The 572,923-nt window shown below is 49.9% G+C and overlaps 5 protein-coding genes across 5 annotated transcripts; 4 read left to right on the top strand and 1 right to left on the bottom strand.

Moving 5' to 3' along the window:
- Window positions 1–2,573: 2,573 nt before the first annotated feature.
- On the top strand, window positions 2,574–20,961 carry ATP12A (ATPase H+/K+ transporting non-gastric alpha2 subunit; the record flags this gene model as incomplete). Its single annotated transcript, XM_080631638.1, has 23 exons — window positions 2,574–2,582; window positions 4,235–4,378; window positions 5,778–5,837; window positions 6,667–6,870; window positions 7,419–7,532; window positions 7,685–7,819; window positions 8,314–8,431; window positions 8,908–9,176; window positions 9,888–10,086; window positions 10,589–10,698; window positions 11,249–11,383; window positions 11,663–11,855; window positions 12,344–12,519; window positions 13,488–13,624; window positions 14,248–14,398; window positions 16,148–16,316; window positions 16,996–17,150; window positions 17,773–17,896; window positions 18,211–18,356; window positions 18,937–19,070; window positions 19,962–20,063; window positions 20,665–20,756; window positions 20,933–20,961. The coding sequence occupies 23 exons, from the start codon at window positions 2,574–2,576 to the stop codon at window positions 20,959–20,961; spliced, it is 3,105 nt and encodes a 1,034-aa protein (XP_080487764.1).
- A 13,210-nt stretch (window positions 20,962–34,171) lies between these two features.
- TIRAP (TIR domain containing adaptor protein) lies at window positions 34,172–35,463 on the top strand (the record flags this gene model as incomplete). The annotated part of the gene is made up of 4 exons (XM_080631603.1): window positions 34,172–34,242; window positions 34,442–34,496; window positions 34,723–35,316; window positions 35,420–35,463. Exons 2-4 carry the CDS (start codon window positions 34,490–34,492, stop codon window positions 35,461–35,463), a joined length of 645 nt encoding a protein of 214 aa, XP_080487729.1. The 5' UTR covers window positions 34,172–34,242; window positions 34,442–34,489.
- A 499-nt stretch (window positions 35,464–35,962) lies between these two features.
- On the top strand, window positions 35,963–50,299 carry DCPS (decapping enzyme, scavenger; the record flags this gene model as incomplete). Its single annotated transcript, XM_080631615.1, has 6 exons — window positions 35,963–36,121; window positions 37,101–37,269; window positions 43,992–44,137; window positions 46,130–46,243; window positions 48,863–48,973; window positions 49,961–50,299. The coding sequence occupies 6 exons, from the start codon at window positions 35,963–35,965 to the stop codon at window positions 50,225–50,227; spliced, it is 966 nt and encodes a 321-aa protein (XP_080487741.1). The 3' UTR covers window positions 50,228–50,299.
- Window positions 50,300–67,566: 17,267 nt separating this feature from the next.
- On the top strand, window positions 67,567–71,624 carry ST3GAL4 (ST3 beta-galactoside alpha-2,3-sialyltransferase 4). The gene is made up of 11 exons (XM_080631639.1): window positions 67,567–67,614; window positions 68,072–68,150; window positions 68,630–68,711; window positions 69,210–69,290; window positions 69,367–69,464; window positions 69,800–69,860; window positions 70,080–70,175; window positions 70,266–70,455; window positions 70,549–70,692; window positions 70,814–70,957; window positions 71,315–71,624. Exons 1-11 carry the CDS (start codon window positions 67,582–67,584, stop codon window positions 71,399–71,401), a joined length of 1,095 nt encoding a protein of 364 aa, XP_080487765.1. The 5' UTR covers window positions 67,567–67,581; the 3' UTR covers window positions 71,402–71,624.
- A 1,182-nt stretch (window positions 71,625–72,806) lies between these two features.
- KIRREL3 (kirre like nephrin family adhesion molecule 3) lies at window positions 72,807–344,494 on the bottom strand (the record flags this gene model as incomplete). Its single annotated transcript, XM_080631735.1, has 17 exons — window positions 72,807–73,250; window positions 73,735–73,821; window positions 77,683–77,792; window positions 80,875–80,982; window positions 82,615–82,650; window positions 83,730–83,928; window positions 84,028–84,128; window positions 87,990–88,116; window positions 88,493–88,620; window positions 88,849–88,997; window positions 103,095–103,200; window positions 108,125–108,275; window positions 111,385–111,542; window positions 139,932–140,081; window positions 141,840–141,989; window positions 164,701–164,778; window positions 344,434–344,494. 17 exons carry the CDS (start codon window positions 344,492–344,494, stop codon window positions 72,807–72,809), a joined length of 2,343 nt encoding a protein of 780 aa, XP_080487861.1.
- Between the last annotated feature and the right edge of the window lie 228,429 nt (window positions 344,495–572,923).

The raw sequence follows: 572,923 nt of genomic DNA on the forward strand, positions 1-572,923 counted from the left end.
ACCTGCAGTCCTCAAGCACTACAAGTTGAGTAACACGCTCTCTGTGTGTTAAGTAACAGCAAAGCATTCTGGTTGTCTTTTTACAGGACTTGCGTACAAGAGCTTAGAGTAGGAGCAAAATAGATGTTTATTCTGGTGAGGAGAGCAAGAGACATAAGGCTTCAGAAGGGACATGTTATTTTTCTTGAGTAGTATTTAGAAATCAGAACAATACTCATTCATTTTACCTTCTAAACAGAGCTCAGCTATGAATGTTGAGACACACTGGAAACACACGTGATGATTACAGCTCCCTGGCACAGACCCCAGTAAACTCCTCTCTATACCTGCCCTGTCTTGCCAAACCAAGGCACATGCGCCTCACTGACAAGACTCAGCTGTGTACAAGCACTTGTCCCAAACTGCCACCCAGGTTCACATGTGGGCTCTATTTCTGGTACCTTTTCAAGTCATCCTACCCTTAAAAGCATCAGTGTAAATCCTGCATGTGGACCAGGGTCTGTGGGGTACTTTGCTGCCAAACATGTCTCTAATTTGGATTCTAACTCTTGTCTCTAGGCAAAAGTAGTCATGATTTATAGAAGACAACCGCAAAAACTGCCCAAATGACCTGGATAGCATTCTAAATCACAACCCACTACTAAAAAGCACAGGGTACAGTTTGTTTTTGTAAGTCTGTGAACAGCAGGATGTAGTGATACACATTCTTGTTTTCCATCTATAAGCTATTCCTCACCATTGGATTAGAAATCTCAGTTCATCTGTAAATGAATAACATAAAGTGTGCTAGCCCTGTTTCCATAGTTTGCAGCCCACTGTCTTTACCAACAGGTCTGATGGACAACGTACCTGCATTCCTGGAAGGCATTTCCCTATTTCCAAGTCCAACTTCCTTTCACATATCCCTCCACTTCCAGCCTCTAGTTTGGGGTCAGCTATACTCCCTGTTCCTCTCCATCATCTTGCCCCAGTACCTCCTTCAGCAATAGAGAGGACTATCTCAGGAATGGGTAACACATGACACAGGCAGATTCACTGGACACACTCAATACATTACTGCTTTTGCACATAGCCCATATTGTGAAATCTCCACTGCTTATATACGTATGAAAAGGTTTCTATTCAAGCCCCAGGACACAATCCAGTTCTTAATACGACAAACAGCAGAAACGGAACACGAAACCTTTCCAGATACACTTCTGTATTCTGTGTAACACTCCAAGATTAAGTAATGCCATGGAAAAAGACCAATGCACACAACTTGAGAAGTGGAACCAGCTTCGCTTTCTAACTGTCATTTAAGGACTCACTCAAGGAGGTATGATCCTGGAATCACTGCAGACCTGACCGTGATTTGAACATGGATTTACTCATGCTCCTCTTGAAGTACCAAAGGATGTTTCTTGGTTGACTTCCCTGCACTAACAGCTTATGCATGTGGCTTGAAACAGTAAATGTTAGCTATCTTCATTAACATGTTGTATCTCTTGCCACAATTTGACTCATCTGCTAGTGGCTATGGTACCTCACAGCATCTCAAGTGATGCAATTTGAAGATCATGAACGCTATAGTGTAGAAGACATACTGAAATGTTGTGTTGTTCAGTGAGACCAGTTCTGTCAACAGAGGAAAACAGTCTGCCCCCAAACAATGTTAAGATATATAAAACATTCCACCACCTTTGACTTAGCTGTTTGTCATTTCAAAGGTGAAGAAGTTAACTTTGCCTCTGAGTGATGAGACACGCCAGGTATCCAAAGCATCGTAAATCTCATTATCACTCCTGTATGGAAGCTGGTAATTGGTGCAAGATAATTTAAACAAGCTGTTCTGGTAAGTGCTCCTGCTGAAAATGCACCAGGAAGTGCCTTTTTCATCTAAGCATGAAGGTTAAAACCAGAACAAATGCAAGAATTCAAAGCAAAGCCCAAGCTAAAAGGTTTAAGGGAGCACCACTCCACTAAATCACTGCAAGCACCTAAACCAGGGCAGGAATCTGGTTTTTAGGGACTTTAGGCAAGCAAACATCATGCGAACAGGCAAGACAAAAGGTTCATTGCCACCACAGCTGGAAATAGGGGGACTCCAGTGCTGGAAAGTCTCTGAAGGAAACTCTTTGCTTCTAGCAAGATGAATAATACACCTGGTTCCCTAGTTGTGAGCAAACACTACAAAGGAATAATTAGGAACTATCTGACCTGAAACCCACATGCCCATTACTGTGGTATTTTTCCACCTACTATGGGTGAAACAGAAGATGGGCTGGACCTGGAAGGGGAGGGGTGGAGTGGCAGCACAAGATGCTGATTTATAAAGCCCTGGCAAACGCTGTTCTTTCTCCACAGGCTTTGGACACTGAACCCGTCCTGCCTAAAGGATGCTGAAGTGCAAGCAGAACTGCAGCTAACATCTACTGGGCAGTGGAGAGGGAGCTACAACCTCTGTGAGCTTGTGCACTCCAACAGCCAAAACTGCCCTGAGCCACTTCATTCTCCAGTTGAGCTTTTGCTTTTCATCCAGAGACTTTAGCTTGCCTGTTTCACTCCATCAGGGAAGGAATAAACTCTCCAACATGGTAAAGGTGAGTACACTGTTCACAGAACTGCTACTACTGCATGTGTATTTCTTCTTAAGAACAAGCATTAAGTTTTAATATAGATATCTATATTATAAATATGAGCTAAGTGAAAAATGGAACTGTTTAATGACTAAAATGTTCACTGTAGATGGATATGCGCCTCTGATCCTAAAAAGTAAAGAGATCAGAGTGGATAGGGAAGAATTCTAGGAATGGCTAGTTTCACAATCAACAGCTGCATGAACACCATCCCTTTTGCAATGCCAAAATCTGAGATTTTACGAAAACTTGCAGGTTAAAGGCTATACATAGATCCTGCATAGACATGATCAATAGATTTTACTAACTTCATTGATTTTCTTTATAATTCTCCTCTATCTGCTAAGTTCTCACAATAGAGAGCTGTTTTCTTCCTCTCCTCATCTCTCTACTTTAAGGGGATCTGAAAAGCTGAACAGTTTTTTGGCTAGGATTGTTAAAAAGAGGAGGAGGAGAAGGAGGAAGGTGAAGGAAAAATCTCAATAGAGAAACCAGACTGTGAACCTTCAGTGAGGTAGGAAAAAATAGAACTTCTTATAACAGGCATGCCCTTTATTTGGGATATCTATCACCAAGAAAATTCAAATGCTTTAAGGAAAAGCATTTCAGACTTTTAACTCCCTAAACTACTCGTCAGCTCTTAGCTTTTCCCTTCCTTGAGATAACAATGCCAAGACTTCAACATTCCTCTCATTAAAGGGCATCTGAGGATAAGACACCACTTTAGAGTTCAGAACAATATTAACATGTCCCAGTCCTCTTGTTCTTTTATTGTTGCTTCCATTACTTGAGCTCTCTGGTTTAGTCTGCATGTAACTAAGACATCTACTCTTAACTCATCTGAAATATCATCTCTACAGGAGTACAAACACTGACAAATGCCCTGCAGAGCGTGTATGTACTCATCGCACAGACAGCAGCCTAGGAGCTCTGCTGTCCCACTAGTAGAGCACACCATCAGATAAGATCCAATATGACTCTCATGAAGCTCTGACGCTTAATCCATAAGGAAGCCTCTGAAATGGGGTCAACCAATAGTTCTTTCAAGGCATGGCATGTAGTTTACAAGATAATTAGGATCTGGAACATTATGATTAGGGAAGCTGGTTGAATTAGCAACACAGGAAGTTTGCCCTTCAAACTACAGTATTAAAAGTTAGGAAACAGCTCAATCCCAAGTTATTATCAAAGCAAAACTTTCTCACAGGAAGTTCCCAATGAGTATTTTTCCCTCCCTTTTCCTTTACAAAATCTTTTGCTTTTACACTGATTTCTTCTTGGAGCTGATAAATGATTTAATGGCTTTGAGATCCTGGGGCAGTATTCCTACACTTTGTGTTAGACCATAAAGTACTACAAGTGTTGCACATCCCTAAAGGAATCACGCAATGTACATCTGCTGAAGACCTGCCCATGATTACTGTAACACACGCTGAAGAAACCTCAGGATAAGAAAGGAACTAACACTCTAAGCTGCTAGGAGTAAGAGACAGCAGCAGTGTGTAGCTTGTCTAATAAAGTAGATTTGTCAGGGTTTGACTTCTTTGTGGTACTTTTTACTGCTTCAAGTCCCAGCAGATGCTCCCAACAATGCCAAAACCTTACTTCTTTTACAGAAAAAGTCTGATATTTACTCAGTTGAGATCTATGGGACAAGAGATGTAGAAAAAACAGAGTTCGGAGAAGAGGCAAAGTACAAGGACTTAAAAGGCAACAAGAAACAAAAGAAGACAGAGGACCTTAAGAAAGAACTGGAACTGGTGAGTGTTGCTGAGCTCCTATTACAGCTGACACGACAGACAGCCTCTACCCACTGTCTAAATGAAGTCTGGTGAAGGGAAGTGCTGATGCATGGTCATTTTAACTCAAAATCCTAACACAGGATTCGCTTCCTCATGCCAGAAGAAAGTTGTGCAGGATTAATACCTATAATGAACTGATAACATTCTGTGCCATTGGTGGCTTAATTAAGCTAGAATTATCTCCTCAAAGAGGAGTTACTCCTCAAATGGCATAACTGTAACCAGTATTTCCTGGGAACTGCAATTTGCACAGTGAACCAGGAAACAGATGCTTTGATCCAGGGATTTCTAGTAGATCTGAAAGCACACCTCAGCTTTAAGCACAAAGGTTCCCCCCCCCCCCCCCAGACTAACTGCACTGTACTTCAAGGACACTGTATTAAGCTCAAGAAACTTGTGTTTTGCTACTGGCTTGCTACTGGCCTGCTGGCTGGTCTTGGACAAGTTGCTCGCTCTCTATACTTTTCCATTTCCCAGTATGAAAAATGAAGGTGATTATAGTGACCTCTTCTGAATAGCTCTGAGAACAACTCAGAGGAGACTCTACTCATGGGCCAGATGCTATTTCAAAGGCAAGGAACCCCCAAAATGGGCCATCTGCTTACCCATCATGTTTCCGAGATCTACTCAGTACCAGCTAAATAATTCCCACCGTATCTTTGCCACCAGGGATGTAACATTACTCCCATGTTTCTAAAGAGAAACCAAAGCACAGACAAGTTAATTGACTCATCCAAGTACCAATGAATCATTCTGTGAAAACAATTGTGAGATCTCTCACTTCTTGGCTTCTACATCTCAGTTTGGCACAAGATACAATTAGGTCAATGATACCACAGAGTGTCACTGCAGGGAAAGGAGAACTTTGAGATTTCCCTCTCCCGCACCCTTTTTAACTGTGGTTAGAGTCATTTCATACACCCTGCCTTGTCAATCAAGTGCAAAGACTGCTGTCACACATACCCTGACACCACACTCTTTCTTCAATGAACATACTGCCTGAGGTAGCAAATGTTTGAGTCCTGTAGCATGTAAAGAGGATCTATTTATCTAAAAGCAGCAGAGATATTTGTAACAAGCAGTATTAACATGAAATCTCCATTCTGTTCTTGTGACAGATTTGCTGGAGGAGGGAGCTATTTACAAAAGTGCTCTCCAAAGAAAATTCCATCCTCCAGTGGAAGATATTTTGCTCATCAATATGCAAGTTGCATTTTGTCTATTCATGAAAGTGGGCTATCACACTAGCAACTGGATCCATGGTCCCAGATCCAGGCAGTTTGAACATTCCCTAGATGCTGAAACAAAAACTTCACCATTGTGCTCACTGTCATTTTCTCTTTCTTTTGGAATCCAGGATGACCACAGGCTCAGCACTTCAGAACTGGAGAAAAAGTATGGTACCAGCATCAGCGAAGTAAGTGCACACGGCATCACTAAAAAACTGCCTGAATCAGTTTGCCTCTGGGTTACCCAAAGCTTTCTAGAAGCAGTAGGAAAGCATTCAAACTAACACACTCATATGTGGAGATGCATGCATTCATGCTCCCAATAAAGCCTAAACAAGCCAATGTGCAGAACTGACCTGGATTTAAAGAGGAGCTTCTCTCAAGCCTGAAGAAGCCTGTACTACTGTTCTGAAATCAAAATTCCTGCACAAAACATGACCTCAAAGTTCCCATCAGGACCTCTGCTTTTCTATAGATTTATCCAGTATTTACATTTCACTACAATTCATTTCTCACTGGCAGTGTCTGTAACAGTTCATAGCAAGAGTGCACTGGAAATGATTTTATCCTGAAGGAAACACTAGATTTGAGAAACTATACACCTGAGTCCCTTTGACACCAAGCAATCAGATATCAAAGCAACGTGGTCAGAGTACAGACAAGAATGTCCAGGAACCCACAAACTACAGACTTCTTGGTGGAAATGCAAAAACAGCAGCAAAAGAACCAGTGTCTGGTTTCCCCCAGCTTTCCAAGCACTTAGTACAGGTGTACTTGACAGACAACTGACAGAATGGAAACTCCGAATGGACACAGCCCCAAATCCAATGCTCCAGTAAAGAAATACCTGTTTCTTCCTAGCAGATAACCAATAGTAGCCACTCTGAAATCAGAAAGGTTGGAAGTCAAAGATGCAGGGTGCTACAGCTGATCTGTGAAATGACCAACAACATTTAAGGATAAGCCAGAACCTGTTTTATTGTGACTTCCTTCTAAACATGTCATCTACTGTTGCAGGGTCTCTCCAGTGCAAGAGCAGCACAGATTTTGGCACGGGATGGTCCCAATGCGCTCACTCCTCCCAAAGCCACCCCTGAAATCGTGAAGTTCCTCAAGCAGATGATAGGAGGATTTTCCATTCTCTTATGGATAGGGGCTGTCTTCTCCTGGATTTCATTTGGCATTCAGCTTGCCCAGGGAGCCGAGTCACCCTTTGACAATGTAAGTAGTTGAATAACCGCAGAGTATTGGAACCTGTGACAATCTAAGTAATTTAAATACTACTTCAGTGTTATTCAGTAACTACAAGGAGGCCTTTTATTCTTTCAGGACTCTCCCTCCAGTACTGAATGTTTCTGATAAATGCTCAAATACCTGACATACCGCTCCTGCCTAAGAGTGCCTATTCAAAGGTTTTATAACCACATAATACTTCAGTACTTATAACAGCAAAACTGAAGCCCACAAAGAACTCTGGAGTCTTAGACTCCATTCACTTAGGAGTCACTCTGCTAGGAATACAATTTGTCCAGGTTTGTGTCAGGTATAGTTTAGAGAGAGATGGGAAACTTGCAATTAAAAGCTCTTTTCATACTCAAAAAGCTTTGTTTGATCATTAACTTTGAATGGTCTTTTCTTCAACTGTCTTTTACCCTGACCAAGACCTCATTTTAAGTCTCCTGAAACAAGAGAGAACTCTAATGTATTCTAGCAGAAGAAATGTTGAGTATTTGTCTCAAATTAACCAGATCGTGTCTTTCATTGATCAGCTCTACCTTGGAGTAGTCCTGGCAGTGGTTGTCATCCTCACTGGCATCTTTGCTTACTATCAAGAAGCTAAAAGCACAAACATCATGGCCAGCTTCAGTAAAATGATTCCACAGGTGAGAGCAACCGATGCATTTCATTTGAGACAAGAGCTCATTCTAATAATGCACCTCAAAGTGACTAAAGCACAGCAAGCCTTACCTGAACATACCCCTTGAGGTTTAGAGGATGGCACATTGCTAATTTTTGTCACACTTGTGTCTTTCAGCAAGCTCTGGTCATCAGAGATGGAGAAAAGAAGGAACTGCCAGCAGACCAGCTGGTGGTTGGAGATGTTGTGGAAATCAAGGGTGGAGATAGGATCCCAGCGGACATTCGTCTGACCTTTGCTCAGGGCTGTAAGGTACTTTGAAGAGCATGGGGTATTACAGCTAAAGATTGTCTGTGCACCCAATATGAGTGATTAGAGCTTTAATAAGTCATAATCTTATTAAATCATAGACTGTGATGCTCAGCTCATCTAGGACTAACATCTCCGCTCCCTGAACACTAAAAGCAGCCATTAGGTCCACACCATGTTCTAGCAATGCCCTTTGCAAGGCCAGAGGCAGAAACATCAATAGATCAAGAGTTTCCACAGGCCTGCAGGCAGATCTTCAAACCATGTGTTCTTTCAGGCTGCTACTGAAATGCCAGTGACAGACACACGTCATTGACAGAGCTGAATTCCCACAGAAACAGAATCTTCCAGTGATAACAGCAACTCTCCCAGAGAAAAGGAAACAAGAGATGATGGCCCTGTCACCCATTATTAAATGGGTCACCACCTTGCCTTCTGGGCTAGACATAACTGCATATGACTAACTTTAATCCAGGCATATCTCCGTTTCATTAAAGGTGGACAATTCTTCACTCACAGGGGAATCAGAACCACAGTCTCGCTCCTGTGACTTCACCCATGAGAACCCCCTGGAGACCAGGAACATTGCCTTCTACTCCACCACCTGTGTGGAAGGTATGTACAGAGAAAAGGACTTAAGAGTGGTTCCACTGCAGTCTTTCCACCATTGTGTTAAGAATTGCCAAGTTGCAGATGCTTCTGAGTGCTTGTGGATGCTCCTGTGTGAGGGCTCTGCACACATAAAGGGGTTGGTTGTTCCTATTCTCAACACTCAAAGGTATGTGTGTCATACCTGACGGTCTGTCTGCTACAAGACTGTACAGTGCCCAGGCTAGCACTACAGTCCTACTGCAATGCAATTAAATACTCTAATAAAAAAGCTTCACATTTTCCTTTCTCTTCACCAACATGTAAGATTTCTAAGTGGAAGAATGTAATTCTGGGTGAAGTCTCAGTCACACTAAGGCTGAGAAGGGTCTTTGTCTGGGTTCAGAATACAGGAGCAGTCTCTCCTGGAGTTGAGAGTCTTATTTCTTTAGTATTTTACTGACAGGGGTTTATGACAGTATTTTATCTCTTCATCTCTCCAGGCACTGCTACTGGCATTGTAATCAACACAGGGGATCGCACTATCATCGGGAGGATTGCCTCCCTCACCTCAGGAGTAGGAAATGACAAAACACCCATTGCTATTGAGATAGAACATTTCGTCTACCTGGTGGCAGGAGTAGCCATTTCCATTGGTGTTCTGTTCTTCATTATATCTGTCTCTATGCGATATAAAATTCTGGACTCTCTCATCTTTCTAATTGGCATCATTGTGGCAAATGTGCCAGAGGGACTGCTAGCCACAGTAACAGTAAGTCTATGTTTGAATTCACTGGTTGCCTCTGTAATAATCTTAAGTCATCATCACTGTTCATCACTCCTAAATCATTACAGTACAACACTAGCCAGTGAAGAACTGACTATTAAGTGACTATTAAGTGACTGAATTTGAGATAGCGGTGGTTTATTCCATGAAACTGGAATTCTGGCATAACTAATCTTATAATAATTAATCTTCAAAGCTGCAGCACAACCATCCAGTTTGAAACAAGGTTCTTCAAGTACTGTTCTCCCTGAATTGCTAACCAGCAGAATAATGTGACTCATTTCCCTACAACCTGCTCCTATTTGTACCCTAAAAGTCACATTCCTCTTAATAACACATATAAGGCAGCACTAATAATATCCTTGGCTGAGAAGAGAACCATTTCAGGATTCATTAAGTTATTGACTGGGAGCTCCCCCCCCAGTACAGGTTCTTCCATCTAAAACCTCCTCTAGACTGATATAACATTCTTATTTCTATTAGTGGGTTCTTCTCAGCAGCAAATGTGCTGGTTACAGCCAAACATCTGATCTCAATGATGCTATTACAAAAGATAATTCTTTCTAAAGCTCTCTTCCTAAAAGAAAACCCATCCCAAAACGAGCACAACCCCCCCAGCAGAAGTATGTACTCCCAATGCATCAGTCTCTAACTGTGCCTCACTGATAGCGACCTGAACTTCTTTACTTCTGCCAGGTGAGTCTGTCTCTGACAGCCAAGCGGATGGCGAAGAAGAACTGCTTGGTGAAGAACTTGGAGGCTGTAGAAACGCTTGGCTCTACCTCTGTCATCTGTTCTGACAAGACAGGGACCCTCACACAAAACAGGATGACGGTTGCTCACCTCTGGTTTGATAATCAGATCTACTCAGCTGACACCAGTGAAGATCAAACAAGTAAATATGGCAGGGGGGGGCAGATCTGGGAAGGGGCAACTACCTGGATCAAAGCTCCATATCTACCAGCTGTCAAACTGATGTCAATGGGAACGTCTTTAGCTAGATAGTCCAGACATGTCTGTCTTCCATGCATAAGTGTAGTGTGCAGTAGCAAAGTCACTTAGTTATGCAGAGGTGTGAAAAACTGAATTAATATCTGAATTTGACTCACACAAATAAGTCTGGAGGAGGTTCTGATCCAAATCCTTTTGCTGACAGCAAATTTAGTTGGGAAATAAACCGAGAACTGTCATGTTTTGTCATGTCTATGATTCTATGTAACCCAGAACTGCTAACTGACGGATGTAAGGGTCTGCATCAAATTGGTTTTCTGTAACAGAACCTCTCAAAAGAACAGTTTTCTTCTGCAAATGATTCAATCCTGTTGTTTCAAACTTAAGTTTCTACTTCCATCATGTAACATGCTAAAGGACACAATGTGTATTTTGCTTCTTCTCAGCCCAGCCTTTTGATCAGAGTTCTCCATCATGGACAGCATTATCAAAGATTGTAACTCTCTGCAACCGGGCAGAATTCAGACCAGGACAGGAGAATCTCCCCATAATGAAGGTACCGCCTACTGCACACCAGCTTATTTCTCCTCCTCTGAAACAGTAATACATGAAGTTGTTCTGTTTGGCTTTAGTAATCACCTTGATTTTATTACATTAATCTCCTAAGTTACTATTTATAGTAGTATCACTGCTATACACTCACAAAAAGTTTAAGATGGGAAAGAAATCCAAACAGCCAAGAACAACTATACATTGGAAAAAGAACACACTAGTAATTACTATACTATTAAAAGTCATCTGATTCCATGCATCAGTCAGTTCACCCATACATGCCTGCTGCTATGCTATAGCTGCATTACAGAGCCACCACAAAAACCTGAAAGTGATCACAAATCAGCTTTCACAGTGTCAAACACTAATTTCACCTCTGCTGTAGCAAAGATGCCCCACATTTCTACTGTAATACTTTTCCAGGAGGACCTGAATATAGCAGTGTAGATTCATTGCTGCTTAAGCACAAAACCTGTTACAGAATCATGCAAGCTCCTCTGGTGGAAGTGCAAAATTCTGTGTGCTATAACCAGTTTCTTCTGTTGTGCGCACAGAGAGTTGTGGTAGGTGATGCCTCTGAAACTGCTCTGCTGAAATTTGCTGAAGTCATTTTGGGTGATGTTATGAATATTAGAGCACAGAACAAGAAAGTGGCTGAGATTCCTTTCAACTCTACCAACAAATTCCAGGTATGTTTCATTCTTAGAGATTATGCCAGATTGTTTCCGACTCAAAACCATTTCTATCACTGGGTCTAATGCAACTATTTGTGACCTGGGAATCTTAATGGGGTAATTCAGTGACAGAGGAAATTTAAGCTATAATAACCAAAGTTCATTCTATTTGATGGAATGTATGATAACCTCGTGGAGAAGAAGAAACGTTACTTCAATGCCAAGTGACCCAAACTAGAAACAAACGAGGGTCACATATGCTCTTTCAAATCATTTCCTATCTCTGGCACACAGCTTTCCATTCACAAGACTGACGATCCCAATGACAAACGCTTCCTGCTGGTGATGAAAGGCGCCCCGGAGAGGATTTTGGAGAGATGCAGCACCATCATGATCAACGGCAAAGAAGAACCACTGGACAGTGAAAAGGCAGAAGCTTTCCAAACAGCATACATGGAGCTGGGGGGCATGGGAGAGAGAGTGCTGGGTGAGTCCAACTAAAGGGACTATCAGAGAACTGCGGTGTAAAACGAGGGTTTAAACCTTGGTGCAATCTAGTGCATTTGGAATTCATTCCTGCTGTACTAGAGGGGAGAAAGGAAAGCATACAGCCTCCTGAGCAGAGTTTTAAAAGCACACTGATGTACTCCAAGATATCTGTGGCAGAGATACCCTTACTGCTCTTAGACTGATGTTGATCTGCCACACTGAAGAGCCAAAAAACCCCATGAGTAATCCACAAAAGAAACCACTCTTCCCTGCTGGTATTATCCCTATCTTTGCCACATGGAACACTGACTCTGTATGAACTTTGATGTGAAGGTTACAATGGCAGGTCAAAAGAAATCCTCCATAAAAAGCTGTTGGTTAAAGTCACTGGGGTTCTATGGACGAGAGCAAAGCCTGAAGCTATAGAACAAGTTCTCTTTCTTCCACTACTTCTTGTACACCACATGAACACAAGTTTCGTTTCAGGTTTCTGCCATTTGTACCTGCCTGAAAACGAGTTTCCAGACACCTACTTGTTCGACACAGATTCCATGAACTTCCCAACCTCCAACCTGTGCTTTGTTGGGCTCTTATCTATGATTGACCCACCTCGCTCCACAGTGCCAGATGCTGTCTCAAAATGCCGCAGTGCTGGGATCAAGGTAGGGATTTTACAGTGAAAAATGCAGTGATTCTACAGAAAGATTCTTGATAACGAAGCTTTTAAGATCTTCCACCACATTGTCATTGAGTGTCTCTCTAGCTACAACTACCAAAAGCCTAAATACTTGTTAATACCATTCTACAATTGTAACTTAAAGGCCATGAGAGACAAAACAATTTAAGTGGGAATTGAATGATGGGAACCCTATCATGGAACCCCAAAATGGAAAGCCAAAGTGGGAAAGCTCAGATACCATCTCATCAGATCCATTTCTAGAATACAGAACCCATGCCAGCTAGACTTATTGTAAACAGAATAAGGTTACAGAAACAGTTCTGAGGACACAGGGCTACGACTGATAAGAACTTCTATGCATAAGTATCACTAATCTCAAACTGTTCAAGTATAACCTGAAGCAGTACTTCTCCTAATTCACTCCCAGGGGACCCACAAGTGCCTCTCTGCCTAGAGCTGAGAGTTCAATCTTGCTAAAGAAAGGAAAAACAGTATTTGGAATTACCCATCCCAGATGAGTCCCAATCCTGGGGACATTTTCTATAGTGTGAAGACAGGTCTGGCAACTTTCCTTCAACAAAACCAAGAAAAAAAATGTGTTTGATCTGTGAGGACACCGCCGTCACAAGGATCTGTTTTACAAAGCAATATTCTAATGAACCCTCACCTTTGAGTATACTTACTAGAAATCCTTACAAAAAGGCTTCTTTATTCTGCATTATTCTAACCCTGCTGCCTGTCACAAGTTCTTTCTTTACAGCCCTGATAAACTATCACCAATAACAAGAGATCCAGAGCTAAGTAATTACTGGCCATAATCTGATACTGCTATGTACATAGCACACATTTCCATGTTCAGATTCCGAACTGCTTCCTGGTCTACAACAACCGAGCTATTTCCCCTTATCTGGCTCCAGCCACTGCACACACATCCGCTTGTCCCTTCCCCAGGTTATCATGGTTACTGGTGACCACCCCATCACGGCCAAAGCCATTGCCAAGAGTGTGGGCATCATCTCAGCCACCAGCGAGACCATGGAAGATATTGCCAAGCGCCTCAACATCCCTGTTGACCAAGTCAACTGGCGGTAAGAGCAGACAGACTGCAGGGGCTACCCAGGGGGTTAGCATCTGAAAGCCAAAATGCTTTTCTGTTTCTTTATCTATCCATCCAGCATGTCACCTCTACCTAAATAACCATGTGTCTAGGTCAGTGGCTCTCTCCTCTGACAAAACTCAGCAAATTATACTTGGCAGATCTCGCTGGACTTTGCTGTCACTGCCCATTTGACAAAACACACATGTGAAAAGCAAAGTGCAGAATCACACAACCCAAGGACCATCAGTCCCAATTCTTCTTTCAGCCATTAAATATGACAAAAATAACATCACAAAAGATAAAAGCTCTTTGCAGAAAAGATGTCCTCCTCCACTGTCCACCCTCCCACTGAGAGCCCTCTTTAAAAATGCTTTTCCTGCTGTTCTGTCTGCTCAAGAAGCTTCAATGACTCCCCTCCGTGTCCAGGTAACTGTAATTCACTCTGGATTTCAACAGCGGCCTTCATTCAGCACCTGCTGATTAACAACTAGTGCTTCTGAAATTAACTCCATTTGTGCTCTCTTTACTATCTGCATCCATTCTATGAGTGCACTATTTTTATCTCAGCAATTTTGTTGGAGAATTTACCCAGCTTTCCCATGGCTCTTACAGAGAAGCTACAGCAGCAGTAGTTAATGGGACGGAGCTGAAGGACATGAGCTTGCAGCAGCTGGATGAAATCCTGTGTAACCACTCAGAGATAGTCTTTGCTCGGACATCACCCCAACAGAAACTGATTATAGTTGAAGGCTGCCAAAGGCAGGTAAGAGGTGTACAAGGGTAGACACAGATATATGTCTGTAAGGTGTTCATGAGGCAGATATCATACCCGAAGTGAAAGGGTGGAAGCCAATTTCCAGCGCTCTCTAGGTTCTGTATACTCTTTCTACTGTGCAAGAGCATTATCTAACAAGAGTGCCACAAACACTGCCTGGACAGAGTCCAAGCTACTCAGATTCCTGTTCCAGACTCCAAACTCCTACTGACAAACCAAGCTTTTCCCAAGTTCAACTGGCTTGGAGCTGTACCAGGGTCTGCCTTTTGCATATAAATCAGGGAAGCTGCTGCACTGCACATGAAGGCTCCTGGGCAGAGACTGTTTGGGAATGAGCCTTCCCTCAGGAATTCTTTGAACCCAGATACAAACAACATGTTACCACAGCCTCCCATCTTAATCTCTTGTGGCCGTTTAGACCTATGCACATCCCGCCCACAGGAATGTTTAGAAGTGAAAGGGTTTAGTGCTGGACTTGGGAGTGGTGGGTTCAATCTTAAAGGTCCTTTTCCATCCCAAATGACTCCATGATTCTAAGGTATGAATCCCTCAAAACATCACAGCATGATTAATGTAGGACCAAGCCTTATCTGCGTTCCTTTCAAAGCTGTGAAACAATGCACAGGAAGCATGATTTAAGGAGGTTGTCCCATTGGCAATCTGACATACAGGAGCATGGAGGGCAGCCAGTGCAAGAGGCAGAAGGGAAAGAAATTACATGTGTAGAGCTCTGAAAGAGATTCAAACTGTCATCAGAAGATTCTCCCCTCAGATATGCCATCTCCAAGTAGATGCTGTGAGTTGAAAGCCACGTGGCTGCTGTGCCTGAACTCTGCAGAGGAGGAGATATGGTACAAGACATTGTTTTATGCTAAGCTTTCCAGTCAGCATTATCAGCTCTTTGGGTTTAAGACCTGCTTTCAGGACATGTAAAAAATAAGGATAAAGTCTCCACATTTCATCCTTTCTGAATGGCCTGTGGCAAACGTGTTCTGCACTGCTCAGACACCAACACTCCTCCTACATTTGCCTCTTTAACTGATGAAAAGGAACATCCTCCCCCCTCAACTCAAGCCAGCCAGTCTACACGCTATGTTTAGTACTTAGAGCTTATAAGCCCTTCTGCACATGGCAATATTTATAGGTAGTGACACTGTGCTAAATCCCCCCACGGACAGGACATTCAGTATTTGTGTTAATCAGTTTGTCAGGCTTTTTTCCTCACTCAGAGCATTCTGTATTGCTAGCAAGCCAGGAACTTCAGCATCAACTTTTGTTATCTGCAGTGGAAGATAGCCAAGAAACCAAGTTGAATAATCAGGTTTTTCCATCTTTCGGATTACTAGTGCAATTCTAGCCTAGAAAGGCAATGTCCAGAAGTTGTTGGGATGACAGCGGGCACTAGCTGAACAGTGGCATGACTTACAAATGAAATGAAAACTTACTGATTCTATAAGAACTTCACGAAAGAGAAGACAAGGACAGAACAGATTCTCCACCTGATTCCCCACAGATGATCCTCTGTCTTCCCCCTTATATTCCATAGAAAGCAATGATCAGATTGTGTTTTATGTGCATCTTACTGGAAGTCTACTCTCTAGGATGTAGGAAATCGTATCCCTGAATTTCCTGAATAGTTCTTCCAGAGATTTAAAGACCTAGAATGTGACTATCCTTAGGGGAAGACAGCACCATCTCCTCACAAAACCCACATCTGGATCCTTTTGTGTGTTCCAGGGAGCAGTCGTTGCTGTGACTGGAGATGGAGTCAATGACTCCCCAGCTCTTAAAAAAGCAGATATTGGAATTGCTATGGGCATTGCTGGCTCTGACGCAGCTAAAAACGCAGCTGATATGGTCCTGCTGGATGATAACTTTGCTTCTATTGTCACGGGAGTGGAGGAAGGTAAAAATAACGTTGCTATCCCCTTTCTCAGCTGAAAGCTGCTGACAGCCGCACAGCACTGCTGGGGCCTCCTGACCCTTCCCCTCCTGGTTCACCCCCGTCTTCTTTCTGACTTTGGAAATGGGATTTTGATATGTGGAAAAAAAGGGAATTAAATCCATTTAGAACACGGCAATCAGACAACAAGTGAATCATCCCTCCCCTCTCACAGACAGCATCGGTCTGCTGTCCCTGCTTGTTCACAATCCAGACAAAAGTACTTCCCATCTTGATCCTATGCAGTTCTGAGCCTCACAAAGACACAAGTTGCTTTCTCTACATTTTCACTCTATTACTTGCTCACACATCACCTTCACCATGCTCCACCTACGACAGTAACACATATTCCACTCTTCTCCCACCATAAAGAGCTTACGGTGCCCATTAAAGCTACAGTGTATTGTGCACAGGGACTTTTCCCTCAATCTTTGTGATTGAAAGAGATTTTTAAGTTTTCATTTCAGTTTTCAGAAGTCTCGATGCGAAGTAGGTTGGTATTTAAAAGAACAGACCCAAAATATATGAAGAAAGTAGACAGAAGCAGTAAATGTTTTCACTTAATTTAGTTGAAGCCTGACCTTTTCCTTTGGAAAGCACTGATGACAATTAGCTTTTACACAAGTGTTTCTTTTTCCTCCAGGCCGCCTCATCTTTGACAACCTAAAGAAAACAATTGCCTACACCCTGACTAAGAATATTGCTGAGCTCTGTCCCTTTCTCATCTACATTATTGCCAGCATCCCACTGCCCATTGGCACTATCACCATCTTATTCATCGACCTGGGCACGGACATTGTAAGTTGGGGTCTTTGTAAGTTATTTTCTGCTGAAATCTCATGCCATGTGTGAGGGGCTGGGTGCAAGGGGACATGTAGAACACAGGAAGATTTAGTTGCCTTGCCCTGCAGCTAAATAACAAGCTGATGAAAGAGCAGAGGGCTAGATTAAAAGCAGCCATACCTGGATATACACAGAGATGAAGAGTAGAAAGGAAAACCTGTGGAGAGGGAGCAGAAAGAAAAGACTTCTGATCCATGCTGACAAGCAAACTTAGCATGCAAAATACAGTGTGTTTCAAGCAGCAGATCATACAGATTGCTGCAGTTACTGTAGGGGATGAATACCAGACATTTTATTAGAGCTCAGCCCAGGGGAGCTGAAAAGACCCTTTAATATTTTCAGGCTCCTCTAGCCCTTTGTATTGTCCTATGATCATCAGACCCATGAAACAGTTTCAGACTTCCCTCAAGTCCTTTACACATGTCAAAGGGATGCTACACAGATCGTTTCATTTGTTCTGTGTATAGTGACAAGGCAGGGTACAGCAACAGAACCACCCAAGAAAAGAAACCCTTCTGATAAGCATCTGAGCAGCAAACACTGGCACCAAAACTCTGATTGTTTATTTGTGTCCTAGATCCCCTCTGTTGCATTAGCCTACGAAAAAGCTGAGAGTGACATCATGAACAGGAGGCCTCGTAACAAAAGGAAAGACAGGCTGGTGAATGAGCAGCTCGCTATATACTCCTACCTGCAGATTGGTACGTTGGCCTGTTCTCTGAACTCTTGTGTCAACAGAGCAAGTTTAACTGATTCATTTGTTAGGAAAGGGGGACTGAAACTCAACCCCTTCCCCAGGCACACTGACTAACTCATTCCAGTTGCTCATTAGTCAACAATATAACAGGTTTTTATCTAGGGATCAAGAACCTTAGAGCACCAACAGCTCTAAAACTACCTTTAGATGCATGGCGAGTTTCATGCTATAGGAAACAGATCAACACTGATATCCCGCACGTTCCCCCATGCTCCTAAATTTGGCTTCTTCCTCATTTCTCCCTCTCTGCTTTTGCAGGTATCATGCAGTCAGTGGGAGCCTTTGTAACCTATTTTACTGTGTATGCTGAACAAGGCTTCCTCCCTTCCACGCTGCTCGGAGTGCGAGTCAACTGGGAGAACAACGCCATAAATGACTTTGAGGATTCGTATGGACAGGAATGGGTAAAGCAGCACTGAAACATCCCTGGCACTGCCTCTGTCCTCAGAAAGAAAGGATTAGGGAAAGAGAGAGATTTAAATGCAACAAGAATTAGTTTCCATCTAATGGCCCTTCAGGACTCTTTAGAGCTTCCTGCCACCCAACCCTTTCATCACACTCTATTCTTTCATCCATTCTTTCACAATTTGCCACTTTCTGATTCAAAGCCTCTGGATATGCACCTTCTTCTCTGGACTTTATGGTTAGCCCCATCATAATCGCTCAGCCCTGCTTCTGAACAGCACTACTGTGAAGTACTTTGCAGCCTCTTACTCCCCCTCACTCATTCTGCAGGACTCACAAGACACAGGAGCCATGAATAAATCAATATAAATACCTCTTTGTACCAAGCTCGTGCTTCAGCCTTATGATTCATCATCAGACTAGGACAACTGGCCAAAATCTGATCGTTATATATCTAAATCAGAAATAACTCTGCATTCACACCTTAGTAACTGAAATCCCACTATAAAGGTTTGCAGTCACCTACACAAGATACAAGTATCTGATAGAACACAGTTTAATTTTCCCTTTGCTTTGCAGACTAAATACCAGAGGACGTACCTGCAGTGGACTGGCTACACTGCCTTTTTTGTCAGCATCACCATTCAGCAAGTTGCTGACTTGATCATCAGGAAAACACGAAGAAATTCCATTTTCCAGCAGGGTCTTTTCAGGTCAGTTTTGCAGGCATTTTACCCAACACATGAGAGGATAAGTTAGCTCACTACTAATTGTAGAAGGCACTGCACTACACTTCTACACTAGATCACTGATTTAGTTCGCTCACATCCAGCCTTTGTTCAAAGACAAGATCTGGCTCCAAGCAATTGCAAATCTCAGACAAGCCTTTTACACACCTCCCCCTTTCCTCCTTCATGATAGAGGCTTTCTTTAAAGAAAAACATACCAGTTACTCTGAAAATTCATCAGCTTAAAATTAACTCTCCATTCATCAAATTGTCAACTACAGAAAAGGGAATTTCCTCTCCAGGTTATTAACTTCCTTGTGTAGTGATCAATAGACAGAACATTTAAGCTTCTCCAAGTGAACAGAGCCTCTGAGGACATACTACTGGACAAACCCTCTAAGGTAGTGCTGGCTTCCCTCTGCACGTTCAATCCCATGGAAGCCAGGGAGTTAAAAGCATCTAGTGGGACAGAGACCACACATAACAGTTGGCACTTGGAGTATTTCTGACAGGAAAGCAGATTGTTTTCCTTTACCTGCAGGCACAGAGCCTACACCTCTGTGTATTTCCTTCTTGCATTTACACGTGAGGCACCACGTGCAAATGCACGGTGCAGCCAAAAAACACCACTAACACACACTGCATGTCTAAAGCTTTAATCTAGGTAGCTCAGGAATGCTACCAGGAAAGACAGAGGCATATGGAGTATAAGACAGTGCCCCAGAGTCTGCCACTCGTGTCATGCTCATCATCTGGTGTGTATCATTCCAGCTGGCTCCAGAGCACAGCCACAACACTGGATGTGGCACAGCCTTTGCATCAGTGCTTTATGCATGGACAGAGGCATGTAACCCTTCTTCTTTGGTTCTCTTGCAGGAACAAAGTCATCTGGGTGGGTATATTTTCCCAGATAGGAATTGCTCTGATTCTTACCTATGGTCTGGGACACGTTACAGCCCTGAACTTCACACCACTGAGGTGAGTGTCAATGCCAGTGTACTGCCCTTGCCCTCCAGGGACAAACACACATGGACTTGACATCCTGCCAGCAGCTGACAAACAGGAGGAGGATGCCCATGGAGTATGGTTTAAGGAGAAATATTTAACATATTCAGTAATAAATATGCAATAATAAAGTGTTCAGGTTGGACAGGGCTTGGAGCAACCTGGTCTAATGGAAGGTGTCCCTCCCCATGGAACTAGATGAGCTTTAATGTCCCTTCCAACCCAAACCAGTGTGATTCATTATGAAGAACAGGGTGGACAATTTCTTGGCCAAAAAGGGTATTATTTGCATAGCTTCCACAAAAAAAAAAAAAAGCAGCACTACTTTTTCTACTAGATTTACTACCAAGGATTCAGAAACCTTCTTGTGTAGGTGATATTTTTCCAGGATTCCCAATATTTTGGCAAGATTTAGATATTTTACCCAAGCAACCTTTATTTTAAATATATCACTGTAAAAAACGTCCCTTTTTCCTTCAATCTTCAGAGGCTGTAGCACCATCAGGCAGCATTTCCTTCTCATCAGTGTCTGAAATAGCTTCATTCAGCTCATTCATTTTTCTCCCACTCCCAGGTTTCAGTACTGGTTTGTGGCTGTACCATTTGCCATCTTGATATGGGTCTACGATGAAGTCCGCAAGCTCTTCATCAGAAGATACCCAGGCAGTAAGTAGAGTTCTCTCTAGTATTTCAATATAAGATGTTCTTTGCTACCCTTTCACTCATACACCCACTTTAGCTGCTGCTGACAGGTAAATTGCTTAAAAACAGATCATTTGTTCCCAATTTTCCTTTCCAAGGAAAATATAACTAATTTCCCTGTCTCCTCTCTCCTATTGCAGGCTGGTGGGACAAGAACATGTATTATTAAAACATGTCCTCATCACTGGTCTTCTTCCTCCTTGTGGAGAACTCCTCCCCCTCCTGACAAAGCCTCTGCTGCTTGAATGTCCTGTCTGTGCAATATCAAGCATGGGTTCGCCCCATGACAGGGGTGAAGGAATTTCATGAATATAAGAAGAAATAAGGACTTCAGAGGTTGATGAATCACCTCCCACTGTACTGTAAAGCTGACACTTGTCTCGAAATTGGAAAGCTACCTAGTTTTGTGACAAGCACAGTTTTCCCTCATTCAAACTTGGAGAACACCAAGAGGAAAACACACGTAAAGGGAAAAAAAAAAAAAGACAGAAAATCCTTATAATCCAAGGCATTAATTTGCACTAAAGGTGGCGTTTGACGATTTTCTTGTTTTGGTGGAACCGAATTCCAAGCAAGTGTATACAGAAACCTGTATTCCCTTACCAAGGGTAAAAATGCTGTATAGAAGTAATTTGATAATAAAATTTTTTCCAGAAAACAATTCTCTTTCTTCTCTTCTTATAAAGACTATGAGAAATGGAGTGAAACAGGAAAGGACCTAACCTGTGCCAGGGCAAGGAGGAAGGAGGTGCACACGTCCTTTTTTGTCCCCATTAACCGACCGACATACTTCAAATCCTTGTTCAGTTTTGATAAACACATCTTGAATACCAAGACACAACTGGCTGATTGGCACACTTTGAGACATCAAATTCAACATTCACTTTCCAGTCTTTATGGCAAAATAGACCTTAGTATGCATTAGATACATAGTGGAACAGGTTGCCCAAGGAAGTTGTGAATGCTCCATCCCTGGCGATGTTCAAAGCCAGGCTAGACAGAGCCTTAGGTGACATGGTTTAGTGTGAGGTGTCCCTGCTCATGGCAGGTTGGTTGGAACTTGATGATCTGAAGGCCCTTCCCAGCCCTAACTATTCTGTGATTCTATGAGTTAAAGTTCTATTTGAAACCAGGTCTTTAATACTGTCATTTTAACAAGAACCAGTAGGTACTATATCTTGTTCAGACAAAGGCTAAAGAATTAGGCAGAGAATGATAAATAATGTGTGTTGATATTTAACACTTAAATACAAGTCTAGACAAGCTTTAAAGAAACAAAGGCAGAAAGAGAACTCCTGTTATAAGAAACAGCAAGACGGATTACCAATGAGAAACAAAACCAAGGAAGAACTGAGGGAGGGGAAGAAGGAGTGTTTTCTAGCTCAAAGCCTATTCCCAAAAGTGTACGCCTTTATATGATAGCAGCTACTTTGCATTTCATGAGCCTCTTCCTCAAAGCTCCTCTCCTTAATACCTGGCTGGGTATTACAGGAGTATCAATTATATTGGCTCTCAGCATTTTTCACATACAGACATCGTTACAAAGGAAGAAGGAAGAGTGACACAAAATAAGGATGTAAACAATGGGTGAGTCCAAATTGCAGCTATATGTGCTGCTTATCACTTGGTAATGCACCAACCAGTACGTGGGTGCCAAGCTGAGTCATTTCACCACCTTGTCATTTGTCATAGTCAGGACTGATTTGTTTTGTCTTCTGCTTAAAAGAAAGGGAAAATATGAGAAGCTATATGGGCGAGCAACATAGTCCACTTTCCACCAGCTATAGATCTGCACTCCTTAAGCCAAAATGACATGTTCAAATATAGACAGGAAGAGGAATGAAAACAGGGGGAGCAGTTCTTGCACAACATGGAGGCAGTCACCGCGCAGTATCAGGATAGAATATAGCAGAATATAGAATCGGGTCCACTTCAAAACCCAAATACATCTTCTCAAAGGAAAGAAAATCGTGGCGAAGAAAACTGGACAGGTTGTTCACCCACAGAATACACAAAGCTGTAAGAACACTGAGAAATGCAGGGGTTGCTCTGCAAAAACACCTAAAGAGTAAAGAGTCTGATTTCTCCCACTGGTGGAAGACCCAATCTACAGTAAATTCTTACAAGCAGAAATGTCTCTTATTGTGCTCTAACTGCTGACAGTTATCACCTCAAACACACGGCTCTGGAAGGACAGCAGAGTACTGCCACTGGCAGCTGGACGCAGTTGTGTTTCTGGCCTCCCTTTGATACTCACTGTCAACAGATCACTTTGCTGCTAAGGCAAAACAAAAACACACTCAGCAAACTGTATACACAGAACCTCAGAATCAACCAACACAGCAAGAAACTGACAAAACCACAGAGCTACAGAAGAGGAATTCCCCAGGATTTCAAGGCAAAAATAATCTGCCTTCTTCAGTATTTTCCCAGGAACGTTCTTTTGCCTATCACAAACCATTCAGTATTTGAACAAATGCACCCTCCCCAGTATCAGAGAACTTTGACACATGGACATCCTGGGCTCAAAGAAGAGGCAAACAAAGCAGTTTTGAGAGGAAAACTTTAAGGATGGGTGCAATGCATCCATTTTAGCACCAACATATGCTCCTAAGAGCAAAAGAACTCTGTCATAGTAGTATCTGGAAAAGTAGCAAACTTATGTCTCCAAGTCAAATGCTCCTCTGCATTTCAAATGCTGCTTTAGCTCAAAGCCCTCTCCAGGGGCTAAGAGCAGTATGCACCCCAACAGCTCTATAGTTTGACTGCCTGTGGCTTCACCACACCACCATCTTCTTTGAGAGGACAAGATGTACTTTGCAATCTGCTGCATTCTATCCATGCCTGAGTTAAGTCCAAATCAGGTTTGCAAAGCAACTGAAAAGCTAAGAAATTGGAAGATTAACATCATTTCCAAGAAGGGCAAAGCCCATGAATGCCTTGAGACAGATTCACTGTTTCTACATTTGAGCCTTTCCAGTATTACAAAAGATCTCAAAACCATGAAGGTAAAACGGACAAACAGGTATGGAAAGAATGAATCCTACATTTTCTCACTGGCATGCATAGTATTCGTTAGAACTATTAAGTCTGGACTGCACAGGACAAGACAGGTCATTGCATAATAGCACATGTGGGAAACAGCAGGTAGGACCTCCCAGTCCAGTGTAATGATCCTCTGTTAACATCTTAACTAAGGCATGAGGTTATGGTATCTGATGCAAATGAATGTGGAACTGTCCTCAAACACAGGCCTCATTTAACCCAATAAAGTCAGAAAGCATCACTGTACCCATCAAACGTTGAGTCTATACACAAGGAAAGGTGCAAAGATGATAATACAATCCAGTTGCAAACTGAAGTAAGATTGAAGATGTCTCTGTGTGTTTGAGTTATGAGGGGTTTTCAAGCGGCAGTATCACACATCAATTCTTACACTTAGTGCTGCAGCATTTACTCCAGTTAATCTGTTTTGTATCCCATTTGTGGGCAGGTTAAAGACATGCACCATGGGCATCTTCTCATTCTAGTGGCTCCCAAATCAAAAGTGTTATAGACATCCAGTTACATTCCAAACCTGGGCAGAATATGCACACTATGATCCAGAACTGGAAAAACTGAGCTGGCAAGCTCTTTTTGTGATAGCTGAGAAGGAAAATAATTTACTTTCCTGGTGTATGTATGTCTCTTCCATTTAGCCTTGCATGGTCTGTATCACAAGCAGCCTTCAACCTTGCATAGGTTTCTTAGTACTACATGCATGCCATTCTTATATGAGGCATGAGAAAACATGTAGGAACCATAGCCATGGACCATGTGTGCTAAAGCCTAAAACAGAAAGAAAACGCAACTCCTCCACTCAGTCTTACTTGTAAATTCCTTCAGTCACTGCTGCACCCTCAACAGGAATAAGCATTGATCTCTCTCAGTCAAGTAAGCAGCAATAACTCACAGATATGCAATGGAAAGCAGCAGATTTGAACTGCAAGTTAATATACCTTCAAGCAAGCTGCTTCTTTTCAGCCTACAACTCTGCTGCAAGCACACCAAGAGTTAATTTACCAGCTCATAAACTGAGAAATCTTTCTTCAACAGAAAACTGTGCTTTCTTGCTCCAGCCCCAGCCGGACTATACAGGTCAGATGCCCCTACTGATTATGCTGTGCTTCACAGCTTTCCCTTACCTCCTTTTACTTCTTTGCACAGCTTTCTCTAGTTTAAACTAGCTCTCCTAAAAACTCAAGCACCTTTCTCCTTTCACCTGCTCTGTTACTAGACAATTCCTGCATTCCAGCCAAGAGGCCAGCAAGATGGAAAGGGAGAGCTGGCTTAAGGCAAGAGGCTACTCTGCAGCAAAGCAGAAAGAGAGTATTTAAGGCTGGCAGGTCTGATTTTTTCCCTATGTTCAAATACAAAGCTATTTTGGCAGCAGCAGAAGAGACACGTGTAATATCTAAGTGTAATATGTATGTAGACATACTACCCTTTGATATATATGCACACTACCACATATGCTGGCAGTACATATTACATTATGTTTCAGCAACAACTATACGTACAGCACATTCTTCTCACTGTAAATCAGCTTTGCAGACCTCATGTAGGGTACTCATGCTCTCTCAAAAGAACAACTAGGAATTCTCCATACTACCTTTCTAATTACATAATATGATGCAAGAGCTGAAGAACTGTTTGAGAGAGCTTGTGATGTTGAGACTGGAGAGATACAGTGAAGACCTGTATGCCTATGAGGTGGAGAGTGCTTTTTACCATCATAAACTCATAAGCAGGGTTCACATTTTGAAACAAAGCCTGTAGCCAAATTATATAGTGAAAATTCTGCTTATTATTTTTCCTGGTGGCAATGCAGACACCATGACACTGCTGGCCTTGTGTTATCGCCACCAGAAGGGAAGGAAAACACAGAAATTAATCTTCTCCTTCTAACACTTGCAGGTAACTGCTGTTCTCACTGCAGTGTCAACACTTACTGAAAACAGAAATGATGGCAACAATGCTAGGAAGACAAACCTGAGAGGCCATTTATCCTTGTAATTCCAGAGATTACTGCTCTGCACACAAAGAACTCTGAGCTGGTGACTCACGAGGGCAATGAGCTCTGCAGATGTGATGTAGCAAAGTAAATTCATGTAAACACATATATAAGCCATAAGGAGACAATACTACACTTAGAGTACAATTATGGTGCCATTACACAACCCAGGGCACCCTGATTTACAGGGACCGCAATGATTTGCTCCAGCCCCATCCCTGACACAAACTCCCAGCCACTGTGAAGCTGGCTGCATTCATTCCTTCTGATACCACAGGCTTTCACAGAGGGAAAACCATCTCCTCCGAGGTCATGCCCTACCACATGTAGGTCATTTCATGGTCTCTTTCCAGAACAAGGTTTTGCAACGACTGGAACACTACTCCAGACCCACCAGTGAAATCCCCCTGGGAGCACATATCCTCTGGCAGCACTGCACACCCCATAATCACTCAATTCATCTAATTCCAGGTAACAGCACCAGAGAGCACAACATAGTTTACATTCATTATGACACTATTTCTTGCTCAGATGGTAACCGAGTTTCCTTCAACTCCACATCGTGAAATGTTTTGAATTAAATCTCTTTTTCTTTTTTTCAGCTGAAAAGGGGCAAAATTGAAGGCCATCAATGAAACCCACATAAATAGAAGTGCCAGATAAACACGTATTTAACACCAGCACTTGTCTAGCTACAGCAGATTCTCTGGACTAACCACAATCATTACAGCAGCACAAGTTACCATTTGTTACCTGTGAGATGCTATCTTCAAAGCTCATTTGGCATCATTTAAATGCTCACATTACTAAGTATGCTATTTTGGAAACAAAGCTCAACTGGACTCAACTTCAGCTGGCTTGGTGCAGCTGAAGCCCTGTAGAGTTCGGCCAGGCATTTCAAGTGGAATGCCCACTAGCCCAGTCAGAGCTATACAGTATGTTGTATTTAAGGACAAACATGAATTTTCTAGCAGACCCCTATAAAAACCACAATGATAACACCTCCAACAAGATCGCTATGAAAGTGAACTTAAAAGCATAACTGCTAAAGGCTTAAGAACAGCAAAGTGCCCACCCCAACCCCAAATGCTGCTTGAAAACTTACCACAACCACGGCCCATAAAAGCACAAACTCAGCAGCACAAAAATCCTTTGTCTGCTCTGAGGAAGCACACAAGCAACTCTGTACCTAGATATGAGCCCCACTCAGCTGTGCCCAATACCTACTAATGCAAGGGTCTTGTTATGCCAACAGCCTCAGATGGGAGGCACCTGCGTGCACCCTCACACCCCCAACACGATCACCTTCCTGCAACCTGTTCTGCTAAATACTCTTTGGAACAGATACATCTCACTATTTATGCTCCTAAAATGCCCAGGTTATTAACTGGAAATAGGCTTTTATACCCATAAAATCCCAGAGTGGCTTGGGTTGGAAGGGACCTTAAAGCTCATGCAGTTCCAACCCCCTGCCATGGGCAGGGACACCTTCCACTAGAGCAGCTTGCTCCAGTCCTCGCAGCATCTCTGCATTTGCTTCAGCAGCTCCATGTCCCTTTTGTGCTGTTGCCCCAGAGCTGAATCAGGACTGCAGAGGGGGCCTCCCCAGAGCACAGCAGAGGAGGAGAATCCGCTCCATGTCCTGCTGCTCACACTGCTGGGGATGCAGCCCAGGATTCTGGGATGGAAGGGTGCTTGAGCTGAGATTGGGAGCTAGGGAAAGTCAAGATGCTTTACGCTGGCTTTACTCTGTCACACTGTAGTGGATCCCCACTGTTAGATTAATAACCCCTTGGCCAAATCTCATTCCAATCTCAGTGGGAAAAGCAAAAGTTACTTTTACCAGTCACCTACAGTCAGCAGGCAAGAACCTGAAACTATCCTGACAATAAAAATACTGGAAGTGATTGCACTATTTTCCCAACCTATGGCTTCTTCAGTCAGTGTGCATCTCTGATCTGGTCCAGCCCTACATAGTCTCCATACTTCTCCAGCCAGTAAAACTGGAAAACAGAAAACTTTTTGGGCTACGCAACTGAGAAACGACAGGAAAAACCACATTGTTCTGTACAAACTGAGCATCTTAAGCACAAATTCCTATGCTGACAGTTCATCAGGCCTGAAGCCCTGTCAGAATGCTTCGTTATCCACCAGGCTCTTCTTTCTCCAAAGGAAGGAGGCATGAACACAAGGCAAGTGACATGAGCTGCAGGGAGATGGAAGGTAATGAAAGAAAGTAAGGAGAGAACTGAGTTATCCTTCTGTAACTTCCCTGAAGGGTTCATTGCTGATGAAAATCCCATAAGCGGACCATTTATCATATGAGTAAACATACTTGTGGCAGAATTCCTGGCATATCTCACCCGGTCTCAGGGCCTGTTATCCAAGCACTAAATCAAGATCACAGTTCCTTGCCTGGTAGCCTGTGTGGTCTGCAAATCAAAGAGTGTGTAAGGACAAGGCTATGCAGACCTGGGCAAGCGCAATGGTGAGCTAGGCACAGATCACAAAGATCACAATAAAACAACTTGGACACAGCAAAAGCTTTTGCAAACTCCCCTGGTCACACGGAGTGCTAACAGGAGAGTAAAGTTACTACTTTAAGCAACAGAATATTAAGCCCAAAATACAGTGCAGAGATGTTCTCTCAGATTACGCCAGCCTCAAGCTGCTAGTTCCCAACTTCCCTTGGATCTAATTTGATCACTTTGATTATCTTCATCATCCCTAGTAAACCAAACCCTACTTTGGAGGAAAACTCATTATACCCTGAACAGACGGAATGCTTCCAAGACAAATCTCCTCCCAGTTCCCAGGTAGAAGTGAGCTTTCATTACAGGACAGGTCAACTGGGGCACAGAACTGCCCCCCACTCCCTCTCAGAACCACCCAGTGAAGTTGAATAGTAACTCGAAGGGGAAGTAGCCGCTTGGCTTTACAGCCTCCTGCTCAGACCACAGCTGGATCCAGCTTGCTCGTTGCCAAGATTAAACTCCTGCACAAGGTGAGTTTCTCCTTGAGTGCAGGATCTACACAGAGCCCAGTCTCAAATTTCCTCCCAGTTCAGAAGGTGAATGTGATGGGAAGGACAAAAAACACCAGGAAAGAATAAAACCCAAGGGGAATGATTCTGCTGTGTGAATACTTCCCTTCCAAGCTCAGCTGAGCCTTCTGGAGCTGCAGTTTGCTAAGAGAGGGTGGAGAAGCCAAGGTAAGCAAAAAGTTTATAACACTACAAAGTCTTCCTCATTCTTAGCTCCTGCTGACCTACAAGGAACAGGTAAATACACTGCGGGAAAACTCCTTAGGGCAGTAAATCATTGATGGGAGACATTTGCTGATGGACTTATCATGGATCAAGTAACATTTACATCTGAAATTCAGAATTATTTCTCCAGGAGAGAGTTCAAGGACTGTTAACCTAATGGACAACACTTCTGGTGCTAGAAGAGAAGAACATTAACCCTGGCTTCTCTGACAAGAACAAGGTCCTGGCCTCACTGAGTTCATGTCAATGGAGTAAATCCAACTTCAAGAGAGGACCATGTCTTTTTTACAGTTACAGTTTCTAACTTCTGCAGCAGTGTTATAGTGTAAATCCAAACCGCAGATATCCACTTTTTCCTCTGATCTCTCCCTTGGTATCGTTTGCGAACATATTCATTATCTGGCCCTTCTCCAGAAAGCTGTCAGCCCAGGATCTACATGTGGGACTGTGGTAATTCACCCTTCCTGCCTTCTGATACTGCAGCACAGCTCAGCTTGTGGATGCTAAAGAGCTTGGTGCTTGAAGCAAGCTGCTTTTGAAAACAGTTTCTTACACCTAGAATCATAGAATAGTTAGGGTTGGAAAGGACCTTAAGATTGTCTAGTTCCAACCTCCCTGCTGTGGGCAACTGGCCTCAACATCCAGCGTAACAAGAGGCCCTTGACCCATACAGCACATTGACTTTCTTGTTGACCACAACCCAGTTATCAGCTAGTACCAACCCTGGCACCATTGACAAAGGCCAACCTGTCAGACCTACCTATAACGGCTCTCCAGAAGAATTTAGTAAGAGCTGGGCACCCGGAAACCACCAGCCTTTTTAATGCTACGTTCTTCACTTTATCTATGTTTGGCTTGGCAAATTTGCTTCCAGAAAAGCGTATTAGCAGCTTTTCTCCCACTAAGATTACCACAGGTGTACACTTGGTGTGCATTTGGAACTCCAAAATACAGAGCTCTTTGCTCTGTTGCTCAGAGGTGTAGGAGTGATGGGCTGCAGCAGATTTCTCACAGAGAACAGTGCATATTTTGTGCTATTTTGGGCTTTGATTTGTCAGAACTTACCCTGGCTAACAGATGGGTGAGGGGGAGATTGGGAATCAATGCCTATTGCTTTTAGTAGATATAAGTGGATTCTCCAGGTCTTTCTTTTTGAGGTCTAATACTGCTGGTCAATGAATAGTAACAAGCAAAAGCAAGTCTCTTCTTTCTCAGTTCAAGCTTCTTCCAGTTCTTCTAATGACCAGACTGGATACCTGACTGACTTTAACAAAAGATTTTGTCCTGCTTAATTGATAAAGTCATCTTGTCTATCTGCTACTCTTTCAGGGTTATTCCTTTCCTATCCTAGTGGTAACTACTCCCTTCATCTGACTTTCATTTCCCCCAAAGCAGACACTACTCAGCACTTCCCTAGTAGCTACACAACCTCATTTTGCAGCTCCATTCTGCAACTGCAATCAGCAGCTGCTAAAAAAATACACTTTGGAGATCTTGATGTTTGATTTGAAATGTTTTCAGCAACAGAACAGTTGCATAAAGTTGTTTGTGAGTTTATCCAAGATCAATGTACCACTGGGTGTTGCATAGAGGAAAGTTCCCTTCTCACTGATTAAGTTTTACGGCCCTTTTTGGTTTTTAAGAGGAGCCTTGAAGAAGGAAGACTCATTGGTTCATCTACAGCTTTTACAAGATTATTGAAGGTTTTATATGCAGGTTTAATACGTTTGTCATTGCATTGCATGTATAGAAGCACTTAGCAAGCAACCCAGCAGGACTGCTGATTCACTGGGATGGGAAAGACGGGACAGGGTCCATCCCATGGGGACATGACTTACCTGAGGAGTTCTGAAGTTATTTATAGAAGCTGGTCAGGTAAAAGCTGAGCTAAAGCTAGTAAGGACTTGTTCAACAATTCCAGAAATAAACCTACTGAGTCAAAGCTGAACCAACCTGAGGCTGCAGCTTGTCCTTCCGCCAGTTCCTGTGATTCACTGCACAACCCAGTGTCTGCAAGGATGAAGGCTTCACTTGGCGAAGTTACTAAGCGCATACTTGGCTTCAGACTGATTCAGTGATGAACTAGCTCAGTGAGACTATTCTTATAGAAATGAGGCGTTTGCTATTTCAGGCTGCTGGAAACAACCCATCAAATTGTTTCAACAAGGAATAAAGCAACAAGCAGAAAGATGGCCTCCAAAACTCAATACCAAACATCTCCTTCATTCATCTGCCTTTATTAGAGTTTCCCAGTTTATTTGGAAGGAGAAGCCAACAAGTTTTATTCTTGTTGCCCTGAGGTGAATGGCTCCTTTTACCTGTGGTAGAAACACAACATGCTCACGTATAGGTGCACTGTATCGAACTGTGTTCTTATAGGAGGCAAGGATTAACTAGACAGTGAGCACAGGCAGAGGCAGCCTCAGTAAGTGCAATGCACTCCATCAGGAACATTATCTGTCTTTGTTAAGAGCTAGGAGGCTTGATGACAGTGTCATGCTGGAAGACAGAATCAGCAGAAGCCACTTAGCTCATTTCAGAACTCAGAGCCATGCAAAGCCATATACCAAAGAGGCTCCTCTTCACAGAGCTCAACCACAGCTTCCTTCTCACAGCCACAACAGCATTTGATGCTGAACTTTACACTGAATGTTGAAACGGCCCTTCTCATTTCCTGTTACGAGAGGTATAAGTCAAAGCTACCAAAGGAAAACCAACAGCCCTGTGATCCTTCTCCAAGTCCTGAATTTAAGTGACCCTGCACTTGATCACTTTTATCAGCAGTCCCAGGGAAAAGTCAGCCTTCCAAGTGCAAGGAGCCTTCACAGCCACTCCAGACAGGGGTGGACTTCCAGAGGATCCCACAGACCACTAGAAAAAGAGCTATGAATGGTAAATACTTCAGAAGCAGAACAAAACCAGTGGTTGCACCATTCCTCTTTTTATTTGTTCTTTCCTTTCCAAGCAGCAATCAACAGAGCATGAAAAGAAACACTGTGTAAAATTGGTCTTTTCATTGATATTCTTTGTGTTTGTGGGAGGAAAAAACCTCAAACCATTCTAAAACTCATGAATGTTTACTGAGAACTTAAGCGTGCTTGTTCAGAAAGCCATGACGTTTCATGGTATAGCACGAAATGAGATTTCCCACTGCTTTCCACAAACATAACCAGGAAGCACGTGTCACAAGTATAACTCATCACCTGCCTGGGCACCAATTCCCTGCAGATATCACAGACAGCTATCACTGAAGATGCTTTCTCTTAAGCACCCATTGATACCTAAAGCGATGAATAGAGCAATCACAGCTGGCGACTAGACGAGACGCGATTGGTCAACGCACTCTCACTCCGCCCTCCCATTGGCTGGTAGAGGACTGGACGGGACCTTCCTGTTCCCACGACGGAAGGGGAGAAGAGCTCTAGGCCGCGCGAGAGTTCACCCCGCACTCTGGCGGCGGGCGCATGCGCTTGTCACTCGCGGCCCGTGTGCGGAGGGGCAGGTTCGTATGGAGATGCCTGCCGGGGGGCGGTGTGAGGGGATGGGGCCCGGTCCCCTCTATTATAAGGGGTTGTTATGGGCGTGATTGTGCTCTCTAACCCCTCAGGGGCCTTCCGACCTCGAGTTCCTTCTGCCAGCTGCCTCTGTGTCTGTGATAATGTCTCTGGCATAAGAGCGGTGCTTGGCCTCCGCTGGCTGCTGTAATGCATCTGTTTGGGGTTATTTAGAGCTGTGTGTCACTGTATTAGCACCATTATGAAGTGTGTTGGTTATGGGTGTATGTAGAGGTAAAAGCAGCCCGATTCTCTCACCTGGACACCTTTTGGGGGTTGGTTTTGACCCTGCATTGCACTCATCCTGTTCTCAACCTATTTCTTAATGCTCTTTGCAGGCAATTGAATAGGACACAGGCTTCCCAGTGATGACCAGCCCATAGCTGAATTGTGCTTGTGCTGCTAGGGGACTTCAGTGTGCTGCTGGTGGGTCAAGGCATGTTGTGAGTCAAGCTGTGCCTCCTTCATTACACTGCTCCCTGTAATAATGACGATATTATAGTGAAGGCAGGGATGGGGAGCCATCCAGTGGGGACTCAGGTTTGTGGGGTGATGGTCACGCTCTGGTGAAGCAGAGGGATGAGGGCCTGGTGGCTTGGGGGTTGGCCCACCTATGGGTGGGCAAATCCCTTGGTGCATGGAATGTTTTGGGATGGGAGGAAAGCAAAACAGGTCTGAAATTAGGGTGATGAGCACTGACCATTGTCTTTATGAGTGCATTGAGATGGGTAGAGGTGAGGGCCAAGCTCCTCCAAGGCAGGGACCCATAGCTGGTGCTGTGGCAGCTGGGGGTGCTGTGTACAGTGGGGCTGTGACAGCCATCATTCCGCTCCAGAGCGAACAGTGGAGGGACACTGACCCAGCTGGGCTATGGCAGTGTCACAGTGGTGGGCAGAGGCTTCAGTGCCCACCTCTGAGCTCAGCTGGGGTTGCTGGTGCGTGCGGGGCGTGGTGACGGATGTGGGAGGGAGGCCCCAGGGAGGGCTGAGCTGCTTCCCCTGCCTGTGCTTCCGTCTGCCCGGCGGAACCCAGGCCTGCCCCCAACTGGAGGGGTCTCGGGGGAAGCCCAGGGATGGGGCAGCTCTTCCACGCTGTCCCTAGGGAAGCTGGTGGGTGCCTCTCTCCTCCCCTCATCACCTGGGGCTGCTCTGTTAGGAGCTGTTCCCAGATGGGGAAGCTGTAAGGATCGATCGGCATCGCCATTCAGCATGGATCCTGTTAGGCTCTGGAGTGAACATGTATCCTAACTCTCCTTTCCCACCTAGGTGATCCCAGAAGATCCTCCTTGCTGAACTCAAGGGCTGATGTATCCCCCTTCCTTGCTCCAGTGTCCATCTCCTGCATCCCAGGTAGGCACACCCTAAACTTCTCCCCATACCATTCACTATCCGTGAACAGCAAAAACTTTTCACTATTACTAAGCAATGGCTTGCTTGGGCTTCACCCAAGCCCTCTTCTGTTTGCCGCAGCCGGTTGATCCCTGGTGATCCCGCTTCTCCCTCCACAGGATCCTTTCCCCACCGTCGGGAATGAGGGTGTCTCCTGCCCATTGGCTCTTGGCCTCGCTCGCCACAGGTACGCATCTGGTAAAGAGCAGGAGGGCTTGAGCTGCCTCTTCCTGGCAAATACTGGGGAGGTGGGTGCAGAGAAACCCTGCTGGGGGTGATTTTGGGGCTGGGATAAACCCCAGTGAGCTCTGGGGGCTGAGGCCTGCTGCAGGCTAGTTCCTGCTCTCCTGATTTCTTCTTTTATCCCTTATTCTTCCTGCTGGTAGGAGAGGTTTCAGGCTGGCGATCGGCAGCTGAGCAGTGTGGTGCCCGCTATGGCTGGTGAGTGCTGGGGAGTGAACACTCTGGGTCTGTCCCCTCCCCACCAAAACATGCAGGTGCCCACCTGGGTGCATCCATGTGTCATGGTAGCAGATGTTTTAGAGGCTGGGGTTGTTTTAGGGGGTTGGGGTGAGATCCCATCTGGATCTTCCTATCTGGAGGTGTCCTACTGATGCCATTGGAAGCCCCCTCCTAAAACTTCCCTATGGTCTCCCTGGCCCTGCAGGTTGGTTTAAGCGGCTCCTGCACAAGCCCAAGCGGAGATCAGTGGAGAACAGCCTCAACACCAGCCATTCTGCTTCCTCATCACCTTCCTCATCCTCTGCTGAGAGCTCCAGCTCTTCTTCCAGCATGAGCCTGATCCGGTCCATCCGCCCATCACCCATGTTGGTGTCGGACATCACCGCCTCGGGCAGCGCCCGCTGGGCTAAGACCTATGATGTCTGCATCTGCCACAGTGAGGTGGACCTGGAGGTGGTGGAGGAGCTGGTGTCCTACCTGGAGGGTCAACCCGAAAGCTTCCGCTGCTTCCTCCAGCTGCGGGACGCGGCTCCGGGCGGCGCGGTGGTGACGGAGCTGTGTGATGCTGTGCAGAACAGCCACTGCTGGGTCATGCTCATCACCCCTGGCTTCCTGCAGGATCCGTGGTGCAAGTACCAGATGCACCAGGCGCTGGCTGAAGCCCCGATGGCCAATGGGCGCACCATCCCTGTGCTGAAGGATGTGGATCGGAAGGATTATCCGAGGGAGCTGCGAAACCTCTACTACATCTACATGAAGGAGAACAGCTTCAGCCAGATCAGGGACACTGTTGTGCGCTGTGAGTACATCACTCTGACAGTGTAAAGACCATGTCGATTTACTCAAATGGCTTATTTTAAGCTTAACTGGTTGCTTATGGGGCTTATCTTCTGCCTGTGCAGATCTCCAGGACCTGTGCCGGAGCTCCATGAGCACAACGGAGTAGTGCACAATGGATCTGGATGTGGCCACATCCCAAAGGACTTTGGAGCAGGCCTGGGAACTGAACATGGACACTTGCCTGCATCCCTGGAGGACAGATGCTCATGTCTGTGTGGCCAGACCCGCCTCGGAGGGGACAGGGACATCCTGGTCCCTACTGCTTATTGTGCCAACACTAAGCTCTGATGTTCAGAGGCTCCGGGAGGCGGGGGGGTGTCTTCAAGGCTCCTGATGGGGCTCAGACCCTTAGTAAACTGACACAGCGCCTGTCCGGCCTTTGCACGCGTTCTCTGGGACAATATAAATGCACAAGTTTGACATTTTGAGTTAGTTTTAATGTTCCTTTCACCTCCCTTCTTGTGGGTTCCAGTGTAGTGGGGTTAAGCTTAAGACTCCCTTGAGGGAGATCTACCCCCAAGCCGCCAGGGGGCACGCTGTACTCGCGGCTCCGAGTCTCTCTGCTTTCTGCGAGCCGGCGCAGGCGCAGTGCGGCGGTGTGCGCCATGGCGGAGACCCCGCCGGTGAAGAGGAAGCGGGAGGAGGAGGATGCGGATGGGGATGGCGCTGGCGATGCCGCCGCCCCGTTCCCGCTGGCGGAGCTGCGCCTGCGGCGTGTGCTGCGGGAGTCGGCGCGGGACAAGGCCGTGTTCCTGCACGGCGAGGTACCGCGGGGCGCCGGGGTTGGGGGGGGTAGGACCGGGTACACGCACCGCTGTTTACCGCGCCGAGCGCTAGCCCCGCCTCCCGCGGTGGTGACGTCAATGCAGGCCACGCCCCCATGGCCAGGTCGCGCCACCAACGGGAGCGTGTGGCGCGCCAGGTCTAGCGTGGCGGGAAACGCTTTTGTTCCCGCCCGTTATTCCCACGTTATCCTCCCCGTTGCCCCCTTTTTTTCGGTTTTCCATCCCGGTGCTTCCCAGAGCTGGGCAAAGGGGAGGGCCGGGGGGTGGCAGGAGGCGGCCGCTTCCCGCGCTGGAAGGCTTAATTCAGCGCTCTGGGTATGTTTGTATTAGTACCGGTGTTGCTTCTGGCCCCGAGAGCAGGTTTGTCGTGCTTGGTAGTGAAGTGGCATTGATCTGCAAGTACTATGCTAGCTCTGCAATGTAGATAGGATAGGCATATCAATACCTATAAAAGGTAAAGGTAAAGGGGTACCATAAAAGAGAAGTTATTTGGATCCCACACTGGTTTGGGTTGGAAGGGACCTTAAAGCTCATCCAGTTCCAACCCTCTGCCATGGGCAGGGACACAAGCTGCAGTGTTGCAGTCCCCCAGCCCCTTGCTGCCTGCCTGTGTCCTCATGCTGACCCTCTGACAGCCCCATGTTGACCTGAGAGTATCTGAGATGAAATCAGTGATGTGAGTCAGTGAGAATGTGGCTGCAGGTGCTGGGAGCATCCAGGGAGGTGCAGATGGGCTGAGACACTTCTCATCCTGTGCTCCTCAACAAAAACCTCCCTCATGGGTAGCAGATTCCTGCTGTCCTCAGGCTACATGTGCATTTATTTTGGATGGTTGGCTGATCCAGGAGGGGGTTTGTGTACAAGAATTGAGGGACAGCAATGCGTCTGCTCTGGAGCCTCAGGTCCTGGCCTCAAACTGGATCCATGTCACCAGCAGCTATATCGGTTCTTATTCCAGGTGACCGGCCCCTCTGGAGAGGGTACAGATGCTTTAGTCATCCTGGAAAAGACTCCTTTCCAGGAAGAGAAGCTGTTGGACCTGCTGAAGAAGCACACAAAGCTGGAGCTACGGATGCACAATGACATTTACAAGACATACCACCTCTACCCTCCTCCAGAGCTGAGTGGTGAGCATGGGGGTTCCGGAAGGGTGACATGGCTGTGATGCTGCTCCATGTGTTCCTACCTGCTCTGCTTGTGGTTTGACAGCAGCAGAGCTGGGGGAGCAGTAGATCATCGCTGCTTTGAAGGCAGCATCTTAATCTTGAGGTTTTGGGTGCTACCTCACTTCACTTCTTTTCCTCATGCTCGCCAAGCTATAGAGTTGCTGGACACTAAACAGATATCAGTTGATTCCTTGCCTGTGCCTTGATTTTAAGGTCAAGGGCTTGTGGGTGTGAAAGCTTTCCTTGTGTGTCTGTCTTCAGTGATGTTGGTTAACCTGGTATAAGGCACTGTCTCTCCCCATCATGTTTACCTTGATAACAGTCTGCAGAGCACATCTTGGCAGGTTGGGCACTTTAATTTAATGCTGGGATGTGCTTAAATTCCAAAGGTGCAGTGATTAATTACACGTGAATGCTTCCATAAGCACAGGGAGAGCCAAACAGGCTTAACAGAGTCAAAATTCATCAGAGTGATAGCTTTAATTAGAAGTTGTTGCAGTCCTGAATTGAATTCTTTGGATGTTTGATGTGCCTTCCCAAATACACCTGTGTTTTAATGCTCTTTCCATGGTGTAGGAGGAATCACTGTCTGTCTTTGGGAGCTTATGAGTTGTGCTAAGCTCCTCTTGCCCTGTGAAGGACTTGAAATCAGAGGGTTTGGTGTTACAACGCCACATTCCAAAGGCAGAAGATGTTAAAGCTGTGCACAGACTCCATCCTGCTTGAGCACCCACTGCAGCAACTTGCAGTGATTTCCACGAGGTGGCATTGCAAGACTAAAGTCCCCGGAGCCTCTCTCCAGCTGCAGCCCTGGCAGCTGGGCTGCCATCTGACTTCTTGTAGCACTTCGAGCAGTGCTCTTTAACTCCAGTGTCCCCCTGAACCAGTCTTACTTTATTTAAGGTTTATGCCAGTGTGAAAAGGCTGTTAAATGTCTCCTCTGTCAGTGCCATTCCTGGTCCTGCTTTATCTGAGAGGCTGGGGCAAATCCAGGTGAATCTGGGTCTTTTCGCATTCCATTTCTGGGTCTTTGTTAAACTAAAATCTCATTCGGGTTATTTGGTGTGTCCTCTGTGCTGTGGCTGCCCTGTGTTTGTGTTATGTATAGCTGGACCAAACCTGCTGTGCTTCTGGATGAGGCCCTATGCCATTCCTTCTGTTTGAATAGGGAAAAAGCTGCTGGCTTCCTTCTGCTAAAGCTTATCTCTTTAATTACTCTTACATTGCCTTTAAAAGGTAGGCTTTTGCAGATATGTTACCCAGTGGTTCATCTTTCCTCCTCACCCCTCTCCTTGTGGTTGCTCTGGATGTTGAGCAGCCCCAAGCAGGATATCAGGATGGGGCTGTGGATGCTGATGCTGCTATAAGCAGAGAAGCTTCTTCCTTAAAGCAGTTCAGTGCTCAATAGCTGGTTTTGTGGGCATGTTGCTTAAGCTGCTGGCAGGCAGCTGGGCTGGCACTGGAAGAAAGGGTTGTGTGTGTCAGGAGGGGAAGGAAATCACCCTTTTGAGTTGAGCCACGGCCCAAGAAGGGAGTTGACATGAGGAATGCAGCTCATAAACCTAAAACGGAGGAGAAATTTCCTGTAAGGCTGCAGACAGCGTCAAGGGATCCCGAGATGTGATCGTGCTGAGATGCAGTGAACCCTTGCATGGAGTCTCTCTCAGCCTTTTGGTCCCAGGGTTGGAGAGATAAAGAGTTTTCTCTCCTGTGACTTAGCACGATGCAGTAAAGGCCAAGTGGTTCATGGCATTAAGCAGTTCCTCTGAAAAGCCCCGGGTTGTGGTGTCACGCAGCTCCCCCTGGGGATTTCGCAGCACCTCAGATGGGTGGACCCCTCTTCTGCTCAGTCTCTTGCTGTCTAGAGATAAGATAAACCCCATGAGGAAATCACTGCCTCAAGTGACTCATGACACCGCGTGTGAGGAGTAGCCTCCAGCCCCTCTGCTTTTAAGATGTGTGTTTCTCAATGCCTCCTTTGTGGTCCCAAGTCCTTGGGCAGATCTTCTTTGAGCTGGAGTTTCTTGATAGCTAAAGGTGAAGGTTTTCTTCACCCTCTCCCATTGAAGTGCTGCTGTTCCCTCTGCAGAGTCAAGCTAACACAAGCCCTATGTGATGAAAGCTTGTTTCATCTTGGTGGTCCATTGCGAGTCTGGGCCAGTTGCTTTGTTTGCGTGGTGAAAGCCAAGGAAGGGAGGCCAAAAGCAGCACATTACCTCAGCAAGCACCTCCCCTCTGTCCTGGGAAGAGGAATTTCACTCTGCTGCTGCTTAAAGATGAGGTTTTTAGGGCTGGGAGCACACGGGTGTGGAGATGCTGGCCAGAGAAGGGACTCTGGTTTAAGTGGCCACTGGGAGGGATGGGTCTAGGCTAAAATGGGGGAATAAAAGGTATTTATAAAGCAGCTTGATAATGATCAGAACTCATCTGAAGGGCAGCAAGCTACCTGAATAAAGAGAAGGAAATGTGAGTGTGTTTGCAAGGAGGAACAGTGTCAGAGCTGACTCTGACTGCTCTGCTACTGGCAAAGGCAGGCGTGCGTAGCTTACTTTAAGGCCAGCTGCTGGATGTTGCCTAGGTTTAAGAGGCAGCTTATTCCTAGAAGTGTGGGAGATGGTGAAGGAAACCCAGCTCTGGGACTCTCCCTTGCAGTGAGAGCAAGGGCTGCTTTCATAGCAGGGGAAAGATGCTGTTGCCAAAGGCTTGGTTGCAAAAGTCAGATGGTTCAATCCATGTGTTCCCCAGTAGCATCCAGCTCCTGGTGGTGCTCACATCCATTCAGCAAGAAAATCTTGTTGTTTCCAATGAAAAGCAGCCTCCTCTTCCCTGGTTGCTGAGGGATGGTGTGTTTTACAGCCCCAAAGATGTGCCAGCATAATTTAAGGGCTCTTATCAATCCTTGAAGGAGTCTTTACTCGCTGGGCACAGCTCATCCCTCTGTTGCGTGCTGAAGATGATTAAAACCATCTCAAAACGAGCACAGCAGGAGATGCTCCATCTCTCTGACACGGGGCTGGGAGAAATGGGAGAGCATGGAAGGAAAGTATTCAGTCATGCAGGAAGTGATACATATCCCTGCTTTCCCTGGTCTGGTTTCAGGCAGCGTGGAGCTGGAGAGACTTGCAGGAGCTGCTGAAGGCAGGTTGGTTGTGTCCCAGTGTTTCCATGCTCTGCCTGTCTACGGGGCTTACCCAGCAAAGAGAGCTCCTTACGGAAGTGTAGATGCTGCAGCAGTGGGAGGTGTGGGGTGGGTTGGTAGGGGGTATCGCCATGCTTTGGTCTGCGGCTTGGTAACCTGCAGCTAGAGCCCCCCCACCCCGAGTCCCTTTTGGGAGGGAACCAGGGGCCAACCAGCCTTTGCCGGATGTCCCCAGCAGCTTGGCTTGCCCTGGCATGCACTGGCCTCTTGCAAGCTTTATCCTTTTCCTTATGTGCTGTTATCTCTTTCAATAAAGACAGCCCCAGATGGCAGAGGCGGTTAAAGTGAGGTGTTTCCATAACTGCTGTCCTGTGGTGATCATAAAACCGAACAAAAATACAGAAGGGGAGGGTGTGCATTGTTACATTTAGTTAAGGCTGCGTGGAAGGAGATAGTTGATGCTGGGAAGATGGTGTGGAGCTGTAAGCAGCAGGAAGGAGGCTTGCAGAGGAAGAGCGCAGTGCGGCTTTCAGTGCTGTTTCCTGGCCTTGGCACCTTCCTGCACCCCATGGTGGAGTTGATAAGGCAGGCAGATGATGAGCCAAAGCTCAGCTTCCTGCTAGCAAAGGGAGGCAAAAAGCACCCCTGCCTGGAAATAGAAACAGGTTGTTCCTGCCCTGTGTGTTCAAATGTATTTAAAACAGAACTAGAGCCCTCCATTTCAGTGTTGCCGAGTGGGATGGGAGAGGTGAGCACCGGGCACTCTCCAGGTCACCCTGGGCTCTCCTTGCTGTTTGAATCAGTTTGAAACTCAACAGGCCAAGCTGGAAGGGGATTTTGGCAGAGCCTGGGGAGAGTGTGGCATGGAAGAGGAGAAGGCACTTTCATATGTGCATGAGCTCGCTCTGCCTTCTCCTCTGCGACATGTATCTGTCCTGCTCCATAGGGAGCACAAACATGTTTCATCCTCTCCTCCTGGCAACGGTTGCCCTCAGCCCCTTCTCCCATAAATCCCCCAGTGTTTTGATTTTGTTTCTTGGTTGTTTTTAAGCTGAGTTTGCTTTTCTCCTGGGCAGGGAAACAACGGTGCGGGGCATCCCCTCCAACACCCTTCATAGGGTGACCTGCCCCATGGGTTGTTCTCTGCCATCACAGCACCTCTGCCTCCTGCTCCTTCAATGAAAGGTTCTTTCAATTAAACCTCCTTTATTATAACCCCCAGTTAATTGAGGGTCACTCCTGACTTCCAGAGTAAACCACAGGCATTCCGTGGCAGCCCATGGGAACACGTGGCTGATGTGACTCAGACCCAGCGAGCTCAAAACCCCGCATCATGTGTCCTAAAGCAGTTCTTTACCCTCATTTCCAGGCCAGGGTAGGTTTCAGCTACCCCACAGCCTACGTGATGCTTCAATGCACGTTGAGCCCTGCCAGGAGCACGGCGGCTTTTAAACTGGAGCATGAACACGGCCCGTTGCCAGCAATGGAAGGATTTCGTGGCGAGCCTGGTCTCGCCGTGGCTGTTTCCTGCCAGCCTTAGACAGGACTTTCCATCTTGTGCATGGGCTCTGAAATGCTCAGAGCCTGCCTATCGTTATCAAACGGCTCCTTGGGCTGTGGTAATTCATGTTAATGAGCATTGCTGGGGCGTTCCAGGGTTGATGAGACCTCTAGAAGGGAAAGAATCATTACTGAACCGCAGCCTCTCCCCCCTCTCCTCCTGCAGACATCTGCTGCTTGACTGCAGCTGCACGTTAAGGGTTCCTCTGATCTTGCACTAGGCTTTAAAGTAGCCAAGGTGGCTCTTCCCACCACCCAAACTGGGGAGGTGATGGGGAACCTGTGAAGGGTCCTCTGCAACCCCATCCTGGCCAGCACACGGGTTGTATTATCATCACCATGGAGGAGGTTTCTGCTGCAGTCCCTGCGCTTATTTTGGGCTATAAAATGAAATTGTGGAAGTTTCAGCCTGAGGCTGGACGTTATCTTTTGCCTCTTTCTTTTCTCCCCATTGCTTTGCTGGTCTTGAGTGAGGAGCAGAGGAGCTACAGCCTTGTATGTCTTTTTTTTTTCCTCTTGCTATTACATCATCCCACTAGAAGTGCTAAGGGAGTCCTGGAAAACAACCTTGTTTGAACATGTGTACGGTGGGAAACGGACCAGGCTGCCCTTGTGGTTTGCGTTTTCATATTTCATGTTACCAGCATTTTCCTGTGCATTTCATTAAGCTGGGTTTGGCATGAAATGAAAAGGCAGAGTCACCCGGCTTGTGCAGAGCCAGCCTTGAAAAGAGACAGCAGAAAACTAAAGACCCAAACCCTGGCTTTAGGAACAAATAGATCATGGAATAGTTTGGGTTGGAAGGGACCTTAAAGCTCATCCAGTTCCAACCCCCTGCCACGGGCAGGGACACCTTCCACTAGAGCAGGTTCCTCTAAACCCCGTCCAACCTGGCCTTGAGCACTGCCAGGGATGGGGCAGCCACAGCTTCTCTGGGCTTCTCGAGGCTGAACAAGCCCAGTCTCAGCCTGTCTAATATTAATACTATATTTATATTCAGTGTCTGGCTGTGTATTTAAATATATGATGCGCGAAGCATGCCTGTCTGGTACCATGGTGAGTGTGTAACCTGTGGGGTTTGTGCCCATTCTGGGCACAAGCTGCAGCACTGACAATGCCCTGGCCCCTTGCTTTGATCAGATCTGCTGTGGGTTTGTCCAGGTTCGTGGGGCTTTTCTCCTTCCAAGTGTTTCACCACTGTGCGTAAGATTTACTGCTGCAGAGGCTGTTGAGGTGTGTGCTTGTGTCCTGTTTAATGCCACACAAATCACGCAGCAGTTTTAATCTTCAGGTAAACAGAAACTGTTTTCCTAGGGTCACCAGCTGAATGCTCCCTGTCAGGTGGTGCAGGGGAATCACCTGCTCATCCCAAGCTCTATTAACCCATCAACCCACACTGTTTGCTCTGGATCCATCCCCATGCCCTTGACCTCTTTGCCTCCTGCGCTCAGTGCTCAAGGCCAAACATTGTGATGCCTAAGAGCTCTGGGAAGGAGCCGCTCCGTGTGCTGGCCCTGCTGCTTGCAGCTCACACCATGGCTGCTCTTGTGTCTGAGGAAAGTTGCTGGGTGTTTGCTAGGAGCTTTAGGTTTAAGTATGAGGAAGATACATCTCTGCCCTGGGGTGGTGTTTCTGTCCTGGTTGTTGAATGCATGCATGGGAGCCCCAGCTCTGCCCTGATGTTGCTGATACACCTGAAAGAGTGAGTGTGAGAAAAAGCCCTTTCAGACAGCAAACTCCTCCACTGAACTAGAAAGACAGGCCCTGGCTGTGTTGTTGGCTTCTCCCTCCTCAACAAAAGTAGTGGCAGCCTGGGAGGTTAAAGCACTTGTTTGCTTCCCATGTCTGTTCTCCCCCACCATAAGATAAGAGTGGTATCTCCTTTAGTGGGGCATTTATTGGGAAGGAAAACAGATTTATTGGGGACTGCAGGAAGCAGTGTGGGCTTTGTGCACTGAGTTATCACAAACGTGTTTGTTTCTAGAGATAAAGACCACGGTGGTGTACCCTGCCACGGAGAAACACCTTCAGAAGTACCTGCGCCAAGAGGTGCACCTCATCCGTGAAACCTGGGAGGATTACAAGAACATAACACTGCCCTACATCCAGTCCCAGAGCTTCAGCATCCAGGTACGGATACCACTGATTCCCTGCTGCAGGGTGGGTGAGTGTCTTTGATCTCCTTGACTGAACCAGCCCAGCTCTCTCAGCCTTTCTCCAGAGCAGAGCTGCTCCAGCCCTTGGAGCATCCCTGTGGCCTCCTCTGGCTTCACTCCAACAGCTCCATGTCCCTCTTGTGTTGTTGCCCCAGAGTGCAGCAGAGGGGGAGAACCCCCTCCCCTGACAATCTGGCCCTTCCCGAGGTTTCTGGAGACTTTCTGTGCTGGGACATTCCTCCTCCTTTCCAAGGGTGGCTCCCTGGGCGTTGGTGTTGTTCTAGGAGTCTCTTGGGTGTTGTGGAAATGGAAAGGCACAGATTGTTCTTGTATTACTGCATCAAAACTCACTCTTTGGACTTTGCCTGTAGCTCCTTTGCCATCCAGTCCCTAGTCCATGTGGTAAAGATGTGCTTTTAGTGTCCTTCTCACCCCAGGCAGCAGCAATGGGTTGTTTCTCCTGGTTTACATCTGTTTTGATCACTCCTCTCCTCTTCTTTAAAGACCAAAGGAACACAAGTCTGTAGGGACCAATTCATGCCAGCCTGTGCAGAAGGGGGAATAAACCAAATCCTTGGTCTGCTGAGGCTATCCATTAAAAATAAAGCCCCCAAAGACAACCAGCCGTTGATAATGCCATTTCTGGTCTTTATCTAACTGGGTTTGACAAGCAGAAAGGGGAAATATGAAGGGTAACTGAAATATCAGGGGACTACTACAGAGGCCTCTCTGTGTTCTGCTGGAGGATGCAAAGCCCGGGTGCTTTCAGTATAATAGTCTTATTGTGGTGCCAGTCTTTGGACGTGTGTTGTCCTCACTGGGCCTTATGCTGGAAACAGCAAGAGCAGGCAGCTGATGACCTGCTCATCACATGAGGCAGCACTTGGGTTTAAAATCCAGCTCATCTGATCAGTGAGCTTATTCAGGGCACTGATAGCTTGGATATGTGACAAGAACAGGCCCAGCACCAAACCAAGGGGCAAACTTCCATTTCCTGCCCTGCTTTCCTTCCAGGGTCACAGAGCACCATGATCTTGTGCCATGCTTTCCAAAATCACTTGGAGAATCTAATCTTCTCTAAGATGTTGTTGCTAGGAGAAAAGACCAGGAATTTAAGCAAAAACCCCAGATCAAGGGAGGAGAGGTTGGCTTCTCCCTAAGGGATATATTCAGGTCAGTTCACAATGATCCTAAGTTTTGATTTGATTAATGAAAGTCTTGACAGAGCTCCCCAGAAGGGTTCTTTTCAGTGTCTAGTGTGCACACCATCCACTGGCTGAGCTCAGTGAGTGTCTGTGAGACTGGCTGTGCCTTCCCAGCCCAACCAAAGCATTTCACACCTAAAATTGGTGGGGAAAATGATGCTTTAAAACCTTGTTTGACCATAGACTTGAAGGGCATTTTGGAGGTATAAAGAACCATAGAATGGTTTGGGTTGGAAGGAACCTCAAAGCTCATCTAGTTCCAACCCCTTGCCATGGGTATTTAGTGCTTGCAGCAGCTCCATCTCTGGAGCAGCCAGGTCTGGCTGGAGTATTGCTAGACCCCATTGGGGAGGATTATCCCCACATCCTCCTAGGGGCAAATGCGGCTATTTCTACACTGGGCTAACCCTCTGTGTTCAGTGCCTCATCTCCTGCTGTGGCCAGTTCTTAATGCTTGAGAGAAAGCAAAGCTGCCTGAATAAATCAGTGCAGTGCCGCACAGCAGGGTCGGGGGGGGGGATCTTTTCACTGAAGTGCTTATAACAGCCTGGAGTTTGTTGTTGGAGTGTTATGGATAATTGACTACAAATGTTACCAGCCGTGAGATGATTTGGTCATCTTAAAATCAAGTTGTTGTTTGGTTTGGTTTGGGTTTTATGTTCTAGTTGCAGGGAATGTGCGCTAATCCATGAGCTTGGGCTAATTGTGCCCGAGGTGGTTGTTTTCTCTGCTGGTTTCTAAGTCACATATTTCTCTTTCAGTGGGTGTATAATATCCTGGAGAAGAAAGCTGAGGCCGATCGAATCATCCATGAAAACCCAGATCCTTGCGATGGCTTTGTTCTAGTTCCAGATTTTAAGTGGACTCAAAACCAGGTTGGTTTGCTCCTCTTAGCTTTGGAGAGATGCTGCTTGCCTGAAGGTAATCCAGAGGAAATGTCCACTTTCATGCTGCTAATAGCATGCTAATGAAAGTTTTAGTAGGGGAATGTGTCCTTCCTCTTCCTGCTGTCATTAAGTGATGGTATTGCCAGAGCCTTTTATCACATGCTAATTGTGGCCACTGCAAAACTCAGGCTGTTCCCACTGCTGCTGGTGGTGATTTATTTATTAGGATCCCTTTCTCTTTCCTGTATTAGCCCAAATGGTGCTGTGATGTGTTTGAACCTGAAGCCAGCTGCCTGTTTGCTCCTTCTGAACTTGACTGGGGCTTTGTTTCTTTTTGCAAGCCTCAACTTTAGGGACAAAGGGGGCTGATGTTGTCCTTTGGTTGCTGTGATTAACTCTCCTCCGTGCAATGTTAAACAGATGGTTTATAGCTTAGGAGCGGCTGCTTAACCCCTCGTGGGAGTGGCCATTCACTAAAACACAGAAGGTTTTAACCAGGCTGTAACTCATGTGCAACACAACTCTGTGTTTCTGTGCTGGTGCTGGGTGAGCACAGGTGAGTGGGTCACTGCAGGGCAATCTCTGGTCACATCAGCTTGTGACAAATCCCTTGTCAGGCAGTGATGGGGTAACCAAACCCAAATTTCTGCTTGTTCACTGGGAAGCACAACCTTCTTCCTGCAGAGGCTGATACCTGGGGAACTTGAACTGTGCCTTGTTCTGTGCCTTTTACTTTCAGGGTGGTAATATGCTTCAGGCAAAGCCTCAATGTAAATCGTCACTTGCATCAGGATTACAGATGGATGGGCTAAAAGTTGTGCTTTGGGGACCTGTTGTATCCACATCTTGCAGGTGGCATGGCCAGGGAGCGCTTAAATGGTGGGATTTGTCCTTGGGAGAGCCTCTTGTTGTGCTGGACAGGATCTTCTTGGTTTCTTCCCACTGCTGGGCTGCTGTCTGCAGCAAGAGATCCCTGGGGCTAGCCAGGCCCTTTGCCTGTCTTGTTCCCAGGCAGGCGAGCCAGCATCCCAGCAAGGGCTGTTGACTTCTGCCTTTGAGCCAAGGAATTTCTTCCTGGCTGTGGGTGATGCTGAGCCAGAGCTTCTCCTGGCAGCCCTGGGGCTACCACCAGCACAGGTTCCTTCTGCCTCCTCCCATCAAACAGGCAAGGCTACTAAATTAAATCAGCGAAGCAAGGCACCCCCTGAAATCCCTTCCACAGCATTACCTTAGCCCACAGAATGGTGTGAATTCACCTAGAGTTGTATCAGGCTGATGGATAGGAGGAAGATCTCTCCATTGTGCTTGCTGCCATCCTTAACCTTCTGGGCGCTGCATCAGCTCCTTCTGCCCAACCTTGGTAGAGGTTTTGAGTTGATTTCTTTTGGTTTTGGTTTGGTGTTTTTTCATGTTTTAAAGCCTTTTTGTGTGGTTTTGTGCTTTCTTCCCACTCCTTTTGAGCCTCTCTCAAACCCGCAGGAGCCCCGAGGCGTTGCCTGAAACGATGCCCGGCATGACATCAGTCAGAGCCTTTTTAGCAACAGCCTTATTTGTTTCAAACAGCAACATGCAGATGTTGTTCTAAAGGAGAAGAGCTGTTTGCTTTTCCTCCCGCCAGCCAGCCCTGCTCCAAAGAAGACAAGCTGATACGAGCTGTGCACAAGCTGCTTTGGGAATCAAACGGAACCATGAGCATCGCTGTGCTGGCTGGGTGCAAACAACAGCTTCGTGTTCGAGAGCCCCGAGTCAGGGTCCTCGGAGCATCTTTTGGCATGAGCAGCTCTTTCCTGAGAGCCAGATGGTCTCAGATATCTAAACCCTTTTATTTGCAGTGTTCATATGGGAAAGCTGAAGGAGACAGGGATTTATTTTATTTACTTTTAAAGGGTAATGATCCACATCTCTATGTCTTGTTAAACATTGAAGTGCTTTGGGAGATGCCAGAGGTCTGCCTGAGAGCTGCTCAATGGGTGTTTTACTGCACTGGTGTTGTCCAGTGACCGATTAGGTCTTGAAAATAGTTATTTATAGGATTGGTGTGACTGGAAGTGGAGCTATTTGCACGGTGGAAATGTGGGAAGGTTTTCACTTGGAAACATCTACAGTTGCCATTCTGGCTGTTGTGATTCACTGTAAATCCTCATCTGAGTGTGGAGATGAACCATTGAGCTCAAAGGGCCGTGCTCGGGGTGCTGGCAGATCCCATGGAGTAGAGTGGGTGCCAGCCTCAATCTGCACCAGGACAATGTATTTGAGATGTTCAGGGGTGTGCTGTGAACATGCAAGGGCTGTGTAGAAAAGAGTTGATCAATTGATCTGCCTTTAAAGCTGAGGAGATACTTGTGGTCCTACTGTGTATGGGTTGGGGTGAAGCTGTTGTCTCCTAGTTAGTGCTGGACAAACCTCATTTTGCCCAGAAATGATGCTTAGAGATGCAGTGGGTGAATGCATCTTATAGTGGGAGCTTCATACTGGGTTCAGCCCAGCTTGGCTGTGGGCTAAACATGCTGGAGGTAGCCCCTTATCACACAAGCTGGGGTTGGTGTGTTGGGTCCAAAGTGCTCATGCCTCCATCTGCTCTGTAGTCACCTCCGTCTCTCTCTGCAGCTGGATGACCTGTACCTGATAGCCCTTGTTCACCGCAGGGAGGTCAAGTCTCTTCGGGACCTGACCGCTGAGCACCTCCCGCTGCTGAGGAACATCTTGCAAGAAGGGAAGGTAAGAGCATGGCTGGTCCAATGCTGCTCTCCTGGCCAGGGAGAACACAGCCTGCTTGTCACAGGGTCCCTGGTGACCAACCTACCCACCCATAGCACCATAGGTGCACCCATAGCACCCATAGGGGACCGCTAATGGGAGGTGGCAATAGGTGATGAACCGAGGCTGTGAGCACCTTTCCCTGGGGCATTGGAAAACCATGTGGCATTCAAAGTGTTTTAGGGGTGCTCAATACATCCCTGTTAGCAGAGAGCTGCAGGATTCCAGCCCTGTCTTATCCACACTGGTAAAAGGGCAGTGGTGGAATCACTGGAAGTGTTCGAACAACATGTAGGTGAGACCCTTAGTAACATGGTTTAGTGGTGGCACTGGCAGTGCTGGGGGAACTGTTGGACTTGATCTTAAAGGTCTTTTCCAGCCCAGTTGATTCTATGATTCCTCCCAAGCCCTTGATTGTTTTCATTGGCAGACAAGTGTTTTCCAGCCCTGTGCTGGGGCATGCTTGGTGCAGATGAATGCACGATAGCTTCTCTTTCCTTCACCGCCTTAGAAACTCAGGAAGTAATTGCACTGGGGAAAGTGGAGATGAATGGAGAGATTAGCCAGGGGATTGCAGTGCACCCAGCCAGCGTGCCAGAGCTCACCAGCACTGCTCAGAGCTTTAATTACACTGGTTGGTAACAGATCTCTGTAACTCACCGGGTGAGCTGGAGTGATAAGGGTAGAATGGAAAGTGATACGAGCACCAGGGGAGGAAAGTGGGGCAGCTGAAGGCATTCCTCCAGCCCTGTGGAAGCCGAAACACGGGATGGGGAATGCTCTGTCCCTCCCCTCTCCCTTGCTGTGAGGATGGAGAAGCAGAAATCACTTCTGTCTTTCTCTCCACCATCCAGGGATGCTCCTTCCAAGCCTGTCCACACACTGCTTGCCCCCATGCCCTCACTGTGTGTTCCAGTCCTGACCTATGGTGGTTTCCTTTGTCCTCAGGAGGCTATAATGAAGCGTTTCGGCGTGCCTGGCTCCCAGCTGCGCATCTACCTGCACTACCATCCCTCCTACTACCATCTACACGTGCATTTCACCGCCCTGGGCTACGACGCTCCGGGCATCTCCGTGGAGAGAGCCCATCTCCTGACAGATGTGATTGACAACCTGGTGCTGGACTCCACGTACTACCAGAAACGGGCTTTGACCTTCGCCCTTCAGGCAGACAAAGCGCTGTTCAAGAGATTTCAGGAGGCAGGAAGGGTGTGAGCAGGCAGAGGCGCTTTTGTATCTTTGTGGTTTTAATAAATGCCTAGTTTAGGTTTATTTTTAAAAGAGGTTTTTTTTGTTAACTGATTTTGTACCAATTGGGGCTGATGGCTCATTGTATAGAAACCATGTCTTCTGCTCAAGTCAATTAAAACATTGATTGAGTAACTCCTTTTAGTGTGCTGGTCTATACCGGGGTCGTAGCAGTGAGCTGGGATGCAGCAAGCAGAGCGTCTGTGCGCATCCATAGTCTAAACCCAAACGACAACCCTTGACACCAAACAGGGCTGAAGGGGTCCAAGAAGGTTGGATGTGGCTTGGAGCAACCTGCTGTAGTGGAAGGTGTCCCTGCCTGTGGCAGTGTTGGAATTGGATGAGCTTTAAGGTCCCTTGCAACCCATTCTGTGGTTCTAAGACCTGGTGAGAGCTGCCTGTTGTGATAGGAAAAACCTGATTTCAGGATGCAGAGAGAGGTTTGGTCTGCTGCCCCCAGCCTTTGGTTCCCTGCATCTTGCCCTCTGGACACCAACCTCTGAAAACTTGATGAGTTCTCGCTGCCAAAAAGGGCTCTGGTTTCAGCCAGGAACCAGGGATGTAATTGCAGGAATCATCTTGCTGGGTTACCCACTTCTTTACTCATTTCACCAGCCTGCTCTCTGCAAAGGTGGATTTTTCACAGATGGGAGGTGAAAACCAGCAGAGAATTGCTGTTCGCAGATGTGATCTGTTGTTTGCAGAGCACTGCCCTGTGATGGAGCAGCCCGGAGCTGGCGGCATTGCATGCAGCAGCATCAGAGATGCCTGGGGCTTTGTTTGCCTCATCCGATTAATAGATATTCAGGTCAGGCAGTTCCCTGATACCTTTTAGCAGCAGGGAGAGGCAGAGCATCTGGATGCAGCCACCTTTTCTTACTATTGTTTCTCTGCAGAAACGCAGTATATGGTAAGAAAGCCAGGGCAGTCTGCCGGGGAACCTTTCCCTCTTGTTTCAACTCTACCCATCTCCTAGCAGTTGATTTGGTAGCTGCTGTGGAAGTGAATCTGGAGATGACCAGTGTGGTTGGCCATGCCCTGGCTCTCTGCATCCCTAGGATTTAAGTTGCTAAAGGAAATTGATGATTATTTATTACATACTGGAGTGTTTTCTGTGCTAAGAGGGAGCTTGGTCTCCCTAGGTGAGGCAAAATCAGTTTTACAGGATAAACAGCAGATGGGACTATCCTGTCAACCAGGAAGCTTTCCTCTTCTCCAGCTATTAAACCAGAAGGCAAACCTGCCTTGAGAGTAGATGCTTTAAGGGCTGTGGCAGACAACCAAGCAGCACATCTGCAACCAGAAGGAATCCTTTCTCTTGGCAGACGAGAAAGGATGCTTCTTGGCCAGTGACCCACCTCCTCTGGAGCAGGGGGGATCCATAGAGACCAGGACCCCAGGAGAAGAGGTCAGGGGGATGCTTGTTGATGGACCTGTGGCTGGGGCCTTCAAAGCACTTATTGAGGTCCTGGGGCTGGGTTTGCGGAGCCAGACCAGCACTTCCAGGCCATGGATTGAGGAAGGGTGAGGCTGAGGTGGTCGCAGGACAAAAGTGGCTTGTGCTGGCCATGAATTGCCCCATTCTTGTCCCTCTGGAGCAGATGCTGTGAGCCTGGCTGAGGGCACCCCCTTCTCCTTTGTGAACAGACCGTGATTGCCTGGCTCCTGCTTTGTCCTTGGCACCTTTCTGGGAGGGTTTTGGCTGTGGTGATGGTGTGAGGCCATCCCGGGATGGCAAAACCTCAGTGAGAGAGAGCAGCTCTGTTCCTCACTGCATCTTCTAAACCCTTGTATCCATGTAATTTCCGAACAGCTTTGGGCTGGGCGGTGGCAGAGCTTCTTACAAATCACTGCTCAAACAGCCGGGAAGTTTCTTTTATCCCCTTCTTTTCCTCTACAAATCACCTGGCTCTCTTTGTGCTGAATTAATCTAGCTGGCAATTTATCCTTTGTAAGTGGAATATTAGGGCAGGGTGTAGTCATTAGCAATGACTAACTACCCAGTGAAAGCTTGTGCCATTCTGCCAAGGCAGCAAATGTGCTTCCCAAAGACACTTTGTCTCTTGGAGCTGTGGTGGCCACTGAAAGAAGCTCTTTGGTGGCCTTTGGGTCCACCCAAGACTTGAGTAGGGTGGATGTGGGTGTTGTGTGCCCCTTGGCATGAAACCATGGTTTACTCAAGCCTTGGTGGAGCTCAAGCCCCACCATTGGGACCTCTTGGATACAGAGAGTCAGGCACGGCAGCTCTCTGATGGGGGGTTGGCACCTCTGGGTCCTTTTGATGCTGCCCCAAGCTGCAGGGGGATGAAGGCATCACCCCAACACAAGCCCATCCCACCAGAAGGGAGTGAGAATATCCTGGGAAGCGAAGCTTGGCAGCCTCTTTAAATGCTGTGTCTTGGGGGCATGGTAAAAATAGACATTTGGGATGCATTATTATTGCTGGCGTTTATTGAACGCCGCTTATTGTTTTCAGATGCAATAAACAGAGCAGGGGAACCCAAGAGACCAAAGGGGCTCAACATCCTTCAAGCACATCCCAGCTCACTCCTTGCAGAGCTGTGGCCCACTAATTGCCCCGGCATCATTGACAAGCCAGTGGCAATTAAAGCCAGATTACAAGGGCTTTGCCTGTCACCATGGGTAAAGCTCTGCCCTGTTGCTTTACTTATGGGCAAGGAAGCCCCATCCTTGAGATGAGATGAAGATGCTCTTCAAATATTGATGTAGTTGTTCAGTGAGCCTTGGCAAGACCAGAGCCATCAGCTCAACAGGTATTTTATCAATCGGCACCAGCCTTGGTCTTCAAATGGGGCTGATCGCCTCCCCATTCCATCAATCTCTTGCTTTCCAGCCCAATAAATAGGAATAAAATCCACTGCCTGCTCCGGGGCCAATATTCCATATTATTTCCTAATTAAAAATCAGTGTTAATATTGTCTTGGAGATTGGCAAAACCCACCCTAGAGCAGGAGGGATGGGGTTTGGACTGTTGAAATGAACGCCTTGAGGGGGTTGGCTGCTGAGTTCGTGTGTAGTGATGATGATAGGGATGGAAACGAGAATCCCGTGAGATACTGAGGTGGGGATTAATTTCTCTGCAGGGAAACAAGCAACAAAAATCCCCCTTAAATCTTGACTTGGTGATTTTAGGCAAAGCATCACCTCATGGTGGATTTGATGGGGGAATGGTGCGACCCCCCCCAAAAAAAAACCCATTAATTTGCTGTGAGCTGCTCTTATTCGGGGTGAGATTTGCGCCAACGACGGGCTTGCTCCCAGAGCTGTGGTTTCCAGCTGCGAATGGAAGGGGGGAATTGTCCTCTCCCACCTCCCCGATGGCGGGGCCGACTGCTTCCAGCCCCCGGGATGCTCTTCCCTCCCTCCATCCCTCCCTCCCGGCGCTGTGCGCAAGCGTGCCCGCTCCCTGCCCGCTCCCCGCCCGCCCGGCTCCGGGCCGGCTCCGCATCCCGCCCCGATCCCCGCCGCCTCCCGCAGCCCCCCTCGCCCGCCCCATGGTGAGTCCGCAGCCTGTCTATGGGGGGGGTTCTCCTCCTTTTCTTGCCCCCCCGTGCTCCGTGTCCGGGTCTCCGCTACAAATCCAACCGCTGGGATTGAGCAAAATGGGATTGGGAAGGAGGGGGGGAGGAAAATCCCGTTTTGGGTATTTTTTGGGGAGTCTTTTAGAGGTTGGGATATGTGATGTGTTGGGAAGGAGGCGGAACAGGCAGCGCTGCCTGCGTATGGGTTTTGCATGTGGGGGGAGATGCAAATTGGGGATATGGGGGGAACCCCCCCATTAACCAATGCTTGGACCCCCAGTGATGCATCCTATGCCATTGGTGTGGCTGTCGCAGTGAGTGTGGCATGGTGGAAAGCAGGAAAGCAGCTTTATTTCCGTGTTTTGCAATTATTATTTATCCAATTAATGTAATTAATTAGTGCCTGAAGCGCGGTCAAGCTTCCAGGTGCGAAAGCCCCCCACTGCTCTTGCGATGCCATCCTGCCCCATCTCCAGTAAAACAAAACCCCAGCGTCTCGCTGGGATGATCCAGCCTTGGGCATCATTCCTACACACAGCTACCCATAAGGAGAGAGAACGCACCCCGAGGCCCCCGGCAGGATTGATCCTGGCACCTCCCAGCAGCTCGGTTGCGATGGGTATGTGCAATTTGAATGCCTGGGTGCCAGTGAAAGGATGGGAAAATCCTGCTGGAGGCCCCGGGGAGGGGAGGATGTGCCCCGTGTGCAGCTCAGGATGAGGCTGTGAGCAGAGGAATGATAGATTTAGGTGGTCTTGTGCTTTTTATTTCCATCCCTGAGCATCCTCTGAGCTGTTGATGAAGGCGCTTCCAAATCCTGGTCATCCCAAAGGGGTAGAAGGGACTGATCCTGGTGTGGACAGAGTGGGATCTGGGCATCCTGGTGTAGAATATTGATAACCCCCCATTGCACTCCATTACGTGGCTTGGAGCTCCCTTTTCCCATGGGACAGGCATGTTCCTGGGGGAATAATGAAGTTGATTGCCCCAAGACAACAGAAAAAGGACCAACCAGACCTTCCCTCATTGATCTTTCAATGTCAGGTCAGGCACATCTCTACCAACGGGGTTTTACTGTTCTGGGAGCGAAGAACAAAGGGAATTCTTCCTCCAGCACCTTTTCCATGCTCCTGAGCTTGGGTATCGGCCATGGGATGTGATTTCCCAGCGGGTTGATGGAGCAGTGCCGGTGCTGTCCCGATGCCTGGTGGGTTGGTGCAGTCTGATCTCCATCCCTTTGTAAGATGAACTAATTTAAGTTTTGTGGTATAGCTTCTGGGAGATTCCTGCTGGGAATATGCCTGGCTTCTGTGCAGGGATCTCCCTCTGACCACTCTCGGAGATGAAGAGGCTGGTGGTGGAGCCTGAGGCTTTTCTTCCTCCTATGGAGCCATGCTGAGAGAGCTGGGCTTGTTCAGCCTGGAGAAGAGAAGGCTTTAGGGAGACAACCTTCTCCCTTTGCTTAGCAAAGGGGCTGGAGCAGGCGGGGGGGTCTGTGCTGTTCCCTGCTCTTGGGCAGGATCTTTGGGATCAGGAATCAGCTGTGCTGGGACTGGTAGCTTGAGTCCACTTGTATTTCAGCTCTCCAATGTGTACTGCGATTCCCATTGTGTTGCATAGCAGTTCTCGGTAGCGCATCCCTGATCCCAGCCTGGGAAGAGCCGGGATCTTGAGCAGAAGACTCGGAGGTGGACTCATCCTAGGAGATGCCGCCTGCAGCTGTGAGGTCTCCTCTTCCTACCCTGGCTCCTAACATGTCTAACCTATGACGAGCTCCTAACATCATTATAAACTATAGGATGGGATCAGTGTGCTTTGCTGGACTCTCCCAAACCCCCCTGCTTAATTATCTCCATCATTAGAGGGCTGCTCGCTCCTGCAGCTCCAGGCAATGCTTTAATAGCAACTTCCACAGCAAGGCACCAAATCCCATGAGGATTATAGGCTCTGCAAGTGCAAATATAAGAGGAGGAACTGGCTGTTGACACTAATTTTAAGGGATGTCCACTGTGGAGTAGAATGTCAAATAGAACTGGGAGCGTAACAGTGATCAGAGGCCACCCATGGAGTGAAAACCCACTCAAGCCTCTTCTCGAGAGCTTTTCCTATTGTGCTTTTAAAACCAAAATAATTTATCTTATATTATTTTCCCCCCTTCTGGTTGTTTTCTCTGGGCACAGTGTGTAAAGAAGCAGGGATGTGGTCCTTCCTCCTGCAGAGGATAGCACCTTCGCCTGCACCCCTGTGGGGACCCCGGCGATAGGCGACACTTACACAAGCAGTTTTGGTTGTGCAGCCAGAAAAGGAAATGATTTGACTCTTTCCCTCTGCCTGTGCAACTTCTGGTTCTCTTTTTTGGGGTTTCTTCGTAACCTCCCCTTTGCCTTCCTCTCGTGCTTGGACACCGACAGCTTCTCCCTCTTCCAGCTGCGATCCTCATGGTCTTTATTGACCTCTTCCTATGAAAACCCTGCCTCTTCTTGGGAGGGAAAAAAACGCAAGCCAGTTCCTGCTAACCTCTCGCATTTCCAGCTGCATGTGACCGGGGTTGGGCTGGAAAGTTTCCTCAGAGGAAGGAGAAAGGGATTTGGTGAAACCAGAGGAGGAGCCACCCTCCATCCTGGTTTGCTTCTGCCTGGTGGATGCTCAGGGTGCTTTCGGGCCAGCGTGGGCTCCGGCTCCTCTCCAGGATGTGTGCTGCTGTCTGCAGGAGGCCGTTAAGCTGCAGTGCCAGCTCGCGGATGCTCCGGCTCCGCTGCGCTGCCCATCGGCATGGGTTGATGGCTACTGAGACCCTGCGAAGGTGTGTGGGAGCGATGGAGCTGGGAAGGATGCAGGCCTTCAGTGCATGGTGTGGCTGAAGCAGCAGTTTTGGGGCTGTGGGATTTGGTAGGTGCTGGATTCCAGATTCTGCACATTCCCTGTGGATCCTGCTTTAACCTGCCAGAGGGGAGACTGAGATGAGCTCTTAGGCAGAAGCTCTTCCCTGTGAGGGTGCTGAGGCGCTGGCACAGGGTGCCCAGAGAAGCTGTGGCTGCCCCATCCTGTGTTCATCCTGTACCCCATGCAGTGTTCAAGGCCAGGTTGGATGGGCCTTGAAGCAACCTGCTCTAGTGGAAGGAGCTTTAAGGTCCCTTCCAACCCAAACCATTCTGTGATGCTATGATTTGACCACCCATGGGTGCTGCTGGTCCCTGTAACAAAGGCTCCTTGCGAAGGACCTCTCTGCCTAAGCTAGGGTGGCATCCTCCATCAGCTCTTCGACGCTGGGATGCTCCTGTGTTTGCTGATCCACTGCAATTCAAGGACCAGTGTGTGTGCTGGAGTGTGTGCCAGCAAGGGATGCTCGGCGGTGGGATACAGCAGTCCCACGGGATGGATGGTGCAGGCCAATGCAAGCAAGGCTGTTTGAAAGGATGCAGTGCCAGAGGAGGACTCTCCTCCCAACACCACGCCTGTAAAGTTAAATCAACAAATCTACAGAGAGATTTCTCCTCTTCTTCAGAGCTGTTTTGTTTCTTGCAAATCAGGACCAACCTAAACCACAAAGCTGCATCCAGGTAGGACTGAGCAGGGAGCTGGCTTCCTTTCCATCACTATTTGGGGGCTTTGAACTGTATGTGCTGAAGCTTGGGTTTTCTTTCTAACCCTGGGTCTGTGAAGGAGGCTTTAACCTGAGCTCACGCCGTAGGAATTCCCCGCTGCGCCTGGGAGAGGCTCCTCGCCTCCAATCGCTTCCAGATGCCGGCCCTGTTTCGCCTCTTCCCCTTGCAAAATGTCTCCCCCAGCCTCGACTGAGTTCTCCCGGCCGGATTCGACATCCCGGTATCCGGCTGGGATGTGTCAGCTGAGCCGCATGGCTTCGTAAACCAGAGCTTGATGCGGGTGGTGAGAGGTTGTGACTTGACTCATTGGCCTTGCACAAGGGGCTGGATCCTGCGTCAGGTTTTGAACTGTTTGAGACATTTCCATCTGGTGTTTTCTTTATGTTTCTTTTAATGTATATACATACACGTGCGTGCATATATACGTGTGTGTGTATGTATATATATATGAGCTGGGATGGAGTTTGGGACTTGGGGTCCCTGCTGCATCCCCTGTGCATGTTGCAGAACTTCCCTGAGCTCCAAAATAGGGGGAAACTGAGGCAGGAAAACACTGAGCAGTGATTGAGGGTGCTTTAACACTGCTGGGGGGCTTTGCTGATGCTCTGTGCATGCTGCCAGCCGAGCATCCCCATGGTGGGTAATAAACCATCCCTTTCTGGGTGTTAAAACCCCATCATGGCAGCTCCATGTCTGTTGTGTGGTTTGTGGGGTGGGATTTGGGCATGAGGATGGATCTGGACCCACCTGGGTTGGGATTGGAGGAGAGTGATGGGGTGTCGTGGGGCAAATGGGGTGGCAAGTGAGAAATAAAGGGGAAAAACACAGAGAGAGGATGCAAGTGGGTTGAGATATGCAGGACTGAAGGAGGATCCAGGTGTGGGATGGTGTCAAAGATGAACGGCTTTAGGGGTTAAATGTGCCGCTGCCTCTTAGTGCGGAGAACAAGGCATAAGGAGAACAAGGCGTAAGGAGCGCTGCCAAGTGCTGGGAAGTCCTCGGGCCCATCCCTGTGTGATAACCAGTGCCACTTCAGGGCAAAAAATAGAAGGGAAAAGAAAGAAAACCCCACAAAGAACTGTCTGTTCGAGCATGTACGGGCTCAACAGGTTTTGCTCCCAGGTGGGGTCTGGTAGCTCTGGTGTTTGGAATGTGGGGAGCAGAGAGTGACCAGGAGCCTGGCTTTGATATACGCTTCTTATGCATCAAAATAGGTGATTTGTCCTCAAAAATAGGTGATTTGTCCCCAAAAATATTACTCCAGGCTCTTTTTTTGCTGCCTTTTTTGCTTCAGGATACTGCCTGGTGCAGGCAGCTCCTGATGAAGAGCTGGAGGAGCTGTGGGGATTGCAATATAAAGATATGGGTGAACACAAAGGTTCACCCCAAAATATGAGGTGTTCATCCCTAGCACAGCACAATGTTAGTGCAAGGGGAGGATAAAACCTGCTCCAATACTCGGCCACCCCGCCAAACGTCTGTATCCCCCCTTTTAGCATCCTTATGGTCCTCCAGCATCTGCTGAAGCTGGGGCTTTCCAGGCCCCTTTTCTACCTAATTAACAAAGCTGCTGCTTAATTCCGCCTGCATTTACAAGTTAAATGGACAGATTATCTCTATTATGCAAACCCATATTTAAATCTTAATTATTTATTTGCCTGGCTCGCCTAAATGCATGCAGGCATCAAGCCTGGGGATGCTCTGCTCTTGGAAGAACAGAGTTTTGCTAAGAAATCAACCCGAAATAGGCTCTTTTTTGGTCTGAAGGGTGATGCTGAACACCCCAGCGTGGAAATAGCAGTGATTTCTCATGTCTATTTCTTGTTTGAATTTGTTTTGGGGTGGTTTATGATGAGAGGCTCGTCCTTAAATAGCACTCATTTATTTTTAGGTTATATAATAGTATAATCCAGCTTGGCTGGGAAGCTTTGCTTTTCTTCCCATGAGCAGGGATTGAATAGAAGTAGGTTTATTAAATTATTTTATATTAAAATGAAATATTATTTCTAAAGAAATCTTTTAATAAATGTAATAAATAATCAAGATAATAAATAAAACCAGTTGGGGCGGAGGATGGGGGATCTTCTGGGTGCTGTTACATGCTCTTCTGGCCAGAGCGCATCCACTGAGGTGAGGCTCAGCAGGGAAGCCTCTAGCCCAGATCACATCCCACACTGACATTACGCCTTTGGATGGTTGGGAAGTGGCTGGATTATCTCCCACTAAATACCTGCTGAATGAATAAGCTCCAGGACCTGGGGCAATAGGGACTGGGGTGACGTGAGGGATGTGCCGGGCTTGGAAACACCTCACTCATGCCAAGTAGAGATGTTCTTTCCAAAGGAGGAGGAGGAGGATGAGCTCACCTGGATTTTATTCCCCTCCCAGCCTGGCTTTTGCTCTCTCCCCCATCGGGAGGTAATTTTAACTGGGGGAGACTGGTGATGGAGCGCCGATGGATGGATGATGGATGGACAGCTGCCGTGCTTCAGGTCTGGCCACTGGAATGGGGAGAAACGCCATCTCTGTGTCCTCCTCTTCCTCTCTTAACAGCCTGTGGGGGGTCCGGTTAGAATTAGGTGATCTTAAGGTCCTTTCCAACCCTAACTATTCTGTGACCGATGGGAGGGATTTGATGCCTTGTCCCCGCCTTGTGTGTGTCTTCTCTTGCCTGTGCCCCCCAGGGATGCTCCTGCACTGGGGCTGAGCCCCTCAAAGGACTGATCCTGGTTGGCTTTAATCATCAACAGGGGAAGGGATGCAGCCTTTTGGGTTTCTTTCTTCCATCCGAAACCACGAGCATCATGGAATGGCAGATGTTGAGGAGGGAGCACAAGGTGCCTTTTTCGCCCCATCAGATTTGAAGATCAGTTTTTAAATGGAGCCTGCTAGAAGAAGGGAAAACTGAGCAGTGTAGTTGGGAGCCTGGGGAGGGAAAAGAGCAACATTCAGCTTGTTCAGGGCTCTTTTTTGAAGGCTCTGGGATATGAGACATTCATTTCCTGCCGGGATCAGCTGCCAGATGGGTTGAGCTGCCCGAGGCGAGTGGTGGGGACTGCAGTTCTTAACCTGACCGGCTGCCTGAGCTGCAGTGGGTTTATTCTAGACCTTGGGCTGAGAAGCACCACTTAGGAGGCTGGGAAACAATCCTGGATCTTCCAGTCGAGCTGGAAAGACCAGCTTCGGGCAAAACCTCAGATCCTCCCAGCAGGGCCCATGTCCTTTAAGGGATCATAGACTCCTCATCCTGGGCTACAGCGTCATGCTGGGAGGATGATGCAGGGAAGGAGGCATCCCCTTGCCCACCCTCAGACAGCTCTGAGCATTCTCATCTACATGGGCAGGGGCTGTACCATGATGTGCTTTAACAGGAGTTCCCCAGGGAGAGTTAACCTCATTAGTGAATCCCATAATTCATGGGTCTAAATGAAACAGCTCCCTGCTGGTAGCGGTGTTGGATGCTCCAGTGAATTCAGGGCTTCTGGAAAGGCCCTGGTGCAGGAAGGTGAATTTTTAGGGCACTTGCAAAGTGGCCCCACATGCATCTGGTTTGGCTGTTGATTGCCCCAGCTGGTTTGATTGCAGATGGTGGAGTAGGACAAAGCAGAGCTGCTTTAACTGGAGAGGGAGGGCACTGAGATGAAGCTGTTCCTTGGTATCCAGAGTATTTGTGGAAAGCCTGGTCCCTGGGGAGAAGCACCTAACCTCCATGATAGGAGAAACCATCTCAGAGATGCCCAGTGGTTTCCTTCCCCATCCCTTGCACAAGGATGTAACCGCTTTGTTAAAATTAAGGGAGCATTAAGAATGAAGCATGCCTTAGGGAGGGCTTGCACTGTGTTGTCAGCTACCAGCATCTCTTATATTTACTTTTCCCAGCTGGAAGAGATGGAGAGAGGTAAGGAAACCTCCTACCCTTCAGTTTCCCCTTAGAAGCATCTTCTCTGCAGGGCTCAAGCACCAGCTGTGGAGAGCACCTTGCTGGTCCTGTCCAAACCACCCTTCCCCATCTCCATCGCTCTTCCTTGAACTAAACTGGACTGAGATTGTTCCTTTAGTGGGTTTTTTTTTTGGGGGGAGAGCCACGACTCCCGTCATCCCATATCCATCCCACTGGCACAAGGAGGAAGAGCAAAGCTGACTATTAGAGATAGCAATGGGCTTGCTTCACTCCAAGTGCTTCTCACTAGCTGGGGTAATCAAGCTGGATGCAGGGCAGCTGACCTTGCAGAGGGGCTTTTCTCTTAGAGGCAGCATGGCAGGAGAGTTTCTGTGTGCAGCAGCTTCTCACTGGGGTTTTTCCTTCCCCAAATCATGAGGGTATTACAAGTCATAAGGATGTTACAGTGCCAGGTGAGGAGGTGTGATTTGGAAAGTTTTGGGGGAAGAGATGCTGGAGATGAGGGATTAAGGAGCATCTTCCATGCGGGAAGGCAGGAGAGCTGTGGAGCACCCTGGGGGTGCATCACCAGCTTCCTAAGGATCTGAGTAAGTCATGAAAGGGGATTTCAATGGGGAAGGCCAAGAGGTTTGGGGAAGCCTGGCTCTGAACTGCCTTGCTTCCTCCTTAAAACCAGCTTGAAGCCAGGCTCTGGTTGCTGCCAGTGCTGAAGGAGGTGGGTGGTATTGCAGAGAGCACAGACATTCTCTGCCACACGTGATGGCTCAAAGGGGCCCTTCTGCTGGCTCCCCATCAGTGCATAGAGCTGTGCTGGGTGGGGCAATCAGTTGGGATCCCCTGGATCCTCGCAATGCAGATGGCTGCTGAGCAAAGCCTCCCTTGCCCACTGGTGCGGTGGGTTGCTGTAGCCCTAAGGATGTTCTCCCTTCTTCCTTTCCTAGGGGAAGAGAGGACGGCCTCGTAGATCCCACCGAGCTCCTGCCTGCTCTGCCTGGACTGAGAGGACGGACCGTAAGTACCCACTGTTGTCCTGATGAGATTAAGGATGGGGATGCTGGAAAAGGTCTCCCCAAGAGGAGCATCCTCCTTCTGTTGTGGCTGATGGGGTTAACGGAGCACCGAGGTGATGCTGGGGGTGCAAAGTGATGGAGCGGGTTAAACCCATCTGGTTCACCCCAGAGGTTTTGGGGACAGAGGACTTGAGATCAAGGGTGGGGTTACCCTGGGGATTGTACTACCCAAAATCGGCCAGTTTTCTGGTGCAAAACAGGAGGTGTTGGAGGAAATGCTGTGGAAACCGCAGGGCTGTGGTGGTTGAGGGTTAAGGTGGCACTTGGAGCCCCTTGCAAAGGGGACTGTGACTGAGCAGGCAGCTTTTGAACCCCAGAAAGGGACTCCCGTAGTCAAAAGCCTCTCCCTGTGGGATAACTCATCCCATGGGGCTTGAGATCCCTGAATTTCCCACCTGTTTTCCCTGGAGAGCTGAGGTTGACTCTGGGCATTGCTTCAGTTTGGATTGGAGGTGGCTGGAGCACCTCGGGTTAGGTTTTTACATCCCATGACTGTTTGCCTCCCTATGGATGCTTTGCCCGCTGCTCCTGGGGGAGCAGGCAGTGGAGAAAGGCTTCCTTCGCCAATAATAACCTACAACCTTACAGCCTTAACCTATAACAATGTAACCTTACACACTGAGGAGTAGCCATGTAGCTCCTTTCATGCCGAGGGGTTATCCCAGAGGCATGGGATACTCAGGTATGAGGTGTGCCCATGCAGTGCTGTAGGAAGGGATTTGTGTCCCATCCCTGTGTCTTCCTGCTGCCAGGATTAAATGAAAACCTGAACTGGTTTTGACTCCTGGGCATGTTAAAACCAAGTGCTATGAAAAGGCAGGAGCAGCCCGCATTCATTCTGAGGAGCTGCCACCATGGAAATACTTGTCCCACCTTATGTGCTGTTGCCACCTCCTCCCGAGCACCCTCATCATGGGTAAATATTTTGTTAAAGCTGACATGCTGAAAAGGTTTGTTTTCAATCCTGTCATGAACCTTTGGCTGGGTTATTGTGTGCCTGAGACACCATGGGCTAAAGAAACAGCCCCTCCTATTAAGGAGCAATGAAGATTCCTTTGAACTGACTTGCAGGGCTCTTAAAACAGGATAAATACGGGTACCAGCAGAATGGGCTGGTGCTCTGTGTGCTGGATGTGACCATGTCCGGTGTCAAGTGGGATTCGTTTTTGCAGTGCCACATCCGGATGACCTTCTGCATCCCCCCAAGCCTGTGCTTGCAGGTTGTGCTCCTGCAGTTGCTCTCTGTCAGCATCCCTCATACCACCACTGCATCCCTTGGAGGGGGATCATATATAGACCCTACTGACTTCTAGGCTTGCAAGGGTGGTTGTTTGCGATCCCACATGGTTTTTCTCCCATGTTAGACAAAAGATAATCCCCAAGCACCTGGAGCTAGCAGCAGCTTCGGGATGCCAGGCTGGAGGTTTGGGTGCCTTTGATGCTCTGCCAAGCCCAAGCAGCACCTTGAGTTCACTGGATCCTTTCCCTGGAGCATCCCCCCCGGCTGCCTCCCACGTTGGGTTCAGGCTTCAGCACATGATGGCTTTGCCAGGGCAGGATGCAGCTGAGGCAGCGTGGGGGGTACAGCAGCATCTGCCAGGCTCCTCTGGTGATCCCAGCCCCACCGCAGGGAGAGCACCCATGGGATGAGGGCTTGGATTATCCCAGAGCTGCAAACTGCATCCCCAGTAGTTGTCCTCAAAATGGAGCATAGGATCTGTCCTGCTGGTCCCTGCAAGGCTCTTTGAAAGCTTGGGAGAGATGGTCTGGCTGTGGTCGTAGAATCGAACAGGTTTGGGTTAAAGGGACCTTAAAGCTCATCCAATCCCAACCCCCTGCCACGGGCAGGGACACCTTCCACTAGAGCAGGTTGCTCCAAGCTCCTGTGTCCAACCTGGCCTTGAACACTGCCAGGGATGGGGCAGCCACAGCTTCTCTGGGCACCCTGTGCCAGCGCCTCAACACCCTCATAGGGAAGAGCTTCTGCCTAAGAGCTCAGCTCAGTCTCCCCTCTGGCAGGTTCAAGCCATTCCCCTTGGCCTGTCCCTACAGGCCCTTGTCCAAAGCCCCTCTCCAGGTTTCCTGCAGCCCCTTTAGGCACTGGAGCTGCTCTCAGGTCTCCCCTTCAGGAGCCTTCTCTTCTCCAGGCTGACCCAGCCCAGCTCTCTCAGCCTGGCTCCAGAGCAGAGCTGCTCCAAGGAGAAGTCAAAGGGATCTCTGCTCTCCATGCTGTCTGTCTGTCTCCCTTTGGTTCTTGCTTGTGTGTGTGAATCCCTAGGGACTATTGGCACATCCATTCCTTGGGTGTGATCCCCTCCAAATCCAGTTAAAAACAAATGCATGGGGATTTTTTTGGAATGAACTTTTGAAGATGCTCATTCCTGGACAAGCATCCTTCTCACCCAGGGAAGCTGAACCAGCACCTCCGTGCCCTATGGACATGGGATGATGGGAGCATGGGAGAGGTGTCATTGTTACGTCAGGCTTCATCTCCTCCGTCCTTAGGTTACCATGGAAACGTAAAAGTACCAAGAGCTTTCGCTGCTCGTCCATGGATGCTTGGGTGAGATCACCATCCCCATGTACCAGGGTGAGGTGGGGGGATTTATATTCACCCACCACATTTGTGCTCACTCCAGGGCTTTAAAGGCATTATTTTAACTTCTTTTCCCCCAAACACGGTGGGGAGCACCTCAGCTGGTGCCTGCTGCCACTTTGTGGGTTGATGTGGCTGAAATCCATGAATCTGAAGCTGTTGAGGGCAGATGGATATAGATACAGGGATGAGCTCCTCTGAGGTCACACACACAGCAGAAGGTCCCCGTGGGGCTTTTCCAGGGTGGGAAGCAAATCGCCGCTCTAGGTATGAAGGAGATAGGGAAACTCATGAAGTGCTTCACCAGGAGATGCCTCCACAGCATGCTGGGAATGAAGCTTTCCTGAAACGCTGGGCTGGGGAAGGGGAGGCCTGGCCGGGAAAGCGAGGTGCGGCAGGGGTTCTGTGCCCTTTGTGCAGCACTAACATTCCACCCTGAGGTTCTGTGGTGGTTTGTTGCTCAGACATCAAAGAGAGGGGCTTTTCCAGTTGCTGCTTCCAAGCGTGGGGAGCAGAATCCACCTGGAATTTTTCTCCCAGTGCTGGAGTATGGCAGGGGACGCAATGCCCTGGACCAAACCCATGGGGAGATGTGGTCGAGGCACGTTTGCTTGTTCCATGAGAAGGGTGAGTGCTGAATATTGCCCTGCTGGATGGGACCAGGGATGCTGCAGGGTCTGAGGATGCTGTGGGGGGCTCAGAGGTGCTGTAGTGAGACAAGGATGTTGTGGGGGGGATCAGGGATGCTGTAGTGGGGCAGGGATGTTCCAGGATGCTGTGGGGGACCAGGGATGCTGTAGTGGAGCAGGGACGCTGCAGGGAACCAGAGATGCCGTAGTGCGACAGGAATGCTGTTGGGATCTGAGGATGGTGTGGGGGACCAGGAATCCTGTAGTGAGACAGGGATGCTGCAGGGACCAGCAGGACCCTTTAGCATTGCTCCCCCACTGTCTCTTCAAGGATGGAGGGAGCTGTCTTGGGGTGTTGAGACCTTCCTGCTTCTAAGCAAGCACTCTTGTCTGGGCTGCAGATCTGGTAGCACAAGGCTGAGGGGTGCTTGACTTCATTCCAAAGGCACCTCCGCCTTGGCCTGGGCTCAGGGGCAGCCTGGGTGTGCTCTGTTTTGTTCTGCATTCCCCAAACGCTTGCTTAAACAGTACTTGTTTTCCTTAGGAGTTATTAACTGTTTGCTTTAGATAAGTTTTGCATCAGGTCCAGCCTTTGCACACAAGCCTTTGAAGGGATCATAAAGCTTTAAAAGAATACATCAGGCGATGCATAAAGGCAAACACGGGGGTGAGAATGGATTTTCCCAGTGTCTTAAGCTGGTGGGAAGCTCGGTTTGAAGATTTGGCGCTGGAGGAGAGAGCTGGGGGGTGAATTTGGTGCTAAATTCGGGTCCGAATGCTTGGCCTGGTGAATGGGGCTGCCCAAAGAGCATCACCAGCCTTGGGCTGTGGTGGCTGATTTTGCCTCGGGGACTTTTGTGGCCAGCTTCGCTAGGAAATAACCCCAGGAAAACACAAGGTGCTTCTTAATTTCCCCTGGTTTTGTTCTTTTCAAGCAAATCTAACATATGAAAGGATGAGACCCCCACCCCCAGCTCCTCATCCCTGCTTGCTTAAACTTGTGGGTTTTTGCTGGGAGGGATTTGTAGAGCCAGAAATACCAATGCAGGATGAGAGCTGGGGATGGCAGTGGGATTTTGTTTCCCTTTCCTGGGGTTTCCAAGTGGTGGATGGACTGAGCTGGGCACGATTCACTGGGAAGGGGTTTGATATCCATGTTTTACGGCGGAGAAGGTGTTCCAAGGGTGCCACCTCACCTGTTCCCCTCCCCTGTAGCCAAATGGACACAGCTTTCTTTGCTCTCTATCCCTTCCTGTTGCCTGTAGCACGTTCTAATTGTCCTTAATTCCCTTTTCATTGCCCAACCTGCCCTTTTTAACTATTTGACCTTCCTGCCCTTTTCATTTTGGGAGCCCGGGATGAGGAAGGAAAGAGCTTGGCTCTGGCAGGATCATCTTTGTTCCCATTTCTCCTTGTTCTTGATACACTTTGCCCCCCAAACCACTCTTCTTGACTGATTCTTGTTTGGGTGAACACGTAGCCCGTTGTGGGTGGCATATACTGTGTTCGTTAGCAGTGCTTCGTTAGGCAGGGTGAGGTGCTGAGATGGGTCATGTCCCCCCCTCCAACAAGGTGACTAATCCCTCTGAGACCAGGATTTCCATGGCTGGCCTGGGCGTGCTCCTTTCCTCTTGGCTGGGCATTTAACACCTGCTCACCCTCTCCTCTGGCTGGTTGTGAGCAGGGAGAAGCTCAGTTATGGGCTGGCAAATCCAAGCCCAGTTCTGAGCTGGGATTTATCTTAGGGGTGCGGCTTATCAGGGAGCAAAGTCTCCCATGTACCCCAAACTATCTCCCGGTTGGTAAGTCTGTTCTCTATCGCTGTGTTGTGGTGGGTCCCAGGGTGGCTCCGAGCTGGGCTCTTTGCTCCCTTATTCCAGGAGCAAGAGGTTTTGGAGGAAGAAAATATCACCCCACATCCTTGGCTGGCGTTTGAGTGTACATTAAGGTTGCAGCATCCCCCTTTGCCCAGGCCAGGATGGTTGAATCGAAGGCATTGGAGGTTCCCCAAGTACGTGTTGCTCTTTGCTTTGACCCCAATCCTGTCCCTTCTGCCTGGCTTGGTGGTGGCTTGTTTGGCTTTTGTGGTGGCTGGTGCTGGTCGATTGCTTGAGCCAGGGCTGGGCTTAAAACTTTGCTCCCAGGTCATTGATTTGGGTGCTTTGGGGTGTTGTGGTTGAACCCCCCACGGGGGCTTGTTCTTCCTCTTTGATTCTCTTCTGGTTTGTTCCTCTTGTTTCGGTGTTTAACCTGTACGGCTGAGGCTCCCTGGGACCCTGCCTTATATAAACTGTATAAATCAAACCACCTCTGCAGGGCAGAGAAATGTGGGTTTAAATAGAAATACATCAGGAAACCCTAATACCCGCTTGTCTGGGGTTGCAGATGCCTCTTGGACAGGGTGTTTGGGGATAGCATCAATGGGTTTGGACCTCGTCCAATGCCTTTCCCTCTCTTTCCCTCTGCAGGTGACCAGCGGCAGCCACAATGAGAGCTCCGGCCCTCGCCTGATGCCTCTCCTGCTGATAAAAATGATCAACAAGTCTCGTGAGTTCCATGGGGAAGGTCCCATCTCCCTTTTTCAACCGGGAATGGGGGGTTTCAGGGGGATTTGCATGTGGAAATTTGGCTTTGGATGGGGTCGGATGCCGCTTTGCTGCGGCTCCAGTTGGGTGATGGAGTATTGGGGTGTCATGGTGGGATTGTTGGAGTCTGCACTGGGGCACACGGTAGCACTCGGGCTTTGTGGTATTAAATGGGGTGGAGGCACCTGAAGAAAGGTATGTTCTTGTGTGGCCTTTGACGCACATTGGGCAGGAGGAAGTGACACGGAAGCCTTTGGATCCGGGACAAAACCACCCTGGCTCCGTTCTGAAGGGGGTGACCGTGCCAGCTGGGCCCTGCTGCTCCCTGGGGATAGCTGTGCAATCCTGGATCTACCAGGGTATCCCCACATCCCGTCATCCAGACCACAGGGTACCAGCTTGACGGTGTTTTTCTCTCTCCCTCCACCCCTTGACATGCAGGAGGGAAGATACTCGGGGTGCTGGCGCTGTTTCTGGTGATGGTTTGGTACTCTATCTACCGGGAAGACAGGTACATACAGCTGTGAGTGGCTTTTATTCCAATTTAAAGGACCTCCTGCCCTTTCCTTCGCTCTCTGGAGGCAGCATCCTCCTGCCCAGCCCATGCAGGGATGCTGGAGTATCGTCTTGCTGGATCCTAGGGGACTGGGGGGCTGGCTGATGCCAGAGGAGGGGGGACATGATACGAGGTTCCCCATTGGTGTGTGTTACGATTGGGAGCTGTGGGTTTTTTTGGCGAGTGCCAGTGTTCTTCTGACCCCAGGAAGAAGGGAAGACCCTTCTCTGTTCCCAGCCCCGTGATGGAGATAGGGAAAACAGCGTGAGGTCTGTGAGCAGAGCAAGAGAGACCTCTTCTGATGCAAAGCTGCAAGCCCAGCAAATAAATACCCAAAGCAGAGCTTAAATCTGGTGGGCAATATCCGCCATTCAGAACCATTGAATTCAAGCCCACATTGCCAGGACAGGGGTGCAGTGGAGCAGGCAGCATTTATATGTCTTGTTTTAACCTCTTCCTTTACAGCTTTTATTTCCCTGTGCAAGAAAACAAGACGATGTGTCCCCTCGGGGAGGTGGAGAGGAAAGCGGCGCAGCTCATCGGGAAGTGAGTGTTGGGTTAGAGGGGAAAGCAGAGCCCTTCCTCCCCATCCCGCTCTCACCGTCCCTTTGCTCCTTGGCAGTTACACGAGGGACCACCCGCTCTTCTTGCAGCTGAAGGACTACTTTTGGGTGAAGACTCCATCGCTCTATGAGCTGCCCTACGGCACTAAAGGAAGCGGTGAGCCTCAGCACTGGGTTTCTGTTTGTCCTGCTGCTGCTCCCTGGGGGTTTCATTGCCTCTTCTCAAAACCAGCTGCAGGTTGATTTTTGGGCAGTGTTGTCTTCCCCTTTACCCCCCAGACAAATAGCTTGCTTGATTTGTAGTTGTTATAGCACTTATCTACTCGCCCTGGTCCCTCTCCTATGGTTTAGAGTGGGCCAGGCTTTATTAAGCAAAGGATTATGTACCCGGAGCTGGGATAGTGGCAGGAGGTATCTGGCAGGGATGGAGCAGCACCCATTGTAGCAGGCAGGAGCTGCCTTCCTCACCTTCTCCTCACCCTTGCTTTGCAGAAGACATCCTCCTGCGCTTGCTGTCAATAACCCATTACTCCGTGCCCGAGAGCATCCAGAGGTAACACTGGGGTGGGTTCAGGGGTTTTTCTGTCTCCTCATAGCTCTCTGGTGGGGTGGGAATTTGTCTGTCATGGATTTGGGGCAAAATGAACCTCGGCAACCCAGGTCTGGCGGACGGAGCATGGGAGGCTTTGTGGGTTAAAGCCCCCTCCCTTGGGGGTTAAACCCACCTTGATTTTGGAGCAGGTCTGGTTGAGAAGGGGCTTTTCTCCTGCAGACTGAAGTGCCGGAGGTGCGCGGTGGTGGGCAATGGCCACCGGCTCCGCAACAGCTCCATGGGGGAGACCATCAACACGTATGATGTTGTGATCAGGTATGGCCCTGTGTCCGTCCCACTGATCCCTCCCCGGTGCCACCAGCAGATGGGGTTGATGCCTCTGATGTCCCCATGTCCCCCCTCAAGGCTGAACAATGCCCCGGTGCATGGTTACGAGCAGGATGTAGGCTCCAAGACCACCATGCGCCTTTTCTACCCGGAGTCAGCCCACTTCAACCCCAGGACAGAGAACAACCCCGACACATTGCTGGTGCTGGTGCCCTTCAAGCCCATGGACTTCCAGTGGATGGAGGCCATCCTCAATGACAAGAAGAGGGTAAGCGTGGTGGGGAACTGGGTCCAACCCTCGTCCCAGCCCACCTTTGGAGTCCTACTTCTCTTACTGGGACACATCTCTATCCTTTTGCAGGTGCGGAAGGGGTTTTGGAAACAGCCCCCGTTGATCTGGGATGCCAATCCGGAGCAAGTCCGCATCCTCAACCCTTATTACATGGAAGTAACTGCTGCTAAACTGCTCAACCTCCCCATGAAGCAGCCACGGAAGGTCAAACAGGTAAGGGGGTGGGATGGCTGGTCCCCATACGTCCACCCCTTGAGGGGTGATGTCCTCCATGGTGCAACCTGGTGAAGGCCATGACTCTTTGTAAGCCTTTTCCTCCACCCTCTCCCTCCAGAAGCCCACCACGGGGTTGTTGGCCATCACCTTGGCGCTGCACTTCTGTGACCTGGTGCACATTGCGGGCTTTGGCTACCCTGATTCGACCAACAAGAAGCAGACCATTCACTACTATGAACAGATCACGCTCAAGTCCATGGCGGTATGTGTTAGCCCTCCACTTTGCCCATGTTAACCCCTATTTTCCCCCCACGATGGAGATTTTGCCCTAAGGATGACACTAAGCAGTGTGGGATTCTCTTCCCCATGAGGACCCCTTACTCCCGTACCACGTTGGGTGTTGATGTGCTAGGAAAGGTTAGACAATGACTTTTAAAGCCATGGTGGAGATTTGGGTTTGGTTAGTGTGAGGGGGCTGGGAGGGTCTTATCCCTCCTTCTGGGGGGCTCCTTGCTTGAGGTGAAGGCATCAGCTCCCCTCAGTGCTGGTGGGATGGGCAAGGCGGAAGGCTGGGAAGGGGCAGAAGGAATGTGGGCCTCACCCCTGTCATGTCCTGTAGGCATCGGAGCACAACATCTCACACGAGGCAGTGGCCATCAAGCGGATGCTGGAGCTGGGTCTCATCAGGAACCTCACCTACTTCTGAGGGCACCAGGGGCTGCACAGGGACCACATCCCCCATTGGAGGGGAACACCAACGCCAGCACCGGGCGAGGGCAGAGCATCGTCACCTCACCTTGCCCTTGTGGGACTCTTGTTGCTGGGGAGCCTGTGCTGGACCGCGGGTACCCTCAGCGGAGGTGGGGGGGGGCGCAGGGAGCCCCCGCATCGTACCCAGAGCCTTTTCCTACCGATGCACTGATGCTACCGAGGACCTAAAGGGGTTTTTGGGGTGGGGTCTCCCCTCCCAGCAGGCCTGGGGGGGCAAAGGGAGGTCAGGAGCCCTTCCTCTGGGCTCTTACACTTAATTCCCTCCTATTCAGACGAGGGCCCCACTCTGAGGGGCTGATTTGGGGGTCCTGGGATCCCCCCAGGGAGCAGGAGCCTTCAGGGGGTCCATGTCACCTCCTCCCTGCCTGGGTCCCCCCTCCCGGATATTTAATTCCCCCCCCCTTTTTATTTCCTTTCTCCTCAGCGGCCCCCATCCTGTGCCTTAGCGCTGGCGTGGGGGCTCATCCCCGCAGCCCCCCTGGGATGGGGGCACCCGAGGTGCCTGGCTTTGGGGTCCGCAGGGGCCTTTTGGGTGTGGGGGGAGTTTAATTTAATTAATTTAAATGCTTATTTATCGTGGAGCTTCTTCTGGGGCTTGTGTGTTGCTCATGGCGGGGGGGGGGGGTGAGTATGGGGGAGTGTGAGATGGGGCTACCCCACCATGTCCCCTTACCTGCTGTATCCCTGGTGTGAGACCCCATCTCCTGGCTTCTGTGCCATGCCTCCGTTTCCCTCTGCCATAGGCCCCCCCCTTGCACCCATACACCCGACTTGGGTACCCCACCATGATGCTGTATCCCACCCAAGCTGCAGGCCAGGTCCATGCTGGGGCAGAGCATCACCCAAAGAGCCGGCGTCCTCGCGGGGTGGGCATCGGCCACGAGAAACACCTCTTGTATTGACCGCGGCGCTGTGCTCTGGCGATACAGCGCGGAGAGGCCCTTCCCGGGGAGGGGGGTCCCCGTCCCACTGATGTCCCCCCCTTATCCTGTCCCACGCAGCAGGACCCCCCTTTTAATCCCCCCCCCCCCCAAAACGGACGCTATAAGTATGGACACAGAACACCAAGAAGGAACGGAAGGAGCCGGGTGGGAGAGGGCGGCGGGAAGCTGAGGTGGGCACAGGGATGTGTGGTCGGGCTGGGAGTGACCCCTCAGTGGGGTTGTGCTTTAGCATGTACCAGGCTGGGGGATGATGCTCGGCCGGTCCCCAGCCCCACAGCCCCACTCTGCTGGGGGCTGGATCCAGCCTCTTCCTGCTGCCATTCCTGGCGGGTGCAACTGTCCCGGCATGAAGCCATGGCACCCTCGTGGATGGTCCAGAGCATCCCTGGAGGGGGCTCAAACGTGTGTCTGCATCCGCCTCTGCAGGGGCCGGCTGGGGTCCGAGTTTTGGGAAGAAGATTGGGAATGGTGGGAGGAGGAGGCGGAAGCCTTGCTGGCCTTGTCAAACTGCACGTAGCCGTCCTGCTTGCCGCTGCTGCTGATGCTGCTGTCGCACTGGGTGTCGAGGAAGGAGCTGCTGTCGCTCATGGAGCCGCGCTGGAACTCACGCTCGCACAGCTCGATGGAGCTGCTGCCCATGCCCAGCACGAAGCGCTGGCTGTAGTCGTAGAGGCGGCTCTGCCCGCTCAAGGTGCTGTAGATGTTGGTGAAGGACATGCCGGTGGGCACACGCTGCTTGTTGGCAGGGCGCAGGTCGGCCGGGCAGCCCGACAGCGAGATGGTTGGGGTGGAGTGGTGCTCCTTGAAGGTGTTGACGCTGTAGTAGCCATTGGTGGGGTCCTGGGGAGTGGGAAAAGAGGGGGACAGGTTGGTGGTGCCCACCCTACCCGTGTGTGCCAGCATTCAGGGCACCCACCTGGCTCTTCCACCCAGGACACCCCTACCCACCGCCCATGTAGAGCATCCCATGCAGCTCAGCTTCCTCTGAACTGGGGCAGAGGGAGGCATGGGGGTCTCTTGCCTAACACCCTCTCCTTTTTATCCCCTAGAAGACGCTGGGACCAGCAAACAGCACTGTGGGTACCAGAGCATCCTTCCCTCTGCAGGGATGGCCCTTCAGTGTGGGGGACATGGCACGAGGACAGAAAGCCTGGGAGCAGCACTGCTGGGTGAGGGATGAGCTGGTCCTGCCCTGTGGTGGGTATGGAGATGGGTACCCAGCACCTTGGGGTGCAGACATCTTGGTTATGTGCCACAGGGGTGACTGGGGGGCTTTGAGCCGCATCCTGTCATGGGGCTGGGGATGAGGAGGGGAAATGCTCACCTTCAGGTTTTGAAACTCCTTCTCCTCCTCCTTGAGCACCTCAAGCTGCTTCAGCACCGAGTCCTGCTGGAACTCCCCCCGGTCCATCTAGGAAAGGATGGAAGTGGGTGTCAGTATCCTCATTACAAGTTGTGGTTTTCCTTCTCTGTTTAGGACTAAAAGGGCTCAGCTGATGCAGGAAGTGAATTATTGACATCTACCACGGTGAGTGTTGGGGCTGCACTCAAACCAACCCCCAAATCTCCTTTTTTATTGTTGGTTTTTCTTTCTTTTCATCCTTTCCCCTTAAGCTGAACTTGGCCGCTAAGACCTCAACATCCCAGCCAGGTTCTGGCACGTAGTTAATTTGAAAGCCTTAATTTGACCCCCACACACTCCGACATTGGCTCTTCTCAAAGATTTGAGTCCCCTGCCTGTCTCCAGGTGGGGCAGGAGGGGATGGACAGGCTAGAGAAGCTCCTTCTGGTTTGATTTGAGTGCATTTTATCCTCCTGCTTGGTGGATGCTGCTGCCCCAATGTGCTGCCTTCACCCATCTCTCTTCCTTCGAAGGCTGACCATGAGCCAGGGGAGCCAGATCCACATTAATTAGCCCATGGCTTTAACTGCCTTTCCTTCAGCATGGTAGGGCTGTGCAGAAGCAGAATACTCATAGGATCACAGTATAGTTCAACCAACTTCTTCCTGATCACACACCTCCATTCAGGTTTCTTTGCCCCAGCGCTGGGCTCCCAGCCCCAAATTAGCCCCAGAATCCCCTTTTATGGCCCAACTTCTCCTTTTTGTAAAGCTGGTAAGTGGTTGTGGAACTCCACCCTGCAGCACTTTCTGTTCATCTCCTGGAAGCCTTTAATATGGCTTTTAAATGCAAGAAATTAGAGTACCTGAGTTATCCTAGGGAAAAAAAAGACGCCGGTAGCAGCCGTTGATTTACCACAGTAAATACAAAGGATTACCTTCAGTGCAGCCCAAATGGTACATGGAGGGGGTGTATTGCTTTGCGGGCTGCATGCCAGCCCCAGCAACACCCTAAATCCCCTAAAGCATTGCTGCAAAAGCGTGGGATTGGGATGCATTCGTATTGCACCCATCACAAGGGTCCTCGCTTAGAAACAAAAAGAGAAACCACTTCTGCTTGGACATGGCTGGTTTTGGTGTGGGTGACCCAGGTGGACATGGCCAGAGATGGAGAGGGGGGAAGAGCAGGGGAGACCCAAAGGGCCAGTGCTGCTGGTGGCAAAACCTCCAAAATGGGTATTTTAAGCCATTTCATGTCATCTTTTGCAATGGTAACTGGAGTGACTACCTGAAGTGAACTCTATTACCAATATTAATGGGGATCACAAGTGCAGAGGCAGCAGGGGAGGGGGAGAGAGGGAAATACATGGAAAAGGAGACTGGAAATCACAGCATGGGTTGGGTTGGAAGGGACTTTGGGATCACCTCTATCACACTTGCTCCTGGCAGTGGCAATGGCTCCTTTAGGATCATCAGGCGAGGAAACTGAGGCACAGAGTCCCATCAGCCAGGAATAAAGCCCAGCCACAATACCAGAGGAGGTTACACCATGTTGGAGCCCTAATCCCAGACTGGGCTCAGCTGAATTGGTGTGCCCATGCCATGTACCATGGTGGGAGTGAGAAAGCTGCTGCTGTGATTTATTTTATCCAGGATCAGACCCTTTAATGTGCTCTGTTGCCTCCAGCCCCTGGCTGCTGTTTGCTTTCCCTGTGGGCTGGCAGCCTTTTCCCTGCCCGTGGGCAGAGCAGCTAATGGGATTGGGGAGCCAGCGCTGAGACAATGTGAACAAATGCAAATCAGGCAGCATGACGTGTCTCCTCAGGTGTTAATGAACTTATCGATGCATGAATAATTACTTGTGAAAAGCACGAAGAGCTGCAGAGGTCACAGATGGCTGGAGAATAACAAACGCGGTGGCATTTAGCAGGGGGAAAGAAGAGTCACGCTGGCACTTTGCAGCCAGAAAGGCTCCAGCAAAGCAGAGACATGGTGAGATCATTTGAAAGGATGCTGTGGAGGTTGAGCCCAGGCTTGAAAGGCTGCAGGAAGCTTAGGGAAGGTTAATGAAGCAGCAGTGGGGAAGATAATGTATGTGGAGGAGGGAAAGAATGGAGGTCTTGGGGTGAGCGCATGGAGCAAGCAAAGGGTGCTGTGCAGTGCTCATCACCACTCATTAGAAAGGGTGGATTTGTTTTAACTTGATCCATCATTTCATTGGCAAACTTGGAGAATCTAGTTAGGGATGTGTTTAGCAGCTGAAGCCTGGATCTCTAATGGCCAGAAGAGGATGCTCGAAGAGCAAGGAAGGGGATGAGGAACAGCGAGGGATCCCTGAGGACTCTGAAGAGAGAAGAAATTGGGAAGCATTTAGTGAGAATGCTATTGCTAAGAGCAGATGAGGAAGGGGAGGCTCTGATCAAGGCGTTACAGGGGGCTTTGTTGTCTTCTTCCTGACAGGTGGGATGCCCAAATCCGCCCAGCACTGGGGTCATGGACTATGGACCATCTCTTCCAACCTCTTGAACAGTGTTGATCCAACAATGTTACATCCAACTGATGTATCTTCAGGAAAAACCCCTGCATTTGGCCAGGAGAGGGAGAAACTCACCTTTTCCCAGTGCAGCAGCCAGGCTGTTGCACTCCCTTATCTTGTACCTAAAGTGCTTGACTTTGCCTCCCCTTTTTGCACTTAAACAGCCCCTTTATATCATGCTGTAACCAAACCACCTCTCAGAAGTCTTGCTGATAAGCTAGAACACATGAGCTCTATAAACCTCTCCCTATAGGCATTTATTTCCCTGCTATCAAATAAATGTCACTTTTTTCTGCACCATTTCCATCCTGCCAGCATCCTTATTGCACTGTGCACAGCCCTGTACTGCTCCTGCACAGCCTCATCAAGGGCACACACTGATGTGAAATCGCCTCCAGGCTCTGCCCTATGGTGTCTTGCAAGATCCCATGCCTGGCATCCCATAACCATCTTCTTCCTCATTTACTCATCAGTGGTGGATGTTCCTTGTATGTCTGCTTTGCTGAGGCTTCCAGCTTGGTGATTAAGATCTTGAGTGGCAATTGGGCTGCTCTCAGCCTGTCTTTTGGAAGAAAGATCTGGGCTCAATGCTGTTGATCACTGTAGTAGAAGGTCCTATGAAGAGAAAGCTCCTCATTCCCTGTCATCTCAGCAGATTGCTCCAAGCCCAGGTCCCAGCCTCCTCTGTCCTTCCGTGGAGCTCTCTCCTTCTTCTGCACATCGTGACATGGAGCTGCAGACTCCTCAGAGCAAAGTCCAACTGGTATTAAAGGGTCTTGCACAGACACCTCAGTGGTGCTGGCAGAACATGCCAGACCTCCACCTCCTCCTGCTTCTTATTTCAAGGCTCCTACTTGTTTCTCTGCCCACCCTGTGACGCTCAGCCTTGCCTTTCCACTGGTAACTCATCAAACAGCTTTTTGCACGTTGATGCTTGCAAGTGCTGCCTGAAAACCAGAGGGTGAGAGCAGGAAAAACCCACCCAGCAGCCTAGAAATCAGCCTCCAGCCTCTTCAATCCCTTCTCCCTTTCCTCTCGGCTCTTTTCTCTCACTTTTCATGGCGATTTTATCCATCTATTTATTTGATTTATTCCAGTCCATGGGCTAAAGCTGAATTTCCTGGGCTATGCTGCCTCTACTTGCTGTCTGCAGCTCTTCCCCCAAGCGAGGTGGCAAATTCACAATAACCCTCTCCCATCTCTCCCTCCTCATTAGCAAAGTTTCACTCAAGAAGCCTTTATGGCAGGAGAATGTGTATCTCAAGAGCAGGATATTGGGAGATGCATCTTTGCCTGGAGTGGGGATTACGGTGCTGAACTACATGTGCCTGGGCTCATCACCATCAAACACTTACTCAGAGTAATAGCTTAAGGGGAGAAGAAGTTAATCCTTACCATCAGCTGCTTGATGGTGGGGTGCTCCTCCGTCTCCCTGCCCGAGGCTGGCTCCTTGTGTACGATCTCCACGCGGATATCGTTCTTGGCAGAAACCACACCTTTGAGATCTGGGCAAAGAGGGAGATGGAGAAAGGAGTGAGTCAAAGGCAAACATGGAGCATCCTCAGGGAAACAACTGATGGCACCAAGGACAATTAACCCAGCAAACCCACCTGAGAATTGCGGGAGCAATATCTGCATTGCCATGAGGCGTGGGCATGTGAAACCATCACCTCTGGGGAGCTCAGGTGTCTGTTCTAATGCCTTTGGGACCTTGGTTAGTCCCCGCCATGCTCACAGTGCTGTTAACAGGGGCTCAAACAGACAGTGGGATGTGTGTCCAGACTGCTGATGCTTGGGGAGGACCTGAAATACTGCTCCCAAGGGATATAATGCATGGGACAGCCCCTGAGAAAAGCCTCCTCTGGGTTTGGGGTGCAGATACGTATGGGAAAGGCCAAGCAGTGAACAAAGACGGGGCCTTGGGAATGACGAACTCATCCCTGCTGCTGCTCCTGTTTCCATGCAGGGCAGTGAGGAGCGTTCCTGGAGATACTCTCTGCCTCCCCTGAAGGTGTCAGGCATGCTTTGAAGAAGTCATTTCAGCAAAGTGAAACCGCAGACACGGAGCAGCAGGAGCAGAAAGAGCTGCGCATGGATCCGAGATGAAAAGCAGCGATGGATGCAAATCTGAACGGTGAGATCTAAACAGCTCCCAGCTTTGAAGCCAGGCTTCAGCCTACGAGCTGGCTCCCACCCTCCTGGACCCAAAACTGCCTTGAGCTGCTGGGCTTGTCAGATCTGCCTCCAGCCAGAGGAACCAAGCAGGGATTGCACGGACTCAGCCCAGCAAAGGCCAGGCCATGAAGGAGGAGACTGTGATTCTATCTATGAACCAAACTGAATCATTTAGACGAGCCCAGCTTGAAGCTCCATCCTTGAATTAGTCTGCCCCAGCATCCCTTGCCCTTGGTATTGGCAGCCCTGCTGTTGCCCATAGATGTCTCCAAGTCTCAGGCGCAAGGCAGAGGGTTTCCTTGGGAAGCTACTACTGCTTTTTCCTCTTATTTTCCCTGCTGGGACCATGTGCCTGGTGCTGGAACCACTGTCTTTAATCACAAGGAGAAGCTAATTACTGTTTTGCACATCCTCTCCCAGGAGTGTTCCCCCTTAAATAACGCTGGGCCGTTAAGTCACCGTAGATACAACAACAGATGTGCAATAAAGTGGTTTCTTTTCCCCTTTTCCAGAGTCTCCAGGCTCAGTGTGTTTGGGAGAGGAATCTGCAGTCATCCTGGTAACAAATGAATCCCTGCCCTGATACCAAAGTGCTCTGCTGGTCCCCTCACTCCTGAGCTGATCCCTGTAAGCCCTCTGCTGATTTCACACGCTAACCATGATGAAAGTCCTTTCCTCACCTTTCAGCCTGGTGTTTCTAGCTTCCTGATGCTCACCTGCTGCCGGAGATATTGGCCACAGCATCCAGCCTGTGTTAGCACCTGCAAAATTGCGCTAAAATCCCTTCTCCTCTCCACAAGGCACAGCAACAAGGAACTTAACCCTGCAGGAGGAGCTGGAGAACAACAGTAGTGCATTGAGCACGCCAGGAAGATGCCCAAACCCCAAAGGCTTATACAGAAGGCCAAAAAGTCCTTTCTAAGTGGGACATCACTGGAAACAGTGGAGGAAAGGAACTTCAATCACTGCCATGCCACCATGTACTCTCTTCCCAGCCCTGGCGAAGCAAATGCCTCTTCTTCCTGATTTACCACTGGGAATCCAAGGGATAAATCACAGCAGACATCTGGCTGGGATGGGGTTGTCCTTCCTTCTGGAAGGACAATCCCTGCTTTTTCCCTCATCCTCTGAATTCTTCCAGCTTGTGAGGGACTCTAAACCCTAGCGCCTGCACCACATCTTTGATCTGCTGTCATGGCATCAGTGTTAAACTGTATGTCCCATAAAGAACCCTGCACCATCTGGATACATCAGATAAGGAGAAGATAATGAACCACATGGTTTCCCCTGCTCTGAATGTGGGGAGCATGGATGATTGTGTTCCACCATTGACATGATAACATGGCTTGGCCTCTCTTTCTTCAGGTGCTCACCACAGCACTGAATTGGCCTGGTCTTGGGTCCTGCCCATCACCAGTCCTTCCCCAGAAAGCAAGATTGATGACTGCCCCCATATAATTCATTAACACTTGCTAATGGGAGCTGCAAGAGTTCAGAAAACCAGGGGATGAGACAGGGAGAGGCATCATTATCGCTCTCAAAATTAAACACATTTCTGCTGTGGGAGGCCGTGCGCTCATACCCAAATCCAGGAGGAGCCTGGTGCCTTTGATTGCTTTGTAAATGATCAAGGGGGGGAAATGAAAAGAGAAACAAGTGGGGTTTCTGGCACACGTACACACACAGAGCTTGACATCCTGGCATCCGTACCATGCATCTCCCGAGCCTGCAGCACCATCGAGTGTATCCTCTTCTCCCTTAGTCTGAGATGCTCCACACAATGCCACTCTTCTCCCTCCTGGTCTGATGCCTTTTCATTTAGCCAGCAATCCTGCTTTAATTTCCTAGTGTCTTTTTAATGAAGCAACACGATTCCATGCTGTTTATCCCCCCCTTTTCCTCTACCTGCATCTCTAATGTCATTTTAACATGTATTCCCAGCACAGCCAGGCTTCAAAACCCATGTGTCCCATGTAAAACCCCTCAACTGGCTGTGATTTCCCTCTAGAAAAAACACATTTGATGTTGAGAGAAATGAAATTGAATCAGAAGTAGAACAGAGAGCACAAACTGAGGAGGGATTTTAAGCACTGTGGTGAGGATGCTTCTCCCTCTTGGACATCAGGATTTCCCCAAAGGAGGGATTAACAACAGGTCCCTTTGCAATCCCTTTGCCCTCAGGACTCCCCTGCCCAAGCTGCTTGGGCTGTTAACAGGGATTAACATTTAGCTGACATGTTTTTCCCTGTGCTCCGAATCCCTTTCCTTCTCCCATAGGGATGACCAGCATGAGGAGCACATTGTATTGGTGCCGTGTCAGCAAATTCAGCCTCAATTTTCTTTGTGACCCACTCTATTCACCCCAAGGTTTTAGCCCCAGAAGGATGGACTGGGGCTGGGGAAGACACTTACTCCTCTGCGAGCGGGCGCAGCAGAAGGCAACGATGGTGGCCATCAGCACCAGGAACGCCACACCGGCCCCCACGGCCACTCCAATGATCACCGCCATAGGCACCGACTCTGCAAGAGGAAGGAGAGGGGAGCATGAAGCTGGGTTGAAGGTTGGAGAAGTGGCTTTTCCCCATGGGACCCACCCCTGGCTACTAGAAAGAGGCTCGGTGATGAGCCTGGAGAGGGTTTTGGGGCCAAGTGGACCTCCTTCCCCGCTCCCTTGTCCTGACATTGGCACAGGCTGCCTGTGGGACACTTGGGATCGCTCTGTGCCTCAGTTTCCCCTGGGAGGGAGAGAAGAGGAGGGATCCTGAAGAGCAGGTTAACAAGTGCTCTCTATAGCACCCTGCAGGTGAATGAATGAGTAGCTCTAAAGGATGAGAAGCACGAAAGAAGACGGCGTGTTAATATTATTAAGGAAGAGGAATAGCATTAGAGCAGGCTGGGAGAGAGCCGGGATGGAGGGATGGAGTCGGGCACTGAGCCTGCCTGCCAGGGGCTGTAGCTCAGCTCTTAGCCCACGCTGTTAAGTCTATACGGATGAATTAACCCAAAAGCCATCATTCACACCCTCTGCCTGGTTTATATCCCCATCTCCTGCCTTTCCCCTTGGCTAGTCAGCTCTGTCATCCTTCCCTGAACCCCTGAGGGTGTTACAAGGACTGGGACAGCAGGGATGGGCAGAGGCCAGGCAGCTGAGCAGGGGTTATGTCCTCGCATCCTTCTGCCTACAATAACTTTGTAGTTGGGCTCCCAGCGGGGATTTCAGCCAGCAAAGCTGATTTACTTGCTCAGATCCAGGCAGTCGCTTGCAAGGGGAGGGTGGAATATGAAATCACATTTATGGAGACAGGGTCAGATTTGCAGCCCAAGAGCCTTGTTATCTCCCTGCTCGGTTCCTCTGGATCCTCAAAGCACAGCTCCTACTTAATGGTGAGCGCTGCCCTGGTGCCTGCTCTCTGGGCTATTGCCAGGCAGCATTCCTGCTCGCAGGACACCAGTACTGGGTACCACAGATCATCTTCATAGACTGGGATGATCTCCTCACAAGCAGCAGATATTTATAGGTCCCCTTTCCTGTTCTAAGCACTCCATAGGCTCTTGTGAACACACAGGAGGCCAAAAGATGGGTAACCCTTTCCAGGATGGCTGGCTAAGCCAGGTGAGCGTGTCCTCACCGCTTTCCTGGACACCTCCAATGTGTGATTTCTCCTTGCAAATGAATGGGATGAATTTAGGGAAAAGATGGGTGCAAAGAGTTGATCCTCCTTCTTCCTCTTCCTCTCTGCAGATGGGGACAGAAATGCTGCTGGGACAGAGGTGATCTACCTGAGAAGCAAAATGCAGCAGCCCCATGGCTGCCACTTGACTGGGTGAAGAAGAAACCATTTCTCATTGTCCACTGGTGTTGACCACACGTTTAATCCTGGACCTGAGATCACTTAAGAGCGCTTCAGTGGTCCCTGATATTATTCCCTTTTTAGTGGCTTGGTAGCTGGGGCACAGAAAAGTTTGCAAAGCGGAGACCGGACCACAACAGCATCCCAATCCATGCCCCAGTCTCTGCCCTGCAGCTTTCCTATACCCCTTCCTGCCCTGCCCTGCTGAAAAGCTGCTGGGCCAGGAGGAGGACACTGGGTCCTCAGGCGTGGTAATGGCTGGGGACAACCCACGCTCACCGTCAGCTCATGATTTCCATACCTGCTTGAATACCAGCTCCTGATTTCATTTCCGTACCTGTTTGAAAATAAAGCAAGTGTCCACAGCCTTGCACGGCCCAAGCGCACACATCAGTCCTGAGCGCTCAGCCCTCTGCTCCGCCTCCTGCTCCGAGCACAGGGATGTCCCCGTGAAGGGGATGTCCTCTGCCACCCTACAGCAGCCTCAGCCACCCTACGGTGTCCCCGTGCCCAGGGCAGGGGTGTCCCTAGCAGGGATCTCGATGTGGAGCCGGCTGTGGACTTGGATGCTGAGGAGCAGGCTTGGATCCGGCCACCCTCCGCCAGGACCCAGGCTCCTGCTGACTGGCAGAGAACCTGGAAAAACCACTGGCTCTGTTTGCATTGGAAGAAGCCCAAGGCTAATTTTAAGGGGTTCATTTAGCTCTGATCTAATCTGGACGGCAGCCTCGCTTATAAATCATGGCTTAATGAGAGCACTCCACCTGCCTGCCCTGGCATTTAATATAATAGAAGAGGACTGGAGTTCCTCCAGGAGCTAAGCGTTCATCACAAAAGCCATCACCCTCCCTTGCTATGGAGAGTGGAAATCCCCTGGCCATCCCCTCGGGATTGCTTGAGGTGCCTCTGAGGCTGGTTGGGTAAGCCCAGCCCTGCAGAACACATGCTGGCATGGTGGCTGGTGGCCTGGGTGGAGGGATGCCACCAGCCCAAACATCTTCCTCTGTGCTCTGTGGAGCAGTGGGGTCTGGAGGGAGCAGCCATTCCTGTTTCTCCAAGGCTATAATTTATCCACCAGCCTGTGCAGTGGCATCACCCTGTGCTGTGGGGCAGGGAGTGAGGGGTGCAGGATTGTCCCGTGCACTCCAGCTTTAGCAGGATGGGTAAAATCAGGTAATACTGCATCAAGCAGAGACTTTGCAGGGCTTGTCTCACCTCCTCACCTCTGCCAGCACCAGGAACCCTAAAGATACAATCTATATCTAGCATGGCTGGAGCATTCTCATCGTCCTTCCTAACTTCCTCTTTGATATCCCAAGAGCTTTCTGAGCTCCTCTTGCATCTCACAGAATCTCCCCACATCCAGAAGCTAATCCCCATGCCCAACAGCCCCACCGGCTCCCCAGCGATGCCCACCTTGCTCTTTGAGCCGGATGATCTCCGTGTCAGAGCCAAAGCTGTTCCAGGCAGTGCAGTTATAAATGGTTTGGAAATCAGCCCGGACAATGTTGCTGATGGTCAGCGTGGAGATGACGCCCTCATCCGTGCTCACCGTCTCCACTGTATAGCGTCCGGATGTCCCAGACTCCAGCACGTTCTCCTTCCAGGACCAAGCCTGTCAAGCGAGAGAAGGGTCAGCCTGGGGCAGGTCTGCCCACTGTAGGGCACCTAAAGGTGCTGGAGGCACCCACCGTGCCCATGGGATGCTACTCACAATTCGGTCCGGTGGCGGGGTGCTGCGGATGAAGCACTTGATCTGCCCTTTCTGGCCGTGCAGGGCATGCTGCGTCTGGGTGCTGGAGATGATGGGTGGCCCTGGGAGAGATAGGAGAGAGCTTCTGGCATCTCGCATGGGTGGCTGCAATACAAGGTGCTGGTGGTGACGGGGAGGTGTGTTAGCAGAGCCACAGAGGGGCATCGGGATGCCCCTTTGAGGGGATACATGGAGCAGCAGCTCCCTTGCCTCCTGTGATGCTCCCCAGAGGCTTAAGGAAGCAGCAGGAGGGCAGAAGGAGGCACTGACAGATGGATGCTGCCTGGAAGACAGCATCAATGACCTGCAACCAGCCTGACTGATGTCCTAGAGGGATTTCTGCAGGAAAACCCCACACCACTCTAGGATTCTATGACTCTGTGCCCAAGCTGGCAATGTCAGCTCGCTTTGGCCTTCACTCCCCATGTCTGGTGCAAGAACCCTGCCAACAGCTACACGGGACAAACAGATGGCCCTAAGTATGTGCTGGGGCTTTATTCTCCTGGATGTGACATGTGATGGGAACCCTTTGGGTCCCGTCATCCTCTAAGGGTGGCACAAGGCATGCAGGATGAGCTTTTTGGCTAGCTAAACACATGCTAGGTGATCCTCCTGATTACTGATGAACCCAACGCCACAGTAGAGCACAGTAGAGTCAAAAGCAATGCTGGGATCTGTAGACGAGGCCTAAATAATGATAATAAAAACATCTCTGTGTTTTAATGGTTGTATGTGACTTATAAATTCTGGAAGCACTCCAAGACTGGGTGATGGTGGAGAAAAATGGCTTAATAATCATTAGAAGACTCATTTTCCCCAAGGCGAGTGGATTTTAAATGGCACAAATGCCAATGGCTTTGGGTTTTATTATTGCTTCAGGAGTTCAGAGACGAAGGCTTATCATCCTGATAATAGTGTATGACTAAAGACCATTTGTGAGATGAACATGCTCAGAAATAATAGCATGAAGTTGCAGCCTCTTCACATTTGGGGCCGGTGTTTGATTCTCCATCAGGCTCTGGCTCCTTATGAAGGCTGCCAATCTCCGGCTTGGCGTTCAGTGCTAAGTGTGAGACAGCCCAGAGGCAGGAGAAAGGCTTTAAACAATGTTGCTATGGATATAAATGATGGAGCTATTGGTTGTGGTTATTTTTAGCGTGTCGGTGCCTATTTATTTGTGTGGTCCTGGCGGCTGCTGACTTGGGAGCTTTGGAGCAAAGAAAGCGTGGTTGAGACTTCTCCATCCTGCTTGAGTCCATCTGAACCTTTCCTTCCCAGACCTTGCAACCTTGGCAATGGTTCGGCAACAGAGTTTGATTTAAATCCTTGCTTCCTGCCACGGGCAGGGACACCTTCCACTAGAGCAGGTTGCTCCAAGCCCGTGTGTCCCACCTGGCCTTGAACACTGCCAGGGATGGGGCAGCCGCAGCTTCTCTGGGCACCCTGTGCCAGCGCCTCATAGTAAAGAACTTCTTCCTTATATCTAACCTAAATCTCCCCTGTTTCAGTTTGAACCCATCACTCATTGTCCTATGGCTATGGTGTCTGATGAAGAGCCCCTCTCCAGCATCCTTGTAGCCCTGTTCAGACACTGGAAGCTGCTCTGAGGTCTCCACACAGCTTCTCTTCTCCAGGCTGAACAGCCTCACCCTTCTCAGCCTGGATAACGCATCCACAGCCTGTACTCCAGACAATCCTGCTGTGAAGGTGATCTTGAGGTGCTTCTCCTACCATGGTGAGAGCTGCAACCAGGCTTGCGTGCAGTCAGGAGCATCGAGAGGCTTTGGCTCGCGCGGGGGCTGTAAATCCAACTGATTTATGACGGCACCAACAGCTCCTCGCTTACTTCTTGCCTCTGCTCCTCCTGCCCTGCCGAACACTGCTCGTTTGCATTATCCTCCTTCCTATTAACCAGCCTCTGAATCATATCTGCTTCCTTTCAGGCTGGTGGCCTCACACCCTGGCACAGGGATGGGCTGCTCTCTGCAGCCACAGAGCTGGCTAGAAGACTGCGGTGGGGAGCGCAGGAGGATGCTCTCCCACCCCAGGATCCTGCTGCTGTGATTCCTGACAGCACTGAGAGCATAAGGGCCACCGCAGAGGGATTGCAGGCTCAGATGAGGAACCCTCAGTTGGGGTCTCTGGGCTTTCAGTGGCATGAATCAGCCCCTCTGAAGCCCATGTGCACTGATCAGAGTCTGTGCAGCTTGCCCAGAACAGACACTTCTAAATGCCTAATTTTAGTGTGACGAATCCCAGCCCACGGAGGAAGGCACCTGGTAATACCGAGACAATTGTATCACCCTCTGGATTTAAAATCACTTGAAAATACGAGGCATTCAACTTCCCTTTCAAATTACAGCAGGAAAGACTTTCAGCAGAATTCATTAGCAGGATTAGACCCACTGTGCCGTGCTCTGGAGCTGGAGACCTCCTCTCAACCTGCACCCTTGTGCTTGGTGGATGTAGGGCATAGGGATGCTGCTCTGAGGCTGGTCTACCTTGGTTCTCCTTGGTTGCCCCTTGATGTGGGGTCCAACGCATTGCATCCTTGGGGTTGCAGCAGACCGCAGTGTCAAATGCACATCCCACCAGGATGGGATGCTGCAGGCAAGCTGCTCCTGGGAGATGCTCAAAGCACAGCAGTGAGCCTTATGGCACATGTTGTATTTGCTCCCCCATCAGCTCTGCAAGGTGAAAAGCTCAGCAGTGGTGTAAGATGCAAAACTCTTCCCTATGCCACACGCTCCAAATGGCCCCGAGCCTGCTGAGCACGTTGCCTGTGTTGAAGGCATCTGCGTGCCTGGTAGGTGTCAGGAAAGGAGCAGGTTCTATGTTTGTGCTAATTTGTTGCTTTGTTTTCCATAATCAAGCTTAATTGTAATTAAAACCCAGCAGCCGGTGGCGAAGAATCATGCAGGCGCCGAGGAGCCCAGTCAAAGTCAAGGGAGTAGTAGGTTTTCAGTCGCCTGCTGTGCTGCCCTTGGCTTCCCTTTCTAGTGTTATAGAATCTCATAGTTTGGTTGAAAGGGATCTTCAAAGGTCGGCCAGTCCAACCCCACTGCAGCGAGCAGGCACATCTTCAGCTAGACCAGGTTGCTCAGAGCCCTGTCCAGCCTGACCTTGGATGCTTCTAGGGATGGGGCATTCACCTATCTGCGTCATCTGCATTTAAAATGCTGCTGCCTGTGCTGCTTCCCTGCTCATTTTCTTCTCTTTGTGACAGCGAGCGGGGACTGAAGCCTGCCAGTTTGTCATGCAGGTGAGAGACAATGTAAAATTCATACTCTATTTATACCATTCACAGCCTGCCTGGCTCTTTCCCTCCCATATTTAGGTTGGAATTTGTTATCGGCTGCTGTGTGGTCCTGGCAGGGTCATCATCAAACTCCAGAGCTCTGAAGTGCTCCCCAACTAACTCCTGAGCTTAGGTGCAGGTCCAGGACACATCCTGAGCCCCAAGCAGCTGTGAAGGAGCTATATAGCACCACCGGCTCTCATAGGCACCCTCACGTGGGCCCTGGGAGAGTGATTAGGCTGCTGCTGTTAGATCCAGGCTCAATTCTTAGCTCTCTGACTGTACAACAGAAACAACAGTGCTCTCTGACCTTGCAAGGGTTTTGCAAGATAAATCTATTGAAGATTTAAAGATGCCAGCTCCCAGCTACTCAATAAACCCCTGTTGATAATAAGGAACATAGATAATGTTGGGGATTTTTGCTTTAACCCATGCGTCTCCAGGAGAACGAACACAAAATCCAATTCATTCACATTGCTTGCAGGGCAGAACCCTTCCCTCACCCAGCTGTGGGTGGGGTTTGCTCTGAAAGCTAATATCCAAGGAGACAGTTTGGCAATGAGAGTGGTATATGAGACAGCAATAAGGGGCTGAGACAGAATAGCCATAGGGAAGCAAGAGGTACCGTTGACAGTGAGCGTCACCTCCCGCTCGCCTGCGCCCACCCGCGGCACCACAGCTCGGCACACGTATTTCCCAGCATCTTCCTGGCGGACGGACTTCAGGGTCAGCTTGTTCTCATTGCTCAGGACCTGGAAGAGAGGAGGGGGTTCCTCTGCAGCAGCAATGGCACTGATTATCAGCCTCTCCCAGATGGGATTCCAGGATAGTGCACAGCTCATTTTCCAGCCTGCCATCCAAAATCCTGCCTCATGGATGCACCCATGCTTCCATCCAAAATAGTACAAAGGCAATAATGCCTTTACTGCTTAATACGTTTCTCTGGACTAACTGGGGACTCTCACTGTTGGCTTGCAATGCCACATTGTCCCCTCCTTTTGGAGGACCATCACAAGTCCAGCCAGGAACTTCCAGCCCATAGGTATGGGCTTTGCTCCATGTGGAGCATCATGCAGCACCTCATGCCCTGAATATGCCATTCCCCACCACCCCAGCAGCAGTTCTTACCACTCCTGAGCCTCGCTTCATCCAGACGATGGTGAGAGATGGGTTCCCGATCCAGGCACAGTTGAAGATCGCGTCTGAGCCCAGGTCAACGAGCAGGGACTGAGGTTCTGTCGCCATCCTGGGCCCAACTGCACAGAGGAGATCGGAGTTACCTCCCAGTGATGGGCTGTATCAACCAGAAACCCTCAAACCAAAGAGGTCACTGTGTCAGAGGAAGCAGCAGTAGGTCTTGCTGGACCTATGGGTCACAGACACATAAAACCCAGCAAGTCCTTGTCACCCCAGGCAAGTCAGACCTGGCCGTGTCCCCTTCCTATTAATTTTCAGCCTCAGCCTCAAGCTGACCCATCACTTACAGTAGACGTCCACAGTCCTGCTGATGTTTGTGCTTCCCAGTGCATTGGTGACTTCGCAGGAGACAGGCTCAAAGAAGAAGGTGTGATCCACGATGGTTTCGTAGAAGTCACCGGATGCTTCTTTTATCACCTGGCCCTTTTTTGCCCACCTATTGAAAAAGAAAGAGCATCATGATGGTGCTGTTCTGTGTCATTCATGTGCATGGTGGGGAAGACCCACAGGTTGCAGTGCTGGGGGGCAGCACATCACCACCTGCTGCTGCCCTGGGCTTTAGGACAGACATGTGCTTGTCCTCCATATCATCCACCTCCCCAGGGATGCAGGGACAGCCAGAGGTTTTGGAGAGATTACAGAAAACTGATGTGTACATAGATCCCTACCGAAACCTTTCCAAAATAAACCCAAATTGCCATTTCCCTATGAGAGCCTGTTTCACTGGAAATGCACCTCGTTCCTTAAGAGTGTGGGGCATAGATGGAAGACCTCAACGACAGGAGGGATGTGACATGGACAGTCTCTGCTAATGGGGAACTGCAGAGCCAGGAGAGCAGTCTCTTCCCGAACAACCCAACAACCACTGGTCCTTCCACATCAAACAGCTAAAAACCGTTTCAGTTTCCTCTCACTTTCACCCTTTTCTTCCTTTTATTTTTTTCTAATCAAAGAGAACTTTATCCCTTTAAGGCAGCTGAAATAACATTACCCTGAAAAGCCAAGCTGGCATTTGCAACACTGCAACTTGCAAATTGTCTTGGAGAACAAGCTGTCAACTCAGCACTTGAATTAAGCCGCTGTTTGCCAAACAACGAGCAAATGTGACCTAATGGGGCACCATCTGGCAACCTGCCACTCTGGAGCGGGTGGGAAAGACAGGAGATGCTGTCAGGCGTGTGAAACTCCAGCAGCTCTTTGGGGGAAGGGAAATAAAGCACAGGCAGCAGCCCAGGGAAAACACATATAACCATCCTCCCAAAACAGCTGACAGGTAGATTAGAGGGAAGAGGATTTCCCTGAGGAATCTCTGCCCTCCTCTGGGTGGGTTGGGATGTTAGGGTTGGGGAAGATGCCGGCACTGGGAGCTGGGCTTGTCCCATCAAGCTGCAGAGATGAGCCAGTGGGGTTGTTTTGGTGTCCCTTTCAAGAAGGACAGCAGCTGCTCATGGTCCTTCCATGGGTTTCCTGCTCCTGCCTTTACTGTTCTGCTCTGCTTGTCCTGAACGCTTTGCTATGGGTTCCCCTTGCTGCCCTAAAGGCAACCAAAGACTACTGGAGCTACAGAGAACTCATGAGAGGATCTGCAGGAACAGACGGCTTCCCCAGGTGCCTCTATGGGTCTAGAATGAGAGTTAAGCCTCAAAACACTCTAACAGTGCTGCTAGAGCAAATCCCTTCTGTGACTGAGAGTGTGAATCTAATAGAATGAGGACAGTTGACCTGCAAGGCTTCACCCACCCTCTGATGACACAAGCGTTTTGAGAGATGTATTAGCAGCACAGATGCAGCCGATTTGTAGGCACTAATCTGCCCTCTCATTTCATTTATCTTTGCACCTCTAAGAGATGCTGACTGGCCACTCCGCTTCCCCACCCTCCCCACGCTCCCCCTTCAATAATTAATCAGGAGATGTCACTTCTATTTCTAGGGCTGCGCTTCATGTGTTAATGAGGGAGCTTCCTCCTATGGAAGAACCAGCACAAGCGATACCTCCCAACGGCTGGAATGCTGCATGATGCTTTGGTGACGCCTTTCTCCTTCCAGAGGGAATTGCAGTCCAAGCCAAGGGGTCAGCTGGTGTCAGCATCACACTTCCCTGCCTCCTGATGGGATCTGCCTTTGCCCTGCTGCCTCCCTGCCACAGGAATGATGCTGCGGGGGGTTGGAACTAGATAAGCTTCAAGGTCCCTCCCAACCCAAACCAGTCTGCGATTCTATGAAGCCATTTCCTGGATGCTACAAAGCAAAGCAAAATGGAGAGCAAGGTTTCCAAGAACTGTTTGGCTTTGCAGCATCTTGGGAAAACACAGAGCAACAACCATGGCGTGGTGCTCTATGGATTTGTTCAAACCCCATTGCTTCCACAAAACTGGATTTCCTGAGCGTGGAGATGTGTCACAAACAGCAATTCTTCGTGCTTCAGCAGAGATCAAGCTTCTTGCTCCAGTTTTCCAAGGCTTAACACTGCTAAATCAATGTGGCTGAACAAGCAGTATAGATCTTTTATAATGTCAAATTGGTTTTTAATAGCGACGCCCGATAACCCTCTTGTAAAGCTTCCCATGATGTGCTTGTGGGCAGCCAGAAGGCAAGTTACTCATGCTTTTACAAGCCCATAACATTTCTTGCTCACCTATTAACCTTTCAGTAACTGTTTATAAATAGAATCTGAATAAAACAGAGCTGAGATGCAGAGGATGCTCTATCAGCCCCATTCACCACCTCCACTGCTTCGGCTTTTCATGCACTGGCCTTGTTACAAGGAGCCTGGCCCCAGCTCATCCTAGCACTGCTGAGAGCAGGGGATTCTTTCATTTATATTGCTGCCTTGAAGGTATTTATAGATTGCAAACGTGTCACCCAGAGTCTTTTCCAGACTATATTAATTTACCTGCTTTAGTCTCTCCTCATATGACTCAGCTGCTAACTCAGCTGTCATTTTTTGCTGCTGGTTTCCTTCCTAAGCCAAAGAATATTGCAGGGATTGTAGGAACAGGTCTGTGCAGAGAGGGGCAAGGGTCTGCCCCTGGGGATCTGCCCAAAGGACCTGTTCCTATGATTCCCAGTTACCCAAACTCACCACTTCTCCCCACTATCCCATGTCCTAAGGCCAACACAGACCTTGCCTCCTATCTACTGCTGTCTCTCAGCCCCTTGGGCTTTGCACATAACCTGCTTGTGTTTTCCCTTGGCCTCTTTGGGCCCAGTGCCTCTCAACTCAGTATATTCTGGAAATTGAATCAGCCTGGGTGATGGAGGAGAACAGATTTCAACCAGGAAACAGATATTTGAACCCAGGCTTCAAAGAGGTTATTATGGACAGCACTGAAAAGCCAGTGATTAAAGAATGGGAAAAACCCCGAAACCTTAATGCTTAAAGACAAGGAGGGGACAGGACTTTTCTAAGGAAACATTCTGCATTTTCTGACTACATCGATCGCTACCCAGCTAAGAGTACATGCAAGCAAATAGGAAAGCACGTTTTGGGATACGTTGGCTCAAAGCAGTGCTGTGGCTTGCTTTAGGTCTTCATATCTCAGTGTTTCTTCAGTGACCTGCTCTGATTTCCAAAGGAAAGCAGAAGGAAGCACCTGAGGTCTCAGTGAAGGATACTCAGCCAGGACTCATTCATCACAAAGGGGTTTTACCCTTTCTTATCCCAAAGGATCCCATTTCTGGCTGGGTTTCCAGGCTTGTGGAGCTAACCACATTCGCAACATGCCCTGACAGAGCGTTGGTACATGAAGGAGCATCGCTAGCAATTCGTCTGCCTTAGCGCTGCCCAGGCTCACCATAACAAATAAATTCCTCTGTGTGCTGTACAAGGACTGGTAATTCTTCAACAAACAGCATGTGTGAACAAGCTATTTACTTTACAACCCTTGGAAGGCTGTAGGACTCGTACGTGCTCTTTATAAAGCTCCTCATCACGCCACAGCTCTCACCAGCATCTCCCTGCAGCACAGGAACAACAGGAGGGCATCACAGCACCCACCCTGCAGCACGGGCTCTCTGAACCCTACAACAGCCACCAAGCACTACTCAAACCCATGCTGCAGGCTCCTCAGGAGGTGTTTTTTGCTGTAGCCAGTGGCACATGTGCCCCTTGAAGCAGACCTCATGGCAGATCGGCTGCTCTAGTGGTGTACAACCTGTGGCAGTGGAGTGGATTGTCATTTTTAATTAACAATGCAAAATAAAGCACTTGCTTACCATATAAATCGTGTTTACTAAGAACTACTTAAAACAGACAAATATTTTCTTGGACGCATGTTAATTGCTTAATAAAAGTACAGAGAACACCCACAAATACCTTAAATAAATGCATAGGCTGAGGGAATGAATTAATTAACATTTAATTCCTGGGAAAGGCCATTAATTGCTACAAATAGCTCAGAGAATGGGTTTGTTGCTTTATTGCCAGCAGTACCTTCAACTCCTACTGCTGTAATGTGGAAGTCCCCTCTCATCCTCAAACAAGAGCCGCCCCTGTGTTGGATGCTGCACCCTGCATCCCTCTCCTGTCCCTGTAACCCCAGCATCCTCTATGTGGATGGAGAATGATGGTGTTTCATGAACAATGGAGGTCTGAGATGGGTAGGGACAGCAGATAGCTTGTGCTGGCAGATTGCAGAGCATCTGCCATGAGTGACAACCTTGTAAGAAGTGACAGAGCAAGCAACAAGGCCTGAGCAGTGTCTCGCTACCCCCCTGCATGGCTCCGGAGTGATGCATCATGCACATTATTTCCTTATTAAGAGCAGATTTCCATAATAGTGATCTATGGGGTTATTCCTCTTCTCCTGCTTGCTCCCTCCCTAATGAAGACGTGTGGGACCTGTACAGCTCCTCAGCTGCACATCTGCCATCCTCCCTTCGTGCTGATGCAGCAGGTTCATTTATCAGCCAGCACAGGCAATAGGTAATCTCTCTGCCATCTAAATTACAAGGCTGGGCCTTACAGCTTTGGGTTTAATCAAGTTCAAGGGGGGGCAGAGCCCTGAGCAAAGCACTGAGCATCCTTGCTGATGGCTGGCTGGTCCTCTATGGGCTAGGGGAGCAAAGATGATGGTACCCACCATACCCAAGGAAAGGTTTCCAAGCCTCCAGCTCCCTCCTTGACAAATCTCCATCCATCCATGCACAGTTGTAGCAGTGACGGCCTCTTCCCAAACCCCTTTGTCCCCAGCGCAAGCATCTCTGCTCCACCACAAAGCAAATCTCAGGTCCTAACTGTGAAGATGCTGCATCTCAGAGCAGAGATGCCAACTTTGCTAATCTCCCCGTGCCTATTTCTTTTCCCCTATGTGTTTTTTCTTCAGAAACAAATAAACAGTGGAAAGATTGCAACCTTCTCCCAAATATCAAGAGTTCAGACCTGATGTGATTGCGCTCGCTGTGATACACCTGTTGCTGCTGCTGGGGTTTGATTGTTTTTAAACACTCTGGGGTTTTGATGATAATAGTAACACCTCACTGTGCAGAGGAAGCCTCTGGCTTGATTTCCTATCTAATCTCAGCTTTGGTGTTCCCCCTCCTGACAAGGAAGGGGGCTGGCGATGAGCCTGATTGCTCATCAAACTGCAGTCTTTAAGGGAGGTGCCTGTCTTAGGTGCATCTCCTCCTTCCCATTAGCAAGACCCATGGTTGGGAAATAGCAGTGAGTGCCTGAAGATGTGCAACGGGAATCCAGCTCTTTGGAGAGCAGTGGGGCAGTGATGGGCAGGAACACCCCAGGGTCAGGTCTATGCTGCCTGCGGTGTAGGTACGTGGAAGAACTGGGCTGAGAAGGTTTCTCTCTCTCAGACAACATGATTAAAGCATGTCACCAGCACAGTCTGTACAAGCTGGGTTCATTTTTGGTGAGAAAACAATCAAAACAGCCGTTTTCTAAGCACAGTCAGAACAAACTGGCCACAGAAGTGGTAAGGAAGAAGTAAACAAAGCTGTTAAGTCGCCAATGACTTGACTGATCAACCGTTAAAGCTGCTGCTGAACCGTGCAGACAATCAATGGTATGACCCTAAACGCAGCCCTGGACCAGGCATGACCGGGGCTTGTAGCTGATGCTGCTTGGACCTCTGTGTGTGCCTGACGTACAGGGTGGCCACGGACCCCATGGGTGGCTTGGCCCACTTTTAAGCAGAGATGTTTCCAAGGATGCTGCTTGGGGAATTAGTTACATCAACAATAACTGATGCAATCACCAAATCAGCTCTGGTTTACTGGAGCACAGGGAGAGAAGGAGATGCTAATAACTTCATTCTGCATTTAAACCCCCTTCTTGCCCCTGAAAACTGCAATAAAGGAGCAAGGAGGAATGACGAAACGAAATCCTTCGGCAAAATGGTGCTGAGCTAGGTGCAGCCTCTGTCCCCATCACGGGTCTTTCTTGCACATCCTGCCCCATCATTCAAGGCCAGGCTGGATGCGGGTCTGAGCAACCTGACCAAGTTGAAGATGTCCCTGCTCATTGCATGGCGGTTGGACTACATGACCTTTGAAGGTCCCTTCCAACCCAAACTGTTCTATGATTCTATGGCTCACACCTGGCTGCTCCCTGCCACGTTCCCCACCCTCTGGCATGAAAGCAGAAAAACCTCATACAGAGCTGAAGGCCTCTTAAATCACCGCCTTCCCCGACTCAGAAGCTGTAAGAGGATTCATTATTTATACTGCAGAAACACAAAAGCTTAGCATATTTTAAGCTGTCTGAAACCACTTCAAGGCAACTCTTCCTCTCTCTTCTTTCTTTTTTTTTTTTCTAACAAAACACATTGAGGTGGCTCTGAATCGAGCAGCAGGAGGAAACTCTTCTTCTTCCCAAAGAGAAACTAAAATGGAGGGATTGAGGGAGAGAAAGAGAACAGCCCCCCTTGATCCAGCGTGGGATCACCAAGGAATGCCCCTCAGGGCATGTTCTCTGTGAGATAACCCTTCCACAGGCTATTTCCTGATGATGCATGCAGGTTATGGCAGTAGGAGAGGCGAAGGAGGCATCTCTGCTACTTCATAAGTGCGAGCACATAAGCCATCTCCTACACAGGCAGTGGGACAGGAGGTGCCGAGTGCTGGGTGTCTTTTTCTTTCCTCCTTCTCCCTTTTTCTACATTTTCAGTTTAGTCACAGCATCTCTAATTTCCTTAGATCTGAAGCCACCTCGGGAGACTGGAAGGGAACGATACAGAAGAAAGATGAGAGGGGGAAAAAAAAACCCCGCCAGTAATCTTGTAAAAGTCAGTTTTGAAAAATCAATTTTCTTGTGTGACAAGATTTGCTTAAGGCTTTTCGTTCTGTGAAATCAGCCCATCATCCTGCGGGAACACATGAAGGAAGTGGCAAGTGTGGTTTGGAATAACTCAGATTAAAGACTGCTAAATTAGGCTTGAAAAGCTGCCACCTCTTCTCGCACAGGGATGGGAGATCTGGCCGGAGGGGTCAATGGTGTTCCCTTCCCAGTCTCCAGGAGCATGCCTTGAAGGAGAGGTGACCAATGAGGCCCTCAGAACTCTCAGAACCATAAGGGTGTTTAAAAGAAGTGTTAGCAGCTTTGCTTGATGGCCAACCATAAAGTCTTCTTTAGCACCCAGAGACGTGGGTGCCAAGTTTGCTTGAAATGAGATGCTTTAGAGACAGGTTCACTCCAACGTTGGGAAACTGCAATGCACGGGCAAAGTCTGGATGACAACGCCTGCCTGACGGGATGCTGGTGGTCCAGGCTGGGATGGAGATAGCCACAACCATGATGCACCCTGTTTTAGCAAACCCTTCCAAAACACAACAGCAACCCCCCTCTGCCACCTGGCTCCTTTGGAAAGGCTCCATCCAATGGAGTGGTTTGAGCTTCATCACTCATTTCATTTGGTACCTTTAATCATTTCTACATCAGGGAGTGGTGCTCAAGAGTACAAAGCTCTTTCCCCTCCTCCCCTCCCCTTCCTTTCTCCCTTTCCAGCTGTCAGACTCTCTCCTCTACGCTCTCTCCTAATTAGTTCGAGCTGCCTCCGAACATCTCCCACCCGCTTGTTCCCATTACCCTGACAAGCCAGGGAATGGGAAGACAAATCTCCCCATCCCCACACCTCTGTGAGTGAAGGGAGGCTCTTCCAACCCACCTTCCTGCTCTCAATGGGAGCCGTGTGCCTTGCTGGAGCCCCCTCAGCAGCCCAGCATCACTGCAGGGATATTTATGCCTTTTATTTTACTGTATTTCCCCCTTTCTAAAGCCTGCTTTTCCCTCTCCGCCTGCCACCCAGCGCACTCCGCTCCCTGTCAGAGGGAGCTGGCAGATGGGGCTGATGCATCACAAAGAAGATCTGAAGAATTCATTTCCCCTTATTTCTTTTTCCTTTCCCCAGCTTTCATTTTCACTTCAGAGCAAAGGTCCAGTTGTCTGGGAGGAAGCTACAAAGACAAATCCGGGCAGGAAAACAGAGATAGTGAGGGAAAAATGTTACAGTGCCGATAACTTGAGACCTCTGTGTGCTTTGCATTCATTTCACCCCCCGCTTTAGCTGCATTTTGCTATGTCTATAAATTAGATTTACTCTGTTGCTGCTGTGAAATGCCTCAGGCCCCTTCCCTGCTCCAGCTTCTCTGGCTTCCCTTGCTGAGTTTGGCTGTGGGAGGCAGAAGGAGAGGTGACAGCCCTGCCGAGGGATGGCATATGGACTCACAGCGTCCTGCCGCTGGACAGACGGCAGCCCCGGCCGGAGAAGGAGGAGGGAGCAGATGGGAGCACGGAGGAAGAAGGCACCAAACACAAGGAGACCCCACGCGTTGGCTTATATGAGCATTTTCCCCAAGCTGGAATGAAGGGGGGAGCTGGTTTATGGGGGAGAAGGTCCTAAACCTGCCAAGAAATGCATAACCAGAGTGACCGTTCCACCTGAAGATGCTGAGATGCCTCTTGCCTGGACCAGACATCTGGTGAGCTGGTCCCCACATTATCTCTCTGCAACCCCAGGTCCCCTTGCAGTCCCCAGTGCAGATATCTGGGTATTTTACCCCTGCAAGCATGATACTGAGCCTCATCAACATGGGGACAGTCTGCATACTGCCCATGGACTTCACACCTTGTCTGCGGTCGCTGGCTGCTCTGCAGTGTATTTCAAGCCCTTCAAATATTAATGGAGATGTGATTGTAATTTAATAAGAGCTTAATATTGCAGATCCCCCTTCCTTGGCACAGATTGCTCAGGAAACAAAACTTGGGCCAATTAGGTAGTGGCCTTAGTGATCAGAAGCTCTGGGAGACGCAGGCTACAAGGGGGATGTTCACTTTTATTCTATGCCTTTCATGAATGGGCAGAAGAAAGCAAGCAACATACCAGAAACACCAGCTCCCAGGGGCTTTTTCAAGGCCATCTGAATTTCATATTTAAACATATTGAGGCCTTCAGTGCCAGGATGTGGAAAATGGCCACTTGTCTGCAGGCAGTGCCAGGTGTGTCCATTAAATGGATCATCTGCTACCTCTCTGTCAAAAGTTGCCTATGAAACTCATCACCCTGAATATCTGCATCAGCTTCCTGCAATCATAGAATCACAGACTCAATAATCCCTTCTGCCTATGGAGCTGTGAATGTATTCTGCAGCTAGATGGAAGAGGCAGGGATAACTCTGGTGTCATGGAAGAGCATTAAACTTCCCTGGGCTTTCACAGAGACGTTGTGCAGTCAGAATACCCATAGACCTCTACTTGGGCATGACTTTTGTGAGACAGCAGATCTACCAAAGGGACATGTTGCTCAATGCCCCATCCAACGTGTAGAGGGAAGCTTGGACACTGTCTCCCTTCACGTGCATTTGAGCCCCACTGCCTATGAAGAAAACCTCTTTAAGAAGCAGTTGAGATTGGATTAATATTTGATGAGTGACAGCATGCTGTTGGTTCAAAGATAACACAGTGTTTACAAAGAAGAAGGTCTTTTCTACAGATCAGAGCCCACTGAGCAAACAAACACCCAATGCCCCTGCTGCAAGCCAGAAGTGTTGGTAGTGATGGTGGGACTGGCTCTGAGCTCCACACAACCTGACTAGGCACCTTGTGATGTGCAAAGATGTGGCAGCTCAAGCCCTGACCTGCATCTGCAGCTCCTCAAGCTGGTGGATGCACTAAGATCACCAATATTTAGGCAGTTGATGCCGGAAGATGCCTTAAAATGTCTCCCCCCTTCATGACTGCAAAGGAAACATTATTTGCAAAGGTCTCTTCTAGCCCTGGGGGCGAGAGCACTGCACCAATGTGAAGAGTGAGATATGTGTTATTGCCCTGCCTGCACCAACTCCCCATCGCTCTGCAAATATAATCATCATCAGAGGAGCCCAAAAGGCTGAGGGACTCTGCCTCGTGCAATATTAAACTTCCCCATTTTCTTCTGCCACTTTAAAGATTCTCTTTCTTACTGCAAGTGATAAATAATAACAGCAAAAAAACACCCCACAGACACACAACAGACATCAAAAGCCACAAGAAGATTGGCAAATAGAGAGATCTGAAGTGAGCAAAGAGGAGGCCTGGTTGTGAGTCGGTTCACGTAGCCCCGACTTCTGTTGCTTTCCATTAATTCTACCCGCCATCACAGGTGGCAGAACAACAGCGACAGCTAATTACTCTATTTCCCTTTCTTGCCCGTTTGCTTGCAGCAAAAGAAAGCCAGTAAATTCCCCAATTCCCCCCTCCCCATCCCAGAACTGCCCATTGAGATGCACTGTTAAAGGAAGACGAGGCAGCTGCAGTTTGCCCACACATATGCTCACTGCCCGGTGGAGCCGTTTGCTGCCGCTGCTCCTCCAGCCTGGCACGGTGGCTGCATGATGCTCTGCCTGCAGATGAGCTGGCAGAGGCCGGCAGCGGCTCCAGGGGAAGGGAGAAGAAGGAGCATCTTTCCCAGGAACACCAGGGAGCCTCTTTGGGCTTTCAACCCCATGTCTATGGTGCTAATGTATATGGAACACATCCATGGAAGTGATGCCAAAAAGCCTGGGTCCCTCAAGCCTGCCTTGAGCTGCACAGGCAGCAGCAAGGAGCTGTGGAGCAATGGGCTGAGCTGCTCTTTAGGTGCAAAGGGAACATGCTTTCAGTTGGAGGTGGGATAAACCAGAGCCAGATGGGGTATATGACCCTGCAGAGGCCATAAGGATACATCTATGTGATGAGCAGCAAAACATGTAACTGAGCAAAACCCCTGCTACCAGGGTTAGCTCATTCCTATGGCAAAACCCCTGCTTACACACCTTGCCAGCCCTCTGCCTGCCTCCTTCCCCTTGCTTTTGGTGACACTGGCCTGTCCCACATCCCAAAGTGAGCGACAGCCTAGGTGACACTGTGGGGTAACAAACCCCCCTGGGGAAATGATGCTCCTCATCAAGGAATCCTTGCTGCCAGTGAGGGACTGCTATTTCAGCTCCAGCCTCGGCTGTGGGATAACCTCAGCTAGGAGAAAGAGCTGTCTCCAGCAAAGCACACCCTGCCGGCCCCCCAACATCAGTGAATTTTAAGGCAGAGGGGTTCAGGCTTTTTCTCCCCTTAGAAAATGCCACTGAAGCTAAATCTATAGGGGAAAGCTGTCAGTTTTGACAAGATGTCATTAACCACCCCAAAGAAGAGAAGATGCGTTACAGGCTGTAACTTTCCACACTGGCCCTGCGAGCAGATCACTCCAAGGTCTCCTTTCTAACCAGGTTTTGCATTGAAACCCCCATGTATGTGATGTATTATATAAGAGACCAAGAGAAAAGCTCTTCAGAAAAGAGAAGATGCCTTGATTGAATCAAAACGACTTTCTCTATGGGGGTGTGCGTGGGGATTTTTACCCTCTGGGAAACTGTTGAATATGGTTTCTTTTCCCTAAGGAAAAGAGTGAGGGGTCTGTGCTGGTCAGCAGGACCAGCAGCTTCTTGCTAATGAGGAACACAGTTCATGGGTGCTTCCCAGCTGAGCATCTTTGGGTGAGATGCTGGACCTCGCCTGCTTTACCTAGCCAGAAGAACCTGGGGTACAAACTCAACGCAAAACTCATCACCAAATCAAACTCAAGCAAGGTGAACCTGGCTGTGGATTTATGCCCAGAAAAGGGGATTTATGTTGTTCAGACCTTTTTTTTAATTTGTGTTCAGAGCTGTTTACTGTCAAACATATTGGGAGGTATTAAAAGTAAATGTTGTCTGAAGACCAAGATGTGCTATCTCTACCTGAGGATGAGGGAAGACATAGGATGTATGTTAGAGTGGGGAAAGAAATCACACTTTCTCTCTATTGTTTGGTTTTAAGGCAGAATAAGCTCATTTTCACCACTGACAGGGTCTCACGTGGCTCTGGGGATGACACTGAGCTCATGTTCTGCCTTTTCACGCCTCCAATATCCCAGTTCCGAGGCTTTACACATCCCACACCCCTGCACCCACATTCCTTCCCAGTCAATGATTCCTTCCCAGGTGCAGGGGGCTTCTTGCTTGGATATCCTACTCCAAAGGACTCCAAGCTTCAGTGCTGGAGCATCTGCCATCTTTACATAGTGAAGAGCTTTGGGATCTTTAGGAAGGAAAATGAATCCCCCCCAATCAATCAGAGTCATTAAGCGGAAGGAAGCCCTGCTGAGTGCGGCTGAATTCCATTTGCTCATCACCGTGGTAGGGAAGAAGTGTGGTGTTAACGCGTTAAGGGAACTTCAGACAGGAGAAAACAGAAGAGCTGCTTGAATTTTCATGCCTTTTTTTTGGTTTTGCCCTAAAAGAAATCCCTTTATGAGGAAGCATAACCTGAAAAAACCCTGCAATTAATTCTGAGAGGGGAGTCCCTCACAAAACCACTCACGGCAAAGAAATAACCCCAGTGCTCAGGCAACAGGAAGGGTGACAAGACATGTGGCCTCTGGATGGATGAGAAGGGCAGAAGAGGGCTGCGGGTGGCATTTGCAGCTACAAGAGAGAGCAAAACCCAGCACTAACGAGACAGCACTGAAGAGGGGAGACGTGTGGTGGGTCCATCTGCTGCTTGGTGGGGAAAAGCAGCTCAGCATTGCTTTGCGATGTACACAGAGGCTGGAAACAGCTAAAAGGAAGGAGGAAATGCAAACTGGAGCCTTCAAGGCTGCTCCAGTGCACAAGGATGCTGTGAAAGCCTCTGTTGCTGAGGATCAGGTCTTTCATAGAATCATAGGTTAGGGTTGGAAAGGACCTTAAGATCATCCAGTTCCAACCCCCCTGCCATGGGCAGGGACACCTCACACTAAACCATGCCAGGTCTTTGGAGCAGAAATATTGCCACTGTCTGGTTCCTCAGCCAAAGGCGGTTGTTTTGCCTTTGACTGCACCAGAATCAAGCAAGGCAAGACCCACATGGGACATTCTCCCAGGTACCTCCCCAGCTTGTCATGCGCTTCGTACTGCTCCTAACTGTAAATATGAAAACAGGGCTATTTGTATCTTTGACATTAATTGACTTCTCAAATTAATAACTCTTCTGTGTAACCAGGAACGCAATTACTGCTTTGTTGTGCTGATAGCAGATATCCAGCTGGAAGGAGTTGTTCCTACCAGCAAACTTGATTGTACTAATTAAGCTGTACGAGCCTAACAGGAGGCGGGTCATAGTAACCTGTCCCCGGAGGTGCCTCCTCTGTTATTATCAACCCAGGCTGTTGCAAAGCCAGACCTGATTGTGTGCCTGTGCGTGCATATGCTCCTGACTGCCAGGCAGGAGTGAGGAGCACCCGATCGTAGCCGCATACCCATATTTTTGTCTGCTTAGCTCAAGAAATCTTAGAGAGAATCATCAGAGAATGGTTTGGGTTGGAAGGGACCTTAAAGCTCATCTGGTTCCAACCCCTGCCATGGGCAGGGACACCTTCTACTAGAGCAGCTTGCTCCAAGCCCCGTCCAAACTGCTAGGGATGGGGCAGCCACAGCTTCTCTGGGTACCCTGTGCCAGCGCCTCAGCACCCTATGTATCCCCAGTCAAACCACTTCTGCTCTAACCCCTTCTGAGCTCTGCTCCATGCTGCTGGGGTTAGAGAGGCTTACAGCAGTTGCTGAAGGGTTACACAAAGACAGCAATGGAGTTGCAGTGTTCAAATCATAGAAGAGTATGCAAAAAAGAAACCTGAAAAAAGGAATTTTCCCTTAATAGATTTTTCAGTCGGCATGCTTTGCTCTTTATGTCCCCAAACAGATGGCTCCACCAGCTCCATGCCAGGCCTCTCAATCCACTCCAAAGCGCCAATGAATCTCTGACTGAGGACTGCATGCAGCAGAATGTAGCAGACTGCCTAACGCAAAGGCAATTGCAGTCTCTCAACGTGTAACAACATCATCAAGGTAAAAGCAGCATCAGGGAGCTATCAGAGCAGGGATGCTGGGAAGAGGACCGTGCCACCACAGCTCTGCAGGGAGCAGGGGCTGTGTCTGGCTCCAGCCATAGCATCCCACAGTAGAGGATATGGGGATGAGCTAGAATGACCTCCAAGCAGTGATAAACATGCGAAAGAGTGGAATAGCCACCAAAACCCACAGCCAGCAGCCACTTTACCTGTATTGGGTGACAGCAGGGTTGGCCTTGGCGGAGCAGTGGAACTTCACAGTGTTATCCTCAAGCACCGGCTGTGGCTCCACAGACAAGTTCACCAGGGGTGGGTCTGCAAAGAGACAGAGACAAGCCCATAAGCAACACAAAGACATGATGCAGCATCCCCATGCCTGCTGCCTGCCATGCTTCCAAGCCTGGAAAGCAAGATTCGGTTGTGAGAAAACATGGTAAATGCACTGAGACTCCTTGATGCTGTGCAATAATGTTCAGGGCTGCGTAAGACAGGCTGGTGTCACACACGCCAACGCTTGTCTTGGAGGGCTTCAGTAAATAAGACAGAAAGAGGAAAGACACACACCATTCGATGTAGCATTTCACTTCAAAAACGTTAACGCCGGCTCTGATTCCTGTTTAAGGAAATAAACTTGCCTGCTTTGAAAAGCTCCCATTTAATATCTCGCTGTGTAATGATGATCTTTTGTCTCTCCGCTAACTTGAAAGTGGCATTTGTGCTCTTTCATCAGCCTAATCATCTCTGCCAAGTCCTTATTGGTGTCACAGGCCTCTCGGTTCTTCCAGCTGGTGCTGGTTTCTCTTTTTACATGATAAGCATCTAAACGCTTCAGCAGCAGAAAAATTTAGGAGAGAATTGATGAAAGCAAGTGAGAAGTGAAAAGGGTGCAATGTTTGGATGGGGAATAAGAATATTCAGAGTTGCTTTCAGTTTTCATGATGTCAGGGAGGGGTTTTGGACCTCCAGCTTCAGATTTTAAGGATAGCACATCATTTGAGGGGAAAATGCAGAAAGAAATGGCCTTGTAAGTTCCCCCCTGCAGTCCTGATCCAGCTCTGGGGCAACAACATAAGAGGGATGTGGAGCTGTTGGAACAAGTCCAGAGGAGGCCATGGAGATGCTGCGAGGGCTGGAGCAGCTCTGCTCCGGAGCCAGGCTGAGAGAGCTGGGCTGGGTCAGCCTGGAGAAGAGAAGGCTCCTGAAGGGGAGACCTTAGAGCAGCTCCAGTGCCTAAAGGGGCTGCAGGAAAGCTGGAGAGGGGCTTGGGACAGGGGCCTGTAGGGACAGGACAAGGGGAATGGCTTCAAGCTGAAAGAGTAGGTTTATGATACTGATGTGTTTTGACTGCCACTTCTTGGGTATCACTTTACAAAGGTAATGGCACTGGGTGAAACCTCATGTGAATGAAAGATGAGGAGGAAGAGGCGATGCTGCCTGCAAAGCATGGGAAGGGTTGGCACTGGGAGAGGAAAGCAGAAAGTCTGATCACGTGCCAAGCAAACACAACAGCACCCAAAGCAACCCTGTGTTATTCCAGTTATCCCTGCAAGGTGTGGGACGGCTTGGGATCATCCTTGTGCAAGGCTGGGGACCAAAGGGGAGTCTCTGAGCTGGCCTCAGCTTGAGTGAGATGGGAAAAGGAAAGGCAGCAGTGAGTGTCATGCTGCAGGACTCCATCGTGCTGCAGTGCCTCCTCCTCCTCCACCTCATCCCCACCTCATTAGGCCCCATGATATTTACCCAGCCAGAGCCAGGCTTTGTTGTGAGCAGAGCCACCTGCCTTCTCGCTGGGAAATGATGACGAGGAAATTATAGGTATTTTCAATTTACCCTAATTTCATTTTAAAATGTGCAATTCAAATGACAATAAAGATGGGCGCAGTTGGGAATATAAATGAGCTTCCCTCACCTAACAGCCCAGAGATATATAGTGGGCTCCTAATTCATTTGCAGGCATCCTGACACTTCCCTATTGTTATACAACAACAGCTAATCACCTTCCTTTGTTAAGTATGAATCACACTTCTCTTTAGGAGCTTCCCTATTGTTTGATGGTTTAGTAGCTGTGCCTAGGATTTACAGAGCTTCTTTGTATTAAAATGAGCCCGGCTCCCTCCTGCACTCACAATTAAACAAAAAATAGAGATTAAAAGGCAGAAAAAAAAAAAACCACAGCAAAGGAAATGAATTGAAGTCTTTGATCTTGCCTTTCACAAATGGGATTGGGCTTTCTAATATTGCGGTAGCTCCCCGTGAGGCGGCGGGTGCCGTGGGTTAGCGTGGGTTTGTGTGTGCCAGTGTGTTTTGGGAGAGTTAAAAGGGGGAAAAAGACACAAATTGTAACTCATCAGAATGTAATTCCACTCGGTTACAAGTATAATTCCTGCCTGGCTTCTTGTAATTAATTTGAATGATGGAATCAGACAAAGCCAGCCTACAGGAGAGCATGCATGCAAATGCTTATATGCCCAGGTACCAGTATCCCCATGAGCATCGCCCCAGGGGACCAGCATCACTCAGGGACCAGCATCACTCCTCATGTGCAGCCAGTGAGGAACCAGAGCGAACCCTCAGCTCCCACCGGTTTAAATTAGCCCCTGGGAAACAGCTGCTGGGATCACGGGCTGAGCATCATGCTCCTCTTCCCTATGGATGCCCAGAGAAGCCCTTCCAAACCTGTACCCTGGATCAAAAAGCAGCCAAGTGAGGAGTGAGGAGCTGGAAGAAGACTGAGATGTCTTTTTTGATCTAGGCTTTCATACTTTCCATTGGGAAGGACAAAATGGCTTGAGTGCCCTAATGTTACAAGGACAAGCAGCAGGACATAACGATGCTGCCCTCACTTTGCTCGTCGCCCTGGTCTACTTCCCTTCTCCCGCTGCCACCTCCTGCAAAAACATACAGATGCAGACAAATCCCTTCTTGCCATGAGCAAAAGAGGTGTAAAAATGAGCAACTGCACATGTGTGTGCAGAGGCTTGGAGCAAATGGCTCTGGATAAGCAGTAACCCCGCTCCTCCCCAGCCCAGCACGCCGGATGTGCATTTCCACAGAGCCACTGGGCCCTGGCACTATAAATAGTTTATGGCATATCAAACTATTAAACATGATTTTAATCCCACTTGTGATGTTCGGCGCATAACTCACAGGAGGCTGACTTTGATGTGGCTGGTGGAAGGGAAATCACATTGAACAGATGTTCCAGCTGGAGTCGCTTAGTGTTTCCATTACAGACCCTGCTTGGGGTTGGGGGTTTTCAGCTGCTTTTTTCCCTTTTCTTTATGGAAAGGGAGGCTTTTATGACTCAGCTATTTCATTGCTCGAAGATGCCTGCATGAGATGGATGGGAGTCAAACTGAAAGGGGATATTGTCTCCTACATACACCCTGTGTAGGCAACACCCTGCACTCCGGCCTTTCCTTGCTATCTGTGAGCATTTTTGATGTCGTTTTGGGTCACAAAAGAAAGTAAAAGGAGAAGCAGTGATTTACCAGGCTGCTGCTTCCTGGGAGGGATTATTTTTGGTTCCCTGGGATTACTTTGCAAGGCCACCGCTTTCAAACCTATGCTGTGAACAGCAGAGGTGGAGACGTGCAGGTTCCAGGGTGAAATGTTGGCACTGGGGGAGCTGCTGGGGAGGAGAAGCAGGGGCTTGGAGCTAAATGAGCTTTAAGGTCTTTCCAACCCAAGCCAAGCCATGATTGCATGAAGAAGAACCTCCTCTCAACACCCAGGTGGCCCAGAGAGGTACCTTACCTTTGCAGTCAGCCTTGCCCAGGACAAGGAATGAGTGGTCCAGATAATTTTTGCTTATGAAGAGTACCTTTAGCTTATTGCAAAGTGGATGCAGCCAGGTTGGGAAGGAAACCTGATGGATTGAGCAGCAACTGGAGCAGTCTCTTGCATCCAGGATGAAAACTATCCCACTGCAGGCTGGTTAATCCATCTTGGTATTTTTCTATCCCTCCATCACCCATCCAGCACTGAGAAACAGATATCCTCATTAGATCCCATTAAGAACATCCTTTTAATAGCTGGATAGGATATTATTATTGTTGCGTTCACAGCATGGATTATTTAATGGCTTGGAGTGGAAATTGGCACTCTTTATTGGGTGCTTTTCTTTTCAGAGCAGATTCCACCAGGCTCAGGGATGCAGCTCACGTCTCCTGCCCCTCACTGTACAGCGCAATGTAATGATGTCTTGGGCTTCGCGTTGTCTGTGCGGATGCATGTGCGTCTCCAGCTATTGTAACTGTTTGCAGGCTGTGAAATAACCCCTGCTATTATCTCATTTTATCTGGCCAGCTCTGTCAGGACATGCTATCCAGCGACCCAAGAGCCTGTTAATCTTCCGGCAGCAGAAGCTGGAAGTCTTAAATAGTGAATTTTCTGCTGTGCTCGAGTTTGTTCAGCCAGTTTTAATTGGGCCCTGGAAAGCAGCTGGCATGGTAATATTGAACACCCTGCATTTGCAAATTGTTGGTAAATACAGCTGCAGGGATTGCGTGTGCAAATGAAGCCCTGCTGGAGCGAGGTCAGGATGAGCCCCACAGCAACAGCTATTGCAGGGGAGGAGGGAAGAGATCTGTGGGGTTTGGAAGAAGGAAGGTTTTGCTTTGTGGGTTTACAGTAAAGGGTAAATGATGTGGCTCTTGCCACACACATGTCCCCATCAGTTAGTGACTGATGCTATATTTCACAGGAGGGAGACTTCTCACCCATTAGGTGTCTAACATGCTATCTCAGTGGAGAACAACACAAAGAACTTTGTGTTGAACAGCCTGCAACACTGGAAACATCCTGGTTTGTACCAGAAACCTTAATGGGCCTTCTCTCTGCTACTGGCCATGTCTAGAGATGCTGCTTGCACAGCCAAAACCATTCCCTTCTCCAGAGGCACCAGAGGGCCTGGATCAGTTGGGCCACATGCAATGACCACTGGATACCCAGAGCACAGCAGCTGGTGCTGCTTTTGCTCCAAAGCATGGACACAAGGCACAAAAGCTGGGAGCAGCCCGTCCTTGGGGGTATCCATGCCTGTCTGGTACCCCAAGGGTTTCAAGGGATGAGCTCTGTCTCTGACTGCACTGTACCAAGGTCCCAGTAAAGGGAAACCCCCAAATCCCAACATCCCACTCCTGGCTGGAGTGAGATCCATGCGGGCAGCCCTGTGGAGAGAGCAGGGAGATTGGGATCACACAGAACTCAGAGGTAGCTCAGCCATCCTTGTACTCACGCTGGATATCAATGGTGACGGAGGTCTCCTTCCCGCTGGGAATGGCTTTGTTGGTGGCGCGGCAGACGATGCTCTCCCCATTCTCAATGTCAGAGGGGGCGATGAACAGGGTGCTCATGATGCTCTCCCTCTTGCCATCACGGAGAAGTGTCTGTGGGGGGAGAAACAGGGATGAGAAGAGGCAGTTTCTTACAGGAGAGATCCCCTCTGCACACACAGATGCAGCCCTCAGCCAGGCAGTGCTCCCTGCAATAACAGTTCCTCTGGCTTGAATCTGCCAAGAAGCCTTCGGGGAATAGCATAGACAAATTTCACTGCACTTCCCTGGGAATCGGGCACTTTTCTCCCATCTGCTTCCCTCCAGCCCTGCTGTGCTTCACCTGGGAATGCCAGCTCCGGTGAGATGCATGGTACCCACTGTCCCAGGAAAGAGGGAGATGGGACAGACAGGACAACCAGCTTCTTGGACCTGCCACCACCTTCTATGCCAGGGGAATGTAAAAAGTTCCTGGGCTGGTTTAGTTAACAAGGAGGAGTGATGCCAGCTGGCAGCAGCATGGGACTGATCCTGACCACGTATCCTTGGATGCCATGAGGCGGTCCAGCCCATGGCAAATCATCACTACTCACTTTGTGCTGGGGATCGCTGTGATGGAGATCTGAGGATGCCAGAGATCCACTGGTACAGCAGTGGTTAAACAGTTCTATCTGCTCACCCTTGGCACTTTGTTTCTTCCCTGCACTTCTTGCCTTTATCAGGAACCCCTGAGTCCTCCTAATCCTCCAGCAAGTTCTTACAGATCACGGTCATGTCACCCTGTAGCCCTGTCTTGGGTAAACTAAACCAGTCGAGCCCTCGGATGCTCGAGATGCTGCATTGGTTTCAATCTTTAAATCAATCTCTGGGCTTTCCTTTGGTTTATCAGCACCCACAAGGGTCCAGAAATGCCAGAAACATGGCTTTTCCCAGCTGATAATAACAGAGTAAATGCCCATGGATACAGCCATCCCGTAACTATGTATTTTGGATCCATCCAGGCAGTTTTCCTAAGTCTAAGTCTGTATCCTTCAAGTTTCCTCCTTCCCATGTAAGCCAAGTGCTTTATTGAATTATAGACACATGGCAGCAAGGCTCAAGTTTTCACCACCTGGGTTCATCCTGACACTGTGTTCATCTGTCTGCACTCCTCAGGCACATTAGGTGAGGTTGCATGGGGCTTTGAGTAACCTGGTTTAGTGGCAGGAGCTGGAACTCGATGAGCTTTAAGGTCCCTGTCATCCCAAACCATTCCATGATCTATGATGGAGAGAAACTAACACTGCAATGAAGCTTGGGACAAGAAGGACCACGACCTATCCGCAGGTGATTGTCAGGGCCTGAGTGCACCAACAGCGCTTAATTTCCCTAACAAACCTCATCTGGGGACTCTACCCAAGAGCTCTTTACCCATAAACCCCGGAGCAGTATTTAAGTTCCAGCTCCAGCATGGGTCCTGTTTTTGGGGTGGTGATGTGGACTGGATTTCCTGGCCTGACTGCAGAGCTGCCTCATCACTATAGACATTCTGGAGACTGCTGCACTGTAAATGATCCCTCTATGGCCACCAAACCTGCTCTGGTGCTGTGCCCTTGGTGGTAAGGCTGCTACCCTGAGCTTTCTTTACTGTCTATCCCCTTTTGTGCCCTTCCCTTATGGACCAGACCCACTTTGGGTGCTGAGGATGTAGTAGACCCTAACCTTGTGCAGAACCTTCCCCTTATGGTGTCCCTGAGCCTCCAAACCCTGCAGCATCCCATAATACTCGCTATGGCTATAGGGACCATCCGCTGATGCCTTCAATGGGGATCAGGGTATGTATGTGGGTTTGCAGTCAGTGGGATGGGCCTCATGGAAAAACCTCCGGTGAATCATGAAAAACTGAGATTCAGCCCCAGAAACTGAGTTTTTCCTGGTGCCAGGAGGAGGGGATGATGTGTCCCCCATGCAGAACAGGGCTCCCTTCCCCTCCCATGCTTGAAAGCTGCTTAAAATGCCATGGAAATCTGTTCTGCATGAGAGGGGGCTGCAGCCTGAAAAGCTCTGCTTTAGAAGGTGTTTTTCTCTTGGAAAGAAAAACAAAGGAGGGGTGTTCTTCCTTCCCTGCTACCCACCACTTGTGGGGCTTCAATGCTGGCTCCCCAGGGCTGGGTCTGAGCAGTCTGCAGTGCAGAGGAAAGCTTGGGATGAACAGACTGAATTATAAACAACTGCAATGGCCTGGGTTTTAATTAATTCCACTTGATTGGAGAGAGGGAGAGGTCAGTTCTCTGTGGCTTTAATTAGTGCTGCATTTTCCATTGCACTCAGGGAGATGGGGCAAGTCCTCCTCTGCTTGCACCCATCAGCTGTAAGGAAACAACTCAGTTTCATCTGTGTGCTCTGCAGGGTGATGGGGAGGAGGAGGGTGCTCTGACTGCTCTGCTTCTCCAAGCAGATGGGGATGATGTTAGAATGAGGCTGGATGGAGGCTTTGCAGTGCTAGCAGAGGGTGAAATGTTTATTAACAGATCTTCAGGAGCTGGAGAGGAATGCCTTTGACTCCCGCCTTTGAAGTTTGCTTGCATTACAAATGGCTGCAAACTGACCCATTTTATGCCTCCAGTTTTGTTCTTTAGGAGTTTCCATTAGCGATGTCAAGTGTTACTGAATCTTTAGCACTTACCAGACATCAGGCGCCTATAAAGAGGAGCACATGCGGGTACCCATTCTGAGTATGCTGTCGATTGCTCTTTGATGTTTTCCTTTATGACCCAATAAAGGCTTTCCATTTAAATTAAAAAATGCCAACAACCCTGATAATTTGTCATGGAAAATTGCAGTTGGAGGAAGGGACATATGTCACTGCAGCTGCCTTTCCATCAGAGGTTCTGCTATAGCCCAGGCCAGGCCGGTGTTGGCTGTGTGGTGCTGGACACAGCAATACCACCGCAGCCAGGTGGGATTTTGGAGGGAGAAAAGGGCATGTCAGGCAATTGCAAGCTATTAGAAAGTACAACAAAACCCATCAGATTCAAATGGACTGTTTTCTTTCCAGCCTTTCTATTGAGGTGGTATGCAGCTCTGCAGTGTTGAAGGTGCTGCCTTAGATGATCTTTTGAGGTCCCTTCCAATCTCTAACATACTGTGATGTTTTGGAGCTGTGTGAAGAGCACTGTTATGCTAAACCCGTCTGAAGCGAGGGAAGAACCCAGCCTTTGTTCCCAGCCCTGTCCTGCCTCACCTTGGAGTAGGTGGCTCCATTGATGACTTCTCCTTTCCGCATCCAGATGATGGAGGCTGCTGGCTTGGCGTTATCTGCATGGCAGGTCAGGTTGAGGGGGTCTCCTGCTCTCAGGCTGATGATGGGACCCCCCATAATGACGGGATCATCTGGAGGAACTGCAAGGAAATAGGACACAGGAGATGCTGTTGTTTGGTAGCATTAAACCAACCTTTCTGGAGTTACCTATAGGGTCTGGGCTGCCAGGACTGGACTGTGACCTCTCAGACCTCTGCAGCTGCCTTTGATGTGGCTGTGGCAGCTTCCAACCCATCTCACCATGTTATATCTGGCTTGTCTTTTGCTGCTCATGTGAAAGCTCTGCCCCAGATCTGAACTAAAGCCTCAGACTGGCTGAAGTTTTAGAGGGTCCATGGCCTGGCTGGCTGCCTGAGCTTTGCAGTAACATGAGGGATCAAGCTTGTGGTAGAGAAACCCGCAAAGGGCTATAAAATACTGCAAAACCTCTGGCCCAGGATGTCCCTGAGCTGCAGAATGCAAACAGATGGAAAGTATTTGAAGGAAATATCCCTGCTTGTTGATGCTGCTCTTCTATTCCTCCCCTGGTAACTATAACTGGCTGCTGCTGGATACAAGTGCTCTGACCCCTACTCCTCTGAATGCAAGCTGGGAGCTAGGTAAGGGTGATTCGGAGGAGAGGTGCAGGGAGCTGGATTTGGACTGTTTCCTATTGAACTCAGGGGGAATAGCTGCTATGGGCATCAGGAGTGCTGTCTCCGGCTGCCTTTGAATAGGGCTCTGTGGGTAGTGCTCTGTCACAGTGGGATGGAAGAACCCCTGAGCACTCCCTTGCTCTGCTTTGATTTCCCTGTTGCTTTCCCTCGTTGTCTGTGCTGTCTCACTGTACAAAAGGTTGTGAAACTCCTCATTCAGACAGGTTCCCTCTTGCCATGGTGTCTTTTCAGCATCTTCCCCCTGTCAAAGCTGGTTTTGCTTGGGGGGGGGGGTGTCAAGGAAGTGTTTAAGATCTCATCCTTCCTTCCAAAGCACCTCAGCCTTGACAGCCGGTGTGAGGCTGCATCCTCATTACAGGACATGGCTTTGCTGATATCATACAGCCCCTGGCCATCTGTTTCTTGTGCTGGGAAGCACTTCATGCCAGAGACAAGGAGGGATGGAAGCAAGAATGAGGGGCACCTAAGCATGTCTCCTCTTTTGTGACTAGCTCCTGAAGCCTGGCATCTCCAAGCAGTCCTGGTGTAGTGAGAGATGGGAAATTCAGCTGGTGAGAGGGGAAAGAACTCTTCTCCATTACCCCCGTTGGGTCTGCTCTACCCAAGACCTGCTCTGAAGAGGGATGATACATCTCTATATCTGTCAGTCTAGCTGCTTACAACCAGATCTTTTGGGAAACCAAATGCTAGCCTTACTACAGATAGATGTGTTGCCCACCTACCTCATGGCTTGTTTAGGAGCTCTTGAGGCACATGTGGCACTGAGAAGCCAACAGAAATGCAGAAGGGACAGCAGGAAGGCATCCCTGGTGCAACCCCTCTTTCCTAAGCAAAAGTGCTCACGCTAGTGAAGGATGTAGGAAGAAACTGCTGCTTCACACCCAGCTCAGAAGGAAGTGACAAAACCTCCTCCCCTTCAGCATCCTCACTGAGGGGATGCACTGACAGAAAGCTGCTGGTTTTCCATCAAAGCTGAGGTGCTTTGGTTACAGGTCAGCACCTCTACACCCTGCCTGAGCCATGCAAAGGGCGTCAAAGCTGGCCAAAGACCCCTCTGAAACCCCCCAAAACATCCCTGCTTCAGCTCCTGAGCTGCCCCTGTGTTCTAGCTGGTTGAGAACTACTTACAAACCCCGCTCTGGCTCTTCCAGCTGAACTGGGGAGCTGGGAAGGGATTATGTTGTGTGACAACTGGAGGTGGCTGCCTGCATCAGCCTGGGATTTGTAGGCAAGGCAGATGTGCTGGTTGCACACAACGATGGTCACACACGCGTCTGCCAAACGCTGTGAGTAATGGGATTTCTCAGCTCAATGGGTGGAACCCAGGGACTGGAGGCAGAGAAGCTTTTCTACATGGATCCAAAATGTACTTTTTCAGGCTACAAGATTGGAAAAAAAACCCCGTGAAAATCTGTGGTTTGGGTTGGCTGCCATGTGTCAGGCCTGAAATATGAAAATGTGATGAAATCTGCTTCATTCTGCTGCTATTTGACTATTATTTTCACTTTAAGAATTCAATGGATGAGTTTAAACTGTGTAAAAAAAACCCCAAACTGGTATTTTTCAATATTCTTTCACCTCACTGAAGCTATTAATTGAATTTGACCTCGGCTTGTAAAATATTGGAAATTCATCTTGTGGAGCAGGGGGAAAAGCAGCCCATGAGCTGCTCTCTGAAGAGCAGCCTGGAATTAAATGAAGGGAAACCTTTAGTGGGAAGCTTAATATTCCTGACAGATGCCCTGCAAGTGACTGGTCATTGGCTGCTCCTTGAATACTCTCAAAGCAGTCCTGCCTGTCCCTTAGCTGCACATGAAACCTAGGGTACATCATGGGACGATCTAAGGCAGATGGACATTGAGCTATTTGCCTTGTGTCAGAAAACCTTGTTTTCTAACCTACTGTTTAGCTCCTGTTTCCTCTTATTGGGTTAGCAGCAAGACTTGAGGAGCTGCTCGAGGAGGACAGAGGATGGGCCCTGATTACATCTTCCCAAGTAAGTGGTTATTACCCCCCCAGTTATTCGTGTAGCCATGAATTATTGATGGTCTCCAGGCTCACCAACCAGGAGACCTGGTTGGGGAGGAGAGGGGCTGATGAATAGGAATCAGCAATGTCTCCCAACAGCACTAACTCCTGCAAAATGAAGGGTGGATGTATTCCTTCCCCCCTCTAACTCCAGCTTGGAGACGAAGAGGAGGAAGGGAAGAAATGAAGATAAAAAGGGGAGAAGAAGAAAGAAGGGAAAGCGAGAAGCTGGTAGCATAGAGCCATGATCCATTATTCATCCCCTGTGCTCCCAGGATTGGTTATTATTATAAGACATCAGTACAGAACCTGGTCTCCTAATTTTTAATCACATAGATGTAGAAGCACCAGCCTTTCTGATTAATACAGGGATATAAATAGGAAGAGTTGTTTGGGGTTGCGTGTGGTTATTCCTGACAGCAGAGAAAACAGAGTTAACCTTTACATGCCTGGAAAGCTTAAACAGAGAATGAAAGGGAAGTGATACATGATGGCTCAAGCCTGTAAGAGTAGGACCCATATGGGGTGGGAATCCAAATAGATTATCCCTGAATGGGCATTGCACTGAGACTTTATCACAGAACCATCATAGAATGGTTTGCACCTAGAGAAGGTTGCTCCAAGCCCCATCCAGCCTGGCCTTGAACACTGCCAGGGGTGGGCAACCTGTGCCTGTGTCCCACCACCCTCATAGGGAAGTATTCAGGTGAGAGGCCCCAGCAGAAGGTCTCCTGCTCCTCCCAGTGCACTCAGGACCTCAGCTGAAGAGCTGGTCACTGCAGACAAAACTCCCTAAAGAAACACAGACCAGCTTCTCCCCATCACCCTCCTGTTTCCTGTCAAACCCCAGGCTTGCTGAGCATTCTAAACCAGCCTTGGCCAGGCATTAATCTGCTCTCTGTAGCTATGGGCTGTGTGGATGAGTGAGGACAGCCTGCGGTCTCTGCTCCTTGCCTTCCAGAGTGCTTTGGGAAAAGCATGCTTTCTATCAGCATAAAGAAACACAAATCAATGAGTGGTGCTCTTGGGCTGTGCATTCAGCAACCCCCTAAATTACTTGGCTAGTTAGAGGCTTTCTTGCACACACACCCACCCTGCAATGCTTAATTGTATGATTAATCAATGAGATCATGCAGGATTAGTCAGGGCTGGCCTAATACCCCAGGCTAACATTGCACTGAGAAATAACACAGGTGGCTCTAAGTGCTCCTGGCATCCAGGCTGCTTGAGACAACAGGATCCTTCAGCAGTCAGCTCCTGGAAGCAGAGAAAGCAACAAGCCCTCCAGCCACCAGTACTTCTTGCCTAATTAAAGCTCATGGCTTCTTCTTGTTGTGACTGGTGCCTCCTTGCTGCTGGGTTTGTGTAGCCAGCTTTTTGGGACAGGGTTAAGAGATTCAACCCCAAATGCTCACTGCTTGGAGGGGGATAGTGAGAGCCCTGAGGACTGCTCTGAGCCATGTATCTGCAGGTAACATTCAGCTGATATTAGGCTCAGCTCAGCATGAGGAACGAGATCCCTTGGGTAAGGCATTGCTGATGCACTGCTCATCTTTCCTACAGGGTTTGTGGCACTCTAGGTACTGGGTCCATCCTGCATGTGTGTGAAGAGAACAGTGACCAGAAGATGCTCTTGGTGACCACAAGATGTTACAAACCATCGGAAGGTGCTCCCTACCCCCAAAGCTCACAGTCTCGTGTAGACCAGAAGCATCCCCAGCACTCCGCAGTGGTTTACTAACAGTGCTTGGGCTGGCTGCCTTCCAGTGAGCTGGCACTCTGAGAACACAAGGCCCCACGGAGATGATGATGAAGCCAAGCTGAACAAGGGTTATGTTTGCTCTTGTATTTTGTGCTTGCCGTGAGGCAGCACTGGGGACCCCAGGGAGGCAGCCTGCAGGGATTCAGCTGACCCTCTCATGCGGAGAGGGTGGATCTGGAAGCTTTGCTCTGGTGCAGTGTGATGTTTGCGTATTCAGACATCGCATTCTGGGCTTGTCAAAGAGGCATGTTTGCCTCTTGTAGACAAGTCAAGCTTATGAGGGCATCACAATACACGTGCTCTGGCTGAGTGTACGCAGGCACTGCCCTCATCTGCAGGCAGCTGCTTGCTGCTGGGAGTATCTGCAATACGAGTGTTTTCCTTTGCAGATCCAACCTCTGCTCCACACTGGGGCATTGTGTCCTTTGATGCCTGGTTAAGGTGCTTGTGAAAGAGGCAGGATTTAACCTGCACCCCCTGCCTTCTCCTTACGCCCTGCTCCAAAATGGATCCTCCACATGTGGTCAACACAGCGAGGGTGTGACTTTGACACTAAGCTTGGTGTTAATGATGATCAGCAAAGTGACAAGTCAATATAAGCTGCTGTATCATGTCTGTGCTGGGACTGGCGTGTCCTCTCCTGCTTGATACCTACAGGGAATAGCCTCCTCTTTGCTGTCAATGTCTGATTTCCCCACCAGCCTTGGGGGTGTTCTGCAGAGTTGCTGCTCCACAAGATGCCCTTGAGATCCTGGTGGGGGTTTGGGTGCACTTGTGGACGTTGATCACAGTTTGGGATAGGCAAAAGGTCAAAGGGAAAGAGCAGCTTTCCTATCAGGTGAGATCAGAAGAGATGGGCTTGTTTAATTTGGCAAAGTGAAGGCTGGGAATCTATGACGGGTTGAAGCAAAAGAATTGGGAAAGGTTGGGAGAAGACAAGGGGAAAAGCAGGAAAACTTGAACACTGGGGGAGAAAGAAGGTTCTGTTTCATCAAGTACCTAAGATAGCTTCACAGGAGGAAGGAAAGGGGGTAGAAAACAAAACTGCTTTCAGGATGCAGCTTGGTGCACTGGATAAGAGAATCCCCTTATAGGGATTGTGTTTCTGGCAGCAGTTTTCCAGCAGACTGCCTAGGGTCTCACTGTATTATCTAGCCTGAAGGCTATGAATTGTGAGGGCCTAAAGCACTGCAGAGCAGCTTACAGCTACATGAGTGTTCAGCTTTTTCATTTATCAGGACTTCACACATTTAGGATTCAGATTTCCAGCAGCTCTTCAGAGCTAGGAAGGATATAAACAGGCTCTTAGGTTTTGTCCAGCACTTTAAAGGCTGAGATTTCACTGTGTCTGAGTGCTGTCACGGGTTAGGTTTTTTCAGGGCAGCATTAACTGGAGACGTGGCAAGACTTTGAGCTTGGGGAAACCTAATCCTGGACTGCAATCACACCTTCCTCTCAACCATCTTGGTGTGCATCTGTTCTACATCTCCCCTTCCCGGTGCATCTAGGATTGCAGATGAGGAACGCTGGCAGGTAAGTCAAAAGGAACCACACAGGGCAAGTGATCTGAGTTTACAAATGGGGTTAGTGACAGGGATGAGAGTCCTGACTCCAACTTATAATATTCCCCCCTCCAAGCATGACTGACCAGATATTCCCTTGCATCCTACATCTAAACCTGGAGCACATTCCTGCCCGCAGGCTGCTCAGCAGGGTGAGACTCAACTCTTCTGCAAGGGAAACAATCTGTGTCCTTCCCTACACAAGGCAGGCTGGAAAGCATTCAGTTCATGCTCTGCACTGTCAGCTTACAGAGGCCATGCTGGCTATGGGGTGAGCTCTGGCACGTGCTTCAAAGCACACAGTCCCCTACCCATGTGCCACCAGCCTCTGCTCCTGCTGGGATTGGCATGGAATGGAAGGATGGTTGGTTGGAGGATGCCTGCATGACTGGCACCCTTCCTGCAGCTCTCCCATGCCAAGCCCTGGCAGGATCGCCCACCCTGGGAAGGCAATTGCATGGTCTGTACAGTACAGATGAGCCTTAACAAACTGCCCTGGATGGCCAGGGGTGGATAGAAAAAGGAGGATGCCTTTTCCTGGTGGAAAAGGACCTGGGGGTGCTGGTTAATGGAGCTGAAGAGGAGCAGCTTGTGCCCAGGCAACCAAGAAGGCCAATGGCATCCTGTCCTGTATCAGCACCAGTGTGGCAGCAGGAAGAGGGCAGTGATTGTGCCCCTGCACTGGGCACTGGTGAGGCTGCACCTCGAATCCTGTGCTCAGCTCTGGGCCCCCCCTCACTGCTAGAGAGACATTGAGGTACTGGAGCGGGGCCAGAGAGGGGCACTGGAGCTGGTGCAGGGCCTGGAGCACAGTGTGATGGGGAACGGCTGAGGGACCAGGGGGGTTCAGTCTGGAGAACAGAAGGCTCAGGGGGGACCTTATCACTCCCTACAACTGCCTGAGAGGAGGATGGAGCCAGGAGGGGCTGGGCTCTGCTCCCAAGGAACAAGGGATGGGACAAGAAGAAGTGGCTTCAAGCTGCACCCGGGGAGGTTAAGACTGGATATTAGGAACAATTCCTTCCCCAGAAGGGCAAAGGCATTGGAACAGGCTGCCCAGGGCACGGTGGAATTAGGAATCACCATTCCTGGAAGTGCTCAAAAACTGCGCAGACGAGGCCCTTAATGACATGGGTTAGTGGTGGCCTTGGCAATGGTTGCACTTGATCTTAAAGGTCTTTTCCACCCTGGTTGATTCCATGTCTACAGATCCTCTGTCCCCTGTGTCCAGCTTGCTGCTGGAGCTCTGCTGCCTCATTCCTCTCTCTGACCCAAGGGAGCTGAGCCTGGACAGCCTGAGAAATGCAGGGCATGTGCGAGTGCCCTGGGAGAGGCGCCTGAGTGCAGCGAGTGAAGGAGGAGAAGAAGCGGATGCCAACAGAGCAGCCTGGGGAAGAACACACTGAAAAATAAATCAAAGGAAACCAAGGGGAGCAGGGAGAAAAATAGTGATGAAAGTTTAAATAGTGCATCTCTTCCCTGGGCCTATTTGTCTTGTGGCACTTTGGTGTATGTGTGTCTGAGCTGTAGCAGCTCTACTGACTCCTCCGCTTCGTAAGCAGACACAGGGATGCTGCCCTGGCAGGAGGGAAGGGTGAGAGCGCATCACGCAGAGCAGCCTGCATCCCTGCTTCTCTCCTGTCCATCTGCAGCTGTGATGCACAAACCCTCATAAACTGCAAATATTTCCCCAAACCTGGTTTTTTCCCCTATCAATTTACTCTATTTCCAGCCACTGAAAGTCCCACATGTTCCAGATGGCTTTGGGTCAGTGGTCTGTGTTTCTCCAGTAGAATGGTGTCCTGCTGGAGAATGCAGATTCCTCAGGCACAGCTAAAGCTTTGCCTTCATTTAACTGCACCAAAGCTTCGCCTGGACTTGCCAGCTCAGCTCCACTTTCCCACTGTGCCCAGGAGGGGCTGATCTTGCCCCACCAAATCCACCTCATGTTGAGCACTCTTGCTGTAATACTCTTTGCTTTTACATGCTTTTTCCTTCTCTTTTCCTAAAAGGCCACAGCTTTCTCACGTGCTCCCTTTTCAGCCATGCCTGCCCCTCAAAGCACTTGGCTATTATTATTGCTTTTCTTAGCTCTAGCCCTCTGCTGGAGAAGGAGGCACAAACCTGGATCTGGCTGCTGAGATTTGTCACTGAGGAAACTGGGAATAGGAATGGGGTGAGAAAAAGACAGGGCTTTAGGCCAGACTGGGAAAAATCCACCCATCATTGCCTGTGCTAGGGTGCGAGATGTAATTGCCATTTCAGATGTGTGTTAGCTGCTCCTGTGGTTTTGCTGTCCTGTGGTTTTGAGAAGGCAGCACTGCCCCTGCTGCTCTCCATGGACACGTTGGGTTAGACCCACCAGCCACTGGGAAAGCTCCTATCTCGCCTTTACAGCATTGGCAAGAAGCTCTCTTGATTCCACCACCTGCACTTGGGCACAGAGGCATGCTCCCAAGCACTGGGCTTCAGCACAGGTTGAGTGTGGAGAGATGGAGAGGCTTCCAGGACCTGTCTGTGATGGAGATGGGCTAAGGCGGTATCAGGTGAGGATGTGGGGTGTTGCTTACAGCTCACCTCTATGCTGTGGCTGTTGGTAACAAAGTACAGCCGTGTCTGATCCATCCCTTTGCATCACCTAGACCCAGCCAATACTTCTCTTTACAGGTCAACAATTGCAAGCCCTTGGAGATCCCACTTTCCTAGGTGGGAATGAGGTGTGCATTGCATTGAGTGATGTTCTTTCCAGCCCCTGTCAGGGGAGATTCCTGCTCAGATCCCTGGTTGTGCGGCTGTGAAGGAATCCAGGGCAGGTCACACCAGGGAGACCCACCAGGGAGATGGAAATACAACACTTAGCTGCTGTGAGACAAGGACGGCGCACACAGGGGTAAGCTGGGAGTGGGAGCTTTGATCTGGGTACCAGCCAAACCCTCCTGGGTGGAAAATGACATTAGAAATAACAACTGAATGCCTTTGGAGGAGACTAATTCACTGCCATGCCCTAGATCTGTCAGTGCTCTTCTTCACTTCCATCTCCCTAGTACTGCATTCGTGCAGAGCAGCTGGACCCAAACTCACTGTAGCATCCAACATAGGGGCTAGCACAGGTTAGAACACACTTCTTGCCCAACATAAATGGCCTGACCCTCTTACACAGTCTCTCACACGCCAAATCCTCCTGCTATGGTGCTGGAGAAGGCCCTAACCCCATTCCCACCATGGTGCAGCACTCCTGTGGCATGCCATGCAACCAGCTGCTAAGTCAGCCCTGTTGTAGCTTTCCTGGTGCAAAAGTGTAATTGCAGCCCAGTACTCTGCTCCAGCAAACAAGGAACAACTCCTCCAGCTCTATTTTAAGTGCTGTGCACAGCACTTAGAAATCAAGCAAATGACCCACTGAGGATGTTCTCCAGATGACACGTCCCATGCGAGGCTTGCTAAATGCCAGGAATGTGCCTACATTGCAGAGGTCACTGCTCTGTTCCTTCAGCAGCAATAAGGGCTGAGCAAATCATTAGGGATGAATCCAGCAACCATCAGAGAGGTTGGATCGATGAGCTGCAATGCCTTATCTACGACAGTGGTAGGGACAGATGTGTTAGAGAAAACCAAACCCAGCCCTTCCAGGATGGAGCACGATCAATCACAGCGTTCCCAGCATTGACGTGTCTGGGTTCAGCCTGCCTCTGGTTATCAGACAGCAGCACAGCTCTATTGCCCTATGGAAAAGGTTCAGCCTTGCAGATGCAAACTTTGCATGCCCTTGGCTGCCCTCCTGTCCCACTGAGACACTCCTGAGATCATTTATCCTTGCATAAGGTCCCGTTTCTGTGATAAATTATACAAGTCTTTAAAGTTCTGGTCAGAGGCAATTCCCCCAGAGCTGCTGTTTGCACTCAGGTCTCCTCTTTGAAGGCACCCCCACCAAGCCAGACCCATTAGTACAATTGTATAGTAGGAGAAAAATTGGGCTGCAATGGCAGGAAACCTTCCTGGTGTCTGCTTAAAGATAGAACCTTGAGTGGATACACAAGAGGGTAGATTTAGATTAGATAATAGGAAGAAGTTTTCTTTAATCCATTCTATAATCCTTCGGGTTTGCTATGTTTGGTGGTTTTGCAAGGGTTTGTCTCTGAGAGGAGCACAAAGATACGGGGATCTGTATCATCTTTAGGGATGGGGGTGCTTGTGTATGGCACCTTGCAAGGCAACAGGCAGGTTCCCTGGTGACAACCTTACTAGAAATGGTTGTTTTGTGGGAAAAGATCTTATGAAAGGTGGACAGTGAAGAGAGAAGGGACTGAAGAGTGTGGGGAAAAGAGTGAACAAGCCAAGTTGAGCTAGAGCAACTGCAGATGGAAGCAGAGCTCAGCTAACTGTATCTTCCCTGCATCTCCTCCCAGCCCATCCAGCCAGCCGGACCCTGACTCTCACAGAAGACAACGGTGTGTTATGATTTCCTACCACCCCAGATGAATTGATTTTGAAAGGTGCTTTGATTTATGAGCAGTTTACAGCTTGGTGAGTGTCAGTAGTCGAACAGTGAGATGTGGGAGGTGCTCATAACCTCACTGGGGATCTTTAATTCATTAGGTACCAGAGCCCTCCTCTTGCTGCAGGACATGGTGTTTCCTTCCTTTGCTGTTACTCTTAGGGAGGAACCACCTCAGGCTGCTCCAGAATCTGCTCCCAAAAGTCTTTTTTCTAAATAGGATATTGATTTTTTTTCCCCTTCCTTTTTTTCTCCCGTTGACTGATGGTGTGCTCCAGAGCAATGTCTGCTTGGTGGAATTTTAGTCTTTTTTAATTAAGGAATCAATAGCAAAAAAGGCAACAACATGTCAACGGGGGACACATTTTGGTCACAGACTCTTGTTCCTCTTGGAGGGTGATGGTGCATTTGAGCTGGGAAATGAGGCGAGGAAAGAGAAGGGGAGCAAGCACAGGGTGTGAGTGACGATTCCCAGGAGCTACCGCAGCAGAAAGAGTTGTGTTTCCTTCTGATTTTGTGGTTGATTGGTTTTCTTCTCCTTGCAGTTCCAGATATTCTGCCTCCATCTAACATCTCTGAAACATTCTGGGCTGAAAAGCAGCAACTCCCTTAAGCCTGGTCTCCTCCATAGGCACAATTATTTATCCCCTGATACTGCCTGCACAAAGCCACGTGGCCAGGACAGCGCTAACTACATCTCAACTCCCACCGTACCAACTATCTGCTCACCTACTGTGCTCGAGCAGGAGCAACCCTGGTCAGCCACAACAGAGCAGTCTCAGGAGGAAGCAGCGTGGACGGCACAGAGCCCATCAGCTATCTCAGCCTCATTACAAACAGTGATCCCCTGACACGGAGCAGCAATTTACAGGCACCATTAGCCTACGCCAGAAACAGAGAGATGCTGAGAGTGGCCTATTTCCTGCACCTCCTCTATGCCACACGATTCGTGAAGGATAAAAATAATTAGCTGGAGTGTCTCGGGGATGATTGGCAAGTCCCTGGGGGGTGGAGTTCCCCTGATGTGCTGTCCATATCTCCAATGCTGTGAAAGCAAAGGAGAAAACTTAGCTGAGCAGCCAGCTCTGAGTGGTGAGACTGGGAGCCCCTGCAGCCTGTACCTGCGGGGCTGCTTTGGGATGTTGCCTCTAAATGTGCTGCTGCAGGGACAAACCAGGCTTTGGGTCTCCTGTCTTGCAGCAGGTAGGACTTGGCTCCTGCTGTTTCCTCCCTCACCCCACTCTGAGTGGCCTCTCTGCTTTTGAACCTTTAAGGGACCTTAAAGCTCTTCCAGTTCAGCTTTGAGCACTGCCAGGGATGGGGCAGCCACAGCTTCTCTGGGCACCCTGTGCCAGCGCCTCAGCACCCTCACAGGGAAGAGCTTCTGCCTAAGAGCTCATCTCAGTCTCCCCTCGGGCAGGTTAAAGCCATTCCCCTTGGCCTGTCACTGCAGGAACTTATCCAAAGCTGCTCTCCAGCTCTCTGGTCAGCCCCTTTATGTAGTAGAAGGCTGGAAATGAAAATGACCTCAAACAAGGAGGTCCCTGCACTGATAGCTCTGCTTCCCACCCCAGAGAGGGGTCTGTGAGCACAGGGTACAGCTGCTCACCCAGAAATGGGGTCCATGGCATTGCCAAGGGAGATCCCATGGGGCTTGGATTGCTTTTGAGGGAGACGACGCCTTGCTCAGCCTCTGCAGTGTAGAGGGGATGAGCAGAGAACCTCTGCCAGCTAACTCAGCAGCACCAGATCTGTGCTGTGCTTGTCACATCTTTTCTCACTCTTCTTACAGCCCAGATCCTAAACCCATTTGAAAAGAGGAGGAGCGGAGCCTTTCATCACAATAAACCCCACATGTTTCTAGTCCTCAGTACTGCAAAGCTTCAGAACATGACCCTGGGATGCTTCACCCGTAACAGAGGCAAAGCATTTTAATTGTCACTAGAAATCCCCTCACTTCTTCGCACAGTCTCAAGGCTTTGGGGACCTGATATCTGATTCTGGAGTGCCTCTTGTGCACGGCAGCTGTTTCTAAGCCTCCCTGTGACAACGTTCATCCTGGTGCCTCCAAGCAGCAGGTTCACAAACAAGCCCTCACCACAAACAAAGAGGGTGGCGCACATCTGCAAACAGCCCTGTTTGCATCAAAGCTTGGTTTGGGGATTGTTTGTGAAGGGAAAAACACTGAGGAGTTTTTCATGAGCTTCCCAGCTCTAAGCAAACTGTTCTATTGCCCAGGCTGTGGCTCATTCTGGCCATCTGGGTCCAGGACCCATCGCTGGTCCTGACAATCCCTCTCGAGGGGCTCACATGAGCTGCTTCAGACCATGGTGTGCCATTGCGATCCTAATCTCACCCCACCAGTAATTGGCCTTGTAATTATTTCTCTGGCTATTTCATCTCCAACCCAAACAGAAAGATGTACCCTGCCTGCTCCTTGCTGTTCCTGTTTGTTCAAAGGGGTGGATGAGTGTCACTGAACTAAGCAGGGATGCCCAACGCTGCGAGCATCATAGTAAAACCAGGGATTAATGCACCGATTCCTCCGCCCTCCTTTGCTCCTGAAGCCCATGTGTTACAGGCCCAGGCAGCAAGCAATGAGGGCTGGGGATCCTAACCAGGAAAGGGGTGTGCAGCAAGGCAGAGAGGTCAGGGGAGCAGGGATACATTAAGTAAACATATGACTCATTCCAGTGGGGAAAAGGAGGATGCTGCTGCTGCCCTGGCCTTGGTATTTTTACCAATTCAATTAAATCTTCGTTGTGCTGCACTAATGCAAAGGCAGGCTGAGAACAGCGAGAAAAACTTAACTCCTGGGGGGGGGGGGGGGGCTTTGATTTTTCCTCTTTTATACCCTCCATGGTGCCTGGAATGGTACAAATTGACTTGAAACCTGGCTTGAGATGGCCTCCCGTTCCTAACAACCCCCTGTTCTTCTTGCAAGTACCCTCCCTTCCCAATGCTCGCCAGTTTCTAAGAGCGATTTTCATGAAAGAATCACCCCCAAAGCACAAAGTATTGTTAATTTTCCCTTTCACTGCAGCAAGGCAGTGGAGGAATGAGGTGGGACTCCAGAAGGACTGCCTATTCTGGGTGCCACACTGGTTAATTCACGGCTCTCGTGAATACTCACGTGTGATATGAATAGTGAACACTCATTTCCCTTCCTGATTCCCCAGGGTAGGACTTATAGGAGCAAAACCCTGTAACACAACCATCACCGGCCTCATCTCCCACAGGCTGGAGCCAAAGGAAAGGACATACTTGGAGTACAGGAGTAGGAGCGGCACAAACATCCTTTGGGGGTGGCTCTGCCTTTTCCACCTCTCTATATTGGTACCTGTCCCTGAGGGATCACATGTGCCATTCTCATCCTGAAAAAAGGAAGGTTTTTCCCCTCATTTTAACTCACTCGTTTCTCTTACTACTTCTTTTTTGAAGAAGTGGAAGAAAGAGGACAAAACTTAAAACCTTCTCAAAAGACTTCATGTGAGCTTCTTCCACTGAAACAGGGGAGGGAAAAGAGAACATTTTCACCTATTCACTGCAAATGCTTTCATCCCAACCACTGCAACCTTAGCGAGCATCTGCCCAAAGTCCAGCCGAAGAATACCTCATGTCCACCTCTCTCAAATGCTGATGATATGAACAGCATCCCTAGCTGTTGTAGAAGTTCTCTCAGCCACTGCACTTGGCCTGGTTTTGCACATAGAATCACAGGTTGGATTGGCAGGTACTGCCCAGGTGGCATTAAACCAGAATGGAGATCCTGACTTAAGAGAAGAGCCAGGAGCTGCCAAAGATGCCATACAGGCCCCCTCATTCAGCATGACTTTGATGCAGAGAATTAAGGATGAGGTGATCAAGTAAAGGTGAAGAAGTTGGTGAATAAGATGCTATTTGCAAAGCCTGTCAAACTGATGAATTTAAACTGGAAGGATAATTTATCCAAAGTTTGGGCCAGAGACAATATTATTCATTACCTCCACCATCCTCTGCTACTCTATTGTTTAAAATGATTCAGCCTTCTACCCAGGAGAAGCAAAGCAACAGTCCACATAACCCACCGGCACTGCCACAGCCACGTCTGCCTGCATCAGCTCTCTTCTAGATACCTACAGAGTCAACCCTCCCAGAAATCACACTGAGCTCATCAATAATTCGCTTTGTGCTGAAAAGAACAAACCCTCAGCTCACCTGATGATTATTTTGTGGGGCCCACTGCCATTAAACCAACCTCCAAATTCCTCCTTGCGTGATTCTTCCTAATGCCAAGCACCAGCTGTCGCTTTGGACGTATTAAGACGTGCTTTAATTGCACGTGAGTGTTGGGTTTAGCATCGCTGGGGGAAATCCATCCCTCTTGCTATTGCTCTGAAAGAACTCATGCCCTGAACAGGAAGCGTGTGATGAGCACTTTGGGCTGGATCTCGGCACAGCAGAGCCTTCAGCAAGCTTATTAAAGCTCAGGAGGAGATCTGGGTATTGCCCTGTAGTTTTGTGGCTTGCCATTATCATAGAATCACAGACTGGTCTGGGTTGGAAGGGGCATTAAAGCTCAGGTTGTTCCAGCCTGGCCTTGAACACCACCAGGGATGGAGCAGCCACAGCTCTGGGCACCCTGTGCCAGTGTCCCACCATCCTCATAGTAAAGAACTTCTTAATACCTAATCCTAATCTCCCCTCTGTCAGTTTAAACCCCATATCCTGTCCCTACAGGCCCCTCTCCAGCTTTCTTGTAGCCGCTTTAGGCACTGGAAGCTGCTCTAACATCTCCCTTGAGCCTTCTCTTCTCCATTATCTGAGCAAGAGGAGGCTGATGAGCAAGAGAGAGATGTGAGTGCAGATTTCACACAGAGGCAAACCAGAGAAATGGGTTGTTACCGCTTCCCATATCTTTTTTTCCCAGTCAAGCACCTCAATCAACACAGATCGTTAGGAACAAACCCAGAGGCGGCTCTGTGGCAGGAAAGAAAGGGAAGCAGCTGAAACCCGCCTTGTATTCTTAATTCACTCCAGTTAATTTTAGCCTAATTTGATCACAATATTCCTCTGTAAATATCGGCCCTTCTTTAATAAGTCAGCATTCGCCACGGAGGTTGCAATTGCAACGTAATCACTCGGTGTATCATTAAAGACTTTCTCTGTTAATTGTTAGGAGGAACTGGAGCCATTCTGCAGCAGGTATGGGATTGCAAAGAGAGATAATTATAACCAGATCTAATTAGTAATTATAACAGACCTCTCCTGGAAATTGCTTTTTACTTAAATATTCCCCCAGTGCTCCTAAAAAGACTTTGCTGGTTGCACATCACTGTGCTGGGACAAGGTGTGGGTCCATCTGGCACCCGGACCCACATCCTCACCCCAGGATGTGATGTGCCCTCAGCACAGGCTGAGGGAAGGGAGCAGGGAAAAGAAAGCGCAGTGAGGCAGAGCTGAGACAGGAGAGGGTGCTCTCGCTGCAGTGATGGAGGCATGGAGGGAAGCGGGGTGTCCTGGTGCTGGGAATTGCAGGCTGAGGTTCTGATTTCATTTCTCTGCCATGTTAATGGACACAACCCTCCCAAACCTGTCCTGTGACACAGCTCCTGCCTCCCAGAGAGAGCCTGGGGCTCCCGGCCACTAACATACAACACAGCACATCATGGTAGATGCCACACAGCAGCACAGGAGATGTCCAAGCCCAGGGAGGCCAATTGGCACCAGCATATGTGGTCTTAAAAGGTACAGTTTTTGTTCCAGAGGATGTCTTGCCCAAATCTGTCTTTTTTCACTTCAATTGCATCAAAATCCTTAATTCCAAAAGGGAAACTTTTCAAACCTCTGCACTTTTACTCTTCCATCCTTCTTTGTGCCTTTGCACCAGTCAAAGGTACCTTTGAATAGCACTAGGAAGCAAAGCACCTCCAGGTCCTGCCTAGGGAGCTGAGCAGAAAGCTGCAGAGCCACAAAGAGGAGCCTGTGCATGAAATCTGTGCTCCAGTTCCAGCAGGCTTCCTAAGCCTGAAATCCCTCTTCCAGCTCTCCCAGGGGCATCACCCAGGGTTGTGGGTGCTCCTTGTCCTCCCCACCCCACTGCCACCCCACTATGGACATCCTTGTGCTGCCTGTTGGGGACTGAAGCCCTGGTACCACCCGAACTGCTTTGGAGGATGGAAGGAGGAGATGGGCAGCTCAGCCTCTGCAGCAGATCCTTATTTTGTGCAAACTCAGAAACTAAGCAGAAAAGTACCAATGAGGACAACCTTAGTGATGGAGGAGCAGGAGGTGTCCTAACGTGGTCCTTTCTGTGAAGGCAGGGCGAGAGAAGCTCAGGGTAATTAAACACAGCTAGCTGAAAGACAGACTGGATGGCTTAAAAGGGTTTCAGCCCAGACTCTGATTATTGGGCTGCACCAATTCTGACCCATATTAGCCTACGCTGATGCACTATATTTTAATGTAGTTATTTCCTCTCAAACAGAGCCATCTCCAGGGGGCTCATTGGGCAGCAGAGTTAGCTCACAGCTGGGGACAGTCTAACTAGGCCAGCACTGCGGGGTTGCTTTAAGATTATCATTCCTTTTCCCACACATCTCAGTATCATTCCCAGCAGGGAGCACCCACAGACAGCAACGTGTGCACAACACACGTGTGTGGTGGTGGGAAACCACCATGTGATGAGCGAGTGGGATGCCACCAAGGCCAATAGGATGTGATGCTGAGACCAAGCTAAAAGCCAGCTGGAAGATAGATGACGGTGGAGATGGGTGTGCTCTTAGGAGGCAGTTTGAGGGCTTGGGGAGGCCTGGGAAGGGACAGTTCATTGGTAGCTTCTAGGGTTGCTGGAAAGAATCCCTTACGAAAATGGTGCTCTGTATATTTAGGGTCCCTTCCAACTCAAACCATTCAGTGATTCTATGACGGGCTAATCCGAGCACCAGACATGCCCATATCACTAATCCCAAGTGCCATCCCTGAAACATGAGCAATCCCAGCCGGAATATATCACTGCAATTCCACTGCCAGCTCCTGATGTGGTGTTTGCATGTGGACGAAGAGACCTGGCAGCTCCATCACATGCATGGCCTGGAGCGAGACACTTTCCACATCCCACTGTGTTATTGCCACAGTTCCCATCTCCCTAATCAGGGCTTCTCACTCCACGCTGACCTTGCTACCTTCCGGTTCAAGGCCCCTCTATGGCAAAGCAATTCAATTAAGCCCTGGTGCACTGAGATTGCTAAAATAAAAGGGGGAGGGAATAAAAGGAGCCCAACAACAACAAAAAACCCACCCTCTGGAGAACAATTTTCTTCTATGGATTTTTAAGACCAGTGGCTCAAGAATCACTTTCTCGTTTTTGTGCTGTCTCTCCAGTCAATAAATAAGAAGGAAATAAAGGATTTCAGAGAAAATAGAATGCAGTCAAAAGGTAAATTGTGGTCTTAAAAGCCCCTAAGAGACTGTCACAGACTTTGAAATGTTTCCTAGTTTGAGACCATTTCTTCCTGACTACATGGTTTCCTCTCCTTTATTTGTATCTCTGGGAGGTAATCTTTAAAACTGATTTTCCCCTGGTTGCATTTCATCGGCAAAGAAACTAAACAGGCTGCTGCATTACAGTAATAACATCAACATTTCAGCCACCTTCGCCTTAATTATTTCTCTGTCTTGCCAACAGAAGCAGTTAAAAGAGATTTATATTGGGGTGGGGGGGGTAAGCTGCATGTGTGTGGATGGGGAAGATAACCTGAAACAACCCATTTCTCCCTTGTTATATGCTCACCAGCAGTAAAAAAAAGAGTAAAATAAGGAAAGAAATACCCGAGGTAAAAGGTTTGGGCCATTTAAGGAATAATAATGTCAGCATTTCACCTGTCTCTTGCTTAATTATTTCCTTCTCTCAGCTCCGCCACCTGAACCAGTTTAGATAAGATTTCAGTATGGATAAGGAAGAAGAACCTTTATTCGCCAAAGCAGATAAGCCGCTTTTTCCAATGGAAAGGAAGAGAATACAGCACTAAAGCCCTCCTGCCATCGAGTCTGATTTATCAACAGCCTCTTAGCAAAGGCCACTTGCCACTAAAAGCTTGTGAAGTTTTGCAAAATGCTCCTGGATAAGAGAAAAGGACTTGTAAAGACAAGAAAGGGAAGCTGGAGCGTGCCAAGCCGCACGTCAGCATCCATGTTGGGCCAACACACACACTCAAGGTCAACCCAAAAAGCACAAGAGTGACAGGATAAGGGAGAATGGCTTTAAACTGACAGAAGAGAGATTTAGATTAGGTATTAGGAAGTTCTTCCCTGTGAGGTGCTGGCACAGGTTGCCCAGAGAAGTTCTGTTCAAGACCAGGTTGGACACAGGGGATTGGAGCAAGCTGCTCTAGTGGAAGGTGTCCCTGCCCGTGGCAGGGGCTGGAGCTGGAGGAGCTTTAAGGTCCCTTCCAACCCAAACCACTCTGTGATTCTATGATGCATAAAGTCCTTCATGACCAGAGAAAGGAGCTGGATACCCAGAAAGGCTCTTGCACCACAGAGGCTGTGGGTCTGGCAAGCTGAGGGCTCTGGAGGCTGCGTGTTCGGGGCCAGCCCTGCAGCACAGCGCTGGATGCCGCGTGCCTCCTTCTCGCTGCGGGTGCTTCCAGCTCCAGCCTTGCCAACCCACGTGTTCACGGCTGCCAACGCGCACCCAACACACCCGCAGATGGGACGCTCGCCTGTGTGCAAACATTTACCAACACCTTGAGAGACTCGCGAAGGTTCCTGGAAGCTGTCCAGCCGCAGGAAGGAGCCTCAGCACCATAGGGAGAGGGGCCGGTGCGACGGGAGATGCTGCTGCGAGTGGTGAGGAAGAGGATGAGATGCTCTTGGGTGCTCTGCACACCACTACTGATATCCCAAAGCAACATTATAAAGATAAGAAGCTTGCAGTCTCTCCCTCTCACCTATAGAGTTTACTTTTGCTATACAATTTCCACCCTTCGGTGGCTCGCTCCGATGTTTTGCCTGCGTTTCGTGGCTGACCCTCAGGCCAATCCATAAAGCAATATTTGCTCAGGGTTTTGCGTGTGTGTATGTCTTTTTATAATCTTTAAAATAAATCCAGGGTGGGCAAAACCTTTCCCTCTTTCTTGATTTAAAATGGGTTTGGGAGTGGGATTGTGTAAGAAGACAGTAGGGGATGAGGAGGGTGCATTGCTGGCTGTGGTGGATGAGCAAGGGAGGGAAAAGCTCTTGCTTTCAAGCAGAAGAGTGCTTGGATCCATACACTACCTGCTTGTAACCTGTCAGCTCAAAAGCAGTGAGGAACTGCTACCCTGCTCTGTGCTCCCCGTTTGCACCCCAAACCTGCCATCTCTCCAACCCAGTGCACACCAGCAAGATGCTTCTGCTTCAGCCCACCCCAGTGGGGCTGGATTCGACCCCTTGCCTGTTCCCACAGAGCCTGCTTATGCTTATGAGCTCCTCCAGCCTCCCTCTGCCTGGCCTTGCCTTCCCACCCTGCCTCGCGTCTGATTATATTGGGTCTGCATGTGTAAGTACAGCCTCCTGCCATCCTAATCATCTAAAGTGGCTATTTGAATAACAGTTGTTGGTGCCTGTAGTTTCCTGTAATTTCCGAAAGGAAACAAATCCATGCAGACTGCAATTTTGTGCCTATGAATTTTGAATGAATATCTTTAAGAGCCTCAATTTCTCTCTCCCTTCCTTCCTTCCCTCCCTCCCCTGCCTCCAGACCCAGCTGAGCAAGAAGCTGCCACCAAAGGGTCTCGACTGAGTGGCTCTGAACTTTCAGGGTGTGGATGCTGGGCTATTGAGGCTTGATGCCTCCTAGGAGAGACACTGGCATTCAGCTGGCAAAGCACAATGCCACTGGTTGAGCTTGCTCAGGGAGCTGGAGGAGGAAAGTGGCCAGATTTCACTCACAGGAGACCTGCTCCATGGCAGGACAAAGCAGGGCATGGAGGCAGAAGCATCTTTCAAGCCTAAGGTTTGCATATTTTTCCCTGCAAACTAAGCATGGGAGGTCTCTCTCTACTCTGTTGGTACCTGCCCTTTGGAGATGCTGCTGTTAGCCAAGCTCTTCACCTCCCAACCCAGAGCAGCTGTATGGCATCCCTCCTCCAGAGTTATTTCCATGACAGCGACAGTCCCTATTTACAACCTTCTCCCTTTCAAGTTTCTCCTCCTGTTCTGCTGTGTGCAGTTTTATGGCAGTGAGGGTTCTCCTCTTTATGACATTGTTGTTCCTAAAGTGGTTTTATCACCTGGTTTTATTGCAAGATTACTGTAGAGCACCCCAAGTGCCATGGCAGTGAGGAGGGAGAACAGCTTTGGAAATGCAGCAACTCTTTCCTGAACAGCTTGCTGCCTTGCTGGGGAAGGGGCTGTGATTTGGTGATGGATAGAGCGCTTGTTATCCAGTATATTTTTATCCATAGATATATAAAGCACTTTGTGATCCCAGTGGATACAAAGCACTATATAAATGTAAATCATTATCATTATCATTAAATACCTTCTGCATCTTTTAAACCTACCAGTTGGAGTCAAATACATACGGGGCAGCTGGTACCTGCCTTTTGCTGGTGAACCAAGGACGAGGGGTGCAATTGCTGTCTTAGTTAGCAATTACATGTGATACCAGGAAAGCCTTTATTTTCCCATTGCAATTTTTCATGCTGCCTCTGATTTGAAAGTCACTTCTCACCCACTATGAGAAATCTCTGCAGACTTCCCTAGCAACAACCTGAATAAGAAACAGCCACCTTGGGTGCATGGATGCTCCCTGTATTATCTGAGCTGTCCGGTGTGTTAGGGACAGTAAGATCCCCTGTGTGCTGCTTGGTCACAGGGAGAAGAGTTCAGTTGCTACATGATTTATGACTCAAAGGAGATTATAGGCACTTGTCTCCAAAACTATGACTCTGCAGCATTTTCGCTTGGCCACTGCCCAGCCCCTGAAATAACTGACTGCAAAAGCCTCCTGGATGTCATCCTTGTCGCAGCCATAATGGCAATGAATGCAGGGTACAAGGCAGATAAGGTTTATAACCCAATGTTTCCCATTTCTGCTTCACCCCAGTCCTTCCTTTCTTTAACAGTGGGATTTGAGCCTGAAAGACTCACTCAAGGTCGTACATAGAAGCTTTGGCAGGACCCAGGACTCGTGTTTCCATCCAGGCCATCAATCACTAGATTCCCTTTCCACCAAGAGAACAAGCCAAGCAGGCAATGTGTTGGTGCCCCTTCTTTTGTTCTCCTACCCATGCTAAGCCTGTATTTTATTGCTAAAGCCCATCTGTGTTCCTGTATCTCCAGCAAAGCCACCAGGTACCAACAGCTTCTCCCCATGGGAATTCATCTCCAGCTGCATGACACTCAGTGAGATGCTTCCACCCTGGTTCCTGCTTCCCACCCCTTGGAAATAGCCATTGTTTCTTGGGTCACTGCCACTGCCGGAGAGCCAGCTGCACTGATGCCCCATCCTTGGCAGTGCTCAAGCCCAGATTGGATGGGGCTCGGAGCAACCTGGTCTAGTGGAAGGTGTCCCTGCCTGTGGAATTAGATGAGCTTTAAGGTCTCTTTCAACGCAAACAATCTTGTGATTCTATTATGAAAGGGATCCCAAACCCATCCCCATCCTACCATCATGCCACAGATGCGTCAAAATCAAACGCTAGTCCAAAATGCCATGAACAGACAGCACCGCAATGGATTTGTAACAAGAGGAGAGATTCATCACAGGGTTTTCCCAGTCCTTTCTCCACTGTGACACGGCGAGGAGGCTGGTTGTGGATGGGAGCTGTGTGAAGAAGCCTGAACTCTGGCTGTGACACTTACCAGAGATGGGGTAATGCAAGACACGCAAAAAGCAACCCGGCAAAGCTCAGAGCCAAGAAAACATCCCTGCAGGCTGGCCCAAGCAGAGAGCTGGAGTGGGTGGGCAGCCTCCACCTCCTCAACAGCCACTTTACACATCCCCTCCCAAAAGCATTTCCTCTGCCCCTGCTGAGCCCTGGCTTCATTCTTCATTAGGGTGGATCGATAAGAAAGCAGGGGCTGTCACTCAGGTGATGCCACGCTTCGAGGGCCTCATTCTTCTCTGCCAGCAGACAAGGGGAGGGGGAGTCAATACTGTTGTCAGGTCACTAACAACCCACCAAGTTCCCAGCAGTGATGGATCCCCGGCTGAACAGGCACAGAGCGCAGCGCTGCAATCCATACTGCACTCGTGCATGCACGGGGGAGAGGCACAAAAGAAGCTGCTGCACGTGTGGATAATGCCAATACAAAGTAGGATACGGATGGGGGAGGTTTGTCTTGATTGACAAGAGGGAGAAACACATATAGGCGTGCACAGCAAAGAGAGATTTTGCAGAATGTGAGGTGTCAGCTATCCAAAAGGGCATAAAGCAGAATAATCTCCGCTGTCCACTACGTGGAGCAGGAGCTATTAGATGGTGGATGATGGATTTGGGGGTGAGATGTTGACGTTTGTGCCTGGAGCAGGAGGTGGTGCAATACAAGCAATGAGCACAGCAGGATGGAGAGATTTTGACACATAGCAAGCACCGCCCGCCCCCCCCCCCCCCCCCCATCATTTTCCTGGAGACATCCAAGGCCAGGCTGGATGTGGTCCTGAGCAGCTTGATCTAGTTGAAGATGTCCCTGCTCATTGCAGGAGTAGATGACCTTTGAAAGTCCCTTCTAACCCCAATTATTCTATGATCTCAAGGCAACTTCACAGCCATCTGAACTGGGAGTAACTGCTCACTGTATGAGGGCCAGGCAGGTGGGCAGAACAGCAAGGGGGGCTAGGAAGGGGCAAAGGGATGCAGCTGCTGCTGTACTGAAGGGATGACAGAGAATTGGGAAGGGTTTTTATCAGCTCTATATGCTTTGCATCCATCAGCTTGCAACAGAGCAGCAGACTCCACACAGAGAAGCCAAATGTATTTGATAAAAACATGGGTCAGGCCCTCCCTGCGTCGAGGCAAGAAATCACAGATCGGCGCAATAACCCCAGCATTCATCATTTCTAACCGTGCTTCTTCCTATTTACTCTGTGGTCCTTCAGTCCTCAGCATTCAGCTGGGAATGCTGTTGCCACTCCGAGAGCATAAGCACGGAGAAGTTTGACGGGAGAGGTGGCAGACCAAGTGATACAGCTGAAAGCAAACAGACAGGCTTTGAGGCACACAAATCTTCCTTCAGCATTCAAGCTTGGCTCTGAGGTGCCGACAGCTAACCATTAATTTACTGACAGAACAAGCAAAACCCATCGGTATCACCTAACCCTGGGGCCCTGGGCTTTCAGAGAACATGAATCTTGCAAGACCACTCAGAGATGGTGTGAGCTGGTAACATGGGACCGGGGCTTGGGGGAGCAGAGGCAGAATCTCTGTAGTGAACTGCCCTCTGTGTGATTCCACACCAGCCACTGCTCACACACAGCCCTGTCCTGTCAGGAAGGAATATATTGATCATTCTTAATGCATTTGATGAATATATATATATATATATATATATGTGTGTGTATATATATATATTTCCTGATTGAACAGTGGGCTTCTCCCATTTTCACAACTGGGCACACTGAGCTCTGTCTCAGTAGCCCTATAACAGCACAAAAAGGCAGCAGAACTGCGGGTGTATGTGAAATGTGAAACAAACCCTGTTCTTAGCTTTCCTCCCCCTGTATTTACATAAACGAGAAGTTGTTCTCCATCACCAAGGAGCCTGAGGGTGCTGGACGTGTCCCACACAGCATTTCAACCCAGCGCCACACAGCCAGCTAGGATGTGATCAATGACGGTGTAAGCAAAACAGTTTTGCTCTGAAGTAAGGAGAAAGGAGCTCACGTGGATGCTGCTTTGCCTTCCTCCTCTTCCAGGCCAGGCCAATCCCTCCAAAATGGGGTAAGAGGAGCACTTCCCAGGGAAACCCAGCTTGGGAGGACCCATCTACAGCTGAGTTTTTAGCATGTGGTAGCTCTCTTTGATCTAGCTACAGACTGCACAAGGCAGAAGCTTCCTTTCACCTTGCGTTTGTACAGCACCAAGCACCTCCGAGACCCTGGGTTTGCCTGGCTGGGTATGGTCAAGGCTGTGGAGGCACCTTCCCACCCCAGGAGCTATGCAGGGATGCTAGCAAAGAAACCCACCCACCCTGTGCTATCAGAAGAAGCCGGCTCACAGCGCTGTAAACTTAAGCTGCTCAGACACGACATCAAATATTTAGGTTATCTGGGATTTGTGCTCGATTGTTTGATGTTTCTGTTTCGTTCCCAATAGACCCCGTTGCTATTTTACCACTGAAAATATTCCCAGCAGAAGATGCAGCTTTGTGAAGACCCAAACGTTCTCAAGGAGAAGAGACGGTGTGGGAGAAAACAACATTTTCACCACTTCTTTTCCTGCTCTGAATTTACGTCCTGACTCTCTACCTGCTGCTTTAGGTTGAATTCTGCATTCAGAAGTTAAAAAGTATGGAAAAGATGGTCCCAAACTGAACTGTTTCTGGATTTGAAGCATCACCTAGTCTCTATTTTACAAACAAACATTGAAAACCAGCCTTTTGCAGGCCATAACCTCTTTATTTCCTATCAAACCCTCCAAAAAGCAGGAAAGCTGGGAAACACAGATGTCTCAAGCTGCCAGCAATCATTTTGGTAATGGAAATAGCTTACTCTGCTCTGCAGGGGAGGACTGGGAGGACTTGGCTAGAAAGAGGATTGGAATGAAAGGAAAATGAGGGAAAGGGTTGTGATTGAACGGGAATGCACTTGACACCAAGGTGACCTTCCTCTTCTCCTGTCCCTGGTTCGTGCCATCTTAAAAGGCAGAAGTTCTCGCTTCAAATTAACTTAATCTGTAGCGTTAAATAATTCATGTTGATTAAAGAAAGCTTTATTTCTAATGGGACACACGTGAAGGCAGAGTTAATATTAGAAGAGGCCGTGGAGGGGGAAGAGACAGGGAATTAGATTGTAAAAGGTGAATGTACAAGTTAATTAGCTATCAATTATTCACCTTAAGTCTCTGGAAGCAGCTCTTCTGCCCTCATCCTCACACCCCCATGGTCCCCTTTTCCTGGTTGTCACTGATTTCCCACCAGCATCCCTCTGGAACTGACCCTTTCCCTGCATCTAGTGGGGTACAGGAGCTTGCTGTGGCACAAGGCAAGGCTGGAGGCATCACATCTCCTACTGGGGAGGACCATAGACCAGGACAAGCTTGGGATGCTCCTGCCAACCACTCTACCAACAGGCTTCCTCACCAGCTCCCTGTCCATACGCTCTTCCCAACCTGGACTCCCATCACCACTGAGGCTCTGCGATGCCACCAGTGCAGCGAGCCCAAGCTCCCTTTTCCATCCCCTCTCCTCCCTCCCGGGGGTGCCAATGTTCTCTTCAAGGTTCCTCCTCGCTTGGCTGCCTCTGAGATGCAGGAACTCAACACTAATTAACATGCCTGCAATTCCCAGCTCGGCTGCGGGGCTTCCCATTCCCTCCCGCTCCCCCCTGGGTGCAGTAGGATCCACAAGCCAGCCCTCTGGCTCCTTCAATGACGCGGGCTGGCATATTTTAACAACACACATCTGGTGGCTATATAATCTGTTGCATTTGCCCTCCCTGCTCCCAGCTTTGATGGAGGACTGAAGGGAACTCTCGAGTGGTTACAGCCAAAGTGTTTGCTTTGCAATTCCTCTCCATCGCTGTCTGATTTTATTTTCAAATCTCTCCAAGTCCTAATCAGGCTCTTACTTCAGTTAATTAATACCCCAGCTTAGTTAAACACATCATAAATTAAGAAGCCCTGCCGTTAAAGATGTACCAGGTAGCAAACAGCCCTCCAGTGACTTCCCAAAGCCTGCCTGTCTTGGGCTCCCCTGCCAAACCGCTGCCCTTAAAACATGGATGCCCCCAAATGTCTCAAATCCCATCTTATCAGCTTGATCAGTGCAGTGACTCCTTCCCTGGACAGGGCAATGGTAGGAGGGAATGTGAGGGAGATCCTTCAGCTTTGGGATGGGTGAACCAAGCTCCCGAGCAATAGTTATCCCTGAGACTCCACCAATACAAGATTTTCCCTGATGCTGATGACACTAATAGGCTCATCCGTCTGAATGTTTGGACTTCCAAGGCTATGGAATGATCTGTTCCACTCCATTTAACCATGTAGATTTGAAAACAATGTGACAAAACCTTAAATATTTAATTAAAATACAGTGTTAGCTCTGCCTCTGAGCAGGGAAGTAGGAGGCATCAGCCCCATAAAGCTGTTGTCTGACATGAATGACAGCAGTTGGAAACTGAATTTGAGAGCATTAGGGGATTCCTTGATACCAAGGAAGTGGAAAAGCTGGTAAGAATGGACAAGGAAGTACTGACAGACACAAAAGAAACAGGGAAGGTGTTTTCCAGACACAAGGCTGGGGTGTGATAGAGTGGGATGGGGCTCCCCAGAACTCCTCCAACATCTATTGGGTTACCCACGTCCCACTGGTGATGGCTGCTTAGCTCATGACTAAAGCAGGCTCATCGAGTCAGATTCACAAGTGCCAGCTTTTGACACATGGTTGGAAGTGTCTACTCTTAACATGCCAATTCTATTCCCTCCATTAGGCTGGCTAAAACATGGACCACAGACTGGAGCATCCGGACACACCACCCTACTACAAAGGTATCCAAGTGCGAGCTGCCGACTGCTACTGCCCCTCCAGCCCCTTTCCAATGGTGTCGATTATCACTCCTGCCTCCCCAACCAGCCTTAAATCCCTCCTGAACACCTGCATAAATACATCTGAAGTGAAAGGCATGCTATGAATGGGTTGCAAAGCCTCATTTTCTCATCGATTTGCCTTAAGTTGAACACGCTGTAACTTTAATTTTCTTAAAAGGAAAACAGTCTGCATATACAAGTTGCTGAACATCTTAGGTAAATGTACCAATTAGCAACTACCATGTATATTCACATAAACATTAACTACCAGCTCTTCAACACATTCCATAACCCCAAAGATAATAACGATTTCCTTTTGATCCATAAAAGCCTCACTCTGCTCAATCAACGCTGTGCAGCGGCTCCGAGCGCTGACGTACACCCCTGCGCCCTGGGACTAAATTAGGTTTGAAATCTTTAGCTCTAATTAAATAACATTATTTCTTTTGTCTGGCTCCAGCAACGTACTCTGCCTTTGTGACACAAGGAGAGAGCCCAGGTGAAGGAGGGGAAGGTGACATGGCTTGCAGAGGCTCAGGACATATCAATTTAGCAACAGAGACTGGTTTTTGTCCAAGCTTTTCAAGAAAGAGACCATTTCCATTCACTTCCCAAAAGCCACATCCATTCTGGGAAGTCATACTAATGCAGCCTGCCTTTTCCCAGCACTCCACATCACTTTGCCAGACAGAGCCCTTCACCTTTGCCAGCGCTACTCTCCCTTCTGGCACTCCAAAAGGGTCTTTAGGAGATGTTGGGAGCCATCTTCTGTTTGTAATCCCATACAACATTCCCCTGTGTTGCTCAAGAATAAGACTGATTAGTGAGAAACACACGATGATAAAACCTAGGAGTGAAAATAGAGGTAGGGGAACCAGCCTTCCCTCAAGTGGTGGAGTCCTCCTGGTCCTACTGCCAAAGGGCACTGCAGCAAGGGTAACACACATTGCACTGACGGCACCAACTCTTCCTATCCTTAAATTTATGCACATACACTCTTCAACTAGCACGTATATTTGCAGAGCTGAAGTACCAAACATTCTGTGCCTCTGTTACTCATCCCACAACAGCCATACTCCCTAAACAGCTTCCTTTGCTACCCTTTTCGGCATCAAGATGCAGCACGATGGATTGATTTCCAGTCCTCTTGATTTAGCAACAAAACATTTTCTCTCACAAAGCAACTTGATGTGACCGTGAGCACAAAGAACAAGAGGCAAATAACCTACAACATGATGAGGAGATGGGACTCACCGAGAACAGTCAGCCGGGCAGGTCTGGATCGGATGGCTGCTTGGATGGCCTGACATTCATAGACAGCATCATCTTGGAGATCAGCTCTCAGGATTTTCAAGTGATGCTGTCCAGACAGGTGGTCTCCTACGACCAGGTAGCGCGGGTAACCTGCAGAACAAAAGGCATGAGTCAGGAGGCAGCAGGACCCATAAGCCTGAGGATGAAGAGGATAGAGCATGGGTCCAGAGCCCCCCAAGTCTGGGAAACACATGGAGTCTTGTAGTGTAAGCCCATGGAACCAGATGAGCTTTAAGGTCCCTTCCAATCCAAACCATTCCAAAACAGGCTGCAGGTTTTGTACTAAGAGTTCAAAAAGAAAGAGCTGATGAAGGAGCAATTACTGAAACCCCTAGGAAAAGGGATGAGCCTTCCCACCAGGATACCCACCACCTCCTACTCCTCTGAGACCTGTCACGGGGTTGCCTTAACTCCTTCAGTCAGCTACGCACGTGCTAGTGCTGAAACCCTAAAGCACATCTGCTATGAGACCAGTGTGATGCTTGGGCAGGGCTCTGCGGGGGTACCAACAGCCCTGCCCAGCCTGCCCTGTGTTTTGAGACATGTGAAGCAGCACAGAAGGAAGAGCTGCCATCACCCCATCCCTCTTGGCGCTGGTGATTAATGTGCTACGTAACGCAGGCAGCTTGGCACGCTCTTGTGTTTTTGTTGTTCCCCCAGCTATCAACAGCAGGATTTGCTCTCCTGAACCGCAAGAAATACAAATGATGGGTTTGTTTGTATTTAGCTAATGAGATCACTGGCTGAGCTGGTATCATGCGAGCTGGCAGCTCCTCTTGCTTAAAGCAGCCCCAGCTCTGTTAATTGTGGAAGTCATTCACAAGAGCTACGTGCTGCAGTGAAGCTGTTGTTACCCATTCGTGTTGCAAGGTCTTGCATGGGAAGCTCAGCTCTCTACGTAAAAGTTGCAGCATGAAGCTTTGGAAACCAGCTGAAGAGGGGACTGCTCGCTCAGGCAGGTCTGAGAAATAAGTAATTATATGTATTAAAGAGAAAAAAGAGGACAAGATAAAGCAAGTGTTGCACGTTAGAGAAGAGCTGGGTCCCTGGAGGCTGCGAAACACCAATCATCTTCCCCTGCTATCTGAATGCTGCTGCTTGACTGGAAGGAAAACCCTCTCTGTGCTACGCAGAAGTTGAGCAGAGGCAATGTCACACGTGTACAACCCTCTGCTGTGTTCAGGGGACAAGGCTGAAGAGCTCAGCGCCTTGCCTGGCTTCTGGCAGTCAAGTACTCTCCATTAGTGATGTGAGGTATTTCACTAAAAAATTACTATTTTCCAGCAAAATATATAGAATAAACCATATAACCCTTTCACTGTTGTTTCAGAGTTGCACCAAGCCCTCAATCACAATGCATGTGTGGGATTAAGGAACAAGAAGTCTGGGGGATTTTGTTACCAGGCTATAATTGCACAGTTGAAGGAAGCCACAAGTCCTTGTCATCTCAGCTGGGCTGCAATAAACACATTTATGCGAAGCCTCTGCAAACAGAGACTTTGTTTCCTTTCTTGACAGTGTCAAAACCAGCACTTCCAACATCTACAAACACTTTCAGGCTGTGTTTTGGAAGCACAACATCCCTTTCCTAAAGTCAACCAAAACAAAAGCGATGCTTTCCAAAGGGTCAGGTTACACCTGCAGGGAAACCAGCAGTTTGGGTTTGAGTGAAAGTGAAAAGAGGTTTGTTCCTTCCCACTTTTAATGCTTCTGTTTGAGCTAGCTGGAGGGATTTGTAATTGAAATAAAAGCACTCATCAGCCTCCAAACATTGTGGCTGCACCTGCACTGTTGAGCAGGGATAGCTCTATTTATCATGCTTAGGGGTAGGGTATTATCCTGACTTACTGGAGAGGTCCCGTCCGACACCAAGGGCGAGCCCATCTTTAATCCACAGCACGATGCCATTGTACTCGGGGATGGCACACAGCAGTGTCACGGGCTGCCCAGCGATCACCACTTGGTCCTGGGGCTGCTGTGTGAAGGAGGACGCTTGACCTGGAAAGCGGAACACAGTAGGAAGAGGAGTTCAGTTCTCCGGTGGTTTTCCATGTGATACATTGGGATGCATCAGCACAAGCTGCTCCTGCTGTAGCACAAACCTGAAGCTGTGTTCTGCAGCTCTGAATTGCACGGCTACTTATTGCCCCCTCATACACTCAGACAACTATTTGCAATGCTTTTCTTCCCTGGGGGACAAATGACAAAGCAAAGAAGTGCCAGGCATTTCTTCTACCCATTTTATTCCAAACTGTGGTGCTAGTGTTTTAGTCATCGTGATCAACAGCTAGAGAAGCAGCAGGCTTCAAGGCAGCAGTCATATTTCGATTATACCTAATCATAGAATCCCAGACTGGTTTGGGTGGGAAGGGACCTTAAAGCTCATACAATTCCAACTCCCTGCCATGGACAGGGACACCTTCCACTAGAGCAGGTTGCTCCAAACCCCATCCACCCTGGCCTTGAACACTGCCAAGAATGGGGCAGCCACATAATGAAGCATGTTTTCTATTCACACTTTGAAATACATCATCATTCCTTAGGCTTGCCACAGTTGGAAAACACTGAAAGTGTTAAATCCTTCTTTTGAGACCCCCTCCTGCAGTCCTGCATCCAGCTCTGGAGCAACAATACAAGAGGGATGCGGAGCAAGCCCAGAGGAGGCCACGGAGATGCTCCGAAATCTGGAACACCTCTGCTATGGAGAACATTCTAATGCCAACACCAAATGCTGCCAAAGCACCCCTAAACCAAATATACTCCTGGGATATCTTAGGGAGACAGCTTGCTGTGCTACAAGCTCGTGCTTAGTGCCACAGTCAGATGGTAAAAGGTTCTAAATGCAAAGCCACTTCAGGCTGACTGGCTGATACCTGGACACCTTGTGAGCAGAGTCCTTTGTTCCAAGCACCCAAATAGCACTGTCACTTTGCCAGCACTTCAGCATCTTGGTCTTATTCTGCATATAAGAGAGATCTGAAAAATGAGGAGCTGGGAGCAAGGCGGAATGACTGGATTGGGGCTTGCTGTGTTACCCAAGGGGTTCTCAGGCTCAGGAGCCTTGCTGTGTGAATTATCACCCCACACCAGGCACAGCATCAAAAGCCCCCACCCCTCAGCTGAATGTCAGCTCAATGCTCAGCACCATACCAGGCTGGAGAAAAAGTTTCTCTTTAAAATCAATTTGTTAAACCAGGACAGTCTCCTTGTGAACCTCCCTAAATCAATTCAAGCCTAATTTACATTAACTCAGTTTAATCATTGACTGATGATTAATCCTAAACCAAGGTTAAGTGTGACACAAGTTCTCACAACTCAACTTGTTTCCAAATGAGTTGCCAGGCCTTGCCTACAGGACAGAGCCACAACACTCAATCATCTTCTAACTTAAACTATTGCATGCCCTCATGTGAACACTTCTATTTCTATTTAATTTAGCACAGCTTAACTTAAACTTGCTCTTAGGCGCCTAAAGATGCCCGGGGAAGAGCACAGCCATCCTTTCTAGATTGCTACTGGTTTACATACAGCAGGTTAGAAAACCCTGCTCAAATCTTTGCAAACCTCCCTGCAGCACCCCAACACGCCCTGAGAACAATCTTCCTAGGTATTTCTGAGGTCCTGACTCTTCCTGCACCCCTATATTTGCAAGCAAATCTGATTTTCATCACAGGCACTCCAAAGAAACACACTGGTTACTGTCAGTGCGGTGCTGCACGCACAAAAGGTTTATTCCAAGGCAGGTTCCAGTTCTTTCTGCTGGGAAAGCCCTCACAACGCTGGTTATGCCAAACTGAGATTTAGAAACTTGGTTGCAAAGGGAACATTCAATCACCTCTGTATTTTATTCGGACTCAAAAAGGATAAGCACTATTAGGGAAAAGTGGGGAGAAGAAGGAAAATTAGGGAAGGAAGCAGGAAAAAAGCGAGCATTTTGCTTCCTTGTTTTGTTTCTCTTCCCTTTCGTTACATATTTTCCACCCGCTAACTGCGTTTTCACGGCTCACTCCATAATCCTGACAATTCTCAAGGCAAGCAAGGACAGCGCCGGAACGCTGCAATAACCCAGGGAGATTGTTTCATCGCTGAGAATTATCAGGTTGTCAGCTGGGAGCTGCAAGAGTCACCAGGAGAAAGCAGAAGCAGAAAGTGGTGTCCATGCCCTCTGAAAACGGCCATTAAGCAGAGGCTCCGTTTGGTAATTGCTGTTGGAAATGAAGCTCTTTTTAAGGCTGGTTTGGGAGGGGGTTTTTCTTGTTTCCTGATTTGTTTTAGAGAGCAGCTGATGGCTGTGGAAAATCAGAGTAAAATATGGCACATGTTTCCTGTCTTTTCCTTCCCTCTCTTTGCTCGGTGTGAAAAGCTGTCACTTGAAACCATCTCTTTTTCTTGGTTTAAGGCTCCATCTCAGCTACAAAAGCTCAATTATGGAAGAAGAGAGATGGGGGAAGGACCTTAAGAGCATTACCTGGCCCAGTCCCTGCTCCACAGCAGGATCATCGCTCCCTAAATCACAGATAAAAAAGAAGCAAAGAAAATTTAGGAAGCATTGAAGGCAGAGCTCAAATCAGCTTAAAGCCTGATTACTGGGTTTAACTGGGTTTGGAAGATCAGAGGACCGTCCACGTTACAGCTTTCAGCTGTCTTATGTCTTAATGTCAAAGGAACAAGTCATTTGCAGAAAAGTTTTAAGGGAGATAAGGTACTTGACAGAAAATAACTGGAAATGGGGAGATTGAGAGAAGGTGATTTACGAGTGCAGGTTGAGTGCTTTCAGCTACTAGAAAATGGGCTCAAACACGTCAATTGGGTATTTCCCCCTGAACATTTACAACCTTATTACAAAAGGGTGCTTTGATTTCAAAGCAGGGTGGTTTGACTCCAACAAACCAAGCCAAACCAAGCACTTCAGTGATCACACATGGTGCTGTTAGTCAACCAGAAGACTCCCATTCTCTCCCTTTCCACTAGATAGGGTATTAGCCAAAAAAATCCTGTTTTAATTCTAACCTGGCTTTCCAAATCATACAATCATGGAATGGTTTGGGTCGGAAAGGACTTTAAAGCACGTCTGGTTCCAATCCTCTGCCATGGGCAAGGACACCTTCCATTAAACCAATGAACTCTTCCTGCAAGCATCATTGAGGGTCACTCAGCACCAACTCTGCCTCCCCCAGTGCATCCATGCTCTTCATCCAGCCGAGAGGAGATGCACCACACAGAAGCAAATATTATTACTCCAAATTCATTGTTGATTTCTTTCCTTTTTAAAAGCAAATAGATATGTAAATGAGATGCTAACCATGCCTCTTGGCCACGTTCCAGCTGGATGGCCAAGTCCTACCTGCACTCTCAAGCTGCCCTTCTGCTGAATGCAGGTTGACCCGCGATTGTAGAGGAGGGCTTTGATGTCAGAGAAAGCATGAGAGGCTCTTGATCTCAGAGCCTCATCTTCTCCTGGTTGCTGCTTTTGCTTTGCTCCCCGAGGAGCTATTTACACTGCCAGCAGACTGCATGACCTGCTCCCTCGCCCTGCAATCCCCCTGGCATCCTGGGGGAAGTATCTCCAAAACAAAAAGGGGGGGCACTTCTCACAGCTATCAGGATCCTAAACGGCAGGAACAAACTAGGAGAACAAAGGAGGCACCTCGAACAGGGAGCAGGTGATAACGTTAACCCTGCTTTCAAACATCACAGGCAGGAGCCTTATGAAGTCACAAACATGTCATGAAAGAGTAAGGAAAAAAAAAAGGAAGGAAAAAAAGAAAAGAAAGAACACCTTTAGAACTCTTTATGTTTCCTTAATGGATTTTGCACCTGTGGCTCCTGGGTTTCAATGTTTCTCTGTAATGTTGCCTTGTTCTTCCAAACAAAGGCTGGGATTCTGTTATGTTTGCGATTTCCAAGGGAAATCACACAGCCAGTGTTCCTTTTCAGAGGAGCCCCAACACCTGTGGATGGTGAGAAGGACCACAAATCCCATTTTACAAGCCAGAAAATGGTGGGAAGCACCTCCACAATGACATTGCCAAGGTCACGGAGGGCATCTGTGACACAGTGGCACCTTGAAGCTCCTTCCATTGCCAAAGCCTGAGCTGGTGACTGGCTTTTCAAAGCTCTCTGAAGACTGAAATCTGTTTGCATGAGCTCCTGTCTGAATGATTTCAGCTTGCAGCCTCCTGTGTAAAAAGCAGCCTGGCTGCAGACAACTTGCTGCAGGAAGACAAGAGGCAAACGAGAATGGCAGATAGTTAAATTTTCATTACCCAGGAGAAGTGAGCATTGTAGTAAGAAGCAAGGGACTTAAAGAGGGAACAATGACTCATTAGAAATGGAGACATTGTGGCTCCTTTTATGTAAGTGGAGCTTTGAATTTCCATTGTGTTCTGAAAAGAATTAGTCCTTTTAGTGAGGAAAGGATATGAAGCTCCTCATAAAAATATTACTGTTCAGGAATGAAAGGCGCAGTGATTACGAGTGGTGGGACATTTTCATTGGCCCTTGATGGAGAGAACTAATCCTTCCTCTGGCTCAGGGCTGGCACAACGTGCAATAGAAGGGTGGTCAAGTGGCTGCTGTGTGATAACCAAAGACTGCATCACCTTAGAAGGGCTCCCTTTCAGACCAAGTGCCACAGAGTGCTCCCATGTAAAGTCATGGCTGGGTTAAGCCCAGCTCAAACCAGAGTTGGTTTCTCTCTATGTGATGCTTGGAGATAGTTGTTTCTTGTCCATAGACAGGACTGGGAAGGGAGGGTGGGGATGGCTGCATTTGCACACCTTTCCCACAGATGAGGGCTTGTCTCTGAACACTCAATGCGGCTTCAGCTATTGATCCTGTGACAAATGGGCTGGTTCTCAGTGCTCAAAGGGTCTTCTCCTCCAAGCCAAGGACAAGCAGTTACCTGCATAAGGCCCATTGTGCTTGAAACCCTGTGCCCGCATTGATTTTTAGATGATGAGGAAAACAAGCAGACAAAAGCTTTACATTATTTACAACACTCCCTGGAATTGTCAGTCACTGGGGAAGCACAGAGCAAAGAGGGAAGAGCGGGCAGGCAGCACAGCCACTCATTACCTGCTTCCCAGTTATCCCCCCACTGAGAGATGCCACCCAAACCAGCCTTGAGGTTGTGTGCCCATGGAACAGAAAGGAAAGGGACATCCAAGTGTCTCCAGGGGCATAGACAAGGATGAGGGCAAGCTTTTCCTGCACCTCAGGAGAAGAAAAAGACTTGGGTCTCCACAGATAGGAGCAGATGAATCAAACCAGCAATGCTGTCCGCATTAGGAGACATGGAGCAGCATCTCCAAGGGAAGGTCATTTGTTGGTGATACATCATGTACTTCCTTTCAGCTTCATGGAATTAAAATGAAAGGTAGCTTGAGTTCAGCCGTTGCATAAGCTTACTGTTATTTTATTTTGTTTCCTTGGGGGAAAAAAAATAAAGTCCATTTGAACAAAAATGTCAGTTTGGCCTTTTTTAGTTTGACTACGTAAATCCAGCTCACATGGCTTCTGTGTGCTCGATGCTGCCGAATTATTCCATTTGAAATAGAATAGCACAACACCCGTCAGTCAAGGAATGAAGCAGCTGTATTGGAAAGTGGCAAGCAAGTGGCAGCCTGGTCCTTACTGACCAGATTGCACTGGGTGCATCCCCTCTCCCAGTGCAAAGCTGTAAGAGACGGGACTCACCTTCCCCTTGAAGCATCCAAGCAAGCAAAGCCTGGCAGTCCCCATCAACTCATTTGGCACAGGGTACCCAGAGAAGCTGTAGCTTCCCCATCCCTGGCAACACTCAAGGCCAGATTGAATGGGGCTTGGAGCAACCTGCTCTAGTGGAAGGTGTCCCTGCTTGTGACAGGGGGTTCGAACTGGATGAGCTTTAAGGTGCCTTCCAACCCAAACCAATCTGGGATTCTATGATTCTGGGATTCATAGCACAGCTATGGAGAGGAAGAAGTGGGCTGAATTTCTATGAAATCAAAGCCAAAACGACCCTGGATGCAGGGACCACCCCAGAAAAAGCAGTGCCAAGAATCAGAGCTTAAGGTACTCTGCTCTTCAGCTTAGCCTCTGGGCCATGCACCAGCTCCGAGCAAGCCTCATCCAGCAACAATGGCTGATATTTTCCTAATGCTGCATAGAGAAGAAACATCAGCATCCCACTGTGTCCACTAAGCAGCTTCAAATGGGAGACAGGGAAATTCTGAATAAGATATTAGACCTTTTAGAAATCTTTTTGTCTATTAGTCACACAGGCGAGAGATCTGAACCCTCAAGTGTTCCACTCGCTTTGATACCCACATGAAATCCCAGCACTGCTTTCAAAGTCACTGTGAGTAGTTTGATCAGCCATGCAGAAAGGGCTTAAATGTCATCGTCTGCTCAGTTATTAGCTACCAATTGGAGAAGGTGTAAGAGTATACTTACTGTGGGTTATTTATTAGCAACCTCCTCCCTGCACCAGCTTCGAGAATTGCCTCTAGTGAGATTAAATACCTGCTAGCTACACCGATAGAAAACCAACTAACGCACTGCACCAAGGAATCAAAACTAAGCTGTCCCCAAAATGTTCAAGTCAGTAAGTCCAAAAGTTCAGTCTCTACACACTGAATTGCACTGAATATTCCAATTCAATGGGTTTGAATGAACTGCTTTAACAACCTCACGTGTACCTGCTGCCAAGAGAAAGCCAAGCTTGAAGCATTATCTTCTATTAGACAAACTGACAGAGTCAGGAAAACAATGAGAGGAGCTTTGGGACACAGAGGACTCTTCCTGGTTGGAGATAGGAGCAGCAAGCTGAATGAGGTGGTGTTCAGCTCCAGGGGCTGGCACCATGAGGGTTTGCTCTTGCAGCAAAGAAGTAGATGAGGCTTTGTAGAGGGGAATAGGAGGCAAAACTCTTTGTGTCACTAAAGCTAATGGCTGGCCAAGGCTGCTTGAGGTACAGGGGCGATGCCTGCTTTTCCTAGAAACAAGGTCAACAGCACCACAAGCTATGTGGAGCCCCCGGGTACAGCACCGATCAGCATCCCTCACTTGAGACACGCAATGCTTTGCTCTCATGAGCAGAGGGGAAGAGATTTCCTCACATTGATCCTCCTGGAGGCTCCAGCTCCCCCTGAAAATTGCCAGTGACTCTAAGAAACACTTTGCTATCAGCGCTGCCCAGGAACCTGTCGCAGGATAATGAATTACTCTTTGCTCTCTGTCAAGGAGTAGCAGTCCTGGCACAGCTCCACCACGGCCAGGCTGATGGGCTGCAGAGAAGAGGAGGGGATGCTCCGGTGACTCCAGCCATGGCAACTACAGATGCATTTCCAATGTGAACTATCTGCAGCTGGCAGAAGGTGCTCACAATGGGATCGGTGTGTCCTTAGCTGCAGGAGCCTTGCACAGACTCTCCTGGGACCTAAACTCACCCGCTGTGACTCCCAAAGGAGGAAAAGGAAGAGTTCCTCTTGAAATAACAGCTGATGCTCAAGCTATTGAGCAGTCTCCTGGATAAAATCCTTAAGGATTTTAACCCTTGTGACCTTCTGAAATCTCTCCACAGCCCTGGATAACGTTCAATCCAGATGCATCGCCTTATCCCACCCTTTCTTCCCAGATCAGGGAGGCTCTTTTGAAACACAGCCCTAATAATCTCAGCTTATCTTTGAGTTAGAGGGCAAGCAGGACACTCATCCACAGGAAAACAAGGATGAATAATGCATTTCACAAAAGATTTGGAGATTTCAAAGTCTTGCTCTGCCCCCAAGCAACTGGAAGCTGTGCAGCCCACAGGGTGGAAAATCAGACCAAAGAGCTCACCCTGGGTTGCACCATGTTTCACTTCCACACTTAGTTTTCAGCATCTGTTATCACTTGCTTTGAGGCACAGAGAGAAATCATAGAATCCCAGACTGGTTTGAGTTGGAAGGGACCTTAAAGGTCATCCAGTTCCTTGCCCTTGTCCAAAGCCCCTCTCCAGCTTTCTTGTAGCCCCTTTAGGCACTGGAAGCTTCTCTAAGGTCTCTCCAGAGCCTTTTCTTTTCTAGGCTGAAATAAACATGAAGACTCCTTTCAGAAGAGAAAATGCAGATATTTAATCCTAAACCTATTGAAAGGTTTTGCTCCTTCTCAAAATAACTGCATGTATCGAGGTAGGGAAACACAAGAACAAATCTTATTCCTGCCCCTAAACACTGAGAGGCCACTGTCTGCATGCAACATTGACCACATTTCTTCTGGGGTAGCTCCTAACTACAGGGTATTATGGATCCACGGTTGGAACTAGATCTTTAAGGTCCCTTCTAACCCAAACCATGATGCACCAAGGATGAAGACTCGCTCCAGCTCCCTGTTTAGCTGAGCTAAGAAGCAGGGTGAGATTGCTTCAGGTTGCCTTGCATGAATTACCAGGTCTGAAGATGAAGTGGAATGAGAATGAGCAGGTTTCCGCTGTAATTGTTGTTTGTTTGGATTTTGCCAAGCGGAAATGATGGTAAATATGTGCACTTCCTTTTTTACATGCAAGATTCATATTTAGAGTTAAAACAAATTATTCTGAAGAACAGCCTAAAGTTAAGCATGTGCAACACGCAAATAAAAGTGGCAGAGAAAAGACAGGAGGAGATAAGAGATGCTAAAATGAACAGAAAGGAAGCAGATCATCATTTGAGCAGGAGATGGTTCACAGTCATGCCCATCCTCTTTACCCAAGAAAGGTGCTCAACAACTATCTACACATGAAAGCCTAACAACAGCTCCATCCCCTGAATAACATTGCTGTACTGCATCCACAGGCCCAGGGAAATGCCTACAAAGTGCATTTCTCCATTGCTCAACCGTCACAGAGGAGGCCGGTGACCTGCACCATTGCCTACAACAACTGGCTCCTGTTTTTGACTTGGTTTTGCCCTATGAAGCCAAGAGCCATGAAAAATGAGAGGAAACGTGGTGAGGCACTGGCACAGGGTGCCCAGAGAAGCTGTTCCTGCCTCATCCCTGGCAGTGCTCAAGGCCAGATTAGATGGGGCTTGGAGCAACCTGCTCGAGTGGAAGGTGTCCCTGCCTGTGGCAGGGGGTTGGAACTGGGTGAGTTTAAGGTCCCTTCCAAGACAAACAGTCTGTGATGCTATGAAACATGAATCCAGCCAATACTTATAGCCCTGCAACTGCTTTATCAGTCCATGTTTACCCTTTGTAGAAGCCCCTTGGCTAATGGACCCAGCGACATCTTTACTGTATTGCTGAAGAGAAAGGACATGTCAGAAAGGGGCTCGGATGTATTTAAACACCAGACTTTGCTCTTTGTTCTGTTACTGCCTCCTTCTCAATGGTCTCCACTGCAGAGTCAATGGCTTGCTTGTGCAAAACCCCTGTCCAGGAGAAGATTAGCACACTCCAGGCTGCTGAGTTAATGAGCAGGTAATGAGAGATGCTCATCAATAAACCCAGCTGCTCCTGAGCCCCCTCCTGGGTTGAGCCTCTACGCCTGCAGCACATCGGAAGCTTTGCATCCCATGACAAGCTCCACGGGGCTCACTTAGGAGATGATGTGCTCTCACTCCAAAGCAGACAAACCCTTGGCCCTACACAGTGAGGCAAAGCTTTGAGAGAATTTACACACACACAAGCCCCCTTTTCATTCAGGTTTTGGGGGGAGATGCTTTTCTACCTGGTTTTCCTCATGGGGTTTCCTCAACCAGGGTTAAGCAGGTAGCATAAAGCTGGGAGTCAAACATGAAAGGAATTGAGTTCTTACGGTGTTGCACTGTCTTACAGCAAAAACCTCTCTCAAAGGATTCCCCCCTCTTGAAACCTGATGAGTCCACAGCTGGGGATAGTGATCCACGGGGCAAAATGGCAATACATACATAAAGAAAGGCCTCTTCTGCAGCTTCAAGCACAAACCTCAACTGCAGGACCCTGCTTGGGCTGAAATGCTGAGTAATGGGAATAGGAAAGTCCCCAAACTAGTAACAGTCACACATTTAGGGCCACCTCCCTTTCTGGCTTGAGGAAAAGCTTCCTGCCTCCCCCAGGGCAGGAACATAACCTGTTTAAGGCTTTAGAAACAGAGACACATAACCATCATCATAATTTTTAAGCAGCAATGTGCAACACAGCGCCTTACAGACTCCTATAAATTACTCGGCACCCGGCTGCCAGCTCAGCCTAAGCTCGATATTGCCTCCAGTAATTATTTGGATCAAATGCAGTTTATCTGCTTCATATTTGTGTTTCTCTGCTCTCTGGTAACTTATAAATGTCATTGCAGTGTTTATTTGTTATAATGAAACTTAATGATGTTTGAAACCAATGGCTGTGGTTGTGGGCTGCAGGTTTGAAGTAATCTCTTCATCTCAGGAGCAGGAGGCCCAAAGATAACATTAAATTACCCTATAGGAATGGAAGATGTATGCAGACAAATATTCAGGCCTGTGTATTATTCATTGGAGAGATGACTAGCAATGAGCTACAGCGCCTAAGGCTGCGGTCTCAAAGCACTGTCACCCAGCGAAGGCAAATGTTCTTGTCCAAGGGGAACTAGTTGTCAAGCCATAAGCCTCAATGCATCTCAATCTGTTTTATGAAACCTTCTAAGGCATGCTGGGATGGCTAAGTGCAGGATACCCGTGTGAGATGGCTGGCAGGGAAGAAATGAGGTGGGGCTGCTGTAAAACAAAGCAAAGCCCAGTAAGAGACAGAGAAACCGGCTTAGTGAGGCTTCAGAGGGGATGGGGAGTACAGGGTAACAGCAGCAGTACCCATCTTGGGCAGATGCCTCACGCTGAATGCCCATCTCCTTCTATGCAAGACCCAGCATAAACTTTTCTTGCCTTTGCTTCAGGCACTGCTCCTTGTCTTCCCTTCCTCTGAATAATTTCCTCCCTTGGTTTCTATCGCTGCGTGTATTTATAGACTCTGGTCGTGTCTCCCCTTGAGCCTCCTCCAGACTATATAAATTTACCTCCTCCAGTCTCTCCTTTTACAACCTGCTCTCTAATCCCAGGGCCATTCCCACCACCACAGTTAGTATTCTCCCTGGCTTTGCTGCATGCTCCCAGGGCTGCAGGGACCCACAGCACGCTCCGGTGCCAGTCACATCGCAGCCCACGTGGAGCTGCACAATTACCGATGCCTTATTACCTCGGGATCTGCTGAAGCAAAACGCCTGTGGCAACAGCCAGGAACATCTTCCCTAAGCTCCCTCCTCGCTGTCAGGAATGAGGAGTTACTCAGGAGAGCCAGCACCAGAAGCAGCTTTAAGTCCTGCAGCACAACCCAGCTTCAGCGCCTTGGGTTTTTGAGCTGCTTCCCTTATCATGGGCTGGGCTGATGCTCCCTCAAAGCTCAGCACGTGCTGTATTTCTCAGGAGTAAAGAAATAGCACCACTACACCCATCCCCACTAAGGCAGGGAGACTTCGAGGTCTGCAGCAAACTGGAGCCCAGTTGGTAGTTCAGGGAAGTCTGGCTCCTTGGTTTCATCTGCTTCTCCTGCACAAGGTCAAGATAGGTCTGGAAGCACCCGGTGCTGCAGGTTATCTGTCCTTAGCAGCACAGCTTCTGCCCTTTGGTCTGAATCTAAGCAAAGGGTGAGATACTGCATTGCCAGGAACCTCTCTGCCTCACAAGGCTGTCGTGCCAACACATTCCCAATCCTTAAGTAACCCTTGGAATGCTAATGTCTGGAATTTCACATGATTTTAGGGAAAGATCATAGAATCACAGACCGACTTGGGTTGGAAGAGACCTTAAAGCTCATCTAATTCCTGAGGACCTGCAGCACAGGCAGGTATTTCCTAGAGAGGTCAAACACTACAAGCAAACCCCTGTCAATACATTATCCACTAACCAACAGAAAAGGCAAAACCAAAAAGGCCTGGGTAACTTGATTAACCTCATCTGAGCATCTGCATTAAAACCAGAAGCCATTATTGGCAGACACATTACCTGATGACAACTGACGAGAGAAATGAGTCTTCATTACCTGCAATCATTACAACCAGCCCTAGCGAAACTCCTGCGAGGATGCCACTATGAGGCCCCATCTCGAGCAGACAGGACCTGCCTTTCCATCTGGGAGCGCTGCGTATGAACTCAACTACACACAGCTTCTCGCAGCGCCCAGAGCCTCAAGGCTCTATCCATGAACCGACAGGCTCTGATCTTGCTTAAACCCTCCGTGACATGGATTAATGAGAGGGAAAGGGCTATGCAAGGCCACCTGCAACGACCTTGCCTGCAAACCCTTGAGAAGGGAGTTAATGCCTTGGCTGAGCAAGGAGGGGCTGGGGCACCGTCTCCCAAGCAGCTATTGAAACAAACAAGTTGACAAATGAGGCTGCCTCTTAATGAAGCCGAAGCCAAAGTCAATACTCGGCCCTTCTATCAGGGCACAGATCAAAGATGGTCTCAAGGGCAGACGACCTTGGTGGGGGTGGGACGGCTGTCACTCGGAGGAGGGAAGGGATGTCACCGAAATGAAATGGAGCAGCTTTGGAAGAAGAGGGAGACAAGGGCAACTTGCAGAAGGAAGGAGATGGGGGGAAGCCTTTCTTCCAGGCCTCCTGCTCTCTTTTCAGCAGGTGAATTTGGTTATTCAGATCCTGGTTCTTTCCATCCTCCGCTGTCACTGCTGCCTGTCTACAGCTACATCTTTCTGACAAACCCATATCTTAGGTGTTTTCTCTGCAGAGGCTTTCCTCATCCGCCAGCTAACAAAAGACTGAAGAGGGGAAGGATCAAGGTTCCTCCTTCTGTTTTCAAGTATTTGGGGGTGTTAATATTTCACCTTCAAGTTCAGCACACTTGGGGGGATATTCTGCTGTAGCAAAGACAAGGGTAGGGAGGGAAATAGGGATACGAAGGAAGAGAAAGAACACAAAAAAAGGAAGGAACAGCAGAGTAGATAAAGATATGTCTTCCTCAAGAACAAACCAGCTCCCCCTATACAAACAGACAAACACCATAAACAGATGTTTGCCAGATGAAGCCGTTTGCTTGCACAAGGGACAATTCTCACCAGAAATTCAGTCCTACGGCACTCATGCCTCAAGTAACATCCACTGCACCCTCTTAAAGTCCCAAACAAGCAACCTCAGAGCGGGGAATGGCAGAGACAGGAGCTCTTTTGGAGACACTGCAAACTAGGATTCACCTGGGACAGCCCAGACTGGTCCCAACCCTTGCTGCTGTTCCATACCCCAGCTTTAGCTGGCTTAGGATGGGGGTTCCTGGGGCAGGGATCACTTCTGTCCCTATTTGTACTGCACTCAGCCCACTATGGACTTCATCCTCCGCTGAAGACTTGTGCTACCATGCCAGGAAACACCCTCATAGCTCCTGGCCACACTGTCTATATTGGCATATCCTCTCCTCAACTGAACCCTGGTCAGAACCAATGGCAACAAGGACCTGGCATACTTCTCTCCAGGTCAACCTCAATATTTCATTTAGCTTCTAAAGAAGTCAATTCCTTTCTCTCTTTTTTCCTTCCTTTATTTTACGTCTCGAAATGCGTACCATCTCTCATGAATATTGATGAGGATCATTAGTCACTGAACATTTCACTTCCCTTCTCTTTCCCCCTGTCTATATAAAAGGTTCATCTTTGTAAAAGGGGAAAAAAATCCATCTCAAGTTATACCTCTGGATTAGTCGCATTAATGCATTTATAGATTGAGTAAATACTTATGGGAGCCAATGGTGGGCATAAAAGGGTACATATGGGCCCCAAGATTGCTGCTGCACTGGAGCATGATTGTCCTGCTCTGTGAAAGATCACATTAGCAGCCCTGAGCACTAAATAACTGCCATGTTGGCTGCCCAGCCAAGGGGAATTGCAATCACACTCCCACCCCTAAAGCCCCCTACCTATCCTTCAGCTCTTCGACCATGCCTGTTCCTTCTATCTTCATCAACCTTAACCTGAAGGCTGCTAACAGACTTCAGTTTTATCTAGTGACTACACACGGCAGGGTTTGGCCAGGTACATCAAGCAACTCGGGGAGGAAAAGATCAGGACTTACAGCACTCAGCTTGATACTTGACAACAATATTTCACTATTTCCTTATGATAAGAATGGATTTTTAGAAGAGTTGAAGAAATGCCAGCCCAAACAGAGCATGACAATGCAAAATACCCAAGAAAGTATCTTTCAGGCAAACCCAAAACCCACTTCACTGAGAAACAGGAATAAGTTCATTTTGTTGGCCTGAAACACACAATTTCTTCCTATTTGTCATTAGAGCTGTGAACTAAAGCTGTCTTACACTGCTCCTGTAAGAAAGGAGCTTCATCATAGAGATTGGGACTGCAGAGCAGAGGTGACGTTATGTGACCTAATGACACACAGGGAAACCAGTGGGGAATGGAGCTTCAGAACTGTTTCAGCCTTTTCATATCATACCAAAGCCACAAGCTCTCTTGTGAAGATGAAACCCTTCGGGTGTCACAGGCACATCAGTTCCCACCCCACAGCCTGGCTTTAGCTCCAAATCCTCTAACCAGTTGTGTTTCTGCTCACAACTGCACAGTTGACTTGTTTCTGCTTTAATGGCAAGCCTGGCTGCTTATTGATACAGAGTGTGTGTGTCAGCATGGGACTTCAAGACGCAGTGGTTTTAATTGATATTCTAAGCGGTGGCAACTTGGTATTGCTTCATTGCTCCAGCCTATGAGGCTCCAACCTGGCTCTGCCTGTGGAAAGCAGGCACGTGTGTCTACCTCCAGGGGAAGGTGGTTAGAGATCCAGACCTGGAAGGAACAGACCCTGTGTTTCCTTGCAGCAGACCTCATAATGACTGAAGAGATGCTCTTTGTTTCTCCAGCCTTCAATGGGGATATACTCTCACACTCCTGCCCCTTTCCCAAATGGAAGTCTGATCACTTTCTTGGAAGCAATGGCTTCCAGTTACTTTAACAACCTGGAAGCTCCCTCACAATCATGCTATCAGTTTATGCTGGGAGGATTTATGGCATCATCAGAACCTGACTTGATGGCCCAGCCATACCTGAATGTCCTGGTTCTGGTCTGGTGGACACCACGCTGACAGCATGACCTAGACTGCTGATGAAATACTGCCTGCCAGCATCCCATGGGCACAGAGGGAAGAAACAAAACAGACCGCGGGGCTGCAGCAACAGCTCTGCAGAGAGGGGAGAGTTATCAACAGAACCACAGGCTTCAATGTAAACTAAGAGGGCAGCCTGGAGGCAGCACAGAGATGGGAAAGCCAGAGTCACCCTCCTTGGGGAGAAGTCATGTGTCTCCTTTAAGCCATGCTTCTCCTGCCTCCAACAATAAACCAGCCACGACCCAATGGAGAAAGCAACACCAGGAGGTGGCCACCAGGGTAAGGTGAATTACATAAGGTTATCTCTGTCCTTTTCAGGTGTATTTTACAGGACAAGTTCTTCCCCACCATCATGCATGTTCCTTTAATGTACATCCCATTTCAAATGACATTCAGGACCTAAAGGGGAGTGCAAGGGCGATGGAATTCAAGTAGCCAAGATACTCTATGTCTCATCCCAGATATTGATCTGTGTTTATTAACCTAAGATTCCCAAAGCATCTTTAGCAGGCCCTCTAGTCCCTGCAAAGGGAGGGAACACAGATTCCACGTGATCCCACGTTCTCCCATACACACCTGCAGGCTGAACAGCACGAGAAGCAGCTCCTGAATTATCTCATGCCACTAAGGGAGTGAGGAAGTATTGTATTCATTTATTGAAGACCATGCAGCAATAGCTTTCCATGGGGGACCACTACTCCAATCAATAGATAAAATTATACCCTTAGACCATTAACTGCTACAACACCACTGTTGCCATAAAACTCTCAAGCTTTGCATCAGATTTACAACCAGTAGAGTCGCTCAGCTGCATCACAGACAACTAGAGCCTCAAGGATGAAACCCTGCTCCGGCTATCCAAAGAGGCAGAGAGCAGCAGTAAGCTGAGGAGGTGCTTCCTGTCCTGCCTGAAAGCAGGGCACATGCGATCCTTCCTTCAGCAGCATCCTTGTGAATGTCTAGGACTCACAAGTGAGGTCTCCAGGGAGACCTTAGAGCAGCTTTCAGTGCCTAAAGGGCTACAAGAAAGCTGGAGAGGGGCTTTGGACAAGGGTATGTAGGGACAGGACAAGGGGGAACGGCTTTAATCTGACAGAGAGGAGATTGAGATGAGCTCTCAGGCAGAAGCTCTTCCCTGTGAGGGGAAGCAGCAAGGTCCTGCATTACCCACTTTTCCAGCTGACCCAACCCAGACAAAGTCTCCCCTTGAAACTAGACAAAAAGACAGCCCGCATGCTGATTTTTCCTCAGGTTTCGCTCGCATCCCTGCCTTGTTTAGCTAACAGAAACACAAAGCACTACTGAAATATCAATGAGACCACTGCTGATAACAATGCATCTCTAACAACTTCTCCGGAGCTCACTGCATCCACTCACCTCTTCCATCTCTAATGCTTTTATCAGATAAAGAACAGCAGCATCAATGCAGGTTAGATGGGAGACGCCTTCCCTAATCAATTGCAATTGTGTCTTCACCGGGAGACACGAGTGACAGTGCTTGGGGTAAGGCAAGCTTCCCTGTCACCAAGCTGCCAAGCCATGAGGGGACAGCACCTTCATCAGCGATGACAGCAGAGTTAGCAAGGCAAGTCCTCACTGCATCCTGGAGCAGATCAGCTAATAAGGGACCCACCACTGCAGAGCCCAGTAGATTTTGTGCCAGGGATGCTGTAGCTTTGAGCAAAGCTTAGGAGAAATCCCATTCCCAGGTTGCAGGCTGATGCAAACCTTCAGAGGGCAAACTTTAAGAAGATGTTGGGATGCTCAAGAGGATGTTCAAGTTGTGTATGGGTTTTTGAGTTCAATGCTGCTTGAGCTAAATCAAGTAACATGTTACAGGTCTGGTCCCAAAGGACAGACCTTTTCCCCTGTTAAGCCAGAGAACAGAGTGAAGTTTGAGCTTCCCAGCAGCACAGAGGTTGTTGGTATCTGTAGAGGGGAAAGGTCACTTGTTAGAGGGATAAGAGAGGCTGGCTCTGATTTATCCTTGAAGCCAAGGAAGATTCATGCTCAGTCTGTGATGTTACAGATGTAACAGTGACTTTCAAGATCCAGATGAAGTATCCCCATAAATCCAAGCAAGTCAGAGGCAGCAACTCCTTGCTGGGCCACTAACGGGTGGCATGAACATGTTGCTGCATCTCAGTGCCACGCTCTAAGAGGACAAAGCATTCACTGAACAATGGCAGGCAGCAGGAGGGGCATTCAAGCAGGGAGGCATTTGGAACAGAGGCACAGCAGCTGCTCTCAACAAGCCTTTTCCCCCAAAATGGCACCAGCTCCATCCCACAGCCCCAGCTGGTTTCTCTCAAGCAGTAAGGTGAGGCCTTGAAATGGATTTCACCCGTATCAGCATCACTGCCACAGCACCCCACTGACCCAAGCGCTCCCTCCCTGCAACGCAGCCTTCATTCTTGCAAGAGCTGCATCTTCCCTTTGAGAAGCTATTAGGAGGCAGTCGAATAGAGCAGCATCTCATTGACAAGTCACTTGGCCCTTTAAATGACCTCTGAAAAGTGTTTTCTTTTTATTGCTTTCTGCAGTGTAACAGCCTTGATTTCAAGTTACTTGGGCTTATGATAAACTCCAGATCTATAACACTTCTATTCTAGCCCTCTTTGGCCTCTCTCACCCACTTCTTTATGTTATTATTAAAAAAAAGAAAATATCGAGGAAAACAGATAGCAGATTAAAAGGGAAACAAATTGAAATGGGTCAAATGTATCTTGCTTAGATGACAGCCACCCCATTAGATACTTTTAAACAGGACAAATAACCCGTTCAGCAGCACAAGTGGGCTTTTACATTTATTCTAAATTACAAACCAAATGATTGCAGCCTCAAATGGAAGCACTGGCTAATTGCACTAATATCTCACTAATTCCAGCACCAAGGAACTGGGGGAAAACTAACGATTTCCACCATTTCACCAATTATTCAATTTAGACCAAGGTACATTATGCAGAGCCTGGGTTGAGCTTTGGCTCCATTTTGTGATCTATGACAAGGACTGGAATTCCAATTATTAATAATGGAGGAGGTATAGTTATTCAAGGGATGGGAACAAGATAATTATAAGCCATAAAATCAGCTTTCACAGGCATACACAGTTCTGTCCCCACATGCCAGCAGAACCAAAACCATAGACTAGAGATACCTGAAGTTGAAGACAAGAAACTGATAACGGAGGCCAGAAACAGGCAGCTGCACACTTCTGCCAGGCAGGGACTGAACAGAACCATCCCCACTAGCCTTTGAGGGCTGCATGGACTACCATGGAGAGATCAGGTTGGTAGCTTTCTTTCCATTCAGGCCACCAACCCTCACCTCATGTCCCACCTTTGAGCTATGTGGATGAACCTCATCCTTTCAGCATCTCCATCTTCCCGACACCAAGAGAAATCAGAGCTTTACATTAGTCCCAGCACCTTTAAATAAGATCCCAAACCTGAACAGAAGAGTCAAGGTAAGATCTATTTGCAGCTCAGACTACTAAACTTAAGTCCTCACCCTCCATCCTCCCCATGCTCAAGATTGTGAGGTCTTATGCTGACCAACAGCCCCACATGGCCTTTACAGAAAACCCTGGATTCAGAAAGCCCCATCTGAGCACATTTCTCCAGCCATCACCCAGCAGATATGATTTGCTAAGCAACATCCTCTCCCAGTGAAACACAGCAGTGCTGGTTGCTATGTGGAGCTGCAGCTCTGCAATAATGGCTGCTGGCTTTGCTGTGCTTTGCACAGTGAATGGGGATGCCTCAAAAGCAGAAAACTGGAGGCTTGGTTCTGCTTCCAGCTATGATGCAGGTCAAGGTACAGATTTTTGCCTTGTGCCTGTCCCTAACTGATGGATATGAGCCAAGAGGGCTATAAGCCAAGGCAGGAGCTGCAGAGGGCGAGTTTGGCCTTCCTTGAGCACTAGTCAGTAGCCGTTAGCTGGTCCAGGAGGATGATGCCACACTGAGCACTCAGACACAAGGATGAAGTCCACCCATCCCCTCCAAGCACAGGGCACTGAGATGCCACCTGTCCCCTGCACATGAGGACACAGGAGCCAGCCAAGTGCCTGGAAGGAGAGGAAGAGGAGGTGGGCAGTTACCCCATGGGTTGTAACACCTCCAGGCAGCCAGTGCTGGTGAGAACAGTTGGTGAAGGTGAAGGCTGACACCTCTCAATGCTTAGTCGTTCCCGACAGTAGCTTCATGAATGGCAGCCAGAAAGTGCCATAATTGCTGCAGTGATGCTTGCTAATGACTCCAGTTAGATCTGCCAGGAAGTCAGAGGCAGGAAAGGAGAAGAAAAATAGCAGGAGAGGGACTGATGCCTGAATACCTGCCTTGGACCACTGAGGAGGAACAAGGCCAGCTCGGGACCTGCTCCTATGGACAGGCAGGGACCAAGAGCAGGGAGAGATTTTACAACACACCCCTGGCCTTCCCTTGGGAACTTGGGAAGGGAGGAGAATTGAATGTGAAGGGGAAAAGAGAATAGAAAACAAGCCAAACTTAGTTCAAGATCGTTGGTGTTGAAGGGCAGAGGTGACCCGCCCCATAGATACTACCTTTCTACTCCAAAATCACACAGTATCACAGTATGTTAGAGATTGGAAGGGACCTCAAAAGATCATCTAGTCCAATCCCCCTGCCAGAGCAGGAACACCTAGATAAGGTCACACAGGAATGTGTCCACTTGAGCCAGGGCAACATAAGCCATGGGGAGAACAGATAGCTCATAGCCAGCCTCAGCATCACCTCCATGGCACAACAAGTGCCTTGTGACATCCGGTCCACAAGCCGTGGCTCCCACTGAACCACTGTGGCCAAGGGAGAGCTGTTCCCAAGGAGGGATCCAGCCCCTGGTGAGCAAACAGCACGCTCCTCCTGATTATGTATCTGTTTCTGAATGTTAACAGTCGGCAGCATCTGATTGAGTGGGTTATTAGCAGAATGAAGACAGATGGTGGAGGATTAACTCTAAAACGTCTTTATTGCAAGGCCGTCATTACAGACAGCTCTACCTCTCCCTCTGCCTACAACTGTCACCAGCTTAATTTCACCCTACAACTCACAGCCGCACACCAAACAGCAATCCCAGTGCACAGATGAGGCAGTCGTCAATCACAGCAAAGGGATAAGCCTTAACAGGCACAGTGCAGCAGCACCTTCCCGCTTCCCAGCCCCAGATTGTGCCCAAATCAATCCCTTTCCCCAATGCACATTTCACAAGGAGGAATCACACACAGTGCAGTGTGTCCAAATCATTCCTGCCCTGCACGTTGCCAGCGGTGCTGGCAGCAGCCCTGGAGAGATACCAACACCTTCCCCAGACCTGGTTTTACATGGCACAGGTTGATATATTGATATGTGCTAACACTGGCAGAGGCAGGTTCTCACACTGGAGGATGGCTCAGCCTGCATCTGCAATCGGTTGTATTAATGGACATCCATCCCTTGCCAGCTGGTAAACAAACAGCATAATGCTACCAAAACCCCTTGCTGGGCATGGCCACAGAGCATCTGCAAGCCACAGCATTGACTTTACCCCGCTGGGAGAGGTTGCTGCACTGGTCTGCAAGTGCCCAGCCTGGACCTTCTCCATGGGAACAGCCAGGAGAAGCGCTTTCCTACCACAAAGCAATAACTCCACACTGAAAAGGCCCCTTTGCTTCTCTACCTACCAGTGCATTCTGTAGATGTCTCCGTTAAGTGACAGCAAGGTTCTAATGAGCCCTGTAATTACCTATTTCCACTACGATGGAGACCCCACACTTCATAATTAGCCCATTGCCCCACTGCCTACCTCTGCTTTCAGTTCCTTCAGCTACCCTGCAATTATTAATAGGGCTATTCATTAGCACCATCATGCAATAAAAAGAGGAAAACCTCTCACTTGGCTAAAGTATAAAAGGGAAGCTGTCTCTCTCCTCCTTATCCCTGCAAGGTAACTGGCCCAAAAAGCCTGGCTCTGGTGCTTTGGGCAGGAAATGCCCTCACTACCCCTCTGTTGATGACCAGCCATCTGAACCCCCCCTCAATGTGGTTTTCTGCACTGAAATACATCAAAATCCTGGGAGGTTGGAGGCTTGCAATTGCCATCCGGAACAGCCTCTAGTGAAAACACAAGTCCTAGGTGGTCTTTGTAGCCATGGAAATCCCCTGCCTTTGGTTTTGGCAGATTGTACCTTTAAACATAATGGTCCTGCAGCCGGTGGGGGCCAGAAGCTCACTGGCTGCACAGCATCGGGCAGGCACACTTTGTTCCTGTTCCTACACAAAGGTTTTTACTGTTGGCCTTTCATGTTCCTTTGTTCTCGCCACACAAAGCCACGTTCAGCCTGAAAAGGGGGCTTCACTTCCTAGGCCAATGCAGGCTTTGAATCCACTGGGGGATGGGAGCTTCTGGGAAGGATCCCAAAGGATTGCCAGAATGCCAAGGTGGGTCCTGCCAGCTCTCAGACACCCCCTGAGCATCCCTAGGATGCTCTTTCCCATCTCAGCACAACCACAGGCAGCTTCTCCCATAGGCTTAAGGGACCGGAAGGAATTAAGAGGGATATTACTGAATCTTCTCACAGCACTCAGACCAGACTGCCATCCTCTGTCCCAAGGGGCAGCCCCTTCCCATTAAACACACACTCTAATCAATGCTTAAAAAGCATGTGGTAATTAACAAGCACAAGGTGAAGTCTTGTGAAGTACTTTCCCCATGTTATCAGCTCAGAATCAGGGCTCCTGGGAGACCCAAGGAACCTTTGATCTTCTAACTGATATTTGAGCCATAAACTTGCCTCCACATGAGTTTTATACCCCATGAAAGCTAATGCACCTTTTACTCCCGTGAAGGCAAACCTTCCTGTGAAAGAAGGCACCGCCATGGCTAACTCCTGCAATACACCATCCCGTGCGAACAATCCCATCCTTTGTCCAAACCATTCCCAATCAAAGCCCTCAGAATGGATTAAATCTGCATTTGGATCAAGTTTGGACACACTCTGAAGACCTTCTCACCCCAAAGGGCTCTCGTCCTCTTAGACCAAGATGATGATGCACTAAGGTTTGCACAAGAAAAAGGAGCCAAACAATGAAGCTACCAGAAGCAAGGAAGCCAATTCTTCTGAGCATAAATAGGTTTTGTTTAGTTATTATTCTTCATAATTATTTATGATATTTCTATGGATTAATCGATGCTCATAAAATACTTGGGGAATGACTGGAATATAAACCAGGGAAACTTTAGCAAAGGTTTGGTGAACGATGCAAAGGCACCTCTGAGAGGTGCAGAGGCACTGAAAACTGACAGGGGAACAAGTGAAGCTCTATGACCCTGCTAGAATGAAAAGACCAGATGCAGCAACTTGTGGAAGAGCTTTCCATGCAACAAATCCTTTCCATAGGAAAGGACAGTGGATTATGGATGTATGGAACTAAAACTCCTGCTCTCTTGCAGCTTCAGGCTGGGGGCTTCTCCTATCCATGCCTGCTAAGATGCTTCAGAGATCAAAGGGGAAGCAGGATTTTGTCCTTGGTGTGAACAAGAATCTAACCCATCCCTAGCAGTAGTGCATCCATATCCCCTGCAATGAGATGGCTAAAGAGGACAGAAGAATAGAAGGTGAGGGACCTGCTCACCTTCAGTCATCCTGCGGTACTTCTCCTTGTACATGAACCCCAGTACTAGGCAGCATCCTCGTCCTGGGAGCCCCAGTTCTGCAAGAGAAGAGACAGCGATGTTAGACTAGGCTGGGGACCAGAGCAAGCACATGGGGATGCTGCAGGGAGCAAATCCTACTGGATGCACTATTCTGGTAAAGCACCAGTGAGGTAGGCACATAACTGAAGGGTTTGGTCAGCCTCAGAGCTCAGCTTTGCGTCCCAAACCAACTGCTACTGCGCTGCTCCACTTAGACACAGACATGTAGAGACAGGACACTATCCCCTACCTTGCCCCTGTCTCAGGCACTCCTATCTACCAAGCAGAGCGAATGAGCTGCTTCATCCTCCACATCAGAACGTTGCCACCATATGGACTCTTTCATCCCTTCTCCCTTAGCAGGCAACAAAGCAGAATGGGAAACGGCCCTCAGAAGGGAAGATAACTCTGGCTCGAGGCATCTTACTCTTCAGAGGCAAGCAAGTGACCCTACAAGCAGCAAAGCGCCAGAGTCTGAGGAGGCGCGTGCCTTTGATGCCTTGATTTGTTAATGGGGCTTTCTGAGTATCGGTAACAAACAAAGATCTGAACAGGGGTTTCTCCAGAAGTAGGCTGCGTGCACACGTGCTCTCCCCGTGCAAAAAGCTCCAGTTCTTCAAACAAATTCTCCTGTGTCGCAGCGGAGAAAATTAAGGTACCGTGTCCCCGATGCTGCCTGCGGACCTGCTGAGCTCCTCGGGGGCTTCTGTGCTCGGCAGAGCCTGCTGATCAAAGCCCCTTTGATGTTTACTTAACGTGGCCGTGGACTCTTTAGAGTCCTGCTCTGCTGAGGAAGGAGAGCTTGGGATCAGCTTGAAGTTGCGCTGCATGAAGAGGGGAAGGCAGTAAGGTAGGAGGGTGTGAGCGCAGCGACAGCTTTGGAGCTGCCTCCAGCCTTGGCTTCTAGTGCCATGATGCAAACTTGGGTTTGAATCCGAGTTCTGGACTGTGCACAGAGGAACAGAAAAGTCATTCAATGTGACATGTGGGGAAGACACGCAGATTTATGTGGGTATATCCCTCCCTTGAACACCTATCAATCCCTGGCAGTGTTCAAGACCAGGTTGGATGAGGCCTTGGGTGACATGGTTTAGTGTGAGGTGCCCCTGCCCATGGCAGGGGGGTTGGAACTGGATGATCTTAAGGTCCTTTCCAACCCTAACTGTTCTATGATTCTAATGCTGCTAGCTGCCATGGCATCCCGGCAGAGGGTTAGCATCCTCACAGTATGATATGAGGCAGAATCAGAGCCTAAGTGCAGCAAAAGCAGTCTTGTTTTGATACCAGAAAACTCAGGGTACACACAAGACTAATTGAAGCACTTTTTCTAGCATTAAATAGGGCTCCATTTGCAAGAGGCTGAGAACCAGCAGCTCCTGGTCCTGAGGCTCCCTCCCACCAGGGAAGGCACCATCATCTAAGCAAAACCAATCACACTGAAGTCGATGCTCAGGCAAAAGAAAGGCTCTTGACATGCACAGAGTAAGCTAAAATCTAATTTCTCCCTTAAATCCACATTGCTACCTAAAAAATGCCCCAGAGCATCTCCAGAAGTGACTTGCTTCACCTACCTTGCATGGTTTTGGGAGTGCTTGTGACTTCCTTGTTGGCCATGAAGGCAGTGACTAACTCAGATGTAGATGTCTAAAGATTAGAGAAATCAGGGCAGATGAACCAACTATTCACATCCTCAGTGGTTTCCTGAATCAGAGCCCTAATTAACAGGAAGAGGTACACAGCAACCATCTCCCATCTCTGATGCAAAGGTGGAAACCAGCTTTTTGCTCTGCAACACGATGTACCACGACGTACACAGAGAACGCAACAGCCACAGATAGACTAAGAAAGGTGTCAAGGACCTGCTGGCTTAGCTGGACATGCAGCACAGGTTGCCTCCCTTAGCACTAATAACTAGAATCAATAAGACCTCGCTGAACTTCGACTGCAAAAACAGATGCTCTGGGTGGATGTGGCTGGAGAGCTTTGAGCCTGCCAATAGCCTCTGCAACCATTCACCTATAGCCCATGAAGCAGGCAAGAGGCCTTTGTCTTTATTGACAGGAAAACAAAACTGCATTGATTCCTATTGAGCCTCCAACGAGCAAGGTATCAAAGCGTAATTAAAACAACACAATTAGATTAGCACCACACAAGGCAGTGCAGCCTACAATGAGCTGAGCAAGCTGGCATTACTATTGAACCCACTTGGACACCCTACATCCTTGTGTGCACATGTTTGTGGGTGCTGGGTGGGTTTTTCTTCAACACACAGATCTGCATGTCAGGGCCTGCCATGCTTTCCATGAACCACAAACATCATCAAGAGCATCCTGAACTAAAGCAGCAATAGAGCCAGCAACAGCTGCAGCCTCCTTGGGGGATGGATGAACATCCCACCACTTAGGTATCCACCTTGTCTTCCAGTCACAGGGAGCAAAATGCTCCCAAGAAGGTTGTCCTGCTTTGGAGGTGACCCAAAAGGTCCCAGTCCCAACTTCAGCCTGAAAGGGATTCTCAAGGCTGAGCCACATGGGCTGGATCCCAAGGAACTGTGGGTTAAATCCCCGTGTGGAGCCTGGATCAGCACACACCAGCATGGGTGTCTACCTTCCGCTTGCCTCCCTGAGGGATGTTATAACTAATGCTTATAAAACACTTTGATATCCCATGATGAAAGGAGCTATACAAGAGCACTGCATTATAATAACTCATACCATGAATTTGTGAGAACATGCAAAAATCTTTATAGCTAAAGGCACCTTTAAATACTTGAGAGTGCCTTTAAAAGGCAAAATACTTCAAGATGACTGTGGTGCCTGAGGATGTCTCACCACTTCACGGCTTTTAGTGGCTACCTAAAGCTAAAATAGTTAAGCAGACACCCAGCATTTCAACTGTTTTGGCTTTAGAGGCTGCCGAGACACCACTGAAAACAGAATATGAACCCACACGTCCCCCCAACACCCAAACCCCAAACTCCAGCCACTTGTTTGCAATGGCAAGTGATTTTTCCCAACAAAGGTTAGGTACTCAGAGTTGAAGTTTGTTATTCCAGGAGCTGTGAAGAAATGCAAGCTTTATTTGGCAAAATCACAGCAGAACTGTGGTTTTACCTTGCTCAAAAGTACCTGCATTAATCCACCTCCAAACTTATGCAAGAGCCACTCAAACAAATCACAAGCAAGTTCACACCACGCAGTGTTAAGGGCAGCCACTGACAATGAAGCAAAAGCCAATTAAAAGTAACGAGAGCTCAGGGCCTTCTAAGAAAGAATCTTTATGAACAACCTGGGCAATAAAGGAGAACTTTTGTGTTGGAGGAAAGATCTCTCAGTTCTGGCCCAAACTACAGCATCCTCCTGCTCTTCCCTAATCTCTCCCATCACTTGGCATTTCCTTACTCAGTTCCTCCACCCACAACTCAGGAAGGGAACTCAGTTTCTGATGAACCACCGCAGTAAAAGGCTAAAGCAGTAATAAAGCTTTATTAACACAATCATAACATGTATTATTGTGTAGCTGTATCCCACCAGGAATGGTAATAAATGTTTAATAGCCCAATAATACCTGTTTAATAATTTTTCAGCTCATCCTGTCTAATTGCAAGTTTATTAAAGAACGATAAACTTTAGAATCGTTGCAAAGGCATAATTGCAATTCCATTGCTTATTTAATATTGAGTTAATTATATTACAACTGTTCTATTTTCCCATACATATTAAATATCAATTAGCTAGTTTAAGCTATTGATTTGTATTTAATTAACTATGCTGTTATATACCAATTAAGCTCTTCTAAGAGAAGCACAAGCAGCTGGCCTCTTAAATTAAGTTTTTAAAACTTTGTATTAACATAAATATCACATTTCCATTTTCTCACCTTTTTCTTTCTACAGACATAGTGATTTGCTACCAGTAAATAATTATTACAATGGCATGTTATATACATGAACTTCAATCTAAACTTCTTTCTTTCTAGGATGGGGAATAGGCAACCTCCATGCCAGATATCCCAGTGCCAGCAACACCAAAACACAGTGACTGGGTTGGAAAAGCCTCATCTCACCTGGGTATCTCAGAAGCAAAGAACTTAGGTGGGAGCTCTTGAAAGAGCTCAAAAGTCTCCAAGCAAAGGAGCTCAAAACTTTAAAGGTGGCCAGCAAGGGTGATATGAGAAGGTCCTGTCACTAAATCCAAGAGGTTTTGCTCACTTGAATACTTTGATTAAGAAACCTTATGCTCCTGCTTAAATGTTTCCTGTCCTCATAAAGCTGTGTGCTGTTGGGCATCTTGCAAGTTAGAGAAAGAAAAGCACCATCTCCCAAGTCTTTCCACATTCTCGGCTTCACCACATCTAGCAACAACGCATCCCAAAAGTTAGAAGTGCACAGAGGAGCATTTTCTACTGTTTGTCAGCATCCTTATTTCCACGCACATCTAGCTTTTCTCATGCAGATATCCTCAGCATCCCTATGACCTCTTCTTCAGGGGACTGTGCTCTGGGTATCCTTAAAGCAAGCTGTATCCTTCCCGTCCAAGTTCTTCCGCCATGTGCACTGACTCTGAGCTTCCTCCCTCGATGCAGTTTGCATCTGTGAGCATTGCTGAGCATTCCAAACACCACATTTCAGCAGAGAGCAAATGGATCCTTCGGCATGTAATTTCTATATTACACCATTAAGTCTGCAGAGCAATCCAAGATCCTCAGAGATGAAAAAAGCTATACAAATGCAAGTTATTATTAAATCTGTGCCTGGTTAATTTATAAAAATGTATTAAAAAACCTAAGAGGCTTCCCAGATGAGAAAATGGGCATATTACTGTTTGAAATATGAATGAACCAGAGATCAGTGTTAAATGCTGCAGTGATATTGTATTTTATTCCATAGTGCTCCGCAGAAAAGTTGCATTTATAAACCCATTTATTGTGTTATGTACTTGCAAACCACCTTGTCATCCATTTATTGCACAAATAAAACCTTAAAAGCAAAGGATTATTTGAGTATGTCCCTGTGGGACCACAATCTGACTTTAAAGAATCCATCAGTGAAGGAAAACAGATGGAGCAGAGGTGTTTGCCAACTCGTTGCTCCGAGATGTAAAACGCAGCTGCACACAAGGGCCATTCTCTGATGGACCACAGAATTGGAAGTCCTGTTTGCGTTGAAGAGAGAAAGCACACACAGCAGAGCTGGGGAAACGGCAGCACCACCAGCCCCAGTGCTGTTTCCTCTATGGGAATTTCTGGTTCTGAAAGGTGAAGGTCCAAAGGGTCCTTAAAACTTCTACCAAACATTCCTCCGGGTTAAAAACCATAATGGAAAATGATGGGAAAACTTGGATGTGCTTATTTTCACTGAGCCTGTTTCAACCCAGCATAAAACAGAGGTCTTCAAGATGCCTTGAAAGGCATCAGCACCGAAAACTTCAAGGAGAGGACCTTGAAGAGAAGCCTTGCAGCAAGAGCTCTCCCCAGGAACAAGCTCTGCCCTGGCATCAGACAATTAGAAGTTGCTTCTTGGCAGGAAACACAACTTGAAGAAAGAAAGAAGAGGGCTGAGTGCTGCTGAGCAGGGGATCGTTTCCCCATGTTCCCTGCCTAATGAAGGGAACAGAGGCACCTCCAAGTTGTAACTCAGCACTGAAGTGTTTTGAAGAGGGTTTTTTCCTCTAGTGGCAATGCAGAGCCTTTGGTCCCTAAAGCGCAGGATGCTGACCTGTCTGTATTCCTCACTCTGCTCCCCAGCGAGTGAAGAACCCTCACAGACCTCAAGTGCAGTCATTCTTAGGATGTTTCCTTCCCCTGAAGCCTGAAGGAGCTGCTGTGGGAAGAACAATTCAGCTCAGAGTAACTGGGCCCTCAGGACCTGAGCCTTCTTGCATAAACAGCTTTCACACCTTTCTGTGCACAGGCATACAGTCAAATCATCCCAAATGCTTTGCTAAGGTCTTGTGGCAGCAGGTTCCACAGCCTAACTACACCTCACGTGCAGGAAAAAACATTTTCCTGTATTTCCTATTGTAAAAGTTGGATTTAAATGAGATATTAGGAGGAAGTTCTTCACTATGAGGCAACTTTGGGTTACCACTTTCTCCCTCCTCAGTTTACTTCCAAAGGCTTCACCAAGAAGAGACACGCAGCTGACTATCCACAGCAATGCCTTCATGCCCTCTGCTCCCCATTGGGTCACAGAATGGTTTGGGTTGGACACGACCTTAAAGATCATGTAGTACTAACACTTCATTTCACAGTCTCACAGCATGCAGGCATAGCTCAAGCACTGCTCCCCAATTTACATGATTTCTACAGTATTTCACAAGAGCTTCTATCCCATCACCACTTTCATCTCACTTCGCTCAGACCCTCTGAAGCTCCTCGCCTTGCTACAGCCCTGGAGCTTGGACCCTCCCTTAGAAGACGTCTGTATTGTTCAGTGGGGTTATGGCCAATTCATCTCGCTGGTGGATTTGCCCTGCACTTCAAGGGCTTCCCAGGGATTTGATCTGATTTTGACTACAGCCCATTGTACGTGCTGCTCCATTCAAGCCACAAAACCCATCTCCTGTTTCAAGGCAGCAAAGCCGCTGCAGGAAGGTCAGGAACAAGTCTTCAAGAGCCATTTAAGGAATACACGAGTACCTCTACATGCATCACCCGTCTCTCCTTGAACCTTCCCCAGGTTCACAACACATCACCATCCACATCATGTGCTGATGAGGGACCACATTTGCTGATGCTGAGGAGTCAACCAGGGCCATCGGAGGGCAATCAAGTGATGGGCACATCTGTCTAGGTCACACTCCAGAGGTTGTGCTGCACCAGCTAACAGCCTATGTGTACTTTATGGAGCTTCTTGCTTCCATCAGTGCATGAGGAGTGACAGCAGGTGAGGCTAACAGGCAGTTTAAGCCTTGTCCCTCACCCTCTCTGTCTCCCCCAGGCATTTCCTCTTGCAAACCAAAGGCTCAGATGGCCCTGGGCTTTCTGTCGCTTAGCCCCATGCTCTACTTGGCAGCTCAGACCTGAACTTGCAGTCACCTGTGGATCTGTCTGATAAGGTCTGCAGTGGCACTGATGCTGTATGACTCGTTCCTTCAGCCCCCTTCCTCTTCTACCTCACCAAAACCCAGGAGCTGCGTGTTCGACACTATAGAGTAGAAAAATAACACTGCCCAAACACAGAGGAAACAGTGGAGGACACCTGTGAAACCCACGACACTTTTCTCCAGCCTTTCTTCTACTGCAGTTGAAGAAACAAGCTCTTCAGGGAGCCAAAAAGCCTTTATGAGGCTGGAAAAGCCCCAGACACCACTGTACCCGGGATCCATGTGAAACAAAGGAGCTGCAAGTGGAGGGTGTCCTACTCACCAAGAGGGCTTTCAGCAGGAGGGGTTGTTAATCTAAAACCAGAATGAAGCAGCTCAGAACAAATCTGACAGGGTTATAAGACCCACATATTTAGATTACTTAACAATACAGTTTTTTATCTAAAGACCTGATTTTGTCACCAAAGACTCTGGTTTCTCATTTCATTGAAAACCACTGCACTGCCCTTGCTCCTGCCGTGGGACCCCTGCACATCCCATTGCAATCCAAGCAACATTAGCCACGCACACAGCAAGACATTACCCTGAAGCCTAGCAGGAGCATCTCATGTTGGAATAAATAACACATTTAGTGCTCCCCTGGCACACAGAGAGCCACACTTATGTGCAGGTCTAGAGACGTGGATCAAGCAGGAAGCATGCCAGCACCACACCCCACGCTGTAACACCCCTGCTCAACCAGGAGGAGAAGGCAGCAGTGGAAACACTTTGCTATAAGCCCTGGAAGTCCCTGTGCTGCTCTGACAAATTGTGGTCACACCAGGGAGAAACACAATAAAACCACAGCGGTGTAAATGTCACATCGAGGGTAGCGCTCTGGATCAACAACTGCTTCTCACACCGCCCACCCTGACCGGGTTTCTGCTTCAGCCATCCATTTTATGAGCCTAGGAGGAGGACAAACCACTTCTACCCTTGGAAACATCCAAACACAGCTACCTTCTGCCTGACCGAGGAAACCACAGGCACTGCCTTCAAGCCCATCAGCTCCTCCTACCTCAAACCCCACAGAGGTCATGGTCCAACTGCTCCAAACCCCTCCCATGCTGGACATCCTTGACGCAGCTCCTCCAAGGTGCAGGAGCTTTAATCCCCTCTGAAGGCAGGGAAGCATGAAGCAGCCGTGCCCTCACTTGAAGATGACACAACAGTCAGAGGCAGGGAACCCCATGGTCCTTCTATTACAGGAAAATCACACTCCAGCCTTGCTAATGCTGTTACTTATGCGAATGTTATAATTAAATCCTATGTGCTGGTTACCTCACAGCACGGCTGCAATTCTTCTGCATCTAAGGCTTCTTTTTCTTATTTTAAATATATGGTCTTCAGCTTCTATTTTATTTTTCCCCTCCTCACCACCTCTCAGCGATTTCAGAAGCCTCTTTAAGCTGCCTTCCTGCTTGTGAGGCAAAAAAGGGGTAGGAAACCTACTGTGCAGCATCAACCCATGGCCATACCACCTCCTCTTGGGTCCTGAGCTGAAGGAGACCACTGACATGAACAAGTCATCTCGGGTCAGAACCACACACAGGTTTATCTGTTTCCTCCTCTTAAACAGCCCAGAATTTGGGAACCAAAGCACTTAAAAAGCTTGGGGAATCTGACTTGTGGTATTGCCAGACCACCACACATGAGTAACTTGGCCAAAGGAGCAGCAATTCCAGATTAATCCCAGTTGGAGGCGCATTTACTGCAGTCCTTGCTTTTCCTCTTCTGTTAAAACTTGCTCAGAGAGTACACGGTGCTAAGATGGAATGGGCAGGAGGAAAACAGGTCCGTGCCCTCTGCTAACGAACAAGGTGCCAATTAGAGGGAAAGCCACAAGATTCAGTGGATTATCTAATCGTTACATTTCCATCCCTTTCTGCAGGAAGGCTGCTTTGATTGAGGCATTGAAGCTTTATAGCGTGCTGGCAGGGGGGGCTTTGGCCACGCTCAGCAGCGGGAGAAAGGAAAGTGAACAGACAAATGTCGGGCTGTGGGAGGCTGATTGCTGCCCTCTCTGGACCACATTCCTGCAACATCCCAGCAGCAGGAGACTCAGTCCCATCATGAGAAACAAATCTATCACCCAGGCTGCTAGGACACGCAGGCATCCCACTGCAAATGCTTCTGCTCGAGTCGACACCAATCACCTTGACAGGGTCCAGAGAAGACACTGAGCATCCACACCACTGCTGCAGCACCCAGCCTGGATGTTTAATCCTGCAATATTTGTCTCATGACCATCCCTGCTCCCCTTTAAACCGCTGTTAATGTTCTCACAGACCTGAAAACTCATGATTTCTACAACTGGTCCTGCTGGGTGATGCTAGTGCTACTCATCAGCTTCAGCAAAAGAGACCAGTATTTCACACAGCGTTAAATACTTCCTCCACCTCTATGGATGCAAAAGGTAGGAAGGTAAATCAGGGAAGATCAGTGTAAAAGGACTTGGCACCCTGCTTATGCCCTTGGACAGCCCAAAGTGCACATGAGTAGCAAGTATCTCACACATACTGCAGTTCCCCTTGACCAAAATAAGCCCCAGCTCGCAAATGATGCCAATACACACCTTTATACACCTCTCCTGCTACTCCTCCTCCTATCTGCTGCCAAACCCTATAACTTATTGCAAGCAGCTTGGCTTCCACTGCCAGGGGGGCATTTTCCCAGTGTTGACCATAACTTGAATATGTGAAAACAGCTCCCCTGCTTCCCCCCTAGTGTCAGAGCACTGCTCCCGAGCGTGCCCTCACTCAATCCCATTAAAAGTAATGGGGTGAGATTGTCCAGCCCATTACTTTCAATGGCTTAGTTTCAGCTAGACAGCCTAAAGCTCCCATACCCTCCAAAAAGCAAGCAGAGTAGCTCCAAAACTCTCTGCTTCATTACCACATCATGCATCGCAGCTTGCCAGGGTTTAATTGGAAGGAGAGCCAAGCCTGCATTTAGGCTTGCTAATTGCTGCAGCACTCCTTGCACCACTGACCGTTATCCCCTTGCTCAGCAAGTTTTGGTTGTTCAAGGTGTGAGGTTTTAAGGAAAGAGTCCAAGTTCTTTTCATTTAAAAGAAGCAGAAACATATGGAAATGCAGCCATGGGAGAGATGCTTTATGAAACAGTTGTGTTGCTCCAAGATTCAGTTGGTCTTTCTGGTGCTGGAGGGAAAGGAGAGGTACAGGAAGAGCTAGTGGGGGGGAGACACAGCTCTTGAAAAGAGCAAATCATATTTAAGATGCATCACAAGAGCTGTAGTTTGAGTGCTTTTGAGCTTTAAGACCAATAACACGCTGAGGGCAGAGACAGGCCAAAAATCAAAACACTTCGCTTCCAGACAGGTTGATCATACAACATGCTGAGAGAGCTCTGCAGCCAAGCATCTTTCCTTGGGAGCTTGAGAAATCCTGTTTCTGGTCTGATTTCTGACCTCACCTTCTGCTCTGCTTCCATAAAAGCCTGGCAGAACTTGAAAATATAGCGCCACGTGCCCTGCTTACAGCAAGGGATGTACATAATGAAGCATCCAGGACACTGAAGTAGCCACAGCCATCTCACTGCCTAGAGTTATAGAATGGTTTGGGTTGGAAGGGACCTTAAAGCTCATCCAGCTCCAACCCCTGCCACAGGCAGGGACCCCTTCCACTAGAGCAGCTTGCTCCAAGCCCCTGTGTCCAACCTGGCCTTGAACACTGCCAGGGATGGGGCAGCCACAGCTTCTCTGGGCACCCTGTGCCAGCGCCTCAGCACCCTCACAGGGAAGAGCTTCTGCCTAAGAGCTCATCTCAGCCTTCCCTCTGGCAGGTTAAAGCCATTCCTCCTTGTCCTGTCACTACAGGCCCTTCGAGCACCCTCTCAAACTCACCTTTCACCTCTTAGGGGTGTTAATGTGGGAAGAGCTGACTAGTTAAATGGTTGAAGAGAAGAATTCTTTCCCCATAAAACCCCTGAAAGCTGCTGAGCTGACACTTACAGCCAAGCAGTGGAAGTTCTGAGCACAACATGGATTTTCTTACCTCTGACCTTAGCAAAGAGAAGACTACAAAGCACAGCTCCCCATGCCCAACCCCTGCAAGCTCTCTGCAGACTCAGTGCTTGACCTGTTGTGATGCTGCGTCTATTTGCTGCCTCTTCAACGATGTGAACGTCTCGATGCTCACAGCCCTGTCCAATCCAGGACAGATGGTGATAAATTTTTCAGTGGCTGAGCTGAGTACAGCAAGTGTGCTATTAGCATCTTTTCCTGCCCTGCACATCTCATCTGTAAACTCACATTAAATACCTGGAGGAAAAAAGCTGCAGGAAAAGGGAACTTTGATATGTTTTCGCGGTGGAGTTTGCACGAGTGAGCAAACAGCTCAGATCCAAGGTCAGTGGTGCTTGTGGCAGGGGGTAGCTTTCCCCATGTGCTGATTCAGGTTACTCAGTTGTCACAGAGATGCTCTGTTAGCATGGCTGTACCTTGAGATCCTTACGACCTGGGTAGGTGGCCTTCAAGCCAGCACCATGAGGAGCAGCAAAGTCTGCACTCCCCTAAAAGTTCCCAAAGAAAGGAGGACTCCTCTATTATCTGTCTGGGTCTGAACTCTCATTTGAACCAGGCAAAGCTTACTCCAATTGCTTGTCAAGCCTCAGGGACCTCTCTTTCCTGCAGCCACAGCCAGTGTTAAAACAAGGGAGTGAATTTCATGTTTGCATGGGAGATGAAGGATAGTGCCTGCTGTTGAGGAAGAGAAGGAATCATAGAATGGTTTGGGTTGGAAGGGCCCTGAAATCATCAGCTACAAGTTCAGCAACTGTCAAAACAGTGTTCTTCATCACTGCAACACAAGTACCAGGCCGGAGCTGCCAAGAAGGCAACTCGGATAGCAAACATTAAACAAAACAAACAGAAACCCCCACACAATAAACCACCACACACTTTGTATGGCATGCACCCTATTTACAGCCACAAGAATACTGCCAGGGCTTGTGAGCCATCCTCCTCCTTCGCTACAGGTCCTCTTCTCTACCTACTCACCCAAATACCAGCCTGACTTCACCCATCCCAAATGTTGCACCATGCTTTAGTTTTGCTCTCCTTTAGATGCAACATGGGGGTCCTGCATACAAAATGCTCCTGAACACAACGGGAGAGATGCACCTGCTCCTGGAGGGCAAACCAGTGACATTTGAATGCTCTGGATTCACTTGCAGGAAAATCTTTCTCAAGGATTTGCTTGCTTAACAAAAACCCAAACATGCCCAATGGGTAGGGCTTGAAGGCACCCAGAGGGATATCCCACTCTGCTGTTCTCTAGTGACACCAGGCTGTAACCCACCTTTCTCCATTCAGTGGGGTCTGCCCATCTTATCCCCACCCCGAGCCAGGCTTGCCTCACACTTCCAAAGGGTAGGAAGATCTGTGTTCGGAGTGCTGACAGATGGACATGCACCACCTGCCTTTCAAAGGACATTCCACGCCGTTGCTGTAATCAATAATACATTATTCCCTCTATGGCTTATAGCCTCGTGTTTATTATGTGTAAATAGGGATTTACTGCCATCTGAGCGTGTTCATTTAAAGGAGCTGACACCCTGCATATGAGATCTGCCAGCTGCCCTCTCGGGACCTTTAGGAGAATGAAATGATGCTTCATCCACAAAGCCAACTCCACAAAAGAAATGGGGAAAGGAAAGGGGGGAAAAAAGACTCAAACAAGGCTAAGGTAGAGAGATCAGAGAGTGTGCTCATGGAACAGAAGGCAGGATAAGAACAGCAGTGATGGGATTCAGAGTCACGCCGGCACGATTGTGGAAGGAACGCTAAACATCACTCTCATCTCAAGTCCAAGGCGCTGCTCCTAGGAGGCAAAGGCGGGGATGGGGAAAGAAACTTTTCCTTCATAGTCCCTGGCACACCTATGCAAAGCTCCTTGTTTGATCTTCAGCACAAAGAGGAGAACAGAAGCAGCAGCCTTTGCCGCTAAAACGAAAAACTAAAGAGGACTTTTATCCCAGTTCCCCTTATCTCAGGTAATAAATTCCGCTCCTGCCTGCAGCCACTCGCTGTTTTCCAGGTGGGTAGCTTTCTTGCTGGAAAAATGAACGAAGCAATCAGAATAATTTGCTGATTCATTTCATACTCCTCTGTTTTTGAAGTCTAAACTGCAAGCTAAAGCACCACGGAGGAACACGGTGTGTTGTGTCAACAGTTTGTTCAACAAATAGCAAAGCAATGCTGAAATCCTTAATTGTCTCTTAAATGATCTTAACAGAACTCCAGAAGTTGCACAGCAATTCCCAGGAGGAAAGTGACACCAATCCAACTATCAAGTATGTTTTCTATGGGATGGCATATGGTCTCTGACACCTCTCAGAACAAAGTGCCTTTACCTGTCTCCACAGCAGCATGTTCATCCTGGCACACCTTGGGATGCGAGGATGTGACCCTGCTCCCACCTTCCAGCTGAAGCCACCAGACAAAATGAATTCACTTGTTCAAATCAAGTTCTTGAGCCATGTTCTCCATCAATGAACATTCAGGCACACACCAGTGTAAATACAGGGTTAGAGAAGGTTTTCTCTGCCAGGTTAGCCCAGCATGCCCAACATCCATGCCTTTCCCAATGTCTACGCCCTACCCAGCGTCCTTTCAAGCTCAACTTCATCCTTTCATTTCAAGAAGAGGAAAATCCCACCTCTGTGCCATAATCTCCCAAGGCAAACATCTTCCTCCTGGCTCTGCCAAGAACTCCTTGTGCAGCCTCATCTGTGCTATTTATTCAAAGCTTAGCTGGGAGAGAGCAGCAGCATCCTTTTCCTGCTTCCAAGAGGATGAAAGGACCATGCTTTTAGCATGCACGAGGCGTTGTGAAGCAGTACAGGGGAGCAGGAGGTTCTCCTCGCTCCCCGAGCTCATCTGCCTCACCGGGCTCCGGCTCGCTATTAAACATCTGCCGCGTTCCACCTCAGAGCTTCCTGCAACTCAGCAAAACAGGAGCCCTGGCACAAAAATAGATAAGTGCCCTGAAATACTGGAGACAACAGGCACCCACTGGTCAACAGCTGCGAGCTGCTTTGGCATCATCCCTCACTAGAAGACACTGCATTAGAGGAAGCAATGATCATCATCATTAAATGCCTTGATGGAAGTCAGGCATCTGGTTTGCAGCATTTAGCTGATGAAATAAATAAGGGTGCTTTTGGCAAACACAGAGGGAACAAACATGATGCTATTGGAGAAGCTGGAGGGATTCCAGCTTCCCTAATAGCATCGCTCCCTTTTGCCAGCTCAGGGGCTTCCCGCAGGAGAGTCCTGCAGCACATCAGGCCACTCACATCACCCTCTGCATGCTCTTCGGGCATGCAAATGCCCTTGTAGAGGGGACTCAGCTCCCCCAGGGTGAGAACAGACAACAACAACCTGTATTAAAGGATGACAAGCACGCAGATGCTGAAGGGCACAAGCAGAAAACCTGCTGGGATAACCCAATTTCCTTTCTTCACATGCTGATGAATGGATCCTGGTTGTGTGGTACCCCATGGGGGACCATATTGCCACCTCTGCCAACAGCAAGGTCAGAAGGCTGCCCACATCCTCCATCTAGACTTAGAGCAAGTCATTTCTCCATAGACCAGTTATTCCTTCCACCGTCTGTGCCCCAGGGATACATCCTGACCCTAAGATACCAATGCTGTTCTATCCATTAAAAAAGGTTCACGGCCTCCAAGATGCTCATTTAACAAATTTCTGTCTCCGGAATGGTTTTTCCTTTTCACTAAGCTGAAAACACAGTACAATAGATGTGACTGATTAGGCTATGTAATACAGTCCCTGCACATTTACATTAGGAATGATTATAACTTAAATGAAATAGCTGAACACAATTCTTACTGCCACCTATTCTGTCCCTTCGCTTTCAAACACAAGACACCATGTGGGAGGCATAGTGCAAGTCTAGAGGAAGAATAAAGATATTATGATCCAGGACTTCTGAAGTCCCAGAACAACCTTAGATGTCTGACCTCAAAGGGGCCTCAATACCTTCCTCAATACTATCCAAGGCCAGGTTGGACAGGGCTTTGAGCAGCCTAGTGGAAGGTATCCCTGCCCATGGCAGGGGGTTGGAACTGGATGAGCTTCAAGGTCCCTTCCAACCCAACCCATTCTATGATTCCTGCTTTCTAAGCCACTACCAGAGTGAAGCTCAAAGGCAGGTGATCTGCGGTAGATAGCTTTGCGCTTCCTCTGACAGCCTCACAAGCCGCTGCCCCATGCTTCAGCACGTGATAATCTCAAGTGAACAGCAGGGTCGTGGGCAAATTTAAGGCTAGATTATAGCCCAGCTGACTGTGACTAACCTTCTGAAATGAAGGTCAGCGCTGGTACTTCGAGATGTGATTTTCTTCCATTTATCTCTTGATGTGAAAGCGATGGAGAGTGTAATTACTGCTGTACGACTGCTCACAAGTTGCAAATGTCCTAGCCCAGGAAAAATGAAGACTCAGATACAAGCTCTGTGCAAGGAGAGGGAAAGAGAGGTATCAGACAGTCCTCGCCAGCTCCCATGATGTACAGGGAAAGGTTTCCAGGCTATCACCATCAGCCTGCGCTTGGGAGACCTTGCACAGCAGCTGAAGTGTGCTCATGCTTACGGGAAGCAGCACCCACTGCCTGCTCTCAGCTGTATTCATGAGCACATGCAGTGCCCTTAACCCTCCCCTGTGCAACAAAAGGGGCTCCACCACTGCCAGGGATGGGGCAGCCACAGCTTCTCTGGGCACCCTGTGCCAGCGCCTCAGCACCCTCACAGGGAAGAGCTTCTGCCTAAGAGCTCATCTCAATCTCCCCTCTGCCAGTTTAAAGCCATTCCCCCCTGTCTTGCCACTACATGCCCATGTGAAAAGTCCCTCTCCAGCTTTCTTGGAGGCACCCTTTGAGCACATCCAATCTCAGGAGGGCAAACTCCTAAGCCAATCCTGCTAAGAGGTCAGGAAAACCAGAGGCAACACCTTCAAGCAGCAAAAAACCCCCGACTCTAAAACCAACCTCAAACAGCCCTAAAACACTTCCACTGCAGCTTCAGCAGCAAACTACAATAAGAAATGCTTAGTTAAGAGAGATATTGCCACTGTCAGGCCTCTGCATCAAGCAACACCCCCTGAGGAAGGACAGCCACAAGGCAGCATCACACCAGCCACCACTCCTCAGAACTGTGGAAACCAGAGACCACATGGCTTGTACAGCAAAAGACACATTAATACCTTTGCTCAAGGGCTTTTAGAGAAAAAAACCTCACTATCCCCAACGAGTATTGTGCAGAAGAGTAGTACCTGTCCTCCATTGCACAGACATTGGACTTCTCATCGCAGTGGTCTTCTTGTTTGCTTGCCGTGGTACCTCTCCTAGTTTCTTGCCTCCAACAACACTACCACCACAAAGACCCCAAGCAGCTTCTCCTTCAACAAAGCAGAGGGGAAGGGCAGGAGGAGCTACTTCAAGGCTCTGATTAGCTGAGTGATAGCACCTGAGACTAACGACCTCCTCAGACCTACTGGGCACCTTCCAGCATCTTCCTCCCCTGGGACAAAAAACCCCTTTGAGTAACACCACCACATAAACACTTCGGGGTGAATGGAATGGAAATTCACAAACTCCCTTCCCCTCACAGTGATTGTTTGAAGGCTGCAGATGGAGTGTGGAGAGCAGCTGGGATCTCCTTGGAAAGAGATGCAGTAACAGCAGGCTGGAGGGGAAGACTGTGTGTACATACACAGCATGCCCTGGGCAGGATCCACCATGGGAGGACTGCTGATGTCCCTGCTCTGGCTGTCCATCATGTTCACCAGAACATAGTACTGGATGTCCCTTCTCGTAAAATCATAGAATTTCATAGCTACCATTGAGATCATGGTCCCTAAACTGCTTCCCCTCTTCCAGCAGACAGCAATGACCACATTTTCCACATGGTGGAAGCTTCTCCCACTTGCCAACAGGTTACCATCTATCTGGATGTGCACACATAACATTGCCTGTATCATACAGGCATGGTACCTCCATGAACACACTTGCCACTCTCTACACACATGCCTGCTAGAGCCATACATGCAGCAATAAGCCTATTTCGCAGACATGCCACTTTTTCAGTGCCTGGTTTCTGCTTTTGCTGGGAATCACAAAACATTTCTGCATTGATGTTCTGTATTTTCCATTCTGCTTTAAAGCCATTCTCTGACTTCACATTCCTCTGGGTCTCTCACACCCCCTCCAGACCATCTCTCTCTGTAGTTGCTCCTTTTTATGTCACTGCTGACTCCTCAGTGATGGGAAGCAATAGTTAATATTACAATTAATATTGTATGTATGTAAATACCCAGAATGAAGCTGAAAACAAGAGACTTCCGACCAAAGCAATGTGATTAAGAAATGCAGACTTCCCTTCTCCCTGTACTACTGGTGACTGGAGTCAGGCTGTATCACCTCCGCAGACTGGCTCTGTTAAGCAAGTGCCTTCAATGCCTCTTTTAATGAAGTCTCGTTGATTGATTGCTCCCTGCCCTGACAGGGATGCCGCTGTCACCCCCAGCCCACTCTCACCAGCATGAGGATTGTGGCAGGAGGGTTCAGCCCACACCAACCCGGGGCTTGTCTCTCAGCTGAATTTCCTACCTTCCTGCACGGAGCTGCAGCGCGAGTGAAGTGACAAGTTTGAGCTGCCGTCAGCAGAGGAGCCGACAGCCTCATCTGAATAACGGTGCTCGAGTTTAGTTTTTAATTAAGCCCTTGTGAGTTCCTTGAAAGGCTGAGGATGACACAGCCTCCTCTGAAGCCGGCCTAGGGAGACATCCAGAGTCAGCACCAAAGCCTGACTCCTTCTCCAAATGATGTGAAACTGGGACCCTGCAATAAAGGATGAATTCTGCGGAGGAGCAAAAATGGGGTTTCTTTTCCTGGGTCTTTGTCCCAGGTCGGCTCTGGGAGGGGTGAGTGAGGAGCACATGGCTCTGCCTGGTGAGGCATCCCTCTCCATCTCTGTGCCCAGCCATCCCTTTAGGGTATCACAGTGACGGCTGCGATGTCTCATCCTGAATTTATAGCTGCACTCTATGCAGATGCCAACAGGGAAATGCTCTCCCTCATATTTACACTACTGGGTACACAGCCATCAAATACCTTAAATTAAAGACCTGCGGCTACTGTCCAATAAGCCCTGAATCCATGTAAATCCTAACGCGTGCTATTTGCTCTCAGGACAGAAAAATACGCAGCTTCCTCTCCCCATCCTGCCCCTCAATATTATATTTTAGTACTGCCTAGAAGGTTTCCATCAAACAATATAAACACATTTGTCAAAACTGTTCACAGTGGCTGCTCTTCCTGGGGGAAATGACTGAAAGGGAACAGTGTTTAATTCCCAGTTCAGTGGGATTCATAGCACTGTGTTAGTTGAGCTTTGTTTCCTCCGTGCTTCCTCCTCTGTTTTTAATTTGAGGCTGGAAGATCCCCCAAGCTAAAACGTTTCTACCTGGATTGCACTCATTTCTAACCAAAATAAATACAAACCCTTTGTAGTTTTGGACTGTTTTGTTAAAAAAACCAAACTAAGCAGTGATGACAGAGGGATCTTCTGAGGTGTTCTGAATAGGGAGAAGGCTTTTCCCGTGATTCAAACGAGAGCAACACTGCCCATTTTAACACAAGGGGGAAATAGGGAAAACAGGTTTATGGCCAGGAAAACAGATGCCAAAGCCGCCTGGGAGGCGGCTTCAGAGCCTGTAAGGTGATGCCAGTCACAGACAAAGCATCAAAGAAACCCTAGATGTCACAGTGGCAGTTGAACATGGGTGGATGAGGAGGAGGAGGGAAGGAGAAGGAGGAGGAAGGCTTCTGCTGACAGAAGACAGGTAAAGCAGTGCTTAAATGTCACATCGTACCCTGTGGTGATGACCTGCCCCTTTTGTCTGAGGACAAAGCAGAGACATCTCTTGATGCTGCCTTCATCCAGCCACAGGTTGGGTGGACTCTGGCTAACAACACTGCGCCGAGTAGCCTTGACAAACATCCTACAGCCTGCGTGGAGTGGGAATTGACACTGAACATCATTTCTAGAGCCACTTCTGCCACCACAAGCTGAAGAGGACTCCTCCGCCTTTGAAGAGTTCTCTCTGTGTGACACAAGACTTTGGTTCACGCATTCTCACTCTGCGCTGGTTCCCTTCTCTCCTGGGTGAGGACCTCATCTTGTGATCTATCAGATCTCAAGGCCTCTTTTTCTTCCCCTAGTTCTTGTTTGTCTCGTTTCTAGCAGTGTAAGAAGCAGCCCAGAGGGTGCACAAGGTTTAAACTCTGTCATTTTTACACATCTCCATCCAAACAGTTAAAAAAGGCATGAGAGACTGAGGTGCTATCAGGAAAAGGAATGATGAGATTTCCCAGAAATAAAAATAAATAGCAAACTACTTCTTTGTCCTTTTTATTTGCTCCCTGGCTCTGCAGGATGTAAAGGTTATGTTTTCCAAATGTTCCCTGCTACAGTGAAGACCAAACAGTCAAAGGCAAGAAAAGCTCCGCATCTCATGTTGTGACTCCAGGAACCGGGGCCTTTGGGAAGCAGTGCACATCATTCATTCCCTGCCCATTGCAGGGGGGCTGGAACTAGATGATCTTCAAGGGCCCTTCCAACACAAACCATTCTATGATCACAGGACTGATGCTCTTGAGTACTGGCAAGATTTGTGGACGAGTACAGAGTTTTATGGGCCTTGACTGACCTTTGCCTTAGGATCTTTCAAAGGGGACTTCCGATTATCCTAAATATAACTTGCTTCTTTTTTAAAGTCCATTTCATCAGCCAGGCTCACTGGGGCTTGGGCACTGGGCACAGGGCACTGCTGTACTTAAGCTCTCCTGCTCTGAGGAGAGAGATTTCTCCTCTTGCTTTCAGTGGCTGTGAATGGATGCATTGGGTGCTCCCCCGAAGACACCCAGACCCTTGTACCTCCACATGTGTTTCCCAGCCTGAGCAATAGCCCTTTGCAGAGCAATTTCTTTTCCTTTTTTCCCTACAACAGGCCTAGTGCACAGGAGACGGGCTCCAGCCTCAGGGGACACCGCTCTTGAGATCATTCCAGCAGGGAGCAGATGGTGATTGCACATGAGCATTTCAGGCATCGCAGCGATTATGGATGGGCTCACTTTAACAAAACAGGGAAGCTCATTTGTCCTACTCTTCAAACCCATGTCTGTATCCCCGGCTGACACAAAGCAGCCTTCCCTCGTCGGTGTACACAAACTTACGTCAGTTTGCCTCAGCTATCAGCAAGCCCAGGAAGGTGAGTGTATTGTAGGAAGGATCCCAAACACCACGCTGTTACTGCAGCAGCACAATAGTGGTGCTCAGTCCCACATTGTCAACTACAGCAACACTGTCCTATAAGGGTCCCGCTCAGTCCTGCATTGGGAAGAGCTCAAGCCAACAGGAGAAATGCAAACAGACCCCTTCACCTGAGTGGAAAGCCCTCACTGGCTGCCCACAACCACTCAAAGAGCCACACCAACCTTTTATTAAGTGTCAGACCATTGCCTATGGTTCTGCCTTATTTCATTACCTTTCAGCAGGGAAAGATTTAGGATCCATTCCCTTGTTTAGCAGCATCCATTTGTAACAGCGGGATCACAGGGGAGCAGTCAATAAGCAGTATGCTGGCCCATCCCTGGTAACTGTACAGCAGTTAGGGTAGAATATGGAATATATATGGCTGCCTTCCCCTAATCTAAAGCTGTATCAAATGGCTCTTAACCCTGCCCAAATGAATCCAATTTGGCTACTGGATGCTGCTTCTATCCTTGGGCTAGAACAGAAAAATCACTTACTAAAGCGCTGCTCCCGAGGGACCAGCTTCTGAAAGAAAACTCGGAAAGATTTCCAGTTCGCTAATCCTGTGATAGTTCACGCAAGACAAATCTGGAATGATGAGGTCTTTCCGTCAAACACAAGCAAACCCCAGGAAGCACGGGAATAGCATTACAAGTACATCAGAGGGGAATCATTAGTGATGCCCAGGGGAGATGCAGGAGAACACAGGGATGAGCAAAGGATGTTGATGTGAGTCAAAGGATCTTTGTGTATTTCCAGTGGTTTGACAGGAGAAGTGGGTCTGTAAAGAGCTGACAGTGCTCAGAACCAAGGTGGACAATGTAGAGAGCTCCAGCCTGCCTGCTGGCTCAGGAGCAGGAATGGAGAGCAGTGCTAGGTGCCAAGACTGCAAGATCCCGATGGATATCAGCTCAGTAAGGATCTGCCCCAGGCCTGCTGTCCGGAAACAAGGAGCTGTTTCTCCAGAAAATCCCACTGCCACCATCTTTCCTATCTCCATCACAGATACAGTTTTGGCCCTTAATCTTCCCCTTTCCTCTCTTTTATCCTAGGAGAAACCCAAGCTCCAGCATCACCTCTTCACCTCCAGGAGGAGGCTTTGCCTCCAGCATCCCTGTCTCCCACACCTGGATCAGCCCTTGGCTGACAGGTGCCAGCACAGCAGGCTGATTTCCCCCAGCTCGGAAGCACGGTGAGAGCCGTGCCACGCTATTGACTCCCGCTCGCAGCTAATTGAATTGTCTTGTACTACACTTTGTTTAAGCCCATGAGCGATGGCTCACACTCCAGTATCCAGCTTGCAGCAGCACAACACCGCAGACGACACGCTCAGTGCCAAACCCCCCCGGCCACCCAAAAAGCTGCTGCCCTTCCTGTAGGGATCCAGTCTGTTGGGTGCTGGCAGAAATTTATCCCTATTTGGCTCCCAGCACTTTTCTCACATCTCCTTCTCTATGCAGCAAGGGGTGACCCTCGAGAGGTTAAGTTGGGATGGTTGCAACAGGGATGGAATGGGAATGGCAGGAGGCATTGACCATTATGAATGAGCTCACTTTAAGAAAACAGAGAAATGAATTTCTCCTGCTCTTCAAACCCGTGTTTGAAGAGGGTTGTGTCAGTCTCTCAGCTGACACAAATCAACCTTCACTCATTCAGAATAGAATCATTGAATACCAGAGTGGTTTGTGTTGGAAGGGACCTTGAAGCTCATCCAGTTCCAACCTCCGGCCACAGGCAGAGACACCTTCCACTAGAGCAGGTTGCTCTAAACCCCATCCAACCAGGCCTTGAACATTGCCAGGGACGGAGTAGCCACAGCTTCTCTGGGCACCCTGTGCCAGCGCCTCAGCACCCTCATAATAAAGGATTTCTTCCTAATATCTAATCTGAATCTTCCCCCTCTGGCAGGCTAAAGCCATTCTCCCTTGTTCTGTCCCTACAAGCCCTTCTCAAAAGCCCCTCTCCAGCTTTCTTGCCGTTCCCTTTAGGTACTTGGAAGGGAAGTGGGCCATATACAACCTATATGCTCTACAACATATATGCTCTAAGGCCATATAAAACCCTGCATCAGTTTACATCAGCTATGTCAAGCCCAGGAAGGTGAGCAGGTTACAAGTAGCTATTAACACAAGCCGAGGATAGTGATGTTGGGTAGGGAGGAGGAGGATATAAGGACAGATGGAGACAGCAAGTGAAAATGAGCGCTCAACAGCTTCATTCCTTGAACGAGGGATGCTGGCTGCCCCCTCCACACCGCTGGGCTGCTGCTGTGTGGTGCTCTGACTAACGAGGCATCTGCTCCCTGTGACAGTCGGCATCTGCTGCCACAGCCTCCTCCTTCCAAGATCCTGCTCGGGCTCCCATACAGCCAGGTGAGCCTGTGAATGAGGGCTGGGCATCCAGCAAAGCAGGGAGGAACAGCATTGCAAAGAGAGATAACCCTCCTAAGACAGAGAACAGGGAGAGATCCGCATCCGGAAACACCATGCAAAGAGAGAAAACCCTCCTGAAAGACAGAGCAGGAAGAGCTCTGCATCCAAAACCACCACGCAAACAGAGAAAACCTTCTAAAGAGAGGGAGCAGGAACCTCTGCTCCAAACTACACCCATGTCCCTCTCTAATTGCTAGTATTAACCATAAAGTTTTATGTTTGCAGTCTCTCCTTTTATGTACGGCTCCCTGTTTACAGCCACTCGGAGCGAGCTGCCAGGGCTGGCATTCAAACATACCATTCAATTAATGGGGGAGCCCAGGGCAGTGTGGGGGAGCAGGATGCTCTTCCAACCAGGAGATGAGAAACCCGCTGACCGGGGCTGGCTTTAATGCAGGTGAAACTTGGCAGCCAGAGACAGAGTGAAAACAAAACCCAAGACTGGAACAACCTGGATATGAGGAGAAAAAGCTGGAGTTGGATTTGGCCTCTTTAAACCAGAGGCACTGGCTACAGAAAGACTTTACCTTAGCCAAAAGGGTCTGTTTAGAAGCAGAGGTGCCTTTCTGCTGTGCTTAGGAGCCTTGTGGAGGAGGTTAAGCAAGAAGCAGACAGATTTTGCTGACAAGACAGAGGTTATCTATTATTTTTCCAAGGGAAGCCTCTCTCAGTGCTACTGAAACCTGCTGTCATCTTCTGAGCCAGAGGTACCTCTTGCTAAGGGCTGCTGAATTATCAAGGGCTCCTCTCTCAAGAGGAAAGCTTAAATCAAAGTCTTGATCACTACTGGTCACCGCAGGGCTTTTTCTAATCACCGAAGTCGAAATCCATTATCTAAATCAAATCCTGCTTAATTAAATTCCCAGTAGAAAGTCAGTATTTTCACCTTATTCGTTTCCTGGCCTGCACTGTTGTACAATGTGGTCCGGAGAAAGCTGTGGTGTGGGAAATGTTGCCAAGGGTCTGCACATGGCTCTGCATGTGTGGTAGTTGTGAAATCCATTTGGGAAGCTTGTGAAGATCCATCACAAGTGGGCGGTGAAACAGGCTACATAAATCCAAAGGCAGTTTGAGCATTTTATGGCAGGATCCTGCTTCATTTTTGATGTCTTTAATGAAGAATTAAGTATTTCAGGGATATACTGGAATGCCATTAAAAGTAAAACAGTAAATAATGCTGAGATAACTGGGTCAGATGAGTGGGGGTTATAAAGCCCAATGTGATTTCCATACGCCTGGGTTTGGCTCCGTGCTCTGCTACTGCTGCTCTTGACCTTGGACAAGGAGTGGTTTTCCTTCCTCTGCCTCAGTTTCCCCACCTACAAACCAGCATCAACCTCCTGTTGTCAACACTTAATTGCTCAGTGACAGTGAAACCCTTTCCTAGGCACCAAGAAGGGCCAAAAGGACAGTGTTTGGAGCTCCTCAGCCCAAGACATCTTGCTGCATGCAGAGCAATGAGCTCCACTTTTCACAAGGGGTGAGTAAGCCCCATATGAACACAAGCACGTGGTGCACAAGCAGAATGGGGTGAGAAAAGTGTGTCTTTTTGAGTGCCCAGCCCAGCATCTCACCCTCAGCTCTGATATGCAGGGTGAGCCAAAGACTTTGCGCAGCTCAGCCCCCCTCATAGCAACTCCCAACATCAAGGTGATGCCCAACACAAAAGCCAACAGAACATACATCCAGGCAGGGCATGAAGCCTGGTTTTTGCCGCATTTTAATCCAGCCCAACTCTTCCTCTTTGCCAGGATCCCACGCAGCATCTCCTCTTCGAGCAGGACCCCATCTGGCTCGCCTCCTTCCACCCCACTGTAGTCAGCTTCCCCCTCTCCTTCCTGGCTCTGCACCAACACTGTGCCCATCTATTCACTGAACTCGCTTATCTCTAGAACTGGGAGTCTGCTGTGTAATGTCTTAAATCTGAGGCCCTCTGTGGATATTTCCATATTTCGGAGGTTTAATGCATTGTGTTTAATGTCCTCAATTTGGAAGCCAGCAGGCAATGCAATTTTCAGGTGCACGCAACGTGAATAATGAAAGTCTCTCAGTCCCCAGCTCTCAATCCACCTGAGTCCCTGGAACAGCATAAGAGGAGGGAGGGAGGAGGACTGACCAAATGGAACTCAGCAGCTGAGAGGGATAACGGGCAGAAATGAGTCTGGGGCTGATGGATGAATTTCGGGTGTCACAGCCAAACTGGAGAACACGCTGTACCGAGCACACACTGGGCACAGCATCTCCAGGAGGCATTTAACTGGCTTTAATAATGTCAGTGTCTCTTAATGAAAATAGTCTGTTCCACTTAATAAGTACAACGCACTCTCAGCCATCAATCCACTAACGCGGGGGTTCAGCAGCACCAGGCAGGCTCAGCTCTGCAGTGGAGCTGACCCTGTCAGCATTGGGGATGCTTCTTGCATCAAGGCAGCCAAGGGGATGCGTTACAGGTTGGAGGTAAACCCCAAGAGGAGCATCTTTCCCTCCCATCTGCTTCCAAATTAACTCCACAGAGTAACCACCGACAGTGGGATTTACTGTATTATTTAGGTGTGTTCCCACTGTGACCACAGCCCCTATGGCACAGGAAGAGTAGGAAATGGTCAGCATAGGAGAAAGTCCTGGTGAACACTGGGGTACTGCAAAGCCCCGCACCAGGTGTGCTGCCTTCTTCATATCCTATTAACTCCGAACCTGTAGGAAGCTGCTCCGAGGGTGAAAGCGAAGCCACTTCCCTCGGTTTCCTCTCCCTAGCACAAAACGAAGATTAATTTTAGGCAGGTGTTAAACCCACAGAGACTATAACTCCACTGCAATGGAGTGGAATAAATGTCTCAGGGCACGTTATCTGCATGGGAACACCGTCCTCTGGGGAAGCAGCGATAGGCAAAGGAAAATACTCTCCTTGGGAACACGTAACTGATGCAAGAGAGAGATTCTGGGGTGTAGAATTAGCCAGAGATAAAGGACCTGCAACAGATGGAAAAGGAGTTATATGGGAAACAAACCCCCTAGCATGAGAGGATCTCAGCCCATAATTGGGACTGCCAGGCACTAACTTAATAATGCCAGTAACAACAATGCTAATAGTGAATCTGCAAGGGTGGCATTCGCCTTCGCTGTGCGATCGGGGTCTTTCAGAGATTGAAACTACTAAGCAAAGTGATAGTCTAACCTCCCCCGTAACTTGCTCGGTTATCATGATGTAACTTAAAATCTGCTTTAGCAATTACATTCCTCACAAGATCTGAAGCGGTGGAAAGAAGAACTATAATGAATATATTAATATACAGTCTCTTCCTAGTGAGAGTAAGTCATTAGGCTGGGCACAGAAAAGATGCCCAGGCAGAAACAGATGGAAAAAGAGCTACATCAAGAGTTTAAAGGCAGGCTTACATAAAAGAAAAAAGCTTCAAATTCTAAGTGGATTATGGAATGCAGGCTGCAAAGACAGAGCCAGAATTGCTCCGTGCCATGCAGGGAACGGCATGCGGAAAAGGGGGATGGATGGTGGGAAAGATGAGCAGAATCAGTACACTGTGGATGTGTTTCACTCCCTGGAATTTCATATGGGGTGCGGAGGTGGCTGGCTATGTCCTGTGGGATTGTCCAGGCTCTTTCTCCTCAACACACATCAGTACCAGGTGATGCATCCTTGGTTGGTTCTCGTCTCCAACAACCCCAAGTCATTCTCAGGGCTGTTGTTAACCCAGTCCCTGCCCAGCCTGTGTTGGTGCTTTGGACCCAACCAAGGGGGAGAACCTTGCACTTGGCCTTGTTGAACCTTATAAGGTTCACAGGTACTCACCTCTCAAGCCTGTCAAGGTCTATCTGGATGGTCTCTGACAAGCTATATAGAGGCTGAGCATCCCCGGGAACACAAGGCCAGATGACGACAAACCACAGAACACACACAACCCCTTTTCATCACTGAGTGATGTTTTCATTGTGTGACTGCAAGGACAGAGACCTCCTCCTCTGCCACACAATCAGCTGTCTTGATTTCTCAACCTGCTCTGCAATCAGTCCATTGATAATGCAATTATCTCCAAACCACTCTGCTATACATTACTGCCTTATTGTTATCTTACAGGACTTTTTTTGGTGCTGTTCTGTGCCAGATAACTTTAATTTTCCCCATTTGTTCCAGCATATAATTATTTGTTTGCAATCATTGCCTATTAGATAGACGAATACTGCAAAGGAACAAACATTTTCCCTCCATTATGCAGTCCTGAAAGGTTCTAATACGTTATTTCATCAAATAATCTCTGCTGTATCAAAGCAATGCTATTTTCCCCTTCCAAACTATGCATTTATTAAAATGTAAAGTAGTCTGATCATATTGGGAGCGAAAAGTAAAAATAATATTATGGTCTTTCATGGCAAAATATTGCATATTTATTGTGGATGACTTCCTTAGAATTTTAATTCAAGCCTTTATATATTTATTTCCCTTCCCTACCAGCTAAAGGAGGGAAGGAACCTGATAGGTTTGATTTTAGGAACTGCAATGGCTAGACTCAGCTCTGGACTCTACAAGCAGCACTTTGTTACTTGGAGAAGTCCATTTTAAGGGATTTTACAAGCCTTAAGCATCCATTGCTTTCTGGCTCCAAGGAGAAAGATGCATTTCCCAGTCCGAGCATTCAAATAAACCCATGATTTATGCCCCACCTCATGGGACCAGCTAAGGAAAAAGTAAATAGATCACAGGCAGTTTTAAAACAAGTAAATTTAAGTGTTTCCTTTCTATTTCCCTTCTGAGCCTTGAGCTTTTAAGGGGTTGTATTTTAAAGCCTTCCGTCTGCAATTGCAGGAGACCGAAACTTGTAAAGATGATGCTCATCCCTCTTTTTTATGCATCTCTGGGGACTTTCAGGTGATGGCAGCTATGGGGTGAAGGGGCTTTTCCTGACAGGAAAAGGTGGGGCTTTTCACTGATGGGCAGATCCAGGTTGACCCCATCCCATGGAGGTGGGACCCAGGCCAGGTTTAACAGGGCTTGGAGCAACCTGGTCTAGTGGAAGGTGTCCCTGCCTATGGCAGGGGGGTGGACGTGGGTGGTTTCAGGGCTCAAATGCAGGTTGTAGTGAGCTCTTCGACACCCCCAAGTCCTTCTCCACACAGAAGAATAAACATGAATAATAAAGAAGAGAGGCTTGCAGCAAAGAGCTTCTCAGTTCACACCAAATAACCACCCCGTTTGCTTTGCAACAGGACTTGAGGTGAGCTGCTGGGTGAGTTATTAATCTCCATTGCAAGAGCTCCCACACTGCAACTCCTATTCACATTGGTGGAGCTGTTAAGCCCTCCGAGAGCACCAATGTCACCTGGAGGATTAAATCCATGCATGGCACAGGGGTCTGCTCGCTGTGAGACACTGAACGAGTAAGAGGGAGCAAGATGCGTGCCTGGTTTTCCCTATGAACACAACTTTGAGTTTCTCATTGTGATGCCCCATCCTTGTTTTAAGCGTTAAAAGGCTGTTTAGAAACTGCAGTGGGGGGCTTTTGATCACAGCTCTCCTTGCAAAGGCACGAGTGCTGAAGGCTGAGGATGTATTACAGGGGAATTAAAGAGACTCCAGCGTGAAGGTTTGCCTTAAAGGTGTCAGTCCTATGGGAAGGCAAACGAGATGCTCGACTGCAAAAGCTCCACATCAGCTCATGCATCCCAGTGTTGGGAAGCACACATAGCCACGGAGTCATGTGGCAGGATTCCACATCTGATCCCCATGTTCAGCCCTGCAGCAAGGGCTGGAAAAAGCTCCTGAGATGGTGACTGAGGAGTTTGCTGCTATGGGCACATTGATTTTGCCCAGTTTTTGGCTGATGCACGTGATTTGGGCACCACTTCCCTGCACTTAACCTGCTTACTTAAAAATGAAATGAGAGCTGGGTTTCATTCAGCAGCACAGGAGCGATTCAGAAGAAAGGAAAGGATATTAAATGAAAGCACTTCATTTTCACATAATGCATCAGAACTTGTTGGGGGGGGGGGGGGAGGGGGGAAAGACCAGCCACTCTTTTGATTCCAACCATTTAATAGGTAAAGTCCTGAAAAACGTGCTTCTGTTTCCTAAACCACCCATATAATACCTTGCAATTAGGGTCCAAGCACATGAAAGATCATCATTAAAATTGAGACCCTCCAGGAGTTTCCCTGTTTTTCGCTGCGGTGGGAAAGATTGCTCGGAATAATAACATTTTGTGTGTTCAAAGGCTCAAGGGTACACCGAGTAGGGAATGGGAGGAAAAACCATCTAATGGCAAATGATATCTTAAAAGCACGGCAGAGGTTGAAAAAGTGGATCCATGCAGAAAATAATATACTATTATTTAAAACAGGAAATTGCTAAAATGACACTTCTGTGTGATTCCGTCGCCAGAAAAAGCATCTTGGCTGCATCCTTAACGTGCAAGACTTTGGGGTTATTGTTATTTTTTTTAGTGACACTATAAAACCTGCAGAAATATCTTTGTTTTTTACCAAGTGATTAAACCACAGTCATTTATTATGGTTTTACTAGAATATTGTTTTCCCAGTTCTTCCAGGGTTTATTGCCTCCAATATAACACTCCCCCCCTTTAATAATCCCTGTTGTTTTGACTATATTGCCTTATATTTTTAGAGTTCTTGGAGCGTTTTGCATAAAATTCCAACTCTAATGGGCTTTATAAAATGAGATGTATTGTCATGGATCCAAGCCCTTATGAAGATAATTATCTTGTCCATTTGTGTTTTCATTATGTTGAGAAATACTTTTTCTCTCTCCCCCCAACAGTTTATTTCCTACCCTGAATCACAAGGGTCCTTTATTTTTTACTTTAGAATCCATTGGCAACAAAAGAAGGAAACCCAAGCCACCACCATCCTCTGTTTTTGTCTGAAGGAAGATGGTCCATGGTGGGTGGAGAGGTAGGGAACAGGGACAGTGTAGGATGTGGAAGAGACACACCACGGTTAGAAACAGGCCATGGATGAAGGAGAGAACTGACACCAAACCCAGGGAAAATCACAGAATCCTTCTCCTTGACTCTTCCAAACATGGATCCAGCACATGGATAATTACTAATCTCACTGGGAAAGCATCTCCAGGCTGCTTGGGACAGTGCTTTCTATAAGCACTTTCTATAAGCACAATCATTAATTGTGCTTTCATGTGCACATGCACAGTTTCTAACCCAAGGCACTGCACTGGTTCCTTTGGGGGTCTTCCATATAAAGACAGATGAGATAGAGAACTAGGTCCCTTTCCAGGGTCTCCTGCTTCTGAAGAGCTAACACTAGACACGTGAAGACACGCCAAGGACTACACCCTGGAGAGATTTCACTGATGACTTATGAAAACCTGGGTCTTTCTTTTGCCTTTTCCCTGAAGCCCATTGCACAGAAATGGGAATATGTATCATTTGCTGAAGAAAAGCTCCCTTGGAGCTGGAAAAAGCAATCACACTTGTGGTACGTGGGGAAAGTGGCTCTGCCCTTGTATGGAATGAGGCCTGGGTATGTATTTCTACTTTCCTATAAAACTAAGGTTATTATTTCCACTTGAGATACATCTGAAGCTCCTTGTAGAGCAATGACAATTACAGTACAACAACAACGTGCAAACTATGCCATTCACCTGTCTAACTGGGCCCACATGTATAGTCTGGGGCATACTGGGAAATAACTTCCATCAATTCAGAAGCACATTGCTACCCAGAGTCATGGAGACAAACACTGCATCAGGACCAGACCCAGGGTTTATAGCTGCAACAAAAGAGAGCAGAGGATGTGGATGGCAATGCCATAACCCAAAAGCTCCCACCTCAAGAGACACTGGACCTAAACAAGACACCCATGTCTGAGTGATGGCAAGGTCACCCCATAAGCCTGTGTCCTGGTTTTATCCTTCCTTCAGGAAAGACAGAAAGCAGAAACCTGATGACTGAGTTTGTTCCCAGGCAGGGAAAGTCCCTCTGGACCAGCCTGAGGATAACAGGCACAGACCTTGAACAAAGCAGATCCTATAAAACACGTTGCCTCCCTGTAATTAACAGCAGTGTGCGTGCCCCCCCACTCTGTGAGTGACACTGCCAATTCTGCTGTGCATTCCATGTGTCATATCGTGGTACGTCACATCCTAATTAACTCATCTTGTCAGGTCCAGAAGTTGGCTACAGGAACATGCTTCCAGCAGCTGTCACAGGGACCCCGCAAAGGGACCGAGCCACCTGGCGAGGCAGCAAGTTCCTATATTGCTGATTTTACTTAAGGAAAATAGGACAGGGCATGGTCCTACATTCAGGAGTGCAAGGTGATGGTGGCTTTGATCCCAGCGGCCACCTGGGTTCCTAATACAAGGGCTGGGTGGGAAGAGGAAGGTGAGTTTTACCATCTCATCCTCATCTTGCATTGAGCATCCTGTGCTTGTTCAGAAGCTGCATTTTAAAGCAGAGGCAGCTGAGTGCTTTGCAAACAGTGTAAGTGTAGGTCCCCCAGCAACCCTGTGCAACGGATAGGGAAAACTTCTTCAACGGGATGGCTCAAGGTCACCCATCACCTGAGAGGCTCAGAGTTTTGGTCCCCAGCATCAGGCACAGAAAGGAACAGGCTTGATGCATCCAGGAACTGAACTCATGCACCTTGACTCCTGCCTCTCTGATAATTATTAGTCAGGACAGCTTGGCAAGCATGAGCATCCAACCCAGGTGTCCTGGCCCCTCAGCTCTTCTTCGGATTAAACAATGCTGCTGGAGACTGTGGTTGTACCCAGCCCAGCTGCTGGCCCCCAGCTCAAGATGCCACGTCCCCCTCCCCAGCCCAGCATCACAACCTGAGAAACGCAGCCAAAAAGGGGGGAATACGCAGAGAATGAATGGGTTTTTTTTTACTATAGTATAGGCTCTCTTTGTATTTTGGATGCCAAAGTGCATCTGGTTTCCTTGGGGTGAAAACAGCACGTTTCTATGCAGCCCAATTTGGAAGGGATCATTAGCACTTTAATTGAAACTAAGGCACGGACTGGTGGCTGTGAAAGGTCCCGTGGCACTTCTCGTATGAAGAGGGTTTTGGGACTCTGGCACTGGCCAAACCCCACTCTGCTGTGGCTTGCAGGGATCTGGCATGGAACTCCTTGCAACGCCAGGAGCAGATACAAGGATAACCATGGCAAGATGCTCATGAGCTCAGCAAAATGTCCCATCCCTGGCAGCGTTCAAGGCCAGGTTGCACAGGGCTTGGAGCGACCTCCTCTAGTGGAAGGTGTCCCTGCATGTGGCAGGGGTTGGAACCGGATGAACTTTAAGGTCCCTTCCAACCCAAACCATGCTGTGATTCTATGTAAACCGAAGCAGCCCTAAAGCTCCACTGGAGATACTAGATCAGGTCAGATACACCCTAGTAAGCTTCAGGTAGCCAAATTAGTTTGAAAGTCCAGCAGCCAGTTTGACACTGAATCCAACAGGAAAATCACCAGGTTTAGGATGCTTTTCCCTCTGAGACAACCATTTCTGCTTCTTCCTCCTGGCCCAGCAAGCAGCCGCCATCCCAACCTGCAGACAAATGGGGCTTCTTCAAGCAAAAGCATGCACCACATCAGTGGAATTTGTACATCTTTGATAACAGGCATTTAAAGGGTGAAGCCTAATGAAAGGGGGCAGAAACAAGCTGCAACCAAAGGCAGGATGCAGCTTTTTAATTAAAACTCTGATGCCTTTTTATCTCTTTCCCTCTCCCTCGCTCATTCCCCCACTGACAGAGGGGATTTCTTAGTCTGAGGCCCGTTGCTGTACAAAAAGCTCAGCTTTAATATTCTCTTTGATTAAGTGGGATTTTTCTTCCTCCCCTTCTGGTGGGTGCTGCCTTGGTACTCTTCGGTGGAGATTTAAAGGAAGAAGAGCCCTGCCTGTAGTCAGACAAGTACCTGCAGAGGAGAAAGGAAAGCATGGGGCCAGCCCTGCTCATGGGAAGATCAGGGCACCAGTGTGCCCACATGCCTTAGGAGCAGCAAGTGCTGCTTTCTCCCACAACATGCATCTCTTCAGCTTCCTCCCCTGACACCAAGCAGAATCTGATGGTACAAAGGGTTAAGCTGTGAGAAGGGAGATGAGGCCCATTTGAGGGGATGATGAACCGCTCTAATGTGATTGATTTTTACTGAATTCATGGCACTTCTCATTTGCAGTTTCCCTCCTTTTAATTAGCTGATGCTTGTAGCTATCATATTCAATTCTCATTACTTAATTAAATAGGGTCCTTCCACCTTTAGGCAGTGCTGGGAGATGGTGGAAGAGACCGGCTGGACAGAAGAGGAGTATCCTCTGGTTCCTGCTCCACACTGACCCTTCATTGTCAAAGCAACACGGACCTCTCAGCTTTGTTTTGGATTGAACCCTGGCCACATCCTGCTTGGCAATGCAAATAACCAAGGATTAAAAGGGAGCAGACCCTGAGCTCTCAACACTCAGAATGTCCTCATCTGATCCAGGTGACCCATATTCAGGAGCTGGGCTTGAGAGCTGCATTGACACCAGTGGGATCACAACTGCACGGTGTGAGCAAAGATGTCTGGTACTCAGCTCAAAGGCATCAGAAGTACAGCATACAGGGCTATAGCCCCAACACCACTGCAAATAATCCAGCAAACTGCCTGTAAACCGGACTATTCACTGGTGCTGTAATTAAACCCAAACCTCCAAAAAGTTCTTAAGACTTGGCAGAAAGGCTTGTAACAAGAACAATGTTGGCAATGTGGTGGTGGTGTTTCTCCTTGGTGGGAAGTAACTGGGACAGATGTGCTGGCAGTCACACCAGCTGTATTGCTCTTTCTCTGGCATCATTTCCCAACCCTACACATCTGCAGCTCTTTAATGGCAGATCCTGGAAAAACTTCCCAAAATACCCCCAGGAAGCTTGGTGAGGCACCTGGGAAGCTTCCGCCCATGTCCATGTTGTGTTGGCACCCCGTACATATCCCACACTTGAATATCGGCCTATACGCACAAACAGACCCATCTATTGGAGCTACATATGTTCCCACACTGCATGGATTCGGGGTGCCTACAGTGCTCAGATGAAGGGATGACCCTCAAGTAACAACTCACATTTGATTTGCCTATTTTATGGTAAAGGCTTCCTGGTTTCGCAGGGATTTCTGTGGCTCTTGGTTAATTGTCCCAAAACCACTTTGAGATCCAGAGATGAATCGGGCTACAAAAGTACACTGGGTTATTATTATTATTATGGATTTCCATTTGAGTCACCAGGATCTTCCCTGTTGGAGCATAATGTATTCCATCAATTATAGGGAAGCAGCACGAAGCTGAATAGGACCCTGATAATGAGGGGCTCTTTCATTTCCCCTGCGCATGCACAGACCAGTTCAGAGGCTGACAAATGAAGGTCTCCCCCCTCCCCTCCACAGACGGCATTTGAGAATCCTTTCAGTGGAATAATTTTATGGTTCTTGACTCAGGAAGTCAGTTTGAACTTTGGTTTGGAGATAAAAGGACTGACAAAGCATCCCCACAGGATGCCCGGACTCGTTTGCATTCATAAATGTGTAGCCAGCACCACAGCCCTCTTCTGCACGCCAGGAATTACCTTCGCTCAAAGGTTTTTTCTATATTCACTTATCATCTAATGAGCAGTGTAAGAAACTTCATTTCAAGGAGGAGAGGAGGGGAAGGAGGATTAAAAAAAGGAATAATCCTCTCTTGGTGGATGCCTTTAAATGGGATTTGATTTCTGTGGCTTTTTCATATCCTGCCAGAGAGGAAGACAGGGCATAAAGGGTGATGAGCTGAAGAGGTGCAGAGATGAAGGTAGAACCATCTCCTTTAGGTGGAGATAAGCTTGGAGGGAATGCAGATCACTTGAGAGCTTGAAGTGGGCAGAACAGGCAGAAGGGGTCTGTCCTGCTGCTGAGCTGGAGAGGAGCAAGAGAGTAGGTGATGGAAAATGCTGCTGGCATTTAGAGCAGTAATTATCATAGAATCACAAGATGGTTTGGGTTGAAGGGACCTTAAAGCTCATCCAGTTCAACCCCTCTGCCACAGGCAGGGACACCTTCCACTAGACCAAGTTGCTCAAAGCTCCATCCAGCCTGGCCTTGAACACTGCCAGGGATGGGGTATTACGCCCTGGACAGGTCAGCTCACCAATGAAACACACGGCCAACGGGAAAGCGAATGCATGGGACAGCCTGTCACATTGCTAACAACGCCTGACAGCTTGTGCCTCTTGTTGCAGGGCCATCCCAACCCCAGCCCCAAGATAGGATACAGAGATAGGAGAAGAAACAAGTCAACAGCAATACAGGCATTACCCACACACATGATTCCAAGATCCCGTGTCAGCCGAAGGTTAGCAATGAAGTAGTTGATAGAGAAATAAAAGTGCTCATCTCCCCTGGCAGCCACTGCACCAATTGATGCTGCTCAGCGAGGCCATTACCATGGGCAACAGAGCCATAAACCCGGCTTTCACAGGCTGTGGACAGAGGAAGGCAGCTCAGTGTGACACCGCTCATCACTCAGGCACATCAGCCAGGGCTTTGCGTCAGGGAGAGGCAAGATGCAACTCTGCAAGTGCAACAGGCTGGGGAAGGGGGGGAAGCTCTGTACCCCTGCACCTCAAACCTTGCAATTATCCCTGTGGAGCCATCCCGCCTTTCTGCACTCCTGCAGAGAAATGAGGCGTTTCCAAACAACATAAGTTTCAAGGGAAACGCTGGATGTTTCCGTTGGCCATAAGTGGGAATTGATCCAAAAATTAACTCTGATTTGAGCTGAATTAGAGACCTAAATAGCACTAAGGAGTTTGCTTCCACCCCAGGTAACAACCAGCAAAGACACCCCACCATTAACATCCTGCTAGACAGAACAAATCTGTTCTGACTCCTGGCTTCAGTCAATGCCAATTATCAACCTCCTGTACTTACAGGGTGGAAAAAAAAGTGATGTTTTGTACATCTTCAGATGTGCCTTCTCTGCACACCAGCTTTCTGATAATTCAGCTGTCAGGAGGTGCCTCTGCACTGTTTGGCTTCAGACTGGATGCAGTTAGAGGCAGAGATCTCCCAAACAAGGCAAGCACTAGACTGAATGGGAAGTTAGCAGTTAACTCTGAAAGCCCCACTCCATGCTGGAGGCTTCACTACTCAGTTTTTTACAAGGAGAAAAGCAAACCCAAGAGCTCCGGTGCTGTCCCTATCCCAGAGTGCACGCTGAACACTGAATGGTGCCACCTGAATGTGTTTTCACCACACCATCAGGGCAATAAACCCTCTTGGCAAAGTTTTAGCTCATGTAGGCGTTGCCTATGGCAACTCTCCATCTTCTAGTGATTTTTGTATAGCGACCTTTGCCACTTTAGTCAATGAAAACAGGCTACAGCCCTGAACTTACCCACACACATCCCAGGCTCTGAGCACTTCAGAAGGTAAAGCAATGAATTACAGTGATCTAATGCAGCCTTTATACATTAAAACTCACCCAGAGTGCACCATTAATCTAATTATCTAGAAAATATAAAGGGAAAAGGCTCCTTTACGTTACTCCTCGAGGTGAAGAATCACCAGCACTTAATTTTGCTCTTGCAGAGAAGCAACTAAACAGTGAATTTGTCTGAGTTATTGCTGTGGTTATGAAAAGCATGAGTGATGGAACATATTATTCTGTCCTCCATTGCTATTCAGCCCTTTCCAGACCCAGGGAGCAGAGGGCTTTGCTTTGGTTGACCCACCTTGATTTTCCAGACCTTCCGCAAGCCTGGTGAAGATGCTGTGACCTGGGGAGGGTGGCAGCCCCTGAGGACCAGAACCTCAACCAGTGAAGCTCCAATGACCAATGAAGGTTGCTGCTCACAGCCCCATTTTATGGAAAGCATCATCAGTTTATGTCCTGCTACTGATAACAACCTCAGTGATAATCCTGGAGTTTGTCTCTCTGCCATTTGAGTGTGCAGCTTAGTAAAAGTCTTCCCATGACCAAAGTGCAGAGAAGGCTGTTATTCTGCACAAGTCTATCTAAATCCCTTAAGCTTGCAGGCCCCACTGCCTCCAGCTTCCCAGGTCCTGCATCTGGCCTGATTTAGCACAGTCCTCACACGTTCCTGACATTTCAGGACGGATTATACCTCCCAAGATCAGCCCAACTACTTGCAAGCTTAAAGGTAAGTACGTGCTGAAAAGCACAGGGGCATCTAGATGTTAAGAGCTAAAGCACACCTTAATGCCAGCACAACAGGCTTTGCAACTCCTGATCTTTCACTGCTTCACAAGGCACAGAAATGTAGAAGGCCCAGGGTGATAGCTGGGATTGGACACCAGCAACCTGATCTACTTACCCAGAGTATTTGAGCAGCAGGTCTGGGCTGCTAAAGGCTGTGAAATTAGTATTCTTGGGCAGGCTGATTGCACTCAAATCTATTGCTGACATCAATCACCTCTTCCCAAACTCATCTGTCTGCATCAGTCAATTACAAACTTATTTTCGAGCCGTGGGTACTCTTATGAGATAGACCCAGGGAAGGAGCTAAACTCATTTAGGGGGGTTGACCTCTCTGCTTGGCTGATTAGCAGTGTGCTTTAATAACTCTTACAGTCCATCTACTCCAGCCTGGGCTAAGCCCATCTCCCAGACCACCTCCCCAGAGATAGAGGTGCTGATTATATCACAACACGCTGCCTATGGAAAGAAGGTGCTGCAATGTCTGCGTGAATACTAAATAAATTCATTAGGATCTGTGCTGTGACTACGGATACAAAGCGAGTTCATAATGATAAGACAATTAGCCTGCAACCTTTCACAGCCTTTAGATGACTTGCAACACCTTTTTACATCTGCCACACAAAATGTGAGCACAAAGACCCTTTTTTCACCCAATAAAACTGCTCCCATTCTTCTCCCCTACATTCCCTCCTGAGTTAAAGAAACTCAGTCCGTGAGACCGGCCTTGGTTTGTCTGTTTTTTCTTACTAAGAGGTACATAAATAAAATAATAACATGATTAATAACACTGAAAGCTTTCCAAATATTAATGAATTGATCTTGTTGCTCGAGAAGAATGGGAGAGTTTGAGATTTAGAGCTCTGATAGATTTTCTCCTGGGAGAGCGCGGTGATAAATACTGCGTTAAAATGCTGTTTTATCTGTGTTGCTAATATTAAGTTCGTGTGTTTATAGATTCAAAAGCACAGAAGGAGAATTATGTCACTTGCCCTGACTCGTAATGAAGGCCATAGACTTTCTCCCAGTGAAACAAGAGGAATTCAGTACAACTGTAAAGGGGCATTTCCAGGGAAGGGCTCTCAAAGGACGACCTGTCTACCCTATGTGCACACTCCTGGACTAGGGAAGGGGCATCAGATCTGCCTCCATAGCCACATTTCTCACCCAACAACCACCCCTGTTCTCATCCATCCTCAGTCAGGGATACCACAATGAATAATCCCAGCAGCTCCAAAGAGAAGAAAAAGCCTCCTGTGCAAATGATAAAATTATAGAGCTGGATGTTCCCCCAGCTTTTGGAGTAAAACCAGCTCTGCCTTTGCAGGTCCCTTGTGCAGTCGCTGCTTTGCTCCTAGGGAGCACTAAGAAAAGTCCCTGCAAAAGCACCTCCAAAATCCAGGTCAACAAGGCAGCGAGGAACCGTATTCCCTCAGTCCCACAGACCCCACTTCTGGGTGAAAAACAACTAAAATTGGGACTAGGCATGAACAAATTCCACCACCCCCCCCCCCCAAAAGACTTTGCTGTGTCCTTTCTTGGTGTTAGAGTGTGCAAAGCAATGATGCAAAGCAGGGTCCAGCGAAATGAACTCGGACCTTTCATGGCAGCGCTAATGCCCGTGCACACAGTAATTAAGGCTGGATGTATGAAGGCTGAATATTGAGCTCTGAAGTCTGTGAAGGTCAAGCTACATGCTACCGGAGAGGCAATTTATCCTAGCTCTGTAATAAGGTCTCACATCTGACCTATTAACTGAATGTTACATGATATTAATAATCTCCCCTCAGGTCGGGGATAGACAAACAAAAGTCGAGTTTGGAGGCTGGTTTGCTGGGCGGGAGTTAATCCACAAGGCAGGGTCTAACACAAGCACTCAGTAAAAGTGATGATTTTTTAACTGAATATGCTTTGCTTTGATGAAACTGCATGTGCCTCACACTCCACACACACCTTTCTGTGTAATAAAGAGCCATGAATTATTCATGCCGACGTTATTAGTCCTGTATATAGGACACTCTCTTACAGATGGGCGAGTTCCTTCCAATCAGAAACCTCATTTGCTGAAAACTGAAGAGTCAGATAATGCCCCCAAATTGTTGTCAACCAGCTTGAAACACTTCTAATTGGAAACACTCGCTCCTTTTCTATGGGAAAATTAGGAAGGTTTTCTCTGTGCTTTCTCAAAGCAAACCATTAGGATTTTCTTTTCTTCATGGTTGAAATGATGGTTTGTTTTGAAATTTACCTAAATTAAATGGAAAGCTCCTTTTCAGACAGCACCACAAGAAAATCCTTAAAATCCAACCCCTTCAGTGCAGCTTCAGCAATATCATTCGTTTTAGCCAAACCCCAAACTCATTTTCATGGTACCCCTTACTTCCACACTCAGCAACCCCCAACCCGCCCATCGTTGGCTTTTCTGAAAGATCTTTCCTTTCTGGACATGCTTTGCACTTATCCTCCTGTGCAATGCCCCCCATCAGCACCTGCCCAAATGCGTGGTTACACTCCATTAGCTTCCTCAAACAAATATCTGGGATTTCTGGTTTGTTTTCTCATCCTCCACCGAAAGCAAACTGGGGAAAACAAAACGCAAAGAGAGGGGAAATACCAATAGATCTCCCATCCCTGGTAGTGTTCAAGGCCAGGTTGGACAGGGCTTGAAGCAACCTGCTCTAGTGGAAAGTGTCCCTGTCCATGGAACTGAATGAGCTTTAAGGTCCCTTCCAACCCAAACCAGTCTGCAATGATGGGAATGGTTGCACTTCACTGGCACTACCAGTCTTAGAAGAGGGAAGCACACTGGGATCGCAAAGGTTTATCAGCTGAGACACTCCTGGGCACCAAGCGCAAGCCCTCTGGCATCATGTGCGAGTTGAGCATCTTTGAGTCAGTGTGAGATGGAGAAGAGCACAACCCATAAAATCCCATTGGAGACTGGAGGACAGACTGCAGAAGAATCCAAGGCAGCTCACAGAGAGACAGCTGCAGTGGCACACACGCGCCAAGAGCACTGCTTTCCCAGAAAATGAGCTTTTGATTCCTTTTCACTTTTGTTAAAAAATGACAAATAAATGTCTTAATATTAATAAAGGAAAAAATAGCTCCTCCGTTGGTGTGAATATATAATGTGATTTGACATACAGAATGGAATTAAATTAGCGAAATACAATGGGCTGGAAAGAAGATCTGCTTTCCTTTAGAAGACTGGCATTGGTGTGGAACCGAAGCAGGGCATTTCACGCTGGGATGCAGCAGACTATATTGCTCGTTGCAAGTCTCAGCTGGCTGCATGCAGCGGCCAAAGCCTCAGGTGGTGTAATTTGGCATGTGCCCCCCACCACCAGCATAATGGGTCTAGCTCCTGCCAGCTGAGGATCCGGCCAGCAAAGCATTCAGCTTGCTAGCAGGTAAAATGTGTCTCTGGAAAGGATCAACACCGTCTTGCTTGTCTGTTTGTCTTGTATATAGAGGGGTATTTCGGAGCTTCAAGGTGCAAAAGGTAAAAGGGTAGTGAGCTCAGATGGCTTTGAATAGCAGCATTTCCTTGTCATCCCTGGAAGATGTCAGAGATGGAGAACAGAAAACATGACTTCATAGAATCCCAGAGTGGTTTGGGTTGGAAGGGACCTTAAAGCTCACTCAGTTCCAAGCCCCTGCCACAGGCAGGGACACCTTCCACTAGAGCAGGCTGCTCCAAGCCCCATCCAACCTGGCCTTGAACACTGCCAGGGATGGGGCAGCCACAGCTTCTCTGGTTGCGTTGTAGCATTTTGTAATAGCGTATTGATTAGCCAATCACTCTGAACTTCAGGACTGTGCCTACAAGGTAATTCAATTATCTGCCTTTGTGTAAATCGTAGTTTTATTTACTCTGGATTCTACTATATAAAATTCTGCAGGCTCACAGCGTGTTCTGTGTCTTATTAGTGCTTAACTTCGGTGCTAATTTTCAATACTCCATCACCACGAAGTATTAAGTAATTGCTACTGTTTATTCTTCGTGATTGCACTGCACTTTGGGTCTGCACACAGCATCCCAAGTACCTAGCCAAGAGCAGAGCGTGTCCCATCCGCTGCTCCGTGGATCCAGGACATAAGCTCGAGCTCTTGGCGTGCAGAGAATGTGATTTCTCACTTTGTTTTCCTTCCCTTCAGCTGGTCGGTACATGGCAAGGAAAGATTGCATTGTCATGTTTGTGCTCCAGAAAGTGTAACCAAAGCTCTTTGTTTATGTAGCCTGGTCACTGAGTTTCCTTATTGAATTGTTGGCTGTGCAGAGCCCTGGTCCATCTTTAGGGGCTCAGTATCAACAAACACCTATTTCCTGTGGACATATATCCATTTCCCATGACATACACCCATTTTCAGGGGCAAATCCAGCCTCCCTCACTGCACCAGGACCCTGGTTGGAGCTAAATGAGCTTTAAGGCCCCTTTCAACCCAAACCACTCTGTGATTCTACGATCCGAAGAACTGGAAAAAAGGATTCTGCTGGCCCCCAGCCCTGGGGTGAGCAAAGGAGCTATAAAGCTGCCTCTGGAACGAATGCAGAGATTTTAGTGGGTTTAGACTGCTGTGACATGAATTATTTTTCATAATTAAGCAGACTGTTGATTTTACATGGTAGGTGTTCAGGTACTCTGGTGATCCATGGCTGTTAAACACCCAAAGGTAATTCTAAATGCTGTTGATCTATGTCTGCTCTCAAGGGATGACTAATCTACATTTCTCTTCTCCCTCTACAATTAATCCCTGGATAATCTTATCTGCAAACACAGATTTGGTACCTAGAGGCAGATGAGTCTCAGATCTGCAGCAGAGGTTCAACTTAGTGATGGGAAGATACCTGGTGCACAGAGAGCAGTGGTACCTTCCCATCTGGCTGAGCAGAAGCCTCAGAGATGCCTCACCGTCAGGTCAAGCCCATCCCATCTGCTGCAGAGCTCATTTGGACCATCTCACCATCCACATGCACAGTGTCACCCCACTGCAACCCAGGCATTGTCTTCATCCTAGTCCTCTCCCTGCAGAGCTTTTCTGCACCATCTTTTGCCCTCCTCCACTTCCTGGCTGAAGCCCTAATCCAGGCTCTGAGCCTTTCCTCCCTTGTCACCACAACATCCTTTCCTCTGACCTTTGCAAATGCAAACTCGCCTTGCCTATGTCCAGCCTGAATCCTAGTACAAACATCACAACCATGCTTTCCTCCTCATGATGGTGCCCAGTTCCTCCTCTTCCTTATGCCACACTTTTGACAACCCTCCTGTTACACCCTGATGCTTTCTTCCTTCCCTCCCACCACCTGTAAAGCCCAGAGAAGCCTCCTCCAGCTCCCCCTCAACACCTCCAAAACTTGCTATTTCCTCCGTATACCTCTGTCAATCCCTGTGTTTCTCCATGTGCATCCCCTTCTTAGAGGCTCTTTGGGCCAGCGGGCTGCTTCCCTTCTGCATCAGCGCCTCGTTCAGGGGGATGCTGGCTGAGGAGGATGCTGTGCTGCACAAGCCATTGTGGCAATGCAAAACTAAATCATTATGAGCATTATTAATGCACTCCAGCTGCCAAGCAGTGAAAAACTAGCCAGTCACAAGGCACTTATTTATTCTGGGGGGTCTGCACATATCTCCCAGGAGGGATCTCTTGGTGTGACCAGCCTTGAAGGCTGCTATTCCCAAAGCTGGGGTGCAACGGCCTGTCAGATTCCCACTGGGCTGGAAGCTTGGAGGCCCTCACATCAGAGCTCCTTAAGCACAGCCATAAATCACAGCGGGTCTCAGTGTTTAACACTGGCCAGTTTTACAAGGCCTCAGGGACCATAACTGAGTCCTTAGGATAAAGCCAACTATTTTGGTCACACTTTAAAATAAGTGTCAGTAGTTCATGCCTAATTACTCCTGAATTAGCTAGGTGATTCATCAGGTCTGATTATGAATGCATAATGAATTTATCAAATCCACATGTATTAGTGAGATATTAATTCCACACGAAATCCCACAATTCATTCATGTGCCATTTGTTTTCATTCCCTTCTTTTAATAAGCTAATTAGTTCAAATTATTTGTACTTCACTAAAGGCTTGAAACACATATAAGGAATGATTAGCTTAAAACTCAGCAAATGGGCAAGTATGGAGCCTACATTAATTGTGACGGGGGGTTCATAAAGAATTATTATCTTCCAGCCATCTCTGTTTTCAGTAATAATAATAATGTCTAATTGTGACAAGTGGATAAAACACTGTGAAGCCCCTAACTAATGCAGCTGTACATGAATTACTAAAAGGAATATCTTAAGGCTCAATGCTTGCCTTTTAAGTCAAGATCAGCACAAAGTTTGGTCTCTCCCTGCCATAAATCACTACCACAGCTTCAGGGTGGATCCATCCTTTTTCTTCCTCCCACCCCCAGCATGCATAGAGTGAAGAAAAGGGGGTATAGAAGGAAAAGGTGTCTGCATCTTCCAGCTGTCCCGTAGCTAGGTAGGATGTGAAATTCTAGCCATGCCTCACCCTGAACACAGGATGCATGAAACAAGGAGTTTGCTTACACCCAGACTGCCCTGCTCAACCCCAGCAAATGCCCCAGACCCAAAGAAACAGTCCAGGATTTGAATGAAGAAGAAGGAGAAGCTAAAACCTGCAGCCCAAAACCTAACAATGTCCTGGGCAGCAGCACCAACAGCAGGCCAGCACCAGCAACCAGCACCCCCAGCCCTTACATGGGAAGCCTGGGGGGGAGCAGAGCTTTTTCTGCAACCACTCAGAACAGTCCAAGATGAGATAAATAAGAGCGTTGGATTTCTCACTGTCTTCTCTTACCCATTCAACCAGAACCAGTGACAACTTCTGATTTGTCTCCAATGGGGGCTAATTTTGCTCCCCCCAAATACCCCTGAAACCCCCAGGGCAGAATCCGCCCAGGTCAACACAGGTCTATAAAGTACTCCAAATGAACAAAATATACAATAGGAGGTTAGGCAGAATAAAAGCAATCAGGGAGTCTGCTCCTAATGAATTCAATAGCAGCAAAGCCCATTTCCTTCTGTTGGCTTGCTATAAACAATTTGCAGAATAAATGTATTTTTGAGGTATACAAATTGGTCTGTATTAAGACGCTTGATGATAAACAATTTCTGGGTACAGAGAGGCTATGAAAGCCTCCAAGTACTTCCTGAAATGCTCATTTATTTGAGCACACCCTCCCTTCTAATGGAGATGAAGCGTTTTGTGCCGGGAGTGAGTTAAATTCCTGCACCAGGTTTGCGGGAGAGAATGATGGTGGAGCTGGAAGGAAACCCAAAAGATTGTATATAATTAGATGGAGACACATGGTGCCAGCTGGTTCAACACCGCCTCGCATTTGCAACCTATCTATGTTTTATTATGCAAAAGAGAAGCCATAAATAACAAGCCAGCCCAACAGCCAGGTGAGAAGGTTTATTCCAGTGCAACCTGGCAAAGTTGCGTTGATTTTGTGGCAGCTTTGCCAGTTTTCTCCACTTCTGAAGCAGTGAAACATATCAGTTTCAGTTCCATTTTAACCCCAAATTACACTTAGCACTACCTGAGGTGCTTTTGCCATTTCAAAAAGCCCCTAAATTGTTCTTTTTTACCATTTGATGGCCTGGACTGACAAGGTTAAATGGCGTTAGACCCATGCGTTGGTGTGGAATCACCACAGCATCACCCTCCTGGCTGAGAGCACAGCCAATATCTGGTTGAAGAGCTCATAGTCAATGGGATCTTACCCTACAATGTGTGAGAGGTAAGAAAAAGTACCCATCATATCAGAATGGCTTGCTCTGATGTCTTCCCTCAGAGGGGCGTTTATAAGTCTATAAACCAGAAAATGGTGGGGAAAGCAGCCCAGGAACATAATGAAACTCTAATATCAGAGCCACCATGGTGGGAACAGCAAAGGACATTGCTTAATGCAAGAAACATGCTGAGCGGGCAAAATCACATCTCCTGGGTGGCTGGTGTTGGGGGAAACGTGCTACCGGCACCAGCAACATTTACCAGGGCCTGGAGGAGGAATATATGAACGCACCATCATCAACCTTTAACTCCTAAATCCATCAGCCCCTGAATATAAAATAGAGACTCATCGTGTTTTGATAACTCCATGCAAGCCTGTAGACATTATGCTAATTCTCTGTGAAGAATAAGGCCAGAACACTGAAGGCAGGGAGTTTATAATTGCTTTTTAATATATTTTCTGAATTCATTGTGCATGCGCTATCTGTCCCAGGGGCTGAGCTGGCAGAGGGGACAATGTCAGGTGGAATAAATAGGATCTCATAACTTTAGTCATTCTGTATTAAATAGCATTGAGCAGCACAATAAACAGAGGGACTGGGAAGCACATGCAATAAGGAAATAATTCAAGCACCGTGCGTGCAAATCTTTCTCTCTCAGATCACCCTCATTAATCACCTTGTGCTCATTTATACACTTAAAGAAGCTATAAACAAAGGCAGAGATAGTTCCTCTCATTATTAGTTTTTTTATTGAGTTAACTTCCAGAATATTTTATAATAATAGTCACGGCTGGTGATGGAGTTCCCTGCTCTAACCAGCTCATAAAGTTCCCCCTGCTCCTCCTGTCTGTGTGCGATACAAAGATTATGAAGCTTATTGAGTAAAAAGGGAGACGTGATGGCAGCTCCATCATTTCTCCTGCCTTTGGCTTATTCAAGGCTTTGGCAGGCACTGGGGCCTCAACGTTTTGTTATCGAGACAAAGAAGTGAGGGAGAAGGGAAGGGGGAGATGGATGAAGCCCCAGATCCAAAGCCAGATGAGTTGTTCATTTGCAAAAACTGCCTGCAACCTCCATGTGTTCCCAGTCTCCCTTAAGAACCTGCAGAAAACTTGGAAGAGAACAAACCCCCTTTTCCCCTCGGCTGAAGGGGCACACCAGGCTCATGGCACAGAGATGCTACAACAGGATGATGAGGCGGTGGCAAATTGTTGTTGATTTATAGACAATTTGTGACAATTTTTGGACCCAGTAGACACTTTTCTACAGCCTACATCATTAGAGGAAAGCCATTTTGATTTGCAGTGACACAATGTCTGCAATCATGCTGCATGCTCTACTCCCTCTTCCAACAGGTCACAGCTCATTTCTTAATTATTGACTGCCGTTATCTGTATTAAGCGAGGCAAAACCAGCCTAAGGTTAGCTAAAAAAACCCAAAACACTCAGTCTCTTCTGGGTATCAACACGAATAAGGGGATGGGGAAATAAGGGCAGCATCACCTTACACAGCCCTTACACAGCCCTCACTTCCCTTTTCATGCGCTGTGGCACAACTCTCTCCCTTTACAGTCCTTCAATCCCAGCTGATGTATCCTGGAGTGCCTCATACATAACTCTGTCAAGTCAGAAGATGAAGTGATGTTAACTTAGTCTAATATGAGACTTGGTAATAAATTTCATTAGGAGCTGCTGGAAGTGGGTGACTCCGTGCCGTGGCGGAGCATCAGGTGCTTGGCAGCACTAACGTGTATCTCAGGGAACTTATTATCTAATTATAAAGGATAAAGCCTATTTTTTCACTGTGGTTACATGCGGTAATGAAGCATGCAGAAAGCCACACAAGATAGATGGGCACTTCCACTGCTGAAGCTGAAAACTTGCTTAACTTAATAGTCGATTTATTACGTGTATTCCCTGAACGGACGTGGCCTGGCTAATATCTGCCAGTTCATCCTATGCCAGGCAATTAAAACTAGTGCCATGGATTTGCAAAACAGGAGAACCAGCATGGTTTAATGCTCTGGGAATGAGTAGAGGTGGAAAGCACATTCCCTTCCCAACAGCACTGCTTGCAAATGAATTGTGCCCATTCCTGGCTTTTTCACCTTATTTCAGAAGTCTCGAGCTGCTGGCGGGGTTTGGTGCTATGATATAACCATAGGCATTGCATCCCCATCCCGCAACCAAACTGGGGGGGAACAACCTTCTGCCCCTCATCCCAAACCAGGAAATTTCTGCACAAGCTTAGAGGGAAAGTTCTCCTCAAACACAGTCCTCATGGAATTCTGTATCCAGAGCTGCTTATTCACTCTTAATCCATTTGTCACAACAATTGCTGGAAAACTTCTCTCCCCAGAGCCTCCAGAGCTAAGGGAGAGGGATGAAAAGTAAACTTATGCAAGGACAGGGGTTTAAGCATCCCATTAAGATTAACTTATCTGCAATAATTGACTTAACTAAGGGATTTTTAATGCTTTTCAAGGTTTTTTGGAAGGCGGATTTGCAGCAGCCGGCAGTAAAGATGCGCCTAGAAAAAAAACAAGTCTAGAGCGCGAGAAGTCCATAGCTAAGACTTTCTAAAGCAGTGATTCCAGGGGATTTAATAAGAACGTAATTTGTATAATTGACCATTCATCACTGTCAATTGCATTAAATGAATGCCAGACGTATTACCTTCACCAGCACAACCTAACAGGATTGGAATATATTACGTGAGAAATGAACACTTAGGAGGGCTTTTTTCCCTCTCTCTTGCTTTCCCTGCCTGGGCTGCGGCTGTCAGGAGGAGATTTGCAAGGCTGTGAAATAAGTTAAAACAGTAGTAAATGAAAACGACTACAGAAAATGTGTTGATTTTGGTAAAAAACCCTCACCGTTACGTATGAAAGTTCAAGTCAGAATGTTTGCTCTCCTTCTGAAAGGAAATGAATGGAGGACTGCCCGTCTGTGGGGCTGTGATAGGGGGGAGCCATCTGCTGAGCATCTCCTTGATGAAAAAGGGCTGAGAAAGGGCTTTTTGGGGAAACAAAATGCCTTTCCAAATGCTTCATTTTGGTTATTCCTATTTATAGGAATGAACAAGGGGCTGGGAAAGGCAACAGTCTGAGAGGTAAGTGGGTATTTCTCTGGTGGGTCCAGAGAAACCCCTCCTGCCTCTTGATCTCCCCCAAACCCCATTTCTCCCAGGGAATAATAAAGAGGATTTCCTGGACAGCTTTCCCGATCATCAGCCATTAGAGGGCAACCTCACACAAATTCCTTGTAGCACCAACATACCCACCCAACCCAAAGTAAACGAGGCTTTGGGGGAAGAACATCCAAGGGAAATCATTCCCATTGGAAGCATGTGGGGAAGGGTCAAGATTTTTACCTTTAGATGAGTTTAAGCATCTTCAGATGTGAGAAATGGGGAGGAACAGGGAAAGCAAAGTTTTTTGTTTGTTTTGTCTCTTTTTTTATTGCTTTCCTGTGGGTTTCGGAGCCTTTCCCTCGTTTGAAATGCAAACGAAGATGTTATGAAAATGTTCATTTAACAGCTCTTAGTGGCTGCGATCACAAGGAAGAGGAAGGAAGCGGTGGAGGAGCAGCTAGACAGACAGATGGGATGCTGGAGAGATGAAAGGATGTTTGCAGACCAAGAAACAGACCGTTTCTAGATGCTTTCTGGGATAAATTCCCCACCAGGGCACAAAGGAGACTTCAGCTTCATTACAATTAAGAGCAAGTAAGGAAAATAAATACCAGTGATATTTAAAGAAGGTGGAACCTCAGCACGTCGACAGTATCCTCCTCCTTAACGGTGAAGCAGCTGATGTGAAAAATTGATTCCTCCTTCCCCTCCTTGCAGAAACTTGGAGCTTTCTCACTGAAAACAGAAACCTGCCCCTTTCACGGCTTGTTTTCAGTAAGATGCAAAGATAACTCTGCGTTTGAAGGAGCTGAGCAGCTGGCTCCGTGTCCCTCCTCTTAGAGAGAGCTTGGAGCAAAGACCCCTCTCTGCGTTCCCCCATGTCCTGAGAGTTCATGGCTCTTTTTCAAGCCAATCTCGTTTGCAAAAACAGAGCGTTGCTGCTTTCTGGTTTAAAAACCCAGAACAAATCAACATTTCAAGTCAAAATGTCAATTCAAAACAAATGTTTTCTTTTAATTTCCTTTTAAAATGTCACTGCTGCCAGGTTATTTTGGGTTGCAGGAAGAGAGAAAAGGCTTTGAAAGACATGACCTCTAAATGAAGAAAAAATCATCCCAGGTGAGGGAACTGTCTCCTTTTGCTCCACTATACATGGTCCAAAGATAAAAACACTCACCCCAAACTCCTTTAGACTTCAATGGGTCCAAAGAAGAACTAGCCATGTTGCACATAGCAATGTTGGGTTAGGGGCTATCGCAGCCATTCCTGTGCTGCTTGCCATGATGTCCAGAAGACCCCAGGTTGCATATCCCCCTAGAGTCACTTGGCATTGCCCAAGGTCTTGCAGAGCCAAGCAGGGAGCCCAAGCTGCCATCTCACCTCCCAGCTCCAGCACTGACCACAAGCCCACTCGGGCACCAGGCTTGTAAGAGCCATTGTCATTCACAGCACTACACAACAGAGACAGTAACATATAGGTTGCTGTTAAGATCTTTACAATTTCACCATTGGAAGAATACACGCTGATTTACAAGATGATGGTTATTATTACTATTTCATTTCCGTTTTAAATCCAGGAGGGAAAGCAAAGGGAAGCAGGAGCTGATCGTGTCAGATAAAGCACTGAGGAGAGAGGGAAGCAGAAAGCAAGATGGGATGCAGTGTTTATGAGGGCTGTCTTTTTATGTGTGTGTTCCCAGCTTCCTGAACCTCTCTGCTGTCAACCCTGGTACACCAACAGCCCTTTTGATTAGAGATGTCAGGCAAGAGAAAACTGCTGACAGCAGACTAGGAGCATTCACAGCACCAGTAGAGTCCCCCCCCTTCCAGCCTGGACATCACACACCATCAGCTGCCATCCCAAGGACCGACTAATACCCAAATGATGAATGTCAGGCCTGACCCATCCCATGGGGAAGCTAACAGCCCTGTCAGGCCCGGTGGGGAACAGCAAGGTCAGATGCTGGGAAGGAGCAGGCATTGCTCCAGCATCCCCAAGGTGTGGAAGGATGGGGAAAACTTCAGGGTCCTCACTGTACCCTGAGCGGGGAGGGAAGCTGCAGTTTCATATGCAGTGGTGAAGGATGAAGCGAGCAAAAAATACATAAAGGGACAGGAGAGAAGAATTTATTGCCTGCTAAAGGTGCAGAGCATTTAAATTTGAGAGATAAATAATTTTATTTATGTTGATGCCAAAGTAAAGAAGATATATGACTTTCTTAACAATAACTCCTGTCTCCCTGGGCTGGGCCCTGCTGAAAGGCATGTAGTGATTTTTTATTATGATGATTTTGTTTTTTTTCCCCCTTTTACATGAAGATGGATGTTCACTAATGGCATCGTATTGTCAGAGCTGTAAATTAGAGGAACGGGGAGAGATGGATTCATACCCCTCTCTCCGCCTTCTGAGCTGCCTTCTCCCAAACTTGGGCTGTGGGTGGAGCTCTTCCCTCTCAGACATAACCCCTCTTCCTATGTAAAGACTTCAAGTAAGTTCTTCTTTTCCCATTCTTGATGGGACATAAAGGGTATCGACAGCTGAAGGTTGGCAACGCCTGGGTGGAATAAGGAAAATGGGGGAAAAAGAGGATGGAGTAGTACCAGTAGAAAAGTAAGGAGGAACCTCATGGATTTATGTGACTGGAAGCAGCAGTGTTGTGGGGACACAACTGCCAACAGCTTGCTTATGGTGGAGTTGGGAGAAGCGATAACAAGCAAACCAACCAGGGTGGGGGCAAAACAGAAAGGAAGAATAAATAAGGGGGAAAAAAAAAACCCTGTACTAAACAAGCTGTGGTTGGAATGACCGGTGGGATGAACACATCCCTGACAACTTCTCCAAGCCTTATCTAGCAGCACCACTCGTGCATCTAATCGCAATTAAGCTGCAGAGAGAGGTTGTAATCCAGCCCTGAAAGAAAGAAGTGAAGATACAGACAGCCAGGAGGAGGCAAGGGCTGGGAGACGATGCTGTGATGCTGCTGGCAGCACTGGCGATAGGAAGAAAGAGGAGAGCCTGGAAGTGCCACTAAATCCCCCCGCAGAGCCTGTGTTCATTGAGGACCGCTTAAAGAGCATCGGGGTTGGTGCGTGAGCATCTCCCTCCCGGCACGCAGCAGCGGGCGCCGCAGTCTGTGCGTACAGCAAATAAACCAACACACCCTCCCACGTTCCCTCTGCGCCGCTTGGGATGCGGAAGGGAGATGCACGCTGCCAGAGCAAACCATGCCAAAACACGCCTCATCCGAAAGCAGATCCGGATGGCTGCTTCTCCGCTCACTTTGAGGGAGTCTTTCACAAGGAAAGGAGATGTGAACAGCTTCGCGAGGTCTGAGAGCTGCCCGTGTCCATGCTGCTGGCCCCTGAATGTCAGATACACCAGTGTATGGTCAGTGTGGCCTCAAAATGATGCCATTGTGCCTAATCAAAGCAAGCCAGGGAATGAACAGGGTGGGCATGGCTTGGAGCAACCTGATCTAGTGGAAAGTGTCCTGTCCGTGGCAGGGGCCTGGAACCAGATGAGATTTAAGGTCCCTTCCACCTAAACCAGTCTGTGATCCTATGAATTCGATTCCCACCTCTCAATTATCGCTCCCACTTTCCATATTTTGTTTGCAGCCTGCATATTTTAATGTCAAATTGGCTTAATGAATTCTTATTTCATGTCTGCACTTCTGTATATATATTTACAGGGCAGAAAGCAATCCCGAGGCTTCGGGTCACCTCTTAAAGTCTGGCTGGGTTTGAAGAAAGGATTTTGACAGGGCTTTTAAGATATGTCAAAAGGGGAAATAAACATATATACATACAACATGCAACCCCTAAAGCCAGGCTTGAGTGTCAAAAGTGGTTTTCATTCAAAAGGTGCTGCCACCCCACCTTGATATGAGCCAGCAAGAGAGAAAGGAGGTTGCACAAGCTTAGGAAATACTTGGTTATGGGTTCAGACCATGCTCACCACAAGCACCATCCCCAGTGCTACTGCGGGAGCTGGGTGGAAGTTTTCCCCCCAATTTATCTTCTTTCTAAGAGAAAGAAAAGCTGACGCAGGACTTTGCGAACCTGCAGAGTTCTCTGTTTTCAGATACAGATTTATTTCCTTTTTCCTAATTCAGAAAACCCAACAAATGGCCAGTGGCAATGTTTTCAAAATGAAGTGACTGTAATGTGAAAAATAAACTGTTGAGAAATAACCCCTCAGTGCTGAAATGTAAGGTACTAACTTGGGGTTGCTTTCTAAAAAGGGCAGTACCAGCGTGAGCCACCCAAAATAAGTCCTGTTTAACTCCCCAGCGCATCAAATATTGAAAATATAACCCCAATCAGCAGGAAAATAATGATTCGGGTTGAAATTGGGCTGCGATTAGCCATCCTCTTTGCTGCTGGCCTTGGGGGCTGCCTGACCTCTCTGCTCCTAGCAAACATGTTTGAAAATGGCCTTAACCTGAAAGAGGAGTGATTGAGATGAGCTCTTAGGCAGAAGTTCTTCCTGAGGTGTCCCTGCCCATGGCAGGGGGGATGGAACTTGATGATCTTAAGGTCCTTTCCAACCCTAACTATTCTATGATTCTTTCCTGTGAGGGTGCTGAGGCGCTGGCACAGGGTGCCCAGAGAAGCTGTGGCTGCCCCATCCCTGGCAGTGTTCAAGGCCAGGTTGGACACAGGGGCTTGGAGCAAGCTGCTCTAGTGGAAGGGGTCCCTGCCCGTAGCAGAGCAGTTGCAACTTGGTGAGCTTTAAGGCCCCTTCCAACACAAACCGATCTGGGATTCTGTGATGATTCTATGGGAATTGTCCTTGATGAGCTGGAGAAACGCAGAAATCAACAAACCTCTCACCCTAAATCAGCCTCCTATGGGTTCATTTCCCAAGGAGATGCACCCTGGATATCCCATCTATTCTGCTCTGTACCTCCACCAAAACCCCTTCCAAAGCCGCATCCACATCTTTCCCTCCTCTTCGCAACCTGGGGGTGTTTTAGAGATGCTCGTGAAGCCCAAACCAAGACAGAGCCATCATTTGGGCAAACTGGGCAACGGCAGAGGAGAGAAACAGCATCGCCAGCATAAAACCTCTTCCATGGAGTGCAGATGGGAGGGAGAGGGTAATCTTCTGGAAAAGCCTCTAATTGTCTGCCCACACTAATAATTTCAGCGAGCTCTTTCCCCCCTCCTTCCCTCCCCGGGTATAATTACACTGCTCCATCTGTCTATCAGCAGGTTTTTTACAGCTCCTTACGGCAGCCGGGCTCTCATCCTCGCAGCAACACAAGGGTTTGGGGCTGGGGGGGGGGGGCATGTTGGGGAAGATTTAAGGATGCTTCTGACACACATCCCAAAGACAAGGCTCTGGGGACACAAATCCCTCTTGCAGGCTGGCCAAGGCTCTGTTTTAAAGAGTGGTATAATGGCTATGAGTTGTATTACAGTGCCAAAGCAGGAGGGGTGGAGGAGGCTGGTTTGTTTTCAGCAGTTTGCTGTTGCTTTAGGGTTGTTTTGTTTTGTTCTTTAGGAAAACCTCCCTTTTTAATTCATTCCCAGGAAAACTGGCTGCTCTACAACACCTACACACCACTGGGTGTTGCATGGGCTGAGAGAAAAACACACATGGGAGTGCTGGTGGTACTTTACAGGTGTAGGGCAGAGAGTCCAGGAGGGTTATTTTGCAGGTATGGCACGGTTTGTTTTATCTTCCTCCCTCATCCTTCCTCTTTTCAACAACAAACACACAAGGATGCTCTCTAATGGAGGATGTTTGACATCATGGGGTCACCTCCAGCCCAGGTCAGGTGGGATATTAGGATGCTCAATACAGCTTTGCAACCCACAGACTTCAGATGAATCCCCAGCAGAGAGGGTTCAGGTCCACTGTTGTTAGAGATAACCCACCAAAAGGCCACATTCATCCCCAAAGTGCCCTTTAAAGCAGCGGCGTGAGTCAGGGTGTCTCTTTGCAGAGGAAAATAGAGGTCTGAAAAATTCATACATCTCTATAAACGCACACTGCAGGGAGCATAAAAGGGCTGTTTGAACAAGGTAGCTATAGTTAAATTATCTCCACGCATTTCAATCATTTTGCAACATCAAGGCTCATTTTTCAATATCACGGTCCATTGGACGATAAATTAATTGCATGATTTGTGGTAGGCTCTTTTTTCTTTTTTTAGGCTTCCTTTCAAGAGGAATTTCGGGATAAGGCATGTCAAAAGCTATCTGTCCATCCACCCTAAACATCAAGATGTCATGTTGCAATACGCCGGCATCCACACTTGCCTGTTTATGGGCAGGGAAGGGGAAAAACAACTCAGGAAAGGCAAATTTCACTAGAAATTAGGCTGTGCCCCAACCCCCACCCAGATCCTACATCCAGCTCTGGGGACATCAACACAAGAGGGATGTGGAGCTGTTGGAGCAAGTCCAGAGGAGACCATGGAGATGCTGTGAGGGCTGGAGCAGCTCTGCTCTGTAGCCAGGCTGAGAGAGCTGGGCTGGGTCAGCCTGGAGAAGAGAAGGCTCCTGAAGGGGAGACCTTAGAGCAGCTCCAGTGCCTAAAGGGGCTACAGGAAACCTGGGACTTTGGACAAAGGCCTGTAGGGATCCTAGCTTTAGGGTCCCTTCCAACTCAAACCTTTCCGTGATTCTATGATTCAATGAAAATGGAGAAGCAGGATTGTCAATGAAAACAACCATTGCTTGAACTTCTGGATCCTCTGCCCTGGGTGGTGTGCCCCATCCTGTGGCTTTACAGTCAGAAGTGACACTCTCCACACATCCACACAGCCCGCATATATATATTTGCCCTTACAGACTCTGAGTTTTTTCCTTCCCGCCTTGATAATGTTTATCCCATTTTCTCCTGGCAAATTGCAGCGCTGCCTTGCTTCTGAAAGGAACTAAAATGAGTCTGGGAAGTCAAGCATTGGAGAGCATCACAAAGTCTGAAATAAATAATATCACAATAATGATCCTCTAATAGCACAAATTGTTTGCTGCTGTCGCTTACTTTTTCTGCTTTCCCCCCCTGTTGTTGTTTGTGCTAAAAGAGCACCCAGTTGGGATCCTTGTTTCCTTTATAAGAGCCACATTAAAAGGGAAGTAATTAAATTTCTATTAAAGCCAGCAATTGCTCCCCTTCCTGGCCTCCCATTTCCTTGCAAGGCAAAAAGGTACCCAACAACGATGTTCTAAAAGACAATGCTGACCCTGGAGGAACCAAACTGTCTGGATAATGGAATAGGGAACCTTTTGCCTTTGCATCAGCAGCACAAAACTTCAGCCAGAGCAATTGTTGGGGCTTTTTGGGAAGCTCTTGGTTCTCCACAGGCTACCACAGTCATGCAGAGCCTTGGAAAGGTTTCTATTTTCCACTCCAATGGGTTTCTAGTGACTTTTCCCAAAGCCAAATGTGATTCCTAATAAATAATCGAGCTAAAGGTGAGGCTGGGAATTCACTCCCTAAATCAGGGGAAGAGGATGCCCGGTGGTAGCAGTTGCCCTGGAGCAGCCAAACAGCTCTCTAGTGTGCCAGCTTTCCTCAGGAAAGGCACATGAGCCCTCAAACTTCCATTAACAAGGGTAGGAGCTTGGGGAAATCACTCCTTAAGTGGCACTCACAATGAATAACCATCACCTTTTGTTAATGTTTATGTGCCTTTTGTTAAGGCACAGCTGCCTCTGTCTATGCCGGAGACATGGGTTGGGGACTCCCACAGCGCCAAGGAGAGGTGGCAGGGAAAAAATAACCGACATGTAATTAAGTGTCTCAAGTAAAGAGTTGATTTAGTTTTAATAAGAATGTTATTCTAAGTCAAACAAATGCCAATTGATTATTAAGAACCTCATTACTGGAGTGCAACACCTGTCACGGCGAGAGTTTTTCCTTCTTTTTTAGCCACAGAGTTGTTAAATCCCAATAAATACCCTTTTAATAATTAATTAGCATTTAATTAATAGACAATAACAGCTGAGAAAGGTTGGTGTATCCTTCTGCACTGAGTAGGAGCTGCTTGGGAGCCAAGACACGATGCAGAGCGAGACTCAAGGACCTGGCTGCGGTGGAAAGACACATTGCATTCAACGGCGGGGATCTGCACCTGCAAAACAGTTACTCAGCAATTCCTTTTCCCTCTTGCCCTTGACAATCACCTTTAACTCAACACTTCATTTGTCTGAAGCCAAATTCACCCAGGGTTCAACACCACTACTAAAAACATTGGTGCATCTCCTCCTTCCTCCCTCACTGGCAGGGTAACAGAGGGTCGGGTCCATTTGTTGATCAAGTGATAAGACATAGGGCAATGGGTTTAAACTGACAGAGAGGAGATTTAGACTAGATATTAAGAGAGAATTCTTTCCTGTGAGGGTGGTGACGCGCTGACACAGGCTGCCCAGAGAAGCTGTGGCTCTCTGACCTGTTGAGCACAGGTACCAGCATCCCAGCGTTGGTTGAGTGCAAATACCACATCCCTAAGAGACACAGGGTGATGGGGAGGGGATTCATTTCCTCCCCATGGGTGAAAAGCTTTGCTGTCCTTTATGGCAGGACCCTTGCAGGTTGGTCTAATGCAAGCTGCAGAGCTTCACCCTGTGTTAGAAATGGGGGTAGCACCTGCAAGCCTCTTCCAAAAAGCCTAACATTATAAGCAAGAATAGGGAGGGCAAAAGGCATGCAAAATGCAGCCCCACGTGCATGTGCAAGGCTCCTTCTGCCCAAGATAAAAAGCCTCTGAATCATCACACACCAGCCTCAAAACACCCAGAGGCTTCAGCTCCTTCCTTGGGATCAATGAGCCTTTCTATCCTTCCCACCATGCAGGGTCTCACCTCCTTCCCAGGCAGAAAAAGGACCTCAGTGCTGAGAGGAGATGCCCTCAAAGACTTTGTCCCCAGCCCATTCCCTTCCCCATCAGACCACAGCCAACAGGTACCCGGGGAACTGGCCAGCCAAGGGTTACCTTGTTATTTGCTTCCTGATTTATGTAAACTCCTGCACCGCGTCCTAATAAGAAATCAGTTCCTGTCATCATCTTTATTTCTTATTCCAAGCTGCAACACTAAAACACTTCACGGTGATTACAAATAGCAAAGTTATTTTTTGCCAAGCCTTCGCATCAGAACTTAATAGCATGGTGTAATGCCACCCCGTGCTGATGTGTGGCATATTTAATATCCATCTTTCTTAGAAATAACAGTGCTCTCAAATTAGAAGGGACTTTAGCAGCAAAATAATTAATGTGGATAACCATCATAAATGCCACAAATGGAACAAATACAGATGGCAGTGAACCATGATTGCTAATACTCAAACCTATTGTGACAGAACTTAAAAAACTGACACCCGTTTTCCTAGATGCCGCTAGAAATAAAGAGAAGAAGGGTGTTTCTTTATTGGCATCATCCTCTCTTCTTACCTGCCCCTATCTTGGGAGGCATAGGCTGTACCTGCATGCTAAACCTGTTGGACCTGATTAGAATCATGCTTTCATTAGCAGCAGGTCTATCATAGAATCCCAGACTGGTTTGGGTTGGAAAGGACCTTAAAGCTCATCCAGCTCCAACCCCTGCCATGGGCAGGGACCCCTTCCACTAGAGCAGGTTGCTCCAAGCCCCTGTGTCCAACCTGGCCTTGAACACTGCCAGGGATGGGGCAGCCACAGCTTTTCTGGGCACCCTGTGCCAGCGCCTCAGCACCCTCACAGGGAAGAGCTTCTGCCTAAGAGCTTATCTCAGTCTCCCCTCTGGCAGGTTAAAGCCATTCCCCTTGGCCTGTCCCTACAAGCACTTGTCAGAAGGGTTTCAGAGGGCTCTGAAAGTCAGTCCATCTGACTTACGTGGTCCTCCCGCAGGGTTGCAGCACTGTGGTTAGATAGCCTGCTTCACTCACCCTCAAAAGAATAGGGAAGGTGTTTTTATACCTGCAAAAGGAGCCTGGTGGCTGACCCAACCCTTGCAAAACAAGCAAGCAAAGGAACAGGAGTAAAAGCCAAAGCAGAAAGCGATTTTCCCAACTCGTTTGCCTAACGGACGAGATGTGAAACGAGCTGTCTGGCAGATGGGTACCCTGGGGGTACATCGGCTTGTCACTCCCTATACAGCATCGCAGACAAACCGCCCTGCATCTCCCTGGGAGAGGGAAGAGGAGGAACCCTCACAGCATCTCATCAGCCTCCTCCATCCACAGAGGGAAGCCGGGCTGCCCCTGCATCCACTTCTGCCACAGGAGCATCCCTTCCCTCCCCACTTCCACAGAGTTTCTGTGCTCCTCATTCAACTTCCAGCACACAATGTAGCTGGCCAAGGGTTATTTATTGTGCCAGCGTGAAGCCACTGAGGCAGGAGGCGAGTGCAAAGCATGACATCCTGTGATGTATGGGTTAGGACAGCTTGGTGCTGAGAATGCCACGAAGTATTAATCTCAAGGAGATGCTACTGAACTCAAGAGAGACTTAACATCAGCACTGAGAGATCAAAGATATGATATCTCTAGCAGAGCTTGCTATCAGAAGTGATCATAAGGAAAACAAAGGGGTCATTTTAGTGCCTTCTGCATTAGCAGAGCGACTCGGAGCCTCCGGGCAGAGGCAAACAGCATTTCTTTCCCTGAACCAAACCAATGTGCACACAGGAGTTTTTGACATTTCTTTACATCTCATTGTGAGCTGCCAATAAACAGAGGCGTAATAACGTCAACTCCGCTTTCCGGCGTGACTCGTGAGCTGCCCTCAGTATTTTGTTCCAGAGCTTTCCAGACAGCCCACAATACAAACTCTTAAGGCCTCTAAGTACAAAACTTTAGCAGTAAATGAATGTTTAAGCATCTAGGTCAAAACAATGCTGGGAAAATCCTGATGGGAGGCTGTCAGCCGCGCTATGTTCAAGGGAGAAGAAAGGGGAATCCTGCCCTTGCTTAACCCATGGTTGCTTTGGGAAAGAGAGAGGGGAAAGGCCTGCAGCTGCCTCCCAAGCACCCACACCAGTGAGATTTCAGGGCAGCGCAGCCACTTTGGCTTAGACACGACCAAAACGTCACTGGGCTGCCAAGGCTGCAATGTTTTGAAGGCAATCACAGTGGAAATTGCTAGTGCTGTCCATCCAGCACTGCAGGCAGAGGTTTCTGATTGCTGACTGCTCTACTGGGAAGGAGCAGGAATATGGATGGTAAAGCCAATGTGAGGCTCACCCCGGTGCCAGCGCTGCTGCTCAGGGTGTTTCTTGCCTGCTAAGGAAGCAGCAGGACTCCCTGCCCAGCCTGGGAGAACCTGGGTTTGAGCATCGTCCCCTTCAGACTTGTTGCCCCCCATGCTGTGCCTCAGTTTCCCCATGTATAAAGCAGCAGTAAATGCTCTTCTTTAAGCAGCAGCTGAGGAGCTACAGCACAGGATATTGAAGTGTTTGCCAGCTGGGAAGTAGGGAAACTTCAACTTCTGGAAAACTGAAACCTTGGAAAGTTGCACCTTCATGCAGTCTCCAGGAAGGAATATGAAACATCCAAAGGCCTCTTATTAAGTACAGAGTTAAGTGGAAAAATACCCACCTGCAGCTTTCCTGTCCAGCCCCTCGTCCTGTATCCCATTCCCAATGCCTACCCCGCTCCGACCACACATACCCGCTGCGGCACAAGATGAAGGCTCCCATATCTCTCTACATTCTCCCTCTGAATTCCCCTATTTCATCTGGAGCTGAACTTTCAGGGGGTCACTTCCCAAAGCTTTTTAATTGCTTCCATTAGGTAACACTGTGTCTTGAAGGCTAGTCAGGGGAAGCCTCTGTAAATCACAGCATTATCAGGACTAAGGAGAATTTGTCCTCCCAAAGGACAGAGCTATTGTAGTCCTTGTACAGGCGAGGGCAAATGGCAGAGGGAATAATTAAGAGATTTGCTCTATAGCCCAAAGGTGTTCAGTGCTGGAGTCAAGACAAATCCGACACTGATTTGTCCCTTAATTCAAACTGTGCTGTCATGCTGACGGCAAGCAGAGCCAGGAGGGAAGGTGCTGTATCACCCACAATGCTGCTTCTCAGCTTGTTCTGCATGGCCTCGGTCCTGACCTGCATTTTCCAATCATGCTATAGTCAGTTCCTCTGCTATATTCAGGCACTAGGTAAGGTGAGGACACATGGGGATCGAGCATGATCCAGACAATGGAGAGAGGAAGCGACATTGATGGTGATGTGCCGGAGGAACCCAAGCAACAATGCATGAGAACCTGCTCTGGGTCACTTAAACTAATCAGGGCAAAGCCTGGGGAGGATACAGCAGGATATAACCTGGGATTTGCTGTAGGGAACAAAGTCCTGGAAGCTCCTGCCACCTAATTTATAGGGGTGCAGTCCCATCGTGAAGCTGAAGGAAAACTCTACACACTCTTGGCAAGAGAAGAGGCTCCATCTCTGCTCGCTTCAGGATCTCTCCCTCTTGAGGTCCCCCTGGAAAGAAACCTGCTCTTCTGACAAGATCCAAGCTCTCATCAGCTTCTTTATGCCAACAGCCACACACGAGGCTGGTGGCCTCCTGGATTGTCACATACCATAAATTCTGAATCAGTGCTGTTCTGCTTCCATCATCGTTAATATTCTTAAAAGGTTCCTGGAAACACATTCCTACACGGCGACATGAGCTGTTTCTGCATCAACTTGCAATTTAAATGCGAGTTTTAGCCAGGCTTTTGATGTGCTGTTTACTTTAATTACTGTTCTACCCCTGTCTGTGTCTTGCCACGATGTCGTTTAATATTTCATACATTTCCCTAACTCCCCTTTCCCTCCCCAGCGTGCGCGACTCCGCATCTGCCCCCTCCTCTTCCCACCCCACAACTTCCACGTCTAACTTTAAGGGGCCGCCTGTAAACAAGATGTGGCATGTCACTGAGATTATCCTCCTGTGGTGACTGCAGAAGGGATAAATAAACCAGTAAACAGATGCTTCCCAAGCTGGCACGGGGAGTTGATCCCAAACTACGCGCCGAGGCCGATTGGCAGATGTGTGGCTGCTTATGCTGGTACTCAACAGCCAAAGGGATGGTGGGGTGCAACAAAAAAGCATCTGCTCCCCATGCATCTTTCAAGGGCGCATTGGAAAATGCAGGGAATTGTCTTTGCTCCCTGTGCCTGGCAGCAGCTCTGTGTTACCACATTGCTCCAGCCATGGAGACATGCAGGGTTCACATACAAGGTGCCAGAAGATGGCACTCAAGAATGCGCAGCTCTAATGCCTGGGTTTGCCAGCCCAATAAAGCCGACGATGTCTCCCTCTGGCTGCTTTTAGATCAGCTCATTACGCTAAGAAAACTTTGGTCTGAGTTCTGCACGTTGCTGGCATTAGGGATGTTAATTAGATATTCTTCCTCTGGTCTTTAATGGCCAATCTAGGACACGTCTTCATGCGTAGGTACGGGAAGATATGAATATCTCTACTTATCTCCTATGAGCTGCCCAGATGCAAGCCAGGGCTGTACCAGGAGCCATGTAGGACCATTATGGCTGCTCAGACAGAGCACCAGGCTAATGTGGCCAAGGAAATCTGCCTCTTTTGGAGAGCAGAGGCATGTCCACACACACGTCCACGCCTCCACAGAGCCATGCTGAACACCCATCGTGGGCCAAAGCAGATCAGGCGTATTTGGATTGTATCTTGAAGGCTGATTGGGCTGCACCAAGACAAGGGTCTGAATGTCTCCCAAGGGCTAGAGACCAGCCCTGGTGCTACCTTGTAGGGGCTGGGAGAGGAAAGATGCAAAGGGAGGTAGAGAGACCTGGTGGGGCAGAAACACATCCCTTGCTTTACAGGGAGAGATTTAACCTCTCCGTGCCATTTCCCACTCCTTGCCTTCAGCACTAAGACTGCAGGAGACATTAAGAGCATGGTTTAGGGACCTTAAACCATGGGATGAGAAGAGGCCCACAGTGAGCCACAAAACCACTCAACCTCTACAGCCACATTTGCTTGGGAAGCAGGAGACGCAGCGCAAGGCACAGGAGGGCAATGCAGGTAAGAGCTATAAAAAGACTGGTGGCGAAACAAACCTTGGAGCATCTTTCCTGCGCCGTGGGGGCCTGTTGGGGCCAGCGCTTTGTTCACACCTAATACAGGCTCCAGCCCATGCCTGGGTGAGCAATCAATAACGCTGCAATGCCACGGAAGGCTAAAAAGTCTTGAGGGACAGAAAACCGATGCTGAACTCCAGGTAATAGGCACTAAAGGGAGGTGGCGAGGCTCTGCCCAGGCAGCTGTCATCCACGACAGCCGGAGGAGAAACTGAAATTACCCACTGCAAGACATCCTGGCTGGATGCTTCTCCCTCCTCCTTCTCTATGTATCCTGGAGGAAACTGCTGCCAGGGAAGCAAGCTCCAGATTCAAGCTGTTGCTGCTTTGCTGGGCTGCCACGGCAGACATGGCTTCCCCAGATACTGGAAGCACAAAGTCCTTCTCCATGCCCTCGGACCATGCCAGTTCACCTGGGATGCTCCATCCCTGCAGGATGCTCCTGTCTCTCCCCTGCTCTCACCCTGACCTCCAAAACCTCCAATGTTTTCCAAATGAGAGCAGAGCCACATTTAGGCATTTCCCTCACTCAATAAATCAATTTCCTCACTTTTTCTTTACTCACCTTGCCTTGGAGCATCCCACACGTGCATGACTTGCTCTGTACAGGCAAGGGTAAGCCAGGCTCTCACTCTCCCTTCATCCCATGTGCCCATGGTCCCACTCAGTAATTCTTGGAGCATCAAGCTAATTAATTTATCACTCACTGAAATTGCACCAAGCATTAATGAAGCCATTTAGTATTCACGCAGAACTTCTCTCTCCATTTCCACAAGTGCTCCATTGTAGTTCAGCATTTGTTGGGCAGTAATTAATGGTACTTAATCCTTAAATTGTTTCTAATTTGGTAAGCAGCACAGTTGCAGCAATCCATCTTTTTGCTGTGTTTCTGCAGGGTTGGTTGAGACGCTCCTCTGGGTTAACCAGAGCATGCAGAGACTCACCAGGGGCTGTGCCAGGGATGAAGAGCTTGAGCTCGCTCTCATTTCGGTGGGTGACTTTGTGAAAAATGACTTCATCTCTTTTACACCTGTTTCTCCATTTGTATAACTAAGGAAAATGCTTATTTTCCCTTGAGAGGGTTAGTCGATAGCACAAAGAGCTCCTAAAGCCAAGTAATCAATGTCTGGGGGAGTGGAGATTTTCATCTTTTGATCTCAAATGCATGTAGGGAAGAAGCTGGGGAACACCAAGGCACAAAGTGCTCAGTAAGAGGAGCCTTTCATTCCTGGCTTTGCACACAGAAACCACTGTCTGGTCATGAGAGATGAAGCAAAATGTGCTGCACATATTATGGAGGCTCAGAGCACATCTCCATGCAGCCATAGAGCTTGCATGTTCATAAGGTTCAGCATCTTATCTATAACCACCTCTTTCCCAGAAGAACACCATCCCATACTTCCCAGACTTGGCAGCCCCCAATTGATAGCTTTCCCAAAACATCCTTCTTTTCTGGACACGCTTTACATTTATCCTGCTGTGCAATTCCTCTGATCAGCACCCACCCAAATGCTTGGTTACACTCCATTGGCTTCCTTAAACAGTTACCAAATACGTGGGCTTTCTTCTTGTTTCCTTGTCCTCCACTGAAAGCAAACAGGGGGAAGAAAAACATAAGGGGAGGGGAAATACCAATAAATCTCCCATCCCTGGCAGTGTTCAAGGCCAGGTTGGATGGGGTTTGTAGCAACCTGCTCTAGAGGAAGGTGTCCCTGCTCGTGGCAGGGGTTGGAACTGGATGAGCTTTAAGGTCCCTTCCAACCCAAACCTGCCTGTGATTCAATGATAAAGCTGAAGCAGAGAAATAAAACCTTCCCTTTATCACCCACTGCTCTGTCCATACACACCCTGATCAGGCAGGAGGGAAAAGACTGATGAGGGTAGATTATGGACACACGAAGAACCAAAGCAAAGCTGAGGACCACATGTTTAGATCCATGTGTCAAATCTGCAGCCCTTTGTAAGTCCCCACTATGGGAATGAGATAGAGAAACACAGGCTTATTTCTTGCACAGGCTCTTTGGGTAGAAGTAACCTCCAGGCGCCTGCAAAAGGGCTATGAGCGGGTCTCTGCCTTGCAGCTGCTGAGGGGATTGGATGAGAAGAAGCGCTTACAAGGCTTTTCGACACCGCACTTTGATCAAATTGACGGATTTAATATTACAGAAATATTTCATTTTTCAATGTGGATGGGAGAGGGGAAAAAAAAAATCTCATCATCCATCCAGCAGCCCTCCATATTTGTCATAATTCACTGGCAAGAAAAGGCAAAAACTCAAAACCCCCCAAACCTCTGATCCAAAATCCAACTTAACCTGAGGTAATTTCCATCATTAGCTCAAACTGTGCGATCTTCGCTCCCTCCCTGTTTTGAAAGCCATTGTTCTGGGTTTTTTCAAGGTATTATTTAAGCAAAGCAGCATCTAATTGTGTTTTCTCCCTGCATTCATTTTTAAGGAGGTAATGAACGGTACGGGGGAAGCAGCACAATAGATTCCTGCCAGGGAAGGCGATGGGGCAGAATCCCAGGCCTAGAATAAAATGTTTTCCTAAACACCAGTGCAAAGGAAGAAAAGGAGCCACCTCAGGAGCACTGGAGAGATGTTGCCATTTGCCACTTTCCCAAGGTGACACCGAGTGTTGCTGGAGGAGGCTCCTTCCCAAGAACACCAGGCAATTAAGGAATTAATGGGACGCTACTGGAATCCTTGGGAGGTGAAACAGGTCGGGAGACTTGAACAAAGCCAGCTCTAATGAACACAGTGCATTTGTCAGGCAGCAGGAGTTGTACCAGAAGAGACTGTCTGGGCTTTACAGCATTAATAGCACAAGTCACCTCATCTTTTGAAGGGGACTTGGCAACAAAAGACACCCTTCAGTGTCCAAATCTTGTTGCAGTAAAACATCTTAAGGATAGCAGACTTGATAACACCGTGCTGACGGGAAGGAGCAACACTCTAGGTTCTAATGGAGACATCTTCCAAACACATCACTCCACCCTTTATCCCTTCCTTTCCCTCTCACTCAAGCCCTCATTTCCTTGGATGTGTAAAATGGATGCTGATGGGGGAAAAGCAGTGTTATCACACCCTGACATAGGGCAGGGTCTTAAGGATAGGTATAACCAAGGATGGGCCATGACACTCACCAACTGTCTTGCTTTTGCTTATCTAGTTTCTGAGCCCTCTTGGCACAAAAGCAGAAACCCCATGGAAATAAAGCCAGCCAAAGTCTGCTTGAGAAACGAGGTCAAGAGGAGAACCACTGAATTACGGATGGTTTGTGGCTGGATGTGGTGTGCCAGCGGGGATTCAGGGAATTGCTGTGCCTCAGGAAAAAGGAAAGGAGCTTAAAATAATAACATTCAGCACTCAGAGAGCATTTTGCATCTTCCCAGTGTGGTGTGAACTTTAATTAGTTTGGGAGTCAAGACACTGCTGGGTGAGCAAGAGATCTCTGTGCAACACGACCAGTGTTGGAAGCATGTGTGATGCTGCAGGGTCTGCGGCCAGGCTGCAGAATGGGACCCCTCTGGTCTATGATAAAGATGAAGCTTTAGTACGGTGGAGAAGGTAGGAGGAAAACTTCTGGCAGGGGGATGGAGCTGTTGTTCGAGTTTTGGAATGGGCAGCAGCAAATCCAGGTCTGTGGCTGAACTCCAAACAACTCAGATGGAGAGGTCACAAAAAACGCCGAACCAAAATGCTCTGGGCTTGATCACACAGCACTTGAAATGAGGACTGATGGGTGAGGATTCAATTTGTCCTGCTTCCCATCCAGTGCTCCAAGGTCCTAGGAAATTAGGGAGCTCAGTAGAGATGAGCAGCCGGGATTGTAAGGTAATGGGCCAGAGGAGATTTACAGTATCAAAGTCGGGGTAAAGGCAGAATTGGCCATTTTCCCACTGGAAATGTCTCCTTTCTACAACTAGTGTGCACCAGAACATGTGCCTCGTGCAGTCCCTGACCAGCTGTAACAGGAGCCAAGGGACATTAGGTGGCTGAGCAGTTGATGAGGTCTCTCCTCATTAGCAACCCAGTAATGCGGGCTAAGGCTTGTTTATTCCGTATGTGCCACTACTGCATTTGTCCGGTTTTCTGCTCATGGCTGGTGCTCAGGAGAGTGTGAGGGCTCATAGTGATTGGATATGACAAGGTTTCTCCTGAAGCCTGCCAAGCTAAGACCTGTGCTTTTACTACTGATGGCCTGGGGTGACTCCATACTGATGATTTTGGCCAGGGGGGCAGTTGTGTGAAGCTGAATCAGAGCCCATCAGTGCAAAACCCTATTAGAAAAATGAGTGCACAAACCCCATTGAGCTGAACAGGTCCTGGCAGGGTCACGCTGGGAGTTGGTACATCCCATGGGTGGTAAGCAGCTCCCACAAAACAAGCATGAAGGACTTAGCATGGAGGTTAATGGTCAACTCCAAATTCAAGCCTTCTATAGTCAGAGATGGTCTCTACTTACGTTAAATGAGGAGTAAATAAAAGTGTATTTATCCCCTTCTCACTCTTACCTCCATCACTTCCCAGCATTAGCAGGTATCTGGGCTGAGAGATTCCTGCCTGGCCTGTGAGCAACAACACAGTGGCTAAAATGATAAGGAATAATAAAGCTCTTCATAACATCCTTCATTGGATGAGGAAAACAGGTTGGCTTTGACCGAGCATCACATCAGCTGGACTGGAATTGCCATCCAGCAAAGAGACAACATCTGGTTCTACCCTGAGTTACTGAAACAATGGCATGAAAAATTAAACAAGAAATGCATTATTTGGGAAAGGGGCTTCAGAGCAGTGGGACATTAAAAGCAAGAGACAAGCACAAGTGCTGCTCGGCTGTGGCAGCTCCAGCCTCCTGGATGCTCGCCTCTGTTAAGCTTTTGCGCTCACCTGCTAATTTGCTTTCTCCCCCAGTAACAACCTGGTTTTCCTTTACTGGAGACAGCTTTAGCCTTGGGAAGTTATGGAATGCAATAAAAAGAATAAACGGTTTCTGGGTCACCACCAGTTCCAGTCCCCGGGGGGTTCTTTAAACAACAATTCCTCCTTCGCCTCTGTCAAAGCCGAGACTTGGTCCCCAAAGGTTGTTCCATCAATAACTCCTAAGCTATCTTAAGGCCAGCAGCCCCAGCCCCAAAGCGCTGCATTGAAACAGCCTCTTAGATCACAGGTTTTGTATCTAAGCAAAACGAGATGATTCTCCTGAGGTCAGGACAATGGATCACACTCCACTCGGGGCAGGGTTTCACACAGGACACGATACCAGGCCCCCCAGCAATCCACACAGCTGCTCAATCATCTCTGAGGACTTGAGGGTGCACAAACGCCTTTCCTCTTGGCTTCATCTCGCTCAGAGATGCTCAGGACAAGCACACCTCATTGCCCTGAACTGAAGGTTTTTGCTTCAGTAGTTGATAGCCTTAATAGCAAAGAGCTCATTTGGGAGCAAAGCAGACACCCCCAATAATACACAACACCCCAATAGTGAAGAGGGAAGGTGCATACCACAAATGAGACAGGGAAAAAATGTGCTGTGGTCTGCTTGGACCACAGGATCAGGCAGCAATACCCTTATCCAATTGGCCATTCCACAGGGACACCTACTCCAGTTCACCCCCTGGAGCAGAAATACGCATCCCTGGGAAATCCACCCCATAATACAGTTTTTGCAGGTATTTACAGACAACGGCTATCTGCCTTTACCTCAGGTCCACCCAGCATGCCTGTATGACCTTGAGAAAAACCTCTGGCATCCCGTGACTCAGTTTCCCATCTATAAACCCCTAAACACAGCTCTCTCATCTGCTTCACTGTTGCCCAGAGAAGCTGTGGCTGCCCCATCCCTGGCAGTGTTCAAGGCCAGGTTGGACACAGGGGCTTGGAGCAAGCTGCTCTAGTGGAAGGGGTCCCTGCCCGTGGTAGGGGCTTGGAACTGGATGAGCTTTAAGGTCCCTTCCAACCCAAACCATTCTGTGATTCTGTGATTCTCTCTGCTCATCAGCATCAGCTCTTCCAAGATTGCTGCTCACTGCTTACGAATGCCACTCAAGCACCCAGCCCAAGGCAGAATGAGGCTCAAGCAATCTCTTTTTTTGTCACTATGACTTTGCTGAGAGATAAAACGTTGCTGTAGGAAAAAGTAAAGGAATAAAAGCAGGGGTTCTGTAGAATATACTGTGCCCTTAGAAACTATCTGAAGAGGAGCAGAAGAACTTGAAGGGTTTGGGGGATCAAGGCTGGCTGAAGAAGCGCATCTTCCTGCATTGCTTGCACTTCTTCATTTCCAGCACCTGGTTTTTCTGGAACAGATGATGGGAACATTTGCTCTCAGCATGAGCACTGGGTAACAGGGACCTCGTACAGCAACTACTTTCCTGAGGCTTGACCCTTCAAACACAGCACATGAGACCACAGGACCCCACACCACCTTGCTGCCAGAGAAAAGGCTTGCAAGCAGAAACCAAGCCAAAACCAGTGACCATCACCCACCAGCGAGGCTATCCACAGCTGCCCTCTGCTCTCCTAACCCAAACCTGTCTGTGATTCTATGAAGATGGATTGCAAAGTAAATCACTGACATGAGAAGAGCAAGATATATTCTGAGATGTGGGTTCGGCCTCCACGTAAGGAGCAGCAGTGGTGAGACACAATGGACCATCAGGTGGTGTGCTCCGTACCACCACTAAACCTTGCACTGATTCAACTGGGGTTTGCATCCCTGATTATGTCCAAAGAGCCCTTTTAGCTCTAGCAGCGTTTCTGCACTGAAACCACTGGCAGTACACAATCAAACCAAAGCACTGAAGCTTCAAGGTTAAGAATTCCTCACTGCCTTCCTCGCTGCCAGGGAAGAGCCAAGGAGGAAATTGCTTTCAAACAATAATAAAAGAAGAAATGAGAAGTTAAAAAAGGAAGACAGAAGTGAAAATCCTGACACTTAAACCACTCCCAGCAATGGTGATGAGCCTGCAAAATGCACGGAGAAGGTTCAATCCTTACTCCAAGCCCTGGGCTTATAAGTGCTTCTGTTGTCCCCACTGTACAAACAGTCTGTCCATCCGTGAGCTCCCCAGAACAAAGACTTTCCTCCCATCGCACCTTAAACTGGCTGGAGAATGGCCATGGCTCAAAAAGCAAGAGCTTGTAGCACCAGTCTGGCTGCCAGGTTCCTGGCTGAGAATAAGACCATAGGGGCATCTAAATCTAACTCTTCCCGGACTGCTTTGGGCTACATGTTATTTATATCCAGAACAAATCCTTGGTGGACTTGAAAATCATTCTGAAAAAACCCAATGCACTTCCAAGGGGGTAAAAGAAATGTTTTGACCAATCTTCCTCTGCTGATGATGGACTGCTTCAATTAAATGGGTTTGGAGCGACCCAAAACACATGTCTGAGAAGAAATATCACACTGTCCCAGGATAGCCCAAGCAAATAAATCCCCAGAAGCTGGGGAGACAACAAGGCTACCTCTGACTCAGCACTCAGCCTTCTTTGTCTGAAGGGATGCTCTATTTCTCATTGTTCTGCTGTGCATTTGTTAGTAGACTCAGCTCCTTCTCTTTAGATGATATCTATATTTCTCTAATCTACCGGCTGTGATGGATGAGAAAGAGATTTCTCCCTACAAACCCATTTACAATGGAAAAAAGCCACAAGCACAATATAGAACTTTGGTGTGTGCGTCGCTTTAGACAAATAAACAGTGCTCCTTTTCCTGAAACATCTAAACATCTTGTATAGGAAATATTAGATCTCAGTTGACTGGGAAACGAAACTAGGTTTATGTTCTCTTCCAAAGCCTCTTGTGATACTACCAATATTTTTTCCCCTGTCAAGAATAATGGCTTTTCTACAGGCCAGCAGATAGGAAAGTGCTTACATATATTTCTAGATGCAAGCACTTGCCTGAATTACCTTGTTTTAATGCACTTCAGAGTTTGGTGCAAGTTCCTTGATGACTCTGGATAATAAGAGCCTGTGGCAAAAAGCCATGTTAAATAAATCAGCCACTTCAAGAGCGGTATAAGATGACGATAAAGAAATCCCACAGGTGTCCACACAGGTCTTGGGAAGCAGCTGGTACTGCATCAGTAATCCCACACAACCAGAAGCAGAACTATTCAGGTTTGGGGTTTGGATCTCACCTGCAGGTTAAGTCTGAAAGGTGGGGGACCCCCTCCAAACCCATCACGACCACCTACATTCTCCATATGGCTCAAGCTCTATGTGCTTGGCAAGTGCAGGAATTTCCCAACTCTGCTCATGCAAAATAAAATAACATTAGAATAAAATGACTTCTTGTTGAAAAACTGAGAATCCCAACCCAAAAGAAGCAGCCAGCAAACCAGCTCAGAAGGTGGTTGCTTCCCAGTGCCTGTCCTCCCTGTGCTATAAAGCCTGGCACATCAAAATCTCAATCCCAAACCAAGCATCTCTGGCTTTTCACCTGCAAATTGAAAACTAGCAAGAAGGAGGAGTTCCACAAAACCAAACCTTCTCAAAGCAGACACATTATTTATTTCAAACCGCGTTTTAATGAAAATCTCATTTTCAGCTAAAACAAAAAGAAGGATTCAGTGGAAATGTTGGACTAATCACAGAGAGAAGCTCCTGTGCAAGGAAATGTTTCAGTTCCCTTTAGGATGGGAATTGCAAGACAAAGGGCATGGAAAAATCCTACCCTGTCACTACTCATCATTCCTGGTTAACAATATAAGATATATGATAGAAGCAAAACAATTTGGTGGCAGAACATCTTAAATGAAGTCTGTTTTCCCTGGAAACTGCATAACCATTTGAATTAATTTAATTTGATATTTCAAATTAAATTAAACTGTAGAATAATCCCCAAGGGAAAACATATTTCATTTGCAGTGTCTTCTGATAGACTATTCTCTGCCAAAAGTTTTGCTATGCATCTGGCTTTGGATCTAAATTTATTACATTAGCTTTGGTAAGACTTTTAATAGACAGGGAGATTAAAGGGGAAGGGAAAAAAAGAATGAGGCTGCGATGAGCAAAAAAGACCCCAAACTGGATACAGATCAGAAGTGCTGAGCATGGGTAAATCTTGGCTGTTCTATCTCACCTGGCTCAGTCTGCTCTGATTTCAACATCCAATCAAAAGGGAATGAGACATGTCATTAAACAACTCGAGTGCTGCAATTGCCTGGATCCATATGCACAAATATGATGTCTTCAAAGGTACCTGACAAGCTACGACATCGTGTTAAACTTGCCAGCCAGCCTAATAGCAACCAACAGGGGGAAAGAGGGTCAGAAGATGATGAATGGGGAAAGATTACGTGCTTTCTAAATGGGCTTTGAAGGGCAGAGACAGGAAGGAAAGCACTTTCCTTGTCAGGAGAAGCCAAGCTGGGATTTTCATTTCCAAAGGAGAGTAAAGGGGAGGGGGAAATAAAACCAGAAATCAAACCCCACCAGAAGAACACTATCTTATTAGTAATAGCTACCTTGCTTTTTACATAACCTTTGAGATAAATACAAGCTGGGGCAGATCTCAGCCACTCTTTGGTTCAACAGGTTAGGAGGAGGGAGGTGGTGACCCCATCAGTTTTCAAAATATAGGTCAGGCACAAAAGCAGCACTTACAAAATGAACGCTCTTGCTTTTCACGGCAAGAAATTGAAGAAAATTGCAGCCAGCAGCCGCCTGTAGGTTGATGCAGTGGGAATAATCTATTTCTTTCTTTCTTTCTTTTCCTCCCTTTCTTTTTTTTCCCTCTTAAAGTTTCCCCTTCGAGCAAACACAGAACAGCAAATGTTGGCATGGAAGGGATTTGCTGTCTACAAACAACCGAGTCCCTCCAACACCAGCTCTGCATCAAACCCGAACCAAGCATGCACCCAATCCACTTCCCTCTCCTGCCCCCTAAAATAAATCCCCATGCTCAGAAGTATCTTAATCAAATCAAAAAGCATTAGGACTCAAATCTCAGCAACCTCCCAGTTTGTTTTGAATCTTGATTGGAAGAATTATCCTGACAAGAAAATTAGTGGGAAGTCAATAAACCTGTAGCCTGGAGATAGAGCTATGAGTAAGCGGCAAGAGAATTCATTTGATCACGCACATCAACGCGTCCAAGCCGATGGACTGACCTGGCTGGCAAAGTTTATTACGATTTGAGCCATGAAACCATGAAGTGCAGGTAATCATATTTAAAGAGATAAGAAACACAACTAGCGCAGGCTTGAGCCGCGACACAGAAATTCTCATTTATAGCAGTCACGGGTGGAAAATCAATACCCACTTTTGGATGCAAAAGGAATGTCAGACTTGACAAAGCTTCTTTGGGTTTTCCTCCCCCCTTTCCCTGCTTTTCTACGGCTTCAAAACCAAAAAACACAAGGAGATTTACATGCTCGCTCCAGCCAAGGCTCCCCCCCCCAACTTGGCTTGCAGTTCCTCGAGATTTTCTCTGGCAACAACCTCGTTCCATCTACCCTTGTCAGAGCGCATCTTCCTCTGGGTCCAAGCAAATTGTCTTCATGCCACTTACTCGCAATTCTCCTCTGCCTCTCTTCTGCACATTCAGAGCCCTGTCCTGCTCCATTGCCTAGAGGGGAGCTCAGATTTGCACAGCAATCAAGGAAGTCTGCTCCAAAAATATGGGTTGGGAAGAGGACAGATTATTCTCCAGCTTCTTTTAATTCATTTATAAGGTGATAGGGAAAACAACTCTGCATTCTTTCCCCCTTTGCCCTCTATAAACCCCACAGTAATGAATTATTGGCAGCAAATTGCTCAACAGGCTCTGCTGTTTATGAACTTTCCGTGCTCAAGCCTGGTTATTTATGAACTGATTCTTCATGTAGCAGTTTTTTGAGGAATGCTTGATGCAAGCGTATTTCTGCCTTTGGGTTGCTCGCAAATGATTCACTGCGATATCGCTGAGGGCATACGCAAAACGAGTCTGCCTTTGATACATGGGCTCAGAGTGATTAAACATGAGGGCTTTGTTAGAAGAAAGAGTTATGGCAGCAGCTTCCATGCAGCTGGGCAACCAGCTCACCAGAAAACACCACCTCACACAACTCCCACAACCCATCCCTGGCAGCGTTCAAGGCCAGGTTGGTCACCCAGAACTGGTTGTCATGTAGACAGGTTGATGGGGCTCACCTCACCCTTATTTTCACAGTTGGGAAGGGAGAGGTTAATCCAAGCATCCCCCCTCAAAATCAGAGCAATCATCAGGCAGCTCCTTGACTGGGATAACAAGTCCTAAAAGCACAATGACAGCCCCGGATTGAACCACTGCTTGCAAAGGCAGAGATAAAGATGCAAACTGTTTGAGATGGCTGTCAAATTACAGGCAAGCAAAGCAGAGGGATCTACGTCTCAAGTCAGGCTCTTGTATTTGTACATAGCACATTGCACACGCCGCTTCTGACTCTCTCGGTGCCTCTCTGAGCACCGGCAATCAAGCAGAAAAGTTCTGGGGCAAGCTGTGAAATCTCTGAAATGAAAATCAATTCCATCTCCATTTCACAGGGACTAATGTGGCATTTACAACATAAACAATCGCTTCTGTTAGGGAGGGAAATTAAAAAGCTGTGCTACATAAAAAGGAACAATGTTTAAAGTTCTGGTGGAAATGAGCAGTCGGATTGCAGATAATTACAAAGAGGGTGCTGGGCAAGAGAGCACCCGAGGGTAGCTGCTGCAACAGGCAGCTCTGCTGCCAGCTGAGCGCAGTGCCTCCAGGTCGGAGCACGGTGGCTCCAAACATGAACAATAAAGCTGGTGGAGGTGCTTTGAAGGGAGATGGAGAGTGAGAGCGGAACTGAACTTCACAGGACAGCCAGGTTGAGGGAATGACTCCCATCTCAAACAACTGTCAATAAGCTCCTCCTTTCCAGCTGGAGAGGAGCCTCACAGAGTCAGAGAGGAGCCAGAGCCAGAAGTCAGTTTTATATTCTCATCTATCTGCATGATCATGTAGCTATAGGATCATAGAGCCATAGAATTGTTTGAGTTGGAAGGGTTGCTCTAGACTGGGTTGTTCCAAGCCCCATTCAGCCTGGACTTAAACACTGCCAGGGGTGGGAGATTTATTGGTATCAAAACCCCGCCTTCTGCTGGGGTGGTGGCGTGTGGGAACAGGTAATATGGGGTGTTATGAACTCTCCTCTGCTCACAGCTTCATTAGGAACAGGATACAGTCCTCATTCTTAATTCCCATCTCACTGCCCTGTAATTTCAGCAAAGCAATGATGCTCATGAGTCAGCCCTAGCTGGATTTATCTGGCCACATGTACAGATTTTGGCTAGAAACTGGAGAGTGTCTGAACTGTGACAAGGTGACAAGGTTGAAGTGGTGGAGAAGCATCTTGAGAGCACTGTCAGGTGATGCTAGCAAAGAATTTCATTAGCTACAGTCCAAACATCAGTAGAGATATAAACTCAGCCATGAGACGTGCTTCCTTAGGAGAGGAGAGCACCAAAAGATCTATCCCAGCACTACACCTGCTTGATCCCACAGCCGTCTCTTGTGCACATGATGTTACCCTGTGCAAGCTGGAGATAGATTAAGCATATCTTCCGCTACCATGAAGACTTTGCTTTTTCTTTACATGCAGCCAAGTAGGACCTGTAAGAGACTCAAAGCAATCCTTGCACTCTGCTCAGCTCTGATAAAGCAGCAGCCTCTTTGCAACACCATGCACGAAAGGAGATGGGGATGCGTGTCCAGGTGAGAGTAGTGAGAACACCCGGAGGAGGAGGAAACACCACCAAGGAGGACTCAGTGAGCCGACAGGGGCTGTTTTGTCTGCAGAAGAGGAGAGCCATGGGAATAATCTTCAAACACATAAACAGCCAGTGGCAGGAGGGAGGAAAGCCGCTCTCTGTGTCCACGGCAGACAGGATAAAACATAATGAGCTTAAACTGCAGCAAGAAAAAGTTAGGGAAGACATTAGAATAAACTTCCTGGGGGAACAAGAAAGGCTTTACCCAGTCTCCATCACTACATGCCGCTGGGGACAGCTTAGACAAACCTACATCATGGGTGGCAGAAGTGCAGGTGGATGGAGTTGCCAATGCGATGTTGCTCACTCAAACCACCACCATGTACAACTGTGGGAAATTTGCCACAAAAGAGCATCCACCAGGAAGCAACACAACAAAGAGACCGTGTACAGGGCACAGGCTTCATGGCTTTTCACTCCTGCATCTCACCTATGTCGGGGGTCACTGAGCAAAGCTCTTTATGTGTTCATGTTTAATCTGAGCACAGGAGAGACAAGATTCTTTTCTCCCAAACCTTATTTCAGCACCATAACACACACTGAAATCTCCTGATCAAAGAGGCTAGATCCTATTTTCCCTCGTTTAGGATAACATATTTTGCAGGGAAAAGCTCTTTCCCTAGCAGATGGGGAAGTAAAATACACCCCCAACAAACAGAACCTACAAGGTCTTCATTTTCCTATGAATGTGGAGTAGGTTTGGGTACGACTGGCACACAGATGACACCAGAATGTTACACGGGATGGCTTGATTTACCTCCATCAGAACAGCAATTTAACAGACAATCCTTCCAAAGAGCACTAATCACTTTTTTCCCCTTTCGTGTGCATAAAATAAGATTGAAACGCACAGTATAAATTGCTTGCCACAGTCCAAAAAATGCTAATAAGCAGCAGACATCTAAATCAGGGCTTGAGACCTGCATGATAAGGTAAGAAAACAGTGTCAGTGCATACAGAACTATTATTTACTGGTGTCAGGAATAACTATCACATTTACATAACTATGAGCCTGTGTAACAACTTCTTCTAGGAAACCGCTTTAGCTGCAGCAAAAGCCAAGGCTTGAATGAATTTGGTTTGTTTTGTTTTAAACAGCAAGAAAATATGAACCAGGATGCAAGCGCTTAACCTTGCAAGGTCTGTGCTCAGCTATTAATCCACGTGAAAGCAGGGAGAAATGGGTTCTGCAGTAAACTAACAGACATACTTTTCAGTGCCCTTCTCAGCTGGGCTAATTCTTCACTATGAGGGTGCTGAGGCGCTGGCACAGGATGCCCAGAGAAGCTGTGGCTGCCCCATTCCTGGCAGTGTTCAAGGCCAGGTTAGACGGGACTTGGAACTAGATTGGGGTTAGAACCACCAGCTCTTCCCCCTCCTCCAACCTCAGCTTTCCCTCATCTTTCAGGAGCATTCTGACGATGAGCACTGCTGCCCATCACCGTGCCTGCACCTCCTGGACCCAATACTCACTATTTCCAGTTGACCTCCACAGTATCACCAGCCACATCCATCCCTGCATCCCAGATCTCCCTGCAAGAGCCTCTCTGCCTCTTGCCCAGGGAGCAGCCGAGGTGCAGCTGCACATATGCTCACTGGTATTTCAAATCCCCCAATTAACGGGCAGATAATTCATGCATTTAAGCATTAAAAAGGTATTAAATCTGAATAAATTCTGCTTCATTATTTTCCCAGATTCACCACCCACTCCCACAGGCTACACAACCGGCTCCTCGGTCCACCTCAGCAGCCACCATCATCCTGTGTAATGAGTTGCTTTGCAAAACTGACTGATATTATTCAGTTCTGTGTGTCCCAACCTGAGGCTGCAGCAAGAGAAGGTTGTTTTAAGCTAATTGTCTGGGTATCTCCCTCCCCACATCAATCATCCCCTTCCCTCTGTGTAAAACTATAGAGGGGAGAGTTAAAAGCATCAGTAAGGAAGAAACTACCCTGTGTTTATCACCTTGAAAAAACCCCAAACTCCTCTTTCAAAGCCTAGCTGGTTTTAATCTTCTTTATAATAGGTTTCCATGTTCCTACAGTTTAGCAGGTTTGTGGCTTCTGCTTTCAGCACTGGAATAAACAATGCTCCAGTAATTGCCAGGTCACCGTTATTTACTTCTGTCTTTCACAAAACCCTTCCCATAGAGCTGCCTTGAGTGGGCTATACTGTAATTTCCTTCACTGTTTCACACTAATGAAGGCAAAAGGGCAGGAGGACCAAATCAGATGGTGGAAAAAGAAGCCGAGCAACCCGGTGGGCTTCCAACACGATATTACAACGAGCTCCCACCTATAATGAATTAATTGGCCTGGGCCTTGGCAGAGAATAAAGACAAATGTTACAAACACAGCACATTACTGGGTTCAATTATAGCTTGGTTTCTCAGCTGGCCTGCTGAAAGGAATATTTCCCCACCTGTATGTTTTCTGTGCAACTGATGATGAGCAGGTAACAGGGATAGGGCCAGTCAAATGATGAGGATGGGACTGCAAACCTGGAGTGCTATAGCAAGCTCCCTAGAGCTGGGATTTATTATGTTTCCTCCCCAACTGCCACCCCCCAAGTAAAAACAATGTGCAGCTTCCCAGTACCTAAGGGAGCTGACAAGGAAGCTGGAAAGGGGCTTTTAGGAAGGGCCTGTAGTGACAGGACTAGGGAAAATGGTTTTAATCTGCCAGAGAGAAGATTTAGATGAGATCTTAGCTTTAAGGTCCTTTCCAACCCAAACCATTCCATGATTCTATGATTGCTCCTTGGTGCTATCAGCCAATCCATCAGGTTGCAAAAGATGGATCCAGCTGCTGAAACACCACAGATGGGGTGGTACAAGAGCCATAGGTTAAGAGATACAGGAAAAATCATCTAGGATAGGAAAGGAGAAGGAGGAGAGGGATGTCCTGCCTCTATGTTGCATGGAATGAGAAACCGCCAGCTCTAAGAAATGCCAAAATCTTCCTCTACCTCTCCCTCCTCAACAACAACTGCTATTTCATGAGCCTATGGGCACTTCCCTCTGTGTCCCTTTCCTTGCTTTTAGGAAAAACTTCATTTTCCCTAAAGACCTTAGCCAAAACACTGTACCCTATTCCCTGATCCTCCTAAACCTCTAAACCTGGAAGCACTTCAGCCTCATTCTCTGCCTGCTTTCCTCTCACAAACCTCTTGTATTCCTTGAATCTGACTAGAAATCCTTGCTACTTCCTAGTTGTGTGAGACAGCACAAATGGTGACCTGTGTCCTGCCCAGGAGGAAAAGTAAAGCTGCATGGCACAGGTCACCCAGCAACACAGTGGAGGAGGCGACATCCATGCTCGAGGCAGAACATCAGAGGAGTGCACAAGGGTTTGCAGCTCTAAATTTAAGCTCTTTCTGCAGGTTGAGCTATTAATTACAGTGCTGGAGTGCTTCCTGACAGTGCCTATTCACTGGCTGAGCTCTGCCATGAGGAATCGGAATAGCACTGGGTAATTCATGAACGGGGAACAGGAGCGAACCTTTACAGCTAGCTGGGAAATTTGCTTCCATAAGAAAGCTCAGCAAAAAGCAAGGGAGGTGCTGAGGATTTCACTGCATCGACATTATTTCCTGCAAGTGTTTCACTCAAGCTGTTGGGTCTCCAGAGCAAGGAACGCTTGCTTTAAATACAAGCCATCAAACCGGACTGAATTAGCAATCTGTTCTTTCTTTGATACACTCGAATGTTTGGTTGAAAACAGACAGTTCCTGTTGAAAGCCCAGGCTAAAAAAAATAACCAACTGATTTTTTTGTGGGAGAGGGGAAAAAGAGAACACAATCTGCCACCAGCTCAACCGTTAGTATAAGGGGAAAAATCCTAATCCCATATGCCACAGTTTACTCAACCATCTCTATTGCGTGTGTAGACAGAGCGTGCTTACAGAAGAGATACGGGAAACTAAATCAAAGACAAAACTATCTCCCCTTCCAACTGCTTTCAGTAACAGACACGGAACAGAGCAGATGTGTGCTGAGACCTATGACCCTTCCCACTGATGACTTCTCCTTGTATTTATAGCTTGACTTGACCTTACCCTTCCCATCAGTACCACCTGGCTTTGAACGGCTTCAAGAGCCCACAGGAGAGCATCATAGAATCACAGAGTGGGTTGGGATGAAAGGGACCTTAAAGCTCATCCAATCCCAACCCTCTGCCACAGGCAGGGACCCCTTCCACTAGAGCAGGTTGCTCCAAGTCCCTGTGTCCAACCTGGCCTTGAACACTGCCAGGGATGGGGCAGCCACAGCTTCTCTGGGCACCCTGTGCCAGCGCCTCAGCACCCTCACAGGGAAGAGCTTCTGCCTAAGAGCTCATCTCAATCTCCCCTCTGTCAGTTTAAAGCCATTTCCCTTGTCCCATCCCTTCCTGCCTTGTACATATGTTGTCTCATATGCAGCCAGGAGACTCGCAAGCAGGGCTGTGTGAAATAATGCTTCATTAAGGGCCGTCACTGACTCCAGTGCACCAGCACAGCAATGAGCACACTGTGATGAGATACAACCAAGTGCCTTGAACATTTGGGTTATTAAGAGTCAGGAGAGCAACTCCGAGGTTATTGCTTCTCTCTGAACCAGCTCTGCCACTCTGCATATTTGGGAATGACTGAAGCCTTTACTGCTTTTTCCTGCCTTCTTTTTTGCAGCCGATCATCCATGCTAAGCCGTCGAAGAGGCAGCATTTGGGGATGATAAAAAGCTCACAGTTTAGCTCTGGTTTGTTCCATCACGCTGTAAACTTTACAGCCTGCTGGAGGGCCCTTTTTACATGAAGAACGAGCACAGGAGCACGGGCTCAACACAGCAATGCGAGAAGCTGGCAGTTGAGAGCACAAACTCCAGTTGAGATTTGCAAGAGGTGGTGGTGAATTTTGCCTGGCAACTCCCATTCATTTCAATCGCAGCTGTGGTGATGTTGAGCACATGATTTATCACGAGTCTCGTGGTGGTTTGTGTTTCTTTTCAGAGTAAAATATCACCTTTCTATTATCTGGAAGCAATCTCCTCTCCCAAAATCCTATCACTGGCACAATAAGAGCATTAATAAAAGTGATCTGAGAGTTAATAAATCAGCAAGGACATCACACACTATTAATGAGTAATGGCAGGGTTCCTCAAGATGTTTGACTGAATGGGATAATACAGACCCAAACCCAGCTTTGGAAACCCAAACTGCAGTGCAGGCTTTGCACCAAAGCTAAAAGAAAAGGGGAAAGCAGAGAGAATCAGGTCTTATCATCACAATTTCTATTACATTTGGTGTACCCATGGCTTTTCCTCCCAGAGGTACCACCAGGCCACCTCTCAGCAGATGTGATGATACTGAGCCACAAGATTTCTGGGGTTCAGCTGTAACTGCACATCCAGTTCCTGGTTGTGCTGCCATTGAGGAGGAGGGAAGAAGGTCTTCAGGAACTTGCTTCCTAAATAATTCTGATAATTAAAGCAAGCATCAGGTGGAAAGTTTTCGGTGGAAATAACCAGCCGTACCTACTGGGCACTTGCAAATAGCTCATTCAACTTACCTCTGCCTTGCATTTCTATGACTTTTTTATACTCAGAAGGGTCCCAAAGTGCTTATAATCAACTATCTACAGGATTCACTTCCCCAGTTCCAAACCACATTGATTCTGGTACAGCACACAGCATCTCTTTAGTGATGAGCAGTAACAAGAGACAAGAATTCAAGGCAGGGGGTCAAGAACAACTCAGCATCTGAAACTGCCAGAAAAGGGGGAGGATTTAGGGAAAAGCAATGCAGTTAAATAATCTAAAATGTGACCACAGCCTGTGGCCACCACCTTTGATCTTCTGGAAGGTGTTCTTTCTAACAAGGGGAAAACAAACCAACCAAGTATGGTTATGTATGTATAAACATTCCCCAGCCATTGACCAGGGATGACCTAGTGAGGACTGCAGCCCTGGCTCACACAAGCTCCCACCCAACCTGCCTGAAGAAAGAGTCACCTCCATACACAGAGGCTAACATGGGAGGTGGCACAGTTTCTCTGCATCCTGAGTAGAAAACAGTAACGCTACAGGAGCAAAGACCCCTAGTCTGGATGGAGCTTTAAGGGGAAGGTGTCCCTGCCCATGGCAGTGGGTTGGAACTGGATGAGCTTTAAGGTGCCTTCCAACCCAAACCATTCTATGATTCTATGATTAAATGTGCTAACCTCCACTCTGACGTGGCTCACCCCCCTTACACACCATGCTCAAGGATGGCTTGCAATAAGCATAAGCACTGCAGAAGGGACTGTGGGAGAGAAGGGCATGCCCTATGCTGTGCATGCCATTAGCACAGCCTCTGCAGATCTAACAAGATTAAAACAGAATTAAGGCTGGACTTCTCTGCACTGCACAATTTCAGCGTACACATATGCTGTAGAGCTTTTAGTCCCTCTCCAATCATGTACACCTTAACAACACATTCTTTTGCTTCTGCTCCATTCCCCTTCCTTTCTGTAAATCTCCTGGTTTAAGCCTCACAATGGTGTGCTGTTTGCCTGGTTTCACAACCCCCTCTCCTCCCCAAACACCTCTGTTTTGAAAGGAAAGTGCCTCCTCACTGCACAGGCTGCAGATCTCACCCTGGCTGTGCTGCTTTCCCAGGTTGATCTCTTATCATGGTTGAGAGCACATAGGGCTGCTCATTGACCCATGTAAACGGGAGGTGAAGCACAGTTATTGCCCAGCTGTGCTGGCTATAATATTACATGGTTCTCAAATAGATGAAGGGAGAGGAAGCTTCCATGGTGCTCTACTAAAATAGCTGAAACCTCTGCCAGAAATGTTTAAGACCAGCGAACTCCAGAGAAGATTGCTTTAAGGATGGATGAGTGCCTTAAGGATGGATGAGTACCTTAAGGATGGATGAGTGCCGCTAGGAATTCTAACAGGACCTCATACTTCCAAAACTCGTAGTGCTGTGCCAGGTAGTGGGTCTTTCCCAGTGACACCGAAGGTCTCTAAAGCCAGTTCAGAGCTGTTCAGCACTAGGGATGAAGGTCTCCCATTCTAAAGGCAAATACAGAGGGAGTCACCAGCATGAAACTCATAGGGAAGTCAACGGGTAGGAAAGTCGGCTAACAGACATGAGAGACCATGTGGGAGAGAGATTCGTTTCTCCATTCAAGTCTGTGCTGTTAATTACTTTCAGGGCTCAAAATGAAAGTCAGCGCTAGGTGAGGAAGCTTGACAATACTTCACTGTATTTCACGTTCGGTGAGCTACCCTTGCGACGTCGCTCACCTGATGGGGAAGGTTTGCTTGGACAGGAGTGACAGCAGATAAATCACCGGCTTGGCTGGCCATGGTTGAAAAATGAATTTAAGGGCCCTGCATTTCTCATCAATGCATCTCCCTTCCTGCGAGCACAGCAGGGCTGTAGGCTGTTTTAAATGGAAAGCCGTAACAAATTTGTGGCTGCATTCATACGGGCAGCACTGGAGAGAGCTGGGCAGCTTCTCAGGTAAAGAAATAGCTCCTACATGTGAGCTGATGTAAAAAGAGACTTGGGTGCCTATCAGCAGGCACTGAGCTCACTGTTAGCTGGGTTCACTAGAGAAAGTGGTTTGGGAATGTTTTTAGGAGCTGATGGCCAGGCAGGTGCCATCACCAGAAACAAATGGAGCTTGATGAGAAGTATCAAAAGCTGATGTTGTCACCATTAACCAGATGGCCATATACTTGATGTGCTCAGCAAGGCGGGCATGCCACCATGCTAAAGAGAGCCTCTTGTAGGGTTCCCAAAAGCTAAACGATGTGGTCTGTTCTGCAATGCTCCTTCAGGCACCCTCATGGCAATCACAGCAGCTCAGCTCTTAAAGGAGCTGCCCATCTCCTGTCTCTTCCCCCACCACATAGAACCAGCCTCTATGAAGGAGTTGGATCCGCTGGTGATGCTGCATCCAGGTGTTTGAAACAAAGGCTAGGGGAGACTAAAATTAGGTCAGATCTGCTGATGAGAGATGAGTAAATAACAGTTGCTATATCGGGGAGCTTTTGTTCTCTCCAAAAGGAGAGCAGGCATCTTTGCAGATCTGTCTCCTCTTATTCCAGTGGTTCAGGTGCTTCCAAAGTTTCATGGGAGCATAAAAGGTGGCTGCAGGAGGGAGGGGGATTAAGAGCACATGCTCCTGGTGCTATGGAGCTGAAGCTGTGAGCAACTGATTAATAGAGCCCATCAACAAACAATAGCGAGAATATTATTGAAAGACTTTCTTTGCAAGCATCTGGACACGACGGACTGACGATATAGAAAAGCGTACGGCTTCATAACTGGGATCCTTTTTCTTTGCAAGTATAATAAGAAAGTGGCTAATAATAGGATGGAGAATATTTTCAAGGTGTGTTTTATTATCCACTTATCTCTGATGCTTGCCAAAAGAGGCCTGAATATTCCTCAGCACATTTGAGACCTTCTGGCAGAGGAAAAAGACTGATGAGTGCTATAAAGTAGGGAGTTAATGAAAGCAAGTACATCTAAATGCAATATCTAGGTCCCACGGCAGAGATTTCCTGCAGACCGATACTATATCCCTCTTGGCTCGGTGTCTCTAGCCAAGTAAAACGCTCTCTGCCTGTAAAAGGCCACAGGAACCGGGTTTAGCTGAATGCCATTGGCAGCATTTCATTACAGCTGGGGACTGATGTTGTTTAACACCTTTGCTGGCCACATGGACATTGGGATTGAGCACCCTCAGCCAGCCTGATGACACTGAGCTGTCTGGTGTGGTTGACACGCTGGAGGGAAGGGATGGCAGGGGGCTGGAACTAGATGGTCTGTAAGGTCCTTTCCAACCCAGACCATTCTCCAGTGGTGCCCTACAGGTCCCGCCCCCATGGAGGGGATACAGGGTTTGGCTCATTTCTGTTCTCACACCTGCTACATGGTTCCAGCCAAGCTGGGCCTGCAGAAGCTAGATTTGTGCTTTATGCTCTTTGTAATACCAGCTGAGAACACACATATATATGTATGTGTTAACATATATATATATATATATATATATATATATAAAACCTGTACCTACAAAAATCTATCTAGATATGAAATTTCTAACAGAATTACTTCACCAAAACCAACAGGAGCTGTTGATGGTAGCAGAAGCTGTCATTATAAAGGTGCTAAGATTTAAAGAAATGCTTTTTCATAGGTGCTGCTTCATGGCTACAGCCTTCCATGCTCAGCTCCATCACCTCCTTCATCTGCACTGCCTTGGAGCAGACACCAGCCCCAGCATTTCTCAGCCTTTCTCACACCTTATTCAAATTCAGGTAGTTCCTCCGTAACACACTGAGCAAAAGCTTCCACCTCTTATCCGAAGCTTTCAATCTCATCAGAAATATCAAAAGGCAAACATTAAAATTACAGGAAAAGGAAGCAAAGGCTTGTAACCTGCCACAGTAATGGAAAATCCAATTGGTCTGGAGTACAGCTGGGCTGGTACAAGATAAAGAGGAAAATAAGTGTTGCTTAGCCCTGTCTCTATTAAATGTTGCTGAGTGGGCCAGAGAAGTGGAATACAAGATAAAAAGATGTATAGAGCCTTTTAGAGGCAGTTGCAGGATGCACCACACTCTACAGAGGGTAGGCGATGGGCTCATTTATCCCTGGGAAAACAGGAAGATCTTGGGAAAGCATCAGGGATAACTAGTACGGAAGAAGGGGATGTCAGGGATGCCAGTGTCAACAGCACTGTCCCACTAACTCCTGTGCTAGGCTGTGCATCCTGATGGACCATCCCTGGAAGGAGCCTGAGGTCCTGCTGACAGCCCTACCCCAGACAGCCCTACCCTGGCTGCATCAACCGTCTGTGCCTCAGTTTCCCTCTCTGCACAATCACTTCAAGCACTACTGCATTTTGGATACCTCTCTTTTCCACTCCAGCCTCACCAAACCTCATCTCTTAGCCCGGAGCTTCTACCCTGCTGACCTAACCCAACAAATCCCACTTCCAAACACCATCACCCTTTTTTCTGGGAGTGGAAAAACCGCTATCAGTTATCAATTCTGTTCTTGAATACACTGCGCCACTTAGAACCAGGCAAGGTCTATTAGTGATAATGAAACTGGGGAGCCTAATTCCCTACACAAATGAACTTGGGGAAAGGGGATTACATCTCCTGATATGCACAAAGTTGAGGATCTAGCATCAGCGGCTCTGTTTAAGAGTCTGACCTCATTCCTGCCTTGTAAACAAGCTTCCAAGTCTGAATAATAATAAACCCCCTCATTTTTCTTGCAGAATCATTATATTGTTTTATTATTTTCCTATTCATGCTGCCAATAATAAATCACATTACCCAAGATGTTCACATTTATTAGAGTATTTAGAGCTCAGCGTAGCTGGCGTGGTTTTGCATTAGCAGAGCTCAGGTTGTTGTTAATAACTTTGGTGTCCCCAAAGTTATTCGTAAACCAAGACAAAATGGGGAAAACAACCCTGAATTAGTAAAGCCATCCCAAAACCCCAGTGTTCTGGAAGAATCAGGAGGGTGGCTTTGGGCTACACAGCTCCTGCAGACATTCGTAAAGCAGAAGGGAAGACATAAATGGGGGTAAGTGATGCAAAGGGGCTCACACAGCCTAAAGATATGTTTGCACACTTCTCTTCCAACACCAAACCAGGCCAAGAGAGAGCAGAGAAAACTGAATTCATCCAAAATATTTCTCTGCTCACTTAAATTACCCTTTCACTCTTGACTTCATTCTAGATCAGGTTGGATGGGGCTTGGAGCAACCTGTTCTATTGGAAGGTGTCCCTGCCCGTGGCAGGAGGGTGGAACTAGATAACCTTTAAGGTCCCTTTTAATGAAAACCAGTGATTCTATGACTTCACCACTGAAGCCAGAACATCAACATCCCTTGGGTCCAATGCAGTGGAATTTTGGGACATACCTTCTCTGCCAGGTTCCTTTAATGAAGTGCAGTTTAGCACTTGGGTTTGTTTCCACATGCTTGGCCCCGGGGCTTGCTGCAGGATAAGGGCAGGAAAACCTCCCAGGGCAGCAGTGCACAGCAGCGAGCAAAACAAACCCAGGACCTGGCTGCTGCATGCGAGAAAAAGGGAATCATATGGTTGAAGAGAAGAGTAATTGTAGTGGAAATTCAAAATCACTTCACTGAGCCCATTTCATGCCGTCGTTCCTGCCCTTGTAAATCAGCAGCGGCAGCAGCAATTTATTCCTAAACAACAACAACCCTGAATGGGGAGGAAAATGAAATAATTGTGTTTTGACCAGCTTGAGACAATTCCTCTGCATGCAGATACATATTTATAAACATGGGTGTCAAGTGTAAGGCACTCCATCGCTCTCATGACCTACTTCAATGTGCCCACCACCAACAGCACCATGGGGCAAAAGGAGCCCATGTAAAACATCACCAAGAATTTGGTGTTTGCAGCCGGTGCTCACAGAAACCAGCATGGTTAAGTGGTCTTGCAGGGGCAAAGCAATGCCAAAATAGCCTGTGCATCCCAAACCAGGGTTCTCTTGGATTTGGTACCTTCTTGTGCTATCCCCAGCTTGTCCAGTCTTACTGCTGCACCTCTGACAGCTCCCGTCTTTCTTTGCTTACAACAGTCTTTACTTCTCACCCCCTGGGCAATGCACCATATGCTGGGTGTCTTTAACTTTAAAGAGCTACAAGATAGATGAAGCCTCATGGAGCTATCCTGCTATCCATCCTCATGGAGCAGGGGATGTTCAGCAATTCGCTGACAGAGGAGTTGCTCAGACCTGCTGCAGGCTCCCCAGGTCTCTACAAACCTCGGATCCATCAGTTTGCAGGGATGTAACAAACTGTATTGCCTTTGGCTATCCTATATTCCTTCGTCCCTTGATCAGAACATAATCAGTTGGCAGAAAAAAACCTGACATAAAGCCACCTTTTCTTCTAACCATCCTCAGGAACGTATCTGTCAGTCTCACACATCACTCTGCAATTCCCTGGGTGACGGGGGGCTCCTGTAACATATACAGTACTGGCAGAGGAGACAACCCAGCAGCCAATACCCCTTTACAGAGGAAAACCAAGGTACGGTACACTTGAATAACAGCTCTCAAGCTGCATCAATCAAAGCATTTTCTAGGGGAATATTCTGCTTTCTTTTTCTCCCCAAAGTATTTGGCATATGATGAAAAAAGTGCCAGACTCTGCCTGTCTCCAAGTTTTCGGCAGAAGACCTCTCAGCTCATTTTCCATGTCTCTACTCCAGGTGTAGATTGCCTTTCTGATCCCCATGAGGTCTGGCAGCTGGAAAGCCTTCCAGCCTCTTTCTTTCTTATCGATTTCACTAATTATTATCTTTAGTTTTAGCTTCATTTTCTTAAGCTGTTTTGACAGCCTTGTTGGCCCATCAATCAGCGTCTCCTAAGTACTTTTGAATTTCTTGGTGAATCTCAACCAAACCTGACAAGCGATGATGAGACTCACTGTTAAGGGGAGAAAAGGAGAAAAAACTCAATGATAACAACAAAAAAAGATGTAAGAAGAAGCTGGGTGAAGGAAAATGACCCCTTTCTGCAGGTAGAGAAAAAGAAATACACCCCTCTTCCCATCTGGGCACATGTTTCTTATTCCTGCAGCCCATCAGGAAGGGGAAGGCAGTGAGTGCTCTTCTCACCACAAAAACACAGGCCACAAGACAGCAAACCCCAAAGTTTAGCTGAAACAAATGGGAACATTTCATTAGGAAGTTTGTTTGACAAATACAATCCAGATAAGGAACATCTGCCACAAGGAACAAACATCATCTCGATTAAGATTGAGCTGCAGTGGAGTATCAGGAACATGCTTCCTATGAGAAGTTTGCCCTCTGCGCCTGCTGAGCAAAGAATCTCAAAACAGACAAAAGACAATTGCAATACAGTTTATTTTTTCTTTCCTTTCATCCAGCCTGGCCTTGAACATTGCCAGGGATGGAGCAGCCACAGCTTCTCTGGGCACCCTGTGCCAGCGCCTCAGCACCCTCACAGGGAAGAGCTTCTGCCTAAGAGCTCATCTCAGTCTCCCCTCTTCTCAGTTTAAACCCAATCCCGCTTTATCCTATCACTATATGTTTTTGTACTTTAATGACATAAAGGGCTCCAAAGGGCATGGGAGATTGTTCTATTGCACTGTGAATGATGGAATGATGGAAGAAAGCATCTAAAGGGGAGTGTCATCCCACAGTTTTACTTTGGGCTGAGATGGAGAGATGAAATCAGGATGTCACTGCAAGGGAAACTATGGAAATAAAAGGTAATGCTGGTTTTTGCTTCACCAACTTTAAGCAGATGGCACAGAACAAGCGGAAAACTCAGCAAGGGACTGAAAGAGGCAGAGCAGCACTAAGATAAGGGAGAAACATGAGCAGACTGCTCTCTCCCAAGGCAGAGATGAATTGCTGGCTCAGTGGAAGCAAATTTCTCCTGTCCAATTAACATGGTAACACAAGCACTCCTGTTAAATCTGAGCTCTTGCCATTGCTGGTGTGATTTGGTTCCCATTCTCAAGATTATAGCAGCCAGAGCTGCCTTTTGAGCACCTTGTCCTCTCCTTAGGGTTCTTAGGGGTGTTGTAGCTTCTTTTCCAAGGTGTTCAACATCCCTGCACCGGTCTCTGGGTTGCAGTGGGAGGCCGGATAGCCACAATCCAAACCATATTTATCTGAGATGGTTTTACTTCATGCACTGAAAACAAAACCTGTTCTCCTGCCTCCTGCTGCTCCCCAAAACTGCTGCTGTAATAAAGGTGAGAATGCTTACAAACAAACGCATAGTTCTATTACTACTGCTGCTGCTATTTGATTAAGTTATTACGATAATTGCTGTGCCAGCTTTGCCACAGCAGTGGCTTTTACTAGCTAGTGACGCTGCTTGTTTTACAGTTGCGAGGACAGATAAGTGGGTGAGATTTACACAGAGGATGACAGCCAGCTACATTACCCAACCTGATAATTTGTACTTAGGAGCCCGACTGGAGCAAAAAAGGCCACTGCCTCTTTTTCAACCTGCTTGTTTTGTGTTCGCTTTAGTTTCGCTACCAACTAAATGCACTCAAGGGTAAAGACTCCTGTGGGACCTGTGAAACGGTGCTATTGCAAACATAACATCTGTATTTGTTGCCAAGGCAATGGCTAATAACGTTAAAATGGAACACGGGCCCTTTTTGCAGCAGGACTGATGCACGGGCAAAGTGAGGGACGATGAAGAACTCAGCCCTCTGCCTGACACAAGTCATGGGTTTTCATACTGGGGGGCTCCTCCTCTAAAAAGAAGACACCAAGAACAAATGTGCACCCCAGCCGGGATGCAGCAACGATGGAGAAACCTGGCAAACCCCAGGACAGTGGTGCTGAGGTCTTCACATAGAGAAGAAATGACAGCTTGGGGCCGTGCAGTTTCCCTCCTGGCCATTGAGACTAAGCTCTGCAGAGTGCAGGAGTCTCCATGATGACCTTTCCTAGACAGACGCTAGAAAGCTATTACTGAGCACAAGCCAATTTGCTTTGCAAGTGTAAGTGGCAATTTTCCTTCTTAAATACATTACAGCTGAAGGTAAATGGCTATAAACAGAAAGTTACTTCTCACTCCCTCCACAGAGACCTCTCCCTGTGGTTATAAGCTATGATCTTAAAAAATACTGTTGGGAGACACCAGCAGCACAGGACGTGGCTGTTTTCAGCCAGTAGCTTTCGAGTCTAGCTTTTATTAAGAGGAAAAAGGATTGAGTGATAATAACCACAGGGGGCAATGACTTCTTCAAATATCCCTATGCAGCAATTTGAACAGGGAGTGAAAAATTAGGGGCAAGGTTTAAGGTCTCTGGCATTTTATTCTGAGTAGGTGAATTGGCTGAAGAACAGCAGCTTGCAAAGCATCTTGTGATAATCAGAAAGCGAGGGCTGTGAGCTGGAGACTGCATGAAGTACTTCAGTATGACAGGACAGGACAAGGAAACATGGGGACTGGGAAGAGCTGCCTTGCCAAAAGCACAGTGCTTCTCCAGTACCACTGCAGGCTACAGAGAGCTCCCATGCCACAAGGTCACCACAGCAATGAGAAGGGGAGGTGGGTTGTATAGTGAGGGAAAGCTGGTCTGCATTCCCACCACCCCAAGGTCTCACATCAGCCCCAGGAGAGCTTGTCCTCAGCGACTGTGGTGGCCAAACAAAGGCCTCTTCCCCTCCCTACCATTCCAAGTCTCTTCTGGATGCTCAGCAAACAAACCTCAGTTAAAGCCTTTAATTAGCAGCTCTTAGAAGCATTGTGCCATTCCCTTCTTTCTGATCTACTTATTGGTCTTTCCTGTCCAACATCTGCCTCCAGCTGTAGTACGGCATCTCCAGACAACCTAACAAAAAGGCAGGGTATTAATACAATACACCTCAGAGAATATAATCCTCCTCATCTATTACTGTGGCCTGACGTTCCTGTTCATTAAGAGTGCACTGTGTACAGGCATTGTACATCTTCATTGGGAACCCACCGTTTCTATTAAATGTAATTATTTCTCCCTGTGGCTTGCATGCTAAAGACGGGTACTAAAAAGCAAGTGGCTGCTGCAGAAACATATTGCAAAGCTCTCCTACTATAAACGTGCGTAACACAAACTACCTAAGACTGGATCCACAGGTTCCAGCGGTTGACAGGACCACCGTGACGAGCTGTTTCGACCTCTGGGCTCAGCAGCACATAGGAGCTTCCCCTTGCTGATGCCCGCCTGAACTCCAACATCTGGATGCTCCCCAAACATCTGGTTTCCACTGAAACCTTGCTAATCATGCTACCATAACCCCTGGCATGCTATGCCAAGTGCTAATTAGCCTCCTTGCTAAAGGTATTGTTTGTTTTCTAGCCTGATTTTGTTTAGAAGCTTCATCTTCGAGATATTGGGGTTTATCACATCTCTGATGGCCAGACCAAAACATTTATCTCCTTAAATTGCTCCCCTTGGATCAAGTTCCCCCTTTATATTATCCAAACCCAGAAGCAGGAAGAAAAATGGGGGTTGACCAAGCACTAAACTTGTCCTTTTCTCCTTTAGTCTAAACATTTTCCCACCATATAACAGTATTGTGTCTGAAGCACTTATTTATAAGCAAAACAATTTCCAGCTTGACCAGCCCAGAAAGCCTTTACAAAGTCACTTCCAAAGGGGTGGCACATCCTATTTGGGCATTTTTATACCAGCAACTTGAAATTAAACGTGATTTCCAAAGCAGGAATCCTTCTAGCATGGTTTGCATATATTGAAATGGAAGAATGTAACCAAACCGAAGTGGTTGGTCTAGATGGGATTTGGTTGGCTTTAAATGACGTTTTCATAGTCTTTCAAAATGTTTCAAAGTCTTGTCATTTTGGTGTATTTTGGGATACAATTGCTGTTCCTAACTAGGGAAGGGAGCCCAGATAAAGTGTTTCAACAGGAATTTAAAGATGGCCAGAGTTAGAGGAGACAGATTTTGCCCTTGAAATCAGATGGTCAAGCACATGTTAAGCCAACAGCCATTAATAGCCCTCTGGCACTGGGACTTAGCCTGAGAACTAGAAAAAGCACTTATTTAGTGGAATATCTTGATTCAACCCTAAATACACGCAATCAGCATTAGCTTGATGTATTCCAGCCAGCAGTGGCTTGGGGGACCGACTCGAACAGGAGACTTCATGAATATTCTACAGACTGACATTTGTTTGCAGTATTTGAATATTTCCTAATAACCAGGGGAGAAAAAAGGCCTGCATACCGCGAGGCCAGGCTCATGAATGCTTTATAAAGTCCGGTCTCCCCTGAAATATCCTAAATGGCAAACAGTGCTCGCTACATACAGATATGCAAAGAACTTTTCTGCCGCCTTCCCTCCTCTGGGAGCTCCCCTTTTAGAGCCAGGGTGAGGAGCACCATCCCCCTCATCCCTTCATAAGCAGCATGGAGGGAGGAACTAGCCACAGACTCATGTCACTTCCCTATAGGAAATCACTTCTTTTGGGGGAAATCTTAACAGACATTAACAATATATTAATATTATAACATGCTCTTTTCATAAGGGCCTGTAGTGATAGAACAAGGGGGAATATCTTTAAACTGATAGAGGGGAGACTGAGATCATAGAATCATACAATCATAGAACAGTTAGGGTTGGAAAGGACCTTAAGATCATCTAGTTCCAACCCCCTTGCCATGGGCAGGGACACCCCACACTAAACCATGGCACCCAAGGCCTCATCCAACCTGGCCTTGAACACCGCCAGGGATGGAGCATTCACAACCTCCTTGGGCAACCCATTCCAGTGTCTCACCATCCTAACAGTAAAGAATTTCTTCCTTAGATCCAATCTAAACTTCCCCTGTTTCAGTTTGAACCCGTTACCCCTTGTCTTGTCACTACAGTCCCTGATGAAGAGTCCCTCCCCAGCATCCTCGTAGGCCCCCTTCAGATACTGGAAGCTGCTACGAGGTCTCCACGCAGCCTTCTCTTCTCCAGGCTGAACAGCCCCAACTTTCTCAGCCTGTCTCCATATGGGAGGTGCTCCAGTCCCTGATCATCCTCGTGGCCTCCTCTGGACTTGTTCCAACAGTTCCATGTCCTTTTTATGTTGAGGACACCAGAATAAAGAGATATCAGGAAGAAGCTCTTCCCTGTGAGGGTACTCCTAAGTTTGGGGTTTTTAGTCAATGGAGAGAAACAGGCAACCTCAATGTATGATTTATCTTACTAAAAACAGACATTTGAGGAGACCTGCCTGCTAAAAGTGCTCAGTTCTCTGTTTTGACTGTAAAAGAAATCTCAGGTGACTGATTCATTCTTCAGTGTCTGACTCGAGACATCTGTCCTGCTTCCTTCAAACAACTCTGAAGCTCTTTTTCAGAGTGTTTTAAGAGGAACTGAATTCCCTGACTTTCACTGTACGTCACTGGATTAATCCTCGAGCTGGAAGCAATCTGTTTCAAGTGAGACAGCGCGATTGCAATTATGAAGCTGCCGAGACAACAAAAAGCGTGTTGGACAACTGGTTTGGTCACAAAGGAGTTTTGAAAGGCAGATTTAGGCCGATACCAAATAGACTTCGAAAATCCCACTATTTACTCTTCAGAATATGCAGGAGCAGAGATTTTGTGAGTAATCCCAGTACTTCTTCACCACAAAGGAATATTAACATTAGATTGTGATCCTCTGGATTTAGAAAAGAATAAATAAGTCTAGAAAGATTTAATGGTGGTGGAAAACTGTGTAGTAAATGAAAATCCATTTTGCTTACCCTCTACAAGCATGGGCCAAGGTTGGAAGAGACTGAGTACTGGTCTTTTCTAAATATGGGGAGCTGAGAAGGAGCTAGAGAAAATAAGCATACATATCCTTAATGACTGTAGTTACCTTGAGCATGGTTTTTCCCTTGTGTTCAAGTACTAAGGGTGTCACAGACTGAAAGTTATATTTTAGGGGGTGAAGCTTATGATAGGAAAGAGAAAAGATGGAGCAGCATAATAATAAAACTCTCAGTGCTGCTTCAGGGCTGAGGCTCATCAAAAATAGAGAATCATAGAATAAAGGAATGGTTTGGGTTGGAAAAATCCAATTCACCCAGTTCCAACCCCTGCCATGGGCAGGGACCCCTTCCACTAGAGCAGCTTGCTCCAAGCCCCTGTGTCCAACCTGGCCTTGAACACTGCCAGGGATGGGGCAGCCACAGCTTCCCTAGATTCACCCAAATCTGCCTAATTAGAAGCTCCAGCCTGAAAACTTAATTCAGCAAAACTCCTCCAGCATCTCCAGTGGGACACCTGAACTGGGGGACCCCGACTATCGTGCTCAGCAGGTTGACAATACGCTGAATTAACAGGTAGCACAGATTGTTTTGCCTTTACTCATACATCAAGCTTATTTACGACGACAAAGACGACATCAACAACAAAACAGAGCCAAACTGCTGGGCCCATTCTTCTTGCACACTAACTACCAGAAATTAACCGGTGGATTGCATTGCGCTCTGGGTATTGTCATGCAGATGAAGAAAAACAACTCGCTTTCCAATTTCCTCATGCAAATACAGACTGAATTGTTCTGACAGAGAATATGTTTTGCCATCTCAGTGGTTCTGCAGAAGATAAGAGGAACTGCAAAAGTTTTGCAATTTGTAAGCTTGGCAGCTTATTAAATAAATAAGTACAAGCACCACCCTGCGAAACCAAGTGTTTAAATAACATTACAAGTCAACTGTCGAGGTCAGCAAGTGTTTAACCAATCTTGGATTCCTTTTGCCTTATGGGTTTGTTTCCTTCTCAAAGAAGTTTCTTGATACAGCCCCAAACTCTGGTGGAATATTAAGAAAACATTAACAAGCCTTTCAGCCCAAATGCTGCTGCCAGGTCTCGGCATTCACGAGCCAGTGCCCATCTCAGCACAGCAACTCTGGCTTCTGGGAAGCTGTACTCCTGCCCAGTAATTGGATTAAGCCAGGAAAAGGCATGCAGACCAGAGCTCCGTGTGCGACACCCACCACAGGAAGAAAGAAAGCTCTGCAGAGACTCCAGAAAGCCAAAGGAAAGGAAAAGAAAAAGGCAACTCAGCCATGAACGCCGAGGACCAGCCATTATTTTTACCTTTTCAGGATTAAACAAAAGCTTGAGAACAATCAGACAAAAGCCTGGGCTCTCCTCCCAGTCTCAGTATGTGTTTCATCTCCATGGCTCCAATTTTCAATCCTTCCCTTTTACTCCACATCCCAGAGAAGCTCCTGCTCTTACAGGAGTCACCTCCATGCCCACGTAACTCGTGTGAAGCCTGACCTACGCAGCTTGCTGCCTGGATACCCCTTTGATGGGCACATTTTCATGGTGTCACCTACAGCTATGGACAATGTTGCCATCAAACACCATCCACAGACATCCATCTTCCAGCTCCGTGTGGCCTGGCTGTGGAGGATAGAGCCAGATGGTTTCCGTACTGAAGTCACCCCCAGCACCTCTAGACTCCAATCGCCATTGCTGGTACAGCAACAGGGGCTAGAGCCCCAAAGGAGGGACACTAACCCATCAGGCATAGAAAAGAGCTGTCTTACCACACCACCTCCCCTTCTTCAAACCAAGCTCCTTCCACACCAACCTAACCATGCCCAGCTAAATCTTATTAGAGCTCAGCAAGAAAGTGCTTCCCTCATCTCCTTGATTATGTGCTTGGTAGCTCTGGCACGCTAGAAATAAACCTGTATCATTCTTAATAACAGCCCCAGGGGGGTCGTTAAGAGGGAGCTAACACTGACCATACACAGTGAGCAATGAGGGAGTAGGAGGAAGTTTTCCACAGAGCACCTGCCAACCCACCCTGTTGGTTTGCTGGGGACTAAAAGCATATAATTCCCAAGTTCTGCACGCTGCAGAAGTTATCATTTGGAGGTTGTTGCTCTGCAGTGGCTTGACAGTGTAACAATACAAAATAAATCTATTCACGCTGCTTTGGCGAGACCGAATCCCGGGAATGCACCGCAACAGCAGAGAGCAGTGATAAGTTCTTGTAACTTACAGCAGCTCGGTGCTGTCCTCATTACCATACATTATCTTACTGCACACACAAGAAACCTTTCCAATGGACCTCACTGTTGCTGAGCTTTTATTCCCTCTGCTGTATTAAAGCTAAAAGTACTTTGTGCAACCTCAAAGCTTCCTTGACACCAGTGGGTTTGAAGTGCTTGGAAGCTACAGCGCTTTTGCCTGTTCTCTGGCCACTGCATTGGTGTTAGCAGCGGTTTCTGGAGTCTTGTGAAGAGGGTTTGTGGCTGGATTTTGTGCTCTGTAATGAACAGGGATTTAGCACATCATCTCCTGCTGGTCCCACCATGCCAACCTATGCAGGGCAGGGCTTTGTAGCAGAACAGTGGTTAAAAGGAGTAGGAGAAACTCCTGCATCAAGAGCAAAAGCAAGACAAATTCACTGACTCCAAAAATGAGGCACCAAATTAATCAAAGTGGACAGGGAAGGGAACAGAGTTCTGCCTATCAGTGGGATCTTGGATGCACCGCTGTTGATGAGAAAGGACAGCAAGACATCTTCATTTCACCTGCTGACACTCATGGAGACAGATGCAGCATTTGTCAGCACATATGGACTTGCACCCAGATAACACAGAGACCAATAAAGATGCACGCAGCCTGTTAGTAATGCCCACCTGATGTAATTTCTGGCCACATCTCCTGGAGCTTGTGCCAAACTGAGCTCTGGAAGCGTGTGCCCATGCCCACGGCTTCACCCAACATCCAAGACCTACTCTGTTGGCTAAAGCAAATGCGCAGTACTTTATAGCCACCAGAGATCTCAGCTTACCCAGCAGCAGGCAGGCTCATACACACATTTAGCTGTGAGGCCTTTACAGAAATAAAAGTGTTGTCTTTTAAAAGCTGTCTCTGGTTTTTCAGCTCAGGAAAGCTGCTCTTTGAGGATGCTGTGCTGAGCACCCGTAAGTTAAAACCATGGCAGGGGGTTGGAACTAGGTGGTCTCTAAGGTCCCTTCCAACACAAACCAGTCTGTGATTCTATGAATGGAAACTTTCATCTGCCTGGAACAGAAGACTTTTGGTTTACTTCCTTGTACCTAAAACAACCAGCAGGATGCAGACTTGATGTGCTTCTCCCAAGTCAAAGAGGTTAAATTAAGTTGATTTTTCCTCTCTATTCCAGCCAGACTTGAAATCACCTGCCAAAACCCACAGTGCCACAGGCTGGGGGAATCTCATCCAAATTCCCTCACCCTCCAAACCCAAGCTGGAAAATGCATTGCTACTCACACCTTGCACATGAGCAAACTCTGCAGCTCCCGACTCCCCCAGAACCCTGAGTTTCTATCCGATGCAGATCCTAGATTTGCATTTGCCTGGATTTTAACTGAACGGTGCCTCCTGTCTCTTGGTTAGGAGATCAGCACATGGGTAGCGATTCCCAATTTATTCCGATAGCTGGATGCTCAGTAAGCAGGCGACAGCCATAAGCAGTTCTTGACAGGCGTTTGGAAATCTAATGCGCCGCGGGTTGTGTTCCCTTCCTCTTAATAGGATGCAAAGCTCTGTTTTCAAAAGAATATGCTAACATTTTAAGCTCTTTTTGTTAGTATAAATGATAATGTAGTCAACGCAAGGGCCTCATCTCTCCTTGAAGTGAATATAACTCCTATTCACCTTAACACATACACATCAGGCTCGAGAAAAAGCCTTAGACAGGCTGCTCTTGAGTGGGTTTCATTGAAGCTTTTGCTCCCAGAGAGGAGCTGTTGGAGGAGTAAAAGAAGCTGTCCTCAACTGGATAAGCACAGGGTGGACTCAAGGTCTCTTACAGTTGTACAGGCTAACGCAGCTCCTCCTTTAGTGAAGTACAAAATGAAATCTTTCAGTCTCAGGAAAATTCTAGAGGAAGGATGCAATAAATCTGCCTGAAATAGAGAGGTCAGGGCGCCGAGCAAGAGGTGAGGAGACCTTTGCTATGGGCAAACTACAGAGGCAACGTGGAATAAAACCATAAAAGACAAAAGCTGTGGGTCTTTAGGAGCATTGACCTCTCCAGGCCCCTTCATTATCGTTATGGAGGGTTGTGGTGCTTATACATGCTTAAGGAGCAGGATTACCTCCAGGTACATCATCCCCTCTTATATAAATTCCTCCTGCTGTCTCTAAAAGACATTCACAGAAAAAATAGACAAGTAGCACTCGGATATGGCAAGAGAGGAGGCGTAGAAACCCTACAGGTTTTTCTGCTTGTGAGGTTTATGAAACCTCTGTTCTCCTTGTTTTCAGTGCACGGGTTCCTCATCACACCTGGTTTACATACAACCCACTGACAGATTCAGAAACAAACACGTCTCGCTATTACTGGATTACAAAGGAAGGATCAATTCCATGCTGTCAATCCCTTCGTTTCATTAGCAACTGATTGGGAGGCATCAAATCCTGTCTTCCACAAGTCAGACCCGTAAACAACACAACATTGTTTAAAGAAAAGGAGACAGAGAAGACAAAACCAACTGCCAGGTGCCAGAGATTGCTACAGGACTGCAGCAGGAACAGCAATATGGGGAATAATTGAGCTGTTCCTGTTGGTGATGAAACCAGAGCCCTGGCAAAAATGATTTCCTAAAGTAATTAGGAACTCCCAAAGATATTTTCCCTTATGGGACGAGATGGAAAAAAGGTGCCAGAAAGAGAAAAGGGGAATAGTTGGGAAAACTTCCTTCTCCTGTAACTTTCCCATACAACCTCACCATTTCCAAACCTGGGAAGGTGATGGGTTCCTCACTGAGGATTAGACTCACCTGTGCTCCTTCCTAATGCACCAAAATGCAGTTCCTTTCACGGAGATTAGGATTCATTTTTAAAAGGGAAAAAAATGAAAAAGAAATAAAAGGAAAGAAGAAAAAGAAAAGAAAAAGTCTTTAATTGGCAACTCGATTCTTCATGATACAAAGCGACGGATTTGTGCAAAGAAGAAGAGGGAGAGCTGTTTTGATATCTGAATTTTAATGACTCCATGGCATCCCTATTTGTTATGTATCTGCTTTCGAAATGTCACGGCTGGCTCGAGTGGTAATTACTGAATTTCAACATTTATAGAAAAGCAGCACATACAGTATGGAGATAATTGCCCAGTTGGATAGTTATGAAGGATGCAGGTTCCCCCCCGCCCTCCTCCCTCCTTCTGTGACTATGGAATTTCAGTAATTATCACTAGAGCCACTTGTTAAAGGATCAGAAAGCAGGTAAACAACAAACACCAGTGCGGTTTATTCATTAGGATTCAAAAAACACATCAGCACAACTCATCTTCAAATTACAAACCGCTGCACCTTCCACAAAGCAGAGGCCTTACGCTACACCAGCATTTAGCATTGCTGTACACCATACAAGACACCTTCCTGATGGGAACTGTTATGTAGTAAATGCTATTGAGTGGCATTTGCAGGTTATTGGTACCCAGCTTATATCATCAGCGAAGATCAGACCACAAATTATAAGGTTTTTGGGGGGTTGAACCTATACACAAAGCATGGACCACCCACCAAGCATGTAACCCCACACGGAGCAAGAAGCTCCAACACGTTTTGAGGTCTTGCTGGTGGTGTTCTGGCTTACACTAAATGTGTTCTATAGGTAGATTCTCTCCCAAAATACTCCCATAAATGAAAAAATCACAATGGAAAGAGCAGCTCAGCTTCCACTTCTACCACTGGCCACCCTTCACAGCACAACTGTCCGCTTCTCTTTGTAGGAAACACTATCTCCATCTCACAGACAGGAAAATCAAGGCGCACAGAAGTAAAAATCCCTCTCAATTTCACAGAGTGCATCACTACAGTGCTGTTATATTCCACATCTCATGCATGCAGCACCCCAAGAGTCACGGCAGCTTTCAAAGCAGAGACAAAACTGTTGGTTTGACGTGGAATTCAGGTTCAGCTTCAAACAGCCCGAGGTTTTGAGTTTTCAAATCACAGGAGTTTGTTGCGTTCTTATCTTTAATCAAAGCAGTGTACAAAGGAAACTCACCTGCTTAGAAGTAAAGATGTGTTAGAAGTAGGGGGCAGGGGTTCGGGAAGGTAAACACACAAGTATATAATTAAAGGAGCAAAGACGGTTAATGATGGAGAATCTGCCGGCTTTTACATAAACAGTAAAGGGAAAGACCATTATATATACACAGGAGATAAGTGGATACAGCACAGATAAGAGTGACAGAGGGAAATTGGAGGCAGAAGAGGATAAAAGGCTGACACCGACACTTACAATATTTACTTTTGCATCTGTGTTCACAAATGAAGAGGATGAGGATTTGCTGAAGTCAGGGATCAAATCCCCAGGGAGAGGAGAACAGGAATTAGGGAGTGCACAGATAACAAGAAATGGTCAATAAAAGCCTAAGGGAACTTAAAACTGACACCAAGCATTTGGGACCAGACAGTAATGTGGGCATGAAGGATTTAACAAACAGGGGAAGCAATGGTAAAGCAGGATTTGGGTCCTTTAAGATGGGGAGCAGAGTGTACAAGCAGTTGGACATTTACACAACAACCAGCAGCGACCTCTCAAAGACCCCATTACTCCAACAGCTCTTTCCTAGCCTTGCCACAGACAGTAAGGTGGATTATCAAAGTTGCTGCTGCAATGTTGGTTTCTTTCATGTGTGAAAAGCCACTGATTTCACCGCACAGAGGACTCCTTTTGAAATGCTCTTCCCATCTTTATTTGTACTATTCCAGGCACAGCCTCTCCAGAAGGCAAACCAAGATCTGGCTGTTTGCAGATAGCTTGAGACTCGAATCTTATACTTCTTTCCAAAAAATCAGCTCTGACCCTGCTTTCTGAAACCATCGCTCAGTGTGACAGATAGTCATAATTAAAGCAATCTTTATTTAGGACCAAGCGTAAGCTTAACTTAAACCCCTTCCAAAACTACCACATACGACCATCACCAAGAATAGAGGAGTATTTCCTCAATCAAAATCTTAATGCGTGCTGGGGATACACAGAAAGAAATCAGCTGCTCATCGACTGGAAGAAGAGTCTTTGGAAGCCAATTTTTAAGGGGAACGGAAGGCTTGAAAATGCCCAGGTTCATTAAGAACAGTCACCGAGATCTCATGAAAAGCAGATCAATCCCTATTAACTTGTTAGAAGTCTTTGAAGAGATTACTTGACTCATTGGACAAGCGAGCAGCAATTGGCATGCACCTCTAGGCCAGCCTGGGAGCATTTGACAAAGCCCAGCCCATGAGGCTAATGCTAATGGTGAGCCCCTGAAGCGCCTGATGATGAAGAAAGTGAGAAAGTCAGATGCAAGGTGCAAGAAAGAAGATGCACAAGGACATCTCACAGGTCTGGGACTGCCTCTGATATACTGTAGGAGGCTCACTAGGAGGTAGGTGAGAAGGAGCAGGTTTTATAGCCCATGCTGCCCACAACCCACAGGGTGATTTAACTGCTTTACCGTCTGGCCTGGATGCTCTTGTACTGCATACAACACTAAGCTTTGCCCATTTTATTTACCTCCTAGCCTTCTGTCTAACCCACAGCTCAGATCTGCCAGGACTGACTACCCTCCTCCTGCTGGTGTCACAGCTAGAACTTCTCTTGGAGCCAAGAAAACACTGATGGAAAGCCTAAATCTGCAATGTTACACATACTAAGCAGTTACACATACTGTAAGTATGGATATCCTTCTCCCTCATCTTGCAACCATCAGTCCAGACCTAGCAAACCATGATGTCTTTGAAATATGCCCCATTGCTGTTCAACAAGGAACAGGTAGGCAATAACACTGCAGAAACTTCCTATCTCTGCATCATCCTTCGGGAGGAACGCCATCCAGATGAAGCAGCCAAAGGAGATAATGAGGTGTGCAGCGGCAGAGACTGGGAGCCAGCCAGGCAGTAGGAGGATGCCTCTTCCTTCACTTTTCATTGCTAAAATTGATTGTGCCACCAGCCTCTCCCTCACTTACACACTCATCCCAATTAAGGAATGGCAACCGATCTCCTCAAGGAATGAAAACATCCTGGTTTTCAGCTAGGATGGAGACTCTCAACTCCCTCTCAACCCTTGTCCCACCTCATGTCCTGTTTGTTCCATACAAGAAGAAAAGACCATTTCTCACATCACCAGAAGGATCTCTTGCTCTTGAGTGGGCAAGAAGTGAGCTCATGCCTTTCCACTTCTATGGTGCAGCTGCATGCAGGCCTATGTCCACACCCTGCAGAGAGGACAACACTCCAACCACAACCCCCTTTAGATAGCTATCAATGTCCAAATTGTGCTCTCCTATGCGAGTGGTGTATAAACTCCAGTGTGACAGTGGCGAATGCAGGATGGGATACAGGAAAACTGAGATCCATGCAACTTATTAACTTGACTTTGTAAGGTACTCCCCTATAAAATCCCCTTGGAGATGCACTGAAAGCTCAGCTCTTACTAGACAACAGAGACGCCCTCTCTCCCGCCTGAATAAATACCCTAATCACAGGAAAAGCTGCAATCAGAGCTTACAACAATTCCCCAACACAAATCCATACGACGCTACATTAGTGCTCGCAGTATGACTTGTTATCCACAAAGGAAACACTGCTGTGTGATAATGAAGGCATTCGATTGGGATTTCTAGATGAGCAACAAGAACTGCCTGGTTACTAGAGCATGACACTTGAGGCCGGGATGAATAAGACGTTGATTGCTAAGATGAGGCTAAAGCCACCTGTGGCTCCACTTAGGAGCCTCTACTTGCCCCCTGCAAGTGGCCAGGTTGACCACAAAGCCATGACAGCGGGGATCTCCCCAACGTGCAGTAAAGGGGTTGAATCCCCTCCCTCAACCTGCTGCTCACACTGCTGCAGCCCAGCGCATGTGGTTTCTGGGCTCAAGCACACACTGCTAGGTCATGGTGGGCTTCTCATCAACCAACACCCTCAAGCCCTTAGGGCTGCGTTACCATCAATGCCACAAAACACAAATAGGTCACAGGAGGCAGCGTAGTCAAAGTGGCTCATTGCAGGTGGACCATTATCTTGAGTAACTGAGGTAGAGAAAGGGCCTCTTTTTACCCATTCTCCTAGCAAGAGGACCAGCTCATCTCCGCAGGCTTGCAGGCGAGCACTACTATTTTTTTCCCCCTGCTTAGGATTCTTCATTAAACCACAGCATGTTTCTGCCAGCACAGGGTCACAATTACACTGCACAGCTTCATTGTCTTTGCAAGAACAGTGCGATCCCCGCGACAAAGGCGCTTTTTCCCACTCGGAGTCAAATTATGGAAATGCCTTGTTTTGCCTGACGAGAGGGGACGAAGCTGGGAGAAGGGATGGCATTGCATGGCTTGACCTCCTCACTGCTGGCTGCAGCTGCACGTTGAACGCAGCCCAGCCCTGCACCAGCGAGCATCAGTGTTTCATCTCACCTTCCTGGCTTGGGATAGAAATAAAGCTTGAAGACAAGGCTGAAAAACAGCTAATCATTCTCCTGGCAGCTGGAGTCCAGGCTGGAAGCCTTATTTTATTGTTTTCCTACTACCTTTTGCTTGTCAGGAAAGGAAAAAAAAAGGCAGAGAAGTTTGAAAACCCTCTTGTTTTCATGTTCTTTGACAGGGAAAGAAGTGAACTTTCATCTTCCCTCAACACTGATTTTATGTTAGCTTTGCCAGGGCAATTCAGATCACCCCCCAAAAAATATGTGTGTGTGTATAGATACGTATATAACCATCATTAGCAGGGAAGAATCTGGGGCTGAGTGAAAGCAGATGAAGAGAGCAGTACTTCTCCAGGCAACCATCTGCCACCCACAGGCTTTCCTTACTTTCTGTGCACAGATGAAAAACATTTCGAGCACCCGAGGGACATGTTTGGAGACAATTTCCCTTCTCTGCCTGTAAAACAGGGATGCACCTCCCCAAAACACCAGCTCAATTCTATCAGTGTGTGTGTGTCAGCTTCTAGGATGCTGAGACAGTGGCACAGGTTTCCCCAAGAAGCTGTGGCTGCCCCATCCCTGGACAGGTTGGAGATGGCTTGGAGCAAGCTGCTCTAGTGGAAGGTGTCCCTGCCCATGGCAGGGAGCTGGAACTGGATGAGCTTTAAGTTCCCTTCCAACCCAAAGCATTGTATAATTCCATGACTTTGGGTAGTTTGGGAACAAATCAGAGGTTTATATGAGTGAAGGAAGGTGAGTGAGGGCAGTTGATGCTAAAAGGGATGAGCACTTTGGGACGGATATTAAAAACTTGAGGCTTCAGGTCTTAAAGCAGTTCCTAGCAATTAAAAGTTCGGACAGGACCTGTCTGGAGGGTGGATGACCCTCAGATCCACCTGCTGCAGGATTTCTTCCATCCTTCTCATACATAACATTGGCAACAGACAGCTCCTTGAGACCACTCTAACCAGCACCAATTGCCATCCTCTCTGGCAGCGAGAGAACCAAACGGACCATCAGCACCATCCACAAGCCCAGACACAGTGAATCAGCTTTCCCAGGGATGTTTTACACCCAAAGCCACACTGATCATGACATAAAATGATCCCCCCAAACGCTACACGACAGAGGAATACTGCTAATGCATTAGATATGCATGGCTACCCGAGGTAAAATATTGCACCTGCAACATAATGGATGTCTCATATGATTAGCTCTAAAAAGCCTTGAGCTTTTTCAGGAAGAGCTGATGGGGGCTCAGCCCCATAAACCTGTAGGTGCTTCCCTCACTCCCCCTCCTTTTATTTTTAATATCATCACTTCTCTAAAAATAAAATCAACTTGACACTGATTAGAGCTGAAAAACCCCACCAGAGCAGCCTCTCCGTGTGCCTGACTCCAGGGCCCCTTGATCAAATTGTTTTCCTTCCCCCTGCTGATCCCCAGGAACTCCTCGGCTCTGCCTGCAGGGGACAGGGCTGGAAATGGAAGCACCGGTTTGCCCCTGGCATGGAGCTGTCAGAGCATCGTCAGTTCTGTGCCGCCTGCTCTTCGGGAATGCTTTGGAAATGGAAATGAAAGATTTCATTCCTGTTCTCTTCCCCCTGCCAAGCCTGTAATAAGGTGGAGATGGAAAGTTCCAGGGATGGAGGAAAAGAGGTGACAGTATTGCAGCTAAACCAACCTTAGGATGAGCAGGGAGCATCTCCAAAGGGATGCCTGCCCCTGCCCCCTGAGATAAAGGGTAGTTAATGAAAACAGTGCAGCTATTTCTCCTGAATGAAATGAGTCCTGCCTCAATTCGCAAGTATTTGAGCCCAGATGGAGCAGGATGATTATCTGCCATAAAGATCACTGCTGCCTTCACCTACAAAAAACCACCTGCCTGGTTTCAACCCTTCCCTCCCCTCCCTGAGCACATCCCAGCTTTTTAGGCTTCACCAGGTCCTTCTTTGGAGGCTGATCAAGCTTGGCTTGTAAATGAGGTGAGGAGCTGCAGCAGTTGGTGTTTTATGAGCTCAGGCCTGCAGCATCCTTAGGAGGTTAGGGCAGAGAGAGGAAAAATAATACATTCTGCTGCCACTGGAAACCAAGTTATCCCCCAGATAACACACAAAACCCACTCATGAATTAACCACCTCTTGCTAATTGCTCCTGTTTGATATCTATCACTGGCATGTTTCAGGAGATGAATCCTATCCCCAGCTTTTGCAGGCAGTTGCCAAGTCCCAGGAGCAGCTGCAAGGCTTCATTAATAACATTTTGGGGCTCTCTTTGTCTGGGCTGGAGCCTGTCCCTTCCCATCCTGCCCCCCAGTAAGCACGAGAAAACAGCACTGAAAACAGCGTGCAAAAATGAGGCTTGGAAATTGTAATGAAACCAGATGTTGAGAAATGCCACAATGCAGCTACAGAAAATCACATCAATGTTTATAAGGGACGGGCCCAAGTTGGATGCTGCATGGGATGCATTCACATTTAATGGAGGGGCTTCTCCTGCAGCCCTTCTGCGGGTGGTGGGGTGATGGGTTCACGGCCGCCGCCACTCATGGCAGACACGGAGGAATCAGGTGTCAGGAATGAAGTCTGACAGACTCCTGCACGCCAGCACACAGCAACCATGGCCATCCCTTCAAGCTGAGTGACCTCTGTGGTCCCACAGCTTTAGACTGGTCTTGCAAACTCAAAGAGCCAGGTATTGCCTTCATATAAAGAGGAGTTCCAGAAGCATCCCAGATATATCAAGCAACTAGATTGAGATAGTGGGGAAAAGCTGATAAGCACAAAACATGCTCCCTCTGCCATCCCCAAACGCACATATGAGGGACAGGTAGGATAGTACCAAGCTGCTGCTCTCAGACTGAACCTCCTGCCAAGCCATCATTATACTCCTGGCCTGAACACACATCTGAAAGGCCAGGAGGGAGCGAGCCAAAGCAACACTCCCAGACCACCAGGGTGACTGGGCTTTGCTTTGGCGTGGGCTCATTCAGCAGCAAAAGAGGATGGGTTAAAGCCCTGGCACCAGACGCTCGTAGGATGCTGGACCATTAGCCAAAGGAAAAGCCACATTCCCAAGCCTCAGTGGGAATGGGAAAGTTTTCAGTCTGCAGGAGCACTTTGCAGCTCCTGTTCACAGTCACCCTTGAAGGCAGCTTTGCTGTTTACAACATGAACATCCTCATGCAATGGATAAGTTCCTTGAAGAGGTCAGCTCTCGCTTGTCAGGGCAGCTCTCTATTCTCTTCCCAATGCTCAGGATGTCCACGCTTTCAATACACCACTGCCTTTACAACGTGCTTTATTAAGTCCACTGGTGTATTTCATTGTGCCCATGGAGCGACATCGCTTTTTAACAGGGAGCTGGGTGAATAGCATCCTCCTGCTATACACCAAGCACGCTTTGTTCTGGTCTGAATTACACCAAGCCAAAGCAGGGAATTCAGAGTTTAAAGCCACAAACACTGCCTTTAAATCAAGGTAATTCTTGTATGGGTAGCCAGGAGCTGTCTCTTCCCACTGCAGTTACTCTGATAATAAGGATCATTCGAGTACTCTTATCAAGCCTCCTGGATGCTTTGTTAGGAGCATTTCCAAAGAGCAGCCGTTGCTGCTTCCCCCAGGCTTTGCTTCTTCCCTTCCCCACCAAGCCTCTGCTTTGAAGGTCCGTGTGAGGAGCAAGACCAGCTATACAGGATGCAGAAGCAAAAGGCAAAGAGGCACAAAATGAGGGGGCAGTGCGAGCAACTGCTGAAGCAGGAGCTGCAATCACACCTCGAGTGTGACTCCGGCTTCCTCACCACAACACGCTTCCCTCTGCTATCTGCCAACCACCGGCAGCTTTTTTGCTTCCTTCTTGCAAGTCAAAAAAGCTGGGAAATTGAGGAACAGAGGAAAAATATTTGCTCGTTATCCAACCAATTAGTTGGTGGTAAAGACAGCAAACAGCAGCTAAGTCTCCTAAGCACCACATTTCTCTTTTAAGTGCTGTAAGCAAGCTAATGACTCTGCAGAGCACTGTGAAGAAAGCTTGTAAACTGCAGCGGTTTTGAAACTGTGAAAATAATCTGGAACTCTGGGTCTTTTGGGTCTGAAAAGCAGCAATGGAAATGTCTCCATCTGGGCTACTGAGCTTTGAGAAAGATAGCCCCAAAAGCTTTCCTCCTAGTGCATCGTGTACACCCTTTTCACACCATACCTGTTACCGCATTGGTATTCCCAGTGTACTGGAGGATTATAACCATCAGTGTCCCTGAGGACACAGATGGGGTCCTCCCACTCCCCCAACTCCATCTCAGAGTGGGAGGTAAGTGAAAATACGCTTCACACCCACCGAACTCCTGAGGCTGCAGCTGTCTGAAGGGTTGAAAAACACCCTGCGTTCACTGGCCCGCCTAATTCACAGGAGGAAAATTGCTTTGGGGTCATTACTGGTTATTCAAGGTGGGGAAAAGCTTTGTTACCAGGTCCAGTTTTGATACCACAAACCTACAGGCTCAGACCAAAATGCACACCCAGCACTAACGCTGCTGTAATCCTGACGGCTTTATATCAAGGGTGTCATAGAGAAATCAGATTATTCATTTCACTATCCCCACATCCCTCCCAAGCTGCTTCTGTCCCAAAATTGCCTCTTATATTTTCCGTATACAGATAGTAATAACTAAAATAACCATGTGGATGGATATCACAAACCTGTAAGGTAATAAGAGGCAATGACTCTAGTGACTGAAATGAAGGAGAAAGACAGTTAATGAAATAGAGATGCCTACCAACATGTTTTAAATCAATTCAGAGGCAATTTAAACAGCCAATCCTGTCATCATATTTAAAATATGTCAATTCCGCTACTTTTTCCCCATTTCCCTTTTTGGCTCCATTTCTTTTGCTTCTCCCTTTTGGCTTTAAAAATAAACCAACAAAACAAACAGAAAATAAAGAAAAAACCACCTTTTGGGGCTCATAGCTCAAGCTTGCAGAAAAACAAAAGTCTACCAGGACACAAGTGAAGTAACTCCAATGACAGAGTGCCCCGGTTAGAAAATTCCTAATAAATCACCAAACCCAATTGCTGCTCCTATGCCACGTTTGACAAATTGGAAATAAATAGCATCAATTGCAGGGGAGCCAGGAGAGCTCAGTTCAATATTTTCTCCCTAATAAATCTACAGGTGGAGTGTGTGCAGGGGGAAATCTGTTTATTTATTTATTTCTAACACTGATCAATAGCTTACCCTTCTCCAGTACACCGCACTCAGTGATAGTTAATATTCAGGCTCTCATGTTATGGATGTACACGCACACGCACAGCGTTTCCCTTGTCCTGTGCCCTGCGAGCATCGCGTCATTCACATGCACAGAATGATGAGCTCCTGAGGTGAAGTGATTTCAAACCTGAAGTTCTTATTGAGACTCCCCTCACATGCTCCCTAACGCACATTCTCTCATCTCAGCTCCCTCTAAAATCATCAGTAAAAGCAACTTCTCCTCCAACACTTGTTTTTGAGGTCTGTTTTTCTTCACCTGTGTGGCTTTAAAGGCTCAAGCTGCTGCAGGGGAGGTTTAGACTGGATATTAGGAACAATTCCTTCCCCAAAGGGTGGTCAGGCATTGAAACAGGCTGCCCACATCCCTGGAAGTGTTCACAAACCATGTAGATGAGGCATAGTGGTTGCCTTGGCAGTGCTGGGAAACAGCCGGACTTGATGATCTTCAAGGTCTTTTCCAGCCTGGTTGGTTTTATCATTCTATGAAATCCTAACCCCATTCCAGGGAAATTAGAGACTTCGGCAGCCCTAGATCAAGCCTATGGGGAGAGAACTGCAAAAAATTGCTAGCTTTGGTATTACCATGGTTCATGCTTTGCCATGGCCCTGCTGAAGAGCTGAGCCTCCTCCATCAAGGGAAGCATCGTTCAGAGCCGCCGAATCCCCGGCAACAAGCCCATGCAATTGTGTTTGTGTCTCTGCTCAGGGTAAGAAATTAGTTATCTGTCTAAAACAAGCAGGCAGTTTCAAATGCTGTATTTGTGTAATTTGCATGCCTCAATAATGTTTTATGTATTACGCTACTTATAAGCTAAAATGTACATGCACGCTCCTGCAAATTTAGGTAAATTATGAATAAATTAAATCTTATCTAAATAAACAAGTGTCTTTTTGAGCAGAAATGCAAGCTGTCATGAATATTTAAGTGGACAAGGATAAATCCTCTTCACACAGTGTTACTTCAAAGAGGATTTTAGAGCTTCCTGATTTTTAGTTAGGGGAAAGGAAAGGAAAGAAAAGAGGACGGGAAGGAAACCTCAGGCCCAGCTATTCTCAGGGGAAATCGCTATTGAGGAATCTGGGGAGAGGCAGCAAAAGCTCTTTTTCTGGAGGCCTGCGGGGGGTTTTGTTGTTGTTTTCTACCAAAGGAAGCCTTTGAGATTGGATCTGCAGAAAGGGAACTGGAGCAGAGCTGAGGTGTGGACTCCAGCAGAAAACCAGTGATGGGGAGAGGGGGATGCTTTGAAGGCAGAGTCAGCATCATGCACTACCAATACATTTGTATGCCCAGCACACTCGGGGGCTGGAAAAGGGAACCCATTGTTAGCCTGGTGTGGCACTGCATGAGACTCTGGGCAACCTCTGGGTTCACTTCTCTCAACTGCACATGGGAGATAAACATGCAAATAAGATAGGGAAGAAGAGCTGGAGATGATCTATCTTATCTCCCTGCCAGAGCCAGATCCCTCCTAATTGCTCCTGCGCTGCTGCTTAGCCCTGGTCTCACCCATGGCATCAGGGGGCAATGGAAGGCTTAATTAACTGAAGTCTGTAAAGAGCTCTGAGATCCTCAGATAAAAGGTGTTATGGAAGGGTGGAGTGTTATCAGCTGGAAATAAACCCTGGATAATCTTCTCTCATCCAGAACTAGATGTCTCTTAATAATACCCCTCCGGCATTGCTGCGATCCTGATTAAACCCCATCTGGTGCTCCAGCAGGAATTAAGCAGGAAACAAGAGGGCCAGGGGTCCAGACAGTAGCTCTCATTTACTAATATATCATGGAATGTACCTATGTCTTAACTCCTCCTGATGGCCGATGAATAGGGCTCAAAGGATGGAGATGGGGATGCAGAGGATGAAAACCAACTTGCAACATTCAGTTGGTAGGAGAACCAACACTGAGCCATCAACCTGCTACCGGCACAGGGGAACAGAAGAATGCTAGTTTACATGTTGTTACGAAATGACAGAGGAAGAAATGCTCCAGCTTTTTACCTGGTACCCTCAGCCCAGCTCCATCTCTCAATAGTGAGCACTGTCACTGATCAGCCTGGCCAGGGACATCCTCACTGAGCCAAAATGGGCACAATGAAACAAGCTGCTGCTGCAAAAGGAGTCTCCTCCAGCCCCTATTTGTGCTTGGGATTGTCCCAACCCAGGTTCGGGACCTTGCACTTGGCCTTTTCACCTTTCCCAGCATCAGGCACCCCACCAGTGTGTGAGCCTCCAGCATTTATTCACCTGCATGTCACTGAGGCAGTTTAAGGAATAACAGACAGCAGGGACAAACTAAAAACGTCCCTAATGAGCCATTGCAAAACACACGGGGGTTGCATATATTAAGTGAGCACATATTAAGTGAGCAGGGCTATCATTTAAAGGTGTAAAATAAGCAAGCTGGTTTAATAACGAATGCATGCGTTATTAGGAGATAATGGCAGCAGCGCTGGAACCTGCAAAGCAGCTAATGCTGTTCCAGGCTGAGAAACAGCAACACCAAGACGCTTAATGAACTGCAAAAGACGTTGCTACAAGCACAGCCCAGCTCCTGGGATGGGACCAGCATCCTGCAGTAAACCATCCTACCAGATATCCTCTTCCAATGACCAATGGGGTCACTTACCCCTATCCACATGCAGGGATTTTGCTGTGGTCAATGCAGAGTGGGGAAACCAAGTCCTTGTGCAATCATTGTGGACCAAAATGACACTGGGGTGCTACAGAAAGAACTTCCCAAATCCATTTCTTCCCACCCTGCCCATATAGGAGTGCCCATACTGATGTTCTCATCTTGAAAGAAACAGGGAGGAAAAAAGGTGAAGGAAGAAAAGATCTTTCTTTAAGCTCTCTTGGTCTGTCAGATCTTCACCTTCAAATCAAAAGCAATTTTTGGAGTCATACGTGAGCAAAAAGGCCTGTGAAATTGGTGCAATTGGCTCTATTATTACTCTTTTCGATGCATTCTGCATTTCTGTTAAGTTACATGGATCAGTTTGGCTTGAGACTAAGGCACTGGATAACAAACAAAACCAGAGGCCCCTGTCTCAAACCAGCATCAAGTTTCGCCCTTCCTGAAGGATGTGCAGGACTCATTTACCAAAGATACTTGGTACCCTCCCACACACTGCTTCAATTGCACACTAATGAATTAGTCCCAGTGCTCCTTTAGGCCCTGGGGAAACCATCTCATCCCTGTTCCAGCTCAGTTCTCTGTGAAAGCATAATTAAAGTTCTAGCAGGGGATTTTAGCCCAGAATCCTCCCCCCGGTACCCGGTTGCTGTCATCCCTATGAGATCACAGCATGTGCTGGTAACAGCAGCATAGAGCAAGCACCGCAGTCCCCTGCCCTGTGACTGAGCTGCTGTCAAGACACGCTATGAGAGCCTCCTGTAAGCAAGGAGGAGGGTTTGGCTCAGCAGTTCCATCCTCCAAAGGGAAAACAAATTGTGGAGGTTAGCAGAGCTACAACTATGCTTCTAAACTTCTCACTCATGTAAGGTAACTCTGAGGGCCCCAGCACAAGAGCTGCCCCATCCCTGGCAGTGCTCAAGGCCAGGTTGGATGGGGCTTCAAGCAACCTGCTCTAATGAAAGGTGTCCCATATCAGGGGCTTTGAACTTGACAATCTTTAAGGTCCCTTCCAACCCAAACCATTCTAGGATTCTACCGTTCTCCATTAGCTCCAGCAACGTTACAGAGGAGGTACCAGGGCTGGCACTGGTGGGTTTGCTCCCTTTGGAGCTCTGTGAGCCGCCTCCCCATGCAGCGCTGGTAATTTCTATCCCTAACTCCAAGGAAGAGCAGTTTGATAGTAAAGATGCTGATGCAGTCATAGTAAGAGCAGCGCATGGCAGTGTGGTGTGTGTAAGGGGCTGTCTGGAAAGCTGTTCAGATAGCTTCTGCTTATCCTGCTTTGTCCCCCCATGACATTTAATCAATCAAGCCAAGTTGGAAGCAAGCTTGGGAGGGGGGAAAACAGAAAACCCACCCATAAATATGTCCCATTTACCTTCCTCATAGCTCCCAACAAAAACAAATTTACAGCAGAGGGAGGGCGGGCGAGGGAAGATGAATGAAATTGCCTAAGAGAGGGAAATGAGCAACCCCCAAAAAGCAATGCCTTTATTTAAAAATATATAGTTGAGAAGTCTAATCACAGAGCACTCAGCTGTGAGGCCTATCCATTATCAAGAGACTGACAACACATACTAGTAGCCAGTCTGGGAACATTACTTAATAAATCAAAGCTGACAAGCGCTCCCAAACTGATATAAAAATGCTCTTTAATGTCTGTGACCTGCATAAGTTTTATTCATTTTACTTTCTAAAATAATAGATGAATAACAATCGAAAACAATCTATTCTCCTCAAGTAGGAGTCATACATCTTTATTTTTTTCAAGTGGGTAGGGTTATGGAAGAAATAAAAGAGGCCCTGGTTCGAGAGGCACAGGGCAGAAGGGTGGGTGCATGCCATGGGTGCCTATCAGGCAGGAGCAGGCACCTTGTAGGTAAATCCCTAGCAGCGTTCAAGGCCAGGTTGGACAGGGCTTAGAGCAACCTGGTTTAATGAAAGATATCCCTGCCCATGGCTTTAAGGAGGATCTTTAAAGTCCCTTCCAACCCAAGTCATTCTATGATTGTAAATTATGTGCAACCTAAAGAGGGAAGGGAAATATCCAGGATTTACAGAGGAGCAGAGCTGCAGCAGGTTTAGCTCAGCAGATTTTCTTAACATCTTAGAGACCAGCCCTCACCTTTACCTTATCCTATGAACTTCCAACTGAACCAACTGTCTGGTGATGAAAAGGACCAATGGGGAGCAATATCCTGCCTGTTAACACTTCAGTGTCCTCATGCTCTGCTTAGGTCTAAGAGCAGCAGCACCGTAACCCTGACTAGAGCATCTTTCATCACAGTGCCTATAAACATTATTCCCCTCTCTTTATATGTGGGGAGGGTATTTGCAAGAGAACTCGCAGCCCTTTATAGCAGCAACTGCTCCTGGAAGCACAGCTTTACTGGAAAGCCTTGGAAAAGCAGGCTGGCAGGAGACATCAGCAGGGAAAATTTTCTCTACTTATAAAGCGAGAAGACTGATTGTGCTGTCATATGCCAGGAACAACAAGGATTAGCTTCTTAGCAACTCTGGGATGCCCAGTGCTCCATTAAGACAAAGCCCAGCAGACAGAAGGATCAGACTGAATGCAAGAGACCAGGAAACATACTGAGCTTAAAATAACCATCCAAAAGGAGAGGTTTGTGATTCAGCAAAGAGTCTTGGGTCAAGCTCAGCCTTTGGGATGTTACATCCTGCCCTCCACAAATCCTTCTGTGATCAAACACTCCCTGTGCCTGTGAACACATGTAGGAACAGCAAAAAGAACACAGAAAAGAGCCAGATCTCTGGAAAACAGAGGAATTTTGCACTGCAGACCTCTGAGATGGATACGCTGTGCAAATGGGGCTTCATCAATTGGTTGCCTCCCTGCTGATCTGCAGCCCAGGAAATTAGGCTGTGCGATGACAGATGAGAAGCAGAGCTTTATTAAACATGATACCAGGAGGTATTTTACCTTCTAAACTCTCTCAATTATTGAGTTACTGAGGGTTTGCTCTGGCCAAGCAGAGTGGTGCTGTCTTTCCCTCCAGAGAGGCTCCAGCACGAGGCTTTCTGCAAAGCCAGAGCCAACCGGGAAGGGCTTGGGAAGAAGTTTTGGAAGCCTAACTTGGAGCATCTCCATCATTTATCTCATGGTGGGGAAGGGCACCGCAGCTCCTGCTTCACTGCACAAGTAAACTGAGGCAGGAAGAGTTTTATCCCAATCCTGTGTGATCTGAACATAAGGAACGTGCATGATTTGCTTTATTTCTCATGCCTGACGGTGCTCAGCCTGATTCCAAGCTACAAAACTGAGCAGGATACAGAAAACACACAGGATAAGCAGTTTCAGAGCCACAAGAAAGTATCTGTGAGTGTCAACAGTGCCAAACGACTAATGGAGCTTGCCTTGTTTTTTAAAATGCAAACATTTTAGCATCAGCACTTCTGCAATAAGGTAATTTGACATTTTAGAGATAAATTCCTTTGATGGAGCATTTTAAATTCAAATGACTCTAAAAACAGAATGCTAAAGCAAACACGAGGGTTAAATAGTCCCCAAACCCACAGATGAACATTTTGCGTAGTTTTACAAAGATCTGCTTTAAGTTTTGGTGGAAAATAAAGAGAAAATAAGAATATTCCAATGCTTCTGGCATGGTTTGACCTGTGTTATTAGCTTCTTCCTCCAAAGCTTTTGGCTCTACCACAGAACTGATCCTTTCGCTATTTAGAGACACCGACACAGTCAAACCTCTCGTGGTCAGTGCATACCCTTTGCCCAGGCATAAAAGAACCTATTTTCAGCCTGGCCCCATTAACACAGGCAGGGGCCCCCCCTCTACCTCCCACCCCAGACTTCTTCAATAGTAACATGAATATCAATAAAGCATTAATGAGTAATTTTCCCAGCTTCACCAGCTTTTACTGGAAATAAAACCTGACATCTCTTCTGTCATTGACTACCTCTCATCTCCCGGCCCGCCTGCACTGACAGATAACCAATAGACCCTGGCATTTACTCGCCTCCCAAAATAGCAGGTTTTCACCACGGGCCTGAGGCTGTGTCTGAGCTTCAGCTCACACTTGGGCCAGTCTCAGATGATCTGAATCCCAGCCAAGGAATAGTCAAATCCCTTTTCTTTCTGCAGCAACTGCTCATTGCTGCCCTGAAACACAGGCAGCAGCCAGTGCACCGCTGGGTGCTGTTGGAAGGAGGACACAGGAGTAGGAGATGCAGAAACTTATTGTATATTCATGTTGAGGGAGGTTGTATAAACCAGGTTCAGAGAGGGGGCTCTCTCCTTTTACTCTGCTCTGGTGAGACTCCCCTGCAGTCCTGCATCCTGCTCTGGGACCCCCAAGCAATCAGGATAACACAAGTGAGAGGAAAAGATTTGTCTCATGGCTTCCAAACGAGCAGCAGCCAGCACAAGAGACTAAACTACATATACATGCATATACATTGCCAAGGCATGCATAACCAGACAGTTATTGACTAGCCGAGACCTCATCACACTGGTTGGATCTCCACCAGATCCCATCACCAGTCGCTCTCGTAGCCAGCCAGACCCCAGGGGCACAACCACAGAATTCCTATTTCCAGGAATCATGAAAGTCAAACATTCTGATGTGAATTTTGACACAATTTTCATTGAGGAGAACTTCTTCCCCTCTTGCAAGGGAAAAGTGCTTTGAAAAATGTCAAAACATTGGCTTTATTTATTTATTTATTTGGAGCAAAATGACATTTCCCTTGGAAAATGTCAGCTAATTTTTAGCTTTCAAAGTTCTACAAGATGAAGCAGTCAAACTGAGGCTTCTGACAATACCAAGACGTTTTCAATGAGCCTGGCTGGAACATGGCTTTGGAGGGAAGTGCAGGGTTTGAAGAGAAAGAAAACCAAACCATAATTTAAACTATCTCTTCTATTCCAAAGCTTTAAAATAACAATAGGGAACAAACTATATAGAAAAATCATTTGAATTCTCAGAAGGCAGAGGAGAAAATCGCCTGCTTGACCGTTCTTTATGAAATGACAGTCTTTACAAGTTTTACTTGCAGCAATTAAGTTCTCTGAATGGATTGCCATGATTGCTAGCTCTGAATAGGAAATCTAACGCCGCTCCTCCAATTCCCTTTGCTGGGGAAGAAACCACTCGCTGGAAGAGGAGGTTCATGGAAAGAAGCACATGCCAATGCAGATGAGGAGGCAGATGTTTTCCTCACCTTGCTGCCAGGTTAGTTAATGACCTCCCATCCATCAGAGCCCATGAGCCAGAAAAGCTGACAGCAATTAAATGAGTGTACATATGAGCTGTTGCTGGCCCGTACGGCTCTCGCTGTTAAACAGGAAGGAAAAAGACCAGAGGAGCCCAAGGAGATCCTGATGCTGCCAGCTCTAAACCCTGGCTTCACCATGGATTTGGGAAGAGATTGAGGAGAAAGGGTGGACAGGACCTTCACCTCGCCAGGGCACTGACACAGCTCTTTTTCAGGTGATAAAACTGAAACCCAGGACAAGCAACATCTTTGCCCGTGATCATGGGGATGAGCAACTCCATGGGCAATGCCCAATCCTTGTAACACCCAAATAACACAAGCCAATGGGACAGACTTCCCTGAGCAAAATCCCTCTTGCAAGCAAGGTTTGTGATTCAGCAAAGTACTTAACTTGCACGTACTTCACTTCTTAATACTCGTTGAAGACACTGTTGCCAGAGCAGGTCCTCTTTAGAGTGCTGGTGATGACCATAAGGGGATCATAATGTGGACACAGGAATGAGAGAACATCACAGACTTTGACCCTGGGTAAAAGCCAAGCAAAGCCCTGAGCACTCGCTACCTACAGCTGCTCTCGGTATTCTCAATTGCAATTCCAACAGCCCCAAAAGCCACATAAACACTGCACATAGTAATCGCCCGCTAGAAATTTAAAGCCGACAAGCTTTGTCAATGAATAAGTGTTCCAAAACAGTAAATTAATAAATTCCCCTGAATCCATAATAGATACATCTTTGTTCAGCCACGGAGCTTTGATATAAATTGTAGCTTTTTAGGACTGCACTGTTAGAAGTGTAATGTATCACCCAAGAGTGGATCTGAGTTCAAAAGTACATATAATAATATAATTAAGATAGCTTGACAAGAATGTATTTTAAAAGTATAAAATACCTGCAGGTATAATGGCTTCATAAAGCCTGTCAGATTTACTTCTGCTGGGAAGAAATTTAAAATGCTTTACTCTAATGCAATGCAAATGAAGCCAAGGATATTCATATAGCACAGTCCTGAAGAAAAAAATCAGGTGCAGAGAGAAAAGCAGATGAAGTCAAGAGCAGCCCAAACACAGTGTTTAGCTTTCCAGGCAACTCGGCTGCTCTGTGTATCAACCAAGACCGAGCAGACCAATATCTAATGCATCACTTCCCCACTGACTTGGTGAAGGCAAAGCAAACCTATGAGCCTCCTCATGGGTTTTTCTTATTATCCCAGACTCCTCACCTTGCATTCCAGTAGTGATGTGTTTTATATCATCATTGTCAGGTGGAAAGTGATTTTCTTTTTCTTTTTTTTTCCTTTTTCTTCCCTTGCTGAAAGCTTAAAATAATAGAAATGTGCAAGGGAGAAGCAGGATGTAGAGGATGGAAACTAAATCCAACCTTGCAAAAGGATCCATACCTTCTTTGGGCATCTCCTTCCCCGCAGCAGGCTGGAGCTCAGGCTCAGACACCTTCATGTCACCCCATTGCCCCGCAGACAGCCCCTGCCCTGAGCAACTTGTAAGCAGAGTAAACGTTTTCCTGGTTTCCAGGAAGAGAAGCCATTAAGAAATCAATACCTAATACTAACAAAATACTTTTCAATTTACTTGCTTCCAACAGCTGTGTTTGCGATGCAACTCCGACAGCCCTGCTGAGATGCACAAATACCTCAGGCATCACAGTCACGGAGCAGCTTTTCTCCCTCCTCACTCTTCATGTTAATGGTTTTTAGCATTTTATTCAGTACAGGCAACTTGAACAGGTCTGACCAGTCTCTTTTGGGGACCCCCCCCTGCAAACCTGCATGCACCTCTGGGGCCCCCAACATAAGAGGGACATGGAGCTGCTGGAGCAAGACCAGACGAGTCTTTGAGCAGTCTGGTCTAGCGAAAGGTGTTCCTGCCTGTGGCAGAGCTTTAAGGTCCCTTCCAACTGAAACCATTCTAGGATTCTAATGAACCTGCTAACAGGAAGATAGCATGTGCAAAGGCTACCACACGCAGCACATTAGACTTGGCTTCTCTCCTCCTCCATCAGCTTGCTTTTCTGCCTCATTTTTCCCATCCATACAATAAAGACTTTTCTCCTCACAGACCCTTACTAAGAGCTATTCAGGTAGTTAATAGCTTTGCAGGAGTTTTCTTCCCATGCAAAACTCCACAGGGCTTTCATTCATTTTTATGTCTCAAAGAAAGAAAACAATCTTTTTAAGCTTTAATATAGTGCTTGAAGGCATCTGGTTGGTGGTTGGTTGTTTGGGGTTTTTTTTTTTTTGCTTCCATTCTCTTACTGAAAACAGATTTACTTGCAGTAACCAATTCCAAGAGGAGGGTTTCAAGAATGCAAGCCATTAAATACTAAGAAACTCTCAAGCTACAGCAACACCTACAAGCATGAAAAAGCCTCAATTTACTAATAGTGAGAACAAAGCTGAGCCTAAATGTTTCACTAAAGCTAGGAAGAAAAATGAGGAAACAAACCAGGCACTCAACATAAAAACCCAACCTCTCCAGCAGTGGTCCAGCTCACTTCCCCATCCCATTTTATCCCTGCCCTGCTCCCTGTTGTTCAGGGGAGCCCAAAATGCCAAGCAGATCCCAATAGGCGGGCAGGGACTGGGGTGGTCCCCAAGACATGCGGCACGGTGCTTGGTGGCAATTGCTGCTGTTAAGTCTCAAAAAAACAAAGATGTCAAGAGTCCACAGGGAGAGCTGGGAGGATGCAAATCAAGATACATTTCCCAGCATCTATGCCAGGTGGAAAAGGAAAGTGTGAGCTGATTAAATCTGTACCAGCATCAGATGGGGAGAGGGCTCCTTCCATCTGTTCACTCACCAGCGAGTCCCTCGGCTGGTAACACCGAGTTATCTCACTTTGGCAGCCACGGGTTAGCAGAGACTGTCTTGGAGATGCGTGTTCAGGAGGCGTGCCCGTGTCTGGATGTGTGTGTTGGCGCATGCCTTCCTCCTCTGCACAAACGGCTCTTATCTACTGAAGTCAGAAAGCGAAGGAGAGAAAAGCATGCTGATCCCAGCTCGGGGTGCTGAGATCCAGGGATCTCTCTGTCTCCACAGTTGGCCATAGAATGGTTTCTTTTTGGAATAGTGCAAGCTGTACCATTAGTTTAAAGCCATTCCCCTCATCCTTTCCCTACAGGCCCTTGCCCAAAGCCCCTCTCCAGGTTTCCTGCAGCCCCTTCAGGCACTGGAGCTGCTCTAAGGTCTCCCCTTCAGGAGCCTTCTCTTCTCCAGGCTGACCCAGCCCAGCTCTCTCAGCCTGGCTCCAGAGCAGAGCTGCTACAGCCCTCGCAGCATCTTTATAGCCTCCTCTGGACTCACTCCAACAGCCCACATTCCTCGTGTTGAGGATATATATATTATGCATGTGTGTGTATATGTGTCTATGTATATATATATATATATATATACACACACACACCCCTGCACCTACCACTGAAATCATTGGCAATAAGAGCACTGACAGCAGCCTGGCTGAGGAGTTCGTAGGATCTTGCTTCAGGCCCTCCAATCCTTCTGGTGTCCAGCACATCCGTCCAACCTCACCGAGGTTATTTCCTGCCTTCTCTAGTCCTGCAAGCACAGCCTGCAGTCAGCTGCATTCCTGGTGGGGAAACCCATGAGCTTCTCCCAAAGGCTTTCCTACCCTCCTCCAGCCCCACCATACCACACTTCATCCTTTCATCTTTTTCTTCACCCTTACAGCCATCTGAGGTGACATTTTCCCCCCTTTCTTTATCAGATATCTGCAACGCTCCAGAAGTCAACGCTTTATCAACAGGCTAAAAATACTCTTTGCATTTGAGGGTCTCTTCTACTGAATGCTCAGTCTGATGGCACTTTCTAGGAGGGTTAATGCTAGGAAAAAAAAAAGCTTTCCTCTATTTCAGCTTTTATTGGCAATCCATTCTCATTAAACCAAACACATTTGTCTTCATAACGTGTACTTCACAATTACAATATCAAAGGGTTTGTATCTACATAATAAAAATGATCTATAGAATAATACAAGGGGAAAAACATCATAACGTAATGTTATTAATGAATCCAATGGGACGTAGGAAAGCAATATTCCCACAGGGCGACTCCACGCCCTTCACTGTGAGTTGTTGTACTGCATGGTAGGCTTTGAGATCGGCACCAAGAGGGAGGGAAGGGGAGATGGAGATGAAATTAAACCAATAGTTCCCCCACTGACAGATGGAAAGCAGCATGCACAGGAGCAGAATCCCTGGAGGGTTCTCCCAAGCAGAGCTAGATCCAAAATCTGGGTAGGGTGAGATGAGCTCTTAGGCAGAAGCTCTTCCCTGTGAGGGTGCTGAGGCGCTGGCACAGGGTGCCCAGAGGAGCTGTGGCTGCCCCATCCCTGGCAGTGTTCAAGGCCAGGTTGGACACAGGGGCTTGGAGCAACCTGCTCTAGTGGAAGGGGTCCCTGCCTGTGGCAGGGGTTGGAGCTGGATGAACTTTAGAGCTCCCTTCCAACCCAAACGATCTTGCTCAGTCCCAGCAATGCTCAGCACAAGGGCTGCTCTCCAACTGCAAAGACAGGGCAAAAGCTTTTCACCACCCAACTGCTTTAATTCTTTTGTGTCTCCCAGACAGGATTCAGAGCATCAGTGGGCTGATTAAGCTACATTGTACGAGATTACGAAGAGCAAGGATAAATAGAAGGGGGAGGTTCCCCACAGCCAGCAAAGCCACTTTGGGCTACAAAACTGGCAGTGGAGGAAATAACCCTAAGCAAGATGCTGAGAAGGCAGAGCTCATCTGCAGTAAATAGAGAGAGACTGCAGAGATTCCGAGCAGGGAAGAGGGATGACATTCCAGAGGCATGTAGCCAGCAAAATAAATAATAGCAGCAACATTAATAATAATAATAAATATCAATGGTAACAGCAGCAGTACGGAAATGAGGGGATAAAAACCAGGGAACAAGAGACTTTATTCACAATGTGTCCTGTGTGCTCAAACCTCTTCAGTTCCAAGTGCCTGAGGTGGGAGTGGAAGAGAAAGAAAATCCTCCCCTGTCTGACCGAGACTTCAAAGCCACTTGGCTCCACTTTTGTACAGCCAAACAGACCAAGAGCTGAGCCTCTGAGCCAAAGTTTGTCATTTACTATATGTGGTCCCATTTGTTTTTCACCAACCCGTGAAGGCAGGGTTTATATAAAAGGGCATATTACTGACTATCATTGGCAGCTTCTCACAAGCTCCAGGAGCTTAACCAAGATACATGGTTGTCTGCATCAAAATACAGCCAGAGAGAGGTGCTATGATTATTTCTTTTTGAGGCATCAGAAATAATTGTGCTCAGCAATGCAAAGAAACAAACCCAACCCAACGTTATCAACATCTCAGGAATAGTCCTGAACTGGAAAAGAACCTGGAGGATTACAGAGTCAAGTCAGCAGCAGCAATTCTTCTCAATAACTTTGACATGCTCTGTCTTCTTCCCCCCTCCCTTCTTTAAAAAGGCCAACACAAACAGCATTTGAAAGCAGCCGTTTCAAACAGAGGACTGGAATTTGGGACGTCAGTGATGTCAACCCGCAGCTCACAAGGGAAGTCTTGCCTCGTGACAAGAGGAAGCTGGTTTTCACCCACAAGGTGCTTGTACAAGGAAGTGGCACGTAGCTCCCAGCTCCCTCCTCATCAGCTCTCACACAGGGGCAAAGCCCATCACCAGCAGTCTGGGCAATGGCAACCCAAAGCTCTGGTTGGGAACCATGCTCCGCGAGCTGCCGGCTTTTTCCACATAATCATTGTATTGAGAAAGGAAATTTATATAAATAGCCCTCCCTCAGAAATTCTGTTTATAATGTAGGTGAATAACTATTGCTTTAAGGAGGGGAGAACTGCTGACTCCTTTATTTCTGAAAAATGTATTAGAAAACCTTCTCTTTATAAGAAAAAATGAGAAAAACAAAATCAATAGAGTATGAAAGAGCATGAAAAATGCATTTTAAACCTGGTTTTTTTTTCCCCTCACTGGGTCCAATGTTGCTTTCCTGTAAAGCTTCTTCAAAAACACACATTTAAATGTAAATACTCTGAAAGTAAATGAGTAAAGGCTGGAAAAATGAATAGGAAACGTGAGCCACTGCACTGGATCCTTGCGATAAGTAATGAAATAAACTGCGATAGGGCAGGACAGTGCATGGGACTTCCCTTCCAGGTGACCATATGTTGGTGTGGATCCCTTCCTGCCCAAACCCTTTGGAAGACCACAGTCAGGGTCTGATGCTGTGCAAATCTCTCAGCTCCTCACAACTATGAAGCTACACACGAAGGGTAATGCACTTTGGAGCTTCTGGAGCAAACAACCTGGCTCTTTGCTCACAGCATCCAGTGGGATGGAAGCAATCAACATTCAACAAGCCCACAAAAGGCAGGAAAGCAGAAAGACCTCTCAGTGCTGTAGCTGCTTAACTTCATTCACCCAGACAGCTTCCAGCCTTTGAGAGATGCTGCAAACCCCACTGCACGAAGTCAGCACTGCCCCGCTACTCCCCATTGCAATGCAGAGTCCTGGAGCTTTCCAGGGCTGCTCCTTCGGCCTTTCTGGCTGTCATTGGCAGCAAGTCGAGGGAATTAACCTATCCCAGCTGCTCTGAAGGTATAATACCAGATCTAATTTCATCGATACTGTATATAGGCCACAAGCCTATAATCATAATAATACAGATGTCGGATACAGATGTTCCAGGCGCAAGCCTGGGTGCATCCTGTTAGCGTATTTATTCAGTCTAGTGCTAAAGCTGAGCTAATACCAATCTCCTTAGAGGATTAATAGACACTAACATCACATTATCAAGCCATTAAACACACTTGGAAGCGTATGCCATTCTGTCCATCTCTAATACTTCTTATTCTAACAGTCGTCCTCCACACAAGGTCAGGGATTCAAAGCCAGGTTGGACAGGGCTTGCAGCAACTTGGTCTAGTGGAAGGTGTCCCTGCCTGTGGCAGAGGGTTGAAACTGGACAAGCTTTAAGGTCCCTTCTAACCCAAACCAGTCTGGGATTCTAATTCTAGAGTCCAGACAAGCAGTATCTGAGCCCACAGTAGAAACCGGCTCATTACCCAGAACATCCAGCATGTAGCATCTTAAATACAATACCCCCAAAATGCTCCATGGCCAGCAATTGTCTGATTGACCACGTTCACCTGTGTTATCATCCTACACTGTTTTTTTTTTCCCTTCCACCTTTCATTCAGGTCTTTCAGTACCTATCTTACAAGATTTACTGATTGAACAGCAATGAGACTTTCTCTTCCTCATTTGGCTCAGAAGGAAAAGAGGGGGGAGGAAAACCCCTTGAAATTATTTGTATTCTTCCATATAATACCTCTTTCAGAGACACATCAGGAAAGTCCTTTACAAGCGAGGAAATAGCCAATATTTTAGAGTCTGCAGTGAGGCGCTTCAGCCAGGCTCACTTTATTGTAGAATTAGATGTCATTGTGAGAAGTACCAATATAAATATAAGTGCAAAAGGACCCTTCTGCTAATGCAGAAACCGAGGTAACAATGCATTATTTCTCCCCATCATCAAAAAACTTACCTTGATAGCTTCCCCCATATAATACACAGCATATTCACACCGAACATTAAATATATATTATGCAAAGAGTACCGCACTTGAATATCCAAGCGTATATATAGAAAGCTAAATTATATCACCATGTTTATTCCAGCCCAAGAAAGCCCTGTGGGAGAAGATATTGTGCCTCTTAAAAGGTAAATGTAAACTCTTCAATAGGAAGGAGCCTTTAGTGGAAAGCAGCGCATTGTACCTGGGTAAATCTTGGAGCAATTACACAGCAAAGTTTCCTTTGATGAGGCAGAGATGTGATGACATGTAATTACTTTTTCAATGCTGCACTCTGTGTTTATCAAAATGTTAATGCAAGCATAATAACAGGCTGTATGTTTGTGCCGAGAATGTCAGAGCCTCCAGCTGTCAATCACAGCTGAAAATAAAATTGCAAATAAGCAGGAAGGCTTGATGGGCCCAACTGACAGCCCAGTACTGACAAGCACGTAGCTTCCCTCTCCCTTGGTGCTTTGTCACTGTAATGCACCTAATAGAAAGGATATTTCTTTTATTAACCCAAATGGAATAGGCTGGCACTAAAATGAAATAAACCATGCACATCCATGGACTGAGGGAGGCTGTTAATGAACACTTCTGTAGGCAAGGTTTGATGGGCTTCTAATTTCCCCTTGGCCCTCTCATTCCACGCAGACTATGAGAGATGCTACCAGGCTGCTGCAAAAACAACTCTGAGTACCTGCTTTCATGTGAGGACCAGAGCCTGGGCAAAGAGCTCTAGTTTGGGCTGGAAGAGGCCTTAAAGCCCATCCAGTTCTAACCCCCTCCCATGCACAGGGACACCTTCCACTAAGACCAGGTTGCTCCTAACCCATCCAACCTGACCATGCTTATATTTTCCATAAGAATTAAGAAACAACCAGAATGCTTTTAATAGTTACAAGGGGCAACACCTGCATTTCCAGCTCTCCCACACTCAGTATTACACCAGGTCTCAAAGCACATACTGGAAGGACACACAGAGACAGCCAGGGATTCCCTTGGAGCCTAGCAATAGTCACAGGAGTAAGTGGATGGAGAGTATTGTGAAAGGAAGTAAGGATTAAGTTGGAAGGATGCTGCTTGGCCTTCATGAAGCCTGGGGGAAAAGGTAATATGAGAGAGTGTAACAGCAGCATTTGGGTCCCAAAATCTTGAAGGCAGCAAGCATCTTAGAAATACAGCTGACAGTTGCTTGGCAACTGTGGGTACAAAAGACTTTCAAAGTAAGCAGTAGGCTGAGGCCAGCGCATGGGAAGTTGAGCATCACAAGCAGTCAATAATCTCAGGTTCACTTCTCATAAGGGGAGGGAGAGAGGAATTCCTAACAACCCCTTTTCCTAAATACTGCAGACACCTAGCTTGGATCCATGTTTGGTCAGAAGAGAGAGTTGCTGGGACCAGGCAGCAATGGACAAGTTATCTCTGTCTTTCCAACAGGTCAACACCATGAGCACTGCATTTAGGATAGGACTCCAAAGAATTACAGAATGGTTTGGATTGGAAGGAACCTTAAAGCTCATCTAGTTCCAACATCTTCCATTAGACTAGGTTGCTCAAAGCCCTGACCAACCTGGCCTTGCCCTCCCATCCAATCTGGTTATTTGCAGCCATGAAGGAAAACATTCCCCTGCCAACCTGCTCACCTCCCTGCCTTTGGATTGATATGCTCAAGAGATCTGGATTTCAAAGCTTTGCACATGACAACCACAGCAACTAAAAGCATCATTTCAAGAGCAGGAGGCTTCACAAGAGCTCCTGCATATTTCAGGAGGGATGGAATCATTAGTCGTCAACAGCTAAGTATGCAGCCAACCCAGTAACAAACCTAAACAATACTACTTGAAACCATCAAGACAGCCAACATGTCTTATGACACTTGAGCAAATATGATACTTGAAAGGGAAAAAAGATGGGGAGAAAATAGCAAAGCTCAAGTATTTTCCATGATAAGTGGCTTAATCCTTAGCAGAGGAAGAAGTGAATAACCACTTGTTGAGGGGGAGATGGTGAACCGTGCCACACACTGATTCCAAGTTGGACAAAGAACCGAAACCGTGTTTTTACTTTCCTTCCAGCATGGTGACAAAATTGCTTAGCAGAAAATTATTGCCTTCAGAGGGCTGATGGTGATGGCTGATTGAACTGATGATGTGGAAATCGCACCTTCCATCAGCACTGAAAGAATGAAAATGGAAAAAGGACAAAAAGAGAAAAGAGCTTTCTCTCCCCCCTCCCCGTGCCAAGATGAGTGGCAGCAGACTGTCAGCACACCACTGCACTAACGTCTGGGATATTTAACCTTTATATTTGTCACTTTAGCAGCTGAAAAATGAATCCCAATTTTTGTAACTGGTTTTTAGCCCCACCTTGTCCCAGAGGCTTTGGGACCTGGCCGTGCATTGAGTGTCATTTGGACACTGACATCAAACTTGCACTGCCTAAAGAATTCACTGGAGCCTTGCGAAGTTCGTCACCACCACCATCATCACCACCACCACCACCTCGGGAGCATCTGATTTAATATTTGGAATACTGCTTAATTGGCTCCTTGCAGGTTGAGCCTGCAACATGACAGCCTCAATACCCTGCCTAAAAATAAAGGATAGAGATTTGTCAAATGAGGTCTTGCAGCCGCCTCTGGGAAGCTGCAGACACTAAAAGGGATCTAAGATATGTCTGACAAGGCACTTCATCGCTCAAGAGCTCACATTGCTTGCAGCAAAGGTCTTCCACTGCAAAATGTATTTATATTTTGGAGCTGCTCTCAAAAGCAGGTGTTAGATAATGCAGTAATTAGTATGCACATCTAACTTCAGTGCAGCCTCTGTTGATCTCTCAATTATAGTTACCTGGGTCCTCTGAAGTTTGCTGTAGTTAATTAGAGCATTATCGAGCAGGCAGGCTCTGCTGGTGAGCTTCGCCACATCGGCCTTTACCTCCAATGCACAGGCTGGGCATGGCAGGGATCAATTCTGACCTCAGAGGTGCACATCCAAACTACCCAAAGCAGCTGTGGCTGCCCCATCCCTAGCAGTGTTCAAGGCCAGATTGGAAGGGGCTTGGAGCAAGCTGCTCTAGTGGAAGGTGTCCCTGCCCGTGGCAGGGGTTGGAACTGGATGAGCTCTAGGCTCCCTTCCAACCCAAACCAGTCTGGGATTCTACATTGAGATGCAAGGTAACCTAAAAAGCTCTGCTTTGCTCCCATTAAAATTTGGGGGGGAAACACTGGGGAACAAAAATTGGGGTGAAAAATATCAACCCCCACCAGCATGAGTAAGACAAACTGAATAAATAAAATACATTAAAACAACCACACCATCCCTGTGGCTTTCTGTGCAAAATTGATTGCCCAGTGCTACCCGCACAGGAGAGCACAGATAGGAAGAGTTTAACAGAGGGATACAAAGAAATTCAGTGCATGGACAACTTATCAGAGCTGTTTTGTGAGCCTCCAACTACCTTAATGCTGAGAAACTATAGCCAGCAGTTTGAAAAGAGTTACAGGTAAATAATTGAAGGTGTCATGTCATCAGCATCTGAAATCTGGTTTCCAGGCACTCCTAATAATCACCAAAGTAGAGCTTTACATTTATCCTATAAATATTAGAGCAGGTGAATGTGTAAGCAATTTCACATTCAGAAAGCAAACCTCTTAGCTGGACATCAGGGAAATCCACATGAACAATACATGAAGCATGGTGAGGGGCACTACACGCTATGATCAAACCCAAGCTGGTTTACTTCCAAACACTTCTTTTTGCGCAAACACTGGCTGATGATTTTTACAAGAGCTTCCTGTGCCTCTGGGGACTCAGCAGCAAGTATTGTCCAAGTACATAGAAATAAACAGATTAAAGGCAACAGCAGTGGGAACTGCTAGGAGACACCAGATATTTCATTTTGGAGGACTGCAGTCTTTGATCCTGCTGCACCACAGACTGCAAGGACAGAGAAATGCAGAAAGGAGCAAAAGTGCAGACCTGGAGAGGAAAAATCCTAGAATGGTTTATGTTGGAAGGGACCTTAAAGCTCCTTCAGTTCCAACCCCTGCCACGGGCAGGGACACCTTCCACTAGAGCAGCTTGCTCCAGGCCCCTGTGTCCAACCTGGCCTTGAACACTGCCAGGGATGGGGCAGCTACAGCTTCTCTGGGCACCCTGTGCCAGCGCCTCAGCACCCTCACAGGGAAGTTTTCCTAGTATCTAATCTCAATCCCCTCTCTGGCAGGAGTAGAGGGGGAGAATCCCCTCCCTTGACCTCTGGTCACGCTCCTTTTGATGCAGCTACTCACAGTGGATACGATTTTGATGCACATCCCCAGCCAAGCTCTAGGGCTGCTTCCCAAACTCCCAGTGTGTGCCTGCCTTTTGCACCATTGCCTGGAGTACATCTTCTGTGGAGAAGCCCCATTACCACAGACAAAAAAGCCACGTGTTGCATTAGGAGCTCCGGCATCTGCTATCATGAGAAAGGCAGTTTCCAGGTGGCTTTATCGCTGACCTCCATATGGAGGTGAGCTCCATAGAAGCCTTGAAGCAGAGCTCAGGGGAAAGGCATAAACAAAAAGGCATGTTTTGAAAAATTAAGAAAGCAATTTAGAAGTGGATAATTAGATCTGCTTTTCGTGCTGCATTGGGAAAATTCAATTACTTTTTTATGAAGGTGTGTGTATCAGCTCCGAGAGTTCTGTGGGGAAAGATTACTTTTCCAATATTCTTTTTCCCTGCCCCAATTCCCCAGCTTTCCGCTCCTCGTGCATCCAAGGAGGTGGCACTTCTAGCCTTCAGCTGCGGCAAGTGCTCGTCTCCAATAATTGCATTTGCTGCCTAAATTGCCAGCAACATGGAGAACAAAATTAGCTTCAAATGAACCCAAATCTCAAACAAGTATCAGATGGAAAAACTCATTAATCCTCCTTTCAGAACAGGCGAAGCATCAGGGTGGCCAAGCTGGCTCCATAGCCAACAAGAGGGTACATTCTCTTTGGAGATGGTGGCAGTGGAGCTGGAGCACTCTTCAGTCTTTGATAGACATTCAGGTATAAGTGAAACCACAGCTTGTTGGGACACTGGTTTTGCCCTGCTTTTGAAAGCCACCACCTCCGTAAAGGGGGAGCAGGTAACCAGCTCCACCTTGCACTGCCCAACTCTTCTCAGTAGACCAGAAACAAGAAACCCATCCCAACCCTCCACCAGCAGAGATGCCCATGCACTGCTGGAGTCAGCTTGTAACACAAGGCTCACTGGCAGGCTCCTTCTGCTTTGCTTCTGTATCCAAAACCTCCTCAAAACAGTTTTGGGTTGGAAGAGACCTTAAAGATCACCTAGTTCCAATACCACATGCAGGGACACCTTCCATGCTATAACCTGGTAGTGACGGGAATGCAGATACGCTTTGCTCCCTGCTCCCCATGCAGCATCCACATGCTCTTTGGTACTGCCTGCTTCAGATCCAGTTAAGTGAACCCCACATCAGTTTTCCCCCTCCTGTGTCCATTCTCCACGCTGGATTTCTGTGCTGCTTTTGCTGACTTTATTTAATGAGGTTTATTGTTTGCGCTGCATAATTTTCAAAGGCATGTCACCCACTTGGAGATCGCCTTCAGATCTCCAGCTTGGGAAGGGGGGAGGGTCCTTTGAAGCCACGTTCATTAATTCAGTAGCTGGCTCCTGCATTTAACAGCACACGTGTTTGAAGCACAGAGAAGCCACTGTGGAGACATCTAAGAGGCGTCCCATGATATTGCACATTAGAAGAAGCGATTATAAAACTTCTAGGCCTGCCGCCCTTCCCTGCTTTGTAACTTCCCTCCAGATATCAAAAAAATAAGCCTAGAATATCAAAATAGCACTGTCTGGCTCTGATGATGGCTTCCTAGGACTAGAGACCACACAGAACAAAGGTTTCATTTTAATTATCAGCAGTTCAAGCTTTCCTAACACTCTTATTGCAGAAAAAAAGCCCACAAACAAAATACCGACAAACCAAACCAGTTTGGAAACAAAAGAGGTGTGAAGCTGAGAAGCAAAACTGCCCAGAAATCAGCAATTCAGGTATGTGTGGCCATTGCCAACAGGACACAGGCACCTGGGGATAAAGATCTCAGCATTTCCCTTTAATATCAGCAGCTCAGGTGAAGACACTGACTCCAAATCACAGCTACAGCCTTGTGCACATCACTTGGACCAGCTTTTTGGCAACTCCACCACCATATACTGCTAACACTTCCCCACCAGCTTTCACTGCTGGTTCTGACCACAGACTCTGCTTGAGCCTACCCTGGCCAACCCTGCAGCAACAACCTACATACAAATACCTTCTTTATATTCAGGTAGACAACAAGAGACATGTTAACAGGCTGCCAGTGAATGTAACTAAGTTTCTGCTACTCATTATCTCAGTAAATATATCTTCTTTTTTCAAATGGGGGCTAGCCTGAGCATTGATGGTACCTGGTTATCAACTGTGCATTTATTTTTATGTACCTCAGCAATATGCAGCAATTAGTAGAGGTAACACTAATTAGATTTTACATTGTAATGCAAGTCCCTCTAAACTTAAGTCATAACATACCCAGCTTCTAATGACTGCAAGGTCATTTTGGTATTCCGTGTAATAGCTTTGATGCTAATGAATACATTTGCTATGCATGGGAACATCGCCTCTTTTCCCTGGGTAGTTTTTACCATTTACCAGTGGACACTTGGTTTAAATTGCTGCCAAGCACAACGTGGCCTGGAAGAAGCCACCTAAGCACCCCGATTAATTGCAGCGCTTCAGAGCTCCCAAGAAGCAAGACCCCACAACAACCTGCTCCAAGGGCAGCCGGCATGGCTTGTTGGAAGGGATTAGCTTTAGATTAAAATGGCACAAGGCTCCAGGAGGTAGAAAACTTGTATTTCCTTTGTGTTCCATAATAGAAAAAGCTGGAAGACAACAGGCTTACAGCCAGCTTAGTGCTGTTCCGTGTCTTTTCCATCATATATGGCATAATCTCCTTAGAAGATAGCAAAGCATCACACTGGGTCAGGAACCAATGTTTTGTTGCCCTCAGTTTCTCCATCCATCATCATCATTGGAGCTGAATACATCAGAAGAGGTGGCATTTAGCAAAAGTAAATTCATCTAAAGATTCAAAAACAACGTTCATGGGCTTTATAATTAACTTTTTAATTAATTTCTTTTTCTCCCCTAATTACTATGCCTGCAAAGACAAATTCTACCAGCTATAATTGTTTTCCTGAAAGCAACTGGATTATTCAAGACAGATACCATCCATGTTAAAGGCTGTGGGACTGCCACGAGCACCAGGCAAGGACCTGTTGGGTAGTGAAAACCACGCTGGTCCCCACACATAGCTGTGTTCCAATGGGACCCCATTCTCTTTCTTTGGAGCATCAAGCATCCGTGCTGGCAATTTACCCAGGATAAGCTGTGCTACACCATCCAAATAGGACAGACCTTTCTTCTGAGGACCTTTCAAGAAAATCTGCATCCAGTCTTCAACAGAGCATGGAAATATGATGGGAAACAACGCATCAAACCAGGAGGGAGCATGCACATAAGGGAGTTCTGAATTGCTGGCTGGAGGCTGGGTATGGCGGGCAATTAAATCAGAGCGAACAAATATATCTCATGACATATGTACTGAACTTAGGTTACTCACTATGGAAAAAACAAGGAGAAGTCACGCTGAGACTCATTTCCCAGACCCCAAGAATCAATGCCTGCAGAAACGAAAGGACTTTAACATTCATTGAAAATAGCTGCTACCGTTCAAAACCTAAACGCTGCATAGTCTTAAAGTTGAGCTTAACTTTGTGCTCATGTGGCTGGATGGTTCACGCCTGGCTGCTGTCCACTGAGGTCAAAAAGTCCATGCTCCACAAAAGCTGGAAGCATCCCCCTGTGTATTAAACTTGCTATGAGGAAATGCCAACAAGAGAAAGGAAAACACACTGAAAGCAGAAGGAATTCTCCTATCCTGACTACAAGCTCCCTAGGGCAGAGATGGGGCTTTGTGATTTTAAAAAGCAATTTAGACAGACTTCCCTACCCATCTTGATAGAAAATGAAGGGGATGGAGGCAGTTAAATCCCTCAGACCACTCCGTGAATCTCAACCTACGTCTTTTAGCATGACTTAAGCCACGACTCAACTTGCACATTGCAAACGCCAGAATAATCGCTCCAGCAGGATTAGGGAATTCAAAAGGAACCTTTCTGCAAGCCGCCGACCTAAGGAAGTTCAGAGGCTGCTCTGCCGCCTGCCACTTGGGTTTGACGCATTGGAGAGAAGGGTGCTGCAGTGGATTTGTTGGCTGAGCGAACAGTCTATTCTCATGCTCAGATAATGCAGAAATAAAGTGCATTTGTAACAGACAACAAAAGGATTATCCCCCATTCATTTCAAAGCACCTTTCATTCCACTCAGGGATTACATTTTCCTTTACTTATCTTGCAAATGGTTTTTCATAAGAGCGCGTGGCTTATGGCAAATACCAAAACGTGGTTGGGACAATGAAAGCGTGTACTGCAGCAGAGAGATCCCATTCAGCAGTGACTATCGCCAGCCTCAGAAGGACCCCTCTTCTGAAGAGAAGCAGCACCAAGTGGAGCAGTTTTAAAGCCTGCAGCACGCTTTAGATTTGGGGGAAGTTTGTTACAAGTGCATCTTTGGCTTTCACATCTTGTCGTTGGAGGAAAACAACAGCCCTTTGCACTTCTGTCAGGTCCATCTGCCTTGAGTGTCAAAGCACTTCGGTAAACATGAATCCCATCCAGTAGCAAAATTAAACACACCCTTCCTTTCTGGCTTGATGAAAAGCAATAGCTTCATTTCTCCACTGCTTGAGAATCAGGGTACCATAGCAGAAGTCAAGTGTTTATAGGGCAGAGAAGCCCAAGAGCCTGCTATGAACACAATACAGCCCCTTCCCCAAGTGAAAATCAGAGGGGTAAGTAGGAGCTGGCAGGACTCTGCCCCAGGAAGACCCATTCCAACACCAGACTGAAGACCACCAGCAAGAGCTGGTTCCCCCAGGATCAGCACCTCCTATCCATTGACTCAAAAAGGTTGCCATTTTACAGGTTTGTGTGAAATGAGTTTGCTTGATCTCAGCCCAGACGTAAGTAATTGGAAACACTGGAGCTGAACCTCCTCCTGTGGCTTGAAGAGCCAAGGTAGGTGCAACTTGCTTGGCTAAACCCTGGTTACAACAGTCCTGTCACTCACTACCTTGCACTGATGCAAAATTCAGCTTTAGAATGAGAAAGCAACCTGGGGCTGTAATGAGCAAGTGGCTTCATGCTGTCTGTAAACTGATGAGCCCAAGAGAGTTATGACTGATTTGGAGCTGGGGAGGGGACACTTATCATGCTCTGAAGAGGCTAAAAACCAGATTAGTGCTTACCCCATCTTAGCTTTCCAAGTGAAAGTGGAGAAAGACACAATGCTTGCCATTATGTTGCCACTCAGCCAAAAACTAACCTCCCACCGGTGCTGTCAGTTCCACCCCCCCAAACAGAAAGCATTCACTTATCTCTCCTGTCCTGCTGTTCCCGATAGGGTAAATTACAGCAGCACCCAGGAGCTGGAGGAGCAACCCTGCTCATCATTGCTGCTCCCTGACGATTTATCCCCTGTGTTTGCATTCAGCACCTCCAAACCCGCCAGTCTGTATTGCCATGTCCCAGGAGATAACAGTGCCATAGGTGTGTAAATAATCCTGCTTTCTGCTGGAAGAATTTGATTTGCCAATGCCGCATGAGCTGCTCCTTTTAATAACCAACGGCAACTGGAGACAGCACAGAGCAGCTTATCCTGCAGGGAAATAAGGAAAAGGTGGGGAAATGTCATACTGCAGTGAGGTGTCACCCTGCACTGGCACTGCAAGTCAACCCTAGCAAGCCCCAACACTCTCATGCAGTCCATGCAAACCATAATCAGAAGCTGAAGCCGATACAGAATTGGCCCCATTTGCCTCCTCATTGATTAGATGTTTTGTTGATGTAACTACCTTGTCTAAGAGCTATGGGCTGGGTTTTCCTCCTCCCTCCTCTTTCTAATGGATTGAAATTTTTAAAGGAAAGAAAGAAATCCAGACGATATGACCACACTCTGCAAATCAATGCATTTTGTGGATAATAATACTTGAGATTTATGTAACACTTGATGTTTGCTAAGTGCTTGGGAAAAGATAAATTAACCTTCAGGACTGCATTGAAACAGGTAAGCATTGTTCATGCAGCTTTACTGGAAGGGGAAACTGAGTCAAGGGATTCAAATAGCAGAAGATGCTGCTTTAACCACTGGACAGGATTCTACAGGACTCCACATCCATCTATGCAACTTGCATCACTTAAAGGTTACGCTACAGATGCCAAGTAGTAGTTGTTTAAGTCAGGAAATCAAGGTTTAAGTCATGCTTAAAACCAAAACCATGAGGAAACATCCAAAGCTGACTCAACACACCCTCAGGTTATGTCTGTCACAAGGCACTCTTTCAGATGGAGGGTTCCATCCTGTCGGTTAACCCTGAGAAAACCCAGGATTTTGGTGTCCATCCTCCTGGCTTAGTGTGGGTACACCCACAGCAAAGCTATGTCACTGCACAACATGAATGGCTGTAGGCCTCTCACCACAGATGAGCCTACATCTTGCCAATCCTGGAGCAAAGCAGGTCGAGAGAAGGAGGGGTTGGAAGATAGACCAATGTGATCTTCACAGACAATGATGTCTGTGAAGGCACAACACTAAAATGCAATTGGCTTCCACCTCCCCCTAACCTCACCTTCCTCCAAAGGGTTAAGAGTAAGTAATTAAACAACAGTTCTGCCATAAGTACTGGACTTCAGAGGCCTGCTTTTTCCTTTTTTCTTTTCTCTAAAAGGAGGAAAAGGGGAAAAAAAGATTTAAGATAATGGCCTTTTTCTCTTCAGAATAAATTAAGCTCAAAGATAGAGAATCCCATTACTAATGTCTTTTAGCAAAGCTCAGACATTCTTTTAAAGTCAAACTTTAAAGTATAATGTGCAGTGATCTCATTGAAATCTTTCCTGTAATGATATTTAAGTGATGGCCAAGTATATCAGTGGGTTCAGGAGAAGTACTGATCGCCTATCTTCAAGGGGATGAGCCGCTGCGGAGAGCCGTGGCAAAAGGAACCCATGCTGCTGCTATGAAAGATGCCTTTAAAACCACACACACACAGTTGCTAGTAACTAATTATTCCAGGAGTCATGACAGAAGAAAAGAAAAAGGTAAAGAAATCAAGGCAAAAGGATCCGCCTCGAGGAGGGGAATGTGGGACGCGCGGCTCTGATGTGTGAGAGGAAAACTTGCTCCCATCCCTTCTATGCACCCTTCCCAAATTTAATATTCTTTTCAAATTCTTCTCTTATTTTTTTTCCTGAGCAGGAGGAAAGCTGACAAAAGCACGAGCTTCACTTCTGCTCAGGAAGAAAAGAGAAAGGTGGTGCTGGGGGAGGCTTCAGATTGCTCATGTGCCTGCTTTTAAGCCCTCCTCTTACGAAACCCAATGCCCAAGATGTGCCACACCATGACCGAATGGGCAGGGTGATCTCACCTCACACTGACTCATCCAAATTTGGGGGGGGCACAGGCTTAGGTGGCCCCTTCTACAGAACATACCTGGGAACCAAGCTGCAAAACTCAGAGTATCACCCTTCCCCATCCAATCCCCATGTTTTGCTGTGGAGGTGGCAAGAGGCGGAACCTGGAGCATCAAGAGAGATCTGCTGCTCAGCATTGACCTCTGAGGGCACAGGGAATTTATAGCAGTGCCTCCAGCAACGGGGCAGCCTCTCCATCTGCTGCAGAGTGCAGCTGAACCACTGCTCCAGGGACATGGAGAAAGAAGAGTCCTCTGTGACTTTAAAGAAGCAGTAAAGAGAGAGAGAAGATGCCCTCTGTCTGGTTGCTCTGCAACTGCAATCCCACTTTCTCCATTTACATCTCCATTTACATAGTCTGAGGGGTTCAGGGGGTCTGCTCCTGTCCCTTACCCAAGCCCCACTTTACAGATCATCAAAAGGGAAAGGAGCAAGGTATAAAAGGCAAAAGCTAAAAAGCACAAGGAAAACAGCCAAGCATGACTGTACACACCACAGAGCTTCCCAAACGCCTCTTCATACAGATACCACCTTGACCTGCACGTGCACCCTCATGCCCCAGCCTCTGGGCTGAAAGATTTGGCCACAAGCTTTGTAGCTAATCCCATATTTTGTAAAGGAAAGCGTCACACGGGTTTTGGTCTGTGTCACACTGCAGCCCTTCATCCCTCTGTGCTTGTCCTGTAAAGAAGTTGTTGTCCTTATTTTAGGTAGTGTGCTCAAGAACATTAAAGAGAAAATGCCTGTACATGTGTCCAGGTGCGGTGTAATCACAACTTCTGCATTTGCAGTCAGGTTTGAGCCATTTGGGTGGTACTGCCTTTTTAGAGTGTGATCCTAACCCATTTCAAAGTCATTTGCTGCTAAATCAGTAAAAAAACCTGTGCAACAGCTGCTCCACCCTGAACACATTACACTCATTTCTTCTCCCGGTAACTTTCCCACCTGAACACAGAGCTTAACCCAATACCACAATGGAAATGCAAACAGCACTGACCATCTTTAACCTGCTATTAAGGCAACAAAACATTTCAGTGCAGTTGGAAATTCACACCTGCTCCAGCATCCTTTGGTCCCTAAACACAGAGGGAACAGTGAGAGCTAAAAGTAAGAGACAGCACTGCCAGGTCCTGGAGTCTCCTCCAGACAGATTAATGATCACCTTGCTGCCTGATGGTCACATAGAGAGGTCTCCCCTCCTTCTTTGCTTTAAATACGTGTTTGATTTAAGGAATTACCATTTAAAAGATACCAAAAGCCTAACACAGTCATCCATTCCAGGAAAGAGAAAAGCCCATCTTTTTGGCAGCTCCCCTTCCCCGAGAACTTCAGGCTCTCACATTTTTCTGGTTAACAGTACACAGATCATGGTTACACATTTATTAAGAGGCCACTTATGTTCAGCTTGGCACAAACATGCTGTCTGCAGTGGTGTTTAATTAGAGATTAAAGCCAAGGAACTGGATAATCAGGCCTGCTAATGAATCAGGAAGCTCAGTAAAGCTAAGAGATAAAGATTGCAGTGGCTTTACTTTATCTATCTGTATTCCTTCATCGTATCCTGCTCCTTCAACATAAAATTGCAGGCTTGGCTATACTGCAGCAGAAAGACACCAAAGCTTTATACTGCCACACAGTCCAGGTAATGGCAGAACACCTCCACATCCTCAGGGAAGACTCACAGTTTGCTCCAAGATCCCAAACTAAACAAAACCCATCAGTTATTGCATTGCTTCCAGGGAGCCCCAGCAAAGAAAGAGATGTTTAACTTCAGTAGCAGCAGGAAGGTACAATATTTAAGGCTATTTTTATTGGATGGACACTAAACATTGGTGTTTAGCAAATTTCAAGCCTCATTTGGCACAAAATTGAAGCAGTTTAAGTCAACATTCAAGGTAAACGCCTGCATTTTTATGGCCAAAGGCCCTGACTCACTATTATTTGCTTCTGTGCCATTGGTTAAATTGAGCTTTTGTGTATTTACTACATCATCCTAAACTCTAATCAGACTGATTGCTGGTGGAGATATTATGACTGGGAAAATAAACCTTTCACTGAGGCAATAGGAGGGGAACAGACTTTGGTCTGCAATGTCTTTCATAAGTAAGAGGTCATATGTAATAATGTTTGTTTAAAACTTCTTAGCAGAGCTTCTGTTCACAGACACTATTGGGTTTATACTTTCAGCTTTAAATAACTACATGGGTATATATTTGCTAGTAAGAAGAGAAATAATCCCCTTCTCCTAAGCCATCATCTGTTCTACCACTGGACATACACAGGGAGATTGGAGACATTGAGAGAATAACAAGACAAGGAGGAAGAAATCAAAGTTTATTCTAGGAGGCAAAAAATTCATCACCCAAAGCCTCACAGAGCTGGCAGCACTCATCCATTGCTACATCCCCACCTAGAAAGCACTTCTATGTAGTGGGACATCCCCAAACTCATTGTCTTACCTTCCCCTCTCCTCTGAATGTAAAGCTGCTACTACCACTCAAGCAGCTGTGGGTGCCTAAAGCCTGGTCCCAGGTAGCACTGCTCTCTGCCAAGGGAATAGAGGCAGATAAGGCATTTTGAGCATTACTCGAGTTTGGACACTACCACCCTCTACTGCAATCGAGGCTTGAATGCAGTGACCGTGCCACAGTTATGTCTGCAAGAAGAGATTAGGTGGGCTTTCTAAACCATCATTCAGCCTCTGAATTCAACAATGATAGAAGCAATTAATCCAGCCAGCATCTCTGCAAGGGACACAACTCTTGCACAAGACAGGGCATACTACAGGAAATAGCTAGGATATACACTCTGTAAGTATATGGCCAGATAGTCCTATCAAACAACACCATCAGAAAGTTGAGAGGTATCTTGGATTCAGAAACACTCATGGATAAACTGAAATGGAAACAGAGCACAAGCACAGCATCCAAAGCTTTGTTATCCATAAGAATATGCCACTAGAATGACATCTATGAACTCCTCTTTGGCATCAAGTCAGAGATGAAGCAAGCTTGACTTGATAAGACTGAGCCCCAGAAAGGTCGAGAAGAGATCCTGCCCAGGGCTTCAGACTGAATGCAGCAACCAACTAAAGCAGTAACACACAGAGATGGCAAAGCCCTTCAGAGAAGAGGTTGTGGCCAGAAACCTGGAGCTGAATGCATGCACCAAGCCAAGACTCACAAGGACAGATCCTGACTGACTTCTGGGGAAAGGAGAGAAAGAGGCACTGAAGCAGTCTCCTGACGCAAACACATAAATGTCAGTAAGCAGCATGGAGATGAAATGGGCCTGACAGATGGAGCCATCCTGGTTTTTATTTGTCTCCAAAGTTGTCAGTTCAGGTCTCCAGGTCAGAAATCATTTTATCTGCTAAACCATATGCTTTGTAGAACAAAATGCCTGGCAGACTTCAAGGCATATGTATTTTAAGGAGCAGAAAAACGTGCTCAACATCTCTAGACACTTGCTTCCTATTATTACTGTGCCACCAAAGAGACTTTTCTCCTCTTGCCCTGACTGTAGCCTGCAAATTACAGTACAAAATAATCACCCCACTTGAACATAATCATTTATGAGTATCCTGTTCTAAATACCTCATAGATAAAAAACAAACCCCTTGGCACTCAAAAGCCTTTATATGAATAACATTTGGAAAGAGGAGAATAAATCCATCACATGCCCACCCCAGGGTGCCATCCCAAATGCTTAGCCCACTAAACAGACCAAATCTCCTGCATTCCCAGTAGCCAGATTCACAGCCACCAACTTGAGTGCTCAGAATAAATGTCCAGGAGAAATCCAAGTACTTTCTCGCTGCCATGCCTCAAGGCCAAGAGTTCAGCACACACATGGGGTTTGGGGCAGTGTAACAGATGCTGGTGAAGGTTGCTTGATGAAGTTATGTTAAATTGCCATATATATATATATACACACACACATAGCCAGTTTTAATCCAGCTTCTGGCCATCCTAATTAAGCAGTGAGTAGAGAAAGTTTGATTCTGATCTGACAAAGCATTAGAGCTCCTCACCCCACACAGCCCAAACCCTATTCCCCATTTCTGACAGCAGAAGACCCAAAGCAACACCCAAAGTTATTAGAACAGGGCATTGTGGGCATTTGTCATCCTTTGCTGCCCAGCCATGGATTGTGCTTGGCTGTTGATGTGCCTGCCTGGAGCACACAAGATCTTACTGGAGGCACTGAGGGCAACTGCTGCTTCGCATGTGTTTGAGCCTTGGTGACAGAAAGCTGCAGAGGCAGGTTTTCAATAGGGATGATCAATCTCCTACCATTTTCTGCTGAAAACCAGGCTTTGACTAAAAAAGCCAGTTTTTCACTCAAGAAAGGGATTGGCTTTTTTTCCACCAAAAGAAGAATCATCAGAATGAAGAGTGACAAGCTGGACTTTTTGTCAGAGGCAGCAAAAACCTGAACTACTTTAGCAGGGAGTGAGATGTTTTGATAAGCAGCTCTGTTTGATCCCCAGGACTCCTCAAAGGTTTTTCTCCCATCCGCTACCTCTTACCTTTAGGCTAGTTAAGACATTTGCCCAATATTGTGCCGATGTACTTGAAAATAAAGGCTCAGAGGATGGGGTGCTGAATATCACAGTAAAAGAGCAAAAAAAGCACGGTGATGGCTCAGGCTGTCTTTCTTATGCTGGGGCTGCCTGGGGGAACAAAGCATTTCTCAAGACTGATTTATGAGCAAGAAGGATGGACAGCAAAGGAAAATTCAGAGGCCAGCACAAAACCTGACCCCAAAATACAGCCTTATGGAAATGGTCTGCACTCCAAACCCACATAACACTCCCCCCATATACAACACAAGATGTGCAGCTCCAAACCCACAGATACATGCCCCAAGAACACTGACAGTTGAGGGGGTTGAAGTATTCCAGTGCCCTACTGTTATTAAACATGCAACCTTATGCAAAGGGGAAAAAGAAATGGGTTTCCTTCCTCCCTGTTTCATCAGTTTCAAACCGGCACTGCAAATAAAGACATTGTGCTTCCAGCAGTCTACCCTTGGACTCTATCGGTTCTTGTTGCATACCTGTCTCCATTTCTAACACTCTTTGTCAGCTCCTGCAGTTTTCCAAGACTTTCTCTATACCAGAACTTATTTTTTAGTACAAGAAATAATAAAACAAAAACAGAGAAAAAAAGACCATTTCTGGGAAGACTTTAGAGCAAGACCCTGGCCCTTTGCTGCCAAATTGGCAAAAGCTTTGGAGTTAACAGGAATCTGTTGTAACAGATCCATCCAAAAGGCACCATATTTCACTGGCACACAGGGTATAAGCACTTCTTGGACTACTCTAATACTAGCAAGCTGTAAGGCTGGTTTATGCACCCCAGATTGCAGCTGGCTTTAAGAGCATATTTTCCTCCTCTTTACATGGCTTTATCCAATTACCAGCTGCCTTTCAGAGGCATTGTCATACCCTCCAAATGGATAGCCTGCTCAGACCAGGAATACTCATTGTAATAAAACAATGCAAGCCATCCATCTAGCAAGGCAGTATATCTGCACCTTGTACAGAACATCCACAGTGGCATGGATCTGCATTTAATGTGGCATTTTTTCTTGGTGACATCTGAATCTCCCGCCTGCTGAGTTTTCAGATACCAAAGCGAATGAACTGCAGAATATCAATTCTTCAAGGAGCAGAGATGCTGCTCCTGGCCACAGACTCTATGGCACCCAAAAACCACACCAGAACAAGCCCTCATTAAGGTTTCAATGCCATCTCAAACCTTATACCAAAAATCACACCTTACAGTAGACCTTAACCCAGGAAAAGGTCTCAGTGGGATATGGATGCAGTCTTAGTCTTCCTTCTTTAAAGAAAGGAGGGAATAAAAAGGAAAGCTTTTGACAGTGCTCTGCATCCCTAAAACTGCAGGCTGTAAGTCTAAACATGCGCTAAAGCAGCCTATGGAGCTTGCTATGAGACAAGAAAAGCCTTGAAGCTGCCTTAACACCAGGGAACACAAATGCCCATTTGAAGCTGAAGACTGATGAGCAAAAAGCCTGGACAAAGACATCAATTCCCCTGCTTCCAAAGCGCTTTGGGAGATGCACATCTACAAACAAGATGTTTTTTCCAGCCCCGGTGCTGACAGAGGACCATGCCTCCCACTGATGGTCCTGCTCTGCTGCTGCAGTGCATAGAACCTCTCTCATCTACAGGGGGAACACTGGTGCTGATGTTTTCATGTCTCATTCATCTTACTAAGCCATCAATCAACAAGTCAATAATTGGTAAACATGCTTCAACTTTGGCTTCCTTGAAGGAACGGTTTCACTAGCAGCTACTTCAAAATCTGCTGGGCAACTCCTTCAGTGTTTCACATGTTTATCACTGTCAGTAAGCAGCTTCTAAAGCGGTTTTGCTGTGCCTTGAATTCACTTTCTTCAAATTGGTCTCTCAAGTACCGCACGTATGAGTTCAAAGACTTGAGATGTTAACAGCAGCAACACATCTTGGCATTTTTCTGTAGTCTTACTTGAGGATTTTTATTCAAAAGAACAGAAACTATTTCTTAACAACTTCTCCTTTTCTCCTGACATGAAGCTTTCGCTTTGTCTCTCTTAGCTCATTCTTGATTGCCGGTCAAAGAATCAAAGCCTGGTTCAGACATTTCCAAGCCCTCAAACTGCTGACCACCAAGCATCGGAGCTGTGTACAAACGTGATCCTGGGGAAACAGAAACACCTTCCTGCTGTCAGCAGCCAAAACAACGCTCTTTGTGCAAGCCAAAACTAGAAAATAGACTGCAAGCTGCGATAAACCCCAAACCAACTTGGGTTAACAAGTTAGTTCCCTATAAGAAGGGAAAATCTACAGCAAAAACCAGTTTTTCAGCTGCCCTGCAAAGCTGTGGGGGATCTGTGCATGGTTACAGCCTGCCACACACACCCCTTCACTTTGCAAACGCCTTATCTCAGGATGTGCCAATCCATAGCTGCAAACAATGACTTACTGCCAGGACCATTCTACCCAGGGCGGTCTTTGGTGTAACAGAGAGTAGGATTTAGCAGATCATCACAGCCTGCAGCGGGGTACAGCCCAACCACACCACCTTAGTTCTACCAGTTCACATAAATGCAGGCAGGACTCTTCCTAAAGCACTTGTAGGTAGATAAATAGGAGTCCCTCCGCTAGCATTTTCTTGTGCTCTCTGTGAAATGACTTGGGGTAGCTAAATAACTCCAAGGTTCCTGGGTAATTTTCATTTTGCTGTGATCTGGCCATCTCCTCAGAGCAACGAGGCCTCCTGATGCCAAAATTTAACAACTGCAACAATTCTCCTTAACACCTCCTGCCAGCATTATTGTTCATCGCTGAATTGCTTCATTAATTCCTAGTCGATACAACCAGCTTCCTTTTGTCAATCGCTGTATATTAACATATAATTTCAATGTTTGGGACCATTTTCAGCCTTGGAAATGAGATTAGCTTCCAGTGATTAAAAGAAGTTCTCCAGACTGGGCAAAATAACCAGCTCACAAAAGCTAGAGATTGATCTTTGCAATGGCAAAATGCAACAGCCATTCCCAAATTACAAGTTTACCATTACACCACTCAATTCCTGAAAGCTGTTTGCTTTCAGTATCTTGGTTTTGTTTTCGCACCAAATAAACATAGGCAGACTTCATAAAAATTGCAGCCCTGTTTCCAGAGGGTTGAAAAGCCTTTACTGTATCGGGAGGAACGCAATTCGCTGCTAATGGGATGTCAAAACCAGCTCTGTTGAAGGACATGAAGTGTGCGGCAGTTGAGAAAACCTCGCCACGTTCCCTGTTAACATCCCCCTTTGCCACTTGCTGTCGGAATTGTGTGTGACATCATCAAGCACAGCTAATGAATTAGGCTTGTCAGAAGGAATGTTTCTTTCTGCAGCAGGATTGGTAAATGACACTCCTAATGGAGCCAATTCCAACAACAGAGTGATTCAGCTGAGATTTATGATCTTACCCTTCCTTTCCTAGGCTCTCTTCAAAAGACAAGGGCTTCTACCAGCCACATGCCCAACACGAGCAATAAACCACAGGTGACCTGGTGCCCACAGAAGTCCTGGCTGGTGAGATGGTAGCAACACAATCACAGAATGGTTTGGGTTGGAAACAACCTGAAGATCATTCAGCTTCAACTCCCTACCATGGACAGGGACACCTTCCAATAGAGCAGGTTGCTCCAAGCCACATCAAGCCTGGCCTTGAACACTGCCAGTTATGAGGCATTCACAACTTCCTTGGGCACCCTGTGCCAGTGACTCACCACCCCCACAGTAAATAATTTCTTCCTTATATCTCCCCTCTAAGTCTGAAACCATTACCCCTTGTGCTATCATTACAACCCCTGATGAAGAGTCCCTTGTAGGCTCCCTTCAGGTATTGGAAGGCTGCTAGCCTGCTCCTGATGAGAAGGTTCAAGTCCAAAATGATCACTTGCAGGCAATTAAATGCAAGCACAGAGCACCCTGGAGTACGTGTGGTGGTCTCTACAGCTGCACGTTCAAATTTGGCCAGTGGTGTGCACTCAGGGTTAAGGGATTTTCATTACACACTTCACACAAGGCCTCCTTTTGCATGTTCTGCCTTCAGTATCACCCGAAGTGGCTTCAGAGGCTCATGTGGCCAAGCTGTTGAGGTGACTTGATCTCTGGGACCTCACCCATCAACAGCATCAACATGGGGAGGTATGAAAACATCCTGGTCTGGGGCTGGATCAGGAACTAACAACACGAGTCTCCTCAAGGGGCAGGAGATACAAATGCAGAACTCATCCGATGTGCTTGTCTCAGGAATACCTAAAAATCAGAGAAATCAACTGACAGGGAACCAAAATTCAGGGCTTTTTGGAGAGATGAGGAAACTAGTAGTGAAACGGAGATCAAAGATGTGCAGCTGACAGAGCTGCCAAGGCTCATTACAGCTGGAGTGAAATCAATGCCACTGAACTTACAGGGAGTTTTCTAGCACATCTTGAAGTTTTACCACAGCCCAAGCTCCACAGGTCAGGTGAGCCCAGTCCTTCCCAACTCTCATTTACAAACGTTGAGTTCTCCTGGCTGAAGAGTTCCCATCCAGCACAGTACATCCCCAAAGAGAGGGCCAAAACACTCCCCACAGCACACAGCAAGTTATCAGCACGGGGTTTAACAGCAAGGCTGTGCAAAGCAGCTGTGCCAGCGAAGACAAAAGAAGGTTTGGGGAATGTGAACCTTCACTTCTCCTGCCCACAGTGATGCTGATCTTTATGGGAAGCCACCCACAGAAGAGAACCTGAAGAAGGGTCAATGCTCCAATGAGAAGGAACAAGAGCCTCCTTCAGAACACTGTGGCCAGTGAGGCTCAATTGAGATTCCCTCAATGCAGGCACGTCTGTACAGCTCTTTCTTCCCTCTTTCATGCCTGAGGCTGTTAAGGTTCCGAGTGTCTTGCTTTTATGTTGGAATGAAAATATCATGATGTACAGATTATTACTTTGTAATTAATTATGCAGAGTAACTAAAGTGAACATGACTTTGGTATTATGACAGCTTTGAAACTTACCACTTTGTACATTAATAAGTCATGAGTCCCGTTTGCTGGGTGTATGGTTAATATAAGAGATGGTTACCCAAACAAAAGCTAATTGTGCTATGACAGAACAAGAAGGAATCTCAGTTTTTGCTGGCAAGGAGGAGAGAGGAAAAGGTTTGTCTTGTCTTTCCCCCTTTTCAACTGCATGAGAAACACTGGCAGGGATGAGAGGATCCCACTCCACACAACTCCTCATAAGCAAGTTTGACTCAGATTCCTCCAGACTTGGCAAGAACCTACATCCTCACTGCTACCCAGCCAGAGCGAGGAAGTACAGACAAGGTAACGTCTGTGAACATGATTTATTTAAACCAGACAGCCAAATTCAGGAAACATTCTGGTGTCAATGAGAGTTTTCCCCGCCTTCAATAACTGCAGGAGTCATCTATTCCTCAGCCACCTCCAAGCAGTGAGCACAAGCACAGTCCCAGCTCTGAAGTCTCTTTAGTTCCTCTGTTCCTCCCCAAGAAAGCTGTTGGAGGCCAAAGGAGCACCATTATGCAAGTGCCAGATTTTGACATCGTGGAAGCACAGCTCTGCAACACATGGACCATATTCTTGCTCTCCCTCCCCATCCCGACCAACTGGCAAAGTGGCATTTAAGTCACTCCTGCTCAACTGGCAGGGCTGTGCCTGAACAGCAAAGCCTGGAACTACAACTGAGAGATGACCTTGGCAGTCCTGGGCAGCAGTAATTACAGTAATTAGTGCCACATCCTTAGCTGTCAGTCTGTTAGCCAAGGATCTATGGACACCTGTGGTGCAGGATGTCCTGAGTTAATGACCAGCAGCTCTGGGACCAGTTTTTCCCAGCTCTTGCACAGCAATAAATCATACAGAACACGCACAAGAATGCCAGCAAATGGCTGGGATGTGTCCCCAGGACAAGCCAACCCTGCTTTGCTCCATCTGGCAAGCCAAAGCCATCCAGGAACACTTTGCTTGTTGCACTGGACAGGATCAATGTAACTCTCAGAACACAGAAAGGTTTCTACTGGTGCCAGATCACACCTTTATGGGGGAACAAGACAGGCTACAGCTATGTGCCTTCCCCCCAACAGACCTGCTGCCAGCCTAAACCACCATAAACATGTCCACAAGCAATGGGAACAAACATCAGCTTTGCTCTCAGAGACAGCACAGCCCCATCTTTCTTCAGCACAAGGGCATGTTTCCAGTAGCCATCAGAGGTTTAAGAGAGGCTTCTCCATGCAGTACTTTTCACATCACTTTTTCCTGTATCGGGCACTGCAGAGTCAGCTGATTTGGGGAGGATAAAAGGAGGGGAAAGTCTTTGGAAAAGATCACATCCAAGAAACCTGGATAATGTAAAGGCTCCCTGATAAGGGGTTCTGTATCAGCCAGTTCAGGTGGCTACGTGGTCCCAATCACTGACAAGGTGCTAAAGAGGCATCTCAGCACATTTTCTATGCCAACAGGTTTCAACAGAAGTCCCAGAAGACCTCATTTCCTTAAGAAGAGAGAATGAGAAATACATGTATAATCAACCCATCATCTAGTACTGCTGTATCAGCCTACGATTTGCTTAGCGGCTCCTAAGTAATGTCTCAAGGAGCCTAAGCAAGCAAGAATCACAGAACAGTTTGGGCTGCAAGGGAAATAGCCCTGCTGCAGCCACAGATATGCCTCTTTCCTTCAGGTAATGGCACTTCTTCTACAAAGCAAGGAACCAGAGTTATTCACCTGCTCAGTCTGATGCAGGCCGCAAAGAGAAGCCCCCAGCATCCCCATGGCATGGACCTGCATAGAAAGGCAAAGGCTAAAAACTCTGTCTCTACAAACAGTTTGGATCTTGGGAGAATGTGACTTCCCAAAAGCACCGCTGCCCCCTTAAAAAGGCACATCAGCAATAACCACATCCAGGTCGGATGGGGCTGTGGGGTTGAAATGGGATCATCTTTAAGGTCCCTTCCAACCCAAATAATTCTAGGCTACTATGATAACTGAGAATGCAAAGATGAAGCAATGTAAACCTCGGTCAAGACCTGCAGAAAAGCAAGCCCCAGCTCAGCATTAGGACCTCCAGCTCCACAGGGAAAAGGCTGTATTTTGACTCATCTGTCCTGTGGTTCCCAGAGGCAGACCAGGGAAGCACCATCAGAAGGCTGGATCTGCAGGCTCACCACCCTCCATCCAGCTGAACCCCACTGTCTTTCGGGCAGCCATTAAGTTACCAGTCACAGCATCCAATGCTCCTTTCATTAATTCATGTCTATGCCTTTATCAAGCCAGCTGGGGAAAGTCATTAGTGCTTGACAACAAGGCCAGTGTCTCACCTGGGCTGCACCATGCAAAGCAGCTGCCCTCTCTCAACCCACAACCCAGCAGAGCTCAGGCAGGCAGATTGCACAGGGATGAAGCACCAGGGCAGGCGACTGCAGCAGATCGGTGGGATTTAAGGATTAGGGGGAGCGGATTGTCAGATTCAAGGAGGGATCAGTGTGAAGGCTGAGCATGAGAGCAGATGTCGGCGATTTCCCCACACTGCTCATCCCCTCCCCAGCCCTCTCCCTGACAAGCATTATCCACTCTCAGCATCAGATCTCCCGTCATCCCTTTTTCCAGTCACCAGCCTGGCCCTACAGGAGCAGCTGCTCTCCTCAAATCCACAGGCAAAAAGGCTCAGTTAAAGTGAAAGATTAAAGGTGTCTATCTGCCTGCTTTCCCATGTTTCCTCTGTTCTCTGTGTCACAGGCTCCCTCCATCACTCAACTGAGACACATCCTTATCCCCACAATACAAGCCATGAAACACCTCTCACCTGCACAACCCTCCTCTTTGCCCAGGGAACAGCAGGTCTTTAGCATGAGAACATGGAAAAGAGGTCCTGCTCTTAACCTTTCTCACGCAAAAGCCTTTGACTCTGTGGCCACCAGCCCTACTGCTCCCAGAGCCCCCCTGGTCCTGGTGAGATGCAGCACACACACATACACACACACACCAAGACCCACAGCACTTATGTACCTGTTTATGTTTGAAAGCAGACCTGTAGCCAAGCTCCCTGCAACACCAGCAGCAGATAACAAGTCCCAGAGGCCTCTTTTCTAAGAAGCTCCAATAGTTTTCTCCAAAAGCCCCACTTTAGCAGCTTTCCCAGCCTGACCTCTGTCCCTCCTTGCTGAACAAGCTGGCACAGACATGAGGAGCCAGCCCTTCGCAATGGGGCTGAAAGCTTTTCTATTCCAGTCCAGAGGAGAGGGTGCATTTGGCACTAGACCAGGCAGCCTCGAAGCAGGGATAAGAAGAGACTCAGAATATGGGGAAAGAGCACCAAAATGTCTGTGCTGAGCAGCAGCAATGGGAAAACAGCGAAAGGGTATCCTGTCAGCACAGGCTAACTGCAAAATGCAGAAAGCAGGGAAAAGGGACAACAACTCCGAGACCAAGCAGCTCCATAAAACAATCTTGCACATCAAAAGCTTCAGACAGTGGCAAAGCATCAGCCGCTTTACTGCAGCCACTTCCCAAAGGAGCCGAAGGGGATCCAGCACTCACCTCACACCCTCGACAGTGGGGAAGAGAGGAACCACTCAGTGCCACGTGGAGACAGGCCCTAGAGCTAAATCACAGCAGCGCATAAAGCGACCAGACACCAGTTACCAGTGTCACACAGCGTGGAAAAACAAACAGAGTATAAATAAAATAGAAATAGGATGGCTACCACTGGCTCCTGTGGCCCAGCAGGTTCCCCCTGCTCCAGGATGACAACATACGGAGGGGGAGGAAGGCAGGAAAGGGAAAATAAATAAATAACTCCCTCCTGCATGGCTGATACAGTAGACAAGATTTAATAGACAGAGTGTACAGAGTCTTATCAGCACAACTCACGCTCAATAGTGCAAGGGAGGGCATCATACATTAGCTTGCTTTGACCTGCAGGGCCCTCAGTGGGAATTTTCTCCACCACACTGACATGCTGTTGTTTAGATGCTATGCACATCTCGCCTGCATGGAAACATGCTGACACTTTGGAAGCTTTTGAATGCAGAGAAAGAGCAGAGAGTAAAAAAGAAAAGATGTCTGGGTCGAAATGTTTCTCTAATAGTTACAGATTTAATTCTATGGCCTGGAGGGAAGGGAGTGGGAGAAGAGATTATTTTCCCCCTATTTTCTTTTCAAAACATGAAAAAACAAATCCAAAAGCAAATCACTGTCCTGGTCTGCTTCACTTTGCTTTCATTCTCTGGTTTTGCTGTAGCTGTCTCTTTCCCTCCCACCTCCATCAATACAGGGATGCAGGGAAAATCTAGCACAAACAGTTTATGCTTTAGCTTGGACTAGACACGCCTGGATTCCCCTAAGGAGGAGCAAATTAACATCAGATCTCTCAAGATACAAGGCAAAATAAATGGGAAACCAAATTCAATCAGGCATACCCAAGCCCTACACAGCTGATACAAGAGGAAATGTGCCAAGATGCGACTGAGTTGAGAAACTTACGGGGCACTGGATGAAGAGTTTGAGCAGGTTCAAGGAAGGATTGGGCATGCCTGGGAGTTAAACATCCTTAGGACTGTTGGAGAGAAATACAGCCTGAAGGTGCTTGGGTGCATTTTCATACAGCCATGCAGCTCCAGGCCTTCATTCAGCCAAAACAAAGAGCCAAGGACTTCATGTGATTTGTTCACGGTCCTTTAATGCAAAGAAATATGAGGTGCATGAGAAAACCCCAACACTCACCAGCCCATGAGCTGCCTGCTCGATCTATAAAGAAGCTGAATGAAACACCATCATTGCTGCAAGACCATGTAATTCGGGAAGCCCTTCTGAAGGGGAGCAGTGGAATACCAGGGCTTTATGAGCATGGGGAGAAGGATTCAGAGATGCTTGAGTCTTCTCCCATCACATTTGTCAAGCAGTAGATGCCACCCTGGCTCTGCAGCCAACTGTAATCACAAGCAGGCACCTGGAGGCAGAAGAGTGCCAGGTTTCCTGGGCACAGAGGTAGTTTCATACATCTCCATCAGGTGCAAATGGGATGCATGACCTTTATGCGTTACTTAATTAAGTTTTCCTTTTGTTTTTAAAAGCAACATTTGGGTGCTGTGTTGCCCAGGAACAGGAAGCTTGGCATGATGGAAAGGCTGTGTGCATGGATACAGCAGGCCAATCCTTCAAAATGCAGATGGATTCCAATTCCAAAACTCTGCACTGGTGGCAGATGCCTGAGCAACTGGACTTCATCTCTACTACTCCTAGAGTAAGCAACTGGTCCCAGCATCTCCCTGCTTGCGGTTAGTCCATACGCAGTGCACATGCAGCACACCAAGCACATCACTGGAGGCATCTGTGTCCTTCCCCAGATATGTAAACCACTGCACAGCACCCCAATCACCCCTCAGGACCCAGCTTTGAAAGGAGAAACGTGCCTGTGCCATCAAGGAGCTAAGGAGAGACAAAATAGGCTTCAGCTCATGCCATGGTAGGTCATAGCGATAGAAACTCATAAAACAACATGTTTGAGAAGCCACCAACTGGATATTGAATTGATCTTCTGTGCTGGCCCCAAACACCCAGGGTAGGCTGTTGAATGCCAGCAGATCAATACAGAGAGAAGCGCTCAGTAGCAACTTTTCTTACCCTACAGTCCTCAGCACTCATGAATTGTTTTCTTTCCTGTTGAGCTCCTCATAATTCATTTCCAGACCCCCCCTCCCCTTTCCTCCTAGATAAAAACAATATGTGACACGTTTTTTTTATTCCAGTGGGGTTTCAGCTAATAAAAAGATTTATAATTAAGCCAGTAGATTTCCTTTTGCTATGCTGGCCTGGATTATGAGAAAGTATATTTATATGCAATTATGAAATGAACAGTATTTCTTACCCAAGTGAAGCTTTAAAAGTCATTATGAATCCATTAACTCAGCAGACCTTACAAAAGGCCTTCTCTGCTCTGGATTTATTTTAATTTAAAGCAGATAGGAAATTTTTCCCCTCCCTGTTTTTTTCAGCCCCAGCTTTTCTGCAGAGAAAATCTGCAATAATGGAAAAGATGCCTCAAATTCAGTAGTGAGGGATTTAACTCCTGGCAAGCACAGCAAGCTCTGCGGGACTCAACACCACTACAACCACTCCCCAAGTCCTAACCCTGTATTCGATTGCAATGTGACCCCAGACTTGCCACCCGATGTGGAACCTGGGAAGTGTGTAATATTCCTTGACAGACCCTTCATTTGCTTAAACACTGCCACAGCATCATTACCCTGCATCTTTTTGGAGCTCTGCTCCATAGTATTAAAGGGAAGGAGTGTGCTGCTGCAACTCAGTATCTACCTGTACCTTTTTGCTTCTGCTGTAAAATAATCACCTCAAGATCCCCTTTGAGTGTGATGTGCCCAGTGGTCTAGGCACTTCAGACACATATTGGAAGAGCCAGAAGGCACGAAAACCATATTGTAAAAGCCAGGGAGGAAAATCTGCCATAAACTCCCTCCAGTCAGAGAGCTGCCCTAACACCTAGATCAGGGTGGAAAGCAGCACCAGAGCTTTCACAAGCATGTGTGATCACAGCTGTGGTGTTATAGCAGCAGTGAATGGAACCGGATGATCTTTAAGGTCCCTTCCAACCTAAACCATTCTGTGATTCTATGATGGCAGGATCCCAGTGGTCCCCATGCCAAGACACGCTCTGGCATCAGTTTCTCCTCTGCAATATTTACACCCCTGGCAATGGGAAGGGAAGCAGAAGCTTGCGAGGCTTAATCACCTCATTCAATGCCACCACTGGGAGCAGGTGTAGAAGCCCTGCCTGCGTAAGAATCTACCAGGGAGAAGATGCAATCACAGTGCACAGGATTCAGCACCTGTGGCATCAGAAAGAGACATTATCCTGGTTCCACAGCAGTAGAAAAGGTTTCTTCCTCCCTGTCTTCAATGAGTTCCTTCGTGGTCTGGACTCTCCAGAAGCCCTACCTGCACCATCTGTACCACTAGTTGAGAAGGGGCTGTGTGGTATTTTAAACAACTGGTCATCAGGAAGAGGAATAGCAGCCACCCAGCAAAATATGCTCCAACCCCAGCCATCTTTCACCATTTCTTATCTACCCGCGGGATGAGGATGGCTCATTTTACTCGCCTTAAGAGGAAATCCATCTCCAAGTCACAAAGAAGGGCTCAGTTACAATGTCCTTTTCATTAGTGTGGGGGCAATAAAGCACAGCAGCATCCCTTAGCTGTCATATCAACAGGATCTGAGAGGAATTTGCTGGCAGTGGAGGCAGGGAAGAGAGCACCAGTGGTGTGGCTTCTTCCACCCATACTCCAGATGGAGATGGCCACCAGTCCCACAAATGCCACCAGTTTCTACTCAGTTCAGGAGATTATTTTGAGTCTTCCATCAAGTATTCATTGGGAACTATACCAAAAGACCCTCAAGTTATCTGGAGGGCACAACCACTCACACTCCCCTTGGACATCATGGACCACACCCTGGTGGTGATGCACATCTTCCCAAACTGGGTCCTTCATTGGGTGCCTCCATCTCCAGCATCCACAGGCACCTGCCTCTCCCTCCTGTGCGCTTCAATCACAATGGAGCTGTGAGTGTTTTCATCCTCACACGAATTAAATCTCCCCGACAGCCTCGATCTGCCTCTAGTTCTCCGTGACGCTTTCACTTCTAGTTGGCTCCGTCAGCAACAAACCTGCTTTGACACCTTTGCTGTTTCTCAGTCTCATTTCCCCTCTGCGATCTGCTTCTCTCTGTCTCTCTGTCATGCACTATGCGACTTCTGCACTGACAAACCCATTCTGATCTCTCCTCTTCCTCCTAGCCTCCCCCTCTCCCAATGATTCTCCATCTCTGCAATTCTTTCAGATACTGCATGACTGCTTTATTAAATAGGAAATAAAAAGGAACCAGGGTCAGGGAGTTCTCTGCAAACCAGCTGCTCTGGATGTAGTTTGGGGAATACAGCTATAGTTAGTTTCATTAGACTTGCCTCTTTGCTCTGTAACATTTGTTTTCTTAGTCATGAGTTCTTTGATTCAGATTGAGCAAAATTCACTGTGTGTCCTGCACCAGATGGAACAGAGCTCTGGGCTCCTGTTACCATTTTAATCCCCTTTTGCAATTTACAGGAGCTTTGGCTGAAGGTGAAAGGTTCTGCATTTCATTATGATGCCTCACAGGGACCTCTGCTAACCCGCACTGTGCTGCACTGTCTTGACACAGTACAGTGGCTGCACTTAAAGTGTTCACCATCTCAGTTCTATTACTGGCTCCAGCAGCTATTCCCCTCTGTTAGCTGCAAGGAACAGCAATAAGTCCATAATGAACTTGAAAGAGCAACCGTGCCTACAGGTATGCCGGCCTCCGGTACACTCATTACGACCCATAGCCAGGTCTTAAGGTTTGGTCTACACCCCCCTTGATACATCTCCAGAATAATGATCCTTAGGAAGAGTTTTTTGCTCTTGCTTCATGTTTTTTCCTCCTGAAGGTCTGAGTGCTTCAAAGGGAAGCAACTTTACTAAACTGCAAAAAAGGAAGCACAATGCAGAAGCAAAGACTGGTAGAAAAGTATCTCTTTACAAATTTACTTCATTCTACTGCAGTCAATACATTCAGAGTTGACTTAGTCACCTGTTACACAACAGCAACCAGTATCACTGTGGCTGTAAATCCATTTGGGAGATGCCAGTGATGCAGGCACACTCTCCCCCTTGCAGTTGGCCACTAACAAAACACAAGGACAGTCTGTTTAAAATGAAAGCAGGAGGTCAAGTAGATAAAAGCTCCAAATTTGACCCTTCCTATTCCATTCACTGCATTTCAAAAGAGAACAGCAGCTTGGAAATTATGCTATTAGCAATAGCTACAGGCTGTTAGCCCTGGAAAAATATTTGCTTTCTCTTGTCATGCCATCAGATTTATCAAGGAAGGGAAACCAGTCCCTTCTGCTGCTGAGGTTTGTTAAATGAGCTCATCCTCCATGCAGTCAGGGATGGAGATGTGGCTGCATGTAAGGCTCCAGGAGCAGCAGCCACTCCCACAACACTGCCTGCTGCCACTTGTTACGTCCAGTCAGCAGCAGGAATCAGAGTCCAAGCTCCAAGTCTGGGGTAACCGGTAGAGCAAAGTTACCAGGAAACCCAAAGCAAGTCCCCAAACAGCTCCAAGTCCTAGAATCAACCAGACTGGAAAAAACCTTTAATAACATCAAGTCCAACCATTCCCGCAGCACTGCCAAAGCAACCACTAAACCTTGTCATCAAGGGCCTCATCTACACAGTGTGTGAACACTTCCAGGGACAGGGACTCCAGCACTGCCCTGGGCAGCCTGTTCCAATGCCTGAGTACCCTTTGGGGAAGGGGTTTTCCCTAATATCCAGTCTAAACCACCCATGGCACAGAGTCAGAGTGCTGTGCTTTGTCTAAGTGTCCCACAGCCTCTCCCAGCCCTGGCAGTACTCATTTAATCTCTCAAGCAGTTCTATTACTTCATATCTTGGTGTTCCACCTTGTTTCCAGCTTATGTATACACTGGAGTTCAAACCTCTCAGCCCAAAGCCTCGTCTTTAAAGCACAGTTGGCACTTGGGTGGATGCTTCCAGAGGAGATTTAAGAGTCTCAGAATGTGCTTCCTAAGGCTGCACCAAGGGAGATTTTCTCCCATAGATTTTCCTAGGCAGGCAACAGCGAGAACACAGGAGGCAGAAAGCACATCTTTAAATTCTCCCCAAGCTGTCTACTGGACAGACAATCCCATTAAGTGAAGCACAGGGACCTGAAGCTGTGTGGAAGCAACAAGGTGAATCTCCTTAGCACAGAAGCCTGACAGATGAGTGCAAAATGCTAGATTTAACTCCAGTGTAACACAACAGACCGCAACGCATTACCGGAGGGTGAAATGCAACCCCATTTTGCAACTCGTTGCACACAACCAGGTGATCTCCCAGCTGCCAACAGATTTCCTCCCTAAATGGAAGGACTTCGTTTCTAGATGATGCAGTAAAATAAGACCCATCTGAAGCAATACGCTCAAGGTCACCTAAGGAATTAATTGCAGAGCAAGAAGCAAACCTGAATCCAACCATGAAGCATACTTAGCCCCAAAGCCAGCAGTTATAAGACATGCCATTTATCAACATCTATCAAATTAGGCAGAGTACCATAAACTCATGCTTGTGGAGCATTCTGTAAATGGCAGGAGCAGAAATGCAGTTCAAGTCCCTAAGAGCATCTCTCAGAGAAAAATACTGGTAGAATAAACCAAACTCTTTTAAAAGGCTCCTCATGTAGTATTTATCTACTGCTCAACAGTCGTCCTAAATCTAAGCGCAACATGTTGGTAATGGGTATCATAGACACGCAATTTAAAGTGTTACTGAAACTTCCTACATGTAGAAGATCAGCCACAGAGATTGAAGGCTGATGCATCCAGTGACTGCCTGTGACAAAAGAGACTTCTAACAGTGAATTACAGCCTTAAACAAATTGAACTTGTATCCCCTGAGCACGTTACCCTTCGTACTGAGGAGTACAAAGTTTGTTCCATACAGGCTACTAACAGAGAAATACAGGCTGTTTGTGGAGAGGTTCATCTAGGGAAATACCACTGTGCTCAATGGCAAGGAGAAGGAGAAATACACCCAAAGAACCAGCCACTGGGCCAGTAATTAAGGAGGATCTATAAAATTCTGGTAAACCAAAGTTAATCATATCCGGGTACCAGAGCTGTCTTTGCTCAGCCTCTATACATGCATCACCTGCTCACAAGCAAGTATCTGCCTTTACATTTTAAGGCAATTGACACATCCTTAACACAGTAAAAACCTCAAGAAAATAAGGCCAGGAGACTACTACTCCACTTGGAAAGAGTGGAAATGCCCCATCTCCAAACATGCTGTAATTCAGCCACCCAAGAGGACATCATAATGCTCTCCAAGTAGGTTTTAAAAGCAAGCTTTCCAGCAAGGGACATGGTGAGCCACGGCTGGGGCTAACCCTTGGTTAGCTGGTTGGAGACTCGTGCCCTCCAGCTCTCCATAAATGAAACAGCCTTTTCCCAAGCACATAGTGGTGGGAAAAGCAGGAGCATCCCCTACACCGCAATTGCCTTCCCTGGCTCACTAATAACTTGCATTACCTGGAGTGGGATCCTTTGTTCCCTTCCTGCTTCCTCCTCCTTCCAGGGATTCCTCCTGGCACTTTCTAGCCCAGTCTGTTTAAACAACAGAAGCTGTGGTTTTGTGACAAGTTGCACATAGTTTGGGAATTGTTTTTTCTCCCCTCTCAGCTCCAAGTGTTTCATTTGTTTGGTTTTTCTGAACCATAGGCATATTTGCATTAATGATACAAGGGATTCTTTGCTGGGTTTTCCCCACCAGCTCTCTGCCCTGAATATCAAATACATCCACCTGTGTGGATGCACGAATCCCTCCTATCAATGGCAGCAGCAGGGCAGGCTTGGCTCCATTTGTTTTCCTTACAGAATCACAACGTAATTCAGTGTGCTCTGTAGGCAAAAAGTACCTTTGAAGCATGATAAGCAACCAGCAAAACAGCTCTGTCTTGTCTTCTTAAAGAGGGTCCATGCAAACAGCAGATAACAGGAGGAATCCTTCACACCACCACTGCAGGGGCAAACAGCAGCAGGTAATGGAAGGAAACAGACCTACCCAAGAGAGAATGAAGCTAAAAAGCCTTCTCCCTTTGCAAGATGCTCACAGGGTTGTTTTCCCACCTTCCCCTGTTGCAAGTGGAGGCCATGAGTAAAGACTCATGGGGTTGTAAGAGGACAGTCAGGGGGAAAAGGCTCCCAAACAAGCTCCTGGCATGCCAAAGGGTGGTGGAAGGAGAAAAAGCAATCCTTCTCTGCTGGTGTCAGACCTAAACATCCCCAAACTTAAGGCAAGGCAGGTTCACAGACTGCGCTGCACATTGAAACTGAGGCGATGCTCAAGTCCTCCATCCCTACTGGAACTTGCTATGGTTTTTCCTCCACATCTCCTCTCAGTCTCCCTCACCCCTGATGCCCCTCTCTCCATATCTCTGTCAATCCACATTGCTCGACCCATTCATCCCCCTCCTATAGCTGTATCTTTCTCTTCGGGTTAGCGTCGCTAATGTCAGAATCATTCCATCTGACAAAGTCTGTGCTCATCCGCATCTCCCTTGTCTCCTTGAATCTCTGTCAAGGCCTTTTCCACATGTCTAAGCATTTTAATGACATATGGTGCTGGGACTTGGGGGAGGGAGCATCGCTCAAACGGGAGCAAAACAAAATAGTTTGCAACCAGGCAAAATGCAAGAGAAGGTCCTGGAAGAAAACTGGATGGTGAAGGTGGCATCTGAAGAAGATGCCTATGGAGAAAGTTGGTCCACCACCACAGCTCTTCTTCCAGCTCTCTCACAGCAGCTAGTTTCTTGACCAGAGGAAGCTGCACCTTTTTCTATAGCAGGAAAGGCTGATCCTGCTTTGCACCTCTATTCCAGCCCCCTACTTTGCAGACCCTGTGTGGCCACCAGCTGTAACGTTCCATACACAGATGTGCTGGCACATGGTGGAATGAAGGCACATCCCATCTCTTCCCAAATTCACAGTATCACAGTATGTTAGAGATTGGAAGGGACCTCAAAAGATCATCTAGTCCAATCCCCCTGCCAGAGCAGGAACACCTAAATAAGGTTACATAGGAATGTGTCCAGGCGGGTTTTGAATGTCTCCAGAGAAGGAGACTCCACAACCTCCCTGGGCAGCCTGTTCCAGTGTTCCGTCACCCTCACTGAGAAGAAGTTTCTTCTCAAGTTTAAGTGGAACCTCTTGTGTTCCAGTGTGCTTCATGCTCAAGTGAAGAATGCTCCCAATGTCACCTCAAACCCAGCACAAGCTTCTCCTCCTTGGTGCTGCAGACTTAAAACTACTTTTCTCAAAGAAGTCTTAGAAGACTTTCCAAAGCTTCCAGACAGCTAAGAAGCCCCGGAAGTCCCTTTAAGACACGGTATTCAGTGGAATCCTAGTGGATTTCTCCCTAAGTAATTGCGTTTTGCCTGGTTATAATCCTCTTGGATTTTAATTCTTCTTCAGCTGTCATAAACCAGTGAGAGATGAGGCAGGATGCTGGGATGATGGTTGCTACAATGAAGTGATCGTGTCTTAAAGGTGGTTCAGTAAGAAAGACTAGGGCACCAAAAGACAGAATAAGAAGAAAATAGACCTACATCCAAATTAACAGACACCCAGGCTGCCTGCTCCAAGACAGAGGCAACAGTGACACCAGCTTTTCAAAATCCTCCTCTCTTTAGGAGCTCTAATCCTATTGCAAGCCAGCTGAACTTCAGCTCCTAAGTGTTTTGGCAAATCCCACCTTGGGCAGATTAATAAGAAAGCTAGCAGCAGCACAAATCCTTCATGGCATCCCATTTTGGGTACCAAGGACTTCCAGCCATAGCTGCACAGCCCTCAAGGCTACTGCTGCCCAACAGGCTGCATGGGAAACAAAAGTTAGACAGGATACATCCTGCATGTAAGGATGGGTTATGCTTTTTCAGTTTTATTCAGCTTATTCTCTGTCCCTCATGTCTTCTTGAGGCTTGGGAAAGCTTCACAAGACTCTTCATCTACAAAAGCTGTGAATATGGTACACACAGTCCCAGCGTGGCTTTCACATTTAGAGAAACGCTTAAACAGAGACCCCAAAGTCAGAAGCAAGACGTTCGTGCTGCCTGGGTTCTTCATTCCGTATGACAAAGTTATATTAGAAGCAAATAAATCGGTAAGGAATGCTGGGCAAAGCCGTCATTTGTCAGATGACAAGAGGGAAGGATGAGGGCGTGCTCCAGGAATTCATCAAGGAAATCTGTTGGGCTGTACAACGGTTTAAGAAAGATGCTGAAGATACAGCAGCTTCCCTCTGGACTTAAACAATGAAATATAACACAACCCATCCCTTTAGCAACCAGTATCGCCTAGCACCTGGTTTCCCCATACCTGCTAGATATATTTTCCCATATCTGCTAATGCCAGGAAGCTGAAGGATCATGGCCAGTGCTTTCTGTCCTTCATACCTATAGCAGTCAGACTGACAACGGCTGTAGCCTGCAAACCCCAGAGCTTCCCAAGCCCTCTTTAATACAGCTATTTGCCTGCCTTTCTCTGGGGGGGAAGGAGAAGGGAATATATTCAGAGAGTGCTCAGTGCCGAACAAAGTTTGTTTGAACTAGACTTAAATCAACAGCAACAAGAGCAGCACTAAGCCAACCTCAAGCACTTGTGAAAACACTCTGCTTTAAATAGTGACTCTTCAAGCTTTAACGTCATGTAAAGCTCAAGAAGATTTTATGGGCCACTGAGAGCATCTAAAGCCTTGGCATCCCATTTGCAATCCAAACAGCTTTGCACCAGCAGGACTAAAGCAGCTTTGCAGTGTGGGTGTGATGTCCCAGAAGCAGGGCTGGAGTTGGTAGGATTTTCAACAAGGAGCCCTGCATCAGCCCCAACCCACCCATACCTATAGCAAACTGAGCTGGAAATCACCCCCACATCACCTTAAAGTGGTCATTTGGCTTGAAGAGAAGTCTGTAGCTTCCATACTGGGTGCAGAAGTACTCCTTTATCCTTTCTCAGCAGCCCACACGGATGCTATTCACATCTGTCACCAGCGCTGTCAGGGTCAAGGTACTGCACTGTGTTGGTCCAGGCAGGCACTTGGCATGCTCAAAATTCATTAAAGTCAAATACTCCTGAGACTTTCACACACAGAAAAGCAGATGAATGTGAGTGGTTCCGTGTGGTGCAGGCAGAGGGGTTTTAATGAAGGTATATTTACTCAGTAGAGCTGAAGGGCTGCGTCTTCACAGCAGGTCAGGGGCCGCTATGCAAATACTAATAAATACATTGCACTTTTCAAGCACGCTCTACCCAAGTGCTCTGCAAGTATAAACTGCACTAAAGCCTCACAGGATCTGGAAGGAACAAGGGAGAAAACAGGAACAGACACTTTGCCCATGACAGAAACACAGAAGCCGCTTGGGTGGAAAGCGCAGACATCTGATAGTACCAACAGCTTTCCCAGCTCCCCCTGAAAGCACTCTTCCATCCCTAACCTCACACTCAGTGCGGTTGGCAGCTTTCTAGAAACAGCAGCTCGGTATCGATTCAGAAAACAGAGTCATCTGTGGTTCATTACACCCAACAGATTTCATAAGGGATCCTGCCTGATGCCTCAGCTGCTTCTAAGCCAGCTAAACCTGGAAGATCTGGTGCTGGTATAAAATAGTAAAGATTCTTATGAAAACATCTCGTAGAGGACAAAAGCAACCACAGGGACAAGTTCACCAAGCCCACAGAGATTCCTGCATGATTAACTGCCTTTCCAGGAGGTCTCCTTGGGCTGGAAGGCAAGGTGCAGGGCAGCAAAGCATGCAAAGGGGAGGAGGATGGACAGAGCTGCCAGTCAGTTCAACACATCTAAAGAACAGAAGCAGCTGAGGACAACCCCATGCACTTCATGGAGAGGAACTGCTTCTGCCCTGTGAGACACTGGGGGGAAAAGAATAACAGAGGATGGCTACAGAGTAATATTACATGAAGATACAAAAGGAGGCAGCACCAAGGTCTCAGATTCACAAAGACTCCCACCGGGGTAGCCCTGAAGCTGTTTGTGCAGCTGTAACGTGCCCTGAGAGACACATGGGAGACTGAAGGAGCAGTGGAAGATGTCCCTGCCCATTGCAGGGGGTTGGAACTGGATGAGCTTTCATGTCCCTTGTAACCCAAACCAATCTGGGATTCTATGATACAGACAATATCTTACAGCTGCCTATGGAAGAAGCAACCCATGGATATAACCTGTGTGGAGCAGAGATTCACATGTCAAACAGCAGAGCCCTGAGCTGCCTGCTGGAGCCAGCATCGCTGTACTACCAAAGTACCAACTTAGTTTGAAATCAATAGTAAGATTTATTGATCCAGGAAGGAAATATCGACTGAGGAGAGAGCCCAGTCAATAGCAATCCCAACGGGTCATTGGTTTTGTAGGAGACTGGAAAAAAATTCCAATCTGAATATTGTTTCAGGGCAAAACTCTACACATGGTTATCAGAGCCCAGGAGCAAGCCTCACTATAATGCTGACATCCACAATGACCATCTCTGGGACAGCACATCATCACTGAGTGAATGAGAAGAAAAACCCTATCAGATCTTAACACTGACCTGTCTCTGACAGAGGACAAGCTGCTAACACACACTACCTTGAAAATCATAGCAAGAAATTTCAGCCTGCACAGTCAAGGCCAGATTCAGGCATGTAACTCAGTGATGGCAGGAGTTCAAGCACTTAAAATGTCTTTTGAAAGCACAGTAAAATCATGCTGTTCCATCCCTCTTGGAAATGGACTCCGCTGAATACCAAGGCCCTGAAAGGCAAGACTCAGTCAGGCTTTGCTTAACTGAGGCTTGGAGAGCTGGTTACAGCAGTTCCCCTTCATTTGCCAGTAAAATCACATCAGCTGCATAAACACACAAAGAAGGTGTTATTAGAAGGGCATTCTCAATATTGGGATAGGGGCTGAGGATAGATTCAACACCCCCTTTCTAAAGTTGAGAAGCCAGTGCCCAAGCTCCAATATTTTGGAAGCAGCAAAATGCCACCTTGAGCCCCACAAAGCATGGAAGTCTCTGGGACCAAGCTGCAGAAGTGTCATCCTGCAGCTCCAGGGAGTAAGCCACCTCTTCTGCACCTTACAATACAACAGGTCTGACCTAGGTTCACAGTTCTATAGGAAGGCCCTCCCCTAAATCTCCGTTTATTCCTTTACCAGCTTCCAAAGAACAAACAGCTCTTTCTGGCCCTTTGAAAAGGCTCAGGCAGTCCAATTCTGCCTTGGGATCTCACATCAAGGTCACCCCAAGGCAGTGAAGAGCTACAGACAGAGGTGGGAAGAGAGGTTTGAAGAGCCAGGGTTTTCCTTGTGGCATACAGGCCAAAGGCTGCCAGCACCCAGGGAAGTAACTGGCACAATATGACAGCCCTGCAGGAGGATAATTGGGCAGACAGTGCTGTGCAGATGAGCTAAAGTGTTTACTGGCTTTAATATTTAATTGTGCAAAATGAAGAGAAAGAAGCTGGGGGAATCAGAGCTGTAGATAGGGAAGCACATGCCTATCACGTGCTCCTATGCCTCTGTGCCAAACTAAGCACCTAAATGAGCCAAAGCACCAACCTCAAAAGCATGAGAGAGTTGGGATGTGCCCATCATGTTGCTGCTGCCAGGCTCCCTTCTGCTCTCCTCCCTGGCAAAGGAAGAAGTGCTCTCCCCTCTGCTTTGGGAGGGAGACAGAGCAGACAAAGGCATCACATGCAGCAGTCCTGAAGGCACATAAGTGATAATCTGGCAGGTATAAGGTCAGCTCTATGGGACCTGAGCTACCTCAACCACTCCATAGCCTCCATCCAACCTCATGTATAAGAAAACTATTGGCATCCACATCCTATAAAAACTCGTAAGTGTGACCCATGTGAGAAGGACTCCTTTCCCCTCTGCATCACACAGGAGAGTTTGGCTTTGTTAGGTAGAGCACCGCTCATTTGCAGAACAGCTTTTTCCATTCACAACAAAATGCCTTGCACTGACATTCCTTTGTTGGAACGCTTGGATGGAAGGATGCATACAAGCAGGTCCCCTCTACAACAAAAGCCCCAGCAGCTGACTCTGCTTAAAGTTGCTCCCCTGTTCCCAATAGGGCTTGCCACCACTATTTGTCTTTGGAGGCAGACTGGGAGAGCACAATCACTGTCAGACACTCTCAAACCATGCTATTCCTTTTCCAAATGGATACCAAAAATCAGCTCCAGTGAGCCACTGAAAAGCCCTACATCCCACCAAGGGAAAAGCCTGAACTATTGTGTGTCTAAAGCCGCTGTTTGTATTCTATCTCTGCATATGACCAAACGCAGCATGGAAATTAAAAGGAAGGCTGGCTCCATAAATATTGCAGTGTGAACAACACTGAGGTCTTTGCTGGATTAGCACCGCTAAAAGGAGCTGCAAAGCATCCAACTACACAAGTGAAAGATGTTAATAGAGCGGTCCCAGCGGAGAGGAAGGCTGTATATTACGTGGAGCTGCTTTCACATCCTGCAAAATGCACAGATTTAAATAACATTCCCCTTTCACACAGAATAAATCTCAGCCTTTTCACAAGGCAGCACAGGCCAACAACAGCCCACTCCAGCAGGCAGATGGCTTATGAGAGACATGGGTGATGGATTGAAGACCTGACATTTGTGTCCCTCGTTTGATGCACTGGTACCACATAGCCCCAGCAGATGAAGCTGGGCTCGGGCATGCCTTCATGATAATCCTCCTACCCACAGCACTCTTTAAATACAAAAAAAGGAAGGGTTAAGACAGACTTTTTTCTCTCCAACCTTTTAATTAAGCCATTAGTCTCTTCCCGCTTAACCCAGGAATGAGAGACCTGTCTTCACAGGAGCAAATGATTTCTCCAGAGTAATGAAGATGCATTATCATACAGGAAAAAAAAAAAAAAAAAAAAATCACTAGTTGCTATGTCCAGGACAATGTGATTGCTCAATCCACTAAAACAGATATTAACCCCTTCCCAGCACAAGTTTGGAAGGGCTGCATCCCAGCATACATGTGCAGAGAACCATCTCTTGTTCAGAAGACCTTGACCACTGCAGATATCTTATTTGAACTGTTTTGCAAGCAAACCTTTGCTCACTTTGCCTTTAAGACACCACAGTAGATCTCAGGAGGATTTTCTCCAAGGGCTTTACAGTAGCAATAAAGGGCCTGGGGGGTTTCTCATCACGTTGACAAGGCTCCAAATATCCCAGTAAGGATGCATCAGGCTGCTTTCTGGTCCTAGGAGGACTCAAGCTCTTAACATTGAGGGAATCGATGGGCAACATGACCAACAGCAGGGAAAGGATTTGGTGACACAGTGTATCACTGGCTCACACCAAAGAGACCTCTTTTTATTGAGAGAACTCATTGCAAAGCAGGTAGCAGGGACTGGCACCTTGGGTTTGGGTTCCCTACTACCCCCAAACCTCAAGGCTAGCTGCCAAATACTGTTCACCTGCAACTTATCTAATCAGGATGATCCAGCTCACAATTTCCCCTCTTCATCGCCCCCAGGATGACTAAGAATAAGATTTAGTCATCTAAGTAGGGACCCATTAGTTTTTCAAATATATAATTTCAGTACTTCTCACCTACCAAGACACCCATTAGAAAAGTGACTCATTAGCTCTTCCCCCTGCATCTTTGGCATCAATACTTCCAAAACAGAGATGTGGGTCAACTGATGCTATTCATGAACTCCTGTCCAACCCATTCAGTGGTTCAGGCTGAAAGGAGGGGAAGTGGGTGTCAGAAGTCAAAGTGCTTTGTTTAGACATTTTCCCGTCTACATGCAACATTCAGACTTCTTTCTCCCCCCCAAGACATCTCTGAAGTTAATTTACTTTAAAAAAGGGGGGTGGAAGTCTGAACAAAGCACATATCATATCAGATGAAATGTTTTATTTGACCTGAAACAAATATTTTCAGTTAACCCAATATAGCTTCGGGTTTTCAGTTCAGAGAGACAAGGAAGGGAAGAATAATCCATTACAGAGCTCCGCACACAGCCTGTTCTGTAACTGTTGTCAAAGACTGCAGCTTATATCAATATTAAAATACTGCCTTAGCAATTTATGAACATTATCTGGAAAGCTAAGGCACAGATTAGCAGAGATGAAGCAAGTTACCCAAGATAATGCACTTTGACGTTAATATCTTCCTATTGTTCAGTTTGACTTAAATATAGATTTACCCTGGAAAAAAATGGAGGGAAGCTTGATAGGTTACATGGGTTTGAGATGATTCCCGGGAATGTCTTGGTGGGCAAGAACATCTCTGTGCCAAAGATGCTGCCTAGATAATTCTTTACGTGAAGAATGTGATACTTTACTGCTTTGGACAAGATGTAAAGCCGATGACCTCCAAAACTATGAGACAACCTGGTGTGGCTGCCAGGGGGTTATATACACACACAAAGGGTGCTGAGCTTCAGGACAACCAGCAGTTTGCAGCTACACAAGGTACATTCACCATCACACCAGCAATGCAGCAAGTGGGTACCACAACTTAGTTTCAGGCTCTGGGGATGCATAAGGCAGCTGCTTTAGTTAAATGCAAACTAGCAATCTCTGCCTTCACATCTGACAATTGCCATGTGATTTCTGTCTCATTAAGCTCTGAAATGTAAAACAAATGGGATTTATGTGGCTGCTGTTTGGCATTCGCTTGCACAGTGTCAAGTCTTGCCTTTAATGGCTCTTCAGTCTCGTCACTGTCTTGAGATCATTTCTGTTTGGCTTCTAAGCTAACACAATACCTGATGGTTTCCCACCTCAGGCTGGAATACAATGTGGGGAACAGACATGGAGTAGCTTTATCAAGCTAACCCTCCTGTTTCCTCCTCTACAAGGTTGTAATATTAGCTAGTATGGATCTCTGCTTCAGGCTTTATGCCTCAGCTCTAAGTTTTGGGTACCCAACTTCGGTCATCTTAAAAGGCATGACATCTACTCCAAGTATTAGGCATTAAAGGTGGCTTGAAACACCATGAATTAGGCACCCAGAGGCAGAAGCATCACCAAGCTATTATGGCTGTTGGATCCTCCAGCCTAGCATAACCACCCAAGGATGCTCAAGGAGTCAAAAGCAGGACAATGGTACAACTCCAGCTCCCCATGTCCCACCCCACTGCCCTGCCACAAGGCCACCCTATCACCACATGGAATATTGTCAACTCAGGCACAAACCCTCTTGCAAGCAGCACAGTGAGTGTGTGAGAAATTGTAATGCCAGTGGCACAAAGTGGCACAGAAGGAGAGGTGTTATGGAGAGCTGCAAAACCAGGGAGAAACACAAGAACAAAACATGAGGAAAGCACAAAGCTGGACACTGTTCAGCACAGCCCGACTCTGCAAGCAAAGGCGCAGAACCTCATACAAAAGCAAGAGCTCCCACTGATGCCATTGTTGCACTTGCAGAGCAGAGATTTCCCTGGAAGAAAAGCAGCCCCTGTGACTCTTATTTATCGCCATGCAAACATCTTCCTCCTCGCCTTTTGTTGGTGCAACATCGACCACGTGCGTCTCCAGCCAGCGAAAGCAAAGCTACCAGCAGGATCAAGGAAGGCTGAGATTAATCTGGTTTCACATAGATAAAAAACTACCCTCGCACAATCAGTTTTAAAATTAATATTAAAGTTGTAAGTCACCTTTGACTATATTAAAATATAAACCGGAGCATACAATAAGCCCCAAATAAGCCCCACTGGCAGGCAGAACGGCTCCCTTATCAACCTCAAACATCCCCTGTAAAATAATAACTGGAAGCCAGACTGCTCTGAGAGAAACTGGCTCTCCTGGGGCAGCACGATGTGACCCAATTCCTGCTGCCATCTCAGAAGCGTTCTCTTGGCCGTTTTTCAGCAATGAACTCAGCTGCAGCAGAAGTCATCTGGGGAGGGAGAGCTGGCATGGAAAGACTTGAGCATTAAGCTATACCCTGGGTGGATCTGCTGGAGAGACGGCACAGGGAGCAAGAATGCAAAGGGACACGGTGCTGCAATTCAGTGAAGCATTTGGGCTTTGGTGCCTTTTTATCCTCCCTAGTAATGACACAGAATTTTGGGTGGTTTTCTCCCAGCCCTTGGCTTCCTCTTCTCTATCTGATACTTCTTCAACATTTCCAAACTTCCTTCTCTATTGCTGACTTTGAAAGAGGCTGAGAGGCTCCTGTTGAGGGAAAACAGCATGGGAGGACGACAGCAGGATTGATGGGCATCACAGCCCAAGCCCATATGCAACGTTCCAAGGTCATCTACTGAGACACCAGAAATAACAGCCCCATGGTGAAGGGTCACGAACTGATGAGGAACGCAGGAAGCTGCAGCCAGCAGGTACCCACATCACCCTGAGCACTACTGCAGTCAAGGAGAGAACAGAGGCACACTGATTATCTTGCCTACGGACCACTGCATTCAGCATCAAGTGGTTTGTGCTGGCTATAACCAGCTCTAAGTGATCCCACTTCACTATGTGGCAAGTCCATATCTAAACCCAGTTAGCACCAGTATAACCTAACCTTAAAGAGGCATCTCTAGTTAGTTAAGGCAGGATGAAACCATCCTTTGATCTAGATAGTTGCCTCCACAAGGGCTCAAAAGGTCCGAGACAAAAGCTGCTGGAGCAGAAACCATCAGCTCCAACCAGTTATACACAAGGGGAAATGGGTCTTGGGGAACAAGCAAGGGTTCTTGTGCTCCCAGAAAGCTCCCACTAACACAAGCTGCTTTCCAGCAGGCTGCTGCCTGCTTGAAAGGACTCCAAATAAATAAATAAAGCCACTGCTCATTAGGATGCAAATCTATTCAAGCCCCCATTTCAATCTGAATTCCAGGCATACTGTCAGAGTGCAAAATGCAAATGATACAAATGCACCCATATGAGGAACAAGCAAGAAGTCTGCACAAAGGGATTAGGACCAGGCTACTTCCCTCTGAAGACTGCAGTGCTGGGAAGGGGCTGTTGTCAGGGAGCATCCTTTAACGGTCACTGGTCATGCAGCACTGAGCTTTGCCGACAAACTGCTTTTTAAAAGGCTCTGTGAGTCTGGCTTCAGCTGCTGGAGCGACAAACCCAGCCAAGAAGAGTTACAGCCTCAGCACTCATAGCCAAGGACCCCCCTCAAGGGATCAGCACTCATTCAGATTGGCCCTAGGAGACCAGAGATGTCCCCCTTGATGCTTCTCCAGCAGCCCCCAAAAGGCAGCACTAGCCAAGCATCTCTCCAGCATCAGCCGCTTCATCTACTGAGCCATAGCTACAGGCCGGGAAAGTCAGCTCAGGGCAACAATATGGGTCTCAAGCAGCAGAGACCACCAGGGTTACCACCTCTTGGTAACAAGGGAGGTGATGCTTCCCCAGTCTTAAAAGGCTTAACCTCTCCTTCCGCCAGGGCTTCAGCTGGGAAAGGTCTGCAAAGTAAGGAAGGAAAACCAGCAGCCCAGCTTGGAAGCTCCTTAGCAGACTAAGGTCAGATGAAGAGAATCCCAATGCACCAGGTTTTAACTGAGCAAGCCTCTGCGCTCTGTTTTAACACAAGCCCCACATCCTTTCGCTTGGCTTCCCAGCCCCACAGCATGGGAGATCCTGCCCCTAGTGAGACACAAAGCTTGGGCAGTGCAGATGGGAAATGTGCAGTTGCTTCCCCCTCCTATGTGTGCGAAATCCTCAACCCACAATTTACCTTATTACATTTTCATTTTAAAGTAAATATCTGTTTTCAATTAGTACTTACCGTGAGGGGCATGCATCACTGAGAACACTTATTTCTCTTCCTTTCATTATTAGATTAGAAGTCGCTCAAGTTTAACTACATTTAACAGCAGCAGAGTCGTAACTGCTCTGCAGACACTAATCCACTTCCCACCTCCACCACCAATAACACAAATCTCAGGGCCAGCTCTCCAAATCAAGGTGCTGGCACCTGAACCTGCTGCAGCCCTGACCAACCTCTCCGAGCCTGCCCATCAATTCCCTGCGCATCCTGCCTCCCGGCTGTTAAAATCCCATTGCTTCCCCTTCACAAGATCTCTCAGTTCTATCCATCAAGCAAGGAGGTTCACACGGATTTCCCCAAGGTGAAGGTGAATAAAACCTGAAGCAGAGACTTGCCCAACACCACAAGCATGAGGGATCACACCATGCCCAGTGTTCCACCTACTCCTTCATTCCCATTGGATGACAGATAAGCATGTCACTTGGCTAGCCAATATTTTCCCCCACATCTTCCAAATGCATCCCAGCCTCCTCATCTTCATCCCAATCAGGGAAGCCCTTCGTGAGATCATCCCTCAAGCACACGCAGGAGCTGCCTGCTCAGCCCTCTGCTAGAGCACTCGTAAGCATAATAGTACTATTATACTTTGCTCATTATGCCTCATTTTTATTACATGGCCTCATTAAGTTCCAAAGCCTCTGTAATTTAACTGCATCCCTTCGTCTCCGCACAGGGGCTCCAGCTGCGTTTGTCGTCAATCACGATTAAAAACACAGGTCAGAAATTACTATTATGCCCATTACTGCCCATCAATCTCTTCAATTGCCTCCTAGGTCCTTCCTTTACCTGCTCAATGCACCAGGGTCAGATGAAAATCATTGGCACCTTTATAATCTTTCCATATTTTCCAATAATTATGGGCCGATTAAAATTAAGAAGGGTGCTTCTGAAGAGGAGCAAGTGAGGCACATGCTGGCACACACTGTCCTTGTGGTGTACAGCAGAACAGGTAATAAAATCACACAAGCCAACCAAGAGAAATAAACTGTGTGTTCAACAAAATGTAATTGTATCAAACCTACCACAAGGTGCTTTATGGATACATACCAGATTATTGCTGGTTTACAATTAAATACACTGTGACAAACTGGCATTATGGCATATTCAGAGGCCTGGACAAAGGCAAAAAGAGATCCACATCCCATTTCTAACCCCCGAGAAGGATAAGCAGCAATCAATAGCCATATATATCCTACAACAGCTTCCCAGCATCCCTTCATCCACCGGAACAGTGGTACTCACCCTCCTTTGTGAACAAAACCAACCCTTCCTGAACTCAGTGTCAAAATTGCAAGTATCAAAACACTGTCTTTTGGAAAGTCCATTTCAGAGTTTGATCCATAATTCCTGGCTGTTTCCTGCTCCAGAAAAGTTTCCAAAGATCAACTTTTCTTCCTGGTTACAAAGAAGATGCTTCCACTGGGGCAGCAACACTGATCTGCTGAAGTCAGCAGCACCTTGCACAGGTTAAAGAGCACTGCACACAGTTCTGTGTGTGCTTGGGAGAAAGCCAGACCATGAGATGAAACCTATGTGTCACAGAAAGAAATCACTAGGCTGGATGAAAAGATTGCTACAGCCACCACTGTATAGACATTGTGAAGGGACATCAGCTACCTGACAACTGCCTAAAGTCCTTTTTGTCCTTGATAAGGGATGTTTCACCCTTCTGCTCTTTCTTCTCCGAATGTGTACTAATTCCTAGGGAAAATGTGCTTTGCTTGGATAGCACTTTCCCCTTCCAGTTTGCTTCCATCCCAGAAAGGATTAAAAAGGCAAATTTGGGAGATCACAGGTAACACATAAAGAGCTGCTGGGAGATGCTGGACAAGTGCAGCAGATACCACACCGATGCCATGGAGATGCAATGCCTGGAGAAGAAGGAAGATGAGAAGCACCAGTTCTAAAAGAAAAGGCAGCCTTAGGAGGAGTTCAGCATCCAAGCGTGGCAATCAATGCCCTGGCAGCTGCCTTTCTAGCCAGCCCTTTTGATAGACAAGAGCTTTGAAGATTTCAAAAGGCACCATGTTTCATAGTTTATCACAAGTGTCCATCTAAAACCAACATTATCCTTTTAAGCATGACCAGAGCAAGGGAAATCTTCACTAACTGTTCCTGCTGCAGGAGATGCACACACAAGAGGCAAAGAGAAAAGCAAGATTCCTTGGACCTAACAAACCCATGCAGGACCCTGACAAACACCCAGCCCAACTATCATCACTGCTATCATCACTGATCTGTCAGGTGACAGCATCTACACTGGTTTGGCCTTGAGAGCAAAAGGAATTCTGCTCTCCCACAAAGTCCCCCCTCTGCCCTATCTCAAGTGTACATCATCAGAGTTGACACCCCCGTCCCTATGCTGCAACCCAGTTGAAGCGGAATGAATGCTTTCCAAGGGGTGGCAGGCAACAGAGACAGGTATCACCTCTTAGAAAGCTTCTTACGTTTACTGTCAGGAGCAAACCCACCCCAGACAGCAGGGGAAAAGCAGCCACATGCAATGATGTCCATCCAAATGATCAAGCCACAGATGCAAAGTGCACATCCTAACCAAACAAAGGCATTCAGTAAGTCTTATACCTCACCAAAGCAAGAGCACATTGCGTTATCCAGGATGTAGTGCTGGGTCAGGACAGCTTCAGGCACACAGGGGCTGAACTGGACTGCAGAGGTTATCTCAGCTGCACCTCAGAATTTAGTTGAGGCACATAAAGGCTATGGGACAGCAGGGCTGGAGGTGTTTCCCTTGGTCTTTAGTGGGAAAGCTCATAAGCAATGGATAAACAGCAGTGTTGTCTCCCAGGTACAGAAAGACAACACCTGTCTTGAAGTGACCTGGCAATTCCCATCATTATAAAGGCAAATAAAGGTAATCACAAGGAATCTACCAGCAAGTCAAGCTTCAGCTCAGACAGGAGTTAATTTACAGCCACTCAAAACTTTGATATCTTAAAAGCTTTTCAGACTCTGGACAAGATGAGGAATAAGCATAGACAGTGTCAGACTGTGATCAGGAGGACAACACACTGCAAACAGCTGTGCCTAAATTTAGCATCTGTTGGTTCTGTTTCTTCAACACTTGCGGGTGGGGGGGGGTGGCCCCATCACTCCCAGCTTATTAAAGGCACAGCCAGGAGGAATAGAGGAGCGTTAAACCACATTTCAGGGATTAGGAAAGAATTATTTACTACGAAGGTGCTGAGGCGCTGGCACAGGGTGCCCAGAGAAGCTGTGGCTGCCCCATCCCTGGCAGTGTCCAAGGCCAGGTTGGACACAGGGGCTTGAAGCAAGCTGCTCCAGTGGAAGGGGTCCCTGCCCATGGAAGGAGTTGGAACTGGATGAGCTTTATGTTCTCTTCCAACCCAAACCAATCTGGGATTCCATGATTAGCTTGTGGAAAAGGTTATAGAAGAACATAGCAAGGCATCCTCTACCAAAGCCATCCATTCTCTGCTGCTGCAGGATACTCCATGTTCTGCAAGGACATGCAAGGGGTTCATCACCTCTGTGCACAGCACTGTCACGCTTATGAATGTTAACACTGGGTCACAACCCCACATCCCTCTCCTACACCCTCACCCTTCCTCCTTTTCCAGCCAGCCCATGGCACTTGCACTGCTGTGATGTGCTCCCTGGCAGGGTCACCTTGGGATCTGCATTGTTGCTTGGCGATGGGTCCAGCCACACAGTGGGGTAACCACTGCTCCTCAGGAGAGGGGTGGGAATTCAGAAGCCCCCCAACTCTTCTCCTTACCCCAACCTCTCCACAGCATAGGAAGGGGAACAGCCTTGGTTGAACCCCCCCACTTAAGGCTGATGCTCCCGCAGAGCTGGAGCCCACCAGGTCACCTTGCCCTGCTCCAAAGGAGCCCAGCACCGGTCGGATCGGGCTGCTCAGCTCATGTAAGCGCTGCTGCTGCCACCGCCAGGCTGAACAGACAAAGTGAGGATAATAACTGCATTAGCTCTGCCAGATGACCTGGTTTGAGATCCAGAATACTCGGGTGTTCCTTCCTCTGTGCACCCCAGTGCATCCCTACTCTAGTCTGAATTATCGAGACACCCCGCATGCCCACAAGCTGTTTTGTTCAGCGCTGTAAATGCGCAGCCTAATGAGGCAAGAGCCACAGTTAGCTCTGGCTGCAAAAGCCTCTGACTGCTGGAACACAACTGGGATGCTCTGCTTAAGTCACCTGAAACAGCAATGGCCAGTCATTAGACTACACACTCTGCAGGATAACAAGGCCGCCCAGACCAACATTAGAGGAGCTGATCAGGCTCATCTGACTCTAACGATTTTGTCTACAGTTATTTTGGTGCAGCTGGGAACAAGTGGCTGCAGTCAGCTGCTTGCCAGCTGGGGAGAAAGCAGCAGTTTCGCATCATTGGAAATGGAAACGCATCCAGCTCAGCCCCCTGCCATGCTCCCAGGTTCTCTCCACTTGCTGGCAGACAGCATCCAGCAACACTTCAGGGTGAGTGGTAAAGATGCAAAGAGAGGGGTGGTGGAGAGCAGGGTTTTCCTGCAGATACAGCTTGAGGAGAGGATTTGAGCCCCTCTGACAATCAAGCAGCACCTTGTCTTACTGGCTGGATTTAGATCCCTTTACAGAAGCCAGATGCCCTTGCCTGCTTGGCAGAGACACACTCTCGTTCACACAGCTGAAGGCAGAGCAGCCAACAGTGACCATCTCCATCATCCACCTTCACACGCACAAGCCTTGCCAGCACGGACCAATGTCACTCTTTCATGAATCTTGAAGCTGCAGGCAAGCTCAGGACCGACAGCCAGCTCTCAAAGCACATCACGTTCCTCACCACAAACCAGGAGATGGCCAAGCCTCACCCTTTGGCCTTGCCAGCTGCAGCCAAGCAACTCCTAGTTTGCACTAGAAAAGCACAGAGGTAGATCCATCGAGCCAAAGAAAGAGCAGACCTGTTAGTCTGCAAGGAAGGTCCATGCATCCCTTGGTACCCCATCCCATCAGCTGTAAGGTGCTCTCGCACCCCATCTCCACACCCCCTGAGGATCCAGGTACCTTCATCCAAAGGGTTCCCCTCCATCCCATGTTCTCCACAGAGACTTGGCAAAATCCTTCCTGTTGTCACTGCCATGCTGGCCGTTATGCAAGTTCGGCTGTCTTAACTCGCTACTGAGCATACAAGTGGGGCTGACATTTATTTAATCCTCCCAGCAATGTTGACTGTGTACTTACTGAAACACCTCATGCTTATGGAAGACATTTGTTTCCAAGCAGCTTATGCTAAATTGCAGTGATATAAAGGAAACACTTATCCAATATTGACATTTACTGACTGGCAGCATACAGCTTGAATACTCATTTATACCAGGGAGGAGCTGAGAAGGATTCAGGCCCTCCATTTCTGATCTTTTAATGAGCTAGGCAATATTAAGTCAATGAGTGAATACCTGCCCAAAATGCAAGGTGGGACTCCAAACCCAAGGGCTTCTCCCACTCAATCCCTGCTTGAGGAGGGGAATAAAGTAATATTGGACCCACAGCATAATGCTTTGATCCTTCATCCAAAAGGAATTTGGAGGAAGTTCATCCCCTTTAACTTCTGGTGCGTATTTTATGTGTAATTAGCAAGGCTCCCCTCGCTTGCAGCATGCATCCTGCTGGGCTCTATAAAAACCCATTATCGAACATTTCATGATTCTATGATCTTCTGCATTTCCCCTCCCACAGAGACAGGGCTGCCCACCCAAAAGGCTCCTGAGCTTTGCTGCAGCCTGCGAGCAGGCAGGGTGCGAACACACATGGCTTTGCCCCATGCCATATTGAAAATGACAACAACAGACCCAAGAACATCAATTCACTAGCACTTAAGAGGTGAATTAGCCACCATCTGACCACATACATATCAAAGCAGCACAGCAATTCCACCAAACACAGAGTCATTGGAAACAAAAGAAAGCATCTATTACCCTACTTGAAAGCCTGACATGTTTGCATCAACGGTTAATGAGCAGCAGTTATGGCAAAGCCCTCAAAAACCAATCTCATCCTGCCCAAAAAGCAGCAGACCAAAAGCTCGCTGTAGCTTCTGTTTGCAATCGGGGGCGGTGAATGAACACATTAAGACAAGATCTTATCCCGAAGTTAGCATCTGAATTTAACAATGCGAGTGTTCCACCTCCTACTTCTATAGCATGTGACATTGAGAGAGGCTGGAAGCCCAGAGCCCATCGCTAAGAGGTACACTCAAAGCACATTTAGATTTTAAGCTGTTTAATGCAATTTAGCAAAAGGAAGAGCCACAAGTGACAGCCAAGTGACCTGCAGCTCCTTCTGCTCCGCTTTGGAAGCTGCTGCCACCAGGGAAAGGCAAACACTTGAGCATGGGTCCTGCCAGCCAGGCGATGGATAAACAGGCTCGACTGTACTCAAAAGGCAGACTGAACCAGGACATCTGTTGGGCCACAGTTTCCAAGGCCAGAACCCAGCATTTGCTCTGTCCTACCACAATGCACAGCTCAGAAATGACTGTTTTCCTCTGCTTCGAGTGGTTTGGAGTACACATGCTCCCTGAGGTGCAGGAAATAGACACCCGGTTTTGAGCAGCATCAGTATCCTGCTTCTCCAACCCTTGCCTGGAAAACACAGCCTGGAGTTTTAACTTCAGCTCTTCCCAGCCAAGAGAGAAGAAATCCCACACGTTTCCTGGCATGCTGGAAATTAATACAGCAGGCAAATGGATTCACACCCCTCCTGCAAGAGCTGGGACAAGTGCCAGCCCTCAAGGCAGGGCAAGCCACCTCAAAAACTCACAACCGCCTTAAATCTCAGCAAACAAGAGACTGATTTATAACCAATTTGCTTCACTACCTATTGATTTATTAAATAAGCTCGTACTATAGCTCTGCCTCTCTCTTTGGCTAGAGGTAGCTCTCGATGAAGTCAAAGACTTGCATTGCTCAGTTAGGGCCTTCAGCAATTGTTGTTATAAATTTACTTGTCTTTCAAATAAATACCATTTTAAAAAGCTGTTTAATCCTGCTGGAAGGATGCTGGGAGGGATGTAAAGCCAGTTCTCCAGCAGCATTTTCCTAAGTCCTCTCTGCCCAGAGCTGCTAAAGAGCTGAAAGCCAGGAGCATCACAAACTTGCAAAACCCATCATTTAATCCAAGGTTTGAAGTGAACCACACTCTCCATCACATTCCTGCTCCTAGGAAAACAGTTTATTCAAAGCCCTTGATCTTCAGCCAACACACAACCTAAGGGGCACATTGGCCTCTCTTCTTTATTTACAGCTATAAAAGAAAGAAGAGCATTGAGCTTTTTTATTCTAACATATGCAGTCCAGCTACAGAGACTAGGAGCTGGTGACATGCAGTGCTGGTAACCTGATAGGGATTTCTGCTCTGCTTGGAGTCCCCTAAAACAACAGAGAAACACAAAGTCATTGACATCTTCTGTGCTGAGCACAAACTGCCCAGGGACCCCAGCCTTACATTGGAAGGGAGGGAGCCAGGAGGGATGCAGAGTTAGCATCAGGGCAGGTGCTTCTCCTCACTTTCCTCCCTCTGGCAAAGGGCATTTGAACATCAACCACAGCTCCTCCCTCTTGTTCCTTTCAAATAACAAACCTCACAAGAAAACCCATCTGAGCAAAGGCACCTGCAGCCCTCACTGTAGGAAGCACGGCCTGAAGATGGGCAAACATGCAGAAATAGGAATTTCATTACCACAGATGTGGAAGGAGGCAATCCTGCACTGGTCCTCCAGGATAGCACAACACCAGCTCTAACTTGAGGCTGATTTCAGCTTCCCTCACATACAGCCTGGTTGTGAACTGCATGCCCCTGCCAAACCCCCAGGTTCCCACCAGCAGCACCTCCCATCTCCACATAGCACCCTTCCAAACCATTACTATCGTCTACCCAACCATCTTTAGGTGCAACTTTGTGCTGATAGCACTCCTCCTTAATTTTTAAACCCCATTAACACTTGCTCACATTGCAGCATCAGATGAGCTTCTTGTCCTTCCCAAACAGCTCCCCAGTGCTGGGATTCACCTCCTGGGTTCAGGAAGCACGTTTCTCCTGCAAAGCTACCCTCCTCTCCCACATGACAGGAGGAATTATCTTTCAAGAGGGATTACAACCACAGGTTTCCAGGCTTCTCATTAGCAAGAATTAATTCTCATTCATTCATGGCTGCCAGACCCACAAATGCCCCTTGCACCTTAAAAGAGAAGTCACCAGCCCTTGTACACACATCTCTGTAAACTTGAATTTTTGCTCCCTGACACCCACTAGCCTCCTCAGAGATGCTCAAATCCCCATCTCCGGGTCTTAACCCCTGTTAGTGGGTGGAACTGGCCTGGTTTCTCCCATCAGCATGATTTCCCCCTTCTCTACCTTACAAGCCACTGGGAAGTTGAGGCACTGCTTCTAATAATGGGCACCTCTGACAGAAGATTGCAAAGCATTTGCTTCCAGGGAGGAACCAAGTGAACTGTGAAGGAGAAAAACATACCCTGCAACAACCAGAGAACTTGGTATTTGTCACCCTGAGGGAAAGCAAACATGCCTTTGGAAAGAGAGCCCCAGACAGGCAGAAATCTTCCCATCCAAGGTAAAGCTCAGATCCTGCCAAATTCATCTAGTTACAGCACAGGCCAGGAAGAGGAAGGAGATGGTTACAGATACACCTTCAGCAGTGCTCCTTCCCACTTTCCCCAGTTGCTTCCAGCATCACCCAGTTTGGCTCACACTGGAACAGAGCAAGGAGGGATAAGCTATTCCCCAGGCAGGCAGTTCTGTGGCAGCATCGATTTCTTCCCACCAAGGGGCACCACACATCTAGTCTCTGCAGGAGTCAAATTGTGCTGCGACTTTATCTCACCTTCCACCCAAGCTGTGGCCCTGACAGCTTCCCTCCTGACAGGGGGACAGCGAGCAGTACCAGGGGAGAGCCAGCCCTCAAGAGGAAACACCGACCCTATCGACTTTGAGACAGAAAAAACACAGGCTGCTTCAGACCGTTTGCAAGGGCGAAAGACAGAGGATGCTCAGGGGAAGGCAATTTGTTCTTCCTCGGAAGCACAGAAGTCAGCTGCAAAGCAGATCCTCCTGCTATGCTGAGCGATGCCTGTGTGCACCCAGATAGGGAGCAACAAGCAACTTCCTCCTGCAAGCGCAGCCAAGAGCCCAGGTTTCCATCTGCATCTGGTAGAAAATCCCTTCCTGGTGAGGTTTTGTGTAAGGCAGCTTTGATTTTAAACTACTGCCCAGACCGCAGAGCCCAGGCAAGGTTTTCAGCAGAGGTGATCCTCCCATCCCTGCTGGCCACCGCTCAGAGGGATTTAAGTCCTGCCTGCCTTATTATGGCAAATCCCTTCGAGCCACTTCAGTGCTGCAGGCAAGGAAACAGCAGCCCTGCCTGCTCCTTGCCTATAGAAAGGAGCTACTGAAACTCCTGCTGGGCAGGGTCAAGTGATTTCAGTTGTTTCTTCAAGTGAGTTTTGGCCCAGCAGCTCCCTCCAGAGTAAGGCATGACTGCCCTCATAACACAGAACTCATCCCATCCCCACAGCCTACCAGTCCTTACAAGCTGAAAGAGAAGGCCACCACATCTGGACACTCCAAAACAACCACAGCAGCTACTTCAGGGGAGGCAAACACTACATACACTGGAAAAATAAGCTCCAGTTCCCACATCCAGGCCTTTTCTCCCCCAAAGTACCATGTGGTCTAAGGCATCCTTTGCATTAAATCCTATTAGGGTCCATTTGCACGGTTTCACCCCAAAGCGGAAAGCCACAACGCTGCCAACAGCCCCTTTCTCCTGCACTGCGAGCAGCAGCTCCATAGCAATCAATGCATTTGGTTCATCCTGCGGGAATAAACAGCCAAAAACCACTCTGCAAGACACTCTCTGCGCCTCATAACCTGGCATGAATAAGCAAGGTACCAGATGCACACTCCTGACGGTACAGACAGGGGAGACAAACCAGCAGAGCTCAGGCTATGTGCAGCAGAGCCAAGGAGCAGCTTTCGAGCACAAGCACTATTAAAAAGTGCATTAGCCCTTATTAAGAATAATGGCTGCAAAAGGGAGGAAGGGAGGGGAAAAAGAAACAAATCCCCACACACACAAAGTTACTCAGCTCCGCTAGCAAACTGCCATTTGACCTGCAGGGAGCTGAGGGATCCATGGGAGCAGGGAGGGATGCAAGAAGGCCAACATCAGCTTCCACATCGTGTCTACCCCTGGACCGGCAGATGCCCTGCTGTAACAGGGAGAGTTCGGATTTGTTCAGCCAGAAACCCACACTGAAGGCACAGTGGGTTTCTTTTGTGCAGAAGCAAAGGCGAATGCAAACACAGCTTTCTCCCTGAAGGAATATTAGTACATGCAGAGAGAAGGAAAGGGAAAAGGGGAAGGGAGGGCAGCGTGGGAGCCGAGTATCACATCCGAGCACAGGGAAAGAAGAGGGAAGGACAACCAGGAGAGCAGCCACCTCTAAGCACAGCGTCCCTGCTCAGGGAATAGGGCGAAACACAGCGTATGGTGGGGGCCGTTCAGCAATAATGTCTGGCTAAGCAAAAAACCAGCTGCCCGTTGAGAAGCACTGCTCTCTCCAAAACTTTTATCCTTCATTTAATCAACAGATGGACTAGCTGCGTGGGTTTGGGTTTGGTTTTCCCCCCTTCTTTAATTTTAAAGCAACCCCAAGCCATACCCTCACAAAAGCTGCCTTCGGGACCACGGCGGCGCGGCGCAGATGGTGCTTGACACCATGGGGATGGGCAGCAGATAGGCGAAAGCTTGGGGCTGGCTGTAGCTCAGCATCCTCCACAGGTGACAAATAACCCAGGGACCAGGCACACAGCACCGCGGCAAACACAGCCTCCCAGAACACCCCCCCACTCCCTAAATCCATCTTTGTTTCTCATCAAGGCGGGGGGAGAAAAGCAGCGAATGAAGTTGCAGGGTACATTCCCACGCTCCTGCCCCAGCTCCCACGCTGCTGGGGAGAGGGGGACCCGGTGTGACCCCCCCCAGTAACCGCAGGGGCTCCCCACCTCCCTTCGGAGGGGGATTCAAAGCAACTCTCTCCCCCTTTCCAAGCTTCCTAGGAGCAAATCGGCCCCTGCCCCAGCTCTGGAATCGCAGGAGGTCTGGAGCCAGCCTCCCCCCTCCCCGAAATTCAGCATCCACGAAGGAACGGGGCGTCAATGGGGAAAGCGGGGCGCGGGCGGGGGGGGCTGTTGCTGAGCAAAGCCATGTTTACACACAAACACGATCTAATTAACGGAGCTGGAACAGAAAGAACTCACTTGCATGCTAAAGATTTATCCTTTTTTAAAGAAGGAAAAGATAAGCTGTCTCGCCATGAAAACTCTGCAATCCTCCGCTCTTCCCCCACCTTTTTAACCCCTTATGCAAGGGGCAAAAAGCAGAATTACCACCACCACCCTCCCCATCACCACCAACAGACCCCCGAAACAGGAGGACTCCCCCAGCTCCTCCAGTCCGCCCCGCTCGGAAACTCAAGTGCGGCGCCGGGTCCTACCGTGGCTCAGGAGGAAGCATCCGAGGAAGAGGAGGAGGAGGTCTGCCTGGAAAGCGCTCATTCCTCAGGGTGGGCTCGGGGGGCTCCGGGAAGGGGTAATGCTGTTGATTGATGGGGGGGGGGGGTCAGGCCGCCGCCGCCGCCCGCCGGCTCCGCTCGCCCGGCTCCATCGCCGCCGCCCCCCCCCAGCTCCTCCCCCGGCAGCGCTGCCTTGACTGGCGGAGCGAGCCTCGCCGCGCTGCCTGCCTTTTGAGGGGGGGGGAAGAGAGAAAAGGGGAGGGAGAAACGGCAGCAAAGTGATGGTTAAAGGGGGAGTAACTTACGCGCAGCCGGGGGACGGCGCACGACAGCCCGGCATGGGATGCGCGGGGAGGGGGAGCTTCAGACTGGGCTAAGGGGGGTCCTTTATGCACCCCGCAGTGCTGCTTCTACCCCAACAGGGCACCTGAATACCTTCCCCTTCGATGTATAAACGTTTTGAGGGGTCGCCTGGAGGGCAGACGGGCTCTCCCGCAGCTCTCTGGGATCTGGAGGTATGAAGTGCACGTAAAATACACACACAGACACCTCTGTAATAAGTTACAACCTCACAGCCGGCAGCCTCATACAGGTCATGAATGGGGAAAAGGCGGTGGAGGGAGTCTGAGCTCCCCATTTGCAGCCTGACCCCCTAGGAGTGGGCTTAGAGGCACCCCGACCTCCAAAGATAATCCCCCCCCAAAGCCAGGAGTGGAAAATGAAACTAAAACCACTAAAATATACCCCAAAATAAAGTGCGTTTTTCTGGGGGGGATGAAACCCTTTCAAAGCAAGGGTGCAGGGAAGAGGAAGAAGATGAAAAGGAAAGGATTTCTTTCCTTTAATCACCATTTTTGAGCTTATGGGGATTGCTCTTTCTCTCCCTTTAATTTCATTTTTGCCCAGCGAGAGGTTAGGGACAGAGCAGAAGGGCTTCAAAATAAAACCAAAGCAATAAAAGCAGCACTTACCATCACACTGCACAGCCACCAAGGCCTGAGACTCCCTCACCTCCACCCTAGAGCCCAAAAGGGCAGGTGGGGCCCCTTAGTGAACTTATGACCCTGAGCATGTCGAAGTAATTACAGCTGTGGACTCTAATTACTCACTGCTGTGTGAAAGGTGAGCCTTTGAGGGGATTGCTAGTGCTCTCCATGTTGTACTAAAGTGTCTGCATGTGGATATGTGCTCTGGTTTTGGGGTTACTTGCCCTGGTTTAGCTAAGCAGGGCTAACTCTCCCAAGTGCAGTTGTGCTAATGAGCTAAACCGATGCCGGTTGGGTTAAACCTGCCTTAGGAGCAGCAGTGAACTGAGATTTATTGATTGAAGCACAAGTGTCTCAGGCTGGTGCGTGCATGCTTCACTCGCTGCGGAGCAGCAGTCGCCCTGGAAATGAAAAGATCTTTTATTAGTATTATTATTATTTTTAGCTTGCATCCCTAAGGGAATAAAGCTTATTTGATTTTTTTTGGCCATGCATGTTGGGTTTTCCCACCCCTGCCTGCTTGAGTACCTGTCATCATAGAATCATAGGATGGTTTGGGTTGGGCAGGACCTTAAAGCTCATTCAGTTCCAACCCCTAGGCCACCTTCCACTAGACCAGGTTGTTCCAAGCCCTTGCAGCATCTCCATGGCCTCCTCTGGACTCGCTCCGACAGCGCCATGTCCCTCTTGTGTTGCCCCAGAGCTGGATCAGGACTAGCAGGGGAGGGGTCTCCCCATTGCACAGCAGAGGGGGTGAAACCCCTCCATGACCTCATGCTCTGAGGATGCAGCCTAGGATGCAGCTGGATTTCTGTGTCTACCCAGCAAGGCAGGACTGGGGAGAGGTTACAGGTGGTTTCTTTGCTCTGGCAGCAGCACTGATTTAAATGCATGTTGAATAAAATGCTCAGTGCCTGATTTCAGTGGGAATTAGATTTCTAAATAATCCGGCGACTTTCCCCATTGTGTTTGAGTTTATTCTGCAGAAGGTTGTTTGCTTGCAGACTGGGGGTGCTGCTGTGTATTAAGGCTGCTACACAACTAAGGCTTTTCTGTGAAGCTTCAAAACACCATTAACATTTTCATAGCGATTTATTTTCCCCCTTACAAAGAGTATTACTTCTCGCCTGCATTAAAACCAGCACAATTTCCAACTTCCAGGAAAAGAGAATATTTTTCTCTCTTCCTTTTTTTTTTTTCTTCTCTCTCTCTCCTTCCCAGTGAAAACATTTCAGCTGGAAAATTCTCATCATTGTAATACTGACCTTTGCAAAGGGCTTTAAATCCTTGAATGAAAGTAGCATGTAAGTGCAAAGTTTTATTAACTGATTACCTTTGTGGTTTCGACTCCATTGCTAGTCAAATTTGATTTAGAAGACCAGGCATGTTAAAAGAACCAGGTTTCTGACATAATTTGGGCTCGCTGCAGCTCTGAGCATCATCCTGAAAGCCTCCCTTCCCTTTACCTGCACGACCACGTTATTCCAGGCGACAGAATCAAGCGCAAACTGATTATTAAATGCTCTTTTTTTGGGTATCTCATTTAAATCTGCCATGCTTTGCTGAAGGAAATGAATCATTCCAATTAAAAAAGCTGAGAAAATCACGGAGCTGGGGGAAATGGCCTTTAGGGAGGAATATTAAGCTGATGCTGTGCAGACCTACCCTTGTCGATGGGTTTCTGTTTGGCAGTGGGAACCCCACGCTGGGTCCCTTTGCATCCTTCTGCTTCCAGACCCTGATGTAGTGGGATCACAACTTTATCTCCCCATGTAATCTGGGGTCTTCCTGCATCATTTGGGGGTTGGAAACCGGCTCCATGCTATGTTTAATAGGAAAGAGCAATGCTAAAGGCTGGGAAGCCCAGATGATCAACCTCTTCCTTGCTGAAATTCCGGGAGGATGAACAAGGCATCTTTCCCTTATTTTTCCCCTTGTTTTTTGCTATATATTTCTGGTATTCCACATTGACAAGTGCAATAGATATGAAACATCTCAACAATGAAAGCAAATCCATCCTGCGTGCCTTTGACTCTCTTACTTCCAGGCTATTTACCCAGAAGTGCAAGAAACAAAATGTTCAGAAATGCTGCAGCAAAATGAGGGGAAAAGAAGAAAGAATAATATAAACCATGTAAGGAACTTGATATAAATGAAGCAATATTGACAGAAAGTGACAGAAAGCAGCAGGACAGCAGCAACTCAGATTCATTTCATTCTTGTGTGCTACAAAGCTAAGCCAAGCACCTTATAGAGGGATACAGAGGAACATAATCACACATTCCTCTGGTTTATAAAATCATAGAATCATAGAATCATGGAATCTTTCCCTTGTTGTTTATAAATACAGATGACAAGTGAAAGCTGTGCAGAATCCTGCCATAGAAACACTGAGCTGGGAACTCAGAGCCTGCTCCTGCTCTTGCTGCAGAGCTTTCCCCATGGTCTTTGGGAAATTCAGCCCATGGTGCCTCAGTTTCCCCCTCAGCAAGGTGCTGCTCACCTTTCTTGACTATTCGAATCATAGAATCATAGAATCACAGACTGGTTTGGGATGAAAATGACCTTGAAGCTCATCTTCCAGGAATGGGGCAGCCACAGCTTCTCTGGGCACCCTGTGCCTGAACCTCACTACCGTCATAGAGAAGATCTTATGCGTAAGAGCTCATCTCAATCTCCCCTCTGGCAGGTTAAAGCCATTCCCCCTTGGCCTCTCCCTACAGGCCCTCCTCCAAAGCCCCTCTCCAGCTTTCTTGTCAGCCGAATTTAGGTATTGGAACACTGCTATCAAGCCCATTTGCAAGACAAATGCTTCAAAGCATGAGCTGTCTCCAAATTGCAAAGCAAAATGATTGGGATGATGGGGTGGAGGAGACTGATCACCACTTTCCTGAGATGCTTCTTGAGGGGGGGAATAAAACATGGGGAGACCTTTCCATTTGGCAACAGGTAGGCATGGCCACCACTGCTTTTCCACACAGAACTGAAGGCAGCTGCCTCCAAAGAGCCCCCAGCTATGCCAGCCCCTGCACTGGGGACACGAGGGGGATTGAATTGCCACACTCCAGCTATGGCACTGCCTTGGTTTTCAATGCACGCCCAGCCAAAACAGTGCCAGCCCCTTCGCACTTCTCCCACCAGACCCTCTCTGAAAGCAACCCAGGCAAAGGCCAGGGAAGCAGATTTATGCCTGAGCTCTTTTTTCTCCTTGTCTCCTTTTTCTCCCAGCCCTATGGACAGCTGCCAAAAACCCTCAGCTTGTGGCACTTGATAAAGCTCTTGTACAGCAGGTCTGGGAGCAATACGGACCTAGAAGCAGCAATAGGGGGAGAAAGGCAGTGTGGCCTTGAGGGGTAAAAACAACAAATGAAAGGGCTCCGACGACATTTTGGATGCAAGTGGGGACAGCTTGGCTTCCCATTCCAACCTGCCATCCCCTTTCCTATGGGGTCAGCCCCATGGGAAGGCTGAAGCTGGGTGTCAAACAGCGGGCAGGAGCAAGGATGCGATCGGGACCTCCCATCACACACGGAGCAATGCTCCCAAGGCTGGAAGAGTGTCTGGTTAATACACAGGTCCTCAGCAAATAACCCCTTCCCCAATCCCTCCCCTAGTTTCCCACAGCCACCCTGCTTGCTGCTCGCAGCCACGTGCCACTGCAGCTAAAGCTGGTTGCAGTGCACCAGGGGACATGGCAGTGGAGATGGATTTGAAATCGCAAGGATGGCCAAGCACCGTCACCAATTGGTTTCTCGTTGGCCCTTCCTAACTTAATCAACATCAGCCTTGCAACATCCTTCGGATGCTTTGCTGCAGCCTTTCCTGCAGGTCTTTTAATGCCAAGTTATTTTAATGTTGTGCTTTGCATTCAGCTGCTTGTCTGCTTTTCTGTCAGTGGTCCCAGTGCTGCGAGGTTAAAATAGCTGAGTTGAACCTGCTGCAGCTTTGGACGTGGATGGGTTGGATGCATCTCAGCCTGTCTCTGACAGTAGGAGGTTTTTGGAGCACTGCAGAGTTGATACTGAAGAGGGGTGGATGCTTCCAAACCGTGGGGTGAAGCTCCCCAAGGTATTTCCTGGGGCTAGGAGATCATTGCCGTTCTGATCTGAATGGATATAGGGAGCATCAAAGAACCTTTCAGCAAACCTGCTCTTGTAGAACTCTCAGCTCCTGTTTCAGATGCGTTGGGAACGGGCTCTCAGTCGAGCTGGTCAGATTTCACCCTCTGACACACAATTCAGATTGTCTCAATCCACCAGAAAACTGTGAAAACTCTGGATTAGGGTGTTATTCACGTGTTGGAACATGCCAGACACTGCACTGCGTTAGTCCTTGCTAAGAATTACCATCTAATCCCAGTTTTTTCCCGGTCCCATAAAACATTCCGGCTCAGCAGGGAGCTTGGAGGAAGGCAGAGAGCTCCACAGCTCCCCCCGTGGTCTGCGGGAGAGGAGCTGGCTGTAGGGAGCTGAGAAGGAAAGTAAGCAATGAGGCTGTCGGACACAGGCAGACCTTGTCCTCTTTACCAGTTATATGGCTTTTAGTATCCTTTTTGGGGGAGTTTAATACCATAAGCTCTTTATGAGACCTCGCTTGGGCTTCTTTTGCTCAGGAAAACAAACCAAACACAGAGCATGTATGAACACAGGGCACATATGAAATGATGAAGGAGCAGTAAGGAGTTAAATGGAAGGTTTGTATAAAAACAATGAATCCCATTTTTGCTTGATTGGCACTTTAATTAGGCCCATGTCCTTTTGCTGCCACTGCAATCAGATTGGAGGAGAATGGGAAGCTTCCACACTGTTATATTTATCTCAAGATTACAAGATTTCCTTCTTTTCAATGCAAAAAGGGGGGGGGGGGAAGGAAAGACAACAAAAAAGCACTACCTTATAAATGTGGCAAGAGAAGGATATTCTTTAGGGCTCGGAAAGAGTGAGGCTTCCTGATTGCAGCCCAAGAATTAACCTTATTATGTTAACAAGAGATTGTTATGCTAAGAAGAATAGGGAAGGAAAGTTCTGTCTCTCAAGGCTGGCAGGAACAAGACAAGGACTGAGCAGGCTCAGAAGCCAGCCTTGAGTTTAAGAGCTCCAGCAAAAAATAAATAGAAAGCCAAAGTCCTTGTGGGTTTTATAAGGCAATTTCCCTCTTTTCCTTCTCCCCTTTTTATTGTGTGGAAGCTGTAACTCCAGCTCGGCACCCAGTGAATCTCCTGAGATCGGCTTCGGACAAGTGCTCCTGGTAAATAATGTGCCCAGATTACAGAGCCTATACCTATATCTAGCTACATCCTAAAATTCAAGGCAAGCAGAGATTCTAACATGAGGCTGAGCAGGGTTTTACGCTCAGATAAGAAAGACAACTCCAAGTGCAGGGAAGGGGAGGGAAATGGGATGCTGGAGATTCCCAGTTCCTGACCTTCTTGGGAAATGATTTCTTTCTTTGTTAGAAATAGGGGTCATTTTATCTGCTGTAAAAATAGGAGAAAAAAAAGATTGTTCTGCACTGCTTTTGGTGCTTTCAGGTATAAAAGGAAACCTCTGGATAACCCTGCAGCTCATTCCCCTTCTCCCATGCCATGAATCCCCAAACCCTGCAGTATAGTGGGAAAAAAAACCCCATTCACCAACATATATCCAAATCCTCCCACCTCCCTGGGCAGGCTGCTGCTCCAGGGTGATGAGCAAGAGCTGTGAGTCAATATTCAGCCCCATTTCTGCCTTTTTTTCCCCCCAGAAAAAGCTTTCAAACCTTGTGACAAGCGTGAGCACGGGCTGAAAGCAGAAATTGGCTGCGAAATTTCAGCCTGTCCGTGGGATTTGCTCGAGGAAAAGGCGTTTGTTTTTGCAATGGAATAGTTTATTCTTCGAGCAAAGATAGAAACGATGCCATTTAATTGAGGTGGCTAATTACACAGCTTGAAGAGTAAATTACAGCTATCAAATACCCCCGTGGATATTCACTTACAAAGGGAGAGGGAAATGGAATTTTTTGGGTTTGCTGGCAATTTGGGAATAAAAACATTGTCTCAGATGGGGAATGTTAACCAATCCTCTGAAAACTCCTCTGCAACTGCTAAATTCAAATGGTGCACACCAACCAAACTGTTCACTCTGATAACCTTAAGTTTTATTTGGAATTTTTCCTCTATTTTGGAAACATTTGCCCTCACTTTAAAACCTAATTAATTTTTTTCAGTGAGAGCCATTGATAGTGAGTTCAAAAGGAGTTAAAACTGCCCAACTGGAGTGAAAATCTTTGGCATGAAAAGTTTATTGCTTGCAGGAGAAGTTTTATAGAATAAAAAAGCCCAAACCATCAATGTCCTCAATGAATAAACACCCCAAAATCAGAATTTCATTCCTGCAAGCTGGGAAGTTTTATAAACAGGAAATAAATGGAAGGTGGCTGCAGAGAAGAGCATCAGACACCCAGATTGAAGCTGGGGAATAAGCCATGTCTCCAGCTCACCCATCTCCTCCTTTAAAACTGGCCATTTCAGTGCTTTGTTTGCAGATGCAGACACCTCGCAGAAGGTGCTGTTGCGTGGTTTGCTGGGGACAAATGCAAAAGGAACCCTTTATTTCACCTGGAGCCATGATAACTTTTGTTTCCTCTTAAATAGCAAGCTTTTGAGGACAGGCTTCCCCAACATGTCACCTTTGTGGGTGCTTTTGGGACTAAAACATCCCATGCCTCGGTTTCCCCCAGAACACAATATGCCTTCTTGAGTGATTTAATGTTTTCTAGGCCCTTTTGATTCAAAACTCTTGCAGCAATCACTGCAAACAATGCTCTGAGGATCTCCCTCTTCACCTCCCCACTGTGCCTTCAGCCTCTTTCCCTGGGTAATGAAAGGGAAGCATCACTCTGTATGTCTCTGTGTGCCTGCAAATTCCTGGGGCCTATTAGGGAAACAAAAAAAGATAAAGTCAATGTTATTGTCTTTTCCTCTTTTTTGGCCCTTCAGAACAAACATAAAGCCCACAGCAATCTCCCCCTTCCCAGCCACCTCATCACCAGCATCCTTGCACATCCTAATGTGTGCTTATGGTGACAGTGAACCAGAACTTCTGGGCACTTTGGCATGTCTTAATTTGTCCCCTTTATCCTGGGAGAGGAGATGTTTTGTTATGTGCAAGCAGCACATGCGATGCACAGGGGGACTCATTATCCCATCCCTGGGACCAGCAGTAGCTCCCAGGGTATGAAGCGGGCTGGGGATGGACACATGGGGTTTGCAGCCCCAAGGAGGCCAGGAGCCTTTGGGATCTGCTTGGGAGGAGAAGAACCAAGACAACAGAACTCCGAGCTGTGTGCAAAGTGAAACACATCCGAGCTGACACCATTAAAGGGCAGCAGCAAGGGTAGCCACGGCACGGCACCTGTTGATGGAGGCAAATACCTTGCAGAAGATGCTGTTGCTCAGTTTTGGGGAACAAAACACAGAATCCCAGACTGGTTCGGGTGGGAAGGGACCTTAAAACTCATCCAGTTCCAACCCTCTCCCACAGGCAATTTACACTGCAGTCATTAAAACTTTTGCTCACATGGGCTGAGCCGTTCCAAGAGCCTTCGAATGACAGCACATTAGAAAGCAGTTATTTATAGTGGGGCATTGTTAATTTTACAGGATCACAGACCAGTGATTCAGTGCCTGGTGTTGCTGAAAGGAATCACTCGCAGGAGTAAGTGTGCCCTTAATCCAGGCCCATGTCCCTGGGTCACCCATAGCACCTCCACTTGCAGACACATTTTGCTGCCTTCAGCACTGCATCTGATGTCAACCTCTGACAGGATTTAGCACAACACAGTTAAACCTGTGCCACTACTCCCCTTCCAGCCAGGACACCTCATCTCTGCCCAGCCGCCTAATTACAAGTCCCTCTGGATATGGATCTCCCTTTCCCTATACATTTCTGTAGCACCTCCTGCAGCCCTGACCTTGGCTGAGCCATCTAGGCAATATAGAAGAATACAGTAATCATAGCAATGATAGCAATAATCAGTATAATAAGCCATGTTCTGGCTAGGGCACCTGTCACCTAGGCATGCGAGTGCCAGTGACAGCCAGCTATTACATACCCAAGTTAAGCATAGCCGTGCCACTGAGGGTGTGAATAGGATAGCAGGGGAGCAGGAAAATAAAACCTGACTCTGACATTATTCTTTGTGTCTGGAAGTCAGCCCAGATCCCCAGACAGTCCAAATCTCTAGGAATCAGTGAGTATTTCCAAGAAGGTCAGTATCTGTGGATATGTCCAGGATGCTTGTGCAAATGTTCCCACATCCTGCAGCTCACATGAGGTTTTACTGGCACTTCAGCAATGCTTTTATGAGAGCAGCAAGGCAAGGATTTTGACTGCAAGCACAAACAGCTATCAAACCAACACTATCAGGATGGTGGTGGGCTTTCTGTTGCTGAGAGGTTATACATTGATCTGGAATAGTTTCCTCTCTAAAGCAGGGGAAGTTGAATGTCTCTGCTGGAGAAATGCTGCTCGGAAGGCAGGGGAAAAACCACTAGAGACACGACGCTCATGGTGCTTTTACACCAATGCAGGTGGTTCATAGAGTCACAGAATTCCACAATGGTTTGGGTTGAAGGACCTTAAAGCTCACCCAGCTCCAACCCCTGCCACAGGCAGGGACCCCTTCCACTGGTGCAGCTTGCTCCAAGCCCCTGTGTCCAACCTGGCCTTGAACACTGCCAGGGATGGGGCAGCCACAGCTTCTCTGGGCACCCTGTGCCAGCTTCTCAGCACCCTCACAGGGCAGAGCTTCTGCCTAAGAGCTCATCTCAGTCTCCCCTCTTCTGAAGTTCTTTAAGTACTTTTGCAGAAGGGAATTTTTCCTCTCTGGGGATAGAGAGAGGCAAGGAAAGGAGCACAAGCCAGACCATGTCTTTTATTTGGGTGCATAAAACCACCTCATGGGATTTTCTGATGTAGCAAGGCGATTTTCGGTGATCATTAAGCACCAAAACTGCTGCAACTCCTCCTAGACTGCTACCCACACCTCTAAATATCTAAATACCTTCGAGAAGCCTGGCCCAATGTATTACACAGAGCATTTCCCCTTGGATAACACCAGCAGAAAGACCAGGTTCCCCCTGAAAGCCCCAGCTCCCAGCCCACCCACTGCCTTCCCTCTTGTTCTTGTAACAGTTTTGCCACATTAAGCCGCCAGAATAACTCCATTGCACGGGCCACTTCACCTCTTCCCTTCTACCTGCAACAAAACCCATCTCCTGCTATTCCCTTTGATGACTTCTCTTCAGCTGCTGCAGAGGAGAAATGCTCGTATCAGCAAACAGATGGCGGCTGAAGCATGTAGCATAAAATATATTTATCAAGGCAAACAGCTGTAGCCCATTTCATTCTGAAGATTTCTATTAAAAGTTCTCTGGAGCTACAAGCTGCTCGGGCTCTGCAGCCAGAATAAAGCCAAGGGGACAAATAGGGTTTTTGCAGAGCATTTCTTTCCTTAGCTCTTTTCTTCGCTGCCTGAAGAAAGCCTGACTTAGCTCCACTTGTAGGGCTGGCTTTGGTGAGACTGGGTGCCAAGCTAGGGGTTACTGCAGATTAACATGCATTTTTGGGGAGCACCATCGTACCCATCCATATGCTTGGGGCTATATAATTTATCCCAAAGGGTCCCAGGAGCTACAACATTGCCACATCACAACATAAGACCTGAAGGTTGGATGACCTTCACTTCCAGGGGTATCTCCGCTCTAGTATGGATCACACCCAGACGCCGATGCTTTGGCAAGGTCTAGTTGGCTGTTTCCTTTGTTTCCAGCCCAAATAGACTTTGCCACCACATTTATAATGTATGAGAAGGGCCAAGTTGGGAGGAAATGCAAAGTTTTTCTCAAGCGTAAATGAAAGTCTTTGGCAGCCGTCCCTTTCCCAGCTTCTGCTGCGAATCCAACTGAAACATTGAGAAATATCACGAAATCCTCCCCGCAAATGGGAATTTCCATACTTTGTATTAAATATACTCCCTGAACGCTCAGCTGATGTAGTGACTCACATATAACCCACTCCAGTCTGTCCCCAGTTGGGCAAAGATGTCCCCAAAGGCAGACATCCCATCTGCCATCAAAGCCATGACAGGCTGGGGAAACCCAAACAGAATACGTGTCTTGGAACGCTCTAGAAAGGTAAAGCCATGAAGCTGCCTGTGCTTAATCCATATGATGTAATATCTCTTCACATCACCCACTGTTGCCCCAAATACTCTACATCTACATTTAGACCCCTCTGCAGTCCTGCATCCAGCTCTGGGGTAACAGCACAAGAGAGACATGGAGTTGGAGCGAGTCCAGGGGAGGCTGTGAAAATGGAGCACTTCTGCTACGGAGACAGGCTGGGGTTGGAGCTAGATGAGCTTTAAGGCCCTTCAAACCCAAACCATTCCATGATTTTCCCACAAGCATCAGCTTGAGCTCCTCACCTGGGCTGGGTGATAAGCAGCAGCAGGAAAGGCAAACACTGCATCCCTCTTCCATCCAGCAGCAGCATCTCAGCTTTTCCAAAACGATCCTTGCAAATCCAAACCATAAACAGCTTTTTCTTCATTTTCTCTAAAAAGAAAAAATAAATTTTTCTTGCTTTTCTCTCTTTTTGTGTGTATAAAATATTCCTGGCACCCGTCCTTCTTAACTGCCTGCTGGGTCCCCAGCCAACAACTATGCATTTCATCCCCAATTCAGGGTTCTATTTTCAGTCAAGTGAGTGGTGGGATGAGAAGTTTTGCCCTAAAAATGTGCTCAGAGGAGTAAGGATGCCATATGTGTGTGGAGATATCTGTCACCAGCCCCCTGAATTAGGGAACCCGCACTGGTGGGGGCTGCGGGTGTTAACTGGAGACCAAGGACTTGGCTAGTTCTTGGAAAACACAAGATGGAAGAGGGTCAACATTAGGGTGATGAGGAGGTTACACCTTGCAAACAAGACCCAAGAGATGTGGGGTTTATGGGGTGCTGAGAGGTTGTACACACACATATATATATATATGTATATACACACAGAGATGCTCTGCTGCTGGGTATAACCTCCCTCCTCTTCCTGCCTCAGTTTCCTCAGTGCTTTGCATTGCTCTGCCCATGCAGTCTGGGTGGGAAATTTCAGGCAAGGAAATACAGCAGGGAAAAAGGCGCATGTGGCTTGAGGACTATGGCCACAGCACCATCAGCTTGCTTTATTACACCAGGGATGGAAAATACACCGCAATCCCTCCACTGGGTGCTATATCTCATTCTCCAGTCACTAGGGATATTCCTGTGGACCCATTCCATGCAGGATGGCAGCAAGGAAAACTTACCAGAGGCACTTATCCACCTCCAGAGGAGTCTAAATGACTCCTTGATTATCTCATTACTTCTCTAGTAAATAGCTCAGCTCCTCGAAGGATGCACCCTGTCACAGCACCGCATGTGTGCCTCAACCATCACTTGGACTGTGATGGTTGATGATCCTGGTTGCTGTTGCTCTTGGAGCTCTAAGCACCAGGATGAGGCCTCACACCTTTTGCCTCTATCCTGAGCTAAACTGCAGTGGGGAGGCAAAGGGAACAGGAACTATGCAGCTTTTTAGTGTATATTTGTCTCTTGGGGATCATTATCACAACCCAGTATTACTGCAACTAAATAATAAGCAGTTATTGCAACCCTACAATATTACCAAACCAAATCACCACTACTTTTGCAACCCAATCACTATTATTTCTTATTGCAATATCATTGCAACCCAGTAAACCCCAGTGATTGCAGCCCTGCAATTGCTTTTTCAGGCTGCAAGAGCTTGGCAGCTAGTAAGCAGTGTTAACGATGGAATAATTCATGCCTTTGCACTGGGCAACCAGTTGGCTTTGCAAGCTGCTTGGAAGCAGCCACGTAAATAGTTATACCAAAAGATTTCGGGGTTGGGTGAATGGAGTCAGAGGGTGCTAAGGAGTGATGGATGTACTGAGTATTTGGCCCTCTTTCTTCAGGCATCCCTGGGGAATTTATGGCTTTCAAAGCCCCAGGGAGGGCCATCCACACTGCCACGGATCTCCTGCATTTTGACACTGCGATGTGCACACAGAGGGGAAAGGGAACCACTTCTCACCTCCAAAGGAGAAACATGAAGGGAGAGGGAGAGAAGCGAGATCAAAAAAGTGAAGCAGCAGCAGGAGGCAAGCAGAAGAAAGACAGCAGGAGAACAAGCCTGCTCCCAAAATATCCCTCCCGTTTGCCATGCTGCAGACCAAAAACTTGCACTTGGAAAGCTCTTCTGTTGGGGGAATAGGCTGCAAGTGTTGCTCGCAGCCCTGCCTTGGGATCCCCAGGGAGCCCTCCCTGTGGCTGAGCCAGCAGAGCAGCTCCTGCGGCACACCCAGAGTGGTCCCTGCGGGGCTGTGTTTGATTGGAAATGCTCCAAATGCCTCCTGAGATGGAGCTTGGGGAGGAAAATCCCCATCTTTGCTCAGGTTCACCACTTATTTTCCCTCCTGACCGGTCAGGGTTAAACAGCAAACCCATTTCTAAGGCGGGGAACTGATTTTCTGCTCCTGCTTCACTTATTTCTACAAGGTTGAGTGCAGGGGTAGGAAGCAGAGTGCTAAATCCCAGATTTACTAAAGGACATACATATATTGGCCACTTAGAAAACTTCTATCACTTTATTTGGTGAGACAAGATGTACTGAAGGCCCTGATTTGGAGGAATGATGGCTATTTGGGTGCATCCCTTGTGCTCACCAGCAGGTCTCAATCCTCTCCTCTGCTCCTGTGCTGCCATTTAGGCCCATAAAGTTGTAGGAAAGAGTATAATCCAGTCCTGCACCATGATTTTCCACCCCTTTCTCACCTTGCTTCAGGCACTTGCTGGTTTTCACCCCCTTCTTCCACCCTGCAGCACTCCAGCAGAAGCAACCTTCAGCTGCCAGCCTGCCACACCAGTGATTAAAAAGGCACCTGGATAATTAAGATGCTTTGTAGGTAATTTAAACTGGAAGTCATTAAGCAGAAATAGCAACCCACCTGCCTTCCCTGCCCCATGACATTGACTCCCCCAATTGCCCTGAAAGGGGGCTCTGAGCGTCACAAGGTTGCCATCAGTCATGAATCAGAAATAAAGTGATATTAATATAACAGAGCCCAGGAACTGGGAATAAGGCTAAAGACAATGCTTCCTTGGAAGAGGAGAAAAATAAGGATAAATGCAGGTTTCCTTGCCCATAGAAAGCCAACAGACACCATTTTCTGAGATTGTTAAAATAAGAGCCATCATCACATTGTACTGCTGGACCAACAGTGTACTTGGTGGGGTCTTTAGTTTGGCCTGAACATTTAAATCCCCCAAGTTAGAAATAAGCACCTTATTCTGTTATGCACTTGTCTGCCACCTGCAGTGGCAGTTTGCTTTCCTTTCCCTGCCCAGTGTTTTCTCCCTCTGAAATTGCTTATATGTCCTTTCAGCTTCCTTTTTTCTGGCTCCTCCAGTGATTCTCCCCCAGCATCTGCAATTCTGAAGGCTCTTCTTTGGCCTCCCAGATTCCCATCATGGGACCAATCAGAGCCACATCACACCTTAGGATGTATCTCAAAGCACCTACATAATATACCCAAACCCCAGGATTATTTTTCCACTCCAAGATGGAAAAATGTTTCTCCAGTTTCCTGTGCGAAATAAACACGAGTCACTGCTCCTTCCTTAAGTAGCTGGCTGGGACTGATCTTTGTGGGATGCTTTGGGACGCTCACAGCCCCATTGCTGCTGCCTCCCTCCCTTGCTTGTCTTTATGACACACTGATGGACCCAGCACATGAAGAGATTAGCCCAGTGTCCGTGCCTCGGAGGAACAGCGCTTTCCTTTTATCTCTGGGAAGCAGGCGTGCTGGACGTGAGCCCTGCAGGGATTTATCGAGGTGCCCTGGATCTGCCTCTTCCTCTTGCACTGGCTCCTTTGTTCCTACAGAGCGCCAGACCCATCAAGAGGGATGCAGAGAAGTGCAAAGGGCATTTTTGTTCCGCAAAGGGCAATCCTATGCCAGTTTTGCAGTGAAGTATCTTGGAGACAGCCCCATGGCATCTCCTTTGCCCTCTCCTAATCACTGCTTTGGAAATCCCTGGCAATGCTTTGCCTTTTCAGAAAGGCACAGAAACCCTCTGGCCTTTGCAGCTCACAGTGCTAAGATTATGGGGCTGTCTCCAGTGCCAACACAGCTCCAAGTAATGCAAATCCAAGTGGTGCAGAAGGGCCCCAGAGCTGAACACTTTGCAAAACGTTGTTGTCTTGAAGCTTTCTTTACCATTGAACCCCAGAAATCTCACCCTATGTTTAATATGTTTCTAAACAGAATTTCCATTGCCAGGAGGTTCTGCCACGTAACCAAAAATGTGCCGCAAAAGTGTTTCACAGAATTAAAACCACTGACAGAGCTGATAGCCCCAAAGACAGCAACGCTCCCCATTGCCTGCCTTTCCTGTTACTGGACTGACACTGTGTATACTTGCAGATGCTGAGCCATGACGTGGTTTGCCAAGGCTGTAATGTGCCAGTCCTGTGGCTAATGCTGAGAAGGGACATGTATTTTCTGGCTGCTTTGAGGCCTTTGGGAACAAAATGACTTCTTCCTTAAGCTTCCTATGAGCATCCTTCTTATCCGGGGAGGATGGAGCAGTGCAGGCTCTCCAAATGAGCAACCGTGCACGTGAATATCAACGCCTGCTTCCCGTTTTTATTTCATTCCCTGCCTCTTCCTTCCCCATCTCCACACTTAGGAGAAGCTCCCACCTCTTTGGCAGGGAAAGAAGAGGCTGAAGGTTTGCCGGGCACGACACAGGTACACGGTATTTCACAGCCGGTTGCTTTGTAATGGGATTCTTTTATTGAAAGCTGTTTCCCCGGATCCAGCTCTGATTAGCAGACGCAAATCCTGCCCTGCATGCTGATGGATCCGCTCTGCTCCTGGAGCAAAGCTGCTGAGACTCGATGGAGGGTGTCTCAACACAAGATGAGCAATTCAGTCCCTACTTGGGCACCTTGATCCATGCTCTGTATGATCCAGCCTATCGGTCCTGAAAAAGTCCTGTTGAGAAGGAGCAGGATGCAGCCTCGGGTGCTTAGGCAGAGGATGAGGGGCTGGCAGGTTGGATTATGCTGGGAGAGCAGATGCACACTTAAACAAACCAAGAAGAAAACAATGACTTAGTACTTTCTAATTACCATCCCAAAGTCAAGCAATTACTCCTTATTCACACGTGATTGCTAAGAATAGCTTAAAATGAATAAACATTAAAAAAACCACCAAAAGCTACTTAGTAAATTTTCATTAGCCAACACAGTGAGTAAGATATTTATACTCTGGCACAGCCCCTATAAATAAAGACAAGACATTATTCAGTAAATGAGTGAATTAGTACTGTGCTTAATTGCTAGAAATTATGATCAGGTTACTACAATTGCTGTAAATCATCAGCAGGATCAACCCTTTTCATTATTTCCCCCTCAAAAAAGAGAAATCTTACTGATATGCCTTATGCTGTTATAAATAGTTTGGGGGGCAAGGGGCTGATCCTCCGTGGAATTATTATATGAGACAAGGAGAGAAGGGAAAGGCAAAACCCTGCACGGCTGCTCATGCCTTATGCTGTGTCTGGGTGCAGTCGTATGGCTCAGGCAGGGACAGGGGTTTTGGGTGGGAGTTGGCAGGGATGGAATGTTTTCCATAGCAAGGGATCCAGTTAAAATTCTATGGTTCTATGATCTTCTGCATCTCTGGTGCTTAGGGAGATGGAGATGCCCTGGGGAAGGTGTTGCAGGAGCTCTGGAGCTGCTTTTAGACAACCTGAGACCAAAGGCAGGTCTGCGCACCCAAAACCTGTCTGCTTCTTCCAGCTAGATCAGTTGGCCTAATAAAAGGTTTTATCTTCCCCTATAAAGTCTCTCCTCTCCCAGCCTCAGATCAAGCACAGCTGTGACTTTCTTAGAACAGCCATGGCCGGGTATTGCACTTTGGGCAACACTTCTGCAAAATTGGGTGCCATAAATCCTCCTCGTTTCCCCTTGTGTGGAATGGGGGATAATGAGCAGGATGTGTGAAGTCCTGATCAGCTGCTGCTGGTACAGCACACCAGTGTTTTCACATGAGAAGCGATGAGGGGGAAGAAAAAAAGTGGTTATTAGAGCAGAAGCACATTAGGAATGGAAGTCTGAATCTCCATTACACCCCTGGAGCTCGATGTTGTTGCCAGCGCTTGTATTGCCATTATTGCTCTGATTATTATTACATGTTTTGATGTGATACCCCACCAACGAGCAGCTCAGATCCCAGAGTGCTGACCTGGGGGCTGGGCAAAGATGTGGATCACTCCCCTGATGACACTAATTCGAGTCTCAGGAGCATCTCATCCTGTGCTAGTCTGATCCGTGTCTGCAGGCAGGTGTCAGGAGCTGATGACTTTGTACATCTCTGCTGTCAGCTCCCCATCACTCAAGAAAAGACAGTTTTGCATCAGATCAGAGACACCCTGCAGGTGTTAATGGAGTTACATTAATAAGGAGTGGATGGAATGATGCTGCAAAGGCTGGGGGGGAGAATATAGGCCCATGTTTTCAGACTCTCAAGCTCATGTTCACACCCAGAAAAAGGCAAATCATTTGCAAACATCTGCAGATCATTGAGTGGCAGACTGGTTTGGGTTGAAGGGACCTTAAAGCTCATCCAGTTCCAACCCCTTACCACGGGCAGGAACACCTTCCACTGGAGCAGCTTGCTCCAAGTCCCTGTGTCCAACCTGGCCTTGAACACTGCCAGGGATGGGGCAGCCACAGCTTCTCTGGGCACCCTGTGCCAGCGCCTCAGCACCCTCACAGGGGAGAACTTCTGCCTAAGAGCTCATCTCAGTCTCCCCTCTGTCAGGTTAAAGCCATTCCCCTTGTCCCATCCCTCCAGGCCCTTGTCAAATCCTCTGTCCAGCTTTCTTGTCAGCCCCTTAGGCACTGGAAGCTGCTCTAAAAGGTGAGAAAAGGGAGGAAAGGGTTTTGAAGAGCTCTCCCCCCACCAAATCCACCTGGTGTATAGAGCCTTAAATCCATGCTGCTGGGTTACTAAATCCTCTGCTGTGCCGGCATAACCCTGACGCTGCCTTGTTGGAAGAGCAGCTGATAGCTTTGCTGGGAAAGTACTGTCTGAGCTGTAAATGCTGTCCCCACCGACACTGTTTCATCCATGTAGTCCACTTGACCTACACATAGGTTATATATGCATCCCCGGGATGAGGCCATGCTAAAGAGGAGAGGAAGATGGATAGGGTGAAGGAGCAGGCTTTCTTTCCCAGTTCCTAAACATGAGTCAGCAGGATGCCTGTTTTCAAAGCTGGCTGCTCTCAAAAAGGCATTTGCATTTCAGAGAGATCCTGCTTTGCTCTCCCACTGACAGTGTTTAGCTTTTGTTTAAAAGCAGAGCTCCTCCACAGCGCTGCAAAAGGGGCCGATTGCAGGAGACAAGAGGCAGGAACCTCTGGGTTTGATCATCTCTCCCTTTGTCTCTGCCAGCCGAGACCCTTGCCAAGAGGAACCTCTTTCAAAATCCAAGGCTCATCAAAAAAAAAAGCCCATGCTAAGCAGCGGAATGCGGCTGGGATGAGCACACACGTGTGTGCACATGCGTGCAAAGGCAAACTGGGGAGCATTCGTCCACCTGGGGTTAGGCACCTCCATCAGCCTGGCATTCGGGTTAACCACCCCAACTAATGTGGTCTGCTGGAGGAGACCTCAAACAGAGAGCACCTGCAGAAATGTGGCTTAGAAATCCCTGGTGCTTTTGAGCAGGAAGGTGCTCTGCAGCTCTTTGCTAACACCTCTCACTTTGCCATGCTATCCTGTGCACCCAGGTCTCTCCAGCATGGCTTTTTAATCCCTCTTCATGCACATTTACTTTTACTAGCACAAAGTGCCTTGAACTGCCATCATCATTATTTTTTCTCCTTATAAACCACTCCAACACTTCAACCACTCCAAACCATTGGCTTCATTTCCAACCAGCAGCAAATATTGCCCAGATGACTCACGGAACGTATTGCTCCTCATGAATCATCCTGTCTGTGTTAACTTGGGGGGTTTTGTACATTTGCAGCCAACAGATTTCAGCCTCCTGGGTGTTTGCAAATTGCTTGGTGTGTGGTCTCCCGAAGAGTTTTGTGCTTCGTATTTAGGGAATCATCTGCTTATGCTCTAGTGTGGCTGGACCTCGTGGCCTTGGCGAAGAAGATACGATGGCACAAGGGATATTCCTGCCAGATCCCCTTTAATCCACCATCTCCAACAAGAAAGCATGGCTTTTTCTGCACAAGAGTGCAAATTAAAGGCATGAAGAGTAAAGGTTGAGGATTTCATTGGGAATATTAGAGAAAATCTGGGGAGTTTTGAGGTCTTGGGTATCCAAATAAGCCTCCATTGTCACTGCAAGATGAGTGAAAAAGGCAGTGCCCTGCGCTGGTTCATGAGCATCTCTTTGCCTTGCTCATGGCAGCAGGTTTTTGCCTTTTTCCTTCCTTTCCTAAAGGTCACAAAATAGCAAGTCATAATATATTTTCATGAAGATGAGATTTAAGGCTGCAGGATAGTTACCAAATCAGAGCAGTATGAGGACACAGCGCGGAACTGGGATGCGGTTTGCCATTGGTGTTGATGTTGGGGATTCTGGTTTATCTACTGAGAGCTCAGAATGGGAAGTCTGAGACCTAGAGCCACCAACAGAAGTTTCTGGAGTAGATCTGGTTCCCAGGTAATGCCCTTTATGTGTTCTGGAGAGCAAAAAAGCGCCAAACCTAGCACTTCAGGCTTGTTTGCAACTTTCCACTGTATAAAATGGACAACTTCTAACTTGAATGTTTTTGTTTTCTTTTGGTTCATGTTTCTCTTCAAATCAAACCTCAGTTCTTTGATGTTTTTTTCCCCTATTCCATGGCTTCTTAAAGAAAAAACATGAAAACCAAAAAAGATAAAAGATCCCTCCACTCCCTCAAAGAAAACACTAAAACTTGATCATTTTTCCCCAAGATGTTGTTACAAAAAGGCTCTTGGACACTGAGGTGCTTTGTTTTCCTCACTCATTACACCAATTTAAATGAAACAATTCCCAACCCTTCATTTTCGGTTAACCAAGTTGGTCCTGGCATTAGCATTCACCGCAAAGCCAGCCCTGAAATCAAACACTGCTCTGGTATCTTTTCTCCTCTCTCTGCGTTCATCATGTTGCTGTAGATCAATCTTATCAGCTCCTGAGTAAATAGAATCGGTTCAAAACATTGAAATAACCCTGCACATACTTTATTTCTTTTTCAAAAGAAGAAAAAAATCTGAACCAATAAGGGAATGAACAAGCAGACACAAAAAATACATGAAGTTTTGTGATTTTCTTCCAAGCTTGCTGGCTTTCTCCTCATCTAGGTGTTGGATGGCCTAACAGATCCCCATGTTTTGCTGCGGTTTTGCTTCCAGTGGGTGGAAATAGGATCAGGCAGCATGTGCAACTCCAAGGTCTGGTGGGACCCATTGCATCTGCACGGTGCTACTGGGGAAGGTTTGCTCCCCAAGAGATTTGGGTAAAGCCCAGCCTTGCTGGAAAAGATGTTGAAGCTTAAAGGACCCCTTGAAATGGGCTTTGTTGAGCCTTTTCTCTGCAACAGGAGCTCGCAGCCCCCCAGTGACAGCCCTGGGGTGCCCCCATCCTCTTTGCACACAGCAAGGCACTGAGGTTTTAGCCCTGAGTTTGGGGGGTGATGGTGGGAGAAGCATCATGTCACCAGGAGGAGTCAGGAAATAAATAGATTGAAAACAATTTCAAGTCTTAAAGCTGAGTACTACTATGTGTTATGGCAACAACAGAGGCACAGGAAGGGCTCGGTGTATTTATAGACCTAACTAACCCTCAGATCCAGGTGCCATGTTTTGACTCCGCACCACCTTCTCCGCTGGATTTTGTTTCTGCCTGAGGATTATTTTGGAAAGAGTTATTATTATCCCTGATTTATCGCTCTGCACTAGGGGGAACTCTTACTTTCTGTCGAGACAATTACGGAACCCTCGTGGAGAGCACTCGAAGGAATCGCAGCCTCTCTGCCATCGCTGATTGCAGACAGACACGGGGATGTTGCTTTATCATAAGGACGGTTGATTAGGTAACAAGCTTCATCTCCCCATTACCTGCAGATAGTATTTTTGCCTGTATTAAACGGGCAGTTTAAAGCCTCTTAATTATTAAAACAGCAGCTTGTGATTTGTTGTGGTGGAGGGTTTTTTTGTTGTTACCCTTTCTGGGAAGTTTTTACTCCCTTTTCCTTCTGTTTGCTGTTATGAAAAGCAGACGTGAATGCATGTTTTGTTGCTCTTCTGTTTTGCTCTCCTCTAGCTTACTCTGTATCCTTTACATCTCACCTCCTACCCCACCTTCTCAGGCAGATACGGGCCTATCAAGAGTATAATCAGAATAAAGTTAATTAAGGACAGGATTACACTGAGAGGAGGTTAATAGGACTGTGACAAGACATTTATTCACAAGTCTTTCCCTTCCACACTTCACTGTCCTAGCCTATTTTCACCTAGGCCCATCAAAAATGAGCTGCATGCTGATGTTTTGCCAAGGGTGCTGTGATCTGTGCAAGGAAAACCCTCCTGAAAAGTTAAAAAACACCCCAAAAAAGGGGTATCTGAACCCAAAAACTCATCATGACAAAATTGCCCCAGCTCCAGTTCATGCTAGTTGTTAATCCCCTGGGAACTCAGGAATTCTCCTCTGTGAAAACATGAGTTTCAGCTCTTTGCTCTTCACTTTGCACTATTTGCATTTAATAGAATAGATAGTTTCTCCTGGCTTTGACTCATGCTTTGCTTTCAGCCCATCTATAATTTGGACTTCCACAAAATCCTTTGGAAATTAGTTTAACCAACTGTTTTCTTTAAACTTGCCTCTTGCTGATTTCACCCAGTGCCACTTCAATTTTCAGTCACTGCAGAAACAGGGATTTCCATTTTGCATCATCCACAGTTTACAAACCTCTATCAAATCCTCCTTTGGCCACCTCTTTTCCAAGGTAAGAAACCCAAGTTACTTAATCTCCTTTGGCATGAAGGCTTTTGTACCTTTTCTAGTTGTACCCATGAGGAATGGATTTCATCAAGCAACAAAAACTCGTCGGTCTGGTTGAGCTTAGTTTCTGAGGGGCAGGAAGATGAAGATCCAGGTAGGCTGAGAGCCACAATAACTCCACCTTAGTTGTCCTGAATTCCCTCATTTTATAGAAGTCTGTTGGTATCCCAAGCACTATGGATTGTGTGCTTAATTTTTGCTGAGGGGCAGCAAATTCCCAAGATTTGATGATCCCGACTGGTTTTGGGGTGGACTTTGCTCAGGTCCTGTGTTGATTGGGATGGGAAACAACATCCAAAACCATCCTTGGATCTAGACATGGTCCTGGGGGGGGGTGTTAAGTGAACCCAGCAAGATGGGTTAAAGGAGGTAAGAGTGACAGAAATCATGCTGGGAGGTGCAGAGGCTGTAGGAACCACTTCACAAACACTCACATTGGTTTTGGTGCCACAGTTGAAGAGCATTTCATATCGTTTCGGCACTCATCTTCATGGTTGGGAGAAAGATGCCCATGGAAAGCAAACACTGCAAAAAAACCCACAGCCACTTCTCTGAAAGCTTTTGAGGACTTATATTTTGGAAAAAAATAATCTTGTTATGTTCACATTTCTTTCGTGCTTTGTGTAGGTGTGCTCAAAACAATCTCAAAATGATGGTGACCTTCTCTGGGTTTCAGCACTGGGCTTCTACCACCTCCGTGCTGGGAAAAAGAGCAACAAAATCCATCAAATCCCACTTACGAACTTCACAAAGTCTCAATTCATTAGTCCCCATCATCTTCCCAGGGGCTGACTAATCCTCCTGCAGCCAAGAGCTTGCTGCCGGCTTCACCTCTCAGGGGAGAGACTCACCCTCTCACAGACCTTTAGTGAGAAGTGGCACCGTTATCCAATTCCCTCCTAATTGCGCTAACAAGGATGAATTAGGACTTTCATCAACAGGGGCGAGTGATCAGTTTGGAGTCAGCCATGGGCGACGGAGCCAGAGATTAAACAAAACTATCATGTTAATGTCTAATAATACAACAGCAAGTGGAAATTAAGCACAAGACAAATATGCTGCGCCGGCGACATTGGAGAGTTTGTTCTTTAAACACAACGTTATTTTAAAGGCAGTGCTATTATTAGGGCCATCTAACTTAATTTCGTGGGCATAATAGAAAAGTAAATGTGCCACAGTTGCACTTTATGTGCAATTTCGAAAACAAACCCAAACTGGGGGAGAACGCTGCGTGTTACTGAAATAGCCACTCCAGCTAAATTCCTCACTGATATACGTTAATTACCTCCAGCAGGGAATGGACAATTTCATTTGGAGCTGCGGCAGTCAGCTGGATGCTCCCCGCAATGGGAATGAACCCCATGATGTGCTGAAAAACACATGAAAGCAGCTATGGCGTCCCCCCCATCCCACTGCAAAATCCAGAGGGGTGTTAACCCCTGGTCTGCCATTGCCTTGGTATGAGGTGAGTGGATTTGTTCTGGGTTTATCATCTGGATGCTCATTAAATGCAAATTTTCCTGCAAGGTCTGGTATTTTCTCCTGCTTTGTCCAGTGGGAAGACATTACCTAGGGTGATGGGGCTTGTCCCCCCTAAAATGGCTATACAAAGCTTTCCTTGAGTGTGTTAGCATAAGCAGTGGGAGACAGCGCTGATAACTCCCCCTTTGCATGTGCAATGCGATCTTGGGATTGATCTGAGCGTAAAGTGAGGCCATGCAATTCCCCTGCACACATTTTGTTTTTTCCAGTGGTGATATGATTTATCCCTTTTAGTAAGTTGCATAAAAACTGTGTCCTAGTGCTCAAACGTCTTGCACTCAAGGGAGCATTTTAGATGAGCAGCAGCATTTCTTTATTAATATCCAGCTTTTCTCTGGGATATTACTCCTTATTTTATGCAAGAAGGGTGTTAGAGCAGGTTGCAATGATCATGCAGCAGTGCTCAGATCTCATGTTTCTTGGTTATCTCCTTTTTGCTGGGTGTCACCTCTCCTGGACCCCAAGGACAAGTTCACAGTGATGTAAATATGGCATCAGGGTGGGATTTTGACTGAGGATGCTCAAGAAGGGACCAGTTTGTTCCTCCAGAAGCATCAGGAGAGCAGGACGTTGTGCTGCGGCTCAGAAGTGCTGCTAAAAAATGACTCTGGGAGCCATCTCCTCCCTGGCCCCTTCCTGAGCCAGCTCATGAGGGTCTCAGATGGAGCCTAAAATAGCAAAGGAGAAAGGTTGCAAAGCGCTTCCAGTCCCATCTTTTATGTCTCATCGACGCTGAAATGCTTTCTCCCCCGCATTCAGCGCATATTAAACGCGATATGAAATTCCGTCTCAGAAAACCCCAGAGATGACTCTATCGACTGTCCTTTAAATAGAATTAAAATTGACCCGAGGCAGATCTGCAAGCCTATTGAATTACACAGTCCACCACCGAGCTCAGGCTGGCCTCACAGGAAGAAATAAAGCATCCCAGAGTAGAAATGAGGTGGACATGATGACATTACGATGGGAACCTCTCAAGAGGGACCTGCACAAGCATGAACCTAGCAGAGAATATAAAACTAACCTCTGTGGTGCAGGTTGTGTGAGTGTTTGGGTGCAATGGGTAAGAAGAGGTGCAAGTCTGTCATGGCAAGGTGATGACATGAAAAGCCTGTTCATCCGCCTGTTCTTCCTCCCCAGCTTTGAGCTCTATGCTAGAATAATAAAGGTGGCAAGAAGAGAAAAAACCTAGGAGATAATCTATCATGGTTTCAGAAACATGTTTCCCCCTCAACCTTGTTGTAAGAGATGGGAAATGCACTGGATTGCTTAGTAATGCTTTTCAACTTCTGACTGGCACATATGCATATTGTGTCTGTGCACCCAGCTGCCTATCTATAGGCCACCTAATGGGCTCCTGTGGGAGCGCTGCCTATGGTCCACAAATCAGCAAATCTGGAGACTCATCAGCTGTTCAGGCATCAGTGGCATTTTAAAAGACCTATATCATGAGTGGAATGAACAGCATATGTCCCTTTGGAACCTGTTAGCTATTTTATTCAGACCCCCATATGCATCTATTTTGTCTGAAAAAAATTGTCTTTAGGGCATTTGTGCTATTCAAGGCTGTGCTATGCCAGGGAACAATAGGAGATGTTTTATCAACTGTGCTTGTTGGTTGAGGCTGAAGATATATAGGTCGCTTGGTAGGGTAAAAATGGATCACTGCAGGGTAAAAATGAATCACTGTAAGCCTCTCCTTGCAGGGGTATCTCTGCCTTGGGAAGCAATATCAGCTGTGCAAGAATGTGATCCAGGTGGTTTGGGGCTGGATGCCTTAACAGGGAAGCACATCCTATATATTTCCTAGCAAAGGATATATATAAGATGCTCAGCCTGGAGAACAGAAGGCTGTGTGGAGACCTCATAGCAGATTCCGGTATCTGAAGGGTGCCTACAAGAATACTGGAGCTGGACTCTTTATCAGTGACTACAGAGTTAGAACAAGGTGTAATGAGTTCAAACTTAAACAGGGGAGGTTCAGGATGGATATGAGGAAAAAGTTCTTTACTATGAGGGTGACGAGGCACTGGAGCAGGTTGCCCAAAGAAGAGGCAAATGCTCCATCCCTGGCAGTGTTCAGGGCCAGGTTGGATGAGGCTTGGAGCAACCTGCTCTAGTGGAAGGTGTCCTTGCTCATGGCAGGGGGTTGGAACTAGATGATAGTAAGGTTCTTTCCAGCCCTGACCATTCTATGATTCTATATCAAGTCTTGGTAGACTAGCTGGAATATTTTCTTATCCTTCTCTCTTTGGTGAAAATATTTGCACACGATGTTATCTCCTTGGTCTCCAAATGGGAGAATATGATGGTATGGCTTAAGGGCGCAGCCCTGATTTATACCTGTGTGTGAGCCCAGCTCAACCCAGCCCCAGCCACGGATATTATTAGCTGACAGATTTTAAAGAAAAACGATATAAATCTCCCCTTGTGCCATAAATACATTTCTGCCTTGGGAGACCACGAAGAAGCTCATTATGCCACATCCTGAGAGAGAGGCATGTGTCATCTGCAGTGACAAGCCATGCATCCTCAAGTTACCTCACCAGCTGGGCCTGGGGAGCATTTGCAGAAGTTAAAGGGAGTTTGATGCTTGCTCAGGGCAAAGGAAGAGAAAATGCTCTGTTTTAGAAAGACAGGAGCTCAGGAAACAAGATCCCTGGGTTTCATTCCCCTCTGCCTGGCCCCAACAGGGAAATATGAGCTATAAATTAGAGGAAAAAGCTGTGGGAGGTTGGACTTAAGGGCTGCTGAAGGCTGTTTGGTAGGTGGGTCATTTTTCTGCAGGTCAGTTTGTTCCCAGAGCTTTTCTGCAGGTGAATGCAATGCTCATACCAGAAATAAAAGAAGAAAAAAGACAAAGAGAGGGAGGTTGGTTTCTGAATGTGGGTCCAGTGCAATGTCTAATGGTGTAATGTGGACCTGGGACCAGAAACCATCCCTGAGGAATTCCATGTCTCTGATGCCTCTTTCTTTTTCACATGGATGGGAACAGATGGATGAAAAGGAGTTACTCAGCTCAATAATTCCAGCTAGTATCTGATGCTTGCCTTCCACTTCAAACCAATCCCAAACCTCCACAAAGTTTTCCAGCATGCTTTTTCACTACCAAAGGCTTTCAAACCTTCCCTTCCCCTATAGGTACACAGCACAGCTATAGATCTCTATTAGCATGCAACGCGGAGCAGCACTCTCTGTAGTACAAACCAGTTCTCCAGATTGAGAACATGCCAAGTGTTGGATAAGCTGTAATAAAGTCTCTTGTTGTAAGAGCACCCCGCTGACACAGGCTCTGATCTGAAAGGAGTGGGAGCAGAATTAAATTCCCTCGGCTGAAGCCTGTCCATTATTCTTGGGCACTGGATTGCAGGAGCCAAAAAAAGGCCCTCTGGAAGCAATAAAGTGCTCGCTACAGAGCCCTCAAGTGTTGTGTGTGTTTGGCATTGGGAGAAATTGCAGAAGGCAGCTTCAAAATCACAGTGGCTGCGGCTACCTGAGGCTTGCAAGAGGGAAAGACCCAATTGGGAAAAGGAATGGGAGCTGGAGAGCAGGGAGGGAGCGTTGAGCTTGGCTGCATGTTGCCTAAAGCGAAGATAGGAGATCTGCTGAGCAGCACTGGTCCTGCAGTGCCTGGCCTCAGGCAAATCACTTTGCATTTTTAATATAGTTCAAAGCCAAAAGGTTCAGCCAGGTGCCTCATGGGACTTGCAATAATGTCTAAGTAAGTGCTGGAAGTCCTTGAAATCCTGTAAAATGGGTGAGGAATGAGCTGAAATTGAGGAGCAGAACAGCACTGACCTGGTGCACACAGAGCATGGGTGTTGCATGGCTTACCCACGGGAGAGCCAAAATGGATTTGCTCCGAAATACCCTGCAGTTTCTACCATTTCATATCAAAGAGCTTGAAAAGATGTTTTTCAGCCTGAAAAGAATTGCAGTTCGTCCTCCAAGTCTTGTCTGTCTGCCTATCAGCCCCATCTCCCATCCCTGCTGCCAAGGGAAGAGCCTTCCTCCTCCGGTACTGTCCGAACGGCTTTATTAAGATGCATCCTGTATCGATGCCCTTTCCTCTTCCTCCAGTGCCATTCCCCTGATCTTTGTGTCAGCTGCAAACTTTATCAGGGGTGACGTGATGTTTTCTTCCAGGTCACTGATAAAAATGTCAAATAGCAATCCAGCCCTTGCAGGCAGCAGGGAGCAGAAGACCCTGTTGATTCCCACTTCAAGAGGTATCTTCTGAAACTTGTCAACCAGCCAGTTTTTAATCCATCTCATTTCTGCCGTGGTGATTTCCTACCCTCCCAGTTTCTTAATCAAGATGTCACGCAGGACTCAACCTTGCAGGAGCCCGAGTTCATTACGCTGACAGCATCACCTTTATAGGCCCAAATTTATAATCTCATAAAAAAAAGATATCAACTTAGTTGGGCAAGATTTATTTTCCATAAATCCTTGTTGATTGGCATCCTTTATGTTATTCCCTTTAATTCCTTATTAAACAAGTCCTGTAGCAGACATCCCATTATTTCACCCCAAATCAATGTCAAGCCGACAGGGCTGTAATTACACAGGTCAGCTCGTTTATCCTTCCTACATATTGGCATAACATTCGTTTTCCTTCAGCTTTCTGGATCTCTCCCAGTGCTCAAGGGTTTATCAGAGATCAGTATCACAGGCTGACCTATATCTGACTGGGTGGCACAGGCAGGGATTAGATTATTATGCACTGCATATGGATATCTTGTTCTTAATCAAAATTCAAAGGTATTTCAACTCTTACCGTTATAGGGTTTGAACTGTTTTCTTACAAGCAGTGAAGCTAAAACCAAGAAATATGCTCATCATGTATGTGAAAACACCCTAAAATACATTGGTACTCTGGAATCCCAAGGGCCTTGACATAAAGGGTGTGTGTGTATATGGATGAGCATAATGAGGAGTTCCCATAGATGTTTGTATTTTCACTGCAAGCATGATTTTCTGGCCCAGGAATATTTAGCCTGTGCCTGGGCAAACACTTAGTACTTACACTGATGGAGCTTTCACATTGCAATCTTTATTTCTCATCTGGGTTATAGACACTTTCCTTCATCCACTGCCTTTGAAACTATACATTAAAACTTCCACGTGCACTATCATGTCTCCTAGTGCAGCAGAGGATAGAATAGCTACCCGGGCATGTTTTTTCTTGCCGCTACCTCTGGTGAAATCTGTGCTATCAGCTCAACACCTATCACTATTTGGACAGGAGCATCAAAGGCAAAGGAAGGCATTTTTCATCAAAGCTCCTAGATTTCTTGGCCAATTTTAAGCGGATGGCAGCTCAGCCAGGGCATCCTGTTCCAGCCCTGCTCTTTTGCCCTGGGGATTTTCAAAGGAGCCTCCGGCTCTGATCTACACGCCAAGCATCCCCTGCCCTTTCAGAGCAGCTCCTTCTGCTGCACTCAACAACAGAGAGTGGCTCAGCCCGCACAGAGGGGAGTGATAAGGAAAAGGGGGAGGTATGAAAGGCGAGCAAGGATTGGATCTGAACTGATGCTGCACATGTGGGACTGCAAAATAATTAAGAATTGTTATTAGGATATTGTTCTCTCAAGGCACCATTGCACCTGCCTGATGCTGGGAGTTTTTTTCTCTCTTTGTTGTGCTGATGTTGGGATTTAGCTTTTTTCCCTTCCCAGCTTCCCCCACTCTATTATCCAGGATATAGGACTGATTTTTACTTACAGGGAAACTGAGGCAAAGAGGGTGAGTGCAGCGGACAAAGAGCACTTTTTGCCTATATTGGACCCACTGCTTCTCCCCTGGGGCTGAGCAACTTGGAGTTCAGGGTTGCTTCTCTTCCCAAACCTGCCACACATTGCTGCAATCCTCCAAGAATGAGGTTAACTTCTCCATGGGTTCTTGGGAAACCTACTGAGCGCTGAGCCACTCTCCTGCATCCAAACCAGCTGAAATCATGACCTGGTTCCTCACAGATCCCTGGCAACCCCAAGTTGAGGATGGCCAACTGTAAAAAGGCTCCCTTGTATCACCAGCTTTGCAAGACAGGGCTTTTCCCAATCCCCCGCCTTGTTGGAGGAGTTTTGTGTCTGCGAGCATCACACTGGGTGCTTGTCTCTCCAGCTCCAGGCCTCCCTGAGGATATGACAAGCCAGAACACATTGTAGGAGGAGTTCAGAATTATCTATTGCCAACATCCACTTAATCCATCTAGAGGAGAAGCGAAAAGCTCTCCAGGCCTGCAGGAGCTCTGAACAAGCCGCTGTTTCTTATGCTGAGCCTGTGTTCCCACTTGTCAGTTTGATTTCTCAATGCTTTACAATCTCTGGTATTCTTGGTGAGAAGACGGCGTCACGTCCATCACCCGTTATCACTAGGTCCCCGTGTTCTCCTTTCTTCTCTCTCAGCCTCTTTGCAATCTTGAACCAATGAAAAAAATAAAAAAGAGAAATAAGAAAAAGAAAAAGAAGAAGCAGCAGCAGCTTTTCAGTTCCTTATCTGCTGCAGCCTGGGTTACATCCAGGCCTCTTGCTATGATCTTCATGTTCCTGCTAAACATGCCCTGCATCTCCTGATAGCATTGAATCTGCATCTCTGTGGGGTTTATCAGTGCTTCTGGGGGCAAGTGAGGCTGGTGCATGAGAAGAAGCAGCATTGCAACAGCTTATGTGAGGTGTGAGAGGTGATGGGGTGGAGGAGTGCAGACACCTACTTGCTCTGATTTGGTCCCTTTTGAGTCTAGGTATAGGCGAGACTAGATCACTGCAGGATACTTGCATGCTGGGTTGAGTTGCCATGTTGGTCTTGAGGGCTCTTGAGGTAGATGGTTGGCAGTAGGCACCTCTCCACTAACCTGGTTTCTACAGGACCAATGGAACTGTGTCTGAAACCCATTAGGGTTCAGAGTCCTATAAGAGCCTCATAATTGATGTAAAGAAAGGCTGAGTTTCCCCTTTATTAAGATGCCTGAACCTTAACATGGATGATTTCTAAGGTGCATCTGAATTGAGCATTCACAAGACTTATGGCTTGTTTTGGTCATAACCCCACTGCAGCTGGTCTTGGACATTGATGTTATTGATACAGCCAGTAATTACATTTTCACACAGGCATTTTTTTATGTGTGTCTACACTGTGTTTATTACAGACTCTCAATTATTCATTTTTCCCCCATCTCGTCATTCTTCCTTCGTCTTCTGTGCCTATTTTTTATTTACTCCTTGTCTTATTTTTCATCTGTCCTTCGGCTTTTTCTCCACCTCTAATTCCTGTGTTTCCAGACCATGTCTCTGACCCAGACAAGGACCCTGAAGACCAGACCTTGTCCTCATCCCTTGATGAAGCTGGATGGGAGTCAGATATCTCTTTGCTGTTCAATTTTCTCCCCACCCTTTGCCCCAGATGATATTTCCTCACTGCTGAGCTCCTGCCACAAACCTCTCCTCTGCCTTTTCTGTTACAGAATGAGAAATAAAAATGTGGTACTGTTGTTGATGCTCATCTATCTGCCGTGCCTAGGTGAATAATGCAAGGAAACGTGTATGTATTTATACAGCAAATGGGAAAATACATTTCTTAAGATGAATGAGGTTGTTTTCAGCCTTGATGCACCCAATAAAATAACCTGGTATCAAGAGGGAGGTTTATTTTGAAGTCTGGACGTGTCATAATATCAGCTCCCAACCAGGACTTCAAATTACATCAATCAGAGAAAGGAGGAGAGGCGAAAGGCCAGGAAAGCAGCGAGCACAGGGGGAATATGGGCATATACAAAGCAGGCAAAAGGAAGCAGGTGTAGGATGTGCAAACACAAGAACGCATCCATGGGACCAGCTGGATGAATACGTGAGCTGAGCTTTGACACCAGCGTCTGTGTCTTCTTTTTCTTTTGGCTCATGTGTTTTCCCCTCTGCTTTTGGCTCCGGAGCAAACTCCCTAGGGAAATTTTCGGGCATCTGGAAACTTCAGTGTTGAACAGCCTCAATGCTGCTTGGGGGGGGGACACACCAAGCATAGGCTTGTCCCCAAGCCTCTGGAGACAGAAAATGATACCTAAGGGGTCCCTGCCATCCCCACCTAGATCAGCCCCAAAATCCCACCTTGAATTCATCAAGAGCCTCATGCCAGCCACAAAATATGGCAAATGAGTAAAGACATTGCAATAGGTTTATGAACAAGTAGTAAATTGAGTTTTGGTGGGAAAACAGAGTATTTCCTCTAAGGAAACCACTGGCTTTTTAATACCTCCCCCCCCTCAGTGACAAAGAGCTGCCAAGTTTTTGTGTGTTGGTGTGCAGATTTCTGCTTTCCCAGTGGAAATTTGGGGGTGTGTTTGGCATGGCACATGTTCTTCCCAGCTGAAAACTCAGTTGCTTGCCAAAGCCAAGTGGGGGAGATGTGGAAGAAAAAGCATGTAACAACCGTAGGCTTTAAGTCACAGCTTTGCCTGGCACAAAGGGGGAAAAAAGCATAATCCCATGCTGCCTTCCTACAGCCTGGGGAGAGCTTTCCTTTCTTGCAGTGCAACACAGAAGCGTAAAGCATGTTGTGATTGCAATTTCAGATTACTGCTGTTATTTATCTGTGCAGTGCCATCTACAGAAGGAGCAAGAGAAGAGCCTGAGGGTAGAAATACTGCTGGTCTTCAGGAGTCACAGGGCTGAAGTGATGCTCCAGTGTAGTCTGGTGCTCGTCCCTCTGGGGAGGATTTAGTGGCTTTGGGGAAAGTTTGGCAACTGGGTTTTTTTCTTGGGAAGAAGCTGTTGAAAGAAATACTTCTTCTAAAACCCCTTGGAATAAAAGGCTTGGATCCATCTGCATGGCCAAACTCTACTCCAGAGGAGGCAGCTGGAGTCTGAGCACACTTTTCCTGAGAAAAATTGGTGGTTTCTTTCAGAATTGAATAGCTTCTGATGATTTGGAGATGCAGCCCCCAGTGCAAAAATGCTGACTCCCCATATTATTTACCTCCCCCAAAGCTTGCTTTTTTGGGGGAGGCATTGCTAAAGCAGAGCAAGAGGAGCTTCCTAAAGCACAAACCACCCCTAAAGTGGCTACAAAAACCCCTTTAGGAGAAGTGGACAAGCCAGGGTTACCCAACAAATCCCTCTACCCCACTCTGGCTTTGTCTCTGACACTGTATCTGTATTTGTTGCTTGCAGCACATCTGTCTTGCAGGGGATGTCTCACTTACTAGGAAGGCTTCATTCCCAATAATTTTCAGACTTTGCTGCCTCATGATTTATCCCCCTTCGGTTTAGATCTCATTTTTCCCAATTTTACCTTTGTCTCCAGGAAACCTCGTCTATTTTAGTGCAATTTCCTCTCTCTCTCTGCTTCACCCGCTCCCTGTAGCCCAAACTTGTCTTCTTTTCATATTTATTTCAGTATTTGTCTTTTCTCCCCGTGCAGGCTGTGTTCTCAGGATTTGTCTCCTCTGTTTCCCTGATCTGTCTCGGAGTCCAGTGACTTTGTCTTCCTTTCTTCAGTCTTTTCCTTAGATAATATTTAGCAGTGGCATTTGCTGAGGGCTGATGGATGAAGAAAGGGAGACAAAAGGAAGATATAGATGGGGAGAGCATTTTTGGAACCTTGTTGTTATTTTAGCACATGATGCCCATGGAACAGTAGTTGGTTGGGCACAGTATTGTCCAGTGTTTAATTCATATATCTTGGCGCTACACAGATAATACACCCTGAAAAGGAACATTCTGGGTTGCTTTGTAACCTCTATAACATTGTGTGCTTCTCACTGCGCTAGGGAGATGCAGCTCTTGATACAGCACAGGCTCTTCAACCTCTGCAAAAGTTAGGGGAGAAACATTCCCTTGCCTCGGTTTCCCCTTTCACAAGGAAAAATAGTAGTGTTAATGCCCACATTCCATAGGGAACAGAAACCTTTTCCAGCAGGGGACTTCATTCAACAGTGAAGGAAAGAGAAGCTTCGGAAGGCAATGGAGAAGGTAAGGAGAGCTTTTAACTTTACAGAGAACAGGAGAAGGTCTGGCAGAGGAAACATGGGAAAAAGTGGGTTTCTCCAGGTCTCAGGAATGTATTGAGCATCATGAGATGACAGGGAGTGACTTCTTCCAAAGGCTGAAGAGCAGACACAGGTTGGAGAATTGATAGGTGGCTTTCCAGGCTCCACGGACAAGTTTTGCCTCATCTATGACAGCTGTCTGGTGGGTTGCAGGGGGTTTGCAGTACCGAGGAGCTCCAGCCACATAGGCTGATGTTCTGCCCCTTGGGCACACCCCAGCAATGAAACAGTAGTGCTGCTGGTGCCAACAGTGCCTGTCTACAGGGGCTGCCAAGGAGTCGGTAACTGTTATTCCAGCCACAGTATCACAGTATCACAGTATGTTAGAGATTGGAAGGGACCTCAAAAGATCATCTAGTCCAATCCCCTGACTCAGCCATCCTTCCTCTGAGCCACTTCTTTTCAAGCAGCAATTCAATTACAGCTACTGAGAGCAGTTATCATCATAATCAGTCACTTGTGCAACCAGCAGTGTTTGCATAGAGGTGGAGGAGATGCAGAGACCTTGTGTAAACCTCTGGGTGCTCATCTGAGATGAGCTTCCATGTAGTTTTTATCTTGTCAAGCCCAGTCTGTGCTTTTCAGCCTTAGGGAATTAGCTACATAAAGGATTCAGCCCCTTGTAAAGCCCAAGGTACCTCCAAGCATCCTCACTCACCATCATTTATTTGCCTTCTCCTCTAGCAGAGCAGAACTTCTCTTCCAAACCTCCCTTCTGATACACAAGCGTAGGTGAGGAGAACATCTCATCCATCTTCCTCCGTGTCTTCTTCAGGAGCAAACCAGGCTCAGACGTGGGATTTATTGGGCAGAGAGCATATGCCCACATCTTAGTCGCATATGATCCACGAGATGTTTTTACGGATCTAATTGTCACATATGTTTGTTGTGAATCCATGAGGGGCCAGAGCAGATGGCAAAGGCTGGTTGCCAGTCACGCTGCTGTAATCCTGCATTTCTCTAAGGAGGAGGTGATGGGATGGGATTGGACTCATACAGGAAAGGATGAAGACCCCACAGGTCAGGTTTTTGGGATGGGAAGCCTTTTTCTCCCTTGTGCAACAGCCTTTCACCTATGACAGACAATCAAATTAAAAAACCCAACTAAACATGACACTTCAAGCTGATGGTTTCTCCACCTGACACCAGTGAGGATGCCTGATTTTCAACACAAAACCGGGCTGCAAAGGCCGTATCCCATCCCACGTCCAAGATCATTCCCCTCAAAGCAGCGTGTGAGAGGTTCAGTGCATGGATCCGTGGGGGGAAAGTGGGTGAAATTGGCTCCCAAAGGACATGGCTGCATCCTTGCTGCCTCCCTGAGCTAAATTTAAACCTCTGTGCTCCCTGAACTTTATGCGACTGTCACGCTGATGCGATGCTATAAATACAGCTGAGAAGACACTTCTGTTGTAAGTCACCAATTTCTGAGACTTGGAACGAGAATTGGACAAATTAAAAGAGGAAAAAAGGAGGAGGAGGAGATACCTCAGAGGCTTGCAGAGATTTAGTTATTCCTGCTTGGGAGATCTTCCCAGGGATGGCTCAGGAAAAGTGCTGACCCAAGGAGGTGCCTGGAGAAGGCACTTGCACGCACGAACAACAGTAAACCCATCAGCAGAGCAGAAAGCGTATTGAACTCCACGTCTGGAAGTTAATTAGCACTGGGCAGATCATTAGCTACAGCGGCCCTTTTAATTAGAGCTGCAGGGCTGTGTTTCACTCTGTATTGGCACCACAATGCTGTCCTTATGCAGGCAAGGCTTTAGCAGCTGGGATTCCTCCTGGGCAGCTCCTGCCATTGCATTGTTTCCACAAAGGTTTGTTAGCATCCTTATTTCTGCTTCCCTGAAGGGTTTAGGATGCAGAGACCTCTCCCTTGGTCTTGCAACTAAATGTAGCTCCAGAGGCCAAATTCAGAGCATCAAACTGCTTTTACAATTAAGGTTAAGGTGGTTTTGCTTTGACCTCATTCAGGCTCAGTCTGGGCTCTCCCCTAAGTGAAGTGGCCCCTTAATTGCTCAAACAAAGGCAGGCATAATTAATAGCAATTTTACCAAATGGCTTCTTTGAAATGCTCTGAAAAAAGAAAACAACCTCAAACCAAGTAAAGAGCTTTCCTCCAGCTTTAGAGAGTTGCTGAGTCTGGGTTCAGCTATTTCTCAGCCACCCCTATGCTCCTTGCATCATTGAGTCTCTGGTGCAATACTCTTTGACCTCTCCTTAAAGACTGATCTCTCTTAGGACCAGCTTTACCATTACTGAAGGTGGAAAAATGGGAATGGATGAAGCTGCTCTTGGCTTATGATGGGAATATGGCAGCAAATATATTTTAGTGAGATCTGATAAAAGAAGGGTTTTTCTCCTCCTTTCTGCCTCACCTTGAAAGTGCTGTCTCCCTCCATCACATGTGACCTTGGAAGTGGTTATTGGGCCGGACAAGAAAAACCTCTCATTTTCTTGCAATGTCATCCATTACTCAGCTGAACACACACACGACAGGAGAAGATGAACACACACACAGAAAAAAGGAGAAGCCTCAAAGAGAGCGCAAATTAAAATGTCTGAGATCAGATAACGAGGAAATACAGTTAAATTGTTTCCTTCCTTTCCTCCTGTGGGCTGGCCCTGGGGAAAATCCATCGCATTAACCATTCTGGGCCACTTGATGCTATTTTTCTACAGGTTTGGGGAGGAGTGAGGATGGAGCTGGGGATGCTGAAACTTTCTTTCCTTCTCTCTTCTCTTTCCCCATCCTTTTCTTGACCTCTGCAGTTATCACCACACTCATCAGCGATGCAAGATGGCTTTTTTCACATCAGTAAACACCATCCAAAATATAACAATCAGAACAAATAAGAGAAAAATTCAGAATAATAAAATAATAGAGATAAGATAATAAGATAAAAGAATAAGAAAATCAATGCCTGCAAACAATGGGCACAAGAAACATATAAGACCACTTTGGATGAATGTGATTTATTTATTTAAAAGCCCTAAACAATAAAATCTGTGATTTTTTTCCTGCATTAATTGCTTAATTTTCCCTTGGGAGAATGCACTTTACACCCTGATCCAAATATGGTTTGTTTTGGCCTCTTTTGCCATTTCTCCCCCTTCTTCTGTTTTAAATGAGCTTTCAATTTAATAAATGAGATTGCTTTCTTTCTTTGGGTGTTAAACCCATCTTTGGGTGCAGGACACCCCTGTGTGCCTGGGGCAGAGATCCTGCCTCCAAGAGCAACAAAACCTTCATCTGTCCATCCATCCTTGCACATGTATGAAATACTCATGTTTATCAATGGGGTGATTTGGCCAAGACCTGACCCAGTGCTCTGTGAGGGTGCAATGTGACCTGGATCAGGCCTTTTTTACCCAATTTGCTTCACTTTTAAGGATGGGAAGAGGTGGAGACTGGCTGGGGATAGAAGCGCACATAGAGCCTGTGCCTGGACTTGGCTCAGTCCCTTACCCACCGCGCAGTGTCTGACAATGAACTTGCTGGAAGCAGTAATTAAAAATAAAATTAAAATGATTAAAAAACATATTATTTCTTTATTTCTGCAGGCCAGAGGGGAAAAGAGGAGGGATGCTTTGGGTAAGAGCAGCTCCTGCTTATCACTGAGTTAAAATGGCAGGATTCTGGCTTGCTGGGAAGGACACATACCCCTGCATGCAGTTTGGCTCATCAGAGCTGAAACAACTCCATCGTCTCCCTGCCTGTACCCAGCACTTCATTCTCCAGCTGCTTCTCTTCCCTCCTCCATTTGAAGCTGCACTGGGTCTGGAGTTCAGCTTAATCCAACTGCTAGATGTATTATTCATTTCTATGCTTTAATGATGTGATAAAGTTGCTGGAAATAGGGAAAGGATCATTAAACTGCCATTTGAATATAGAGCACAACTAAATTCTAAGGGAGAGGGAACTCCTGCCAGTCCTGCACCTTCTCCTTTCCTTTTACCCCAGCCTGGAAAGAGCCCTCAAATCAGTGTTATTGATGCTTGTTTTGCTGCTGGGTGGTTGGTAGGAGGGAATGTGATGGTGGGGCATCCTCAAGCATCCACCTCAGCTCCAGTGCCTGTGAGGCTGGGGTCTGGTTGGGGGTATTTCTCTCTTGTCTGGTTAAAAGTGCCGAAATCAAAGGCAGAGTGAAGCACTGAAGTTTGCTTCTGCTCCTCTGCCAGAGGCAACAACATCTATAAAAGATGATCTTAGTCCTCTTGGTCCTTTGCACTTCCAGAAAAAGGCCTGAGAGCCTCAGTTGCTCCACAGGCAGAGCTGAGATGGGCTATGGATGCTGGAGGACATGGGGGTGGCCAAGCTCAGCAGGATATGGCCAGCCCTATGCTGTTCACCCAAACCATCAGGGTGAAACAGCTCCTTGGTAGGCTGCAAAAGCCCAGTTAGAGGTGAGACATTAACCACAGTGAGGTTTGGTTAGGGTTTATTTAGCCCCAGTGATGGAAATCTTCCCCCCCTTTTCTTTACATCTTTTCCTCTCCTCCCTGTTCTCCCGTGCCATGAAGGGATCTTGCTCATCTCTCCTGATCAGAGGTTGGCTTTGATCTTCCCCTGAGAAGCCAGCTCAGTGGAGATGCTCAACAGCCCTTGGAAAATAATTGCACCTCACTGTGGATGAGGACAGGGATGCCTGCTGTCTCCTCCCCGTGCCCAGAGGGCTGGAATGCTGAGCAGAGATGCTCACATGCTGCCTATCCCCTGTGCCTGCCTTGGCTTAATCAGACACCACAGATGGGCAGGTATAATCCCATTGTGGTGCATGGATGTCTTAGTGAAGTGTATGGGAGAAAAGCATTTGTTGGTAAGCCCAAAATGTTTTGAAAAAGGCTTTTCCCCTCAAAAAAGCTGGTGTTTCACTCAAAAAGCTGGTACCAGGCTGTTAGTGGCCCCTGGCAGCAGGCTGGGTGCTGGGTGAGCAACGTGATGAGGATGCTCAGAGCAGCGGCAGCTGTGGGAAGTGAAGACTCAGCAGCTCTGCCGTTGTTTCACCTGCAAAACACCCCCATGTCTGCGGCTGATGCTTCCTGAGGGTGCAGGATTATTTTGCAGTGTGCAATTGGCCTATTCACCTTTTGATGAATAGCTTCTGCCCTCACCCTGTAGCTGGATTTTGGGATATAGATGGCTGTAGGAATTAAGAAAGAAGTAATAAAACTCAATGGTCTTACAGCAGAAGGATGAATCCTCCAAGGCCATGGACCCCAGAACTTTAACAGCCCCATGATTTTGTTGTATGAGTGGTAAAAACCCAACATTGAGAAATTCAGCACATGGAACAGCTGCTACACCCTCAATTCAGTCATTGTGGTGCTTCATCACCTGCAGTTTGCACTTGCTGGGCTTCTTCACTCTGGTTTGGGACTTGGAGACCCACTGAACTACTGCACCTCAGTATTCATAAACCTAACCTGGCTCTGCAGGGATAAAGCTTGTCCTGCTCTGCTGACCATCCCCAGCTTACTACGTGCTGCCTCCTTAAATTTCCCTTGGCTTGTTTCTATTGGAGACCAGATTTGTCTCTGGTTATGTCTGTCATTGCATTTCAATTCTCATCTCTGCATACACTGGGGTTTGTGTAGCAGTTTACATTGATTTCATTATTTTTTCCTCTTTTCCTTTTTAAGTGCTTTGAGATAAAGCATCATGGAAATATGGTGTCATTGTTATGATGATAAGGGGTCTATTTGTGATGTGCCAGCACCCTTGTTGGTATTGAACCACTTCAGAACATCTCGACATCCCCCAGGTGGCATTTTGCTTCCACAAAGCCAACCACTTATGCTAATACATATACTTAGAAAGTGCTGTGTGTATGTGCATGTGTGCGTGCGCGTGTGTGGGGATACATATATCATGTGGGCGTGATTGGAAAGCAAATTCTATAAATAAATCCCATTATCTTATTACACTGTAATTTTCTGTCATTATCTGCTGTGTGGATCAGATGCATCTGCAGGCTGCGATGAAGAGCGAGGGGCTGGGAAGTGGCAAACTTTGCCATCTAGCAGAGAGCTCCAAGGGTGGATGAGTGGGGCAAGGCTTGGAGATACCTTCTGCCTTCCTCTGCCTTGCAGAGGAGGTGAGTCCCAAACTCAGCACCCCCAAATCCAGAGAGATAAACCCCTATAGTCTGCCATTGAGGAGCCCCATCTAACCTGGACCAACCACTGCGACACTGGAGAAGGATGCACTGTTTAGCTGATGGTTTGTTCTAATGGGTAATCCTTCCTGCTGATGGGGGAAAAAAATAATAAAAAAATACCCCAACAGTGCCTAATTTTTAATTTGAATGGATTTGGCTTCAGTTTCCAGCTTTTGCTTCTTGTTGTGCCTTTGGCTGATGGATTAAAGAAGCTTTGCCGTGCCCAGTGTTTTCTCCCTGAGAAGGTGCTTGTGTGGTGTAATCAAATCACTCTCATTCTTCTTCTTGATAAGATAAAGAGGAGAAGCTCTTTAAGTCTCCCACTGTAAGGCATTTTCTCTGGCCCTCGGGTTACTTCTGGGCCTTTCTTTGCACTCTTGCTGATTTTTCAGCATCCTTTCTTTTTACCAGGTGCACCTGCTGGGTCTGATGGGAGCAGCTCAGTATTGTCACCAAAGCCTGCTGCTCTAAAGCCTCCTCTCCAGCCCACGAGATGCTTTCCATGCAGCCCTCGGGACTGAGATTGAAAAACGGTGATTTGTCCACACCTGGACCCCCACCTTTCCCGAGCAATCCATCTCAGAGCTGCCTATGACCCCTCAAAGAGGTCTGGGATTCTGACTTGGAGCCAACACTCAGTGGAAAGATGAAAAAAAGCCCCACCAGAAAGGCACAGCCTCATTTATAAACCTGCACCAAGCTCTGGAATTTTGATTTTAAACATTTTTGAATAATCCTATTAGCCAGGAGAGGAAACGGGGCTCCTTAAACGACAGATTTATATTTTTTCCCTTAACTCCCGGTCTGCAGGCGATTAAACATGCCAGATGAAGTGGATCTGCTTGAGGACGTCTATCATGAATACAGTAATTTATAGCGGTGGGTTTCTGCCACTTGCTCACCTGGGATGAATATGACAATAATTTCTCTCGTACTTTTCAATGGGCTGATGCTTTGGCCAGGTACCCACAACCTGTGAAAAGAGAAAATGCCCCATCCCTGGCAGTGTTCAAGGCCAGACTGGACAGGGCTTGGAGCAAGCTGCTCTAGTGGAAGGTGTCCCTGCCCATGGGAGAAGGCTGGAACTGGATGAGCTTTAAGGTCCCTTCCAACCCAAAGCAGTCTGGGATTCTATGATTCTATGAAAATGGCTTTTTCTATAACCAGAGAGATGCTGCATCATTGGTCTTGTGATGCAGATCCTTGGATCCTTGACTTAGGTATCACTTGGTCCATTATTCCACCAACTTAATAATGATGAAGTTGGGAAATTTGCACTGGAGATTTCTTTGGCTGCTTTTTGGTATTAAATGAGTGAAAACATGTTGGACATTCTGTGCAAAATGAACTTTTGAGGATGAGAGATGAAACAGCTTGACGGCATTAGAAACATTTTGTATTTGGAAGATCAAGGTTTTGTTCCACGACTCCTGAAAATGAACATGTGAACAGCAGCAAATGCTTTGCCTCAAATGGCTGAAGTTCAGTCCCAGGTCAGTGGCTACATTTTCTTTCCATGAAGTGGCCATTAATTTCAAGCTTACAGTTTATTGCTGGAAAGAAGTGAGAAAAAGAAGGGTATGTGCCAACCGTTGGGCTGAGGGACATGCTGGTTCCTCGTATGGTTCAGCAGCTTGCTCCTGACAAGCTGCAAGTCTGAACATCCACTTTCTGAGATCTGGAAAAGCTATTCCAGGTCAGCCTAAAAGGGTTTTTTATGACTCTCACCACTTTTATTGCATCTGGGCTCTGATGATGGAAGTACCTGGTTTTACAAATTAAAAATAATAGCCCAAATAAAACTGCTTAAAGCACTCTTAAATGTGCTTAAAATACTTCCCTGCTGCTGCACGTGTAGTGTTTAAGCTCCCAGCAAGGATGCTGATGTTGCTGGAAAGCTTGTTCGTGGCCTCAAGAGGGCTTTGAACTGGCTCAGGCAGAGCTCTTGGGAGCTTGTGAGGTGCGAAAGTCCACCTGGCTCTCATTTTCCTGACCTCCATGATTCCTACTTGGCAAACCCAACCGTTTTTAACACTGAATGACACGTAATATAACATAGCCATAAGCAGGCTATTGGAATTATGCTGCCTGCCAGCCTTGCCGAAGCAACATCAGAAATGAAGGTGCAAACATGATTTCCAAGCTACTTTGAACAAGTTCAAGGTGTATTATATAGAGACAGAGCCAAAGAGGCACTCGATGCATTGTCTCACCCACAATACATTTTATTCCCTGAAAGCTTGGTGTAGAAGATGGACCGTGGTGCCATTATTCAACTGTCTGGGTTGACTGAACCATATTAATTAGATGGTGGCAGCACAAATGCCTGGCTATTACACTAAAACCTTTTCTTCCTTCATTTTCCCATGCTCCTCACAAGCAACCTTGGGCCCACAGAGCTCCAAGAAGGCACCAGCTTTATGAGGCAGCAAGTTGGACTCCTTTGGGGTGAAATCCGCCCAAACCAAACAAAAGCAGTGATTTATCTGCAGTGACCTTATGAATTGTCACAAAACCAGCGATTCCTCTCTTCCCGGCACTGCTGGTGAGGTGATGAGTGGTAGTGATGCTCCTTGGCATCCATCACCTACCTTGTCCCTTCATGTTGCCAACCGCTTTGTACCGTGCCTGATAGAAAAGGTTTCTGAATTTGGCAGAGCCCTGAGCTGTTATCGGAAAACGGGTCATAAATTAAAACCTCTTTTCTTTCCCTCTGGAAAAAACCCTGGATAATAACAATCCATCCCAAACCACCAGTTGCCTCGACATCTCAAGGGAAAGAAGCCAAGGAGAGGTGATATAACAGAGGATGCGATGCTGCATCAGGTTTTGGCTGGGAATTTTTGCAACAGACCCAAACTCTTCCTGATTCCCCACAATCTCAACCCACAATCATCACTCGCCACTCAGGAATCTCCTCTTGTGAAGCTAAAATGGGGGAAAACCCATAAAAACAACCCACATCCTGCAATATTTGTTCTTTCAATGCCGGAGCTACAAAAAATGCAGTGTCAGAAGATCCTACAAACTGCAAGTTGTTACCTGGATATATTGATTTAAAGTACCTGTCAGACTTGATTTTTAAAAGTGTGTTTGATTGCTGGCAGGTTTATAGGATTATGGGTTTAATTGGATGCCTGTGTTTTACTGGGTATAAGTGAAATTTATGGCTGTACCATCAGCTGTGAGAAAAGCATCCCTCTGCCATCCTCCTCTCTGCTAGTGAGCAGAGGGAGAGGCAACCAGCGAGTGGCAGAGAGGGCTTAGGGCAGGGAAATGAAGAGAAAAACCCATCTTAAAATGACTGCCAGGAAGTTAAAATGACATTAAGATTGCAGAGCCGGGCAAGCCAAAATTAAGAGTTGCAGGAATTGAAACTACCTGTGAGATAAAGACAAGGCGGTTGTTAATTGCCTGATTGCATATTATTTTCGGAAGGGCTGATCTGCATATGCCAAATTTGCATAATGCAAATGCTGTGGCTGCTTTTATGAGGCTGGTGGTGGGACCCAAAACGGGGGAGGTATTGGGGCTGGAAGCTGTGTCCTTTCAGGGGACTCTCTGAGTGTCTCCCCACTGGGTGGTAGTGAAGCCAGTTAGTACCAGGAACTGATTAAATCAGAGAAAGAACAGAATGAAAGCGAACGATGGAAAGGGCTGGTAACAAACTTCATTGTCCTTGCAGGGCATATCCTTGCCTTCACATTCAGCCTCACTCCATCAACTTTTCTATGCTCTCCTGGCTTGCAACAGATTTTGCAAGGTATCCTCTGGGATCCTGGGAAAAATCTGCCTTTCTGTTCCCACTGGGCCGTGTCAGCTCTTTGCAGTAGTTTCTGCCATGCCGCAGCTTTTCTTGCCCTAAACCATTCCAGCTCTATCCTTTGTGGGGCATCTGAGCTGGGATAGGTGCTCAGAGCCCCCCTCTGCTTAGGGATTTCTCTGCATCGTTGTGCCACTGGGCAGCCAGACCCCAGCCTTGAGCTAAAATGAGGATATTTCCATTGCAGTCCCCCAAGATACTTGTTCCTGAGGCCAAAGCAGACCCACCGAGCTGACAGCATCGTTTTCCAAGCTCTTAGCAACCAGATAAATCTTCAAAGAGCCACTGAGTGAGACATATCCCCCCTGTTCACAGCCTGGTCCCCCCTCTGGCACAGCTCTGGCATCCCCTGCCTTTCATCCTACCTGAAGAATATCTCTCTTCCCAAAACGCTCCGAGGGTTCCTTTTTAATTCCACCACTAAACCCTCGCTCCCCCCATTTCACCTCTTTATATAATGCTTAGTTGCTTATTGCCTTGCCTATACCCCACTGCTGAGTCCTTCCCAAAGAGACTTTGCCGACCTCTGAGAGTTTGCAGCGCACTCTCCTTGCAGACTTCTTGCTTTCTTTCCCAGGTGCTATTTTTCTTGCTCACTATTTTGATGGAAAGTCTTTTCCTGATGGATAGCGCTAAGTCAATCCTTCCCCAATTCCTGCTGTCTTCAGCAGGGGAGAAGAGAAAAAAACCCTTTCCTTTCGGTTTTCCATCACCTGAGTTTCCAATCACTCATGTCAGGATTTCTCCCCTCACCAGGATCTTTAATGAGCGCAGCTGATAAAGACAAACCCATCTCTCCCAACAGATGCAAACTGCAATATTTTTTCCATTGCTTTTCTTTCTCTTTGTTTTTTTTTTTTTTTTTTTTTCCTGAAGAAGTCACCAGAAGAGGTTTTCCTCCCTAAGAGCAGCAAATCCCCATTCATCCTCACTCTCCACCATCACCTATGTTTTGAGAACCCCCATCTCCTGCCCTATGACATTAGTATGGACACTCAATCCTTATCCAAAAGATGCAGTTTGCTGGTTGCAAAACCCAAAATGGACCTTATGAGGGTGGTGAGAAAACTACTGGGGCAGCCAGGGCATCATCTCCTGCCTTGGAGACTCTTAGCCCAGTATAGCCTCAAAAGGCTGCAGCACACACTGCATGCATATTAAGGCGGAGAGAAGCTTTACATTGCTTTCTGCTGGACTCAGGGATGAATCAAGGAGTAAATGATGGAGAAAAGATCCTTGCAAGGGGAGAAATAATATTTAGGGCTGGTAGGACAGCTCTAATTAAGCCCAGCTTTACACTGAGATCCCCTATTGCTGGCAAAGGAGTTGTGGGGACTAGTGGCAAGGCAAGCGACCACTGGGCAGATGGTTCCCACTACTCTTTGCCCCCTTTTGAAGCTGAAATCTTTGACAGAGATCCTATTTATTGGTGTTTTTAACACTTCCCCGCCTTCCTCTGAGGATTTGCTTTTCTTTTAAGGAGGGGCTATTAAAAAAATCAGTAAATTCCTATCAAAAATAGTCACAAATCAAAATCACTCTCATTCAGCTCCATTTTATAACTTGGGGGTGTGGGGTTTTTTGTAATAGTAATTAGTCACAAAATCCAATGGACAAAAGAGATTATTAAATCCAACACAGGCCAAACCACCAGCTGGGAGAAGTTGGCAAAGCTCTGCGGGGAGCTAACCCTCATTCACACCAGATCTGGTTTGCCATCATTGTCGGGAAGAAAATACAGCAGAGACAGAACAGGGACACAGCATGAGAATGGCTGCAGCTCTCCTCTCACTGGGTGGGCATCTATGAATTTAAAATGACTTTAAATGAGGTAGATCCCTTCAAACAGCTGCTTGCACTGGAGCTAGATGACTTTTGAGCTTTGCCATTTGAGCCTATACATTGATTTAGTGACAAATATACAGGGCAAGGTGTTGCTTTGGGCCCTAAGAGAGGCTAATGCAACCCAAAATGTGTCTTTATTCCATCAGCTCATCCTGACTCAATCCAGTGCATCCTGGCCCAGCAGTGTGCTTTGAAGGCTGCATTAGTGCTGTATTTGGGGTGATTGAAGAGCAATTGCAGGGAGAGACGAGTGATGCTCACACAGGCTCATTAAACAGAAATAAATTCAGGACAGGAGTGCATCAGCTCCTGAACTGTTGCGTTTTCCAGCCAGGGAGGGCTGGGACTTAGCAACCACCAGAGTCCATAAAGCTGCAGTTTCTCAGTGCTCCATGAGCATCACAGTCAATATTTAGGTCGCCTTCGGCTTTCACATCTAGACTGTATTGGTAAACTGGCCTCCTGCTTCTCTACTATTGATCTCCAAGACACAGCTGAGAAGGGGAGGATGAATCCTGCCACAAACTGGGCTGATTCATGCTGGGTGAGACCCTGGCCTGCAGCTTCTGCCCTTCTGCTGCAGCAAACACCATGTTGCTTCATGCATGGGTTTTTCTGTCCTTGCCTGCTTTGCTCCAAGGAAATGAGGCGAGGTGGAGGAGCACCTGTTGCCCTCTTCCTCTGGGAAATCAGGATAAAAGGGTCATCAGGGATCTAGGAAGTGGGAAAAGGAAGGAAACTGTGAATTGGGATGGGATGAGACAACACAACACAAGGCAAGGCTAAATGGGATGAGGCAAGATGGAACAAGATAAGATGGGATGGATAACTGCCCCAAGGGATGCTGGAGTGAATCAAGAGGGATATTCTCACCTTGGGTCTTGCAAACTCCCTTTGAGAGAGCTGTCAGGGATGCTGTGCAGAAGCAGCATTGTTCTCCACATGTTTCTCCTACCCTTCATGCATTTTTCCAGCAGCACCTCATCACTTGCACCCTGAAGGATATACAATGCAAGCAAACCCTACCACGTGCTCAAATACTACAGGGGCATTAGCACCAGCATGTGCAAAGCGAAGTGGAGAAACGGCTGCAGTTTATTCTTTCATAAAGATCAAGTGACAGTAGGTGACACCCAAAAGGTGATTTATGCATCTTTGAATTTATCAGCTGGTCCTGGAGATTATAAATATGTATTTATGTCTGTGATATAAACTCAATGTGTAGAAGCAATTAGGACCAAGAGGAGGCTGACAGGATATTTTTAGCAAGGAGGGGAAACCATATACATGCACAGGTTCTCATATGTATTTATGTGTGTACATCCGCACTGATCTCCCTGAGATAGAACAAATTGATCCCCATGGTTTAAGAAAAGCGATAGCCAAATTGCAGGCACAAATTTAAGTCTTTTCAATCTCCCATACCTGTCCTTAGCTCAGGAAGGTGAAGGGAGTCTTGCTGACTCCATAAACTTACAGGAGCTGATGTGCTGCTTTGGAACCCAGCTCTGAGCAGCCTCATCTGTCTCAATGGCAGCAATGAGCCTGCAGGACCTCAGATTTATCCTCAGTTTTTGGCAGGCTCCGAGCCTCATCTGCATCACATCATGGGCAATCCCACCTCAGCACATCAGGGACCACGGTCCTCCAGGTGTTCTGGGGCAGGTTGTTTCAAAGAAGCACAGGGAAGGAGTCAATCCCTTCCAGATTTGCCCAGCTGACCAATATCACAGCATTAGAACATTCCATCCCTGTCTTAGTGCAGCTTAATGACTTGTTTCCCCTCCTAATTGTTGCTTGGCTAACAGCAGATCCTTCCATCAGGTTATACAGCAGGATGCCTGGGTGTTTTCCTGCCAGGCTACAATTAATTCAGAAACCACTGGAGTGCATGAATAGTTTAAGCAATCTTTCCACATCACATTACCTTGCACTTCTCTTTTCTGAGTAACGTCTCCTAGCTCATCACCCAGGCATCCTACCCTCCCAGGCTGGTTCCTTCAGTTTTCTTTCAAGTCTCTTTTCACTTGAATAATGTAAGTATTTAGCCCAGGTCAGAAAAGCCTATAACCCCAGAGCTTCTTGTCTTTCTAGCATGAAAGATGTGGAGCAACCACCATTTTCTTGCTTCTTCCAGTTTCTTGAGAGGAATGTAAATACTGCTCGGTGGGTCCCAAAATCAGGAGCCTGTAGGTCATTATCCCAAAGGGAATTCAGCTTTGTAAGTGAAACCTGGAACAGGGAGAGGGACTGTCACATGAAGGCGTGAGGAGGTTGGGGCATAGCTATTGAAGCTGGACAGCTCTGTTCAGAGCAACTAGGGTCCAGGCTGTACCTTAGAGGATGAAATCCCCCAAACCCAAGCCCTCCTGTGCTTGATGCAAAGTTTTCCAGGCTGTTCAGTTTATGGAGTTCCTTTAAAAATGAGAGAGATTATTGCTAAAATGACAGTGATGCTGCTGTACTTGATTTGCTGTTCTGTGTGACACTTCAAGCCTTGTTTCTGATGTGTATGCTGCTTTGATAATTGCCTGTTGAATCTGAATACACATAGCACTGTGGTCCTCAGGCACCTCTCAGTCAGTATATGAATCCTCAGCACACCTGGAAAGGAGACACACGGACCCACATCTAGGATCTGGAGAATGCAGCTCCCATTCATGGATCAGATCCCTGCTCAGCATCTCCTGGGAAATGGCAGCAACCAAGAGATGGGTCTGGAAAATCAAATAAACCTTGAAGCTCCAAGGGATGGAGCTTCAGCAGAGTCCCCACATCCTGACCAACATGGGGTGAAGTGGGTAGCATCACCAGTGCTGCATCAAAGCTTCTTCCCTGTTGTGGCTTGGTTAAGCAAAGCAGAAAGGAACAAGCTATTGGAAAACCTTAACTGCATCCACCTGATGTCCAGCCTGGGCTCTCCTGCCCACATTTCCACTCTGCTCATCTCTCTGCATCCCGAATCTCAAAGGCACTGAGTGATCAATGTGAGGTTTTGGCACCTTCATATGTGCTCCTAAGTGATGATTTGCCAGCGGACCAGGAGTGGGACCTGACTCACTCATGCTGCTGAAACAACTATCTGAAAGCGCCGAGTTGTGCACACAAAGGCAATCCACAGCAGGCATCGTGGGAGCTGTCTGCCAGAGCGTCTGGAAGCTCTTACTAATCAAAGCACCATTGATTACACAGAGTTTTGCAAAGGTTTCTTTGCAGGGATGATGCAGGGAGACTTTCAAAGGGGCAGGCTGTCAGTCAGCATATGGGGGATGTTATATTGAGGCCAGAGATCCTGCAACATTTTCCTAGATTAGAGATTAACACGCTTCTAATTAATTTTGATGCTGTGTAATACGATAAAGTTGTGTCTTTTTTGTGATGTCAGGCTAGCTCATAATCCAATCTTTAATTATTATCTCTTGCTTTAAAAAAACAGAAAGAAAAAGGCTATTATGTTATAATGCCGGTTGGGCAGCAGCCTTCGGGAAGCCGAGGGCTTTAGACATTGATGGAGGCAGTAAATTTAAAGTCTTTCTTTTCGTTTAATGAGCTGGATTGTCTGAAGTATCTGACTGGCAAGAGGTCTGCAACTAGAAAACCTCACTGAGGCTGATCACAGCTTTCTGACCCTGACACCTGGGGAGTGCTCACCAGCAGGATGGGGATAGGGAGAGGTAGTGGCTGTGCCCTTGTTGAGCTCTGCCATTAAAACACCGCCAATGCAAAGCCAGGGCTGAGAAAGAGCCACATAAAATAATCCAAAGGCTTGCAAAAAAGAATGCTTTAAAGTGCTCCATCTGCTTAATTTATTAAAAAGGAGACAGAGAGGTGACTTGATTACCATGTCTAAGTAGCTTCACAGGGAGAAAATACCAGATACTAAAGGGCTCTTTAAGCTCCCAGGGAAAGGCAAAATGAGAACGAATAGAAGGCAGAGACAGACCAAAGCTAAGTGAGAAACTGCATTTTTTCTCCAAACTTCTGAGGACATGAAACCATCAGGATAGACTATGAGGGAATCAGGGGTCCCTGAGGCTCTTGACATCTTCAAAGCAATAGGGGATGTCTCTCAAGGGTACACGTGACAGTATCCAACTTCTTGAGAGCTGTAACTTATGTTGGATCCCCCTGGTATTTGGGGTGCAAGAGCTCATCCTTGGAAAATAAGCCTGAGGACCCCGAAAGCATCACGCAGACACTTTCCAAAGTGATGTGACTAGTGGTTTTCCCATTCCAGCAATCTTCACAGCCGGGGGACATTTGTCTTCATTTACTACTAAAGGCATCAGCAATCCTTTCACTTTGTTTTCTGCCTGCAAACAAACAAACAAACAAAAGCCTTTGCTCCTTGGAAACTTTTTAACAGTCATGAGCTGTCCAAGAGCTGCTTCAAATGGCAGCTGAATAGCCTATCGCTCTCTTTCAACGCTGGGTCTTCTGGGTATGCATTTGTTTGCTTTTGTTTTGCTCTCAAATAAAGTTGTAGCTTTGTTCTTGCTTTTCCAAATGCCCTTAGTATTCTCAGTGAAAAGCCTGAAAATAATGCTGCCAGCTTCTGCAAGCCTGATGGGAGCGGACACTGATCAGACATGCGATTCCCCAGCATTTTTATTTACCAACAAGCGGTTCTTATCTCCAGCTATGCCCAGCTCTGGAAAAACTCCCCTTCATCCTGATGTTCCCATCCCCCTCGAGTTCAGAGCTGTGATTTGTGAAACCGGCTCCGCCGTAATCTCTTGCCTTGATCAGAACTTCATCCTTGTTAGCTCCCACCCGCCTGAATTCTTGACTTGATAAATTGGATGGGGATTTCTACAGGATCTCAGGGCCTTCCAGGCTGCTCGTTGCTTGGCTGAACTTTGTCAGACATGAGCTGCCGCCATGTGATTGGCAAGGGAGTTTTGGATGCAGTGAGTCAGAGGGAGCTGGAAAGGCATAACACAGATCTGGTCCCAGGTTTTGTGTTGGGGTGGTGGCACGGGAAGGCATCAGAGCTCCCTCAACAGAAGAAAAGGATTTATCTGACTTTTGCTTCTTTGTTTTGGAAACCTGATGCCAGGTTTGATGGACTGTGGGGCTGATATGATAGCATTGCCCGGATGCTCTTATGTTGCTGAGTTATGGATGTGCTGCTAATGGTATAGCCTTACCTCCCTATAAAAGGGCTCCATCTAAATTCTAATCTTTATCTCTTCCATATAGCCTACACGTACTTATGTGCATCTGTTATATCTAAATATTTATTTGTAACATACCAGCAAAGGTCCTTTACCTCTCTATTTACTCTGCTTGGAGTATTGATCTATAATTACCCATGAGTATCTTGCCTGTAAACATTTCCCTGCATATGTACTTATAAATACCACTTACCTCTAAATATCACCCTGCATTTTCACCTGTAAATATGACGTGCCAGGAAAGGGCTGTGGCAAACTTCTTAAATCAGAGAAATGAGGAGCCGTGCTCCAGAACATTTTGTTCAAGGTGGAGCAGAGCTACGAAGCTCTGCTTCAAGCACAGGGAGGTAGGGCTGCCTGGTGAGCATTTTAGACCCATTTTGTGGTTTCCATCTGTCCCCTTAAGAGGCAGAAGCCGCCTCTAATCTTTTTCTGTGGTTGACCTTAAACTTCACTCCTGCCATTTAGCGTGTTGTCAGGCGTAATTAGGGAGTCCAGTGATATTCAAGACCTATTGATAATGGTATTAATATACAGAGGCTTTTATCCTGCAAAACAACATGGGCTTCAGAAATCAGATGTGTGTGTGTATAGGACTGAGATGGCATCCCTGCAAAACAGGTTGCTGAGGGTGGGAGAAATCATCTCAGATGTGCTATAGACAGCAATTTCTGGCTGAGGGCACCAGATAAAGCCTCAAAAGATGCCAGGCACCAGGGCATCCTTAATACCCCTTGGATTGCTCCATGCCTTGATGTTCTGGTTTCTGAATAGAAGAAAAAAACGAGAAAAAAAAAGAAAAAAAAATCAAAAGTGTGGGTTTCCATGGAGACAAGTGTTCTAAAATCTGAGGGCAGGCGAGCTGTGTATTCTGTGTTTTGATGCACATGCTTGGGTTTAACTTTAGGGGAAGGGTTGGCTGAGGGTGCAGCTCAGATCAGAACTCTTTGGAGGGAAAATATATTGGTGTGGGGGTGTGTTTGGTAGGATTCTGGGGTTTCAGTCAAAAAGGGGGAAGAAAACCCTCTTCAGTCCTCTACAAAGGGATTTTCAAAGGAAAAAGTAACAACTAAAATCCAACATGATGAAAGCATTTGGGCATAATGATCATCTCAACATGTCTATAGTGGAAAATCCAACCTCCACCTACCATCTCCCTTTGCCAACAGGGAAAAGACAAGTGTCCTCTCCTGGCCATGAAGCACTTGAGAAGCTAGAGATGAATTGACACAGCCATGAGCACTGAGATAAAGGCAGTGGTGAAGAAAAAGGACCTTGAGCCACAGTCTGCTTTTGCTCTCCACACATCTGCTCATCTGGCAGAAATATCACAAGCTCACTAATGATGTGTTGGGTTCTTCACAGTGGCTCGTGAGCTCTTGATATATTGGGGCTTAATTGATTAGCTTTTCAGGGCCCTGATTGCAGCGGCTTTAAGGAATTGCAGGGAGTGAGGAGCAGAAGGTGACAGGAAGTGTTAGCACTTCATTTGGAGGGCTGGGTTAATGATTTGTGTGCAGGCAAAAAACTGGAATTAATTCTCTGGGAAGAAAACCCGCTTTGACCAAAGTGAGATATCAAATCTGCTAATGACATGTCAAACCAGGTGCTGAGGAGCTGCTGCCCGAGGCTTAACCCTTGCAGGATTTAAAGCAGTGTGGTCTTGAGATAGGATGCCACATCTTGAAGCTCCTTTCAATATATCTCCTAGGGTCATTGCATTTTCTTTTCAAGGTCATCTAATTCTTCACTATGAGTGGTATGGTGCTGGCACAGGGTGCCCAGAGAAGCTGTGGCTGCCCCATCCCTGGCAATGTTCAAGGCCAGGTTGGATGGCACTTGGAGCAACCTGGTCTAGAGGAAGGTGTCTTTGCCCGTGGCAGGGGGTTGGAACTGGATGAGCTTTAAGGTCCCTTCCAACCCAAACCGGTCTGGATTCTGTGATATTGAATAGGAAGATGGTGAAGACAGAAGGTGGAGTGAATATTGGGCAGAACAGCTGGATGTAGAAAGATTTTCTTAGTTTATCAAGAGATAGACAAGGACATCAAGAGGGCTGCACGCTCCGCTTCTGTCCATCTCGAGTACTAACTGTACTAACCCACTGTGACAGTCACGTATATAAATATATATCCTATCACCACAGAGTCCCCAAGGTATGGGGCTGTCCTTTTTTCCCCAGCATATTTGCTGCTTCTTGCTCAAAATACAGGTGTCCTCAAAACCATTCCTGATGCGGAGAGAAAGGGCTCCTGGAAAAAGCAGCTTTAACCCACCCATTTATCTGTAGGAAAAGTCCTAACAAGAAGGTTTACTCATGGCACCAATCCTGAGCACAGAGAGGAGAAAGGCAGCTCTTCTAAATGACCCCTACAGTGGGAATATGAATGCTTTGTTTCAATAACATTTAACAGCAATTGCCTCTGTAACCCCTGGCCTGCTGTGATTAAATATTAATATCCTTCCAGTCTGTGCTCTTGCTCTGGTTTTTGCCTCTGGTTTCTAAATGAAGCTGCCCAGTCTTGGCCTTTCTTCAGAACATGAGGATGGAGTATAGATGAAGCATGGGAAGAAATGCTGGATTGAACCAGCCCAAGTAAAGCTGCGAGTTTTGCTCTAAGCCTTGCATTAAAAAAGAGCTGGGCTACAAAGTTGCTGAACTCGGGGGAATTTAATAACACTCAGCCACCAGCAAAGTGATTAAATGCCAGGTCCTAATTCTGTAAGTGCCTCATTGATGGCTCCTCTGGGTGCCTCATGGCACAATATAACTAATCTGCTAACAGGGCAGGCGTGTGATCACACCTCTGCCTGGTAGAAACAGGGACGCTGAAATGAATTGCTGTGATTTTTTACTAATGGGTGAAGGAGAAGGGTGGCAGGTTGGTGGATGGTGTGCTACAGTTATTGGGGGTCCTGTTGCCTTTTGGGTACCAGATGGAAGGGGACGGAATGTGGGGCTGAAGTAGAATGCTTCCCAGGGAAGAGGAGGGAAAGGCAGAGAGAGGGGTCAGTCTGGCTGTGCTCCCACTTCTTTCCTACTGGATGGTTTCAGGTTTTGGCTCTTGGATTGAAATAAACTCTATTTTCCCTAAAATTTCATATTCAAGATATACAGCAAAGATTCCACCTAGCAAGGGCTTTTTGCTCTGGACAGTGCAATGTTCCTGTTGCTCAGAATCACTCTTTTTATGGAAAGATTTTATTTTCCTGAGAAAACTCAGGATTTGTTGGGTTTGGGGATGTGTCAGGGCTTTGACTGCTCCTTTCTGTCCCTCTGCTTGGCCAGCATCAGGAACCAGCTCCCAAAACAAAGAGCCCAGGCTGGTCCACAGCCAGCAGTTACATCCCTTGCTTCCATCGCGCTGCTGCCTGTTTCCCTGCTGTTCCTTCTCTGCCTTCACAGTAGATGATTTGCTCGACCTTTAGATGGGAGATCTTCAAAAATCAGCCAGGCTGATAGGGAATGTAATGCTGATTGAGGAGGTAATGTGGCTGTCCCCGATGCGCCCCGGCAGGCTGGGGGCAGTTTGACGCTCCTGATGGCGATAGCTTTCAAATGAACTTCACTGCTGCGGCCCTGTTTAATCCGAAGGGGTAATTTATTTCAATTTTAAAGGACTAAAGTGTATGAACACTAGTGTCTTGCTGCTGCAGTGGCTGAAAACCTGAGCTACTTGTCAGCTATGCATTGTCTAAGGTGCTCCATCCCAGAGGAGCCTGCAGCCAGAGCATGGGAGAAGCATCTCTGGGCTGCTCTGTGTACCACATCCTGTGTTGCCCTGGCTTCCAGCATCCCTACAGCTCTGCTTTATAAAGATTAACCAAACCTAATAGCAGGGTGAGAGCAAGACCTGTGATTCCTTGGGGTAAAGCAGCAAATGCAAGGAAATCATGGAAAGCCATGGCTGAATTACTAGAAGGAAGCTAATCCTTTTAAAAAGGGCTCAGGGCACTTTGAAAAAGAAGTGGTCCACGCAAGGACGTGATGCTTTTGGTATAAAAGGCTCTGTTCCACCAGCCCTGCTTTGTAGGAGGTGGTAGCCTGTCTCCGTAAGATCTGGGATCTGCCTTGGAAAACACCTGATCTTACAACCTTTTGGCAACAACCATGTTGTTCTGGCTCCAAAAAATAAAACAGTAGAAAAGAAAAAGGGACAACAAAACACATCCAACCACAAACAAACATGTCAATTAGTGTAATCAGCTCTAATGTGGAAAGGGAAGCCAAATCCAACACTTTACATTGCTGTTTGGGTTGGCTCATCGCAGGCAAGCCCTGCTTCTCTGCCCCATGCATACTGGGGGCAGTTATGGCATCACAGGAGCACGTGGCCACATCACCCCCACTGGGTTTGGGGTTGATGCTGATGTCACCCCGTTTATGCTGAGGTGAGGAAGGGTAAGTCCCTGACTTGCAGCGTTCAATCAGAAACAAAAGGCGATGATTTCTAATTTGCTGTTATTGTGCTGCTTCACGACGTTCTGCCGTTGTGAGCCAGCCCTGGCAACTGGGCCTTTGGACCAGGAGAAAGAATTGCTTTTCCTTCTATTTACCCAATAAATAATAACAATAATAATAATAATTGCCATAATGGCAACAATAAAGCACATCCATCTCCTTCTCTCCCCTCCCAAGCGCATCGTGGTGAGCCCAGCTTTCATCATCGATTTATTTATCGGGTGGATTCGGCATGGTTGACTTTAATGCAAGCTGTCACCAAACAAACATCCCTGCAGCACACCGGGTGTTAAAACCACATCTTTCATGGATTCAGATCTTGCAAGAGGGGCCATCAGAGAAGTGAGGACCAGGACTGGAGGCTCAGCATTACTTTTACCCTCCAATTAATTGCAACAGACTCAGCATCCTCATTTGGTCCCCAAATCCTGGCAGGGGATATCAGGGCTATGACAAGACCTGGACCAGAGGAACTGGATGCTGCAACCATCTTCACAGCAGAAAAATCCTCCCAGTTAACTGCTCTCTTTTGCACACCCCTGGATGTAAGGGCTTTTCTTCATTTAGTAGTGGTGCTGAGTCAGTTATTACATGTTGGGCAATAATTACAGTGACTGCACAGAGTAATGAATGCTGACTGGGGATCATCAGATACCTGAATGTTGGTCTGCAAAGGTACCTCGATTCACCCTGGAACTTGCTGCTTCTTTTTGCCTTCCTTTTCTGGGCATGTAGGATAAGGGGAGAGGGGGAAAGAAGGGCTATCTGCTGGCAAAATGGCCTGAGCCAGAGTAAAACCTCACAGCAGGACTTGAGGGGGGTCCTAGCTGTGTATATCCCATCTGAGAGGCAGAAAAAGTAGGATAAATGAGAAGAACAAGCTGCTATTCCAGAGGCCAGAATACGGTGGGTATTTCTCATCCACAGCCTGTTCCTGGGTGCATGCTTTTACCCTTTGGACCTCCCTAAATCACATTGGCAGAAGTCTGTATGAGGCTTGTAAAACAGAACTGGGTTGAAGACGGCTCCAGGACGCAAATAATGCATCTCAAAGCATTCAACCCCAGCAAAGAATCCTTTCCCATGTTTATTTTGGCAGGACCTGCGTTAAGCACCATAGGCATGTCCATCCTAAAGAGCTTCCCAAGCCCTACCGTAGTCCAGACACCTCAGGGTCAGGTTCCCTGTGAATAATGAGCTTGAAAATGAAACAGATCTCTTCAAAGAGAGGATCTCCAAACCTACAAGACTTGTTTGTTCTGAATCCTCTGCTGCAGATTTTATTTCATTTAATTTTTTATTTCTCTCTCTTTTCATTCCCCCGGGAGAAATGATTTGAGGAATGGCTGCTGACTCCCCTGCTGCTCTGCTGCTCCCGCAAACAGCCAGACAGCTATCACACAGCTCCTTTAATGGCCCAGCAACACATATAGCGAATAAACCTAATGGGGAGCAGCAGTGCTGGCTTCCCAAATGGAGCCTGGCTGATGCTTCTCTATAGATCCAGCTGCCTGGGGGAGCAACATCCAGAAGCCACCACCGTGGGCAAAGCTACCAATTTATTACTGGAAATGAATAGGTGCACTTCTACACCTGGTCCCTATGTGGTCCCTAAGGGGACATTAGAGATGATCGGTGTTTGGAGACAGGAGGATGCTGAGCTATGCAGTGAGGTGAGGAGCAGAGAGGATGTTCAGTGCATGAGGGACATGCATGTCAAGTCATTTGAGATCCTGGTGGACTTTGCTGCAAGCAGGGTTTAATCAGAGCCTGGCAAACAGTTTTCCTAAGGTTTGGTGCAAGGAAAAGGGCCAGAATGGTGTCGTTTCAAAGAGAGTGGACAAAACATAATCATATACTGGAAGGACTAATCCTGGATTATCATCAGGGGTTGGAAAGGATAAACCATATCTAAGCACACAGCTTTCATCCCACAGGGCTTTGCAGAGCCATTGCATGCGACCCCTCTGTATTGCAGCTGCCTCTGGGAAGCAGAGATGGCAAGTGAGAGTGGGAAAGGGGGGGCACCACTGCCAAGGATAGGGTGGAGGCTTGGCTGCAGCAGAAGACCCTCACCGAGGGGAGAAGCCTTTCCTCTTAGGTCATTTGCCTTGATAGCAGACGGATGCCCCCAAGTCTCATGGCTGTCATCGTGACCGCTGGCTGGAAAACGTCGCTTTTCTCCTTCTTATCTTTTTGGCTTCTCTCCTGAAGTACAAATTGACCTCTCAGAATTCTCTCCTTTAATGCCCTTGTTCTAAAATGTTAATAACTGGTCAGTGACAGGCTGATTAAGCCTTCCTTCCTCCCTTATTTAGATTGGTGTCACTGCACCAGCTCTAACGGAGCCGTAAAGAACATTAACACCCGCTCGGCACTGACAAGGCAAACTATTCCCTGGGAATTGATAAGGGCTTTTTCTGGAAATGAATTTGGCGCTGGCAAAACAAACGGATGCCTTGAGCTCCATCCATCTCCCTTCCTTTAATAACTTTCATTTGTTTGGCGCTATCTCCAACACCAATTAATGTAACAAATGCTTTTTGTCCCAGAAGGGATTTTTGCAGGAGCTTGAAGCGGGACGGCTTGACTTCTTTCTCCTCTTCTTCACCTCTCAGCTTGTCTCTGCATAATGTATACCCATATCCATACATTCTATATCTATACCATATAATCTGTATGTAGACCTCTACCTATACCTGTACTATATCCATATCATATCATCCATATCCATAAAATAAATATATGTCTATAACTTTAGGATGCATATCAGTGTCCATGTCCATATCCATGTTGTCTATATCCATAGCATCTATATCTGCATTTATATAAGCTGAGAAGGGGCTGGGGGATGCTGTGGGGCAGAGGAGGGGAGTGATTTAACAGTGGGGTGAAGCCACTGCCCAGAGAAGGACCCCAGCATCCATCTGGCCCCAAGATTATGCTGCTGAGAAATCACTGGTCACTGGTCACATCTGTGACAGAAATGGCAAGAGCCAAAGCTGCTAAACCCGGTGTTTTGGAGGAGATCCGCCCTGGAACAGAGCAAAATCCTTGAAATTGCTTTTCCCCTGGAAAAAAAAAAGATTGCCTCTGCTTGTGCAGTTTGGGCAGCTCAAAAGCTCTGGGATGCTGCATGGAGAGACTAGATGCCCTCGGTCTGGTCCTCGTGAGGACCCATATCTGTTTCTGCATTTCTTCCTCAAATGATGGCTCTGACAGTCAGTAAAGGCTTTTTTTATTTCCACATGTAGCCTGAGAAACATCATTCTGGAAATGATGCTGCAAAAATAACCCCAAAGGTCCTAGCGATCAATGCAGGGAACCTTAATTCAGGTCCTGCACCCTTGTTTTATCACATTTAGGGAATTTAAACACACTCTTGACCACCCTCTGTGGGAACAGGGAAGAGACCGGAGAAGGGAGGAAGCTACCTGTGTGCAAGCATAGGCATACGAAGAAGTATCACTGTGGTGTTTAAGCATGCCAAAATCCCTGTCACTCTGACCCCTTGCAGGACACAGCCTGAGCTTTCTCAAGGATGGGCTTGGAACCATGAAGCTGGTGATTTAAATTACCAGCAGAGAGAAGAGAGGGATTTAATTTACAGCTGGGTAAGCGCTGTGTGGGGCAAGTCAAGAGTTTTTCCTTTTATAGTTTGTATCCCACTGTTTGGATATAATCTCTTATAGAGCAGTAAATATGTGTCCCCTGTAAATACTTGTATACAACTTCAGGGTGGCTGCTCCCTGACCCTGGGGCTGCTAAATCCTCCTCCTGCAAAGCCCTGGGCTAAATCCAGAGGTGATACCTGTGAGGTTTACTCCTCCTAACTGGGTTGCAACACCACTGCAGTGTTTTAAGACACACATGCCCCTCACCAAGCAACGCAAAAAACCCTGTGAAGAATGAGAAAGTGCAAATGGGAGAGGATAAAGCCAATGCTACAGCAGCTGGGAAAAAGGAGATATATGTATGTGTACATGTTTCTTCAAGAGTGAGAAATAATCAGCCTTAGGCTTTGGTCAGCTGTCAGTAGTTGGTGATAAGGATGGGGGAGTTTAAATCCTATTTAGACACAATCCTCCGGGAAGTGCTGGAGTATGGAAGGCAGTGGGAGGCAGCACGGATCCTGATGGTGGAAATCTCTCCTCCGGAGCAGGGATCAAACCCATCCAGGGAGAAGAAACTGGGTGCTTGATCTCTCTCCATCACTTTTGAACCCCATTTCTTTGCAGTGGAAGGGCTTCCCTAAGCCTTTGCTGGATCCTTTGGCGCTCAGTCGTGTATGGAAACAAATGTAAAACCGAGGCCAGAGCTGAGGGACAGCTTCAAGCTTGTTTGGATTTGCTATACGTCATGAGGCATCCAATTCCTTCCCTTTATTAAAATGGTATAAAATAAAATCCATGCTCCTGTTTGCTTTCTCTAGAGCTGACTGCTTTTTGGAGCAGCAAGAGGATGGGGGTTTCTAGCCTAGGCAGCTCTGGTTTCCCTGCCAAGCAAAACACAAGCAGAATGGGACAAAATACACTAAGAAAAAGCCATAGTACAAAATAAAACCTTTCCTTGCAAATAGAGAGAACGTCATTTTCTGGTGCAAGTAAGTAATTAAATGAGGTTACAAGGGTGTAACATGCACTGGCCTCTCTCCATCCTTAGCCTCTGCAAGGTATCTGATTTCTCCAGGCAGATAGATTTTGAGCCAAAAAAGCCTAGGAGAGGTACAAGTGCAGTTTTGAGCACACAGCTTCGCCTGTCTCTGAGTAGTCCAATTGCTAGAGACAGTGACTCGGTATCAACCCCAGCATGGAGCACTGCAGGAAGATGGTGACGCTCAGCTCCCTGGGGACCTTTATCTGCAGGAATAAGGCTGTGCTGGACAGAGGGGAACACAGGCAGGTAAAAAAAAAGGCTTTTATTAGTGGATATGGGCAAGAGGACCTGAATCTCAAGGAAACCAGAAAAGATGCGGAAGTGTTGCCAACTGAGGGCAGATTTTCACTTCTCTGTGGCCCAACCAATGCACTAAATGGAGTATATGAGTCATATCCTGTCAGCTACAGTGACAAACAGGTTTGGGTTAGAAGGGATGGAGCAGCCGCAGCTTCTCTGGGCACCCTGTGCCAGAGCCTCAGCACCCTCACAGGGAAGAGCTTCTGCCTAAGAGCATCCTAAATCTATCCTCTGTCCGTTTAAAGACAGCCCCCTTGTCCTATCTCTACATGTCTTTGTCAAAAGTTAATCTTTTTAGGTGTAGGACTTTATTCAGGGCAAGTTTTCCAAACCAATAAAACACAGGGGAATTTTGCAAAATTGTGACTCCAAATAGTTTTTGTCCAGGTTTAAGAGTAACCTAGAGGAGCTGCATCCCTGATCAATAATTGCTGCACTACTTGTACTGCTCCCTCTACTCCTAATGTATTTCGTGTTGGTAACTCCTGACCCAAGGTCTGGATGTCAGCAGAAGACACACAGATGAAGATTTTCTCCAGTCTCTTCAGCTGTGGGAGCAGAGGCCAAACATTCATGCTCTATTCACTGGCATGCTGGACAGCCGAGAGAGGGAGCTGAGGATGTTTGGATTCAAATGAACTTTTAATAGAGAAATCGAGGAGCGACAGCAATGCAGAAGGCACCGTTGCAAAGCTGACGTTCTGCAGAAGAGGCACAGCTCCAGTTTTTTGCCCTGGCTCTTCGGCTGTGGGAGCAGAGGCCAACCGTTCGTGCTCTACTGCCTGGGATGCTGGGCAGCCGAGCACGGGTGCCAAAGAGGTTCCATTGGAATGGACTTTGAGTTGGGAAATGGAGGAGCGACAGCAATGCGGATGGCACCGTTGCAAAGCTGACTTTCTGCAGAAGAGGCACAGCTCCAGTTTTTTGCCCTGGCTCTTCGGCTGTGGGAGCAGAGGCCAACCGTTCGTGCTCTACTGCCTGGGATGCTGGGCAGCCGAGCACGGGTGCCAAAGAGGTTCCATTGTAATGGACTTTGAGTTGGGAAATGGAGGAGCGACAGCAATGCGGATGGCACCGTTGCAAAGCTGACTTTCTGCAGAAGAGGCACAGCTCCAGTTTTTTGCCCTGGCTCTTCGGCTGTGGGAGCAGAGGCCAACCGTTCGTGCTCTACTGCCTGGGATGCTGGGCAGCCGAGCACGGGTGCCAAAGAGGTTCCATTGTAATGGACTTTGAGTTGGGAAATGGAGGAGCGACAGCAATGCGGATGGCACCGTTGCAAAGCTGACTTTCTGCAGAAGAGGCACAGCTCCAGTTTTTTGCCCTGGCTCTTCGGCTGTGGGAGCAGAGGCCAACCGTTCGTGCTCTACTGCCTGGGATGCTGGGCAGCCGAGCACGGGTGCCAAAGAGGTTCCATTGTAATGGACTTTGAGTTGGGAAATGGAGGAGCGACAGCAATGCGGATGGCACCGTTGCAAAGCTGACTTTCTGCAGAAGAGGCACAGCTCCAGTTTTTTGCCCTGGCTCTTCGGCTGTGGGAGCAGAGGCCAACCGTTCGTGCTCTACTGCCTGGGATGCTGGGCAGCCGAGCACGGGTGCCAAAGAGGTTCCATTGTAATGGACTTTGTGTTGGGAAATGGAGGAGCGACAGCAATGCGGATGGCACCGTTGCAAAGCTGACTTTCTGCAGAAGAGGCACAGCTCCAGTTTTTTGCCCTGGCTCTTCGGCTGTGGGAGCAGAGGCCAACCGTTCGTGCTCTACTGCCTGGGATGCTGGGCAGCCGAGCACGGGTGCCAAAGAGGTTCCATTGGAATGGACTTTGAGTTGGGAAATGGAGGAGCGACAGCAATGCGGATGGCACCGTTGCAAAGCTGACTTTCTGCAGAAGAGGCACAGCTCCAGTTTTTTGCCCTGGCTCTTCGGCTGTGGGAGCAGAGGCCAACTGTTCGTGCTCTACTGCCTGGGATGCTGGGCAGCCGAGCACGGGTGCCAAAGAGGTTCCATTTTAATGGACTTTGAGTTGGGAAATGGAGGAGCGACAGCAATGCGGATGGCACCGTTGCAAAGCTGACTTTCTGCAGAAGAGGCACAGCTCCAGTTTTTTGCCCTGGCTCTTCGGCTGTGGGAGCAGAGGCCAACCGTTCGTGCTCTACTGCCTGGGATGCTGGGCAGCCGAGCACGGGTGCCAAAGAGGTTCCATTGGAATGGACTTTGAGTTGGGAAATGGAGGAGCGACAGCAATGCAGATGGCACCGTTGCAAAGCTGACTTTCTGCAGAAGAGGCACAGCTCCAGTTTTTTGCCCTGGCTCTTCGGCTGTGGGAGCAGAGGCCAACCGTTCGTGCTCTACTGCCTGGGATGCTGGGCAGCCGAGCACGGGTGCCAAAGAGGTTCCATTGTAATGGACTTTGAGTTGGGAAATGGAGGAGCGACAGCAATGGGGATGGCACCGTTGCAAAGCTGACTTTCTGCAGAAGAGGCACAGCTCCAGTTTTTTGCCCTGGCTCTTCGGCTGTGGGAGCAGAGGCCAACCGTTCGTGCTCTACTGCCTGGGATGCTGGGCAGCCGAGCACGGGTGCCAAAGTGGTTCCATTGTAATGGACTTGGAGTTGGGAAATGGAGGAGCGACAGCAATGCGGATGGCACCGTTGCAAAGCTGACTTTCTGCAGAAGAGGCACAGCTCCAGTTTTTTGCCCTGGCTCTTCGGCTGTGGGAGCAGAGGCCAACCGTTCGTGCTCTACTGCCTGGGATGCTGGGCAGCCGAGCACGGGTGCCAAAGAGGTTCCATTGGAATGGACTTTGAGTTGGGAAATGGAGGAGCGACAGCAATGCGGATGGCACCGTTGCAAAGCTGACTTTCTGCAGAAGAGGCACAGCTCCAGTTTTTTGCCCTGGCTCTTCGGCTGTGGGAGCAGAGGCCAACCGTTCGTGCTCTACTGCCTGGGATGCTGGGCAGCCGAGCACGGGTGCCAAAGAGGTTCCATTGGAATGGACTTTGAGTTGGGAAATGGAGGAGCGACAGCAATGCGGATGGCACCGTTGCAAAGCTGACTTTCTGCAGAAGAGGCACAGCTCCAGTTTTTTGCCCTGGCTCTTTGGCTGTGGGAGCAGAGGCCAACCGTTCGTGCTCTACTGCCTGGGATGCTGGGCAGCCGAGCACAGGTGCCAAAGAGGTTCCATTGTAATGGACTTTGAGTTGGGAAATGGAGGAGCGACAGCAATGCGGATGGCACCGTTGCAAAGCTGACTTTCTGCAGAAGAGGCACAGCTCCAGTTTTTTGCCCTGGCTCTTCGGCTGTGGGAGCAGAGGCCAACCGTTCGTGCTCTACTGCCTGGGATGCTGGGCAGCCGAGCACGGGTGCCAAAGAGGTTCCATTGTAATGGACTTTGAGTTGGGAAATGGAGGAGCGACAGCAATGCGGATGGCACCGTTGCAAAGCTGACTTTCTGCAGAAGAGGCACAGCTCCAGTTTTTTGCCCTGGCTCTTCGGCTGTGGGAGCAGAGGCCAACCGTTCGTGCTCTACTGCCTGGGATGCTGGGCAGCCGAGCACGGGTGCCAAAGAGGTTCCATTGTAATGGACTTTGAGTTGGGAAATGGAGGAGCGACAGCAATGCGGATGGCACCGTTGCAAAGCTGACTTTCTGTAGAAGAGGCACAGCTCCAGTTTTTTGCCCTGGCTCTTCGGCTGTGGGAACAGAGGCCAACCGTTGGTGCTCTACTGCCTGGGATGCTGGGCAGCCGAGCACGGGTGCCAAAGAGGTTCCATTGTAATGGACTTTGAGTTGGGAAATGGAGGAGCGACAGCAATGCGGATGGCACCGTTGCAAAGCTGACTTTCTGTAGAAGAGGCACAGCTCCAGTTTTTTGCCCTGGCTCTTCGGCTGTGGGAGCAGAGGCCAACCGTTCGTGCTCTACTGCCTGGGATGCTGGGCAGCCGAGCACGGGTGCCAAAGAGGTTCCATTGGAATGGACTTTGAGTTGGGAAATGGAGGAGGAGACAGCAATGCGGATGGCACCGTTGCAAAGCTGACTTTCTGCAGAAGAGGCACAGCTCCAGTTTTTTGCCCTGGCTCTTCGGCTGTGGGAGCAGAGGCCAACCGTTCGTGCTCTACTGCCTGGGATGCTGGGCAGCCGAGCACGGGTGCCAAAGAGGTTCCATTGTAATGGACTTTGAGTTGGGAAATGGAGGAGCGACAGCAATGCGGATGGCACCGTTGCAAAGCTGACTTTCTGCAGAAGAGGCACAGCTCCAGTTTTTTGCCCTGGCTCTTCGGCTGTGGGAGCAGAGGCCAACCGTTCGTGCTCTACTGCCTGGGATGCTGGGCAGCCGAGCACGGGTGCCAAAGTGGTTCCATTGTAATGGACTTTGAGTTGGGAAATGGAGGAGCGACAGCAATGCGGATGGCACCGTTGCAAAGCTGACTTTCTGCAGAAGAGGCACAGCTCCAGTTTTTTGCCCTGGCTCTTCGGCTGTGGGAGCAGAGGCCAACCGTTCGTGCTCTACTGCCTGGGATGCTGGGCAGCCGAGCACGGGTGCCAAAGAGGTTCCATTGTAATGGACTTTGAGTTGGGAAATGGAGGAGCGACAGCAATGCGGATGGCACCGTTGCAAAGCTGACTTTCTGCAGAAGAGGCACAGCTCCAGTTTTTTGCCCTGGCTCTTCGGCTGTGGGAGCAGAGGCCAACCGTTCGTGCTCTACTGCCTGGGATGCTGGGCAGCCGAGCACGGGTGCCAAAGAGGTTCCATTGGAATGGACTTTGAGTTGGGAAATGGAGGAGCGACAGCAATGCGGATGGCACCGTTGCAAAGCTGACTTTCTGCAGAAGAGGCACAGCTCCAGTTTTTTGCCCTGGCTCTTTGGCTGTGGGAGCAGAGGCCAACCGTTCGTGCTCTACTGCCTGGGATGCTGGGCAGCCGAGCACAGGTGCCAAAGAGGTTCCATTGTAATGGACTCCGAGTTGGGAAATGGAGGAGCGACAGCAATGCGGATGGCACCGTTGCAAAGCTGACTTTCTGCAGAAGAGGCACAGCTCCAGTTTTTTGCCCTGGCTCTTCGGCTGTGGGAGCAGAGGCCAACCGTTCGTGCTCTACTGCCTGGGATGCTGGGCAGCCGAGCACGGGTGCCAAAGAGGTTCCATTGTAATGGACTTTGAGTTGGGAAATGGAGGAGCGACAGCAATGCGGATGGCACCGTTGCAAAGCTGACTTTCTGCAGAAGAGGCACAGCTCCAGTTTTTTGCCCTGGCTCTTCGGCTGTGGGAGCAGAGGCCAACCGTTCGTGCTCTACTGCCTGGGATGCTGGGCAGCCGAGCACGGGTGCCAAAGAGGTTCCATTGTAATGGACTTTGAGTTGGGAAATGGAGGAGCGACAGCAATGCGGATGGCACCGTTGCAAAGCTGACTTTCTGTAGAAGAGGCACAGCTCCAGTTTTTTGCCCTGGCTCTTCGGCTGTGGGAACAGAGGCCAACCGTTGGTGCTCTACTGCCTGGGATGCTGGGCAGCCGAGCACGGGTGCCAAAGAGGTTCCATTGTAATGGACTTTGAGTTGGGAAATGGAGGAGCGACAGCAATGCGGATGGCACCGTTGCAAAGCTGACTTTCTGTAGAAGAGGCACAGCTCCAGTTTTTTGCCCTGGCTCTTCGGCTGTGGGAGCAGAGGCCAACCGTTCGTGCTCTACTGCCTGGGATGCTGGGCAGCCGAGCACGGGTGCCAAAGAGGTTCCATTGTAATGGACTTTGAGTTGGGAAATGGAGGAGCGACAGCAATGTGGATGGCACCGTTGCAAAGCTGACTTTCTGCAGAAGAGGCACAGCTCCAGTTTTTTGCCCTGGCTCTTCGGCTATGGGAGCAGAGGCCAACCGTTCGTGCTCTACTGCCTGGGATGCTGGGCAGCCGAGCACGGGTGCCAAAGAGGTTCCATTGGAATGGACTTTGAGTTGGGAAATGGAGGAGCGACAGCAATGCGGATGGCACCGTTGCAAAGCTGACTTTCTGCAGAAGAGGCACAGCTCCAGTTTTTTGCCCTGGCTCTTCGGCTGTGGGAGCAGAAGCCAACCGTTCGTGCTCTACTGCCTGGGATGCTGGGCAGCCGAGCACGGGTGCCAAAGAGGTTCCATTGTAATGGACTTTGAGTTGGGAAATCGAGGAGCGACAGCAATGCGGATGGCACCGTTGCAAAGCTGACTTTCTGCAGAAGAGGCACAGCTCCAGTTTTTTGCCCTGGCTCTTCGGCTGTGGGAGCAGAGGCCAACCGTTCGTGCTCTACTGCCTGGGATGCTGGGCAGCTGAGCACGGGTGCCAAAGAGGTTCCATTGTAATGGACTTTGAGTTGGGAAATGGAGGAGCGACAGCAATGCGGATGGCACCGTTGCAAAGCTGACTTTCTGCAGAAGAGGCACAGCTCCAGTTTTTTGCCCTGGCTCTTCGGCTGTGGGAGCAGAGGCTAACCGTTCGTGCTCTACTGCCTGGGATGCTGGGCAGCTGAGCACGGGTGCCAAAGAGGTTCCATTGTAATGGACTTGGAACTTGGGAAATCGAGGAGCGACAGCAATGCGGATGGCACCGTTGCAAAGCTGACTTTCTGCAGAAGAGGCACAGCTCCAGTTTTTTGCCCTGGCTCTTCGGCTGTGGGCGCAGAGGCCAACCGTTCGTGCTCTACTGCCTGGGATGCTGGGCAGCCGAGCACGGGTGCCAAAGAGGTTCCATTGTAATGGACTTTGAGTTGGGAAATGGAGGAGCGACAGCAATGCGGATGGCACCGTTGCAAAGCTGACTTTCTGCAGAAGAGGCACAGCTCCAGTTTTTTGCCCTGGCTCTTCGGCTGTGGGAGCAGAGGCCAACCGTTCGTGCTCTACTGCCTGGGATGCTGGGCAGCCGAGCACGGGTGCCAAAGAGGTTCCATTGTAATGGACTTTGAGTTGGGAAATGGAGGAGCGACAGCAATGCGGATGGCACCGTTGCAAAGCTGACTTTCTGCAGAAGAGGCACAGCTCCAGTTTTTTGCCCTGGCTCTTCGGCTGTGGGAGCAGAGGCTAACCGTTCGTGCTCTTCTCCCTGGGATGCTGGGCAGCCGAGCACGGGTGCCAAAGAAGTTCCATTGGAATGGACTTTGAGTTGGGAAATGGAGGAGCGACAGCAATGCGGATGGCACCTTTGCAAAGCTGACTTTCTGCAGAAGAGGCACAGCTCCAGTTTTTTACCCTGGCTCTTCGGCTGTGGGAGCAGAGGCTAACCGTTCGTGCTCTTCTCCCTGGGATGCTGGGCAGCCGAGCACGGGTGCCAAAGAAGTTCCATTGTAATGGACTTTGAGTTGGGAAATGGAGGAGCGACAGCAATGCGGATGGCACCGTTGCAAAGCTGACATTCTGCAGAAGAGGCACAGCTCCAGTTTTTTGCCCTGGCTCTTCAGCTGTGGGAGCAGAGGCCAACCGTTCATGCTCTACTGCCTGGGATGCTGGGCAACCGAGCACGGGTGCAAAAGAGGTTCCATTGTAATGGACTTTGAGTTGGGAAATGGAGGAGCGACAGCAATGCGGATGGCACCGTTGCAAAGCTGACTTTCTGCAGAAGAGGCACAGCTCCAGTTTTTTGCCCTGGCTCTTCAGCTGTGGGAGCAGAGGCCAACCGTTCGTGCTCTACTGCCTGGGATGCTGGGCAGCCGAGCACGGGTGCCAAAGAGGTTCCATTGTAATGGACTTGGAGTTGGGAAATGGAGGAGCGACAGCAATGCGGATGGCACCGTTGCAAAGCTGACTTTCTGCAGAAGAGGCACAGCTCCAATTTTTTGCCCTGGCTCTTCGGCTGTGGGAGCAGAGGCCAACCGTTCATGCTCTACTGCCTGGGATGCTGGGCAGCCGAGCACGGGTGCCAAAGAGGTTCCATTGTAATGGACTTTGAGTTGGGAAATGGAGGAGCGACAGCAATGCGGATGGCACCGTTGCAAAGCTGACTTTCTGCAGAAGAGGCACAGCTCCAGTTTTTTGCCCTGGCTCTTCAGCTGTGGGAGCAGAGGCCAACCGTTCGTGCTCTACTGCCTGGGATGCTGGGCAGCCGAGCACGGGTGCCAAAGAGGTTCCATTGTAATGGACTTTGAGTTGGGAAATGGAGGAGCGACAGCAATGCGGATGGCACCGTTGCAAAGCTGACTTTCTGCAGAAGAGGCACAGCTCCAGTTTTTTGCCCTGGCTCTTCGGCTGTGGGAGCAGAGGCCAACCGTTCGTGCTCTACTGCCTGGGATGCTGGGCAGCCGAGCATGGGTGCCAAAGAGGTTCCATTGTAATGGACTTGGAGTTGGGAAATGGAGGAGCGACAGCAATGCGGATGGCACCGTTGCAAAGCTGACTTTCTGCAGAAGAGGCACAGCTCCAGTTTTTTGCCCTGGCTCTTCAGCTGTGGGAGCAGAGGCCAACCGTTCGTGCTCTACTGCCTGGGATGCTGGGCAGACGAGCACGGTTGCGAAAGAGGTTCCATTGTAATGGACTTTGAGTTGGGAAATGGAGGAGCGACAGCAATGCGGATGGCACCGTTGCAAAGCTGACTTTCTGCAGAAGAGGCACAGCTCCAGTTTTTTACCCTGGCTCTTCGGCTGTGGGAGCAGAGTCCAACCGTTCGTGCTCTACTGCCTGGGATGCTGGGCAGCTGAGCACGGGTGCCAAAGAGGTTCCATTGGAATGGACTTTGAGTTGGGAAATGGAGGAGCGACAGCAATGCGGATGGCACCGTTGCAAAGCTGACTTTCTGCAGAAGAGGCACAGCTCCAGTTTTTTGCCCTGGCTCTTCGGCTGTGGGAGCAGAGGCCAACCGTTCGTGCTCTACTGCCTGGGATGCTGGGCAGCCGAGCACGGGTGCCAAAGAGGTTCCATTGTAATGGACTTGGAGTTGGGAAATGGAGGAGCGACAGCAATGCGGATGGCACCGTTGCAAAGCTGACTTTCTGCAGAAGAGGCACAGCTCCAGTTTTTTGCCCTGGCTCTTCAGCTGTGGGAGCAGAGGCCAACCGTTCGTGCTCTACTGCCTGGGATGCTGGGCAGACGAGCACGGTTGCGAAAGAGGTTCCATTGTAATGGACTTTGAGTTGGGAAAGGGAGGAGCGACAGCAATGCGGATGGCACCGTTGCAAAGCTGACTTTCTGCAGAAGAGGCACAGCTCCAGTTTTTTACCCTGGCTCTTCGGCTGTGGGAGCAGAGTCCAACCGTTCGTGCTCTACTGCCTGGGATGCTGGGCAGCCGAGCACGGGTGCCAAAGAGGTTCCATTGGAATGGACTTTGAGTTGGGAAATGGAGGAGCGACAGCAATGCGGATGGCACCGTTGCAAAGCTGACTTTCTGCAGAAGAGGCACAGCTCCAGTTTTTTGCCCTGGCTCTTCGGCTGTGGGAGCAAAGGCCAACCGTTCGTGCTCTACTGCCTGGGATGCTGGGCAGCCGAGCACGGGTGCCAAAGAGGTTCCATTGTAATGGACTTTGAGTTGGGAAATGGAGGAGCGACAGCAATGCGGATGGCACCGTTGCAAAGCTGACTTTCTGCAGAAGAGGCACAGCTCCAATTTTTTGCCCTGGCTCTTCGGCTGTGGGAGCAGAGGCCAACCGTTCGTGCTCTACTGCCTGGGATGCTGGGCAGCCGAGCACGGGTGCCAAAGAGGTTCCATTGTAATGGACTTGGAGTTGGGAAATGGAGGAGCGACAACAATGCGGATGGCACCGTTGCAAAGCTGACTTTCTGCAGAAGAGGCACAGCTCCAGTTTTTTGCCCTGGCTCTTCGGCTGTGGGCGCAGAGGCCAACCGTTCGTGCTCTACTGCCTGGGATGCTGGGCAGCCGAGCACGGGTGCCAAAGAGGTTCCATTGTAATGGACTTGGAGTTGGGAAATGGAGGAGCGACAGCAATGCGGATGGCACCGTTGCAAAGCTGACTTTCTGCAGAAGAGGCACAGCTCCAATTTTTTGCCCTGGCTCTTCGGCTGTGGGAGCAGAGGCCAACCGTTCATGCTCTACTGCCTGGGATGCTGGGCAGCCGAGCACGGGTGCCCAAGAGGTTCCATTGTAATGGACTTTGAGTTGGGAAATGGAGGAGCGACAGCAATGCGGATGGCACCGTTGCAAAGCTGACTTTCTGCAGAAGAGGCACAGCTCCAGTTTTTTGCCCTGGCTCTTCAGCTGTGGGAGCAGAGGCCAACCGTTCGTGCTCTACTGCCTGGGATGCTGGGCAGACGAGCACGGTTGCGAAAGAGGTTCCATTGTAATGGACTTTGAGTTGGGAAATGGAGGAGCGACAGCAATGCGGATGGCACCGTTGCAAAGCTGACTTTCTGCAGAAGAGGCACAGCTCCAGTTTTTTACCCTGGCTCTTCGGCTGTGGGAGCAGAGTCCAACCGTTCGTGCTCTACTGCCTGGGATGCTGGGCAGCCGAGCACGGGTGCCAAAGAGGTTCCATTGGAATGGACTTTGAGTTGGGAAATGGAGGAGCGACAGCAATGCGGATGGCACCGTTGCAAAGCTGACTTTCTGCAGAAGAGGCACAGCTCCAGTTTTTTGCCCTGGCTCTTCGGCTGTGGGAGCAGAGGCCAACCGTTCGTGCTCTACTGCCTGGGATGCTGGGCAGCCGAGCACGGGTGCCAAAGAGGTTCCATTGTAATGGACTTTGAGTTGGGAAATGGAGGAGCGACAGCAATGCGGATGGCACCGTTGCAAAGCTGACTTTCTGCAGAAGAGGCACAGCTCCAATTTTTTGCCCTGGCTCTTCGGCTGTGGGAGCAGAGGCCAACCGTTCGTGCTCTACTGCCTGGGATGCTGGGCAGCCGAGCACGGGTGCCAAAGAGGTTCCATTGGAATGGACTTTGAGTTGGGAAATGGAGGAGCGACAGCAATGCGGATGGCACCGTTGCAAAGCTGACTTTCTGCAGAAGAGGCACAGCTCCAGTTTTTTGCCCTGGCTCTTCGGCTGTGGGCGCAGAGGCCAACCTTTCGTGCTCTACTGCCTGGGATGCTGGGCAGCCGAGCACGGGTGCCAAAGAGGTTCCATTGTAATGGACTTTGAGTTGGGAAATGGAGGAGCGACAGCAATGCGGATGGCACCGTTGCAAAGCTGACTTTCTGCAGAACAGGCACAGCTCCTGTTTTTTGCCCTGGCTCTTCAGCTGTGGGAGCAGAGGCCAACCGTTCGTGCTCTACTGCCTGGGATGCTGGGCAGCCGAGCACGGGTGCCAAAGAGGTTCCATTGTAATGGACTTTGAGTTGGGAAATGGAGGAGCGACAGCAATGCGGATGGCACCGTTGCAAAGCTGACTTTCTGCAGAAGAGGCACAGCTCCAGTTTTTTGCCCTGGCTCTTCAGCTGTGGGAGCAGAGGCCAACCGTTCGTGCTCTACTGCCTGGGATGCTGGGCAGACGAGCACGGGTGCCAAAGAGGTTCCATTGTAATGGACTTTGAGTTGGGAAATGGAGGAGCGACAGCAATGCGGATGGCACCGTTGCAAAGCTGACTTTCTGCAGAAGAGGCACAGCTCCAGTTTTTTGCCCTGGCTCTTCGGCTGTGGGAGCAGAGGCCAACCGTTCGTGCTCTACTGCCTGGGATGCTGGGCAGCCGAGCACGGGTGCCAAAGAGGTTCCATTGTAATGGACTTTGAGTTGGGAAATGGAGGAGCGACAGCAATGCGGATGGCACCGTTGCAAAGCTGACTTTCTGCAGAAGAGGCACAGCTCCAGTTTTTTGCCCTGGCTCTTCGGCTGTGGGAGCAGAGGCCAACGGTTCGTGCTCTACTGCCTGGGATGCTGGGCAGCCGAGCACGGGTGCCAAAGAGGTTCCATTGTAATGGACTTTGAGTTGGGAAATGGAGGAGCGACAGCAATGCGGATGGCACCGTTGCAAAGCTGACTTTCTGCAGAAGAGGCACAGCTCCAGTTTTTTGCCCTGGCTCTTCGGCTGTGGGAGCAGAGGCCAACCGTTCGTGCTCTACTGCCTGGGATGCTGGGCAGCCGAGCACTGGTGCCAAAGAGGTTCCATTGTAATGGACTTCGAGTTGGGAAATGGAGGAGCGACAGCAATGCGGATGGCACCGTTGCAAAGCTGACTTTCTGCAGAAGAGGCACAGCTCCAGTTTTTTGCCCTGGCTCTTCGGCTGTGGGAGCAGAGGCCAACCGTTCGTGCTCTACTGCCTGGGATGCTGGGCAGACGAGCACGGTTGCGAAAGAGGTTCCATTGTAATGGACTTTGAGTTGGGAAATGGAGGAGCGACAGCAATGCGGATGGCACCATTGCAAAGCTGACTTTCTGCAGAAGAGGCACAGCTCCAGTTTTTTACCCTGGCTCTTCGGCTGTGGGAGCAGAGGCCAACCGTTCGTGCTCTACTGCCTGGGATGCTGGGCAGCCGAGCACGGGTGCCAAAGAGGTTCCATTGTAATGGACTTTGAGTTGGGAAATGGAGGAGCGACAGCAATGCGGATGGCACCGTTGCAAAGCTGACTTTCTGCAGAAGAGGCACAGCTCCAGTTTTTTGCCCTGGCTCTTCGGCTGTGGGAGCAGAGGCCAACCGTTCGTGCTCTACTGCCTGGGATGCTGGGCAGCCGAGCACGGGTGCCAAAGAGGTTCCATTGTAATGGACTTTGAGTTGGGAAATGGAGGAGCGACAGCAATGCGGATGGCACCGTTGCAAAGCTGACTTTCTGCAGAAGAGGCACAGCTCCAGTTTTTTGCACTGGCTCTTCGGCTGTGGGAGCAGAGGCCAACCGTTCGTGCTCTACTGCCTGGGATGCTGGGCAGCCGAGCACGGGTGCCAAAGAGGTTCCATTGTAATGGACTTGGAGTTGGGAAATGGAGGAGCGACAGCAATGCGGATGGCACCGTTGCAAAGCTGACTTTCTGCAGAAGAGGCACAGCTCCAGTTTTTTGCCCTGGCTCTTCAGCTGTGGGAGCAGAGGCCAACCGTTCGTGCTCTACTGCCTGGGATGCTGGGCAGCCGAGCACGGGTGCCAAAGAGGTTCCATTGTAATGGACTTTGAGTTGGGCAATGGAGGAGCGACAGCAATGCGGATGGCACCGTTGCAAAGCTGACTTTCTGCAGAAGAGGCACAGCTCCAGTTTTTTGCCCTGGCTCTTCGGCTGTGGGCGCAGAGGCCAACCGTTCGTGCTCTACTGCCTGGGATGCTGGGCAGCCGAGCACGGGTGCCAAAGAGGTTCCATTGTAATGGACTTTGAGTTGGGAAATGGAGGAGCGACAGCAATGCGGATGTCACCGTTGCAAAGCTGACTTTCTGCAGAAGAGGCACAGCTCCAGTTTTTTGCCCTGGCTCTTCAGCTGTGGGAGCAGAGGCCAACCGTTCGTGCTCTACTGCCTGGGATCCTGGGCAGCCGAGCACGGGTGCCAAAGAGGTTCCATTGTAATGGACTTTGAGTTGGGAAATGGAGGAGCGACAGCAATGCGGATGGCACCGTTGCAAAGCTGACGTTCTGCAGAAGAGGCACAGCTCCAGTTTTTTCCCCTGGCTCTTCGGCTGTGGGAGCAGAGGCCAACCGTTCGTGCTCTACTGCCTGGGATGCTGGGCAGCCGAGCACGGGTGCCAAAGAGGTTCCATTGTAATGGACTTTGAGTTGGGAAATGGAGGAGCGACAGCAATGCGGATGGCACTGTTGCAAAGCTGACTTTCTGCAGAAGAGGCACAGCTCCAGTTTTTTGCCCTGGCTCTTCGGCTGTGGGCGCAGAGGCCAACCGTTCGTGCTCTACTGCCTGGGATGCTGGGCAGCCGAGCACGGGTGCCAAAGAGGTTCCATTGTAATGGACTTTGAGTTGGGAAATGGAGGAGCGACAGCAATGCGGATGGCACCGTTGCAAAGCTGACTTTCTGCAGAAGAGGCACAGCTCAAGTTTTTTTCCCTGGCTCTTCGGCTGTGGGAGTCGAGGCCAACCGTTCGTGCTCTACTGCCTGGGATGCTGGGCAGCCGAGCACGGGTTCCAAAGAGGTTCCATTGTAATGGACTTTGAGTTGGGAAATGGAGGAGCGACAGCAATGCGGATGGCACCGTTGCAAAGCTGACTTTCTGCAGAAGAGGCACAGCTCCAGTTTTTTGCCCTGGCTCTTCGGCTGTGGGAGCAGAGGCCAACCGTTCGTGCTCTACTGCCTGGGATGCTGGGCAGCCGAGCACGGGTGCCAAAGAGGTTCCATTGTAATGGACTTTGAGTTAGGAAATGGAGGAGCGACAGCAATGCGGATGGCACCGTTGCAAAGCTGACTTTCTGCAGAAGAGGCACAGCTCCAGTTTTTTGCCCTGGCTCTTCGGCTGTGGGAGCAGAGGCCAACCGTTCGTGCTCTACTGCCTGGGATGCTGGGCAGCCGAGCACGGGTGCCAAAGAGGTTCCATTGTAATGGACTTTGAGTTGGGAAATGGAGGAGCGACAGCAATGCGGATGGCACCGTTGCAAAGCTGACTTTCTGCAGAAGAGGCACAGCTCCAGTTTTTTGCCCTGGCTCTTCGGCTGTGGGAGCAGAGGCCAACCGTTCGTGCTCTCCTCCCTGGGATGCTGGGCAGCCGAGCACGGGTGCCAAAGAGGTTCCATTGTAATGGACTTTGAGTTGGGAAATGGAGGAGCGACAGCAATGCGGATGGCACCGTTGCAAAGCTGACTTTCTGCAGAAGAGGCACAGCTCCAGTTTTTTGCCCTGGCTCTTCGGCTGTGGGAGCAGAGGCCAACCGTTCATGCTCTACTGCCTGGGATGCCTGCCAGCCGAGCACGAGTGCCAAAGAGGTTCCATTGTAATGGACTTTGAGTTGGGAAATGGAGGAGCGACAGCAATGCGGATGGCACCGTTGCAAAGCTGACTTTCTGCAGAAGAGGCACAGCTCCAGTTTTTTGCCCTGGCTCTTCGGCTGTGGGAGCAGAGGCCAACCGTTCATGCTCTACTGCCTGGGATGCTGGGCAGCCGAGCACGGGTGCCAAAGAGGTTCCATTGTAATGGACTTTGAGTTGGGAAATGGAGGAGCGACAGCAATGCGGATGGCACCGTTGCAAAGCTGACTTTCTGCAGAAGAGGCACAGCTCCAGTTTTTTGCCCTGGCTCTTCGGCTGTGGGAGCAGAGGCTAACCGTTCGTGCTCTTCTCCCTGGGATGCTGGGCAGCCGAGCACGGGTGCCAAAGAGGTTCCGTTGTAATGGACTTTGAGTTGGGAAATGGAGGAGCGACAGCAATGCGGATGGCACCGTTGCGAAGCTGACTTTCTGCAGTGGAGGCACAGCTCCAGTTTTTTGCCCTGGCTCTTCGGCTGTGGGAGCAGATTCCAACCGTTCGTGCTCTACTGCCTGGGATGCTGGGCAGCCGAGCACGGGTGCCAAAGAGGTTCCATTGTAATGGACTTTGAGTTGGGAAATGGAGGAGCGACAGCAATGCGGATGGCACCGTTGCAAAGCTGACTTTCTGCAGAAGAGGCACAGCTCCAGTTTTTTACCCTGGCTCTTCGGCTGTGGGAGCAGAGGCCAACCGTTCGTGCTCTACTGCCTGGGATGCTGGGCAGCCGAGTACGGGTGCCAAAGAGGTTCCATTGTAATGGACTTTGAGTTGGGAAATGGAGGAGCGACAGCAATGCGGATGGCACCGTTGCAAAGCTGACTTTCTGCAGAAGAGGCACAGCTCCAGTTTTTTGCCCTGGCTCTTCGGCTGTGGGAGCAGAGGCCAACCGTTCGTGCTCTACTGCCTGGGATGCTGGGCAGCCGAGCACGGGTGCCAAAGAGGTTCCATAGTAATGGACTTTGAGTTGGGAAATGGAGGAGCGACAGCAATGCGGATGGCACCGTTGCAAAGCTGACTTTCTGCAGAAGAGGCACAGCTCCAGTTTTTTGCCCTGGCTCTTCGGCTGTGGGAGCAGAGGCCAACCGTTCGTGCTCTACTGCCTGGGATGCTGGGCAGCCGAGCACGGGTGCCAAAGAGGTTCCATTGTAATGGACTTTGTGTTGGGAAATGGAGGAGCGACAGCAATGCGGATGGCACCGTTGCAAAGCTGACTTTCTGCAGAAGAGGCACAGCTCCAGTTTTTTGCCCTGGCTCTTCGGCTGTGGGAGCAGAGGCCAACCGTTCGTGCTCTACTGCCTGGGATGCTGGGCAGCCGAGCACGGGTGCCAAAGAGGTTCCATTGGAATGGACTTTGAGTTGGGAAATGGAGGAGCGACAGCAATGCGGATGGCACCGTTGCAAAGCTGACTTTCTGCAGAAGAGGCACAGCTCCAGTTTTTTGCCCTGGCTCTTCGGCTGTGGGAGCAGAGGCCAACCGTTCGTGCTCTACTGCCTGGGATGCTGGGCAGCCGAGCACGAGTGCCAAAGAGGTTCCATTGTAATGGACTTTGAGTTGGGAAATGGAGGAGCGACAGCAATGCGGATGGCACCGTTGCAAAGCTGACTTTCTGCAGAAGAGGCACAGCTCCAGTTTTTTGCCCTGGCTCTTCGGCTGTGGGAGCAGAGGCCAACCGTTCATGCTCTACTGCCTGGGATGCTGGGCAGCCGAGCACGGGTGCCAAAGAGGTTCCATTGTAATGGACTTTGAGTTGGGAAATGGAGGAGCGACAGCAATGCGGATGGCACCGTTGCAAAGCTGACTTTCTGCAGAAGAGGCACAGCTCCAGTTTTTTGCCCTGGATCTTCGGCTGTGGGAGCAGAGGCTAACCGTTCGTGCTCTTCTCCCTGGGATGCTGGGCAGCCGAGCACGGGTGCCAAAGAGGTTCCGTTGTAATGGACTTTGAGTTGGGAAATGGAGGAGCGACAGCAATGCGGATGGCACCGTTGTGAAGCTGACTTTCTGCAGTGGAGGCACAGCTCCAGTTTTTTGCCCTGGCTCTTCGGCTGTGGGAGCAGAGGCCAACCGTTCATGCTCTACTGCCTGGGATGCTGGGCAGCCGAGCACGGGTGCCAAAGAGGTTCCATTGTAATGGACTTTGAGTTGGGAAATGGAGGAGCGACAGCAATGCGGATGGCACCGTTGCAAAGCTGACTTTCTGCAGAAGAGGCACAGCTCCAGTTTTTTGCCCTGGCTCTTCGGCTGTGGGAGCAGAGGCCAACCGTTCGTGCTCTACTGCCTGGGATGCTGGGCAGCCGAGCACGGGTGCCAAAGAGGTTCCATTGTAATGGACTTTGAGTTGGGAAATGGAGGAGCGACAGCAATGCGGATGGCACCGTTGCAAAGCTGACTTTCTGCAGAAGAGGCACAGCTCCAGTTTTTTACCCTGGCTCTTCGGCTGTGGGAGCAGAGGCCAATCGTGCGTGCTCTACTGCCTGGGATGCTGGGCAGCCGAGCACGGGTGCCAAAGAGGTTCCATTGTAATGGACTTTGAGTTGGGAAATGGAGGAGCGACAGCAATGCGGATGGCACCGTTGCAAAGCTGACTTTCTGCAGAAGAGGCACAGCTCCAGTTTTTTGCCCTGGCTCTTCGGCTGTGGGAGCAGAGGCCAACCGTTCGTGCTCTACTGCCTGGGATGCTGGGCAGCCGAGCACGGGTGCCAAAGAGGTTCCATTGTAATGGACTTGGAGTTGGGAAATGGAGGAGCGACAGCAATGCAGAAGGCACCGTTGCAAAGCTGACTTTCTGCAGAAGAGGCACAGCTCCAGTTTTTTGCCCTGGCTCTTCGGCTGTGGGAGCAGAGGCCAACCGTTCGTGCTCTACTGCCTGGGATGCTGGGCAGCCGAGCACGGGTGCCAAAGAGGTTCCATTGTAATGGACTTTGAGTTGGGAAATGGAGGAGCGACAGCAATGCGGATGGCACCGTTGCAAAGCTGACTTTCTGCAGAAGAGGCACAGCTCCAGTTTTTTACCCTGGCTCTTCGGCTGTGGGAGCAGAGGCCAACCGTGCGTGCTCTACTGCCTGGGATGCTGGGCAGCCGAGCACGGGTGCCAAAGAGGTTCCATTGTAATGGACTTTGAGTTGGGAAATGGAGGAGCGACAGCAATGCGGATGGCACCGTTGCAAAGCTGACTTTCTGCAGAAGAGGCACAGCTCCAGTTTTTTGCACTGGCTCTTCGGCTGTGGGAGCAGAGGCCAACCGTTCGTGCTCTACTGCCTGGGATGCTGGGCAGCCGAGCACGGGTGCCAAAGAGGTTCCATTGTAATGGACTTTGAGTTGGGAAATGGAGGAGCGACAGCAATGCGGATGGCACCGTTGCAAAGCTGACTTTCTGCAGAAGAGGCACAGCTCCAGTTTTTTGCCCTGGCTCTTCGGCTGTGGGAGCAGAGGCCAACCGTTCGTGCTCTACTGCCTGGGATGCTGGGCAGCCGAGCACGGGTGCCAAAGAGGTTCCATTGTAATGGACTTTGAGTTGGGAAATGGAGGAGCGACAGCAATGCGGATGGCACCGTTGCAAAGCTCACTTTCTGCAGAAGAGGCACAGCTCCAGTTTTTTGCCCTGGCTCTTCGGCTGTGGGAGCAGAGGCCAACGGTTCGTGCTCTACTGCCTGGGATGCTGGGCAGCCGAGCACGGGTGCCAAAGAGGTTCCATTGTAATGGACTTTGAGTTGGGCAATGGAGGAGCGACAGCAATGCGGATGGCACCGTTGCAAAGCTGACTTTCTGCAGAAGAGGCACAGCTCCAGTTTTTTGCACTGGCTCTTCGGCTGTGGGAGCAGAGGCCAACCGTTCGTGCTCTACTGCCTGGGATGCTGGGCAGCCGAGCACGGTTGCCAAAGAGGTTCCATTGTAATGGACTTTGAGTTGGGAAATGGAGGAGCGACAGCAATGCGGATGGCACCGTTGCAAAGCTGACTTTCTGCAGAAGAGGCACAGCTCCAGTTTTTTGCCCTGGCTCTTCGGCTGTGGGAGCAGAGGCCAACCGTTCGTGCTCTACTGCCTGGGATGCTGGGCAGCCGAGCACGAGTGCCAAAGAGGTTCCAATGTAATGGACTTTGAGTTGGGAAATGGAGGAGCGACAGCAATGCGGATGGCACTGTTGCAAAGCTGACTTTCTGCAGAAGAGGCACAGCTCCAGTTTTTTGCCCTGGCTCTTCGGCTGTGGGCGCAGAGGCCAACCGTTCGTGCTCTACTGCCTGGGATGCTGGGCAGCCGAGCACGGGTGCCAAAGAGGTTCCATTGTAATGGACTTTGAGTTGGGAAATGGAGGAGCGACAGCAATGCGGATGGCACCGTTGCAAAGCTGACTTTCTGCAGAAGAGGCACAGCTCCAGTTTTTTGCCCTGGCTCTTCGGCTGTGGGAGCAGAGGCCAACCGTTCGTGCTCTACTGCCTGGGATGCTGGGCAGCCGAGCACGGGTACCAAAGAGGTTCCATTGTAATGGACTTTGAGTTGGGAAATGGAGGAGCGACAGCAATGCGGATGGCACCGTTGCAAAGCTGACTTTCTGCAGAAGAGGCACAGCTCCAGTTTTTTGCCCTGGCTCTTCGGCTGTGGGAGCAGAGGCCAACCGTTCGTGCTCTACTGCCTGGGATGCTGGGCAGCCGAGCACGGGTGCCAAAGAGGTTCCATTGTAATGGACTTGGAGTTGGGAAATGGAGGAGCGACAGCAATGCGGATGGCACCGTTGCAAAGCTGACTTTCTGCAGAAGAGGCACAGCTCCAGTTTTTTGCCCTGGCTCTTCGGCTGTGGGAGCAGAGGCCAACCGTTCGTGCTCTCCTCCCTGGGATGCTGGGCAGCCGAGCACGGGTGCCAAAGAGGTTCCATTGGAATGGACTTTGAGTTGGGAAATGGAGGAGCGACAGCAATGCGGATGGCACCGTTGCAAAGCTGACTTTCTGCAGAAGAGGCACAGCTCCAGTTTTTTGCCCTGGCTCTTCGGCTGTGGGAGCAGAGGCCAACCGTTCATGCTCTACTGCCTGGGATGCTGGGCAGCCGAGCACGAGTGCCAAAGAGGTTCCATTGTAATGGACTTTGAGTTGGGAAATGGAGGAGCGACAGCAATGCGGATGGCACCGTTGCAAAGCTGACTTTCTGCAGAAGAGGCACAGCTCCAGTTTTTTGCCCTGGCTCTTCGGCTGTGGGAGCAGATTCTAACCGTTCATGCTCTACTGCCTGGGATGCTGGGCAGCCGAGCACGGGTGCCAAAGAGGTTCCATTGTAATGGACTTTGAGTTGGGAAATGGAGGAGCGACAGCAATGCGGATGGCACCGTTGCAAAGCTGACTTTCTGCAGAAGAGGCACAGCTCCAGTTTTTTGCCCTGGCTCTTCGGCTGTGGGAGCAGAGGCTAACCGTTCGTGCTCTTCTCCCTGGGATGCTGGGCAGCCGAGCACGGGTGCCAAAGAGGTTCCGTTGTAATGGACTTTGAGTTGGGAAATGGAGGAGCAACAGCAATGCGGATGGCACCGTTGCGAAGCTGACTTTCTGCAGTGGAGGCACAGCTCCAGTTTTTTGCCCTGGCTCTTCGGCTGTGGGAGCAGATTCCAACCGTTCGTGCTCTACTGCCTGGGATGCTGGGCAGCCGAGCACGGGTGCCAAAGAGGTTCCATTGTAATGGACTTTGAGTTGGGCAATGGAGGAGCGACAGCAATGCGGATGGCACCGTTGCAAAGCTGACTTTCTGCAGAAGAGGCACAGCTCCAGTTTTTTACCCTGGCTCTTCGGCTGTGGGAGCAGAGGCCAACCGTTCGTGCTCTACTGCCTGGGATGCTGGGCAGCCGAGCACGGGTGCCAAAGAGGTTCCATTGTAATGGACTTTGAGTTGGGAAATGGAGGAGCGACAGCAATGCGGATGGCACCGTTGCAAAGCTGACTTTCTGCAGAAGAGGCACAGCTCCAATTTTTTACCCTGGCTCTTCGGCTGTGGGAGCAGAGGCCAACCGTGCGTGCTCTACTGCCTGGGATGCTGGGCAGCCGAGCACGGGTGCCAAAGAGGTTCCATTGTAATGGACTTTGAGTTGGGAAATGGAGGAGCGACAGCAATGCGGATGGCACCGTTGCAAAGCTGACTTTCTGCAGAAGAGGCACAGCTCCAGTTTTTTGCACTGGCTCTTCGGCTGTGGGAGCAGAGGCCAACCGTTCGTGCTCTACTGCCTGGGATGCTGGGCAGCCGAGCACGGGTGCCAAAGAGGTTCCATTGTAATGGACTTTGAGTTGGGAAATGGAGGAGCGACAGCAATGCGGATGGCACCGTTGCAAAGCTGACTTTCTGCAGAAGAGGCACAGCTCCAGTTTTTTGCCCTGGCTCTTCGGCTGTGGGAGCAGAGGCCAACCGTTCGTGCTCTACTGCCTGGGATGCTGGGCAGCCGAGCACGGGTGCCAAAGAGGTTCCATTGTAATGGACTTTGAGTTGGGAAATGGAGGAGCGACAGCAATGCGGATGGCACCGTTGCAAAGCTGACTTTCTGCAGAAGAGGCACAGCTCCAGTTTTTTGCCCTGGCTCTTCGGCTGTGGGAGCAGAGGCCAACCGTTCGTGCTCTACTGCCTGGGATGCTGGGCAGACGAGCACGGTTGCGAAAGAGGTTCCATTGTAATGGACTTGGAGTTGGGAAATGGAGGAGCGACAGCAATGCGGATGGCACCGTTGCAAAGCTGACTTTCTGCAGAAGAGGCACAGCTCCAGTTTCTTACCCTGGCTCTTCGGCTGTGGGAGCAGACGCCAACCGTTCGTGCTCTACTGCCTGGGATGCTGGGCAGCCGAGCACGGGTGCCAAAGAGGTTCCATTGTAATGGACTTTGAGTTGGGAAATGGAGGAGCGACAGCAATGCGGATGGCACCGTTGCAAAGCTGACTTTCTGCAGAAGAGGCACAGCTCCAGTTTTTTGCTCTGGCTCTTCGGCTGTGGGAGCAGAGGCCAACCGTTCGTGCTCTACTGCCTGGGATGCTGGGCAGCCGAGCACGGGTGCCAAAGAGGTTCCATTGTAATGGACTTTGAGTTGGGCAATGGAGGAGCGACAGCAATGCGGATGGCACCGTTGCAAAGCTGACTTTCTGCAGAAGAGGCACAGCTCCAGTTTTTTGCCCTGGCTCTTCGGCTGTGGGAGCAGAGGCCAACCGTTCGTGCTCTACTGCCTGGGATGCTGGGCAGCCGAGCACGGGTGCCAAAGAGGTTCCATAGTAATGGACTTTGAGTTGGGAAATGGAGGAGCGACAGCAATGCGGATGGCACCGTTGCAAAGCTGACTTTCTGCAGAAGAGGCACAGCTCCAGTTTTTTACCCTGGCTCTTCAGCTGTGGGAGCAGAGGCCAACCGTTCGTGCTCTAAACCCTGGGATGCTGGGCGGCCGAGCACGGGTGCCAAAGAGGTTCCATTGTAATGGACTTTGAGTTGGGAAATGGAGGAGCGACAGCAATGCGGATGGCACCGTTGCAAAGCTGACTTTCTGCAGAAGAGGCACAGCTCCAGTTTTTTGCCCTGGCTCTTCGGCTGTGGGCGCAGACGCCAACCGTTCGTGCTCTACTGCCTGGGATGCTGGGCAGCCGAGCACGGGTGCCAAAGAGGTTCCATTGTAATGGACTTTGAGTTGGGAAATGGAGGAGCGACAGCAATGCGGATGGCACCGTTGCAAAGCTGACTTTCTGCAGAAGAGGCACAGCTCCAGTTTTTTGCCCTGGCTCTTCGGCTCTGGGAGCAGAGGCCAACCGTTCGTGCTCTACTGCCTGGGATGCTGGGCAGCCGAGCACGGGTGCCAAAGAGGTTCCATTGTAATGGACTTTGAGTTGGGAAATGGAGGAGCGACAGCAATGCGGATGGCACCGTTGCAAAGCTGACTTTCTGCAGAAGAGGCACAGCTCCAGTTTTTTGCCCTGGCTCTTCGGCTGTGGGAGCAGAGGCCAACCGTTCGTGCTCTACTGCCTGGGATGCTGGGCAGCCGAGCACGGGTGCCAAAGAGGTTCCATTGTAATGGACTTTGAGTTGGGAAATGGAGGAGCGACAGCAATGCGGATGGCACCGTTGCAAAGCTGACTTTCTGCAGAAGAGGCACAGCTCCAGTTTTTTGCCCTGGCTCTTCGGCTGTGGGAGCAGAGGCCAACCGTTCGTGCTCTACTGCCTGGGATGCTGGGCAGCCGAGCACGGGTGCCAAAGAGGTTCCATTGTAATGGACTTGGAGTTGGGAAATGGAGGAGCGACAGCAATGCGGATGGCACCGTTGCAAAGCTGACTTTCTGCAGAAGAGGCACAGCTCCAGTTTTTTGCCCTGGCTCTTCGGCTGTGGGAGCAGAGGCTAACCGTTCATGCTCTACTGCCTGGGATGCTGTGCAGCCGAGCACGGGTGCCAAAGAGGTTCCATTGTAATGGACTTGGAGTTGTGAAATGGAGGAGCGACAGCAATGTGGATGGCACCGTTGCAAAGCTGACTTTCTGCAGAAGAGGCACAGCTCCAGTTTTTTGCCCTGGCTCTTCGGCTGTGGGAGTCGAGGCCAACCGTTCGTGCTCTACTGCCTGGGATGCTGGGCAGCCGAGCACGGGTGCCAAAGAGGTTCCATTGTAATGGACTTTGAGTTGGGAAATGGAGGAGCGACAGCAATGCGGATGGCACCGTTGCAAAGCTGACTTTCTGCAGAAGAGGCACAGCTCCAGTTTTTTGCCCTGGCTCTTCGGCTGTGGGAGCAGAGGCCAACCGTTCGTGCTCTACTGCCTGGGATGCTGGGCAGCCGAGCACGGGTGCCAAAGAGGTTCCATTGTAATGGACTTTGAGTTGGGAAATGGAGGAGCGACAGCAATGCGGATGGCACCGTTGCAAAGCTGACTTTCTGCAGAAGAGGCACAGCTCCAGTTTTTTACCCTGGCTCTTCGGCTGTGGGAGCAGAGGCCAACCGTTCGTGCTCTACTGCCTGGGATGCTGGGCAGCCGAGCACGGGTGCCAAAGAGGTTCCATTGTAATGGACTTGGAGTTGGGAAATGGAGGAGCGACAGCAATGCGGATGGCACCGTTGCAAAGCTGACTTTCTGCAGAAGAGGCACAGCTCCAGTTTTTTCCCCTGGCTCTTCGGCTGTGGGAGCAGAGGCCAACCGTTCGTGCTCTTCTCCCTGGGATGCTGGGCAGCCGAGCACGGGTGCCAAAGAGGTTCCGTTGTAATGGACTTTGAGTTGGGAAATGGAGGAGCGACAGCAATGCGGATGGCACCGTTGCGAAGCTGACTTTCTGCAGTGAAGGCACAGCTCCAGTTTTTTGCCCTGGCTCTTCGGCTGTGGGAGCAGATTCCAACCGTTCGTGCTCTACTGCCTGGGATGCTGGGCAGCCGAGCACGGGTGCCAAAGAGGTTCCATTGTAATGGACTTTGAGTTGGGAAATGGAGGAGCGACAGCAATGCGGATGGCACCGTTGCAAAGCTGACTTTCTGCAGAAGAGGCACAGCTCCAGTTTTTTACCCTGGCTCTTCGGCTGTGGGAGCAGAGGCCAACCGTTCGTGCTCTACTGCCTGGGATGCTGGGCAGCCGAGTACGGGTGCCAAAGAGGTTCCATTGTAATGGACTTTGAGTTGGGAAATGGAGGAGCGACAGCAATGCGGATGGCACCGTTGCAAAGCTGACTTTCTGCAGAAGAGGCACAGCTCAAGTTTTTTGCCCTGGCTCTTCGGCTGTGGGAGCAGAGGCCAACCGTTCATGCTCTACTGCCTGGGATGCTGGGCAGCCGAGCACGGGTGCCAAAGAGGTTCCATTGTAATGGACTTTGAGTTGGGAAATGGAGGAGCGACAGCAATGCAGAAGGCACCGTTGCAAAGCTGACTTTCTGCAGAAGAGGCACAGCTCCAGTTTTTTGCCCTGGCTCTTCGGCTGTGGGAGCAGAGGCCAACCGTTCGTGCTCTACTGCCTGGGATGCTGGGCAGCCGAACACGGGTGCCAAAGAGGTTCCATTGTAATGGACTTTGAGTTGGGAAATGGAGGAGCGACAGCAATGCGGATGGCACCGTTGCAAAGCTGACTTTCTGCAGAAGAGGCACAGCTCAAGTTTTTTGCCCTGGCTCTTCGGCTGTGGGAGCAGAGGCCAACCGTGCGTGCTCTACTGCCTGGGATGCTGGGCAGCCGAGCACGGGTGCCAAAGAGGTTCCATTGTAATGGACTTTGAGTTGGGAAATGGAGGAGCGACAGCAATGCGGATGGCACCGTTGCAAAGCTGACTTTCTGCAGAAGAGGCACAGCTCCAGTTTTTTGCCCTGGCTCTTCGGCTGTGGGAGCAGAGGCCAACCGTTCGTGCTCTACTGCCTGGGATGCTGGGCAGCCGAGCACGGGTGCCAAAGAGGTTCCATTGTAATGGACTTTGAGTTGGGAAATGGAGGAGCGACAGCAATGCAGAAGGCACCGTTGCAAAGCTGACTTTCTGCAGAAGAGGCACAGCTCCAGTTTTTTGCCCTGGCTCTTCGGCTGTGGGAGCAGAGGCCAACCGTTCGTGCTCTACTGCCTGGGATGCTGGGCAGCCGAGCACGGGTGCCAAAGAGGTTCCATTGTAATGGACTTTGAGTTGGGAAATGGAGGAGCGACAGCAATGCGGATGGCACCGTTGCAAAGCTGACTTTCTGCAGAAGAGGCACAGCTCCAGTTTTTTACCCTGGCTCTTCGGCTGTGGGAGCAGAGGCCAACCGTGCGTGCTCTACTGCCTGGGATGCTGGCCAGCCGAGCACGGGTGCCAAAGAGGTTCCATTGTAATGGACTTTGAGTTGGGAAATGGAGGAGCGACAGCAATGCGGATGGCACCGTTGCAAAGCTGACTTTCTGCAGAAGAGGCACAGCTCCAGTTTTTTGCCCTGGCTCTTCGGCTGTGGGAGCAGAGGCCAACCGTTCGTGCTCTACTGCCTGGGATGCTGGGCAGCCGAGCACGGGTGCCAAAGAGGTTCCATTATAATGCACTTTGAGTTGGGAAAGGGAGGAGCGACAGCAAGGCGGATGGCACCGTTGCAAAGCTGACTTTCTGCAGAAGAGGCACAGCTCCAGTTTTTTGCCCTGGCTCTTCGGCTGTGGGAGCAGAGGCCAACCGTTCGTGCTCTACTGCCTGGGATGCTGGGCAGCCGAGCACGGGTGCCAAAGAGGTTCCATTGTAATGGACTTTGAGTTGGGAAATGGAGGAGCGACAGCAATGCGGACGGCACCGTTGCAAAGCTGACTTTCTGCAGAAGAGGCACAGCTCCAGTTTTTTGCTCTGGCTCTTCGGCTGTGGGAGCAGAGGCCAACCGTTCGTGCTCTACTGCCTGGGATGCTGGGCAGCCAAGCACAGGTGCCAAAGAGGTTCCATTGTAATGGACTTGGAGTTGGGAAATGGAGGAGCGACAGCAATGCGGAAGGCACCGTTGCAAAGGTGACTTTCTGCAGAAGAGGCACAGCTCCAGTTTTTTGCCCTGGCTCTTCGGCTGTGGGAGCAGAGGCCAACCGTTCGTGCTCTACTGCCTGGGATGCTGGGCAGCCGAGCACGGGTGCCAAAGAGGTTCCATTGTAATGGACTTTGAGTTGGGAAATGGAGGAGCGACAGCAATGCGGATGGCACCGTTGCAAAGCTGACTTTCTGCAGAAGAGGCACAGCTCCAGTTTTTTACCCTGGCTCTTCGGCTGTGGGAGCAGAGGCCAACCGTTCGTGCTCTACTGCCTGGGATGCTGGGCAGCCGAGCACGGGTGCCAAAGAGGTTCCATTGTAATGGACTTGGAGTTGGGAAATGGAGGAGCGACAGCAATGCGGATGGCACCGTTGCAAAGCTGACTTTCTGCAGAAGAGGCACAGCTCCAGTTTTTTGCCCTGGCTCTTCGGCTGTGGGCGCAGAGGCCAACCGTTCGTGCTCTACTGCCTGGGATGCTGGGAAGCCGAGCACGGGTGCCAAAGAGGTTCCATTGTAATGGACTTTGAGTTGGGAAATGGAGGAGCGACAGCAATGCGGATGGCACCGTTGCAAAGCTGACTTTCTGCAGAAGAGGCACAGCTCCAGTTTTTTACCCTGGCTCTTCGGCTGTGGGAGCAGAGGCCAACCGTTCGTGCTCTACTGCCTGGAATGCTGGGCAGCCGAGTACGGGTGCCAAAGAGGTTCCATTGTAATGGACTTTGAGTTGGGAAATGGAGGAGCGACAGCAATGCGGATGGCACCGTTGCAAAGCTGACTTTCTGCAGAAGAGGCACAGCTCAAGTTTTTTGCCCTGGCTCTTCGGCTGTGGGAGCAGAGGCCAACCGTTCATGCTCTACTGCCTGGGATGCTGGGCAGCCGAGCACGGGTGCCAAAGAGGTTCCATTGTAATGGACTTTGAGTTGGGAAATGGAGGAGCGACAGCAATGCAGAAGGCACCGTTGCAAAGCTGACTTTCTGCAGAAGAGGCACAGCTCCAGTTTTTTGCCCTGGCTCTTCGGCTGTGGGAGCAGAGGCCAACCGTTCGTGCTCTACTGCCTGGGATGCTGGGCAGCCGAGCACGGGTGCCAAAGAGGTTCCATTGTAATGGACTTTGAGTTGGGCAATGGAGGAGCGACAGCAATGCGGATGGCACCGTTGCAAAGCTGACTTTCTGCAGAAGAGGCACAGCTCAAGTTTTTTGCCCTGGCTCTTCGGCTGTGGGAGCAGAGGCCAACCGTGCGTGCTCTACTGCCTGGGATGCTGGGCAGCCGAGCACGGGTGCCAAAGAGGTTCCATTGTAATGGACTTTGAGTTGGGAAATGGAGGAGCGACAGCAATGCGGATGGCACCGTTGCAAAGCTGACTTTCTGCAGAAGAGGCACAGCTCCAGTTTTTTGCCCTGGCTCTTCGGCTGTGGGAGCAGAGGCCAACCGTTCGTGCTCTACTGCCTGGGATGCTGGGCAGCCGAGCACGGGTGCCAAAGAGGTTCCATTGTAATGGACTTTGAGTTGGGAAATGGAGGAGCGACAGCAATGCAGAAGGCACCGTTGCAAAGCTGACTTTCTGCAGAAGAGGCACAGCTCCAGTTTTTTGCCCTGGCTCTTCGGCTGTGGGAGCAGAGGCCAACCGTTCATGCTCTACTGCCTGGGATGCTGGGCAGCCGAGCACGGGTGCCAAAGAGGTTCCATTGTAATGGACTTTGAGTTGGGAAATGGAGGAGCGACAGCAATGCGGATGGCACCGTTGCAAAGCTGACTTTCTGCAGAAGAGGCACAGCTCCAGTTTTTTACCCTGGCTCTTTGGCTGTGGGAGCAGAGGCCAACCGTGCGTGCTCTACTGCCTGGGATGCTGGGCAGCCGAGCACGGGTGCCAAAGAGGTTCCATTGGAATGGACTTTGAGTTGGGAAATGGAGGAGCGACAGCAATGCGAATGGCACCGTTGCAAAGCTGACTTTCTGCAGAAGAGGCACAGCTCCAGTTTTTTGCCCTGGCTCTTCGGCTGTGGGAGCAGAGGCCAACCGTTCGTGCTCTACTGCCTGGGATGCTGGGCAGCCGAGCACGGGTGCCAAAGAGGTTCCATTGTAATGGACTTTGAGTTGGGAAATGGAGGAGCGACAGCAATGCGGACGGCACCGTTGCAAAGCTGACTTTCTGCAGAAGAGGCACAGCTCCAGTTTTTTGCTCTGGCTCTTCGGCTGTGGGAGCAGAGGCCAACCGTTCGTGCTCTACTGCCTGGGATGCTGGGCAGCCAAGCACAGGTGCCAAAGAGGTTCCATTGTAATGGACTTGGAGTTGGGAAATGGAGGAGCGACAGCAATGCGGAAGGCACCGTTGCAAAGCTGACTTTCTGCAGAAGAGGCACAGCTCCAGTTTTTTGCCCTGGCTCTTCGGCTGTGGGAGCAGAGGCCAACCGTTCGTGCTCTACTGCCTGGGATGCTGGGCAGCCGAGCACGGGTGCCAAAGAGGTTCCATTGTAATGGACTTTGAGTTGGGAAATGGAGGAGCGACAGCAATGCGGATGGCACCGTTGCAAAGCTGACTTTCTGCAGAAGAGGCACAGCTCCAGTTTTTTACCCTGGCTCTTCGGCTGTGGGAGCAGAGGCCAACCGTTCGTGCTCTACTGCCTGGGATGCTGGGCAGCCGAGCACGGGTGCCAAAGAGGTTCCATTGTAATGGACTTTGAGTTGGGAAATGGAGGAGCGACAGCAATGCGGATGGCACTGTTGCAAAGCTGACTTTCTGCAGAAGAGGCACAGCTCAAGTTTTTTGCCCTGGCTCTTCGGCTGTGGGCGCAGAGGCCAACCGTTCGTGCTCTACTGCCTGGGATGCTGGGCAGCCGAGCACGGGTGCCAAAGAGGTTCCATTGTAATGGACTTTGAGTTGGGAAATGGAGGAGCGACAGCAATGCGGATGGCACCGTTGCAAAGCTGACTTTCTGCAGAAGAGGCACAGCTCCAGTTTTTTGCCCTGGCTCTTCGGCTGTGGGAGCAGAGGCCAACCGTTCATGCTCTACTGCCTGGGATGCTGGGCAGCCGAGCACGGGTGCCAAAGAGGTTCCATTGTAATGGACTTCGAGTTGGGAAATGGAGGAGCGATAGCAATGTGGATGGCACCGTTGCAAAGCTGACTTTCTGCAGAAGAGGCACAGCTCCAGTTTTTTGCCCTGGCTCTTCGGCTGTGGGAGTCGAGGCAAACCGTTCGTGCTCTACTGCCTGGGATGCTGGGCAGCCGAGCACGGGTGCCAAAGAGGTTCCATTGTAATGGACTTTGAGTTGGGAAATGGAGGAGCGACAGCAATGTGGATGGCACCGTTGCAAAGCTGACTTTCTGCAGAAGAGGCACAGCTCCAGTTTTTTGCCCTGGCTCTTCGGCTGTGGGAGCAGAGGCCAACCGTTCGTGCTCTACTGCCTGGGATGCTGGGCAGCCGAGCACGGGTGCCAAAGAGGTTCCATTGTAATGGACTTTGAGTTGGGAAATGGAGGAGCGACAGCAATGCGGATGGCACCGTTGCAAAGCTGACTTTCTGCAGAAGAGGCACAGCTCCAGTTTTTTACCCTGGCTCTTCGGCTGTGGGAGCAGAGGCCAACCGTTCGTGCTCTACTGCCTGGGATGCTGGGCAGCCGAGCACGGGTGCCAAAGAGGTTCCATTGTAATGGACTTGGAGTTGGGAAATGGAGGAGCGACAGCAATGCGGATGGCACCGTTGCAAAGCTGACTTTCTGCAGAAGAGGCACAGCTCCAGTTTTTTGCCCTGGCTCTTCGGCTGTGGGAGCAGAGGCCAACCGTTCGTGCTCTCCTCCCTGGGATGCTGGGCAGCCGAGCACGGGTGCCAAAGAGGTTCCATTGTAATGGACTTTGAGTTGGGAAATGGAGGAGCGACAGCAATGCGGAAGGCACCGTTGCAAAGCTGACTTTCTGCAGAAGAGGCACAGCTCCAGTTTTTTGCCCTGGCTCTTCGGCTGTGGGAGCAGAGGCCAACCGTTCATGCTCTACTGCCTGGGATGCCTGCCAGCCGAGTACGAGTGCCAAAGAGGATCCATTGTAATAGACTTTGAGTTGGGAAATGGAGGAGCGACAGCAATGCGGAAGGCACCGTTGCAAAGCTGACTTTCTGCAGAAGAGGCACAGCTCCAGTTTTTTACCCTGGCTCTTCGGCTGTGGGAGCAGAGGCCAACCGTTCGTGCTCTACTGCCTGGGATGCTGGGCAGCCGAGTACGGGTGCCAAAGAGGTTCCATTGTAATGGACTTTGAGTTGGGAAATGGAGGAGCGACAGCAATGCGGATGGCACCGTTGCAAAGCTGACTTTCTGCAGAAGAGGCACAGCTCCAGTTTTTTGCCCTGGCTCTTCGGCTGTGGGAGCAGAGGCCAACCGTTCGTGCTCTACTGCCTGGGATGCTGGGCAGCCGAACACGGGTGCCAAAGAGGTTCCATTGTAATGGACTTTGAGTTGGGAAATGGAGGAGCGACAGCAATGCAGATGGCACCGTTGCAAAGCTGACTTTCTGCAGAAGAGGCACAGCTCCAATTTTTTACCCTGGCTCTTCGGCTGTGGGAGCAGAGGCCAACCGTGCGTGCTCTACTGCCTGGGATGCTGGGCAGCCGAGCACGGGTGCCAAAGAGGTTCCATTGTAATGGACTTTGAGTTGGGAAATGGAGGAGCGACAGCAATGCGGATGGCACCGTTGCAAAGCTGACTTTCTGCAGAAGAGGCACAGCTCCAGTTTTTTGCCCTGGCTCTTCGGCTGTGGGAGCAGAGGCCAACCGTTCGTGCTCTACTGCCTGGGATGCTGGGCAGCCGAACACGGGTGCCAAAGAGGTTCCATTGTAATGGACTTTGAGTTGGGAAATGGAGGAGCGACAGCAATGCAGATGGCACCGTTGCAAAGCTGACTTTCTGCAGAAGAGGCACAGCTCCAGTTTTTTACCCTGGCTCTTCGGCTGTGGGAGCAGAGGCCAACCGTGCGTGCTCTACTGCCTGGGATGCTGGGCAGCCGAGCACGGGTGCCAAAGAGGTTCCATTGTAATGGACTTTGAGTTGGGAAATGGAGGAGCGACAGCAATGCGGATGGCACCGTTGCAAAGCTGACTTTCTGCAGAAGAGGCACAGCTCCAGTTTTTTGCCCTGGCTCTTCGGCTGTGGGAGCAGAGGCCAACCGTTCGTGCTCTACTGCCTGGGATGCTGGGCAGCCGAGCACGGGTGCCAAAGAAGTTCCATTGTAATGGACTTTGAGTTGGGAAATGGAGGAGCGACAGCAATGCGGATGGCACCGTTGCAAAGCTGACTTTCTGCAGAAGAGGCACAGCTCCAGTTTTTTGCCCTGGCTCTTCGGCTGTGGGAGCAGAGGCCAACGGTTCGTGCTTTACTGCCTGGGATGCTGCGCAGCCGAGCACGGGTGCCAAAGAGGTTCCATTGTAATGGACTTTGAGTTGGGAAATGGAGGAGCGACAGCAATGCGGATGGCACCGTTGCAAAGCTGACTTTCTGCAGAAGAGGCACAGCTCCAGTTTTTTGCCCTGGCTCTTCGGCTGTGGGAGCAGAGGCCAACCGTTCGTGCTCTACTGCCTGGGATGCTGGGCAGCCGAGCACGGGTGCCAAAGAGGTTCCATTGTAATGGACTTGGAGTTGGGAAATGGAGGAGCGACAGCAATGCGGATGGCACCGTTGCAAAGCTGACTTTCTGCAGAAGAGGCACAGCTCCAGTTTTTTGCCCTGGCTCTTCGGCTGTGGGAGCAGAGGCCAACCGTTCGTGCTCTCCTCCCTGGGATGCTGGGCAGCCGAGCACGGGTGCCAAAGAGGTTCCATTGTAATGGACTTTGAGTTGGGAAATGGAGGAGCGACAGCAATGCGGAAGGCACCGTTGCAAAGCTGACTTTCTGCAGAAGAGGCACAGCTCCAGTTTTTTGCCCTGGCTCTTCGGCTGTGGGAGCAGAGGCCAACCGTTCATGCTCTACTGCCTGGGATGCTGGGCAGCCGAGCACGAGTGCCAAAGAGGATCCATTGTAATGGACTTTGAGTTGGGAAATGGAGGAGCAACAGCAAGGCGGATGGCACCGTTGCAAAGCTGACTTTCTGCAGTGGAGGCACAGCTCCAGTTTTTTGCCCTGGCTCTTCGGCTGTGGGAGCAGATTCCAACCGTTCGTGCTCTACTGCCTGGGATGCTGGGCAGCCGAGCACGGGTGCCAAAGAGGTTCCATTGTAATGGACTTTGAGTTGGGAAATGGAGGAGCGACAGCAAAGCGGATGGCACCGTTGCAAAGCTGACTTTCTGCAGAAGAGGCACAGCTCCAGTTTTTTACCCTGGCTCTTCGGCTGTGGGAGCAGAGGCCAACCGTTCGTGCTCTACTGCCTGGGATGCTGAGCAGCCGAGTACGGGTGCCAAAGAGGTTCCATTGTAATGGACTTTGAGTTGGGAAATGGAGGAGCGACAGCAATGCGGATGGCACCGTTGCAAAGCTGACTTTCTGCAGAAGAGGCACAGCTCAAGTTTTTTGCACTGGCTCTTCGGCTGTGGGAGCAGAGGCCAACCGTTCATGCTCTACTGCCTGGGATGCTGGGCAGCCGAGCACGGGTGCCAAAGAGGTTCCATTGTAATGGACTTTGAGTTGGGAAATGGAGGAGCGACAGCAATGCAGAAGGCACCGTTGCAAAGCTGACTTTCTGCAGAAGAGGCACAGCTCCAGTTTTTTGCCCTGGCTCTTCAGCTGTGGGAGCAGAGGCCAACCGTTCGTGCTCTACTGCCTGGGATGCTGGGCAGCCGAACACGGGTGCCAAAGAGGTTCCATTGTAATGGACTTTGAGTTGGGAAATGGAGGAGCGACAGCAATGCAGATGGCACCGTTGCAAAGCTGACTTTCTGCAGAAGAGGCACAGCTCCAATTTTTTACCCTGGCTCTTCGGCTGTGGGAGCAGAGGCCAACCGTGCGTGCTCTACTGCCTGGGATGCTGGGCAACCGAGCACGGGTGCCAAAGAGGTTCCATTGTAATGGACTTTGAGTTGGGAAATGGAGGAGCGACAGCAATGCGGATGGCACCGTTGCAAAGCTGACTTTCTGCAGAAGAGGCACAGCTCCAGTTTTTTGCCCTGGCTCTTCGGCTGTGGGAGCAGAGGCCAACCGTTCGTGCTCTACTGCCTGGGATGCTGGGCAGCCGAGCACGGGTGCCAAAGAGGTTCCATTGTAATGGACTTTGAGTTGGGAAATGGAGGAGCGACAGCAATGCAGAAGGCACCGTTGCAAAGCTGACTTTCTGCAGAAGAGGCACAGCTCCAGTTTTTTGCCCTGGCTCTTCGGCTGTGGGAGCAGAGGCCAACCGTGCGTGCTCTACTGCCTGGGATGCTGGGCAGCCAAGCACGGGTGCCAAAGAGGTTCCATTGTAATGGACTTTGAGTTGGGAAATCGAGGAGCGACAGCAATGCGGATGGCACCGTTGCAAAGCTGACTTTCTGCAGAAGAGGCACAGCTCCAGTTTTTTACCCTGGCTCTTCGGCTGTGGGAGCAGAGGCCAACCGTGCGTGCTCTACTGCCTGGGATGCTGGGCAGCCGAGCACGGGTGCCAAAGAGGTTCCATTGTAATGGACTTTGAGTTGGGAAATGGAGGAGCGACAGCAATGCGGATGGCACCGTTGCAAAGCTGACTTTCTGCAGAAGAGGCACAGCTCCAGTTTTTTGCCCTGGCTCTTCGGCTGTGGGAGCAGAGGCCAACCGTTCGTGCTCTACTGCCTGGGATGCTGGGCAGCCGAACACGGGTGCCAAAGAGGTTCCATTGTAATGGACTTTGAGTTGGGAAATGGAGGAGCGACAGCAATGCAGATGGCACCGTTGCAAAGCTGACTTTCTGCAGAAGAGGCACAGCTCCAATTTTTTACCCTGGCTCTTCGGCTGTGGGAGCAGAGGCCAACCGTGCGTGCTCTACTGCCTGGGATGCTGGGCAGCCGAGCACGGGTGCCAAAGAGGTTCCATTGTAATGGACTTTGAGTTGGGAAATGGAGGAGCAACAGCAAGGCGGATGGCACCGTTGCAAAGCTGACTTTCTGCAGAAGAGGCACAGCTCCAGTTTTTTGCCCTGGCTCTTCGGCTGTGGGAGCAGAGGCCAACCGTTCATGCTCTACTGCCTGGGATGCTGGGCAGCCGAGCACGGGTGCCAAAGAGGTTCCATTGTAATGGACTTTGAGTTGGGAAATGGAGGAGCGACAGCAATGCGGATGGCACAGTTGCAAAGCTGACTTTCTGCAGAAGAGGCACAGCTCCAGTTTTTTGCCCTGGCTCTTCGGCTGTGGGAGCAGAGGCTAACCGTTCGTGCTCTTCTCCCTGGGATGCTGGGCAGCCGAGCACGGGTGCCAAAGAGGTTCCGTTGTAATGGACTTTGAGTTGGGAAATGGAGGAGCGACAGCAATGCGGATGGCACCGTTGCAAAGCTGACTTTCTGCAGTGGAGGCACAGCTCCAGTTTTTTGCCCTGGCTCTTCGGCTGTGGGAGCAGATTCCAACCGTTCGTGCTCTACTGCCTGGGATGCTGGGCAGCCGAGCACGGGTGCCAAAGAGGTTCCATTGTAATGGACTTTGAGTTGGGAAATGGAGGAGCGACAGCAAAGCGGATGGCACCGTTGCAAAGCTGACTTTCTGCAGAAGAGGCACAGCTCCAGTTTTTTACCCTGGCTCTTCGGCTGTGGGAGCAGAGGCCAACCGTTCGTGCTCTACTGCCTGGGATGCTGAGCAGCCGAGTACGGGTGCCAAAGAGGTTCCATTGTAATGGACTTTGAGTTGGGAAATGGAGGAGCGACAGCAATGCGGATGGCACCGTTGCAAAGCTGACTTTCTGCAGAAGAGGCACAGCTCAAGTTTTTTGCACTGGCTCTTCGGCTGTGGGAGCAGAGGCCAACCGTTCATGCTCTACTGCCTGGGATGCTGGGCAGCCGAGCACGGGTGCCAAAGAGGTTCCATTGTAATGGACTTTGAGTTGGGAAATGGAGGAGCGACAGCAATGCAGAAGGCACCGTTGCAAAGCTGACTTTCTGCAGAAGAGGCACAGCTCCAGTTTTTTGCCCTGGCTCTTCAGCTGTGGGAGCAGAGGCCAACCGTTCGTGCTCTACTGCCTGGGATGCTGGGCAGCCGAACACGGGTGCCAAAGAGGTTCCATTGTAATGGACTTTGAGTTGGGAAATGGAGGAGCGACAGCAATGCAGATGGCACCGTTGCAAAGCTGACTTTCTGCAGAAGAGGCACAGCTCCAATTTTTTACCCTGGCTCTTCGGCTGTGGGAGCAGAGGCCAACCGTGCGTGCTCTACTGCCTGGGATGCTGGGCAACCGAGCACGGGTGCCAAAGAGGTTCCATTGTAATGGACTTTGAGTTGGGAAATGGAGGAGCGACAGCAATGCGGATGGCACCGTTGCAAAGCTGACTTTCTGCAGAAGAGGCACAGCTCCAGTTTTTTGCCCTGGCTCTTCGGCTGTGGGAGCAGAGGCCAACCGTTCGTGCTCTACTGCCTGGGATGCTGGGCAGCCGAGCACGGGTGCCAAAGAGGTTCCATTGTAATGGACTTTGAGTTGGGAAATGGAGGAGCGACAGCAATGCAGAAGGCACCGTTGCAAAGCTGACTTTCTGCAGAAGAGGCACAGCTCCAGTTTTTTGCCCTGGCTCTTCGGCTGTGGGAGCAGAGGCCAACCGTGCGTGCTCTACTGCCTGGGATGCTGGGCAGCCAAGCACGGGTGCCAAAGAGGTTCCATTGTAATGGACTTTGAGTTGGGAAATCGAGGAGCGACAGCAATGCGGATGGCACCGTTGCAAAGCTGACTTTCTGCAGAAGAGGCACAGCTCCAGTTTTTTGCCCTGGCTCTTCGGCTGTGGGAGCAGAGGCCAACCGTTCGTGCTCTACTGCCTGGGATGCTGGGCAGCCGAGCACGGGTGCCAAAGAGGTTCCATTGTAATGGACTTTGAGTTGGGAAATGGAGGAGCGACAGCAATGCGGATGGCACCGTTGCAAAGCTGACTTTCTGCAGAAGAGGCACAGCTCCAGTTTTTTGCCCTGGCTCTTCGGCTGTGGGAGCAGAGGCCAACCGTTCGTGCTCTACTGCCTGGGATGCTGGGCAGCCGAGCACGGGTGCCAAAGAGGTTCCATTGTAATGGACTTTGAGTTGGGAAATGGAGGAGCGACAGCAATGCGGATGGCACCGTTGCAAAGCTGACTTTCTGCAGAAGAGGCACAGCTCCAGTTTTTTGCCCTGGCTCTTCGGCTGTGGGAGCAGAGGCCAACGGTTCGTGCTCTACTGCCTGGGATGCTGGGCAGCCGAGCACGGGTGCCAAAGAGGTTCCATTGTAATGGACTTTGAGTTGGGAAATGGAGGAGCGACAGCAAGGCGGATGGCACCGTTGCAAAGCTGACTTTCTGCAGAAGAGGCACAGCTCCAGTTTTTTGCCCTGGCTCTTCGGCTGTGGGAGCAGAGGCCAACCGTGCGTGCTCTACTGCCTGGGATGCTGGGCAGCCGAGCACGGGTGCCAAAGAGGTTCCATTTTAATGGACTTTGAGTTGGGAAATCGAGGAGCGACAGCAATGCGGATGGCACCGTTGCAAAGCTGACTTTCTGCAGAAGAGGCACAGCTCCAGTTTTTTGCACTGGCTCTTCGGCTGTGGGAGCAGAGGCCAACCGTTCGTGCTCTACTGCCTGGGATGCTGGGCAGCCGAGCACGGTTGCCAAAGAGGTTCCATTGTAATGGACTTTGAGTTGGGAAATGGAGGAGCGACAGCAATGCGGATGGCACCGTTGCAAAGCTGACTTTCTGCAGAAGAGGCACAGCTCCAGTTTTTTGCCCTGGCTCTTCGGCTGTGGGAGCAGAGGCTAACCGTTCATGCTCTACTGCCTGGGATGCTGGGCAGCCGAGCACGGGTGCCAAAGAGGTTCCATTGTAATGGACTTGGAGTTGGGAAATGGAGGAGCGACAGCAATGCGGATGGCACCGTTGCAAAGCTGACTTTCTGCAGAAGAGGCACAGCTCCAGTTTTTTGCCCTGCCTCTTCGGCTGTGGGAGCAGAGGCCAACCGTTCGTGCTCTACTGCCTGGGATGCTGGGCAGCCGAGCACGGGTGCCAAAGAGGTTCCATTGTAATGGACTTTGAGTTGGGAAATCGAGGAGCGACAGCAATGTGGATGGCACCGTTGCAAAGCTGACTTTCTGCAGAAGAGGCACAGCTCCAGTTTTTTGCCCTGGCTCTTCGGCTGTGGGAGCAGAGGCCAACCGTTCGTGCTCTACTGCCTGGGATGCTGGGCAACCGAGCACGGGTGCCAAAGAGGTTCCATTGTAATGGACTTTGAGTTGGGAAATGGAGGAGCGACAGCAATGCGGAAGGCACCGTTGCAAAGGTGACTTTCTGCAGAAGAGGCACAGCTCCAGTTTTTTGCCCTGGCTCTTCGGCTGTGGGAGCAGAGGCCAACCGTCCATGCTCTACTGCCTGGGATGCTGGGCAACCGAGCACGGGTGCCAAAGAGGTTCCATTGGAATGGACTTTGAGTTGGGAAATGGAGGAGCGACAGCAATGCGGATGGCACCATTGCAAAGCTGACTTTCTGCAGAAGAGGCACAGCTCCAGTTTTTTGCCCTGGCTCTTCGGCTGTGGGAGCAGAGGCCAACCGTTCGTGCTCTACTGCCTGGGATGCTGGGCAGCCGAGCACGGGTGCCAAAGAGGTTCCATTGTAATGGACTTTGAGTTGGGAAATGGAGGAGCGACAGCAATGCGGATGGCACCGTTGCAAAGCTGACTTTCTGCAGAAGAGGCACAGCTCCAGTTTTTTGTCCTGGCTCTTCGGCTGTGGGAGCAGAGGCCAACCGTTCGTGCTCTACTGCCTGGGATGCTGGGCAGCCGAGCACGGGTGCCAAAGAGGTTCCGTTGTAATGGACTTTGAGTTGGGAAATGGAGGAGCGACAGCAATGCGGATGGCACCGTTGCAAAGCTGACTTTCTGCAGAAGAGGCACAGCTCCAGTTTTTTGCCCTGGCTCTTCGGCTGTGGAAGCAGAGGCCAACCGTTCGTGCTCTACTGCCTGGGATGCTGGGCAGCCGAGCACGGGTGCCAAAGAGGTTCCATTGGAATGGACTTTGAGTTGGGAAATGGAGGAGCGACAGCAATGCGGATGGCACCGTTGCAAAGCTGACTTTCTGCAGAAGAGGCACAGCTCCAGTTTTTTGCCCTGGCTCTTCGGCTGTGGGAGCGGAGGCCAACCGTTCGTGCTCTACTGCCTGGGATGCTGGGCAGCCGAGCACGGGTGCCAAATAGGTTCCATTGTAATGGACTTTGAGTTGGGAAATCGAGGAGCGACAGCAATGCGGATGGCACCGTTGCAAAGCTGACTTTCTGCAGAAGAGGCACAGCTCCAGTTTTTTGCTCTGGCTCTTCGGCTGTGGGAGCAGAGGCCAACAGTTCGTGCTCTACTGCCTGGGATGCTGGGCAGCCGAGCACAGGTGCCAAAGAGGTTCCATTGTAATGGACTTTGAGTTGGGAAATGGAGGAGCGACAGCAATGCGGAAGGCACCGTTGCAAAGCTGACTTTCTGCAGAAGAGGCACAGCTCCAGTTTTTTGCCCTGGCTCTTCGGCTGTGGGAGCAGAGGCCAACCGTTCGTGCTCTACTGCCTGGGATGCTGGGCAGCCGAGCACGGGTGCCAAAGAGGTTCCATTGTAATGGACTTTGAGTTGGGAAATGGAGGAGCGACAGCAATGCGGATGGCACCGTTGCAAAGCTGACTTTCTGCAGAAGAGGCACAGCTCCAGTTTTTTGCCCTGGCTCTTCGACTGTGGGAGCAGATGCCAACCGTTCGTGCTCTACTGCCTGGGATGCTGGGCAGCCGAGCACGGGTGCCAAATAGGTTCCATTGTAATGGACTTTGAGTTGGGAAATGGAGGAGCGACAGCAATGCGGATGGCACCGTTGCAAAGCTGACTTTCTGCAGAAGAGGCACAGCTCCAGTTTTTTGCCCTGGCTCTTCGGCTGTGGGAGCAGAGGCCAACCGTTCGTGCTCTACTGCCTGGGATGCTGGGCAGGCGAGCACGGGTGCCAAAGAGGTTCCATTGTAATGGACTTTGAGTTGGGAAATGGAGGAGCGACAGCAATGCGGATGGCACCGTTGCAAAGCTGACTTTCTGCAGAAGAGGCACAGCTCCAGTTTTTTGCCCTGGCTCTTCGGCTGTGGGAGCAGAGGCCAACCGTTCGTGCTCTACTGCCTGGGATGCTGGGCAGCCGAGCACGGGTGCCAAAGAGGTTCCATTGTAATGGACTTTGAGTTGGGAAATGGAGGAGCGACAGCAATGCGGATGGCACCGTTGCAAAGCTGACTTTCTGCAGAAGAGGCACAGCTCCAGTTTTTTGCCCTGGCTCTTCGGCTGTGGGAGCAGAGGCCAACCGTTCGTGCTCTACTGCCTGGGATGCTGGGCAGCCGAGCACGGGTGCCAAAGAGGTTCCATTGTAATGGACTTTGAGTTGGGAAATGGAGGAGCGACAGCAATGCGGATGGCACCGTTGCAAAGCTGACTTTCTGCAGAAGAGGCACAGCTCCAGTTTTTTGCCCTGGCTCTTCGGCTGTGGGAGCAGATTCTAACCGTTCGTGCTCTACTGCCTGGGATGCTGGGCAGCCGAGCACGGGTGCCAAAGAGGTTCCATTGGAATGGACTTTGAGTTGGGAAATGGAGGAGCGACAGCAAGGCGGATGGCACCGTTGCAAAGCTGACTTTCTGCAGAAGAGGCACAGCTCCAGTTTTTTGCCCTGGCTCTTCGGCTGTGGGAGCAGAGGCCAACCGTTCGTGCTCTACTGCCTGGGATGCTGGGCAGCTGAGCACGGGTGCCAAAGAGGTTCCATTGTAATGGACTTTGAGTTGGGAAATGGAGGAACGACAGCAATGCGGAAGGCACCGTTGCAAAGGTGACTTTCTGCAGAAGAGGCACAGCTCCAGCTTTTTGCCCTGGCTCTTCGGCTGTGGGAGCAGAGGCCAACCGTTCGTGCTCTACTGCCTGGGATGCTGGGCAGCCGAGCACGGGTGCCAAAGAGGTTCCATTGGAATGGACTTTGAGTTGGGAAATGGAGGAGCGACAGCAATGCGGATGGCACCGTTGCAAAGCTGACTTTCTGCAGAAGTGGCACAGCTCCAGTTTTTTGCCCTGGCTCTTCGGCTGTGGGAGCAGAGGCCAACCGTTCGTGCTCTACTGCCTGGGATGCTGGGCAGCCGAGCACGGGTTCCAAAGAGGTTCCATTGTAATGGACTTCGAGTTGGGAAATGGAGGAGCGACAGCAATGCGGATGGCACCGTTGCAAAGCTGACTTTCTGCAGAAGAGGCACAGCTCCAGTATTTTGCCCTGGCTCTTCGGCTGTGGGAGCAGAGGCCAACCGTTCATGCTCTACTCCCTGGGATGCTGGGCAGACGAGCACGGGTGCCAAAGAGGTTCCGTTGTAATGGACTTTGAGTTGGGAAATGGAGGAGCGACAGTAATGCGGATGGCACCGTTGCAAAGCTGACTTTCTGCAGAAGAGGCACAGCTCCAGTTTTTTGCCCTGGCTCTTCGGCTGTGGGAGCAGAGGCCAACCGTTCGTGCTCTACTGCCTGGGATGCTGGGCAACCGAGCACGGGTGCCAAAGACGTTCCATTGGAATGGACTTTGAGTTGGGAAATGGAGGAGCGACAGCAATGCGGATGGCACCGTTGCAAAGCTGACTTTCTGCAGAAGAGGCACAGCTCCAGTTTTTTGCCCTGGCTCTTCGGCTGTGGGAGCAGAGGCCAACCGTTCGTGCTCTACTGCCTGGGATGCTGGGCAGCCGAGCACGGGTGCCCAAGAGGTTCCATTGTAATGGACTTTGAGTTGGGAAATGGAGGAGCGACAGCAATGCGGATGGCACCGTTGCAAAGCTGACTTTCTGCAGAAGAGGCACAGCTCCAGTTTTTTGCCCTGGCTCTTCGGCTGTGGGAGCAGAGGCCAACCGTTCGTGCTCTACTGCCTGGGATGCTGGGCAGCCGAGCACAGGTGCCAAAGAGGTTCCATTGTAATGGACTTGGAGTTGGGAAATGGAGGAGCGACAGCAATGCGGAAGGCACCGTTGCAAAGGTGACTTTCTGCAGAAGAGGCACAGCTCCAGTTTTTTGCCCTGGCTCTTCGGCTGTGGGAGCAGAGGCCAACCGTTCGTGCTCTACTGCCTGGGATGCTGGGCAGCCGAGCACGGGTGCCAAAGAGGTTCCATTGTAATGGACTTTGAGTTGGGAAATGGAGGAGCGACAGCAATGCGGATGGCACAGTTGCAAAGCTGACTTTCTGCAGAAGAGGCACAGCTCCAGTTTTTTGCCCTGGCTCTTCGGCTGTGGGAGCAGAGGCCAACCGTGCGTGCTCTACTGCCTGGGATGCTGGGCAACCGAGCACGGGTGCCAAAGAGGTTCCATTGGAATGGACTTTGAGTTGGGAAATGGAGGAGCGACAGCAATGCGGATGGCACCATTGCAAAGCTGACTTTCTGCAGAAGAGGCACAGCTCCAGTTTTTTGCCCTGGCTCTTCGGCTGTGGGAGCAGAGGCCAACCGTTCGTGCTCTACTGCCTGGGATGCTGGGCAGCCGAGCACGGGTGCCAAAGAGGTTCCATTGTAATGGACTTTGAGTTGGGAAATGGAGGAGCGACAGCAATGCGGATGGCACCGTTGCAAAGCTGACTTTCTGCAGAAGAGGCACAGCTCCAGTTTTTTGCCCTGGCTCTTCGGCTGTGGGAGCAGAGGCCAACCGTTCGTGCTCTACTGCCTGGGATGCCTGCCAGCCGAGCACGGGTGCCAAATAGGTTCCATTTTAATGGACTTTGAGTTGGGAAATGGAGGAGCGACAGCAATGCGGATGGCACCGTTGCAAAGCTGACTTTCTGCAGAAGAGGCACAGCTCCAGTTTTTTGCCCTGGCTCTTCGGCTGTGGGAGCAGAGGCCAACCGTTCATGCTCTACTGCCTGGGATGCTGGGCAGCCGAGCACGGGTGCCAAAGAGGTTCCATTGGAATGGACTTTGAGTTGGGAAATGGAGGAGCGACAGCAATGCGGATGGCACCGTTGCAAAGCTGACTTTCTGCAGAACAGGCACAGCTCCAGTTTTTTGCCCTGGCTCTTCGGCTGTGGGAGCAGAGGCTAACCGTTCATGCTCTACTGCCTGGGATGCTGGGCAGCCGAGCACGGGTGCCAAAGAGGTTCCATTGTAATGGAATTCGAGTTGGGAAATCGAGGAGCGACAGCAAGGCGGATGGCACCGTTGCAAAGCTGACTTTCTTCAGAAGAGGCACAGCTCCAGTTTTTTGCCCTGGCTCTTCGGCTGTGGGAGCAGAGGCCAACCGTTCGTGCTCTACTGCCTGGGATGCTGGGCAGCCGAGCACGGGTGCCAAAGAGGTTCCATTGTAATGGACTTTGAGTTGGGAAATGGAGGAGCGACAGCAATGCGGATGGCACCGTTGCAAAGCTGACTTTCTGCAGAAGAGGCACAGCTCCAGTTTTTTGCTCTGGCTCTTCGGCTGTGGGAGCAGAGGCCAACCGTTCGTGCTCTACTGCCTGGGATGCTGGGCAGCCGAACACAGGTGCCAAAGAGGTTCCATTGTAATGGACTTTGAGTTGGGAAATGGAGGAGCGACAGCAATGCGGAAGGCACCGTTGCAAAGGTGACTTTCTGCAGAAGAGGCACAGCTCCAGTTTTTTGCCCTGGCTCTTCGGCTGTGGGAGCAGAGGCCAACCGTTCGTGCTCTACTGCCTGGGATGCTGGGCAGCCGAGCACGGTTGCCAAAGAGGTTCCATTGTAATGGACTTTGAGTTGGGAAATGGAGGAGCGACAGCAATGCGGATGGCACCGTTGCAAAGCTGACTTTCTGCAGAAGAGGCACAGCTCCAGTTTTTTGCCCTGGCTCTTCGGCTGTGGGAGCAGAGGCCAACCGTTCGTGCTCTACTGCCTGGGATGCTGGGCAGCCAAGCACGGGTGCCAAATAGGTTCCATTGTAATGGACTTTGAGTTGGGAAATGGAGGAGCGACAGCAATGCGGATGGCACCGTTGCAAAGCTGACTTTCTGCAGAAGAGGCACAGCTCCAGTTTTTTGCCCTGGCTCTTCGGCTGTGGGAGCAGAGGCCAACCGTTCGTGCTCTACTCCCTGGGATGCTGGGCAGCCGAGCACGGGTGCCAAAGAGGTTCCATTGTAATGGACTTTGAGTTGGGAAATGGAGGAGCGACAGCAATGCGGATGGCACCGTTGCAAAGCTGACTTTCTGCAGAAGAGGCACAGCTCCAGTTTTTTGCCCTGGCTCTTTGGCTGTGGGAGCAGAGGCCAACCGTTCGTGCTCTCCTCCCTGGGATGCTGGGCAGCCGAGCACGGGTGCCAAAGAGGTTCCATTGTAATGGACTTTGAGTTGGGAAATGGAGGAGCGACAGCAATGCGGATGGCACCGTTGCAAAGCTGACTTTCTGCAGAAGAGGCACAGCTCAAATTTTTTGCCCTGGCTCCTTGGCTGTGGGAGCAGAGGCCAACGGTTCGTGCTCTACTGCCTGGGATGCTGGGCAGCCGAGCACGGGTGCCAAAGAGGTTCCATTGTAATGGACTTTGAGTTAGGAAATGGAGGAGCGACAACAATGCGGATGGCACCGTTGCAAAGCTGACTTTCTGCAGAAGAGGCACAGCTCCAGTTTTTTGCACTGGCTCTTCGGCTGTGGGAGCAGAGGCCAGCCGTTCGTGCTCTACTGCCTGGGATGCTGGGCAGCCGAGCACGGGTGATAAAGAGGTTCCATTGTAATGGACTTTGAGTTGGGAAATCGAGGAGCGACAGCAATGCGGATGGCACCGTTGCAAAGCTGACTTTCTGCAGAAGAGGCACAGCTCCAGTTTTCTGCCCTGGCTCTTCAGCTGTGGGAGCAGATGCCAACCTTTCGTGCTCTATTGCCTGGGATGCTGGGCGGCCGAGCACGGGTGCCAAAGAGGTTCCATTGTAAATGGACTTTGAGTTGGGAAATGGAGGAGCGACAGCAATGCGGATGGCACCGTTGCAAAGCTGACTTTCTGCAGAAGAGGCACAGCTCCAGTTTTTTGCCCTGGCTCTTCAGCTGTGGGAGCAGATGCCAACCTTTCGTGCTCTATTGCCTGGGATGCTGGGCAGCCGAGCACGGGTGCCAAAGAGGTTCCATTGTAATGGACTTTGAGTTGGGAAATGGAGGAGCGACAGCAATGCGGATGGCACCGTTGCAAAGCTGACTTTCTGCAGAAGAGGCACAGCTCCAGTTTTTTGCCCTGGCTCTTCGGCTGTGGGAGCAGAGGCCAACCGTTCGTGCTCTACTGCCTGGGATGCCTGCCAGCCGAGCACGGGTGCCAAAGAGGTTCCATTGTAATGGACTTTGAGTTGTGAAATGGAGGAGCGACAGCAATGCGGATGGCACCGTTGCAAAGCTGACTTTCTGCAGAACAGGCACAGCTCCAGTTTTTTGCCCTGGCTCTTCGGCTGTGGGAGCAGAGGCCAACCGTTCGTGCTCTACTGCCTGGAATGCTGGGCAGCCGAGCACGGGTGCCAAAGAGGTTCCATTGTAATGGACTTTGAGTTGGGAAATGGAGGAGCGACAGCAATGCGGATGGCACCGTTGCAAAGCTGACTTTCTGCAGAAGAGGCACAGCTCCAGTTTTTTGCCCTGGCTCTTCGGCTGTGGGAGCAGAGGCCAACCGTTCGTGCTCTACTGCCTGGGATGCTGGGCAGCCGAGCACGGGTGCCAAAGAGGTTCCATTGTAATGGACTTTGAGTTAGGAAATGGAGGAGCGACAACAATGCGGATGGCACCGTTGCAAAGCTGACTTTCTGCAGAAGAGGCACAGCTCCAGTTTTTTGCACTGGCTCTTCGGCTGTGGGAGCAGAGGCCAGCCGTTCGTGCTCTACTGCCTGGGATGCTGGGCAGCCGAGCACGGGTGCCCAAGAGGTTCCATTGTAATGGACTTTGAGTTGGGAAATCGAGGAGCGACAGCAATGCGGATGGCACCGTTATAAAGCTGACTTTCTGCAGAAGAGGCACAGCTCCAGTTTTTTGCCCTTGCTCTTCGGCTGTGGGAGCAGAGGCCAACCGTTCGTGCTCTACTGCCTGGGATGCTGGGCAGCCGAGCACGGGTGCCAAAGAGGTTCCATTGTAATGGACTTTGAGTTGTGAAATGGAGGAGCGACAGCAATGCGGATGGCACCGTTGCAAAGCTGACTTTCTGCAGAAGAGGCACAGCTCCAGTTTTTTGCCCTGGCTCTTCGGCTGTGGGAGCAGAGGCCAACCGTTCGTGCTCTACTGCCTGGAATGCTGGGCAGCCGAGCACGGGTGCCAAAGAGGTTCCATTGTAATGGACTTTGAGTTGGGAAATGGAGGAGCGACAGCAATGCGGATGGCACCGTTGCAAAGCTGACTTTCTGCAGAAGAGGCACAGCTCCAGTTTTTTGCCCTGGCTCTTCGGCTGTGGGAGTAGATGCCAACCGTTCGTGCTCTACTGCCTGGGATGCTGGGAAGCCGAGCACGGGTGCCAAAGAGGTTCCATTGTAATGGACTCCGAGTTGGGAAATGGAGGAGCGACAGCAATGCGGATGGCACCGTTGCAAAGCTGACTTTCTGCAGAAGAGGCACAGCTCCAGTTTTTTGCCCTGGCTCTTCGGCTGTGGGAGCAGAGGCCAACCGTTCGTGCTCTACTGCCTGGGATGCTGGGCAGCGGAGCACGGGTGCCAAAGAGGTTCCATTGTAATGGACTTTGAGTTGGGAAATGGAGGAGCGACAGCAATGCGGATGGCACCGTTGCAAAGCTGACTTTCTGCAGAAGAGGCACAGCTCCAGTTTTTTGCCCTGGCTCTTCGGCTGTGGGAGCAGAGGCCAACCGTTCATGCTCTCCTCCCTGGGATGCTGGGCAGCCGAGCACGGGTGCCAAAGAGGTTCCATTGTAATGGACTTTGAGTTGTGAAATGGAGGAGCGACAGCAATGCGGATGGCACCGTTGCAAAGCTGACTTTCTGCAGAAGAGGCACAGCTCCAGTTTTTTGCCCTGGCTCTTCAGCTGTGGGAGCAGATGCCAACCTTTCGTGCTCTATTGCCTGGGATGCTGGGCAGCCGAGCACGGGTGCCAAAGAGGTTCCATTGTAAATGGACTTTGAGTTGGGAAATGGAGGAGCGACAGCAATGCGGATGGCACCGTTGCAAAGCTGACTTTCTGCAGAAGAGGCACAGCTCCAGTTTTTTGCCCTGGCTCTTCAGCTGTGGGAGGAGATGCCAACCTTTCGTGCTCTATTGCCTGGGATGCCTGGCAGCCGAGCACGGGTGCCAAAGAGGTTCCATTGTAATGGACTTTGAGTTGGGAAATGGAGGAGCGACAGCAATGCGGATGGCACCGTTGCAAAGCTGACTTTCTGCAGAAGAGGCACAGCTCCAGTTTTTTGCCCTGGCTCTTCGGCTGTGGGAGTAGATGCCAACCGTTCGTGCTCTACTGCCTGGGATGCTGGGAAGCCGAGCACGGGTGCCAAAGAGGTTCCATTGTAATGGACTTTGAGTTGGGAAATGGAGGAGCGACAGCAATGCGGATGGCACCGTTGCAAAGCTGACTTTCTGCAGAAGAGGCACAGCTCCAGTTTTTTGCCCTGGCTCTTCGGCTGTGGGAGCAGAGGCCAACCGTTCGTGCTCTACTGCCTGGGATGCTGGGCAGCCGAGCACGGGTGCCAAAGAGGTTCCATTGTAATGGACTTTGAGTTAGGAAATGGAGGAGCGACAACAATGCGGATGGCACCGTTGCAAAGCTGACTTTCTGCAGAAGAGGCACAGCTCCAGTTTTTTGCACTGGCTCTTCGGCTGTGGGAGCAGAGGCCAGCCGTTCGTGCTCTACTGCCTGGGATGCTGGGCAGCCGAGCACGGGTGCCCAAGAGGTTCCATTGTAATGGACTTTGAGTTGGGAAATCGAGGAGCGACAGCAATGCGGATGGCACCGTTGCAAAGCTGACTTTCTGCAGAAGAGGCACAGCTCCAGTTTTTTGCCCTGGCTCTTCGGCTGTGGGAGCAGAGGCCAACCGTTCGTGCTCTACTGCCTGGGATGCCTGCCAGCCGGGCACGGGTGCCAAAGAGGTTCCATTGTAATGGACTTTGAGTTGGGAAATGGAGGAGCGACAGCAATGCGGATGGCACCGTTGCAAAGCTGACTTTCTGCAGAAGAGGCACAGCTCCAGTTTTTTGCCCTGGCTCTTCAGCTGTGGGAGCAGATGCCAACCTTTCGTGCTCTATTGCCTGGGATGCTGGGCAGCCGAGCACGGGTGCCAAAGAGGTTCCATTGTAAATGGACTTTGAGTTGGGAAATCGAGGAGCGGCAGCAATGCGGATGGCACCGTTGCAAAGCTGACTTTCTGCAGAAGAGGCACAGCTCCAGTTTTTTGCCCTGGCTCTTCAGCTGTGGGAGCAGATGCCAACCTTTCGTGCTCTATTGCCTGGGATGCCTGGCAGCCGAGCACGGGTGCCAAAGAGGTTCCATTGTAATGGACTTTGAGTTGGGAAATGGAGGAGCGACAGCAATGCGGATGGCACCGTTGCAAAGCTGACTTTCTGCAGAAGAGGCACAGCTCCAGTTTTTTGCCCTGGCTCTTCGGCTGTGGGAGTACATGCCAACCGTTCGTGCTCTACTGCCTGGGATGCTGGGAAGCCGAGCACGGGTGCCAAAAAGGTTCCATTGTAATGGACTCCGAGTTGGGAAATGGAGGAGCGACAGCAATGCGGATGGCACCGTTATAAAGCTGACTTTCTGCAGAAGAGGCACAGCTCCAGTTTTTTGCCCTGGCTCTTCGGCTGTGGGAGCAGAGGCCAACCGTTCGTGCTCTACTGCCTGGGATGCCTGCCAGCCGAGCACGGGTGCCAAAGAGGTTCCATTGTAATGGACTTTGAGTTGTGAAATGGAGGAGCGACAGCAATGCGGATGGCACCGTTGCAAAGCTGACTTTCTGCAGAAGAGGCACAGCTCCAGTTTTTTGCCCTGGCTCTTCGGCTGTGGGAGCAGAGGCCAACCGTTCGTGCTCTACTGCCTGGAATGCTGGGCAGCCGAGCACGGGTGCCAAAGAGGTTCCATTGTAATGGACTTTGAGTTGGGAAATGGAGGAGCGACAGCAATGCGGATGGCACCGTTGCAAAGCTGACTTTCTGCAGAAGAGGCACAGCTCCAGTTTTTTGCCCTGGCTCTTCGGCTGTGGGAGCAGAGGCCAACCGTTCGTGCTCTACTGCCTGGGATGCTGGGCAGCCGAGCACGGGTGCCAAAGAGGTTCCATTGTAATGGACTTTGAGTTAGGAAATGGAGGAGCGACAGCAATGCGGATGGCACCGTTGCAAAGCTGACTTTCTGCAGAAGAGGCACAGCTCCAGTTTTTTGCCCTGGCTCTTCGGCTGTGGGAGCAGAGGCCAACCGTTCGTGCTCTACTGCCTGGGATGCCTGCCAGCCGGGCACGGGTGCCAAAGAGGTTCCATTGTAATGGACTTTGAGTTGTGAAATGGAGGAGCGACAGCAATGCGGATGGCACCGTTGCAAAGCTGACTTTCTGCAGAAGAGGCACAGCTCCAGTTTTTTGCCCTGGCTCTTCGGCTGTGGGAGCAGAGGCCAACCGTTCGTGCTCTACTGCCTGGAATGCTGGGCAGCCGAGCACGGGTGCCAAAGAGGTTCCATTGTAATGGACTTTGAGTTGGGAAATGGAGGAGCGACAGCAATGCGGATGGCACCGTTGCAAAGCTGACTTTCTGCAGAAGAGGCACAGCTCCAGTTTTTTGCCCTGGCTCTTCGGCTGTGGGAGTAGATGCCAACCGTTCGTGCTCTACTGCCTGGGATGCTGGGAAGCCGAGCACGGGTGCCAAAGAGGTTCCATTGTAATGGACTCCGAGTTGGGAAATGGAGGAGCGACAGCAATGCGGATGGCACCGTTGCAAAGCTGACTTTCTGCAGAAGAGGCACAGCTCCAGTTTTTTGCCCTGGCTCTTCGGCTGTGGGAGCAGAGGCCAACCGTTCGTGCTCTACTGCCTGGGATGCTGGGCAGCCGAGCACGGGTGCCAAAGAGGTTCCATTGTAATGGACTTTGAGTTGGGAAATGGAGGAGCGACAGCAATGCGGATGGCACCGTTGCAAAGCTGACTTTCTGCAGAAGAGGCACAGCTCCAGTTTTTTGCCCTGGCTCTTCGGCTGTGGGAGCAGAGGCCAACCGTTCATGCTCTCCTCCCTGGGATGCTGGGCAGCCGAGCACGGGTGCCAAAGAGGTTCCATTGTAATGGACTTTGAGTTGTGAAATGGAGGAGCGACAGCAATGCGGATGGCACCGTTGCAAAGCTGACTTTCTGCAGAAGAGGCACAGCTCCAGTTTTTTGCCCTGGCTCTTCAGCTGTGGGAGCAGATGCCAACCTTTCGTGCTCTATTGCCTGGGATGCTGGGCAGCCGAGCACGGGTGCCAAAGAGGTTCCATTGTAAATGGACTTTGAGTTGGGAAATGGAGGAGCGACAGCAATGCGGATGGCACCGTTGCAAAGCTGACTTTCTGCAGAAGAGGCACAGCTCCAGTTTTTTGCCCTGGCTCTTCAGCTGTGGGAGGAGATGCCAACCTTTCGTGCTCTATTGCCTGGGATGCCTGGCAGCCGAGCACGGGTGCCAAAGAGGTTCCATTGTAATGGACTTTGAGTTGGGAAATGGAGGAGCGACAGCAATGCGGATGGCACCGTTGCAAAGCTGACTTTCTGCAGAAGAGGCACAGCTCCAGTTTTTTGCCCTGGCTCTTCGGCTGTGGGAGTAGATGCCAACCGTTCGTGCTCTACTGCCTGGGATGCTGGGAAGCCGAGCACGGGTGCCAAAGAGGTTCCATTGTAATGGACTTTGAGTTGGGAAATGGAGGAGCGACAGCAATGCGGATGGCACCGTTGCAAAGCTGACTTTCTGCAGAAGAGGCACAGCTCCAGTTTTTTGCCCTGGCTCTTCGGCTGTGGGAGCAGAGGCCAACCGTTCGTGCTCTACTGCCTGGGATGCTGGGCAGCCGAGCACGGGTGCCAAAGAGGTTCCATTGTAATGGACTTTGAGTTAGGAAATGGAGGAGCGACAACAATGCGGATGGCACCGTTGCAAAGCTGACTTTCTGCAGAAGAGGCACAGCTCCAGTTTTTTGCACTGGCTCTTCGGCTGTGGGAGCAGAGGCCAGCCGTTCGTGCTCTACTGCCTGGAATGCTGGGCAGCCGAGCACGGGTGCCCAAGAGGTTCCATTGTAATGGACTTTGAGTTGGGAAATCGAGGAGCGACAGCAATGCGGATGGCACCGTTGCAAAGCTGACTTTCTGCAGAAGAGGCACAGCTCCAGTTTTTTGCCCTGGCTCTTCGGCTGTGGGAGCAGAGGCCAACCGTTCGTGCTCTACTGCCTGGGATGCCTGCCAGCCGGGCACGGGTGCCAAAGAGGTTCCATTGTAATGGACTTTGAGTTGGGAAATGGAGGAGCGACAGCAATGCGGATGGCACCGTTGCAAAGCTGACTTTCTGCAGAAGAGGCACAGCTCCAGTTTTTTGCCCTGGCTCTTCAGCTGTGGGAGCAGATGCCAACCTTTCGTGCTCTATTGCCTGGGATGCTGGGCAGCCGAGCACGGGTGCCAAAGAGGTTCCATTGTAAATGGACTTTGAGTTGGGAAATCGAGGAGCGGCAGCAATGCGGATGGCACCGTTGCAAAGCTGACTTTCTGCAGAAGAGGCACAGCTCCAGTTTTTTGCCCTGGCTCTTCAGCTGTGGGAGCAGATGCCAACCTTTCGTGCTCTATTGCCTGGGATGCCTGGCAGCCGAGCACGGGTGCCAAAGAGGTTCCATTGTAATGGACTTTGAGTTGGGAAATGGAGGAGCGACAGCAATGCGGATGGCACCGTTGCAAAGCTGACTTTCTGCAGAAGAGGCACAGCTCCAGTTTTTTGCCCTGGCTCTTCGGCTGTGGGAGTACATGCCAACCGTTCGTGCTCTACTGCCTGGGATGCTGGGAAGCCGAGCACGGGTGCCAAAAAGGTTCCATTGTAATGGACTCCGAGTTGGGAAATGGAGGAGCGACAGCAATGCGGATGGCACCGTTATAAAGCTGACTTTCTGCAGAAGAGGCACAGCTCCAGTTTTTTGCCCTGGCTCTTCGGCTGTGGGAGCAGAGGCCAACCGTTCGTGCTCTACTGCCTGGGATGCCTGCCAGCCGAGCACGGGTGCCAAAGAGGTTCCATTGTAATGGACTTTGAGTTGTGAAATGGAGGAGCGACAGCAATGCGGATGGCACCGTTGCAAAGCTGACTTTCTGCAGAAGAGGCACAGCTCCAGTTTTTTGCCCTGGCTCTTCGGCTGTGGGAGCAGAGGCCAACCGTTCGTGCTCTACTGCCTGGAATGCTGGGCAGCCGAGCACGGGTGCCAAAGAGGTTCCATTGTAATGGACTTTGAGTTGGGAAATGGAGGAGCGACAGCAATGCGGATGGCACCGTTGCAAAGCTGACTTTCTGCAGAAGAGGCACAGCTCCAGTTTTTTGCCCTGGCTCTTCGGCTGTGGGAGCAGAGGCCAACCGTTCGTGCTCTACTGCCTGGGATGCTGGGCAGCCGAGCACGGGTGCCAAAGAGGTTCCATTGTAATGGACTTTGAGTTAGGAAATGGAGGAGCGACAGCAATGCGGATGGCACCGTTGCAAAGCTGACTTTCTGCAGAAGAGGCACAGCTCCAGTTTTTTGCCCTGGCTCTTCGGCTGTGGGAGCAGAGGCCAACCGTTCGTGCTCTACTGCCTGGGATGCCTGCCAGCCGGGCACGGGTGCCAAAGAGGTTCCATTGTAATGGACTTTGAGTTGTGAAATGGAGGAGCGACAGCAATGCGGATGGCACCGTTGCAAAGCTGACTTTCTGCAGAAGAGGCACAGCTCCAGTTTTTTGCCCTGGCTCTTCGGCTGTGGGAGCAGAGGCCAACCGTTCGTGCTCTACTGCCTGGAATGCTGGGCAGCCGAGCACGGTTGCCAAAGAGGTTCCATTGTAATGGACTTTGAGTTGGGAAATGGAGGAGCGACAGCAATGCGGATGGCACCGTTGCAAAGCTGACTTTCTGCAGAAGAGGCACAGCTCCAGTTTTTTGCCCTGGCTCTTCGGCTGTGGGAGTAGATGCCAACCGTTCGTGCTCTACTGCCTGGGATGCTGGGAAGCCGAGCACGGGTGCCAAAGAGGTTCCATTGTAATGGACTCCGAGTTGGGAAATGGAGGAGCGACAGCAATGCGGATGGCACCGTTGCAAAGCTGACTTTCTGCAGAAGAGGCACAGCTCCAGTTTTTTGCCCTGGCTCTTCGGCTGTGGGAGCAGAGGCCAACCGTTCGTGCTCTACTGCCTGGGATGCTGGGCAGCCGAGCACGGGTGCCAAAGAGGTTCCATTGTAATGGACTTTGAGTTGGGAAATGGAGGAGCGACAGCAATGCGGATGGCACCGTTGCAAAGCTGACTTTCTGCAGAAGAGGCACAGCTCCAGTTTTTTGCCCTGGCTCTTCGGCTGTGGGAGCAGAGGCCAACCGTTCATGCTCTCCTCCCTGGGATGCTGGGCAGCCGAGCACGGGTGCCAAAGAGGTTCCATTGTAATGGACTTTGAGTTGTGAAATGGAGGAGCGACAGCAATGCGGATGGCACCGTTGCAAAGCTGACTTTCTGCAGAAGAGGCACAGCTCCAGTTTTTTGCCCTGGCTCTTCAGCTGTGGGAGCAGATGCCAACCTTTCGTGCTCTATTGCCTGGGATGCTGGGCAGCCGAGCACGGGTGCCAAAGAGGTTCCATTGTAAATGGACTTTGAGTTGGGAAATGGAGGAGCGACAGCAATGCGGATGGCACCGTTGCAAAGCTGACTTTCTGCAGAAGAGGCACAGCTCCAGTATTTTGCACTGGCTCTTCAGCTGTGGGAGGAGATGCCAACCTTTCGTGCTCTATTGCCTGGGATGCCTGGCAGCCGAGCACGGGTGCCAAAGAGGTTCCATTGTAATGGACTTTGAGTTGGGAAATGGAGGAGCGACAGCAATGCGGATGGCACCGTTGCAAAGCTGACTTTCTGCAGAAGAGGCACAGCTCCAGTTTTTTGCCCTGGCTCTTCGGCTGTGGGAGTAGATGCCAACCGTTCGTGCTCTACTGCCTGGGATGCTGGGAAGCCGAGCACGGGTGCCAAAGAGGTTCCATTGTAATGGACTTTGAGTTGGGAAATGGAGGAGCGACAGCAATGCGGATGGCACCGTTGCAAAGCTGACTTTCTGCAGAAGAGGCACAGCTCCAGTTTTTTGCCCTGGCTCTTCGGCTGTGGGAGCAGAGGCCAACCGTTCGTGCTCTACTGCCTGGGATGCTGGGCAGCCGAGCACGGGTGCCAAAGAGGTTCCATTGTAATGGACTTTGAGTTAGGAAATGGAGGAGCGACAACAATGCGGATGGCACCGTTGCAAAGCTGACTTTCTGCAGAAGAGGCACAGCTCCAGTTTTTTGCACTGGCTCTTCGGCTGTGGGAGCAGAGGCCAGCCGTTCGTGCTCTACTGCCTGGGATGCTGGGCAGCCGAGCACGGGTGCCCAAGAGGTTCCATTGTAATGGACTTTGAGTTGGGAAATCGAGGAGCGACAGCAATGCGGATGGCACCGTTGCAAAGCTGACTTTCTGCAGAAGAGGCACAGCTCCAGTTTTTTGCCCTGGCTCTTCGGCTGTGGGAGCAGAGGCCAACCGTTCGTGCTCTACTGCCTGGGATGCCTGCCAGCCGGGCACGGGTGCCAAAGAGGTTCCATTGTAATGGACTTTGAGTTGGGAAATGGAGGAGCGACAGCAATGCGGATGGCACCGTTGCAAAGCTGACTTTCTGCAGAAGAGGCACAGCTCCAGTTTTTTGCCCTGGCTCTTCAGCTGTGGGAGCAGATGCCAACCTTTCGTGCTCTATTGCCTGGGATGCTGGGCAGCCGAGCACGGGTGCCAAAGAGGTTCCATTGTAATGGACTTTGAGTTGGGAAATCGAGGAGCGGCAGCAATGCGGATGGCACCGTTGCAAAGCTGACTTTCTGCAGAAGAGGCACAGCTCCAGTTTTTTGCCCTGGCTCTTCAGCTGTGGGAGCAGATGCCAACCTTTCGTGCTCTATTGCCTGGGATGCCTGGCAGCCGAGCACGGGTGCCAAAGAGGTTCCATTGTAATGGACTTTGAGTTGGGAAATGGAGGAGCGACAGCAATGCGGATGGCACCGTTGCAAAGCTGACTTTCTGCAGAAGAGGCACAGCTCCAGTTTTTTGCCCTGGCTCTTCGGCTGTGGGAGTACATGCCAACCGTTCGTGCTCTACTGCCTGGGATGCTGGGAAGCCGAGCACGGGTGCCAAAGAGGTTCCATTGTAATGGACTCCGAGTTGAGAAATGGAGGAGCGACAGCAATGCGGATGGCACCGTTGCAAAGCTGACTTTCTGCAGAAGAGGCACAGCTCCAGTTTTTTGCCCTGGCTCTTCGGCTGTGGGAGCAGAGGCCAACCGTTCGTGCTCTACTGCCTGGGATGCTGGGCAGCCGAGCACGGGTGCCAAAGAGGTTCCATTGTAATGGACTTTGAGTTGGGAAATGGAGGAGCGACAGCAATGCGGATGGCACCGTTGCAAAGCTGACTTTCTGCAGAAGAGGCACAGCTCCAGTTTTTTGCCCTGGCTCTTCGGCTGTGGGAGCAGAGGCCAACCGTTCGTGCTCTACTGCCTGGAATGCTGGGCAGCCGAGCACGGGTGCCAAAGAGGTTCCATTGTAATGGACTTTGAGTTGGGAAATGGAGGAGCGACAGCAATGCGGATGGCACCGTTGCAAAGCTGACTTTCTGCAGAAGAGGCACAGCTCCAGTTTTTTGCCCTGGCTCTTCGGCTGTGGGAGTAGATGCCAACCGTTCGTGCTCTACTGCCTGGGATGCTGGGAAGCCGAGCACGGGTGCCAAAGAGGTTCCATTGTAATGGACTCCGAGTTGGGAAATGGAGGAGCGACAGCAATGCGGATGGCACCGTTGCAAAGCTGACTTTCTGCAGAAGAGGCACAGCTCCAGTTTTTTGCCCTGGATCTTCGGCTGTGGGAGCAGAGGCCAACCGTTCGTGCTCTACTGCCTGGGATGCTGGGCAGCCGAGCACGGGTGCCAAAGAGGTTCCATTGTAATGGACTTTGAGTTGGGAAATGGAGGAGCGAGAGCAATGCGGATGGCACCGTTGCAAAGCTGACTTTCTGCAGAAGAGGCACAGCTCCAATTTTTTGCCCTGGCTCTTCGGCTGTGGGAGCAGAGGCCAACCGTTCGTGCTCTACTGCCTGGGATGCTGGGCAGCCGAGCACGGGTGCCAAAGAGGTTCCATTGTAATGGACTTTGAGTTGGGAAATGGAGGAGCGACAGCAATGCGGATGGCACCGTTGCAAAGCTGACTTTCTGCAGAAGAGGCACAGCTCCAGTTTTTTGCCCTGGCTCTTCGGCTGTGGGAGCAGAGGCCAACCGTTCGTGCTCTACTGCCTGGGATGCTGGGCAGCCGAGCACGGGTGCCAAAGAGGTTCCATTGTAATGGACTTCGAGTTGGGAAATGGAGGAGCGACAGCAATGCGGATGGCACCGTTGCAAAGCTGACTTTCTGCAGAAGAGGCACAGCTCCAGTTTTTTGCCCTGGCTCTTCGGCTGTGGGAGCAGAGGCCAACCGTTCGTGCTCTACTGCCTGGGATGCTGGGCAGCCGAGCACGGGTGCCAAAGAGGTTCCATTGTAATGGACTTTCAGTTGGGAAATGGAGGAGCGACAGCAATGCGGATGGCACCGTTGCAAAGCTGACTTTCTGCAGAAGAGGCACAGCTCCAGTTTTTTGCCCTGGCTCTTCGGCTGTGGGAGCAGAGGCCAACCGTTCGTGCTCTACTGCCTGGGATGCTGGGCAGCCGAGCACGGGTGCCAAATAGGTTCCATTGTAATGGACTTTGAGTTGGGAAATGGAGGAGCGACAGCAATGCGGATGGCACCGTTGCAAAGCTGACTTTCTGCAGAAGAGGCACAGCTCAAATTTTTAGCCCTGGCTCTTCGGCTGTGGGAGCAGAGGCCAACCGTTCGTGCTCTACTGCCTGGGATGCTGGGCAGCCGAGCACGGGTGTCAAAGAGGTTCCATTGTAATGGACTCCGAGTTGGGAAATGGAGGAGCGACAGCAATGCGGATGGCACCGTTGCAAAGCTGACTTTCTGCAGAAGAGGCACAGCTCCAGTTTTTTGCCCTGGCTCTTCGGCTGTGGGAGCAGAGGCCAGCCGTTCGTGCTCTACTGCCTGGGATGCTGGGCAGCCGAGCACGGGTGCCAAAGAGGTTCCATTGTAATGGACTTTGAGTTGGGAAATGGAGGAGCGACAGCAATGCGGATGGCACCGTTATAAAGCTGACTTTCTGCAGAAGAGGCACAGCTCCAGTTTTTTGCCCTGGCTCTTCGGCTGTGGGAGCAGAGGCCAACCGTTCGTGCTCTACTGCCTGGGATGCTTGGCAGCCGAGCACGGGTGCCAAAGAGGTTCCATTGTAATGGACTTTGAGTTGGGAAATGGAGGAGCGACAGCAATGCGGATGGCACCGTTGCAAAGCTGACTTTCTGCAGAAGAGGCACAGCTCCAGTTTTTTGCCCTGACTCTTCGGCTGTGGGAGCAGAGGCCAACCGTTCGTGCTCTACTGCCTGGGATGCTGGGCAGCCGAGCACGGGTGCCAAAGAGGTTCCATTGTAATGGACTTTGAGTTGGGAAATGGAGGAGCGACAGCAATGCGGATGGCACCGTTGCAAAGGTGACTTTCTGCAGAAGAGGCACAGCTCCAGTTTTTTGCCCTGGCTCTTCGGCTGTGGGAGCAGAGGCCAACCGTTCGTGCTCTACTGCCTGGGATGCTGGGCAGCCGAGCACGGGTGCCAAAGAGGTTCCATTGTAATGGACTTTGAGTTGGGATATCGAGGAGCGACAGCAATGCGGATGGCACCGTTGCAAAGCTGACTTTCTGCAGAAGAGGCACAGATCAAGTTTTTTGCCCTGGCTTTTCGGCTGTGGGAGCAGAGGCCAACCGTTCGTGCTCTACTCCCTGGGATGCTGGGCAGCCGAGCACGGGTGCCAAAGAGGTTCCATTGTAATGGACTTTGAGTTGGGAAATGGAGGAGCGACAGCAATGCGGATGGCACCGTTGCAAAGCTGACTTTCTGCAGAAGAGGCACAGCTCCAGTTTTTTGCCCTGGCTCTTCGGCTGTGGGAGCAGAGGCCAACCGTTCGTGCTCTTCTCCCTGGGATGCTGGGCAGCCGAGCACGGGTGCCAAAGAGGTTCCATTGTAATGGACTTTGAGTTGGGAAATGGAGGAGCGACAGCAATGCGGATGGCACCGTTGCAAAGCTGACTTTCTGCAGAAGAGGCACAGCTCCAGTTTTTTGCCCTGGCTCTTCGGCTGTGGGAGCAGAGGCCAACCGTTCGTGCTCTACTGCCTGGGATGCTGGGCAGCCGAGCACGGGTGCCAAAGAGGTTCCATTGTAATGGACTTTGAGTTGGGAAATGGAGGAGCGACAGCAATGCGGATGGCACCGTTGCAAAGCTGACTTTCTGCAGAAGAGGCACAGCTCCAGTTTTTTGCCCTGGCTCTTCGGCTGTGGGAGCAGAGGCCAACCGTTCGTGCTCTACTGCCTGGGATGCTGGGCAGCCGAGCACGGGTGCCAAAGAGGTTCCATTGTAATGGACTTTGAGTTGGGAAATGGAGGAGCGACAGCAATGCGGATGGCACCGTTGCAAAGCTGACTTTCTGCAGAAGAGGCACAGCTCCAGTTTTTTGCCCTGGCTCTTCGGCTGTGGGAGCAGAGGCCAACCGTTCGTGCTCTACTGCCTGAGATGCTGGGCAGCCGAGCACGGGTGCCAAAGAGGTTCCATTGTAATGGACTTTGAGTTGGGAAATCGAGGAGCGACAGCAATGTGGATGGCACCGTTGCAAAGCTGACTTTCTGCAGAAGAGGCACAGCTCCAGTTTTTTGCCCTGGCTCTTCGGCTGTGGGAGCAGAGGCCAACCGTTCGTGCTCTACTGCCTGGGATGCTGGGCAGCCGAGCACGGGTGCCAAAGAGGTTCCATTGTAATGGACTTTGAGTTGTGAAATGGAGGAGCGACAGCAATGCAGATGGCACCGTTATAAAGCTGACTTTCTGCAGAAGAGGCACAGCTCCAGTTTTTTGCCCTGGCTCTTCGGCTGTGGGAGCAGAGGCCAACCGTTCGTGCTCTACTGCCTGGGATGCTGGGCAGCCGAGCACGGGTGCCAAAGAGGTTAAATTGTAATGGACTTTGAGTTGGGAAATGGAGGAGCGACAGCAATGCGGATGGCACCGTTATAAAGCTGACTTTCTGCAGAAGAGGCACAGCTCCAGTTTTTTGCCCTGGCTCTTCGGCTGTGGTAGCACATGCTAACCGTTCGTGCTCTATTGCTTGGGATGCTGGGCAGCCGAGCACGGGTGCCAAAGAGGTTCCATTGTAATGGACTTTGAGTTGGGAAATGGAGGAGCGACAGCAAGGCGGATGGCACCGTTGCAAAGCTGACTTTCTGCAGAAGAGGCACAGCTCCAGTTTTTTGCCCTGGCTCTTCGGCTGTGGGAGCAGAGGCCAACCGTTCGTGCTCTACTGCCTGGGATGCTGGGCAGCCGAGCACGGGTGCCAAAGAGGTTCCATTGTAATGGACTTTGAGTTGGGAAATGGAGGAGCGACAGCAATGCGGATGGCACCGTTGCAAAGCTGACTTTCTGCAGAAGAGGCACAGCTCCAGTTTTTTGCCCTGGCTCTTCGGCTGTGGGAGCAGAGGCCAACCGTTCGTGCTCTACTGCCTGGGATGCTGGGCAGCCGAGCACGGGTGCCAAAGAGGTTCCATTGTAATGGACTTTGAGTTGGGAAAGGGAGGAGCGACAGCAATGCGGATGGCACCGTTATAAAGCTGACTTTCTGCAGAAGAGGCACAGCTCCAGTTTTTTGCCCTGGCTCTTCGGCTGTGGGAGCAGAGGCCAACCGTTCGTGCTCTACTGCCTGGGATGCTGGGCAGCCGAGCACGGGTGCCAAAGAGGTTCCATTGTAATGGACTTTGAGTTGGGAAATGGAGGAGCGACAGCAATGCGGATGGCACCGTTGCAAAGCTGACTTTCTGCAGAAGAGGCACAGCTCCAGTTTTTTGCCCTGGCTCTTCGGCTGTGGGAGCAGAGGCCAACCGTTCGTGCTCTACTGCCTGGGATGCTGGGCAGCCGAGCACGGGTGCCAAAGAGGTTAAATTGTAATGGACTTGGAGTTGGGAAATGGAGGAGCGACAGCAATGCGGATGGCACCGTTGCAAAGCTGACTTTCTGCAGAAGAGGCACAGCTCCAGTTTTTTGCCCTGGCTCTTCGGCTGTGGGAGCAGAGGCCAACCGTTCGTGCTCTACTGCCTGGGATGCTGGGCAGCCGAGCACGGGTGCCAAAGAGGTTCCATTGTAATGGACTTTGAGTTGGGAAATGGAGGAGCAACAGCAATGCGGATGGCACCGTTATAAAGCTGACTTTCTGCAGAAGAGGCACAGCTCCAGTTTTTTGCCCTGGCTCTTCGGCTGTGGGAGCAGAGGCCAACCGTTCGTGCTCTACTGCCTGGGATGCTGGGCAGCCGAGCACGGGTGCCAAAGAGGTTCCATTGTAATGGACTTTGAGTTGGGAAATGGAGGAGCAACAGCAATGCGGATGGCACCGTTATAAAGCTGACTTTCTGCAGAAGAGGCACAGCTCCAGTTTTTTGCCCTGGCTCTTCGGCTGTGGGAGCACATGCTAACCGTTCGTGCTCTATTGCCTGGGATGCCTGGCAGCCGAGCACGGGTGCCAAAGAGGTTCCATTGTAATGGACTTTGAGTTGGGAAATGGAGGAGCGACAGCAATGCGGATGGCACCGTTGCAAAGCTGACTTTCTGCAGAAGAGGCACAGCTCCAGTTTTTTGCCCTGGCTCTTCGGCTGTGGGAGCAGAGGCCAACCGTTCGTGCTCTACTGCCTGGGATGCTGGGCAGCCGAGCACGGGTGCCAAAGAGGTTCCATTGTAATGGACTTTGAGTTGGGAAATGGAGGAGCGACAGCAATGCGGATGGCACCGTTGCAAAGCTGACTTTCTGCAGAAGAGGCACAGCTCCAGTTTTTTGCCCTGGCTCTTTGGCTGTGGGAGCAGAGGCCAACCGTTCGTGCTCTACTCCCTGGGATGCTGGGCAGCCGAGCACGGGTGCCAAAGAGGTTCCATTGTAATGGACTTTGAGTTGGGAAATGGAGGAGCGACAGCAATGCGGATGGCACCGTTGCAAAGCTGACTTTCTGCAGAAGAGGCACAGCTCCAGTTTTTTGCCCTGGCTCTTCGGCTGTGGGAGCAGAGGCCAACCGTTCGTGCTCTACTGCCTGGGATGCTGGGCAGCCGAGCACGGGTGCCAAAGAGGTTAAATTGTAATGGACTTGGAGTTGGGAAATGGAGGAGCGACAGCAATGCGGATGGCACCGTTGCAAAGCTGACTTTCTGCAGAAGAGGCACAGCTCCAGTTTTTTGCCCTGGCTCTTCGGCTGTGGGAGCAGAGGCCAACCGTTCGTGCTCTACTGCCTGGGATGCTGGGCAGCCGAGCACGGGTGCCAAAGAGGTTCCATTGTAATGGACTTTGAGTTGGGAAATGGAGGAGCAACAGCAATGCGGATGGCACCGTTATAAAGCTGACTTTCTGCAGAAGAGGCACAGCTCCAGTTTTTTGCCCTGGCTCTTCGGCTGTGGGAGCAGAGGCCAACCGTTCGTGCTCTACTGCCTGGGATGCTGGGCAGCCGAGCACGGGTGCCAAAGAGGTTCCATTGTAATGGACTTTGAGTTGGGAAATGGAGGAGCGACAGCAATGCGGATGGCACCGTTATAAAGCTGACTTTCTGCAGAAGAGGCACAGCTCCAGTTTTTTGCCCTGGCTCTTCGGCTGTGGTAGCACATGCTAACCGTTCGTGCTCTATTGCCTGGGATGCCTGGCAGCCGAGCACGGGTGCCAAAGAGGTTCCATTGTAATGGACTTTGAGTTGGGAAATGGAGGAGCGACAGCAATGCGGATGGCACCGTTGCAAAGCTGACTTTCTGCAGAAGAGGCACAGCTCCAGTTTTTTGCCCTGGCTCTTCGGCTGTGGGAGCAGAGGCCAACCGTTCGTGCTCTACTCCCTGGGATGCTGGGCAGCCGAGCACGGGTGCCAAAGAGGTTCCATTGTAATGGACTTTGAGTTGGGAAATGGAGGAGCGACAGCAAGGCGGATGGCACCGTTGCAAAGCTGACTTTCTGCAGAAGAGGCACAGCTCAAATTTTTTGCCCTGACTCTTCGGCTGTGGGAGCAGAGGCCAACCGTTCGTGCTCTACTGCCTGGGATGCTGGGCAGCCGAGCACGGGTGCCAAAGAGGTTCCATTGTAATGGACTTTGAGTTGGGAAATGGAGGAGCGACAGCAATGCGGATGGCACCGTTGCAAAGCTGACTTTCTGCAGAAGAGGCACAGCTCCAGTTTTTTGCCCTGGCTCTTCGGCTGTGGGAGCAGAGGCCAACCGTTCGTGCTCTACTGCCTGGGATGCTGGGCAGCCGAGCACGGGTGCCAAAGAGGTTCCATTGTAATGGACTTTGAGTTGGGAAATGGAGGAGCAGCAGCAATGCGGATGGCACCGTTATAAAGCTGACTTTCTGCAGAAGAGGCACAGCTCCAGTTTTTTGCCCTGGCTCTTCGGCTGTGGGAGCAGAGGCCAACCGTTCGTGCTCTACTGCCTGGGATGCTGGGCAGCCGAGCACGGGTGCCAAAGAGGTTCCATTGTAATGGACTTTGAGTTGGGAAATGGAGGAGCAACAGCAATGCGGATGGCACCGTTATAAAGCTGACTTTCTGCAGAAGAGGCACAGCTCCAGTTTTTTGCCCTGGCTCTTCGGCTGTGGTAGCACATGCTAACCGTTCGTGCTCTATTGCCTGGGATGCCTGGCAGCCGAGCACGGGTGCCAAAGAGGTTCCATTGTAATGGACTTTGAGTTGGGAAATGGAGGAGCGACAGCAATGCGGATGGCACCGTTGCAAAGCTGACTTTCTGCAGAAGAGGCACAGCTCCAGTTTTTTGCCCTGGCTCTTCGGCTGTGGGAGCAGAGGCCAACCGTTCGTGCTCTACTGCCTGGGATGCTGGGCAGCCGAGCACGGGTGCCAAAGAGGTTCCATTGTAATGGACTTTGAGTTGGGAAATGGAGGAGCGACAGCAATGCGGATGGCACCGTTGCAAAGCTGACTTTCTGCAGAACAGGCACAGCTCCAGTTTTTTGCCCTGGCTCTTTGGCTGTGGGAGCAGAGGCCAACCGTTCGTGCTCTATTGCCTGGGATGCCAGGCAGCCAAGCACGGGTGCCAAAGAGGTTCCATTGTAATGGACTTCGAGTTGGGAAATGGAGGAGCGACAGCAATGCGGATGGCATCGTTGCAAAGCTGACTTTCTGCAGAAGAGGCACAGCTCCAGTTTTTTGCCCTGGCTCTTCGGCTGTGGGAGCAGAGGCCAACCGTTCGTGCTCTACTGCCTGGGATGCTGGGCAGCCGAGCACGGGTGCCAAAGAGGTTCCATTGCAATGGACTTGGAGTTGGGAAATGGAGGAGCGACAGCAATGCGGATGGCACCGTTGCAAAGCTGACTTTCTGCAGAAGAGGCACAGCTCCAGTTTTTTGCCCTGGCTCTTCGGCTGTGGGAGCAGAGGCCAACCGTTCGTGCTCTACTGCCTGGGATGCTGGGCAGCCGAGCACGGGTGCCAAAGAGGTTCCATTGTAATGGACTTTGAGTTGGGAAATGGAGGAGCGACAGCAATGCGGATGGCACCGTTATAAAGCTGACTTTCTGCAGAAGAGGCACAGCTCCAGTTTTTTGCCCTGGCTCTTCGGCTGTGGTAGCACATGCTAACCGTTCGTGCTCTATTGCCTGGGATGCTGGGCAGCCGAGCACGGGTGTCAAAGAGGTTCCATTGTAATGGACTTTGAGTTGGGAAATGGAGGAGCGACAGCAATGCGGATGGCACCGTTGCAAAGCTGACTTTCGGCAGAAGAGGCACAGCTCCAGTTTTTTGCCCTGGCTCTTCGGCTGTGGGAGCAGAGGCCAACCGTTCGTGCTCTACTGCCTGGGATGCTGGGCAGCCGAGCACGGGTGCCAAAGAGGTTCCATTGTAATGGACTTTGAGTTGGGAAATGGAGGAGCGACAGCAATGCGGATGGCACCGTTGCAAAGCTGACTTTCTGCAGAAGAGGCACAGCTCCAGTTTTTTGCCCTGGCTCTTCGGCTGTGGGAGCAGAGGCCAACCGTTCGTGCTCTACTGCCTGGGATGCTGGGCAGCCGAGCACGGGTGCCAAAGAGGTTCCATTGTAATGGACTTTGAGTTGGGAAATGGAGGAGCAACAGCAATGCGGATGGCACTGTTGCAAAGCTGACTTTCTGCAGAAGAGGCACAGCTCCAGTTTTTTGCCCTGGCTCTTCGGCTGTGGGAGCAGAGGCCAACTGTTCGTGCTCTACTGCCTGGGATGCTGGGCAGCCGAGCACGGGTGCCAAAGAGGTTCCATTGTAATGGACTTTGAGTTGGGAAATGGAGGAGCAACAGCAATGCGGATGGCACCGTTGCAAAGCTGACTTTCTGCAGAAGAGGCACAGCTCCAGTTTTTTGCCCTGGCTCTTCGGCTGTGGGAGCAGAGGCCAACCGTTCGTGCTCTACTCCCTGGGATGCTGGGCAGCCGAGCACGGGTGCCAAAGAGGTTCCATTGTAATGGACTTTGAGTTGGGAAATGGAGGAGCGACAGCAATGCGGATGGCACCGTTGCAAAGCTGACTTTCTGCAGAAGAGGCACAGCTCCAGTTTTTTGCCCTGGCTCTTCGGCTGTGGGAGCAGAGGCCAACCGTTCGTGCTCTACTGCCTGGGATGCTGGGCAGCCGAGCACGGGTGCCAAAGAGGTTAAATTGTAATGGACTTTGAGTTGTGAAATGGAGGAGCGACAGCAATGCGGATGGCACCGTTGCAAAGCTGACTTTCTGCAGAAGAGGCACAGCTCAAATTTTTTGCCCTGACTCTTCGGCTGTGGGAGCAGAGGCCAACCGTTCGTGCTCTACTGCCTGGGATGCTGGGCAGCCGAGCACGGGTGCCAAAGAGGTTCCATTGTAATGGACTTTGAGTTGGGAAATGGAGGAGCGACAGCAATGCGGATGGCACCGTTGCAAAGCTGACTTTCTGCAGAAGAGGCACAGCTCAAATTTTTTGCCCTGACTCTTCGGCTGTGGGAGCAGAGGCCAACCGTTCGTGCTCTACTGCCTGGGATGCTGGGCAGCCGAGCACGGGTGCCAAAGAGGTTCCATTGTAATGGACTTTGAGTTGGGAAATGGAGGAGCGACAGCAATGCGGATGGCACCGTTGCAAAGCTGACTTTCTGCAGAAGAGGCACAGATCAAGTTTTTTGCCCTGGCTCTTCGGCTGTGGGAGCAGAGGCCAACCGTTCGTGCTCTACTCCCTGGGATGCTGGGCAGCCGAGCACGGGTGCCAAAGAGGTTCCATTGTAATGGACTTTGAGTTGGGAAATGGAGGAGCGACAGCAATGCGGATGGCACCGTTGCAAAGCTGACTTTCTGCAGAAGAGGCACAGCTCCAGTTTTTTGCCCTGGCTCTTCGGCTGTGGGAGCAGAGGCCAACCGTTCGTGCTCTTCTCCCTGGGATGCTGGGCAGCCGAGCACGGGTGCCAAAGATGTTCCATTGTAATGGACTTTGAGTTGGGAAATGGAGGAGCGACAGCAATACGGATGGCACCGTTGCAAAGCTGACTTTCTGCAGAAGAGGCACAGCTCCAGTTTTTTGCCCTGGCTCTTCGGCTGTGGGAGCAGAGGCCAACCGTTCGTGCTCTACTGCCTGGGATGCTGGGCAGCCGAGCACGGGTGCCAAAGAGGTTCCATTGTAATGGACTTTGAGTTGGGAAATGGAGGAGCGACAGCAATGCGGATGGCACCGTTGCAAAGCTGACTTTCTGCAGAAGAGGCACAGCTCCAGTTTTTTGCCCTGGCTCTTCGGCTGTGGGAGCAGAGGCCAACCGTTCGTGCTCTACTGCCTGGGATGCTGGGCAGCCGAGCACGGGTGCCAAAGAGGTTCCATTGGAATGGACTTTGAGTTGGGAAATGGAGGAGCAACAGCAATGCGGATGGCACCGTTGCAAAGCTGACTTTCTGCAGAAGAGGCACAGCTCCAGTTTTTTGCCCTGGCTCTTCGGCTGTGGGAGCAGAGGCCAACCGTTCGTGCTCTACTGCCTGGGATGCTGGGCAGCCGAGCACGGGTGCCAAAGAGGTTCCATTGTAATGGACTTGGAGTTGGGAAATGGAGGAGCGACAGCAATGCGGATGGCACCGTTATAAAGCTGACTTTCTGCAGAAGAGGCACAGCTCCAGTTTTTTGCCCTGGCTCTTCGGCTGTGGGAGCACATGCTAACCGTTCGTGCTCTATTGCCTGGGATGCCTGGCAGCCGAGCACGGGTGCCAAAGAGGTTCCATTGGAATGGACTTTGAGTTGGGAAATGGAGGAGCGACAGCAATGCGGATGGCACCGTTGCAAAGCTGACTTTCTGCAGAAGAGGCACAGCTCCAGTTTTTTGCCCTGGCTCTTCGGCTGTGGGAGCAGAGGCCAACCGTTCGTGCTCTACTGCCTGGGATGCTGGGCAGCCGAGCACGGGTGCCAAAGAGGTTCCATTGTAATGGACTTTGAGTTGGGAAATGGAGGAGCGACAGCAATGCGGATGGCACCGTTGCAAAGCTGACTTTCTGCAGAAGAGGCACAGCTCCAGTTTTTTGCCCTGGCTCTTCGGCTGTGGGAGCAGAGGCCAACCGTTCGTGCTCTACTGCCTGGGATGCTGGGCAGCCGAGCACGGGTGCCAAAGAGGTTCCATTGTAATGGACTCCGAGTTGGGAAATGGAGGAGCGACAGCAATGCGGATGGCACCGTTGCAAAGCTGACTTTCTGCAGAAGAGGCACAGCTCCAGTTTTTTGCCCTGGCTCTTCGGCTGTGGGAGCAGAGGCCAACCGTTCGTGCTCTACTGCCTGGGATGCTGGGCAGCCGAGCACGGGTGCCAAAGAGGTTCCATTGTAATGGACTTTGAGTTGGGAAATGGAGGAGCGACAGCAATGCGGATGGCACCGTTATAAAGCTGACTTTCTGCAGAAGAGGCACAGCTCCAGTTTTTTGCCCTGGCTCTTCGGCTGTGGGAGCAGAGGCCAACCGTTTGTGCTCTACTGCCTGTGATTCTTGGCAGCCGAGCACGGGTGCCAAAGAGGTTCCATTGTAATGGACTTTGAGTTGGGGAATGGAGGAGCGACAGCAATGCGGATGGCACCGTTGCAAAGCTGACTTTCTGCAGAAGAGGCACAGCTCCAGTTTTTTGCCCTGACTCTTCGGCTGTGGGAGCAGAGGCCAACCGTTCGTGCTCTACTGCCTGGGATGCTGGGCAGCCGAGCACGGGTGCCAAAGAGGTTCCATTGTAATGGACTTTGAGTTGGGAAATGGAGGAGCGACAGCAATGCGGATGGCACCGTTGCAAAGCTGACTTTCTGCAGAAGAGGCACAGCTCCAGTTTTTTGCCCTGGCTCTTCGGCTGTGGGAGCAGAGGCCAACCGTTCGTGCTCTACTGCCTGAGATGCTGGGCAGCCGAGCACGGGTGCCAAAGAGGTTCCATTGTAATGGACTTTGAGTTGGGAAATGGAGGAGCGACAGCAATGTGGATGGCACCGTTGCAAAGCTGACTTTCTGCAGAAGAGGCACAGCTCCAGTTTTTTGCCCTGGCTCTTCGGCTGTGGGAGCAGAGGCCAACCGTTCGTGCTCTACTGCCTGGGATGCTGGGCAGCCGAGCACGGGTGCCAAAGAGGTTCCATTGTAATGGACTTTGAGTTGGGAAATGGAGGAGCGACAGCAATGCAGATGGCACCGTTATAAAGCTGACTTTCTGCAGAAGAGGCACAGCTCCAGTTTTTTGCCCTGGCTCTTCGGCTGTGGGAGCAGAGGCCAACCGTTCGTGCTCTACTGCCTGAGATGCTGGGCAGCCGAGCACGGGTGCCAAAGAGGTTCCATTGTAATGGACTTGGAGTTGGGAAATGGAGGAGCGACAGCAATGCGGATGGCACCGTTATAAAGCTGACTTTCTGCAGAAGAGGCACAGCTCCAGTTTTTTGCCCTGGCTCTTCGGCTGTGGTAGCACATGCTAACCGTTCGTGCTCTACTGCCTGGGATGCTGGGCAGCCGAGCACGGGTGCCAAAGAGGTTCCATTGTAATGGACTTTGAGTTGGGAAATGGAGGAGCGAGAGCAATGCGGATGGCACCGTTGCAAAGCTGACTTTCTGCAGAAGAGGCACAGCTCCAGTTTTTTGCCCTGGCTCTTCGGCTGTGGGAGCAGAGGCCAACCGTTCGTGCTCTACTGCCTGGGATGCTGGGCAGCCGAGCACGGGTGCCAAAGAGGTTCCATTGTAATGGACTTTGAGTTGGGAAATGGAGGAGCGACAGCAAGGCGGATGGCACCGTTGCAAAGCTGACTTTCTGCAGAAGAGGCACAGCTCAAATTTTTTGCCCTGACTCTTCGGCTGTGGGAGCAGAGGCCAACCGTTCGTGCTCTACTGCCTGGGATGCTGGGCAGCCGAGCACGGGTGCCAAAGAGGTTCCATTGTAATGGACTTTGAGTTGGGAAATGGAGGAGCGACAGCAATGCGGATGGCACCGTTGCAAAGCTGACTTTCTGCAGAAGAGGCAGAGCTCAAGTTTTTTGCCCTGGCTCTTCGGCTGTGGGAGCAGAGGCCAACCGTTCGTGCTCTACTGCCTGGGATGCTGGGCAGCCGAGCACGGGTGCCAAAGAGGTTCCATTGTAATGGACTTTGAGTTGGGAAAGGGAGGAGCGACAGCAATGCGGATGGCACCGTTATAAAGCTGACTTTCTGCAGAAGAGGCACAGCTCCAGTTTTTTGCCCTGGCTCTTCGGCTGTGGGAGCAGAGGCCAACCGTTCGTGCTCTACTGCCTGGGATGCTGGGCAGCCGAGCACGGGTGCCAAAGAGGTTAAATTGTAATGGACTTTGAGTTGGGAAATGGAGGAGCGACAGCAATGCGGATGGCACCGTTGCAAAGCTGACTTTCTGCAGAAGAGGCACAGCTCCAGTTTTTTGCCCTGGCTCTTCGGCTGTGGGAGCAGAGGCCAACCGTTCGTGCTCTACTGCCTGGGATGCTGGGCAGCCGAGCACGGGTGCCAAAGAGGTTCCATTGTAATGGACTTTGAGTTGGGAAATGGAGGAGCAACAGCAATGCGGATGGCACCGTTATAAAGCTGACTTTCTGCAGAAGAGGCACAGCTCCAGTTTTTTGCCCTGGCTCTTCGGCTGTGGGAGCAGAGGCCAACCGTTCGTGCTCTACTGCCTGGGATGCTGGGCAGCCGAGCACGGGTGCCAAAGAGGTTCCATTGCAATGGACTTTGAGTTGGGAAATGGAGGAGCGACAGCAATGCGGATGGCACCGTTGCAAAGCTGACTTTCTGCAGAAGAGGCACAGCTCCAGTTTTTTGCCCTGGCTCTTCGGCTGTGGGAGCAGAGGCCAACCGTTCGTGCTCTACTGCCTGGGATGCTGGGCAGCCGAGCACGGGTGCCAAAGAGGTTCCATTGTAATGGACTTTGAGTTGGGAAATGGAGGAGCGACAGCAATGCGGATGGCACCGTTATAAAGCTGACTTTCTGCAGAAGAGGCACAGCTCCAGTTTTTTGCCCTGGCTCTTCGGCTGTGGTAGCACATGCTAACCGTTCGTGCTCTATTTCTGGGATGCCTGGCAGGCAAGCACGGGTGCCAAAGAGGTTCCATTGTAATGGACTTTGAGTTGGGAAATGGAGGAGCGACAGCAATGCGGATGGCACCGTTGCAAAGCTGACTTTCTGCAGAAGAGGCACAGCTCAAATTTTTTGCCCTGACTCTTCGGCTGTGGGAGCAGAGGCCAACCGTTCGTGCTCTACTGCCTGGGATGCTGGGCAGCCGAGCACGGGTGCCAAAGAGGTTCCATTGTAATGGAGTTTGAGTTGGGAAATGGAGGAGCGACAGCAATGCGGATGGCACCGTTGCAAAGCTGACTTTCTGCAGAAGAGGCACAGCTCCAGTTTTTTGCCCTGGCTCTTCGGCTGTGGGAGCAGAGGCCAACCGTTCGTGCTCTACTGCCTGGGATGCTGGGCAGCCGAGCACGGGTGCCAAAGAGGTTCCATTGTAATGGACTTTGAGTTGGGAAATGGAGGAGCGACAGCAATGCGGATGGCACCGTTGCAAAGCTGACTTTCTGCAGAAGAGGCACAGCTCCAGTTTTTTGCCCTGGCTCTTCGGCTGTGGGAGCAGAGGCCAACCGTTCGTGCTCTACTGCCTGGGATGCTGGGCAGCCGAGCACGGGTGCCAAAGAGGTTCCATTGTAATGGACTTTGAGTTGGGAAAGGGAGGAGCGACAGCAATGCGGATGGCACCGTTGCAAAGCTGACTTTCTGCAGAAGAGGCACAGCTCCAGTTTTTTGCCCTGGCTCTTCGGCTGTGGGAGCAGATGCCAACCGTTCGTGCTCTACTGCCTGGGATGCTGGGCAGCCGAGCACGGGTGCCAAAGAGGTTCCATTGTAATGGACTTTGAGTTGGGAAATGGAGGAGCGACAGCAATGCGGATGGCACCGTTGCAAAGCTGACTTTCTGCAGAAGAGGCACAGCTCCAGTTTTTTGCCCTGGCTCTTCGGCTGTGGGAGCAGAGGCCAACCGTTCGTGCTCTACTGCCTGGGATGCTGGGCAGCCGAGCACGGGTTCCAAAGAGGTTCCATTGTAATGGACTTCGAGTTGGGAAATGGAGGAGCGACAGCAATGCGGATGGCACCGTTGCAAAGCTGACTTTCTGCAGAAGAGGCACAGCTCCAGTTTTTTGCCCTGGCTCTTCGGCTGTGGTAGCACATGCTAACCGTTCGTGCTCTATTGCCTGGGATGCCTGGCAGCCGAGCACGGGTGCCAAAGAGGTTCCATTGTAATGGACTTTGAGTTGGGAAATGGAGGAGCGACAGCAATGCGGATGGCACCGTTGCAAAGCTGACTTTCTGCAGAAGAGGCACAGCTCCAGTTTTTTGCCCTGGCTCTTCGGCTGTGGGAGCAGAGGCCAACCGTTCGTGCTCTACTGCCTGGGATGCTGGGCAGCCGAGCACGGGTGCCAAAGAGGTTCCATTGTAATGGACTTTGAGTTGGGAAATGGAGGAGCGACAGCAATGCGGATGGCACCGTTGCAAAGCTGACTTTCTGCAGAAGAGGCACAGCTCTAGTTTTTTGCCCTGGCTCTTCGGCTGTAGGAGCAGAGGCCAACCGTTCGTGCTCTACTGCCTGGGATGCTGGGAGGCCGAGCACGGGTGCCAAAGAGGTTCCATTGCAATGGACTTTGAGTTGGGAAAGGGAGGAGCGACAGCAATGCGGATGGCACCGTTGCAAAGCTGACTTTCTGCAGAAGAGGCACAGCTCCAGTTTTTTGCCCTGGCTCTTCGGCTGTGGGAGCAGAGGCCAACCGTTCGTGCTCTACTGCCTGGGATGCTGGGCAGCCGAGCACGGGTGCCAAAGAGGTTCCATTGTAATGGACTTTGAGTTGGGAAATGGAGGAGCAACAGCAATGTGGATGGCACCGTTGCAAAGCTGACTTTCTGCAGAAGAGGCACAGCTCCAGTTTTTTGCCCTGGCTCTTCGGCTGTGGGAGCAGAGGCCAACTGTTCGTGCTCTACTGCCTGGGATGCTGGGCAGCCGAGCACGGGTGCCAAAGAGGTTCCATTGTAATGGACTTTGAGTTGGGAAATGGAGGAGCGACAGCAATGCGGATGGCACCGTTGCAAAGCTGACTTTCTGCAGAAGAGGCACAGCTCCAGTTTTTTGCCCTGGCTCTTCGGCTGTGGGAGCAGAGGCCAACCGTTCGTGCTCTACTGCCTGGGATGCTGGGCAGCCGAGCACGGGTGCCAAAGAGGTTCCATTGTAATGGACTTTGAGTTGGGAAATGGAGGAGCGACAGCAATGCGGATGGCACCGTTGCAAAGCTGACTTTCTGCAGAAGAGGCACAGCTCCAGTTTTTTGCCCTGGCTCTTCGGCTGTGGGAGCAGAGGCCAACCGTTCGTGCTCTACTGCCTGGGATGCTGGGCAGCCGAGCACGGGTGCCAAAGAGGTTAAATTGTAATGGACTTGGAGTTGGGAAATGGAGGAGCGACAGCAATGCGGATGGCACCGTTGCAAAGCTGACTTTCTGCAGAAGAGGCACAGCTCAAATTTTTTGCCCTGACTCTTCGGCTGTGGGAGCAGAGGCCAACCGTTCGTGCTCTACTCCCTGGGATGCTGGGCAGCCGAGCACGGGTGCCAAAGAGGTTCCATTGTAATGGACTTTGAGTTGGGAAATGGAGGAGCGACAGCAATGCGGATAGCACCGTTATAAAGCTGACTTTCTGCAGAAGAGGCACAGCTCCAGTTTTTTGCCCTGGCTCTTCGGCTGTGGGAGCAGAGGCCAACCGTTCGTGCTCTACTGCCTGGGATGCTGGGCAGCCGAGCACGGGTGCCAAAGAGGTTCCATTGTAATGGACTTTGAGTTGGGAAATGGAGGAGCGACAGCAATGCGGATGGCACCGTTGCAAAGCTGACTTTCTGCAGAAGAGGCACAGCTCCAGTTTTTTGCCCTGGCTCTTCGGCTGTGGGAGCAGAGGCCAACCGTTCGTGCTCTACTGCCTGGGATGCTGGGCAGCCGAGCACGGGTGCCAAAGAGGTTCCATTGTAATGGACTTTGAGTTGGGAAATGGAGGAGCGACAGCAAGGCGGATGGCACCGTTGCAAAGCTGACTTTCTGCAGAAGAGGCACAGCTCAAATTTTTTGCCCTGACTCTTCGGCTGTGGGAGCAGAGGCCAACCGTTCGTGCTCTACTGCCTGGGATGCTGGGCAGCCGAGCACGGGTGCCAAAGAGGTTCCATTGTAATGGACTTTGAGTTGGGAAATGGAGGAGCGACAGCAATGCGGATGGCACCGTTGCAAAGCTGACTTTCTGCAGAAGAGGCACAGCTCCAGTTTTTTGCCCTGGCTCTTCGGCTGTGGGAGCAGAGGCCAACCGTTCGTGCTCTACTGCCTGGGATGCTGGGCAGCCGAGCACGGGTGCCAAAGAGGTTCCATTGTAATGGACTTTGAGTTGGGAAATGGAGGAGCGACAGCAATGCGGATGGCACCGTTATAAAGCTGACTTTCTGCAGAAGAGGCACAGCTCCAGTTTTTTGCCCTGGCTCTTCGGCTGTGGGAGCAGAGGCCAACCGTTCGTGCTCTACTGCCTGGGATGCTGGGCAGCCGAGCACGGGTGCCAAAGAGGTTCCATTGTAATGGACTTTGAGTTGGGAAATGGAGGAGCGACAGCAATGCGGATGGCACCGTTGCAAAGCTGACTTTCTGCAGAAGAGGCACAGCTCCAGTTTTTTGCCCTGGCTCTTCGGCTGTGGGAGCAGAGGCCAACCGTTCGTGCTCTACTGCCTGGGATGCTGGGCAGCCGAGCACGGGTGCCAAAGAGGTTCCATTGTAATGGACTTTGAGTTGGGAAATGGAGGAGCAACAGCAATGCGGATGGCACCGTTATAAAGCTGACTTTCTGCAGAAGAGGCACAGCTCCAGTTTTTTGCCCTGGCTCTTCGGCTGTGGGAGCAGAGGCCAACCGTTCGTGCTCTACTGCCTGGGATGCTGGGCAGCCGAGCACGGGTGCCAAAGAGGTTCCATTGTAATGGACTTTGAGTTGGGAAATGGAGGAGCGACAACAATGCGGATGGCACCGTTATAAAGCTGACTTTCTGCAGAAGAGGCACAGCTCCAGTTTTTTGCCCTGGCTCTTCGGCTGTGGTAGCACATGCTAACCGTTCGTGCTCTATTGCCTGGGATGCCTGGCAGCCGAGCACGGGTGCCAAAGAGGTTCCATTGTAATGGACTTTGAGTTGGGAAATGGAGGAGCGACAGCAATGCGGATGGCACCGTTGCAAAGCTGACTTTCTGCAGAAGAGGCACAGCTCCAGTTTTTTGCCCTGGCTCTTCGGCTGTGGGAGCAGACGCCAACCGTTCGTGCTCTACTGCCTGGGATGCTGGGCAGCCGAGCACGGGTGCCAAAGAGGTTCCATTGTAATGGACTTTGAGTTGGGAAATGGAGGAGCGACAGCAATGCGGATGGCACCGTTGCAAAGCTGACTTTCTGCAGAAGAGGCACAGCTCCAGTTTTTTGCCCTGGCTCTTTGGCTGTGGGAGCAGAGGCCAACCGTTCGTGCTCTATTGCCTGGGATGCCAGGCAGCCAAGCACGGGTGCCAAAGAGGTTCCATTGTAATGGACTTCGAGTTGGGAAATGGAGGAGCGACAGCAATGCGGATGGCATCGTTGCAAAGCTGACTTTCTGCAGAAGAGGCACAGCTCCAGTTTTTTGCCCTGGCTCTTCGGCTGTGGGAGCAGAGGCCAACCGTTCGTGCTCTACTGCCTGGGATGCTGGGCAGCCGAGCACGGGTGCCAAAGAGGTTCCATTGCAATGGACTTGGAGTTGGGAAATGGAGGAGCGACAGCAATGCGGATGGCACCGTTGCAAAGCTGACTTTCTGCAGAAGAGGCACAGCTCCAGTTTTTTGCCCTGGCTCTTCGGCTGTGGGAGCAGAGGCCAACCGTTCGTGCTCTACTGCCTGGGATGCTGGGCAGCCGAGCACGGGTGCCAAAGAGGTTCCATTGTAATGGACTTTGAGTTGGGAAATGGAGGAGCGACAGCAATGCGGATGGCACCGTTATAAAGCTGACTTTCTGCAGAAGAGGCACAGCTCCACTTTTTTTGCCCTGGCTCTTCGGCTGTGGTAGCACATGCTAACCGTTCGTGCTCTATTGCCTGGGATGCCTGGCAGCCGAGCACGGGTGTCAAAGAGGTTCCATTGTAATGGACTTTGAGTTGGGAAATGGAGGAGCGACAGCAATGCGGATGGCACCGTTGCAAAGCTGACTTTCTGCAGAAGAGGCACAGCTCCAGTTTTTTGCCCTGGCTCTTCGGCTGTGGGAGCAGAGGCCAACCGTTCGTGCTCTACTGCCTGGGATGCTGGGCAGCCGAGCACGGGTGCCAAAGAGGTTCCATTGTAATGGACTTTGAGTTGGGAAATGGAGGAGCAACAGCAATGCGGATGGCACCGTTGCAAAGCTGACTTTCTGCAGAAGAGGCACAGCTCCAGTTTTTTGCCCTGGCTCTTCGGCTGTGGGAGCAGAGGCCAACCGTTCGTGCTCTACTGCCTGGGATGCTGGGCAGCCGAGCACGGGTGCCAAAGAGGTTCCATTGTAATGGACTTTGAGTTGGGAAATGGAGGAGCAACAGCAATGCGGATGGCACTGTTGCAAAGCTGACTTTCTGCAGAAGAGGCACAGCTCCAGTTTTTTGCCCTGGCTCTTCGGCTGTGGGAGCAGAGGCCAACCTTTCGTGCTCTACTGCCTGGGATGCTGGGCAGCCGAGCACGGGTGCCAAAGAGGTTCCATTGTAATGGACTTTGAGTTGGGAAATGGAGGAGCAACAGCAATGCGGATGGCACCGTTGCAAAGCTGACTTTCTGCAGAAGAGGCACAGCTCCAGTTTTTTGCCCTGGCTCTTCGGCTGTGGGAGCAGAGGCCAACCGTTCGTGCTCTACTCCCTGGGATGCTGGGCAGCCGAGCACGGGTGCCAAAGAGGTTCCATTGTAATGGACTTTGAGTTGGGAAATGGAGGAGCGACAGCAAGGCGGATGGCACCGTTGCAAAGCTGACTTTCTGCAGAAGAGGCACAGCTCCAGTTTTTTGCCCTGGCTCTTCGGCTGTGGGAGCAGAGGCCAACCGTTCGTGCTCTACTGCCTGGGATGCTGGGCAGCCGAGCACGGGTGCCAAAGAGGTTCCATTGTAATGGACTTTGAGTTGGGAAATGGAGGAGCGACAGCAATGCGGATGGCACCGTTGCAAAGCTGACTTTCTGCAGAAGAGGCACAGATCAAATTTTTTGCCCTGACTCTTCGGCTGTGGGAGCAGAGGCCAACCGTTCGTGCTCTACTGCCTGGGATGCTGGGCAGCCGAGCACGGGTGCCAAAGAGGTTCCATTGTAATGGACTTTGAGTTGGGAAATGGAGGAGCGACAGCAATGCGGATGGCACCGTTGCAAAGCTGACTTTCTGCAGAAGAGGCACAGATCAAGTTTTTTGCCCTGGCTCTTCGGCTGTGGGAGCAGAGGCCAACCGTTCGTGCTCTACTCCCTGGGATGCTGGGCAGACGAGCACGGGTGCCAAAGAGGTTCCATTGTAATGGACTTTGAGTTGGGCAATGGAGGAGCGACAGCAATGCGGATGGCACCGTTGCAAAGCTGACTTTCTGCAGAAGAGGCACAGCTCCAGTTTTTTGCCCTGGCTCTTCGGCTGTGGGAGCAGAGGCCAACCGTTCGTGCTCTTCTCCCTGGGATGCTGGGCATCCGAGCACGGGTGCCAAAGAGGTTCCATTGTAATGGACTTTGAGTTGGGAAATGGAGGAGCGACAGCAATGCGGATGGCACCGTTGCAAAGCTGACTTTCTGCAGAAGAGGCACAGCTCCAGTTTTTTGCCCTGGCTCTTCGGCTGTGGGAGCAGAGGCCAACCGTTCGTGCTCTACTGCCTGGGATGCTGGGCAGCCGAGCACGGGTGCCAAAGAGGTTAAATTGTAATGGACTTGGAGTTGGGAAATGGAGGAGCGACAGCAATGCGGATGGCACCGTTGCAAAGCTGACTTTCTGCAGAAGAGGCACAGCTCCAGTTTTTTGCCCTGGCTCTTCGGCTGTGGGAGCAGACACCAACCGTTCGTGCTCTACTGCCTGGGATGCTGGGCAGCCGAGCACGGGTGCCAAAGAGGTTCCATTGTAATGGACTTTGAGTTGGGAAATGGAGGAGCAACAGCAATGCGGATGGCACCGTTGCAAAGCTGACTTTCTGCAGAAGAGGCACAGCTCCAGTTTTTTGCCCTGGCTCTTCGGCTGTGGGAGCAGAGGCCAACCGTTCGTGCTCTACTGCCTGGGATGCTGGGCAGCCGAGCACGGGTGCCAAAGAGGTTCCATTGTAATGGACTTTGAGTTGGGAAATGGAGGAGCGACAGCAATGCGGATGGCACCGTTATAAAGCTGACTTTCTGCAGAAGAGGCACAGCTCCAGTTTTTTGCCCTGGCTCTTCGGCTGTGGGAGCACATGCTAACCGTTCGTGCTCTATTGCCTGGGATGCCTGGCAGCCGAGCACGGGTGCCAAAGAGGTTCCATTGGAATGGACTTTGAGTTGGGAAATGGAGGAGCGACAGCAATGCGGATGGCACCGTTGCAAAGCTGACTTTCTGCAGAAGAGGCACAGCTCCAGTTTTTTGCCCTGGCTCTTCGGCTGTGGGAGCAGAGGCCAACCGTTCGTGCTCTACTGCCTGGGATGCTGGGCAGCCGAGCACGGGTGCCAAAGAGGTTCCATTGTAATGGACTTTGAGTTGGGAAATGGAGGAGCGACAGCAATGCGGATGGCACCGTTGCAAAGCTGACTTTCTGCAGAAGAGGCACAGCTCCAGTTTTTTGCCCTGGCTCTTCGGCTGTGGGAGCAGAGGCCAACCGTTCGTGCTCTACTGCCTGGGATGCTGGGCAGCCGAGCACGGGTGCCAAAGAGGTTCCATTGTAATGGACTTTGAGTTGGGAAATGGAGGAGCGACAGCAATGCGGATGGCACCGTTGCAAAGCTGACTTTCTGCAGAAGAGGCACAGCTCCAGTTTTTTGCCCTGGCTCTTCGGCTGTGGGAGCAGAGGCCAACCGTTCGTGCTCTACTGCCTGGGATGCTGGGCAGCCGAGCACGGGTGCCAAAGAGGTTCCATTGTAATGGACTTTGAGTTGTGAAATGGAGGAGCGACAGCAATGCGGATGGCACCGTTATAAAGCTGACTTTCTGCAGAAGAGGCACAGCTCCAGTTTTTTGCACTGGCTCTTCGGCTGTGGGAGCAGAGGCCAACCGTTCGTGCTCTACTGCCTGTGATTCTTGGCAGCCGAGCACGGGTGCCAAAGAGGTTCCATTGTAATGGACTTTGAGTTGGGGAATGGAGGAGCGACAGCAATGCGGATGGCACCGTTGCAAAGCTGACTTTCTGCAGAAGAGGCACAGCTCAAGTTTTTTGCCCTGACTCTTCGGCTGTGGGAGCAGAGGCCAACCGTTCGTGCTCTACTGCCTGGGATGCTGGGCAGCCGAGCACGGGTGCCAAAGAGGTTCCATTGTAATGGATTTTGAGTTGGGAAATGGAGGAGCGACAGCAATGTGAATGGCACCGTTGCAAAGCTGACTTTCTGCAGAAGAGGCACAGCTCCAGTTTTTTGCCCTGGCTCTTCGGCTGTGGGAGCAGAGGCCAACCGTTCGTGCTCTACTGCCTGGGATGCTGGGCAGCCGAGCACGGGTGCCAAAGAGGTTCCATTGTAATGGACTTTGAGTTGGGAAATGGAGGAGCGACAGCAATGCAGATGGCACCGTTATAAAGCTGACTTTCTGCAGAAGAGGCACAGCTCCAGTTTTTTGCCCTGGCTCTTCGGCTGTGGGAGCAGAGGCCAACCGTTCGTGCTCTACTGCCTGGGATGCTGGGCAGCCGAGCACGGGTGCCAAAGAGGTTCCATTGTAATGGACTTGGAGTTGGGAAATGGAGGAGCGACAGCAATGCGGATGGCACCGTTATAAAGCTGACTTTCTGCAGAAGAGGCACAGCTCCAGTTTTTTGCCCTGGCTCTTCGGCTGTGGTAGCACATGCTAACCGTTCGTGCTCTATTGCTTGGGATGCTGGGCAGCCGAGCACGGGTGCCAAAGAGGTTCCATTGTAATGGACTTTGAGTTGGGAAATGGAGGAGCGAGAGCAATGCGGATGGCACCGTTGCAAAGCTGACTTTCTGCAGAAGAGGCACAGCTCCAGTTTTTTGCCCTGGCTCTTCGGCTGTGGGAGCAGAGGCCAACCGTTCATGCTCTACTGCCTGGGATGCTGGGCAGCCGAGCACGGGTGCCAAAGAGGTTCCATTGTAATGGACTTTGAGTTGGGAAATGGAGGAGCGACAGCAAGGCGGATGGCACCGTTGCAAAGCTGACTTTCTGCAGAAGAGGCACAGCTCCAGTTTTTTGCCCTGGCTCTTCGGCTGTGGGAGCAGAGGCCAACCGTTCGTGCTCTACTGCCTGGGATGCTGGGCAGCCGAGCACGGGTGCCAAAGAGGTTCCATTGTAATGGACTTTGAGTTGGGAAAGGGAGGAGCGACAGCAATGCGGATGGCACCGTTATAAAGCTGACTTTCTGCAGAAGAGGCACAGCTCCAGTTTTTTGCCCTGGCTCTTCGGCTGTGGGAGCAGAGGCCAACCGTTCGTGCTCTACTGCCTGGGATGCTGGGCAGCCGAGCACGGGTGCCAAAGAGGTTCCATTGTAATGGACTTTGAGTTGGGAAATGGAGGAGCGACAGCAATGCGGATGGCACCGTTGCAAAGCTGACTTTCTGCAGAAGAGGCACAGCTCCAGTTTTTTGCCCTGGCTCTTCGGCTGTGGGAGCAGAGGCCAACCGTTCGTGCTCTACTGCCTGGGATGCTGGGCAGCCGAGCACGGGTGCCAAAGAGGTTCCATTGTAATGGACTTTGAGTTGGGAAATGGAGGAGCAACAGCAATGCGGATGGCACCGTTATAAAGCTGACTTTCTGCAGAAGAGGCACAGCTCCAGTTTTTTGCCCTGGCTCTTCGGCTGTGGGAGCAGATGCCAACCGTTCGTGCTCTACTGCCTGGGATGCTGGGCAGCCGAGCACGGGTGCCAAAGAGGTTCCATTGCAATGGACTTTGAGTTGGGAAATGGAGGAGCGACAGCAATGCGGATGGCACCGTTGCAAAGCTGACTTTCTGCAGAAGAGGCACAGCTCCAGTTTTTTGCCCTGGCTCTTCGGCTGTGGGAGCAGAGGCCAACCGTTCGTGCTCTATTGCCTGGGATGCCTGACAGCCGAGCACGGGTGCCAAAGAGGTTCCATTGTAATGGACTTTGAGTTGGGAAATGGAGGAGCGACAGCAATGCGGATGGCACCGTTGCAAAGCTGACTTTCTGCAGAAGAGGCACAGCTCCAGTTTTTTGCCCTGGCTCTTCGGCTGTGGGAGCAGAGGCCAACCGTTCATGCTCTACTGCCTGGGATGCTGGGCAGCCGAGCACGGGTGCCAAAGAGGTTCCATTGTAATGGACTTTGAGTTGGGAAATGGAGGAGCGACAGCAAGGCGGATGGCACCGTTGCAAAGCTGACTTTCTGCAGAAGAGGCACAGCTCCAGTTTTTTGCCCTGGCTCTTCGGCTGTGGGAGCAGAGGCCAACCGTTCGTGCTCTACTGCCTGGGATGCTGGGCAGCCGAGCACGGGTGCCAAAGAGGTTCCATTGTAATGGACTTTGAGTTGGGAAATGGAGGAGCGACAGCAATGCGGATGGCACCGTTGCAAAGCTGACTTTCTGCAGAAGAGGCACAGCTCCAGTTTTTTGCCCTGGCTCTTCGGCTGTGGGAGCAGAGGCCAACCGTTCGTGCTCTACTGCCTGGGATGCTGGGCAGCCGAGCACGGGTGCCAAAGAGGTTCCATTGTAATGGACTTTGAGTTGGGAAATGGAGGAGCGACAGCAATGCAGATGGCACCGTTATAAAGCTGACTTTCTGCAGAAGAGGCACAGCTCCAGTTTTTTGCCCTGGCTCTTCGGCTGTGGGAGCAGAGTCCAACCGTTCGTGCTCTACTGCCTGGGATGCTGGGCAGCCAAGCACGGGTGCCAAAGAGGTTCCATTGTAATGGACTTTGAGTTGGGAAATGGAGGAGTGACAGCAATGCGGATGGCATCGTTGCAAAGCTGACTTTCTGCAGAAGAGGCACAGCTCCAGTTTTTTGCCCTGGCTCTTCGGCTGTGGGAGCAGAGGCCAACCGTTCGTGCTCTACTGCCTGGGATGCTGGGCAGCCGAGCACGGGTGCCAAAGAGGTTCCATTGTAATGGACTTTGAGTTGGGAAATGGAGGAGCGACAGCAATGCGGATGGCACCGTTGCAAAGCTGACTTTCTGCAGAAGAGGCACAGCTCCAGTTTTTTGCCCTGGCTCTTCGGCTGTGGGAGCAGAGGCCAACCGTTCGTGCTCTACTGCCTGGGATGCTGGGCAGCCGAGCACGGGTGCCAAAGAGGTTCCATTGTAATGGACTTTGAGTTGGGAAATGGAGGAGCGACAGCAAGGCGGATGGCACCGTTGCAAAGCTGACTTTCTGCAGAAGAGGCACAGCTCAAATTTTTTGCCCTGACTCTTCGGCTGTGGGAGCAGAGGCCAACCGTTCGTGCTCTACTGCCTGGGATGCTGGGCAGCCGAGCACGGGTGCCAAAGAGGTTCCATTGTAATGGACTTTGAGTTGGGAAATGGAGGAGCGACAGCAATGCGGATGGCACCGTTGCAAAGCTGACTTTCTGCAGAAGAGGCACAGCTCCAGTTTTTTGCCCTGGCTCTTCGGCTGTGGGAGCAGAGGCCAACCGTTCGTGCTCTACTGCCTGGGATGCTGGGCAGCCGAGCACGGGTGCCAAAGAGGTTCCATTGTAATGGACTTTGAGTTGGGAAATGGAGGAGCGACAGCAATGCGGATGGCACCGTTGCAAAGCTGACTTTCTGCAGAAGAGGCACAGCTCCAGTTTTTTGCCCTGGCTCTTCGGCTGTGGGAGCAGAGGCCAACCGTTCGTGCTCTACTGCCTGGGATGCTGGGCAGCCGAGCACGGGTGCCAAAGAGGTTCCATTGTAATGGACTTTGAGTTGGGAAATGGAGGAGCGACAGCAATGCGGATGGCACCGTTGCAAAGCTGACTTTCTGCAGAAGAGGCACAGCTCCAGTTTTTTGCCCTGGCTCTTCGGCTGTGGGAGCAGAGGCCAACCGTTCGTGCTCTTCTCCCTGGGATGCTGGGCATCCGAGCACGGGTGCCAAAGATGTTCCATTGTAATGGACTTTGAGTTGGGAAATGGAGGAGCGACAGCAATGCGGATGGCACCGTTGCAAAGCTGACTTTCTGCAGAAGAGGCACAGCTCCAGTTTTTTGCCCTGGCTCTTCGGCTGTGGGAGCAGAGGCCAACCGTTCGTGCTCTACTGCCTGGGATGCTGGGCAGCCGAGCACGGGTGCCAAAGAGGTTCCATTGTAATGGACTTTGAGTTGGGAAATGGAGGAGCAACAGCAATGCGGATGGCACCGTTATAAAGCTGACTTTCTGCAGAAGAGGCACAGCTCCAGTTTTTTGCCCTGGCTCTTCGGCTGTGGGAGCAGAGGCCAACCGTTCGTGCTCTACTGCCTGGGATGCTGGGCAGCCGAGCACGGGTGCCAAAGAGGTTCCATTGTAATGGACTTTGAGTTGGGAAATGGAGGAGCGACAGCAATGCGGATGGCACCGTTGCAAAGCTGACTTTCTGCAGAAGAGGCACAGCTCCAGTTTTTTGCCCTGGCTCTTCGGCTGTGGTAGCACATGCTAACCGTTCGTGCTCTATTGCCTGGGATGCCTGGCAGCCGAGCACGGGTGCCAAAGAGGTTCCATTGTAATGGACTTTGAGTTGGGAAATGGAGGAGCGACAGCAATGCGGATGGCACCGTTGCAAAGCTGACTTTCTGCAGAAGAGGCACAGCTCCAGTTTTTTGCCCTGGCTCTTTGGCTGTGGGAGCAGAGGCCAACCGTTCGTGCTCTATTGCCTGGTATGCCAGGCAGCCAAGCACGGGTGCCAAAGAGGTTCCATTGTAATGGACTTCGAGTTGGGAAATGGAGGAGCGACAGCAATGCGGATGGCATCGTTGCAAAGCTGACTTTCTGCAGAAGAGGCACAGCTCCAGTTTTTTGCCCTGGCTCTTCGGCTGTGGGAGCAGAGGCCAACCGTTCGTGCTCTACTGCCTGGGATGCTGGGCAGCCGAGCACGGGTGCCAAAGAGGTTCCATTTCAATGGACTTGGAGTTGGGAAATGGAGGAGCGACAGCAATGCGGATGGCACCGTTGCAAAGCTGACTTTCTGCAGAAGAGGCACAGCTCCAGTTTTTTGCCCTGGCTCTTCGGCTGTGGGAGCAGAGGCCAACCGTTCGTGCTCTACTGCCTGGGATGCTGGGCAGCCGAGCACGGGTGCCAAAGAGGTTCCATTGTAATGGACTTTGAGTTGGGAAATGGAGGAGCGACAGCAATGCGGATGGCACCGTTATAAAGCTGACTTTCTGCAGAAGAGGCACAGCTCCAGTTTTTTGCCCTGGCTCTTCGGCTGTGGTAGCACATGCTAACCGTTCGTGCTCTATTGCCTGGGATGCCTGGCAGCCGAGCACGGGTGTCAAAGAGGTTCCATTGTAATGGACTTTGAGTTGGGAAATGGAGGAGCGACAGCAATGCGGATGGCACCGTTGCAAAGCTGACTTTCTGCAGAAGAGGCACAGATCAAATTTTTTGCCCTGACTCTTCGGCTGTGGGAGCAGAGGCCAACCGTTCGTGCTCTACTGCCTGGGATGCTGGGCAGCCGAGCACGGGTGCCAAAGAGGTTCCATTGTAATGGACTTTGAGTTGGGAAATGGAGGAGCGACAGCAATGCGGATGGCACCGTTGCAAAGCTGACTTTCTGCAGAAGAGGCACAGCTCCAGTTTTTTGCCCTGGCTCTTCGGCTGTGGGAGCAGAGGCCAACCGTTCGTGCTCTCCTCCCTGGGATGCTGGGCAGCCGAGCACGGGTGCCAAAGAGGTTCCATTGTAATGGACTTTGAGTTGGGAAATGGAGGAGCGACAGCAATGCGGATGGCACCGTTGCAAAGCTGACTTTCTGCAGAAGAGGCACAGCTCCAGTTTTTTGCCCTGGCTCTTCGGCTGTGGGAGCAGAGGCCAACCGTTCGTGCTCTTCTCCCTGGGATGCTGGGCATCCGAGCACGGGTGCCAAAGATGTTCCATTGTAATGGACTTTGAGTTGGGAAATGGAGGAGCGACAGCAATGCGGATGGCACCGTTGCAAAGCTGACTTTCTGCAGAAGAGGCACAGCTCCAGTTTTTTGCCCTGGCTCTTCGGCTGTGGGAGCAGACACTTACCGTTCGTGCTCTACTGCCTGGGATGCTGGGCAGCCGAGCACGGGTGCCAAAGAGGTTCCATTGTAATGGACTTTGAGTTGGGAAATGGAGGAGCGACAGCAAGGCGGATGGCACCGTTGCAAAGCTGACTTTCTGCAGAAGAGGCACAGCTCCAGTTTTTTGCCCTGACTCTTCGGCTGTGGGAGCAGAGGCCAACCGTTCGTGCTCTACTGCCTGGGATGCTGGGCAGCCGAGCACGGGTGCCAAAGAGGTTCCATTGCAATGGACTTTGAGTTGGGAAATGGAGGAGCGACAGCAATGCGGATGGCACCGTTGCAAAGCTGACTTTCTGCAGAAGAGGCACAGCTCCAGTTTTTTGCCCTGGCTCTTCGGCTGTGGGAGCAGAGGCCAACCGTTCGTGCTCTACTGCCTGGGATGCTGGGCAGCCGAGCACGGGTGCCAAAGAGGTTCCATTGTAATGGACTTTGAGTTGGGAAATGGAGGAGCGACAGCAATGCGGATGGCACCGTTGCAAAGCTGACTTTCTGCAGAAGAGGCACAGCTCCAGTTTTTTGCCCTGGCTCTTCGGCTGTGGGAGCAGAGGCCAACCGTTCGTGCTCTTCTCCCTGGGATGCTGGGCATCCGAGCACGGGTGCCAAAGATGTTCCATTGTAATGGACTTTGAGTTGGGAAATGGAGGAGCGACAGCAATGCGGATGGCACCGTTGCAAAGCTGACTTTCTGCAGAAGAGGCACAGCTCCAGTTTTTTGCCCTGGCTCTTCGGCTGTGGGAGCAGATGCCAACCGTTCGTGCTCTACTGCCTGGGATGCTGGGCAGCCGAGCACGGGTGCCAAAGAGGTTCCATTGCAATGGACTTTGAGTTGGGAAATGGAGGAGCGACAGCAATGCGGATGGCACCGTTGCAAAGCTGACTTTCTGCAGAAGAGGCACAGCTCCAGTTTTTTGCCCTGGCTCTTCGGCTGTGGGAGCAGAGGCCAACCGTTCCTGCTCTACTGCCTGGGATGCTGGGCAGCTGAGCACGGGTGCCAAAGAGGTTCCATTGTAATGGACTTCGAGTTGGGAAATGGAGGAGAGACAGCAATGCGGATGGCACCGTTGCAAAGCTGACTTTCTGCAGAAGAGGCACAGCTCCAGTTTTTTGCCCTGGCTCTTCGGCTGTGGGAGCACATGCTAACCGTTCGTGCTCTATTGCCTGGGATGCCTGGCAGCCGAGCACGGGTGCCAAAGAGGTTCCATTGTAATGGACTTTGAGTTGGGAAATGGAGGAGCGACAGCAATGCGGATGGCACCGTTGCAAAGCTGACTTTCTGCAGAAGAGGCACAGCTCCAGTTTTTTGCCCTGGCTCTTCGGCTGTGGGAACAGAGGCCAACCGTTCGTGCTCTACTGCCTGGGATGCCGGGCAGCCGAGCACGGGTGCCAAAGAGGTTCCATTGTAATGGACTTTCAGTTGGGAAATGGAGGAGCGACAGCAATGCGGATGGCACCGTTGCAAAGCTGACTTTCTGCAGAAGAGGCACAGCTCCAGTTTTTTGCCCTGGCTCTTCGGCTGTGGGAGCAGAGGCCAACCGTTCGTGCTCTACTGCCTGGGATGCTGGGAGGCCGAGCACGGGTGCCAAAGAGGTTCCATTGTAATGGACTTTGAGTTGGGAAATGGAGGAGCGACAGCAATGCGGATGGCACCGTTGCAAAGCTGACTTTCTGCAGAAGAGGCACAGCTCCAGTTTTTTGCCCTGGCTCTTCGGCTGTGGGAGCAGAGGCCAACCGTTCGTGCTCTACTGCCTGGGATGCTGGGCAGCCGAGCACGGGTGCCAAAGAGGTTCCATTGTAATGGACTTTGAGTTGGGAAATGGAGGAGCGACAGCAATGCGGATGGCACCGTTGCAAAGCTGACTTTCTGCAGAAGAGGCACAGCTCCAGTTTTTTGCCCTGGCTCTTCGGCTGTGGTAGCACATGCTAACCGTTCGTGCTCTATTGCCTGGGATGCCTGGCAGCCGAGCACGGGTGCCAAAGAGGTTCCATTGTAATGGACTTTGAGTTGGGAAATGGAGGAGCGACAGCAATGCGGATGGCACCGTTGCAAAGCTGACTTTCTGCAGAAGAGGCACAGCTCCAGTTTTTTGCCCTGGCTCTTTGGCTGTGGGAGCAGAGGCCAACCGTTCGTGCTCTATTGCCTGGGATGCCAGGCAGCCAAGCACGGGTGCCAAAGAGGTTCCATTGTAATGGACTTCGAGTTGGGAAATGGAGGAGCGACAGCAATGCGGATGGCATCGTTGCAAAGCTGACTTTCTGCAGAAGAGGCACAGCTCCAGTTTTTTGCCCTGGCTCTTCGGCTGTGGGAGCAGAGGCCAACCGTTCGTGCTCTACTGCCTGGGATGCTGGGCAGCCGAGCACGGGTGCCAAAGAGGTTCCATTGCAATGGACTTGGAGTTGGGAAATGGAGGAGCGACAGCAATGCGGATGGCACCGTTGCAAAGCTGACTTTCTGCAGAAGAGGCACAGCTCCAGTTTTTTGCCCTGGCTCTTCGGCTGTGGGAGCAGAGGCCAACCGTTCGTGCTCTACTGCCTGGGATGCTGGGCAGCCGAGCACGGGTGCCAAAGAGGTTCCATTGTAATGGACTTTGAGTTGGGAAATGGAGGAGCGACAGCAATGCGGATGGCACCGTTATAAAGCTGACTTTCTGCAGAAGAGGCACAGCTCCAGTTTTTTGCCCTGGCTCTTCGGCTGTGGTAGCACATGCTAACCGTTCGTGCTCTATTGCCTGGGATGCCTGGCAGCCGAGCACGGGTGTCAAAGAGGTTCCATTGTAATGGACTTTGAGTTGGGAAATGGAGGAGCGACAGCAATGCGGATGGCACCGTTGCAAAGCTGACTTTCTGCAGAAGAGGCACAGCTCCAGTTTTTTGCCCTGGCTCTTCGGCTGTGGGAGCAGAGGCCAACCGTTCGTGCTCTACTGCCTGGGATGCTGGGCAGCCGAGCACGGGTGCCAAAGAGGTTCCATTGTAATGGACTTTGAGTTGGGAAATGGAGGAGCGACAGCAATGCGGATGGCACCGTTGCAAAGCTGACTTTCTGCAGAAGAGGCACAGCTCCAGTTTTTTGCCCTGGCTCTTCGGCTGTGGGAGCAGAGGCCAACCGTTCGTGCTCTACTGCCTGGGATGCTGGGCAGCCGAGCACGGGTGCCAAAGAGGTTCCATTGTAATGGACTTTGAGTTGGGAAATGGAGGAGCAACAGCAATGCGGATGGCACTGTTGCAAAGCTGACTTTCTGCAGAAGAGGCACAGCTCCAGTTTTTTGCCCTGGCTCTTCGGCTGTGGGAGCAGAGGCCAACCGTTCGTGCTCTACTGCCTGGGATGCTGGGCAGCCGAGCACGGGTGCCAAAGAGGTTCCATTGTAATGGACTTTGAGTTGGGAAATGGAGGAGCAACAGCAATGCGGATGGCACCGTTGCAAAGCTGACTTTCTGCAGAAGAGGCACAGCTCCAGTTTTTTGCCCTGGCTCTTCGGCTGTGGGAGCAGAGGCCAACCGTTCGTGCTCTACTCCCTGGGATGCTGGGCAGCCGAGCACGGGTGCCAAAGAGGTTCCATTGTAATGGACTTTGAGTTGGGAAATGGAGGAGCGACAGCAATGCGGATGGCACCGTTGCAAAGCTGACTTTCTGCAGAAGAGGCACAGCTCCAGTTTTTTGCCCTGGCTCTTCGGCTGTGGGAGCAGAGGCCAACCGTTCGTGCTCTACTGCCTGGGATGCTGGGCAGCCGAGCACGGGTGCCAAAGAGGTTAAATTGTAATGGACTTGGAGTTGGGAAATGGAGGAGCGACAGCAATGCGGATGGCACCGTTGCAAAGCTGACTTTCTGCAGAAGAGGCACAGCTCAAATTTTTTGCCCTGACTCTTCGGCTGTGGGAGCAGAGGCCAACCGTTCGTGCTCTACTGCCTGGGATGCTGGGCAGCCGAGCACGGGTGCCAAAGAGGTTCCATTGTAATGGACTTTGAGTTGGGAAATGGAGGAGCGACAGCAATGCGGATGGCACCGTTGCAAAGCTGACTTTCTGCAGAAGAGGCACAGCTCCAGTTTTTTGCCCTGGCTCTTCGGCTGTGGGAGCAGAGGCCAACCGTTCGTGCTCTCCTCCCTGGGATGCTGGGCAGCCGAGCACGGGTGCCAAAGAGGTTCCATTGTAATGGACTTTGAGTTGGGAAATGGAGGAGCGACAGCAATGCGGATGGCACCGTTGCAAAGCTGACTTTCTGCAGAAGAGGCACAGCTCCAGTTTTTTGCCCTGGCTCTTCGGCTGTGGGAGCAGAGGCCAACCGTTCGTGCTCTTCTCCCTGGGATGCTGGGCATCCGAGCACGGGTGCCAAAGATGTTCCATTGTAATGGACTTTGAGTTGGGAAATGGAGGAGCGACAGCAATGCGGATGGCACCGTTGCAAAGCTGACTTTCTGCAGAAGAGGCACAGCTCCAGTTTTTTGCCCTGGCTCTTCGGCTGTGGGAGCAGACACTTACCGTTCGTGCTCTACTGCCTGGGATGCTGGGCAGCCGAGCACGGGTGCCAAAGAGGTTCCATTGTAATGGACTTTGAGTTGGGAAATGGAGGAGCGACAGCAAGGCGGATGGCACCGTTGCAAAGCTGACTTTCTGCAGAAGAGGCACAGCTCAAATTTTTTGCCCTGACTCTTCGGCTGTGGGAGCAGAGGCCAACCGTTCGTGCTCTACTGCCTGGGATGCTGGGCAGCCGAGCACGGGTGCCAAAGAGGTTCCATTGCAATGGACTTTGAGTTGGGAAAGGGAGGAGCGACAGCAATGCGGATGGCACCGTTGCAAAGCTGACTTTCTGCAGAAGAGGCACAGCTCCAGTTTTTTGCCCTGGCTCTTCGGCTGTGGGAGCAGAGGCCAACCGTTCGTGCTCTACTGCCTGGGATGCTGGGCAGCCGAGCACGGGTGCCAAAGAGGTTCCATTGTAATGGACTTTGAGTTGGGAAATGGAGGAGCGACAGCAATGCGGATGGCACCGTTGCAAAGCTGACTTTCTGCAGAAGAGGCACAGCTCCAGTTTTTTGCCCTGGCTCTTCGGCTGTGGGAGCAGAGGCCAACCGTTCGTGCTCTTCTCCCTGGGATGCTGGGCATCCGAGCACGGGTGCCAAAGATGTTCCATTGTAATGGACTTTGAGTTGGGAAATGGAGGAGCGACAGCAATGCGGATGGCACCGTTGCAAAGCTGACTTTCTGCAGAAGAGGCACAGCTCCAGTTTTTTGCCCTGGCTCTTCGGCTGTGGGAGCAGATGCCAACCGTTCGTGCTCTACTGCCTGGGATGCTGGGCAGCCGAGCACGGGTGCCAAAGAGGTTCCATTGCAATGGACTTTGAGTTGGGAAATGGAGGAGCGACAGCAATGCGGATGGCACCGTTGCAAAGCTGACTTTCTGCAGAAGAGGCACAGCTCCAGTTTTTTGCCCTGGCTCTTCGGCTGTGGGAGCAGAGGCCAACCGTTCCTGCTCTACTGCCTGGGATGCTGGGCAGCCGAGCACGGGTGCCAAAGAGGTTCCATTGTAATGGACTTCGAGTTGGGAAATGGAGGAGCGACAGCAATGCGGATGGCACCGTTGCAAAGCTGACTTTCTGCAGAAGAGGCACAGCTCCAGTTTTTTGCCCTGGCTCTTCGGCTGTGGGAGCACATGCTAACCGTTCGTGCTCTATTGCCTGGGATGCCTGGCAGCCGAGCACGGGTGCCAAAGAGGTTCCATTGTAATGGACTTTGAGTTGGGAAATGGAGGAGCGACAGCAATGCGGATGGCACCGTTGCAAAGCTGACTTTCTGCAGAAGAGGCACAGCTCCAGTTTTTTGCCCTGGCTCTTCGGCTGTGGGAACAGAGGCCAACCGTTCGTGCTCTACTGCCTGGGATGCCGGGCAGCCGAGCACGGGTGCCAAAGAGGTTCCATTGTAATGGACTTTGAGTTGGGAAATGGAGGAGCGACAGCAATGCGGATGGCACCGTTGCAAAGCTGACTTTCTGCAGAAGAGGCACAGCTCCAGTTTTTTGCCCTGGCTCTTCGGCTGTGGGAGCAGAGGCCAACCGTTCGTGCTCTACTGCCTGGGATGCTGGGAGGCCGAGCACGGGTGCCAAAGAGGTTCCATTGTAATGGACTTTGAGTTGGGAAATGGAGGAGCGACAGCAATGCGGATGGCACCGTTGCAAAGCTGACTTTCTGCAGAAGAGGCACAGCTCCAGTTTTTTGCCCTGGCTCTTCGGCTGTGGGAGCAGAGGCCAACCGTTCGTGCTCTACTGCCTGGGATGCTGGGCAGCCGAGCACGGGTGCCAAAGAGGTTCCATTGTAATGGACTTTGAGTTGGGAAATGGAGGAGCAACAGCAATGCGGATGGCACCGTTGCAAAGCTGACTTTCTGCAGAAGAGGCACAGCTCCAGTTTTTTGCCCTGGCTCTTCGGCTGTGGGAGCAGAGGCCAACCGTTCGTGCTCTACTGCCTGGGATGCTGGGCAGCCGAGCACGGGTGCCAAAGAGGTTCCATTGTAATGGACTTTGAGTTGGGAAAAGGAGGAGCGACAGCAATGCGGATGGCACCGTTGCAAAGCTGACTTTCTGCAGAAGAGGCACAGCTCCAGTTTTTTGCCCTGGCTCTTCGGCTGTGGGAGCAGAGGCCAACCGTTCGTGCTCTACTGCCTGGGATGCTGGGCAGCCGAGCACGGGTGCCAAAGAGGTTAAATTGTAATGGACTTTGAGTTGGGAAATGGAGGAGCGACAGCAATGCGGATGGCACCGTTGCAAAGCTGACTTTCTGCAGAAGAGGCACAGCTCCAGTTTTTTGCCCTGGCTCTTCGGCTGTGGGAGCAGAGGCCAACCGTTCGTGCTCTACTGCCTGGGATGCTGGGCAGCCGAGCACGGGTGCCAATGAGGTTAAATTGTAATGGACTTGGAGTTGGGAAATGGAGGAGCGACAGCAATGCGGATGGCACCGTTGCAAAGCTGACTTTCTGCAGAAGAGGCACAGCTCAAATTTTTTGCCCTGACTCTTCGGCTGTGGGAGCAGAGGCCAACCGTTCGTGCTCTACTCCCTGGGATGCTGGGCAGCCGAGCACGGGTGCCAAAGAGGTTCCATTGTAATGGACTTTGAGTTGGGAAATGGAGGAGCGACAGCAATGCGGATAGCACCGTTATAAAGCTGACTTTCTGCAGAAGAGGCACAGCTCCAGTTTTTTGCCCTGGCTCTTCGGCTGTGGGAGCAGAGGCCAACCGTTCGTGCTCTACTGCCTGGGATGCTGGGCAGCCGAGCACGGGTGCCAAAGAGGTTCCATTGTAATGGACTTGGAGTTGGGAAATGGAGGAGTGACAGCAATGCGGATGGCACCGTTATAAAGCTGACTTTCTGCAGAAGAGGCACAGCTCCAGTTTTTTGCCCTGGCTCTTCGGCTGTGGGAGCACATGCTAACCGTTCGTGCTCTATTGCCTGGGATGCCTGGCAGCCGAGCACGGGTGCCAAAGAGGTTCCATTGTAATGGACTTTGAGTTGGGAAATGGAGGAGCGACAGCAAGGCGGATGGCACCGTTGCAAAGCTGACTTTCTGCAGAAGAGGCACAGCTCCAGTTTTTTGCCCTGGCTCTTCGGCTGTGGGAACAGAGGCCAACCGTTCGTGCTCTACTGCCTGGGATGCCGGGCAGCCGAGCACGGGTGCCAAAGAGGTTCCATTGTAATGGACTTTGAGTTGGGAAATGGAGGAGCGACAGCAATGCGGATGGCACCGTTGCAAAGCTGACTTTCTGCAGAAGAGGCACAGCTCCAGTTTTTTGCACTGGCTCTTCGGCTGTGGGAGCAGAGGCCAACCGTTCGTGCTCTACTGCCTGGGATGCTGGGAGGCCGAGCACGGGTGCCAAAGAGGTTCCATTGTAATGGACTTTGAGTTGGGAAATGGAGGAGCGACAGCAATGCGGATGGCACCGTTGCAAAGCTGACTTTCTGCAGAAGAGGCACAGCTCCAGTTTTTTGCCCTGGCTCTTCGGCTGTGGGAGCAGAGGCCAACCGTTCGTGCTCTACTGCCTGGGATGCTGGGCAGCCGAGCACGGGTGCCAAAGAGGTTCCATTGTAATGGACTTTCAGTTGGGAAATGGAGGAGCAACAGCAATGCGGATGGCACCGTTGCAAAGCTGACTTTCTGCAGAAGAGGCACAGCTCCAGTTTTTTGCCCTGGCTCTTCGGCTGTGGGAGCAGAGGCCAACCGTTCGTGCTCTACTGCCTGGGATGCTGGGCAGCCGAGCACGGGTGCCAAAGAGGTTCCATTGTAATGGACTTTGAGTTGGGAAATGGAGGAGCGACAGCAATGCGGATGGCACCGTTGCAAAGCTGACTTTCTGCAGAAGAGGCACAGCTCCAGTTTTTTGCCCTGGCTCTTCGGCTGTGGGAGCAGAGGCCAACCGTTCGTGCTCTACTGCCTGGGATGCTGGGCAGCCGAGCACGGGTGCCAAAGAGGTTAAATTGTAATGGACTTTGAGTTGGGAAATGGAGGAGCGACAGCAATGCGGATGGCACCGTTGCAAAGCTGACTTTCTGCAGAAGAGGCACAGCTCCAGTTTTTTGCCCTGGCTCTTCGGCTGTGGGAGCAGAGGCCAACCGTTCGTGCTCTACTGCCTGGGATGCTGGGCAGACGAGCACGGGTGCCAAAGAGGTTAAATTGTAATGGACTTGGAGTTGGGAAATGGAGGAGCGACAGCAATGCGGATGGCACCGTTGCAAAGCTGACTTTCTGCAGAAGAGGCACAGCTCAAATTTTTTGCCCTGACTCTTCGGCTGTGGGAGCAGAGGCCAACCGTTCGTGCTCTACTGCCTGGGATGCTGGGCAGCCGAGCACGGGTGCCAAAGAGGTTCCATTGTAATGGACTTTGAGTTGGGAAATGGAGGAGCGACAGCAATGCGGATAGCACCGTTATAAAGCTGACTTTCTGCAGAAGAGGCACAGCTCCAGTTTTTTGCCCTGGCTCTTCGGCTGTGGGAGCAGAGGCCAACCGTTCGTGCTCTACTGCCTGGGATGCTGGGCAGCCGAGCACGGGTGCCAAAGAGGTTCCATTGTAATGGACTTGGAGTTGGGAAATGGAGGAGCGACAGCAATGCGGATGGCACCGTTATAAAGCTGACTTTCTGCAGAAGAGGCACAGCTCCAGTTTTTTGCCCTGGCTCTTCGGCTGTGGTAGCACATGCTAACCGTTCGTGCTCTATTGCCTGGGATGCCTGGCAGCCGAGCACGGGTGCCAAAGAGGTTCCATTGTAATGGACTTTGAGTTGGGAAATGGAGGAGCGACAGCAATGCGGATGGCACCGTTGCAAAGCTGACTTTCTGCAGAAGAGGCACAGCTCCAGTTTTTTGCCCTGGCTCTTCGGCTGTGGGAGCAGAGGCCAACCGTTCGTGCTCTACTGCCTGGGATGCTGGGCAGCCGAGCACGGGTGCCAAAGAGGTTCCATTGTAATGGACTTGGAGTTGGGAAATGGAGGAGCGACAGCAAGGCGGATGGCACCGTTGCAAAGCTGACTTTCTGCAGAAGAGGCACAGCTCAAATTTTTTGCCCTGACTCTTCGGCTGTGGGAGCAGAGGCCAACCGTTCGTGCTCTACTGCCTGGGATGCTGGGCAGCCGAGCACGGGTGCCAAAGAGGTTCCATTGTAATGGACTTTGAGTTGGGAAATGGAGGAGCGACAGCAATGCGGATGGCACCGTTGCAAAGCTGACTTTCTGCAGAAGAGGCACAGCTCCAGTTTTTTGCCCTGGCTCTTCGGCTGTGGGAGCAGAGGCCAACCGTTCGTGCTCTACTGCCTGGGATGCTGGGCAGCCGAGCACGGGTGCCAAAGAGGTTCCATTGTAATGGACTTTGAGTTGGGAAATGGAGGAGCGACAGCAATGCGGATGGCACCGTTGCAAAGCTGACTTTCTGCAGAAGAGGCACAGCTCCAGTTTTTTGCCCTGGCTCTTCGGCTGTGGGAGCAGAGGCCAACCGTTCGTGCTCTACTGCCTGGGATGCTGGGAAGCCGAGCACGGGTGCCAAAGAGGTTAAATTGTAATGGACTTGGAGTTGGGAAATGGAGGAGCGACAGCAATGCGGATGGCACCGTTGCAAAGCTGACTTTCTGCAGAAGAGGCACAGCTCCAGTTTTTTGCCCTGGCTCTTCGGCTGTGGGAGCAGAGGCCAACCGTTCGTGCTCTACTGCCTGGGATGCTGGGCAGCCGAGCACGGGTGCCAAAGAGGTTCCATTGCAATGGACTTGGAGTTGGGAAATGGAGGAGCGACAGCAATGCGGATGGCACCGTTATAAAGCTGACTTTCTGCAGAAGAGGCACAGCTCCAGTTTTTTGCCCTGGCTCTTCGGCTGTGGGAGCAGAGGCCAACCGTTCGTGCTCTACTGCCTGGGATGCTGGGCAGCCGAGCACGGGTGCCAAAGAGGTTCCATTGTAATGGACTTTGAGTTGGGAAATGGAGGAGCGACAGCAATGCGGATGGCACCGTTATAAAGCTGACTTTCTGCAGAAGAGGCACAGCTCCAGTTTTTTGCCCTGGCTCTTCGGCTGTGGTAGCACATGCTAACCGTTCGTGCTCTATTGCCTGGGATGCCTGGCAGCCGAGCACGGGTGTCAAAGAGGTTCCATTGTAATGGACTTTGAGTTGGGAAATGGAGGAGCGACAGCAATGCGGATGGCACCGTTGCAAAGCTGACTTTCTGCAGAAGAGGCACAGCTCCAGTTTTTTGCCCTGGCTCTTCGGCTGTGGGAGCAGAGGCCAACCGTTCGTGCTCTACTGCCTGGGATGCTGGGCAGCCGAGCACGGGTGCCAAAGAGGTTCCATTGTAATGGACTTTGAGTTGGGAAATGGAGGAGCGACAGCAATGCGGATGGCACCGTTGCAAAGCTGACTTTCTGCAGAAGAGGCACAGCTCCAGTTTTTTGCCCTGGCTCTTCGGCTGTGGGAGCAGAGGCCAACCGTTCGTGCTCTACTGCCTGGGATGCTGGGCAGCCGAGCACGGGTGCCAAAGAGGTTCCATTGTAATGGACTTTGAGTTGGGAAATGGAGGAGCGACAGCAATGCGGATGGCACTGTTGCAAAGCTGACTTTCTGCAGAAGAGGCACAGCTCCAGTTTTTTGCCCTGGCTCTTCGGCTGTGGGAGCAGAGGCCAACCGTTCGTGCTCTACTGCCTGGGATGCTGGGCAGCCGAGCACGGGTGCCAAAGAGGTTCCATTGTAATGGACTTTGAGTTGGGAAATGGAGGAGCGACAGCAATGCGGATGGCACCGTTATAAAGCTGACTTTCTGCAGAAGAGGCACAGCTCCAGTTTTTTGCCCTGGCTCTTCGGCTGTGGTAGCACATGCTAACCGTTCGTGCTCTATTGCCTGGGATGCCTGGCAGCCGAGCACGGGTGTCAAAGAGGTTCCATTGTAATGGACTTTGAGTTGGGAAATGGAGGAGCGACAGCAATGCGGATGGCACCGTTGCAAAGCTGACTTTCTGCAGAAGAGGCACAGCTCCAGTTTTTTGCCCTGGCTCTTCGGCTGTGGGAGCAGAGGCCAACCGTTCGTGCTCTACTGCCTGGGATGCTGGGCAGCCGAGCACGGGTGCCAAAGAGGTTCCATTGTAATGGACTTTGAGTTGGGAAATGGAGGAGCGACAGCAATGCGGATGGCACCGTTGCAAAGCTGACTTTCTGCAGAAGAGGCACAGCTCCAGTTTTTTGCCCTGGCTCTTCGGCTGTGGGAGCAGAGGCCAACCGTTCGTGCTCTACTGCCTGGGATGCTGGGCAGCCGAGCACGGGTGCCAAAGAGGTTCCATTGTAATGGACTTTGAGTTGGGAAATGGAGGAGCAACAGCAATGCGGATGGCACTGTTGCAAAGCTGACTTTCTGCAGAAGAGGCACAGCTCCAGTTTTTTGCCCTGGCTCTTCGGCTGTGGGAGCAGAGGCCAACTGTTCGTGCTCTACTGCCTGGGATGCTGGGCAGCCGAGCACGGGTGCCAAAGAGGTTCCATTGTAAATGGACTTTGAGTTGGGAAATGGAGGAGCAACAGCAATGCGGATGGCACCGTTGCAAAGCTGACTTTCTGCAGAAGAGGCACAGCTCCAGTTTTTTGCCCTGGCTCTTCGGCTGTGGGAGCAGAGGCCAACCGTTCGTGCTCTACTCCCTGGGATGCTGGGCAGCCGAGCACGGGTGCCAAAGAGGTTCCATTGTAATGGACTTTGAGTTGGGAAATGGAGGAGCGACAGCAATGCGGATGGCACCGTTGCAAAGCTGACTTTCTGCAGAAGAGGCACAGCTCCAGTTTTTTGCCCTGGCTCTTCGGCTGTGGGAGCAGAGGCCAACCGTTCGTGCTCTACTGCCTGGGATGCTGGGCAGCCGAGCACGGGTGCCAAAGAGGTTAAATTGTAATGGACTTGGAGTTGGGAAATGGAGGAGCGACAGCAATGCGGATGGCACCGTTGCAAAGCTGACTTTCTGCAGAAGAGGCACAGCTCAAATTTTTTGCCCTGACTCTTCGGCTGTGGGAGCAGAGGCCAACCGTTCGTGCTCTACTGCCTGGGATGCTGGGCAGCCGAGCACGGGTGCCAAAGAGGTTCCATTGTAATGGACTTTGAGTTGGGAAATGGAGGAGCGACAGCAATGCGGATGGCACCGTTGCAAAGCTGACTTTCTGCAGAAGAGGCACAGATCAAATTTTTTGCCCTGACTCTTCGGCTGTGGGAGCAGAGGCCAACCGTTCGTGCTCTACTGCCTGGGATGCTGGGCAGCCGAGCACGGGTGCCAAAGAGGTTCCATTGTAATGGACTTTGAGTTGGGAAATGGAGGAGCGACAGCAATGCGGATGGCACCGTTGCAAAGCTGACTTTCTGCAGAAGAGGCACAGCTCCAGTTTTTTGCCCTGGCTCTTCGGCTGTGGGAGCAGAGGCCAACCGTTCGTGCTCTCCTCCCTGGGATGCTGGGCAGCCGAGCACGGGTGCCAAAGAGGTTCCATTGTAATGGACTTTGAGTTGGGAAATGGAGGAGCGACAGCAATGCGGATGGCACCGTTGCAAAGCTGACTTTCTGCAGAAGAGGCACAGCTCCAGTTTTTTGCCCTGGCTCTTCGGCTGTGGGAGCAGAGGCCAACCGTTCGTGCTCTTCTCCCTGGGATGCTGGGCATCCGAGCACGGGTGCCAAAGATGTTCCATTGTAATGGACTTTGAGTTGGGAAATGGAGGAGCGACAGCAATGCGGATGGCACCGTTGCAAAGCTGACTTTCTGCAGAAGAGGCACAGCTCCAGTTTTTTGCCCTGGCTCTTCGGCTGTGGGAGCAGAGGCCAACCGTTCGTGCTCTACTGCCTGGGATGCTGGGCAGACGAGCACGGGTGCCAAAGAGGTTAAATTGTAATGGACTTGGAGTTGGGAAATGGAGGAGCGACAGCAATGCGGATGGCACCGTTGCAAAGCTGACTTTCTGCAGAAGAGGCACAGCTCAAATTTTTTGCCCTGACTCTTCGGCTGTGGGAGCAGAGGCCAACCGTTCGTGCTCTACTGCCTGGGATGCTGGTAAGCCGAGCACGGGTGCCAAAGAGGTTCCATTGTAATGGACTTTGAGTTGGGAAATGGAGGAGCGACAGCAATGCGGATGGCACCGTTGCAAAGCTGACTTTCTGCAGAAGAGGCACAGCTCCAGTTTTTTGCCCTGGCTCTTCGGCTGTGGGAGCAGAGGCCAACCGTTCGTGCTCTACTGCCTGGGATGCTGGGCAGCCGAGCACGGGTGCCAAAGAGGTTCCATTGTAATGGACTTTGAGTTGGGAAATGGAGGAGCGACAGCAATGCGGATGGCACCGTTGCAAAGCTGACTTTCTGCAGAAGAGGCACAGCTCCAGTTTTTTGCCCTGGCTCTTCGGCTGTGGGAGCAGAGGCCAACCGTTCGTGCTCTAAACCCTGGGATGCTGGGCAGCCGAGCACGGGTGCCAAAGAGGTTCCATTGTAATGGACTTTGAGTTGGGAAATGGAGGAGCGACAGCAATGCGGATGGCACCGTTGCAAAGCTGACTTTCTGCAGAAGAGGCACAGCTCCAGTTTTTTGCCCTGGCTCTTCGGCTGTGGGAGCAGAGGCCAACCGTTCGTGCTCTACTGCCTGGGATGCTGGGCAGCCGAGCACGGGTGCCAAAGAGGTTCCATTGTTATGGACTTTGAGTTGGGAAATGGAGGAGCGACAGCAATGCGGATGGCACCGTTGCAAAGCTGACTTTCTGCAGAAGAGGCACAGCTCAAGTTTTTTGCCCTGACTCTTCGGCTGTGGGAGCAGAGGCCAACCGTTCGTGCTCTGCTGCCTGGGATCCTGGGCAGCCGAGCACAGGTGCCAAAGAGGTTCCATTGTAATGGACTCCGAGTTGGGAAATGGAGGAGCGACAGCAATGCGGATGGCACCGTTATAAAGCTGACTTTCTGCAGAAGAGGCACAGCTCCAGTTTTTTGCCCTGGCTCTTTGGCTGTGGGAGCAGAGGCCAACCATTCGTGCTCTATTGCCTGGGATGCCTGGCAGCCGAGCACGGGTGCCAAAGAGGTTCCATTGTAATGGACTTTGAGTTGGGAAATGGAGGAGCGACAGCAATGCGGATGGCACCGTTGCAAAGCTGACTTTCTGCAGAAGAGGCACAGCTCCAGTTTTTTGCCCTGGCTCTTCGGCTGTGGGAGCAGAGGCCAACCGTTCGTGCTCTTCTCCCTGGGATGCTGGGCAGCCGAGCAGGGGTGCCAAAGAGGTTCCATTGTAATGGACTTTGAGTTGGGAAATGGAGGAGCGACAGCAATGCGGATGGCACCGTTATAAAGCTGACTTTCTGCAGAAGAGGCACAGCTCCAGTTTCTTGCCCTGGCTCTTCGGCTGTGGCAGCATATGCTAAACATTCGTGCTCTACTGCCTGGGATGCTGGGCAGCCGAGCACGGGTGCCAAAGAGGTTCCATTGTAATGGACTTTGAGTTGGGAAATGGAGGAGCGACAGCAATGCGGATGGCACCGTTGCAAAGCTGACTTTCTGCAGAAGAGGCACAGCTCCAGTTTTTTGCCCTGGCTCTTCGGCTGTGGGAGCAGAGGCCAACCGTTCGTGCTCTACTGCCTGGGATGCTGGGCAGCCGAGCACGGGTGCCAAAGAGGTTCCATTGTAATGGACTTTGAGTTGGGAAATGGAGGAGCGACAGCAATGCGGATGGCACCGTTGCAAAGCTGACTTTCTGCAGAAGAGGCACAGCTCCAGTTTTTTGCCCTGGCTCTTCGGCTGTGGGAGCAGAGGCCAACCGTTCGTGCTCTACTGCCTGGGATGCTGGGCAGCCGAGCACGGGTGCCAAAGAGGTTCCATTGTAATGGACCTTGAGTTGGGAAATGGAGGATCGACAGCAATGCGGATGGCACCGTTGCAAAGCTGACTTTCTGCAGAAGAGGCACAGCTCCAGTTTTTTGCCCTGGATCTTCGGCTGTGGGAGCAGATGCCAACCGTTCGTGCTCTACTGCCTGGGATAATGGGCAGCCGAGCACAGGTGCCAAAGAGGTTCCATTGCAATGGACTTTGAGTTGGGAAATGGAGGAGCGACTGCAAGGCGGATGGCACCGTTGCAAAGCTGACTTTCTGCAGAAGAGGCACAGCTCCAGTTTTTTGCCCTGGCTCTTCGGCTGTGGGAGCAGAGGCCAACCGTTCGTGCTCTATTGCCTGGGATGCCTGACAGCCGAGCACGGGTGCCAAAGAGGTTCCATTGTAATGGACTTTGAGTTGGGAAATGGAGGAGCGACAGCAATGCGGATGGCACCGTTGCAAAGCTGACTTTCTGCAGAAGAGGCACAGCTCCAGTTTTTTGCCCTGGCTCTTCGGCTGTGGGAGCAGAGGCCAACCGTTCATGCTCTACTGCCTGGGATGCTGGGCAGCCGAGCACGGGTGCCAAAGAGGTTCCATTGTAATGGACTTTGAGTTGGGAAATGGAGGAGCGACAGCAAGGCGGATGGCACCGTTGCAAAGCTGACTTTCTGCAGAAGAGGCACAGCTCCAGTTTTTTGCCCTGGCTCTTCAGCTGTGGGAGCAGAGGCCAACCGTTCGTGCTCTACTGCCTGGGATGCTGGGCAGCCGAGCACGGGTGCCAAAGAGGTTCCATTGTAATGGACTTTGAGTTGGGAAATGGAGGAGCGACAGCAATGCGGATGGCACCGTTGCAAAGCTGACTTTCTGCAGAAGAGGCACAGCTCCAGTTTTTTGCCCTGGCTCTTAGGCTGTGGGAGCAGAGGCCAACCGTTCGTGCTCTCCTCCCTGGGATGCTGGGCAGCCGAGCACGGGTGCCAAAGAGGTTCCATTGTAATGGACTTTGAGTTGGGAAATGGAGGAGCGACAGCAATGCGGATGGCACCGTTGCAAAGCTGACTTTCTGCAGAAGAGGCACAGCTCAAATTTTTTGCCCTGACTCTTCGGCTGTGGGAGCAGAGGCCAACCGTTCGTGCTCTACTGCCTGGGATGCTGGGCAGCCGAGCACGGGTGCCAAAGAGGTTCCATTGGAATGGACTTTGAGTTGGGAAATGGAGGAGCGACAGCAAGGCGGATGGCACCGTTGCAAAGCTGACTTTCTGCAGAAGAGGCACAGATCAAGTTTTTTGCCCTGGCTCTTCGGCTGTGGGAGCAGAGGCCAACCGTTCGTGCTCTACTGCCTGGGATGCTGGGCAGCCCAGCACGGGTGCCAAAGAGGTTCCATTGTAATGGACTTTGAGTTGGGAAATGGAGGAGCGACAGCAATGCGGATGGCACCGTTGCAAAGCTGACTTTCTGCAGAAGAGGCACAGCTCCAGTTTTTTGCCCTGGCTCTTCGGCTGTGGGAGCAGAGGCCAACCGTTCGTGCTCTACTGCCTGGGATGCTGGGCATCCGAGCACGGGTGCCAAAGAGGTTCCATTGTAATGGACCTTGAGTTGGGAAATGGAGGATCGACAGCAATGCGGATGGCACCGTTGCAAAGCTGACTTTCTGCAGAAGAGGCACAGCTCCAGTTTTTTGCCCTGGATCTTCGGCTGTGGGAGCAGATGCCAACCGTTCGTGCTCTACTGCCTGGGATAATGGGCAGCCGAGCACAGGTGCCAAAGAGGTTCCATTGCAATGGACTTTGAGTTGGGAAATGGAGGAGCGACTGCAAGGCGGATGGCACCGTTGCAAAGCTGACTTTCTGCAGAAGAGGCACAGCTCCAGTTTTTTGCCCTGGCTCTTCGGCTGTGGGAGCAGAGGCCAACCGTTCGTGCTCTACTGCCTGGGATGCTGGGCAGCCGAGCACGGGTGCCAAAGAGGTTCCATTGTAATGGACTTTGAGTTGGGAAATGGAGGAGCGACAGCAATGCGGATGGCACCGTTGCAAAGCTGACTTTCTGCAGAAGAGGCACAGCTCCAGTTTTTTGCCCTGGCTCTTCGGCTGTGGGAGCAGAGGCCAACCGTTCATGCTCTACTGCCTGGGATGCTGGGCAGCCGAGCACGGGTGCCAAAGAGGTTCCATTGTAATGGACTTTGAGTTGGGAAATGGAGGAGCGACAGCAAGGCGGATGGCACCGTTGCAAAGCTGACTTTCTGCAGAAGAGGCACAGCTCCAGTTTTTTGCCCTGGCTCTTCGGCTGTGGGAGCAGAGGCCAACCGTTCGTGCTCTACTGCCTGGGATGCTGGGCAGCCGAGCACGGGTGCCAAAGAGGTTCCATTGTAATGGACTTTGAGTTGGGAAATGGAGGAGCGACAGTAATGCGGATGGCACCGTTGCAAAGCTGACTTTCTGCAGAAGAGGCACAGCTCCAGTTTTTTGCCCTGGCTCTTCGGCTGTGGGAGCAGAGGCCAACCGTTCGTGCTCTCCTCCCTGGGATGCTGGGCAGCCGAGCACGGGTGCCAAAGAGGTTCCATTGTAATGGACTTTGAGTTGGGAAATGGAGGAGCGACAGCAATGCGGATGGCACCGTTGCAAAGCTGACTTTCTGCAGAAGAGGCACAGCTCAAATTTTTTGCCCTGACTCTTCGGCTGTGGGAGCAGAGGCCAACCGTTCGTGCTCTACTGCCTGGGATGCTGGGCAGCCGAGCACGGGTGCCAAAGAGGTTCCATTGTAATGGACTTTGAGTTGGGAAATGGAGGAGCGACAGCAATGCGGATGGCACCGTTGCAAAGCTGACTTTCTGCAGAAGAGGCACAGCTCCAGTTTTTTGCCCTGGCTCTTCGGCTGTGGGAGCAGAGGCCAACCGTTCGTGCTCTACTGCCTGGGATGCTGGGCAGCCGAGCACGGGTGCCAAAGAGGTTCCATTGTAATGGACTTTGAGTTGGGAAATGGAGGAGCGACAGCAATGCGGATGGCACCGTTGCAAAGCTGACTTTCTGCAGAAGAGGCACAGCTCCAGTTTTTTGCCCTGGCTCTTCGGCTGTGGGAGCAGAGGCCAACCGTTCGTGCTCTTCTCCCTGGGATGCTGGGCATCCGAGCACGGGTGCCAAAGATGTTCCATTGTAATGGACTTTGAGTTGGGAAATGGAGGAGCGACAGCAATGCGGATGGCACCGTTGCAAAGCTGACTTTCTGCAGAAGAGGCACAGCTCCAGTTTTTTGCCCTGGCTCTTCGGCTGTGGGAGCAGAGGCCAACCGTTCGTGCTCTCCTCCCTGGGATGCTGGGCAGCCGAGCACGGGTGCCAAAGAGGTTCCATTGTAATGGACTTTGAGTTGGGAAATGGAGGAGCGACAGCAATGCGGATGGCACCGTTATAAAGCTGACTTTCTGCAGAAGAGGCACAGCTCCAGTTTTTTGCCCTGGCTCTTCGGCTGTGGGAGCAGAGGCCAACCGTTCGTGCTCTACTGCCTGGGATGCTGGGCAGCCGAGCACGGGTGCCAAAGAGGTTCCATTGTAATGGACCTTGATTTGGGAAATGGAGGATCGACAGCACTGCGGATGGCACCGTTGCAAAGCTGACTTTCTGCAGAAGAGGCACAGCTCCAGTTTTTTGCCCTGGATCTTCGGCTGTGGGAGCAGATGCCAACCGTTCGTGCTCTACTGCCTGGGATAATGGGCAGCCGAGCACAGGTGCCAAAGAGGTTCCATTGCAATGGACTTTGAGTTGGGAAATGGAGGAGCGACTGCAAGGCGGATGGCACCGTTGCAAAGCTGACTTTCTGCAGAAGAGGCACAGCTCCAGTTTTTTGCCCTGGCTCTTCGGCTGTGGGAGCAGACACTTACCGTTCGTGCTCTACTGCCTGGGATGCTGGGCAGCCGAGCACGGGTGCCAAAGAGGTTCCATTGTAATGGACTTTGAGTTGGGAAATGGAGGAGCGACAGCAATGCGGATGGCACCGTTGCAAAGCTGACTTTCTGCAGAAGAGACACAGCTCAAATTTTTTGCCCTGACTCTTCGGCTGTGGGAGCAGAGGCCAACCGTTCGTGCTCTACTGCCTGGGATGCCTGGCAGCCGAGCACGGGTGCCAAAGAGGTTCCATTGTAATGGACTTTGAGTTGGGAAATGGAGGAGCGACAGCAATGCGGATGGCACCGTTGCAAAGCTGACTTTCTGCAGAAGAGGCACAGCTCCAGTTTTTTGCCCTGGCTCTTCGGCTGTAGGAGCAGAGGCCAACCGTTCGTGCTCTACTGCCTGGGATGCTGGGCAGCCGAGCACGGGTGCCAAAGAGGTTCCATTGGAATGGACTTTGAGTTGGGAAATGGAGGAGCGACAGCAATGCGGATGGCACCGTTGCAAAGCTGACTTTCTGCAGAAGAGGCACAGCTCCAGTTTTTTACCCTGGCTCTTCGGCTGTGGGGGCAGAGGCCAACCGTTCGTGCTCTACTGCCTGGGATGCTGGGCAGCCGAGCACGGGTGCCAAAGAGGTTCCATTGTAATGGACTTTGAGTTGGGAAATGGAGGAGCGACAGCAATGCGGATGGCACCGTTGCAAAGCTGACTTTCTGCAGAAGAGACACAGCTCAAGTTTTTTGCCCTGGCTCTTCGGCTGTGGGAGCAGAGGCCAACCGTTCGTGCTCTACTGCCTGGGATGCTGGGCAGCCGAGCACGGGTGCCAAAGAGGTTCCATTGTAATGGACATTCAGTTGGGAAATGGAGGAGCGACAGCAATGCGGATGGCACCGTTGCAAAGCTGACTTTCTGCAGAAGAGGCACAGCTCCAGTTTTTTGCCCTGGCTCTTCGGCTGTGGGAGCAGAGGCCAACCGTTCGTGCTCTACTGCCTGGGATGCTGGGCAGCCAAGCACGGGTGCCAAAGAGGTTCCATTGTAATGGACTTTGAGTTGGGAAATGGAGGAGCGACAGCAATGCGGATGGCACCGTTGCAAAGCTGACTTTCTGCAGAAGAGGCACAGCTCCAGTTTTTTGCCCTGGCTCTTCGGCTGTGGGAGCAGAGGCCAACCGTTCGTGCTCTACTGCCTGGGATGCTGGGCAGCCGAGCACGGGTGCCAAAGAGGTTCCATTGTAATGGACTTTGAGTTGGGAAATGGAGGAGCGACAGCAAGGCGGATGGCACCGTTGCAAAGCTGACTTTCTGCAGAAGAGGCACAGCTCCAGTTTTTTGCCCTGGCTCTTCGGCTGTGGGAGCAGAGGCCAACCGTTTGTGCTCTACTGCCTGGGATGCTGGGCAGCCGAGCACGGGTGCCAAAGAGGTTCCATTGTAATGGACTTTGATTTGGGAAATGGAGGAGCGACAGCAATGCGGATGGCACCGTTGCAAAGCTGACTTTCTGCAGAAGAGGCACAGCTCCAGTTTTTTGCCCTGGCTCTTCGGCTGTGGGAGCAGAGGCCAACCGTTCGTGCTCTACTCCCTGGGATGCTGGGCAGCCGAGCACGGGTGCCAAAGAGGTTCCATTGTAATGGACTTTGAGTTGGGAAATGGAGGAGCGACAGCAATGCGGATGGCACCGTTGCAAAGCTGACTTTCTGCAGAAGAGGCACAGCTCAAATTTTTTGCCCTGGCTCTTCGGCTGTGGGAGCAGAGGCCAACCGTTCGTGCTCTACTGCCTGGGATGCTGGGCAGCCGAGCACGGGTGCCAAAGAGGTTCCATTGTAATGGACTTTGAGTTGGGAAATGGAGGAGCGACAGCAATGCGGATGGCACCGTTGCAAAGCTGACTTTCTGCAGAAGAGGCACAGCTCCAGTTTTTTGCCCTGGCTCTTCGGCTGTGGGAGCAGAGGCCAACCGTTCGTGCTCTACTGCCTGGGATGCTGGGCAGCCGAGCACGGGTGCCAAAGAGGTTCCATTGTAATGGACTTTGAGTTGGGAAATGGAGGAGCGACAGCAATGCGGATGGCACCGTTGCAAAGCTGACTTTCTGCAGAAGAGGCACAGCTCCAGTTTTTTGCCCTGGCTCTTCGGCTGTGGGAGCAGAGGCCAACCGTTCGTGCTCTTCTCCCTGGGATGCTGGGCATCCGAGCACGGGTGCCAAAGAGGTTCCATTGTAATGGACTTGGAGTTGGGAAATGGAGGAGCGACAGCAATGCGGATGGCACCGTTGCAAAGCTGACTTTCTGCAGAAGAGGCACAGCTCCAGTTTTTTGCCCTGGCTCTTCGGCTGTGGGAGCAGAGGCCAACCGTTCGTGCTCTCCTCCCTGGGATGCTGGGCAGCCGAGCACGGGTGCCAAAGAGGTTCCATTGTAATGGACCTTGAGTTGGGAAATGGAGGATCGACAGCAATGCGGATGGCACCGTTGCAAAGCTGACTTTCTGCAGAAGAGGCACAGCTCCAGTTTTTTGCCCTGGATCTTCGGCTGTGGGAGCAGATGCCAACCGTTCGTGCTCTACTGCCTGGGATAAGGGGCAGCCGAGCACAGGTGCCAAAGAGGTTCCATTGCAATGGACTTTGAGTTGGGAAATGGAGGAGCGACTGCAAGGCGGATGGCACCATTGCAAAGCTGACTTTCTGCAGAAGAGGCACAGCTCCAGTTTTTTGCCCTGGCTCTTCGGCTGTGGGAGCAGAGGCCAACCGTTCGTGCTCTACTGCCTGGGATGCTGGGCAGCCGAGCACGGGTGCCAAAGAGGTTCCATTGTAATGGACTTTGAGTTGGGAAATGGAGGAGCGACAGCAATGCGGATGGCACCGTTGCAAAGCTGACTTTCTGCAGAAGAGACACAGCTCAAATTTTTTGCCCTGACTCTTCGGCTGTGGGAGCAGAGGCCAACCGTTCGTGCTCTACTGCCTGGGATGCCTGGCAGCCGAGCACGGGTGCCAAAGAGGTTCCATTGTAATGGACTTGGAGTTGGGAAATGGAGGAGCGACAGCAATGCGGATGGCACCGTTGCAAAGCTGACTTTCTGCAGAAGAGGCACAGCTCCAGTTTTTTGCCCTGGCTCTTCGGCTGTAGGAGCAGAGGCCAACCGTTCGTGCTCTACTGCCTGGGATGCTGGGCAGCCGAGCACGGGTGCCAAAGAGGTTCCATTGGAATGGACTTTGAGTTGGGAAATGGAGGAGCGACAGCAATGCGGATGGCACCGTTGCAAAGCTGACTTTCTGCAGAAGAGGCACAGCTCCAGTTTTTTACCCTGGCTCTTCGGCTGTGGGAGCAGAGGCCAACCGTTCGTGCTCTACTCCCTGGGATGCTGGGCAGCCAAGCACGGGTGCCAAAGAGGTTCCATTGTAATGGACTTTGAGTTGGGAAATGGAGGAGCGAGAGCAATGCGGATGGCACCGTTGCAAAGCTGACTTTCTGCAGAAGAGGCACAGCTCCAGTTTTTTGCCCTGGCTCTTCGGCTGTGGGAGCAGAGGCCAACCGTTTGTGCTCTACTGCCTGGGATGCTGGGCAGCCGAGCACGGGTGCCAAAGAGGTTCCATTGTAATGGACTTTGAGTTGGGAAATGGAGGAGCGACAGCAATGCGGATGGCACCGTTGCAAAGCTGACTTTCTGCAGAAGAGGCACAGCTCCAGTTTTTTGCCCTGGCTCTTCGGCTGTGGGAGCAGAGGCCAACCGTTCATGCTCTACTGCCTGGGATGCTGGGCAGCCGAGCACGGGTGCCAAAGAGGTTCCATTGTAATGGACTTTGAGTTGGGAAATGGAGGAGCGACAGCAAGGCGGATGGCACCGTTGCAAAGCTGACTTTCTGCAGAAGAGGCACAGCTCCAGTTTTTTGCCCTGGCTCTTCGGCTGTGGGAGCAGAGGCCAACCGTTCGTGCTCTACTGCCTGGGATGCTGGGCAGCCGAGCACGGGTGCCAAAGAGGTTCCATTGTAATGGACTTTGAGTTGGGAAATGGAGGAGCGACAGCAATGCGGATGGCACCGTTGCAAAGCTGACTTTCTGCAGAAGAGGCACAGCTCCAGTTTTTTGCCCTGGCTCTTCGGCTGTGGGAGCAGAGGCCAACCGTTCGTGCTCTCCTCCCTGGGATGCTGGGCAGCCGAGCACGGGTGCCAAAGAGGTTCCATTGTAATGGACTTTGAGTTGGGAAATGGAGGAGCGACAGCAATGCGGATGGCACCGTTGCAAAGCTGACTTTCTGCAGAAGAGGCACAGCTCCAGTTTTTTGCCCTGGCTCTTCGGCTGTGGGAGCAGAGGCCAACCGTTCGTGCTCTACTGCCTGGGATGCTGGGCAGCCGAGCACGGGTGCCAAAGAGGTTCCATTGTAATGGACTTTGAGTTGGGAAATGGAGGAGCGACAGCAATGCGGATGGCACCGTTGCAAAGCTGACTTTCTGCAGAAGAGGCACAGCTCCAGTTTTTTGCCCTGGCTCTTCGGCTGTGGGAGCAGACACCAACCGTTCGTGCTCTACTGCCTGGGATGCTGGGCAGCCGAGCACGGGTGCCAAAGAGGTTCCATTGTAATGGACTTTGAGTTGGGAAATGGAGGAGCAACAACAATGCGGATGGCACCGTTGCAAAGCTGACTTTCTGCAGAAGAGGCACAGCTCCAGTTTTTTGCCCTGGCTCTTCGGCTGTGGGAGCAGACGCCAACCGTTCGTGCTCTACTGCCTGGGATGCTGGGCAGCCGAGCACGGGTGCCAAAGAGGTTCCATTGGAATGGACTTTGAGTTGGGAAATGGAGGAGCGACAGCAATGCGGTTGGCACCGTTGCAAAGCTGACTTTCTGCAGAAGAGGCACAGCTCAAGTTTTTTGCCCTGACTCTTCGGCTGTGGGAGCAGAGGCCAACCGTTCGTGCTCTACTGCCTGGGATGCTGGGCAGCCGAGCACGGGTGCCAAAGAGGTTCCATAGTAATGGACTTTGAGTTGGGAAATCGAGGAGCGACAGCAATGCGGATGGCGCTGTTGCAAAGCTGACTTTCTGCAGAAGAGGCACAGCTCCAGTTTTTTGAACTGGCTCTTCGGCTGTGGGAGCAGAGGCCAACCGTTCGTGCTCTACTGCCTGGGATGCTGGGCAGCCGAGCACGGGTGCCAAAGGGGTTCCATTGTAATGGACTTTGAGTTGGGAAATGGAGGAGCGACAGCAATGCGGATGGCACCGTTGCAAAGCTGACTTTCTGCAGAAGAGGCACAGCTCCAGTTTTTTGCCCTGGCTCTTCGGCTGTGGGAGCAGAGGCCAACCGTTTGTGCTCTACTGCCTGGGATGCTGGGCAGCCGAGCACGGGTGCCAAAGAGGTTAAATTGTAATGGACTTGGAGTTGGGAAATGGAGGAGCGACAGCAATGCGGATGGCACCGTTGCAAAGCTGACTTTCTGCAGAAGAGGCACAGCTCAAATTTTTTGCCCTGACTCTTCGGCTGTGGGAGCAGAGGCCAACCGTTCGTGCTCTACTGCCTGGGATGCTGGGCAGCCGAGCACGGGTGCCAAAGAGGTTCCATTGTAATGGACTTTGAGTTGGGAAATAGAGGAGCGACAGCAATGCGGATGGCACCGTTGCAAAGCTGACTTTCTGCAGAAGAGGCACAGCTCCAGTTTTTTGCCCTGGCTCTTCGGCTGTGGGAGCAGAGGCCAACCGTTCGTGCTCTACTGCCTGGGATGCTGGGCAGCCGAGCACGGGTGCCAAAGAGGTTCCATTGTAATGGACTTTGAGTTGGGAAATGGAGGAGCGACAGCAATGCGGATGGCACCGTTGCAAAGCTGACTTTCTGCAGAAGAGGCACAGCTCCAGTTTTTTGCCCTGGCTCTTCGGCTGTGGGAGCAGAGGCCAACCGTTCGTGCTCTTCTCCCTGGGATGCTGGGCATCCGAGCACGGGTGCCAAAGATGTTCCATTGTAATGGACTTTGAGTTGTGAAATGGAGGAGCGACAGCAATGCGGATGGCACCGTTGCAAAGCTGACTTTCTGCAGAAGAGGCACAGCTCCAGTTTTTTGCCCTGGCTCTTTGGCTGTGGGAGCAGAGGCCAACCGTTCGTGCTCTACTGCCTGGGATGCTGGGCAGCCGAGCACGGGTGCCAAAGAGGTTCCATTGTAATGGACTTTGATTTGGGAAATGGAGGAGCGACAGCAATGCGGATGGCACCGTTGCAAAGCTGACTTTCTGCAGAAGAGGCACAGCTCCAGTTTTTTGCCCTGGCTCTTCGGCTGTGGGAGCAGAGGCCAACCGTTCGTGCTCTTCTCCCTTGGATGCTGGGCAGCCGAGCAGGGGTGCCAAAGTGGTTCCATTGTAATGGACTTTGAGTTGGGAAATGGAGGAGCGACAGCAATGCGGATGGCACCGTTATAAAGCTGACTTTCTGCAGAAGAGGCACAGCTCCAGTTTCTTGCCCTGGCTCTTCGGCTGTGGCAGCATATGCTAAACATTCGTGCTCTACTGCCTGGGATGCTGGGCAGCCGAGCACGGGTTCCAAAGAGGTTCCATTGTAATGGACTTTGAGTTGGGAAATGGAGGATCGACAGCAATGCGGATGGCACCGTTGCAAAGCTGACTTTCTGCAGAAGAGGCACAGCTCCAGTTTTTTGCCCTGGCTCTTCGGCTGTGGGAGCAGAGGCCAACCGTTCGTGCTCTACTGCCTGGGATGCTGGGCAGCCGAGCACGGGTGCCAAAGAGGTTCCATTGTAATGGACTTTGAGTTGTGAAATGGAGGAGCGACAGCAATGCGGATGGCACCGTTGCAAAGCTGACTTTCTGCAGAAGAGGCACAGCTCCAGTTTTTTGCCCTGGCTCTTCGGCTGTGGGAGCAGAGGCCAACCGTTCGTGCTCTACTGCCTGGGATGCTGGGCAGCCGAGCACGGGTGCCAAAGAGGTTCCATTGTAATGGACCTTGAGTTGGGATATGGAGGAGCGACAGCAAGGCGGATGGCACCGTTGCAAAGCTGACTTTCTGCAGAAGAGGCACAGCTCCAGTTTTTTGCCCTGGCTCTTCGGCTGTGGGAGCAGATGCCAACCGTTCGTGCTCTACTGCCTGGGATGCCTGGCAGCCGAGCACGGTTGCCAAAGAGGTTCCATTGTAATGGACTTTGAGTTGGGAAATGGAGGAGCGACAGCAATGCGGATGGCACCGTTGCAAAGCTGACTTTCTGCAGAAGAGGCACAGCTCCAGTTTTTTGCCCTGGCTCTTCGGCTGTGGGAGCAGAGGCCAACCGTTCGTGCTCTACTGCCTGGGATGCTGGGCAGCCGAGCACGGGTGCCCAAGAGGTTCCATTGTAATGGACTTTGAGTTGGGAAATGGAGGAGCGACAGCAATGCGGATGGCACCGTTATAAAGCTGACTTTCTGCAGAAGAGGCACAGCTCCAGTTTTTTGCCCTGGCTCTTCGGCTGTGGCAGCATATGCTAAACATTCGTGCTCTACTGCCTGGGATGCTGGGCAGCCGAGCACGGGTGCCAAAGAGGTTCCATTGTAATGGACTTTGAGTTGGGAAATGGAGGAGCGACAGCAATGCGGATGGCACCGTTGCAAAGCTGACTTTCTGCAGAAGAGGCACAGCTCAAGTTTTTTGCCCTGGCTCTTCGGCTGTGGGAGCAGAGGCCAACCGTTCGTGCTCTACTGCCTGGGATGCTGGGCAGCCGAGCACGGGTGCCAAAGAGGTTCCATTGTAATGGACTTGGAGTTGGGAAATGGAGGAGCGACAGCAATGCGGATGGCACCGTTATAAAGTTGACTTTCTGCAGAAGAGGCACAGCTCCAGTTTTTTGCCCTGGCTCTTCGGCTGTGGGAGCAGAGGCCAACCGTTCGTGCTCTACTGCCTGGGATGCTGGGCAGCCGAGCACGGGTGCCAAAGAGGTTCCATTGTAATGGACCTTGAGTTGGGAAATGGAGGATCGACAGCAATGCGGATGGCACCGTTGCAAAGCTGACTTTCTGCAGAAGAGGCACAGCTCCAGTTTTTTGCCCTGGATCTTCGGCTGTGGGAGCAGATGCCAACCGTTCGTGCTCTACTGCCTGGGATGCTGGGCAGCCGAGCACAGGTGCCAAAGAGGTTCCATTGCAATGGACTTTGAGTTGGGAAATGGAGGAGCGACTGCAAGGCGGATGGCACCGTTGCAAAGCTGACTTTCTGCAGAAGAGGCACAGCTCCAGTTTTTTGCCCTGGCTCTTCGGCTGTGGGAGCAGACGCCAACCGTTCGTGCTCTACTGCCTGGGATGCTGGGCAGCCGAGCACGGGTGCCAAAGAGGTTCCATTGTAATGGACTTTGAGTTGGGAAATGGAGGAGCGACAGCAATGCGGATGGCACCGTTGCAAAGCTGACTTTCTGCAGAAGAGACACAGCTCAAATTTTTTGCCCTGGCTCTTCGGCTGTGGGAGCAGAGGCCAACCGTTCGTGCTCTACTGCCTGGGATGCCTGGCAGCCGAGCACGGGTGCCAAAGAGGTTCCATTGTAATGGACTTTGAGTTGGGAAATGGAGGAGCGACAGCAATGCGGATGGCACCGTTGCAAAGCTGACTTTCTGCAGAAGAGGCACAGCTCCAGTTTTTTGCCCTGGCTCTTCGGCTGTAGGAGCAGAGGCCAACCGTTCGTGCTCTACTGCCTGGGATGCTGGGCAGCCGAGCACGGGTGCCAAAGAGGTTCCATTGTAATGGACTTTGAGTTGGGAAATGGAGGAGCGACAGCAATGCGGATGGCACCGTTGCAAAGCTGACTTTCTGCAGAAGAGGCACAGCTCCAGTTTTTTGCCCTGGCTCTTCGGCTGTGGGAGCAGAGGCCAACCGTTCGTGCTCTACTGCCTGGGATGCTGGGCAGCCGAGCACGGGTGCCCAAGAGGTTCCATTGTAATGGACTTTGAGTTGGGAAATGGAGGAGCGAGAGCAATGCGGATGGCACCGTTGCAAAGCTGACTTTCTGCAGAAGAGGCACAGCTCCAGTTTTTTGCCCTGGCTTTTCGGCTGTGGGGGCAGAGGCCAACCGTTCGTGCTCTACTGCCTGGGATGCTGGGCAGCCGAGCACGGGTGCCAAAGAGGTTCCATTGTAATGGACTTTGAGTTGGGAAATGGAGGAGCGACAGCAATGCGGATGGCACCGTTGCAAAGCTGACTTTCTGCAGAAGAGACACAGCTCCAGTTTTTTGCCCTGGCTCTTCGGCTGTGGGAGCAGAGGCCAACCGTTCGTGCTCTACTGCCTGGGATGCTGGGCAGCCGAGCACGGGTGCCAAAGAGGTTCCATTGGAATGGACATTGAGTTGTGAAATGGAGGAGCGACAGCAATGCGGATGGCACCGTTGCAAAGCTGACTTTCTGCAGAAGAGGCACAGCTCCAGTTTTTTGCCCTGGCTCTTCGGCTGTGGGAGCAGAGGCCAACCGTTCGTGCTCTACTCCCTGGGATGCTGGGCAGCCGAGCACGGGTGCCAAAGGGGTTCCATTGTAATGGACTTTGAGTTGGGAAATGGAGGAGCGACAGCAAGGCGGATGGCACCGTTGCAAAGCTGACTTTCTGCAGAAGAGGCACAGCTCCAGTTTTTTGCCCTGGCTCTTCGGCTGTGGGAGCAGAGGCCAACCGTTCGTGCTCTACTGCCTGGGATGCTGGGCAGCCGAGCACGGGTGCCAAAGAGGTTCCATTGTAATGGACTTTGAGTTGGGAAATGGAGGAGCGACAGCAATGCGGATGGCACCGTTGCAAAGCTGACTTTCTGCAGAAGAGGCACAGCTCCAGTTTTTTGCCCTGGCTCTTCGGCTGTGGGAGCAGAGGCCAACCGTTTGTGCTCTACTGCCTGGGATGCTGGGAAGCCGAGCACGGGTGCCAAAGAGGTTCCATTGTAATGGACTTTGAGTTGGGAAATGGAGGAGCGACAGCAATGCGGATGGCACCGTTGCAAAGCTGACTTTCTGCAGAAGAGGCACAGCTCCAGTTTTTTGCCCTGGCTCTTCGGCTGTGGGAGCAGAGGCTAACCGTTCATGCTCTACTGCCTGGGATGCTGGGCAGCCGAGCACGGGTGCCAAAGAGGTTCCATTGTAATGGACTTTGAGTTGGGAAATGGAGGAGCGACAGCAAGGCGGATGGCACCGTTGCAAAGCTGACTTTCTGCAGAAGAGGCACAGCTCCAGTTTTTTGCCCTGGCTCTTCGGCTGTGGGAGCAGAGGCCAACCGTTCGTGCTCTACTGCCTGGGATGCTGGGCAGCCGAGCACGGGTGCCAAAGAGGTTCCATTGTAATGGACTTTGAGTTGGGAAATGGAGGAGCGACAGCAAGGCGGATGGCACCGTTGCAAAGCTGACTTTCTGCAGAAGAGGCACAGCTCCAGTTTTTTGCCCTGGCTCTTCGGCTGTGGGAGCAGATGCCAACCGTTCGTGCTCTCCTCCCTGGGATGCTGGGCAGCCGAGCACGGGTGCCAAAGAGGTTCCATTGTAATGGACTTTGAGTTGGGAAATGGAGGAGCGACAGCAATGCGGATGGCACCGTTGCAAAGCTGACTTTCTGCAGAAGAGGCACAGCTCCAGTTTTTTGCCCTGGCTCTTCGGCTGTGGGAGCAGAGGCCAACCGTTCGTGCTCTACTGCCTGGGATGCTGGGCAGCCGAGCACGGGTGCCAAAGAGGTTCCATTGTAATGGACTTTGAGTTGGGAAATGGAGGAGCGACAGCAATGCGGATGGCACCGTTGCAAAGCTGACTTTCTGCAGAAGAGGCACAGCTCCAGTTTTTTGCCCTGGCTCTTCGGCTGTGGGAGCAGAGGCCAACCGTTCGTGCTCTACTGCCTGGGATGCTGGGCAGCCGAGCACGGGTGCCAAAGAGGTTCCATTGTAATGGACTTTGAGTTGGGAAATCGAGGAGCAACAACAATGCGGATGGCACCGTTGCAAAGCTGACTTTCTGCAGAAGAGGCACAGCTCCAGTTTTTTGCCCTGGCTCTTCGGCTGTGGGAGCAGACACTTACCGTTCGTGCTCTACTGCCTGGGATGCTGGGCAGCCGAGCACGGGTGCCAAAGAGGTTCCATTGTAATGGACTTTGAGTTGGGAAATGGAGGAGCGACAGCAATGCGGATGGCACCGTTGCAAAGCTGACTTTCTGCAGAAGAGGCACAGCTCCAGTTTTTTGCCCTGGCTCTTCGGCTGTGGGAGCAGAGGCCAACCGTTCGTGCTCTACTGCCTGGGATGCTGGGCAGCCGAGCACGGGTGCCAAAGAGGTTCCATAGTAATGGACTTTGAGTTGGGAAATGGAGGAGCGACAGCAATGCGGATGGCACCGTTGCAAAGCTGACTTTCTGCAGAAGAGGCACAGCTCCAGTTTTTTGCACTGGCTCTTCGGCTGTGGGAGCAGAGGCCAACCGTTCGTGCTCTACTGCCTGGGATGCTGGGCAGCCGAGCACGGGTGCCAAAGGGGTTCCATTGTAATGGACTTTGAGTTGGGAAATGGAGGAGCGACAGCAATGCGGATGGCACCGTTGCAAAGCTGACTTTCTGCAGAAGAGGCACAGCTCCAGTTTTTTGCCCTGGCTCTTCGGCTGTGGGAGCAGAGGCCAACCGTTCGTGCTCTACTGCCTGGGATGCTGGGCAGCCGAGCACGGGTGCCAAAGAGGTTCCATTGTAATGGACTTTGAGTTGGGAAATGGAGGAGCGACAGCAATGCGGATGGCACCGTTGCAAAGCTGACTTTCTGCAGAAGAGGCACAGCTCCAGTTTTTTACCCTGGCTCTTCGGCTGTGGGAGCAGAGGCCAACCGTTCGTGCTCTACTGCCTGGGATGCTGGGCAGCCGAGCACGGGTGCCAAAGAGGTTCCATTGTAATGGACTTTGATTTGGGAAATGGAGGAGCAACAGCAATGCGGATGGCACCGTTGCAAAGCTGACTTTCTGCAGAAGAGGCACAGCTCCAGTTTTTTGCCCTGGCTCTTCGGCTGTGGGAGTACATGCCAACCGTTCGTGCCCTACTGCCTGGGATGTTGGGCAGCCGAGCACGGGTGCCAAAGAGGTTCCATTGTAATGGACCTTGAGTTGGGAAATGGAGGAGCGACAGCAATGCGGATGGCACCGTTGCAAAGCTGACTTTCTGCAGAAGAGGCACAGCTCCAGTTTTTTGCCCTGGCTCTTCGGCTGTGGGAGCAGAGGCCAACCGTTCGTGCTCTACTGCCTGGGATGCTGGGCAGCCGAGCACGGGTGCCAAAGAGGTTCCATTGTAATGGACTTTGAGTTGGGAAATGGAGGAGCGACAGCAAGGCGGATGGCACCGTTGCAAAGCTGACTTTCTGCAGAAGAGGCACAGCTCCAGTTTTTTGCCCTGGCTCTTCGGCTGTGGGAGCAGAGGCCAACCGTTCGTGCTCTCCTCCCTGGGATGCTGGGCAGCCGAGCACGGGTTCCAAAGAGGTTCCATTGTAATGGACTTTGAGTTGGGAAATGGAGGAGCGACAGCAATGCGGATGGCACCGTTGCAAAGCTGACTTTCTGCAGAAGAGGCACAGCTCCAGTTTTTTGCCCTGGCTCTTCGGCTGTGGGAGCAGAGGCCAACCGTTCGTGCTCTACTCCCTGGGATGCTGGGCAGCCGAGCACGGGTGCCAAAGAGGTTCCATTGTAATGGACTTTGAGTTGGGAAATGGAGGAGCGACAGCAATGCGGATGGCACCGTTGCAAAGCTGACTTTCTGCAGAAGAGGCACAGCTCCAGTTTTTTGCCCTGGCTCTTCGGCTGTGGGAGCAGACGCCAACCGTTCGTGCTCTACTGCCTGGGATGCTGGGCAGCCGAGCACGGGTGCCAAAGAGGTTCCATTGTAATGGACTTTGAGTTGGGAAATCGAGGAGCAACAACAATGCGGATGGCACCGTTGCAAAGCTGACTTTCTGCAGAAGAGGCACAGCTCCAGTTTTTTGCCCTGGCTCTTCGGCTGTGGGAGCAGACACCAACCGTTCGTGCTCTACTGCCTGGGATGCTGGGCAGCCGAGCACGGGTGCCAAAGAGGTTCCATTGGAATGGACTTTGTGTTGGGAAATGGAGGAGCGACAGCAATGCGGATGGCACCGTTGCAAAGCTGACTTTCTGCAGAAGAGGCACAGCTCCAGTTTTTTGCCCTGGCTCTTCGGCTGTGGGAGCAGAGGCCAACCGTTCGTGCTCTACTGCCTGGGATGCTGGGCAGCCGAGCACGGGTGCCAAAGAGGTTCCATTGTAATGGACTTTGAGTTGGGAAATGGAGGAGCGACAGCAATGCGGATGGCACCGTTGCAAAGCTGACTTTCTGCAGAAGAGGCACAGCTCCAGTTTTTTGCCCTGGCTCTTCGGCTGTGGGAGCAGACGCCAACCGTTCGTGCTCTACTGCCTGGGATGCTGGGCAGCCGAGCACGGGTGCCAAAGAGGTTCCATTGGAATGGACTTTGTGTTGGGAAATGGAGAAGCGACAGCAATGCGGATGGCACCGTTGCAAAGCTGACTTTCTGCAGAAGAGGCACAGCTCCAGTTTTTTGCACTGGCTCTTCGGCTGTGGGAGCAGAGGCCAACCGTTCGTGCTCTACTGCCTGGGATGCTGGGCAGCCGAGCACGGGTGCCAAAGAGGTTCCATTGTTATGGACTTTGAGTTGGGAAATGGAGGAGCGACAGCAATGCGGATGGCACCGTTGCAAAGCTGACTTTCTGCAGAAGAGGCACAGCTCCAGTTTTTTGCCCTAGCTCTTCGGCTGTGGGAGCAGAGGCCAACCGTTCGTGCTCTACTGCCTGGGATGTTGGGCAGCCGAGCACGGGTGCCAAAGAGGTTCCATTGTAATGGACTTTGAGTTGGGAAATGGAGGAGCGACAGCAATGCGGATGGCACTGTTGCAAAGCTGATTTTCTGCAGAAGAGGCACAGCTCCAGTTTTTTACCCTGGCTCTTCGGCTGTGGGAGCAGAGGCCAACCGTTCGTGCTCTACTGCCTGGGATGCTGGGCAGCCGAGCAGGGGTGCCAAAGAGGTTCCATTGTAATGGACTTTGAGTTGGGAAATGGAGGAGCGACAGCAATGTGGATGGCACCGTTGCAAAGCTGACTTTCTGCAGAAGAGGCACAGCTCCAGTTTTTTGCCCTGGCTCTTCGGCTGTGGGAGCAGAGGCCAACCGTTCGTGCTCTACTGCCTGGGATGCTGGGCAGCCGAGCACGGGTGCCAAAGAGGTTCCATTGTAATGGACCTTGAGTTGGGAAATGGAGGAGCGACAGCAATGCGGATGGCACCGTTGCAAAGCTGACTTTCTGCAGAAGAGGCACAGCTCCAGTTTTTTGCCCTGGCTCTTCGGCTGTGGGAGCAGAGGCTAACCGTTCCTGCTCTACTGCCTGGGATGCTGGGCAGCCGAGCACGGGTGCCAAAGAGGTTCCATTGTAATGGACTTTGAGTTGGGAAATGGAGGAGCGACAGCAATGCGGATGGCACCGTTGCAAAGCTGACTTTCTGCAGAAGAGGCACAGCTCCAGTTTTTTGCCCTGGCTCTTCGGCTGTGGGAGCAGAGGCCAACCGTTCGTGCTCTACTGCCTGGGATGCTGGGCAGCCGAGCACGGTTGCCAAAGAGGTTCCATTGGAATGGACTTTGAGTTGGGAAATGGAGGAGCGACAGCAATGCGGATGACACCGTTGCAAAGCTGACTTTCTGCAGAAGAGGCACAGCTCCAGTTTTTTGCCCTGGCTCTTCGGCTGTGGGAGCAGAGGCCAACCGTTCGTGCTCTACTGCCTGGGATGCTGGGCAGCCGAGCACGGGTGCCAAAGAGGTTCCATTGTAATGGACTTCGAGTTGTGAAATCGAGGAGCGACAGCAATGCGGATGGCACCGTTGCAAAGCTGACTTTCTGCAGAAGAGGCACAGCTCCAGTTTTTTGCCCTGGCTCTTCGGCTGTGGGAGCAGAGGCCAACCGTTCGTGCTCTACTGCCTGGGATGCTGGGCAGCCGAGCACGGGTGCCAAAGAGGTTCCATTGGAATGGACTTTGTGTTGGGAAATGGAGGAGCGACAGTAATGCGGATGGCACCGTTGCAAAGCTGACTTTCTGCAGAAGAGGCACAGCTCCAGTTTTTTGCCCTGGCTCTTCGGCTGTGGGAGCAGAGGCCAACCGTTCGTGCTCTACTGCCTGGGATGCTGGGCAGCCGAGCACGGGTGCCAAAGAGGTTCCATTGTTATGGACTTTGAGTTGGGAAATGGAGGAGCGACAGCAATGCGGATGGCACCGTTGCAAAGCTGACTTTCTGCAGAAGAGGCACAGCTCCAGTTTTTTGCCCTGACTCTTCGGCTGTGGGAGCAGAGGCCAACCGTTCGTGCTCTACTGCCTGGGATGCTGGGCAGCCGAGCACGGGTGCCAAAGAGGTTCCATTGTAATGGACTTTGAGTTGGGAAATGGAGGAGCGACAGCAATGCGGATGGCACCGTTGCAAAGCTGACTTTCTGCAGAAGAGGCACAGCTCCAGTTTTTTGCCCTGGCTCTTCGGCTGTGGGAGCAGAGGCCAACCGTTCGTGCTCTACTGCCTGGGATGCTGGGCAGCCGAGCACTGGTGCCAAAGAGGTTCCATTGTAATGGACTTCGAGTTGGGAAATGGAGGAGCGACAGCAATGCTGATGGCACCGTTGCAAAGCTGACTTTCTGCAGAAGAGGCACAGCTCCAGTTTTTTGCCCTGGCTCTTCGGCTGTGGGAGCAGACGCCAACCGTTCGTGCTCTACTGCCTGGGATGCTGGGCAGCCGAGCACGGGTGCCAAAGAGGTTCCATTGTAATGGACTTTGAGTTGGGAAATGGAGGAGCGACAGCAATGCGGATGGCACCGTTGCAAAGCTGACTTTCTGCAGAAGAGGCACAGCTCAAATTTTTTGCCCTGACTCTTCGGCTGTGGGAGCAGAGGCCAACCGTTCGTGCTCTACTGCCTGGGATGCTGGGCAGCCGAGCACGGGTGCCAAAGAGGTTCCATTGTAATGGACTTTGAGTTGGGAAATGGAGGAGCGACAGCAATGCGGATGGCACCGTTGCAAAGCTGACTTTCTGCAGAAGAGGCACAGCTCCAGTTTTTTGCCCTGGCTCTTCGGCTGTGGGAGCAGAGGCTAACCGTTCATGCTCTACTGCCTGGGATGCTGGGCAGCCGAGCACGGGTGCCAAAGAGGTTCCATTGTAATGGACTTTGAGTTGTGAAATCGAGGAGCGACAGCAATGCGGATGGCACCGTTGCAAAGCTGACTTTCTGCAGAAGAGGCACAGCTCCAGTTTTTTGCCCTGGCTCTTCGGCTGTGGGAGCAGAGGCCAACCGTTCGTGCTCTACTGCCTGGGATGCTGGGCAGCCGAGCACGGGTGCCAAAGAGGTTCCATTGTAATGGACTTTGAGTTGGGAAATGGAGGAGCGACAGCAATGCGGATGGCACCGTTGCAAAGCTGACTTTCTGCAGAAGAGGCACAGCTCCAGTTTTTTGCCGTGGCTCTTCGGCTGTGGGAGCAGAGGCCAACCGTTCGTGCTCTACTGCCTGGGATGCTGGGCAGCCGAGCACGGGTGCCAAAGATGTTCCATTGTAATGGACTTTGAGTTGGGAAATGGAGGAGCGACAGCAAGGCGGATGGCACCGTTGCAAAGCTGACTTTCTGCAGAAGAGGCACAGCTCCAGTTTTTTGCCCTGGCTCTTCGGCTGTGGGAGCAGAGGCCAACCGTTCGTTCTCTACTGCCTGGGATGCCGGGCAGCCGAGCACGGGTGCCAAAGAGGTTCCATTGTAATGGACTTTGAGTTGGGAAATCGAGGAGCAACAACAATGCGGATGGCACCGTTGCAAAGCTGACTTTCTGCAGAAGAGGCACAGCTCCAGTTTTTTGCCCTGGCTCTTCGGCTGTGGGAGCAGAGGCCAACCGTTCGTGCTCTACTGCCTGGGATGCTGGGCAGCCGAGCACGGGTGCCAAAGAGGTTCCATTGGAATGGACTTTGAGTTGGGAAATGGAGGAGCGACAGCAATGCGGATGGCACCGTTGCAAAGCTGACTTTCTGCAGAAGAGGCACAGCTCCAGTTTTTTGCCCTGGCTCTTTGGCTGTGGGAGCAGAGGCCAACCGTTCGTGCTCTACTGCCTGGGATGCTGGGCAGCCGAGCACGGGTGCCAAAGAGGTTCCATTGTAATGGACTTTGAGTTGGGAAATGGAGGAGCGACAGCAATGCGGATGGCACCGTTGCAAAGCTGACTTTCTGCAGAAGAGGCACAGCTCAAGTTTTTTGCCCTGGCTCTTCGGCTGTGGGAGCAGAGGCCAACCGTTTGTGCTCTACTGCCTGGGATGCTGGGCAGCCGAGCACGGGTGCCAAAGAGGTTCCATTGTAATGGACTTTGAGTTGGGAAATGGAGGAGCGACAGCAATGCAGATGGCACTGTTGCAAAGCTGATTTTCTGCAGAAGAGGCACAGCTCCAGTTTTTTACCCTGGCTCTTCGGCTGTGGGAGCAGAGGCCAACCGTTCGTGCTCTACTGCCTGGGATGCTGGGCAGCCGAGCACGGGTTCCAAAGAGGTTCCATAGTAATGGACTTTGAGTTGGGAAATCGAGGAGCGACAGCAATGCGGATGGCACCGTTGCAAAGCTGACTTTCTGCAGAAGAGGCACAGCTCCAGTTTTTTGCCCTGGCTCTTCGGCTGTGGGAGCAGAGGCCAACCGTTCGTGCTCTACTGCCTGGGATGCTGGGCAGCCGAGCACGGGTGCCAAAGAGGTTCCATTGTAATGGACTTTGAGTTGGGAAATGGAGGAGCGACAGAAATGCGGATGGCACCGTTGCAAAGCTGACTTTCTGCAGAAGAGGCACAGCTCCAGTTTTTTGCCCTGGCTCTTCGGCTGTGGGAGCAGAGGCCAACCGTTCGTGCTCTACTGCCTGGGATGCTGGGAGGCCGAGCACGGGTGCCAAAGAGGTTCCATTGTAATGGACTTTGAGTTGGGAAATGGAGGAGCGACAGCAATGCGGATGGCACCGTTGCAAAGCTGTCTTTCTGCAGAAGAGGCACAGCTCCAGTTTTTTGCCCTGGCTCTTCGGCTGTGGGAGCAGAGGCCAACCGTTCGTGCTCTACTGCCTGGGATGCTGGGCAGCCGAGCACGGTTGCCAAAGAGGTTCCATTGTAATGGACTTTGAGTTGGGAAATGGAGGAGCGACAGCAATGCGGATGGCACCGTTGCAAAGCTGACTTTCTGCAGAAGAGGCACAGCTCAAGTTTTTTGCCCTGGCTCTTCGGCTGTGGGAGCAGAGGCCAACCGTTCGTGCTCTCCTCCCTGGGATGCTGGGCAGCCGAGCACGGGTGCCAAAGAGGTTCCATTGTAATGGACTTTGAGTTGGGAAATGGAGGAGCGACAGCAATGCGGATGGCACCGTTGCAAAGCTGACTTTCTGCAGAAGAGGCACAGCTCCAGTATTTTGCCCTGGCTCTTCGGCTGTGGGAGCAGAGGCCAACCGTTTGTGCTCTACTGCCTGGGATGCTGGGCAGCCGAGCACGGGTGCCAAAGAGGTTCCATTGTAATGGACTTTGAGTTGGGAAATGGAGGAGCGACAGCAATGCGGATGGCACCGTTGCAAAGCTGACTTTCTGCAGAAGAGGCACAGCTCCAGTTTTTTGCCCTGGCTCTTCGGCTGTGGGAGCAGACGCCAACCGTTCGTGCTCTACTGCCTGGGATGCTGGGCAGCCGAGCACGGGTGCCAAAGAGGTTCCATTGTAATGGACTTTGAGTTGGGAAATCGAGGAGCAACAACAATGCGGATGGCACCGTTGCAAAGCTGACTTTCTGCAGAAGAGGCACAGCTCCAGTTTTTTGCCCTGGCTCTTCGGCTGTGGGAGCAGAGGCCAACCGTTCGTGCTCTACTGCCTGGGATGCTGGGCAGCCGAGCACGGGTGCCAGAGAGGTTCCATTGGAATGGACTTTGAGTTGGGAAATGGAGGAGCGACAGCAATGCGGATGGCACCGTTGCAAAGCTGACTTTCTGCAGAAGAGGCACAGCTCCAGTTTTTTGCCCTGGCTCTTCGGCTGTGGGAGCAGAGGCCAACCGTTCGTGCTCTACTGCCTGGGATGCTGGGCAGCCGAGCACGGGTGCCAAAGAGGTTCCATTGTAATGGACTTTGAGTTGGGAAATCGAGGAGCGACAGCAATGCGGATGGCACCGTTGCAAAGCTGACTTTCTGCAGAAGAGGCACAGCTCCAGTTTTTTGCCCTGGCTCTTCGGCTGTGGGAGCAGAGGCCAACCGTTCGTGCTCTACTCCCTGGGATGCTGGGCAGCCGAGCACGGGTGCCAAAGAGGTTCCATTGTAATGGACTTTGAATTGGGAAATCGAGGAGCGACAGCAATGCGGATGGCACCGTTGCAAAGCTGACTTTCTGCAGAAGAGGCACAGCTCAAATTTTTTGCCCTGGCTCTTCGGCTGTGGGAGCAGAGGCCAACCGTTCGTGCTCTACTGCCTGGGATGCTGGGCAGCCGAGCACGGGTGCCAAAGAGGTTCCATTGTAATGGACTTTGAGTTGGGAAATGGAGGAGCGACAGCAATGCGGATGGCACTGTTGCAAAGCTGACTTTCTGCAGAAGAGGCACAGCTCAAATTTTCTGCCCTGACTCTTCGGCTGTGGGAGCAGAGGCCAACCGTTCGTGCTCTACTGCCTGGGATGCTGGGCAGCCGAGCACGGTTGCCAAAGAGGTTCCATTGTAATGGACTTTGAGTTGGGAAATGGAGGAGCGACAGCAATGCGAATGGCACCGTTGCAAAGCTGACTTTCTGCAGAAGAGGCACAGCTCCAGTTTTTTGCCCTGGCTCTTCGGCTGTGGGAGCAGAGGCCAACCGTTCGTGCTCTACTGCCTGGGATGCTGGGCAGCCGAGCACGGGTGCCAAAGAGGTTCCATTGTAATGGACTTTGAGTTGGGAAATTGAGGAGCGACAGCAATGCGGATGGCACCGTTGCAAGGCTGACTTTTTGCAGAAGAGGCACATCTCAAATTTTTTGCCCTGGCTCTTCGGCTGTGGGAGCAGAGGCCAACCGTTCGTGCTCTACTGCCTGGGATGCTGGGCAGCCGAGCACGGGTGCCAAAGAGGTTCCATTGTAATGGACTTTGAGTTGGGAAATGGAGGAGCGACAGCAATGCGGATGACACCGTTGCAAAGCTGACTTTCTGCAGAAGAGGCACAGCTCCAGTTTTTTGCCCTGGCTCTTCGGCTGTGGAAGCAGAGGCCAACCGTTCGTGCTCTACTGCCTGGGATGCTGGGCAGCCGAGCACGGGTGCCAAAGAGGTTCCATTGTAATGGACTTTGAGTTGGGAAATGGAGGAGCGACAGCAATGCGGATGGCACCGTTGCAAAGCTGACTTTCTGCAGAAGAGGCACAGCTCCAGTTTTTTACCCTGGCTCTTCGGCTGTGGGAGCAGAGGCCAACCGTTCGTGCTCTACTGCCTGGGATGCTGGGCAGCCGAGCACGGGTGCCAAAGAGGTTCCATTGTAATGGACTTTGAGTTGGGAAATGGAGGAGCGACAGCAATGCGGATGACACCGTTGCAAAGCTGACTTTCTGCAGAAGAGGCACAGCTCCAGTTTTTTGCCCTGGCTCTTCGGCTGTGGGAGCAGAGGCCAACCGTTCGTGCTCTACTGCCTGGGATGCTGGGCAGCCGAGCACGGGTGCCAAAGAGGTTCCATTGTAATGGACTTTGAGTTGGGAAATGGAGGAGCGACAGCAATGCGGATGACACGGTTGCAAAGCTGACTTTCTGCAGAAGAGGCACAGCTCCAGTTTTTTGCCCTGGCTCTTCGGCTGTGGGAGCAGAGGCCAACCGTTCGTGCTCTACTGCCTGGGATGCTGGGCAGCCGAGCACGGGTGCCAAAGAGGTTCCATTGTAATGGACTTTGAGTTGGGAAATGGAGGAGCGACAGCAATGCGGATGGCACCGTTGCAAAGCTGACTTTCTGCAGAAGAGGCACAGCTCCAGTTTTTTGCCCTGGCTCTTCGGCTGTGGGAGCAGAGGCCAACCGTGCGTGCTCTACTGCCTGGGATGCTGGGCAGCCGAGCACGGGTGCCAAAGAGGTTAAATTGTAATGGACTTGGAGTTGGGAAATGGAGGAGCGACAGCAATGCGGATGGCACCGTTGCAAAGCTGACTTTCTGCAGAAGAGTCACAGCTCAAATTTTTTGCCCTGACTCTTCGGCTGTGGGAGCAGAGGCCAACCGTTCGTGCTCTACTGCCTGGGATGCTGGGCAGCCGAGCACGGGTGCCAAAGAGGTTCCATTGTAATGGACTTTGAGTTGGGAAATAGAGGAGCGACAGCAATGCGGATGGCACCGTTGCAAAGCTGACTTTCTGCAGAAGAGGCACAGATCAAGTTTTTTGCCCTGGCTCTTCGGCTGTGGGAGCAGAGGCCAACCGTTCGTGCTCTACTGCCTGGGATGCTGGGCAGCCGAGCACGGGTGCCAAAGAGGTTCCATTGTAATGGACTTTGAGTTGGGAAATGGAGGAGCGACAGCAATGCGGATGGCACCGTTGCAAAGCTGACTTTCTGCAGAAGAGGCACAGCTCCAGTTTTTTGCCCTGGCTCTTCGGCTGTGGGAGCAGAGGCCAACCGTTCGTGCTCTTCTCCCTGGGATACTGGGCATCCGAGCACGAGTGCCAAAGATGTTCCATTGTAATGGACTTTGAGTTGGGAAATGGAGGAGCGACAGCAATGCGGATGGCACCGTTGCAAAGCTGACTTTCTGCAGAAGAGGCACAGCTCCAGTTTTTTGCCCTGGCTCTTCGGCTGTGGGAGCAGAGGCCAACCGTTCGTGCTCTACTGCCTGGGATGCTGGGCAGCCGAGCACGGGTGCCAAAGAGGTTCCATTGTAATGGACTTTGATTTGGGAAATGGAGGAGCGACAGCAATGCGGATGGCACCGTTGCAAAGCTGACTTTCTGCAGAAGAGGCACAGCTCCAGTTTTTTGCCCTGGCTCTTCGGCTGTGGCAGCATATGCTAAACATTCGTGCTCTACTGCCTGGGATGCTGGGCAGCCGAGCACGGGTTCCAAAGAGGTTCCATTGTAATGGACTTTGAGTTGGGAAATGGAGGATCGACAGCAATGCGGATGGCACCGTTGCAAAGCTGACTTTCTGCAGAAGAGGCACAGCTCAAGTTTTTTGCCCTGGCTCTTCGGCTGTGGGAGCAGAGGCCAACCGTTCGTGCTCTACTGCCTGGGATGCTGGGCAGCCGAGCACGGGTGCCAAAGAGGTTCCATTGTAATGGACCTTGAGTTGGGAAATGGAGGAGCGACAGCAAGGCGGATGGCACCGTTGCAAAGCTGACTTTCTGCAGAAGAGGCACAGCTCCAGTTTTTTGCCCTGGCTCTTCGGCTGTGGGAGCAGATGCCAACCGTTCGTGCTCTACTGCCTGGGATAATGGGCAGCCGAGCACAGGTGCCAAAGAGGTTCCATTGCAATGGACTTTGAGTTGGGAAATGGAGGAGCGACTGCAAGGCGGATGGCACCGTTGCAAAGCTGACTTTCTGCAGAAGAGGCACAGCTCCAGTTTTTTGCCCTGGCTCTTCGGCTGTGGGAGCAGAGGCCAACCGTTCGTGCTCTACTGCCTGGGATGCTGGGCAGCCGAGCACGGGTGCCAAAGAGGTTCCATTGTAATGGACTTTGAGTTGGGAAATGGAGGAGCGACAGCAATGCGGATGGCACCGTTGCAAAGCTGACTTTCTGCAGAAGAGACACAGCTCAAATTTTTTGCCCTGACTCTTCGGCTGTGGGAGCAGAGGCCAACCGTTCGTGCTCTACTGCCTGGGATGCCTGGCAGCCGAGCACGGTTGCCAAAGAGGTTCCATTGTAATGGACTTTGAGTTGGGAAATGGAGGAGCGACAGCAATGCGGATGGCACCGTTGCAAAGCTGACTTTCTGCAGAAGAGGCACAGCTCCAGTTTTTTGCCCTGGCTCTTCGGCTGTGGGAGCAGAGGCCAACCGTTCGTGCTCTACTGCCTGGGATGCTGGGCAGCCGAGCACGGGTGCCCAAGAGGTTCCATTGTAATGGACTTTGAGTTGGGAAATTGAGGAGCGACAGCAATGCGGATGGCACCGTTATAAAGCTGACTTTCTGCAGAAGAGGCACAGCTCCAGTTTTTTGCCCTGGCTCTTCGGCTGTGGCAGCATATGCTAAACATTCGTGCTCTACTGCCTGGGATGCTGGGCAGCCGAGCACGGGTTCCAAAGAGGTTCCATTGTAATGGACTTTGAGTTGGGAAATGGAGGAGCGACAGCAATGCGGATGGCACCGTTGCAAAGCTGACTTTCTGCAGAAGAGGCACAGCTCCAGTTTTTTGCCCTGGCTCTTCGGCTGTGGGAGCAGAGGCCAACCGTTCGTGCTCTACTGCCTGGGATGCTGGGCAGCCGAGCACGGGTGCCAAAGAGGTTCCATTGTAATGGACTTGGAGTTGGGAAATGGAGGAGCGACAGCAATGCGGATGGCACCGTTATAAAGTTGACTTTCTGCAGAAGAGGCACAGCTCCAGTTTTTTGCCCTGGCTCTTCGGCTGTGGGAGCAGAGGCCAACCGTTCGTGCTCTACTGCCTGGGATGCTGGGCAGCCGAGCACGGGTGCCAAAGAGGTTCCATTGTAATGGACCTTGAGTTGGGAAATGGAGGATCGACAGCAATGCGGATGGCACCGTTGCAAAGCTGACTTTCTGCAGAAGAGGCACAGCTCCAGTTTTTTGCCCTGGATCTTCGGCTGTGGGAGCAGAGGCCAACCGTTCGTGCTCTACTGCCTGGGATGCTGGGCAGCCGAGCACAGGTGCCAAAGAGGTTCCATTGCAATGGACTTTGAGTTGGGAAATGGAGGAGCGACTGCAAGGCGGATGGCACCGTTGCAAAGCTGACTTTCTGCAGAAGAGGCACAGCTCCAGTTTTTTGCCCTGGCTCTTCGGCTGTGGGAGCAGACACTTACCGTTCGTGCTCTACTGCCTGGGATGCTGGGCAGCCGAGCACGGGTGCCAAAGAGGTTCCATTGTAATGGACTTTGAGTTGGGAAATGGAGGAGCGACAGCAATGCGGATGGCACCGTTGCAAAGCTGACTTTCTGCAGAAGAGACACAGCTCAAATTTTTTGCCCTGGCTCTTCGGCTGTGGGAGCAGAGGCCAACCGTTCGTGCTCTACTGCCTGGGATGCCTGGCAGCCGAGCACGGGTGCCAAAGAGGTTCCATTGTAATGGACTTGGAGTTGGGAAATGGAGGAGCGACAGCAATGCGGATGGCACCGTTGCAAAGCTGACTTTCTGCAGAAGAGGCACAGCTCCAGTTTTTTGCCCTGGCTCTTCGGCTGTAGGAGCAGAGGCCAACCGTTCGTGCTCTACTGCCTGGGATGCTGGGCAGCCGAGCACGGGTGCCAAAGAGGTTCCATTGTAATGGACTTTGAGTTGGGAAATGGAGGAGCGACAGCAATGCGGATGGCACCGTTGCAAAGCTGACTTTCTGCAGAAGAGGCACAGCTCCAGTTTTTTGCCCTGGCTCTTCGGCTGTGGGAGCAGAGGCCAACCGTTCGTGCTCTACTGCCTGGGATGCTGGGCAGCCGAGCACGGGTGCCAAAGAGGTTCCATTGTAATGGACTTTGAGTTGGGAAATGGAGGAGCGACAGCAATGCGGACGGCACCGTTGCAAAGCTGACTTTCTGCAGAAGAGGCACAGCTCCAGTTTTTTGCCCTGGCTTTTCGGCTGTGGGGGCAGAGGCCAACCGTTCGTGCTCTACTGCCTGGGATGCTGGGCAGCCGAGCACGGGTGCCAAAGAGGTTCCATTGTAATGGACTTTGAGTTGGGAAATGGAGGAGCGACAGCAATGCGGATGGCACCGTTGCAAAGCTGACTTTCTGCAGAAGAGACACAGCTCCAGTTTTTTGCCCTGGCTCTTCGGCTGTGGGAGCAGAGGCCAACCGTTCGTGCTCTACTGCCTGGGATGCTGGGCAGCCGAGCACGGGTGCCAAAGAGGTTCCATTGGAATGGACATTGAGTTGTGAAATGGAGGAGCGACAGCAATGCGGATGGCACCGTTGCAAAGCTGACTTTCTGCAGAAGAGGCACAGCTCCAGTTTTTTGCCCTGGCTCTTCGGCTGTGGGAGCAGAGGCCAACCGTTCGTGCTCTACTGCCTGGGATGCTGGGCAGCCGAGCACGGGTGCCAAAGAGGTTCCATTGTAATGGACTTTGAGTTGGGAAATCGAGGAGCAACAACAATGCGGATGGCACCGTTGCAAAGCTGACTTTCTGCAGAAGAGGCACAGCTCCAGTTTTTTGCCCTGGCTCTTCGGCTGTGGGAGCAGACACTTACCGTTCGTGCTCTACTGCCTGGGATGCTGGGCAGCCGAGCACGGGTGCCAAAGAGGTTCCATTGTAATGGACTTTGAGTTGGGAAATGGAGGAGCGACAGCAATGCGGATGGCACCGTTGCAAAGATGACTTTCTGCAGAAGAGGCACATCTCAAGTTTTTTGCCCTGGCTCTTCGGCTGTGGGAGCAGAGGCCAACCGTTCGTGCTCTACTGCCTGGGATGCTGGGCAGCCGAGCACGGGTGCCAAAGAGGTTCCATAGTAATGGACTTTGAGTTGGGAAATGGAGGAGCGACAGCAATGCGGATGGCACCGTTGCAAAGCTGACTTTCTGCAGAAGAGGCACAGCTCCAGTTTTTTGCACTGGCTCTTCGGCTGTGGGAGCAGAGGCCAACCGTTCGTGCTCTACTGCCTGGGATGCTGGGCAGCCGAGCACGGGTGCCAAAGGGGTTCCATTGTAATGGACTTTGAGTTGGGAAATGGAGGAGCGACAGCAATGCGGATGGCACCGTTGCAAAGCTGACTTTCTGCAGAAGAGGCACAGCTCCAGTTTTTTGCACTGGCTCTTCGGCTGTGGGAGCAGAGGCCAACCGTTCGTGCTCTACTGCCTGGGATGCTGGGCAGCCGAGCACGGGTGCCAAAGAGGTTCCATTGTAATGGACTTTGAGTTGGGAAATGGAGGAGCGACAGCAATGCGGATGGCACCGTTGCAAAGCTGACTTTCTGCAGAAGAGGCACAGCTCCAGTTTTTTGCCCTGGCTCTTCGGCTGTGGGAGCAGAGGCCAACCGTGCGTGCTCTACTGCCTGGGATGCTGGGCAGCCGAGCACGGGTGCCAAAGAGGTTCCATTGTAATGGACTTTGATTTGGGAAATGGAGGAGCAACAGCAATGCGGATGGCACCGTTGCAAAGCTGACTTTCTGCAGAAGAGGCACAGCTCCAGTTTTTTGCCCTGGCTCTTCGGCTGTGGGAGCAGAGGCCAACCGTTCGTGCTCTACTGCCTGGGATGCTGGGCAGCCGAGCACGGGTGCCAAAGAGGTTCCATTGTAATGGACTTTGAGTTGGGAAATGGAGGAGCGACAGCAAGGCGGATGGCACCGTTGCAAAGCTGACTTTCTGCAGAAGAGGCACAGCTCCAGTTTTTTGCCCTGGCTCTTCGGCTGTGGGAGCAGAGGCCAACCGTTCGTGCTCTACTGCCTGGGATGCTGGGCAGCCGAGCACGGGTGCCAAAGAGGTTCCATTGGAATGGACTTTGAGTTGGGAAATGGAGGAGCGACAGCAATGCGGATGGCACCGTTGCAAAGCTGACTTTCTGCAGAAGAGGCACAGCTCCAGTTTTTTGCCCTGGCTCTTCGGCTGTGGGAGCAGACACCAACCGTTCGTGCTCTACTGCCTGGGATGCTGGGCAGCCGAGCACGGGTGCCAAAGAGGTTCCATTGGAATGGACTTTGTGTTGGGAAATGGAGGAGCGACAGCAATGCGGATGGCACCGTTGCAAAGCTGACTTTCTGCAGAAGAGGCACAGCTCCAGTTTTTTGCCCTGGCTCTTCGGCTGTGGGAGCAGAGGCCAACCGTTCGTGCTCTACTGCCTGGGATGCTGGGCAGCCGAGCACGGGTGCCAAAGAGGTTCCATTGTAATGGACTTTGAGTTGGGAAATGGAGGAGCGACAGCAATGCGGATGGCACCGTTGCAAAGCTGACTTTCTGCAGAAGAGGCACAGCTCCAGTTTTTTGCCCTGGCTCTTCGGCTGTGGGAGCAGAGGCCAACCGTTCGTGCTCTACTGCCTGGGATGCTGGGCAGCCGAGCACGGGTGCCAAAGAGGTTCCATTGGAATGGACTTTGTGTTGGGAAATGGAGAAGCGACAGCAATGCGGATGGCACCGTTGCAAAGCTGACTTTCTGCAGAAGAGGCACAGCTCCAGTTTTTTGCCCTGGCTCTTCGGCTGTGGGAGCAGAGGCCAACCGTTCGTGCTCTACTGCCTGGGATGCTGGGCAGCCGAGCACGGGTGCCAAAGAGGTTCCATTGTTATGGACTTTGAGTTGGGAAATGGAGGAGCGACAGCAATGCGGATGGCACCGTTGCAAAGCTGACTTTCTGCAGAAGAGGCACAGGTCCAGTTTTTTGCCCTAGCTCTTCGGCTGTGGGAGCAGAGGCCAACCGTTCGTGCTCTACTGCCTGGGATGCTGGGCAGCCGAGCACGGGTGCCAAAGAGGTTCCATTGTAATGGACTTTGAGTTGGGAAATGGAGGAGCGACAGCAATGCGGATGGCACCGTTGCAAAGCTGATTTTCTGCAGAAGAGGCACAGCTCCAGTTTTTTGCCCTGGCTCTTCGGCTGTGGGAGCAGAGGCCAACCGTTCGTGCTCTACTGCCTGGGATGCTGGGCAGCCGAGCAGGGGTGCCAAAGAGGTTCCATTGTAATGGACTTTGAGTTGGGAAATGGAGGAGCGACAGCAATGTGGATGGCACCGTTGCAAAGCTGACTTTCTGCAGAAGAGGCACAGCTCCAGTTTTTTGCCCTGGCTCTTCGGCTGTGGGAGCAGAGGCTAACCGTTCATGCTCTACTGCCTGGGATGCTGGGCAGCCGAGCACGGGTGCCAAAGAGGTTCCATTGTAATGGACTTTGAGTTGTGAAATCGAGGAGCGACAGCAATGCGGATGGCACCGTTGCAAAGCTGACTTTCTGCAGAAGAGGCACAGCTCCAGTTTTTTGCCCTGGCTCTTCGGCTGTGGGAGCAGAGGCCAACCGTTCGTGCTCTCCTCCCTGGGATGCTGGGCAGCCGAGCACGGGTGCCAAAGAGGTTCCATTGTAATGGACTTTGAGTTGGGAAATGGAGGAGCGACAGCAATGCGGATGGCACCGTTGCAAAGCTCACTTTCTGCAGAAGAGGCACAGCTCAAGTTTTTTGCCCTGGCTCTTCGGCTGTGGGAGCAGAGGCCAACCGTTCGTGCTCTACTGCCTGGGATGCTGGGCAGCCGAGCACGGGTGCCAAAGATGTTCCATTGTAATGGACTTTGAGTTGGGAAATGGAGGAGCGACAGCAAGGCGGATGGCACCGTTGCAAAGCTGACTTTCTGCAGAAGAGGCACAGCTCCAGTTTTTTGCCCTGGCTCTTCGGCTGTGGGAGCAGAGGCCAACCGTTCGTTCTCTACTGCCTGGGATGCTGGGCAGCCGAGCACGGGTGCCAAAGAGGTTCCATTGTAATGGACTTTGAGTTGGGAAATCGAGGAGCAACAACAATGCGGATGGCACCGTTGCAAAGCTGACTTTCTGCAGAAGAGGCACAGCTCCAGTTTTTTGCCCTGGCTCTTCGGCTGTGGGAGCAGAGGCCAACCGTTCGTGCTCTACTGCCTGGGATGCTGGGCAGCCGAGCACGGGTGCCAAAGAGGTTCCATTGTAATGGACTTTGAGTTGGGAAATGGAGGAGCGACAGCAATGCGGATGGCACCGTTGCAAAGCTGACTTTCTGCAGAAGAGGCACAGCTCCAGTTTTTTGCCCTGGCTCTTTGGCTGTGGGAGCAGAGGCCAACCGTTCGTGCTCTACTGCCTGGGATGCTGGGCAGCCGAGCACGGGTGCCAAAGAGGTTCCATTGTAATGGACTTTGAGTTGGGAAATGGAGGAGCGACAGCAATGCGGATGGCACCGTTGCAAAGCTGACTTTCTGCAGAAGAGGCACAGCTCCAGTTTTTTGCCCTGGCTCTTTGGCTGTGGGAGCAGAGGCCAACCGTTCGTGCTCTACTGCCTGGGATGCTGGGCAGCCGAGCACGGGTGCCAAAGAGGTTCCATTGTAATGGACTTTGAGTTGGGAAATGGAGGAGCGACAGCAATGCAGATGGCACTGTTGCAAAGCTGATTTTCTGCAGAAGAGGCACAGCTCCAGTTTTTTACCCTGGCTCTTCGGCTGTGGGAGCAGAGGCCAACTGTTCGTGCTCTACACCCTGAGAGGCTGGGCAGCCGAGCACGGGTTCCAAAGAGGTTCCATAGTAATGGACTTTGAGTTGGGAAATGGAGGAGCGACAGCAATGCGGATGGCACCGTTGCAAAGCTGACTTTCTGCAGAAGAGGCACAGCTCCAGTTTTTTGCCCTGGCTCTTCGGCTGTGGGAGCAGAGGCCAACCGTTCGTGCTCTACTGCCTGGGATGCTGGGCAGCCGAGCACGGGTGCCAAAGAGGTTCCATTGTAATGGACTTTGAGTTGGGAAATGGAGGAGCGAGAGCAATGCGGATGGCACCGTTGCAAAGCTGACTTTCTGCAGAAGAGGCACAGCTCCAGTTTTTTACCCTGGCTCTTCGGCTGTGGGAGCAGAGGCCAACCGTTCGTGCTCTACTGCCTGGGATGCTGGGCAGCCGAGCACGGGTGCCAAAGAGGTTCCATTGTAATGGACTTTGAGTTGGGAAATGGAGGAGCGACAGCAATGCGGATGGCACCGTTGCAAAGCTGACTTTCTGCAGAAGAGGCACAGCTCCAGTTTTTTGCCCTGGCTCTTCGGCTGTGGGAGCAGAGGCCAACCGTTCGTGCTCTACTGCCTGGGATGCTGGGCAGCCGAGCACGGGTGCCAAAGAGGTTCCATTGTAATGGACCTTGAGTTGGGAAATGGAGGAGCGACAGCAATGCGGATGGCACCGTTGCAAAGCTGACTTTCTGCAGAAGAGGCACAGCTCCAGTTTTTTGCCCTGGCTCTTCGGCTGTGGGAGCAGAGGCCAACCGTTCGTGCTCTACTGCCTGGGATGCTGGGCAGCCGAGCACGGTTGCCAAAGAGGTTCCATTGTAATGGACTTTGAGTTGTGAAATGGAGGAGCGACAGCAATGCGGATGGCACCGTTGCAAAGCTGACTTTCTGCAGAAGAGGCACAGCTCAAGTTTTTTGCCCTGGCTCTTCGGCTGTGGGAGCAGAGGCCAACCGTTCGTGCTCTCCTCCCTGGGATGCTGGGCAGCCGAGCACGGGTGCCAAAGAGGTTCCATTGTAATGGACTTTGAGTTGGGAAATGGAGGAGCGACAGCAATGCGGATGGCACCGTTGCAAAGCTGACTTTCTGCAGAAGAGGCACAGCTCCAGTTTTTTGCCCTGGCTCTTCGGCTGTGGGAGCAGAGGCCAACCGTTTGTGCTCTACTGCCTGGGATGCTGGGCAGCCGAGCACGGGTGCCAAAGAGGTTCCATTGTAATGGACTTTGAGTTGGGAAATGGAGGAGCGACAGCAATGCGGATGGCACCGTTGCAAAGCTGACTTTCTGCAGAAGAGGCACAGCTCCAGTTTTTTGCCCTGGCTCTTCGGCTGTGGGAGCAGAGGCCAACCGTTCGTGCTCTACTGCCTGGGATGCTGGGCAGCCGAGCACGGGTGCCAAAGAGGTTCCATTGTAATGGACTTTGAGTTGGGAAATCGAGGAGCGACAGCAATGCGGATGGCACCGTTGCAAAGCTGACTTTCTGCAGAAGAGGCACAGCTCAAGTTTTTTGCCCTGGCTCTTCGGCTGTGGGAGTCGAGGCCAACCGTTCGTGCTCTACTGCCTGGGATGCTGGGCAGCCGAGCACGGGTGCCAAAGAGGTTCCATTGTAATGGACTTTGAGTTGGGAAATCGAGGAGCGACAGCAATGCGGATGGCACTGTTGCAAAGCTGATTTTCTGCAGAAGAGGCACAGCTCCAGTTTTTTTCCCTGGCTCTTCGGCTGTGGGAGCAGAGGCCAACTGTTCGTGCTCTACACCCTGGGATGCTGGGCAGCCGAGCACGGGTGCCAAAGAGGTTCCATAGTAATGGACTTTGAGTTGGGAAATCGAGGAGCGACAGCAATGCGGATGGCACCGTTGCAAAGCTGACTTTCTGCAGAAGAGGCACAGCTCCAGTTTTTTGCCCTGGCTCTTCGGCTGTGGGAGCAGAGGCCAACCGTTCGTGCTCTACTCCCTGGGATGCTGGGCAGCCGAGCACGGGTGCCAAAGAGGTTCCATTGTAATGGACTTTGAATTGGGAAATCGAGGAGCGACAGCAATGCGGATGGCACCGTTGCAAAGCTGACTTTCTGCAGAAGAGGCACAGCTCAAATTTTTTGCCCTGGCTCTTCGGCTGTGGGAGCAGAGGCCAACCGTTCGTGCTCTACTGCCTGGGATGCTGGGCAGCCGAGCACGGGTGCCAAAGAGGTTCCATTGTAATGGACTTTGAGTTGGGAAATGGAGGAGCGACAGCAATGCGAATGGCACCGTTGCAAAGCTGACTTTCTGCAGAAGAGGCACAGCTCCAGTTTTTTGCCCTGGCTCTTCGGCTGTGGGAGCAGAGGCCAACCGTTCGTGCTCTACTGCCTGGGATGCTGGGCAGCCGAGCACGGGTGCCAAAGAGGTTCCATTGTAATGGACTTTGAGTTGGGAAATTGAGGAGCGACAGCAATGCGGATGGCACCGTTGCAAGGCTGACTTTTTGCAGAAGAGGCACATCTCAAATTTTTTGCCCTGGCTCTTCGGCTGTGGGAGCAGAGGCCAACCGTTCGTGCTCTACTGCCTGGGATGCTGGGCAGCCGAGCACGGGTGCCAAAGAGGTTCCATTGTAATGGACCTTGAGTTGGGAAATGGAGGAGCGACAGCAATGCGGATGGCACCGTTGCAAAGCTGACTTTCTGCAGAAGAGGCACAGCTCCAGTTTTTTGCCCTGGCTCTTCGGCTGTGGGAGCAGAGGCTAACCGTTCCTGCTCTACTGCCTGGGATGCTGGGCAGCCGAGCACGGGTGCCAAAGAGGTTCCATTGTAATGGACTTTGAGTTGGGAAATGGAGGAGCGACAGCAATGCGGATGGCACCGTTGCAAAGCTGACTTTCTGCAGAAGAGGCACAGCTCAAGTTTTTTGCCCTGGCTCTTCGGCTGTGGGAGCAGAGGCCAACCGTTCGTGCTCTACTGCCTGGGATGCTGGGCAGCCGAGCACGGGTGCCAAAGAGGTTCCATTGTAATGGACTTTGAGTTGGGAAATGGAGGAGCGACAACAATGCGGATGACACCGTTGCAAAGCTGACTTTCTGCAGAAGAGGCACAGCTCCAGTTTTTTGCCCTGGCTCTTCGGCTGTGGGAGCAGAGGCCAACCGTTCGTGCTCTACTGCCTGGGATGCTGGGCAGCCGAGCACGGGTGCCAAAGAGGTTCCATTGTAATGGACTTCGAGTTGTGAAATCGAGGAGCGACAGCAATGCGGATGGCACCGTTGCAAAGCTGACTTTCTGCAGAAGAGGCACAGCTCCAGTTTTTTGCCCTGGCTCTTCGGCTGTGGGAGCAGAGGCCAACCGTTCGTGCTCTACTGCCTGGGATGCTGGGCAGCCGAGCACGGGTGCCAAAGAGGTTCCATTGGAATGGACTTTGTGTTGGGAAATGGAGGAGCGACAGCAATGCGGATGGCACCGTTGCAAAGCTGACTTTCTGCAGAAGAGGCACAGCTCCAGTTTTTTGCCCTGGCTCTTCGGCTGTGGGAGCAGAGGCTAACCGTTCATGCTCTACTGCCTGGGATGCTGGGCAGCCGAGCACGGGTGCCAAAGAGGTTCCATTGTAATGGACTTTGAGTTGGGAAATCGAGGAGCGACAGCAATGCGGATGGCACCATTGCAAAGCTGACTTTCTGCAGAAGAGGCACAGCTCCAGTTTTTTGCCCTGGCTCTTCGGCTGTGGGAGCAGAGGCCAACCGTTCGTGCTCTCCTCCCAAGGATGCTGGGCAGCCGAGCACGGGTGCCAAAGAGGTTCCATTGTAATGGACTTTGAGTTGGGAAATGGAGGAGCGACAGCAATGCGGATGGCACCGTTGCAAAGCTGACTTTCTGCAGAAGAGGCACAGCTCAAGTTTTTTGCCCTGGCTCTTCGGCTGTGGGAGCAGAGGCCAACCGTTCGTGCTCTACTGCCTGGGATGCTGGGCAGCCGAGCACGGGTGCCAAAGATGTTCCATTGTAATGGACTTTGAGTTGGGAAATGGAGGAGCGACAGCAAGGCGGATGGCACCGTTGCAAAGCTGACTTTCTGCAGAAGAGGCACAGCTCCAGTTTTTTGCCCTGGCTCTTCGGCTGTGGGAGCAGAGGCCAACCGTTCGTTCTCTACTGCCTGGGATGCTGGGCAGCCGAGCACGGGTGCCAAAGAGGTTCCATTGTAATGGACTTTGAGTTGGGAAATCGAGGAGCAACAACAATGCGGATGGCACCGTTGCAAAGCTGACTTTCTGCAGAAGAGGCACAGCTCCAGTTTTTTGCCCTGGCTCTTCGGCTGTGGGAGCAGAGGCCAACCGTTCGTGCTCTACTGCCTGGGATGCTGGGCAGCCGAGCACGGGTGCCAAAGAGGTTCCATTGGAATGGACTTTGTGTTGGGAAATGGAGGAGCGACAGCAATGCGGATGGCACCGTTGCAAAGCTGACTTTCTGCAGAAGAGGCACAGCTCCAGTTTTTTGCCCTGGCTCTTTGGCTGTGGGAGCAGAGGCCAACCGTTCGTGCTCTACTGCCTGGGATGCTGGGCAGCCGAGCACGGGTGCCAAAGAGGTTCCATTGTAATGGACTTTGAGTTGGGAAATGGAGGAGCGACAGCAATGCGGATGGCACCGTTGCAAAGCTGACTTTCTGCAGAAGAGGCACAGCTCCAGTTTTTTGCCCTGGCTCTTCGGCTGTGGGAGCAGAGGCCAACCGTTCGTGCTCTACTGCCTGGGATGCTGGGCAGCCGAGCACGGGTGCCAAAGAGGTTCCATTGTAATGGACTTTGAGTTGGGAAATGGAGGAGCGACAGCAATGCAGATGGCACTGTTGCAAAGCTGATTTTCTGCAGAAGAGGCACAGCTCCAGTTTTTTACCCTGGCTCTTCGGCTGTGGGAGCAGAGGCCAACTGTTCGTGCTCTACACCCTGAGAGGCTGGGCAGCCGAGCACGGGTTCCAAAGAGGTTCCATAGTAATGGACTTTGAGTTGGGAAATGGAGGAGCGACAGCAATGCGGATGGCACCGTTGCAAAGCTGACTTTCTGCAGAAGAGGCACAGCTCCAGTTTTTTGCCCTGGCTCTTCGGCTGTGGGAGCAGAGGCCAACCGTTCGTGCTCTACTGCCTGGGATGCTGGGCAGCCGAGCACGGGTGCCAAAGAGGTTCCATTGTAATGGACTTTGAGTTGGGAAATGGAGGAGCGACAGCAATGCGGATGGCACCGTTGCAAAGCTGACTTTCTGCAGAAGAGGCACAGCTCCAGTTTTTTACCCTGGCTCTTCGGCTGTGGGAGCAGAGGCCAACCGTTCGTGCTCTACTGCCTGGGATGCTGGGCAGCCGAGCACGGGTGCCAAAGAGGTTCCATTTTAATGGACTTTGAGTTGGGAAATGGAGGAGCGACAGCAATGCGGATGGCACCGTTGCAAAGCTGACTTTCTGCAGAAGAGGCACAGCTCCAGTTTTTTGCCCTGGCTCTTCGGCTGTGGGAGCAGAGGCCAACCGTTCGTGCTCTACTCCCTGGGATGCTGGGCAGCCGAGCACGGGTGCCAAAGAGGTTCCATTGTAATGGACCTTGAGTTGGGAAATGGAGGAGCGACAGCAATGCGGATGGCACCGTTGCAAAGCTGACTTTCTGCAGAAGAGGCACAGCTCCAGTTTTTTGCCCTGGCTCTTCGGCTGTGGGAGCAGAGGCTAACCGTTCATGCTCTACTGCCTGGGATGCTGGGCAGCCGAGCACGGGTGCCAAAGATGTTCCATTGTAATGGACTTTGAGTTGGGAAATGGAGGAGCGACAGCAATGCGGATGGCACCGTTGCAAAGCTGACTTTCTGCAGAAGAGGCACAGCTCAAGTTTTTTGCCCTGGCTCTTCGGCTGTGGGAGCAGAGGCCAACCGTTCGTGCTCTACTGCCTGGGATGCTGGGCAGCCGAGCACGGGTGCCAAAGATGTTCCATTGTAATGGACTTTGAGTTGGGAAATGGAGGAGCGACAGCAAGGCGGATGGCACCGTTGCAAAGCTGACTTTCTGCAGAAGAGGCACAGCTCCAGTTTTTTGCCCTGGCTCTTCGGCTGTGGGAGCAGAGGCCAACCGTTCGTTCTCTACTACCTGGGATGCTGGGCAGCCGAGCACGGGTGCCAAAGAGGTTCCATTGTAATGGACTTTGAGTTGGGAAATCGAGGAGCAACAACAATGCGGATGGCACCGTTGCAAAGCTGACTTTCTGCAGAAGAGGCACAGCTCCAGTTTTTTGCCCTGGCTCTTCGGCTGTGGGAGCAGAGGCCAACCGTTCGTGCTCTACTGCCTGGGATGCTGGGCAGCCGAGCACGGGTGCCAAAGAGGTTCCATTGGAATGGACTTTGTGTTGGGAAATGGAGGAGCGACAGCAATGCGGATGGCACCGTTGCAAAGCTGACTTTCTGCAGAAGAGGCACAGCTCCAGTTTTTTGCCCTGGCTCTTTGGCTGTGGGAGCAGAGGCCAACCGTTCGTGCTCTACTGCCTGGGATGCTGGGCAGCCGAGCACGGGTGCCAAAGAGGTTCCATTGTAATGGACTTTGAGTTGGGAAATGGAGGAGCGACAGCAATGCGGATGGCACCGTTGCAAAGCTGACTTTCTGCAGAAGAGGCACAGCTCCAGTTTTTTGCCCTGGCTCTTCGGCTGTGGGAGCAGAGGCCAACCGTTCGTGCTCTACTGCCTGGGATGCTGGGCAGCCGAGCACGGGTGCCAAAGAGGTTCCATTGTAATGGACTTTGAGTTGGGAAATGGAGGAGCGACAGCAATGCAGATGGCACTGTTGCAAAGCTGATTTTCTGCAGAAGAGGCACAGCTCCAGTTTTTTACCCTGGCTCTTCGGCTGTGGGAGCAGAGGCCAACTGTTCGTGCTCTACACCCTGAGAGGCTGGGCAGCCGAGCACGGGTTCCAAAGAGGTTCCATAGTAATGGACTTTGAGTTGGGAAATGGAGGAGCGACAGCAATGCGGATGGCACCGTTGCAAAGCTGACTTTCTGCAGAAGAGGCACAGCTCCAGTTTTTTGCCCTGGCTCTTCGGCTGTGGGAGCAGAGGCCAACCGTTCGTGCTCTACTGCCTGGGATGCTGGGCAGCCGAGCACGGGTGCCAAAGAGGTTCCATTGTAATGGACTTTGAGTTGGGAAATGGAGGAGCGAGAGCAATGCGGATGGCACCGTTGCAAAGCTGACTTTCTGCAGAAGAGGCACAGCTCCAGTTTTTTACCCTGGCTCTTCGGCTGTGGGAGCAGAGGCCAACCGTTCGTGCTCTACTGCCTGGGATGCTGGGCAGCCGAGCACGGGTGCCAAAGAGGTTCCATTTTAATGGACTTTGAGTTGGGAAATGGAGGAGCGACAGCAATGCGGATGGCACCGTTGCAAAGCTGACTTTCTGCAGAAGAGGCACAGCTCCAGTTTTTTGCCCTGGCTCTTCGGCTGTGGGAGCAGAGGCCAACCGTTCGTGCTCTACTGCCTGGGATGCTGGGCAGCCGAGCACGGGTGCCAAAGAGGTTCCATTGTAATGGACCTTGAGTTGGGAAATGGAGGAGCGACAGCAATGCGGATGGCACCGTTGCAAAGCTGACTTTCTGCAGAAGAGGCACAGCTCCAGTTTTTTGCCCTGGCTCTTCGGCTGTGGGAGCAGAGGCTAACCGTTCATGCTCTACTGCCTGGGATGCTGGGCAGCCGAGCACGGGTGCCAAAGAGGTTCCATTGTAATGGACTTTGAGTTGGGAAATCGAGGAGCGACAGCAATGCGGATGGCACCGTTGCAAAGCTGACTTTCTGCAGAAGAGGCACAGCTCAAGTTTTTTGCCCTGGCTCTTCGGCTGTGGGAGCAGAGGCCAACCGTTCGTGCTCTACTGCCTGGGATGCTGGGCAGCCGAGCACGGGTGCCAAAGAGGTTCCATTGTAATGGACTTTGAGTTGGGAAAGGGAGGAGCGACAGCAATGCGGATGGCACTGTTGCAAAGCTGACTTTCTGCAGAAGAGGCACAGCTCAAATTTTTTGCCCTGGCTCTTCGGCTGTGGGAGCAGAGGCCAACCGTTCGTGCTCTACTGCCTGGGATGCTGGGCAGCCGAGCACGGGTGCCAAAGAGGTTCCATTGTAATGGACTTTGAGTTGGGAAATGGAGGAGCGACAGCAATGCGGATGGCACTGTTGCAAAGCTGACTTTCTGCAGAAGAGGCACAGCTCAAATTTTTTGCCCTGACTCTTCGGCTGTGGGAGCAGAGGCCAACCGTTCGTGCTCTACTGCCTGGGATGCTGGGCAGCCGAGCACGGGTGCCAAAGAGGTTCCATTGTAATGGACTTTGAGTTGGGAAATGGAGGAGCGACAGCAATGCGAATGGCACCGTTGCAAAGCTGACTTTCTGCAGAAGAGGCACAGCTCCAGTTTTTTGCCCTGGCTCTTCGGCTGTGGGAGCAGAGGCCAACCGTTCGTGCTCTACTGCCTGGGATGCTGGGCAGCCGAGCACGGGTGCCAAAGAGGTTCCATTGTAATGGACTTTGAGTTGGGAAATTGAGGAGCGACAGCAATGCGGATGGCACCGTTGCAAGGCTGACTTTTTGCAGAAGAGGCACATCTCAAATTTTTTGCCCTGGCTCTTCGGCTGTGGGAGCAGAGGCCAACCGTTCGTGCTCTACTGCCTGGGATGCTGGGCAGCCGAGCACGGGTGCCAAAGAGGTTCCATTGTAATGGACTTTGAGTTGGGAAATGGAGGAGCGACAGCAATGCGAATGGCACCGTTGCAAAGCTGACTTTCTGCAGAAGAGGCACAGCTCCAGTTTTTTGCCCTGGCTCTTCGGCTGTGGGAGCAGAGGCCAACCGTTCGTGCTCTACTGCCTGGGATGCTGGGCAGCCGAGCACGGGTGCCAAAGAGGTTCCATTGTAATGGACTTTGAGTTGGGAAATGGAGGAGCGACAGCAATGCGGATGACACCGTTGCAAAGCTGACTTTCTGCAGAAGAGGCACAGCTCCAGTTTTTTGCCCTGGCTCTTCGGCTGTGGAAGCAGAGGCCAACCGTTCGTGCTCTACTGCCTGGGATGCTGGGCAGCCGAGCACGGGTGCCAAAGAGGTTCCATTGTAATGGACTTTGAGTTGGGAAATGGAGGAGCGACAGCAATGCGAATGGCACCGTTGCAAAGCTGACTTTCTGCAGAAGAGGCACAGCTCCAGTTTTTTACCCTGGCTCTTCGGCTGTGGGAGCAGAGGCCAACCGTTCGTGCTCTACTGCCTGGGATGCTGGGCAGCCGAGCACGGGTGCCAAAGAGGTTCCATTGTAATGGACTTTGAGTTGGGAAATGGAGGAGCGACAGCAATGCGGATGACACCGTTGCAAAGCTGACTTTCTGCAGAAGAGGCACAGCTCCAGTTTTTTGCCCTGGCTCTTCGGCTGTGGGAGCAGAGGCCAACCGTTCGTGCTCTACTGCCTGGGATGCTGGGCAGCCGAGCACGGGTGCCAAAGAGGTTCCATTGTAATGGACTTTGAGTTGGGAAATGGAGGAGCGACAGCAATGCGGATGACACCGTTGCAAAGCTGACTTTCTGCAGAAGAGGCACAGCTCCAGTTTTTTGCCCTGGCTCTTCGGCTGTGGGAGCAGAGGCCAACCGTTTGTGCTCTACTGCCTGGGATGCTGGGCAGCCGAGCACGGGTGCCAAAGAGGTTCCATTGTAATGGACTTTGAGTTGGGAAATGGAGGAGCGACAGCAATGCGGATGGCACCGTTGCAAAGCTGACTTTCTGCAGAAGAGGCACAGCTCCAGTTTTTTGCCCTGGCTCTTCGGCTGTGGGAGCAGAGGCCAACCGTTCGTGCTCTACTGCCTGGGATGCTGGGCAGCCGAGCACGGGTGCCAAAGAGGTTCCATTGTAATGGACTTTGAGTTGGGAAATGGAGGAGCGAGAGCAATGCGGATGGCACCGTTGCAAAGCTGACTTTCTGCAGAAGAGGCACAGCTCCAGTTTTTTACCCTGGCTCTTCGGCTGTGGGAGCAGAGGCCAACCGTTCGTGCTCTACTGCCTGGGATGCTGGGCAGCCGAGCACGGGTGCCAAAGAGGTTCCATTTTAATGGACTTTGAGTTGGGAAATGGAGGAGCGACAGCAATGCGGATGGCACCGTTGCAAAGCTGACTTTCTGCAGAAGAGGCACAGCTCCAGTTTTTTGCCCTGGCTCTTCGGCTGTGGGAGCAGAGGCCAACCGTTCGTGCTCTACTCCCTGGGATGCTGGGCAGCCGAGCACGGGTGCCAAAGAGGTTCCATTGTAATGGACCTTGAGTTGGGAAATGGAGGAGCGACAGCAATGCGGATGGCACCGTTGCAAAGCTGACTTTCTGCAGAAGAGGCACAGCTCCAGTTTTTTGCCCTGGCTCTTCGGCTGTGGGAGCAGAGGCTAACCGTTCATGCTCTACTGCCTGGGATGCTGGGCAGCCGAGCACGGGTGCCAAAGATGTTCCATTGTAATGGACTTTGAGTTGGGAAATCGAGGAGCGACAGCAATGCGGATGGCACCGTTGCAAAGCTGACTTTCTGCAGAAGAGGCACAGCTCCAGTTTTTTGCCCTGGCTCTTCGGCTGTGGGAGCAGAGGCCAACCGTTCGTGCTCTACTGCCTGGGATGCTGGGCAGCCGAGCACGGGTGCCAAAGAGGTTCCATTGTAATGGACTTTGAGTTGGGAAATGGAGGAGCGACAGCAATGCGGATGGCACTGTTGCAAAGCTGACTTTCTGCAGAAGAGGCACAGCTCAAATTTTTTGCCCTGGCTCTTCGGCTGTGGGAGCAGAGGCCAACCGTTGGTGCTCTACTGCCTGGGATGCTGGGCAGCCGAGCACGGGTGCCAAAGAGGTTCCATTGTAATGGACTTTGAGTTGGGAAATGGAGGAGCGACAGCAATGCGGATGGCACTGTTGCAAAGCTGACTTTCTGCAGAAGAGGCACAGCTCAAATTTTTTGCCCTGACTCTTCGGCTGTGGGAGCAGAGGCCAACCGTTCGTGCTCTACTGCCTGGGATGCTGGGCAGCCGAGCACGGGTGCCAAAGAGGTTCCATTGTAATGGACTTTGAGTTGGGAAATGGAGGAGCGACAGCAATGCGAATGGCACCGTTGCAAAGCTGACTTTCTGCAGAAGAGGCACAGCTCCAGTTTTTTGCCCTGGCTCTTCGGCTGTGGGAGCAGAGGCCAACCGTTCGTGCTCTACTGCCTGGGATGCTGGGCAGCCGAGCACGGGTGCCAAAGAGGTTCCATTGTAATGGACTTTGAGTTGGGAAATTGAGGAGCGACAGCAATGCGGATGGCACCGTTGCAAGGCTGACTTTTTGCAGAAGAGGCACATCTCAAATTTTTTGCCCTGGCTCTTCGGCTGTGGGAGCAGAGGCCAACCGTTCGTGCTCTACTGCCTGGGATGCTGGGCAGCCGAGCACGGGTGCCAAAGAGGTTCCATTGTAATGGACTTTGAGTTGGGAAATGGAGGAGCGACAGCAATGCGGATGACACCGTTGCAAAGCTGACTTTCTGCAGAAGAGGCACAGCTCCAGTTTTTTGCCCTGGCTCTTCGGCTGTGGAAGCAGAGGCCAACCGTTCGTGCTCTACTGCCTGGGATGCTGGGCAGCCGAGCACGGGTGCCAAAGAGGTTCCATTGTAATGGACTTTGAGTTGGGAAATGGAGGAGCGACAGCAATGCGGATGGCACCGTTGCAAAGCTGACTTTCTGCAGAAGAGGCACAGCTCCAGTTTTTTACCCTGGCTCTTCGGCTGTGGGAGCAGAGGCCAACCGTTCGTGCTCTACTGCCTGGGATGCTGGGCAGCCGAGCACGGGTGCCAAAGAGGTTCCATTGTAATGGACTTTGAGTTGGGAAATGGAGGAGCGACAGCAATGCGGATGACACGGTTGCAAAGCTGACTTTCTGCAGAAGAGGCACAGCTCCAGTTTTTTGCCCTGGCTCTTCGGCTGTGGGAGCAGAGGCCAACCGTTCGTGCTCTACTGCCTGGGATGCTGGGCAGCCGAGCACGGGTGCCAAAGAGGTTCCATTGTAATGGACTTTGAGTTGGGAAATGGAGGAGCGACAGCAATGCGGATGACACCGTTGCAAAGCTGACTTTCTGCAGAAGAGGCACAGCTCCAGTTTTTTGCCCTGGCTCTTCGGCTGTGGGAGCAGAGGCCAACCGTTTGTGCTCTACTGCCTGGGATGCTGGGCAGCCGAGCACGGGTGCCAAAGAGGTTCCATTGTAATGGACTTTGAGTTGGGAAATGGAGGAGCGACAGCAATGCGGATGGCACCGTTGCAAAGCTGACTTTCTGCAGAAGAGGCACAGCTCCAGTTTTTTACCCTGGCTCTTCGGCTGTGGGAGCAGAGGCCAACCGTTCGTGCTCTACTGCCTGGGATGCTGGGCAGCCGAGCACGGGTGCCAAGGATGTTCCATTGTAATGGACTTTGAGTTGGGAAATGGAGGAGCGACAGCAATGCGGATGGCTCCGTTGCAAAGCTGACTTTCTGCAGAAGAGGCACAGCTCAAGTTTTTTACCCTGGCTCTTCGGCTGTGGGAGCAGAGGCCAACCGTTCGTGCTCTACTGCCTGGGATGATGGGCAGCCAAGCACGGGTGCCAAAGAGGTTCCATTGTAATGGACTTTGAGTTGGGAAATGGAGGAGCGACAGCAATGCGGATGACACCTTTGCAAAGCAGACTTTCTGCAGAAGAGGCACAGCTCCAGTTTTTTGCCCTGGCTCTTCGGCTGTGGGAGCAGATGCCAACCGTTCGTGCTCTACTGCCTGGGATGCTGGGCAGCCGAGCACGGGTGCCAAAGAGGTTCCATTGTAATGGACTTTGAGTTGGGAAATGGAGGAGCGACAGCAATGCGGATGGCACCGTTGCAAAGCTGACTTTCTGCAGAAGAGGCACAGCTCCAGTTTTTTGCCCTGGCTCTTCGGCTGTGGGAGCAGAGGCCAACCGTTCGTGCTCTACTCCCTGGGATGCTGGGCAGCCAAGCACGGGTGCCAAAGAGGTTCCATTGTAATGGACTTTGAGTTGTGAAATGGAGGAGCGACAGCAATGCGAATGGCACCGTTGCAAAGCTGACTTTCTGCAGAAGAGGCACAGCTCCAGTTTTTTGCCCTGGCTCTTCGGCTGTGGGAGCAGAGGCCAACCGTTCGTGCTCTACTGCCTGGGATGCTGGGCAGCCGAGCACGGGTGCCAAAGAGGTTCCATTGTAATGGACTTGGAGTTGGGAAATGGAGGAGCGACAGCAATGCGGATGGCACCGTTGCAAAGCTGACTTTCTGCAGAAGAGGCACAGCTCCAGTTTTTTGCCCTGGCTCTTCGGCTGTGGGAGCAGAGGCCAACCGTTCGTGCTCTACTGCCTGGGATGCTGGGCAGCCGAGCACGGGTGCCAAAGAGGTTCCATTGTAATGGACTTTGAGTTGGGAAATGGAGGAGTGACAGCAATGCGGATGGCACCGTTGCGAAGCTGACTTTCTGCAGAAGAGGCACAGCTCCAGTTTTTTGCCCTGGCTCTTCGGCTGTGGGAGCAGAGGCCAACCGTTCGTGCTCTCCTCCCTGGGATGCTGGGCAGCCGAGCACGGGTGCCAAAGAGGTTCCATTGTAATGGACTTTGAGTTGGGAAATGGAGGAGCGACAGCAATGCGGATGGCACCGTTGCAAAGCTGACTTTCTGCAGAAGAGGCACAGCTCCAGTTTTTTGCCCTGGCTCTTCGGCTGTGGGAGCAGAGGCCAACCGTTCGTGCTCTACTGCCTGGGATGCTGGGCAGCCGAGCACGGGTGCCAAAGAGGTTCCATTGTAATGGACTTTGAGTTGGGAAATGGAGGAGCGACAGCAATGCGGATGGCACCGTTGCAAAGCTGACTTTCTGCAGAAGAGGCACAGCTCCAGTTTTTTGCCCTGGCTCTTCGGCTGTGGGAGCAGAGGCCAACCGTTCGTGCTCTACTCCCTGGGATGCTGGGCAGCCGAGCACGGGTGCCAAAGAGGTTCCATTGTAATGGACTTTGAGTTGGGAAATGGAGGAGCGACAGCAATGCGGATGACACCGTTGCAAAGCTGACTTTCTGCAGAAGAGGCACAGCTCCAGTTTTTTGCCCTGGCTCTTCGGCTGTGGGAGCAGAGGCCAACCGTTTGTGCTCTACTGCCTGGAATGCTGAGCAGCCGAGCACGGGTGCCAAAGAAGTTCCATTGTAATGGACTTTGAGTTGGGAAATGGAGGAGCGACAGCAATGCGGATGGCACCGTTGCAAAGCTGACTTTCTGCAGAAGAGGCACAGCTCCAGTTTTTTACCCTGGCTCTTCGGCTGTGGGAGCAGAGGCCAACCGTTCGTGCTCTACTGCCTGGGATGCTGGGCAGCCGAGCACGGGTGCCAAGGATGTTCCATTGTAATGGACTTTGAGTTGGGAAATGGAGGAGCGACAGCAATGCGGATGGCACCGTTGCAAAGCTGACTTTCTGCAGAAGAGGCACAGCTCAAGTTTTTTACCCTGGCTCTTCGGCTGTGGGAGCAGAGGCCAACCGTTCGTGCTCTACTGCCTGGGATGATGGGCAGCCGAGCACGGGTGCCAAAGAGGTTCCATTGTAATGGACTTTGAGTTGGGAAATGGAGGAGCGACAGCAATGCGGATGACACCTTTGCAAAGCAGACTTTCTGCAGAAGAGGCACAGCTCCAGTTTTTTGCCCTGGATCTTCGGCTGTGGGAGCAGAGGCCAACCGTTCGTGCTCTACTGCCTGGGATGCTGGGCAGCCGAGCACGGGTGCCAAAGAGGTTCCATTGTAATGGACTTTGAGTTGGGAAATGGAGGAGCGACAGCAATGCGGATGGCACCGTTGCAAAGCTGACTTTCTGCAGAAGAGGCACAGCTCCAGTTTTTTGCCCTGGCTCTTCGGCTGTGGGAGCAGAGGCCAACCGTTCGTGCTCTACTCCCTGGGATGCTGGGCAGCCGAGCACGGGTGCCAAAGAGGTTCCATTGTAATGGACTTTGAGTTGGGAAATGGAGGAGCGACAGCAATGCGAATGGCACCGTTGCAAAGCTGACTTTCTGCAGAAGAGGCACAGCTCCAGTTTTTTGCCCTGGCTCTTCGGCTGTGGGAGCAGAGGCCAACCGTTCGTGCTCTACTGCCTGGGATGCTGGGCAGCCGAGCACGGGTGCCAAAGAGGTTCCATTGTAATGGACTTTGAGTTGGGAAATGGAGGAGCGACAGCAATGCGGACGGCACCGTTGCGAAGCTGACTTTCTGCAGAAGAGGCACAGCTCCAGTTTTTTGCCCTGGCTCTTCGGCTATGGGAGCAGAGGCCAACCGTTCGTGCTCTACTGCCTGGGATGCTGGGTAGCCGAGCACGGGTGCCAAAGAGGTTCCATTGTAATGGACTTTGAGTTGGGAAATTGAGGAGCGACAGCAATGCGGATGGCACCGTTGCAAGGCTGACTTTTTGCAGAAGAGGCACATCTCAAGTTTTTTGCCCTGGCTCTTCGGCTGTGGGAACAGAGGCCAACCGTTCGTGCTCTACTGCCTGGGATGCTGGGCAGCCGAGCACGGGTGCCAAAGAGGTTCCATTGTAATGGACTTGGAGTTGGGAAATGGAGGAGCGACAGCAATGCGGATGGCACCGTTGCAAAGCTGACTTTCTGCAGAAGAGGCACAGCTCCAGTTTTTTGCCCTGGCTCTTCGGCTGTGGGAGCAGAGGCCAACCGTTCGTACTCTACTGCCTGGGATGCTGGGCAGCCGAGCACGGGTGCCAAAGAGGTTCCATTGTAATGGACTTTGAGTTGGGCAATGGAGGAGCGACAGCAATGCGGATGGCACCGTTGCGAAGCTGACTTTCTGCAGAAGAGGCACAGCTCCAGTTTTTTGCCCTGGCTCTTCGGCTGTGGGAGCAGAGGCCAACCATTCGTACTCTGCTGCCTGGGATGCTGGGCAGCCGAGCACGGGTGCCAAAGAGGTTCCATTGTAATGGACTTTGAGTTGGGAAATGGAGGAGCGACAGCAATGCGAATGGCACCGTTGCAAAGCTGACTTTCTGCAGAAGAGGCACAGCTCCAGTTTTTTGCCCTGGCTCTTCGGCTGTGGGAGCAGAAGCCAACCGTTCGTGCTCTACTGCCTGGGATGCTGGGCAGCCGAGCACGGGTGCCAAAGAGGTTCCATTGTAATGGACTTTGAGTTGGGAAATGGAGGAGTGACAGCAATGCGGATGGCACCGTTGCGAAGCTGACTTTCTGCAGAAGAGGCACAGCTCCAGTTTTTTGCCCTGGCTCTTCGGCTGTGGGAGCAGAGGCCAACCGTTCGTGCTCTACTGCCTGGGATGCTGGGCAGCCGAGCACGGGTGCCAAAGATGTTCCATTGTAATGGACTTTGAGTTGGGAAATGGAGGAGCGACAGCAATGCGGATGGCACCGTTGCAAAGCTGACTTTCTGCAGAAGAGGCACAGCTCCAGTTTTTTGCCCTGGCTCTTTGGCTGTGGGAGCAGAGGCCAACTGTTCGTGCTCTACACCCTGAGAGGCTGGGCAGCCGAGCACGGGTTCCAAAGAGGTTCCATAGTAATGGACTTTGAGTTGGGAAATCGAGGAGCGACAGCAATGCGGATGGCACCGTTGCAAAGCTGACTTTCTGCAGAAGAGGCACAGCTCAAGTTTTTTGCCCTGGCTCTTCGGCTGTGGGAGCAGAGGCCAACCGTTCGTGCTCTACTGCCTGGGATGCTGGGCAGCCGAGCACGGGTGCCAAAGAGGTTCCATTGTAATGGACTTTGAGTTGTGAAATGGAGGAGCGACAGCAATGCGGATGGCACCGTTGCAAAGCTGACTTTCTGCAGAAGAGGCACAGCTCCAGTTTTTTGCCCTGGCTCTTCGGCTGTGGGAGCAGAGGCCAACCGTTCGTGCTCTACTGCCTGGGATGCTGGGCAGCCGAGCACGGGTGCCAAAGAGGTTCCATTGTAATGGACTTCGAGTTGTGAAATCGAGGAGCGACAGCAATGCGGATGGCACCGTTGCAAAGCTGACTTTCTGCAGAAGAGGCACAGCTCCAGTTTTTTGCCCTGGCTCTTCGGCTGTGGGAGCAGAGGCCAACCGTTCGTGCTCTACTGCCTGGGATGCTGGGCAGCCGAGCACGGTTGCCAAAGAGGTTCCATTGTAATGGACTTTGAGTTGGGAAATGGAGGAGCGACAGCAATGCGGAGGGCACCGTTGCAAAGCTGACTTTCTGCAGAAGAGGCACAGCTCAAGTTTTTTGCCCTGGCTCTTCGGCTGTGGGAGCAGAGGCCAACCGTTCGTGCTCTACTGCCTGGGATGCTGGGCAGCCGAGCACGGGTGCCAAAGAGGTTCCATTGTAATGGACTTTGAGTTGGGAAATGGAGGAGCGACAGCAATGCGGATGGCACCGTTGCAAAGCTGACTTTCTGCAGAAGAGGCACAGCTCCAGTTTTTTGCCCTGGCTCTTCGGCTGTGGGAGCAGAGGCCAACCGTTCGTGCTCTACTGCCTGGGATGCTGGGCAGCCGAGCACGGGTGCCAAAGAGGTTCCATTGTAATGGACTTTGAGTTGGGAAATGGAGGAGCGACAGCAATGCGGATGGCACCGTTGCAAAGCTGACTTTCTGCAGAAGAGGCACAGCTCCAGTTTTTTGCCCTGGCTCTTCGGCTGTGGGAGCAGACGCCAACCGTTCGTGCTCTACTGCCTGGGATGCTGGGCAGCCGAGCACGGGTGCCAAAGAGGTTCCATTGTAATGGACTTTGAGTTGGGAAATGGAGGAGCGACAGCAATGCGGATGGCACCGTTGCAAAGCTGACTTTCTGCAGAAGAGGCACAGCTCCAGTTTTTTGCCCTGGCTCTTCGGCTGTGGGAGCAGAGGCCAACCGTTCGTGCTCTACTGCCTGGGATGCTGGGCAGCCGAGCACGGGTGCCAAAGAGGTTCCATAGTAATGGACTTTGAGTTGGGAAATCGAGGAGCGACAGCAATGCGGATGGCACCGTTGCAAAGCTGACTTTCTGCAGAAGAGGCACAGCTCCAGTTTTTTGCCCTGGCTCTTCGGCTGTGGGAGCAGAGGCCAACCGTTCGTGCTCTACTCCCTGGGATGCTGGGCAGCCGAGCACGGGTGCCAAAGAGGTTCCATTGTAATGGACTTTGATTTGGGAAATCGAGGAGCGACAGCAATGCGGATGGCACCGTTGCAAAGCTGACTTTCTGCAGAAGAGGCACAGCTCAAATTTTTTGCCCTGGCTCTTCGGCTGTGGGAGCAGAGGCCAACCGTTCGTGCTCTACTGCCTGGGATGCTGGGCAGCCGAGCACGGGTGCCAAAGAGGTTCCATTGTAATGGACTTTGAGTTGGGAAATGGAGGAGCGACAGCAATGCGGATGGCACCGTTGCAAAGCTGACTTTCTGCAGAAGAGGCACAGCTCAAATTTTTTGCCCTGACTCTTCGGCTGTGGGAGCAGAGGCCAACCGTTCGTGCTCTACTGCCTGGGATGCTGGGCAGCCGAGCACGGGTGCCAAAGAGGTTCCATTGTAATGGACTTCGAGTTGGGAAATGGAGGAGCGACAGCAATGCTGATGGCACCGTTGCAAAGCTGACTTTCTGCAGAAGAGGCACAGCTCCAGTTTTTTGCCCTGGCTCTTCGGCTGTGGGAGCAGAGGCCAACCGTTCGTGCTCTACTGCCTGGGATGCTGGGCAGCCGAGCACGGGTGCCAAAGAGGTTCCATTGTAATGGACTTTGAATTGGGAAATCGAGGAGCGACAGCAATGCGGATGGCACCGTTGCAAAGCTGACTTTCTGCAGAAGAGGCACAGCTCAAATTTTTTGCCCTGGCTCTTCGGCTGTGGGAGCAGAGGCCAACCGTTCGTGCTCTACTCCCTGGGATGCTGGGCAGCCGAGCACGGGTGCCAAAGAGGTTCCATTGTAATGGACTTGGAGTTGGGAAATGGAGGAGCGACAGCAATGCGGATGGCACCGTTGCAAAGCTGACTTTCTGCAGAAGAGGCACAGCTCCAGTTTTTTGCCCTGGCTCTTCGGCTGTGGGAGCAGAGGCCAACCGTTCGTGCTCTACTGCCTGGGATGCTGGGTAGCCGAGCACGGGTGCCAAAGAGGTTCCATTGTAATGGACTTTGAGTTGGGAAATTGAGGAGCGACAGCAATGCGGATGGCACCGTTGCAAGGCTGACTTTTTGCAGAAGAGGCACATCTCAAGTTTTTTGCCCTGGCTCTTCGGCTGTGGGAGCAGAGGCCAACCGTTCGTGCTCTACTGCCTGGGATGCTGGGCAGCCGAGCACGGGTGCCAAAGAGGTTCCATTGTAATGGACTTTGAGTTGGGAAATCGAGGAGCGACAGCAATGCGGATCGCACCGTTGCAAAGCTGACTTTCTACAGAAGAGGCACAGCTCCAGTTTTTTGCCCTGGCTCTTCGGCTGTGGGAGCAGAGGCCAACCGTTCGTGCTCTACTGCCTGGGATGCTGGGCAGCCGAGCACGGGTGCCAAAGAGGTTCCATTGTAATGGACTTTGAGTTGGGAAATGGAGGAGCGACAGCAATGCGGATGACACCGTTGCAAAGCTGACTTTCTGCAGAAGAGGCACAGCTCCAGTTTTTTGCTCTGGCTCTTCGGCTGTGGGAGCAGAGGCCAACCGTTCGTGCTCTACTGCCTGGGATGCTGGGCAGCCGAGCACGGGTGCCAAAGAGGTTCCATTGTAATGGACTTTGAGTTGGGAAATGGAGGAGCGACAGCAATGCGGATGGCACCGTTGCAAAGCTGACTTTCTGCAGAAGAGGCACAGCTCCAGTTTTTTACCCTGGCTCTTCGGCTGTGGGAGCAGAGGCCAACCGTTCGTGCTCTACTGCCTGGGATGCTGGGCAGCCGAGCACGGGTGCCAAGGATGTTCCATTGTAATGGACTTTGAGTTGGGAAATGGAGGAGCCACAGCTATGCGGATGGCACCGTTGCAAAGCTGACTTTCTGCAGAAGAGGCACAGCTCAAGTTTTTTACCCTGGCTCTTCGGCTGTGGGAGCAGAGGCCAACCGTTCGTGCTCTACTGCCTGGGATGCTGGGCAGCCGAGCACGGGTGCCAAAGAGGTTCCATTGTAATGGACTTTGAGTTGGGAAATGGAGGAGCGACAGCAATGCGGATGACACCTTTGCAAAGCTGACTTTCTGCAGAAGAGGCACAGCTCCAGTTTTTTGCCCTGGCTCTTCGGCTGTGGGAGCAGAGGCCAACCGTTCGTGCTCTACTGCCTGGGATGCTGGGCAGCCGAGCACGGGTGCCAAAGAGGTTCCATTGTAATGGACTTTGAGTTGGGAAATCGAGGAGCGACAGCAATGCGGATGGCACCGTTGCAAAGCTGACTTTCTGCAGAAGAGGCACAGCTCCAGTTTTTTGCCCTGGCTCTTCGGCTGTGGGAGCAGAGGCCAACCGTTCGTGCTCTACTGCCTGGGATGCTGGGCAGCCGAGCACGGGTGCCAAAGAGGTTCCATTGGAATGGACTTTGAGTTGGGAAATGGAGGAGCGACAGCAATGCGAATGGCACCGTTGCAAAGCTGACTTTCTGCAGAAGAGGCACAGCTCCAGTTTTTTGCCCTGGCTCTTTGGCTGTGGGAGCAGAGGCCAACCGTTCGTGCTCTACTCCCTGGGATGCTGGGCAGCCGAGCACGGGTGCCAAAGAGGTTCCATTGTAATGGACTTTGAGTTGGGAAATGGAGGAGCGACAGCAATGCGGATGGCACCGTTGCAAAGCTGACTTTCTGCAGAAGAGGCACAGCTCCAGTTTTTTGCCCTGGCTCTTCGGCTATGGGAGCAGAGGCCAACCGTTCGTGCTCTACTGCCTGGGATGCTGGGCAGCCGAGCACGGGTGCCAAAGAGGTTCCATTGTAATGGACTTTGAGTTGGGAAATGGAGGAGCGACAGCAATGCGGATGGCACCGTTGCGAAGCTGACTTTCTGCAGAAGAGGCACAGCTCCAGTTTTTTCCCCTGGCTCTTTGGCTGTGGGAGCAGAGGCCAACCGTTCGTGCTCTGCTGCCTGGGATGCTGGGCAGCCGAGCACGGGTGCCAAGGATGTTCCATTGTAATGGACTTTGAGTTGGGAAATGGAGGAGCGACAGCAATGCGAATGGCACCGTTGCAAAGCTGACTTTCTGCAGAAGAGGCACAGCTCCAGTTTTTTGCCCTGGCTCTTCGGCTGTGGGAGCAGATGCCAACCGTTCGTGCTCTACTGCCTGGGATGCTGGGCAGCCGAGCACGGGTGCCAAAGAGGTTCCATTGTAATGGACTTTGAGTTGGGAAATGGAGGAGTGACAGCAATGCGGACGGCACCGTTGCGAAGCTGACTTTCTGCAGAAGAGGCACAGCTCCAGTTTTTTGCCCTGGCTCTTCGGCTGTGGGAGCAGAGGCCAACCGTTCGTGCTCTACTGCCTGGGATGCTGGGCAGCCGAGCACGGGTGCCAAAGATGTTCCATTGTAATGGACTTGGAGTTGGGAAATGGAGGAGCGACAGCAATGCGGATGGCACCGTTGCAAAGCTGACTTTCTGCAGAAGAGGCACAGCTCCAGTTTTTTGCCCTGGCTCTTCGGCTGTGGGAGCAGACGCCAACCGTTCGTGCTCTACTGCCTGGGATGCTGGGCAGCCGAGCACGGGTGCCAAAGAGGTTCCATTGTAATGGACTTTGAGTTGGGAAATGGAGGAGCGACAGCAATGCGGATGGCACCGTTGCAAAGCTGACTTTCTGCAGAAGAGGCACAGCTCCAGTTTTTTGCCCTGGCTCTTCGGCTGTGGGAGCAGAGGCCAACCGTTCGTGCTCTACTGCCTGGGATGCTGGGCAGCCGAGCACGGGTGCCAAAGAGGTTCCATTGTAATGGACTTTGAGTTGGGAAATCGAGGAGCGACAGCAATGCGGATGGCACTATTGCAAAGCTGATTTTCTGCAGAAGAGGCACAGCTCAAGTTTTTTGCCCTGGCTCTTCGGCTGTGGGAGCAGAGGCCAACTGTTCGTGCTCTACACCCTGAGATGCTGGGCAGCCGAGCACGGGTGCCAAAGAGGTTCCATAGTAATGGACTTTGAGTTGGGAAATGGAGGAGCGACAGCAATGCGGATGGCACCGTTGCAAAGCTGACTTTCTGCAGAAGAGGCACAGCTCCAGTTTTTTGCCCTGGCTCTTCGGCTGTGGGAGCAGAGGCCAACCGTTCGTGCTCTACTCCCTGGGATGCTGGGCAGCCGAGCACGGGTGCCAAAGAGGTTCCATTGTAATGGACTTTGAATTGGGAAATCGAGGAGCGACAGCAATGCGGATGGCACCGTTGCAAAGCTGACTTTCTGCAGAAGAGGCACAGCTCAAATTTTTTGCCCTGGCTCTTCGGCTGTGGGAGCAGAGGCCAACCGTTCGTGCTCTACTGCCTGGGATGCTGGGCAGCCGAGCACGGGTGCCAAAGAGGTTCCATTGTAATGGACTTTGAGTTGGGAAATGGAGGAGCGACAGCAATGCGGATGGCACCGTTGCAAAGCTGACTTTCTGCAGAAGAGGCACAGCTCCAGTTTTTTGCCCTGGCTCTTCGGCTGTGGGAGCAGACGCCAACCGTTCGTGCTCTACTGCCTGGGATGCTGGGCAGCCGAGCACGGGTGCCAAAGAGGTTCCATTGTAATGGACTTTGAGTTGGGAAATGGAGGAGCGACAGCAATGCGGATGGCACCGTTGCGAAGCTGACTTTCTGCAGAAGAGCCACAGCTCCAGTTTTTTGCCCTGGCTCTTCGGCTGTGGGAGCAGAGGCCAACCGTTCGTGCTCTACTGCCTGGGATGCTGGGCAGCCGAGCACGGGTGCCAAAGAGGTTCCATTGTAATGGACTTTGAGTTGGGAAATCGAGGAGCGACAGCAATGCGGATGGCACTATTGCAAAGCTGATTTTCTGCAGAAGAGGCACAGCTCCAGTTTTTTGCACTGGCTCTTCGGCTGTGGGAGCAGAGGCCAACTGTTCGTGCTCTACACCCTGAGATGCTGGGCAGCCGAGCACGGGTGCCAAAGAGGTTCCATAGTAATGGACTTTGAGTTGGGAAATGGAGGAGCGACAGCAATGCGGATGGCACCGTTGCAAAGCTGACTTTCTGCAGAAGAGGCACAGCTCCAGTTTTTTGCCCTGGCTCTTCGGCTGTGGGAGCAGAGGCCAACCGTTCGTGCTCTACTCCCTGGGATGCTGGGCAGCCGAGCACGGGTGCCAAAGAGGTTCCATTGTAATGGACTTTGAATTGGGAAATCGAGGAGCGACAGCAATGCGGATGGCACCGTTGCAAAGCTGACTTTCTGCAGAAGAGGCACAGCTCAAATTTTTTGCCCTGGCTCTTCGGCTGTGGGAGCAGAGGCCAACCGTTCGTGCTCTACTGCCTGGGATGCTGGGCAGCCGAGCACGGGTGCCAAAGAGGTTCCATTGTAATGGACTTTGAGTTGGGAAATGGAGGAGCGACAGCAATGCGGATGGCACTGTTGCAAAGCTGACTTTCTGCAGAAGAGGCACAGCTCAAATTTTTTGCCCTGACTCTTCGGCTGTGGGAGCAGAGGCCCACCGTTCGTGCTCTACTGCCTGGGATGCTGGGCAGCCGAGCACGGTTGCCAAAGAGGTTCCATTGTAATGGACTTTGAGTTGGGAAATGGAGGAGCGACAGCAATGCGAATGGCACCGTTGCAAAGCTGACTTTCTGCAGAAGAGGCACAGCTCCAGTTTTTTGCCCTGGCTCTTCGGCTGTGGGAGCAGAGGCCAACCGTTCGTGCTCTACTGCCTGGGATGCTGGGCAGCCGAGCACGGGTGCCAAAGAGGTTCCATTGTAATGGACTTCGAGTTGGGAAATGGAGGAGCGACAGCAATGCTGATGGCACCGTTGCAAAGCTGACTTTCTGCAGAAGAGGCACAGCTCCAGTTTTTTGCCCTGGCTCTTCGGCTGTGGGAGCAGAGGCCAACCGTTCGTGCTCTACTGCCTGGGATGCTGGGCAGCCGAGCACGGGTGCCAAAGAGGTTCCATTGTAATGGACTTTGAATTGGGAAATGGAGGAGCGACAGCAATGCGGATGGCACCGTTGCAAAGCTGACTTTCTGCAGAAGAGGCACAGCTCAAATTTTTTGCCCTGGCTCTTTGGCTGTGGGAGCAGAGGCCAACCGTTCGTGCTCTACTGCCTGGGATGCTGGGCAGCCGAGCACGGGTGCCAAAGAGGTTCCATTGTAATGGACTTGGAGTTGGGAAATGGAGGAGCGACAGCAATGCGGATGGCACCGTTGCAAAGCTGACTTTCTGCAGAAGAGGCACAGCTCCAGTTTTTTGCCCTGGCTCTTCGGCTGTGGGAGCAGAGGCCAACCGTTCGTGCTCTACTGCCTGGGATGCTGGGTAGCCGAGCACGGGTGCCAAAGAGGTTCCATTGTAATGGACTTTGAGTTGGGAAATGGAGGAGCGACAGCAATGCGGATGGCACCGTTGCAAGGCTGACTTTTTGCAGAAGAGGCACATCTCAAGTTTTTTGCCCTGGCTCTTCGGCTGTGGGAGCAGAGGCCAACCGTTCGTGCTCTACTGCCTGGGATGCTGGGCAGCCGAGCACGGGTGCCAAAGAGGTTCCATTGTAATGGACTTTGAGTTGGGAAATGGAGGAGCGACAGCAATGCGGATCGCACCGTTGCAAAGCTGACTTTCTACAGAAGAGGCACAGCTCCAGTTTTTTACCCTGGCTCTTCGGCTGTGGGAGCAGAGGCCAACCGTTCGTGCTCTACTGCCTGGGATGCTGGGCAGCCGAGCACAGGTGCCAAAGAGGTTCCATTGTAATGGACTTTGAGTTGGGAAATGGAGGAGCGACAGCAATGCGGATGACACCGTTGCAAAGCTGACTTTCTGCAGAAGAGGCACAGCTCCAGTTTTTTGCTCTGGCTCTTCGGCTGTGGGAGCAGAGGCCAACCGTTCGTGCTCTACTGCCTGGGATGCTGGGCAGCCGAGCACGGGTGCCAAAGAGGTTCCATTGTAATGGACTTTGAGTTGGGAAATGGAGGAGCGACAGCAATGCGGATGGCACCGTTGCAAAGCTGACTTTCTGCAGAAGAGGCACAGCTCCAGTTTTTTACCCTGGCTCTTCGGCTGTGGGAGCAGAGGCCAACCGTTCGTGCTCTACTGCCTGGGATGCTGGGCAGCCGAGCACGGGTGCCAAGGATGTTCCATTGTAATGGACTTTGAGTTGGGAAATGGAGGAGCGACAGCAATGCGGATGGCACCGTTGCAAAGCTGACTTTCTGCAGAAGAGGCACAGCTCAAGTTTTTTACCCTGGCTCTTCGGCTGTGGGAGCAGAGGCCAACCGTTCGTGCTCTACTGCCTGGGATGCTGGGCAGCCGAGCACGGGTGCCAAAGAGGTTCCATTGTAATGGACTTTGAGTTGGGAAATGGAGGAGCGACAGCAATGCGGATGGCACCGTTGCAAAGCTGACTTTCTGCAGAAGAGGCACAGCTCCAGTTTTTTGCCCTGGCTCTTCGGCTGTGGGAGCAGAGGCCAACCGTTCGTGCTCTACTGCCTGGGATGCTGGGCAGCCGAGCACGGGTGCCAAAGAGGTTCCATTGTAATGGACTTTGAGTTGGGAAATCGAGGAGCGACAGCAATGCGGATGGCACCGTTGCGAAGCTGACTTTCTGCAGAAGAGGCACAGCTCCAGTTTTTTGCCCTGGCTCTTCGGCTGTGGGAGCAGAGGCCAACCGTTCGTGCTCTACTGCCTGGGATGCTGGGCAGCCGAGCACGGGTGCCAAAGAGGTTCCATTGTAATGGACTTTGAGTTGGGAAATGGAGGAGCGACAGCAATGCGAATGGCACCGTTGCAAAGCTGACTTTCTGCAGAAGAGGCACAGCTCCAGTTTTTTGCCCTGGCTCTTCGGCTGTGGGAGCAGAGGCCAACCGTTCGTGCTCTACTCCCTGGGATGCTGGGCAGCCGAGCACGGGTGCCAAAGAGGTTCCATTGTAATGGACTTTGAGTTGGGAAATGGAGGAGCGACAGCAATGCGGATGGCACCGTTGCGAAGCTGACTTTCTGCAGAAGAGGCACAGCTCCAGTTTTTTGCCCTGGCTCTTCGGCTATGGGAGCAGAGGCCAACCGTTCGTGCTCTACTGCCTGGGATGCTGGGCAGCCGAGCACGGGTGCCAAAGAGGTTCCATTGTAATGGACTTTGAGTTGGGAAATGGAGGAGTGACAGCAATGCGGACGGCACCGTTGCGAAGCTGACTTTCTGCAGAAGAGGCACAGCTCCAGTTTTTTGCCCTGGCTCTTCGGCTGTGGGAGCAGAGGCCAACCGTTCGTGCTCTACTGCCTGGGATGCTGGGCAGCCGAGCACTGGTGCCAAAGATGTTCCATTGTAATGGACTTTGAGTTGGGAAATGGAGGAGCGACAGCAATGCGGATGGCACCGTTGCAAAGCTGACTTTCTGCAGAAGAGGCACAGCTCCAGTTTTTTGCCCTGGCTCTTCGGCTGTGGGAGCAGAGGCCAACCGTTAGTGCTCTACTGCCTGGGATGCTGGGCAGCCGAGCACGGGTGCCAAAGAGGTTCCATTGTAATGGACTTTGAGTTGGGAAATGGAGGAGCGACAGCAATGCGGATGGCACCGTTGCAAAGCTGACTTTCTGCAGAAGAGGCACAGCTCCAGTTTTTTGCCCTGGCTCTTCGGCTGTGGGAGCAGAGGCCAACCGTTCGTGCTCTACTGCCTGGGATGCTGGGCAGCCGAGCACGGGTGCCAAAGAGGTTCCATTGTAATGGACTTTGAGTTGGGAAATGGAGGAGCGACAGCAATGCGGACGGCACCGTTGCGAAGCTGACTTTCTGCAGAAGAGGCACAGCTCCAGTTTTTTGCCCTGGCTCTTCGTCTGTGGGAGCAGAGGCCAACCGTTCGTGCTCTACTGCCTGGGATGCTGGGCAGCCGAGCACGGGTGCCAAAGAGGTTCCATGGTAATGGACTTTGAGTTGTGAAATCGAGGAGCGACAGCAATGCGGATCGCACCGTTGCGAAGCTGACTTTCTGCAGAAGAGGCACAGCTCCAGTTTTTTGCCCTGGCTCTTCGGCTGTGGGAGCAGGGGCCAACCGTTCGTGCTCTACTGCCTGGGATGCTGGGCAGCCGAGCACGGGTGCCAAAGAGGTTCCATTGTAATGGACTTTGAGTTGGGAAATGGAGGAGCGACAGCAATGCGGATGGCACCGTTGCGAAGCTGACTTTCTGCAGAAGAGGCACAGCTCCAGTTTTTTACCCTGGCTCTTCGGCTGTGGGAGCAGAGGCCAACTGTTCGTGCTCTACTCCCTGGGATGCTGGGCAGCCGAGCACGGGTGCCAAAGAGGTTCCATTGTAATGGACTTTAGGTTGGGAAATGGAGGAGCGACAGCAATGCGGATGGCACCGTTGCAAAGCTGACTTTCTGCAGAAGAGGCACAGCTCCAGTTTTTTGCCCTGGCTCTTCGGCTGTGGGAGCAGAGGCCAACCGTTAGTGCTCTACTGCCTGGGATGCTGGGCAGCCGAGCACGGTTGCCAAAGAGGTTCCATTGTAATGGACTTTGAGTTAGGAAATGGAGGAGCGACAGCAATGCGGATGGCACCGTTGCAAAGCTGACTTTCTGCAGAAGAGGCACAGCTCCAGTTTTTTGCCCTGGCTCTTCGGCTGTGGGAGCAGAGGCCAACCGTTCGTGCTCTACTGCCTGGGATGCTGGGCAGCCGAGCACGGGTGCCAAAGAGGTTCCATTGTAATGGACTTTGAGTTGGGAAATGGAGGAGTGACAGCAATGCGGACGGCACCGTTGCGAAGCTGACTTTCTGCAGAAGAGGCACAGCTCCAGTTTTTTGCCCTGGCTCTTCGGCTGTGGGAGCAGAGGCCAACCGTTAGTGCTCTACTGCCTGGGATGCTGGGCAGCCGAGCACGGTTGCCAAAGAGGTTCCATTGTAATGGACTTTGAGTTGGGAAATGGAGGAGCGACAGCAATGCGGATGGCACCGTTGCAAAGCTGACTTTCTGCAGAAGAGGCACAGCTCCAGTTTTTTGCCCTGGCTCTTCGGCTGTGGGAGCAGAGGCCAACCGTTCGTGCTCTACTGCCTGGGATGCTGGGCAGCCGAGCACGGGTGCCAAAGAGGTTCCATTGTAATGGACTTGGAGTTGGGAAATGGAGGAGCGACAGCAATGCGGATGGCACCGTTGCAAAGCTGACTTTCTGCAGAAGAGGCACAGCTCCAGTTTTTTGCCCTGGCTCTTCGGCTGTGGGAGCAGAGGCCAACCGTTCGTGCTCTACTGCCTGGGATGCTGGGCAGCCGAGCACGGGTGCCAAAGAGGTTCCATTGTTATGGACTTTGAGTTGGGAAATGGAGGAGCGACAGCAATGCGGATGGCACCGTTGCAAAGCTGACTTTCTGCAGAAGAGGCACAGCTCCAGTTTTTTGCCCTGGCTCTTCGGCTGTGGGAGCAGAGGCCAACCGTGCGTGCTCTACTGCCTGGGATGCTGGGCAGCCGAGCACGGGTGCCAAAGAGGTTCCATTGTAATGGACTTGGAGTTGGGAAATGGAGGAGTGACAGCAATGCGGACGGCACCGTTGCGAAGCTGACTTTCTGCAGAAGAGGCACAGCTCCAGTTTTTTGCCCTGGCTCTTCGGCTGTGGGAGCAGAGGCCAACCGTTCGTGCTCTACTGCCTGGGATGCTGGGAAGCCGAGCACGGGTGCCAAAGAGGTTCCATTGTAATGGACTTTGAGTTCGGAAATGGAGGAGTGACAGCAATGCGGACGGCAACGTTGCGAAGCTGACTTTCTGCAGAAGAGGCACAGCTCCAGTTTTTTGCCCTGGCTCTTCGGCTGTGGGAGCAGAGGCCAACCGTTCGTGCTCTACTGCCTGGGATGCTGGGCAGCCGAGCACTGGTGCCAAAGAGGTTCCATTGTAATGGACTTTGAGTTGGGAAATGGAGGAGCGACAGCAATGCGGATGGCACAGTTGCAAAGCTGACTTTCTGCAGAAGAGGCACAGCTCAAGTTTTTTGCCCTGGCTCTTCGGCTGTGGGAGCAGAGGCCAACCGTTCGTGCTCTACTCCCTGGGATGCTGGGCAGCCGAGCACGGGTGCCAAAGAGGTTCCATTGTAATGGACTTTGAGTTAGGAAATGAAGGAGCGACAGCAATGCGGATGGCACCGTTGCAAAGCTGACTTTCTGCAGAAGAGGCACAGCTCCAGTTTTTTGCCCTGGCTCTTCGGCTGTGGGAGCAGAGGCCAACTGTTCGTGCTCTACTGCCTGGGATGCTGGGCAGCCGAGCTCGGGTGCCAAAGAGGTTCCATGGTAATGGACTTTGAGTTGGGAAATCGAGGAGCGACAGCAATGCGGATGGCACAGTTGCAAAGCTGACTTTCTGCAGAAGAGGCACATCTCAAGTTTTTTGCCCTGGATCTTCGGCTGTGGGAGCAGAGGCCAACCGTTCGTGCTCTACTGCCTGGGATGCTGGGCAGCCGAGCACGGGTGCCAAAGAGGTTCCATTGTAATGGACTTTGAGTTGGGAAATGGAGGAGCGACAGCAATGCGGATGGCACCGTTGCAAAGCTGACTTTCTGCAGAAGAGGCACAGCTCAAGTTTTTTGCCCTGGCTCTTCGGCTGTGGGAGCAGAGGCCAACCGTTCGTGCTCTACTGCCTGGGATGCTGGGCAGCCGAGCACGGGTGCCAAAGAGGTTCCATTGTAATGGACTTTGAGTTGGGAAATGGAGGAGCGACAGCAATGCGGATGGCACCGTTGCAAAGCTGACTTTCTGCAGAAGAGGCACAGCTCCAGTTTTTTGCCCTGGCTCTTCGGCTGTGGGAGCAGAGGCCAACCGTTCGTGCTCTACTGCCTGGGATGCTGGGCAGCCGAGCTCGGGTGCCAAAGAGATTCCATGGTAATGGACTTTGAGTTGGGAAATCGAGGAGCGACAGCAATGCGGATGGCACAGTTGCGAAGCTGACTTTCTGCAGAAGAGGCACAGCTCAAGTTTTTTGCCCTGGCTCTTCGGCTGTGGGAGCAGAGGACAACCGTTCGTGCTCTACTGCCTGGGATGCTGGGCAGCCGAGCACGGGTGCCAAAGAGGTTCCATTGTAATGGACTTTGAGTTGGGAAATGGAGGAGCGACAGCAATGCGGATGGCACCGTTGCAAAGCTGACTTTCTGCAGAAGAGGCACAGCTCCAGTTTTTTGCCCTGGCTCTTCGGCTGTGGGAGCAGAGGCCAACCGTTCGTGCTCTACTGCCTGGGATGCTGGGCAGCCGAGCTCGGGTGCCAAAGAGATTCCATGGTACTGGACTTTGAATTGGGAAATCGAGGAGCGACAGCAATGCGGATGGCACAGTTGCAAAGCTGACTTTCTGCAGAAGAGGCACATCTCAAGTTTTTTGCCCTGGCTCTTCGGCTGTGGGAGCAGAGGCCAACCGTTCGTGCTCTACTGCCTGGGATGCTGGGCAGCCGAGCACGGGTGCCAAAGAGGTTCCATTGTAATGGACTTTGAGTTGGGAAATGGAGGAGCGACAGCAATGCGGATGGCACCGTTGCAAAGCTGACTTTCTGCAGAAGAGGCACAGCTCCAGTTTTTTGCCCTGGCTCTTCGGCTGTGGGAGCAGAGGCCAACCGTTCGTGCTCTACTGCCTGGGATGCTGGGCAGCCGAGCTCGGGTGCCAAAGAGATTCCATGGTAATGGACTTTGAGTTGGGAAATGGAGGAGCGACAGCAATGCGGATGGCACAGTTGCAAAGCTGACTTTCTGCAGAAGAGGCACAGCTCAAGTTTTTTGCCCTGGCTCTTCGGCTGTGGGAGCAGAGGCCAACCGTTCGTGCTCTACTGCCTGGGATGGCTGCCAGCCGAGCACGGGTGCCAAAGAGGTTCCATTGTAATGGACTTTGAGTTGGGAAATGGAGGATCGACAGCAATGCGGACGGCACCGTTGCAAAGCTGACTTTCTGCAGAAGAGGCACAGCTCCAGTTTTTTGCCCTGGCTCTTCGGCTGTGGGAGCAGAGGCCAACCGTTCGTGCTCTACTGCCTGGGATGCTGGGCAGCCGAGCACGGGTGCCAAAGAGGTTCCATTGTAATGGACTTTGAGTTGGGAAATGGAGGAGCGACAGCAATGCGGACGGCACCGTTGCAAAGCTGACTTTCTGCAGAAGAGGCACAGCTCCAGTTTTTTGCCCTGGATCTTCGGCTGTGGGAGCAGAGGCCAACCGTTCGTGCTCTACTGCCTGGGATGCTGGGCAGCCGAGCACGGGTGCCAAAGAGGTTCCATTGTAATGGACTTTGAGTTGGGAAATCGAGGAGCGACAGCAATGCGGATCGCACCGTTGCAAAGCTGACTTTCTGCAGAAGAGGCACAGCTCAAGTTTTTTGCCCTCGATCTTCGGCTGTGGGAGCAGAGGCCAACCATTCGTGCTCTCCTCCCTGGGATGCTGGGAAGCCGAGCTCGGGTGCCAAAGAGGTTCCATTGTAATGGACTTTGAGTTGGGAAATCGAGGAGCGACAGCAATGCAGATGGCACCGTTGCAAAGCTGACTTTCTGCAGAAGAGGCACAGCTCAAGTCTTTGCCCTGCCTCTTCGGCTGTGGGAGCTTATTCCAAACATTCATAGTCTAATCCCTGGGATGCTGGGCAGCCGAGCACGGGTGCCAAAGAGGTTCCATTGTAATGGACTTGGAGTTGGGAAATGGAGGAGCGACAGCAATGCGGAAGGCACCGTTGCAAAGCTGACTTTCTGCAGAAGAGGCACAGCTCCAGTTTTTTGCCCTGGCTCTTCGGCTGTGGGAGCAGAGGCCAACCGTTCGTGCTCTACTGCCTGGGATGCTGGGCAGCCGAGCACAGGTGCCAAAGAGGTTCCATTGTAATGGACTTTGATTTGGGAAATGGAGGAGCGAGAGCAATGCGGATGGCACCGTTGCAAAGCTGACTTTCTGCAGAAGAGGTACAGCTCCAGTTTTCTGCCCTGGCTCTTCGGCTGTGGGAGCAGAGGCCAACCGTTCGTGCTCTACTGCCTGGGATGCCTGCCAGCCGAGCACGGGTGCCAAAGAGGTTCCATTGTAATGGACTTTGAGTTGGGAAATGGAGGAGCGACAGCAATGCGGATGGCACCGTTGCGAAGCTGACTTTCTGCAGAAGAGGCACAGCTCCAGTTTTTTGCCCTGGCTCTTCGGCTGTGGGAGCAGAGGCCAACCGTTCGTGCTCTACTGCCTGGGATGCTGGGCAGCCGAGCACGGTTGCCAAAGAGGTTCCATTGTAATGGACTTTGAGTTGGGAAATGGAGGAGCGACAGCAATGCGGACGGCACCGTTGCGAAGCTGACTTTCTGCAGAAGAGGCACAGCTCCAGTTTTTTGCCCTGGCTCTTCGGCTGTGGGAGCAGAGGCCCACCGTTCGTGCTCTACTGCCTGGGATGCTGGGCAGCCGAGCACGGGTGCTAAAGATGTTCCATTGTAATGGACTTTGAGTTGGGAAATGGAGGAGCGACAGCAATGCGGATGGCACCGTTGCAAAGCTGACTTTCTGCAGAAGAGGCACAGCTCCAGTTTTTTGCCCTGACTCTTCGGCTGTGGGAGCAGAGGCCAACCGTTCGTGCTCTACTGCCTGGGATGCTGGGCAGCCGAGCACGGGTGCCAAAGAGGTTCCATTGTAATGGACATTGAGTTGGGAAATGGAGGAGGGACAGCAATGTGGATGGTACCGTTGCAAAGCTGACTTTCTGCAGAAGAGGCACAGCTCCAGTTTATTGCCCTGGCTCTTCGGCTGTGGGAGCAGAGGCCAAACGTTCGTGCTCTACTGCCTGGAATGCTGGGCAGCCGAGCACGGGTGCCAAAGAGGTTCCATTGTAATGGACTTTGAGTTGGGAAATGGAGGAGCGACAGCAATGCGGATGGCACCGTTGCAAAGCTGACTTTCTGCAGAAGAGGCACATCTCAAGTTTTTTGCCCTGGCTCTTCGGCTGTGGGAGCAGAGGCCAACCGTTCGTGCTCTACTGCCTGGGATGCTGGGCAGCCGAGCACGGGTGCCAAAGAGGTTCCATTGTAATGGACTTTGAGTTGGGAAATGGAGGAGCGACAGCAATGCGGATGGCACCGTTGCAAAGCTGACTTTCTGCAGAAGAGGCACAGCTCAAGTTTTTTGCCCTGGCTCTTCGGCTGTGGGAGCAGACGCCAACCGTTCGTGCTCTACTGCCTGGGATGCTGGGCAGCCGAGCACGGGTGCCAAAGAGGTTCCATTGTAATGGACTTGGAGTTGGGAAATGGAGGAGCGACAGCAATGCGGACGGCACCGTTGCGAAGCTGACTTTCTGCAGAAGAGGCACAGCTCCAGTTTTTTGCCCTGGCTCTTCGGCTGTGGGAGCAGAGGCCAACCGTTCGTGCTCTACTGCCTGGGATGCTGGGCAGCCCAGCACGGGTGCCAAAGAGGTTCCATTGTAATGGACTTTGAGTTGGGAAATGGAGGAGCGAGAGCAATGCGGATGGCACCGTTGCAAAGCTGACTTTCTGCAGAAGAGGCACAGCTCCAGTTTTTTGCCCTGGCTCTTCGGCTGTGGGAGCAGAGGCCAACCGTTCGTGCTCTACTGCCTGGGATGCTGGGCAGCCGAGCTCGGGTGCCAAAGAGATTCCATGGTACTGGACTTTGAGTTGGGAAATGGAGGAGCGACAGCAATGCGGATGGCACCGTTGCAAAGCTGACTTTCTGCAGAAGAGGCACAGCTCCAGTTTTTTGCCCTGGCTCTTCGGCTGTGGGAGCAGAGGCCAACCGTTCGTGCACTACTGCCTGGGATGCTGGGCAGCCGAGTACGGTTGCCAAAGAGGTTCCATTGTAATGGACTTTGAGTTGGGAAATGGAGGAGCGACAGCAATGCGGATGGCACCGTTGCAAAGCTGACTTTCTGCAGAAGAGGCACAGCTCCAGTTTTTTGCCCTGGCTCTTCGGCTGTGGGAGCAGAGGCCAACCGTTCGTGCTCTACTGCCTGGGATGCTGGGCAGCCGAGCACGGGTGCCAAAGAGGTTCCGTTGTAATGGACTTGGAGTTGGGAAATGGAGGAGCAACAGCAATGCGAATGGCACCGTTGCAAAGCTGACTTTCTGCAGAAGAGGCACAGCTCAAGTTTTTTGCCCTGGCTCTTCGGCTGTGGGAGCAGAGGCCAACCATTCGTGCTCTCCTCCCTGGGATGCTGGGAAGCCGAGCTCGGGTGCCAAAGAGGTTCCATTGTAATGGACTTTGAGTTGTGAAATCGAGGAGCGACAGCAATGCGGATGGCACCGTTGCAAAGCTGACTTTCTGCAGAAGAGGCACAGCTCAAGTCTTTTGCCCTGCCTCTTCGGCTGTGGGAGCTGATTCCAAACATTCATAGTCTAATCCCTGGGATGCTGGGCAGCCGAGCACGGGTGCCAAAGAAGTTCCATTGTAATGGAGTTTGAGTTGGGAAATGGAGGAGCGACAGCAATGCGGAAGGCACCGTTGCAAAGCTGACTTTCTGCAGAAGAGGCACAGCTCCAGTTTTTTGCCCTGGCTCTTCGGCTGTGGGAGCAGAGGCCCACCGTTCGTGCTCTACTGCCTGGGATGCTGGGCAGCCGAGCACGGGTGCCAAAGAGGTTCCATTGTAATGGACTTTGAGTTGGGAAATGGAGGAGCGACAGCAATGCGGATGGCACCGTTGCGAAGCTGACTTTCTGCAGAAGAGGCACAGCTCCAGTTTTTTGCCCTGGCTCTTCGGCTGTGGGAGCAGAGGCCAACCGTTCGTGCTCTACTGCCTGGGATGCTGGGCAGCCGAGCACGGGTGCCAAAGAGGTTCCATTGTAATGGACTTTGAGTTGGGAAATGGAGGAGCGACAGCAATGCGGATGGCACCGTTGCGAATCTGACTTTCTGCAGAAGAGGCACAGCTCCAGTTTTTTGCCCTGGCTCTTCGGCTGTGGGAGCAGAGGCCAACCGTTCGTGCTCTACTGCCTGGGATGCTGGGCAGCCGAGCACGGGTGCCAAAGAGGTTCCATTGTAATGGACTTTGAGTTGGGAAATCGAGGAGCGACAGCAATGCGGATCGCACCGTTGCAAAGCTGACTTTCTGCAGAAGAGGCACAGCTCCAGTTTTTTGCCCTGGCTCTTCGGCTGTGGGAGCAGAGGCCAACCATTCATGCTCTCCTCCCTGGGATGCTGGGAAGCCGAGCTCGGGTGCCAAAGAGGTTCCATTGTAATGGACTTTGAGTTGTGAAATCGAGGAGCGACAGCAATGCAGATGGCACCGTTGCAAAGCTGACTTTCTGCAGAAGAGGCACAGCTCAAGTCTTTTGCCCTGCCTCTTCGGCTGTGGGAGCTTATTCCAAACATTCATAGTCTAATCCCTGGGATGCTGGGCAGCCGAGCACGGGTGCCAAAGAAGTTCCATTGTAATGGAGTTTGAGTTGGGAAATGGAGGAGCGACAGCAATGCGGAAGGCACCGTTGCGAAGCTGACTTTCTGCAGAAGAGGCACAGCTCCAGTTTTTTGCCCTGGATCTTCGGCTGTGGGAGCAGAGGCCAACCGTTCGTGCTCTCCTCCCTGGGATGCTGGGCAGCCGAGCACTGGTGCCAAAGAGGTTCCACTGTAATGGACTTTGATTTGGGAAATGGAGGAGCGACAGCAATGCGGATGGCACCGTTGCAAAGCTGACTTTCTGCAGAAGACGTACAGCTCCAGTTTTTTGCCCTGGCTCTTCGGCTGTGGGAGCAGAGGCCAACCGTTCGTGCTCTACTGCCTGGGATGCCTGCCAGCCGAGCACGGGTGCCAAAGAGGTTCCATTGTAATGGACTTGGAGTTGGGAAATGGAGGAGCGACAGCAATGCAGATGGCACAGTTGCAAAGCTGACTTTCTGCAGAAGAGGCACAGCTCCAGTTTTTTGCCCTGGATCTTCGGCTGTGGGAGCAGAGGCCAACCGTTCGTGCTCTACTCCTGGGATGCTGGGCAGCCGAGCTCGGGTGCCAAAGAGGTTCCATGGTAATGGACTTTGAGTTGGGAAATGGAGGAGCGACAGCAATGCGGATGGCACCATTGCAAAGCTGACTTTCTGCAGAAGAGGCACAGCTCCAGTTTTTTGCCCTGGCTCTTCGGCTGTGGGAGCAGAGGCCAACCGTTCGTGCTCTACTGCCTGGGATGCTGGGCAGCCGAGCACGGGTGCCAAAGATGTTCCATTGTAATGGACTTTGAGTTGGGAAATGGAGGAGCGACAGCAATGCGGACGGCACCGTTGCGAAGCTGACTTTCTGCAGAAGAGGCACAGCTCCAGTTTTTTGCCCTGGCTCTTCGGCTGTGGGAGCAGAGGCCAACCGTTTGTGCTCTACTCCCTGGGATGCTGGGCAGCCGAGCACGGGTGCCAAAGAGGTTCCATTGTAATGGACTTTGAGTTGGGAAATGGAGGAGCGACAGCAATGCGGATGGCACCGTTGCAAAGCTGACTTTCTGCAGAAGAGGCACAGCTCAAGTTTTTTGCCCTGGATCTTCGGCTGTGGGAGCAGAGGCCAACCGTTCGTGCTCTACTGCCTGGGATGCTGGGCAGCCGAGCACGGGTGCCAAAGAGGTTCCATTGTAATGGACTTGGAGTTGGGAAATGGAGGAGCGACAGCAATGCGGACGGCACCGTTGCGAAGCTGACTTTCTCCAGAAGAGGCACAGCTCCAGTTTTTTGCCCT

The sequence above is a fragment of the Psittacula echo genome (genome assembly GCF_963264785.1).
Source record: "Psittacula echo genome assembly, chromosome: 18".
NCBI lineage: Eukaryota > Metazoa > Chordata > Aves > Psittaciformes > Psittacidae > Psittacula > Psittacula echo.

Coding starts and splice junctions, on each gene's coding strand:
- ST3GAL4 (XM_080631639.1), top strand. CDS start 67,582: ATGGTTGAATCGAAGGCATTGGAGGTTCCCCAA. Junction 70,176..70,265: donor ACGTATGATGTTGTGATCAG/GTATGGCCCTGT, acceptor TCCCCCCTCAAG/GCTGAACAATGCCCCGGTGC. Junction 70,456..70,548: donor TCCTCAATGACAAGAAGAGG/GTAAGCGTGGTG, acceptor ATCCTTTTGCAG/GTGCGGAAGGGGTTTTGGAA.